The 439,878-nt window shown below is 46.2% G+C and overlaps 1 long non-coding RNA gene and 1 pseudogene across 1 annotated transcript; both read left to right on the top strand.

Annotated features, from left to right (window-relative positions):
- Positions 1-142,090: 142,090 nt before the first annotated feature.
- Positions 142,091-392,178, top strand: LOC138638725 (cytochrome P450 2K1-like; annotated as a pseudogene).
- LOC138638728 (uncharacterized) lies at positions 361,170-367,458 on the top strand. The gene is made up of 3 exons (XR_011312538.1): positions 361,170-363,790; positions 363,891-364,043; positions 366,181-367,458. It is a non-coding gene; the product is annotated as an uncharacterized lncRNA (long non-coding RNA).
- Positions 392,179-439,878: the final 47,700 nt, after the last annotated feature.

The following is a 439,878-nucleotide window of genomic DNA, read 5'->3' as shown; positions in this document are numbered from 1 at the left end:
ATCAGTGTTAGAAGTTTTCAGTTAATGATATGCCCATTTTCCGTGGCGGGATTGTAGGCAGGTCTTATCTTCCTGCTCTAAGCCAGAGAAACCAGTGAAAAACCAACCTATAGGCCCATTCTGAAGCTCAGTCTGCCTATCTCCCCGTCTCAATGATAAGGAACATGTTTGCAGTTTGGGGCGGGCCTGAGGGCTGGCCTTTTCTTGTTTTCTCTGGCATAGAGCAGGAAGATAAGACTCTGCCTACAGTTCCACCCCAGAGCAAACCATATCATTAACTGAAAAACTTCTAATGTTGACTACACAAGAACTACAAAACAGATTTCTTCACCCCAGGTATCATTTTAACCAGTTTAACACTGCCAACCTGACAATTCCTGTCGTTTATTTAGCAAAATCCTGCTGATGGGATGAAAGTCAATAACCCCTTAAGCCCCGAGGGTGGTTTGCACGTTAATGACCTGGCCAATTTTTACAACTCTGACCACTGTCCATTCATGAGGATATAACTCTGGAACGCTTCAATGGATCCCGGTGATTCTGACATTGTTTTCTGAAGAAATATTGTACTTCATGCTAGTGGCAAAATTTCTTTTATATTCCCTGCGTTTATTTGTGAAAAAAATGGAAATTTGGCGAAAATTTTGAAAATTTAGCAATTTTCCAACTTTGAATTTTTATGCCCTTAAATCCGAGAGATATGTCACACAAAATACTTAATAAGTAATATTTCCCACATGTCTACTTTACATCAATTTTGGAAACAAATTTTTTTGTTAGGGAGTTATAAAAGTTAAAAGTTGACCAGCAATTTCTCATTTTTACAACACCATTTTTTTAGGGACCACATCTCATTTGAAGTCATTTTGAGGGGTCTATATGATAGAAAATAACCAAGTGTGACACCATTCTAAAAACTGCACCCCTCAAGGTGCTCAAAACAACATTCAAGAAGTTTATTAACCCTTCTGGTGCTTCACAGGAAGTTTTGGAATGTTTAGAAAAAAATGAACATTTAATTTTGTTTCACAAAAAATTTACTTCAGCTCCAATTTGTTTTATTTTACCAGGGGTAACAGGAGAAAATGAACCCCTGTTTGGGCGCATGGGAGAGGGAATTAAGTCCCAGGTCACCTTGATGGGATAGTACGTCAAATGGGATTAAGGGGTTAATAAGAACAGTAAGGTCACATCATAACAACTGTTTCTTTTGCTTTGCAAGTGCCAGTGCCGAACTGATGAACGCCCACGATTCTGACACTCTGGCATTCAACAGTTAGGCACTGGAGATTTTGTGACATTCCGTGACTTGAACTGAGATTAACAGAGTTCTCAGCAATTGAGTCTCCTGGCAGCTGGGAGGCGTCCAAACCTCATGGAAACTTTGAGGGACATTTTAAGGTTACTTGAGTTTCCAGCTGTTGTAACACCTGGAGGCTGTGAACTAAAGTTACACTGAGCATGTATTTTACTGGACTTTTTGATAAATAACAAAAATAAATTAAAATAGTGTGGGGTCCACCATAATTTTCATAAGCAGCAGATGGAAAGCTAAGGACTGATTTTAATATTCTGGGAAGGAGGGTAATAACCATCAAGGTTCCAAGGCTATTAACATAAGCTCGCAACTGTTTGGTTAGTCTTTACTGGCTATTTTATGGGGACCCCAGAAAAAAATTACATAGGGTCATCCCATAATTTCAAACCAGCAAAGGCTAAACAGACAGTTGTGGACTGATCTTAATAGCCAGGGAATTGGCCCTCCTGATAGCCCTCAGCCACCCCAGAAATGGAGCATCAATAAGATGTGCTAAATCTGGAGCTTAACCTCACACTTTCCATTTGTACTGTGGTGGCAAGTGGGATAATAGTTATGGGGGTTTTATCAGCTTTGTATTGTTTCACAGAAGTTGAGCCATGAAAATAAAAAAATCAAATTTTTCACATATAAATCAATTTTAGCTGTGAATTTTGCATTTTATTAAGGGTAACAGAAGGAATTGCTCCATACAATTCGTTGCACAATTTTTCCTGAGTACGCTGATAACTAGTGTTGAGCGATACCTTCCGATATTTGAAAGTATCGGTATCGGATGGGATCGGCCGATATCCAAAAAATATCGGATATCGCCGATACCGATACCCGATACCAATACAAGTCAATGGGACACAAATATCTGAAGGTATCCCTGGATGGTTCCCAGGGTCTGAAGGAGAGGAAACTCTCCTTCAGGCCCTGGGATCCATATTAATGTATAAAATAAAGAATAAAAATAAAAAATATGGATATACTCACCCCTCCGGCGGACCCTGGACCTTAGCGGTGTTAACCGGCAGCCCCCGTTAGTAAGAATGCAGAGTGAAATACCTGCGATGACGTCGCGGCTTGTGATTGGTCACACGACCAATCACAAGCCGCGACGTCATCGCAGGTCCTTCATGTGCTCATTCTTACGAACGGCAGCTGCCGGTTAACACCGCTAAGGTCCAGGGTCCGCCGGAGGGGTGAGTATATCCATATTTTTTATTTTTATTCTTTATTTTTTACATTAATATGGATCCCAAGGCCTGAAGGAGAGTTTCCTCTCCTCCAGACCCTGGGAACCATACACTGGGAACTTCCGATTCAGATTTCCGATATCACAAAAATATCGGAACTCGGTATCGGAATTCCGATACCGCAAATATTGGCCGATACCCGATACTTGCGGTATCGGAATGCTCAACACTACTGATTACCAATATGTGGAGGAAAAGAACTGTTTGGGCACACGGCAGGGCTTGAAAGAGAAGTAAAGACATTTGACGGTTTGAATAACGAACGGACGCCGTGTCACATTTGGTGAGCTCCTGAAGAGCTCCTGATGTGCATAAACAGTGGAAACCCTCAACACGTGACACCATTTCCCTTTGGGAATTTATCTAGATGTGTATTGATTAGAACTAGTGTTGAGCGATACCTTCCGATATCGGAAAGTATCGGTATCGGTTTGGATCGGCCGATATTCAAAAAATATCGGATATCGCCGATACCGATACCCGATCCCAATGCAAGTCAATGGGACCAAAATATCGGAATTAAAATAAACCCTTTCTTTCCTTGTAGGTTCATTCTACATGAAGGAAAACAACTAAGAATAATGCCGGATGTATTTGGGGAGGTGGCGGAGACATTAAAGTCATAGAGGTTTATCCCAATCAAATAGAATAGCATGTTTTTTGTTTTTTTTTAAGACGTTCGGAGTGACAAAGATATTGACTATGTAAATTTTTTTTTTATTTTGTCAGATATTGATGTTTCACTATTCCACGCCCTTCCCCTTCTTTTTTTTCTTTTTTTTTTTCTTTTCCCACACTTTCATCTTCATCATCATCAGCATCTTTGACATCAACTTCTTCACCTTATTCATCTTCTTCTTCATCTTCTACCTATTTTTTTTTTTTTATTACATTCTTCATATTCATTTTATTCAACTATTATTATTCTTCTTATTCTACATATTCTTTTTATTCCACTGTTATTATTCTTCCTATTCTACTTCTTCATCATATTCTCATTTGTGACAGGCATTCCCGTAGTTGTTATCTATAAAAGTTGGAAGATTACACCTTCCGTTCTGCCAGTCACAAAAGTTACATTTGTCCGCGTTCAGTTTGGCCTGCAGCATCAGGCTTTATCCAGGGGCACCACGAGGAGGAACGGACTCACCCCCATACACTGCTTAGTCTTCTTCTGCATATAATTTAGATAATATCTTTTGCTCTGATATTAAGTCTTATGCTTAATGTTCTTCTGCTCTTTGTTCTGCAGCCTCTTGTTCTTCTGCTTCTCGGTCTTCCATGTTGTCGTCTCCAGGGTCGTCGTCTCCAGTGTCGTCATCTCCGCCGTCGTCGTCTCCGCCGTCGTCGTCGTCGTCATCGGGGTGGTCTTCCGTGTCGTCGTCATCGTGGTGGTCTTCCGGGTCGTCGACGTTAGGGTCTTCAACTTGGAAATGTAGCAGAAGGTACAAGAAGGCTGAGAAAATGCCAAGAACCAGCTGATGGAACTGGAACTCGGATGGCTACCCGAAGGTTCAAGAGCCTATGGAACTACCGAGGACCAGCTGACGTTACTGGAACCCGGTTACTAAGCAGGAGGTACCCGTGCTAAAAAGCACTACCAAGGACCGCCTGACGTTGACGGAACTCGGATACCCAGAAGGAGGCACCTAAGCCAAAGGCTCTGCCCGGAACCAGCTGACGTTACTGGAACCAGGATGGGGAGCAGAAGGTACAAGAGCAAAAGACACTGCCGAGAACCAGCTGACGGTACTGGAACCCGGATGGGTAGCCGAAGGTCCAAGAGCCAATGGAACTACCGAGGACCAGCTGACGTTACTGGAACCCGGTTACTAAGCAGGAGGTACCCGTGCCTGAAAGCACTACCAAGGACCACCTGACGTTGGTGGAACTTGGATACCCAGAAGGAGGCACCTAAGCCAAAGGCTCTGCCCGGAACCAGCTGACGGTACTGGAACCAGGATGGGGAGCAGAAGGTACAAGAGCAAAAGACACTGCCGAGAACCAGCTGACGGTGCTGGAACCAGGTGGTGGACCCCAAGGCCCACAGGAGAGGAGAGAACAGCTAGGCCGCGAGGCAGCCGCAGTTACCGAACCCCAACAGTCCTACAGGGGGAGCTGGGCCTACTGGCACTACAGAACCAGCCTTGACTACCAGTTCACGCAGCCCACATAGGAAGCTCCTAAACTGGAGGCACCCTGGAGTTGGCTAACCCGACCGCACCACGACGAGGCAAGCATAGGTGTCTCAGTGAGCTTGACACAACCCGGAAACAGCTGACGGTGCTGAAACCAGGCTTGGCACGAGGGAGTACCTGTGACAAGAACACTGCCGAGAACCAGCTGGCGGTGCTGGAACCCGGATGCGTTGCCCCAGTGTGCAAGAGCCAATGGCACGACCGAGGACCAGCTGACGGTGCTGGAACCCGGTTACTAAGCTGTAGGTGCCCGCGCTTAAAAGCACTACCAAGGACCGCCTGGCGTTGGCGGAACTCGGATACCCAGGAGGAGGCACCTAAGCCAAAGGCTCGGCCCGGAACCAGCTGACGGTGCTGGAACCAGGTGGTGGACCCCAAGGCCCACAGGAGAGGAGAGAACAGCTAGGCCGCGAGGCAGCCGCAGTTACCGAACCCCAACAGTCCTACAGGGGGAGCTGGGCCTACTGGCACTACAGAACCAGCCTTGACTACCAGTTCACGCAGCCCACATAGGAAGCTCCTAAACTGGAGGCACCCTGGAGTTGGCTAACCCGACCGCACCACGACGAGGCAAGCATAGGTGTCTCAGTGAGCTTGACACAACCCGGAAACAGCTGACGGTGCTGAAACCAGGCTTGGCACGAGGGAGTACCTGTGACAAAAACACTGCCGAGAACCAGCTGGCGGTGCTGGAACCCGGATGCGTTGCCCCAGTGTGCAAGAGCCAATGGCACGACCGAGGACCAGCTGACGGTGCTGGAACCCGGTTACTAAGCTGTAGGTGCCCGCGCTTAAAAGCACTACCAAGGACCGCCTGGCGTTGGCGGAACTCGGATACCCAGGAGGAGGCACCTAAGCCAAAGGCTCGGCCCGGAACCAGCTGACGGTGCTGGAACCAGGTGGTGGACCCCAAGGCCCACAGGAGAGGAGAGAACAGCTAGGCCGCGAGGCAGCCGCAGTTACCGAACCCCAACAGTCCTACAGGGGGAGCTGGGCCTACTGGCACTACAGAACCAGCCTTGACTACCAGTTCACGCAGCCCACATAGGAAGCTCCTAAACTGGAGGCACCCTGGAGTTGGCTAACCCGACCGCACCACGACGAGGCAAGCATAGGTGTCTCAGTGAGCTTGACACAACCCGGAAACAGCTGACGGTGCTGAAACCAGGCTTGGCACGAGGGAGTACCTGTGACAAGAACACTGCCGAGAACCAGCTGGCGGTGCTGGAACCCGGATGCGTTGCCCCAGTGTGCAAGAGCCAATGGCACGACCGAGGACCAGCTGACGGTGCTGGAACCCGGTTACTAAGCTGTAGGTGCCCGCGCTTAAAAGCACTACCAAGGACCGCCTGGCGTTGGCGGAACTCGGATACCCAGGAGGAGGCACCTAAGCCAAAGGCTCGGCCCGGAACCAGCTGACGGTGCTGGAACCAGGTGGTGGACCCCAAGGCCCACAGGAGAGGAGAGAACAGCTAGGCCGCGAGGCAGCCGCAGTTACCGAACCCCAACAGTCCTACAGGGGGAGCTGGGCCTACTGGCACTACAGAACCAGCCTTGACTACCAGTTCACGCAGCCCACATAGGAAGCTCCTAAACTGGAGGCACCCTGGAGTTGGCTAACCCGACCGCACCACGACGAGGCAAGCATAGGTGTCTCAGTGAGCTTGACACAACCCGGAAACAGCTGACGGTGCTGAAACCAGGCTTGGCACGAGGGAGTACCTGTGACAAAAACACTGCCGAGAACCAGCTGGCGGTGCTGGAACCCGGATGCGTTGCCCCAGTGTGCAAGAGCCAATGGCACGACCGAGGACCAGCTGACGGTGCTGGAACCCGGTTACTAAGCTGTAGGTGCCCGCGCTTAAAAGCACTACCAAGGACCGCCTGGCGTTGGCGGAACTCGGATACCCAGGAGGAGGCACCTAAGCCAAAGGCTCGGCCCGGAACCAGCTGACGGTGCTGGAACCAGGTGGTGGACCCCAAGGCCCACAGGAGAGGAGAGAACAGCTAGGCCGCGAGGCAGCCGCAGTTACCGAACCCCAACAGTCCTACAGGGGGAGCTGGGCCTACTGGCACTACAGAACCAGCCTTGACTACCAGTTCACGCAGCCCACATAGGAAGCTCCTAAACTGGAGGCACCCTGGAGTTGGCTAACCCGACCGCACCACGACGAGGCAAGCATAGGTGTCTCAGTGAGCTTGACACAACCCGGAAACAGCTGACGGTGCTGAAACCAGGCTTGGCACGAGGGAGTACCTGTGACAAGAACACTGCCGAGAACCAGCTGGCGGTGCTGGAACCCGGATGCGTTGCCCCAGTGTGCAAGAGCCAATGGCACGACCGAGGACCAGCTGACGGTGCTGGAACCCGGTTACTAAGCTGTAGGTGCCCGCGCTTAAAAGCACTACCAAGGACCGCCTGGCGTTGGCGGAACTCGGATACCCAGGAGGAGGCACCTAAGCCAAAGGCTCGGCCCGGAACCAGCTGACGGTGCTGGAACCAGGTGGTGGACCCCAAGGCCCACAGGAGAGGAGAGAACAGCTAGGCCGCGAGGCAGCCGCAGTTACCGAACCCCAACAGTCCTACAGGGGGAGCTGGGCCTACTGGCACTACAGAACCAGCCTTGACTACCAGTTCACGCAGCCCACATAGGAAGCTCCTAAACTGGAGGCACCCTGGAGTTGGCTAACCCGACCGCACCACGACGAGGCAAGCATAGGTGTCTCAGTGAGCTTGACACAACCCGGAAACAGCTGACGGTGCTGAAACCAGGCTTGGCACGAGGGAGTACCTGTGACAAGAACACTGCCGAGAACCAGCTGGCGGTGCTGGAACCCGGATGCGTTGCCCCAGTGTGCAAGAGCCAATGGCACGACCGAGGACCAGCTGACGGTGCTGGAACCCGGTTACTAAGCTGTAGGTGCCCGCGCTTAAAAGCACTACCAAGGACCGCCTGGCGTTGGCGGAACTCGGATACCCAGGAGGAGGCACCTAAGCCAAAGGCTCGGCCCGGAACCAGCTGACGGTGCTGGAACCAGGTGGTGGACCCCAAGGCCCACAGGAGAGGAGAGAACAGCTAGGCCGCGAGGCAGCCGCAGTTACCGAACCCCAACAGTCCTACAGGGGGAGCTGGGCCTACTGGCACTACAGAACCAGCCTTGACTACCAGTTCACGCAGCCCACATAGGAAGCTCCTAAACTGGAGGCACCCTGGAGTTGGCTAACCCGACCGCACCACGACGAGGCAAGCATAGGTGTCTCAGTGAGCTTGACACAACCCGGAAACAGCTGACGGTGCTGAAACCAGGCTTGGCACGAGGGAGTACCTGTGACAAAAACACTGCCGAGAACCAGCTGGCGGTGCTGGAACCCGGATGCGTTGCCCCAGTGTGCAAGAGCCAATGGCACGACCGAGGACCAGCTGACGGTGCTGGAACCCGGTTACTAAGCTGTAGGTGCCCGCGCTTAAAAGCACTACCAAGGACCGCCTGGCGTTGGCGGAACTCGGATACCCAGGAGGAGGCACCTAAGCCAAAGGCTCGGCCCGGAACCAGCTGACGGTGCTGGAACCAGGTGGTGGACCCCAAGGCCCACAGGAGAGGAGAGAACAGCTAGGCCGCGAGGCAGCCGCAGTTACCGAACCCCAACAGTCCTACAGGGGGAGCTGGGCCTACTGGCACTACAGAACCAGCCTTGACTACCAGTTCACGCAGCCCACATAGGAAGCTCCTAAACTGGAGGCACCCTGGAGTTGGCTAACCCGACCGCACCACGACGAGGCAAGCATAGGTGTCTCAGTGAGCTTGACACAACCCGGAAACAGCTGACGGTGCTGAAACCAGGCTTGGCACGAGGGAGTACCTGTGACAAGAACACTGCCGAGAACCAGCTGGCGGTGCTGGAACCCGGATGCGTTGCCCCAGTGTGCAAGAGCCAATGGCACGACCGAGGACCAGCTGACGGTGCTGGAACCCGGTTACTAAGCTGTAGGTGCCCGCGCTTAAAAGCACTACCAAGGACCGCCTGGCGTTGGCGGAACTCGGATACCCAGGAGGAGGCACCTAAGCCAAAGGCTCGGCCCGGAACCAGCTGACGGTGCTGGAACCAGGTGGTGGACCCCAAGGCCCACAGGAGAGGAGAGAACAGCTAGGCCGCGAGGCAGCCGCAGTTACCGAACCCCAACAGTCCTACAGGGGGAGCTGGGCCTACTGGCACTACAGAACCAGCCTTGACTACCAGTTCACGCAGCCCACATAGGAAGCTCCTAAACTGGAGGCACCCTGGAGTTGGCTAACCCGACCGCACCACGACGAGGCAAGCATAGGTGTCTCAGTGAGCTTGACACAACCCGGAAACAGCTGACGGTGCTGAAACCAGGCTTGGCACGAGGGAGTACCTGTGACAAAAACACTGCCGAGAACCAGCTGGCGGTGCTGGAACCCGGATGCGTTGCCCCAGTGTGCAAGAGCCAATGGCACGACCGAGGACCAGCTGACGGTGCTGGAACCCGGTTACTAAGCTGTAGGTGCCCGCGCTTAAAAGCACTACCAAGGACCGCCTGGCGTTGGCGGAACTCGGATACCCAGGAGGAGGCACCTAAGCCAAAGGCTCGGCCCGGAACCAGCTGACGGTGCTGGAACCAGGTGGTGGACCCCAAGGCCCACAGGAGAGGAGAGAACAGCTAGGCCGCGAGGCAGCCGCAGTTACCGAACCCCAACAGTCCTACAGGGGGAGCTGGGCCTACTGGCACTACAGAACCAGCCTTGACTACCAGTTCACGCAGCCCACATAGGAAGCTCCTAAACTGGAGGCACCCTGGAGTTGGCTAACCCGACCGCACCACGACGAGGCAAGCATAGGTGTCTCAGTGAGCTTGACACAACCCGGAAACAGCTGACGGTGCTGAAACCAGGCTTGGCACGAGGGAGTACCTGTGACAAGAACACTGCCGAGAACCAGCTGGCGGTGCTGGAACCCGGATGCGTTGCCCCAGTGTGCAAGAGCCAATGGCACGACCGAGGACCAGCTGACGGTGCTGGAACCCGGTTACTAAGCTGTAGGTGCCCGCGCTTAAAAGCACTACCAAGGACCGCCTGGCGTTGGCGGAACTCGGATACCCAGGAGGAGGCACCTAAGCCAAAGGCTCGGCCCGGAACCAGCTGACGGTGCTGGAACCAGGTGGTGGACCCCAAGGCCCACAGGAGAGGAGAGAACAGCTAGGCCGCGAGGCAGCCGCAGTTACCGAACCCCAACAGTCCTACAGGGGGAGCTGGGCCTACTGGCACTACAGAACCAGCCTTGACTACCAGTTCACGCAGCCCACATAGGAAGCTCCTAAACTGGAGGCACCCTGGAGTTGGCTAACCCGACCGCACCACGACGAGGCAAGCATAGGTGTCTCAGTGAGCTTGACACAACCCGGAAACAGCTGACGGTGCTGAAACCAGGCTTGGCACGAGGGAGTACCTGTGACAAAAACACTGCCGAGAACCAGCTGGCGGTGCTGGAACCCGGATGCGTTGCCCCAGTGTGCAAGAGCCAATGGCACGACCGAGGACCAGCTGACGGTGCTGGAACCCGGTTACTAAGCTGTAGGTGCCCGCGCTTAAAAGCACTACCAAGGACCGCCTGGCGTTGGCGGAACTCGGATACCCAGGAGGAGGCACCTAAGCCAAAGGCTCGGCCCGGAACCAGCTGACGGTGCTGGAACCAGGTGGTGGACCCGAAGGTCCACAGGAGAGGAGAGAACAGCTAGGCCGCGAGGCAGCCGCAGTTACCGAACCCCAACAGTCCTACAGGGGGAGCTGGGCCTACTGGCACTACAGAACCAGCCTTGACTACCAGTTCACGCAGCCCACATAGGAAGCTCCTAAACTGGAGGCACCCTGGAGTTGGCTAACTCGACCGCACCACGACGGGGCAAGCATAGGCGTCTCAGTGAAGTTGACACAACCCGGAAACAGCTGACGGTGCTGAAACCAGGCTTGGCACGAGGGAGTACCTGTGACAAGAACACTGCCGAGAACCAGCTGGCGGTGCTGGAACACGGATGCGTTGCCTTGCCTATTAAAGATTGTCTTCCTAGAGCCCCAACTAGCGGTGTTGGAGCAAAGGGTAAGCAGGGGGAGATGAGTGTAGGCCGAAGCCTGCACTGGAGGCAGCTTTGTGTCTGCGTTGCGTTTGCAGGACACTTTGCCGGCTACACACTGGGGGAACAGCTGGCGTTGCTGAACCCCACTAACACAATGGCGTGTGTTTTTCTCTGTGCAGCTAGCACTTGCGGGCAAAAACTAGCGATGTTAGAGCCCGTGTTGAAGCAGGAGGAGGAGGAGAGGAGCAGAGTGTAGGCCGAAGCTTAGTTGAACCAATTTCAAAGGAAACCTTTAACCCCCCCCTCAGGTGTTACAAAGTACAAGAGACACACCTTGTGCAGTATTAATGCTGCACAAGTGAAAGGTTGCTCTATTAATTTGTCTACTTGCACACGCTGAATGAAAGACATACACAATTTACCCCATTCTACAGTCAAACTGTAGTGGATGCGTGACTTGGTTTTTTGATGAGACGCAGCACAGGTGTCCAAAATAACGCCTTGGTGCTTGGAGCAGCTTCCTGAGCGTTGTTATTTGCTGTACAGGAGTCTGCGCTCTTGTGTTATCCCTTGGCAATGCCCTGTTAGCGCTGCCCATCTTATGACATCATTTCATGTTGGCCGGTGCGGTTAACGATGGCCATAAATCCCAGACCCACAGTGTCTTTTCATAAAGCCACACTGCGGTGCTGGGATTCGTGGCCTTGAGCAGTAAATATTTTGGCCGCTCACACACGTCCTTACACCTGCTTCAGACTGGGCGGCCTCTGCTGATCCCTTCTCGCATGCCGCGGCCATGAGGCTGCACAGTCTGAAGAAGGCTGAAGGAGATGAGTTAAGACAGGCGAAGATATGCACTGCTCGTGCCCATCAATCACACCCTCGCAGTCAAAATAATTAAGACAACGAGGAGCATTTTATTCAGGCAGGGCGGACGAACAGGCGCAAGTAGCCAACCAATGATGTCAGAAGACGGGAAGCGCTACCAAGGGGGGTGCTGCGTATCATTAGAAAGGAAAGTCACACCTCAGGGACAGTGGAATGGTCTCAAAGAGACACATTTTGTACGTGTTGAGTTCCACGTGGGCAAGGAGAAAACATCAGCCACCTTGTACAAATGCAGCAGTACTGCTGTACAAGGTGGCTGTTATACATAGAAACACCTGGGGGTGGGGGCCAGGCTCCCTTCAATTTCAGTTCATGTGCCTGCGTGGCGTTTGCAGGTCACGTTGCAAGCTGCACAGCAGGGGAACAGCTGGCGGTGCTGAACCCCACTAACACATTGGCTGGTGTTTTTCTCTGTGCAGCTAGCATTTCCGGGCAAAAACTAGCGGTGTTTGAGCCCAGGGTCAGCAGGAGGAGGAGGAGAGGAGCAAAGTGTAGGCCGAAGCCTGCACTGGTGGCAGCTTTTGGTCGGTTGTGCCAGCGTGGCTTGTGCTGGACACGATGCCGGCTACACAGCGGGGGAACAGCTGGCGTTGCTGAACCCCACTAACACATTGGCTGGTGTTTTTCTCTGTGCAGCTAGCATTTCCGGGCAAAAACTAGCGGTGTTTGAGCCCAGGGTCAGCAGGAGGAGGAGGAGAGGAGCAAAGTGTAGGCCGAAGCCTGCACTGGTGGCAGCTTTTGGTCGGTTGTGCCAGCGTGGCTTGTGCTGGACACGATGCCGGCTACACAGCGGGGGAACAGCTGGCGTTGCTGAACCCCACTAACACATTGGCTGGTGTTTTTCTCTGTGCAGCTAGCATTTCCGGGCAAAAACTAGCGTTGTTAGAGCCCAGGGTCAGCAGGAGGAGGAGAGGAGCAGAGTGTAGGCCGAAGCCTAGTTGAACCAATTTCAAAGGTTACCTTTAACCCCCCCTCAGGTGTTACAAAGAACAAGAGCCACTCCTTCTGCAGCATTAATGCTGCACAAGTAAAAGGTTGCTCTATTAATTTGTCTACTTGCACAAGCTGAATGCAACACGTAGACTATTTAGCCCATTATACTGTTTAACAGTAGTGGAGGCGTGACTTGTCTTTTTAAAGAAAAGCAGCACAGGTGTCGAAAACAACACCTTTTTGCATGGGCGCAGCTTCCTGAGCGTTGTTAGTTGCTGTACAGGAGTCTGCGCTCTTGTGATCCTTTGGCCATGCGCTGTGAGCGCTTCCTGTCTTATGACCTCATTTCATGTTGGCCGTTGCGGTTAGCGATGGACATGAATCCCAGACCCACAGTGTGTTTTTAAAAAATCACACTGCGGTGCTGGGATTCGTGCCCTGGTGCAGTAAATATGTTTGCCGCTCACACATGTCCTTACACCTGCTTCAGACTGGACGGCCTCATCTGATCCCTTATCGCCTGCCGAGGCCATGAGGACACCCAGTCTGAAGAAGGCGGAAGGAGATGAGTGAACACAGGCAAACATATGCACTGCACATGCCCATCAATCACACCCTCGCTGTCCAAAAAAATAAGACACCGAGGGGCGTTGTTTCGAGCAGGGGAGATGCACAGGCGCAGCCAGCTAACCAATGATGTCAAAAGACGGGCAGCGCTAACAAGGGTGGTGCTGCGTGTCATTACAAAGGAAAGTCACACCTCAGGGACATTGTAATGGTCTCTAATGAGAAACATTTTCTACGTGTTGAGTTCCACGTGGGCAAGGAGAAAAAGTCAGCCACCTTGTACAAATGCAGCAGTACTGCTGTACAAGGTGGCTGTTATACATAGAAACACCTGTGGGTGGGGGGCAGGCTCCCTTCAATTTCAGTTCATGTGCCTGCGTGGCGTTTGCAGGTCACGTTGCAAGCTACACAGCAGGGGAACAGCTGGCGTTGCTGAACCCCACTGACACATTGACTGGTGTTTTTCTCTGTGCAGATTGCATGTCCGGGCAAAAACTAGCGGTGTTAGAGCCCAGGGTCAGCAGGAGGAGGAGGAGAGGAGCAAAGTGTAGGCCGAAGCCTGCACTGTTGGCAGCTTTTGGTCGGTTGTGCCAGCGTGGCTTGTGCTGGACACGATGCCGGCTACACAGCGGGGGAACAGCTGGCGGTGCTGAACCCCACTAACACATTGGCTGGTGTTTTTCTCTGTGCAGCTAGCATTTCCGGGCAAAAACTAGCGGTGTTTGAGCCCAGGGTCAGCAGGAGGAGTAGAGGAGCAGAGTGTAGGCCGAAGCCTAGTTGAACCAATTTCAAAGGTTACCTTTAACCCCCCCCCTCAGGTGTTGCAAGGTACAAGAGCCACACCTTGAACAGCATTAATGATGCACAAGTCAAAGGTTGCTCTATTTAATTTTGCTCCTTGCACACGCTGAATTAAACACGTACACTATTTAGCCCATTATACTGTCAAACAGTAGTGGAGGCGTGACTACTAGTCTTTTTAAGGAGACGCAGCACAGGTGTACAAATTTACACCTAGGTGCTGTGCGCAGATTCCTTACCGTTGTTATTTGCAGTACAGGAAACTGCGCTCTTGTGTTATCCCTTGGCAATACCCTGTTAGTGCAGGCCGTCTCATGACCTCATTTCATGTTGGCCGCTGCGGTTAACGATGGCCATAAATCCCAGACCCACAGTGGCTTTTCCTAAAGTCACACTGCGGTGCTGGGATTCGTGGCCTTGTGCAGTAAATATGTTCGCCGCTCACACATGTCCTTACACCTGCTTCAGACTGGGCGGCCTCAGCTGATCCCTTATCGCATGCCGCGGCCATGAGGCCGCACAGTCAGAAGAAGGCGGAAGGAGGGGAGTGAAGACAGGGGAACATATGCACTGCTCGTGCCCATCAATCACACCCTCGCAGTCAAAATATATGAGACACCGAGGGGCGTTGTTTCGAGCAGGGGAGATGCACAGGCGCAGCCAGCTAACCAATGATGTCAAAAGACGGGCAGCGCTAACAAGGGTGGTGCTGCGTGTCATTACAAAGGAAAGTCACACCTCAGGGACATTGTAATGGTCTCTAATGAGAAACATTTTCTACGTGTTGAGTTCCACGTGGGCAAGGAGAAAAAGTCAGCCACCTTGTACAAATGCAGCAGTACTGCTGTACAAGGTGGCTGTTATACATAGAAACACCTGGGGGGGTGGGGGGCAGGCTCCCTTCAATTTCAGTTCATGTGCCTGCGTGGCGTTTGCAGGACACGTTGCCAGCTACACAGCAGGGGAACAGCTGGCGGTGCTGAACCCCACTAACACATTGGCTGGTGTTTATCTCTGTGCAGCTAGCATGTCCGGGCAGAAACTGGCGTTGTTTGAGCCCAGGGTCAGCAGGAGGAGGAGAGGAGCAAAGTGTAGGCCGAAGCCTGCACTGGTGGCAGCTTTTGGTCAGTTGTGCCAGCGTGGCTTGTGCTGGACACGTTGCCGACTACACAGCAGGGGAACAGCTGGCGTTGCTGAACCCCACTAACACATTGGCTGGTGTTTTTCTCTGTGCAGCTAGCCGTTCCGGGCAAAAACTAGCGGTGTTTGAGCCCAGGGTCAGCAGGAGGAGTAGAGGAGCAGAGTGTAGGCCGAAGCCTAGTTGAACCAATTTCAAAGGTTACCTTTAACCCCCCCCCTCAGGTGTTGCAAGGTACAAGAGCCACACCTTGAACAGCATTAATGATGCACAAGTCAAAGGTTGCTCTATTTAATTTTGCTCCTTGCACACGCTGAATTAAACACGTACACTATTTAGCCCATTATACTGTCAAACAGTAGTGGAGGCGTGACTACTAGTCTTTTTAAGGAGACGCAGCACAGGTGTACAAATTTACACCTAGGTGCTGTGCGCAGATTCCTTACCGTTGTTATTTGCAGTACAGGAAACTGCGCTCTTGTGTTATCCCTTGGCAATACCCTGTTAGTGCAGGCCGTCTCATGACCTCATTTCATGTTGGCCGGTGCGGTTAACGATGGCCATAAATCCCAGACCCACAGTGGCTTTTCCTAAAGTCACACTGCGGTGCTGGGATTCGTGGCCTTGTGCAGTAAATATGTTCGCCGCTCACACATGTCCTTACACCTGCTTCAGACTGGGCGGCCTCAGCTGATCCCTTATCGCATGCCGCGGCCATGAGGCCGCACAGTCAGAAGAAGGCGGAAGGAGGGGAGTGAAAACAGGGGAACATATGCACTGCTCGTGCCCATCAATCACACCCTCGCAGTCAAAATATATGAGACAACGGGGGGCGTTGTGTCGGGCAGGGGGGACGCACAGGCACAGCCAGCCAACCAATGATGTCAGGAGACGGGCAGCGCTAACAATGGGGGTGCTGCGTGTCATTAAAAAGGAAAGTCACACCTCAGGGACATTGTAATGGTCTGTAATGAGACACATTTTGTACGTGTTGAGTTCCACGTGGGCAAGGAGAAAAAGTCAGCCACCTTGTACAAATGCAGCAGTACTGCTGTACAAGGTGGCTGATATACATAGAAACACCTGTGGGTGGGGGGCAGGCTCCCTTCAATTTCAGTTCATGTGCCTGCGTGGCGTTTGCAGGTCACGTTGCAAGCTACACAGCAGGGGAACAGCTGGCGTTGCTGAACCCCACTGACACATTGACTGGTGTTTTTCTCTGTGCAGATTGCATGTCCGGGCAAAAACTAGCGGTGTTAGAGCCCAGGGTCAGCAGGAGGAGGAGGAGAGGAGCAAAGTGTAGGCCGAAGCCTGCACTGGTGGCAGCTTTTGGTCGGTTGTGCCAGCGTGGCTTGTGCTGGACACGATGCCGGCTACACAGCGGGGGAACAGCAGGCGGTGCTGAACCCCACTAACACATTGGCTGGTGTTTTTCTCTGTGCAGCTAGCATGTCCGGGCAGAAACTGGCGTTGTTAGAGCCCAGGGTCAGCAGGAGGAGGAGAGGAGCAAAGTGTAGGCCGAAGCCTGCACTGGTGGCAGCTTTTGTTCTGTTGTGCCAGCGTGGCTTGTGCTGGACACGTTGCCGACTACACAGCAGGGGAACAGCTGGCGGTGCTGAACCCCACTAACACATTGGCTGGTGTTTTTCTCTGTGCAGCTAGCATTTCCTGGCAAAAACTAGCGGTGTTTGAGCCCAGGGTCAGCAGGAGGAGTAGAGGAGCAGAGTGTAGGCCGAAGCCTAGTTGAACCAATTTCAAAGGTTACCTTTAACCCCCCCCTCAGGTGTTGCAAGGTACAAGAGCCACACCTTGTGCAGCATTAATGCTGCACAAGTGAAAGGTTGCTCTATTTGTTTTGCTCCTTGCACACGCTGACTAAAACACGTACACTATTTAGCCCATTATACTGTCAAACAGTTGTGGAGGCGTGACTTGTCTTTTTAACGAGACGCAGCACAGGTGTCAAAATTTGCACCTAGGTACTGGGCGCAGATTCCTGAGCGTTGTTATTTGCTGTACAGGAGTCTGCGCTATTGTGATCCCTTGGCCATGCGCTGTGAGCGCTTCCTGTCTTCTGACCTCATTTCATGTCGGCCGTTGCGGTTAGCGATGGACATGAATCCCAGACCCACAGTGTGTTTTCAAAAAATCACACTGCGTGGCTGGGATTCGTGGCCTTGTGCAGTAAATAGGTTTGCCGCTTACACATGTCCTTACACCTGCTCCAGACTGGGCGGCCTCAGCTGATCCCTTATCGCCTACCACGGCCAGGAGGCCGCACAGTCTGAAGAAGGCGGAAGGAGATGAGTGAACACAGGCAAACATATGCACTGCACATGCCCATCAATCACACCCTCGCTGTCCAAAAAAATAAGACACCGAGGGCCGTTGTTTCGAGCAGGGGAGATGCACAGGCGCAGCCAGCTAACCAATGATGTCAAAAGACGGGCAGCGCTAACAAGGGTGGTGCTGCGTGTCATTACAAAGGAAAGTCACACCTCAGGGACATTGTAATGGTCTGTAATGAGACACATTTTGTACGTGTTGAGTTCCACGTGGGCAAGGAGAAAAAGTCAGCCACCTTGTACAAATGCAGCAGTACTGCTGTACAAGGTGGCTGATATACATAGAAACACCTGTGGGTGGGGGGCAGGCTCCCTTCAATTTCAGTTCATGTGCCTGCGTGGCGTTTGCAGGTCACGTTGCAAGCTACACAGCAGGGGAACAGCTGGCGTTGCTGAACCCCACTGACACATTGACTGGTGTTTTTCTCTGTGCAGATTGCATGTCCGGGCAAAAACTAGCGGTGTTAGAGCCCAGGGTCAGCAGGAGGAGGAGGAGAGGAGCAAAGTGTAGGCCGAAGCCTGCACTGGTGGCAGCTTTTGGTCGGTTGTGCCAGCGTGGCTTGTGCTGGACACGATGCCGGCTACACAGCGGGGGAACAGCAGGCGGTGCTGAACCCCACTAACACATTGGCTGGTGTTTTTCTCTGTGCAGCTAGCATGTCCGGGCAGAAACTGGCGTTGTTTGAGCCCAGGGTCAGCAGGAGGAGGAGAGGAGCAAAGTGTAGGCCGAAGCCTGCACTGGTGGCAGCTTTTGTTCTGTTGTGCCAGCGTGGCTTGTGCTGGACACGTTGCCGACTACACAGCAGGGGAACAGCTGGCGGTGCTGAACCCCACTAACACATTGGCTGGTGTTTTTCTCTGTGCAGCTAGCATTTCCGGGCAAAAACTAGCGGTGTTTGAGCCCAGGGTCAGCAGGAGGAGTAGAGGAGCAGAGTGTAGGCCGAAGCCTAGTTGAACCAATTTCAAAGGTTACCTTTAACCCCCCCCTCAGGTGTTGCAAGGTACAAGAGCCACACCTTGTGCAGCATTAATGCTGCACAAGTAAAAGGTTGCTCTATTTGTTTTGCTCCTTGCACACGCTGACTAAAACACGTACACTATTTAGCCCATTATACTGTCAAACAGTTGTGGAGGCGTGACTTGTCTTTTTAACGAGACGCAGCACAGGTGTCAAAATTTGCACCTAGGTACTGGGCGCAGATTCCTGAGCGTTGTTATTTGCTGTACAGGAGTCTGCGCTATTGTGATCCCTTGGCCATGCGCTGTGAGCGCTTCCTGTCTTCTGACCTCATTTCATGTCGGCCGTTGCGGTTAGCGATGGACATGAATCCCAGACCCACAGTGTGTTTTCAAAAAATCACACTGCGTGGCTGGGATTCGTGGCCTTGTGCAGTAAATAGGTTTGCCGCTTACACATGTCCTTACACCTGCTCCAGACTGGGCGGCCTCAGCTGATCCCTTATCGCCTACCACGGCCAGGAGGCCGCACAGTCTGAAGAAGGCGGAAGGAGATGAGTTAAGACAGGCGAACATATGCACTGCTCGTGCCCATAAACCACACCCTCGCTGACAAAATAAATATGACAACGAGGGGCGTTGTTTCTAGCAGGGCGGATGCACAGGCGCAGCCAGCTAACCATGATGACAAAAGACGGGAAACGCTACCAAGGGGGGTGCTGCGTATCATTACAAAGGAAAGTCACACCTCAGGGACAGTGGAATGGTCTCAATGAGACACATTTTGTACGTGTTGAGTTCCACGTGGGCAAGGAGAAAAAGTCAGCCACCTTGTACAAATGCAGCAGTACTGCTGTACTAGGTGGCTGTTATACATAGAAACACCTGGGGGGGTGGGGCCAGGTTCCCTTTTAATTTCAGTTCCTGTGCCTGCATGGCGTTTGCAGGTCACGTTGCCGGCTACACAGCAGGGGAACAGCTGGCGTTGCTGAACCCCACTAACACATTGGCTGGTGTTTTTCTCTGTGCAGCTAGCACTTCCGGGCAAAAACTAGCGGTGTTTGAGCCCAGGGTCAGCAGGAGGAGGAGAGGAGCAGAGTGTAGGCCGAAGCCTGCACTGGTGGCAGCTTTTGTTCTGTTGTGCCAGCGTGGCTTGTGCTGGACACGTTGCCGACTACACAGCAGGGGAACAGCTGGCGGTGCTGAACCCCACTGACACATCACCTAGTGTTTTTTTCTGTGTAGACAACACTTCCAGGTGGCAACTGACAGTGTTGAAACCCAGGGAATCAAAGAGGAGCAGAGTGTAGGCCGAAGCCTGCAGTGGAGCAAGTTGAAAGGGAACCTTTAACCCCCCCCCCCAGGCATTTGTTGCTGAAAGAGCCATCTTGTACAGCAGTAATACTGCACATGGAAAATGGTGGCTCCGAAAATTATGCTCCTTGCAAACGCTGAAGTACACACTCATATAATGTGTCCCCTCACACCGTCAAACCATCCCGGAAGTGGGACTTTCCTTTGTAATGTGACACAGCACAGCCGTCATTCCAACCCCCTTGGTGCCGGGCACCACCTCCTCAACGTTGTTTGGTTCTGTCACGGAGCCCGCACTGTAATGTTATCCATTGGCCATGCACAGTTAGCGGTGCCCGTCTTCTGACATCATGTAGGTGTCAGGCTGGCAGTGCCTGTGCGTCCAAGCTGCCCGAGATCCAACCTTGCAGTGTCATCTAATGTAGTCCCACTGCGGGCCAGGGATCCATGGGCATGCGCAGTGCATATCATCGCCTCTCACTCACCTCCTTCCTGCTTCTTCAGACTGTGCGGCGTCACGGCCGTGGCATGCTATTAGGGATCAGCTGACGCCGCCTAGTCTGAAGAAGCGTGAAGAAGGGGAGTGAGAGGCTAGTATATGCACTGCGCATGGCCATGGATACCAGGCCCACTGTGGGATCACATTAGACGACACTGCGAGGTGTGATTTCGGGCAGCGTGGACGCACAGGCGCAGCCAGGACGACAACAAATGATGTCAGAGGACGGGCAGCGCAAACTGTGCATGGCCAAGGGATAACATAACAGCGCAGGGTCCATGACGGAATCAAACAACGCTAAGGAGGCAGCGCACGGTGCCAAGGGGGTAGCAATGACGGCTGTGCTGTGTCACATTACAAAGGAAAGTCCCACCTCCGGGACGGTTGGACGGTGTGAGGGGACACATTACATGAGTGTGTAGTTCAGCGTTTGCAAGGAGCATAATTTCAAGAGCGACCTTTCCCTTGTGCAGTATTAGTGCTGCACATGGTGGCTCTTTCAGTAACAAACGCCTAGGGGGGGGGGGGGACAGGTCCCCTTACATTTTAGTTGTGCCAGCGTGGCGGTCGCATGACACGTTGCCGGATACACAGCTGGGGATCAGCTGACGTTACTGAACCCCAATAACAGAGGAGCGACTGTTGACTGTGCACACAGCACTTCCAGGCACCAACTGGCGGTGTTAGAGCCCAGGGACAGCAGGAGGAGCAGATTGGAGGTATTGCCGCACACACAGCTGGGGATCAGCTGACGTTACTGAACCCCAATAACAGAGGAGCGACTGTTGACTGTGCACACAGCACTTCCAGGCACCAACTGGCGGTGTTAGAGCCCAGGGACAGCAGGAGGAGCAGAGGAACAGAGTGTAGGCCGAAGCCTGATTGGAGCAAGTTGAAAGGAAACCTTTAACCCCCCCCCCCAAGACGTTTGTAGCTGAAAGAGCCATGTTGTGCAGCACTAAGGATGCAAAAGGAAAAGGTTGCTCTTTTAATTATGCTCCTTGCAAACACCGAAGTAAACACTAAAAATGTGTCCCTTTATACCGTTAAACCGTTCCGGAGGTGCGAATTTCCTTCGTAATGGGACACAGCACAGCTGTCATTCCTATCCCCTTGATGCCGTGCGCTGCCTCCTCAGCGTTGTTTTAAGCTGCCACGGAGCCTGCGCTGTTCTGTTAGCCCTTGGCCATGCCCAATTAGCGCTGCCTGTCTTCTGACATAATTTGGTGTCAGGCTGTCAGTGCCTGTGCGTCCACGCTGCTCCAGATCCCACCTCGCAGTCTCATCTAACGTAATCCCACTGCGGGCCTTGGAACCATGGGCATGCACAGTGCATAACCTCGACTCTCACTCCCCTCCTTCCCTCTTCTTCAGACTGTGCGGTGTCACGGCCGTGGCATGCTAGGGATCAGCTGACGGCGCACAGTCTAAAGAAGGCGGAGGGAAATGAGCGAGAGCCCGAGGGGAAGATATGCACTGCGCATGCCCATGGATCCCAGGCCCGCAGTGTGACTCAATCAGAAGACACTGCGAGGCGGGATCTCGGGCACCGCGGCCGCACAGGCGCAGCCAGCCTGACACCAAATTATGTCAGAAGACAGGCAGCGCAAATAGGGCATGCCCAAGGGATAACAGAACAGCGCAGGCTCCGTGACAGCTTAAAACAACGCTGAGGAGGCAGCGCATGGCACCAAGGGGGTAGGAATGACGGCTGTGCTGCGTCACATTACGAAGGAAAGTCCCAGCTCCGGGACGGTATAACGGTATCAGTGAACACATTTTATAAGTGTTAAGTTCTGCGTGTGCAAAGAGCTAAAAAAAAGAGCTACCTTTTCCTTGTGCAGCATTACTGCTGCACAAGATGGCTCTTTCAGTAACAAACGACGGGGGGGGGGGGGGGACAGGTTCCCTTACATTTAGGTTGTTGTGCCAGCGTGGCGGTCGCAGGACACATTGCCGGCTACACAGCTGGGGATCAGCTGACGTTACTGAAACCCAATAACACTGGGTCGTATGTTTTTACTGTGCAGCCTGCACTTCTGAGCCGCAACTGGCGGTGTTGGAGCCCAGGAATAGCAGTTCAGGTGGTAGAAAGATGAACACAGCAGGAGACCTGGATGACACCCAATTACTTAATCAGGCAGAGGAGTGGCAAATTCCTGCGAGATCCAGGCCTGGTTCATTTTCAGGAAAGTAAGCCGGTCAACGTTATCGGAGGATAGTCGCATGCGACGGTCTGTTAGTACACCACCTGCGGCACTAAAGACACGTTCCGATAAGACACTAGCCGCAGGGCAAGCCAGCACCTCCAATGCATACTGGCTTAGCTCTGGCCATGTATCCAGCTTAGAGACCCAAAACTTGAACGGGGAAGAGCCGTCTGGGAGTACAGTAAGAGGGCAAGCCATGTAGTCTGTCACCATCTGACGGAACCGTTGCCTCCTGCTGACTGGAGCCGCCGGTGATGGTGTAGACATTTGGGGCGGGCACACAAAAGTATGCCAGAGTTGTGCCATACTGGGCTTGCCTTGGGCAGAGGCACTGCTTCTGCTCCCTCTTTGGGCAGAGCCTCCCCCACTGCCTCGACGCACTGAGCTGCTTTGTAAAGCACTAGCAGCACTCCTCTCAGTTGGACAGGAGAAGATGATGGAATTCACCAGTGTGTCGTGGTACTCCCGCAATTTACGCTCCCGGGTCAACGCAGGGATGAGGTTTTGGACGTTGTCCCGGTAGCGAGGATCGAGGAGGGTGAACACCCAATAATCAGGCATGTTGAGAATGTGGTCGATGCGGCGGTCGTTTCTCAGGCACTGCAGCATGAAATCCACCATGTGCTGCAGAGTGCCAACCGGCCCAGAAACGCTGTCCCCTGCTTGAGACATGATCTCTGCCCGCTCGTCATCACCCCACCCTCGCTGTACACACTGACCACTGGACAATTGTGTCGCTCCCTCCTCTGGACGGAGCTCTTCCTCCTCCATTGACTCCTCCTCATCCTCCTCACAAATTGGCCCCTGCGTACCCCTTTGTGAGGAACCACGTGGCGCTGACTCTCCAGAAGCTGATGGAAAAGGTGACTCCTCATCCTCCACCTCTTCCACCACATCATCCCTTAACCCTTGCAAAGTTTGCTGAAGCAGGCAGATAAGGGGGACAGTCATGCTGACTAGTGCATCATCTGCACTTGCCATCCGCGTGGAATAATCAAAAGGACGCAAAACCTGGCAGACGTCCTTCATAGTGGCCCACTCTGTGGTTGTGAAGTCTGATCGGCGCTGACTGCGACTTCTTTGCACCTGATGCAGCTGGTACTCCATAACTGCTTGCTGCTGCTCACACAACCGCTCCAACATATGTAACGTGGAATTCCACCGGGTAGGTAGGTCACATATGATGCGGTGTTCCGGAAGGCGGAATCGGCGCTGCAGAGCAGCAATGCGGGATCTGGCCAAGCTGGAACGCCGCAAGTGAGCACACTCTAGGCGGACCTTGTGCAGCAGGGCATCAAGATCCGGATAGTCCCTCAGAAAACTCTGCACAACCAAATTGAGCACATGTGCCAGACATGGGATGTGAGTGAGGTTGCCAAGGGCCAAAGCTGCCACCAGATTTCGGCCATTGTCACACACTACCATGCCTGGCTGGAGATTCGCTGGCAGTAACCACACATCGCTCTCCTGCTTTATGGCATTCCAGAGCTCCTGCGCTGTGTGGCTTCGATGCCCCAATGAAACTAGTTTCAAGACGGCCTGCTGACGTTTGGCCACGGCTGTGCTCATGTCGGTCATAGGTAAACGTTCACGGGTCCATGTGGGGGTGGACTGTGACGGATCCTGCAGAGAGGAATCAGAGGAACTGGTGTAAGAGGAGGAGTCGATGCGTACAGACTGGATTCCTGCAATCCTTGGAGTGGGCAGGACACGTCCTGCGCCACTCGCACGATCTGTACCTGGCTCAACAACATTAACCCAATGGGCAGTGAGGGAAACATATCGCCCCTGTCCATGCTGACTGGTCCACGCATCGGTGGTGAGGTGGACCTTGCTACTGACGGCGTTCAGTAGCGCATGTTTTATGTTTGCCTCAACATGCCTGTGCAGGGCAGGGACAGCCTGCCTGCTGAAGTAAAAGCGGCTGGGCACCTTGTACTGTGGGACTGCCAATGCCATCAAGTCACGGAAGCTGTCAGTCTCCACCAGCCTGAACGAGAGCATTTCCAGGGACAACAGTTTGGCAATGCCTGCATTCAGAGCCTGTGCTCGGGGGTGGTTGGCCGAGAATGCCCGCCTTTTCTCCCATGCCTGTACTACCGATGGCTGTAGAGTAGACTGGGAGTGTGAGGATGACTGGGAAGGTGGTGCTGTGGGTGGAATTACACAAGGTCTCTGGGAGGAAGCCAAACCAGCTGTGCGTGAGCTGGAGGAAGAGGCAACACGAGCTGAAGAGGTGGTAGCTGCCGCTGTTGGTTGGCCTACATCTTCAGTGTGTTTCTGTAACTCCACCGCGTGCCTGGTCCGCACATGTTTCCACATATTTGTGGTATTGAGGTTGCTGACATTTTTCCCTCTTTTTACTTTATGATGACACAGCTTGCATTTGACAAAACAAATGTCATCTGCAACTGTGTCAAAAAAGGACCAGGCACTGCAAGTCTTGGGAGCGCCCTTTTTGGCTTTGGAAAGAGACAGGCTCCTAACGGGTGCCAAAGTGGAGGCTACAGGCTCCGCAGTCTTCCCCCTCCCTCTCCCTCTTTGGCCCGTAAGAGGAAGCTCTTCCTCTGAGCTGCTCCCACCACCTTCCTGTTCCTCACGCCACGATGGGTCAAGGACCTCATCATCTCCACTACCCTCTGCCACCAACTGCTCCTCCTGGGTAGTCTCAGCAGCACAGTACGCACGAGAAAGCGGCACCTGAGTTTCATCATCAGATGCGTACTGCGCTGTGGTCACCGGAGGCACTGGCCCACCTGCCTCTTCAGAGTCAGAGAGAAAAAGGTGTTGGGCATCACTGCACACTGCCTCTTCTTCCATTTCTCCAATGCTGCTTGGCTGGCCCCCTGTTTCCAAGCCAAGAGATTCAGAGAACAGAAGTAGAGACGGCTCCTGTCCTGGGCTCTCTGACTGCCTGGCCAATTTGGCAGGTGGTGAAGAGACAGATGGCTGCTCTCCAGTGCTCTGTGCCTGAGAGGATGTGGCACTAACTGAAGTCGATGCCGAGGCGTTAGCTGCCATCCACCCGACAACGGCTTCAATTTGGTCTTCACGCAGCAGCGGTGCACGGCGCTCTCCGACAAAGCTGCGCATGAAGGACTGTTCCCTGCTGAAACTGAGTGACGACGAGTCACCGGCGCCCGCAGCAGGCACAGAATCACCACGTCCTCTCCCTGCTCCTCTCCCTGCTCCGCGCCCACGCCCACGTGCCTTACTCCCTGCCCTCTTCATCTTGGTTGACAGATAAAGATAAGCAGAAAAGTACTAAGGCCTTAGTGTGCTTATTCCTGTAATGCTCCTCCTAACAGGTGTAAGAAACACTAATGTTGTAAATTGTGGACTAAACTTTATTATTTTTCAAATGTGGCCTACACAAGTGTAAGTTGTGTTTGGTGAACTTAACCTTTTTTTTGGTGCAGATCGGGCTACAGAGCTAGTTTAAATCACACGGAGACCGTGCAGACAGCCGTAAACGGCGCTGCAAGGCCAAGAAACCCTCCTCTAGGTTATCCTATATAGTGTTTTTCCACTATTTAGCTGGATACAAGTGGAAAGACACTAATAGGAATTTTTTTTTTCAAATTTTAAACTGGCTGCACTATTTGAAAAAAAGGAAATTGTTTTTCAAGGTATGAGGCAGTAACGCACCCTGAGCTGAATCCAACCGGCTATGGCTGCACACAGACTACAGGGCGAGCTGGGCTCACACGGAGACCGTGCAGACAGCCGTAAACGGCGCTGCAAGGCCAAAAAACCCTCCTCTAGGTTATCCTATATAGTGTTTTTCCACTATTTAGCTGGATACGAGTGGAAAGACACTAATAGGAATTTTTTTTTTCAAATTTTAAACAGGCTGCACTATTTGAAAAAAAGGAAAATTTTTCTCAAGGTATGAGCCAGTAACGAACCCTGAGCTGAATCCAACCGGCTATGGCTGCACACAGACTACAGGGCGAGCTGGGCTCACACGGAGACCGTGCAGACAGCCGTAAACGGCGCTGCAAGGCCAAAAAACCCTCCTCTAGGTTATCCTATATAGTGTTTTTCCACTATTTAGCTGGATACGAGTGGAAAGACACTAATAGGAATTTTTTTTTTCAAATTTTAAACAGGCTGCACTATTTGAAAAAAAGGAAAATTTTTCTCAAGGTATGAGCCAGTAACGAACCCTGAGCTGAATCCAACCGGCTATGGCTGCACACAGACTACAGGGCGAGCTGGGCTCACACGGAGACCGTGCAGACAGCCGTAAACGGCGCTGCAAGGCCAAAAAACCCTCCTCTAGGTTATCCTATATAGTGTTTTTCCACTATTTAGCTGGATACGAGTGGAAAGACACTAATAGGAATTTTTTTTTTCAAATTTTAAACAGGCTGCACTATTTGAAAAAAAGGAAAATTTTTCTCAAGGTATGAGCCAGTAACGAACCCTGAGCTGAATCCAACCGGCTATGGCTGCACACAGACTACAGGGCGAGCTGGGCTCACACGGAGACCGTGCAGACAGCCGTAAACGGCGCTGCAAGGCCCAAAAACCCCCCTCTAGGTTATCCTATGTAGTGTTTTTCCACAATAGAGCTGGAGACTGGTGGAAAAACACTAATAGGAAATTTGAGAAAAAATGTGCAGCAGGCTGCACTAAGAGCAAAAAAGAACAACTGTGTGAGGCAGTGTGAACCCCCCCTGAGCTGAATACAACCGGGTATATGGCTGCACACAGACTACAGAGTGAGCTGCACACACACACACACAGAGACCTTGCAGAACGCTGTTAAAACAGCGCTGCAAGGCAAGAGCAAGGTGAACAGTGAAGAACACACAGCGTTTTGCTAAATTAGCCTTTGGAAAGGAAAATAAAGCAATTAGCTAGCTCAACTGGCCCTCAGTTAGAACACAGCGTCCTGTCCCTAACTGAAATCACAGCAGAGTGAGCGCAAAATGGCGGCAGCGCTTTTTTATAGTGCAGAGTGACATCATTTCAGCAGCCAATCCAAGCCTTGCCAGTACTTACATGCCCACCATGCTAAACAGGATGTGCCCACACTTTCATTCATTCCTCATTGGCTGCTGCGTTCAATTTGAATTCTGGGAACTTCCGATTCCGGTATCCGATACGCGGGAAGTATCGGAATTCAGTATCGGAATTCCGATACCGCAAATATCGGCCGATACCCGATACTTGAGGTATCGGAATGCTCAACACTAATTAGAACCCATAACCCCCAGGTGCTTCACTGAAGTTTATAACGTTTGTTTTTGAAAATAAAAAATCACATTTTTCCAGCAAAAATCTTTTTATCTCAAAATGTTGTACTTTCGCAAGGGTAAAAGGAGAAAATGGACACCAAAATTTGTTGTGCAATTTCTCCTGAGTTCATGGATACCTCATATGTGGTAAAAAAAAAATACTTTTGAGGCACAGTACAAAGCTCAGAAGTGAAGAAAGGCCACATTACAGTGCAAATTTTGCTGCACTTGGTTGAGGGTGCTATGTTACATTGGCAGAGCCCCTGAGGTGCAAGACCACCAGAACCCCCATAAGTGTTATGAAAATTTGGTTAGGATAAATCTATCCCTGTGTGCGCTGCGGCCGTTTTAAGCAATTGATTATAATGTATATATGAGCTGTTAGTAAATATTAGCATGCAAGTGAATAGGGAATATGCAAGTGAGATCTATATGAAATATATATATTTCCATCACAATCCCTGCCTTAGATATCACTTCCCCTATCCTCCTGTCCCAAAGCACTGGAACTCTTTTGTGCTGCCAGTGAGCTGACGCATGCCTAGTTTATACACCCCCCCCCCCCCCGTACAGACTTTTCTCGAATGGGCGGTCAGGAGATCTGTCCCTAACGGGGGTTTCATGGCATTGTTATCATAGTCTGATAGTCAACAGCATCCATAGTGAGTGGTGTGTATTCTTTATAAGGCAGGTCATCTCTCTGGTCAGGCAGGGCATCAACAGCATCATTCCGGCTTGGGTGTATCTTCTGGTATGTGGTATGGGAGCTTTCTTGCAATGTGATGCGTGGATCCAAGAGAGTCTTCCCTCCAGTTTCACAGAAGTTGGTGTCATCAGCAGCACTTGGAAAGGACCATCAAATCTGGGATTGAGTGTTCTCCTTACAAACTTTTTCACCAACACCCAGTCTCCTGGCTTCCAGATACTGAATCTGGATCTAGCAATGAAGAGAAAACTCAAGAATGGATATTAGCAAGTTTTTTGGTCAGTTCAATTATATATGCAGACAAAGTATCATATTGCATAGTCAGGTGCTGAGGGCAGAATACCCCTAACCTGGGACTAGACCCAAACAAAATTTCATATGATAACAGCTTTTCTGGGCCTCTGGAAGTGTGTCTTACACTAAATATTTTTATTAGGAGTGTATCATGCCATGGTTTGTTTGTCTCATGGGTAGTGTTGAGCATTCCGATATTGTAAGTATTGGGTATCGGCCGATATTTGCGGTATTGGAATTCCGATACCGAGTTCCGATATTTACCGCATATCGGATACCGGAATCAGAAGTTCCCAGAATTCAAACTGCGCACAAATTCAGCCAATGAGGAATGATTGCAAGTGTGGGCACATCCTGTTCAGCATGGTGGGCATGTAACTACTGGCAAGGCTGTGATTGGCTGCTGAAATGTTGTCATGATGCACTATAAAAAACGCTGCCGCCATTTTGCGCTCACACTGCTGTGAATTCAGTTAGGGACAGGACGCTGTGTTCTGACTGAGGGCCAGTTGAGATAGCAATTTGCTTCATTGCGCTTTTCCCAGGCTAATTTAGCAACCGCTGTGTGTTCACCTTGCTTTGGCCTTGCGGCGCTGTTTTCACACCGTTCTGCCAGGTCTCTGTGTGTGTGTGTGTGAGTGCAGCCCACTCTGTAGTCTGTGTGCAGCCACAGCTGGTTGTATTCAGCTCAGAATGGTTCACACTGCCTCACACTGTTCTATCCATTGTCCTTTTTTGCTAATAGTGCAGCCTGCTGCACATTTTTTCAAAAATTTCCTTTTAGTGGCTTTCCACCCGTATCCAGCTAAATTGTGGAAATACACTACATAGGATAATGTAGAGGAGATTTTTTGGGCCTTGCAGCGCCGTTTACGGCTGTCTGCACGGTCTCTGTGTGAGTGCAGCTCGCCCTGTAGTCTGTGTGCAGCCACAGCTGGATGTATTCAGCTCGGGGTGCGTCACTGCCTCATACCGTAAAATACATTGTCCTTTTTTGCTAATAGTGCAGCCTGCTGCACATTTTTTTAAAAATTTCCTATTAGTGGCTTTTCACCCGTATCCAGCTACATTGTGGAAAAACACTACATAGGATAACGTAGAGGAGGTTTTTTGGGCCTTGCAGCGCCATTTACGGCTGTCTGCACGGTCTCCGTGTGAGTGCAACTCGCTCTGTAGTCAGATCTGCCCCAAAAAATAAAAAATAAATACAGTTCACCAAACACACCACTTTACAGTTGTGTAGGCTGTTGTGAATTCTGTGGCTGAATTCACTCCTGTGGTCACAAGTGGTACTGCAGCTTCTGGGCTTCCTCCCTCAGGTGTTCTGGTGAGCTCGTTAATTGCTTCGTTACTTAACTCCGCCTGATGCTGCTATCCCTGCTCCTTGTCAATGTTCCAGTGTTGGATCTGAGCTTCTCCTGATTGTTCCTGTGGCCTGCTGCTCTGTATAGCTGAGTGCTTTTTTGCTATTTGTTGCTTTTTTTCTGTCCAGCTTGTCTCTTGTTTTGCTGGTAGCTCTGAGAAGCAAAGGGTGTACCGCCGTGCCGTTAGTTCGGCACGGTGGGTCTTTTTTGCCCCCTTTGCGTGGTTTTTGCTTTAGGGTTTTTTGTAGACTGCAAAGTTCGCTTTACTATCCTCGCTCTGTCTAAGATTATCGGGCCCCACTTTGCTGAATCTATTTCATCCCTACGTTTTGTCTTTTCATCTTACTCACAGTCATTATATGTGGGGGGCTGCCTTTTCCTTTGGGGTATTTCTCTGGGGGCAAGTCAGGCCTATTTTTCTATCTTCAGGCTAGCTAGTTTCTTAGGCTGTGCCGAGTTGCATAGGTAGTTGCTAGGCGCAATCCACAGCTGCTTTTAGTTGTGTTTAGGATAGGATCAGGTGTGTGGTCTACAGAGTTTCCACGTCTCAGAGCTCGTTCTTTTGTTTTTGGGTATTTGTCAGATCACTGTGTGCGCTCTGATCGCTAGGCACACTGTGTCTCTGGATTGCCTTCATTACACCTTTCATTAGCAGACATAACAGTACAAGGAGCCCAACTAATGATTCTCAATAGAGGGAAAGAAAAAGTTCTGACATCATTTTTTTTTTTTTTTCCTGTTCTGTGTTCATTTTTTTTTTTTCCCCTAGACATTTGGGTGATTCTGGACACAGATGTGGACATGGATATTCAGGGTCTGTGCTCTTCAATGGATAATCTCGTTATAAATGTACAAAAGATTCAAGATGCTATTGATCGGAAATCTATGTTAGAACCAAGAATTCCTATTCCTGATTTGTTTTTTGGAGATAGAACTAAGTTTCTAAGTTTCAAAAATAATTGTAAGCTATTTCTGGCCTTGAAACCTCATTCTTCTGGTAATCCTATTCAACAGGTTTTGATTATTATTTCTTTTTTGCGTGGCGACCCTCAAGACTGGGCATTTTCTCTTGCGCCAGGAGACCCTGTATTGAGTAGTGTCGATGCGTTTTTCCTGGCGCTCGGATTACTGTACGATGAGCCTAATTCAGTGGATCAGGCTGAGAAAAATTTGCTGGCTTTGTGCCAGGGTCAGGATGATATAGAAGTATATTGTCAGAAATTTAGGAAATGGTCAGTACTCACTCAGTGGAATGAATCTGCGCTGGCAGCTTTGTTCAGAAAGGGTCTCTCTGAGGCTCTTAAGGATGTCATGATGGGATTTCCTATGCCTGCTGGTTTGAATGAGTCCTTGTCTTTGGCCATTCAAATCGGTCGACGCTTGCGCGAGCGTAAATCTATGCACCATTTGGCGGTATTGCCTGAGGTTAAACCTGAGCCTATGCAGTGCGATAGGACTATGACCAGAGTTGAACGGCAGGAATATAGACGTCTGAATGGGCTGTGTTTCTACTGTGGTGATTCCACTCATGCTATTTCTGATTGTCCTAAGCGCACTAAGCGGTCCGCTAGGTCTGCCGTCATTGGTACTGTACAGTCCAAATTCCTTCTGTCCATTACCCTGATATGCTCTTTGTCGTCGTTTTCTGTCATGGCGTTTGTGGATTCAGGCGCTGCCCTGAATCTGATGGATTTGGATTATGCTAAACGTTGTGGGTTTTTCTTGGAGCCTTTGCGGTGTCCTATTCCATTGAGAGGAATTGATGCTACACCTTTGGCCAAGAATAAACCTCAGTACTGGGCCCAGCTGACCATGTGCATGGCTCCTGCACATCAGGAAGTTATTCGCTTTCTGGTGCTACATAATCTGCATGATGTGGTCGTGTTGGGGTTGCCATGGCTACAAACCCATAATCCAGTCTTGGATTGGAATTCCATGTCGGTATCCAGCTGGGGTTGTCAGGGGGTACATGGTGATGTTCCATTTTTGTCGATTTCGTCATCCACCCCTTCTGAGGTCCCAGAGTTCTTGTCTGATTATCAGGATGTATTTGAAGAGCCCAAGTCCGATGCCCTACCTCCGCATAGGGATTGTGATTGTGCTATCAATTTGATTCCTGGTAGTAAATTCCCTAAAGGTCGATTATTTAATTTATCCGTGCCTGAACACGCCGCTATGCGCAGTTATGTGAAGGAATCCCTGGAGAAGGGACATATTCGCCCATCATCATCACCACTGGGAGCAGGGTTCTTCTTTGTAGCCAAGAAGGATGGTTCGCTGAGACCGTGTATTGATTACCGCCTTCTTAATAAGATCACTGTTAAATTTCAGTATCCCTTGCCATTGTTATCTGACTTGTTTGCTCGGATTAAGGGGGCTAGTTGGTTAACTAAGATAGATCTTCGTGGTGCGTATAATCTGGTGAGAATCAGGCAAGGAGATGAATGGAAAACTGCATTCAATACGCCCGAGGGTCATTTTGAGTATCTAGTGATGCCGTTCGGACTTGCCAATGCTCCATCTGTGTTTCAGTCTTTTATGCATGACATCTTTCGTGAGTATCTGGATAAATTCCTGATTGTTTACTTGGATGACATTTTGATCTTCTCAGATGATTGGGAGTCTCATGTGAAGCAGGTCAGAATGGTTTTTCAGGTCCTGCGTGCTAATTCTTTGTTTGTGAAGGGATCAAAGTGTCTCTTCGGTGTGCAGAAAGTTTCATTTTTGGGGTTCATCTTTACCCCTTCTACTATCGAGATGGATCCAGTTAAGGTCCAAGCCATCCAGGATTGGATTCAGCCGACATCTCTGAAAAGTCTGCAAAAGTTCCTGGGCTTTGCTAATTTTTATCGTCGCTTCATCTGTAATTTTTCTAGCATTGCCAAACCATTGACCGATTTGACCAAGAAGGGTGCTGATTTGGTTAATTGGTCTTCTGCTGCTGTGGAAGCTTTTCAGGAGTTGAAGCGTCGTTTTTGTTCTGCCCCTGTGTTGTGTCAGCCAGATGTTTCTCTTCCGTTCCAGGTCGAGGTTGATGCTTCTGAGATTGGAGCAGGGGCGGTTTTGTCACAGAGAGGTTCTGATTGCTCAGTGATGAAACCATGTGCTATCTTTTCCAGGAAGTTTTCGCCCGCTGAGCGTAATTATGATGTGGGCAACCGAGAGTTGCTGGCCATGAAGTGGGCATTCGAGGAATGGCGCCATTGGCTTGAAGGAGCCAAGCATCGCGTGGTGGTATTGACTGATCATAAGAACTTGACTTATCTCGAGTCTGCCAAGCGCTTGAATCCTAGACAGGCCCGTTGGTCGTTATTTTTTGCCCGCTTCGACTTTGTGATTTCGTACCTTCCGGGCTCTAAAAATGTGAAGGCGGATGCTCTGTCTAGGAGTTTTGTGCCCGACTCTCCGGGTTTATCTGAGCCAGCGGGTATCCTCAAGGAAGGTGTCATTGTGTCTGCCATCTCCCCTGATTTGCGGCGGGTGCTGCAAAAATTTCAGGCGAATAAACCTGATCGTTGTCCAGCGGAGAAACTGTTCGTCCCTGATAGGTGGACTAATAAACTTATCTCTGAACTTCATTGTTCGGTGTTGGCTGGTCATCCTGGAATCTTTGGTACCAGAGAGTTAGTGGCTAGATCCTTCTGGTGGCCATCTCTGTCACGGGATGTACGTACTTTTGTGCAGTCCTGTGGGATTTGTGCTAGGGCTAAGCCCTGCTGTTCTCGTGCCAGTGGGTTGCTTTTGCCCTTGCCGGTCCCAAAGAGGCCTTGGACACATATTTCGATGGATTTCATTTCTGACCTTCCCGTTTCTCAAAAGATGTCAGTCATTTGGGTGGTCTGTGATCGCTTTTCTAAAATGGTCCATCTGGTGCCCTTGGCTAAATTGCCTTCCTCCTCTGATTTGGTACCTTTGTTCTTTCAGCATGTGGTTCGGTTGCATGGCATTCCTGAGAATATTGTTTCTGACAGAGGTTCCCAGTTTGTTTCAAGGTTTTGGCGAGCCTTTTGTGGTAGGATGGGCATTGACCTATCCTTTTCCTTGGCTTTCCATCCTCAGACTAATGGCCAGACCGAACGAACCAATCAGACCTTGGAAACATATCTGAGATGTTTTGTTTCTGCTGACCAGGATGATTGGGTGTCCTTTTTGCCGTTGGCTGAGTTCGCCCTTAATAATCGGGCCAGCTCGGCTACCTTGGTTTCTCCATTTTTTTGCAATTCTGGGTTCCATCCTCGTTTCTCTTCAGGACAGGTTGAGTCTTCGGACTGTCCTGGTGTGGATTCTGTGGTGGACAGGTTGCAGCAGATCTGGACTCAGGTAGTGGACAATTTGACCTTGTCCCAGGAAAAGGCTCAACTTTTCGCTAATCGCAGACGCCGTGTGGGTCCCCGACTTCGTGTTGGGGATCTGGTTTGGTTATCTTCTCGTCATATTCCTATGAAGGTTTCCTCTCCTAAATTTAAACCTTGTTTTATTGGTCCGTATAGGATTTCTGAGGTTCTCAATCCTGTGTCTTTTCGTTTGACCCTCCCAGACTCCTTTTCCATACATAATGTATTCCATAGGTCGTTGTTGCGGAGATACGTGGCACCTATGGTTCCATCTGTTGAGCCTCCTGCCCCGGTTTTGGTGGAGGGGGAATTGGAGTATATTGTGGAGAAGATTTTGGATTCTCGTGTTTCTAGACGGAAACTCCAGTATCTGGTTAAATGGAAGGGTTATGCTCAGGAAGATAATTCCTGGGTTTTTGCCTCTGATGTTCATGCTCCCGATCTTGTTCGTGCCTTTCATGCGGCTCATTCTGGTCGGCCTGGGGGCTCTGGTGAGGGTTCGGTGACCCCTCCTCAAGGGGGGGGGTACTGTTGTGAATTCTGTGGCTGAATTCACTCCTGTGGTCACAAGTGGTACTGCAGCTTCTGGGCTTCCTCCCTCAGGTGTTCTGGTGAGCTCGTTAATTGCTTCGTTACTTAACTCCGCCTGATGCTGCTATCCCTGCTCCTTGTCAATGTTCCAGTGTTGGATCTGAGCTTCTCCTGATTGTTCCTGTGGCCTGCTGCTCTGTATAGCTGAGTGCTTTTTTGCTATTTGTTGCTTTTTTTCTGTCCAGCTTGTCTTTTGTTTTGCTGGTAGCTCTGAGAAGCAAAGGGTGTACCGCCGTGCCGTTAGTTCGGCACGGTGGGTCTTTTTTGCCCCCTTTGTGTGGTTTTTGCTTTAGGGTTTTTTGTAGACTGCAAAGTTCGCTTTACTATCCTCGCTCTGTCTAAGATTATCGGGCCCCACTTTGCTGAATCTATTTCATCCCTACGTTTTGTCTTTTCATCAAACTCACAGTCATTATATGTGGGGGGCTGCCTTTTCCTTTGGGGTATTTCTCTGGGGGCAAGTCAGGCCTATTTTTCTATCTTCAGGCTAGCTAGTTTCTTAGGCTGTGCCGAGTTGCATAGGTAGTTGCTAGGCGCAATCCACAGCCGCTTTTAGTTGTGTTTAGGATAGGATCAGGTGTGTGGTCTACAGAGTTTCCACGTCTCAGAGCTCGTTCTTTTGTTTTTGGGTATTTGTCAGATCACTGTGTGCGCTCTGATCGCTAGGCACACTGTGTCTCTGGATTGCCTTCATTACACCTTTCATTAGCAGACATAACAGTAGGCCACATTAGCTCATAATAAAGTCTAGTCCACACTTTAGAAAATTAGTGTTTCTTATACCTCTTAAGAGGAGCTGTTCAGGAATAAGCACAATAAGCCTTTAGTACTTTTCTGCTTATCTTTTCTTATCTTGTCAACCAAGATGAAGAGGGCAGGGAGTAAGGCACGTGGGCGTGGGCGCAGAGCAGGGAGAGGACGTGGGGATTCTGTGCCTGCTGCGGGCACCGGTGACTCATCATCACCCAGTTTCAGCAGGGAACAGTCCTTCATGCGCAGCTTTGTAGGAGAGCGCCGTACACCGCTGCTACGTGAAGATCAAACTGAAGCCGTTGTCGGATGGATAGCAGCTAACGCATCGACTTCAATTAGTGCCACATCCTCTCAGGCACAAGAGTACTGGAGAGCAGCCATCTGTCTCTTCACCACCTGCCAAATTGCCCAGGCAGTCAGAGAGCCCAGGACAGGAGCCGTCTCTACTTCTGTTCTCTGAATCTCTTGGCTTGGAAACAGAGGGCCAGCCAAGCAGCATTGGAGAAATGGAAGAAGAGGCAGTGTGCAGTGATGCCCAAGAGCTTTGTCTCTCTGACTCTGAAGAGGCGGGTGGGCCAGTGCCTCCGGTGACCACACCGCAGTACGCATCTGATGATGAGACTCAGGTGCCGCTTTCTGGTGCGTACTGTGCTGCCGAGACTACCCAGGAGGAGCAGTTGGTGGCAGAGGGTAGTGTAGATGATGAGGTCCTTGACCCATCGTGGCGTGAGGAACAGGAAGGTGGTGGGAGCAGCTCTGAGGAAGAGATTCCCCAAACGGGCCAAAGAGGGAGAGGGAGGGGGAAGACTGCGGAGCCTGTAGCCTCCACTTTGGCACCAGTTAGGAGCCTGTCTCTTTCCAAAGCCAAAAAGGGCGCTCCCAAGACTTGCAGTGCCTGGTCCTTTTTTGACACAGTTGCAGATGACATTTGTTTTGTCAAATGCAAGCTGTGTCATCATAAAGTAAAAAGAGGGAAAAATGTCAGCAACCTCAATACCACAAATATGTGGAAACATGTGCGGACCAGGCACGCGGTGGAGTTCCAAAAACACACTGAAGACCTAGGCCAACCAACAGCGGCAGCTACCACCTCTTCAGCTCGTGTGGTCTCTTCCTCCAGCTCACACACAGCTGGTTCGGCTTTCTCCCAGGATCGCCATGGAAGAACCTCTGGCACTGTTGTCCAGAGACCCACTGTAATTCCACCCACAGCACCACGTTCCCAGTCATCCTCACACTCCCAGCCTAGTCTACAGCCATCGGTAGTAAAGGCATGGGAGAAAAGGCGGCCATTGTCGGCAAACCACCCCCGAGCACAGGCTCTGAATGCAGGCATTACCAAACTTCTGTCACTGGAAATGCTCTCATTCAGACTGGTGGAGACTGACAGCTTCCGTGACTTGATGGCATTGGCAGTCCTACAGTACAATGTTCCCAACTTTTATTTCCGCAGGCAAGCCATCCCTGCCCTGCACAATCATGTGGAGGGACACATAAAACATGCGCTACTGAACGCCGTCAGTAGCAAGGTCCACCTCACCACCGATGCATGGACCAGTCAACATGGACAGGGGCGATAACTTTCCCTCACTGCCCATTGGGTTAATGTTGTTGAGCCGGGTACAGATCGTGCGAGTGGCGCAGGACGTGTCCTGCCCACTCCAAGGATTGCAGGAATCCAGTCTGTACGCATTGACTCCTCCTCATACACAAGTTCCTCAGAATCATCCCTGCAGGATCCGTCACAGTCCACCTCCACATGGACCCGTGAACGTTTACCTATTATGACCGACATGAGCACAGCCGTGGCCAAACATCAACAGGCCGTACTGAAATTAGTTTCTTTGGGGAATCGAAGCCACACAGCGCAGGAGCTCTGGAATGCCATCAAGCAGGAGAGCGATGTGTGGTTTGTGCCAGCGAATCTCCAGCCATGCATGGTAGTGTGTGACAATGGACGAAATCTGGTGGCTAGGGTTGAGCAAAACGGATCGTTCATTTTCAAAATCGCCGACTTTTGGCAAAGTCGGGTTTCATGAAACCCGACCCCTGTGTGGGGTCGGCCATGCGGTACGCGACTTTCGCACCAAAGTCGCGTTTCAATGACGCAAAAAGCGCCATTTCTCAGCCAATGAAGGTGGATGCAGAGTGTGGGCAGCGTGATGACATAGGTCCTGGTCCCCACCATCTTAGAGAAGGGCATTGCAGTTATTGGCTTGCTGTCTGCGGCGTCACAGGGGCTATAAAGAGGCGTTCCCGCCGACCGCCATCTTACTGCTGCTGATCTGAGCCTAGGGAGAGGTTGCTGCCGCTTCGTCAGAAGCAGGGATAGCGTTAGGCAGGATCCATTAACCCCCAAACCGCTTGTGCTGTAGCGATTTCCACTGTCCAACACCACCTTTTGTTTGCAGGGACAGTGGAAGCTACATTTTTTTTTCCTCAGCGCTGTAGCTCATTGGGCTGCCCTAGAAGGCTCCCTGATAGCTGCATTGCTGTGTGTACGCCGCTGTGCAAACCAACTGCTTTTTTCAAAGCACAAATCCTGTTGTTCCTTCCTTTCTGCACAGCTATCTTGTTTGTTTGTCCACACTTTTGATTTAATTTGTGCATCAGTCCACTCCTTATTGCTGCCTGCCATACCTGGCTGAGATTACTGCAGGGAGATAGTAATTGTAGGACAGTCCCTGTTTTTTTTGTTTTTTTTATTCTCCCTAAAAAAATAAGTTGTGGGAAATTAAGATTGGCATTTCTGCTAGAGTGCCATCCCTGTGTGTGCCATCTCTCTCACATAGTGGGCCATAGAAAGCCTTTTTATTTTTCTGTATTTTTTTTGTGGGGTTTATAAATTCTCCCTGATAAAAAAAAACAGTGGGAGATTAATATTGGCCTTTGGGCTTGTGTGCCAGTCCTGAGTGTGCCATCTCTCTCTCAAATAGTGGGCCATAGAAAGCCTATTTATTTATTTTTTATTTGGTTTCTAAATTCTCCCTGAAAAAATTTAAAAAAATCAGTGGGAGATTAATATTGGCCTTTCTGCTTGTGTGCCACTCCTGACTCCTGGGTGTGCCATCTCTCTCTCTCAAATAGTGGGCCATAGAAAGGATATGCTCAGGAAGGATATAATGGAACTAGAGAGAGTACAAAGGAGGGCAACAAAATTAATAAAGGGGATGGGAGAACTACAATACCCAGATAGATTAGCGAAATTAGGATTATTTAGTCTAGAAAAAAGACGACTGAGGGGCGATCTAATAACCATGTATAAGTATATAAGGGGACAATACAAATATCTCTCTGAGGATCTGTTTATACCAAGGAAGGTGACGGGCACAAGGGGGCATTCTTTGCGTCTGGAGGAGAGAAGGTTTTTCCACCAACATAGAAGAGGATTCTTTACTGTTAGGGCAGTGAGAATCTGGAATTGCTTGCCTGAGGAGGTGGTGATGGCGAACTCAGTCGAGGGGTTCAAGAGAGGCCTGGATGTCTTCCTGGAGCAGAACAATATTGTATCATACAATTATTAGGTTCTGTAGAAGGACGTAGATCTGGGGATTTATTATGATGGAATATAGGCTGAACTGGATGGACAAATGTCTTTTTTCGGCCTTACTAACTATGTTACTATGTTTGGTTTCTAAATTCTCCCTGAAAAAAATTTAAAAAAATCAGTGGGAGATTAATATTGGCCTTTCTGCTTGTGTGCCATTCCTGACTCCTGGGTGTGCCATCTCTGTCTCTCAAATAGTGGGCCATAGAAAGCCTTTTTTTTTTTTGGTTTCTAAATTCTCCCTGAAAAAATAAAAAAAAAATCAGTGGAGATTAATATTGGCCTTTCTGCTTGTGTGCCAGTCTTGACTCCTGGGTGTGCCATCTCTCTCTCTCTCTCAAATAGTGGGCCATAGAAAGCCTATTTTTTTTTTATTTGGTTTCTAAATTCTCCCTGAAAAAATCATTTTTTTTAATTTGGTTTCTAAAGTCTCCCTGTAAAAATAAAAAAAAAATCAGTGGGAGATTAATATTGGCCTTTCTGCTTGTGTGCCAGTCTTGACTCCTGGGTGTGCCATCTCTGTCTCTCAAATAGTGGGCCATAGAAAGCCTATTTTTTTTTATTTGGTTTCTAAATTCTCCCTGAAAAAATAAAAAAAAATCAGTGGGAGATTAATATTGGCCATTCTGCTTGTGTGCCAGTCTTGACTCCTGGGTGTGCCATCTCTCTCTCTCAAATAGTGTGCCATAGAAAGCCTATTTTTTTTTTTTATTTGGTTTCTAACTTCTCCCTGAAAAAATCATTTTTTTTATTTGGTTTCTAAATTCTCCCTGAAAAAAAATCATTTTTTTTATTTGGTTTCTAAATTCTCCCTGAAAAAAAAAAAAAGTGGGAGATCAATATTGACATTTGTGCTTGTGTGACAGTCCTGCGTGTGTGGCATCTCTCTCATTTGGTGCCACTGAAAACAGAGTAACATTGTGCCTGATTTTCCTTGCGGTCTCACCCACCTGTAAAGGGATATCTAAATCATACTGAAGTTATAGCTCACCGTGTAAGTTGTTTGACAGCAACAAATACCGTTACTTTGGTTAAGTTTTTAAAACAATGAGGAAGTCTGGTGGAAGAGGTCGTGGCCTTGGGCGTTCATTGTCAGCTGGTAATGATGGTAGTGGTAGTGGAGCATCAGGTGGTCGTGGGAAAAAAAAAATTGCACCTAAGTCTGGAGCTTTTGAGCCAGGTTCGTCGTCTGGCTACAGAAGGCCTCGAACGCTTCCTTTTCTGGGAGTAGGAAAACCGCTTTTAAAGCCGGAGCAGCAAGAGCAAGTTTTGGCTTACCTTGCTGACTCAGCCTCTAGCTCTTTTGTCTCCTCTTTTGAAACTGGTAAATGTAAAAGCAGCGCGTCGTTAGTGGATGTTCACGGTCAGGGTCAAGTCGCTTCCTTGTCCTTTTCAGCAAAAACAACAACAGAGAAGGATGCAGCAGGCGACACAACGGGTTACTCCATGGAGCTCTTTACACATACCGTCCCTGGCTTAGAAAGTGAAACAGTTAACAGGCCATGCCCATTACAAGTTGAATCTGACATGGAGTGCACTGATGCACAGCCACAGCCAGACTACTATGCTGGTCCTTTGACTCAGACCACAACATTTCCCTCGCAGAGTACTGATCCAGAATCAGACCCTGATGAGACTATGTTGCCCCGTCACGAACGCTCTACCACCGACTTACACGGTGACATGGATGAAATTGCGCACGAGCTAGAAGAGGAGGTTATAGATGACCCAGTTGTTGACCCCGATTGGCAGCCATTGGGGGAACAGGGTGCAGGCGGCAGTGGTTCTAAAGCGGAGGAGGAGGGGCCGCAGCAGGCATCAACATCGCAACAGGTTCCATCTGCCGGGCCCGTAGATGGGACAAAACGCGTGGCAAAGCCAAAACCTGTTGGAGGACAGCGTGGCCATCCGGTTAAAGCTCAGTCTGCAATGCCTGAAAAGGGATCCGAGGCTCGAAAGAGTGCAGTCTGGCATTTTTTTAAACAACATCCAATTGATCAGCGCAAAGTCATCTGTCAAAAGTGTTCAACTACCTTAAGCAGAGGTCAGAATCTGAAAAGTCACAATACAAGTTGCATGCATAGACATTTAACCACCATGCATTTGCAAGCCTGGACTAACTACCAAACGTCCCTTAAGGTTGTAGCACCCTCGGCCAATGAAGCTAGTCAGCAACGCTACATCCCTGCCATCACTGTAAGGCCACCATTTTCCGCACCACCTGCAGTATCTGAGCAGGTTTCTTTGCCAGGCCAAAGCAGTCAGGGTCAGGGAATCACCAGTTTCGTAGTAGGAAACACTGCATGTAGGGCACCAGCGGAAACAATACCGTCTCCAAACGTCTCTCATTCTGCCATGTCCACCGGCACACCCGCTAGTTCCACGATCTCCAGCTCTACATGAGACTCTGGTTAGAAAAAGGAAATACTTATCCTCGCATCCGCGTACACAGGGTTTGAACCCCCACATAGCTAGACTAATCTCGTTAGAGATGATGCCCTACCGGTTAGTTAAAAGCGAAGCTTTCAAAGCCCTGATGGACTATGCTGAACCACGCTACGAGCTACCCAGTCGACACTTCTGTTCGAGAAAAGCCTTACCAGCCCTCCACCAGCATGTTAAAGAGCGCATCGTTCATGCACTCAGGCAATCTGTGAGTACAAAGGTGCACCTGACAACAGATGCATGGACCAGTAGGCATGGCCAGGGACGTTACGTGTCCATCACGGCACACTGGGTGAATGTGGTGGACGCAGGGTCCACAGGGGACATCAATTTCGGGACAGTTCTGCCTAGCCCACGGTCTAGGAAACAGTTGGCTGTAGGTGTTCGCACCCCCTCTTCCTCCTCCTCGTCCTTCTGCAGAAGCGAGAGCTCGTCCAAAGACCGCAGTCGACAAACCACTCCATCTGCAGCTGCCACTGTTGCACACCAGTTGTCCCATTATGGGCCAGCTACTGGCAAGCGTCAGCAGGCTGTATTGGCTATGAAGTGTTTGGGTGACAACAGACACACCGCGGAAGTTCTGTCCGAGTTCTTGCAGACAGAAACGCAGTCGTGGCTGGGCACAGTAGATCTTGAGGCAGGCAAGGTAGAGAGTGATAATGGAAGGAATTTCATGGCTGCCATCTCCCTTTCCCAACTGAAACACATTCCTTGCCTGGCTCACACCTTAAACCTGGTGGTGCAGTGCTTCCTGAAAAGTTATCCGGGGTTATCCGGCCTGCTCCTCAAAGTGCGCGGACTTTGCTCACATATCCGCCGTTCGCCCGTACACTCCAGCCGTATGCAGACCTATCAGCGGTCTTTGAACCTTCCCCAGCATCGCCTAATCATAGACGTTGCAACAAGGTGGAACTCAACACTGCACATGCTTCAGAGACTGTGCGAACAGAGGCGGGCTGTTATGTTTTTGTGGGAGGATACACATACACGGGCAGGCAGTAGGATGGCAGACATGGAGTTGTCAGGTGTGCAGTGGTCGAAGATACAAGACATGTGTCAAGTCCTTCAGTGTTTTGAGGAATGCACAAGGCTGGTTAGTGCAGACAATGCCATAATAAGCATGAGCATCCCCCTAATGCGTCTGCTGATGCAAAGTTTGATGCACATAAAGGAGCAGGCATCTGCAGCCGAGGAAGAGGAAAGCCTTGATGACAGTCAGCCATTGTCTGGTCAGGGCAGTGTACAGGACGAGGTAGCGGGCGAACAGGAGGAGGAGGACGAGGAGGATGATGGGGATGAGTATTTTGTTAATGAGGAAGCTTCTCCGGGGCCACTGGAAATTGGTGGCTTGTCAAGGCCGGGTTCTGGTTTTTTGAGGGACACAAGTGACGTAGATTTGCCTGAAACTGCCCCTCAACCAAACACAACCACAGATTTGACAACTGGAACTTTGGCACACATGGCGGATTATGCCTTACGTATCCTCAAAAAATCTTTTTTTTTATTTGGTTTCTAAATTCTCCCTGAAAAAAAATCATTTTTTTTATTTGGTTTCTAAATTCTCCCTGAAAAAAAAAAAAAAGTGGGAGATCAATATTGACATTTGTGCTTGTGTGACAGTCCTGCGTGTGTGGCATCTCTCTCATTTGGTGCCACCGAAAACAGAGTAACATTGTGCCTGATTTTCCTTGCGGTCTCACCCACCTGTAAAGGGATATCTAAATCATACTGAAGTTATAGCTCACCGTGTAAGTTGTTTGACAGCAACAAATACCGTTACTTTGGTTAAGTTTTTAAAACAATGAGGAAGTCTGGTGGAAGAGGTCGTGGCCTTGGGCGTTCATTGTCAGCTGGTAATGATGGTAGTGGTAGTGGAGCATCAGGTGGTCGTGGGAAAAAAAAAATTGCACCTAAGTCTGGAGCTTTTGAGCCAGGTTCGTCGTCTGGCTACAGAAGGCCTCGAACGCTTCCTTTTCTGGGAGTAGGAAAACCGCTTTTAAAGCCGGAGCAGCAAGAGCAAGTTTTGGCTTACCTTGCTGACTCAGCCTCTAGCTCTTTTGTCTCCTCTTTTGAAACTGGTAAATGTAAAAGCAGCGCGTCGTTAGTGGATGTTCACGGTCAGGGTCAAGTCGCTTCCTTGTCCTTTTCAGCAAAAACAACAACAGAGAAGGATGCAGCAGGCGACACAACGGGTTACTCCATGGAGCTCTTTACACATACCGTCCCTGGCTTAGAAAGTGAAACAGTTAACAGGCCATGCCCATTACAAGTTGAATCTGACATGGAGTGCACTGATGCACAGCCACAGCCAGACTACTATGCTGGTCCTTTGACTCAGACCACAACATTTCCCTCGCAGAGTACTGATCCAGAATCAGACCCTGATGAGACTATGTTGCCCCGTCACGAACGCTCTACCACCGACTTACACGGTGACATGGATGAAATTGCGCACGAGCTAGAAGAGGAGGTTATAGATGACCCAGTTGTTGACCCCGATTGGCAGCCATTGGGGGAACAGGGTGCAGGCGGCAGTGGTTCTAAAGCGGAGGAGGAGGGGCCGCAGCAGGCATCAACATCGCAACAGGTTCCATCTGCCGGGCCCGTAGATGGGACAAAACGCGTGGCAAAGCTAAAACCTGTTGGAGGACAGCGTGGCCATCCGGTTAAAGCTCAGTCTGCAATGCCTGAAAAGGGATCCGAGGCTCGAAAGAGTGCAGTCTGGCATGTTTTTAAACAACATCCAATTGATCAGCGCAAAGTCATCTGTCAAAAGTGTTCAACTACCTTAAGCAGAGGTCAGAATCTGAAAAGTCACAATACAAGTTGCATGCATAGACATTTAACCACCATGCATTTGCAAGCCTGGACTAACTACCAAACGTCCCTTAAGGTTGTAGCACCCTCGGCCAATGAAGCTAGTCAGCAACGCTACATCCCTGCCATCACTGTAAGGCCACCATTTTCCGCACCACCTGCAGTATCTGAGCAGGTTTCTTTGCCAGGCCAAAGCAGTCAGGGTCAGGGAATCACCAGTTTCGTAGTAGGAAACACTGCATGTAGGGCACCAGCGGAAACAATACCGTCTCCAAACGTCTCTCATTCTGCCATGTCCACCGGCACACCCGCTAGTTCCACGATCTCCAGCTCTACATGATACTCTGGTTAGAAAAAGGAAATACTTATCCTCGCATCCGCGTACACAGGGTTTGAACCCCCACATAGCTAGACTAATCTCGTTAGAGATGATGCCCTACCGGTTAGTTAAAAGCGAAGCTTTCAAAGCCCTGATGGACTATGCTGAACCACGCTACGAGCTACCCAGTCGACACTTCTGTTCGAGAAAAGCCATACCAGCCCTCCACCAGCATGTTAAAGAGCGCATCGTTCATGCACTCAGGCAATCTGTGAGTACAAAGGTGCACCTGACAACAGATGCATGGACCAGTAGGCATGGCCAGGGACGTTACGTGTCCATCACGGCACACTGGGTGAATGTGGTGGACGCAGGGTCCACAGGGGACATCAATTTCGGGACAGTTCTGCCTAGCCAATGGTCTAGGAAACAGTTGGCTGTAGGTGTTCGCACCCCCTCTTCCTCCTCCTCGTCCTTCTGCAGAAGCGAGAGCTCGTCCAAAGACCGCAGTCGACAAACCACTCCATCTGCAGCTGCCACTGTTGCACACCAGTTGTCCCATTATGGGCCAGCTACTGGCAAGCGTCAGCAGGCTGTATTGGCTATGAAGTGTTTGGGTGACAACAGACACACCGCGGAAGTTCTGTCCGAGTTCTTGCAGACAGAAACGCAGTCGTGGCTGGGCACAGTAGATCTTGAGGCAGGCAAGGTAGAGAGTGATAATGGAAGGAATTTCATGGCTGCCATCTCCCTTTCCCAACTGAAACACATTCCTTGCCTGGCTCACACCTTAAACCTGGTGGTGCAGTGCTTCCTGAAAAGTTATCCGGGGTTATCCGGCCTGCTCCTCAAAGTGCGCGGACTTTGCTCACATATCCGCCGTTCGCCCGTACACTCCAGCCGTATGCAGACCTATCAGCGGTCTTTGAACCTTCCCCAGCATCGCCTAATCATAGACGTTGCAACAAGGTGGAACTCAACACTGCACATGCTTCAGAGACTGTGCGAACAGAGGCGGGCTGTTATGTTTTTGTGGGAGGATACACATACACGGGCAGGCAGTAGGATGGCAGACATGGAGTTGTCAGGTGTGCAGTGGTCGAAGATACAAGACATGTGTCAAGTCCTTCAGTGTTTTGAGGAATGCACAAGGCTGGTTAGTGCAGACAATGCCATAATAAGCATGAGCATCCCCCTAATGCGTCTGCTGATGCAAAGTTTGATGCACATAAAGGAGCAGGCATCTGCAGCCGAGGAAGAGGAAAGCCTTGATGACAGTCAGCCATTGTCTGGTCAGGGCAGTGTACAGGACGAGGTAGCGGGCGAACAGGAGGAGGAGGACGAGGAGGATGATGGGGATGAGTATTTTGTTAATGAGGAAGCTTCTCCGGGGCCACTGGAAATTGGTGGCTTGTCAAGGCCGGGTTCTGGTTTTTTGAGGGACACAAGTGACGTAGATTTGCCTGAAACTGCCCCTCAACCAAACACAACCACAGATTTGACAACTGGAACTTTGGCACACATGGCGGATTATGCCTTACGTATCCTCAAAAGGGACACACGCATTACGAAAATGATGAACGATGACGATTACTGGTTGGCCTGCCTCCTTGATCCTCGCTATAAAGGCAAATTGCAAAATATTATGCCACATGAGAACTTGGAACTTATATTAGCAACTAGTGTTGAGCGATACCTTCCGATATCGGAAAGTATCGGTATCGGATTGGATCGGCCGATATTCAAAAAATATCGGATATCGCCGATACCAATACCCGATCCCAATGCAAGTCAATGGGACCAAAATATCGGAATTAAAATAAACCCTTTCTTTCCTTGTAGGTTCATTCTACATGAAGGAAAACAACTTAGAATAATGCAGGATGTATTTGGGGAGGTGGCGGAGACATTAAAGTCATAGAGGTTTAGCCCAATCAAATAGAATAGCATGATTTTTTTTTTAAAGACGTTCGGAGTGACAAAGATATTGACTATGTAAATATTTTTTTATTTTGTCAGATATTGATGTTTCACTATTCCACGCCCTTCCCCTTCTTTTTTTTTTACTTTTCCCACACTTTCATCTTCATCTTCATCAGCATCTTTGACATCAACTTCTTCACCTTATTCATCTTCTTCTTCATCTTCTACCTATTTTTTTTTATTACATTCTTCATATTCATTTTATTCAACTATTATTATTCTTCCTATTCTACATATTCATTTTATTCAACTGTTATTATTCTTCCTATTCTACTTCTTCATCATATTCTCATTTGTGACAGGCATTCCAGTAGTTGTTATCTATAAAAGTTTGAAGATTACACCTTCCGTTCTGCCTGTCACAAAAGTTACATTTGTCCGCGTTCAGTTTGTCCTGCAGCATCAGGCTTTATCCAGGGGCACCACTAGGAGGAACGGACTCACCCCCATACACTGCTTAGTCTTCTTCTGCTTATAATTTAGATAATATCTTTTGCTCTGATGTTAAGTGTTATGCTTAATATTCTTCTGCTCTTTGTTCTGCAGCCTCTTGTTCATCTGCTTCTCGGTCTTCCATGTCGTCATCTCCAGGGTCGTCGTCTCCAGGGTCGTCGTCGTCATCGGGGTGGTCTTCAGGGTCGTCATCTCCAGGGTCGTCGTCATCTAACTGGTTGTCGTCTCTGGTGTCGTCGTCATCTTAGGGGTGGTCTTCCGGGTCGTCGACTTTAGGGTCTTCAACTTGGAAATGTAGCAGAAGGTACAAGAAGGCTGAGAAAATGCCGAGAACCAGCTGATGGAACTGGAACTCGGATGGCTACCCGAAGGTTCAAGAGCCTATGGAACTACCGAGGACCAGCTGACACTACTGGAACCCGGTTACTAAGCAGGAGGTACCCGTGGTAAAAAGCACTACCAAGGACCGCCTGACGTTGGCGGAACTCGGATACCCAGAAGGAGGCACCTAAGCCAAAGGCTCTGCCCGGAACCAGCTGACGTTACTGGAACCAGGATGGGGAGCAGAATGTACAAGAGCAAAAGACACTGCCGAGAACCAGCTGACGGTACTGGAACCCGGATGGGTAGCCGAAGGTCCAAGAGCCAATGGAACTACCGAGGACCAGCTGACGTTACTGGAACCCGGTTACTAAGCAGGAGGTACCCATGCCTGAAAGCACTACCAAGGACCACCTGACGTTGGTGGAACTTGGATATCCAGAAGGAGGCACCTAAGCCAAAGGCTCTGCCCGGAACCAGCTGACGGTACTGGAACCAGTATGGGGAGCAGAAGGTACAAGAGCAAAAGACACTGCCGAGAACCAGCTGACGGTGCTGGAACCAGGTGGTGGACCCGAAGGCCCACAGGAGAGGAGAGAACAGCTAGGCCGCGAGGCAGCCGCAGTTACCAAACCCCAACAGTCCTACAGGGGGAGCTGGGCCTACTGGCACTACAGAACCAGCCTTGACTACCAGTTCACGCAGCCCACATAGGAAGCTCCTAAACTGGAGGCACCCTGGAGTTGGCTAACCCGACCACACCACAACGGGGCAAGCATAGGCGTCTCAGTGAGCATGACACAACCCGGAAACAGCTGACGGTGCTGAAACCAGGCTTGGCACGAGGGAGTACCTGTGACAAAAACACTGCCGAGAACCAGCTGGCGGTGCTGGAACCCGGATGCGTTGCCCCAGTGTGCAAGAGCCAATGGCACGACCGAGGACCAGCTGACGGTGCTGGAACCCGGTTACTAAGCTGTAGGTGCCCGCGATTAAAAGCACTACCAAGGACCGCCTGGCGTTGGCGGAACTCGGATACCCAGGAGGAGGCACCTAAGCCAAAGGCTCGGCCCGGAACCAGCTGGCGGTGCTGGAACCAGGTGGTGGACCCAAAGGCCCACACGAGAGGAGAGAACAGCTAGGCCGTGAGGCAGCCGCAGTTACCGAACCCCAACAGTCCTACAGGGAGAGTTGGGCCTACTGGCACTACAGAACCAGCCTTGACTACCAGTTCACGCAGCCCACATAGGAAGCTCCTAAACTGGAGGCACCCTGGAGTTGGCTAACCCGACCGCACCACGACGGGGCAAGCATAGGCGTCTCAGTGAGCTTTACACAACCCGGAAACAGCTGACGGTGCTGAAACCAGGCTTGGCACAAGGGAGTACCTGTGACAAAAACACTGCTGAGAACCAGCTGGCGGGGCTGGAACACGGATGCGTTGCCCCAGTGTGCAAGAGCCAATGGCACGACCGAGGACCAGCTGACGGTGCTGGAACCCGGTTACTAAGCTGTAGGTGCCCGCGCTTAAAAGCACTACCTAGGACCGCCTGGCATTGGCGTTACTCGGATACCCAGGAGGAGGCATCTAAGCCAAAGGCTCGGCCCGGAACCAGCTGGTGGTGCTGGAACCAGGTGGTGGACCCAAAGGCCCACAGGAGAGGAGAGAACAGCTAGGCCGCGAGGCAGCCGCAGTTACCGAACCCCAACAGTCCTACAGGGGGAGCTGGGCCTACTGGCACTACCGAACCAGCCTTGACTACCAGTTCACGCAGCCCACATAAGAAGCTCCTAAACTGAAGGCACCCTGGAGTTGGCTAACCCGACCGCACCACGACGGGGCAAGCATAGGCGTCTCAGTGAGCTTAACACAACCCGGAAACAGCTGACGGTGCTGAAACCAGGCTTGGCACGAGGGAGTACCTGTGACAAAAACACTGCCGAGAACCAGCTGGCGGTGCTGGAACCCGGATGCGTTGCCCCAGTGTGCAAGAGCCAATGGCACGACCGAGGACCAGCTGACGGTGCTGGAACCCAGTTACTAAGCTGTAGGTGCCCGCGCTTAAAAGCACTACATAGGACCGCCTGGCGTTGGCGGAACTCGGATACCCAGGAGGAGGCACCTAAGCCAAAGGCTCGGCCCGGAACCAGCTGGCGGTGCTGGAACCAGGTCGTGGACCCGAAGGCCCACAGGAGAGGAGAGAACAGCTAGGCCGCGAGGCAGCCGCAGTTACCGAACCCCAACAGTCCTACAGGGGGAGCTTGGCCTACTGGCACTACAGAACCAGCCTTGACTACCAGTTCATGCAGCCCACATAGGAAGCTCCTAAACTGGAGGCACCCTGGAGTTGGCTAACCCGACCGCACCACGACGGGGCAAGCATAGGCGTCTCAGTGAGCTTGACACAACCCGGAAACAGCTGACGGTGCTGAAACCAGGCTTGGCACGAGGGAGTACCTGTGACAAAAACACTGCCGAGAACCAGCTGGCGGTGCTGGAACCCGGATGCGTTGCCCCAGTGTGCAAGAGCCAATGGCACGACCGAGGACCAGCTGACGGTGCTGGAACCCGGTTACTAAGCTGTAGGTGCCCGCGCTTAAAAGCACTACCAAGGACCGCCTGGCGTTGGCGGAACTCAGATACCCAGGAGGAGGCACCTAAGCCAAAGGCTCGGCCCAGAACCAGCTGGCTGTGCTGGATCCAGGTGGTGGACCCGAAGGCCCACAGGAGAGGAGAGAACAGCTAAGCCGCAAGGCAGCCGCAGTTACCAAACCCCAACAGTCCTACAGGGGGAGCTGGGCCTACTGGCACTACAGAACCAGCCTTGACTACCAGTTCACGCAGCCCACATAGGAAGCTCCTAAACTGGAGGCACCCTGGAGTTGGCTAACCCGACCGCACCACGACGGGGGAAGCATAGGCATCTCAGTGAGCTTGACACAACCCGGAAACAGCTGACGGTGCTGAAACCAGGCTTGGCACGAGGGAGTACCTGTGACAAAAACACTGCCGAGAACCAGCTGGCGGTGCTGGAACCCGGATGCGTTGCCCCAGTGTGCAAGAGCCAATGGCACGACCGAGGACGAGCTGACGGTGCTGGAACCCAGTTACTAAGCTGTAGGTGCCCGCGCTTAAAAGCACTACCAAGGACCGCCTGGCGTTGGCGGAACTCGGATACCCAGGAGGAGGCACCTAAGCCAAAGGCTCGGCCCGGAACCAGCTGGCGGTGCTGGAACCAGGTGGTGGACCCGAAGGCCCACAGGAGAGGAGAGAACAGCTAGGCCGCGAGGCAGCCGCAGTTACCGAACCCCAACAGTCCTACAGGGGGAGCTGGGCCTACTGGCACTACCGAACCAGCCTTGACTACCAGTTCACGCAGCCCACATAGGAAGCTCCTAAACTGGAGGCACCCTGGAGTTGGCTAACCCGACCGCACCACGACGGGGCAAGCATAGGCGTCTCAGTGAGCTTGACACAACCCGGAAACAGCTGACGGTGCTGAAACCAGGCTTGGCACGAGGGAGTACCTGTGACAAAAACACTGCCGAGAACCAGCTGGCGGTGCTGGAACCCGGATGTGTTGCCCCAGTGTGCAAGAGCCAATGGCACGACCGAGGACCAGCTGATGGTGCTGGAACCCGGTTACTAAGCTGTAGGTGCCCGCACTTAAAAGCACTACCAAGGACCGCCTGGCGTTGGCGGAACTCAGATACCCAGGAGGAGGCACCTAAGCCAAAGGCTCGGCCAAGAACCAGCTGGCGGTGCTGGAACCAGGAGGTGGACCCGAAGGCCCACAGGAGAGGAGAGAACAGCTAGGCCGTGAGGCAGCCGCAGTTACCGAACCCCAACAGTCCTACAGGGGGAGCTGGGCCTACTGGCACTACCGAACCAGCCTTGACTACCAGTTCACGCAGCCCACATAGGAAGCTCCTAAACTGGAGGCACCCTGGAGTTGGCTAACCCGACCACAACACGACGGGGCAAGCATAGGCGTCTCAGTGAGCTTGACACTACCCGGAAACAGCTGGCGGTGCTGGAACCCGGATGCGTTGCCTATTAAAGATTGTCTTCCTACAGCCCCAACTAGAAGTGTTGGAGCAAAGGGTAAGCGGGGGGAGCAGAGTGTAGGCCGAATCCTGCACTGGAGTCAGCTTTGTGTCTACGTTGCGTTTGCAGGACACTTTGCCGGCTACACAGTGGGGGAACAGCTGGCGTTGCTGAACCCCACTGACACAATGGCGGGTGTTTTTCTCTGTGCAGCTAGCACTTCCGGGCAAAAACTAGCGGTGTTAGAGCCCAGGGGCAGCAGGAGGAGGAGAGGAGCATAGTGTAGGCCGAAGCCTAGTTGAACCAATTTCAAAGGTAACCTTTAACCCCCCATCAGGTGTTACAAAGTACAAGAGTCACACCTTGTGCAGCATTAATGCTGCACAAGTCAAAGGTTGCTCTATTAATTTGTCTACTTGCACACGCTGAATGCAACACGTACACAATTTAGCCCATTCTACAGTCAAACTGTAGTTGAGGCGTGACGTGCCTTGGTGCTTGGCGCAGCTTCCTGAGCGTTGTTTTTTGCTGTACAGGAGTCTGCGCTCTTGTGTTATCCCTTGGCAATGCCCTGTTAGCGCTGCCCATCTTATGACCTCATTTCATGTTGGCCGCTTCGGTTAACGATGGCCATAAATCCCAGACCCACAGTGCCTTTTCATAAAGTCACACTGCGGTGCTGGGATTCGTGGCCTTGATCAGTAAATATTTTCGCAGCTCACACACGTCCTTACACCTGCTTCAGACTGGGCGGCCTCTGCTGATCCCTTTTCGCATGCCGCGGCCATGGGGCCGCACAGTCTGAAGAAGGCGGAAGGAGATGAGTGACGACAGGCGAACATATGCACTGCTCGTGCCTATAAACCACACCCTCGCTGACAAAATAAATAAGACAACGAGGGGCGTTGTTTCTAGCAGGGCGGATGCACAGCCGCAGCCAGCTAACCAATGATGTCAAAAGACGGGAAGCGCTACCAAGGGGGGTGCTGCGTATCATTAGAAAGGAAAGTCACACCTCAGGGGCAGTGGAATGGTCTCAATGAGACACATTTTTTACGTGTTGAGTTCCACGTGGACAAGGAGAAAAAGTCAGCCACCTTGTACAAATGCAGCAGTACTTCTGAACAAGGTGGCTGTTATACATAGAAACACCTGGGGGTGTGGGGCAGGCTCCCTTCAATTTCTGTTCATGTGCCTGAGTGGCGTTTGCAGGTCACGTTGCCGGCTACACAGCAGGGGAACAGCTGGCGGTGCTGAACCCCACTAACACATTGGCTGGTGTTTTTCTCTGTGCAGCTAGCACTTCCAGGCTCCAACTGGCGGTGTTATATGAGCCCAGGGTCAGCAGGAGGAGGAGAGGATCAGAGTGTAGGCCGAAGCTTGCACTGATGGCAGCTTTTGGTCAGTTGTGCCAGCGTGGCTTGTGCTGGACACGATGCCGACTACACAGCAGGGGAACAACTGGCGTTGCTGAACCCCACAAACACATTGGCTGGTGTATTTCTCTGTGCAGCTAGCACTTCCAGGCTACAACTGGCGCTGTGATAGCCCAGGGGCAGCAGGAGGAGGAGAGGAACAGAGTGTAGGCTCAAGCCTAGTAGAACCAATTTCAAAGGTTACCTTTAACCCCCCCTCAGGTGTTGCAAGGTACAAGAGCCACACCTTGTGCAGCATTAATGCTGCCCAAGTAAAATGTTGCTCTATTAATTTAGCTCCTTGCACACGCAGAATAAAACACGTACACTATTTAGCCCATTATACTGTCAAACAGTAGTGTAGGCGTGACTTGTCTTTTTAAGAAGACGCAGCACAGGTGTCAAAATTTTCACCTAGGTGCTGGGCGCAGATTCCTGAGCGTTGTTTTTTGCAGGACAGGAGTCTGCGCTCTTGTGTTATCCCGTGGCAATACCCTGTTAGCGCATCCCGTCTTATGACCTCATTTCATGTTGGCTGGTGCGGTTAACGATGGCCATGAATCCCAGACCCACAGTGCCTTTTCATAAAGTCACACTGCGGTGCTGGGATTCGTGGCCTTGATCAGTAAATATTTTCGCCGCTCACACACGTCTTTACACCTGCTTCAGACTGGGCGGCCTCTGCTGATCCCTTTTCGCGTGCCGCGGCCATGAGGCCGCACAGTCTGAAGAAGGCTGAAGGAGATGAGTGACGACAGGCGAACATATGCACTACTCGTGCCCATAAACTACACCCTCGCTGACAAAATAAATAAGACTACGAGGGGCGTTGTTTCTAGCAGGGCGAACGCACAGGCGCAGCCAGCTAACCAATGATGTCAAAAGACGGGAAGCGTTACCAAGGGGTGTGCTGCGTATCATTAGAAAAGAAAGTCACACCTTAGGGACAGTGGAATGGTCTCAATGAGACACATTTTTTACGTGTTGAGTTCCACGTGGGCAAGGAGAAAAAGTCAGCCACCTTGTACAAATGCAGCAGTACTGCTGAACAAGGTGGCTGTTATACATAGAAACACCTGGGGGTGGGGGGCAGGCTCCCTTCAATTTCAGTTCATGTGCCTGCGTGGCGTTTGCAGGTCACATTGCCGGCTACACAGCAGGGGAACAGCTGGCGGTGCTGAACCCCACTAACACATTGGCTGGTGTTTTTCTCTGTGCAGCTACAACGTCCGGGCAAAAACAGGCGGTGTTAGAGCCCAGGGTAAGCAGGAGGAGGAGAGGAGCAGATTGTAGGCCGAAGCCTAGTAGAACCAATTTCAAAGGTAACCTTTAACCCCCCATCAGGTGTTGCAAGGTACAAGAGCCACACCTTGTGCAGCATTAATGCTGCACAAGTAAAAGGTTGCTCTATAAATTTTGCGCCTTGCACACACTGAATAAAACACGTACACTATTTAGCCCATTATACTGTCAAACAGTAGTGGAGGTGTGACTTGTCTTTTTAAGGAGACGCAGAACAGGTGTCAAAATTTAAACCTAGGTGCTGTGCGCAGATTCCTGAGCGTTGTTATTTGCTGTACAGGAGTCTGCGCTCTTGTTATCCCTTGGCCATGCGCTGTGAGCGATGCCTGTCTTCTCACCTCATTTCATGTTGGCCGGTGCGGTTAGCAATGGCCATGAATCACAGACCCGCAGTGTCTTTTCTTTAAGTCACACTACGGGGCTGGGATTCGTGACTTTGCACAGTAAATTTTGTCGCCTGTCACTCATGTCCTTACAGCTGCATCAGACTGGGCGGCCTCATCTGATCCCTTCTCGCATGCCGCGGCCATGAGGCCGCACAGTCTGAAGAAGGCGGAAGGAGATGAGTAAAGACAGGCAAAGATATCCACTGCTCGTGCCCATCAATCACACCCTCGCAGTCAAAATAAGTAAGACAACGAGGAGCGTGGTTTCAGGCAGGGCGGACGCACAGCCGCAGCCAGCCAACCAATGATGTCAGAAGACGGGCAGCGCTAACAAGGGGGGTGCTGCGTGTCATTAAAAAGGAAAGTCACACCTCAGGCACATTGTAATGGTCAGTAATGAGACACATTTTGTACGTGTTTAATTAAACGTGGGCAAGGAGAAAAAATCAGCCACCTTGTACAAATGCAGCAGTACTGCTGTACAAGGTGGCTGTTATACATAGAAACACCTTGGGGTGGGTGGCAGGGTCCCTTTAATTTCAGTTCATGTGCCTGTGTGGCGTTTGCAGGTCACGTTGCCGGCTACACAGCAGGGGAACAGCTGGCGGTGCTGAACCCCACTAACACATTGGCTGGTGTTCTTCTCTGTGCAGCTAGCATGTCCGGGCAAAAACTGGCGGTGTTTGAGCCCAGGGTCAGCAGGAGGAGGAGAGGAGTAGAGTGTAGGCCGAAGCCTGCACTGGTGGCAGCTTTTGGTATTTTGTGCCAGCGTGGCTTGTGCTGGACATGATGCCTGCTACACAGCAGGGGAACAGCTGGCGTTGCTGAACCCCACTGACACATTGGCGGGTGTTCTTCTCTGTGCAGCTAGCATGTCCGGGCAAAAACTGGTGGTGTTTGAGCCCAGGGTCAGCAGGAGGAGGAGAGGAGTAGAGTGTAGGCCGAAGCCTGCACTGGTGGCAGCTTTTGGTATTTTGTGCCAGCGTGGCTTGTGCTGGACACGATGCCGGCTACACAGCAGGGGAACAGCTGGCGGTGCTGAACCCCACTAACACATTGGCTGGTGTTTTTCTCTGTGCAGCTAGCATTTCCGGGCAAAAACTAGCGGTGTTAGAGCCCAGGGTCAGCAGGAGGAGGAGAGGAGCAGAGTGTAGGCTGAAGCCTAGTTGAACCAATTTCAAAGGAAACTTTAACCCCCCTCAGGTGTTGCAAGGTACAAGAGCCACACCTTGTGCAGCATTAATGCTGCACAAGTAAAAGGTTGCTCTATTAATTTTGCGCCTTGCACACGCTGAATAAAACACGTACACTATTTAGCCCATTATTCTGTCAAACAGTAGTGGAGGCGTGACTTGTCTGTTTAAGGAGACACAGCACAGGTGTCCAAAACAACACCTTGGTGCATGGGCGCAGCTTCCTGAGCGTTGTTATTTGCTGTACAGGAGTCTGCGCTCTTGTTATCCCTTGGCCATGCGCTGTGAGCGCTGCCTGTCTTCTGACCTCATTTCATGTTGGCCGGTGCGGTTAGCGATGGCCATGAAACCCAGACCCGCAGTGTCTTTTAATAAAGTCACACTGCAGAGCTGGGATTCATGGCCTTGTGCAGTAAATATGTTCACCGTTCACACATGTCCTTACACCTGCTTCAGACTGGGCGGCCTCAGCTGATCCCTTATCGCATGCCGCGGCCATGAGGCTGCACAGTCTGAAGAAGGCGGAAGGAGATGAGTGAAGACAGGCTAACATATGCACTGCACATGCCCATCAATCACACCCTCGCTGTCAAAAAAAATGAGACAACAAGGGGCATTGTGTCGGGCAGGGCGGACACACAGGCACAGCCAGCCAACCAATGATGTCAGAAGACGGGCAGCGCTACCAAGGGGGGTGCTGCGTATCATTAGAAAGGAAAGTCACACCTCAGGGACAATGTAATGGTCTGTAATGAGACACATTTTGTACGTGTTTAATTAAACGTGGGTAAGGAGACAAAGTCAGCCACCTTGTACAAATGCAGCAGTACTGCTGTACAAGGTGGCTGTTATACATAGAAACACCTGGGGGTGTGGGGCAGGCTCCCTTCAATTTCAGTTCATGTGCCTGCGTGGCGTTTGCAGGTCACGTTGCCAGCTACACAGCAGGGGAACAGCTGGCGGTGCTGAACCCCACTAACACATTGGCTGGTGTTCTTCTCTGTGCAGCTAGCATGTCCGGGCAAAAACTGGCGGTGTTTGAGCCCAGGGTCAGCAGGAGGAGGAGAGGAGTAGAGTGTAGGCCGAAGCCTGCACTGATGGCAGCTTTTTGTATGTTGTGCCAGCGTGGCTTGTGCTGGACACGATGCCGGCTACACAGCAGGGGAACAGCTGGCAGTGCTGAACCCCACTAACACATTGGCAGGTGTTTTTCTCTGTGCAGCTAGCACTTCCGGGCAAAAACTAGCGTTGTTAGAGCCCAGGGTCAGCAGGAAGAGGAGAGGAGCAGAGTGTAGGCCGAAGCCTAGTTGAACCAATTTCAAAAGTTACCTTTAACCCCCCTTCAGGTGTTGCAAGGTACAAGAGCCACACCTTGTGCAGCATTAATGCTGCACAAGGAAAAGGTTGCTCTATTAATTTAGCTCCTTGCACACGCAGAATGAAAGACGTACACAATTTAGCCCATTGAACAGTAGTTCAGTTCTGTATTGGAGGCGTGACTTGTCTTTTTAAGGAGACGTAGCACAGGTGTCAAAATTTACACCTAGGTGCTGGGCGCAGCCTCCTGAGCGTTGTTATTTGCTGTACAGGAATCTGCACTATTGTGATCCCTTGGCCATGCGCTGTGAGCGCTGCCTGTCTTCTGACCTCATTTCATGTTGGCCGGTGCGGTTAGCAATGGCCATGAATCACAGACCCGCAGTGTGTTTTCAAAAAATCACACTGCGTGGCTGGGATTCGTGGCCTTGTGCAGTAAATATGTTTGCCGCTCACACATGTCCTTACACCTGCTTCAGACTGGGCGGCCTCAGCTGATCCCTTATCGCCTACCACGGGCATGAGGCTGCACAGTCTGAAGAAGGCGGAAGGAGATGAGTTAAGACAGGCGAACATATGCACTGCACATGCCCATCAATCTCACCCTCGCAGCCAAAATATATGACACAACGAGGGGGGTTGTGTCGGGCAGGGCGGACGCACAGGCACAGGCAGCCAACCAATGATGTCAGAAGACGGGCAGCGCTAACAAGGGGGGTGCTGTGTGTTATTAAAAAGGAAAGTCAGACCTCAGGGACATTGTAATGGTCTGTAATGAGACACATTTTGTACGTGTTTAATTCAACGTGGTCAAGGAGAAAAAATCAGCCACCTTGTACAAATGCAGCAGTACTGCTGTACTAGGTGGCTGTTATACATAGAAACACCTGGGGGTTGGGGCCAGGTTCCCTTTAATTTCAGTTCAGGTGCCTGCATGGCGTTTGCAGGACACATTGGCAGCTACACAGCAGGGGAATAGCTGGAGGTGCTGAACCCCACTGACACATTGACTGGTGTTTTTCTCTGTGCAGCTAGCACGTCCGGGCAAAAACTGTCGGTGTTAGAGCCCAGGGTCAGCAGGAGGAGGAGGAGAGGAGCAAAGTGTAGGCCGAAGCCTGCACTGGTGGCAGCTTTTGGTATGTTGTGCCAGCGTGGCTTGTGCGGGACACGATGCCGGCTACACAGCAGGGGAACAGCTGGCGGTGCTGAACCCAACTAACACATTGGCGGGTGTTTTTCTCTGTGCAGCTAGCACTTCCAGGCTACAACTGGTGGTGTTATAGCCCAGGGTCAGCAGGAGGAAGAGAGGAGCAGAGTGTAGGCCGAAGCCTGCACTGGTGGCAGCTTTTGGTCTGTTGTGCCAGCGTGGCGTAGTTAGAGCCCAGGGTCTGCAGGAGGAGCAGAGTGTAGGCCGAAGCCTACTTGAACCAATTTCAAAGGTAACCTTTAACCCACCCTCAGGTGTAACAATGTTGAAGAGCCACACCTTGTGCAGCAGTAAAGCTCCACAAGTTATAGGTTGCTCTTTAAGTTTTGCTCATTGCACACGCAGAATGAAAGACGTACACAATTTAGCCCATTGAACAGTAGTTCAGTTCTGTATTGGAGGCATGACTTGTCTTTTTAAGGAGACGTAGCACAGGTGTCAAAATTTACACCTAGGTGCTGGGCGCAGCCTCCTGAGCGTTGTTATTTGCTGTACAGGAATCTGCGCTATTGTGATCCCTTGGCCATGCGCTGTGAGCGCTGCCTGTCTTCTGACCTCATTTCATGTTGGCCGGTGCGGTTAGCAATGGCCATGAATCACAGACCCGCAGTGTGTTTTCAAAAAATCACACTGCGTGGCTGGGATTCGTGGCCTTGTGCAGTAAATATGTTTGCCGCTCACACATGTCCTTACACCTGCTTCAGACTGGGCGGCCTCAGCTGATCCCTTATCGCCTACCACGGGCATGAGGCCGCACAGTCTGAAGAAGGCGGAAGGAGATGAGTTAAGACAGGCGAACACATGCACTGCACATGCCCATCTTTTCTTTTCTTTTCAACGTTCTTTTTATTGAAAGATAAACACATAAACATAGCAGTAAGTGAACATATCATATTATCAGATAACAGAACATGTCATCATATTCTTGGAACAATAAACGATGTAGAAGAAGCTCCTTTTTACAAAATAAACAGTTCCATTAAGAATGATAGCAATAGAACTAGAGTTGGAGTTTCCAACAGTATTTATGGATTTTAATAACTACACCTTGAAGTCCACTATAGGAGTAAAAGAGATTAAGAGATAGAAAAGAGAGGGAGGGGGTATAGGGGGTTGAGAAGTTAGGGTGGTGGTGGGGGGGAGGTGGGGGGGGAGCATCGTAGGCTCTGTTATTGGTTCAGTTAGTCTTCCGCTACTGCGAACTTGTTGGCCGACCTAAATGTGACCCAGGGTAGCCAGATTCTTTCAAATTTAGTTTGAGAGTGGTTAACTAAGGCTACCAGTTCAGCCATGTGGTATAATTGGTCTATTTTCTTCAATACCTGTTGGTATGTCGGAACGTTCGTGGTCTTCCAGAACATAGGAATTAACAGTTTGGCTGCAGCTAGTACGTTTTGAGCTAATATGGTGAGCCATGTACATCTAGGCCACACCGGGAAATTCAAGAGTAGGGTTGAGCGACCTTTACTTTTATAGGATCGGGTCGGGTTTCACGAAACCCGACTTTTTCAAAAGTCGGGTCGAGTGAAATCGGCCGATCCTATAAAAAAGTCGGGGTCGGAGTCGGACGAAACCCGAAACCCAATGCAGTGCATTGGGTTTCTATGGTTCCCAGGGTCTGAATGAGCGGAAACTCTCCTTCAGGCCCTGCGATCCATATTTTAGTGTAAAATAAAGAATTAAAATAAAAAATATCGCAATACTTACCCTCTGACGCGCCCTGGTACCAACCGGGAACCTTCCTTCCTTAGAAACAGCCTTCCAGGACCTTGCGGTGACGTTCGCGGTGACGTCGCGGCTTGTGATTGGCCGCACGGCCGCCCATGTGACCGCTCGCGCAGCCAATCAGAAGCCGTGACGTCACCGCAACATCACCGAAGGTCCTGGAAGGGCTGATTCTTGGGAAGGAAGGCTGCCGGAAAGAAGCAGGGTGCGTCCGAGGGTGAGTATATTCCTATTAGGTATATACTCACCCTTGGACGCGCCCTGCTTCTTTCCGGCAGCCTTCCTTCCTAAGAATCAGCCCTTCCAGGACCTTCGGTGACGTCGCGGTGACGTCGCGGCTTGTGATTGGCCGCGCGAGCGGTCACATAGGCGGCCGCGCGGCCAATCACAAGCCGCGACGTCACCGCGAACGTCACCGCAAGGTCCTGGAAGGCTGTTTCTAAGGAAGGAAGGTTCCCGGTTGGTACCAGGGCGCGTCAGAGGGTAAGTATTGCGATATTTTTCATTTTAATTCTTTATTTTACACTTAAATCTGAATTCCGATACCAATTCCCGATATAAACATATCGGGAATCGGTATCAGAATTCCGATTCTAGATTCAAAAGATCGCCGACTTCATGGCCGACCCCACACAGGGGTCGGGTCGGGTTTCATGAAACCCGACTTTGCCAAAAGTCGGCGACTTTTGAATATTTTCGACCCGTTTCGCTCAACCCTATTCAAGAGCGCTATTTCTGGGGATAATTGTATCCTCTTCCCAGTCACGTCTCTTATCAATTGTTCTATCATTGTCCAGAAACCACGAACCCTCGGACAGGACCACCAAAGGTGAAGGTATCCGCCTTCTCCTGTTTCGCATCTCCAGCAGTTATCATGTGTGCTCAGCCTCCAGATCCGAAGCTGTGTTTGTGAGATATACCATCTGGAAATGATCTTATATGAGTTTTCCTGGGTTTTAACACAGCTTGTGGGGCCGTGTGAGTATTTATAAATGTGCATTACTTGCGCCTGGGTGAAGATGCATCCTAATTCTTTTTCCCATCTTAAAATATATGCTCTCTTGAGACTTAGCTCGTCTAATATAAGTGCTTGATAGATTGTAGAGAGAACTTTAGTGGGTTTGGATGATCTAGCACATAATGTTTCAAACGAGGTAAGCTTGCGTGTAGTATCTGAGAAATAGTTTATTTTTTTCAGCGTTTCTTTAAGCGCAGAGTACTGTAGAAAATTAAGGTTTGTCAGGTCAGGTCTTTCGCGTAATTTTGCTAACGTAAGAAGCGTTCCTTTACATATCATTTGTTCTATTGGGTAGTTTGAAGCTCGTTTCCCGGTTGTATTCATTACAACGTCGGAGAGGGTTAACAATGGTGAGGATGGGGGTGAGAGGATATTGTACGTTTTCGACCATATTTTTATGAGTGTGCGTGTGAGCGGGTTAGGGTGAGGAGGGAGTGGTCGCTCCCCCACGGCAGTTAATAGAAATGGTCTGAGAGGGTAGGGTGAAATTCCTTTTTCTATGTCTATTGCTATGCTACTTTGGGATTGTCTGATTAAACCGACGGATCTGGATAGTACTGCGGCGTAGTAATATTTCCTTATGTCCGGGGCTCCCATCCCCCCCTTGTTCCTGGGTAACGTCAATGTGCGGAAGGCTATACGCGGTTTCAAACTTTTCCAGATATATTTAGAAAACAAGGAATTTACTTTAGTTAAAAAAGAAGACGGTACATGTATGGGCAGTACTTGGAACATATATATAAATTTGGGCAGTATCAAGCTTTTTATTAAGTTTTTTCTACCTGTCCAAGAGAGATACGGGTCCCTCCAGGATTGGATATTTGTAGCTGCTTGTTTGAGCAGGGGGTAGTAGTTGAGTTCCAAAAGCTCTTTATCTGTTCTTCCTATCTTGATTCCTAGGTAATTAATACACCTTTTGGGCCATGTAAATGGGTATGTGCTTTTCGCTTTTTTGAGAATATTTTGTGGGATATTTAAGTCCAGTGCCTCAGATTTAGACATGTTAACCTTAAAGTTTGATATATCTCCAAATCTATTCAAAATCCCCAAGAGGGCGGCCAATCCCCCCAGGGGTTTGGTTATCAGGACCAGGAGGTCGTCAGCAAAGGCCGCAGTTTTGTGATGCGTTCCCCCAATTCTGATGCCTTCTATTTCTTGGCACTGTTGTATAGTGGCCAGTAGCGGTTCCATTGTTAGCACGAATAACAAAGGGGACAGCGGGCACCCCTGCCGTGTTCCATTTCTAATGTAAAATCTGTCAGTCACTGAACAATTAATTTTAATGCGAGCTGATGGGTCTCTATACATCTTCATTATAGTGGAAATCAGTTGGCTCGGAAAACCAAAACTCCTCATTGTCTCTTCTAGATAAGTCCAGTCCACCCTGTCAAAGGTCTTTTCCGCATCTGTTCCTAAAAGGACCAGAGGGAGTCTGCCTTTCTTCGCATAGTGCATAAGATGCAATATTTTGTGCGTGTTGTCTTTCCCCTCTCTTCCTCCCACAAAGCCTGTCTGGTTTAGGGAAATTATCGTCGGCAAGAATTTGCACATGCCCATCAATCACACCCTCGCAGCCAAAATATATGACACAACGAGGGGGGTTGTGTCGGGCAGGGCGGACGCACAGGCACAGGCAGCCAACCAATGATGTCAGAAGACGGGCAGCGCTAACAAGGGGGGTGCTGCGTGTCATTAAAAAGGAAAGTCACACCTCAGGGACAGTGGAATGGTCTCAATGAGACACATTTTGTACGTGTTGAGTTCCACGTTGGCAAGGAGGAAAAGTCAGCCACCTTGTACAAATGCAGCATTACTGCTGTACAAGGTAGCTGTTATACATAGAAACACCTTGGAGTGGGTGGCAGGGTCCCTTTAATTTCAGTTCATGTGCCTGCGTGGCGTTTGCAGGTCACGTTGCCGGCTACACAGCAGGGGAACAGCTGGCAGTCCTGAACCCCACTAACACATTGGCTGGTGTTTTTCTCTGTGCAGCTAGCAGTGCCGGGCAAAAACTGGCGGTGTTAGAGCCCAGGGTCAGCAGGAGGAGAGGAGGAGCAGAGTGTAGGCCGAAGCCTGCACTGGTGGCAGCTTTTGTTCTGTTGTGCCAGCGTGGCTTGTGCTGGACACGTTGCCGACTACACAGCAGGGGAACAGCTGGCGATGCTGAACCCCATTGACACATCAGCTAGTGTTTTTTCTGTGTAGACAACACTTCCAGGTGGCAACTGACAGTGTTGCAACCCAGGGAATCAAAGAGGAGCAGAGTGTAGGCCGAAGCCAGCAGTGGAGCAAGTTGAAAGGGAACCTTTAACCCCCCCCAGGCATTTGTTGCTGAAAGAGCCATCTTGTACAGCAGTAATACTGCAAATGGAAAATGGTGGCTCCTAAAATTATACTCCTTGCAAACGCAGAAGTACACACTCATATAATGTGTCCCCTCACACCGTCAAACCATCCCGGAAGTGGGACTTTCCTTTGTAATGTGACACAGCACAGCCGTCATTCCAACCCCCTTGGTGCCGTGCGCCACCTCCTCAACATTGTTTGGTTCTGTCACGGAGCCCGCGATGTAATGTTATCCCTTGGCCATGCACAGTTAGCGGTGCCCGTCTTCTGACATCATTTAGGTGTCAGGCTGGCAGTGCCTGTGCGTCCAAGCTGCCCGAGATCAAACCTCGCAGTCTCATCTAATGTAATCCCACTGCGGGCCAGGGATCCATGGGCATGCGCAGTGCATATCATCGCCTCTCACTCACCTCCTTCCTGCTTCTTCAGACTGTGCGGCGTCACGGCCGTGGCATGCTATTAGGGATCAGCTGGTGCCGCCTAGTCTGAAGAAGCGTGATGAAGGGGAGTGAGAGGCTAGTATATGCACTGCGCATGGCCATAGATACCAGGCCCACTGTGGGATCACATTAGACGACACTGCGAGGTGGGATTTCGGGCAGCGTGGACCACAGGCGCAGCCAGGACGACAACAAATGATGTCAGAGGACGGGCAGCGCAAACTGTGCATGGCCAAGGGATAACATAACAGCGCAGGGTCCATGACGGAATCAAACAACGCTAAGGAGGCAGCGCACGGTGCCAAGGGGGTAGCAATGACGGCTGTGCTGCGTCACAATACAAAGGACAGTCCCACCTCCGGGACGGTTGGACGGTGTGAGGGGACACATTACATGAGTGCGTAGTTCAGCGTTTGCAAGGAGCATAATTTCAAGAGCGACCTTTTCCTTGTGCAGTATTAGTGCTGCACAAGGTGGCTCTTTCAGTAACAAACGCCTAGGGGGGGGGGGGGGACGCAGCTAGTGTTAAGTTCTGCGTGTGCAAGGAGCTAAAATAAAAGAGCGACCTTTTCCTTGTGCAACATTACTGCTGCACAAGATGGCTCTTTCAGTAACAAACGCCGAGGGGGGGGGACAGGTTTCCTTACATTTAGGTTGTTGTGCCAGCGTGGCGGTCGCAGGACACATTGCCGGCTACACAGCTGGGGATCAGCTGACATTACTGAAACCCAATAACACTGGGTCGTATGTTTAGACTGTGCAGCCTGCACATCTGAGCCGCAACTGGCGGTGTTGGAGCCCAGGAATAGCAGTTCAGGTGGTAGAAAGATAAACACATCAGGAGACCTGGATGACACCCAATTACTTAATCAGGCAGAGGAGTGGCAAATTCCTGCGAGATCCAGGCCTGGTTCATTTTCAGGAAAGTAAGCCGGTCAACGTTATCGGAGGATAGTCGCATGCGACGGTCTGTTAGTACACCACCTGCGGCACTAAAGACACGTTCCGATAAGACACTAGCCGCAGGGCAAGCCAGCACCTCCAATGCATACTGGCTTAGCTCTGGCCATGTATCCAGCTTAGAGACCCAAAACTTGAACGGGGAAGAGCCGTCTGGGAGTACACTAAGAGGGCAAGCCATGTAGTCTGTCACCATCTGACGGAACCGTTGCCTCCTGCTGACTGGAGCCGCCGGTGATGGTGTAGACATTTGGGGCGGGCACACAAAAGTTTTCCACAATTGTGCGATACTTGGCTTGCCTTGGGCAGAGGCACTGCTTCTGCTCCCTCTTTGTGCAGAGCCTCCTCCTCCACTGCCTCGACGCACTGAGCTGCTTTGTAAAGCACTAGCAGCACTCCTCTCAGTTGGACTGGAGAAGATGATGGAATTCACCAGTGTGTCGTGGTACTCCCGCATTTTACGCTCCCATGTCAATGCCGGGATAAGGTTTTGGACATTGTCACGGTAGCGAGGATCGAGGAGGGCGTACACCCAATAATGAGGCACGTTGAGAATGTGGTCGATGTGGCGGTCGTCTCTCAGGTACTGCAACATGAACTCAACCATGTGCTGCAGACTGCCAACTGGCCCAGAAACGCTGTCCCCTGCTTGAGACATGATCTCTGCCCGCTCTTCATCACTCCACCCTCGCTGTACACACTGACCACTGGACAATGGTGGAACTCCCTCCTCTGGACGTTGCTCTTCCTCGTCCATTGACTCCTCCTCATCCTCCTCACAAAGGGTCCCCTGCCGACCCCTTTGTGAGGAACCACGTGGCGCTGACTGTCCAGAACCTGATGGAAAAGGTGACTCCTCATCCTCCACCTCTTCCACATCATCCCTTATCCCTTGCAGGATTTCTTGAAGCAAGCAGATAAGGGGGACAGTCATGCTGACTAGTGCATCATCTGCACTTGCCATCCGCGTGGAATAATCAAAAGGACGCAAAACCTAGCAGACGTCCTTCATAGTGGCCCACTCTGTGGTTGTGAAGTCTGAGCGGCGCTAACTGCGAATTTTTTGCGCCTGATGCAGCTGGTACTCCATTACTGCTTGCTGCTGCTCACACAACTGCTCCAACATATGTAACGTGGAATTCCACTGGGAGGGAGGTCACATATGATGCGATGTTCAGGAAGGCAAAACCGACACTGCAATGCGGGATCTTGCCAAGCTGGAATGCCGCAAGTGAGCACACTCTAGGCGGGCCTTGTGCAGAAGTGCATCAAGATCCGGATAGTCCCTCAGAAAACTCTGCACAACCAAATTGAGCACATGTGCCAGACATGGGATGTGAGTGAGGTTGCCAAGGCCTAAAGCTGCCACCAGATTTCGGCCATTGTCACACACTGCCATGCCTGGCTGGAGATTCGCTGGCACAAACCACACATCGCTCTCCTGCTTTAGGGCATTCCAGAGCTCCTGCGCTGTGTGGCTTCGATTCCCCAAAGAAACTAGTTTCAAGACGGCCTGCTGACGTTTGGCCACGGCTGTGCTCATGTCGGTCATAGGTAAACGTTCACGGATCCATGTGGAGGTGGACTGTGACGGATCCTGCAGCGATGAATCTGAGGAACTGGTGTAAGAGGAGGAGTCAATGCGTACAGACTGGTTTCCTGCTATCCTTGGAGTGGGCAGGACACGTCCTGCGCCACTTGCACGGTCTGTACCCGGCTCAACAACATTAACCCAATGGGCAGTGACGGAAAGGTATCGCCCCTGTCCATGTTGACTGGTCCACGCATCGGTGGTGAGGTGGACCTTGCTACTGACGGCGTTCAGTAGTGCGTGTTTTATTTGTCCCTCCACATGCTTGTGCAGGGCAGGGACAGCTTGCCTGCTGAAGTAAAAGCGGCTGGGCACCTTGTACTGTGGGACTGCCAATGCCATCAAGTTACGGAAGCTGTCAGTCTCCACCAGCCTAAATGAGAGCATTTCCAGCGACAGAAGTTTGGCAATGCCTGCATTCAGAGCCTGTGCTCGGGGGTGGTTTGCCGAGAATGCCCACCTTTTCTCCCATGCCGATGGCTGTAGACTAGGCTGGGAGTGTGAGGATGACTGGGAATGTGGTGCTGTGGGTGGAATTACACTAGGTCTCTGGACAACAGTGCCAGAGGTTCTTCCATGGCGATCCAAGGAGGAAGCCGAACCAGCTGTGCGTGAGCTGGAGGAAGAAGCAACACGAGCTGAAGAGGTGGTAGCTGCAGCTGTTGGTTGGCCTAGCTCTTCAGTGTGTTTTCGGTACTCCACCGCGTGCCTGGTCCGCACATGTTTCCACATATTTGTGGTATTGAGGTTGCTGACACTTTTACCTCTTTTTACTTTCTGATGACACAGCTTGCATTTGACAAAACAAATGTCATCTGCAACTGTGTCAAAAAAGGACCAGGCACTGCAAGTCTTGGGAGCGCCCTTTATGGCTTTTGAAAGAGACAGGCTCCTAACTGGTGCCAAAGTGGAGGCTACAGGCTCCGCAGTCTTCCCCCTCCCTCTCCCTCTTTGGCCCGTTAGGGGAATCTCTTCCTCTGAGCTGCTCCCACCACCTTCCTGTTCCTCACGCCACGATGGGTCAAGGACCTCATCATCTCCACTACCCTCTGCCACCAACTGCTCCTCCTGGGTAGTCTCGGCAGCACAGTACGCGCCAGAAAGCGGCACCTGAGTTTCATCATCAGATGCGTTCTGCGCTGTGGTCACCGCAGGCACTGACCCACCCGCCTCTTCAGAGTCAGAGAGACAAAGCTGTTGGGCATCACTGCACACTGCCTCTTCTTCCGTTTCTCCAATACTGCTTGGCTGGCCCCCTGTTTCCAAGCCAAGAGATTCAGAGAACAGAAGTAGAGACGGCTCCTGTCCTGGGCTCTCTGACTGCCTGGCCAATTTGGCAGGTGGTGAAGAGACAGATGGCTGCTCTCCAGTGGTCTGTGCCTGAGAGGATGTGGCACTAATTGAAGTCGATGCGTTAGCTGCCATCCATCCGACAACGGCTTCAATTTGATCTTCACGCAGCAGCGGTGCACGGCGCTCTCCAACAAAGCTGCGCATGAAGGACTGTTCCCTGCTGAAACTGGGTGATGGTGAGTCACCGGTGCCAGCAGCAGGCACAGAATCACCACGTCCTCTCCCTGCTCCTCTCCCTGCTCCACGCCCACGCCCACGACCCTTACTCCCTGCCCTCTTCATCTTGGTTGACAGATAAAGATAAGCAGAAAAGTACTAAGGCCTTAGTGTGCTTATTCCTGAAATGCTCCTCCTAACAGGTGTAAGAAACACTAATGTTGTAAAGTGTGGACTAGACTTTATTATTGATAAAATGTGGCCTACACAAGTGTTAAGTGGTGTTTGGTGAACTTTACTTTTTTTGTGCAGATTGGGCTACAGAGCTAGTTTAAATCACACGGAGACCGTGCAGAGGCCCAAAAACCCTCCTCTAGGTTATCCTATCTAGTGTTTTTCCACTATTTTGCTGGAGACGGGTGGAAAGACACTAATAGGAAATTGTTTACAAAATTTTCAACAGGCTGCACTAGTTGAAAAAAAATGAAAAGTTATTTAACGGTATGAGGCAGTGACAAACCCTGAGCTGAATACAACGGGCTGTCGCTGCACACAGACTACAGGGCAAACTGCGCTCACACGGAGACCGTGCAGACAGCCGTAAATGGCGCTGCAAGGCCCAAAAACCCTCCTCTAGGTTATCCTATCTAGTGTTTTTCCACTATTTAGCTGGAGACGGGTGGAAAGACACTAATAGGAATTTTTAAAAAAAATTTTCAACAGGCTGCACTATTTGAAAAAAGGAAAAGTTATTTTACAGTATGAGGCAGTGACAAAACCCTGAGCTGAATACAACCGGCTGTGGCTGCACACAGACTACAGGGCGAGCTGCGCTCACACTGAGACCGTGCAGACAGCCGTAAACGGCGCTGAAGGCCCAAAAAAACCCCTCTAGGTTATCCTATCTAGAGTTTTTCCACTATTTGGCTGGAGACGGGTGGAAAGACACTAATAGGAAATTTTAGAAAAAATGTGCAGCAGGCTGCACTATGAGCAAAAAAGGACAATGGATAGAACTGTGTGAGGCAGTGTGAACCCCCCCTGAGCTGAATACATCCTGGTATATGGCTGCACACAGACTACAGAGTGAGCTGCACACACACACACACACTGAGACCTTGCAGAACGCTGTTAAAACAGCGCTGCAAGGCAAGAGCAAGGTGAACTGAACAGTGAACACAGCGTTTGCTAAATTAGCCTTGGAAAAGCAACATAAAGCAATTAGCTATCTCAACTGGCCCTCAGTTAGAACACAGCGTCCTGTCCCTAACTGAAATCACAGCAGAGTGAGCACAAAATGGCGGCAGCGTTTTTTATAGTGCAGAGTGACATCATTTCAGCAGCCAATCACAGCCTTGCCAGTACTTACATGCCCACCATGCTAAACAGGATGTGCCCACACTTCCATTCATTCCTCATTGGCTGCTGCATTCACTTTGAATTCTGGGAACTTCCGATTCCGGTATCCGATACGCGGGAAGTATCGGAATTCGGTATTGGAATTGCGATACCGCAAGTATCGGCCGATACCCGATACTTGCGGTATCGGAATGCTCAACACTATTTATAAGGCAAGAAATCCCACTTATTAAACCTCACAGGGCACACCTGTGAAGTGAAAACCATTTCCGGTGACTACCACTTGAAGCTGATCAAGAGAATGCCAAGAGTGTGCAAAGCAGTCTTCAAAGCAAAAGTGGCTACTTTGAAGAATCTACAATATAAGACATATTTTCAGTTGTTTCACACTTTATTGTTAAGTATATAATTCCACATGTGTTAATTCATAGTTTTGATGCCTTCAGTATGAATTTACAATTTTCATAGTCATGAAAATACATAAAAATCTTTAAAAGAGAAGGTGTGTCCAAACTTTTGCTCTGTACTGTATGAGGAGACAGTATGATGAATAGGGGGATGTGAGAGGAGACAGTATGAGGAGAGAGAATAGTGTGAGGACTCTAGGAGATATTGTGGGGGAGAAAAGTGAATGGGCACAGAATAGAAACTGAATAGTGGGGAAATAGCATGGAAAGACAGTGTAAGGGCACAGCCAGGAGGGGACAGTATACCAAGGAAGGGGGACTGTGTGTTATGAAAGGCAATTCAGTATCACAATGTACATGGAGGTCAGAGCACATACAGTGATCTGACAATAACCCAAAATAATAGAACGAGCTCTGAGACGTGGGAACTCTGCAGACCGCAATCCCTAATACTCTCCAACCAACACTAGAGGCAGCCGTGGATTGCGCCTAACTCTGCCTATGCAACTCGGCACAGCCTGAGAAACTAACTAGCCTGAAGATAGAAAAATAAGCCTGCCTTGCCTCAGAGAAATACCCCAAAGGAAAAGGCAGCCCCCCACATATAATGACTGTGAGTTAAGATGAAAAGACAAATGTAGAGATGAAATAGATTCAGCAAAGTGAGGCCCGATTTTCTTAACAGAGCGAGGATAGGAAAGATAACTTTGCGGTCTACACAAAACCCTAAAGAAAACCACGCAAAGGGGGCAAAAAGACCCTCCGTACCGAACTAACGGCACGGAGGTACACCCTTTGCGTCCCAGAGCTTCCAACAAAACAAATAGACAAGCTGGACAGAAAAAATAGCAACAAATAGCAAAGAAGAACTTATCTATGCAGAGCAGCAGGCCACAGGAATGATCCAGAGAAAAACAAGTCCAACACTGGAACATTGACAGGAAGCATGAATCAAAGCATTAGGTGGAGTTAAGTAGAGAAGCACCTAACGACCTCACCAGATCACCTGAGGGAGGAAACTCAGAAGCCGCAGTACCAGTTTCCTCCACAAACGGAAGCTCCCAGAGAGAATCAGCCGAAGTACCACTTGTGACCACAGGAGGGAGCTCTGCCACAGAATTCACAACAGTACCCCCTCCCTGAGGGGTCACCGAACCCTCACCAGAGCCCCCAGGCCGACCAGGATGAGCCACATGAAAGGCACGAACAAGATCGGGAGCATGGACATCAGAGGCAAAAACCCAGGAATTATCTTCCTGAGCATAACCCTTCCATTTAACCAGATACTGAAGTTTCCGTCTTGAAACACGAGAATCCAAAATCTTCTCCACAATATACTCCAATTCCCCCTCCACCAAAACCGGGGCAGGAGGGTCAACAGATGGAACCATAGGTGCCACGTATCTCCGCAACAATGACCTATGGAATACGTTATGTATGGAAAAAGAATCTGGGAGGGTCAGACGAAAAGACACATGATTAAGAACCTCAGAAATCCTATATGGACCAATGAAACGAGTTTTAAACTTAGGAGAGGAAACCTTCATAGGAATATGACGATAAGATAACCAAACCAGATCCCCAACACGAAGTTGGGGACCCACACGGCGTCTGCGATTAGCGAAACGTTGAGCCTTCTCCTGGGACAAGGTCAAATTGTCCACTACATGAGTCCAAATCTGCTGCAACCTGTCCACCACAGTATCCACACCAGGACAGTCCGAAGACTCAACCTGCCCTGAAGAGAAACGAGGATGGAACCCAGAATTGCAGAAAAATGGCGAAACCAAGGTAGCCGAGGTGGCCCGATTATTAAGGGCGAACTCAGCCAAAGGCAAAAAGGACACCCAGTCATCCTGATCAGCAGAAACAAAGCATCTCAGATAGGTTTCCAAGGTCTGATTGGTTCGTTCGGTCTGGCCATTAGTCTGAGGATGAAAAGCCGAGGAAAAAGACAAGTCAATGCCCATCCTACCACAAAAGGCTCGCCAAAACCTCGAAACAAACTGGGAACCTCGGTCAGAAACGATATTCTCTGGAATGCCATGCAAACGAACCACATGCTGGAAGAACAATGGCACCAAATCAGAGGAGGAAGGCAATTTGGACAAGGGTACCAGATGGACCATCTTAGAAAAACGATCACAGACCACCCAAATGACTGACATCTTTTGAGAGACGGGAAGATCTGAAATAAAATCCATAGAGATATGTGTCCAAGGCCTCTTCGGGACCGGCAAGGGCAAAAGCAACCCACTGGCACGAGAACAGCAGGGCTTAGCCCGAGCACAAATCCCACAGGACTGCACAAAAGTACGCACATCCCGTGACAGAGATGGCCACCAAAAGGATCTAGCCACTAACTCTCTAGTACCAAAGATTCCAGGATGACCAGCCAACACCGAACAATGAACCTCAGAGATAACCTTATTAGTCCACCTATCAGGGACAAACAGTTTCTCCGCTGGACAACGATCAGGTTTATTAGCCTGAAATTTTTGCAGCACCTGCCGCAAATCAGGGGAGATGGCAGACACAATTACTCCTTCCTTAAGGATACCCGCCGGCTCAGATAAACTCGGAGAGTCGGGCACAAAACTCCTAGACAGTGCATCCGCCTTCACATTTTTAGAGCCCGGAAGGTACGAAATCACAAAGTCAAAACGGGCGAAAAACAGCGACCAATGAGCCTGTCTAGGATTCAAACGCTTAGCAGACTCGAGATAAGTCAAGTTCTTGTGATCAGTCAAGACCACCACACGATGCTTAGCTCCTTCAAGCCAATGACGCCACTCCTCGAATGCCCACTTCATGGCCAGCAACTCTCGGTTGCCCACATCATAATTTCGCTCAGCAGGCGAAAACTTCCTGGAAAAAAAAGTGCATGGTTTCATCACTGAACAATCAGAACCTCTCTGCGACAAAACAGCCCCTGCTCTAATCTCAGAAGCATCAACCTCGACCTGGAATGGAAGAGAAACATCTGGTTGACACAACACAGGGGCAGAAGAAAAACGACGCTTCAACTCTTGAAAACCTTCCACAGCAGCAGAAGACCAATTTACCAAATCAGCACCCTTCTTGGTCAAATCGGTCAATGGTTTGGCAATAGTAGAAAAATTGCAGATGAAGCGACGATAAAAATTAGCAAAGCCCAGGAACTTTTGCAGACTTTTCAGAGATGTCGGCTGAGTCCAATCATGGATGGCTTGGACTTTAACCGGATCCATCTCGATAGTAGAAGGGGAAAAGATGAACCCCAAAAATGAAACCTTCTGCACACCAAAGAGACACTTTGATCCCTTCACAAACAAAGAATTAGCACGCAGGACCTGAAAAACCGTTCTGACCTGCTTCACATGAGACTCCCAATCATCCGAGAAGATCAAAATGTCATCCAAGTACACAATCAGGAATTTATCCAGGTACTCTCGGAAGATGTCATGCATAAAGGACTGAAACACTGATGGAGCATTGGCAAGTCCGAATGGCATCACTAGATACTCAAAATGACCCTCGGGCGTATTAAATGCAGTTTTCCATTCATCGCCTCGCCTGATTCGCACCAGATTATACGCACCACGAAGATCTATCTTGGTGAACCAACTAGCCCCCTTAATCCGAGCAAACAAATCAGATAACAATGGCAAGGGGTACTGAAATTTAACAGTGATCTTATTAAGAAGGCGATAATCTATACAAGGTCTCAGCGAACCATCCTTCTTGGCCACAAAAAAGAACCCTGCTCCCAATGGCGACGATGACGGGCGAATATGCCCCTTCTCCAGGGACTCCTTCACATAACTGCGCATAGCGGTGTGCTCAGGCACGGATAAATTAAACAGTCGACCCTTTGGGAATTTACTACCAGGAATCAAATTGATAGCACAATCACAATCCCTATGCGGAGGTAGGGCATCGGACTTGGGCTCATCAAATACATCCCGGTAATCAGACAAGAACTCTGGAACCTCAGAAGGGGTGGATGACGAAATTGACAAAAATTGAACATCACCATGTACCCCCTGACAGCCCCAGCTGGACACCGACATGGATTTCCAATCCAATACTGGATTATGGGCTTGTAGTCATGGCAACCCCAACACGACCACATCATGCAGATTATGCAACACCAGAAAGCGAATAACCTCCTGATGTGCAGGAGCCATGCACATGGTCAGCTGGGTCCAGTATTGAGGCTTATTCTTGGCTAAAGGCGTAGCATCAATTCCTCTCAATGGAATAGGACACTGCAAGGGCTCCAAGAAAAACTCACAGCGCTTAGCATATTCCAAGTCCATCAAATTCAGGGCAGCGCCTGAATCCACAAACGCCATGACAGAATATGATGACAAAGAACAGATCAAGGTAACGGACAGAAGAAATTTAGACTGTACCGTACCAATGGTGGCAGACCTAGCGAACCGCTTAGTGCGCTTAGGACAATCAGAGATAGCATGAGTGGAATCACCACAGTAGAAACACAGCTCATTCAGACGTCTGTGTTCTTGCCGTTCAACTCTGGTCAAAGTCCTATCGCACTGCATAGGCTCTGGTTTAAGCTCAGGTAATACCGCCAAATGGTGCACAGATTTACGTTCACGCAAGCGTCGACCGATCTGAATAGCCAAAGACATAGACTCATTCAAACCAGCAGGCATAGGAAATCCCACCATGACATCCTTAAGCGCTTCAGAGAGACCCTTTCTGAACATAGCTGCCAGCGCAGATTCATTCCATTGAGTAAGCACTGACCACTTTCTAAATTTCTGACAATATACCTCGATCTCATCCTGACCCTGACAAAGAGCCAGCAAATTCTTTTCTGCCTGATCCACTGAATTAGGCTCATCGTACAGCAATCCGAGCGCCAGGAAAAACGCATTGATATTACTCAATGCAGGATCTCCTGGCGCAAGAGAAAATGCCCAGTCCTGAGGGTCGCCGCGCAAAAAAGAAATAATAATCAAAACCTGTTGAACTGGATCACCAGAGGAACGAGGTTTCAAGGCCAGAAATAGCTTACAATTATTTTTGAAACTCAGAAACTTATTCTATCTCCAAAAAACAAATCAGGAATGGGAATTCTTGGTTCTATCATAGATTTCTGATCAATAGTGTCTTGAATTTTTTGTACTCTTGCCGAGAGCTGATCCACAAATGAAGACAGACTTCTAATGCCCATCGCTACACCTGTGTACTGAACCACCCAAATGTCTAGGGGAAAAAAAAGACAAAACACAATGCCAAGAAGAAAAAATGGTCTCAGAACTTATTTTTTCCCTCTATTGAGAATCATTAGTACTTTTGGCTTCCTGTACTGTTATGAAAGGCAATTCAGTATCACAATGTACATGGAGGTCAGAGCACATACAGTGATCTGACAATAACCCAAAATCATAGAACGAGCTCTGAGACGTGGGAACTCTGCAGACCGCAATCCCAAATCCTCTCCAACCAACACTAGAGGCAGCCGTGGATTGCGCCTAACTCTGCCTATGCAACTCGGCACAGCCTGAGAAACTAACTAGCCTGAAGATAGAAAAATAAGCCTACCTTGCCTCAGAGAAATACCCCAAAGGAAAAGGCAGCCCCCCACATATAATGACTGTGAGTTAAGATGAAAAGACAAACGTAGAGATGAAATAGATTCAGCAAAGTGAGGCCCGATTTTCTTAACAGAGCGAGGATAGGAAAGATAACTTTGCGGTCTACACAAAACCCTAAAGAAAACCACGCAAATGGGGGCAAAAAGACCCTCCGTACCGAACTAACGGCACGGAGGTACACCCTTTGCGTCCCAGAGCTTCCAACAAAAGAAATAGATAAGCTGGACAGAAAAAATAGCAACAAATAGCAAAGAAGAACTTATCTATGCAGAGCAGCAGGCCACAGGAATGATCCAGGGAAAAACAAGTCCAACACTGGAACATTGACAGGAAGCATGATCAAAGCATTAGGTGGAGTTAAGTAGATAAGCACCTAACGACCTCACCAGATCACCTGAGGGAGGAAACTCAGAAGCCGCAGAACCAGTTTCCTCCACAAACGGAAGCTCCCAGAGAGAATCAGACGAAGTACCACTTGTGACCACAGGAGGGAGCTCTGCCACAGAATTCACAACAACTGTGATGAGAAAGTACAGTATAAATACTGGGCCCTATAGGGGGGACACAGTATGAGAGGACAGTGTGAAGAGGGGGCCAGTATGGAATGGAGAGGTCAGTGTGAAGAGCATGTACCATAAGAGGGACAGTGTGGAGGTCTTATTTTGTGCAGACAATATAGTAAGGGGCAAATTTTTATTCAGGAGCATTATAATGACACTTGTATCTTTAACCCCTTCATGACCTTGGGATTTTTTGTTTTTCCGTGTTCGTTTTTCGCTCCCCTACTTCCCAGAGCCATAACTTTTTTATTTTTCTGTCAATTTGGCCATGTGAGGGCTTATTTTTTGCGGGACGAGTTGTACTTTTGAATGACATCATTGGTTTTAGCATGTCGTGTACTAGAAAACGGGAAAATAATTCCAAGTGCGGCGAAATTGCAAAACAAGTGCAGTCCCACACTTGTTTTTTGTTTGGCTTTTTTGCTAGGTTCACTAAATGCTAAAACTGACCTGACATTATGATTCTCCAGGTCAGTACGAGTTCATAGACACCTAACATCACTAGGTTATTTTTTATCTAAGTGGTGAAAAAAAAATCCAAACTTTGCTAAAAAAAAAAAAAAATTGCACCATTTTCCGATACTCATAGCGTCTCCATTTTTCATGATATGGGGTCGGTTGAGGGCTTATTTTTTGCGTGCCGAGATGATGTTTTTAATGATTACATTTCAGTACAGATACATTCTTTTGATCACCCGTTATTGCATTTTAATGCAATGTTGCTGCGACCAAAAAAACGTAATTCTGGCATTTCGAATTTTTTTCCCGCTATGCTGTTTAGCGATCAGGTTAATGCTTTTTTTTAATTGATAGATCGGGCGATTCTGAGCGCAGCAATACCAAATATGTGTAGATTTGATATTTTTTTTATGGATTTATTTTGATTGGGGCGAAAGGGGGGTGATTTAAACTTTTATATTTTTTTTATTTTTTTAAACATTTTTTTCAACTATTTTTATTTTACTTTTGCCATGCTTCAATAGCCTCCATTGGAGGCTAGAAGCAGGCACAACTCGATCGCCTCTGCTACATAGCAGCGATCTGCTGATCGCTGCTATGTAGCAGAAATGCAGGTGTGCTGTGAGCGCCGACCACAGGGTGGCGCTCACAGCCACCGGCGATCAATAACCATGAAGGTCTCAAGGACCTCTATGGTTACAATGGATACGCATCGCCGATCCCCGATCATGTGACAGGGGTCGGCGATGACGTCATTTCCGGCCGCCCGGCCGGAAGCGGTAGTTAAATGCCGCTGTCTGCGTTTGACAGCGGCATTTAACTAGTTAATAGGTGAGGGCAGATCGCGATTCTGCCCGCGCCTATTACGGGCACATATCAGCTGTTCAAAACAGCTGACATGTCCCGGCTTTGGTGCGGGCGCACCGCGCAGCCCTGCATCAAAGCGGGGCTTCTGACCTCGGATGTACTATCCCGTCCGAGGTCAGAAAGGGGTTAAGGGCATTGTTATGTCCCATGAATGAGACATTTTACAGACTGTCCTGTACATTTTACATGCTGTTTTGCAGTTTCTCATCTTGTTTATTGTTGCTATGTGTTCCTGTGTTTTGCAAAGCTTAAATCCTCCCTTCCCATAAGTTTGTTCCTTCTGTCTCCCTGTCGCCCACTGCTGGGTGTCATGTCACTTCCTTCTTCTCCTTGTGTCTCAGTCTCCATCTTGGCTTCATTAGAGGCACATGTGCTTTCAGTTTGTCTCAAGAAAGTCGTTTTTTACCTGCTGCTGTTGGTATGCATTCAACAAGAATTCTTACAAAAATTAAAGTCTCTTCTGGAGTCTTCATAACTAGTGTTGAGCGATACTTTCCGATATCGGAAAGTATCGGTATCGGATTGGATCGGCCGATATTCAAAAAATATCGGATATCGCCGATACCGATACCCGATACCAATGCAAGTCAATGGGACGAAAATATCGAATTTAAAATAAAGCCTTTCTTTCCTTTTAGGTTCATTGTACATGAAGTAAAACAACTAAGAATAATGCAGGATGTATTTGGGGAGGTGGCGGAGACATTAAAGGCATAGAGGTTTAGCCCAATCAAATAGAATAGCAGTAATTTGTTTTTTTTTTACGACGTTCGGAGTTACAAAGATATTGACTATGTTAATTTTTTTTTTATTTTGTCAGATATTGATGTTTCACTACTTCCACGCCCTTCACCTTTTTTTTTTACTTCTCCCACACTTTCTTCTTCATCATCATCAGCATTTTTGACATCAACTTCTTCTTCACCTTATTCATCTTCTTCTTCATCTTCTACCTATTATTTTTTTATTGTTACATTCTTCATATTCTTTTTATTCAACTATTATTCTTCTTCATAATCAACTTCTACATCATATTCTTATTTGTGACAGGCATTCCTGTAGTTGTTATCTATAAAAGTTTGAAGATTACACCTTCCGTTCTGCCTGTCACAAAAGTTACATTTGTCCGCGTTCATTTTGTCCTGCAGCATCAGGCTTTATCCAGGGGCACCACTAGGAGGAACGGACTCACCCCCATACACTGCTTAGTCTTCTTCTGCTTATAATTTAGATAATATCTTTTGCTCTGATGTTAAGTGTTATGCTTAATGTTCTTCTGCTCTTTGTTCTGCAGCCTCTTGTTCATCTGCTTCTCGGTCTTCCATGTCGTCGTCTCCAGGGTCGTCGTCTCCAGGGTCGTCGTCTCCAGGGTCGTCGTCGTCATCGGGGTAGTCTTCAGGGTCATCTTCTCCAGGGTCATCGTCATCTCAGTGGTTGTCGTCTCTGGTGTCGTCGTCATCTTAGGGGTGGTCTTCCGGGTCGTCGTCTTTAGGATCTTGAACTTGGAAATGTAGCAGAAGGTACAAGAAGGCTGAGAAAATGCCGAGAACCAGCTGATGGAACTGGAACTCGGATGGCTACCCGAAGGTCCAAGAGTCAATGGAACTACCGAGGACCAGCTGACGTTACTGGAACCCGGTTACTAAGCAGGAGGTACCCGTGCCAGAAAGCACTACCAAGGACCACCTGACATTGGTGGAACTCGGATATCCAGAAGGAGGCACCTAAGCCAAAGGCTCTGCCAGGAACAAGCTGATGGTACTGGAACCAGGATGGGGAGCAGAAGGTACAAGAGCAAAAGACACTGCCAAGAACCAGCTGACGGTACTGGAACCCGAATGGGTAGCCGAAGGTCCAAGAGTCAATGGAACTACCGAGGACCAGCTGACGTTACTGGAACCCGGTTACTAAGCAGGAGGTACCCGTGCTAAAAAGCACTACCAAGGACCGCCTGATGTTGGCGGAACTCGGATACCCAGAAGGAGGCACCTAAGCCAAAGGCTCTGCCCGGAACCAGCTGACGGTGTTGGAACCAGGATGTGGACCAGAAGGTCCACAGGAGAGGAGAGAACAGCTAGGCTGCGAGGCTGCCGCAGTTACCGAACACCAACAGTCCTACAGGGGGAGCTTGGCCTACTGGCACTACAGAACCAGCCTTGATTGCCAATTCCCGCAGCCCACATAGGAAGCTCCTAAACTGGAGGCACCATGGAGTTGGCTAACCTGACCGCAACATGACAGGTCAACGTATAGGCGTGTAAGTGACCTTGACACTACCCGGAACCAGCTGACGGTGCTGGAACCAGGCTGGGCAGGAGGGAGTACCCGTGACAAAGATGCTGCCGAGAACCAGCTGACGGTACTGGAACCAGGATGCCTTGACCAAGTGTGCAAGAGCCAATGGCACGACTGAGGACCAGCTGACGGTGCTGGAACCCGGTTACTAAGCAGGAGGTACCCGTGCTAAAAAGCACTACAAAGGACCGCCTGACGTTGGCGGAACTCGGATACCCAGAAGGAGGCACCTAAGCCAAAGGCTCTGCCTGGAACCAGCTGACAGTGCTGGAACCAGGATGTGGACCAGAAGGTCCACAGGAGAGGAGAGGACAGCTAGGCCGCGAGGCTGCCGCAGTTACCGAACACCAACAGTCCTACAGGGGGAGCTTGGCCTACTGGCACTACAGAACCAGCCTTGATTGCCAATTTCCGCAGCCCACATAGGAAGCTCCTAAAATGGAGGCACCATGGAGTTGGCTAACCCGACCGCAACACGACGGGACAACGTATTGGAGTCTAAGTGACCTTGACACTACCCGGAACCAGCTGACGGTGCTGGAACCAGGCTGGGCAGGAGGGAGTACCCGTGACAAAGGCACTGCCGAGAACCAGCTGACGGTACTGGAACCCGGATGCGTTGGCCATGTGTGCAAGTCCAATGGCATGAACGAGGACCAGCTGACGGTGCTGGAACCCGGTTACTAAGCAGGAGGTACCCGTGCTAAAAAACACTACCAAGGACCGCCTGACGTTGGCAGAACTCGGATACCCAGAAGGAGGCACCTAAGCCAAAGGCTCTGCCCGGAACCAGCTGACCGTGCTGGAACCAGGATGTGGACCAGAAGGTCCACAGGAGAGGAGAGAACAGCTAGGCCTCGAGGCTGCCGTAGTTACCGAACACCAACAGTCCTACAGGGGGAGCTTGACCTTCTGGCACTACAGAAACAGAATTGATTGCCAATTCCCGCAGCCCACATAGGAAGCTCCTAAACTAGAGGTACCATGGAGTTGGCTAACCCGACCGCAACACAACGGGACAACGTATTGGAGTCTAAGTGACCTTGACACTACCCGGAACCAGCTGACGGTGCTGGAACCAGGCCGGGCAGGAGGGGGTACCCGTGACACAGACACTGCCGAGAACCAGCTGACGGTACTGGAACCCGGATGTGGACCAGAAGGTCCACAGGAGAAGAGAGAACAGCTAGGCCACGAGGCTGCCGCAGTTACCGAACACCAACAGTCCTACAGGGGGAGCTTGGCCTACTGATACTACAGAACCAGCCTTGCTTGCCACTTCCCGTAGCCCACATAGGAAGCTCCTAAACGGGAGGCACCATGGAGTTGGCTAACCCGACCGCAACATGACGGGACAACGTATAGGCGAGTAAGTGACCTTGACACTACCCGGAAACAGCTGACGGTGCTGGAACCAGGCTGGGCAGGAGGGAGTACCCGTGACAAAGACACTGGCCAAAATCAGCTGACGGTGCTGGAACCAGGATGTGGACCTATTAAAGATTGTCTTCCTAGAGCCCCAACTAGCGGTGTTGGAGCAAAGGGTCAGCAGGGGGAGCAGAGTGTAGGACGAAGCCTGCACTGGAGGCAGCTTTGTGTCTGCATGGATTTGCAGGACACGATGCCGGCTACACAGCCGGGGAACAGCTGGCGTTGCTGAACCCAACTGACACATTGGCTGGTGTTTTTCTCTGTGCAGCCAGCACTTCCGGGCACCAACTGGTGGTGTTAGAGCCCAGGGTCTGCAGGAGGAGCAGAGTGTAGGCCGAAGCCTAATTGAACCAATTTCAAAGATAACCTTTAACCCACCCTCAGGTGTTACAAACTAGAAGAGCCACACCTTGTGCAGCAGTAATGTTGCACAAGTTAAAGGTTGCTCTTTAAATTTTGCTCATTGCACACGCTGAATGAAGCACGTATAAAATTTAGCCCCTTATACAGTCAAACTGTCTTGGAGGTGTAAGTTGCCTTCTTAATGAGACGCAGCACAGCTGTCAAAAATCCCACCTTGGTGCTCGGCGCAGCCTCCTGAGCGTCATTATTTGCTGTACAGGAGTCTGCGCTGTTGTGTTATCCCTTGGCCGTGCGATGCTAGTGCTGCCCGTCTTCTGACCTCATTTCATGTCGGCCGGTACGGCTAGCGATGCCCATGAATCCCAGCCCCGCAGTGTCTTTTCATTAATTCATACTGTGGGGCTGGGATTCATGGCCTTGCACAGTAAATAGGTTCGCCTATCACTCATGTCCTTACACCTGCTTCAGACTGAGCGGCCTCCGCTGATCCCTTATCGTATGCCACGGCCATGAGGCCGCACAGTCTGAAGAAGGCGGAAGGAGAGGAGTGAAGACAGGCGAAGATATGCACTGCTCATGCCCATCAATCACACCCTCGCAGTCAAAATAAATAAGACAACGAGGGGCGTTGTGTCGGGCAGGGCGGACGCACAGGCGCAGCCAGCCAAACAATGATGTCAGAAGAAGGGCAGCGCTACCAAGGGGGTTGCTGCGTGTCATTACAAAGGAAAGTCACACCTCAGGGACGGGGGACACATTTTTGACGTGTTGACTTCGACGTGTGCAAGGTGAATAACTTAATGAGCCACCTTGTACAAAAGCAGCATTACTGCTGTACAAGGTGGCTGTTATATATTCAAACGCCTGGGGGGGGGGGACAGGTTCCCTTTAATTTCAGTTCTGGTGTCTGCGTGGCGTTTGCAGGACACAATGCTGGCTACACAGCAGGGGAACAGCTGGCGTTGCTGAACCCCACTGACACATTGGCAGGTGTTTTTCTCTGTGCAGCTAGCACTTCCGGGCAAAAACTGGCCGTGTTAGAGCCCAGGGTCAGCAGGAGGAGGAGAGGAGCAGAGTGTAGGCCGAAGCCTGCACTGGTAGCAGTTTTAGGTCTGTTGTGTCTGTGTGGCGTTTGCAGGACACGTTGCCGGCTACACAGCAGGGGAACAGCTGGCGTTGCTGAACCCCACTGACACATTGGCGGGTGTTATTCTCTGTGCAGCTAGCACTTCCAGGCACGAACTAGCGGTGTTAGAGCCCAGGGTCAGCAGGAGGAGGAGAGGAGCAAAGTGTAGTCCGAAGCCTGCACTGGAGGCAGCTTTGTCTCTGCGTGGCGTTTGCAGGACACGTTGCCGGATACACAGCAGGGGAACAGCTGGCGTTGCTGAACCCCACTGACACATTGGCGGGTGTTTTTCTCTGTGCAGCCAGCACTTCCGGGCACCAACTGGCGGTGTTAGAGCCCAGGGTCTGCAGGAGTAGCAGAGTGTAGGCCGAAGCCTAAATTAACCAATTTCAAAGGTAACCTTTAACCACCCATCATGTGTTACAAACTAGAAGAGCCACACCTTGTGCAGCAGAAAATGCTGCACAAGTAAAAGGTTGCTCTTTAAATTTTGCTCATTGCACACGCTGAATGAAACACGTCTAAAATTTAGTCCCTTATACAGTCAAACTGTCTATGAAGGCATGACTTGCCTTCTTAATGAGACGCAGCACAGCTGTCACAAATCCCTCCTTGGTGCTGGGCGCAGCCTCCTGAGCGTAGTTATTTGCTGTACTGGAGTCTGTGCTGCTGTGTTATCCCTTGGCCATGCGCTGGTAGTGCTGCCCTTCTTCTGACCTCATTTCATGTCGGCCGGTGCGGCTAGCGATCCCCATGAATCGCAGCCCCGCAGTGTCTTTTCATGCAGCCAGCATTTCCGGGCACCAACTGGTGGTGTTAGAGCCCAGGGACCACAGGAGGAGCTGAGTGTAGGCCGAAGCCTGCACTGGAGCAAGTTGAAAGGGAACCTTTAACTCCCCCCCAGGTGTTTGTTGCTGAAAGAGCCATCTTGTACAGCACTAATGCTGCAAAAGGAAAAGGTGGCTCTTTTAATTATGCTCCTTGCAAATGCTGAACTAGACACTTCTGAAATGTGTCCCCTCACACCGTAAAACCATCCGGGAGGTGGGACTTTCCTTTGTTATGTGACGCAGCACAGCCATCATTCCTACCCCCTTGCTGCCGTGCTACGCCTCCTCAGCATTGTTTTAATCTGTCCCGGAGCCTGCGCTGTAATATTATCCCTTGCCCATGCACACTTAGCGCTGTCTGTAAATGTCTGTTAGTGTGCCAGCATGGCAGCCGGATACACAGCTGGGAATCAGCTGACGTTACTGAAACCCAATAACACGGCAGCAAGTGCTAACTGTGCAGCCAGCACTTCCAGGCACCAACTAGCGGTGTTAGAGCCCAGGGACAGCAGGAGGAGCAGATTGGAAGTATTGCTGCACACACAGCTGGGGAACAGCTGACGTTACTGAACCCCAATAACAGAGGAGCGACTGTTGACTGTGCGGACAGCACTTTCAGGCACCAACTGGCGGTGTTAGAGCCCAGGGATGGCAGGAGGAGCAGATTGGAGGTTTTGCCAGATACACAGCTGGGAATCAGCTGACGTTACTGAAACCCAAAAACACGGCAGTAAGTGTTAACTGTGCAGCCAGCACTTCCAGGCACCAACTGGCGGTGTTAGAGCCCAGGGAAGGCAGGAGGAGCAGAGGAACAGAGTGTAGGCCGAAGCCTGATTGGAGCAAGTTGAAAGGGAACCTTTAACCCCCCCCCCCCCCAAGGCGTTTGTAGCTGAAAGAGCCGTCTTGTGCAGCACAAAGAATGCAAAAGGAAAAGGTTGCTCTTTTAATTATGCTCCTTTCAAACACAGAACTAAACACTTACAAAATGTGTTTCCTGATACCGTGAAACCATCCCGGAGGTGGGAATTTCTTTCGTAATGGGACACAGCACAGCCCACTGCGGGCCTGGGATCTATGGGCATGCGCAGTTCATATCCTCGCCTATCACTCCCCTCCTTCCGGCTTCTTCAGACTGTGTGGCGTCACGTCCGTGGCATGCTATTAGGGATCAGCTGACGGCGCACAGTCTGAAGAAAGCGGAGGGAGATGAGCGAGAGCCTGAGGTGAAGATATACACTGCACATGCCCATGGATTCGAGGTCCGCAGTGGGATTAAATCAGAAGACACTGCGAGGTGGGATCTCGGGTAGCGCGGCCGCACAAGCGCAGCCAGCCTGACACCAAATTATGTCAGAAGACAGGCAGCGCTAAGTGTGCATGGCCAAGGGACAACAGAACAGCGCAGGCTCCGTGACAGCTTAAAACAACGCTGAGGAGGCGGCACACAGCATCAAGGGGGTAGGAATGACAGCTGTGCTGCGTCACATTACGAAGGAAAGTCCCACCTCCGGGACGGTTTAACGGTATCAGTAGACACATTTTGTAAGTGTTAAGTTCTGCGTGTACAAGGAGCTAAACTAAAAGAGCTACCTTTTCCTTGTGCAGCATTACTGCTGCACAAGGTGGCTCTTTCAGTAACAAATGCCTGGGGGGGGACAGGTTCCCTTACATTTCAGTTGTGTCAGCGTGGCGGTCGCAGGACACATTGCCGGCTACACAGCTGGGGATCAGCTGACGTTACTGAAACCCAATAACACTGGGTCGTATGTTTTGATGTTTTGACTGTGCAGCCTGCACTTCTGAGCCTCAACTGGCGGTGTTGGAGCCCAGGAATTACAGTTCAGGTGGTAGAAAGATGAACATATCAGGAGACCTGGATGACACCCAATTATTTAATCAGGCAGAGGAGTGGCAAATTCCTGCGAGATCTAGGCCTGGTTCATTTTCAGGAAAGTAAGCTGGTCAACGTTATCGGAGGATAGTCGCATGCGACGGTCTGTTAGTACACCACCTGCGGCACTAAAGATGCGTTCCGATAAGACACTAGCCGCAGGGCAAGCCAGCACCTCCAATGCATACAGGCTTAGCTCTGGCCATGTATCCAGCTTAGAGACCCATAACTTGAAAGGAGAAGAGCCGTCTGGGAGTACAGTAAGAGGGCAAGACATGTAGTCTGTCACCATCTGACGGAACCGTTGCCTCCTGCTGACTGGAGCCGCCGGTGATGGTGTAGACATTTGGGGCGGGCACACAAAAGTTTTCCACAATTGTGCGATACTTGGCTTGCCTTGGGCAGAGGCACTGCTTCTGCTCCCTCTTTGTGCAGAGCCTCCTCCACTGCCTCGACGCACTGAGCTGCTTTGTAAAGCACTAGCAGCACTCCTCTCAGTTGGACTGGAGAAGATGATGGAATTTACCAGTGTGTCTTGGTACTCCCGCATTTTACGCTCCCGGGTCAACGCTGTGATGAGGTTTTGGACCTTGTCCCGGTAGCAAGGATCGAGGAGGGTGTTCACCCAATAATCAGGCATGTTGAGAATGTGGGTGATGCGGCGGTCGTTTCTCAGGCACTGCAGCATGAAATCAGCCATATGCTGCAGACTGCCAACTGGCCAAGAAACGCTGTCCCCTGCTTCAGGCGTGATCTCTGCCCGCTCTTCATCACCCCACCCTCGCTGTACACACTGACTACTGGACAATTGTGTAACTCCCTCCTCTGGATGGACGTCTTCCTCGTCCATTGACTCCTCATCCTCCTCACAAAGTGTCCCCTGCCTACGACTTTGTGAAGAACCACGTGGCGCTGACTGTCCAGAAGCTGATGGAAGTGGTGACTCCTCATCCTCCACCTCTTCCACAACATCATCCCTTAGCGCTTCCAGTGTTTGTTGAAGCAGGCAGATAAGGGGGACAGTCAGGCTGACCAGTGCATCATCTGCACTCACCATCCGCGTGGAATAATAGAAGGGACGCAAAACCTGGCAGACGTCCTTCATAGTGACCCACTCTGTGGTTGTGAAGTCTGAACGGCGCGGAGTGCGACTTCTTTGCGCCTGATGCAGCTGGTACTCCATTACTGCTTGCTGCTGCTCACACAACCACTCCAACATATGTAACGTGGAATTCCACCTGGTAGGTAGGTCACATATGATGCGATGTTCCTGAAGGCGGAATCGGCGCTGCAGACCTGCAATGCGCGATCTTGCCGTGCTGGAACGCCGCAAGTGAGCACATTCTAGGCGGACCTTGTGCAGCAGTGCATCAAGATCCGGATAGTCCCTCAGAAAACTCTGCACAACCAAATTGAGCACATGTGCCAGACATGGGATGTGAGTGAGGTTGCCAAGGGCCAAAGCTGCCACCAGATTTCGGTCATTGTCACACACTACCATGCCTGGCTGGAGATTCGCTGGCACAAACCACACATCACTCTCCTGCTTGATGGCATTCCAGAGCTCCTGCGCTGTGTGGCTTCGATTCCCCAAAGAAACTAATTTCAAGACGGCCTGTTGACGTTTGGCCACGGCTGTGCTCATGTCGGTCGTAACAGGTAAACGTTCACAGGTCCATGTGGAGGTGGACTGTGATGGCTTCTGCAGTGATGATTCTGAGGAACTTGTGTATGAGGAGGAGTCAATGCGTACAGACTGGATTCCTGCAATCCTTAGAGTGGGCAGGACACGTCCTGCGCCACTCGCACGATCTGTACCCGGCTCAACAACATTAACCCAATGGGCAGTGAGGGAAAGGTATCGCCCCTGTCCATGTTAACTGGTCTACGCATCGGTGGTGAGGTGGACCTTGCTACTGACGGCATTCAGTAGCGCGTGTTTTATGTGTCCCTCCACATGCTTGTGCAGGGCAGGGACAGCTTGCCTGCTGAAATAAACGCGGCTGGGCACATTGTACTGTGAGACTGCCAAGGCCATCAAGTCACGGAAGCTGTCAGTCTCCACCAGCCTGAATGAGAGCATTTCCAGTGACAGAAGTTTGGCAATGCCTGCATTCAGAGCCTGTGCTCGGGGGTGGTTTGCCGAGAATGGCCGCCTTTTCTCCCATGCCTTTACTACCGATGGCTGTAGAGTGGGCTGGGAGTGTGAGGATGACTGGGAACGTGGTGCTGTGGGTGGAATTACAGTGGGTCTCTGGACAACAGTGCCAGAGGTTCTTCCATGGCGATCCTGGGAGGAAGCGAACCAGCTGTGTGTGAGCTGGAGGAAGAGGCAACACGAGCGGAAGTGGTGGTAGCTGCCACTGTTGGTTGGCCTAAGTCTTCAGTGTGTTTTTGTAACTCCACCGCATGCCTGGTCCGCACATGTTTCCACATATTTGTGGTATTGAGGTTGCTGACACTTTTCCCTCTTTTGACTTTCTGATTACACAGCTTGCATTTGACAAAGCAAATGTCATCTGTAACTGTGTCAAAAAAGGACCAGGCACTGCAAGTCTTGGGAGCGCCCTTTTTGGCTTTTGGATGAGACAAGCTCCTAATGGGTGCCAAAGTGGAGGCTACAGGCTCCGCAGTCTTCCCCCTCCCTCTCCCTCTTTGGCCCATTCGGGGAATCTCTTCCTCAGAGCTGCTCCCACCACCTTCCTGTACCTCTAGCCATGATGGGTCAAGGACCTCATCATCTACACTACCCTCTGCCACCAACTGCTCCTCCTGGGTAGTCTCGACAGCACAGTATGCATCAGAAAGCGGCACCTGAGTTTCATCATCAGATGCGTTCTGCGCTGTGGTCACCGGAGGCACTGGCCCACCCGCCTCTTCAGAGTCAGAGAGACAAAGCTGTTGGTCATCACTGCACACTGCCTCTTCTTCCATTTTTCCAATGCTGCTTGGCTGGTCCCCTGTTTCCAAGCCAAGAGATTCAGAGAACAGAAGTAGAGACGGCTCCTGTCCTGGGCTCTCTGACTGCCTAGCCAATTTGGCAGGTGGTGGTGAAGAGACAGATGGCTGCTCTCCAGTGCTCGGTGCCTGAGAGGATGTGGCACTAATTGAAGTCGATGCGTTAGCTGCCATCCATCCGACAACGGCTTCAATTTGATCTTCATGCAGCAGCGGTGTACGACGCTCTCCTACATAGCTGCGCATGAAGGACTGTTCCCTGCTGAAACTGGGTGATGATGAGTCACCGGTGCCCGCAGCAGGCACAGAATCACCACGTCCTCTCCCTGCTCCACGCCCACGCCCACGTGCCTTACTCCCTGCCCTCTTCATCTTGGTTGACAGATAAAGATAAGCAGAAAAGTACTAAAGGCTTAGTGTGCTTATGTTGTGAATTCCGCTCTTGGGCTCCCTCCGGTGGTTGTAAGTGGCACTTTTGTGAGTTCTGCTCTTGGGCTCCCTCCGGTGGTTTTAAGTGGTATGGCTGCTCCTTTGATTTAGCAGTCTGCAGCTGCCTCCACTGATTGTCTTTCTGCTCGGCTATTTATGCCTGGCTCTTCCCTTCAGCCAGTGCCACTTGTCAATGGTTCCTGGTTGGATTCACATCTCTCTTGGATTTCCCTGATATCCTGACCAGATCAGCAAAGATAAGTCCTTGCTTTGCTCTTTTCTGTCCACATGTTGTGGACTTATTCGTTCTGTGCATTCTATGTTTTTTCCAGCTTGTCAGTATGGATTAATTCAGTTAAGCTGGAAGCTCTGGGAAGCAGATTTACCCTCCACACCTTTAGTCAGGTGTGGAGATTTTTGTAAACTCTGTGTGGATTTTTGTAGTTTTTAATACTGACTGCACAGTATTCTATCCTGTCCTATCTATCTAGCTAGACTGGCCTCCTGTGCTCATCCTGGTTTCATTCTGTGTATGTCTTTTCCCTCTCCACTCACAGTCATTACTTGTGGGGGGCTGTCTATCCTTTGGGGATTTTCTGTAAGGCAAGATAGTTTTCCTGTTTCTATCTTTAGGGGTAGTTAGTTCTCAGGCTGTGACGAGGTGCCTAGGGAGTGACAGGAGCATCCCACGGCTACTTCTAGTGTTGTGTTGAGCTTAGGGACTGCGGTCAGTACAGGTACCTCCTCCTTCAGAGCTCATCCCATGTTGCTCCTAAACCACTAGGGTTGAGCGACCTTTACTTTTATAGGATCGGGTCGGGTTTCACGAAACCCGACTTTTTCCAATCACAAGCCGCGACGTCACCGCAACGTCACCGAAGGTCCTGGAAGGGCTGATTCTTAGGAAGGAAGGCTGCCGGAAAGAAGCAGGGCGCTTCCGAGGGTGAGTATATTCCTATTAGGTATATACTCACCCTCGGACGTGCCCTGCTTGCGAGCGGTCACATGGGCGGCCGCGCGACCAATCACAAGCCGCGACGTCACCGCGACGTCACCGCAGGTCTTGGAAGGCTGATTCTAAGGAAGGAAGGTTCCCGGTTAGTACCAGGGCGCGTCAGAGGGTAAGTATGGCGATATTTTTTATTTTAATTCTTTATTTTACACTTTAATCTGAATTCCAATACCAATTCCCGATATCTTAAACATATCGGGAATCGGTATCGGAATTCCGATTCCAGATTCAGAAGATCGCCGACTGCATGGCCGACCCCACACAGGGGTCGGGTCGGGTTTCATGAAACCCGACTTTGCCAAAAGTCGGCGACTTCTGAATATTTTCGACCCGTTTCGCTCAACCCTATAAACCACCAGTTCATAACAGCTTATTCCTGAACAGCTCCTCCTAACAGGTATAAGAAACACTAATTTTCTAAAGCGTGGACTAAACTTTATTATGAGCTAATGTGGCCTACACAACTGTAAAGTGGTGTGTTTGGTGAACTTTACATTTTTTTTTTGGGGGGGGCAGATCTGACTACAAAGCGAGTTTCACTCACACGGAGACCGTGCAGACAGCCGTAAACGGCGCTGCAAGGCCCAAAAAACCTCCTCTATGTTATCCTATGTAGTGTTATTCCACTATTTTGCTGGATGCGGGTGATAAGCCACTAATAGGAAATTTTGGAAAAAATGTGTACCAGGATGCACTATATTAGCAAAAAAGGACAATGTATTTTACGGTATGAGTCAGTAACGCACCCTGAGCTGAATACAACTGTCTGTGGCTGCACACAGACTACAGGGCGAGCTGCACTCACACGGAGACCGTGCAGACAGCCGTAAATGGCGCTGCAAGGCCCAAAAAACCTCCTCTATATTATCCTATGTAGTGTTTTTCCACAATTTGGCTGGATACGGGTGGAAAGCCACTAATAGGAATTATTTTAAAAAATGTGCAGCAGGCTGCACTATTAGCAAAAAAGGACAATGGATTTTACGGTATGAAGCAGTAACGCACTCTGTGCTGAATACAACCTGCTGTGGCTGCACACAGACTACAGGGCGAGCTGCGCTCACATTGAGACCGTGCAGACAGCCGTAAACGGTGCTGCAAGGCCCAAAAAACCTCCTCTATGTGATCCTATGTAGTGTTTTTCCACAATTTAGCTGGATATGGGTGAAAAGCCACTAATAGGACATTTTTGAAAAAATGTGCAGCAGGCTGCACTATTAGCAAAAAAGGACAATGGATTTTACGGTATGAGGCAGTGTCGCACCCTGAGCTGAATACAACCGGCTGTGGCTGCACACAGACTACAGGGCGAGCTGCACTCACACGGAGACCATGCAGACAGCCGTAAACGGCGCTGCAAGGCCCAAAAAACCTCCTCTACATTATCCTATGTAGTGTTTTTTCACAATTTGGCTGGATACGGGTGGAAAGCCACTAATAGGAATTATTTTAAAAAATGTGCAGCAGGCTGCACTATTAGCAAAAAAGGACAATGGATTTTACGGTATGAAGCAGTAACGCACTCTGTGCTGAATACAACCTGCTGTGGCTGCACACAGACTACAGGGCGAGCTGCGCTCACATTGAGACCGTGCAGACAGCCGTAAACGGTGCTGCAAGGCCCCAAAAACCTCCTCTATGTGATCTTATGTAGTGTTTTTCCACAATTTAGCTGGATATGGGTGAAAAGCCACTAATAGGACATTTTTGAAAAAATGTGCAGCAGGCTGCACTATTAGCAAAAAAGGACAATGGATTTTACGGTATGAGGCAGTGTCGCACCCTGAGCTGAATACAACCGGCTGTGGCTGCACACAGACTACAGGGCGGGCTGCGCTCACATTGAGACCGTGCAGACAGCCGTAAACGGTGCTGCAAGGCCCAAAAAACCTCCTCTATGTGATCCTATGTAGTGTTTTTCCACAATTTAGCTGGATATGGGTGAAAAGCCACTAATAGGACATTTTTGAAAAAATGTGCAGCAGGCTGCACTATTAGCAAAAAAGGACAATGGATTTTACGGTGTGAGGCAGTGTCGCACCCTGAGCTGAATACAACCGGCTGTGGCTGCACAGAGACTACAGGGCGAGCTGTACTCACACGGAGACCGTGCAGACAGCCGTAAACGGCGCTGCAAGGCCCAAAAAACCTCCTCTACATTATCCTATGTAGTGTTTTTCCACAATTTGGCTGGATACGGGTGGAAAGCCACTAATAGGAATTATTTGAAAAAATGTTCAGCAGGCTGCACTATTAGCAAAAAAGGACAATGGATTTTACGGTATGAAGCAGTAACGCACTCTGTGCTAAATACAACCGGCTGTGGCTGCACACAGACTACAGGGCGAGCTGCGCTCACATTGAGACCATGCAGACAGCCGTAAACGGTGCTGCAAGGCCCAAAAAACCTCCTCTATGTGATCCTATGTAGTGTTTTTCCACAATTTAGCTGGATATGGGTGAAAAGCCACTAATAGGACATTTTTGAAAAAATGTGCAGCAGGCTGCACTATTAGCAAAAAAGGGCAATGGATTTTACGGTATGAGGCAGTGTCGCACCCTGAGCTGAATACAACCGGCTGTGGCTGCACACAGACTACAGGGCGAGCTGCACCCACACGGAGACCATGCAGACAGCCGTAAACGGCACTGCAAGGCCCAAAAAACCTTCTCTACATTATCCTATGTTGTGTTTTTCCACAATTTGGCTGGATACGGGTGGAAAGCCACTAATAGGAATTATTTGAAAAAATGTGCAGCAGGCTGCACTATTAGCAAAAAAGGACAATGGATTTTACGGTATGAAGCAGTAACGCACTCTGTGCTGAATACAACCGGCTGTGGCTGCACACAGACTACAGGGCGAGCTGCGCTCACATTGAGACCGTGCAGACAGCCGTAAACGGTACTGCAAGGCCCAAAAAACCTCCTCTATGTGATCTTATGTAGTGTTTTTCCACAATTTAGCTGGATATGGGTGAAAAGCCACTAATAGGACATTTTTGAAAAAATGTGCAGCAGGCTGCACTATTAGCAAAAAATGGCCAATGGATTTTACGGTATGAGGCAGTGTCGCACCCTGAGCTGAATACAACCGGCTGTGGCTGCACACAGACTACAGGTCGGGCTGCGCTCACATTGAGACCGTGCAGACAGCCGTAAACGGTGCTGCAAGGCCCAAAAAACCTCCTCTATGTGATCCTATGTAGTGTTTTTCCACAATTTAGCTGGATATGGGTGAAAAGCCACTAATAGGACATTTTTGAAAAAATGTGCAGCAGGCTGCACTATTAGCAAAAAAGGACAATGTATTTTACGGTATGAGGCAGTGTCGCACCCTGAGCTGAATACAACCGGCTGTGGCTGCACACAGACTACAGGGCGAGCTGTACTCACACGGAGACCGTGCAGACAGCCGTAAACGGCGCTGCAAGGCCCAAAAAACCTCCTCTACATTATCCTATGTAGTGTTTTTCCACAATTTGGCTGGATACGGGTGGAAAGCCACTAATAGGAATTATTTGAAAAAATGTGCAGCAGGCTGCACTATTAGCAAAAAAGGACAATGGATTTTACGGTATGAAGCAGTAACGCACTCTGTGCTGAATACAACCGGCTGTGGCTGCACACAGACTACAGGGCGAGCTGCGCTCACATTGAGACCGTGCAGACAGCCGTAAACGGTGCTGCAAGGCCCAAAAAACCTCCTCTATGTGATCCTATGTAGTGTTTTTCCACAATTTAGCTGGATATGGGTGAAAAGCCACTAATAGGACATTTTTGAAAAAATGTGCAGCAGGCTGCACTTTTAGCAAAAAAGGACAATGTATTTTACAGTATGAGCCAGTGACGCACCCTGAGCTGAATACAACCAGCTGTGGCTGCACACAGACTACAGGGCGAGCTGCGCTCACACGGAGACCGTGCAGACAGCCGTTAATGGCGCTGCAAGGCCCCAAAACCCTCCTCTATGTTATCCTATGTAGTGTTTTTCCACAATTTAGCTGGATAAAGGTGGAAAGTCACTAATAGGAAATTTGTGAAAAAAATGTGCAGCAGGCCGCACTATTAGCAAAAAAGGACAATGGATAGAACAGTATGAGGCAGTGTGAACCACCCTGAGCTGAATACAACCGGCTGTGGCTGCACACAGACTACAGAGTGAGCTGCACACACACACACAGAGACCTTGCAGAACGCTGTTAAAACAGCGCTGCAAGGCAAGAGCAAGGTGAACACACAGCGGTTGCTAAATTAGCCTGGGAAAAGCGCAATGAAGCAATTCACTATCTCAACTGGCCCTCAGTTAGAACACAGCGTCCTGTCCATAACAAATCACAGCAGAGTGAGCGCAAATTGGCGGCAGCATTTTTTATAGTGCATCATGACATCATTTCAGCAGCCAATCACAGCCTTGCCAGTAGTTACATGCCCACCATGCTGAACAGGATGTGCCCACACTTGCAATCATTGGCTGAATTCATGCAGTTTGAATTCTGGGGCCTGGGCACTTCCGATTCCGGCATCCGATCGGCGGTAAATATCGGAACTCGGTATCGGAATTCTGATACCGCAAGTAACGGCCGATACCCGATACTTGCGGTATCGGAATGCTCAACACTATTCATAACATGTTTAAGCTATCTGCAACCGTCACCAATTGTAAGTTAGAATGAAGAGATTCAGCATCTCACAGAGCCATATTTGCAGCCACAGGCCCCAGGGACAGAATAGTAAAAAAGACTTACCAGATTCATCTGTAAAGCCACCATCAGCTTCTATAAAACTACAGAACTTCCTGCAGAGCATCCGCTCTCAGCATATAAGAGACTATACAGCTCCCTTCTCCCTGTGAATAAGGATGGCTGAAGGAATGACTACACGGTCTCTGCCAGACCCATTGTTAGAGGAAGAGTGCATAGCACTTGATCCACCATCTAGTGCGAAGGCTAGACGTCCCACAAAGCCCACATGGAAAATAATGGAGAATCTAGAATCCAGTAAACATGATCTTCCCCGTGCCATAGCAGAGCAATGGCAAAAACTGCTGAGTAATATAGACAGCCTGTCTCAGCCTGCTTCTCTTGAAAGACCATCAGAGGAAACACTTGCACAACTGTGTTCAGATTATCAACTGTATGCAGAAATTGCAGATCAGTACATCTCAGTCTTACAGAGAGTTAACCCGTCAGCTCCCTGCAAAGAGCTGCAAGCTTTCCAACAACTTAACTCTGAGGGTATGTGCACACGTTCAGGAATGTGTGCAGAATTTTCCTGATATTTTCCTGAGAAAAACCTGACACCACTCCCAGGAAATCTGCATGCTTTTTGTGTGTTTTTGGTGCGTTTTTTCGGGCATTTTTTGTGCATTTTTTACAACACATAAAGTTAGTTTTAAAAAAAAAGGCTCCCATGAGGTCATTTCCGGGTCCAACCCCTCTTCTTCATTTTGCTTTCTTGTTGGATTCAACATGCTGCACCTTCATCTTACTCCACAACAGAACCAGCAACTGTTGCTTACGGCACTGCTTTTGCTGCACCACCACAGTGAGCAGGTAAGATAATGTCATGAGATGTGCACACTTTGCGTATTAGGCTGCAGATATGCAGCTTTTCTGACGTGAGAGTGCTGAAGCCACCACAATCAGGATCACGTTTCTTTAATTGTAAGAAGTATTTTTCTGTGGTCCTGATGGCAGTGGCTGACGCACATTACAAGTTTGTTGCCATCGACGTCGGTGCTTATGGCAGTTCTGGGGACTCTCGGGTGCTGCAATCATCACAGATTGGACTTCAAATTCTTCGAGATGGCGGAACGCTCCCAGCCCCAAGACCTTTGCTGGGTTCCACACATCCAGTGCCCTTTGTGATGGTATCGGATGAGGCATTTCCCTTAAAGCCCAACCTGCTGCACCCATACTTACGAAGAGTACTGGATGACCGGAGGAGGAGTTTAATTATAGGCTGAGCCGTGCACGAAGATATGTAGAATGTACCTTCGGGATCATGTGTAGTCGGTGGAGGATCTTTCACACTGCCATCCAGTTAGATCCGGAGACATGCTGTGTGCTCCACGACTATGTTTGGGAATACAGCACAGAAGTCGTTAAGGAGCCACAGGTGTCAGAATTAATTGCAGTGGACAACTTTGGTCAAGGAAGGCAATGTAACTCAGGTGTGCGTGTGAGAGAAACCTTCGCTGACTACTTCATTAGTCCTGAAGGTGCCGTGCACTGGCAATACTCCTGTGCCGGTGTTGAGCAGCCTGAACTGCAGAGAAGATCGGTTGCCTAAACAGAATCAAGGCCCCAGCCTGTACGTCAGAGATAACACCAGAGAACATATGATGCCTAAACCCTATCTACCAAGGAACCAGCCTTTACGGCAGAGATGATAACACCAGAGAACATGCAACATCTAATCCCTATCTAGCCAGGCCCATTTTTCTTCATCTATATCAAAGCCAAAAATTGTAAATTAATACAAATTTTGATTTTTTAAATTTTCGTTTATTTGAATTTTATTTTCGCTGTCACTTCATCAGATCACATTACCCACTCTTCACATACTGTAATTATGCACATACTACATGTTTTTAATAATAAAAAATCAGAGTTGTTCAAAATTAACACTTTTTATTAAACTTTGATATAATTTTATTAAATATACTGATTTGAAGAACATTCCAGGAGAATACAGAAGCAGATGTAATACCTAAAATTACAAAGCTGATACTTTGCCTCTTTTTATGAAATTAAAATGAACATGGAAGTGCACTTACATTTTTATGGTTCACCAAATTGTTCCATTTCCCACAACCCACTTATGCAGAAGGACAGGAGGTTCATAGCATGAGGCTGAGGATTGTTTGATCTCATCCGCTTGACTGTTCTGGAGTAACCCACTCCCAAATTATTATTTTTTTTTAAGTTTTTTTTTTATTATAAAACTATTTTTTTTCAGAAACTGACATATACAGTATTTTTAATAAATATAAGTAACTTTTTCATATTTGTTCTGGAACACACTTTGTCAAACATTGTCCAAACTCTCATCTCAACTCCAAAAAGAGGAAACGTCAAAACTCAAAATTGGTGATATTCTGGGTCATATCCATAACCCGGAAATAAGTCATGTTGTGAGGAGAGACTTGAATTAGGCGCACTTGTACGATGGCCAGTTACAGTAGGTACTTGCGTATGGCCATAACAGTAGACGTCAACATTGTCGGGCCTGCATGGTGCCGCCTGCACAAAACGCTGCGATGCAGCTGCTGGTGGTGGTGGTGGAGGCACAGTGGGGTTATTAAAAATGTTAAAAATATCCATCATTATATGTTGTGCTGGGGTAGGGTGGATGTGCCATCAATAGTCGTTAACAGACAATTAGCTGCTGTCATGTATATTTGCTGCTTGTCCCGTGGCAGTGTCCTTAGGCGGTCTGCCAATAGTGACCCAAATTTGTCATGCTCATCTTGCTTGGCCACATTGTCAAGCAGATTGAGCGTTCTGCTAGTTACATTTTCAATAACGTGCGTTTTTTTTTACTTATTGGGTGCCGCCCTTCTCAATGCCATGGGTCGGGCAGAAGCAGCCCCCATCTCCATGTGCCTCGACACACCACCACCAGAGCTGGATGCAGCATCTGAGGCAGTAGAAGCATCGTTGGACTCCGACACTTTGTCCGTGTTAGCTGGAATGGCCATTACTCCAACGGTATCTGTCAAATCTTCTGAAGTTCCAGCCGAAGAAATGTTCCCCGGAGAATCATGGCTGACCATCCTGCAGGCTTCAACCTCCTCTCCTATATTGAGCTCCAAGGTGTCACCTTCATGGTCCGGTGGGGTTTGGCCGTAGACATTGCTTTCTGTTCTGTAGACCGAATAAAAAACCATGTTAAGAAAATACTATTTGAAATAATGAAGTAAACCAAATAAATTTTGATATATAATCTACCTCCTCAAACTCCGGCTACTCAATATAAACTGCAGCTGGTCTGCAAATGGCATCCTCTTCCTTGGCGGATAGCTGCCACTGGGAGTTTTTAGGGATTTGATGAATCGGTCTGTCACAGACCGCCATCTCTTCCTAACATCTTCCACTGAAATGAGATAATATAAAAAAAAATTACAAATCCTTTTTTCTTACATTTTCACAATAATTTAAATAATCAATACTTACAAATAATTTTTTGCCCTGGTTTCGGTAGATTTGGCCACTCAGGGTATAGAGCGGTAACAATTTTTGGCCAGGCATCACCCTTCGACCCCTTGTATTGTTCACTTGACCGGTCCCAGACCTCTTGGTGTTTTTCAATCTAAAATATATCAGACAACAAGGGACATATTTTTTTTAAAATTCATTGTGGACTATTAGAAATATATCGCTATCTACACTAGCACAAAGACACACACTCAAAACCACATACACAGCGCGTTCAACATAATGTAACGTACAAATTGTGAAGAAAATGTCCTAACATTATGGGTGAAATAGAGAAACACAAAAGCATCACATAAGGGACAGAAGCATTGAAAAACTACCCATTCTAATGCATACACTAACCCCAAGACTCCTCTAAGGCCTCTTTCACACTTGCGTCATTTTTCATCCGTTGCAATCCGTTGTTTTGGGAAAAAAATGGATCCAGAAAATGTGCTTTCAGGATGCGTTTTTTTCCCATAGACTTGTATTAGCGACAGATGGTCACACGTCGCTTCCGTCGTGCAATGGATCCGTCATGTTTAGGCTGACTGTGGGCAAGAAAAAAGTTCAAGTGAATAAGTGAATTTTTTTTGTCCATCGCGTCCTCTTCTCCGGACTTCAGAATGGGCAGCGGATGCGTTGAAATACTGCAACCGCTGCCCACGTTGTGCACAAATTTCATAACATACGTTGGTATGTCGGCCTGCAGCATAGCGATGGACCTGTACTGACGCAAGTGTGAAAGTAGCCTAACCCAGCATACAACCATAGACACAACCTTAACCTTACATACAACCCTAACCCTAGACATAACCCTAACCCTTGACATAACCCTATCCCTAGAAATAATCCTAACTCTAGACATAACCCTAACCCTAGACATAACCCTAACCCTTGACATAACCCTAACCCTAGACATAACCCTAACCCTAGACATAATCCTAACCCTAGATATAACCCTAACCCTAGACATAACTCTAACCCTAGACATAACCCTAACCTTCCATCCCAAACCCGACAAGACATGAGACAAGATACAATTAACCATTTCATATTCCTTTTTTTGACATATTCATCACTAGTAATGTTAGTAGAGTCTGTGTGAAAAATGTGGGGGCTCTAGTAGTTGAAATAAAGGGTTAAATCACGGAAAAAAATGGTGTGGGCTCCCGCGCAATTTTCCGCCAGAGTGGGAAAGCTAGTGAGTGAGGGCAGATATTAATAGCCTTGAGAGAGACCATGGTTATTGGCCCCCCGACTAAAAACATCTGCCCCCAGCCACCCCAGAAAAGGCGCATCTCACAGATGCGCCTTTTCCGGCACTTAGCTTATCTTCCCACTCCCGAGTAGCAGTGGGATATGGGGTAATGAAGGGTTAATGTCGCCTTGCTATTGTAAGGTGACATTAAGCCAGATTAATAATGGAGAGGCCTCAATAAGACACCTATCCATTATTAACCCTTGCACATATAAAGGGTTAATAAAGAAACACACGCATGATTTAAATATTTTAATTAAATAATGGCACCTAGGTTTTGACCACATTTTATTGCACTGCTAATCCAAGGGTTAAAAAAAATCCCCCCCCATTTTTTTTTTTTTTTAAGTTTACATTGGAACAGGTGCAATTGCACCAGCCCCGCTGTCAACATCACTGCAGAATGCATGATGATATATATCATCTCTGCGCAGCCTCCCTGGCTGACCGGAGATGAACTGATATAGCATGGGAAAATTTCCCACGCTCCTGAGTTCTCCTCCGGTCAGCCGGTGAGTCCGCGCAGCCGCAGTGAGTACTTAACAAGTTCTCGCTGCATTCGGGAGAACTCGTGATACAATGAACCGTGTCGCTTAACAATCCTGTTCATTGTATCGACGGCCGTGGTTTAAAGCAGCCACATATTATGTGGCTGCTATAAGCTCAAGATCATCGTGGGACACTCGTTTAATTGGATGCTGCGGAGGGTAGGCATACATTGTGGGTTGTTTTTTTACTTTATTTCTGACGAGGGATTCGTGGAATTGGGTGTTCACGTGAGTATGTTTTTTTTTTCCATTTATTTTAGGTGGCGATCGGCAGGGACAGGTATGTATAATTTATTTCCACTGGTAACCACTGGCCACCAATGAAAAATAATTTTATGGAATACAGTAATTATATTAAAAATAGTGACATTACATGGGGGAATAATTAACTTATTTATTTATTTTTACCACTGGCCACCAATGTAAATTATTACACACTGGCCACCAATGATAATTTTTTTGGGGGAGAATAATTTAATATTTTAATAATTTATTAAGGGGCAATTGAGCATGGGCCCGTGACCACTGGTCACCAATAAAAATTATTTTAGGGGACATTTTGTGGGGGAAATTTTGGGACATTTTATTAGGAAATTTAGGTGGAGGGGGCCACAAGGAAATTCCGGGACGTACATAACAGCAGGGACAGTTCGATGGGAAATACTGCTCCCATCGAGCTGAGCCTGCTGCCACGGCTTGGAGGTAACCGACATAGGCCGATGAGAGTAGTAGTCTCATTGGCCTATGTCCGAACACCCGCACACACATACACACATACATACATATATATACACACACACAGTATATACACACACACTTACCACACTTGTCATCTGCAGCACATCCCGGCTCATCCGATCATACCACTCCATGTCGGCAGCCAATAATACAGGAAGACGGGAATGATCTGGGAGTCTCATCTTCCTGGAGTATGGGATACGCATGCATGGCATGATGGGATAGCCATTATGGGATGGACATTGTGTTGTTACTTCCTGTGTTTCGAGTTTTTTACCGCAAAATAAATGCTTGAAATGTGCAAATTTTTATATGTTTGCAGATTTCAAGCGTTCCAATGCAAGTCTATGTGTGCGGAAAATAAGCGATTCCACAAAATTATTGAACATGCTGCTTTTTTTCCGCGATGCGTTTTTTCGCGGAAAAATTTGCACAAGTTTTGCGAAATACATAGAAACTTTTGGGATGCATATGTAAGCGTTTTTTTCACATTTTTATAGTGAAAAAACGCGAAAAAAACTCGAAAAATACTGAACGTGTGCACATAGCCTGAGAGAGAATGCATGGTGCAAGATATAAAAGCCAAGACAGTGGCAAGCATTGTTCTAATAGCCGAGATGTCATCTTGTATTTCCGGCTCAGCCAGACAGTCAGAGCGATCATCTAAGTCGCGCTCTTCAAAATCCTCAACCATCAGCGAACAGGTCGTAAGAGCACGTGCAGAAGCTGAGGCCACTAAAATACAAGCTGTCTTCGCTCAAAGGAAAACTGAGATGGAAATAGAGGCAGCTGAAGCAGTGCGCAGAAATACAGAAATAGAGGCCCTAGAGAAGAAAAGAAAGGCAGAAACAGGTTCTAGAGAAGAGAAGAAAGGCAGAAATAGAGGCCCTAGAGAATGAATGCGAACACGCCACCACCATGGCAAGCTTAAAGGTCCTGGAACAAGCCATCAGTGGGAGCCAAAGAGACAGTGTCAGTTTAAGTGATTTTGATACTGAAGACCCTCTTAAGTGTACTAGAGACTATGTACAAAGCCAGTATTGTGCTCCCCCTGCTCCTGCAATCCTTCCTGACCACACAGATGCTCTCCTTAGGGTACCGTCACACAGTGGCACTTTGATTGCTAGGATGGCACGATCCGTGACGTTCCAGCGATATCGTTACGATCTCGCTGTGTCTGACACGCTACTGCGATCAGGGACCCGGCTGAGAATCGTACGTCTTAGCAGATCGTCTGAAACTTTATTTCATCGCTGGATCTCCCGCTGACATCGCTGAATCGGCGTGTGTGACGCCGATTCAGCGATGTCTTCACTGGTAACCAGGGTAAACATCGGGTTACTAAGCGCAGGGCCGCGCTTAGTAACCCGATGTTTACCCTGATTACCAGCGTAAACGTAAAAAAAACAAACACTACATACTTACCTTCAGCTGTCCCCGGTGCTGTGCTTCTCTGCACTCCTCCTGCATCCTGTGTCAGCGCCGGCCAGCCAGAAAGCACAGCGGTGACATCACCACTCTGCTTTACGGCTGACCGGGACTGACAGTGCAGAGGAAAGCACAGCGCCTGAGGACAGACACGGAATGTAAGTATGTAATGTTTGTTTTTTCTATGTTTACGCTGGTAACAAGGGTAAACATCGGGTTACTAAGCACGGCCCTGCGCTTAGTAACCCAATGTTTACCCTGGTTACCAGGGGACTTCGGGATCGTTGGTCGCTGGAGAGCTGTCTGTGTGACAGCTCTCCAGCGACCACACAACGACCTAAACAACGACGCTGCAGCGATCGACATCGTTGTCGTATCGCTGCAGCGTCGTTTCAGTGTGACGGTACCCTTAGACAACAGGACACAGAGTGTTTACCCGCATCCTGCACCCAAGGTCAGTACAATACAATGCCAACCCTGCTACATGATCCTCCGCTGTGCACCGGAGTGTACGAATGTACCGGAAACCTGCACCTCACCAAACCTTATACACAGAAACATATGTGCAGGCCAATATGCAGGCAAGTCACCACACTCCGGTCAGTCAAACAATTCCAGTCCCATGTGTGGCAGAAACTAAGCTCATTAAGCCAGTTAATAGACTGAACGCCAACGCTGCCCCATATGTTCCTGCATTCCCAGGTAAAAACACAGACTGTATGAACAATGCTGCCCAGCCAGCAACCGTCCTTCCACAATTGGAGAATGCCGATATGACTGGCTATGATTTGACGCGATCTAACGAAGACCAGTCTTACAAAGTTTGACGATAAACCTGAGAACTACAGGGGTTGGAAGTGCACCTTTAAAACCACATCAGTGACCTCGGCATCATTGCCGCTGAAGAGCTAGTCCTGCTAGTCAGGTGGCTTGGGCCGCAATCCACGGATTGCGTCAAGAGACTTAAGTCCATCTGCATCAGTAATCCTATAATGGGTCTCACTGCTGCATGGAATAGGCTAGAAAGAAGCTATGGCAGTCCTGTGGCCATAGAAAAGGCTCTGTTCAAGCGACTGGGGGATTTTCCAAAGGTATCTACTTAGGACAATACAAGGTTCCAAGAGCTCAGCGACCTTCTGTTAGAGCTTCAGCTGGCCAAAGCAGACCTGTACCTTCCTGGCCTCAGCTACTTGGACACTGCTCATGGGGTAGCCCAAATAGTTTCCTAGCTGCCGTGCAATATCCAATATAAGTGGGCCATGCTTGGATCAACATACAAAAGGGAAAACCAAGTCTCCTTCCCTCCATTTTCTTACTTCTGCGAGTTCATCAAAAATATTGCAGAGTGTAAGACTGATCCAAGTTTTTCCTATGAAGAACACAGTGACCCTGTTTCGTCTCCTAAACACGAGATTCCACGTCTTAACTACAGGAACCATCGAGCTCCAATGTCCGTCAAGAAGACTGATGTTCTTCCCACACCTACAGTATGACAAGATAAGAGCAACAAAGGTGAGAAGGTTGAGAATCCTAATCATATGTGTCCCATTTACAAGAAACCTCACCCCTTAAAAAAGTGCATCGGCTTCAGAAAGAAAGCACACCAGGAACACAAAGAGCTTCTGAAGAACTTTGGGATATCTTACAGGTGCTGCACTTCTACTGAACACTTCGCTAAGGACTGTAAAATATCTATTAAGCATTTGGAGTGCGACAGTGAGGAGCATGTGCAAGCACTCCATCCATCCCAATCTAACACTGCACAGCCTACGCCTTCCCCCACCACAAGGCAAGGCGGGGAGGATGCTGATCAAACAATGAGTTCTATCACAATATCTTCTTCATGCACAGAAGTCTGCAGAGAAGGCCTCTGGGACAAGCCATGTGCGAAGATATGCCTGGTGAATGTGTATCCCAAGGGTCAACTTGAGAAAATCGCAAGGGTGTATGTTATCCTGGACGATCAGAGCAACTGATCACTTGCAAGGTCAGAGCTCTTTGATGTGTTTGACTTAAAAGGAAACTCTCACCCCTACATCCTGGGCACCTGCAGCAGTGTTACGGAGGTCTCTGGGAGAAGAGCAAATGGACTCATGGTGTCTTCTCTTGAGAGCAATGTGGAGATACCCTTACCCACTCTGGTCGAATGCAACCAGATACCTTCCAACAGACAGGAAATCCCAACTCCAGAGGCTGCATTTCATCACCCTCATCTAAGGACTTTTGCAGGCAAGATACCAGCTCTCAACAACAGCACAAACATTCTGATCTTGCTTGACAGAGACATTCTGCAACTACACAAGGTACGTCAGCAAATCATCGGGCCACACGACGCTCCATTTGCTCAACGCTTTGACCTAGGCTGGGTTATCATAGGCGATGTCTGTGTAGGAAAGATGAAGAGACCCACGAGGATTTCCTCATTTAAGACTCACATCCTACCAAATGGTCAGAGCACTTACTTTCAACTATGCCCACATCATTACTGGGTGAAAGAGAAGATAAGCGATAACAAGTGGAAGAAAGAAACCTCTGATGACACCAACATATTCCTGTCCCACAATGATGACCTCAGTTGAACAGTGTTCAACTCTACAAAAGAAGACAACCAGCTAGCACCTGCAAGGGAGGACAAAGAGTTCATAAAGATTATCGAAAAGAAATTCGCCCAAGACGATTCAAATAGCTGGGCAGCACCTTTACCTTTTTGTTCTCCAAAAACAAGACTACCTAATAATCTGCAACAAGCAACGGCAATGTTTTCATCCCTTAAAGACCGTAAAGAGAAGGCCAGAGATGGAGAAACATTTTGTCGACTTCATGCAGAATATCTTTGACAGAGGTCACGCAGAACCCGCACACCCACTAAAAGAAGGTGAAGAATGCTGGTATCTCCCATCCTTTGGTGTCTACCATTCTCGCAAACCCAACCAAATTAGAGTGGTATTTGACTCCAGTGCTCAGTATTAAGGCATCTCTCTAAATACCCTGCTACTCACTGGGCCTAAACCAGCCCCCTCCCACCCCCTGTGCGCCCGCCTGCTGTTACTAAAATACTCACCCGGCTCCCTCGAAGCGTCCTCTCCGCACCGCACCTTCTCCTGTATGAGCGGTCACGTGGTGCCGCCCATTACAGTCATGAATATGCAGCTCGACCCCTGTGGCTGATGGCACTTTTATGCAATCCTAAAAAAGACGGACACCACTAGATCACAGGTTCTATGACATCCACAGTGCTTCTACCTGCCTCATTACAGGAAATCTTTCACCAGGGCCTCTGTATTAGTCATGTATTTCAGAGATTTACACTAATTATGCAAATTCTTTTCAGAGAGGAAGAGAATTAAAACTCTAGTGCCACCTATTGGAAGGTAGCAATCCAACAAGTCAATGGCTGCTTAGCATGTCAATCTCCGCAAGGAGAAAAGATGCTTTTTGGATAGAGATTTACACTGAAATCTCAATGTTAGCGCTCAGTGTAGTGCCCAGGATAAATGTGTGCGAGTCTTGCTGTGATGTTTTGGAAGCAGAATGAAAAAAATCAACAACATGTGAAGAATTGGTTTTATTTATTTTTTACACTGTATAAATTACTTTATTCTTCGGGTTTGTGTGATTACAGTGATCCCAGATTTATATTGGGTTTTTATGTTTGGCTGCTGTCACACACTTAAAGATGCTTTATTTTGCGGAAACTAGTTTTTCCATCACAGCTATAATTTTTCTATTTTTCAGTCGACAGAGTCATGTGAGGCCTTGTTTTTCACAAGATGAGCTGATGTTTTTATTGGTACCATTTTCGGGTACATGACTTTTTTTATCGCTTTCTATTCTATATCTTTTTTATGTTTTGGCACTGTTAAGCAATAAAACTATTTTATTGAAAAAATAATTATTTTTGCATCGCTTTATTATCAGAGCTATAACTTTTTATATTTCTGTTGATAGAGCTGCATGGCGGCTTGTTTTTTGTGGGACAAATTTACATTTTGAGCTGTACTATTTTTATTTACGTTCATTTTTTAAATCACATTTTATTGCACTTTTTTGTTTGGTGGTATGATGATAAAGCATTGTTTTTTGCCTTGTTTTTTACGTGCTCAATGACGTGTTAATTAGTGGGACAGTTTTATAGAGTGGGTCATTGCGGATGCGGCAATGCCAAACATGTGTACTTTTATTGTTTAGATTTTTACTTATATAAATAAATGTATTTATTTGAAATATATTTGTTTATTTTGTTGTTCTTTAACCCCTTAGCGACCTCCGATACGCCTTTAAACGGCGGCCGCTAAGGGTACTTAAAGCACAGCAACGGCGCTGTGGAAAAAGTGAATAGCGCCCCCCAAAATCGGATTTTCTCCGGGGTCTCGGCTGCCGGGGGTAGCCGACACCCCAGAGAACATGATTTGGGTTTTTTTTTACCGACCCCGCATTTGCGATCGCCGGTAATTAACCGTTTACCGGCGATCGCAAAAAAAACCAAAACGCGATCTCTTTTTAATTTCTCTGTCCTCCGATGTGATCGCACATCAGAGGACAGAGAAAAGGGGTCCCAGATAGCCCCCCGATAGTCACCTGTCTCCCCCGGTGCTCCTCGTGGCTCCCGGTGGGCGCCGCCATCTTCAAAATGGCGGGCGCATGCGCAGTGCGCCCGCCGGCCGGCACCAGGAGAATCTTTGGGGTCTCGGCTGCCGGGGGTAGCCGAGACCCCAAAGAGCATGATTGGGGTCGGTTTTACCGACCCCTCTTTTGCGATCGCTGGTAATTAACTGTTTACCGGCGACCGCAAAAAAAAAAAAAAAAATCAAAGTGTAATTCTCTGTCCTCTGATGTGATCGCACATCAGAGGACAGAGAAATAGGGGGATTCGGGGACCCTATCATACTCACCTGTGTCCCTGGGTCCTCCTGCTGCTCCTCCTGGCCGCTGGCAAAAGAAAATGGCGGGCGCATGCGCAGTGCGCCCGCCATCTGTCTCCGTCTGCCGGCCGGCAGGGGAACAGCAGTTGGGGCTAAAATTAGGGTTAGGGCTAGGGTTAGGGCTAGGGTTAGGGTTAGGGTTAGGGTTAAGGCTAGGGCTAGGGTTAGGGCTAGGGTTAGGTTAGGGCTAAGGTTAGGGTTGGGGCTAAATTTAGGGTTAGGGTTGGGGCTAAATTTAGGGTTAGGGTTCTTTCACACTTACGTCGGTAGGGGCCGTCGCAATGCGTCTGCCCGACATAGCGACGCACGTTGTGAAAATTGTGCACAACGTGGGCAGCGGATGTAGTTTTTCAATGCATCCGCTGCCCAATCTATGTCCTGGGGAGGAGGGGGCGGAGTTATGGCCACGCATGTGCAGTCAGAAATGGCGGACGCGACGTACAAAAAAACATTACATTGAACGTTTTTTGTGCCGACGGTCTGCCAAAACACAACTGATCCAGTGCACGACGGACGCGACGTGTGGCCCTCCGCCACGATCCGTCGGCAATACAAGTCTTTGGGCAAAAAAACGCATCCTGCGGGCACATTTGGAGGATCCGTTTTTTGTCCAAAACGACGGATTGCGACGGATGCCAAACGACGCAAGTGTGAAAGTAGCCTTAGGGTTAGGGTTGGGGCTAAAGTTAGGGTTAGAGTTGGGATTAGGGTTAGGGTTTGGATTAGGGTTGGTATTAGGGTTAGGGTTGGTATTAGGGTTACGCTTGGGATTAGGGTTAGGTTTGGGATTACGGTTAAGATTAGGGTTGTGAGGAGGGGTGTATTGGGATTAGGGTTAGGTTTGAGGTTAGGGTTGAGATTAGGATTAGGGGTGTGTTGGATTTAGGGTTTTGATTAGGGTTATGGTTAGGGTTGACGTTAGGGTTGTTTTGGGGTAAGGGTTGTGATTATCGTTAGGGTTAGTGATTAGGATTATGGATCGGGTTGGGATTAGGGTTAGGGGTGTGTTGGGGTTAGGGTTGGAGCTAGTATTGATGGGTTTCCACTGTTTAGTTACATCAGGGGGTCTCCAAACACGACAGCCAATTTTGCGCTCAAAAAGTCAAATGGTGCTCCCTCCCTTCTGAGCTCTGCCCAAACAGTGGGTTACCCCCACATATGGGGCATCAGCATACTCGAGATAAATTGGACAACAACTCTTGGGGTCCAATTTCTCCTGTTACCCTTGTGAAAACAAAAACTTGGGGGCTACAAAATCGTTTTTGTGGAAAAAAAATATTTTTTTTATTTTCACGACTCTGCATTCTAAACTTCTGTGAAGCACTTGGGCATTCAAAGTTCTCACCAGACATCTAGATAAGTTCCATTGGGGGTCTTGTTTCCAAAATGGGGTCACTTGTGGAGGGTTTCCACTGTTTAGGCACATCAGGGGCTCTCCAAACACGACATGGCATCCAATCTCAATTCCAGACAATTCTACATTGAAAAAGTAAAACGGCACTCCTTCTCTTCCAAGCTCTGCAGTGCGCCCAAACAGTGGTTTACCCCCACATATGGGGTATCGACGTACTCAGGAGAAATTGCACTACAACTTTTGTGGTCTAATTTCTCCTGTAACCTTTGTATAAATAAAAATTTGGGGGCAAAAATATCATTTTTGTAGAAAAAATGCGATTTTTTTATTTTCACTGCTCAACGTTATAAACTTCTGTGAAGCACATGGGGGTTCAAAGTGCTCACCACACATCTAGATAAGTTCCTTAACGGGTCTAGTTTACAAAATGGTGTCACTTGTGGGGGGTTTCCACTGTTTAGGCACATCAGGGGCTCTCTAAACGTGACATGGCGTCCGATCTCAATTCCAGCCAATTCTGCATTGAAAAAGTCAAACAGCGCTCCTTCACTTCCAAGTTCTGCGGTGCGCCCAAACAGTGGTTTACCCCCACATATGGGGTATTGGCGTATTCAGGAGAAATTGCATAACAACATTTATGGTTACATTTCTGTTTTAATACTTGCGAAAATAAAAAAATGGTTCTGAATTAAAATGTTTGCAAAAAAAAGTTAAATGTTCATTTTTTCCTTCCACATTGTTTCAGTTCCTGTGAAGCATGTAAAGGGTTAATAAACTTATTGAATGTGTTTGTGAGAACCTTGAGGGGTGTAGTTTTTAGAATGGTGTCACACTTTGTTATTTTCTATCACATAGACCCCTCAAAATGACTTCAAATGTGATGTGGTCCCTAAAAAAAAAAGGTGTTGTAAAAATGAGAAATTGCTGGTCAAATTTAACCCTTATAACTCCCTAACAAAAAAAAATTTTGTTTCCAAAATTGTGCTGATGTAAAGTAGACATGTGGGAAATGTTATTTATTAACTATTTTTTGTGACATATCTCTCTGATTTAAGGGCATAAAAATACAAAGTTTGAAAATTGCAAAATTTTAAAAATTTTCGCCATATTTCCGTTTTTTTCATAAATAATCGCAAGTAATATCGAAGAAATGTTACCAATGACATAAAGTACAATATGTCACAAAAAAACAATCTCAGAATCAGCGGGATCCGTTGAAGCGTTCCAGAGTTATAACCTCATAAAGTGACAGTGGTCAGAATTGTAAAAATTGGCTTGGTCATTAAGTACCAAATTGGCTCTGTCTCTAAGGGGTTAATTGGGGATTTTTAAAAGGATTTTTTACACTTTTTAATTTTTTAAAACTTTTTACATTGTCCCAGGGTGGGTCATTATTGTATAGCATCAAATTGCTCATCTGATACTCTGCAATGCTTCTTCACTGCAGAGAATCACATAAGCATTAGTGATGGGCGAGTGTACTCATTGCTCGGGTTTTCCCGGGTGATCTCGGAGTATTTGTTAGTGTTCGGAGATTTAGTTTTCATCCCCACAGCTGAATGATTTACATCTACTAGCCAGGCTGAGTACATGTGGGGGTTGCCTGATTGCTAGGGAATCCCCACATGTAATCAAGCTGGCTAGTAGCTGTAAATCATTCAGCTGTAGCAGGGAAAACTTAATCTCAAAGCAGTCACAAATACTCGGAGGCCGCCCAAGTGTGCTAGGTAAAACTCGAGCAACGAGTACACTTGTTCATCACTAATAAGCATCTGACAGGCAGGGAAGGAGGTGTCTCTCTGAGCAGGCACTGAGAAGCCACCTTCCCTGAAGGACCCCACAGCCATTTTGCAGCCAGGGCTCTTGAGGTCAGTCATCTTGTGGCAGCAGATGGGTTAAATGCCCACGATTGGTACTAGCACCGATCGTGGGCATTGCTGCAGGGTGTCAGCTCTCACACAGAGCTGACATCCGCACCTGGTTCCACGGCGCTCAGAGTGTGGCCGTGCGGTTGTGGCACCATACATATACTGCTGTTTGCGGGAACGCAGCTCCTGCAGAACAGTAAATGGCTCATGGCAGGAAGGGGTTAAAGGACTGTCTTCTTAGTGTGTGTTTGTTTACAATATAACTACAGAATTAGTAATGGATGGGTGTGTAATAGGCGCCTCTCCAACACTAAGTCGTGATGTCACCACACAATACAAAGGAGATATCAACCAGACAAATATTAACCCCACTTGCCACCCCTACATGGCAAGTGGGAAGAGACGGGCAAAGAACCAGAATTGGCTCATCTAATAGATGCTCCTTTTCTGGGTGGCTACGTGCTGCTATTTTTAGGCTGGTGTCAGGTAATCCTGACCGCTGCCACCAATATGTCATGATTCACACCGTGACCGTCACCCCTACATCACGGATCTGGGTGACTTTAGGCCAACAGATGGCTATCACATGTGCAGGGGGGCTTATCTTAGTTATCCCTCCACTCCACAATGTGATGAAAAAAACACACACAAGGCTATTGACCTCTTAGTTTACAGCAGGGGCTTATTCTAGGTATCCCACTGCTCTTCAATATACCACGAACTGCAGGGATTTATGTATATCCTGCTTACAGTTCCGCTTAACACTTGCAGCTCTCTGGCGCCCCCCATACTCTCAGGTCAGATTAGCTACTGCACCCTGGGTACTTAGTCGCCAGAAAGGCTGCTGCTATGTACTGGCTATTGGGCATGCTGCAGCGACGCGATAAACTACTCCCACACAGGCAGGAACAATAATTATCAATGCCGCAGTCGCTACAACGACACCCAAAGGCACAGTGCACGGTATTGCTGCCACCAGCTTCGATTAAACGGGTCCGAAGCTAACCCAACACAGTAGCGTAATTCCCCTCAGGAGACAGGGTACATTTTAGAGCATGAAGAACGAACTAGTATTAACTATTATACCCCATAAAAGTTTAGTCAGTGTTTATAGAAAAATATTACAAGGATGTTACAAAAGAGACAATTGCAAATATGTACAAGGTAATTATAAAAAAACAAGGATTACATGAGAAATCAACACTTACATGTGTTCAGAGCATTGCAGGCAACCAGGCTAGTGGAGTTTCCATCTGTCCCAGTGCATTAGGTCTCTGGGTAGGAACAGCTCTTCAAGTCAGACTCACATAGGCTCCAGCAGACAGACTATTGCTTGAGTCTGGCCAAAAAACTTATAGCTGCAGCCTGTGACATCACTAAAAGGGTTGAGTTAAGATCGCCCTCCTCTTTCTTCAGTCTTAGTAAATGTCACACAAGTTTGTCTAATACCTATATCTCTGCTCCAGAACATGTCATAGTCATAACAAACCCAGCATTCATCTCGTATTAACGTTGGCATTCTAATGAGATCAAATATGTCCTATTTGTGATGCATAATTAAAGAGAAATCCCTACTTTTTAACTGAAGGAGTTAGAAGCTCATGTTTACCGTGATGGATAGATGCTCCGATGGACTTTAGCAATCTCTATCTAAGATTCTCTTAGCCACAGTCATTGGCCCAATATCTTACAATAATGGAACAAAGGACTTCCATGAATTTTGGAGCCATTTTTACCAGTTCCAGCTAGTGCAGTTGGGAGGGGGTGAGTAACTTTTGTCGAGCCTGGAATTTATGACACCAGGGCAATAAAACCCCCTTTCTAACATACATTACGAAGCACACAGAGAAACAAGGAGAGCCAGAGAGAGAAGTGGGGTTTAGCCCACAGCATGGGCTGAAGAGCAACTAAACTTATATGATATTTCATACAATATCGTGACAGCTGGGTTGGCCAATATCAATGGCCCCTTATCAGCCTGAGAATATCAGCCCTCAGCTGACTGTTTTAGAAAAGCTCATTGTCAAAAATTGGGGGACTCCGCATTTTTCTTTTAAGTTATTTATTTAAATAATTAAAAAAAAACAGTGTGGGGACCCCTCTATTCTTGATAACTACCCATGCTAACCCTGACAACTGAGGGTTGCAGCCCCCCACTTTCAGTTTTGCCTGTGTGTTTATCAAAAATACAGTAGAACCTCTTAATTTTTAAAACTTATTTATCTAGAGCGCAGGTGCTGACTGGTGAATACTCCCATCAACCAATGAATGCTCTCACTATTGTTAGCTTCAGCGACTTAGGCGGAGAAGTAGACTGCATGGCAAACACTGGATGTTTGTGCCCCCTATTCAAGTGAATAGGGTCCTGGTTTGAAGCTGGGTACTGTTCTGGCTGAACCCCGCAGACCCAAACATTTAGGCATCCGCCCATCTCTACTTGCTAATATACTATATCATTATTACAGATTCTACTCCATCACTTTTTAGTAAAACCTTCTGTAACGCTGTGGATCCTGGACCTACTACAGGCCAGATATACCTTGGAAAAGCATAGTGGACCAGCTACCTGATTTTTACAGGAGCCCCTGTTGATGAAGTCAGGCTTGTGCAGCAGATAGCTGTCAGATACCATTCCAGGTCAATGTCCTGAACAGCAGCAGCTGACACTGAGGGTCAGAGAAATTGGTTTGGATGCAGTGTCCTAGACAGGATAGGATGGCCACTGGTGTGGGTTCAGTCTGTTCGGCTTTTGGTAGGGGACAGGACAGCCAATAGTACAGATATGGACTGTGTGGCTCTGGCTAGCATGCAGAACAGCAACTGGAACTGGTACAGTCTGTATGGCTCTGGGTAGAGGACAGTACGGCCACTAGTAATGATGCAGACTGTGTTTCTCTGGATTGAAGACACGTCCGGTATTGAAGCATGATACAGATTAAACAACACAGGATCAGACAAAGTGGACAAGGAGACCTCACAATATTCTATGAATTATGTAAAATAGGAGGCAGGTCAGTGAAGGATCAGTGACCTGTAGTAAGCCTATACAGATGCATATGTAAGCCGAGCACCACATAAAGCGCCATCTACAGGCCACACATAGCCTCGACCACAGGCCGCCCAGAAGCACGAGAATCTCAAAAATTGAAAGCTAGAAATAATGATTAAACAACAAGATGGATTTCATCAGCCAATGTATAATTTTAATCAGTATAATGGTGCAAACCTGACAGTGTCTGTAGTTTACTGAGCACAATTCTGATGACAGGTTCGTTTTAAGCTATGATGCTACACTTTCTATGACAATGACTTATGTTGTGCCCCAACTGACTGATTGCGGCATAACATTCACACAACAATGTGGGGTCTAGTGTAGAACAGCTTCAAAAACCTGACCAGCACATCCAAACATAGACTAAGTGTGAAGAGGTGCTGAACCTAGAGTCGCCAACTCGTATATAGTTAAGTAAATAAGGCAGCACACTGCAGCGCTAAAACATGTAAACTTGAAAACACGAAATATGAACTGCATTACTACACTAGAAATATGCAGTTCAAATTTCGTGTTTTCAAGTTTACATGTTTTAGCGCTGCAGTGTGCTGCCTTATTTACTTAACTATATACGAGTTGGCGACTCTAGGTTCAGCATCTGTTCACACTTAGTCTATGTTTGGATGTGCCAGTCAGGTTTTTGAAATGTATTCTTTAGCCTTCTGATCGTGCACTCCGCCTCCTAGCTTCAGGTGTTTTAATTACAGCAGGTCCAATACCCCTCCACAGAGAGAGAGAATTTTAGTCTAGGAAGAGGTTTTCACATGTACCCATTCAGATGGAGACGTTTATTCTCAGCGAGGTAAGGCAAGTGTAGGACCTGGTATAAGAGAGATGCCGTAAAGGGGCTACCAGGTACACATAAAATTGGCCATTTTTATGCGCTAAAAGCTCTCATTTTTCATATTTCTAGTGTAGTAATGCAGTTCAAATTTCGTGTTTTCAAGTTTACATGTTTTAGCGCTCCAGTGTGCTGCCTTATTTACTTAACTATATACGAGTTGGCGACTCTAGGTTCAGCACCGGTTCACACTTAGTCTATGTTTGGATGTGCCGGTCAGGTTTTTGAAATGTATTCTTTAGCCTTCTGATCGTGCACTCTGCCTCCTAGCTTCAGGTGTTTTAATTACAGCAGGTCCAATACCCCTCCACAGAGAGAGAGAATTTTAGTCTAGGAAGAGGTTTTCACATGTACCCATTCAGATGGGGACGTTTATTCTCAGCGAGGTAAGGCAAGTGTAGGACCTGGTATAAGAGAGATGCTGTAAAGAGGCTACCAGGTACACATAAAATTGGCCATTTTTATGCGCTAAAAGCTCTCATTTTTCATATTTCTAGTGTAGTAATGCAGTTCAAATTTCGTGTTTTCAAGTTTACATGTTTTAGCGCTGCAGTGTGCTGCCTTATTTACTTAACTATATACGAGTTGGCGACTCTAGCTTCAGCACCTGTTAACACTTAGTCTATGTTTGGATGTGCCGGTCAGGTTTTTGAAATGTATTCTTTAGCCTTCTGATCGTGCACTCCTCTGTTATGACCTGGTGGTGAGGACAATAATGGACCTGGTGGTTAAGAGCACACGGAATGACCTGATAGTTTCTAATAATACAGGACAAGCTCTGAGACGTGGGAACTCTGCTGACCGCAATCCCTAATCCTATCACACACACTAGAAATAGCCGTGGATTGCTCCTAACGCTCTCTATGCAACTTGTCACAGCCTAAGGAACTAGCTAGCCCTAAAGATAGAAAAATAAAGCCTACCTTGCCTCAGAGAAATTCCCCAAAGGAACAGGCAGCCCCCCACATATAACGACTGTGAGTTAAGATGAAAATTACAAACACAGAGATGAAATAGAGTTAGCAAAGTGAGGCCCGACTTACTGAACAGACAGAGGACAGGAAAGGTAACTTTGCAGTCAGCACAAAAAACTACAAAAAGACCACGCAGAGGGCGCAAAAAGACCCTCCGCACCGACTCATGGTGCGGAGGCGCTCCCTCTGCGTCCCAGAGCTTCCAGCAAGCAAGACAAAAATCAAAATAGCAAGCTGGACAGAAAAAATAGCAAACAGAGAAAAACAAGCAGGAACTTAGCTTCTGCTGGGAAGACAGGTCACAAGAACGATCCAGGAGCGAACTAGACCAATACTGGAACATTGACAGGTGGCATGGAGCAATGATCTAGGTGGAGTTAAATAGAGCAGCCAGCTAACGAACTAATCTCGTCACCTGTGGAAGGAACCTCAGAAGCCGCAGCCCCACTCACAACCACCAGAGGAAGCCCATGGACAGAACTAGCCGAAGTACCATTCATGACCACAGGAGGGAGCTTAACAACAGAATTCACAACAGTACCCCCCCCTTGAGGAAGGGTCACCGAACCCTCACCAGAGCCCCCAGGCTGACCAGGACGAGCCAAATGAAAGGCACGAACCAGATCGGCAGCATGAACATCAGAGGCAAAGACCCAGGAATTATCTTCCTGACCATAACCCTTCCACTTGACCAGGTACTGGAGTTTCCGTCTCGAAATACGAGAATCCAAAATCTTCTCCATCACATACTCCAACTCCCCCTCAACCAACACCGGGGCAGGAGGATCAACGGATGGAACCACAGGCGCCACGTATCTCCGCAACAACGACCTATGGAATACATTATGGATGGCAAAAGAAGCTGGAAGGGTCAAACGAAATGACACAGTGTTGAGAACCTCAGAAATCTTATACGGACCAATGAAACAAGGCTTAAACTTAGGAGAGGAAACCTTCATAGGAGCATAACGAGACGACAAACAAACCAAATCCCCAACACGAAGTCGGGGGCCCACACAGCGCCGGCGTTTAGCGAAACGTTGAGCCTTCTCCTGGGACAAGGTCAAATTGTCCACCACATGAGTCCAAATCTGCTGCAACCTATCCACCACAGTATCTACACCAGGACAGTCCGAAGACTCAACCTGCCCTGAAGAGAAACGAGGATGGAAACCAGAATTGCAGAAAAACGGCTAAACCAAAGTAGCCGAGCTGGCCCGATTATTAAGGGCGAACTCAGCCAAAGGCAAAAAGGACACCCAATCATCCTGATCAGCAGAAACAAAGCATCTCAGATATGTTTCCAAAGTCTGATTAGCACGTTCGGTTTAGCCATTTGTCTGAGGATGGAAAGCCGAGGAAAAAGACAAATCAAAGCCCATCCTAGCACAAAAGGATCGCCAAAACCTCGAAACAAACTGGGAACCTCTGTCCGAAACGATGTTCTCCAGAATGCCATGTAAACGAACCACATGCTGGAAAAACAACGGCACCAAATCAGAGAAGGAAGGCAATTTAGACAAGGGTACCAAAAGGACCATCTTAGAGAAGCGATCAAAAACCACCCAATTGACCGATATCTTTTGAGAGACAGGGAGATCCGAAATAAAATCCATAGAAATATGCGTCCAGGGCCTCTTCGGGACCGGCAAGGGCAAAAGCAACCCACTGGCACGAGAACAGCAGGGCTGAGCCCAAGCACAAGTCCCACAGGACTGCACAAAAGAACGCACATCCCGCAACAAAGACGACCACCAAAAGGATCTAGCCACCAAATCTCTGGTACCAAAGATTCCAGGATGACCAGCCAACACCGAACAATGAACCTCAGAGATAACTCTACTAGTCCATTTATCAGGGACAAACAGTTTCTCCGCTGGGCAACGGTCAGGTCTATCAGCCTGAAATTTTTGCAGCACCCGCCGCAAATCAGGGGAGATGGCAGACAAAATTACCCCCTCTTTGAGAATACCCGCCGGCTCAGGAACACCCGGAGAGTCGGGCACAAAACTCCTTGACAGGGCATCAGCCTTCACATTCTTAGAGCCCCGAAGGTACGAAACCACAAAATCAAAACGGGAGAAAAATAGCGACCAACGAGCCTGTCTAGGATTCAACCATTTGGCAGACTCGAGATAAGTCAAATTCTTGTGATCCGTCAAGACCACCACACGATGCTTGGCTCCTTCAAGCCAATGGCGCCACTCCTCGAATGCCCACTTCATGGCCAACAACTCTCGATTGCCAACATCATAATTGCGCTCAGCAGGCGAAAACTTTCTAGAAAAGAAGGCACATGGTTTCATCACCGAGCCATCAGAACTTCTTTGCGACAAAACAGCTCCTGCTCCAATCTCAGAAGCATCAACCTCGACCTGAAACGGTAGCGAAACATCTGGCTGGCACAACACAGGGGCAGAAGAAAAACGACGCTTCAACTCCTGAAAAGCTTCCACAGCCGCAGAAGACCAATTGACCACATCAGCACCCTTCTTGGTCAAATCAGTCAACGGTTTAGCAACACTAGAAAAATTACTGATGAAGCGACGATAAAAATTAGCAAAGCCCAGGAACTTTTGCAGACTTTTCAGAGACTCCCAATCATCTGAGAAGATCAAAATGTCATCCAAGTAAACAATCAGGAATTTATCCAGATACTCACGGAAGATGTCATGCATAAAAGACTGAAATGCTGATGGAGCATTGGAAAGCCCGAATGGCATAACCAGGTACTCAAAATGGCCCTCGGGCATATTAAATGCTGTTTTCCATTCATCGCCCTGTTTAATACGCATAAGATTATACGCACCACGAAGATCTATCTTGGTGAACCAACTAGCCCCCTTAATCTGAGCAAATAAATCAGACAGCAGCGGCAACGGGTACTGAAATTTGACTGTGATCTTATTAAGAAGGCGGTAATCAATACATGGTCTCAAAGAACCATCCTTCTTGGCCACAAAAAAGAACCCTGCTCCCAATGGTGACGACGACGGGCGAATATGACCCTTCTCCAAGGATTCCTTTATATAACTCGGAATAGCGGCGTGTTCTGGCACAGATAAATTGAACAGTCGGCCCTTAGGAAACTTACTACCAGGAATCAAATTGATAGCACAATCGCAATCCCTATGAGGAGGTAGGGCACTGGATTTGGGCTCATCAAATACATCCCGGTAATCCGACAAAAACTCCGGGACTTCAGAAGGGGTGGATGACAAAATAGACAAAAATAGAACATCACCATGTATCCCCTGACAACCCCAGCTGGACACAGACATAGATTTCCAATCCAATACTGGATTATGGACCTGTAGCCATGGCAACCCCAAAACGACCACATCATGCAGATTATGCAACACCAAAAAGTGAATATCCTCCTGATGTGCAGGAGCCATGCACATGGTCAATTGGGTCCAGTACTGGGGCTTATTCTTGGCCAAAGGCGTAGCATCAATTCCTCTCAATGGAATAGGATACTGCAAGGGCTCCAAGAAAAAACCACAGTGCCTAGCAAACTCCAAGTCCATCAAATTCAGGGCAGCACCTGAATCCACAAATGCCATAACAGAATAGGATGACAAAGAGCAAATCAGAGTAACGGACAAAAGAAATTTCGACTGTACCGTTCCAATGGTGGCAGACCTAGCGAACCGCTTAGTGCGCTTAGGACAATCGGAGATAGCATGAGTGGAATCACCACAGTAAAAACATAGCCCATTCCGACGTCTGTGTTCTTGCCGTTCAGCTCTGGTCAAAGTCCTATCACATTGCATAGGCTCAGGTCTATGCTCAGATAATACCGCCAAATGGTGCACAATTTTACGCTCACGCAAGCGTCGATCGATCTGAATGGCCAAAGACATAGACTCATTCAGACCAGCAGGCATGCGAAATCCCACCATGACATCCTTAAGGGCTTCAGAGAGACCCTTTATGAAAATTGCTGCCAGCGCACATTCATTCCACTGAGTGAGTACAGACCACTTCCTAAACTTCTGACAATATATCTCTACCTCATCCTGACCCTGACACAGAGCCAGCAAGATTTTCTCTGCCTGATCCACTGAATTTGGTTCATCATAAGCAATCCAAGCGCCAGAAAAAACGCATCAACATCACGCAATGCCGGATCTCCTGGCGCAAGGGAAAATGCCCAGTCTTGAGGGTCGCCACGTAACAAAGAAATAATGATTTTCACTTGTTGAACAGGGTCACCTGAGGAGCGAGGTTTCAAAGCAAGAAACAATTTACAATTATTTTTGAAATTCAGAAACTTAGATCTATCCCCAACAAAAAAATCAGGAATTGGAATACTAGGCTCTAACATCGGATTCTGAACCACAAAATCTTGAATGTTTTGTACCCTTGCAGTGAGATTATCCATACAAGAGAACAGACCTTGAATGTCCATATCTACACCTGTATCTTGAACCACCCAGAGGTAAAGGGGAAAAGAGAGACAAAACACACTGCAAAGAAAAAAAAATGGTCTCAGAACTTCTCTTATCCCTCTATTGAGATGCATTAATACTTTGGGCCACCTGTACTGTTATGACCTGGTGGTGAGGACAATAATGGACCTGGTGGTTAAGAGCACACGGAATGACCTGATAGTTACTAATAATACAGGACAAGCTCTGAGACGTGGGAACTCTGCTGACCGCAATCCCTAATCCTATCACACACACTAGAAATAGCCGTGGATTGCTCCTAACGCTCCCTATGCAACTCGTCACAGCCTAAGGAACTAGCTAGCCCTAAAGATAGAGAAATAAAGCCTACCTTGCCTCAGAGAAATTCCCCAAAGGCACAGGCAGCCCCCCACATATAATGACTGTGAGTTAAGATGAAAATTACAAACACAGAGATGAAATAGATTTAGCAAAGTGAGGCCCGACTTACTGAACAGACAGAGGACAGGAAAGGTAACTTTGCGGTCAGCACAAAAAACTACAAAAAGACCACGAAGAGGGCGTAAAAAGACCCTCCGCACCGACTCACGGTGTGGAGGCGCTCCCTCTGCGTCCCAGAGCTTCCAGCAAGCAAGACAAAAATCAAAATAGCAAGCTGGACAGAAAAAATAGCAAACAGAGAAAAACAAGCAGGAACTTAGCTTCTGCTGGGAAGACAGGTCACAAGAATGATCCAGGAGCAAACTAGACCAATACTGGAACATTGACAGGTGGCATGGAGCAATGATCTAGGTGGAGTTAAATAGAGCAGCCAGCTAACGAACTAACCGTGTCACCTGTGGAAGGAACCTCAGAAGCCGCAGCCCCACTCACAACCACCAGAGGAAGCCCATGGACAGAACCAGCCGAAGTACCATTCATGACCACAGGAGGGAGCTTAACAACAGAATTCACAACACTCCGCCTCTTAGCTTCAGGTGTTTTAATTACAGCAGGTCCAATACCCCTCCACAGAGAGAGAGAATTTTAGTCTAGGAAGAGGTTTTCACATGTACCCATTCAGATGGAGATGTTTATTCTCAGCGAGGTAAGGCAAGTGTAGGACCTGGTATAAGAGAGATGCCGTAAAGGGGCTACCAGGTACACATAAAATTGGCAATTTTTATGCGCTAAAAGCTCTCATTTTTCATATTTCTAGTGTAGTAATGCAGTTCAAATTTCGTGTTTTCAAGTTTACATGTTTTAGCGCTGCACTGTGCTGCCTTATTTACTTAACTATATACGAGTTGGCGACTCTAGGTTCGGCACCTGTTCAAACTTAGTCTATGTTTGGATGTGCCGGTCAGGTTTTTGAAATGTATTCTTTAGCCTTCTGATCGTGCACTCTGCCTCCTAGCTTCGGGTGTTTTAATTACAGCAGGTCCAATACCCCTCCACAGAGAGAGAGAATTTTAGTCTAGGAAGAGGTTTTCACATGTACCCATTCAGATGGAGACGTTTATTCTCAGCGAGGTAAGGCAAGTGTAGGACCTGGTATAAGAGAGATGCCGTAAAGGGGCTACCAGGTACACATAAAATTGGCCATTTTTATGCGCTAAAAACTCTCATTTTTCATATTTCTAGTGTAGTAATGCAGTTCAAATTTCGTGTTTTCAAGTTTACATGTTTTAGCGCTGCAGTGTGCTGCCTTATTTACTTATCTAGTGTAGAACAGCGGCACCAAAGGCCTGGAAAGTCAAGATGATAGAAGACATAGAGGAGGAGATAGAAGAGCAGATCGGAGGAACGGCGGAAGCAGGAGAGGTATGAATAGGACTGAAGAGAGGATAGTAAAAAAATTAAAAAACTTTCCTGGTCTTTAAAATCCAGTAAAAAAAGGTTATTAGTTTGCTGGAAATCAAACAAATTGATTATTTATTAGTATTATTATTATTATTATTATTATTATTTATTATTATAGCTCCATTTATCCCATGGCGCTTCACTTCAAGTTATAGGTGACCTACATTTTGGTCAGACGAGCACTTTTAGTGCTGCCTCCCCCTTAGGTGAGTATGACACTATCACTATCGGCAGTGACTTTATCAAAAATAGCTGATGTGAAAATAGCCTTTTGCAGCAGATCCAGCAGTTTTTCCACATCTGCCGCGTAACGGATCACTTACAGCAACACTGCGTTTGGCCTCATTCATTCCCTATGGGATTTGCGGACATTTGCGGCACTTGCCATGATATTGCAAATGCGGTATCATAGTTACATAGTTACATAGTTATTAAGGTTGAAGGAAGACTATAAGTCCATCTAGTTCAACCCATAGCCTAACCTAACATGCCCTAACATGTTGATCCAGAGGAAAGAAAAAAAACACGTGGCAAAGAGTAAGCTCCGCACTGGGAAAAAAAAATTCCTTCCCGACTAGTGTTGAGCATTCCGATACTGCAAATATCGGGTATCGGCCAATATTTGCTGTATCGGAATTCCAATACCGAGTTCCGATATTTTTGCGATATCGGGAATTGGGATCGGGATCCATATTCATGTAAAAAATAAAGAATAAAAATAAAAAATATGGAAATACTCACCCACCGACGGCCCTGGCTCGCAGCGGTGCAACCGGCAGCCTCTGTTCCTAAGAATGCAGTGAGTGTAGGACCTACGATGACGTCGCGGTCTTGTGATTGGTCGCGTGACCGCTCATGTGACCGCTCACGTGACCGCTCAGGTGACTGCGACGTCATCGAAGGTCCTTCACTCTCTGCATTCGTAGGAACGGAGGCAGACGCTTGCAGCGGTTACAGCCAGGGCTCGTCCGAGGGTGAGTATATCCATATTTTTTATTTTTATTCTTTATTTTTTACATGAATATGGATCCCAGGGCCGGAAGGAGAGTTTCCTCTCCTTCCGACCCTGGGAACCATCCAGGATCGCTCCCTATTACATTCCGATATTTGTGTCCCATTGACTTGTATTGGTATCCGGTATCGGTATCGGTGATAGCCGATATTTTTTGGACATCGGCCGATCGAATCCGATACCGATACTTTCAAATATCGGAAGGTATCGCTCAACACTATTCCCGACACCACCTACGGCAATCAGACTAATTCCCTGGATCTACGCCCTATCAAGGAATCTAGTGTATATACCCTGTAACATTATACTTTTCCAGAAAGGTATCCAGTCCCCTCTTAAATTTAAGTAACAAATCACTCATTACAGCATCATATGGCAGAGAGTTCCATAGTCTCACTGCCCTTACAGTAAAGAATCCGCATCTGTTATTATGCTTAAACCTTCTTTCCTCCAGACGCAGAGGATGCCCCATTGTCCCTGTCTCAGGTTTATGATTAAAAAGATCATCAGAAATGTCTTTGTACTGTCCCCACATATATTTATACATTAACTCCTTTCTGACATCGGACGTCCAGCGTGATCGGCGGTGCTCACGGGGGGAGTGCGGCTGATCGCGGCCGGGTGTCCGCTGCCTATCGCAGCTGACATCCGGCACTATGTGCCAGGAGCAGTCACGGACCGCCCCCGGCACATTAACCCCTGGCACACCGCGATCAAAGATGATCGCGATGTGCCGGCGGTGCAGGGAAGCATCGCGCAGGGAGGGGGCTCCCTGCGGGCTTCCCTGAGCCCCCAGCAGCAACGCGATGTGATCGCGTTGCTGCGAGGTTCTTACCTCCCTCCCTGCCTGCTCCAGACCCGGATCCAAGATGGCCGCGGAGCCGGGTCCTGCAGGGAGGGAGGTGGCTTCACAGAGCCTGCTCAGAGAAGGCACTGTGAAGCCTGCAGTGCTGTGCAAACTGTCAGATCACCGATCTGTGATGTCCCCCCCTGGGGAAAAGTAAAAAAGTAAAAAAAAATGTTTCCAAATGTGTAAAAAAAAATAAAAAAAAATATTTCTAAATAATGGAAAAAAAAATATTATTCCCATAAATACATTTCTTTATCTAAATAAATAAAAAAAAACAATAGAAGTACATATATTTAGTATCGCCGCGTCCGTAACGGCCCGACCTATAAAACTAGTTAACCCCTTCAGTAAACACCGTAAGGAAAAAAAAAAAAACGAGGCAAAAAACAACGCTTTATTATCATACCTCCGAACAAAAAGTGGAATAACACGCGATCAAAAGACACATATAAATAACCATGGTACCACTGAAAACGTCATCTTGTCCCGCAAAAAACGAGCCACCACACAGCATCATCCGCGAAAAAATAAAAAAAGTTATAGTCCTGAGAATAAAGCGATGCAAAAATAATTATTTTTTCTATAAAATAGTTTTTATTGTATTAAAGCGTCAAAACATAAAAAAATGATATACATGAGGTGTCGCTGTAATCGTACTGACCAGAAGAATAAAACTGCTTTATCAATTTTACCAAACGCGGAACGGTATAAACGCCTCCCCCAAAAGAAATTCATGAATAGCTGGTTTTTGGTCATTCTGCCTCACAAAAATCGGAATAAAAAGCGATCAAAAAATGTCACGTGCCCGAAAATGTTACCAATAAAAACGTCAACTCGTCCCGCAAAAAACAAGACCTCACATGACTCTGTGGTCAAAAATATGGAAAAATTATAGCTCTCAAAATGTGGTAATGCAAAAAATATTTTTTGCAATAAAAAGCGTCTTTTAGTGTGTGACGGCTGCCAATCATAAAAATCCGCTAAAAAACCCACTATAAAAGTAAATCAAACCCCCCTTCATCACCCCCTTAGTTAGAGAAAAATTAAAAAAATGTATTTATTTCCATTTTCCCATTAGGGCTAGGGTTAGGGTTAGGGCTAGGGCTAGGGTTAGGGCTAGGGCTAGGGTTAGGGCTAGGGTTAGGGTTAGGGCTAGGGTTAGGGTTAGGGCTAGGGTTAGGGCTAGGGTAAGGGCCAGGGTTAGGGTTAGGGCTAGGGTTAGGGCTAGGGTTAATGTTAGGGTTAGGGCTAGGGTTAGGGTTAGGGTTAGGTGTCATGATCCCAATGGCAGGGGATCACAAAAGGACAAGCACAAAAACAAAACGAGCTCTAGGGTGATGGAACCTGAGCTGACCGCGATCCTGAACCTAAACACACAACTAGCAGTAGCCGGGGAACGTGCCTACGATGATTCCTAGACGTCTCGCGCCAGCCGAAGGACTACCTTCCCCTATTAGAAGAAACACAGACCTCTCTTGCCTCCAGAGAAACACCCCCACAGAAATAGCAGCCCCCCACATGTAATGACGGTGAAAGGAGAGGAAAGCACATACGTAGTTATGAAAACAGATTCAGCAAAATGAGGCCCGCTAAAGCTAGATAGCAGAGGATACAAAAGTGAACTGCGCGGTCAGCGAAAAACCCTTCAAAAAACCATCCTGAAATTACTTGTACTCATTTGCCAACTCATGGAACATGAGGAGTAATTTCAGCCCACTAGAGCAACCACCAGCAAGGAATCACATATCTGCAAGCTGGACTAAGACAAAAATTAAACAAAACATGGAACAGGAAAATCAAAACTTAGCTTGTCCTGAAGAATACAGAAACGGGTAGCAGAGGTAACCAGACACACTGATAACATTGATAGCCGGCGAGGAAATGACAAGAAAGCCAGGTTAAATAGGAAACTCCCATATCCTGATGGAACAGGTGGACACCAGAGACCGCAGAGAACACAAGTCACCCAGTACCAGGACAATCAGAAGGCTCCACCTGACCAGAGGAAAAACGAGGATGAAACCCCGAATTACAAAAGAAAGGAGAAACCAAGGTAGCAGAACTAGCCCGGTTATTAAGGGCAAATTCGGCAAGAGGCAAAAAGGTAACCCAGTCATCTTGATCAGCAGAAACAAAACACCTCAAATAAGTCTCCAAGGTCTGATTAGTTCGTTCCGTCTGGCCATTCGTCTGAGGATGGAATGCAGACGAAAAGGACAAATCAATGCCCATCTTAGCACAGAACGTCCGCCAAAATCTAGACACAAACTGGGATCCTCTGTCAGAAACGATGTTCTCCGGAATCCCATGCAAACGAACCACGTTCTGAAAAAACAGAGGGACCAACTCAGAGGAGGAAGGTAACTTAGGCAAGGGTACCAGATGAACCATCTTAGAAAAGTGGTCACACACAACCCAGATGACGGACATTTTTTGAGAGACAGGGAGATCCGAAATAAAGTCCATGGAAATGTGTGTCCAAGGCCTCTTCGGGATAGGCAAAGGTGACAACAATCCACTGGCCCAAGAACAGCAAGGCTTAGCCCGAGCACAAACTTCACAAGACTGCACAAAAGAACGCACATCCCTCGACAAGGAAGGCCACCAAAAAGACCTGGCCACCAAGTCTCTAGTACCAAATATTCCAGGATGACCTGCCAACGCAGAAGAATGGACCTCGGAGATGACTCTACTGGTCCAATTATCCGGAACAAACAGTCTTTCAGGCGGACAACGATCAGGTTTATCCGCCTGAAACTCCTGCAAAACACGTCGCAAGTCTGGGGAGACAGCCGACAAAATCACCCCATCCCTAAGGATACCAGTGGGCTCAGAATTTCCAGGGGAGTCAGGCACAAAACTCATAGAAAGAGCATCCGCCTTCACATTCTTTGAACCTGGCAGGTATGAAACCACAAAATTGAAACGGGAGAAAAACAGTGACCAATGAGCCTGTCTAGGATTCAGACGCTTGGCAGACTCAAGGTAAATCAGATTTTTGTGATCAGTCAAGACCACCACACGATGTCTAGCCCCCTCAAGCCAATGACGCCACTCCTCAAATGCCCACTTCATGGCCAAAAGCTCCCGATTACCAACATCATAATTCCGCTCAGCGGGTGAAAATTTTCTAGAAAAGAACGCACATGGCTTCATCACTGAGCCATCGGAGCTTCTCTGTGACAAAACCGCCCCCGCTCCAATCTCGGAAGCATCAACCTCAACCTGAAAAGGAAGCGAAGCATCTGGCTGACGCAACACAGGAGCAGAAGAAAACCGGCGCTTAAGTTCCTGAAAGGCCTCCACTGCCGCAGGAGACCAATCAGCAACATCAGCACCCTTCTTAGTCAAATCCGTCAAAGGCTTAACAACACTAGAAAAATTAGTTATGAAACGACGATAAAAATTAGCAAAGCCCAAGAACTTCTGCAGACTCTTAAGAGATGTAGGCTGCGTCCAGTCACAAATAGCCTGAACCTTGACGGGATCCATCTCAATAGTAGAAGGGGAAAAAATATACCCCAAAAAATAAATCTTCTGGACTCCAAAGAGACACTTTGAACCTTTTACAAACAAAGAATTGGCCCGCAGGACCTGAAACACCTTCCTGACCTGCTGAACATGGGACTCCCAGTCATCAGAAAAAACCAAAACATCATCCAAATACACAATCATAAATTTATCCAGATATTCACAGAAAATATCGTGCATAAAAGACTGGAAGACAGAAGGAGCATTAGAAAGTCCAAAAGGCATCACCAAATACTCAAAATGGCCCTCAGGCGTATTAAATGCGGTTTTCCACTCATCACCCTGCTTTATCCGCACAAGATTATACGCACCCCGAAGATCAATCTTAGTGAACCATCTAGCCCCCTTAATGCGAGCGAACAAATCAGTCAACAATGGCAAAGGATACTGATATTTGACTGTAATCTTATTCAAAAGACGATAATCTTTACAAGGCCTCAAGGAACCATCTTTTTTGGCCACGAAAAAAAAACCTGCTCCCAAAGGGGACGAAGACGGACGGATATGTCCCTTTTCCAAGGACTCCTTAACATAATTCCGCATAGCAGCATGCTCTGTCACTGACAGATTGAACAAACGACCTTTAGGAAATTTACTGCCAGGAATCAAATCTATAGCACAATCGCAATCCCGGTGAGGAGGAAGCGAACTGAGCTTAGACTCCTCAAAAACATCCCGATAATCAGACAAAAATACAGGAATCTCAGAAGGAGTAGATGAAGCGATAGAAATCAGAGGTGCATCATCATGAACCCCCTGACATCCCCAGCTTAACACAGACATTGTTTTCCAGTCCAGGACTGGGTTATGAGTTTGTAACCATGGCAGACCAAGCACTAAGACATCATGTAAATTGTACAGTACCAGGAAGCGAATCACCTCCTGATGACCGGGAGTCATACGCATGGTCACCTGTGTCCAGTAATGAGGTTTATTCATAGCCAAAGGTGTAGAGTCAATTCCTTTCAAAGGAATAGGAACTTTCAGAGGCTCCAGACAAAACCCACAGCGATTGGCAAATGACCAATCCATAAGACTCAGGGCAGCGCCTGAATCCACATAGGCATCGACGGAAATGGATGATAATGAACAAATCAGAGTCACAGACAGAATGAACTTAGACTGTAAAGTACTAATGGCAACAGACTTATCAACCTTTTTTGTGCATTTAGAGCATGCTGATATAACATGAGCTGAATCACCACAATAAAAACACAACCCATTTTTCCGCCTATAATTTTGCCGTTCACTTCTGGACTGAATTCTATCACATTGCATTGTCTCAGGTGCCTGTTCAGAAGACACTGCCAAATGGTGCACAGGTTTGCGCTCCCGTAAACGCCGATCAATCTGAATAGCCATAGTCATAGACTCATTCAGACCTGTAGGCGCAGGGAACCCCACCATAACATCTTTAATGGCCTCAGAAAGGCCATCTCTGAATTTTGCAGCCAGGGCGCACTCATTCCACTGAGTAAGCACGACCATTTCCGAAATTTCTGACAATATATTTCTGCTTCATCTTGCCCCTGAGAGAGAGCCAATAAAGCTTTTTCAGCCTGAATCTCTAGGTTTGGTTCCTCATAGAGCAAACCCAATGCCAGAAAAAACGCATCCAAATTGAGCAACGCAGGATCCCCTGGTGCCAATGCAAATGCCCAATTCTGTGGGTCACCCCGCAGGAAAGATATAACAATCTTGACCTGCTGAGCAGGGTCTCCAGAGGAGCGAGATTTCAAAGAAAGAAACAACTTGCAATTGTTCCTAAAATTCAGAAAACTAGATCTATCTCCAGAAAAAAACTCTGGGATAGGAATTCTAGGTTCAGGCATAGGAGCATGTACAACAAAATCTTGTATATTTTGAACCTTAGCAGCAAGATTATTCAGGCTGGAAGCCAAACTCTGGACGTCCATGATAAACAGCTGAGGTCAGAGCTATTCAAGGATTAAGAGGAGGTAAGAAGCAGCCAGGCTGCAATTAAGGCTAGGCAGCAAACTCTGAGGAGGGAAAAAAAAAAAAAACTTCCTCAGACTACTTTTCCTCCTACTTCAGCCAATACGATTACCACTTTTGGGCCAGCTATACTGTCATGATCCCAATGGCAGGGGATTACAAAAGGACAAGCACAAAAACAAAACGAGCTCTAGGGTGATGGAACCTGAGCTGACCGCGATCCTGAACCTAAACACACAACTAGCAGTAGCCGGGGAACGTGCCTACGATGATTCCTAGACGTCTCGCGCCAGCCGAAGGACTACCTTCCCCTATTAGAAGAAACACAGACCTCTCTTGCCTCCAGAGAAACACCCCACAGAAATAGCAGCCCCCCACATGTAATGACGGTGAAAGGAGAGGAAAGCACATACGTAGTTATGAAAACAGATTCAGCAAAATGAGGCCCGCTAAAGCTAGATAGCAGAGGATACAAAAGTGAACTGCGCGGTCAGCGAAAAACCCTTCAAAAAACCATCCTGAAATTACTTGAACTCATGTGCCAACTCATGGAACATGAGGAGTGATTTCAGCCCACTAGAGCAACCAGCAGCAAGGAATCACATATCTGCAAGCTGGACTAAGACAAAGATTAAACAAAACATGGAACAGGAAAATCAAAACTTAGCTTGTCCTGAAGAATACAGAAACGGGTAGCAGAGGTAACCAGACACACTGATAACATTGATAGCCGGCGAGGAAATGACAAGAAAGCCAGGTTAAATAGGAAACTCCCATATCCTGATGGAACAGGTGGACACCAGAGACCGCAGAGAACACAAGTCACCATGTACCATCAGTAACCACCAGAGGGAGCCCAAAAACAGAACCCACAACAGTTAGGGCTAGGGTTAGGGTTAGGGCTAGGGTTAGGGTTAGGGTTAGGGCTAGGGTTAGGGCTAGGGTTAGGGCTAGTGCTACAGTTTGGGTTGTGGCTAAAGTTACAGTTAGGGTTTAGATTACATTTACAGTTGGGAATAGGGTTGGGATTAGGGTTAGGGGTGTGTCAGGGTTAGAGGTGTGGTTAGGGTTACCATTGGAATTAGGATTAGGGGTGTGTTTTGATTAGGGTTTCAGTTATAATTGGGGGTTTCCACTGTTTAGGCACATCAGGGGCTCTCCAAACGCGACATGGCGTCCGATCTCAATTCCAGCCAATTCTGCGTTGAAAAAGTAAAACAGTGCTTCTTCCCTTCCGAGCTCCCCCGTGTGCCCAAACAGGGGTTTACCCCAACATGTGGGGTATCAGCGTACTCAGGACAAATAGGACAACAACTGTTGGGGTCCAATTTCTCCTGTTACCCTTGGGAAAATACAAAACTGGGGGCTAAAAAGTAATTTTTGTGGGAAAAAAAAAGATTTTTTTATTTTTACGGCTCTGCGTTATAAACTGTAGTGAAACACTTGGGGGTTCAAAGTTCTCACAACACATCTAGATAAGTTCCCTGGGGGGTCTAGTTTCCAATATGGGGTCACTTGTGGGGGGTTTCTACTGTTTAGGTTCATTAGGGGTTCTGCAAACGCAATGTGACGCCTGCAGACCATTCCATCTAAGTCTGCATTCCAAATGGCACTCCTTCCGTTCCGAGCCCACCCATGCGCCCAAACGGTGGTTCCCCCCAACATATGGGGTATCAGCGTACTCAGGACAAATTATACAACAACTTTTCGGGTCGAATTTCTCCTCTTACCCTCGGGAAAATACAAAACTGGGGGCTAAAAAATAATTTTGGGGGGAAAGATTTTTTTTTAATTTTCACGACTCTGCGTTACAAACTGTAGTGAAACACTTGGGGGTTCAAAGCTCTCACAACACATCTAGATGAGTTCCTTAGGGGGTCTAGTTTCCAAAATGGTGTCACTTGTGGGGGGTTTCTACTGTTTAGGTACATTAGGGGCTCTGCAAATGCAATGTGACACCTGCAGACCATTCCATCTAAGTCTGCATGCCAAATGGAGCTCCTTCCCTTCCGAGCCCTCCCATGCGCCAAGTGGTTCCCCCCCACATATGGGGTATCAGCGCACTCAGGACAAATTGGACAACAAATTTTGGGGTCCAATTTCTCCTGTTACCCTCGGGAAAATACAAAACTGGGGGCTAAAAAATAATTTTTGTGGGAAAAATTTTTTGTTTTATTTTTACGGCTCTCCATTATAAACTTCTGTGAAGCCCTTGGTGGGTCAAAGCGCTCACCACACATCTAGATAAGTTCCTTAGGGGGTCTACTTTCCAAAATGGTGTCACTTGTGGAGGGTTTCTACTGTTTAGGTACATTAGGGGCTCTGCAAACGCAATGTGACACCTGCAGACCATGCCATCTAAGTCTGCATTCAAATGGCACTCCTTCCCTTCCGAGCCCTCCCATGCGCCCAATCAGTGGTTTCCGCCCACATATGGGGTATCAGCGCACTCAGGACAAATTGGACAACAAATTTTGGGGTCCAATTTCTTCTGATACCTTCGGGAAAATACAAAACTGGGGGTTAAATAATAATTTTTGTGGGAAAAAAATGTTGTTTTGTTTTTACGGCTCTCCATTATAAACTTCTGTGAAGCCCTTGGTGGGTCAAAGTGCTCACCACACATCTAGATAAGTTCCTTAGGGGGTCTACTTTCCAAAATGGTGTCACTTGTGGGGGGTTTCAATGTTTAGGCACATCAGTGGCTCTCCAAACGCAACATGGCATCCCATCTCAATTCCTGTCAATTTTGCATTGAAAAGTCAAACGGCGCTCCTTCCCTTCCGAGCTCTCCCATCCGCCCAAACAGTGGTTTACCCCCACATATAGGGTATCAGCGTACTCAGGACAAATTGTACAACAACTTTTGGCGTCCAATTTCTTCTCTTACCCTTGGAAAAACAAAAAATTGGGGGCGAAAAGATAATTTTTGTGAAAAAATATGATTTTTTATTTTTACGGTTCTGCATTATAAACTTCTGTGAAGCACTTGGTGGGTCAAAGTGCTCACCACACCTCTAGATAAGTTCCTTAGGGGGTCTACTTTCCAAAATGGTGTCACTTGTGGGGGGTTTCAATGTTTAGGCACATCAGGGGCTCTCCAAAGGAAACATGGCATCCCATCTCAATTCCAGTCAATTTTGCATTGAAAAGTCAAATGGCGCTCCTTCGCTTCCGAGCTGTGCCATGCGCCCAAACAGTGGTTTACCCCCACATGTGGGGTATTTGCGTACTCAGGACAAATAGTAAAACAATGTTTGGGGTCCATTTTCTCCTGTTACCCTTGGTAAAATAAAACAAATTGGAGCTGAATTAAAAATTTTTGTGAAAAAAAGTTAAATGTTCATTTTTATTTAAACATTCAAAAAATTCCTGTGAAACACCAGAAGGGTTAATAAACTTCTTGAATGTGGTTTTGAGCACCTTGAGGGGTGTAGTTTTTAGAATGGTGTCACACTTGGGTATTTTCTATCATATAGACCCCTCAAAATGACTTCAAATGAGATGTGGTCCCTAAAAAAAATGGTGTTGTAAAAATGAGAAATTGCTGGTCAACTTTTCACCCTTATAACTCCCTAACAAAAAAAATTTTTGGTTCCAAAAATTGTGCTGATGTAAAGTAGACATGTGGGAAATGTTACTTATTAAGTATTTTGTGTGACATATCTCTGTGATTTAATTGCATAAAAATTCAAAGTTGGAAAATTGCAAAATTTTCATAATTTTCACCAAATTTCCATTTTTTTCACAAATAAACGCAGGTACTATGAAAGAATTTTTATCATTGTCATGAAGTACAATATGTCATGAGAAAACAGTGTCAGATTCACTGGGATCCGTTGAAGCGTTCCAGAGTTATAACCTCATAAAGGGACAGTGGTCAGAATTGTAAAAATTGGCCCGGTCATTAACGTGCAAACCACCCTTGGGGGTAAAGGGGTTAACATAAGATCACCCCTTAGTCTTCATTTTTCCAAACTAAATAGCCCCAAGTGTAATAACCTATCTTGGTATTGCAGACCCCCCAGTCCTCTAATAACATTGGTCCCTCTTCTCTGCACCCGCTCCAGTTCAGCTATGTCTTTGTTATACACTGGAGACCAGAACTGTACACAGTATTCTAAGTGTGGTTGAACTAGTGACTTGTATAGAGGTAAAATTATGTTCTCTGTTGTGAATTCCGCTCTTGGGCTCCCTCCGGTGGTTGTAAGTGGCACTTTTGTGAGTTCTGCTCTTGGGCTCCCTCTTGTGGTTTAAAGTGGTATGGTTGCTCCTTGGAGTTAGCTGTCTTCAACTGCTTCCACTGATCGTCTTTTCTGCTCGGCTATTTATGCCTGGCTCTGTCCTTCAGCCAGTGCCACTTGTAAATGGTTCCTGGTTGGATTCACATCTCTTTGGATTTCCCTGTTATCCTGACCAGTTCAGCAAAGCTAAGTTTTTGCTTGCTCTTTTCTGTTCACAGTTTGTGGACTTTTCCATTCTGTGTTTTCTATGTTTATCCAGCGTTATCAGTATGAATTAATTCTGTCTTGCTGGAAGCTCTGGGAAGCAGATTTACCCTCCACACCTTTAGTCAGGTGTTGAGATTTTTAGTAAACTGCGTGGATTTTTGTAGTGTTTTATACTGACCGCACAGTATTCCATCCTGTCCTATCTATCAAGCTAGACTGGCCTCCTGTGCTCATCCTGGTTTCATTCTGTGTACGTCTTTTCCCTCTCCACTCACAGTCATTATTTGTGGGGGGCTAATCTATCCTTTGGGGATTTTCTCTGAGGCAAGATAGTTTTCCTGCTTCTATCCTTAGTGGTAGTTAGCTCTTAGGCGGTGACGAGGTGCCTAGGGAGAGTTAGGAGCATCCCACGGCTACTTCTAGTGTTGTGTTGAGCTTAGGGACTGCGGTCAGTATAGTTACCACTTCCTTCAGAGCTCGTTCCATGTTGCTCCTAAACCACCGTGTCATAACAGTACAAGTGGCCAAAAATGAATTAAATGCATCTCAAAAGAAGGAAAAGAAAGTTCTGAACCATTTTTTTTTTCTGTGCTCTGGTTTGTCTTTTTTTTCCTCTTGATATCTGGGTGGTTCAGGATATATGCTCTGGCATGGATGTTCAGGGTTTGTTTTCTCGTGTGGATCAACTTGCTGCAAGAGTACAGAGTATCCAGGACTATGTTGTCCAGACTCCGGCTTTAGAGCCTAGAATTCCTACTCCTGATTTGTTTTTTGGGGACAGATCCAAGTTTTTGAACTTTAAAAATAACTGCAAATTGTCTTTTGCTTTGAAACCCCGTTCTTCAGGGGATCCCATTCAGCAAGTAAAAATCATCATATCCTTGCTGCGTGGTGACCCTCAAGACTGGGCCTTTTCTCTTGAAACAGGGGATCCGGCATTATTGAATGTAGATGCATTTTTTCAAGCGCTCAGATTATTGTATGACGAACCTAATTCTGTGGATCATGCAGAAAATACCCTATTGGCCTTGTGTCAAGGTCAGGAAGCGGCAGAATTATACTGCCAGAAGTTTAGAAAATGGTCTGTGCTCACTAAATGGAATGAGGAGGCTCTGGCTGCTATTTTCAGAAAAGGACTTTCTCAAGCCCTTAAAGATGTTATGGTGGGCTTTCCTACGCCTGCCGGTTTGAGCGAATCTATGTCTCTAGCCATTCAGATTGATAGGCGTCTGCGCGAGCGCAAAGGTGTGCACCATATGGCAGTGTCCTCGGAGCAGAGTCCTGAACCTATGCAATATGATAGGATTTTGACTAGAATAGAACGGCAGGAATTCAGACGTCAGAATAGGCTGTGTTTTTACTGTGGTGATTCTACTCATGTTATCTCTGATTGCCCTAAGCGTACTAAGAGAGTCGCTAGGTCTGTTACCATTAGTACTATACAGCCTAAATTTCTCTTATCTGTGACCCTGATTTGCTCATTGTCATCCTTTTCTGTCATGGCATTTGTGGATTCAGGCGCTGCCCTGAACTTAATGGACTTAGAATTTGCCAGGCGCTGTGGTTTTTCCTTGCAGCCATTGCAGAGCCCTATTCCTTTGAGGGGTATTGATGCTACACCCTTGGCCAAGGATAAACCTCAGTACTGGACGCAGATGACTATGTACATGGCCCCAGCACATCAGGAAGATTGCCGTTTTCTGGTGTTGCATAACCTACATGATGTAGTTGTACTGGGTTTTCCATGGTTACAGGAACATAATCCGGTGCTGGATTGGAAAACTATGACTGTGACTAGTTTGGGTTGTCAAGGGGTACATAGTGACGTTCCTTTGATGTCAATTTCCTCTTCCCCATCTTCTGAGGTCCCTGAGTTTTTGTCGGATTTCCAGGATGTATTTGATGAGCCCAAGTCCAGTTCCCTTGCACCGCACAGGGACTGTGATTGTGCTATTAACTTGATTCCTGGTTGCAAGTTCCCTAAGGGCCGACTTTTCAATCTGTCTGTGCCAGAGCATGCCGCCATGCAGAGTTATGTTAAGGAGTCTTTGGAGAAGGGGCATATTCGGCCCTCTTCATCACCATTGGGAGTGTGTTTCTTTTTTGTTGCTAAGAAGGATGGCTCTTTGAGACCCTGTATTGATTATCGTCTTCTTAATAAGATCACGGTTAAATTCCAATACCTCTTGCCTCTGCTTACTGATTTGTTTGCTCAGATTAAGGGGGCTAGTTGGTTTACTAAGGTTGACCTCCGAGGGGCATATAATCTTGTTCGCATTAAACAGGGTGACGAATGGAAAACTGCATTTAATACGCCCGAAGGCCATTTTGAATACCTTGTGATGCCATTTGGGCTCTCTAATGCTCCATCTGTGTTCCAGTCTTTCATGCATGATATTTTCCGCAATTATCTTGATAAATTCATGGTCGTATATTTGGATGATATTTTGATTTTTTCCGATGATTGGGAGTCTCATGTGAAGCAGGTCAGGATGATGTTCCAGATCCTTCGTGACAATGCTTTGTTTGTGAAGGGGTCTAAGTGGCTATTCAGAGTTCAGAAGGTCTCTTTTTTGAGTTTTATTTTTTCTCCCTCGTCTATAGAAATGAATCCTGTTAAGGTCCAAGCTATTCATGACTGGATTCAACCCACATCTGTGAAGGGCCTTCAAAAATTTTTGGGCTTTGCTAATTTCTATCGCCGATTCATTGCCAACTTTTCCAGTGTGGTTAAGCCCCTTACTGATTTGACGAAGAAAGGCGCTGATGTGACGAATTGGTCCTCTGCGGCTGTTGAGGCCTTTCAGGAGCTTAAACGCCGATTTACTTCTGCCCCTGTGTTGCATCAGCCGGATGTTTCTCTTCCTTTTCAGGTTGAGGTCGACGCTTCCGAGATTGGGGCAGGGGCTGTTTTGTCCCAGAGGGAGTCTGATGGTTCTTTGATGAAACCGTGTGCCTTTTTTTCCAGAAAATTTTCGCCTGCGGAACGCAATTATGATGTCGACAATCGGGAGTTGTTGGCTAAGAAGTGGGCGTTTGAGGAGTGGCGACATTGGCTTAAGGGAGCTAAGCACCGCGTTGTGGTCTTGACTGATCATAAGAATCTGGTTTACCTCGAGTCAGCCAAGCGGCTGAATCCTAGACAGGCTCGATGGTCCCTGTTTTTCTCCCGTTTTGATTTTGTGGTCTCGTATCTTCCGGGATCTAAGAATGTTAAGGCTGATGCCCTCTCTAGGAGTTTTTCGCCTGATTCTCCTGGAGTCCTTGAGCCGGTTGGCATTCTTAAGGAAGGGGTGATTCTTTCTACCATATCCCCTGATTTGCGGCGGGTGCTTCAGGAATTTCAGGCTGATAGACCTGACTGCTGTCCTGTGGGGAAGCTGTTTGTTACTGATAGATGGACGAGTAAGGTGATTTCTGAGGTTCATTGTTCAGTGTTGGCTGGTCATCCTGGGATTTTTGGTACCAGAGATTTGGTTGCTAGGTTCTTTTGGTGGCCTTCCTTGTCGCGCGATGTCCGTGCTTTTGTGCAGTCCTGTGGGACTTGCGCCCGAGCCAAGCCTTCCTGTTCCCGCACTAGTGGGTTGCTTTTGCCATTGCCGGTCCCTGAGAGGCCCTGGATGCATATTTCCATGGATTTTATTTCGGATCTTCCTGTTTCCCAGAAGATGTCCATTATCTGGGTTGTTTGTGACCGGTTCTCTAAAATGGTCCATCTGGTACTTTTGCCTAAGTTGCCTTCCTCCTCAGATCTGGTTCCATTGTTTTTTCAGCATGTGGTTCATTTGCATGGCATTCCGGAGAATATTGTGTCTGACAGAGGTTCTCAGTTTGTCTCTAGATTTTGGCGGGCCTTCTGTGCTAGGATGGGCATTGATTTGTCTTTTTCTTCGGTGTTTCATCCTCAGACTAATGGCCAAACTGAGTGAACTAATCAGACCTTGGAGACCTATTTGAGATGCTTTGTGTCTGCTGATCAGGATGATTGGGTGTCTTTCTTGCCGTTGGCTGAGTTTGCCCTTAATAATCGGGCTAGTTCGGCTACTTTGGTTTCACCTTTCTTTTGTAATTTTGGTTTTCATCCTCGTTTTTCTTCTGGGCAGGTTGAGCCTTCTGATTGTCCTGGTGTTGATTCTGTGGTGGACAGGCTGTAGCAGATTTGGACTCATGTGGTGGACAATTTGACGTTGTCTCAGGAAAGGGCTCAACGTTTTGCTAACCGCCGTCTTTGTGTTGGTCCCCGGCTTCGTGTGGGGGATTTGGTTTGGTTGTCTTCTCGTCATGTTCCTATGAAGGTTTCATCCCCTAAGTTTAAGCCTCGGTTTATTGGTCCTTATAAAATTTCTGAAATTATTAATCTGGTGTCTTTTCGTTTGGCCCTTCCTGCCTCTTTTGCCATTCATAATGTTTTCCATAGATCTTTGTTGCGGAGATATGTGGTGCCAGTTGTTCCCTCGGTTGACCCTCCTGCCCCGGTGTTGGTTGAGGGAGAGTTGGAATATGAGGTTGAGAAGATTTTGGATTCTCATTTTTCTAGGCGGAGGCTTCAGTATCTTGTCAAGTGGAAGGGTTATGGTCAGGAGGATAATTCTTGGGTTGTTGCCTCCGATGTCCATGCTACCAATTTGGTTCGTGCTTTTCACTTGGCTCGTCCTGATCGGCCTGGGGGCTCTGGTGAGGGTTCAGTGACCCCTCCTCAAGGGAGGGGTACTGTTGTGAATTCCGCTCTTGGGCTCCCTCCGGTGGTTGTAAGTGGCACTTTTGTGAGTTCTGCTCTTGGGCTCCCTCTTGCGGTTTCAATTGGTATGGCTGCTCCTTGGAGTTAGCTGCCTTCAGCTGTTTCCACTGATCGTCTTTTCTGCTTGGCTATTTATGCCTGGCTCTGTCCTTCAGCCAGTGCCACTTGTAAATGGTTCCTGGTTGGATTCACATCTGTTTGGATTTCCTTTTTATCCTGACCAGTTCAGCAAAGCTAAGTTTTTGCTTGCTCTTTTCTGTTCACATTTTGTGGACTTTTCCGTTCTGTGTTTTCTATGTTTATCCAGCGTTATCAGTATGAATTAATTCTGTCTTGCTGGAAGCTCTGGGAAGCAGATTTACCCTCCACACCTTTAGTCAGGTGTTGAGATTTTTAGTAAACTCTGCATGGATTTTTGTAGTGTTTTATACTGACTGCACAGTATTCCATCCTGTCCTATCTATCAAGCTAGACTGGCCTCCTGTGCTCATCCTGGTTTCATTCTGTGTATGTCTTTTCCCTCTCCACTCACAGTCATTATTTGTGGGGGGCTAATCTATCCTTTGGGGATTTTCTCTGAGGCAAGATAGTTTTCCTGCTTCTATCTTTAGGGGTAGTTAGCTCTTAGGCGGTGACGAGGTGCCTAGGGAGAGTTAGGAGCATCCCACGGCTACTTCTAGTGTTGTGTTGAGCTTAGGGACTGCGGTCAGTATAGTTACCACTTCCTTCAGAGCTCGTTCCATGTTGCTCCTAAACCACCGTGTCATAACAGTTCTCCTCATGAGCATCTATGCCTCATTTAATACATCCCATTATTTTATTTGCCTTTATAACACCTGCCTGACACTGGCCACTGAATATGAGCTTGTCATCCACCCATACACAAAGGTCTTTTTCATTGATGGTTTTGCCCAGAGTTTTAGAATTAAGCACTTAGTTATACATCTTATTACTTCTACCCAAGTGCATGACCTTACATTTATCCCCATTAAAGCTCATTTGCCATTTATCAGCCCAAGCTTCTAGTTTACATAAATCATCCTGTAATATAAAATTGTCCTCCCCTGTATTGATTACCCTGCAGAGTTTAGTGTCATCTGCAAATATTGATATTCTACTCTGAATGTCCCCTACAAGGTCATTAATAAACATGTGAAAAAGAAGAGGGCCCAATACTGACCCCTGTGGTACCCCACTGCTAACCGTGACCCAGTCCGAGTCTGCTCCATTAATAACCACCCTTTGTTTCCTATCCCTGAGCCAGCTCTCAACCCACTTGCACATATTTTCCCCTATCCCCATTATTCTCATTTTATGTATCAACCTTTTGTGTGGCACCGTATCAAAAGCTTTTGAACAGTCCATATACACTGCATCCACTGGGTTCCCTTGGTCCAATCCAGAACTTACCTCTTCATAGAAGCTGATCAGATTAGTCTGACATGAACGGTCCCTAGTAAACCCGTGCTGATACTGGGTCATGAGGTTATTCCTCTTCAGATACTCCAGTATAGCATTCCTTAGAATGCCCTCCAGGATTTTACCCACAGTAGAGGTTAAGCTTACTGGCCTATAATTACCAAGTTCAGTTTTTGTCCCCTTTTTGAATATTGGCACCACATTTTCTATACGCCAGTCCTGTGGTACAGACCTTGTTATTATAGACTCTTTAAAGATTAAAAATAATGGTCTATCAATGACTGCACTTAATTCCTGCAGTAATCGGGGGTGTATCTCATCCGGGCCCGGAGATTTGTCAATTTTAGTGATTTTTAGACGCCGCCGCACTTCTTGCTGGGTTAAGCAGGTGACATTTAATTGGGAATTTTTATCACTAGTCATTTTATCTGCCATGGGATTTTCTTTTGTAAATACTGATGAAAAAAAAGTCATTTAGCATATTGGCTTTTTCCTCATCCTCATCCACCATTTCACCCAGACTATTTTTAAGGGGGCCAACACTATCATTTTTTAGTTTCTTACTATTTATGTAGTTAAAGAATATTTTGGGATTATTTTTATTCTCTCTGGCAATAAGTCTCTCTGTCTCAATCTTTGCTGCCTTGATTTGGTTTTGTATAGAATGTTTTAATTTTCTGTATTTATTTAATGCCTCCTCACTACCTACTTCCTTTAATTCTCTAAATGCTTTCTTTTTGTCACTTATTGCGCCCCTTACAGCTCTATTTAGCCATATTGGTTTCCTCCTATTTCTAGTATGTTTATTCCCATACGGTATATACTGTGCACAGGTCCTATCCAGGATGCTAATAAATGTCTCCCACTTTCTTTGTGTATTTTTGTGTCTCAGGATATCGTCCCAGTTAATTGCATCAAGATCATCTCTCATCCCTTGGAAATTTGCCCTCCTGAAGTTTAGTGTCCTTGTAACCCCTCTACTACACATCTTTTTAAAGGATACATGAAAACTTATTATTTTGTGATCGCTATTTCCCAAGTGACCACCAACCCTTATATTTGCTATGCGGTCTGGCCTGTTGGTTAATATTAGGTCTAGCAGTGCCCCCCTTCTTGTTGGGTCCTGAAGCAGTTGTGGAAAGTAATTGTCTCTCATAGTTGTCAAAAAACGATTAACTTTGCTGGAACTGCAGGCTTCTGTTCCCCAATCTATTTCAGGCTAGTTGAAGTCCCCCATAATAATGACTTCCCCTTGAGTCGCAGCTTCATCTATTTGCTTTACGAGGATATTCTCCATTGCTTCCATTATTTTTGGAGATTTATAACAAACCCCAATCAGTAATTTATTATTTTTCCCCCCTCCCCTTATCTCCACCCACAGGCACTCTACATTTTCATTAAATTCAACTATATTATCATGCCGGATGGGTTTTAAGGACGATTTTACATATAGACACACCCCTCCCCCTCGCCTATCCATTCAGTCATTTCTGAACAGACTATACCCCTGCAAGTTAACAGCCCAGTCATGGCTCTCATCCAGCCTTGTTTCAGATGTCCGTACCATGTCATAATTATGCTCCAACAACATTAGTTCTAATTCGTCCATTTTGTTGGCGAGGCTTCTGGCATTAGTATACATGCACTTGATGTTCCTCTCTGTACCTCTACTCTTTCTTAAATTATTAACTGTTCTAACCCCACTCCCCATGCCACCGCCACCCCCAACTTCCTTATTTGCGCCCAGGTCTCTGTCTGCACTATCTTCCCCTCCTATAATTTGAATACCCTCCCCCCCAATCCCTAGTTTAAATATTCCTCCAACCTTCTAGCCATTTTCTCCCCCAGCACAGCTGCACCTTCCCCATTGAGGTGCAGTCCATCCCTAGCGTAGAGCCTGTAGCCAACTGAGAAGTCGGCCCAGTTGTGCAGGAACCCAAACCCCTCCTTCCTACACCAATTCTTGAGCCACTTATTAACCTCCCTAATCTCCCATTGCCTCTCTGGTGTGGCACGTGATACAGGCAGTATTTTGGAAAATACCTCCCAACTTTTGAAGAAGGGAAAGAGGGACAAAGTTTGCGGGGCGCGTGGCGCCATGGCAAATTTAGGGCCATGCCTTTGACCACACCCATTTCACAACTAGTCACACCGATATCCATGCCCCAACCACACCCATTTAGTACCGCTGATCACACTGTTTCATAAACATTAATTATAAACAAAAAAATATGGCCACACAGTGCTCCATACTGTATAACAACCCCACATGATGCTCAATACTGTATAATGGCCCCACATGATGCTGTGTTCAGTATAATGGCCACACAGTGCTCTATACTGTATAAAGGCCACACACCAGACTTTAATTAAAAAAAAAAAACAGAAAAAAACTTCCTCAGGTGCCGCCCCATCCCCCACATTATCCCGACCTAGGCACATGCCCTCAAGTGCCTAGTGGAAAATACGGCCCTGCCTGTAAGTAGATCACTTAGTGCCTGATGCAAAGGCCCTCAGCTATAAAGGCCAGGGTACACATTAGATAAAAGTCAGCTGAACACTCCTTTACTGGTGGGATTGACTGACCATCAATGAAGGCCTCCAATATCCCATTTAAAGATAATTTGGGGGAAGAGAAGGATCCAGCAATTTGAACTTTAACACGCTGCCCTTTTTGTTATCTTTGGCGATACGTCTTCAACGGAGGTGTCTGACAGCAACTTATTCCTCCATCCCCATTGGTTGTCCGAGCTTTCATGTGTATGGAGAATAGCAATCTGCCGAGCCTACGATCAGCCGACAACTACCACATGTGTATAAACAGCTGCATGAGAACGTAGACCACCAATCTGAAAATCCTCACCACTTGTCTGTGCTATTCATGGACATGTTGGGTCCTCCAGTCAGTTAGATTTAATTTTTTAATTTGTAGCTGAACTCTGTTATGGGAAAACTTTGCTCCGTGGCACAGCAAATCTCAAAGAAAACAATTTCTTGGCCTAAATATCTGGGCGGATTGTAAATATCACATTACATTTTCAGTGTTACACAATGTGAATCAGAACTGCAAAATCACAGAGAAGAGCAGGATCCAGTCGGGGACATTTCATTAACAATGTAAGCATAAATGCTGAGGGATAGAAAAATAATACTGAGAATACGGAAGGATTTTAGGTACGGTAGGATAGATTTATAGATATTCTGTGTAAAGAAGGAAAGAAAGAAAGAAAGACATGCAATACATATATATATATATATATATATATATATATAATGTTTAAAGATGTTTGCACATTTATATGTTTCTCTTTGTCTTTCTACAGAAACCCTTCCTGGCACTATGATCCCATCTGATCCCATCACATTGGTTCTGTCTATTATTTTATGTCTTCTTTTTGTCCTGTTCTTCCTTGGACAGAAAAAAAATGCTTATAATTTGCCCCCCGGACCTCGACCGCTACCAATCATTGGAAATCTGCACATTCTAGACGTGAAGAGACCACATCTGACAATGCATGAGGTAACATTCAGTTATTTGACTTTTTTATCCTAAATGTTGATGATTCTATTGCCTGGAAGAATTGGGAATATAATAAGCCACATGATGGAGAGAGTAAATATTTAAAGGGTTTGTTTACTGTAGACTTTCTCCACACAGTTTGTTTGTATTTATTGGGCTTGAATATACATTATATATATGTATATACAGTGTATATATATATATATATATATATATATATATATATATATATATATATATATATATATATACATATATATACATATATATATATATATATATATATATATATATATACACAGTTATATGAAAAAATTTGGGCGCCCATATTAATCTTAAGTTAATGTTTTATAAAAATTGTTGTTTTTTTTTGCAACAGCTATTTCAGTTTCGTATACCTAATAACTATTGGACACAGTAATGTTTCTGCCTTGAAATGAGGTTTATTGTACTAACAGAAAATGTGCATTCATACAAAATTTGACATGTGCATAAGTATGGGCACCCTTATCATTTTCTTGATTTAAATACTCATACCTACTTATTACTGACTTACTAAAGCACTTTTTTTGGTTTTCTAACCGCATTGAGTTTTGAAATTCATAGCCAGGTGTATGCAATCATGAGAAAAGCTACTTAAATTGGCCACTTGCAAGTTGTTCTCCTGTTTGAATCTCCTCTGAAGAGTGGCATCATGGGCTCCTCAAAACAACTGTCTAATGATCTGAAAACAAAGATTATTTAACGCAGTTGTTCAGGGGAAGGATACAAAAAGCTGTCTCAGAGATTTAACCTGTCAATTTCCACGGTGAGGAACATAGTAAGGAAATGGAAGAACACAAGTACAGTTCTTGTTAAGGCCAGAAGTGGCAGGCCAAAAAAAAACATCAGAGAGGCAGAGAAGAAGAATGGTGAGATCAGTCAAGGACAATCCTCAGACCACCTCCAGAGAGCTGCGGCATCAACTTGCTGCAGATGGTGTCACTGTGCATTAGTCAACTATACAATGCACTTTGCACAAAGAGAAGCTGTATGGGAGAGTGATGCGAAAGAAGACATTTCTGCAAGCACGCCACAAACAGAGTCGGCTGAGGTATGCAAAAGCACATAAGGAGAAGCCAATTTTTTTTTTTGGAAGAAGGTCCTGTGGACTGATGAAATCAAGATTGAGTTGTTTGGTCATACACAAAGGTATTATGCATGGCGGCAAAAAAACACAGCATTCCAAGAAAACCACTTGCTACCCACAGTAAATTTTGGTGGAGGTTCCATCATGCTTTGGGGCTGTGTGGGCAATGCCGGCAGCGGGAATCTTGTTAAAGTTGAGGGACGCATGGATTCCTCTCAGTATCAGCAGATTCTTGACAATAATGTTCATGAATCAGTGACAAAGTTGAAATTACACAGGGGATGGATCTTTTAGCAAGACAATGATCCAAAACACCGCTCCAAATCTACTCAGGCATTTATGCAGAGGAACAATTACACTGTTCTGGAATGGCCATCCCAGTCCCCAGACCTGAATATCATTGAACATATGTGGGATCATTTGAAGAGGGCTGTCCATGCTCGGCGACCATCAAACGTAACTGAACTGGAATTGTTTTGTACAGAGGAATGGTTGCACATTTTCTGTTAGATACAATAAACCTCATTTCAAGGCAGAAACATTACTGTGTCCAACAGTTATTAGATATATGAAACTGAAATAGCTGTTGCAAAAAAAAACTATTTTTATAAAACATTAAGCATAAAATTAATAGGGGTGCCCAAACTTTTCCATATAACTGTGTATATATATATATATATATATATATATATATATATTTATATATATGGTATATACACTGTACATGTATCCTCCTCACACATTTTTCGAGTCAACCAGAGAATTATAAAAAATGGTCACAACTAGAGCACAATGCATTTAAAAAAAACTCTTTGTATTTCCAAATGAAATCACAAAAAGTAACGACAGAAGACACAACCAAGTGTTACATATAAACTGGTTCCAATCAAATACTGTATACTTGTGGAGTTTTAGGATTCCATATGGTTTTGACTTTTCCAAAAATTGCAACATTTTCACATTTTGGTAAAAATGTTTTCCAATCTCCTCGTGGAGTGATTTTATATCTGTCTGAATTTTTGGTGCAAATTTTGCAGACTGTGCAACTTTTTGCTTTAAAAAAAAAGGAAAAAAAATAAATAAATGGAGACAGAAAAAAATCATTTTTATTTTATGCAAAAATTCATGTTCCAGTTTGAAATAATTTGGCACAAAAAACCTCAAGACAAAGAAAAAGAAATGTGACTTCACCCCTTCATGACCTTTGACGTAGATGTATGTCAAAAGTCGTATCTCTGCCTTTGATGCCGACTCGTACCCCGAGCCCGCATGTTTTCTAGCAGATGATGGCTGATTTCATCAGACATCATGTGTAGAGATGAGCAAATACTTTCTGCACTATTTGTTACTTGCAAGAATAGTACGGTATTCGGGCTATTGGTTACTCAGTGAGTAATTAGATATTCACTTCTGTATATTCGAGTGACCCGCCCAGCATGTTAGGCGCTTTATTTGCAGCTGATGAATATGATGGTCTGGTTTGCCAATCACAGTAATGCTGACGCCATCTTTGGCGTGGCATTACTGTGATTGGCTGGCCTTCCAACGTCATAGGGACTAATTAAAGGCGGCCAGCACCATCTTGTGCAAATTGCAGACGGAAACAGCGTAGGGAGAGCGTAGTTTCAGCATAGGGAGAGTGAAAGGAGCATAGGGAGAGTGATAGAAAGTTATAATGAGCGTTATTCTATAAAAAAAAAAGCTCAAGATTGATTGTGAAGAGATTATTTGTTATTAGGTGGGGATTTAAGTAGGGAGAGATATATTAGGATGGAGAGTGAAACACAGGCAGGCACCTGGGTGTTTTAATCATTGCAAGCATATGCTGCAGAACTCTGTTATTTTCCACTGTGTTGCATAGTAGTTAGTATTATAAACAGATTGTGGTATTAGGTTGAAATAGTGAGGGTTTCCACTACCAAAATATAAAAATCAGCTATTTACAAAGGGAAATAATATTAGGTAGTACTATCATATACAAAACCATTTTGGGAGTAGCTATATAATATTCCTGTGTAGCAGCCTAAATTTTTTTTTTTTACCGCAAAATAATATTCCTCAGTGGCAGCATATATTAACATCCATTTTAAAATCTAATTGCTAGTGTTGAGCATTCCGATACCGCAAGTATCGGGTATCGGCTGATATTTGCGGTATCAGAATTCCGATACCGAGTTCCGATATTTTTGTGATAACGGAAATCGGAATCGGAAGTTCCTATAAGTTCCCAGGCGTGTTCGGTGCGTATGGTTCCCAGGGTCTGGAGGAGAGGAGACTCTCCTTCAGGCCCTGGGATCCATATTCATGTAAAAAATAAAGAATAAAAATAAAAAATATGGCTATACTCACCCCTCCGACGGAGCCTGGACCTCAGCGGTGCAACCAGCAGCCTCCGTTCCTAAGAATGCAGTGAGTGTAGGACCTGCGATGACGTGGTGGCTTGTGATTGGTCGCGTGAGCGGTCACATGACCAATCACAAGCCGCGACGTCATCGAAGGTCCTTCACTCGCTCATTCTTAGGAACGGAGGCTGCCGGTTGCAGCGGTTACAACCAGGGCGCATCCGAGGGTGATTATATCCATATTTTTTATTTTTATTCTTTATTTTTTACATGAATATGGATCCCAGGGCCTGAAGGACAGTTTCCTCTTCTTCAGACCCTGGGAACCATCCAGGATACCTTCCGATATTTGTGTCCCATTGACTTGTATTGGTATTGGGTATCAGTATCAACGAGATCCGATATTTTGCCGGTATCGGCCGATCCAATCCGATACCGATACTTTCAAATATCGGAAGGTATCGCTCAACACTACTAATTGCTAAATAATATTCTTCATCTATTGATTAAAATACCTAATATTTGCCTAGCAGTTGTGCGAATCGTGCAATCTGGGGAGAAATAATCATACGTGACTATTAAGCAGGGACAATAATATTCACTATGCCGCATTTGAAGTGTTTCAGCAAGACAATTGAAAAAAAATCTAAATTTTCAATTGGTTTAAAAAAAATAGCATATTTTTATCTAGCAGTTGTGCAACTGGCGCAATCTGGGTACAGATAATCTTACGTGACAATTTAACAGAGGCAAAAATCTTCATTACTCCATATTTAGAGTGTGTCAGAAAGGTGATTTTTTTTAAAAAAATCATAATTTTCTATTGGTTTAAGAAATAGCTTATCTTTATCTAGCAGTTGTGCGAATGGCGCAATCTGGGTACAGATAATTTTATGTGACAATTTAGCAGGGGCAATAATCTTCATTATTCCGCATTTGGATTGTATCAGCAAGGCAATCTAAAAAAAAAAAAATAGCCACATATTGCTTGATACAATGAATTTGTACCTAAGACCTTTGTAAGGGTACTTGAGAAAAATAAAACTAGTATTTTTTATTTCATAAATATAATGCATTCAAGATTAGAAAGGGTGACGTTAAGGGACATGGATGTTGTGCTGCCCACCAAGTCCACATGACAGATCCGAAGGTGACTATATTTTGCTCAAGGTTCCCCTCAAAATTTATTCAGCATGCTACACACTAACAAACCCAGACAAGTGTGAGGATGTTGTGGGTAGTATGGCAGAAAAAAGGCTCCAGTGTGTTAAGCAGCACCACAAAGTTTTCCACAAGGTCCAGTCTCAGTATCCAAGAGGCTGGGCCTCGAAATCCTCAACCTCTGTCCTTCTTCTTCCCACATCATGAGTCCCTGGAGACGTAGGACCTCCTTGCAATTTGTCAGGTCTCTCAACATGCACCATTAAAGAGAGTCATGAGGAGGTGGAGTGCAGTGATGCCCAAACATTTGACCATCCAAGGCCAGGAGAAAGCCATGTTGGGGAAGGTCAATTGATGTCTGAAGAGGTGGAGGATAATTAAGAGGCACAGTTGTCATCAGGTCAGCCTAAAATTGCAGCTCCGAAGGAGGATCAGATTGAGGAATTGGAAGACAATGAGGCCACTGATCCAACCTGGCACGGTGGCACGCCTAAGGAGCACAGCAGTACAGAGATTGATGGATCTGTAGCAAGAAAACAGGCAAGAAGAGATAGTGGATTGCCCAAAGGTAGAACTCAGTCAACTGTTCCACAGAGCCCCCAAACTCGGATAGATATCAGGCCAAGGGTGAGTTGTTCCTCTGCATGGTATTTTTTTTTCTGAAAGTCATTCAGATAAAACAACTGGAATTTGCATCATCTGCCAAACCAAGCTAAAAAGAGGCAAAACACTGCCAAACTGAGGACCAACAGCATGCAAAAGCATTTGGCAGCCAAGCAACCCAGTAGGTGGATGCAACGCCTAGGTACCAAATCTGTGTCTGAAGGTGAAACCACTGCCCATTCCCCTGTGTTACAGCCTTCCCAAGCTGCTGACCATGAAGAAGGCACTGATGCCTCCTGCCCACAATCAACGATTGCACACACAACAGTAAGCAACTACATCCACTTCGTTGTTCCAGCACAGCGTTCAGTTATTCCTGCCTCAGACATTTACTAGAAAACTGATATATCCAGCCACGCACCCCCAGGCCCAAATGCTAAACGCCCACATTGGCAGATTGCTAGCATTGGAAAGGATAGGTAGCCCCCCACAAATATTGACTGTGAGTAGTAGAGGAAAGACACACGCAGGCAGGAAACAGGATTTAGCAAAAGAGGCCACTTCTAGCTAAATAGGAAAGGATAGGACAGAATACTAAGTGGTCAGTATTAAAACCCTTCCAAAAAATATCCACAGCAGATGATACAAAAAATTCCACCATCTAACCATATAAATGGTATAGTCTCTAACTGGGTCGCTGTGACCAGTGGGGTACCGCAGGGGTCAGTATTGGGACCTGTTCTCTTCAACATATTCATTAATGATCTGGTAGAAGGTTTACACAGTAAAATATTGATATTTGCAGATGATACAAAACTATGTAAAGCAGTTAATACAAGAGAAGATAGTATTCTGCTACAGATGGATCTGGATAAGTTGGAAACTTGGGCTGAAAGGTGGCAGATGAGGTTTAACAATGATAAATGTAAGGTTATACACATGGGAAGAAGGAATCAATATCACCATTACACACTGAATGGGAAACCACTGGGTAAATCTGACAGGGAGAAGGACTTGGGGATCCTAGTTAATGATAAACTTACCTGGAGCAGCCAGTGCCAGGCAGCAGCTGCCAAGGCAAACAGGATCATGGGGTGCATTAAAAGAGGTCTGGATACACATGATGAGAGCATTATACTGCCTCTGTACAAATCCCTAGTTAGATCGCACATGGAGTACTGTGTCCAGTTTTGGGCACCGGTGCTCAGGAAGGATATAATGGAACTAGAGAGAGTACAAAGGAGGGCAACAAAATTAATAAAGGGGATGGGAGAACTACAATACCCAGATAGATTAGCGAAATTAGGATTATTTAGTCTAGAAAAAAGACGACTGAGGGGCGATCTAATAACCATGTATAAGTATATAAGGGGACAATACAAATATCTCGCTGAAGATCTGTTTATACCAAGGAAGGTGACGGGCACAAGGGGGCATTCTTTGCGTCTGGAGGAGAGAAGGTTTTTCCACCAACATAGAAGAGGATTCTTTACTGTTAGGGCAGTGAGAATCTGGAATTGCTTGCCTGAGGAGGTGGTGATGGCGAACTCAGTCGAGGGGTTCAAGAGAGGCCTGGATGTCTTCCTGGAGCAGAACAATATTGTATCATACAATTATTAGGTTCTGTAGAAGGACGTAGATCTGGAGATTTATTATGATGGAATATAGGCTGAACTGGATGGACAAATGTCTTTTTTCGGCCTTACTAACTATGTTACTATGTTACTAACTAAAGATGTGGAGCGTATATCTGCAACTCCTGAGAATCCAACAAGACTGAGAAAACACTGACACAATCTAAGCTGGACAAGAGAAAACAAATGAATAGCACACAATTATTAAGCACACAGCATGTGTGCCACAGAAAAAAAAAACCAAACACTTATCTTTGCTGAATTGGCAGCAAGGCAGGAGGAACCAGACAAAGATCCAAAACCTCCCTGAACCATGGACAACTGGCAAGGACTAATGATTCCTGCACACCTAAATACCCCGGTCAGAACTGCAATCAGCAGAAACACCTGACCAAGACTGCAACTCAGGGACAACTGCATTATCACCTACAACCACCGGAGGGAGCCCAAAAGCAGAATTCACAACAGGTGTCCTCCTGGGTTCGGGAGCATTGGCTTCGTCTGCAGACTTTACATCGGTTGGTCCAGACTAGATTACTGGAGTTGTAACATGCAGAAAAGACCCCTTCCAAAGCTATGGAATTTCAAATTGGAGACCGTGTCTTAGTACGAGAGAAGCATCCTCTGGACAAACTGGACAATCGTTGGGAGAAAGACCCCTATCAGGTGAAGAGAATTAGTTTTGAGGGGCTGATGTACGAAGTCTAGCTTGAATGAAAAGTGGATGCTCCCACTCAAACTCTTCACTGGAATATGCTCCAACCTTGCCTATCTAAAAACCCAGTTCAGACAGCTGAAGAGCCCGAGACCCCTGCGGTAAACCATACACCAATGAAAGATGGCAAAGAAGGGGATGAAGGACTAAGTTCCGAAGGATTGGATTCAGAGGACACATGTGTTATGAAAGGTAATTCAGTACCACAATGGACATAGAGGACAGCGCACATACAGTGACCTGGCAATAACTCAAAAAACAAGAACGAGCTCTGAGACGTGGGAACTCTGTTGACCGCAATCTCTAATCCTCTCCAACCACACTAGAGGCAGCCGTGGATTGCGCCTAACGCTACCTATGCAACTCGGCACGGCCTGAGAAACTAGCTAGCCTGAAGATAGAAAATAAGCCTACCTTGCCTCAGAGAAATACCCCAAAGGAAAAGGCAGCCCCCACATATAATGACTGTGAGTAAAGATAATAAGACAAATGTAGAGATGAAATAGATTTAGCAAAGTGAGGCCCAACTTTCTGAACAGAGTGAGGATAGGAAAGGTAACTTTGCGGTCAACACAAAACCCTACAAAAAAACACGCAAAGGGGGCAAAAAGACCCTCCGTACCGAACTAACGGCACGGAGGTACACCCTCTGCGTCCCAGAGCTTGCAGCAAGCAGAAAAAAACAAATTGACAAGCTGGACAGAAAAAAACAGCAAACAAATAGCAAAGAGGAACTTAGCTATGCAGAGCAGCAGGCCACAGGAACGATCCAGGAGGCAACAGGTCCAATACTAGAACATTGACTGGAGGCCAGGATCAAAGCACTAGGTGGAGTTAAATAGAGAAGCACCTAACGACTTCACCACATCACCTGAGGAAGGAAACTCAGAAGCCACAGTACCACTTTCCTTCACCAACGGAAGCTCACAGAGAGAACCAGCCGAAGTACCACTTGTGACCACAGGAGGGAGCTCTGCCACAGAATTCACAACACACAGGCTCACCCATGGCCCTCTCTTCCCAGCCAGACTCTGCCCTACAGGAAAACTCCACTACTTCTCCTAATCTGAGATGCTACGAACGAACAACAGCCAGCAAATCCCCCAATCGCTATGACCTAGAGAATTTTGTCTGGCAACAAATCACACAGGATAAATATAAACAGTCACGCTCTCCTCAAAGAGTCTCGCTCGTGGAATGGTGAGCGAAAAGAGGGGGGAGTGTAGGGAGGTGAACCGAGCCAATGGTCCCCCTTGCGTGTCTGGTCCTGAACTGTTGGGGCTGTCACCAATATTCCAGAGAGAAGAGGTTCCTGACTGCCACAGTTCTAAACACCTGACTAGTGGGGGAGGGTGTGACATATATAGCGGTGTGAGTGGGAAGACGGAACTTTTGGCGGGGAACGAGCTTGTGAGAAGTGAGATGGTTGACTCCCTCTTGATGGACCCATGCCAGCTAGCTGTGCCTGTATTCCCGGCTAGCAAGCCTGCTGACACATGCTACCCTCAGCCCACAGAAACATCCGCATGGGGTAGTGACCAGTGCATACCTCGGTTCTGCTTACCACTGCTGATTCACTGCTTAGTCCCATCCTTGCTGTGCCTGCTGAGGACCAGACCGTGCCTGTGGCTGTGTCAGCTGGACTGTGTGCTTCTACTGCTGCCTTGTCTCCTGAACTTTCTGTTTCTTCCACTGTGCCACCAACCTTCATCTCTACCCCACCATGTGCCCGGATCAGAAGACCATGTGCCAAAGAACCCGGAGGATTCATTGCCACAAGGGGACTGTGCATCTTCCGTTTGCGGGACCAGATCAGAAACATCTTGGGTAGCACGGTGGCTCAGTGGATAACACTGCAGCCTTGCAGCGCTGGAGTCCTGGGTTCTAATCCCACCTTGGACTTCATCTGCAAGGAGTTTGTATGTTCTCTCCGTGTTTGCGTGGGTTTCCTCTGGGCACTCCGGTTTCCTCCCACATTCCAAAGACATACTGATAGGGAATTTAGATTGTTAGTGATAATATGTGCAAAACTGTAAAGCGCTGCGGAATATGTTAGTGCTATATAAAAATAAAGATTATTATTTATTATTATTATCTCATGCCGCCTGCTGCGTCACCGAGAAATCTTCCAGCCACATTCCCCCAGTGCCCAGAGACTGATAAGTTATCTTCTACAATTGTAAAGATAAAAAGGGGAAACACTGGGCTACAGGCAGTTGCTGGTGATGAGACAATTGCTTACTGAGGGTATGTGCACACGTCAGGATTTCTTGCAGAAATTTCCTGAAGAGAACCGGAAATTTTCTGCTAAAAATCCGCATTTTTTTTGCGTCTTTTTCCCGTTTTTTTCACGGTTTTCTTAGCATTTTGCAAGTGAAATTAGCTTGCAGAATGCTAAAGTTTTCCAAGCGATCTGTAGCATCGCTTGGAAAACTGACTGACAGGTTGGTCACACTTGTCAAACATAGTGTTTGACAAGTGTGACCAACTTTTTACTATAGATGCTGCCTATGCCGCATCAATAGTAAAAGATAGAATGTTTAAAAATAATAAAAGAAATGGTTATACTCACCTGCAGACAGCCGATCTCCTCAGCGGCGTCCGTTCCTATAGATGGTGTGTGTGTGCAGGACCTTCGATGACGTCGCGGTCACGTGAGCGGTCACATGAGCGGTCATGCGACCAATCACAAGACGGCGACGTCATCGCAGGTCCTTCACACACCATCTATAGGAACGGAAGTGGCAGCATGCACCGCTGAGAGGTGGGAACACTCCGGGACCATCGAAGGTGAGTATATCACTATTTTTTATTTTAATTCTTTTTTTTTACCAATTATATGGTGCCCAGTCCGTGGAGGAGAGTCTCCTCTCCTCCACCCTGGGTACCAACCGCACATAATCTGCTTACTTCCCGCATAGTGTGCACAGCCCCATGCAGAAAGTAAGCAGATCAATGCACTCCTAGGTGTGCGGAATCCCCGCAATTCCACAAATTTAATGAACATGTTGCTCTTTTTTTCCGCCATGCAATTTTTTTCGCGGAAAAAATGCAACATTTGCGCAAGAAATGCGGAATACACTGTAAATAATAGGAGGCATATATAAGCGTTTTTTAGCGTTTTTTTCGCGTTTTTATCACGTTTTTATAGCGAAAAAAAACGCAAAAAATACTGAACGTGTGCACATGGCCTTACTGTAGAATGCTGATGGTGAATACAACAGGTTCTGTGTGGACCTGTTAGATAAGTAGTATAGATACTTGGTAATAAAAAATATATATAGCATTCACCTGCGCTGTCTACATTACATAAGCAAAAAATAAATGTGTGCATTAAAGTGGATATAAGTTCAAAAAGCACTTACTCATTAGATCATCATTGATGATGAGGTAGATTTTCTGATCAACCCTTATAGGTGCTGGTAGAATCTTTTTAAAGGATGAGAGAAAAAAAAAGCAGGTGCTTTTATGTTAACCCCTTTACCCCCAAGGGTGGTTTGCACGTTAATGACCGGGCCAATTTTTACAATTCTGACCACTGTCCCTTTATGAGGTTATAACTCTGGAACGCTTCAATGGATCCCAGGGATTCTGACAGTTTTCTCGAGACATATTGCACTTCATTATAGTGGTAACATTTCTTTGATATTACCTGCGTTTTTTTGTGAAAAAAATGGAAATTTGGCGAAAATTTTGAAAATTTGGCAATTTTCCAACTTTGAATTTTTATGCAATTAGATCACAGAGATATGTCACACAAAATACTTAATATGTAACATTTACCACATGTCTACTTTACATCAGCACAATTTTGGAACCAACAATTTTTTTTTTAGGGAGTTATAAGGGTTAAAATTTGACCAGCAATTTCTCATTTTTATAACACCATTTTTTTCAGGGACCACATCACATTTGAAGTCATTTTGAGGGGTCTATATGATAGAAAATAACCAAGTGTGACACCATTCTAAAAACTGAACCCCTCAAGGTGCTCAAAACCGCATTCAAGAAGTTTATTAACCCTTCAGGTGTTTCACAGGAATTTTTTGGAATGTTTAAATAAAAATGAACATTTAACTGTTTTCACAAAAAATTTATTTCAGCTCCAATTTATTTTATTTTACCAAGGGTAACAGGAGAAAATGGACCTCAAAAGTTGTTGTGCAATTTGTCCTGAGTACGGTGATACCCCATATGTTGGGGTAAACCCCTGTTTGGGCACACGGGAGAGCTCGGAAGCGAAGGAGCACCATTTGACTTTTCAATGCAAAATTGACAGGAATTGAGATGGGACACCATATTATGTTTGGAGAGCCACTGATGTACCTAAACATTGAAACCCCCCACAACTGACACCATTTTGGAAAGTTGACCCCCTAAGGAACTTATCTAGATGTGTGGTGAGCACTTTTACCCATTAAGTGCTTCACAGAAATTTATAATGCAGAGCCATAAAAATAAAAAATCATATTTTTTCAAAAAAATGATCTTTTCACCCCCAATGTTTCATTTTCCAAAGGGTAAGAGAAGAAATTGGACCAGAATAGTTGTTGTACAATTTGTCCTGAGTACGCTGATACCCCATATGTGGGGGTAAACCACTGTTTGGGCGCATGGGAGAGCTCGGAATGGAAGGAGCGCCGTTTGACTTTTCAATGCAAAATTGACAGGAATTGAGATGGGACGCCATGTTGCGTGTGGAGAGCCACTGATGTGCCTAAACATTGAAACCCCCCACAAGTGACCCCATATTGAAAACTAGACCCCACAAGGAACTTATCTAGATGTTTTGAGAAAACTTTGAACCCCCAAGTGTTTCACTACAGTTTATAACACAGAGCCGTGAAAATAAAAAATCTTTTTTTTTTCACAAAAATTATTTTTTAGCTCCCAGTTTTGTAATTTTCCAAGGGTAACAGTTGAAATTGGACCACAAAAGTTGTTGCCCAATTTGTCATGAGTACGCTGATACCCGATATGTTGGGGTAACCACCGTTTGAGCGCATGGCAGAGCTCGGAAGGAAAGGAGCATCATTTGCAATGCAGACTTAGATGGATTGGTCTGCAAGCATCACATTGCGTTTGCAGAGCCTCCAATGTACCTAAACAGTAGAAACCCCCCACAAGTGACCCCATATTGGAAACTAGACCCCCCAAGGAACTTATCTAGATGTGATTTGAGAACTTTGAACCCCCAAGTGTTTCACTACAGTTTAGAACGCAGAGCCGTGAAAATAAAAAAAATCCTTTTTTTTCACAAAAATTATTTAGCCCCCAGTTTAGTATTTTCCTAAGGGTAACAGGAGAAATTGGACCCCAAAAGTTGTTGTCCAATGTGTCCTGAGTACGCTGATACCCCATAAGTTGGGGTAAACTTTTGTTTGGGCACACGGGAGAGCTCGGAAGGGAAAGAGCACTGTTTTACTTTTTCAACGCAGAATTGGCTGGAATTGAGATCGGACGCCATGTCGCGTTTGGAGAGCCCCTGATCTGCCTGAACAGTGGAAACCCCCTAATTATAATTGAAACCCTAATCCAAACACATCCCAAACCATAATCCCAATGGTAACCCTAACCACACTCCCAACCCTAATCCCACCCTATTCCCAACCGTAAATGTAATCCAAACCCTAACCCTAACTTTAGCCCTAACCCTAACTTTAGCCCTAACCCTAACTGTACCCTTAACCCTAGCCCTAACCCTAGCCCTAACCCTAGCCCTAACCCTAGCCCTAGCCCTAGCCCTAACCCTAGCCCTAACCCTAGCCCTATCCCTATCCCTAACCCTAGCCCTAACCCTAGCCCTAACCCTAACCCTAGCTCTAACCCTAACCCTAGCCCTAACCCTAACCCTAAAGGGAAAATAGAAATAAATACATTTTTTTATTTTTTTTGTTTTTCGCTAACTAAGGGGGTGATGAAGGGGGGTTTGATTTACTTTTATAGCGGGTTTTCTAGCGGATATTTATGATTGGCAGCCGTCACACACTGAAAGACGCATTTTATTGCAAAAAACATTTTTAGCGTTACCAAATTTTGAGAATTATAATTTTTCCATATTTTGGTCCACAGAGTCATGTGAGGTCTAGTTTTTTGTGGGACGAGTTGACGTTTTTATTGGTAACATATTTGGGCACGTGACTTTTTTTTATCGCTTTTTATTCTGATTTTTGTGAGGCAGAATGACCAAAACCAGCTGTTCATGAATTTCTTTTGGGGGAGGCGTTTATACCATTCCACGTTTGGTAAAATGGATAAAGCAGTTTTATTCTTCAGGTCAGTACGATTACAGCAATACCTCATTTATATTTTTTTATGTTTTGGCACTTTTATACGATAAAAACTATTTTATAGAAAAAAATAATTATTTTTGCATCGCTTTATTCTGAGGACTATAACTTTTTTCTTTTTTCTTTGATGATGCTGTGTCGTGGCTCGTTTTTTGCGGGACAAGATGACGTTTTCAGCGGTACCATGGTTATTTATATCCGTTTTTTTGATCACGTGATTCCACTTTTTGTTTGGCGGTATGATAATAAAGCGTTGTTTTTTACCTCTTTTTTTTTCTGGTGTTCACTGAAGGGGTTAACTAGTGGGACAGTTTTATAGGTCGGGTTGTTACGGACGCGGCAATACTAAATATGTATACTTTTTTGTGTTTTTTTTTTATTTAGATAAAGAAATGTATTTGTAGGAACAATATATAAATTTTTTTTTTGGAATTTTTTTGGGGAATTTTTTTTTTTTTATTTTTTTTTATACATGTGAATATTTTTTTTTACACTATAACATTGCCCCGGGGGAGGGGGCATCATGTTATAGTGTAAGATCGCCCATCTGACACTTTGCTGTGCACTGTGTCAGATCGGCGATCTAACGTGCACAGATCCAGGCTTCCCGGCGCCTGATCTGAGCAGGCGCTGTGAAGCCACCTCCCTGCAGGACCCGGATGCCGCGGCCATTTTGGATCCGGGCCTGCTGCAGCGAGGAGGAGGTAAGAGACCCTTGGAGCAATGCGATCACATCACGTTGCTCTGGGGGTCTCAGGGAAGCACGCAGGGACCCCCCTCTGCGCGATGCTACCCTATACCGCCGGAACACTGCGATCATGTTTGATTGCAGTGTGCCGGGGGTTAATGTTCTGGGGGCGGTCCGTGACCACTCCTGGCACAAAGTGCCAGATGTCAGCTGTGAAAGTCAGTTGACACCCGGCTCCCCTGTGAGCGCGGCCGATCGCATATGACGTACTATCCCATCGGCGGTCATACGGGCCCACCCCACATGGACGGGATAGTACGTCTAATGTCAGAAAGGGGTTCATCAAATAAATATAGTAAAATAGTGAGATATAGAATTTCTACTCACTTAGGTACTGAATGGCAATACGGGGTTGGGGACCGTGATTCTTTTGTGTCCACAATTATTACTGGTGTCGTGATGGCTAAAATTGCTTTTTCCAAGGCTGAACGGTTCCTCCTGCTTAGAAGGATATACACCCTTTTACAAGTGTGATTCTAAATGTCTGTGATTCAGTTCTCACAATGTTAAGTATACTTACTACTGATAATGTCAGGAGTGAAGCAAGGTTTTGTTGGTGGTGAGTATGTAAGAAGTAGGTTACTTTAAATAGAGACAGTTACCCGTGCATAAAAAATGAGTGGCAATCTTCTTCCAGTGAGACAGTTAATAGTACTGATATATCACGGCTTAGGCATGCATATGTAATTGGGCGGTACTCACTGTCTCGCTGGTATAGAGAGGAGCGGTTCCGAGGAATCTGTGTTGCTGTTGTACCACCACCATAGCACGGTGGGTTAGAACGATAGATGCGGCAAGAGCCACAAGACCGCGAAACCTCGCGTGCTCCAGCCGGAAGCAACGCTGATGTAGCGGTCGGAGAGGTGGGCGGAGCTACAGGTGATGTCACCAAGCCACGGGGCCAGAAAGAGCAGGTGTGTTAGAGCAGCTAACCAACCAATGCATTTCAAGGGCTCTAGCCCTCTTCATCAGGGTTATTGCTGATCCCAAGTTTGTCTGCTCTTATGTAGCAGCGTGCCCTCCCCTTCTGTGTGTAATTATTGGCTTTACTTGTTCAATTAAAGAATCGTACCTGCATAAAATAATTGGTGTGCACCTTTAAAGGAAAGTTGCTGTTGTGTGTTTGTGCTTGAATATGGATCTTAATGGAATTGCCTACTAATTGGAGCTGAGATACATAATAATCTAAAACTTGAAATTGCTAAAAGGTCAATACTTTATTACTTTTAAATAGTTAAAAGCTTGAAAAATATTAAAATGGGGTTCAGTCTGTCAACCAGGCCAACTAAATGCAGCCGAGAGACAACAAAAAAATAAAAAAATATACCATAATAGTATAAATAGAGAAATAAAATGCACAAATATTAAAAGATACATAAAATATGTTTAAAAAGTTAGATCCCTCTGACACTTGTTAGACGTCTGTAGTTACCAATTTATGGTGTTAACATGGGATGCTCATCTGTTGACTAGATTACACTTTGCTGTATTGAAAGCTATTACAGTTAGTATCCTGAGGGATGGAATTTAGCTTGATATCGTGTCTAAAAAAGGCATAGAGTTCAATTTTCTGGTTCAACCCCTTGGGTGCCAGGCTGTCCAGGGAGAAAATCCATTTTGATTCTATTCTTGACATAATTTTAATGTAATTGCCACCCCTTGGATTCTTGGGTATGGTTTGAATACCATAGAAGGAGATACCCTTACGTGATTTGTTGTGTTTCTCCTGAAAATGTCGGGATAAGGGATGCCCTGTGAAGCCCTTCCGGATATTATCCAGATGTTCCTTTATGCTGACTTTTAGGGGTCTTTTGGTTCGACCAACATAAATTTTCTCACATGGACAGCGAAGGATGTAGATGACCCCTACAGAGTCACATGTGATGTTAGACTTGACTGGATATTTATGCACATTATTTGTATCTGTAAAAGATGTGCAAATTTTCTTGCCACATTTTGTATGTTTGCAGCAAAAACATCTGCCGCATGATCTGAAACCTATCGTTCTGGTAGTTGGCACTTTTTTCATATTTGTGGAATTAGATAGTACTGGTTTCGTAGTGGTGGCAAGTAAGTGACCCATATTTTGCTCTTTGGTGTACACGAACCTTGGATTTTTCGGTAATAAATCCCCAATGTGTTTATCGCCTTGTAATATAGGCCAGAGTTTCCGGATTATGTTATTAAACCTTCTATATCCGGAATGGAACTGGGTGATTATAGGTAATTTGCCTTTCTGTTCCTGGAGTGTGGGTGGACTGGGGTTTGTACAGGTTTTATATATCATCGATTTTCTTGACATAGGCATTATTTCATTTCTAGACAGGTGTAGGGCCAATGGGTTGTACCCCTTTTTTACAAATTCTGCTGTCAAGCGATCGCTTTCAATATGGTAATCTTTTGTGTTGGATCAATGGCATCTGTTTCGCATATGTTGGCCCCTTGGGATATTTGACAGCCAGATGGGTAAATGACAGCTGGTCATATGAATGAAACTGTCGGAGCCCACGTCTTTGCGAAAACATTTTGTGACCAATTTGTTGTTCTCCACACAGATGGTTAAATGTAGAAAGTTTATACTGGTTCAGCTCATGGTTGGCGTGAACTCCAAGCCGTAATTATTGTTGTTCAGGTTTGAAATGAATGGTTGTAGGGCTGGGGATGAACCTTTCCAGATGAATATGATGTCGTCAATGAAGCGACACTATAAGGCTACGTTCACATTAGCGTTGTGCGACGCAGCGTCGGGTGCCGCTGCGGCGACGCATGCGTCATGCGTCCCTATATTTAACATGGGGGGCGCATGGACATGCGTTGTGCTGCGTTTTGCGACGCATGCGTTTTTTTTGCCGCAAGCGTAGGGTGCAGAGGACGCAGCAAGTTGCATTTTTTTGCGTCCATTTTTCGGCAAAAAAGGACGCATGCGTTGCAAAATGCAGTGTTTTAGCATGCGTTTTGTTGCGTTTTGTTGCGTTTTTGTTTGCGTTGTGCGTTGCGTCTCTGACGCAACATCGCACAATGCAAATGTGAACGTAGCCTAATATACTGTAAGTACCTCTCTCAATTTACCATTCTTATATATATATAATCATGTTCCCATTTTCCTACATATATATTAGCATACCCGAGCGCGAAACGCGTACACATCGCGGTCCCATGAATTTGGAGATAAAACTGCTTTTCATACTTAAAATAATTATGCTTTAGGATAAACTCGATACTGTCGGTGATAAATTCTATTTAGAGTTCTTTGTATTGCCCTATTGCCTGGAGGTAAAATTTAGCTGCTTGGCAGCCCTTGTCATGGTCAATTATGGTGTACAAAGATTTTATGTCAAGAGTCCCTAAGGTGAAACGTTCTTGCAATTCCAATTGATCTAAAATTTGTAATGTGTGGCTGGTATCTTTTATGTATGCCGGTATTAATGACATGCATCGCTGTAGATGTGAGTTTACGTAACGAGACAGGTTTGCTGTTAGGCAATTGATAACGGATATGACTGGCCGACCTGGAGGATGTGTTGTATTTTTATGAATATTTGGAATATGGTAAAAAATTGCTATACTAGCAGTTTTGTTATTGATGAATTGAAGTTCTTTTTTCGTGAGTATGCCTAAGGATTTTCCTTTTGTGGCTAGTGTATTCAGTTTCTTAGTGAATTCAATAGTGGGGTCCCAAATTTTTTTAGTATATGTGATAATATCACTCAGAAGTTTCAATGATTCGTTGTGGTACATAGATGTGTCCATTACAACAATCCTGCGTCCCTTATCTGCCTGGCGGATAATTATTTCATTGTTTTCTTGAAGGTCAATGATGGATTGCCTTTCTTGACGATTTAGATTATGATAAGTGAACTTGGGATTTTTCTTATTTAATTTCTTAATGTCCTTGGTGACCATGGTTTCAAAAGCTTTAAAGGCATTGGAGTATTCTTGGATAGGATTAAATGACGATGGTTGAGAAAGATTGGTATGGATTGATGTAATCGTACTGATCTTCAGGATCAAGCTATGGCTCTTAGAGAAGAGGAGAAAATAGTAAAAGCATAAAAAGTAAAATTGGCCCAGATGGCAAGAGGTTAAAGTTCATTAAGATAAATTCAGAAAACATATGTAATACATTTTGCTCTACTATTAGAATACATTCAACATAAACCAGGTGAAATATCATTTTTAAATTCACTAAAAAATACTCATTTCATTTTTCAGCTATCTAAGAAGTATGGAGCCGTGTACACCTTACAATTAGGAGTTGAGAAAGTTGTTGTCATATGTGGGTACGAGGCTGTAAGAGACGCCCTTGTCAATCATGCAGATGAATTTTCAGGAAGACCTAAACTGGCAATGTTTGACGAAATGTACAAAGGACACGGTAACGTTCATACAATCGCCAATGATTGGGGGATGGATTGATTTTGATTTGCGAGATAATTTCCTTTGTGATTAGAATGTCTGGTCTGGAAATCTTCAACTAAAATTGTCCCTAAAGTCAAGTTGATGTGGGCACCAGAACTATCCTCCAATATTTGCATACAATAACAATACTATACTATACTACAACTGCCTGTCTTGATTCAGAAATGGTAACATCTACTCCTACTTTATATGTTGAACCTCAATGAAGGAAAATTTTATATAATCTTCTGGAGGCACACTACTTGGCCTCATCATCAATTTGACAAGCAGGGGTCACCATCGCCTTCATGTCCACATACCTCCTAAGCTCCAGACAGTTTGTTAGAGATGGGCAAAATGGTCATGAAAGCGGCAAAAGTCAGAACATTTTTGGGCAAGCTTGTGATTGCAAAACACTTGTGAATTTTCATAGCTTTTTCCGTCAGAATTTTGGTGAAAGCGCTTTTAAGAATCGAGGCACTTATCCCTCCTGTCCCAAGATTAGATGACCAAAAAAAGTTTACTCCTCAACAGTTTGAAAAAAAAAAAAAACGGTCATAAAGTGGTCAAGAGCTTCGCAAACATACATGAAAGTGTTAATTCCACAGCATACTGGAGTGAGGCTTAAATGTATCCCTTTAATAGAGATGCAAGTGTGGGAAATTAGAAATAAACTTGGGAAATAATGAGGTTTAGGGAAGAGTCCGATGCCTGTATACTGTTATGTTAAAGGGAATTGCAGTGGAATGCTCAGACCGGTTCTCCTGGCCAAGCGTGACAGCTTCATAGAAATAGAAATAAGTAGAAAATTGGAGGGCACTGCAATATATATATATATATAGCAAAGATAGGAAGGTTCACTGTGGGCTTGTAGTTGAACATGAAAAAGAGCAAGAAAAAGATCATGCCCACATAAATAGGAACACCTCCAAATATATACCAATATCAAAAATAGCGTTTATTTAATCGCCAAAAAACTCAAAGTATGCACATAAGTACTTATGTGCATTCTTTGAGTTTTTTGCCGATTAAATAAACGCTATTTTTGATATTGGTATATATATGGAGGTGTTCCTATTTATGTGGGCATGATCTTTTTCTTGCTCTTTTTCAGCTTCATAGAAATACATGCTGTCATGCTCGGGTTAGGAGGGCCGACGGTCAGTCCGAGCATTACGTTGCAATCCCCTTCTGAGTTAGACAGTCATCTGACTCTTCACATAGACTGGCCAACCTCTTGACAACCAAACCAATTCACACCTACTCAACTAGACCTCACACCCACTCAAAGCTCTTTTCTTGACAGGTTGGTACAAGAACCTACATGAACCTACATGATGATTTGTGGCCTGATTATTTTACATGTGTTTGTTCTCTGGTTTTATTCCTTTCTCATTTCTTGATCTTCTGTTTACTTTAAGTTCTTGTTCAACTGGTTAATATTACAGTGACTTAATTTCCATACCTCCTAATACTTCCCAACTTCTGCCAAAAATGTAAATTTACTGAGCAGAGAGAAATATAACATAATTTACTGTTGGGTAAGACACAGATTGGCTCTGCAAGAGATATAATTGAGAAATGTTGCACACCTTAAGTCACTCACATAGGACTTTCTAAAATAACAGTCTAATATTAAGAAGACACTGGTTTGTTAATCATCGCAAAATACAGCTCTGACAAAATTTTAGAGACCAGCACATCAAAACCCTGTCATGGGCAGCCCAATCTCCAGACCTGAACCCCATTGAAAACCTCTCGAATGTAATCAAAAGGATGATGGATAGTCACAAGCCATCAAACAAAGAAGAACCGCTTACATTTTTGCGCCAGGAGCAGTGTGAAAGACTGGAGGAAGGCATGCAAAGACTCATGAAAGCTGTTAATAAAAATCATGGTTATGCCACAAAATATTGATTTCTGAACTCTTCTTGAGTTAAAACATGAGTATTGTTGTTTCTAAATGATTCTGAACTTGTTTTCTTTGCATTATTTGATGTCTGGATGCACTTTTTTTTTTTTTTTAACCACTTCTTTTCAGAAAAAAAATACAAAATATATTGCTTGGAAATTCGGAAACATGTTGTCAGAAGTTTATAGAATAAAATAATTTACATTTTACTCCAAAAATATACCCACAAGGCTGGAGTCACACTAGAGCGGAATATGGACGAGCTATGCGATAAAAAAAAATCGCATAGCACTCAGACCAATGTTAATCCGTGGGGCAGTTCCCATCATCTGTTTTTTTTTTCTCGGCCGTATTATAACTGCAATTGAAATCGTAACATGCTGCAATTTGTAGTGGATATTGGCCGACACTCGCATTACAAGTCTATGGGTGCAATAAAAAAACGAACAACACATGGACCATCTGTGTGAGTTGCGAGAAAAACGCACCGGTGTCCTTTGAAAAGCCAGGAATCAGTAAAATCACACTGTCAGTAAAATCACACTGACAGGTTACAATAGTAAATATAGGTAAACTGACTGAACAACAATCTAGTCTGAACAGGTGCATAACTAAAAAAAGACTTACATAGCAAATAAATAATGGCTGCACTCAACTGTACTAACGCAAGGAAATGTGCGATACATGAAATGTGAATAGCTTAATGGCTTGTGAAATCTGTGAAAAAACACCTGAGATTCTTAGCACAAGATTTGGCCAAAAAATGTGAGCCCATCCATCAAACGTCAAGGTAATCTCAGATCGGATGAGGACCTGAGCTGACTGCCTAGTGTGAACACTTACCTATGGCTAATAACGTGGTAAAACCTGAATTTATAGGAAGGTCGGAACCAACTGTGTTTGGATGTAATTAAAATCACAGCATGGTGAAGGGCGGGACGTTCGAATAGATAGAATAGAAATATACACATAGGTGTATATTTATATGCTATATATATATATATATATATATATATATATATATATATATATATACATACATATCATTATATTTCATAGACAGATAGATAGCAGAATAGCCAATAATTAATTGGTCAGCTTCTGTAAAATCATTGCAGAAGCCAACAGGATAGGAGACATGGTTTACATACAGCAAACCATTGCAGAACAGTTAGAGTTATATATGTCAGTGACTGACACTGTTAGTAGTATGTTTGTGTAAAATTTGGGACCTGTATATATTTAATAAAAGAATGTAATCATGGAAAAAACTGGTGTGTGCTCCCACACAGTTCTCTGCGCCAGAGAGGGCAAGCCAGCTACTGGAGGCAGATTTTAATTGCATTGAGAGAGACCATGGTTATTGCCCCCCCCCCAGCTAAAAACATCTGCCCCCAGCCACCACTGAAAAGGCGCATCTGTAAGATACACCAATTCTGGCACTTAGCCCCTCTATCCTCCCTGCCCTGTAAAGTTAGCATATGGGGTAATAAGGGGTTAATGTCACCTTTGTATTGTAAGGTGACATTGAGCCTTTAGTAATGGGGAGGTGTCAATAAGACACATATCTATTACTAATCCTAAAGTTTGTAAAGGGTTAAATAAACACACATGCAGAATAAAGTATTTAATTAAATGAAAGAACACACAGCTTTGTCATCCTTATTATTCTGCTATTCCAAACGATGCTCTCGACATCTGGTAAAAAATAAAAAAACAACAATATACCCATACCTGTCTGCCATTCAGTCAGTCCCATGCCGTAATCCATATCTGGGGTATATAAAGTATACAACCAGGAGCGGTGCTAATGCAACCAGCCTGGTTGTAAACTACTGGGGAATGAATGAAATGCTGGGAGCGGAGCTTCAGTATCTAGCGGTGACATCATGGAGGCTGCGCTCTCTCACAGCATGAACTCAGATGAACTCTTGAGCGTGGGAAAATCAGCTGTCATTTTCTCATGCTCAAGGGTTCATTTGAGTTCATGCTGTGAGAGAGCGCAGCTTTATTCATGTCACCGCTAGTCACTGAAGCTCCGCTCCCAGCATTTCATTCATTCCCCAGTAGTTTACAACTGGACCGGTGGCATTAGCACTGCTCCCAGTAGTAAACTTTATATACCCCAGATATGGACTACGGTGTGGGACTGACTGAATGGATGACAGGTATGGGTATATTGTTGTTTTTTTATTTTTTACTGGAGATCGAGGGTATTATTTGGATTGGCAGAAGCATAAAGATGGCAAAACTGTGTGTTCTTTAGTTTCATTAAAATACTTTATTCTGCATGTGTGTGTGTTTATTTAACCCTTTACAAACTTTAGGATTAGTAATGAATAGGTGTATTTTTTGACACCTCTCAATTACTAAAGGCTAAATGTCACCTTACAGCACAAAGGTGACATTAACCCCTTATTCCCCATATGCCACCACTACAGGGTAGTGGGAGGAGAGAGGCTAAGTGCCAGAAATGGCACATCTTGGCTAGGTTCATATTGCGTTAGTGCAACCCGTTTAGCGCTAGCGCTAGCGGGTTGCGCTAACGCAATGTTTTTAATGGGGCCGCGTCCCGGGGTCGCGGTAACGTCCCCGATCTGCGAGAGCGGGGAACGGACCGCGGGCGCGCCTCGGACGCTGCAAGCAGCGTCCGCGGCGCGCCAGGAAACACCAGCGCGTCGCTAGCGCGTGCCGAACATGGCACGCGCTAGTGCTGCGCGTTCCCATTGCTGTGAATGGGCGCGCTAACGGACGCGTTGCACGGCGTTAATTTCGCCGTGCAACGCTGTCCGTTAGCGCTTTCCCATTAACGCAATGTGAACCCAGCGGATGTGCCTTTTCTGGGGTGGTTTGGGGCAGATGTTTTCAGCTGGGGGGGGGAACAAACATGGTCCCTCTCTAGCCTATTAATATCTGCTCTCAGTCACTGGCTTTCCCTCTCTTTCGCAGAAAATTACACGGGAGCCCACGCCAGTTTCTTCCATGAATGCAGATTGCACATTTTCTGTTAGTACAATAAACCTCATTTCGAGGCAGAAACATTACTGTGTCCAACAGTTATTAGATATATGAAACTGAAATAGCTGTTGCAAAAAAAAACAAACAATTTTTATGCAACATTAAGCTGAAGATTAATTTTTCATATAACTGTGTATATATATATATATATATATATATATAGTTTTGCAGATTTTTTGGGATTAAAATGATGTTTACAGTTGTGTTTTACAATGCCATATTAACATGAGCATTTACATAGAGAGAACTGCTGTATGTAAAAACTCATGTTAAAATCGAATTTTATACGGATGTCACACTGTTACTAGATGTGAGGAAATCCCATCTTCGCATTGCAAACGCATTACATCACTGTTCGGGAAGATTTGTGCGAATCTCGGTCGTCAAAATTGGACCAATTTTTTTTTTTTTTTTTTAACGGCCAGTGTGACTCCAGCCTAAAGACAAAAATCAGACAAACTGAACATTTTGCAGTGGTCTCTTAATTTTTGCCAGAGCTGCATTTTTCGACATAAATTTAGCCTTTTGAGTCTTTAAAGTGTTCTGGTTTAACCAGTAGATATAAAGTATGGGTTGCCATCTTGCTTCTCTTATTCTTATAATATGTCCTCAGGAATTTTTTTTACTTCCAATGATAACTGGAAAGGAATGAAACGGTTTACTCTGTCAACACTTCGAGATTTTGGAATGGGTAAGGAACCCATCGAAAACAAGATTTCTGAAGAATCAGATTTTTTGGTGCAAAAGTTCAGATCTTACAAAGGTTGGTAAACGACTCCATTACACTTTGTGCATAGCTTCAAGAAAAGAACTTACTATATCATTAGCCCATCAGAGGAGATAATTCTGAAGGTCCACAAAAAACAGAACCCTATTAGCCTTGATTGGTTAGTAGAGATGAGCAAATTCACTCAAATTTGGCATATTCGGAGATTATTAGTGATGAGCGAGCATGCTCGGAAGTGCTCGGTGCTCGCCGAGCCTCTCGCCGCTCACGATGCTCGGCGAGTGCAGAGCATTTCTGGGGGTTTTCGGCGGGAGCTCAGGTCCCCACCCTGCACGTTTGGCGCTTTTTAGAGCACCAATCAACTTGCAGGGATTGTCTGCCACACACTGTAATGCCGCAGCCATGTTGGTTGTGGCATTACAGTGATTGGCTGGCTGCAGAGCGTTATCAGGTCTATATCAGACCTGGCACCACTCTGCTCGCCATAGTCCGTTCCAGACTTAGGGTACCGTCACACAGTGCAATTTTGATCGCTACAACGGCACGATTCGTGACGCTCCAGCATCGTAACAATATCGCTCCAGCGTCGTAGACTGCTGTCACACTTTGCAATGTACGACGCTGGAGCGATAATTTCATGACGTATGTGCGATGTAGAAGCCGTTAGTTACTATGCGCACATCGTATACGATATATGTTACACCATGCGATCATGCCGCCACAGCGGGACACTAGACGACGAAAGAAAGTTTCAAATGATCTGCTACGACGTACGATTCTCAGCGAGGTCCCTGATCGCAGGAGCGTGTCAGACACTGCGATATCGTAACTATATCGCTCGAACGTCACGAATAGGGTTGAGCGAAACGGGTCGAACATTTTCAAAAGTCGCCGACTTTTGGCGAAGTCGAGTTTCATGAAACCCGATCCGACCCCTGTGCGGGGTCGGCCATGCGGTACGCGACTTTCGCGCCAAAGTCGCGTTTCAATGACGCGAAAAGCGCCATTTCTCAGCCAATGAAGGTAAACGCAGAGTGTGGGCAGCGTGATGACATAGGTCCTGGTCCCCACCATCTTAGAGAAGGGCATTGCAGTGATTGGCTTGCTGTCCGCGGCGTCACAGGGGCTATAAAGGGGCGTTCCCGCCGACCGCCATCTTACTGCTGCTGATCTGAGCTTAGGGAGAGGTTGCTGCCACTTCGTCAGAAGCAGGGATAGCGTTAGGCAGGGTCCATTAACCACAAAACCGCTTGTGCTGTAGCGATTTCCACTGCCCAACACCACCTTCGGTGTGCAGGGACAGTGGAAGCTACATTTTTTTTTTTTTCCCTCAGCGCTGTAGCTCATTGGGCTGCCCTAGAAGGCTCCCTGATAGCTGCATTGCTGTGTGTACGCCGCTGTGCAAACCAACTGCTTTTTTCAAAGCACAAATCCTCTTGTTCCTTCCTTTCTGCACAGCTATCTTGTTTGTTTGTCCACACTTTTTATTTAATTTGTGCATCAGTCCACTCCTTATTGCTGCCTGCCATACCTGGCTGAGATTACTGCAGGGAGATAGTAATTGAAGGACAGTTCCTTTTTTTTTTTTTGTGGGAGATTAAGATTGGCATTTCTGATAGAGTGCCATCCCTGTCTGTGTCATCTCTCACTCAGTGGGCCATAGAAAGCCTATTTATTGTTTTGCTTGATTTGGGTTCTAAAATCTACCTGAAAAAATCACTACATCAATCAGTGGGAGAAAAATATTGGCCTCAGGGCTTGTGTGCCACTCCTGACTCCTGTGTGTGCCATCTCTCACTCAGTGGGCCATAGAAAGCCTATTAATTTTTTTGCTTGATTTGGGTTCTAAATTCTACCTGAAAAAATCAATAAATCAATCAGTGGGAGATTAATATTGGCCTCTGGGCTTGTGTGCCAGTCCTGAGCGTGCCATCTCTCTCTCTCAGATAGTGGGCCATAGAAAGCCTATTTATTATTTTTTTTATTGGGTTTATAAATTTTCCCTGGAAAAAAAAACAAAAAAGTGGGAGATTAATATTGGCCTCTGGGCTTGTGTGCCAGTCCTGAGCGTGCCATCTCTCTCACAAATAGTGGGCCATAGAAAGCCTATTTATTTTTTTGGTTGATTTGGGTTCTAAATTCTACCTGAAAAAATCAATAAATCAATCAGTGGGAGATTAATATTGGCCTCTGGGCTTGTGTGCCACTCCTGACTCCTGTGTGCATCATCTCTCACTCAGTGGGCCCTAGAAAGCCTATTTTTTGTTTTATTTGTTTTCTAAATTCTCCCTGAAAAAATCATTTTATTTTATTTGGTTTCTAAATTATTCCTGAAAAAATCATTTTTTTTTCTAAAGTCTCCCTGAAAAAAAAAAAAATCAAATCAGTGGGAGATTAATATTGCCCTTTCTGCTTGTGTGCCAGTCTTGACTCCTGGGTGTGCCATCTCTCTCTCTCTCTCCAATTGTGGGCCATAGAAAGCCTATTAATTTTTTTGCTTGATTTGGGTTCTAAATTCTACCTGAAAAAATCAATAAATCAATCAGTGGGAGATTAATATTGGCCTCTGGGCTTGTGTGCCAGTCCTGAGCGTGCCATCTCTCTCTCTCAGATAGTGGGCCATAGAAAGCCTATTTATTATTTTTTTTATTGGGTTTATAAATTTTCCCTGGAAAAAAAAACAAAAAAGTGGGAGATTAATATTGGCCTCTGGGCTTGTGTGCCAGTCCTGAGCGTGCCATCTCTCTCACAAATAGTGGGCCATAGAAAGCCTATTTATTTTTTTGGTTGATTTGGGTTCTAAATTCTACCTGAAAAAATCAATAAATCAATCAGTGGGAGATTAATATTGGCCTCTGGGCTTGTGTGCCACTCCTGACTCCTGTGTGCATCATCTCTCACTCAGTGGGCCCTAGAAAGCCTATTTTTTGTTTTATTTGTTTTCTAAATTCTCCCTGAAAAAATCATTTTATTTTATTTGGTTTCTAAATTATTCCTGAAAAAATCATTTTTTTTTCTAAAGTCTCCCTGAAAAAAAAAAAATCAAATCAGTGGGAGATTAATATTGCCCTTTCTGCTTGTGTGCCAGTCTTGACTCCTGGGTGTGCCATCTCTCTCTCTCTCTCCAATTGTGGGCCATAGAAAGCCTATTTATTTTTTTGCTTGATTTGGGTTCCAAAATCTACCTGAAAAAATCAATAAATCAGTGGGAGATAAATATTGGCCTCTGGGCTTGTGTGCCACTCCTGACTCCTGTGTGCGTCATCTCTCACTCAGTGGGTCCTAGAAAGCCTATTTTTTGTTTTATTTGCTTTCTAAATTCTCCCTGAAAAAATCATTTTATTTTATTTGGTTTCTAAATTATTCCTGAAAAAATCATTTTTTTTGTATTTTTTTTTTTCTAAAGTCTCCCTGAAAAAAAAAAAAAAAAAAATCAAATCAGTGGGAGATTAATATTGCCCTTTCTGCTTGTGTGCCAGTCTTGACTCCTGGGTGTGCCATCTCTCTCTCTCTCTCCAATTGTAACATAGTAACATAGTAACATAGTTAGTAAGGCCGAAAAAAGACATTTGTCCATCCAGTTCAGCCTATATTCCATCATAATAAATCCCCAGATCTACGTCCTTCTACAGAACCTAATAATTGTATGATACAATATTGTTCTGCTCCAGGAAGACATCCAGGCCTCTCTTGAACCCCTCGACTGAGTTCGCCATCACCACCTCCTCAGGCAAGCAATTCCAGATTCTCACTGCCCTAACAGTAAAGAATCCTCTTCTATGTTGGTGGAAAAACCTTCTCTCCTCCAGACGCAAAGAATGCCCCCTTGTGCCCGTCACCTTCCTTGGTATAAACAGATCCTCAGCGAGATATTTGTATTGTCCCCTTATATACTTATACATGGTTATTAGATCGCCCCTCAGTCGTCTTTTTTCTAGACTAAATAATCCTAATTTCGCTAATCTATCTGGGTATTGTAGTTCTCCCATCCCCTTTATTAATTTTGTTGCCCTCCTTTGTACTCTCTCTAGTTCCATTATATCCTTCCTGAGCACCGGTGCCCAAAACTGGACACAGTACTCCATGTGCGGTCTAACTAGGGATTTGTACAGAGGAAGTATAATGCTCTCATCATGTGTATCCAGACCTCTTTTAATGCACCCCATAATCCTGTTTGCCTTGGCAGCTGCTGCCTGGCACTGGCTGCTCCAGGTAAGTTTATCATTAACTAGGATCCCCAAGTCCTTCTCCCTGTCAGATTTACCCAGTGGTTTCCCGTTCAGTGTGTAATGGTGATATTGATTCCCTCTTCCCATGTGTATAACCTTACATTTATCATTGTTAAACCTCATCTGCCACCTTTCAGCCCAAGTTTCCAACTTATCCAGATCCATCTGTAGCAGAATACTATCTTCTCTTGTATTAACTGCTTTACATAGTTTTGTATCATCTGCAAATATCGATATTTTACTGTGTAAACCTTCTACCAGATCATTAATGAATATGTTGAAGAGAACAGGTCCCAATACTGACCCCTGCGGTACCCCACTGGTCACAGCGACCCAGTTAGAGACTATACCATTTATAACCACCCTCTGCTTTCTATCACTAAGCCAGTTCCTAACCCATTTACACACATTTTCCCCCAGACCAAGCATTCTCATTTTGTGTACCAACCTCCTGTGCGGCACGGTATCAAACGCTTTGGAAAAATCGAGATATACCACGTCCAATGACTCACCGTGGTCCAGTCTATAGCTTACCTCTTCATAAAAACTGATTAGATTGGTTTGACAGGAGCGATTTCTCATAAACCCATGCTGATATGGAGTTAAACAGTTATTCTCATTGAGATAATCCAGAATAACATCCCTCAGAAACCCTTCAAATATTTTACCAACAATAGAGGTTAGACTTACTGGCCTATAATTTCCAGGTTCACTTTTAGAGCCCTTTTTGAATATTGGCACCACATTTGCTATGCGCCAGTCCTGCGGAACAGACCCTGTCGCTATAGAGTCCCTAAAAATAAGAAATAATGGTTTATCTATTACATTACTTAGTTCTCTTAGTACTCGTGGGTGTATGCCATCCGGACCCGGAGATTTATCTATTTTAATCTTATTTAGCCGGTTTCGCACCTCTTCTTGGGTTAGATTGGTGACCCTTAATATAGGGTTTTCATTGTTTCTTGGGATTTCACCTAGCATTTCATTTTCCACCGTGAATACCGTGGAGAAGAAGGTGTTTAATATGTTAGCTTTTTCCTCGTCATCTACAACCATTCTTTCCTCACTATTTTTTAAGGGGCCTACATTTTCAGTTTTTATTCTTTTACTATTGATATAGTTGAAGAACAGTTTGGGATTAGTTTTACTCTCCTTAGCAATGTGCTTCTCTGTTTCCTTTTTGGCAGCTTTAATTAGTTTTTTAGATAAAGTATTTTTCTCCCTATAGTTTTTTAGAGCTTCAATGGTGCCATCCTGCTTTAGTAGTGCAAATGCTTTCTTTTTACTGTTAATTGCCTGTCTTACTTCTTCGTTTAGCCACATTGGGTTTTTCCTATTTCTAGTCCTTTTATTCCCACAAGGTATAAACCGCTTACACTGCCTATTTAGGATGTTCTTAAACATTTCCCATTTATTATCTGTATTCTCATTTCTGAGGATATTGTCCCAGTCTACCAGATTAAGGGCATCTCTAAGCTGTTCAAACTTTGCCTTCCTAAAGTTCAATGTTTTTGTGACTCCCTGACAAGTCCCCCTAGTGAAAGACAGGTGAAACTGCACAATATTGTGGTCGCTATTTCCTAAATGCCCAACCACCTGCAGATTTGTTATTCTGTCAGGTCTATTAGATAGTATTAGGTCTAAAAGTGCTGCTCCTCTGGTTGGATTCTGCACCAATTGTGAAAGATAATTCAAAGATAATTGTGGGCCATAGAAAGCCTATTAATTTTTTTGGTTGATTTGGGTTCTAAATTCTACCTGAAAAAATCAATAAATCAATCAGTGGGAGATAAATATTGGCCTCTGGGCTTGTGTGCCACTCCTGACTCCTGTGTGCGTCCTCTCTCACTCAGTGGGCCCTACAAAGCCTATTTTTTTTTAATTTGTTTTCTAAATTCTCCCTGAAACAATCATTTCATTTTATTTGGTTTATAAATTCTTCCTTAAAAAATCATTTTTTTTTCTAAAGTCTCCCTGAAAAAAAAAAAAAAAATCATATCAGTGGGAGATTAATATTGCCCTTTCTGCTTGTGTGCCAGTCTTGACTCCTGGGTGTGCCATCTCTCTCTCTCTCCAATTGTGGGCCATAGAAAGCCTATTTATTTTTTTGCTTGATTTGGGTTCCAAAATCTACCTGAAAAAATCAATAAATCAGTGGGAGATAAATATTGGCCTCTGGGCTTGTGTGCCACTCCTGACTCCTGTGTGCGTCATCTCTCACTCAGTGGGCCCTAGAAAGCCTATTTTTTGTTTTATTTGCTTTCTAAATTCTCCCTGAAAAAATCATTTTATTTTATTTGGTTTCTAAATTATTCCTGAAAAAATCATTTTTTTTGTATTTTTTTTTCTAAAGTCTCCCTGAAAAAAAAAAAAAAAAAATCAAATCAGTGGGAGATTAATATTGCCCTTTCTGCTTGTGTGCCAGTCTTGACTCCTGGGTGTGCCATCTCTCTCTCTCTCTCCAATTGTGGGCCATAGAAAGCCTATTAATTTTTTTGGTTGATTTGGGTTCTAAATTCTACCTGAAAAAATCAGTACATCAATCAGTGGGAGATAAATATTGGCCTCTGGGCTTGTGTGCCACTCCTGACTCCTTTGTGCGTCCTCTCTCACTCAGTGGGCCCTACAAAGCCTATTTTTTTTTTATTTGTTTTCTAAATTCTCCCTGAAACAATCATTTCATTTTATTTGGTTTATAAATTCTTCCTTAAAAAATCATTTTTTTTTATTATTTTTTTTTTTGTAAAGTCTCCCTTTTAAAAAAAAAAACACAAATCAGTGGGAGATTAATATTTACATTTGCGCTTTAGTGACAGTCCTGCGTGTGTGGCATCTCTCTAATTTGTTGCCAACAACAACAGAGTGTGTAACATTGTGGCTGATTTTCATTGTGGTCTCACCCACCTGTAAAGGGGTAGCTAAATCATACTGAAGTTATAGCTCACCGTGTAAGTTGTGTGACAGCAACAAATACCGTTAGTTTGGTAACGTTTTTAAAACAATGAGGAAGTCTGGTGGAAGAGGTTGTGGCCGGGGGCGTTCATTGTCAGCTGGTAATGAGGGTAGTGGTAGTGGTGGAGCATCAGGTGGTCGTGGGAAAAAAAATATTGCACCTAAGTCTGGAGCTGTGGAGCCAGGTTCGTCGTCTGGCTACACAAGGCCTCGAACGCTCCCTTTTCTGGGAGTAGGAAAACCGCTTTTAAAGCCTCTAGCTCTTTTGCCTCCTCTCGTGAAACTGGTAAAAGTAAAAGCAGCGCGTCGTTAGTGGATGTTCACGGTCAGGGACAAGTCGCTTCCTTGTCCTCTTCAGCAAAAACAACAACAGAGAAGAATGCAGCAGGCGACACAACGCGTTACTCCATGGAGCTCTTTACACATACCGTCCCTGGCTTAGAAAGTGAAGCAGTTAACAGTCCATGCCCATTACAAGTTGAATCTGACATGGAGTGCACTGATGCACAGCCACAGCCAGACTACTATGCTGGTCCTTTGACTCAGACCACAACATTGCCCTCGCAGGGTGCTGATCAAGAATCAGACCCTGATGAGACTATGTTGCCCCATCACGAACGCTATACCACCGACCGACACGGTGACACAGACGAAGTTGCACACGAGCTACAAGAAGAGGTAATAGATGACCCAGTTCTTGACCCCGATTGGCAGCCATTGGGGGAACAGGGTGCAGGCGGCAGCAGTTCTGAAGCGGAGGAGGAGGGGCCGCAGCAGGCATCAACATCGCAACAGGTTCCATCTGCCGGGCCCGTATCTTGCCCAAAACGCGTGGCAAAGTCAAAACCTGTTGGAGGACAGCGTGGCCATCCGGTTAAAGCTCAGTCTGCAATGCCTGGAAAGGTATCCGATGCTAGAAAGAGTGCAGTCTGGCATTTTTTTAAACAACATCCAATTGATCAGCGCAAAGTCATCTGTCAAAAATGTTCAACTACCTTAAGCAGAGGGCAGAATCTGAAAAGTCTCAATACAAGTTGCATGCATAGACATTTAACCACCATGCATTTGCAAGCTTGGACTAACTACCAAACGTCCCTTAAGGTTGTAGCACCCTCGGCCAATGAAGCTAGTCATCAACGCAACATCCCTTCCGGCAGTGTAGGGCCACCATTTTCTGCACCACCTTCAGTATCTGTGCAGGTTTCTTTGCCAGGCCAAAGCAGTCAGGGTCAGGGAATCACCAGTTTCATAGTAGGAAACACTGCATCTAGGGCACCGGCGGCAACAATACCATCTCCCACCGTTTCTCAGTCTGCCATGTCCACCGGCACCCCCGCTAGTTCCATGATCTCCAGCTCTCCAGTCCAGCTCACCCTACATGAGACTATGGTTAGAAAAAGGAAGTACTTAGCCTCGCATCCGCGTACACAGGGTTTGAACGCCCACATAGCTAGACTAATCTCGTTAGAGATGATGCCCTACCGGTTAGTTGAAAGCGAAGCTTTCAAAGACCTGATGGACTACGCTGTACCACGCTACGAGCTACCCAGTCGACACTTTTTTTCCAGAAAAGCCATCCCAGCCCTCCACCAGCATGTTAAAGAGCGCATCGTACATGCACTCAGGCAATCTGTGAGCACAAAGGTGCACCTGACAACAGATGCATGGACCAGTAGGCATGGCCAGGGACGTTACGTGTCCATCATGGCACACTGGGTAAATGTGGTGGATGCAGGGTCCACAGGGGACAGCAAGTTTGGGACAGTTCTGCCTAGCCCACGGTCTAGGAAACAGTTGGCTGTAGCCGTTTGCACCCCCTCCTCCTCGTCCTCCTGCAGAAGCGAGACCTTGTCCACAGACCACAGTCGCACAACCACTCCATCCGCAGCTGCCACTGTTGCACACCAGGTCTCCCATTATGGGGCAGCTACTGGCAAACGTCAGCAGGCTGTATTGGCTATGAAGTGTTTGGGCGACAACAGACACACCGCTGAAGTTCTGTCCGAGTTCTTGCAGAAAGAAACGCAGTCGTGGCTGGGCACTGTAGATCTTGAGGCAGGCAAGGTAGTGAGTGATAACGGAAGGAATTTCATGGCTGCCATCTCCCTTTCCCAACTGAAACACATTCCTTGCCTGGCTCACACCTTAAACCTGGTGGTGCAGTGCTTCCTGAAAAGTTATCCGGGGTTATCCGACCTGCTCCTCAAAGTGCGTGGACTTTGCTCACATATCCGCCGTTCGCCCGTACACTCCAGCCGTATGCAGACCTATCAGCGTTCTTTGAACCTTCCCCAGCATCGCCTAATCATTGACGTTGCAACAAGGTGGAACTCAACACTGCACATGCTTCAGAGACTGTGTGAACAGAGGCGGGCTGTTATGTTTTTGTGGGAGGATACACATACACGGGCAGGCAGTAGGATGGCAGACATGGAGTTGTCAGGTGTGCAGTGGTCGAAGATTCAAGACATGTGTCAAGTCCTTCAGTGTTTTGAGGAATGCACACGGCTGGTTAGTGCAGACAACGCCATAATAAGCATGAGCATCCCCCTAATGCGTCTGCTGATGCAAAGTTTGACGCACATAAAGGATCAGGCGTCTGCAGCTGAGGAAGAGGAAAGCCTTGATGACAGTCAGCCATTGTCTGGCCAGGGCAGTGTATAGGACGAGGTAGCGGGCGAAGAGGAGGAGGAGGACGAGGAGGATGATGGGGATGATTATATTTTTAATAAGGAAGCTTTTCCGGGGCCAGTGGAAATTGTTGGCGCGGCAAGGCCGGGTTCTGGTTTTTGGAGGGACACAAGTGACGTGGATTTGCCTGAAACTGCCCCTCAACCAAGCACAACCACAGATTGAGAACTGGAACTTTGGCCCACATGGCGGATTATGCCTTACGTATCCTCAAAAGGGACACACGCATAACAAAAATGATGAACGATGACAATTACTGGTTGGCCTGCCTCCTTGATCCTCGCTATAAAGGCAAATTGCAAAATATAATGCCACATGAGAACTTGGAACTAATATTAGCAACCAAACAATCAACTCTTGTTGACCGTTTGCTTCTGGCATTCCCTGCACACAGCGCCCGTGAACGTTCTCACACGAGCTGCAGGGGCCAGCAGACCAGAGGTGTTAGAGGGGCAGAAATCAGAAGTGGCGTTGGCCAGAGGGGTTTTCTGACCAGGTTGTGGAGAGATTTTGCTATGACCGCAGACAGGACAGGTACTGCAGCATCAATTCAAAGTGACAGGAGACAACATTTGTCCAGTATGGTTACTAACTATTTTTCATCCCTTATCGACGTTCTCCCTCAACCGTCATTCCCATTTGATTACTGGGCATCAAAATTAGACACCTGGCCAGAATTGGCAGAATATGCATTGCAGGAGCTTGCTTGCCCGGCAGCTAGTGTCCTATCAGAAAGAGTATTCAGTGCTGCAGGTTCAATACTAACAGAAAAAAGGACTCGTCTGGCTACCCAAAATGTAGATGATCTAACCTTCATTAACCCTCCGTCACATACAATATTCGGACTAACGAGTTCACATACAATGTGCCTGTCAGGCGCCTGCTGGAAAAATACCTATAATATCTAATGTTTGCAATTTCAGTGCTCTAAAAGTGATCAGTGACCTTCATAGGGATGTAATAAAAGAGACTACACATAATCAGTTGCAAAAAAAAACATTTACTTAACATAAAACTAATAACTATGAAATACAAACTTTTCAAAACTCCCGCCAAATAGTCCCCAGTGCGACTCTCTCAAAAAAATGTACAAAGAAAATTTTTGAACACAAACTTAATTTTAAGGTACCTTAAGTACTATTAAAAACATATTCAATCAGAAGTAACATAGTAACATAGTAACATAGTTAGTAAGGCCGAAAAAAGACATTTGTCCATCCAGTTCAGCCTATATTCCATCATAATAAATACCCAGATCTACGTCCTTCTACAGAACCTAATAATTGTATGATACAATATTGTTCTGCTCCAGGAAGACATCCAGGCCTCTCTTGAACCCCTCGACTGAGTTCGCCATCACCACCTCCTCAGGCAAGCAATTCCAGATTCTCACTGCCCTAACAGTAAAGAATCCTCTTCTATGTTGGTGGAAAAACCTTCTCTCCTCCAGACGCAAAGAATTCCCCCTTGTGCCCGTCACCTTCCTTGGTATAAACAGATCCTCAGCGAGATATTTGTATTGTCCCCTTATATACTTATACATGGTTATTAGATCGCCCCTCAGTCGTCTTTTTTCTAGACTAAATAATCCTAATTTCGCTAATCTATCTGGGTATTGTAGTTCTCCCATCCCCTTTATTAATTTTGTTGCCCTCCTTTGTACTCTCTCTAGTTCCATTATATCCTTCCTGAGCACCGGTGCCCAAAACTGGACACAGTACTCCATGTGCGGTCTAACTAGGGATTTGTACAGAGGCAGTATAATGCTCTCATCATGTGTATCCAGACCTCTTTTAATGCACCCCATGATCCTGTTTGCCTTGGCAGCTGCTGCCTGGCACTGGCTGCTCCAGGTAAGTTTATCATTAACTAGGATCCCCAAGTCCTTCTCCCTGTCAGATTTACTCAGTGGTTTCCCGTTCAGTGTGTAATGGTGATATTGATTCCCTCTTCCCATGTGTATAACCTTACATTTATCATTGTTAAACCTCATCTGCCACCTTTCAGCCCAAGTTTCCAACTTATCCAGATCCATCTGTAGCAGAATACTATCTTCTCTTGTATTAACTGCTTTACATAGTTTTGTATCATCTGCAAATATCGATATTTTACTGTGTAAACCTTCTACCAGATCATTAATGAATATGTTGAAGAGAACAGGTCCCAATACTGACCCCTGCGGTACCCCACTGGTCACAGCGACCCAGTTAGAGACTATACCATTTATAACCACCCTCTGCTTTCTATCACTAAGCCAGTTACTAACCCATTTACACACATTTTCCCCCAGACCAAGCATTCTCATTTTGTGTAGCAACCTCTTGTGCGGCACGGTATCAAACGCTTTGGAAAAATCGAGATATACCACGTCCAATGACTCACCGTGGTCCAGTCTATAGCTTACCTCTTCATAAAAACTGATTAGATTGGTTTGACAGGAGCGATTTCTCATAAACCCATGCTGATATGGAGTTAAACAGTTATTCTCATTGAGATAATCCAGAATAACATCCCTCAGAAACCCTTCAAATATTTTACCAACAATAGAGGTTAGACTTACTGGCCTATAATTTCCAGGTTCACTTTTAGAGCCCTTTTTGAATATTGGCACCACATTTGCTATGCGCCAGTCCTGCGGAACAGACCCTGTCGCTATAGAGTCACTAAAAATAAGAAATAATGGTTTATCTATTACATTACTTAGTTCTCTTAGTACTCGTGGGTGTATGCCATCCAGACCCGGAGATTTATCTATTTTAATCTTATTTAGCCGGTTTCGCACCTCTTCTTGGGTTAGATTGGTGACCCTTAATATAGGGTTTTCATTGTTTCTTGGGATTTCACCTAGCATTTCATTTTCCACCGTGAATACCGTGGAGAAGAAGGTGTTTAATATGTTAGCTTTTTCCTCGTCATCTACAACCATTCTTTCCTCACTATTTTTTAAGGGGCCTACATTTTCAGTTTTTATTCTTTTACTATTGATATAGTTGAAGAACAGTTTGGGATTAGTTTTACTCTCCTTAGCAATGTGCTTCTCTGTTTCCTTTTTGGCAGCTTTAATTAGTTTTTTAGATAAAGTATTTTTTTCCCTATAGTTTTTTAGAGCTTCAATGGTGCCATCCTGCTTTAGTAGTGCAAATGCTTTCTTTTTACTGTTAATTGCCTGTCTTACTTCTTTGTTTAGCCACATTGGGTTTTTCCTATTTCTAGTCCTTTTATTCCCACAAGGTATAAACCGCTTACACTGCCTATTTAGGATGTTCTTAAACATTTCCCATTTATTATCTGTATTCTCATTTCTGAGGATATTGTCCCAGTCTACCAGATTAAGGGCATCTCTAAGCTGTTCAAACTTTGCCTTCCTAAAGTTCAATGTTTTTGTGACTCCCTGACAAGTCCCCCTAGTGAAAGACAGGTGAAACTGCACAATATTGTGGTCGCTATTTCCTAAATGCCCAACCACCTGCAGATTTGTTATTCTGTCAGGTCTATTAGATAGTATTAGGTCTAAAAGTGCTGCTCCTCTGGTTGGATTCTGCACCAATTGTGAAAGATAATTTTTCTTGGTTATTAGCAGAAACCTGTTGCCTTTATGGGTTTCACAGGTTTCTGTTTCCCAGTTAATATCCGGGTAGTTAAAGTCCCCCATAACCAGGACCTCATTATGGGGTCCTGTAGATGCTGTAGATGCTGAGGTTTCCCCAGAAAAGTCACACTTGCAGAGCAAATAGCAAGAATTACACACCATTTTTGCATGTGTCAGGCAAATTGCTTTATGACATTTATCTTTTCCAATATAATATGATCCAACTTCTTCATCCTCACCACTGTAACCATCTTGCTCTGTTTCAGAATCCAAGACACATTCTTCCACCTCATCATGAGAATCAATCTCACTTTCCTCTCCTAAATCCTCATTCAGTGTGAGGTCTCTATCATCTAACAGCATGTTTGTTACTTCCTCAACATCAAGTTGTTTGGATAAATTGTACATTTTCCTCTCCATTTCAGCAGATAATCTGAAGCAAGAGAAGGAATATGTTAGGGAACTACTGTATATGCCTGAGCAGCACACTTTCTTTTATAAAATCTCCCTTATTTCTATGAAATATCCTCACATTTTGTGCTATACATTCACAAAACAAGCTAAATAAACTATTGTGATGAATAAAAACATAAAATACCAACCTTACTGAATGTGGCGTATTCACATACAATGAGCCTGAGAGATCTGTGCAGCTATATCCTCTCCCCTGAAGCTCTGAAATCCAACTGTGATATCAGGTTTCACAGACCTTCAAGAGACAGGAGACTACCTGGAGGGAGGGGGTTTCCTCACAATCTGGTGAGGAAGGAGAAATGAAAGTAAAAGAGAAGCGCCTGTCAGATCAGTTGTATGTGACGGAGGGTTAAAATGAACCACAACTGGATTTCGAAATCTTTTGCCCCACCTTGCCCGGCTGACACCTAGCTTTCCTATGTAAAGGTCTTGCCTGTGGACTATTCTGAACGACTTTTCCAATCTCGTAATTTGCAGCACCTGATTGTCCAGCATCCGACATGTTAACACCTCCCTAAATGGCCAAAGTCCCCACACGGGGCCGTGGTATCGCCACTTGGCGCCAGCACCCGTGAGAGTACTGTTTGTCTGAAGAGGTGGGTGTGCCCGCTTTTGGTCGACGGCACTGCCACTAGGTCCCTCATAGTACAATAAAGTGTCTGGCGGTGGTGGTGCGCACCCAACGTCAGACACACCGTTGTAATATGAGGGGCCCTGGGCCTGTACCGCCGGCCACAAGACAGTCCCCCCCCCAGCTCAAACAGTGCTCTACCACTTGCAAAATTTTCTCTCACAGCTCCACCAATGTTTAGTCTATGCGCTGACATCCTTCAATGCCTGGCACTGTCAATACCATTGTATTGACATTTTTGTTATGTTAGGCCTTCGAAGCCTGTCTGCGGTCCCTCCTTCCACTAGGCCTCCACTGACCTGTCTACTGCTGTCCGTGTTCCCCTGGAACAAATAGTAAATTGCCTACATCCCAATTTTTGTTATGTTAGGCCTTCGAAGCCTGTCTGCGGCCCGTTCTTTCCACTACTACTACACTGACCAGGCCACTGCTGCCCGTGTTCCCCTGGAACCAATTTTAAATTGCCTACAGCCAGCCCAATTTATTATGTTAGGCCTTCGAAGCCTGTCTGCGGTCCCTCCTTCCACTAGGCCACCACTGACCTGTCCACTGCTGCCCGTGTTCCCCTGGAACCAATTTTAAATTGCCTACAGCCAGCCCAATTTATTATGTTAGGGCTTCGAAGCCTGTCTGCGGTCCCTCCTTCCACTAGGCCTCCACTGACCTGTCTACTGCTGCCCGTGTACCCCTTGAACCAACATCAGAAAATATAAAAATAAGTATTTTGCTTATAAAAAAGAAAATACTGGAGAGATATCAATTGCAGACATTTTAAAATTAAAAACAAACACATACAACAAAAATCTGGTACAGTACTAAAAATGGCCACCAGCTACAATAACTTTCTCCTGCAAGTAGTTAACTGAAAGTTTTTTTCAATTTAAAACACAGATATGGCATCCACCGAGTGTTGTCCTGTCGCGTCTTCTTTATATTATTGCCAAGAAGATGCAAAACAATGAAAATAATAAAATCATTATTTACCAAAAAAATAGAGTAAGTCAAAACCACATTGCAAATAAACATTCATTACAAATAAAGAAGCAGGGCGCGTCCGAGGGTGAGTATATACCTAATAAGAATATAATCACCCTCGGACGCGCCCTGCTTCTTTCCGACAGCCTTCCTTCCTAAGAATCAGCCCTTCCGTGGTGTAGAGAGAGGGTGTGTTACACTCCAAGGTGTTACCCAGGTTGCCTTTCCTGAGCTTCGATCTTCATGCTCTCGTTTAGTAGTTGTCGGAAACTACGCTGCATTAGGCCTACAAATTGGGTATGGGGTGTAGAGAGAAGGTGTGTTACACTCCAAGGTTTTCCCCAGGTTGCCTTTCCTGAGCTTCGATCTTCCGGCTCTCGTTTAGTAGTTGTTGGAAACTACGCTGCATTAGGCCTACAAATTGGGTATGGGGTGTAGAGAGATGGTGTGTTCCACTCCAAGGTGTTCTCCAGGTTGCCTTTCCTGAGCTTCGATCTTCCGGCTCTCGTTTAGTAGTTGTTGGAAACTACGCTGCATTAGGCCTACAAATTGGGTATGGGGTGTAGAGAGATGGTGTGTTCCACTCCAAGGTGTTCTCCAGGTTGCCTTTCCTGAGCTTCGATCTTCCGGCTCTCGTTTAGTAGTTGTTGGAAACTACGCTGCATTAGGCCTACAAATTGGGTATGGGGTGTAGAGAGAGGGTGTGTTACACTCCAAGGTGTTCCCCAGGTTGCCTTTCCTGAGCTTCGATCTTCCGGCTCTCGTTTAGTAGTTGTTGGAAACTACGCTGCATTAGGCCTACAAATTGGGTATGGGGTGTAGAGAGATGGTGTGTTCCACTCCAAGGTGTTCTCCAGGTTGCCTTTCCTGAGCTTCGATCCTAATGCTCTCGTTTAGTAGTTGTTGGAAACTACACTGCATTAGGCCTACAAATTGAGTATGGGGTGTAGAGAGAGGGTGTGTTACACTCCAAGGTGTTCCCCAGGTTGCCTTTCCTGAGCTTCGATCTTCCGGCTCTCGTTTAGTAGTTGTTGGAAACTACGCTGCATTAGGCCTACTAATTGGGTATGGGGTGTAGAGAGATGGTGTGTTCCACTCCAAGGTGTTCTCCAGGTTGCCTTTCCTGAGCTTCGATCTTCCGGCTCTCGTTTAGTAGTTGTTGGAAACTACGCTGCATTAGGCCTACAAATTGGGTATGGGGTGTAGAGAGATGGTGTGTTCCACTCCAAGGTGTTCTCCAGGTTGCCTTTCCTGAGCTTCTATCTTCAGGCTCTCATTAAATTGTGGTTAAATGGAATAACTGCATTTGGCGTACTAGTTGGTTTGGGGCCTACTATCGGTGTCTGCCACTCCTTGCTGTTCTCCTGGTTTCCTGTCCTGAAATTCCATTTTCAGGCTCTCGTTAAGTAGTTGTTAATGTTAGACTGCATTTGGCCTACTAGTTGGGTTGGGGCCTACTATCGGTGTCTGCCACTCCTTGCTGTTCTCCTCCACTGAACAAAGCTGTGCCGCCTGTTTACTACGGTTGCCAATTTTGAACTGCATTTAGAATACTTACTGATTTGGGCCTACTCTCTGTGTCAGCCTCTCATTCCAGTTGTCCTCCACTGCAATGCCCCCTGGTTAGTCCTGTGTTACCAATTTTGAACTGCATTTAGCCAACTTTATTCTTTGGGCCTATATCTGTGTTTCCTCCTCATCCTGCCCATTGCCCAGCCAGTGATAGATGAGTCTGGTGGTACATTGACCCATAACGCAAAATTCCCCGTGCACGCTACACAGCAAGATTGTGACCCTGCTGAAAGTCAGGTTCCTCTTCCCGCATACCATACCACCTTACACCGGGACAAAGAGGAAGGTGCAGATGAAAGTGCAGGTTCCTTCATCAGGTGGGGGGAGGAATACTAGTTGGCGACGTCACTGGCACAGGGCCTCTCATAGTACGCAAAAGTGTTGCTGCCGGTGGGAGGCGCCCCCGCCGTGCAAACACACCGCTGTACTTTGAGGGGCCCTGTGCCAGTGCCAATGCCAACGAGTGGGCCCCCCCTGCTTGCTCAGGTTCACAGCACTTGCAAAGTTGAAATACTTACCTCTCCCTGCTCCACTGCCGTGACGTGGTCCAGATTTCCTGGGCCCACTAATTACTTGAACCAGCCCTACCCACCACAACTTTAGCCAAATGACCCCCAATTTCAAATGCCTTCCAATTATTATAAGGTTAATTACGCTTGACAAGCTTCATTAAGAAGAATGGATGGTTTTGACATTAAAATGGGCACTCTAGGTGTTTTCCTGGCCCCCACTCACTGCCGACTATGCTGCCCCATTGACTTGCATTGGGTTTCGTGTTTCGGTCGATCCCGACTTTACGTCATAATCGGCCGATTTCACTCGAACCGACTTTTGAGATAGTCGGGTTTCGCGAAACACGGCTCGACTCTAAAAAGATCAAGGTCGCTCAACTCTAGTCACGAATCGTGCCGTCGTAGCGATCAAAATTGCACTGTGTGACGGTACCCTTAGGCAGTGTAAGGAGAGTTGCTGCTGAGATAGGGACAGATTTGGTGGTGTATAATTTAGTGTGGGTATACCATGTTGAAAATACAAATCCATATAAACCAACAGTCCTTCTGTGGACTAATTACGGAGTATATAACTTTCAGTGGTGTATATAAGTATCAGTGATAGGTAGGCAGGGAGTATATGTGGGTATATAGATATCAGTAGCAGGCAGACAATGTATGTGGCAGACTTCATTGCATACAGCAAGATGGTCCATTCCATTACTGTCTGCTGCTGCCTATTACAGATATGTACGGTATATGCATAGCCACAGGTATCAGTGGCCAGGAATATTTTGTTTTGCATCTTATTTCTGATTATGTTCTTCAAAAGCAATCCAAAGCACCCATTATTTTTGCTCCATTTACTTGTTGGCAGTGCAGAATTCAGCCAGATCCTTCCCCTATTACAGCATGAAAATCCAGCTATTTTAAGCCGGTGTTTGGCCGTCACAGCATTCACATCTGAGTGCACAGAAAATTCTGCCATTTCCAAGCTACTGGAAAATTTTGTTGGAGTGTCTTATACAAGTTATTGACACAAGTTTGCTGAAAAAAAAATAGTTATTTACATGCTAGCTATTTTAATTTCAGCATTTGTAATGACTGTGCAAAATATTGTCCCCATTTAAAATAGGTAAGGCGCGTGGCAAGGGATGGGGAACTGTATGTGATGGTGATGGTGCATGCAGAGGCCGAGACCGAGGCCGTTGGCAAGCTGAAATTGTGCCACAACAAACACCCACATCTTGCCTGACCTTCCTGTCCCAATTACTAGGGGACTTCAGCAGCACACCATTATTGAACCCAGAGCAGTGTCAAGAGGTTATTGGTTGGATAGCGGATAATGCTTCCAGTCACTTTGCTGCCACCACCAACAGCACCCTGTCTTCCACACGGTCAAGACTGAGTAGCAGTGAGTCTGGACTGCAAATTCCTCACCCTGATCCTCCGTCCTCCCACCATGCCGAGTGCCTGGAGACAATTGATCCCACACTTGGACACTCTGAAGTGCTGTTCACTTTTCCATTTATAGATTCGGGACTCTCGCTCAGTCCACTTGAAGAGGGGCAAGAGGAGATGGCATGTAGCGATGCCCAAATATTTGAGCAGCCATGCTCACACGAAGGCGATGGTGGGAACGTGTCACAAAAGGTGGATGATGAGGAAACTCTATTGCCAGAAATTCAGGAGGAGGACCAGGGTGTGGAAAGGGAAGACGAGGTGGTAGATGTGGTAGATGATATAGGAACTAACCAAAGGTGTCCGCAGACAGAAGGCAGGCAACCGTTCCCCTAATAGCAACACAATGGAAATTGCCAGTACAACTGTTAGGTCTTCCTGACTCTGGTTGTTTTTTAAAGACTCTGCTGATAACCTCAACAAGGCCATTTGCACCACCTGCCAGGCCAGCATCAGCAGGAGTAGCAAAACTACAAGGCTGACCACCATCATTATGATCAGGCACATGGCCACAAAGCATTTGACTTTGTGGGCAGAGCCCCAGGGTCCTGGAACATTTTCTGCGGGTGACACCATTGCTTCTTCTGCTGTTGTTCGCGAAAGACAACCCTCTGCCCATGGTGCATGCAAAGATGCCTCCTGCCATGCACCTATCATTGCACACACTAAAATAGCACCATCAACAAGCACGTCCATGTCCTTGTCTCATCAAAGCATTCAGTTGTCCATACCCAAATACTTGGAACGCAAGCGGAAATACGCAGCCGACGCCCCACAGGCCACACTACTAAATTCCCACATTTCACAACTGCTTGAGCTCGAAATGCTGGCATTTAGTCTACTTGAGACAGAAGCTTTGTGCAACCTGATGGTGGCGGCCATCCCTCTGTACTTGGTCTCCATTTGCCACCATTTCTCCCAGTGTGCCGTCCCCACATTACACAAGCACGTGTCCCACAACATTAGCCGTGTCCTCAACAATTCAGTTACTAGGAAAGTCCACCTAACCACGGACACATGGACAAGTGCTTGTGGGCAGGGACTGTCCATCTCACTGACGGCTGTTATGAACTAGTGGCCTAGAAGCAGCATGAGACGTACCCTGGAGAAGGTGGTACCTGTACTGACCGCAGACCCTGAACTTAACACCGCAACTAGAAGTAGCCGTGGAATGTACATAACACTTTCTAGACATCTCGACACAGCCGGAGGACTAATTAACCCTAGAGATAGAAAAGGGAAAACTATCTTGCCTCAGAGAAAATCCCCAAAGAATAGACAGCCCCCCACAAATATTGACTGTGAGAGGAGAGGGAAATAACATACGCAGACTGAAATCAGGATTTAGCAAAGGAGGCCACTCTAGCTAAATAGAAAGGATAGGACAGAGTGCTAAGCGGTCAGTATTAAAACAATAGAAAATATCCACCACAGAAAATACAAAATCTCCACAACTAACTAAAGGCATGGAGGGTATATCTGCATATCTGCATCTCCAGAGATGCCAGATTGGCTAACAAATCCTTACACAGACCAAGCTGGAAGAGACAAAACATGGAAAAGAACTGAACAATAAGGCCCACAGCATGTGGACTGCAAAAATCAAAGCCAGAACTTATCTTTGTTGAAATGAACAGTAAAGCAGGAGAGACCAGGCAGGAATGTGAATCCTCCAGGAACAATGGACAACTGGCACTGACTAAAGGGTCAAGCAAGACTAAATAGCCCAGTCCGAATTGCAATAAGTGGACACACCTGATGAATGCTGCGATCCAAAGACAGCAGCGCTACCACTTATAACCACCGGAGGGAGCCCAAGAGCAGAATTCACAACAGTACCCCCCCTTGAGGAGGGGTCACCGAACCCTCACCAGAGCCCCCAGGCCGATCAGGACGAGCCAAATGAAAGGCACGAACCAAATCGTCAGCATGAACATCGGAGGCAATAACCCAAGAATTATCCTCCTAACCATAACCCTTCCATTTGACAAGATACTGAAGCTTCCGCCTCGAAAAACGAGAATCCAAAATCTTCTCAACCACATACTCCAACTCCCCATCAATCAACACCGATCAGCAGAGGGAACAACGGGCACCACATATTTCCACAACAAAGATCTATGAAAAACATTATGGATGGAGAAAGAGGCTGGAAATCCTATAAGGACCAATAAACCGAGGCTTAAACTTGGGGGAAGAAACCTTCATAGGAACATGACGGGAAGACAACCAGACCAAATCACCAACCCGAAGCCGGGAACCAGCACACCGGCGACGGTTAGCAAAACGCTGAGCCTCCTCCTGAGACAACACCAAATTGTCCACAACATGAGCCCAAATTTGCTGCAACCTGTCAACCACAGAGTCCACCCCAGGACAATCAGAAGGCTCAACCTGCCCTGAAGAAAAACGAGGATGAAAACCAGAATGCCAAAGAAGGGTGAAACCAAGGTAGCAGAACTAACCTGAATATTAAGGGCAAACTCGGCCAATGGCAAGAAAGCCACCCAATCATCCTGATCAGCAGACACAAAGCATCTCAAATAAGTTTCCAAAGTCTGATTAGTTCGCTCGGTTTGGCCATTTGTCTGAGGATGAAATGCGGAAGAAAAAGACAAATCGATGCCCAGCCTAGCGCAAAAGGCCCGCCAAAACTTAGAAACAAACTGGGAACCTCTATCGGACACAATATTCTCCGGAATGCCATGCAAACGAACCACATGCTGAAAGAACAACGGAACCAAATCAGAAGAGGAAGGCAATTTAGGCAAAGGTACCAAATGAATCATCTTAGAAAACCGGTCACAAACCACCCAGATAACCGACATCCTCTGGGAAACCGGAAGATCTGAAATAAAATCCATAGAAATATGCATCCAAGGCCTCTCAGGGACAGGCAAAGGCAAAAGCAACCCACTAGCGTGGGAACAGCAAGGCTTGGCCCGCGCACAAGTCCCACAGGACTGCACAAAGGAACGCACATCCCGTGACAAAGAAGGCCACCAAAAGGATCTACCAACCAAATCTCTGGTACCGAAAATCCTAGGATGGCCAGCCAACACAGAACAATGAACCTCAGAAATCACTTTACTAGTCCAACTGTTATGATTAGGTAATTCAGAACCACAATGGACCTTGAAGTTCAGAGCACACAAAGTGACCTGACAATAACCAAAAGACATAGGACGAGCTCTGAGACGTGGGAAATCTGCTGACCGCAATCCCTAATCCTATCCAACCACACTAGAGGCAGCCGCGGATTGCGCCTAACGCTCCCTATGCAACTCGGCACAGCCTGAGAAACTAGCTAGGCCTAAGATAGAAAAATAAGCCTACCTTGCCTCAGAGAAATACCCCAAAGGAAAAGGCAGCCCCCCACATATAATGACTGTGAGTAGAGATGAAAATACAAACGCAGAGATGAAATAGATTTAGCAAAGTGAGGCCCAACTTACTGAACAGACCGAAGATAGGAACGATAACTTTGTGGTCAACACAAAACCCTACAAACAACCACTAACGGTACGGAGGTGCTCCCTCTGCGTCCCAGAGCTTCCAGCAAGCAAGAAAAACCAATTAAGCAAGCTGGACAGAAAAAATAGCAAACAAAAATAACACAAGCAAAACTTAGCTTATGCAGAGCAGACAGGCCACAGGAACGATCCAGGAGGAAGCAAGACCAATACTAGAACATTGACTGGAGGCCAGGAGCAAAGCACTAGGTGGAGTTAAGTAGAGCAGCACCTAACGACTTCACCACATCACCTGAGGAAGGAAGCTCATAGACAGAATCAGCCGAAGTACCACTTGTGACCACAGGAGGGAGCTCTGCCACAGAATTCACAACATCCATCTGTCAGTAACAAACAGTTTCCGCACTGGACAGCGGTCAGGTTTATCAGCCTGAAATTCCTGAAGAACCCATAGTAAATCAGGGGAGATGGCAGAAAGAATCACCCCTTCCTTCAGAATGCCGACCGGCTCAAGGACCCCAGGAGAATCAGGCAAAAAGCTCCTAGAGAGGGCATCCGCCTTAACATTCTTAGAACCCTGGAAGATACGAGACCACAAAATCAAAACGGGAGAAAAACAGGGACCATCGGACCTGTCTAGGATTCAGCCGTTTGGCAGACTCGAGATAAATCAGATTCTTATGATCGGTCAAGACCACAATACGGTGCTTGGCCCCCTCAAGCCAATGTCGCCACTCCTCAAATGCCCACTTCATAGCCAACAACTCACGATTGCCGACATCATAATTGCGTTCCGCAGGCAAAAACTTTCGAGAAAAGAAGGCACACGGTTTCATCATGGAACCATCAGAATTCCTCTGAGACAAAACGGCCCCTGCCCCAATCTCAGAAGCGTCAACCTCAACCTGAAATGGAAGAGAAACACAGGGGCAGTAGTAAATCGGCGTTTAAGCTCCTGAAAGGCAGAAACAGCCGCAGAGGACCAATTCGTCACATCAGCGCCTTTCTTGGTCAAATCGGTCAGGGGTTTAACCACACTGGAGAAGTTGGCAATCAAACGGCGATAAAAATTAGCAAAGCCCAAAAATTTCTGAAGGCTTTTCACGGATGTGGGCTGGATCCAATCATGAATGGCCTGAACCTTAACCGGATACATTTCTATAGATGAGGGAGAAAAAATTAAGCCCAAAAAAGAGACTTTCTGCACCCCAAAGAGACACTTAGACCCCTTCACAAACAAAGCATTATCACGAAGGATCTGAAATACCATCCTGACTTGTTGCACATGAGACTCCCAATCATCTGAAAAAATCAAAATATCATCCAAATATACAATCATGAATTTATCGAGATAATTCCGAAAGATATCATGCATGAAGGACTGAAACACATATGGAGCATTAGAGAGCCCGAATGGCATCACAAGGTATTCAAAATGGCCTTCGGGCGTATTAAACGCAGTTTTCCATTTGTCACCCTGCTTAATACGAACAAGATTATATGCCCCTCGAAGGTCAATCTTAGTAAACCAACTAGCCCCCTTAATTCTAGCAAACAAATCAGAAAGCAAAGGCAAAGGGTATTGGAATTTGACCGTGATCTTATTCAAGAGGCGATAATCAATACAGGGTCTCAAGGAGCCATCCTTCTTGGCAACAAAAAAAAAACCTGCTCGCAATGGTGAAGAAGATGGCCGAATATGCCCCTTCTCCAAAGACTCCTTAACATAGCTCCGCATGGCGGCATGTTCTGGCACAGACAGGTTGAAAAGTTGGCCCTTAGGGAACTTACAGCCTGGAATCAAGTCAATCGCACAATCACAGTCCCTGTGCGGTAGAAGGGAACTGGACTTGGGCTCATCAAATACATCCTGAAAATCAGACAAAAACTCAGGAATTTCAGAAGAAGGGGAGGAGACAATTGACATCAAAGGAACGTCACCATGAACCCCCTGACAACCCCAACTAATCACACACATAGAATTCCAATCTAATACCGGATTATGCACATGTAACCATGGGAAACCCAGCACAATAGCATCATGCAAATTATGCAACACCAGAAAACAACAATCTTCCTGATGGGCTGGTGCCATGCACATGGTCAGCTGTGTCCAAAACTGAGGTTTATTTTTAGCCAACGGTGTAGCATCAATGCCCCTCAAAGGAATAGGACTCTGCAAAGGCTGCAAGGGGAAACCACAACGTCTGGCAAATTCTAAGTCCATTAAGTTTAAAGCGGTGCCTGAATCCACAAATGCCATGACAGAAAATGACGACAATGAGCAGATCAGGGTCACAGATAACAGGAATTTAGGTTGTACAGTACTAATGGTAACGGAACTAGCGATTCTCTTGGTACGCTTAGGGCAATCAGAAATAACATGAGCAGAATCACCGCAGTAAAAACACAACCTATCCTGACGTCTTAATCCTTGTCGTTCAGCTCTAGATACTATCCTAACATACTGCATAGGCTCAGGACTCCGCTCGGAAGACAACGACATAGTGTGCACAACTCTGCACTCACGCAAGCGCTGATCAATCTGAATGGCCAGAGACATAGAATCACTCAGACCAGCAGGCATGGGGAACCCCACCATAACATCTTTAACGGATTCAGAAATACCCTTTCTGAAAATTGCCGCCAAGGCATCCTCATTCCATTTAGTCAGCACAGACCATTTTCTAAATTTCTGGCAATACGATTCTGCCGCTTCTTGACCCTGACACAGGGCCAACAAGGTCTTCTCAGCATGATCCACTGAATTAGGTTAATCATACAATAACTAGTGTTGAGCGATACCGTCCGATATTTGAAAGTATCGGTATTGGATGGTATCGGCCGATATCCGAAAAATATCGGATATCGCCGATACCGATATACAATACCAATACAAGTCAATGGGACACAAATATCGGAAGGTATCCTCTATGGTTACCAGGGTCTGAAGGAGAGGAAACTCTCCTTCAAGCCCTGGGATCCATATTCATGTGTAAAATTAAGAATAAAAATAAAAAATATTGATATACTTACCCTCGGACGCGCCCTGGTTGTCACCGCTGCAACCGCCATGCTTCCGTTCCTAAGAATGAGAGCGTTAAGGACCTTCGATGACGTCGCGGCTTGTGATTGGCACAAGCCGCGACGTCATCGAAGGTCCTTAACGCTCTCATTCTTAGGAACGGAAGCATGGCGGTTGCAGCGGTGACAACCAGGGCGCGTCCGAGGGTAAGTATATCAATATTTTTTATTTGTATTCTTTATTTTACACATGAATCTTAATCCCGATACCGATTCCCGATATCACAAAAATATCGGAACTCGGTATCGGAATTCCGATACCGCAAATATCGGCCGATACCCGATACTTGCGGTATCGGAATGCTCAACACTAACAATAACCCTTGCGCATGGAAAAAGGTGTCTACATCAAGCAAAGCCGGATTCCCAGATTCCATGGAAAATGCCCAATCCTGAGGATCACCACGCAGCAGAGAGATGACTATCTTAACCTGCTGGATGGAATCACCAGAGGAACGGGGTTTCAGAGCAAAAAACAGTTTACAGTTATATTTAAAGCTCAAAAATTTGGACCTGTCCCCAAAAAACAAATCAGGAGTTGGAAATCTAGGCTCTAAAACCAGAGTCTGAACGATATAATCAAAATACCCTGTACTCTAGCAGCAAGTTGATCCACACGAGAAGCCAATCCCTGAACACCCATGCCAGCGCCAAACTCCTGAGCCACCCAGAGGTAAAGAGGGAAAAAAACACAACAGACTACAGAAAAAAAAATGGCTCAGCACTTTCCTTCCCTTCTTTTGGGATGCGATTAACTCATTGGTGGCCAGTTGTACTGTTATCAATTGGTGGCGTAGGAGCAGCATGAGACGTACCCTGGAGAAGGTGGTACCTGTACTGACCGCAGACCCTGAACTTAACACCGCAACTAGAAGTAGCCGTGGAATGTACATAACACTTCCTAGACATCTCGACACAGCCGGAGGACTAATTAACCCTAGAGATAGAAAAGGGAAAACTATCTTGCCTCAGAGAAAATCCCCAAAGAATAGACAGCCCCCCACAATTATTGACTGTGAGAGGAGAGGGAAATAACATACGCAGACTGAAATCAGGATTTAGCAAAGGAGGCAACTCTAGCTAAGTAGAAAGGATAGGACAGAGTGTTAAGCGGTCAGTATTAAAACACTAGAAAATATCCACCACAGAAAATACAAAATCTCCACAACTAACTAAAGGGATGGAGGATATATCTGCATCTCCAGAGATACCAGCTTGGCTAAACAAATCCTTATACAGACCAAGCTGGAAGAGACAAAACATGTAAAAGAACTGAACAATAAGGCCCACAGCATGTGGACTACAAAAATCAAAGCCAGAACTTATCTTTGTTGAAATGAACAGCAAAGCAGGAGAGACCAGGCAGGAATGTGAATCCTCCAGGAACAATGGACAACTGGCACTGACTAAAGGGTCAAGCAAGACTAAATCGCCCAGTCCGAATTGCAATAAGTGGACACACCTGATGAATGCTGCGATCCAAAGACAGCAGCGATACCACTTATAACCACCGGAGGGAGCCCAAGAGCAGAATTCACAACAGACGGCACACTGAGTTAACATAGTGGAAGCCGGGACCCAGTCAGATCTTGGGATGGAACACATCCTCCCGACACCGAGGATTGCGGGCCCTACATCAATCAGGGTTGCCCCCACAGTCTACAGCTCCTGCACCTCATCCTCCTCCGCCTCTTCAGCCTCCATCTCCTAAATGACCACATCGGTCACAAACAGGAAGCACTGCAGCACTGCTTCAGCCAAGTGGCAACGGGCTGTGCTGAAGCTAATATGCTTAGGTGACAAACCACCCAATGCTGAAGAGTCATGCACAGCTCTGAAAGAGAAGGCAGATCTGTGGCTGACACCTCTTAACCTACAGCCAGGCATGGTCATGTGCAGGGCTGCCATCAGGGCATTACTGCCCTGATGGGCAAATGAGTTGCAAAATACTCCGGTCACATGGAAGCGCACAGGACACAGATGAAAGGATTAAAAGTTTCTTTGTTTATTGAAATCCACAACGCGTTTCAACTTAACAGCTCCGTCTTCATCAGGTGAAAAGTGAAGATGAAGGACTTCACCTAGAGATGTCTCTGGTGAGTCAGTGTGTTACCTGTACACTCACACTATACACTGTATACTATATACAGAGCTCCTGTGTATAATGTCACTGGTGATCACTGTATTACCTGTACACTGACACTATATACAGAAGTCGTGTGTACAATGTCACCAGTGATCAGTGTATTAACTATACACTGGCACAATATGCTGAGCTCCTGTGTATAATGTCATTGACAACCTGTACACTGATACTGTATACAGAGCTGTGTATAATGTCACCGGTAATCACTGTATTACCTGTACACTATAGACTATATACAGAACTCCTGTGTATAATGTCACCAGTAATCACTGTATTACCTGTACCAGGGCACTGCATACTAAGTACATATCTCCTGTGTATAATGGCACTTATGGTGATAATAGTATTGTGTTTTTTTTTATTAATGATCAGTATTGTAGTATTCAGTCACTATGCAGTGGTAATATGTTGTCTGGCCATGGTGTGGCAGTATTTGTTCCTTGTATGTGCTGTTATTTAGTCACTATGTAGTAGTAATATGTGGTATGGTCATGGTGTGGTTTGTTCCTTGTATGTGCTGTTATTTAGTTACTATGTAGTAGTAATATGTGGTATGGTCATGGTGTGGTGGTATTTGTCCCTTCTATGTGCTATTATTTGGTTACTATGTGGTGGTAGTATGGTGTGGTGGTATTTGTTCCTTGTATGTGGTATTATTGGTCACATGTGGTGGTATTATGTGGTCTGGACAGGGTGCAGTGGTATTGGTCCCTTGTATGTGATATTATTGGTAATTTTAAAAATTGAAAAATAAATAAAAATATACCCAAATTGTATTCATCTTTTAACTAACGTTTAATTGGTTAGAGTAGAGTAGGGCTTGGCCAAAAGAGTCTACTTTGTTTTGGTGGCAGGCTTAAAAATCTTTTAGCCAAGACAAAAGCTGCTGGCTATGTATGTGATCTGGTGATGGGAGCTGCTCATGTGTGATTGGTGAGGACATGGTGCATAGGTGGATTTTTTCTATGAGTGGGTGGTGGGACTGTGGAAGGTTCGAGGGGTGGAGGTGGGGCTGGGGTAGAGCCTGGGTGGAGTTTCAAGGGGGCCTCAAATATTTTGCCAGTATGAGGCCCTGAAATTCCAAGTGGCAGCCCTAGTCATATGTGACAATGGCCAGAACCTGGTGGCGGCTTTGAGGCGAGGCGAGGTCACACACGTACCATGCCTGGCCAATGTGCTTAACCTCATTGTTCAACGCTTTCTCAAAAGCTACCAGGAGCTGCCGAATCTGCTTGTGTAAGTACGTCGCGTGTGTGCCCATTTTAGAAAGTCAGCTACAGCTTCGTCGCCCTTGCTGTGCTTCAGCAACATTAGCAGTTTCCATCTCACCAACTGCAATGTGATGCTTTTTAACTCTACACTGTAGATGTTGGAAAGTATTTGTGGGCAGAAGAGGACAGTTGTTGACTACCAGCACCAACAAGGCAATCGGTATTCAGTTCAGACTTCACACATATGACCTCAGGAGTGGATATGGATGTCAGGCATATGTACCTGTCACGCTCATGCCCTGACTGGTGGGCGTGAGCTCGGGGGGTTTGTGGCCCCACTGTGCCACAAACCAGACTACCCTGGAAGGGGCGTAACTATGACAGCTGCCTGGGTTTTCACTGGAGCCTCTGATGGTGAGGTCAGGCTTGTGCAGCAGGCAGCTGCCAGGTGCTACTCCAGGGTGGTATCTGGCTGTGGCTGCTGATCCCACTTGGGAGACAGGAACACCAGGATTGGTGCGGGCATTAGGCAGGACTGGCAGAAGAGCACGGCTGGAACTCAGACGAGTAGGCTGGCACGGCTGAGACAGAGCTGGCAGAGACACGGCAGAGAACACAGGGCTGGCAGAGACACGGCAGGAAACAGGACTGGCTAGGACAGCAGGAACACAGGACTGGAAGGCAGGGCAGGAACGGCAGGACTGTCAGGAACACAGGATTGGGAGGCACGGCAGAGAACACAGGACTGGTTGATGTGGTATATGAAGGAACAGGTAGGGGCCTGTTCACACTGGAGGTGCAGGTACAGATATGTATTTTGGAGGAACAGGTATGGACCTGTTCACACTGGAGGTGCAGGAACAGATATGAAATATGAAGGAACAGGTATGAAGAAGGAGGTTGGGACCTGTTCACACAGGAGAGGAGTGCAAGACTGCAGATAGGAGTGGAAAAGCAGCAAGAGATAGCGTAGCAACAAAAGCTGAGCAGAGCCACAAAGAATGTGGAGAGAAGCTGCAGCAAGAGATACTGCAGAAGCTAAGCAGAGTGGAACCGCAAGGATTGCAGAGAGGAATTGCAGCAAAAGGTTTCTGCAGCAACGGGAGCGGAGCAGAGTAGAACGGAGCAGAACCGCAGGAGTGCGGAGCAGCGGTAAAGCCACCAAGATACAGAGCAGGAAGAGCCGCAAGAGTGCGGAGTGTAAGCAGACTGAGAACACAAGGAAAGACACAGCAGGGAAGGAAGCCACAGACAAGGAGACCGAGAAAAGACAAAGTACAGACAAGGCAATGGAACAAGACACAGGGACAAAGACACAAGGCCCATGATATTCTGCCTCCTGGAGGGCGGACTACAAGATCAAGGCAATAGCACAGAGAAAAGCCTCCAGAGAAGGAGTAACTCAGAGCAGGACCTGGCAAACTCAGAAACAAGAAACAAACTGAGCTAACACATTGCACAGGCCCAGACCACAGGGTGGAGCTGCACTATATACAGGAGGCCTCTTGATAATTGGTCAGGAACTGATTAGATAGATGCACCTGATTCCTATAAGAACCAGAGAGTTCAGGCGCCGGCCCCCTATACACATAGCCATGAGGCATGCAGAGAGCAGAGACACAGAACATGGAGTTGGCATGAAACAGAAACCACATCATGACCTGGAGCAGTGGGTAAGATAGTGTGAGAGATGTGAGGCCATGACGTGATGCCAGCAGAGTTGTTACAGTACCATCCTCCAAAACTTTGAGGACTCCACCAAGATGATGAGCGGCGATGACGTCATAACTAGCATGACCATCACGCTTCTCTGTGTTCTGAAATGCTCTCTGCTCACAATCAAAGATGATGCATTGCAGGTGGAGCATGATGAGACGGAGCAAGGAACCATACAGAGTGCTTACACTCAGCCCAGCCTCATCTCATCCCATCATGGATTTGGTGACAATGAGGAAGAGGAGGAAGAACAGGAGACAGTTTCATGCACTATAGACGGTACTACAATCACAACTGTCATACTGTCTGTTCAACGTGGATAGCCTGAGGACATGGAGGAGGAGAGCATGGTCAGTCATCCACTTGGTGATGACCCGGAAATCTTGCCTTTTAGCAGTCTGGCACGCATTGCTGAGTTTGTTACGCTGCCTTTCCCGTTACCCTTGCGTTCTCAAAATTTTGGGCGACAGTCATTACTGGTTGGTGACAATTCTAGATCCACGCTACAAGGGGAACTTCATATCTCTTATTCCAGAGGCAAACAAGTGTACTAAAATGGTGCAGTACCAGAGGGCCCTTTATGTGGAATTGTTAAAAAAATTCCCATCTGAAAATGCTGGCAGCAGAGGTCAAAGTTCGTTGGATAACTGTACAGGCATGAGAGACACAACTCCAGTCCAGTAGAGGCAGGGAAACACTGGCAAAGTTCTGGGAGACTATTCTCACTCTCACTTTTTTCACTCACTCTCACAAGGAGTGCAAAGTTTTGGAAGATGCTGAGGGAGTACCTTGCTGACTGTACTATTGTCCTCCATGATTCCTCTGTGCCTTATAATTATTGGGTAGCCAAGCTGGACACGTGGCATGAACTGGCTCTGTACGCCTTGGAGGTCTGGCCTGCCAAGCCCTGCCACTAGTGGTTTGTCAGAGTGGGTATTCTAACTGATAAGCGCATCCGCCAGTCAACTGAAAATGCTGACAGGTCAATGCAGCGCCCCAGAGTCCTGGTCGTCGCAGTAATGTTGCTCTTCCACCAGGGGGAGTGACATTACGTCTGATGGTACTAAAGGAGTTCACCCTGCCAGGTATCACAGTCACACACTACACTTCACACTCCAGCCACCAGGGGGAGCAAAGGGTTCTATCTATTAGGCCACTCCTCACACATGGGTAAAACTGGGGGTTGGATAGGAAGTTAGGGAGAAACGGCCTGGGTTTGACCCAGAGAGGACCTGTCAGGCAGACAGGGGGAGAAGGAGGAACATCTGAGCTGTAGACAGAGGGTCCCTGTCAGGGGTGGGATCCTGACAGAGACCTAGCTCGAGATAGAATCTTACGGAGCTGCGCCTGCACCTCATTGCGGCAGCATCCTAAGAAAAGACACGAAGCAAAGTATATTGTGGAGAGTGAGAAACGGGATCACAGCTCAAGGAGATAACACCGGGAGGATTTCTGCCTTAAGGTCGGCAACATCCTTCTGAGGCGCGTATCAGGTGGCCGGAACACTGAGGGAGTTGTTATGTTTGCCAATGAAAGGTGTTATGAAGGCAATCCAGAGACACAGTGTGCCTAGCGATCAGAGCGCACACAGTGATCTGACAAATACCCAAAAACAAAAGAACGAGCTCTGAGACGTGGAAACTCTGTAGACCGCACACCTGATCCTATCCTAAACACAACTAAAAGCGGCTGTGGATTGCGCCTAACAACTACCTATGCAACTCGGCACAGCCTAAGAAACTAGCTAGCCTGAAGATAGAAAAATAGGCCTGACTTGCCCCCAGAGAAATACCCCAAAGGAAAAGGCAGCCCCCCACATATAATGACTGTGAGTAAGATGAAAAGACAAAACGTAGGGATGAAATAGATTCAGCAAAGTGGGGCCCGATAATCTTAGACAGAGCGAGGACAGTAAAGCGAACTTTGCAGTCTACAAAAAACCCTAAAGCAAAAACCACGCAAAGGGGGCAAAAAAAAACCACCGTGCCGAACTAACGGCACGGCGGTACACCCCTTGCGTCTCAGAGCTTCCAGCAAAACAAAAGACAAGCTGGACAGAAAAAAAACAACAAAATAGCAAAAAAGCACTTAGCTATACAGAGCAGCAGGTCACAGGAACAATCAGGAGAAGCTCAGATCCAACACTGGAACATTGACTAGGAGCAAGGATAGCAGCATCAGGTGGAGTTAAGTAACGAAGCAGCTAATGAGCTCACCAGAACACCTGAGGAAGGAAGCTCAGAAGCTGCAGTACCACTTGTGACCACAGGAGTGAATTCAGCCACAGAATTCACAACAGGGAGTACTGACTCTATGCATTACTTCAAAGACCAGCATGACAGTTACTTCCAAGTTGGCTGCCCGACGTTAATACCTAAGAAGACATGGAGGCAATTTGTGGGAGAGGGGCGTCTCTAGGGTCCCTACAAAATAGCTCCAGGCCTACCCCGTCATATGGGTTGTCCTATCCATACCATGTAGGGGACAGAGAGAGAGAGATAACATCAGAAACATCCACGAAGGTTGTGAGGACTATCCCGCGGTGCTCAGCAGGGAAGTACTACAACACACAGGCACTAGTAGGAAGGCTACTGATTTCCACCTGGCTAAGGGAACTCTGGATGTGCCTTCGGACCGGCCGGATTCAGCCAGCCCTGTGAACGGTACTCTGGACTGCGGATGCTGAAGTCTTCAGTAAAAGGTAAAGAGACTGCAACCTTTGTGTCCTCATTATTCCCCGCGCCTTACATCGTCCACCATCACCATCTACACATCTTGGGAAGCCCTGGGGATATACTTCACCTGTGGGAAGGTATACCATCTAGCTGCCATTCCATCACCCCAGCGGACCCCCAGCAACGTCGGTCACCCTGACCGAAAACCACAGGTGGCGTCACGAGACAAACTTTCACCTTTGATTGGGCGCCCCTCAGCAGGGCCACGGACCGGGTCGGGCCACCGTGACATCCCCAGAACCACGACAGAGGGACCTGGTACTGAGTACCCCATTGCCCTGCACATGGGGGCGATCCATCAACTCTTATAAAATTGAACACGGGCTTGATTTGGCAAGAGTTTTCAACACCACCGAATGATAGCAGCATAAGATAAAATAAAATCCAGTGTCTTTTTTTGGGACGTCTATTCCCATGCACTTCTTCACACTCAAACATGGGTATAAGCTTCCTGATTTGCCCTATTTGCTGTTGTCCTTCTCCTTTAACTCATCCTCTTCCTCCACAACCACTACATCACCAGGGTGACCATAATCTGTGATGCAACAGAAACATAGTTTTTTTAAAAGGTGTTCATAATGCCCGTAACAATTTTTTTATACAGTATGTTGATGTATAAACCCAAGGGGGAAATGTTTGTCAGCCCATACACTTACTGCATGGGCATTACAAGTATAGGAGACCCGCTCCCTTGGAGTGGTAAGGAACAGATGTTTATGAGGCCCTCCTCCACATCTCTTTCAAGGGGTACTGGGGTGCATTCAAATTTGGGGCAGACCTTGTATTCAATGCATAGGCAAACAGAAAGGGAGACCCACTTCCTTATAATGGCAACTGTAGGGGTTGGTCAATTTCAACATTGCAATTCTCCACTGCCGGGTCTTCAGCCTCAACACTGCAATTTGCCAGTGCCAGGTCTTCAGCCTCAACACTGCAATTCGCAAATGCCGGGTCTTCAGCCTCAAAACTGCAATCATCCACTGCCGTGTCTTCATCCTCAACATTGCAATTCTCCACTGCAGGTTCTTCAGGCTCAACACTGCAATTTGCCGATGCTGGGTCTGCCGCCTCAACACTGCAATTCGCCAATGCTGGGTCTTAATCCTTAACACTGCAATTCTCCGATTCAGGTTCTTCAGGCTCAACACTGCAATGCTCAACTGCAGGGTGTTCTTCCTCAACACTGCAATGCTCCAATGCAGGTTCTTGAGACTTAACACTGCAATTCTCCACTTCTAGGTCTTCATCCTCAGCACTGCAATTTTTCAATGCTGTCTTTTCAGCCTCAAAACTGAAATTCTCCACTGCAGGTTTTTCAGGCTTAACACTGACATTCTCAACTGCCAGGTCTTCAGCATCAACAGTGCAATTTTCCAATGCCGGGTCTTCATCCTGAACACTGCAGTTCTCCAATGCAGGTTCTTCAGGCTCAACACTGCAATGCTCAACTGCCGAGTGTTCTTCCTCAACACTGCATGGCTCCAATACAGGTTCTTCAGGCTCAACACTGCAATAATCCACTGTTTGGTCTTCAACCTCAACACTGCAATTTTTCACTGCAGTTTCTTCAGCCTCAAAACTGAAATTCTCCACTGCAGGTTTTTTAGGCTCAACACTGACATTCTCCTCTTCAAATTTTGGGCAGCCCTTCCATTCACTGCATATACAATAACAGGGAGACCCACTGTTTAATAATGGGAACAACAAAGCATAGCCGGCTGATGGCTCTCTAAAAATAGCGAGGGCTGACTGCTGGCCCTTTAAGAATAGTAAAGGCCACCTGATGGCAATATAAAAATAGGATTTTTCTGACTTTCAGAGTCCCTCCTTCATAAATGAGACAGTATGTGTCTCCTTATGTGTCACACACCACATGGCCAGATAAGGTTGTAAAATGTTTAAATTACATTTCCCAGTGAATGCATTTGTCTTGGTTGAAAACAATGCTAAATTTGAAAAACGCATCAAAAACACTACGTGTGAACATAGTCCAAGTCGTGGAGGAGCTTTTTGTTTGGATTTATTTATTTTGCTTTATATACAAATCCTTTCCATTTTAGTGATGTTCCTGAACATATTTCCCTTGGAAATCAATTTTGGTTTCGTTTTTGTATGTTTTATTGTAAGTCTGTAAAAGTAGCGTGAAACTCTAACAACTTTGTTCACAGCAGTGACCAGGGAGTCAGAAATGCTTCCATTTGTCTTCCCCATGATGTTCCCATGTTATTTGAGCAATGTTCCCATTGATTTCCACAGTTTTTAGACCCTCTAAAGACCCCGGGGGAAACATTGCTTTCAAACAATACAAATGCATTCACTGGGAAATGTCATCGTAACATTTAACAACCCTAGCTGTCCATTTGGTATGTGACACATAAGGAGAGCCATCTAGTTTTATTTATGAAGGAGGGACTCTTAAAGTCCCAAAGCCTATTTTTAGGGGGGCATCGGGCGGCATTAAAATTCTTAAAGGGTCATTATTAAACAGTGGATCTCCTATGCTTTTATTGCCTATGCAGTGAGTGGCTGGGCTGCCAAGAATTACAATGCACCCCAATACCCCTTTCACAAGATATACAGGAGGCCCTCCTGAAAAAATGTTGCATTGAATGCAAGACCTGCCCTGCTATCAAGTCATATGCACCCGAATAAGTTTTTGAACCCAGGTCCTGGATGGCCACAGGAAAACCCACTTCACATTCTTCAGTTGGTCCTGCCATACAGTATCCTTATGCACTGAATGCAAGGGCCGCCTTGGCCCAGATTTGCATGCACCCCAATCCCCCTTTGTAAGAAACATGGAGAAGGGCCTCATAAAAAAACTGTCCCATTACAAAGGAGCGAGTCGACTAGATCGTAATGCCCATATACTAAGTGCATGGGCTGACAAACATTTCCCCATGGGGGGTACATTTTTTAAAACTTATTGGGGGGATCATAGACACCTTTGGTCAAAAATTGAAAGGCTGTAGCAGTATACAACACGTTCACCATGTTTTTCTAGCGGTGGAGCATGATGAGATGTGGAGGAGGCCTTATTTAAAACTAGGCCCAATGTTAAGGAGCGGGTCTCCTATGCTTGTAATCCCCGCACACTAAGTGCATGGGCTGACAAACATTTCCCCATAGGGGGTACATTTTTTAATTTTTTTTTATGGGGATTATAGACACCCTTGCCGAAAAATTGAATAGCTGTAGCAGCATACAACACGTTCACCATGATGATCTAGTGGTGGAGAATGATGAGATGTGAAGGAAGGCCTTATTAAAAATTAGGCAAAATGTTAAGGACTGGGTATCCTAGACTTTTAATGCACATACACTAAGTGCATGGGCTGACAAACATTTCCCCATGGGGGTACATTTAAAAAAAAAATATTTATGTGGATCACAGAAAATTTGACCAAAAATTGAATTGCTGTAGCAGCTTACAACATGTTCACTATAGTGTTCTATTGGTCGAGAATGATGAGATGTGAAGGAAGGCCTTTTTAAAAACTAGGCCAAATGTTAAGAAGCGGGTGTTCTACACTTGTAATGCCCATACACTAAGTGCATGGACTGACAAACATTTCCCCATAGGGGGTACATTTTTTAATTTTTTTTTTATGGGGATCATAGACACCCTTGCCAAAAAATTGAATGGCTGTAGCAGCACACTACACATTCACCATGGTGTTCTATTGGTGGAGAATGATGCAATGTGGATAAAGGCCTTATTAAAAAATAGGCCCAATGTTAAGGAGCGGGTCTCCTAAACTTGTAATGCCCATACACTAAGTGCATGGGCTGACAAACATTTCCCCATGGGAGGTACAATTTTTAAAACATTTTTTATGGGGATCATAGACACCCTTGACCAAAAACTGAATAGCTGTAGCAGCATACAACACGTTCACCATGGTGTTCTAGTGGTGTAGAATGATGAGATGTGGATGAAGGCCTTATTAAAAAATAGGCCCAATGTTAAGGAGCGGGTCTCCTACACTTATAATGCCCATACACTAAGTGGATGGGCTGACAAACATATCCCCATGGGGGTACAATTTTTTAAAATAAATATTGGTGATCATAGACACCCTTGCCCAAAAATTGAATGGCTGTAGAAGCATAAAAACATGTTCACCATGGTGTTCAAGTGGTGGAGAATGATGAGATGTGGAGAAAGGCCTTATTAAAAAATAGGCCCAATATTAAGGAGCGGGTCTCCCAGCCTTGTAATACCCATACACACAAGTGTATGGGCTGACAAACATTTACCCCTGGGGGAGTACAACATTTTTAGGCTAAAAATTTTTAACGGGCATCATAAAAACACCCTGGCACAAAAAATTAGTGATTTTTGCATTATGGAATATGTTTACCCTTGTGTTCGTATGGTTGTGGATGATGAGGATGATGATAAGGAGGAGGATAACACCAAACAAAATCAGGAAGCGTATACCCATGTGTGGTTGTGAAGAGCTGCATGAGAATACACCTCCACATAAAAGACAATGTATTTGAGGTGATGTTTCACTGTTTTCACTCAGTGGTGTACAGAAGTCTTGCCCAATCCAGCCCATGCACATTTTTATAAGAGTCAGCATATTCAGTTGACAGGTGGATGTGCTTATCTGTTATAATTCCATCAGCGGCACTAAAAACCCGCTCTGACAGAACGCTAGCAGCAGGGCAGGCCAGGACATCCAAGGCGTAGAAAGCCAGTTCATGCCACGTGTCCAGCATGGATACCCAATAATTAAAAGGCACAGAGGAATCCCGGAGGATGTGTGTACAATCAGCAAGGTACTCCCTCAGCATCTTCAAAAAACATTGCACTTCTTGTGACAGCACCCCTTGCCTCTGTGGCGACACGATGGGAGGGTCTGAGAAAACTGTCCCAGACCTTTGCCATTGTTCCCCTTATGGATTGTACTTATACAGTGGGGCAAAAAAGTATTTAGTCAGTTAACAATAGTGCAAGTTCCACCACTTAAAAAGATGAGAGGCGTCTGTAATTTACATCATAGGTAGACCTCAACTATGGGAGACAAACTGAGAAAAAAAAATCCAGAAAATCACATTGTCTGTTTTTTTAACATTTTATTTGCATATTATGGTGGAAAATAAGTATTTGGTCAGAAACAAAATTTCATCTCAATACTTTGTAATATATCCTTTGTTGGCAATGACAGAGGTCAAACGTTTTCTGTAAGTCTTCACAAGGTTGCAACACACTGTTGTTGGTATGTTGGCCCATTCCTCCATGCAGATCTCCTCTAGAGCAGTGATGTTTTTGGCTTTTCGCTTGGCAACACGGACTTTCAACTCCCTCCAAAGGTTTTCTATAGGGTTGAGATCTGGAGACTGGCCAGGCCACTCCAGGACCTTGAAATGCTTCTTACGAAGCCACTCCTTTGTTGCCCTGGCGGTGTGCTTTGGATCATTGTCATGTTGAAAGACCCAGCCACGTTTCATCTTCAATGCCCTTGCTGATGGAAGGAGGTTTGCACTCAAAATCTCACGATACATGGCCCCATTCATTCTTTCATGTACCCGGATCAGTCGTCCTGGCCCCTTTGCAGAGAAACAGCCCCAAAGCATGATGTTTCCACCACCATGCTTTACAGTAGGTATGGTGTTTGATGGATGCAACTCAGTATTCTTTTTCCTCCAAACATGACAAGTTGTGTTTCTACCATACAGTTCCAGTTTGGTTTCATCAGACCATAGGACATTCTCCCAAAACTCCTCTGGATCATCCAAATGCTCTCTAGCAAACTTCAGACGGGCCCAGACATGTACTGGCTTAAGCAGTGGGACACGTCTGGCACTGCAGGATCTGAGTCCATGGTGGCGTAGTGTGTTACTTATGGTAGGCCTTGTTACATTGGTCCCAGCTCTCTGCAGTTCATTCACTAGGTCCCCCCGCGTGGTTCTGGGATTTTTGCTCACCGTTCTTGTGATCATTCTGACCCCACGGGGTGGGATTTTGCGTGGAGCCCCAGATCGAGGGAGATTATCAGTGGTCTTGTATGTCTTCCATTTTCTAATTATTGCTCCCACTGTTGATTTCTTCACTCCAAGCTGGTTGGCTATTGCAGATTCAGTCTTCCCAGCCTGGTGCAGGGCTACAATTTTGTTTCTGGTGTCCTTTGACAGCTCTTTGGTCTTCACCATAGTGGAGTTTGGAGTCAGACTGTTTGAGGGTGTGCACAGGTGTCTTTTTATACTGATAACAAGTTTAAACAGGTGCCATTACTACAGGTAATGAGTGGAGGAAAGAGGAGACTCTTAAAGAAGAAGTTACAGGTCTGTGAGAGCCAGAAATCTTGATTGTTTGTTTCTGACCAAATACTTATTTTCCACCATAATATGCAAATAAAATGTTAAAAAAACAGACAATGTGATTTTCTGGATTTTTTTTTCTCAGTTTGTCTCCCATAGTTGAGGTCTACCTATGATGTAAATTACAGACGCCTCTCATCTTTTTAAGTGGTGGAACTTGCACTATTGCTGACTGACTAAATACTTTTTTGCCCCACTGTATATCTCTCGCTTGGACTCCTTGGTTGTACTGCAAACTCTGGCGTCAGCTGCCAGCGTTCTCAGATTGGAATTTTTTAAGTAATTACGCTACAAGGGCCCTCTGGTATTGCAACATTTTAGTACACCTGTCTGCCTCTGGAAGAAGAGATTGAAAGTTCTCCTTGTAGCATGGGTCTAGAAGTGTCAACAACCAGTAATGAATGTCACCGAAAATTTTAATAATGCGATGCTCACGGAAAAAGCAGCGCAGCATAAAGTCAGCCATGCGTGCCAGAAAGCTAACAGGCAAGACTTCCGTGTCCTCACCAACAGGATGACTGACCATGCTATACTCCTCTTCATCCTCCTTCTCCTCCCTGTCCTCAAGCCATCCACGCTGAACAGACGGTATGACAGCTGTGCTTGTAGTACCATCTATAGCGCATGAAAGTAGCTCCTGTTCTTCCTCCTCTTCCTCATTGTCTGCCAATCCACATTGGGACGACATGAGGCTGGGCTGAGTGTAATCACCTGCATGGTTCCTTGCTCCATATCCTCGTGCTCCGCCTGCAATTCATCCTCTTTAATTGTGAGCAAAGAGGTTTTCGGAATGCAGGGAAGCGGGATGGTGATGCTAATACGGTGTCATCGCCGCTCACCATCTTGGTGCAGTTCTCAAAGTTTTGGAGGATGGTACATATGTCTGACATCTATGTCCACTACTGAGGTCTTATGTGGAGTCTGAATTGAATAACGATGGCCTTGTTGATGCTGGTAGTCAACAACTGCCCTCTTCTGCTTACAAGTCCTTTCCAACATATGCACTGTAGAGTTCCAACGCATGGAAACGTCACAAACCAGTCGGTGAGGAGGAAGCTGCAAACTCTGCTGAAGCACGGCAAGTGCGACTGAAGCTGTAGCTGACTTTCCAAAATGGGCAGACAGCGTACTTTCATTAGCAGATCCGGCAGCTTCTGGTAGCTTTTGAGAAAATGTTCAATTATGAGGTTAAGCACATGGGCCAGGCAAGGTACGTGTGTGAGCTCACCTTGCCTCAGAGCCGCCACCAGGTTCCAGCCATAGTCACACACGACCAAGCCTGGCTGTAGGTTTAGCGGTGTCATCCAAATGTCCACAACTCTTCAGCATTGTATGGTTTGTCACCTAAGCAGATTAGCTTCAGCACAGCCTGTTACCGCTTAGCTGAGGCAGTGCTGCAGTGCTTCCAGCTTCTGACTGATGTGCTCATTTCAGAGATGGAGGCTGAAGAGGAGGAAAGGGAGGAGGAGAAGGAGGTGCAGGAGCTGTAGACTGTGGGGGCAACCCTGATTGACATAGTGCCCGCAATCCTTGATGTGAGGAGGATGTGTTCCATTCCAAGGTCTGATTGGGTCCCAGCTTCCACTATGTTAACCCAGTGTGCCGTCAGTAAAATGTACCGTCCCTGCACACAAGCACTTGTCCATGTGTCCATGTTTATTTGGACTTTCCCAGTAACAGCATTGATGCCAGCACGAGTAATGTTGTGGGACACGTGCTGGTGTAATGTCGGTATGGCACACCGGGACAAATAGTGGCAACTGGGGACCGAGTATCTTGGGATGGCCACTGCTATCATATTTTCAGAAAGCTTCTGTCTCAACGAGCCTAAAAAGCAACATTTCGAGTGCAAGCAGACGAGAAATGTTAGAATTTAGTACTGTGGCCTGTGGGGTGTTGGCAGGGTATTTCTGCTTGCGTTTTAATGACTGTGGTATAGACAACTGAAGGCTGTGCTGGGACAAGGAGGACATGGACGGGCTTGATGATGGTACTGGTTGACTGTGGGCAACTACAGGTGCAGGGCCCGAGGCATCTTCACATGCATGATGAAATGGAGATTGGCTTCTATGCAAAACAGTGGAAGAAGCATGGCAGGTGCTGCAAATGGCCTGTTTGGGGTTATCGGCAGAGTCTTTAAAAAATTACCAGACTCGGGAAAACCTAACAGTTGAAATGGCAACTTTCATCATGGTGGTGTTGGTCAGTCACTGTGTCATCCACCACCTCGTCTTGCATATCCGCATCCTGCACCTTATCCTGACTTTCTGGCAATTGTGTCTCATCATCGTCCATCTCTTGTGACACTTTCTCACCATCTCCTTCTTGTGACCGTGGCTGTTCAAATCTTTGGCCATCGCTAAATACGATTTCACCTGGCCCCACTTCAAGTTGACCGGCCAAGAGTCCGGAATCTTGAAAAGGAAAACTGAACAGCTGTTTAGAATGCCCAAGTGTGGGATCAATTGTCTCTTGGAACTTGGCATGGTGGGAGGAAGGAGGATCAGTGTGAGTAATATCTGGTCCACACTCTTGGCTACTCAGACTTGACCATGTGGAAGACATGGTGGTGTTGGTGGTTAAGTGACTGGAAGCATTATCCACTATCCAACCAGCAACCGTTTCATGCTGCTCTGGCTTCAATAGTGGTGTGCTGCTGTCCCCTAGAAACTGTGACAGAAAGGTCAAGTGTGAAGATGTGGGTCTTTGTTGTGGCCCACTTTCAGCTTGTCCATGGCCTCGTCCTCTGCATGCGCTATCAGCATCATGTACACTTCCCCGTCCCTTGCCTTGCCAATTTTAACTGGACTACTGAAATATTTGAAAGGTTCAATACAAATGAATTAATTTGGAGAACACTTCAATGTGATCAGTATGCCTGAAAAGCAAGCATTTGGAGACCGCAGATACACCGAGCATCTGACGGAGATAACAGACAGTAAAAAAAAAAATTAAACCACTAAATAATGAGTAGACTAAGGCTAGCAGAGAAAACAATGCAACATATGCCTGCAAAGCAAGAATTTGGACACCAAAGATACACCAGGCGTCTGACGGAGATAACAGACTGTATATTTTTTTTTTTAAATTGTAAAACCCTAAATACTGAGTAGACCAAGTCTATCAGAAAAAAACAATGCAACATATGCCTGCAAAGCACGGATTTTGACATCACAGATACACCGGGCGTCTGACGGAGATAACAGCCTGTTTAAATGTGTGGCCTTTTTAAACAAAAAAAAAAATTAAACCACTAAATGAGTAGACCAATGCTAGCAGACAAAACAATGCAACATATGCCTGCAAAGCGAGGATTTTGACACCACAGGTACAACAGGTGTCAGACGGAGATACTGTAACAGACTGATGAAAATGTGGCCTTGATTTTTTGGGCCCACCAAAATTGTGTCAATAAGTAGGCTATGACACTGGAAAAAAAAAATTTAGTAGTAAAATTCTGAGAGACTAAGTGCAATGATATGCGATGCGTGTGGCGTACAAATAACAGTGATAAATATAAGAACTGTAGCTAAATATTTTTGGGCCAGCTACAGATTTTTGGGGCAGCAAAATGGTGTCCAAAAAATTCTATAGTACCAAAAAAAGGCCAGATTTTTCTGCGCACTCACATCTGATGCCTGGGACAAACTTTTTTTTTTTAATTGTTAGATTTTCACACTCTTGTATTGCAATGACCTGGCTGTAGTCTGCAGCGTGACCAAGCAAAGAAATTTAGATAAAAGGGGGCTATGGATTGCTTTCTAATAAAGTGAGCAGGTATAAGCTGCAAAAAAAAAAAAAATCACCACGGATACCTGCAGCTACGTATATATATATATATATATATATATATATATATATATATACACAGTGGGGCAAAAAAGTATTTAGTCAGTCAGCAATAGTGCAAGTTCCACCATTTAAAAAGATGAGAGGCGTCTGTAATTTACATCATAGGTAGACCTCAACTATGGGAGACAAACTGAGAAAAAAAAATCCAGAAAATCACATTGTCTGTTTTTTTAACATTTTATTTGCATATTATGGTGGAAAATAAGTATTTGGTCAGAAACAAAATTTCATCTCAATACTTTGTAACATATCCTTTGTTGGCAATGACAGAGGTCAAACGTTTTCTGTAAGTCTTCACAAGGTTGCCACACACTGTTGTTGGTATGTTGGCCCATTCCTCCATGCAGATCTCCTCTAGAGCAGTGATGTTTTTGGCTTTTCGCTTGGCAACACGGACTTTCAACTCCCTCCAAAGGTTTTCTATAGGGTTGAGATCTGGAGACTGGCCAGGCCACTCCAGGACCTTGAAATGCTTCTTACGAAGCCACTCCTTCGTTGCCCTGGCGGTGTGCTTTGGATCATTGTCATGTTGAAAGACCCAGCCACGTTTCATCTTCAATGCCCTTGCTGATGGAAGGAGGTTTGCACTCAAAATCTCACGATACATGGCCCCATTCATTCTTTCATGTACCCGGATCAGTCGTCCTGGCCCCTTTGCAGAGAAACAGCCCCAAAGCATGATGTTTCCACCACCATGCTTTACAGTAGGTATGGTGTTTGATGGATGCAACTCAGTATTCTTTTTCCTCCAAACACGACAAGTTGTGTTTCTACCAAACAGTTCCAGTTTGGTTTCATCAGACCATAGGACATTCTCCCAAAACTCCTCTGGATCCTACAAATGCTCTCTAGCAAACTTTAGACGGGCCCGGACATGTACTGGCTTAAGCAGTGGGACACGTCTGGCACTGCAGGATCTGAGTCCATGGTGGCGTAGTGTGTTACTTATGGTAGGCCTTGTTACATTGGTCCCAGCTCTCTGCAGTTCATTCACTAGGTCCCCCCGCGTGGTTCTGGGATTTTTGCTCACCGTTCTTGTGATCATTTTGACCCCACGGGGTGGGATTTTGCGTGGAGCCCCAGATCTAGGGAGATTATCAGTGGTCTTGTATGTCTTCCATTTTCTAATTATTGCTCCCACTGTTGATTTCTTCACTCCAAGCTGGTTGGCTATTGCAGATTCAGTCTTCCCAGCCTGGTGCAGGGCTACAATTTTGTTTCTGGTGTCCTTTGACAGCTCTTTGGTCTTCACCATAGTGGAGTTTGGAGTCAGACTGTTTGAGGGTGTGCACAGGTGTCTTTTTATATTGATAACAAGTTTAAACAGGTGCCATTACTACAGGTAATGAGTGGAGGAAAGAGGAGACTCTTAAAGAAGAAGTTACAGGTCTGTGAGAGCCAGAAATCTTGATTGTTTGTTTCTGACCAAATACTTATTTTCCACCATAATATGCAAAAAAAATGATAAAAAAACAGACAATGTGATTTTCTGGATTTTTTTTTCTCAGTTTGTCTTCCATAGTTGAGGTCTACCTATGATGTAAATTACAGACGCCTCTCATCTTTTTAAGTGGTGGAACTTGCACTATTGCTGACTGACTAAATACTTTTTTGCCCCACTGTATATATATATATATATATATATATATATTATGCAGCAGACAAGAATGGAGCTTTTTGAGGCATGCAGATCTATATACTCACATACAGTACCTGCATGCCTTGCACTGATATGGATATGTGCACATAGACCCCCCCCCCGCCTACCCAGCGCTTTAATCTATGTACCCCTGGATTAGCCCTAAAAAGGACTATTGGTTTATCAGGGTTTGTGGATAGAAGACTAGGAGACCCACACTAACTATTAAAAGGATGATTCGGACACTATCTCAGCAGCAGCTCTCCCTACACTCGCTAAGTCCGGAGCAAAATGCGGCAAGCAGGGAGCGCCAGACCTCTTATAGACCCGATGACGCTGTGCGGCCAGCCAATCACTGTAATACCACAACAAAGATGGCTGCGGTATTACAGTGCATGGCAGACAATCCCAGCATGCTGATTGGCACTCTGAAAAGCACCAAAATTAAAAGGAGGAGACCCGAGCTCCCGCAAAATAATCCCGGAAATACTCGGCGCTCGCAAAGTACACCAAGCATAGTGATACTCAGGCGAATACCGAGTAGTAGCGAGCATGTTCGCTCATCACTAGAGATTATGCTTGTTCCATATTGAAACTGTCATGATTGCTGTTAGGACAGGGAAAAGAAAAATCTTTTATCTTCTCCTTTTCTCTCCTGTTCTGCCGCCACTGCCAAAGCTCCAAACCTCTGCATCAATCACAAAAGCCACTCCATTCCAGCTCCATGGCCAATCTGATAACTGTGATTGGTCTTACGTGGTCACAGGGTAGGGGTGAAGCTATGCACATCTTGATATGAATATATGAAGCTGTAAATGAGTGACCACCCATGCGAAAAAAGATGACCAAAGTGACAAATAGGAGTAGGCAGAACAGATGAAAGGGGATAAAGTTTTTAATATTTTTAACCTTTTTCTAACCCTTAATAGAATCTACCGTATATACTCGAGTATAAGCCGACCCGAGTATAAGCCGACCCCCCCTAATTTTGCCACAAAAAACTGGGAAAACTTATTGACTCGAGTATAAGCCTAGGGTGGGAAATGCAGCAGCTACCGGTTAATGTCAAAAATAAAAATAGATGCTCCATACCGTTCATTATTGCCCCATAGATGCTCCACATAAAGCTGTGCTATATACAATGCTCTATACCGTTCATTATGGCCCCATAGATGCTCCTTATAAAGCTGTGCCATATATATATTGCTCTGCACCGTTGATTATGGCCCCATAGATGCTCTTTATAAAGCTGTGCCATATATATATTGCTCTGCACCGTTGATTATGGCCCCATAGATGCTCCTTATAAAGCTGTGCCCCATATATATATATATATATATATATATATATATACTATGCACCTTTGATTATGGCCCCATAGATGCTCCTTATCACGCTGTGCGGTGCCATACAGATTGCTCTGCACCGTTGATTATTGCCCCATAGTTGCTCCATATAATGCTGTGCCATATAGAATGCTGCTGCTGGTGCTGCAATAAAAAAAAAAATCACATACTCACCTCTCTTCTCAGGACGCCGGCGCTTTCAATAATTACCTGCTCCTCTGCGGCTCCGTCTCCAGCACTGACGCTCAGCAGAGGGCGCGCACTGACTACGTCACAGCGCCCTCTAACCTGAGCGTCATTGCTAGAGGACGCTGCAGACGGAGCCGGAGCGAGGAGCAGGTAATTATAGCGCTGCGCTCCCCTTACCTGCTGCGGCGCGGTCCCTGCAGTCCCTGGCTGAGCGGTCATATGGCACCGATCATTTACAGCAATGAATATGCGGCTCCTCCCCTATGGAGGCGGAGCCGCCTATTCATTTCTGTAATGAGCGGTGCCATGTGACCGCTCAGTATAGGAAGAATCTGCAGCGCCGGGGAAGCCAGGGACTGCAGGGACCGCGCCGCAGCAGGTAAGTATGACTACACAGCCCCCGCTCCCCCTCACCTGCCGACCCCCGGGTATATGACTCGAGTATAATCCGAGAGGGGGACTTTCAGCCCAAAAAAATTGGCTGAAAATCTCGGCTTATACTCGAGTATATACGGTAATCTTTTTTGGATTCATATGTATCAAATCCCCAAATTGTCGGATTCTGGCATATTCAATTTTTTGTAGAAAGTCATATCTAACCATAATTCATATCACATCTCATCAGCCTAAGGCTGATTTTAACCCCTTTGTGACATTTGTCATAATAATACATCCCTGTTCCCTGGGCTTATCTGATCAGGGACTTATTATTACTGCATGGCGATCGCCTGTGCACACGGGCTGTGCGTGGTTGGTCGCTGCCGAGCTTCAGCTGATTCTGAGAGCTGATGCCCAGCACTAAGTGCCATGAGCGGTCACACACTACTCCCCAGCACTTTAACCCCCTAAATGCTGCGATCAAAAGCGATTGCAGCATTTTGGGAGCTGGCAGAAGGCTGACAGCCCCTCTGCATTTGGATTGGAGACCCTGTGTCCTGATCGCGGCATTGTGACCTGATGTTGTTATGATGCCATCCGGGTCACCAGTGCATGATCAGCAACTTTCTCTGTTAGCGCAGAGTCAGCTGCTGCATCTCCATGCTGTACAAGTGATCAAACTGCAAAAAATGATAGTCCCATACTAGGACAATGTAAAAAAAAACGTTTTTTTAATAATTGTAAATACATTTTAAAAAAATATAAAAAATAATAACAAAATCAAAAGATATTGTAGCTATAAATAAATAGTTGCTAGAAAAAAAATACCAACAAAAGTACACATATTTGGTATCATCGCATCTGCAACAGCTCGACCTATAATGAGATAGATGGAGGCACTGTTGACTCCGTCTGACCTGTGATCCGGTGGTGTCCATCATTTTAGGATTGCATAAAAGTGCAGTAGGCCACGGTTTTGTGCACCTCTGAAAACACAAATGAACAGAGGCCAGATGGAGTCTACATTAACTCTGCTGCCTCATTATAATGAATGGATCCCTCGGAGTTTCATCTGAAGCCCGAAACACCGTGTCTACGAATTGAGATACTGATTTGGCTTTTATCCTAAGTCATATTGCACGACTCGTTAAAGAGTTGATAGTGACTTGTAGGATCGCTACTTCCAATAGGTGGCGCTATAGAGTTCAAGTCCTCTTTTTCTCAGAAGAGGCAATTTGCACATATGAGTCACGTCACTCAGAGATTTAGATGGAAACCCCAAAGTAAGTGATCCCTAACTTAACGTAAAATGTTCCCAATGAAAGCTTCAACTCAATCCACAAAAAAGCAAGTCCCCACTCAGGTCTGTCATCTGTTAATGGAAAATATAAGGTGCTCCATGTTATTTGCTGTACAAAGGCTCTGGAAAAGCGAAATGGATCCTCATCCACCAAAAGAAATTCAGCAAATTCTGCACTCTCAAATCCTAAAGCCTCCCCTCCCTTCTGAGCCCCAGTGTGCCTAAACCACATATATCGTACATGTTTGGCATTTCTGAAGTGATGAGAGCCCACTTACAAACTTACGGGGAAATGTCTGCAGAAGCACAGGCTGGGCATAACGTACTGGTGACTGCAACATACTGATCACTACAGCGTACTGGTCACTCAAATAGCATTTTGCAATTTTTATTCGGCAACATTCATTGCTGCTTGTTTCTGGAAATACCAACGGAGTAAAAAATCATCACTATACCTGTAGATAAATTCCCCAAGGGGTATAGTTTCCAAAATGGGGTCACTTGAGGGGGGATTCTGTTCTTCTAGCAATTAGGGGCTCTGTATATGGAGTCTGCAAACATATTGGAGGTTTCTGTTCCTCTGGCACCTCAGTGGCTCTGCCAATGTGCCATGGCATCCTCAAACCATTCCAGCAAAATCTGAGGTACAATATGGCGCCTCTTCTCTTCTGAGCTATGCAGTGTGCTTCGAAAGTAGTATTCCCCCACATATGGCATTTTGGCGCGCTCAGGAGAAATCGCACAGCAAATTGCATGGTGCAATTTCTCCTGTTACCCATAGGAAAATGCAAAATTTGGGGCTAAAACAGTAGCGCAGCTACAGGGGGAAGAGGGGGCCATCGCCCCGGGCCCAGTGTCATGAAGGGGCCCACCACACCCATGGCCGCTTCTGTTATCAGGCACTGAGGGAGAGCACGGCAAATTGCCAGATCCCTTATGTTCCTGAGACTCTTCACTCTGGGTGGCACACTGGCAGTCCTCAGTTCAGAGTACTGTGCGGCATGGTAACACAATCCCCACCCTTTTCAATAAAATAAGACACAAACACAGAATTTACTTTGGAATAGAATTGGCCGTGGCGTTTATTTTTTGAGTAACCAAACAAGAATTTAATTTGATAAGAATAACCAATACATCCTTTTGTAAGAATTCCATATACAGAATAAACTTCACCATATAAAGTCCAAATCCACCCAAGAACAGGGCGATATTCCCACAAAAATAAACGCACGACAAGATTAAGGGAATACACAAAAAAGGGGAAGGGCGGGTGGGATCTTCAAAAGTTGCTTGAGGTAACTGCGCTGAGCGCACCCAAAACAGCTGTTATATAGGAAAAAATCCCCCCCCGCTCAGGGTCTTCCACCAATCAAAGTCCATAAAAAAATGCGGGAAGAACATCTGGCAGAAACACATATTTGCCCAGCAACAACCTGCTCGTGCGTGACACAGCTTACCAGGGCAATAAATTAACCCTTTGAAGGGATCCAAAACTGTCCATACAAACCCATATATATAATAATAGCATGGTGGCTGTGTTATCATGCGCCCCCCCTAAGATTATACTAAGGGGAGGGCGTTCATGGTAACACAATCCCCACCCTTTTCAATAAAATAAGACACAAACACAGAATTTACTTTGGAATAGAATTGGCCGTGGCGTTTATTTTTTGAGTAACCAAACAAGAATTTAATTTGATAAGAATAACCAATACATCCTTTTGTAAAAATTCCATATACAGAATAAACTTCACCATATAAAGTCCAAATCCACCCAAGAACAGGGCGATATTCCCAAACGCCAAGCCTCATAGAGGCGAGGCCCCCCCAAAATGCCCCAGCCAATTCTCAACAACGGCCTGGAGATCTAAATTGAAGATATCCAGGCCAATATCAGACAGATGAATCAGGTCCCACCTATACAATCCCGGGACTCCGTCTTCGAGGTTAACATGCCTGAAAGAAAAGCCATGAATTAACGGCATAAAATTCTGCATATTCCTATTAACCCGTTTCCTAATACGCTCGAGGAACGAAGAACTCCTTTGGAACCATACTAGCCTAGGAACAATCTCTGAAAAAACGAATGTAGTTTTAACCCCTTAGCGACCGCCGATACGCCTTTTAACGGCGGCCGCTAAGGGTACTTAAGCCACAGCGCCGTTAATTAACGGCGCTGTGGAAAAAGTACATAGCGCCCCCCAGAGGCCGATTTTCTCCGGGGTCTCGGCTGCCGGGGGTAGCCGAGACCCCAGAGAACATGATTCGGGTCGGTTTTCACCGACCCCGCTTTTGCGATCGCCGGTAATTAACCGTTTACCGGCGATCGCAAAAAAAAAAAAAAAACGCGATTAGTATTGTGTTTCTCTCCCCTCTAATGTGATCGGACATTAGAGGGGAGAGAAATAGGGTCCCCCGAGCCCCCCACGGTACCTTATGTACCGGAGAAGGTGCCCCCCCGGTCCCCGACCCTCCTCCTTCCTGCCTGGGCTCCAAAATGGCGGGCGCATGTGCAGATGCGCCCGCCAAAGCCTAGCTTCCCCCGGTGTATTGGGGTCTGTTTTTACAGACCCCCTGGAGCGATCGCAGACCCCCTGGAGCGATCGCAATCCCAGGGGTCTTTACAGACCCCCGGGATTGCGATCGCTGCAAATAGTTTGTAAAAAAAAAAAATGCTTTGCATTTCTCTCCCCTCTGATGTGATCGCACATCAGAGGGGAGAGAAATAGAGCCCCCGAGCCCCCCACCATACCGCCTGCTCCTGTCCCCGGTCCTCAGTAGTGGTCCCCGGTCCTCAGTAGTGGTCCCCGGTCCCCAGCCCACTGCTCCTGGCCCCCCTTCTTCTTCTCTGCTGGAAGAAAATGGCGGGCGCATGCGCAGTGCGCCTGCCATGATCTGCCAGCAGAGACCCAGCAACCTATGAGAATTTTCTCATTGGCTGCTGGGTTTTGATTACTGTAATATGTCCAATTACAGTGATCAAAACCCCTAATATTTGATAAACATGGCAGCACTTGGGCTGTACCTTTCTCTTCTCTCCTTGTAGTTGTTCTAGGAGAGAAGAGAGAGAGACTACAGTTCAAGTGCTGCTCTGTCAGTGACAAAAAACATAATATCTGCCTCCCATTTACCCACCCCCGTTCTCCGTAATCCCTGCATCACCAGCAGAGGATTATAAAAAAAAAAAAAAGAGAAAAAAAAAATTATAATTTTTTTAGGGTTAGGGTTAGGGTTAGGGGTAGGGTTAGGGTTAGGGTTAGGGTTAGGGTTAGGGTTAGGGGAGGAATTAGATAAAATGGCTCGCAGAACTTTTAGCGCGGAGCAAGCTTACAGCCTGCTTTGCTCCGGCAGCTCCGGCAGCGATACAGATTCTGCCCCTGAAGTTGAGCAGTTTTCAGACAGTGATGACGACTCTTCCTCCACGGGATCCCCCAGCCCGGTGGTAGCGGAGTCGGTCGTCACTGCTGAAGCTTCAGAGGCAGGACCAAGTACTGCAGTCCCCCCACCGCTGTGGTATAATGACACCTCATTTTCCCCTCAAATTCCCCCTTTTTCTGCAGTCCCTGGAATAAAAGTAGATGTCGCCAATTTTACCCCCATTGATTTTTTTGAAATTTTCATTAGCCCCGAAGTCCTGCAATTAATCGTCCACCAAACTAACCTATATGCCCGGCAATATATTTCCCAAAAACCCACTGCCTTTCATTCCCGTTCCTGGATCCCCACAAATGTCCCCGAAATTAAAAAATTCTTAGGCCTCACCCTGAATATGGGTATAGTAAAAAAACCCACTCTCCGCTCTTACTGGGCAACAAAAGCTGTCCACTGCACCCCTGTATTTGCAGCCATCATGTCCCGAGCCCGTTACGAAGCCCTGATGAGATTCCTCCACTTCAGTGACAATGCCCAAGCTCTCCCAAGAACTGACCCCAACTACGATCGGCTAAATAAATTAAGACCCCTAATTTCCCTCCTAAAAACTTCCTTTCTAAATTCCTATACCCCAGAGCAAAATATGGCAGTCGACGAGTCCTTGATGAGCTACAAGGGCCGTCTTTCATTCCGCCAATTTATTCCCTCCAAGAGAGCCAAATACGGCGTAAAATTATATAAAGCTTGCGAGAGCTCATCAGGGTACACGTCCACCTTCCTAATTTACGAAGGTAGGGACCGCCAAATAAACCCCCCAAACTGCCCCCAGACAATTGGTATCCCAGGCAAAATTGTCTGGGAGCTAATGACGCCCTTTCTCAATCAAGGGTACCACGTGTACACAGATAATTATTACACGAGTATCCCCCTATACAAATCCCTCCATGCTGCAAGTACAGGGGCCTGTGGGACAGTGAGGAAAAACAGAGTGGGGTTTCCGTCACAGTTGGTGTCCAGACGTTTGGAGAGGGGGGCGTCATTTTCACTTGCAAGCGACCAACTACTTGCAGTGAAGTGGAAAGACAGGAAGGACGTCTATATGCTTTCCACACTGCATACGGACACCACTGTGACGGTCAGAGAGAGGGGTGCCACCAGGGACAAAGAAAAACCTGTCTGCGTCACAGAATATAATAGACATATGGGTGGCGTAGACCTGTCAGACCAGGTTCTGCAACCATACCTGGTCAAGAGGAAGACCAGGGCGTGGTATAAAAAGGTGGGAATCTATCTAATTCAGACTGCCACCTACAACAGTTTTGTCCTATACAAAAAATCTCAAGGACCACTAACTTTCCTGCACTTTCAGGAAAAAGTAGTAGAGAGCCTCATATTTGAGTCCATGGCACCGGGGGAAGCCTTCGACTCTGAGGATTCCCGGAGACTGTCAGAACGCCATTTTCCTCACCCTGTCCCTGTCACTCCCACCCAAAGGTATCCTCAAAAAGGTGCCGAGTTTGCAGAAAGCATGGCAGGCGGAGTGATTCCCGATTTTATTGCCCCACATGCCCATCCCAACCAGGCCTTTGTATCTCCCCCTGTTTTGAGACCTACCACACCACCTACAATTATTAGTTTGTTTTTTTTTTCAATCATTTTTATTTTCTGCTTAGTGGCCCCAGTAGTACAATTTGGAACAATTGATAAATATTTTAATTAGTAGATCCCATTTTACCCCATTTCACAATTAATTCCAGAATTTGATCAATCCCATACCAAACTACTATTCCAACAAATTCTCATCCACGTACCCACGTCTGTACGCTCTAGAGTGTGGACCCCACAAATGTTCTTGCAAAGTCAGGTCATCTGAAAATTCTACGACTCGATCAATCCCATACCAAACTACTATTCCAACAAATTCTCATCCACGTACCCACGTCTGTACGCTCTAGAGTGTGGACCCCACAAATGTTCTTGCAAAGTCAGGTCATCTGAAAATTCTACGACTCGATCAATCCCATACCAAACTACTATTCCAACAAATTCTCATCCACGTACCCACGTCTGTACGCTCTAGAGTGTGGACCCCACAAATGTTCTTGCAAAGTCAGGTCATCTGAAAATTCTACGACTCGATCAATCCCATACCAAACTACTATTCCAACAAATTCTCATCCACTTACCCACGTCTGTACGCTCTAGAGTGTGGACCCCACAAATGTTCTTGCAAAGTCAGGTCATCTGAAAATTCTACGACTCGATCAATCCCATACCAAACTACTATTCCAACAAATTCTCATCCACGTACCCACGTCTGTACGCTCTAGAGTGTGGACCCCACAAATGTTCTTGCAAAGTCAGGTCATCTGAAAATTCTACGACTCGATCAATCCCATACCAAACTACTATTCCAACAAATTCTCATCCACGTACCCACGTCTGTACGCTCTAGAGTGTGGACCCCACAAATGTTCTTGCAAAGTGAGATTATCTGAAAATGAATTCTAGGACTTTATTACTCAAACATTTTTGACCATTTATCTAACTTTGACTGTTTTTATAACTGTCTTGCTACACAAAACTTTGGCTTCCATTTATATTACTTATATTTATGTTGATGATACGGGCATGATCATTTTATTGTAGGATTTCTAAAAAATGAGGAAGTTCCGTACTTATACACTATGGGCTTTACTTTATGGTTCTTGCCGAACCTCTGGTACCAGACAATACTTTCTATAGAGAACTGGTTGTTTTGTGCATATAGCGGTTCTGACCTTGGCGGGTGGGAGCTTGCTATGGTGTACCACGTCTATTGGCACATTCGTCTCTCATATAGGGATTGATGGAGCTAAAAGGACGTTGTACGACCAGTCTCTGAAAGTGTCTGCCATTCTAGCCCTGATGGTGTTCTTTCATCTTTGGAACAAACTCCGCTTTGCCACATAGTTGGCTGCATTTTCCTACACATTTTGCCCTTCATTCCAGTACAGTTTATTCTTCCTGCTACAATATACGCAAATGCGGGACAACTGTTTTGTTAGCAAGACCAATTTTATAGTCAGCCATTGTGTTTTAGGAGCATGCCTCCCTCTGTGAGTAATAATTCCTGGAAGGATTTTCTTTTTTGCTCAATGTCTCTAGAAGCTTTGAATGGGTCCTGGATCTTCAATTTCAAATAAAGCCAAATTTGTCACATTGTGCCCCTTTCTGTCCAAGCCCTGCCATTTGTCCAAACAGAATTTTTTTACTACATATGGGATATTGCTGCACTCATAATAAAGTGGGTAACGAATTGTGGGGTCCACTTTTTGATGTTATTTCTGAAAAATCGAGACATTCAGGTCTAAAACAAGATTCTCGTGGAAAAAAATGAATTTTTTCAATATGACAACCTAATGTTATCAAACTCTGTGTCATACATGTGGGTTCAAATTGCTCAATATACCCCTGATTAAAATCTTTGAGGGGTGTAGTTTCCAAAACGGGGTCAGTTGTGGGGGTTTCTGCTGTTAGGCACATCTACAAACCCAAAATGACGTCCGCTCTCACAATTAAGAGATTAAAAAGTCAAACGGCGCGCCTTCCCTTCCAAGCTCCGCAGTGCGCCCAAACAGAGGTTTACCCCCACATACAGGGTATCGACATACTCAGGACAAATTGCACAACAACTTTTGGGGTCTATTTTGTCTTGCTACCCTTGGGAAAATAAAAAATTGGGGGTGAAAAGATCATATTTGTGAAAAAAAAATGATTTTTAATTTTTTCGGCTCTACGTTATAAACTTGTGTGAAGCACTTGGGGGTTCAAAGTGTTAACCACACACCTAGATAAGTTCCTTAGGGGGTCTAGTTTCCAAAATGGTGTCACTTGTGGGGGGTTTCCACTGTTTAGGCACATCAGGGGCTCTCCAAACGCGACATGGTGTCCTATCTCAATTCCAGAGAATTCTATGTTGAAAAAGTCAAATGGCGCTCCTTCCCTTCTGAGCTCTACTGTGCACCCAAACAGAGGTTTACCCCCACATACGGGGTATCGACATACTCAGGACAAATTGCACAACAACTTTTGGGGTCTATTTTGTCTTGCTACCCTTGGGAAAATAAAAAATTGGGGGTGAAAAGATCATTTTTGTGAAAAAAAAATGATTTTTAATTTTTTCGGCTCTACGTTATAAACTTGTGTGAAGCACTTGGGGGTTCAAAGTGTTGACCACACACCTAGATAAGTTCCTTAGGGGGTCTAGTTTCCAAAATGGTGTCACTTGTGGGGGGTTTCCACTGTTTAGGCACATCAGGGGCTCTCCAAACGCGACATGGTGTCCGATCTCAATTCCAGAGAATTCTATGTTGAAAAAGTCAAATGGCGCTCCTTCCCTTCTGAGCTCTACTGTGCACCCAAACAGAGGTTTACCCCCACATACGGGGTATCGACATACTCAGGACAAATTGCACAACAACTTTTGGGGTCTATTTTGTCTTGCTACCCTTGGGAAAATAAAAAATTGGGGGTGAAAAGATCATTTTTGTGAAAAAAAAATGATTTTTAATTTTTTCGGCTCTACGTTATAAACTTGTGTGAAGCACTTGGGGGTTCAAAGTGTTGACCACACACCTAGATAAGTTCCTTAGGGGGTCTAGTTTCCAAAATGGTGTCACTTGTGGGGGGTTTCCACTGTTTAGGCACATCAGGGGCTCTCCAAACGCGACATGGTGTCCGATCTCAATTCCAGAGAATTCTATGTTGAAAAAGTCAAATGGCGCTCCTTCCCTTCTGAGCTCTACTGTGCACCCAAACAGAGGTTTACCCCCACATACGGGGTATCGACATACTCAGGACAAATTACACAACAACTTTTGGGGTCTATTTTGTCTTGCTACCCTTGGGAAAATAAAAAATTGGGGGTGAAAAGATCATTTTTGTGAAAAAAAAATGATTTTTAATTTTTTCGGCTCTACGTTATAAACTTGTGTGAAGCACTTGGGGGTTCAAAGTGTTGACCACACACCTAGATAAGTTCCTTAGGGGGTTTAGTTTCCAAAATGGTGTCACTTGTGGGGGGTTTCTACTGTTTAGGCACATCAGGGGCTCTCCAAACGCGACATGGTGTCCGATCTCAATTCCAGGGAATTCTATGTTGAAAAAGCCAAATGGCGCTCCTTCCCTCCTGAGCTCTACTGTGCACCCAAATAGTGGTCCCTCCCCACATATGGGGTATCGGCATTCTCCGGACAAATTGCACAACAAATTATGTGGTTCATTTTCTTTTTTTACACATGTGAAAATAAAAAAAATTGATTCTGAAGTAAAATATTTGTGAAAAAAAGTAAAATGTTCATTTTTTCCTTCCACATTGCTTTAGTTCCTGTGCAGCAACTGAAGGGTTAATAAACTTCTTGAATGTGGTTTTGCGCACCTTGAGGGGTGCAGTTTTTAGAATGGTGTCAATTTTGGGCATTTTCTGCTACATAGACCCCTCAAACTGACTTCAAATGTGAGGTGGTCCCTAAAAAAAATGGTTTTGTAAATTTTGCTGTAAAAATAAGAAATTGCTGGTCAAATTTTAACCCTTATAACTCCCTAATATTTTTTTTTTTTTTTTCCAAAATTGTGCTGATGTAAAGTAGACATATGGGAAATGTTATTTATTGACCATTTTGTGTGACATATCTCTCTGATGTAAGGGCATAAAAATTCAAAGTTTGAAAATTGCAAAATTTTCAAAATTTTCGCCATATTTCCGTTTTTTTAATAAATAAACGCAAGTAATATCGAAGAAATGTTACCACTAACATGAAGTGCAATATGTCACGAAAAAACAATCTCAGAATCAGCGGGATCCGTTGAAGCGTTCCAGAGTTATAACCTCATAAAGTGACAGTGGTCAGAATTGTAAAAATTGGCCTGGTCATTAAGTACCAAATTGGCTCTGTCACTAAGGGGTTAACAAACTCTGTTTTCAACAAACACAAATCCCTTTTAATACAAGAAAGGAGGTCGAGAGTTTTTTAATTTACCCAGATCGTTACCACCTAGATGGATAATTACTAAATTCGGATAAGGCCTCTTCTCAGCTAACTTACGAAACTCAAAAATCAGGTTCCGCTATAACATCCCTCTCTTGCTATGCCAAAAAATCTGGATGAGGGAATTATCAAAGGACAAATTCTCTGTATAGCATCGTACTGATGCCCTCTTCTCAGCCCAATACACAAAGGAATGTCCAACGATCCAAATAGTGAAAATACCTAAAAGATGAATAACAGATTAATCAAATAATTCAGGACGAATGTATAATTTAAAGCGGTTCGACTCCCATCTACCAATTTTCTTTATGCGGGATTCACTAAGACCAATTCTAGAAGCTTCAGTAGCTGCCCCAATCCGAAACGAATGGGATGAGATTTTAAGGTTTCCCAAACCCAAATACTGTAATGCTTTCTTGAGAATGAAATTAAATTGAAAAACCGTCGCTGGCTCTAAATTCCTATGTAAAAAGAACGGGCCGCTGGAACTAGGACGAACAGACAACCACCTCTTAGCATTGGCAAGAGGACAGATGACCGAGTCAGAAATGGCATTAAGTTTTATCGATGAACCTCTGCCCAATTGATCAGTTTTAGGATTTCCTGATAAAAAGGATCAGATGATTCCCGACACACGAAACATCCTCTATAAACAAACCCGCCGGGGCAGCTTTTTTGGAAGAAACGATTTCACTCACTCTCAAAGCTGCAAAAACGAACGAAAATGCAGCGGAAAACAGAGACGCCTCAAAAAGGTCATTACAAACTGAGGTAAGAGAAAGGCAAATGTCCTTTAGTAAAGGCACCGAAATAGGACGACGCTTGTCAGGTAAAAAGGTAGCTTTCCGAAAACCTTTTAAAAATTGCTTCACCACAAAAATTTCTGATAAACCTTTTCTACCCAAGATTTTTAGAAAGAATGAAATGCCCGCAAGACTTTTTGAGAGAGCTGAGAAGGATAGGCCGTTTCTAACTAAATGCTCAGCAAAACATATGGCAACCGCTGGATTCACATCCTGATAAGAATGATTATTAACATGACAGAATCTGACCCACATATTCCATGCGGCCGAGTAATCAGCCCATGTTTTATGTGCCAAAGAATTCTCCACAAACGAATGAATCACACTCGGATTAGTTCCCATATCTGAATAGGACAAATTGATCTTCCTTCGTTTAATTCTGCCAATCGGTCCAAGGACTGAAACACCTGGCGGTGACAAATAAGTCGTGCATCATCATTCTTGACATTTAAAGAAAAAACAGCCTTGAGCCAAATGTTATATTTCAGACAAAGAAGAATCAGTTGCCTTAGAATTATTGCACAGAAATGGTTCTTAGACGAGAGAGTATTTAACATGAAAACAAGGCCTTGCTTATCTGACCGGAAAAGAATGCGCTTGTTGGCTAAGTGCACGCCCCAAAAATTGACAGCTAGAAAAATGGAGAAAAGATCTAAAAATGCTAAATTCTTAGTAATATTAATTTCAATCCAAAATTGAGGCCAAGACTTGAAAGCCCAATTGGAAGAAAATGACAAAGCCATACCGAGGGTTTCGCTAGTGAAATACGATAAGCTCAGCTCCTCAGAGGATACAAAGGGAGATTGCCAAAGGTTCTTACCATTAAATTCTAAAAGAAACTGCCACCAAATTTGTAAATCATCCTTCATATCCTTGCTGAGACGCAGATGAGCGTGAGGAGAGGAGTGACCAGCTGTAAGATCATAAAGTCGCTTAGAGAAAACCCGGCCCATAGGAATTACTTTTAGGGCAAAATTCAACATTCCTAACAACGACTGAAGCTCTTTAAGAGTAACCTTATCCCTAGTCAAAAAACTATGAATTAAAGAACGCAGCCAAGCAATTTTATCGTCCGGTAAAGAGCACGTCATTGTGACAGAGTCAATGCGAATACCGAGGAATTCTAGAGAAGAACAGGGATAAACTGTTTTCTCCTCTGAGATCGGAACCCCAAAATAATCGCAAATTTTCAAAAAAGTAGATAGGAGAGAAGAACACGCGTCTGATCCTAAAGGGCCAATGAATAAAAAGTCATCTAAATAATGTAAAACTCCCCCTCTAGCAACGGAAAATTCGACAACCCAATGCAAAAATGAGGAAAATGATTCAAAATAAAAACATGACAATGAAAACCCCATAGGGAGGCATTTGTCAAAAAAGAATTTATTATCAAAAACTAAACCGAGAGAATTAAAACCTAGGGGATTAACCGGTAACAGTCTGAAAGCGGACTTTATGTCAGATTTTGACATAAGAGTGTTTCTACCGAACCTCTGAAGGATTTCAATGGCCTCATCAAAAGAATAATATTTTACTGAGCATACATCTGTGCTGACTTCATCGTTCAGGGAAGCTCCCTTCGGATAAGACAAATGGTGTATTAACCGAAATGAGCCCAACTCTTTCTTAGGCACCACCCCAATAGGGGAGATCCTAAAGTTTCTAAATGGAGGGGAATCAAATGGCCCAGCCAATCTACCCAACTCAAGTTCTTTTAAAAGTTTCTCTTTGACAATCAAAGGATATTCCGCTGCAGAGGGCAAATTACGAACCAATTGACACCCCTCACCTTTAAATTGAGGAACAAAAAATCCATCACTAAACCCCTGAAATAATAGAGAACTAATCTCCTGATTTGGAAAAACCCCTAATCATGGGACCATGTTTTGGAGCTTCACTGGAGTCTGTGCTTTTTGCCATTGGCTCTTTAATAGCCCCCTGTTGTCCAGACTGAAATTGTTTCCTGTAACATTTCGACATTGGGTGACTGCCCCCACAAAAGGAACATTCATGCCGAAGGCGGCAATTAAGAGCCCACTTACAATTACCCTCATTAAAAGCAAAGCAGAAACCTTTCTTGAGAGGGGCATTCACATTCTGCCGAGATGTTGTGAATCTCTGAGGCAACATTAAATTTATCCACAAGCCAATATCTTTCTTTCCCCAAGCTAAATTGGGATACATAGCTAATTTCTGCCTAAAAGATTCATCGTACTGAAGCCATGCCATCCCTCCAAAATTTCTATAGGCTTCCAAAATTGCATCTAGGTGTTGGAAAAGGCCCGAACAAACGTTGGGATGTTTCTCCCCTAAGACAGCAGCATAGATCGCAAATGCTTGGAGCCAATTGTTAAATGATTTACTATTAGCGACCTTTTTCCTTTCCTCAGACTCCTCCTTTTTGTCAAATCTATGCTGCTGTTCCTTAACAGAAGGTAACAAGGAGAAAATGTCAACATAATCCTTTTTCCTGATTTGTTCTTTGACGGAGGGACTCAGATGAAATCCCAAAGGGGATACATCGCATGTCAATGACTCCTTCAGCAGCACCTCAGGTAAACCAGGCTTCATAACAACGCTCCCTGAGGCAGGATCGTTGCCAGAAGCAAGATTAGGCATTGAAGTGAGCGAACTGCTAGAAAAACATTCTAATATGACATCTCTGACAACTGTCTTAAGGTTCGAGGAAGAGACAAACGGGGGGACAGTTATAACCTCACCCTTTTCTTGCTGGATGATATCATGCTCCATGGAGACTTCGACATTCGAGACCCCATGAGCTGGTGACTGGTGACGTGAAGGCGGGCTGCAGTCGTCTTCATATTCAGAGGCCGGTGACCCCGATCTCCAAGATGCTGCTGCGGCGGCAGCTGCGCTCACCTCCCTTGGACGCGAACTCCTAAACTGCCGGCAGGACGTCGCTGGAGCTCCCTGGGCCACAGCAGCTCTTTTATGGCCGCGGTGGCTAGATGGGCCTCGCGCAGGATGATCGGCAACCGGTGCCTCAGGAAATGGAGAGCGACACCTAGCGGAGGTTCTGGCAGGAGGTATCGATGGCGCCGGCTGGATGCGACGAGCTTCCCCGAGCTCCCGCGATGGGCTGCGGGACTTCCGGTGAGCGGACCTTCTATTTCCGCTACGTGGCTCCGGCGTCCGGTCGGGAGCTCTCGATGATGGCGGCGGCGAATAAGAGTTCCTGGGTCGGCGACACCTGGTTGACCTGCGGCAAGGAGGCGGCGGGGGTAGCGGCTCACACGGGACTGAAGGACAAAACGGAGATTGCGGCGCTGGAGCTGATAAAGCCTCCGGAGCGGAGGTAGGTTTTATAGCAGGATTACTCGCTAAACAGCTCCGCAGACACTCTACTCCGCCCTCATCCTCCGCCCTTTGGAGCAGCTGCTGTATCAGCTCCTCCATCCGCTGTTCTCTTCTGATCTTCTTATCTTCAAAAGTTGCTTGAGGTAACTGCGCTGAGCGCACCCAAAACAGCTGTTATATAGGAAAAAATCCCCCCCCCGCTCAGGGTCTTCCACCAATCAAAGTCCATAAAAAAATGCGGGAAGAACATCTGGCAGAAACACATATTTGCCCAGCAACAACCTGCTCGTGCGTGACACAGCTTACCAGGGCAATAAATTAACCCTTTGAAGGGATCCAAAACTGTCCATACAAACCCATATATATAATAATAACATGGTGGCTGTGTTATCATGCGCCCCCCCCTAAGATTATACTAAGGGGAGGGCGTTCAGGAGCTCACCTGATAAGTTTCTGACCGGCTCTGCAGTCAGCTCCACTCCTGTGTGCCCTCCTTCATGTATGCTGCAGCTCCCCTTGTTCCCAGTGCTCACCGCTGGGTTACCCTCAGACACTGCCTGGGCCATGTCTGACCTCATCACATGCTCTTCACCTGCAGCACTTGTATCAGAAATAGCAGGTGCCATCCATGAACTACCTGCCTGCAAACTCCATCTGAGGGCAGCCAGAATGTAGGCTAATTAAATTCAAGTAAAGGTCACTGTGGGGTGAATGTGAGAGGATGGAGGCAGGGTGGGCACTGAAGAGGTGGTGGAGGGAGGACAGGGTGGAGGGACCTTCAAATTTTACTTACTATTACAATGTTTAGTGCTCTGCACCACATCACATGTAATAAGTGTTTTGGGGGCTGACGTGGAGATACGGGGCCTTACTGTTCTTACAGCCGGGGTCTTATAAGCCCAGCCTTTTAGCATAACAAGCCCCCTTACAGTAACCACGACGTGAGCTGACAAATACCCAAAAACAAAAGAACGAGCTCTGAGACGTGGAAACTCTGTAGACTGCACACCTGATCCTATCCTAAACACAACTAAAAGCGGCTGTGGATTGCGCCTAAAAACTACCTATGCAACTCGGCACAGCCTAAGAAACTAGCTAGCCTGAAGATAGAAAAATAGGCCTGACTTGCCCCAGAGAAATACCCCAAAGGAAAAGGCAGCCCCCCACATATAATGACTGTGAGTAAGATGAAAAGACAAAACGTAGGGATGAAATAGATTCAGCAAAGTGGGGCCCGATATTCTAGACAGAGCGAGGACAGTAAAGCGAACTTTGCAGTCTACAAAAAACCCTAAAGCAAAAACCACGCAAAGGGGGCAAAAAAGACCCACCGTGCCGAACTAACGGCACGGCGGTACACCCTTTGCGTCTCAGAGCTTCCAGCAAAACAAAAGACAAGCTGGACAGAAAAAAAGCAACAAAATAGCAAAAAAGCACTTAGCTATACAGAGCAGCAGGTCACAGGAACAATCAGGAGAAGCTCAGAACCAACACTGGAACATTGACAAGGAGCAAGGATAGCAGCATCAGGCGGAGTTAAGTAACGAAGCAGTTAACGAGCTCACCAGAACACCTGAGGGAGGAAGCTCAGAAGCTGCAGTACCACTTGTGACCACAGGAGTGAATTCAGCCACAGAATTCACAACAGTACCCCCCCCTTGAGGAGGGGTCACCGAACCCTCACCAGAGCCCCCAGGCCGACCAGGATGAGCCGCATGAAAGGCACGAACAAGATCGGGAGCATGAACATCAGAGGCAAAAACCCAGGAATTATCTTCCTGAGCATAACCCTTCCATTTAACCAGATACTGGAGTTTCCGTCTAGAAACACGAGAATCCAAAATCTTCTCCACAATATACTCCAATTCCCCCTCCACCAAAACCGGGGCAGGAGGCTCAACAGATGGAACCATAGGTGCCACGTATCTCCGCAACAACGACCTATGGAATACATTATGTATGGAAAAGGAGTCTGGGAGGGTCAAACGAAAAGACACAGAATTGAGAACCTCAGAAATCCTATACGGACCAATAAAACGAGGTTTAAATTTAGGAGAGGAAACCTTCATAGGAATATGACGAGAAGATAACCAAACCAGATCCCCAACACAAAGTCGGGGACCCACACGGCGTCTGCGATTAGCGAAAAGTTGAGCCTTCTCCTGGGACAAGGTCAAATTGTCCACTACCTGAGTCCAGATCTGCTGCAACCTGTCCACCACAGAATCCACACCAGGACAGTCCGAAGACTCAACCTGTCCTGAAGAGAAACGAGGATGGAACCCAGAATTGCAAAAAAATGGAGAAACCAAGGTAGCCGAGCTGGCCCGATTATTAAGGGCGAACTCAGCCAACGGCAAAAAGGACACCCAATCATCCTGGTCAGCAGAAACAAAACATCTCAGATATGTTTCCAAGGTCTGATTGGTTCGTTCGGTCTAGCCATTAGTCTGAGGATGGAAAGCCGAGGAAAAGGATAGGTCAATGCCCATCCTACCACAAAAGGCTCGCCAAAACCTTGAAACAAACTGGGAACCTCTGTCAGAAACAATATTCTCAGGAATGCCATGCAACCGAACCACATGCTGAAAGAAAAAAGGTACCAAATCAGAGGAGGAAGGCAATTTAGCCAAGGGCACCAGATGGACCATTTTAGAAAAGCGATCACAGACCACCCAAATGACTGACATCTTTTGAGAAACGGGAAGGTCAGAAATGAAATCCATCGAAATATGTGTCCAAGACCTCTTTGGGACCGGCAAGGGCAAAAGCAACCCACTGGCACGAGAACAGCAGGGCTTAGCCCTAGCACAAATCCCACAGGACTGCACAAAAGTACGTACATCCCGTGACAGAGATGGCCACCAGAAGGATCTAGCCACTAACTCTCTGGTACCAAAGATTCCAGGATGACCAGCCAACACCGAACAATGAAGTTCAGAGATAAGTTTATTAGTCCACCTATCAGGGACGAACAGTTTCTCCGCTGGACAACGATCAGGTTTATTCGCCTGAAATTTTTGCAGCACCCGCCGCAAATCAGGGGAGATGGCAGACACAATGACTCCTTCCTTGAGGATACCCGCTGGCTCAGATAAACCCGGAGAGTCGGGCACAAAACTCCTAGACAGAGCATCCGCCTTCACATTTTTAGAGCCCGGAAGGTACGAAATCACAAAGTCGAAGCGGGCAAAAAATAACAACCAACGGGCCTGTCTAGGATTCAAGCGCTTGGCAGACTCGAGATAAGTCAAGTTCTTATGATCAGTCAATACCACCACGCGATGCTTAGCTCCTTCAAGCCAATGGCGCCACTCCTCGAATGCCCACTTCATGGCCAGCAACTCTCGGTTGCCCACATCATAATTACGCTCAGCGGGCGAAAACTTCCTGGAAAAGAAAGCACATGGTTTCATCACTGAGCAATCAGAACCTCTCTGTGACAAAACCGCCCCTGCTCCAATCTCAGAAGCATCAACCTCGACCTGGAACGGAAGAGAAACATCTGGCTGACACAACACAGGGGCAGAGCAAAAATGACGCTTCAACTCCTGAAAAGCTTCCACAGCAGCAGAAGACCAATTAACCAAATCAGCACCCTTCTTGGTCAAATCGGTCAATGGTTTGGCAATGCTAGAAAAATTACAGATGAAGCGACGATAAAAATTAGCAAAGCCCAGGAACTTTTGCAGACTTTTCAGAGATGTCGGCTGAATCCAATCCTGGATGGCTTGGACCTTAACTGGATCCATCTCGATAGTAGAAGGGGTAAAGATGAACCCCAAAAATGAAACTTTCTGCACACCGAAGAGACACTTTGATCCCTTCACAAACAAAGAATTAGCACGCAGGACCTGAAAAACCATTCTGACCTGCTTCACATGAGACTCCCAATCATCTGAGAAGATCAAAATGTCATCCAAGTAAACAATCAGGAATTTATCCAGATACTCACGGAAGATGTCATGCATAAAAGACTGAAACACAGATGGAGCATTGGCAAGTCCGAACGGCATCACTAGATACTCAAAATGACCCTCGGGCGTATTGAATGCAGTTTTCCATTCATCTCCTTGCCTGATTCTCACCAGATTATACGCACCACGAAGATCTATCTTAGTGAACCAACTAGCCCCCTTAATCCGAGCAAACAAGTCAGATAACAATGGCAAGGGATACTGAAATTTAACAGTGATCTTATTAAGAAGGCGGTAATCAATACATGGTCTCAGCGAACCATCCTTCTTGGCTACAAAGAAGAACCCTGCTCCCAGTGGTGATGACGATGGTTGAATATGTCCCTTCTCCAGGGATTCCTTCACATAACTGCGCATAGCGGCGTGTTCGGGCACGGGTAAATTAAATAATCGACCTTTAGGGAATTTACTACCAGGAATCAAATTGATAGCACAATCACAATCCCTATGCGGAGGTAGGGCATCGGACTTGGGCTCTTCAAATACATCCTGATAATCAGACAAGAACTCTGGGACCTCAGAAGGGGTGGATGACGAAATCGACAAAAATGGAACATCACCATGTACCCCCTGACAACCCCAGCTGGATACCGACATGGAATTCCAATCCAATACTGGATTATGGGTTTGTTGCCATGGCAACCCCAACACGACCACATCATGCAGATTATGCAACACCAGAAAGCGAATAACTTCCTGATGTGCAGGAGCCATGCACATGGTCAGCTGGGCCCAGTACTGAGGTTTATTCTTGGCCAAAGGTGTAGCATCAATTCCTCTCAATGGAATAGGACACCGCAAAGGCTCCAAGAAAAACCCACAACGTTTAGCATAATCCAAATCCATCAGATTCAGGGCAGCGCCTGAATCCACAAACGCCATGACAGAAAACGACGACAAAGAGCATATCAAGGTAATGGACAGCAGGAATTTGGACTGTACAGTACCAATGACGGCAGACCTAGCGGACCACTTAGTGCGCTTAGGACAATCAGAAATAGCATGAGTGGAATCACCACAGTAGAAACACAGCCCATTCAGACGTCTGTATTCCTGCCGTTCAACTCTGGTCATAGTCCTATCGCACTGCATAGGCTCAGGTTTAACCTCAGGCAATACCGCCAAATGGTGCACAGATTTACGCTCGCGCAAGCGTCGACCGATCTGAATGGCCAAAGACAAAGACTCATTCAAACCAGCAGGCATAGGAAATCCCACCATGACATCCTTAAGAGCCTCAGAGAGACCCTTTCTGAACAAAGCTGCCAGCGCAGATTCATTCCACTGAGTGAGTACTGACCATTTCCTAAATTTCTGACAATATACTTCTATATCATCCTGACCCTGGCACAAAGCCAGCAAATTTTTCTCAGCCTGATCCACTGAATTAGGCTCATCGTATAGTAATCTGAGCGCCAGGAAAAACGCATCGACACTACTCAATGCAGGGTCTCCTGGCGCAAGAGAAAATGCCCAGTCTTGAGGGTCGCCGCGCAAAAAAGAAATAATAATCAAAACCTGTTGAATAGGATTACCAGAAGAATGAGGTTTCAAGGCCAGAAATAGCTTACAATTATTTTTGAAACTTAGAAACTTAGTTCTATCTCCAAAAAACAAATCAGGAATAGGAATTCTTGGTTCTAACATAGATTTCCGATCAATAGTATCTTGAATCTTTTGTACATTTATAACGAGATTATCCATTGAAGAGCACAGACCCTGAATATCCATGTCCACACCTGTGTCCTGAAACACCCAAATGTCTAGGGGAAGAAAAAAAAAATGAACACAGAGCAGAGAAAAAAAGCAACAAAATAACAAAAAAGCACTTAGCTATACAGAGCAGCAGGTCACAGGAACAATCAGGAGAAGCTCAGAACCAACACTGGAACATTGACAAGGAGCAAGGATAGCAGCATCAGGCGGAGTTAAGTAACGAAGCAGTTAATGAGCTCACCAGAACACCTGAGGGAGGAAGCTCAGAAGCTGCAGTACCACTTGTGACCACAGGAGTGAATTCAGCCACAGAATTCACAACAGTCTGGTGAATACTGACAGCGCATGCGCATGAGGGCGTCCCTCCTGCGCTGCGTCCTGGCCAGGTTGCTATGGGCGTTTAGCAACACACCGCCCACTTAATGACATCATAGCTAAAGCCGGGTTGTTATAGAAACACAGACGCCTATCTCGCCTGCATTACCGCTCGCACACAAATGTGCTGTGTCCTGGCTGAGTTGCCATGGGCGTGCAGCAACACCCCACTTAAGTTCGACCTTGTCGGGGCCGGATTGTTATGGAAATGCTGTAGGACTACAGCCTGTAGTCCTAATACTTTAGTGAGGACACATATTTATGTGAAGTATTCAGCGGACTTGTGTGCTCAAAATATGGTGTGCCTGTGAGCGCTTGTATTTGTGTATTTTTGTATCTGAACGGTAATGCAGACTGGATTAGTGTCTGCATTTCCATAACAATATGGCCCCGACAAGGTCGAACTTAAGTGGGGTGTTGCTACACGCCCTTGGCAACTCAGCCAGGACACAGCACATTTGTGTGTGAGCGGTATATGTGATATTGTATATACTGGGGAGTTGATATTCAGGGGTTTGGCCCTATTATAGGCCTAAGTAACATGTTTGTAGGTCACTTGGATGACCGATTTTAAATGTTTTTAATGTTTGTGTTCTGTGGTTTCTCTGTGTCCATTTTTTGCATATCTGTATGGAATAAAAATTATATATTTTTCACTTGATCCATGTCTGAGGTGATCCCCTTTTATGGTCTATTTCTTTTCTCTCTTTTTTGTATATCGACATAATACATTTAGACCAGGTTGGATCCCTCTTTAAAATTGTGGTGCCCCCTCTCCTTGTTTATTAAATTATAAAGAATTACATTATATTCACAATCAAAATAATCCAATGTGAATGCAATTTCAGGGGGCCCTCATATAGTGTGAAGGCCACTATACAGCGTGGGAGCTAATGTTGAATTGTGAAAACTAAAGTTGAGGCCATTATACAGTTTGGGAGCTAATGCAGGGGCCATTATACAGCTTGGGGCTAATATGGGGACTACTGTGATTGGCCCTCCTGCAGGGTGGGAACCACGATAAAATGTGGGGAAATAAAAAAAAATTGGAGTCCAGCTCAACAGGACTGGATTTTCCTTTCCTTTTTCTTTTTCAAAAGAAATTATAGTGCATACAAAATAAAAATGTACATGGTTGACATGAACCAGTTGACGCGTTTTGACTACACCAGGCATTCTTATTCATGAGTCATGAGTAAGACTGCCTAGTGCAGTCGAAACGCATCAACTGGGTCATGTCGACCATGTACATGTTTCTTTTGTATGCACTATAATTTCTTTTGAAAAATAAAAAGAAAAGGAAAATCCAGTCCTGTTGAGCCGGACTCCAATTTTTTTCTATTTTCCTTGATGTAAGGCCAGGGCGAGGCCGGAGTCTGGGCCCCAGGTGGATGAACATGGAGCAACTGGGTGAGCTGGAATCAAGTTTCTAAAAATGTGGGGACTACTCTAGGGCCATTATACAGGGTCAGACATAATATGAGCGCCATTTTACAGTTTATGGGTCTTCATACAATGTGGAGACTACTATAGAGGTTAATATAAAGTGTGAATGCCATTATTTAGTATTGGGGCTACTGTGGGAGCCATTAGACAGTGTGGAGGCCATTATATAGTGTGGGTGTTACTGTGGGGGTCATTATATTGTATTTCAGGGAGCAGTGAGCCCATCATACTGTGTATAGGGCAGCTGTGGGCCACTCATACTGTGCATAGGAGAGCTGTGAAGCCACCCTGCTATGTATAGGGCAGCTGTAGGTATACTGTTTTTTTTCTGTACACAGTAAATCAAGTGAATTATGCCAAGTACTGCCCATACAGTGGGGTTGGAAGCCCATATCTACACAGAGGCCCACCGGAGGATTCCCCGGTTCCCTTATGGGCCAGTTTGAGCTTGACCGTATTGTCGTCATCTACAGTATATGTTCTGCAGTAGTGGTATCTAGTACCATATGGCGGTAATAACAGTGCTTTTTTTATAGAGATTTATTTTCCGTAATACCATGGTCATCAGCAGAGGTTCCCCTATGCCGAAAATTAGGGTGTGCCACTATAGTTGTAATCAGGGTTACCTGGCTAGGGGCCCACTCAGATGTTTTGATCCTCTGAGCTAAACCACTAGCTACCCCTCTGGGCTAAAATAACATTTTTGTGAGGAAAATGTGATTTTATTATTTTCACTGCTCAACGTTATAAACTTCTTTGACGCACCTGGGGGTTCAAGGTGCTCACCACACATCTAAATATATTCCTTGATATGTCTAGTTTTCAAAATGGGGTCACCTTTGGTGGGTTTCCACTGTTTAGGCACATCAAGGGCTCTCCAAATGGGACATGACGTCTGCTAATGATTCCAGGAAATTTTACTTTCAAAAAGTCAAATGACGCACCTTCACTTCCATTCCCTGCCATGCAACTAAACAGTAGTTTTCTCCCTCATTTTGGGTATCGGCTAACTCGGGAAAAATTGCACAACAAAATGTATATAAACATAAACCATACAGGGCAACATAAATAATGTGGTGCCACAGAGACCAAAACCCACGTGGGTATCTCAAAGGTGCACCTATAGGACACTCCTAAGCATAATATAAACCATAAGAAAAATTGGTGCAAAGTCCAAAAAGTAATCAAAATAAAAAATTAATATATATATATAATTTGGTTATTTGCATATTGTTTTATTGTAATATTTAAATCTAGTTAGTCTGGTAGATTCTCCCCCTTCGTTTACCACTCCTGCGTTCAGGTACGCATGTCTGTGGTCTGTAATATCCGGAGCATCATGGAAGGCGCCAGGTGCTGACGTAAGCGGGTCAGTGACGTCATCGCGATGCTCACTTGACCCGTGACACTGACGCGCTGCGCCGGAAGTGATGCAATCACCGGCGCACAGATCTGGATACATGCGCCATCATGATGAACACATGAAGGTGAGGGTATTTAACGGCGGTTTGGCACACTGCACACCACCGCACCTTGAGAAAGAGGCGAAACGCGTGTCGGTGGTGGCGTGGGCACTGATCCTGACATATTAACACCATGGGTAAGCAATGATTTAAGCATGGGACCCCATCCTATATAATGGCATAGCGCGCAGGTTACTATAGCCATTTGGATACTTTCTTCCTTACTACTTACCTCGGACCTGTTGGTCTCTTACCTGCTGCACTTGAGCTCTTTACCCATGCTAAATAGTAACATCTTCTGTCAGGATACTACTGTCCTTGTTTTTATTACCATATCCTAGTCTGTTTACAAGTTGAGTAATATTTTCAATAAATGTATATTTTGATTACTTTTTGGACTTTGCTCCAATTTTTCTTATGGCTTAAACAACAAAAAGTATGATGCAATTTCTTCTGTTACCCTTATGAAAAGTTAACATTTTGTGCTAAAAACATATTTGTAGGTAAAATTAGATTTTCTTTAGTTTTATGGCTCAATGTTATAAACTTCTGTGAAGCACCCAAGGGTTCAATGTGCTCACCACACATCTAGATCAGTTCCTTGAGGGGTCTAGTTTCCAAAATGGTGTCACTTGTGTGGGATTTTCACTACTTAGTCATATCAGAAGCTCTCCAAACTTGACATGGCATCCGCCAATTGTTCCAGGAAATTTTACATTCAAAAAAGTTAATTGTTGCGCCTTCCCTTCTGAGCTCCGCCATGTGCCCAAACAGTGATTTTCTCCCTCATATACAGCATGATCGGGAGAAATTACATAACAAATGCTGGGGTCCATTTTTTCCTGTTACCCTTGTTAAAATAGAAAAATCTGGATCAAAAGTAAATTTTTGGGGAAAAAAAGTTAAGTTCTTTTTTTTTTTTTTCCACATTCCAAAAATTCCTGTAAAGCATATGAAGGATTGATAAACTTCATGAATGTGGTTTTGAGCACCTTGAGGGGTGCAGTTTTTAGAATGGTGTCAGTTTTGGGTATTTTCTTTCTATAGACCCTACAAAGTGACTTCAAATGTGATGTGGTCCCTAAAAAATGGCGTCACAAATTTTGTTGGAAAAATCAAAAATCACTGGTCAACTTTTAACCCTTGTGATTTCCTAACAGAAAAAAATTTGGTTCCAAAATTGTGATGTTGTAAAGTGGAAATGTTACTTATTAACTATTTTGTATGACAAATCTCTGTGATTTAAGGGCATACAAATTCAAAGTTGGAAATTTGCAAAATTTGCAAAATTTTAAGCAAATGTCTGTTTTTTTTTAAATAAATATATGCAAGTCATCTCATAGAAATGTTACCACTATCATAAAGTACAATATGTCACGAAAAAAACATTCTCAGAATCAGTGGGATCAGTTGAAGCGTTCCAGAGTTATAACCACATAAATGGACAGTGGTCAGAATTGTAAAAATTGTCCTGGTCATTAACGTGCAAACCACCTTTGAGGGTGAAGAGTTTAATTAGTCAGTGATTCCTACTTTCCCTTTATATTTGTAGCTTTTAGCACGTGAGAGGCATGATTGATAAATATTAGGTTTAGGGATCCATCAAAAAAGGCACATCTTATTGTGATCTAAATATGTCACATATTTGATGTTTGCATACATCTTAGCGCTTACAAAGGCAGCTGTATTCTTTTGTTTGCATGTTGTGCAGTCATGGCAGTTTGCACCTGTTCACACTTGCTGTGTTCTGTTTTACATATGTGTTTTTGATTTTTTGGGGATTTTAGCAATTATAACTCTTGTTTTTTTTCACTGTTTTTCCAGGTGAACCATTTGATAACATCCTGAATATAAATGCTGCTGTATCTAATATAATCGTCTACATCTTACTGAGTAGGCGATTTGGTTATGAAGATCCCACACTTTTGAAGCTGTTAAACATGAATAATGAAAATGCCCATTTACTTGGTTCTCCAATGGCTGTGGTGAGCAGATCAACTCATTTGTATTTGAGAAGTAGTATTTGATGTCATTCACAAGATTTTCAATGTGTGATTGGTGAGGCTGCAACCCATAATGCACCCCTACTCTTAAACTTATAATTAAAAAAAGACAGGTATCCCCAGGTGTGCAAAAAGCCCTATCTATAAGCAAATCAGAAAACGTGAAGCTGCTAATGCAAAGCAGTTCATAGTGGCAGCTGCTGCAAACAGTCAACGGTCCTAAATAGGGTGTTAAAAAACATTGAGCAGTGCTTACCACTTGAAGGATGGGCAGAAACACACACTGGGCTGGAACCGTGGCCAAAGGAAACCCCCGACGCGCGTTTCGCTTCTGGTGTAGGTGCTTTCTCAAGGGGAAGTGCAATAAAGTGCCAAAAAGGACCTTCAAAAACGATTGGTGGAGGTACATGTGAACAGTCACATGGTGTATGCAAGCCAATGGAAACCCGGCAAAAAGCGGCGCATGCGCCGGTCGATCCGCAGGTCCTGCATCAGAGACCGGCATCAAGCATCCATTCAAGGAAGCAGGGAGGGGAAACCCCCGGTCACGTGAGGGAGGCAGTGGAGATACCGCACCGATACAGGAAAGCACGGACCGAACAGGTGCATGCGCACAGCCGTGGGTAAGATGTAAGTCTGGATGTGACACCCACCAAACTGAAACATGATATAAAGTGACCAGATAAAGGGACAAGAGGGGAGAAGAAGTAGATTAATTCAAAGACCATACTATGCCGGAAAATACAAACGACCATAGGAAAAGACACACATCAATCAAAATGACCCATATACACGAAGCAAACCCACCCCAGATTGAACCATGCAAAGATTTATAATGGAGCCTCATAACAAAACTCCCGTAATCAATACTGTATAAATATATCATTCCGAGTGGTCGTGAGGCTTCAGTCTTCTGGGTCCATGATTGATAATCATGTCAAGTCCAGTATAGCGGTACATAAACCCAATCGTCCATAGATGAAAAAATGAAGTACGTCCAAAACGGCATTTCAAGGCGAAATAAACTAAAAAAATATAAAAGAAAAAAGTTTATGTGAAAAAAACATAACAGAATGTGAACATAAAAATAATAATAATGGAAACCAGGATGAAAACCTGCTTTCATAGAGGGGAACTGGATGAGATAACAAGGGAGTGAGAAAGTCAACATATAACAAAATAAACTCGCTGAAATGTAATTTGGCAAATATATATAAATATAAATAAATAAATCAATGAATGACTCAGATAATTACAGAAATGAGGAGAAACTAAGAGCTTCGTTCAAACCTTTAGGCACAACAGTGTTAAGCCATACAATCCAGGTGGCCTCATGTTGTGCCAGTATTTTTTTATAGTTACCCCCTTGTGCGCCTAAATGCACACAATTGATGCCCCTGACCCGAAGTGAACCCGCGTCACAGTTGTGAAATAGTTTAAAGTGATGGGGGATCGTCTTCAGGCCAGAGGCATCGAAGGCGGTCCTTGCTGCCTGGATATCACACACATGCTCTCTAGTGCGGAATCGGAGCTCCCTAGATGTTAAACCGATATAGATTAGCGAGCACCCACACGTGGCATAGTAGATGACGTTTGTCGTGGCGCACGAAATATGGTATCTGATAGAAAATGTCCTAGACCCATCAGATGATGAAAAGGACGAGGTCCATAGAATGTTAGCGCAGGCCACGCAGTGGCCACATTGGAAACATCCCAAGAGGGGACCCCTAGTACCAAAGGGATTACTCGCAGGGGGGATGTAATGACTCCGAATGAGTATTTTATTCAAGTTTGGAGACCTTCTGGCCATCATGGAGGGGAAGTCACCCAGGGCAGGACCAAAGGATGGCTCTGTGGAAAGGACCAACCAATGTTTGGTAAGAATTTCTCTTATATTAGCCCATTCGTGATTGTATGTTGTTATAAATCTAATTTTCTCATCCCTCAGCCCGCTCCTGGTTTTATCCACTGTAGGATACAGGAGATCCCTACATTGTGTCCTCCTGGCCCTGTCATAGCCATACTTGACACTTCTGTGACTATAGCCACATGCTTCAAAACGTGCTTTAAGAGCCATGGATTGCGCTTGAAATTTATCCTCAGTGGAGCAGATCCACCTCAGCCTCAGAAATTGTCCGACCGGGACGTCCCTCACGGTTGCTGGATTGTGCGCCGAGTCAGCATGAAGCAATCCATTCACCGCGGTTGGTTTCCTGAAGACATCAGTCTGGATGCGGTGTGTGCCATCAATCTCCAAAGTGATGTCCAGGAAATCAATATGACCAATGTCATATTTATAAATCAAACAAATGTTGAACGGATTATCGTTCAGCTGACTCAGAAATGTCTCGAGCTGCTGCGCCATCCCCCCACAAAAATAGAATATCATCTATATACCTGAGCCAGCACAGCACATTGTCGGCGGATCGTGCCCCTCATCGCCAAAAATGAATCTCTCCCAGTAACCTAGGAAGAGATTAGTATACGAGGGCGCACAGGCAACGCCCATGGCTGTTCCACGCCTCTGCAGGTAGTAGACATCTTTGAAAACAAAAACGTTATGGGTGAGGGCAAAGCGCAGCAGCTCGAGAATAAAATCACAGAGAGGGCTGCCCAGGTCGGAGGTGCCGAGGAAGAGGCGGACCGCCTCCAATCCGTGCTCGTGATCTATACAAGTGTACAGAGTCTGGATATCTGCAGTGACCAGTAGGACACCAGGGTCCACAAGGACGCCGTCCTTCCATGTAAGGACGTCCACGATGTCCTTGACATATGAAGGCAAAACTTCAACCAATGGTTTAAAGTAAAAATCTATAAATTTACATAAAGGGTCACAAAGACCATCGATGCCTGACACGATCAGACATCCTGCAGGATTGTCGGCGTCCTTGTGGACCTTGGATAGGAGATAAAATGTAGGCACTCTAGGGTACCTGACTGTCAATCCCTCAATAACCTTCTTATTGATTACATTGTTCTCCACAGCTCTGATAAGTAGGGTTGAGCGAAACGGGTCGTTCATTTTCATAAGTCGCCGACTTTTGGCAAAGTCGCGTTTCAATGACGCGAAAAGCGCCATTTCTCAGCCAATGAAGGTAAACGCAGAGTGTGGGCAGCGTGATGACATAGGTCCTGGTCCCCACCATCTTAGAGAAGGGCATTGCAGTGATTGGCTTGCTGTCTGCGGCGTCACAGGGGCTATAAAGGGGCGTTCCCGCCGACCGCCATCTTACTGCTGCTGATCTGAGCTTAGGGAGAGGTTGCTGCCGCTTCGTCAGAAGCAGGGATAGCATTAGGCAGGGTCCATTAACCACCAAACCGCTTGTGCTGTAGCGATTTGCACTGTCCAACACCACCTTCGGTGTGCAGGGACAGTGGAAGCTACATTTTTTTTTTTTTCTCAGCGCTGTAGCTCATTGGGCTGCCCTAGAAGCTCCCTGATAGCTGCATTGCTGTGTGTACGCCGCTGTGCAAACCAACTGCTTTTTTCAAAGCACAAATCCTCTTGTTCCTTCCTTCCTTTCTGCACAGCTATCTTGTTTGTTTGTCCACACTTTTTATTTAATTTGTGCATCAGTTCACTCCTTATTGCTGCCTGCCATACCTGGCTGAGATTACTGCAGGGAGATAGTAATTGAAGGACAGTTCCTTTTTTTTTTTTTTTTTGTGGGAGATTAAAATTGGCATTTCTGCTAGAGTGCCATCCCTGTCTGTGCCATCTCTCACTCAGTGGGCCATAGAAAGCCTATTTATTTTTTTGCTTGATTTGGGTTCTAAAATCTACCTGAAAAAATCACTACATCAATCAGTGGGAGAAAAATATTGGCCTCAGGGCTTGTGTGCCACTCCTGACTCCTGTGTGCATCATCACTCACTCAGTGGGCCATAGAAAGCCTATTTTTTTTTTTTTTGCTTGATTTGGGTTCCAAAATCTACCTGAAAAAATCACTACATCAATCAGTGAGAGAAAAATATTGGCCTCAGGGCTTGTGTGCCACTCCTGACTCCTGTGTGCATCATCACTCACTCAGTGGGCCATAGAAAGCCTTTTTTTTTTGTGCTTTATTTGGGTTCTAAATTCTACCTGAAAAAATTAATAAATCAATCAGTGGGAGATTAATATTGGCCTTTGGGCTTGTATGCCAGTCCTAAGCGTGCCATCTGTCTCTCAAATATTGGGCCATAGAAAGCCTATTTTTTTTTTTTTTTATTGGGTTTATAAATTTTCCCGGAAAAAAAAAAAAAAAGTGGGAGATTAATATTGGCCTCTGGTCTTGTGTGCCAGTCCTGAGCATGCCATCTCTCTCACAAATAGTGGGCCATAGAAAGCCTATTTTTTTATTTTTTTTGGTTTTATAAATTCTCCCTGAAAAAAAAAAGGGAGATTAATATTGGCCTTTGGGCTTGTGTGCCAGTCCAAAGCGTGCCATCTCTCTCTCTCAGATAGTGGGCCATAGAAAGCCTATTTATTATTTTTTTTATTGGGTTTATAAATTTTCCCTGAAAAAAAAAAAAAAAAGTAGGAGAACAATATTGGCCTCTGGGCTTGTGTGCCACTCCTGACTCCTGTGTGCGTCATCTCTCACTCAGTGGGCCATAGAAAGCCTATTTTTTGTTTTATTTGTTTTCTAAATTCTCCCTGAAAAAATAATATTTTATTTGGTTTCTAAATTCTCCCTGAAAAAATCATTTTTTTTTATTATTTTTTTTTTCTAAAGTCTCCCTGAAAAAAAAAAAAAAAATCAGTGGGAGATTAATATTGCCCTTTCTGCTTGTGTGCCAGTCTTGACTCCTGGGTGTGCCATCTCTCTCTCTCTCTCTCCAATTGTGGGCCATAGAAAGCCTATTATTTTTTTTGCTTGATTTGGGTTCCAAAATCTACCTGAAAAAATCACTACATCAATCATTGGGAGAACAATATTGGCCTCTGGGCTTGTGTGCCACTCCTGACTCCTGTGTGCGTCATCTCTCACTCAGTGGGCCATAGAAAGCCTACTTTTTTGTTTTATTTGTTTTCTAAATTCTCCCTGAAAAAATCATTTTATTTTATTTGGTATCTAAATTCTTCCTGAAAAAATCATTTTTTTTTATTATTTTTTTTTCTAAAGTCTCCCTGAAAAAAAAAAAAAAAAAAAACACAGTGGGAGATTAATATTGCCCTTTCTGCTTGTGTGCCAGTCTTGACTCCTGGGTGTGCCATCTCTCTCTCTCTCTCTCCAATTGTGGGCCATAGAAAGCTTTTTATTTTTTTTGCTTGATTTGGGTTCCAAAATCTACCTGAAAAAATCACTACATCAATCATTGGGAGAACAATATTGGCCTCTGGGCTTGTGTGCCACTCCTGACTCCTGTGTGTGGCATCTCTCATTCAGTGGGGCATAGAAAGCCTTTTTTTTTTTATTTCATTTTTTTTTATTTGGTTTCTAAATTGTCATTGGAAAAATCATTTTATGTTATTTGGTTTCTAAATTCTTCCTGAAAAAATCATTTTATTTCATTTTGTTTCTAAAGTCTCCCTGAAAAAAAAAAAAAAAAAACAATGGGAGATTAATATTAACATTTGTGCTTCAGTGACAGTCCTGCGTGTGTGGCATCTCTCTCATTTGGTGCCACCAAAAACAGAGTGTGTAACATTGTGCCTGCTTTTCCTTGCGGTCTCACCCACCTGTAAAGGGGTAGCTAAATCATACTGAAGTTATAGCTCACCGTGTAAGTTGTGTGACAGCAACAAATACCGTTAGTTTGGTTACGTTTTTAAAACAATGAGGAAGTCTGGTGGAAGAGGTCGTGGCCGGGGGCGTTCATTGTCAGCTGGTAATGAGGGTAGTGGTAGTGGTGGAGCATCAGGTGGTCGTGGGAAAAAAAATATTGCACCTAAGTCTGGAGCTGTGGAGCCAGGTTCGTCGTCTGGCTACACAAGGCCTCGAACGCTCCCTTTTCTGGGAGTAGGAAAACCGCTTTTAAAGCCGGAGCAGCAAGAGCAAGTTTTGGCTTATCTTGCTGACTCAGCCTCTAGCTCTTTTGCCTCCTCTCGTGAAACTGGTAAATGTCAAAGCAGCGCGTCGTTAGTGGATGTTCACGGTCAGGGACAAGTCGCTTCCTTGTCCTCTTCAGCAAAAACAACAACAGAGAAGAATGCAGCAGGCGACACAAAGGGTTACTCCATGGAGCTCTTTACACATACCGTCCCTGGCTTAGAAATTGAAGCAGTTAACAGGCCATGCCCATTACAAGTTGAATCTGACATGGAGTGCACTGATGCACAGCCACAGCCAGACTACTATACTGGTCCTTTGACTCAGACCACAACATTGCCCTCGCAGGGTAATGATCAAGAATCAGACCCTGATGAGACTATGTTGCCCCATCACGAACGCTATACCACCGACCGACACGGTGACACAGACGAAGTTGCACACGAGCTACAAGAAGAGGTAATAGATGACCCAGTTCTTGACCCCAATTGGCAGCCATTGGGGGAACAGGGTGCAGGCGGCAGCAGTTCTGAAGCGGAGGAGGAGGGGCCGCAGCAGGCATCAACATCGCAACAGGTTCCATCTGCCGGGCCCGTATCTTGCCCAAAACGCGTGGCAAAGCCAAAACCTGTTGGAGGACAGCGTGGCCATCCGGTTAAAGCTCAGTCTGAAATGCATGAAAAGGTATCCGATGCTAGAAAGAGTGCAGTCTGGCATTTTTTTAACCAAGAATCCAATTGATCAGCGCAAAGTCATCTGTCAAAAATGTTCAACTACCTTAAGCAGAGGGCAGAATCTGAAAAGTCTCAATACAAGTTGCATGCATAGACATTTAACCACCATGCATTTGCAAGCTTGGACTAACTACCAAACGTCCCTTAAGGTTGTAGCACCCTCGGCCAATGAAGCTAGTCATCAACGCAACATCACTTCCGGCAGTGTAGGGCCACCATTTTGCGCACCACCTGCAGTATCTGTGCAGGTTTCTTTGCCAGGCCAAAGCAGTCAGGGTCAGGGAATCTCCAGTTTCGTAGTAGGAAACACTGCATCTAGGGCACCGGCGGCAACAATACCATCTCCCACCGTCTCTCAGTCTGCCATGTCCACCGGCACCCCCGCTAGTTCCACGATCTCCAGCTCTCCAGTCCAGCTCACCCTACATGAGACTATGGTTAGAAAAAGGAAGTACTTAGCCTCGCATCCGTGTACACAGGGTTTGAACGCCCACATAGCTAGACTAATCTCGTTAGAGATGATGCCCTACCGGTTAGTTGAAAGCGAAGCTTTCAAAGACCTGATGGACTACGCTGTACCACGCTACGAGCTACCCAGTCGACACTTTTTTTCCAGAAAAGCCATCCCAGCCCTCCACCAGCATGTTAAAGAGCGCATCGTCCATGCACTCAGGCAATCTGTGAGCACAAAGGTGCACCTGACAACAGATGCATGGACCAGTAGGCATGGCCAGGGACGTTACGTGTCCATCACGGCACACTGGGTGAATGTTGTGGATGCAGGGTCCACAGGGGACAGCAATTTTGGGACAGTTCTGCCTAGCCCACGGTCTAGGAAACAGTTGGCTGTAGCCGTTCGCACCCCCTCCTCCTCCTCCTCGTCTTCCTGCAGAAGCGAGAGCTTGTCCACAGACCGCAGTCGCCCAACTACTCCATCCGCAGCTGCCACTGTTGCACACCAGGTCTCCCATTATGGGGCAGCTACTGGCAAACGTCAGCAGGCTGTATTGGCTATGAAGTGTTTGGGTGACAACAGACACACCGCGGAAGTTCTGTCCGAGTTCTTGCAGAAAGAAACGCAGTCGTGGCTGGGCACTGTAGATCTTGAGGCAGGCAAGGTAGTGAGTGATAACGGAAGGAATTTCATGGCTGCCATCTCCCTTTCCCAACTGAAACACATTCCTTGCCTGGCTCACACCTTAAACCTGGTGGTGCAGTGCTTCCTGAAAAGTTATCCGGGGTTATCCGACCTGCTCCTCAAAGTGCGCGGACTTTGCTCGCATATCCGCCGTTCGCCCGTACACTCCAGCCGTATGCAGACCTATCAGCGTTCTTTGAACCTTCCCCAGCATCGCCTAATCATAGACGTTGCAACAAGGTGGAACTCAACACTGCACATGCTTCAGAGACTGTGCGAACAGAGGCGGGCTGTTATGTTTTTGTGGGAGGATACACATACACGGGCAGGCAGTAGGATGGCAGACATGGAGTTGTCAGGTGTGCAGTGGTCGAAGATTCAAGACATGTGTCAAGTCCTTCAGTGTTTTGAGGAATGCACACGGCTGGTTAGTGCAGACAACGCCATAATAAGCATGAGCATCCCCCTAATGCGTCTGCTGATGCAAAGTTTGACGCACATAAAGGATCAGGCATCTGCAGCTGAGGAAGAGGAAAGCCTTGATGACAGTCAGCCATTGTCTGGCCAGGGCAGTGTACAGGACGAGGTAGCGGGCGAAGAGGAGGAGGAGGACGAGGAGGATGATGGGGATGATTATATTTTTAATGAGGAAGCTTTTCCGGGGCCACTGGAAATTGTTGGCGCGGCAAGGCCGGGTTCTGGTTTTTGGAGGGACACAAGTCACGTGGATTTGCCTGAAACTGCCCCTCAACCAAGCACAACCGCAGATTTGAGAACTGGAACTTTGGCCCACATGGCGGATTATGCCTTACGTATCCTCAAAAGGGACACACGCATTACTAAAATGATGAACGATGACGATTACTGGTTGGCCTGCCTCCTTGATCCTCGCTATAAAGGCAAATTGCAAAATATAATGCCACATGACAACTTGGAAATAATATTAGCAACCAAACAATCAACTCTTGTTGACCGTTTGCTTCTGGCATTCCCTGCACACAGCGCCCGTGATCGTTCTCACACGAGCTGCAGGGGCCAGCAGACCAGAGGTGTTAGAGGGGCAGAAATCAGAAGTGGCGTTGGCCAGAGGGGTTTTCTGACCAGGTTGTGGAGTGATTTTGCTATGACCGCAGACAGGACAGGTACTGCAGCATCAATTCAAAGTGACAGGAGACAACATTTGTCCAGTATGGTTACTAACTATTTTTCATCCCTTATCGACGTTCTCCCTCAACCGTCATTCCCATTTGATTACTGGGCATCCAAATTAGACACCTGGCCAGAATTGGCAGAATATGCATTGCAGGAGCTTGCTTGCCCGGCAGCTAGTGTCCTATCAGAAAGAGTATTCAGTGCTGCAGGTTCAATACTAACAGAAAAAAGGACTCGTCTGGCTACCCAAAATGTAGATGATCTAACCTTCATTAAAATGAACCACAACTGGATTTCGAAATCTTTTGCCCCACCTTGCCCGGCTGACACCTAGCTTTCCTATGAAAAGGTCTTGCCTGTGGACTATTCTGAATGACTTTTCCAATCTCGTAATTTTCTGCACCTGATTGTCCAGCATACGACATGTTTACACCTCACTAAATGGCCAAACTCCCCACACGGGGCCGTGGTATCGCCACTTGGCGCCAGCACCCGTGAGAGTGCTGTTTGTCTGAAGAGGTGGGTGTGCCCGCTTTTGGTCGACGGCACTGCCACTGGGTCCCTCATAGTACAATAAAGTGTCTCTGGCGGTGGTGGTGCGCACCCAACGTCAGACACACCGTTGTAATATGAGGGGCCCTGGGCCTGTACCGCCGGCCACAAGACAGTCCCCCCCCCAGCTCAAACAGTGCTCTACCACTTGCAAAATTATCTCTCACAGCTCCACCAATGTTTAGTCTATGCGCTGACATCATTCAATGCCTGGCACTGACAATACCATTGTATTGACATTTTTGTTATGTTGGGCCTTCGAAGCCTGTCTGCGGTCCCTCCTTCCACTAGGCCTCCACTGACCATTGCACTGCTGCCCTTGTACCACTGGAACCAATTTTAAATTGCCAACAGCCCTATTTTTTTATGTTAGGTCTTCGAAGCCTGTCTGCGGTCCCTCCTTCCACTAGGCCTCCACTGACCATTGTACTGCTGCCCTTGTACCACTGGAACCAATTTTAAATTGCCAACAGCCCTATTTTTTTATGTTAGGCCTTCGAAGCCTGTCTGCGGTCCCTCCTTCCACTAGGCCTCCACTGACCATTGTACTGCTGCCCTTGTACCACTGGAACCAATTTTAAATTGCCAACAGCCCTATTTTTTTTTGTTAGGCCTTTGAAGCCTGTCTGCTGTCCCTCCTTCCACTAGGCCTCCACTGACCATTGGACTGCTGCCCTTGTACCACTGGAACCAATTTTAAATTGCTAACAGCCCTATTTTTTTATGTTAGGCCTTCGAAGCCTGTCTGCGGTCCCTCCTTCCACTAAGCCTCCACTGACCACACCACTGCTGCCCGTGTACCCCTGGAACCAATTTAAAATTGCCTACAGCCATCTGTTATTATGTTAGGCCTTCGATGCCTGTCTGCGGTCACTCCTTCCACTAGGCCTCCACTGACCACACCACTGCTGCCCGTGTACCCATGGAACCAATTTAAAATTGCCTACAGCCATCTGGTATTATGTTAGGCCTTCGAAGCCTGTCTGCGGTCCTTCCTTCCAATAGTTCTCCACTGACCAGACCAATGCTGGCCGTGTACCCCTGGAACCCAGCTGAAATGGCATGTAGCCTCCTTTTTTTCTTTGTTTTATATTTAGAAAGCCCAGATGAACTACGCTGTGCAACGGTTCAAGCTACCCAGTCGACATTTTTTTTGTGAGAAAAGCCATCCCAGCCCTCCAGCGGCATGAAAAAGTCTGCATTGTCATAGCACTCAGGCAATCAAACAGTAGAAAGGTGCACCTGACAAGAGACGCATGGACCAGTAGGCATGTCCACAAAAAGTTACGTGTCCATTACGGCGCACTGGGTTAATGTGTTGGATGCATGGTCCACAGGGGACAGCCTACAAAGTCTGTATGCAGTCCCTAATTCCAATTTTCCTCCGCTGACCACACCACTGCTGCCCGTGTACCCCTGGAACCAATTTTACAGTGTCTACAGCCTAATTTTGTTATGTTAGGCCTACTACGCCTGTCTGCGGTCCCTCCTTCCAATACTCGTCCACTGACCACACCACTGCTGCCCGTGGACCCCTGGAACCTATTTTTAATTGCATAGAGCATCCTTTTTTAATAGTAGGCGTACAAAGTCTGTCTGCGGTCCACTATTGAAATTGTCCTCCACTGCCCAGAGCACTGCTGCTTGTGTACCCCTGTAACTTTTTTAAGCTGCAGTGAGCCACATTTTTGGTTTAAGTCCTACTACCTGTGTCTGTCTGCGCCACTCAATTCAGCTGTGTTCCTTTGAAAAAAGCTGAGCGTCAATAGTCTTGTTTCCAGCCTCTAGGAATTTTAAAACTGCATTGGGGGTACAACTTTGGTAGGGCCTACTAACGGTGTCTGCCTCCCCAAGGTGTGCCCCAGGTTTCCTCGCCATTGCTTCGATCTTAATGCTCTCGTTTAGTAGTTGTTGGAAACTACGCTGCATTAGGCCTACAAATTGGGTATGGGGTGTAGAGAGATCGTGTGTTCCACTCCAAGGTGTTCCCCAGGTTTCCTCTCCATTGCTTCGATCTTCCGGCTCTCGTTTAGTAGTTCTTGGAAACTACACTGCATTAGGCCTACAAATTGGGTATGGGGTGTAGAGAGATGGTGTGTTCCACTCCAAGGTGTTCTCCAGGTTGCCTTTCCTGAGCTTCGATCTTCCGGCTCTAGTTTAGTAGTTGTTGGAAACTACACTGCATTAGGCCTACAAATTGGGTATGGGGTGTAGAGAGATGGTGTGTTCCACTCCAAGGTGTTCCCCAGGTTTCCTCTCCATTGCTTCGATCTTCCGGCTCTCGTTTAGTAGTTGTTGGAAACTACGCTGCATTAGGCCTACAAATTGGGTATGGGGTGTAGAGAGATGGTGTGTTCCACTCCAAGGTGTTCTCCAGGTTGCCTTTCCTGAGCTTCGATCTTCCGGCTCTCGTTTAGTAGTGGTTGAAAACTACACTGCATTAGGCCTACAAATTGGGTATGGGGTGTAGAGAGATGGTGTGTTCCACTCCAAGGTGTTCCCCAGGTTTCCTCGCCATTGCTGCGATCTTAATGCTCTCGTTTAGTAGTTGTTGGAAACTACGCTGCATTAGGCCTACAAATTGGGTATGGGGTGTAGAGAGACGGTGTGTTACACTCCAAGGTGTTCCCCAGGTTTCCTCTCCATTGCTTCGATCTTCTGGCTCTCGTTTAGTAGTTGTTGGAAACTACACTGCATTAGGCCTACAAATTGGGTATGGGGTGTAGAGAGATGGTGTGTTACACTCCAAGGTGTTCTCCACGTTGCCTTTCCTGAGCTTCTATCTTCAGGCTCTCATTAAATTGTGGTTAAATGGAACAACTGCATTTGGCGTACTAGTTGGTTTGGGGCCTACTATCGGTGTCTGCCACTCCTTGCTGTTCTCCTGGTTTCCTGTCCTGAAATTCCATTTTCAGGCTCTCGTTAAGTAGTTGTTAATGTTAGACTGCATTTGGCCTACTAGTTGGGTTGGGGCCTACTATCGGTGTCTGCCACTCCTTGCTGTTCTCCTCCACTGAACAAAGCTGTGCCGCCTGTTTACTACGGTTGCCAATTTTGAACTGCATTTAGAATACTTACTGATTTGGGCCTACTCTCTGTGTCAGCCTCTCATTCCAGTTGTCCTCCACTGCAATGCCCCCTGGTTAGTCCTGTGTTACCAATTTTGAACTGCATTTAGCCAACTTTATTCTTTGGGCCTATATCTGTGTTTCCTCCTCATCCTGCCCATTGCCCAGCCAGTGATAGATGAGTCTGCTGGTACATTGACCCATAACGCAAAATTCCCCGTGCACGCTACACAGCAAGATTGTGACCCTGCTGAAAGTCAGGTTCCTCTTCCCGCATACCATACCACCTTACACGGGGACAAAGAGGAAGGTGCAGAAGAAGGTGCAGGTTCCTTCATCAGGTGGGGGGAGGAATACTCGTTGCTGGCGACGTCACTGGCACAGGGCCCCTCATAGTACGCAAAAGTGTTGCTGCCGTTGGGAGGCGCCCCCGCCGTGCAAACACACCGCTGTACTTTGAGGGGCCCTGTGCCAGTGCCAATGCCGAGTGGGCCCCCCCTGCTTGCTCAGGATCACAGCACTTGCAAAGTTGAAATACTTACCTCTCCCTGCTCCACTGCCGTGACGTGGTCCAGATTTACTGGGCCCACTAATTACTTGAACCAGCCCTACCCACCACAACTTTAGCCAAATGACCCCCAATTTCAAATGCCTTCCAATTATTATAAGCTAAATTACGATTGACAAGCTTCTGTAACAAGAATGGATGTTTTTGCCATTAAAATGGGCAGTGTAGGTGTTTTCCTGGCCTCCACTCACTGCCGACTATGCTCCCCCATTGACTTGCATTGGGTTTCGTGTTTCGGGCGATACCCGACTTTTCGCCATAATCGGCCGATTCCACTCGACTCGACTTCTAAGATAGTCGGGTTTCGCGAAACACGACTCGACTCTAAAAAGGTCAAGGTCGCTCAACCCTACTGATAAGTATAGCTTGTAACTGAGACGAGAAAGAAGACAATGGGTTCTACGTTAATTTAGTATATGTCGCCGTATCTTTAAGTTGGCGAAATGCCTCTTTTTCGTATTTATTACATGGCCAGATCACAATATTTCCCCCCTTGTTAGCTGGCTTATACACCACATCTTTGTAGGATTGTAATTCCTTTATAGCTAACCGTTTTTTAATCATCCTTATGCACCTTACACTTCTTGAACTTTTGTATTTATTTATATTATGTATTAATGCTTTGTGTACTTAAATAAAATATTAACTTTTTAACCCAATTTACTCCTTTTTCTCTTTGTATTACAAATTATAAATTCAGACTGATGGCAGCAAAGTAACAAATAAATTTGGAAAAAATAAGTAAAGAAACAAGTCAAAACAGAATTGACATTTACCTTAAAATTCCTTAAAGGATCACCTTTTATTCTGATGACTGCTCTACTGTTATGATCTGGTGGCCTAGGAGCAGCATGAGACGGACTCTGGAGAAGGTGGTCTCTGTACTGACCGCAAACCCTGAACCTAGCAGCACAACTAGAAGTAGCCGTGGGGGGTACTTAACACTCTCTAGACCTTTCGGCACAGCCTAAGATCTAACTACCCCTAAAGACAGAAACGGAAACCTGTCTTGCCTCAGAGAAAATCCCCAAAGGATAGATAGCCCCCCACAAATATTGACTGTGAGAGGAGAGGGAAATAACATACGCAGATATGATATAAGATTTTAGCATAGTAGGCCATACTAGCTAAAAAGAAAGAATAGAACAGAGTACTATGCGGTCAGTATAAAAACACTAGAAAATATCCACCGCAGAAAATAGGGATCACCACATCTGACTAAAGACATGGGGGGTATAGCTGCATCTCCAGAGAAATATCTAGGCTGCAAAAAAATCCTTCACAGACTAAGCAGGGCAAAACTAAAACATGAAAAAGCACAGAACTATAAAGTCTACTGCCGGTGGATAGCAAAAACCAAACCAGGACTTATCTTAGTAGAAAAGCACAGCAAACTGGAGAGACCAGCAGGGAAGTGAATCCTTCCAGAACAATGGACAACCGGCACTGACTAAAGGATCCTGCAAAGCTATATACCCCAGTCAGTTTTGCAATTAGTAGATACACCTGTCCACTCCTGCAGTCCAGGCACAACTGCATTACCCTCTACAACCACCGGAGGGAGCCAAAAAGCTGAATTCACAACAGTACCCCTCCCTTGAGGAGGGGTCACCGAACCCTCACCAGAGCCCGGTGAAAAGCACAAACCAAATCAACGGCATGGACATCAGAGGCAGAAACCCAAGAATTATCCTCCTGGCCATAGCCCTTCCACTTGACAAGGTACTGAAGCTTCCGCCTCGAAAAACGGGAATCCCAAATCTTCTCAACAACATATTCCAACTCCCCATCGACCAATACAGGGGCCGGAGGATCAACAGAGGGAACAACGGGCTCCACATATTTCCGCAACAAAGATCTATTAAAGACATTATGAATAGCAAAAGAGGCCGGAAGCGCCAGGCGAAAGGACACTGGATTAATCATCTCAGAAATCCTATAAGGACCAATAAATCGGGGCTTAAACTTAGGGGAAGAAACCATCCTAGGAACATGATGGGAAGTTAACCAAACCAGATCACCAACCCGAAGCCGGGAACCAACACACCGACGATGGTTAGCAAAACGCTGAGCCTCCTCCTGAGACAGCACCAAATTGTCCACCACATAAGCCCAAATCTGCTGCAACCTGTCGACCACAGAATCCACACCAGGAGGGTCAGAAGGCTCAACCTGCCCAGAAGAAAAACGAGGATGAAAACCAAAATTACAAAAAAAAGGCGAAACCAAAGTAGCTGAACTAGCCCGATTGTTAAGGGCAAACTCGGCCAATGGCAAAAAAGCCACCCAATCATCCTGATCAGCAGACACAAAGCATCTCAAATAGGTCTCTAAGGTCTGATTAGTTCGCTCAGTCTGACCATTTGTCTGAGGATGAAATGCAGAGGAAAAAGACAAATCAATGCCCAGCTTGGCACAAAAGGCCCGCCAAAACCTGGAAACAAACTGGGAACCTCTGTCGGACACAATATTCTCCGGAATACCATGCAAACGCACCACATGCTGAAAAAACAACGGAACCAAATCAGAAGAAGAAGGCAATTTAGGCAAAGGTACCAAATGAACCATCTTAGAAAATCGGTCACAGACAACCCAGATAACCGTCATTCTTTGGGAAACAGGAAGATCGGAAATAAAATCCATAGAAATATGCGTCCAAGGTCTCTCAGGGATCGGCAATGGCAAAAGCAACCCACTAGCGCGGGAACAGCAAGGCTTAGCCCGCGCACAAATCCCACAGGTCTGCACAAAAGAACGCACATCCTGTGACAAAGAAGGCCACCAAAAGGACCTACTAACCAAATCTCTGGTACCAAAAATCCCAGGATGGCCAGCCAACACAGAACAATGAACCTCAGAAATCACTTTACTAGTCCATCTATCAGGAACAAACAGTTCCCCACAGGACAGCGGTCAGGCTTATCAGCCTGAAATTCCTGAAGAACCCGTCGCAAATCAGGGGAGATGGCAGAAAGAACCACCCCTTCCTTCAAAATGCCGACCGGCTCAAGAACCCCAGGGGAATCAGGAAAAAAACTCCTAGAGAGGGCATCCGCCTTAACATTCTTAGTACCAGGAATGTACGAGACCACAAAATCAAAACGGGAGAAAAACAGGGACCATCGAGCCTGTCTAGGATTCAGCCGTTTGGCAGACTCGAGGTAAATCAGATTCTTATGATCGGTCAGGACCACAATACGGTGCTTGGCCCCCTCAAGCCAATGTCGCCCCTCCTCAAATGCCCACTTCATAGTCAACAACTCCCGATTGCCGACATCATAATTGTGTTCCGCAGGCGAAAACTTTTGAGAAAAGAAGGCACACGGTTTCTTCAAGGAACCATCATAATTCCTCTGAGACAAAACAGCCCCTGCCCCAATCTCAGACGCGTCAACCACAACCTGAAATGGAAGAGAAACATCTGGCTGACGCAAGACTCAAATAGCTTAGCCCTTGAGACCAGGTGTTGGTGTTGATCCCCATGGTGGAAAGTAAGTTCATAGACAAGTGACGAGGGCCATACAAGGTAGTCGAAAAGTTGAGTAACATCAACTACAAGGTCCAACAACCAGGGAGAAGAAATCCATACCAAGTGTATCACATTGAAGAAAAAAAGGGGGAATCCTCCAGCGATGAAACCAGTAAAAAAAACAGAGAATAAAATGTATAAACTTTATTACAACAATTGCAAGGACACAAATGTTGGTCACCACATGGGAACCTGGGTGTCAGGCCCTACAGACGTGTCTATCAGGTGGACCCACTGGACCGCAAATACAGCGGTTACTGATACCAGGAAGGGAGAACCAGACCAGGAAAGCAGGTTCAAACGCTTTATTGTACAGTAATACAAACACTAGGGGAGACACCCCAAAGGAAGGCCACAGGGCCACAACACCAGAAAGCCTCTAAGGAGACCAAGGCTTGGAGTGACCCCTATACAGGGATTTCCCCTAGACCACCAATAGAGGGTCCGATGAGGCAGACACCTGTGTTAAACCGACCTAGGAGGTAGGAAGAAATTAATAAACAAAATAGGGCTGAATGTGGAACTTGGAAGCAGGAAGAAGACTGCAGGGAACCACACAGGATACTGGACTCCGGATGCTATGGAGACCAGACTCGATCCTAGGGAAAAAGGAACACAGAGTAAGACAGGCAAATTGGACTGATAAGCCTAGCAGGATAAGACCTGGAGCAGCAACTTCAGGATAATAGAAGTTGCCCAGGCGGCGTCCAGGAGTGACTGAGATCCTTATATACCTCCAGCCTCCAGGTGATAGGCTGGGAGGAGGGGCAGTGAGTAGGGAGGGGCTGACCCTTTAAGAAGCCAGAGAGCTCACCTGCCCGCCCCCTATGCACTCCCTAGGAGAGGGAGAGAAAGGAGGAAGTGCAGCAGACATGGGAGCAAGGACCCGGGCAGCATGTCTGCAGGGACGGACCCCGGAGCGCCGGCGGACGACCGGAGCGTGACCCTGCTGACTAAGGACAGGACCAGAAGAGGTAAGAGCAGGCGGGGAAGAGAAAGAAGGCGCCCCGGACTGCAAGGTGGTGACACTGGGTCTACCAACCAACGCATTCCAGCTAAGAGTCTTATTCATGGTGGTACCATATTAACCTACTCAAACCAGGGTGAGACAGGGAACCGGAGAAAACAACGTGCCTAGGGGACAATCCTGAAGAACGATTAAGGATGTCACAGTGGCAGAGACATTATCACCAGCCCAGAAGCCACATTGCCAAGAGCTGCTTCAGTGGAACCGGGAACTGTTTTTGGAGTTGCCAGGTTGTATGCAGGTTGTGGAGCATGAAATCCTGAAGGAACTGCATGTGAGGGTGAACCAAAAGCCGTATCAAACTCCTGAAGCCCACCACGTGGTGATCTACAAAAGAGGAAAATGTTGAATCTGGGCATCATTGAGAGCCCTATAGTCCTTGTGCTCAAACCAGATGAAGAGTTGCGTATCTGTAATGATTACAGGAAGCTGAGTGAGGTGTCCAAGTTTGATGTACACTATATCCGATGCTCTAGGTTGATAAACTCATTGAGAGGCCAGGTATATCACCACCCTGGAGCTAACAAAAGGGTACTGGCAAATTCTCCTTTCCCCAAGTGCCAAGAAGAAGGCAGCCTTCTCTACACCTCCACAATCCAATATAGAGATGAAAAGTCAGTTCTCCTTGGTTTGCAAAAACATAGCTGTCTGGTTAATTAAGATATACTCTGGTTTCTCTACACCAATATTTTGAATTTTAAAATAATTTTTCAAGCTGGTGTTATAAAGTATTCTAATTTACTAAGATAATGACTTTTGGGTTTTCATTTGCTGTAAGCCATAATCATCAACATTAACAGAAATAAACACTTGAAATAGATCACTCTATTTGTAATGACTCTATATAATATATGAATTTCACTTTTTTTTATTGAAGAACTGAAATAAATTAACTTTTTGATGATATTCTAATTTTGTGAGAAGCACCTGTATCTCCTTCGTAAACACAGGATTGGGTATTCTGAAACCTTACTTCCCCATCATGTCAAATTCACAGATTCCTGGAATCTGGATAAATGCAGCTTTAAGTTGCTGGTAGTGTTGAGCGATACCGTCCGATACTTGAAAGTATCGGTATCGGATGGTATCGGCCGATACCCGAAATATATTGGATATCGCCGATACCGATATCCGATACCAATACAAGTCAATGGGACACCAAGTATCTGAAGGTATCCTGATGGTTCCCAGGGTCTGAAGGAGAGGAAACTCTCCTTCAGGCCCTGGGATCCATATTAATGTGTAAAATAAAGAATTAAAATAAAAAATATTGATATATTCACCTGTCCGGCGGCCCCTGGACATCACGCTGCTAACCGGCAGGCTACTTTGTTTAAAATGTGCGCGTTTAGGACCTGGGAATGACGTCCCGGCTTCTGATTGGTCGCGTGCCGCCCATGTGACCGCCACGCGACCAATCAGAAGCCGTGACGTCATTCGCAGGTCCTCAATTCCTAGAATTAGGAGTTTAGTGAATGAGAATGACGTCGCGGCTTCTGATTGGTCGCGTGGCGGTCACATGGGCGGCACACGACCAATCAGAAGCCGGGACGTCATTCGCAGGTCCTAAACGCGCGCATTTTAAACAAAGAAGCCTGCCGGTTAGCAGCGTGATGTCCAGGGGCCACCGGACAGGTGAATATATCAATATTTTTTATTTTAATTCTTTATTTTACACATCCCTATGGATCCGATACCGATACCCGATACCACAAAAGTATCGGATCTCGGTATCGGAATTCCGATACCGCAAGTATCGGCCGATACCCGATACTTGCGGTATCGGAATGCTCAACACTAGTTGCTGGACATCCTTAAAAACTGAAAAAACTATGAAATTCCAAAATGCCCAGTCCTTCTGTCACATGATATCAGTCATTATGGATAAGTTGACCAATTTGGAAGATAACATGTCAACAGGCTGCACTACTATAATGAAGAATCCTTAGGACCAAGATGAGTTGAAGGTTTTTATTTCCACAATGCATTTCAATACTGGACTAGTGTCTTTTTCAAGTGAAAAAAAGCAATTGCAACTATCTTGTGTATAAGTGGAACCTTAGTATTTTGGATAACAGTTTTAGGAGTATACCTGGTTCAAAGTAGAAATACAAAGGTAATCTATTTTCTTTCTGTGCAGCTTTATAACACATATCCATCTGTGATGCGCTGGTTTACAAGTGTGTCAGAAAAGGTGCAGAGGAATCTAAATTAAATCCACGCATTCATTCAAGAAACCTTCACCAACTTCAGGGAACAACTGGATGTAAATGACCAGAGGAATCTTATCGACTCGTTCTTGGTGAAACAACGAGAGGTACTAAAATAAGTATTGTTACATGTGTGGCAGAGCTAAGCTTGTCATCTGGCATACCGTATATTTCAGATTATAAGACACACTTTTTTTCCCAAAAATGTAGGGGTAAAATGAGGGTGAGTCTTACAATTCAAATATACCTTATCAGCCGCAGTGGAGCAGGGTCCCAGGGTCTCTGTTGGAGGAGGCAAGAGTGGCGTCTTGCTGCAGGCTGGGATGAGGGGATGTTTGGAGGTGCGAAACAGTGGGTGTTCGGTCTGCTGGGGCCCCGCCATCATTTTCTGAAAGCTCGGGACCCCCGCACCTCCATGTTTTACATTGCGGTGGACTCCGGGAAAATGGCAGTGCATGCACAGATGGAGATCTTGGCACCAAGATCTCGGGAGATAAGATCTCAGCCCCAAGATCTCCATCTGCGCATGCACCTCCCTAAGCAGCCATTTTCCCGGAGTCCACCGCAAAGCAAACCATGGAAGTACGGGGGCTCCGGGCTTACAAAAATGTCAGCGCAGTTCCTGAACCACCGAACACCAGCAGCATCGCACATCTGAACACCGCTTTCTCCCAGTCTTGGGTCTGCAGCGCCGCCCCACTCCTGCCTCAGCCAGCAGTGACCCTGGGACCCTGATTCACCACAGCCACCACCCCCAGTAAGCAATAAGATGCATGGATTGTAAGAAGCACCTCCATTTTATGAAAAACAATTTTTTTTCCCTATTTTTACTTAAGGGGATGTGTCACGGCGGCGACCCGGTCCATGGCCCTGGGAGCCCATGTAAAAGTGAATTGAATAAAGTTTATGTTCATGATTCCACCTGTGGTATTCGATCAGTAGGGACCGACGCTGCTTATAGGGGTCCTCTTCCCCAGGTTAAGTAGGTCCCCGGGGCTCCCGGTGTATAGGTGGAGATGGTGAGTGGTGCGATAAGAAATGGGGGACACAGGTTTGCAGTCTCTTTACCTGGTTTACTGAAGCTTCAGGCAACCGCAGTCCAGGGCACTAGATAACAGGCACAGGCAGGGTCCGGCCGGCTTGGAAGCGAATACAGCGTCCCCTTTACCAGGTGGAGATGAAAGTCTTCCTAAAGCGCGGTGGTGTTGTAGTCCCTTACTGCCTATGGCTTCTGATAAGGTCCTCACAGTTCCTCTCTGTCCCCCATATAGGTTAGGACACAAGCCATATGACAGGTGAAGCAGGCCATTTTACAGGGTCTCTATCACAAACCGGGCCCTATAAACATCACTGTGCCTCCTGGGTGTAAAGACGGACTGGTAACTTGAAGTTCAGATGTCCTGCTGGTTTCAGCTATGTCTCTTAGAGTCTGACATGGCCTTGGTCTTACGGCTACCGGAATCTGCACTAGCCAGGGAGGTAGCCAATTCACTACTCTGCTCCCCTTGTGTCACTCTCCTGCGCCTTCTCTCTCCTGAACCCTTTTCACAAGCTGCCCTTTCCTTCTTAATTCTCTTTCTCCAGGAGCTGTGGCAACTCTGGCTACATGGCCCCTTCAGACCTTCTGACACTCTATGTCCGTCTGCACTCTCCTCTGTCCTCTGACAGTCTGACTGAACTCCCCTACCCTCCAGACCAGAATGAATTTATAGAGGAGTTCACCCTAAAACAAGGCTTAGTGCTCCCCCTTCTGGCCTGGAGTATGAACATGTTGCGTGTATGTGATTACCTGGTGAAAGATATCCTTCATCGCTTCCAAGCATGACATCACTCTCCCTGTGGGGAAAGCAATGCCACTGTGATGACCAGGACCCTGGGGCATCACACTTATAATCCGGCGCATCTTATAAACCACAAAATACAGTAATTCATGTTGAAAACACAATTTAGTTTTATTTTATATAGGACTGCAGGAAAACTTTGTCTAGTTGTGGAGCTATATGGCTTGTTTGGATGCCATTAGTGTATTTTAGAAGTTTAAATTTTGTAGTATTATAAATGGCACATGGTAGCTGGGGCTGTTACAGATTACAGGAAACAAAAGAGTTACAGTAATAATTTTTATTTCATAAATCAATAGTACACATGAATATCTGTAATATACCATATATTACATACCTATCCCAGGTATGCCCGTCTTCATGTCCATTTCCTTCCCCTGAGTCTGCTGCTTTCTGTTGTGCTCCACAGTGGGTTTTGCAAGATGCCTGTAGTTGATTAATTATATCATCTATCTAAACCTATTTAAGGCTCATTGATAAACACACCTGTGTCTTGAGACATGGATTCCTAGTCCCATGTTAGGTGTGATCCACCCTCTGGCTGTTTGTGTTCAGTGTCTGTTGTTCATTTCATCCCTACTGGATTCCACTTCATCCATTGTGCTGATCCTGAGATTCCTGGTGAGCCTTTACAGATCTCGCTGCCCACGTGCCTTCTTGCTTCATGCATTAACACCGGGGTTCATGTGCCAACCTGGACCATAGGCTTAGAGGATCCACCTCGCCTGGTGAGCATTAAAGGGACCCTGTAAGGTACCCCGTGCCCCCAGAACTAGAAGTAGTTGTGTCTACATATGTAAATACTCTGCCTAATAGTCCCTTTGTTATATCACACACACAAACAGATCTTTATCAAATATATTTCTAAGGTCCGTTTCTGATATGTAAACAAGGCCTTTGACTAGTCAATGGGGCATTATCAAATACAGATTTTACGACATATGAGAGGGAAAGATCAGTCCAGGTAGAAGCAAGTGCCTCTTGAAAGATGTTAAAGGGAACCTGTCAGGCTAGTCGCATGCATGTTATCACACCCCTGTGGGTGCTATAACATGGCTTACAAGTATCAGCATAATAGCCAGTGCTATACATACTTTGCAAATGCATGCAGCTGCTTTTCCTCACTGCATTGATCCTCCGAAGCTGGGTGTATGAGTCCTGGCTTCAGATATGGGCACTGTGCATGATTGGAAGTGCAGAAAATTTACAATCATGTGAAGTGCGCCTCTCTAAAGCTGGCACCAGACTTCAGAGGATCAATGCACTGAGAAAGAGAAAGAGCTGCGTGCATGGGTGAGGTATGTAAAGCAATGGCAATGATGTGGGCGCTTGTAAGGCTATGTTCACATTAACGTTTCCCGACGCAGCGTCAGGAAACGCTGCGGCGACGCATGCGTCATGCGCCCCTATATTTAACATGGGGGGTGCATGGACATGCGTTGTGCGACGCATGCGTGTTTTTTTGCCGCAAGCATTGGGCGCAGAAAACGCAACAAGTTGCATTTTTTTGCGTCCAAATTTCGGCAAAAAAGGACGCATGCGTCGCAAAACGCAGCGTTTTTGCGTGCGTTTTGGTGCGTTTTTATTTGCGTTGTGCGTTGCGTTGCCGACGCAGCGGCACACAACGCAAATGTGAACGTAGCCTAAGCATGTTATTGTTAGAATCTGTTTAGTTTGTTACTATCCGCCATTTTCTTGTGGAGTTTTGGCTGCTGGTCTTTTTCCTCTGGTATGTCTTGGGTTAGTTGTTTGTTTCACTCTTTACTAACCAGCACCTGCCTCCCAGTCCTTGCTGGACAGCAGTGTTAATCTGCTTGAGCTTTAGCTTGGTGCTTTGCTTTGTCTTCTGTGTTTGTTATCTTAGCAGTGCTGGTACCTCTGGTTCTGCTAGCCTTAGTTTCTGTTTTCTATTGGTTTCTGAAGCCTTCTCTGTATTTTCTACTAGGAGGTGACCCGATTTTGTACTTAGTTCTTTTAAGGTACCCCATCCCCTTATCTATAGGTCTTCGCTTGAGATTAACCTAGGATCGTTGGTGGGTCTATTCGCAAGGAATGGGTCGCCCACTCCATCGTAGAGTTGCAGCCTAGTCATAGTGCAGGGTCAGTTTTCCCCTTCTACCTTAGTCCTGTGTTGCAGATCGTTAACAGTTATCATGTCTACAGGGACATGATAACATGCTAAGTGAGCCGATTAGTCTGACAGGTTCCCTTTAACATCTTACCAGCAACGTTTTCTTTTCTCTCTACCTGGAATGTTCTTTCCCTGTCATATATCGTAAAATCTGTATTTGGAAGGAGGTGATGGTTAGTGCTTATAAAATTCTATGGCGGGGTGAGGTGTATGAGAAAGGAATAGCTGGAGGCAGACAGAGACTCTCTGCTGCAAGTTTTCTTGAAACGACAGTAACAGTTCTCCATAGAACTCTTTGAGTAGAGATGGGCAGACACTTGGATGTTCGGGTCCAGCGGGTTCTGCTGAACAGTTAGAAAAAATTGGATTTGGGTACCAGAACAGTACCCGGACTCGAACCCAAACCTGGACACCATTCACTTGAATGGGGGGCCCGAACAGTCAGTGTTTGACACGCTGTCATCTGCTTGACAGCACGGCAAACACCACGTCTGATCGGCGGTGAAATCATCCCCACCAGTCAAAAAACCTGAGTTCTCTTTCTTTCTTTTCAATGTTCTTTTTATTAATTAATTTCAACAAGTTTAATCGTACATTAACAAATTGTAACAAGATATAACAAAGAAAAAGTCTTGAGTCATACCATACAGACAAGTGATCAGGCAATAAATCATACATATAGAGACTTGAAAGTTATCAAGAATAATAACGATGTAGTGCTGCATCTCGATCAGCAACTCCATGGCGATTAGTATTAGCGTAGTTCAAAAATCTCATCAGAAAACAATTGGTCTGTGGGTTAAGACACTGGTTATAACTTGTCTTAGTTGCAAACAAGAAATGTTCCTAAAAGAATACTTAACAATGGAAGAGTAGAAAGGATAGAATAGAGGGGGATAGCGAGTGAGAAAGGAAAGAAGGTGGCGTCGGTTGTGAAGGAAGGGGGGGGGGGGAAAGCACCTTATAACAATCTCGGATGACCATCAATTTGAGTCTTCAGATTCAATATAGCGGTGAGCTCTTTTTAGGGCCCATGGACGCCACTGCTCTGTAAATTTTGCCCTTGAACAGTGTACTGAAGCAACTAGTTCGGCCATGCGATATAGTTGGTCTATTTTCGCTAATAACTGGGAGTGTGTGGGTACGTTTGTTGACTTCCAGTATAACGGAATCAGTAGTTTAGCAGCAGCTATGATATTGCCAATAAGAGTGGTTGAACAGGTATACTCGGACCCCATAGGGAGATTTATTAGTGCAATTTCGGGTGTCAGTCTCAGTGTTTTCCTCGTAATTTCTTGAATGGTCTTCTCCACCGATGACCAAAAGATTTTTAGAATCGGGCATGACCACCATAGATGCATGTAGTCTCCAATCCCTTTCTCACATCTCCAGCACGTGGTTGGGGTATCTGCCTTCCAGGCCCGAATTTGCGTCTGTGATATATACCTTCTTGAAATTATTTTGTAGGAGTTTTCCTGAGTTAGGACCGCGTGAATGATTATAGATATGTTGCACTTGAGCCTTGGAAAGCAAATAGCCCAGATCCTTTTCCCATTTTGTTGTATAAGCTCTTTTTAAACAGAGTGAATGGTATTTTGTGGAGAGTATTTTTGAAGGTCTAGATGTTTTAACGCATAAAGTTTCAAAGGGAGTAAGATTTTGCGTGGTGTCTGGGTTATAAGGCTACTTTCACAATAGCATCGTGCACTGCACTTCGCTATGTGTCGTTTTGTAGAAAAAACGTATCCTGCAAAAGTGCTTGCAGGATGCGTTTTTTCTCCATTGACTTGCATTAGTGATGCAGTGCGACGCATTGCCACACGTCACAACCGTCATGCGACGGTTGCGTCGTGTTGCGTCGTACCGTCGCCACTAGTGTTGAGCATTCCGATACCGCAAGTATCGGGTATCGGCCGATACTTGCGGCATCGGAATTCTGATACCGAGATCCGATACTTTTGTGGTATCGGGTATCGGTATCGGATCCATAGTGAGGTGTAAAATAAAGAATTAAAATAAAAAATATTGATATATTCACCTCTCCGGCGGCCCCTGGACATCACCGCGGGTAACCGGCAGGCTTCTTTGTTTAAAATGCGCGCGTTTAGGACCTGAGGAATGACGTCGCGGCTTCTGATTGGTCGCGTGGCGGTCACATGGGCGGCACGCGACCAATCTGAAGCCGCGACGTCATTCCTCAGGTCCTAAACGCGCGCATTTTAAACAAAGAAGCCTGCCGGTTACCCGCGGTGATGTCCAGGGGCCGCCGGAGAGGTGAATATATCAATATTTTTTATTTTAATTCTTTATTTTACACATTAATATGGATCCCAGGGCCTGAAGGAGAGTTTCCTCTCCTTCAGACCCTGGGAAACATCAGGATACCTTCCGATACTTGGTGTCCCATTGACTTGTATTGGTATCGGATATCGGTATCGGCGATATCCGATACTTTTCGGGTATCGGCCGATACTATCCGATACCGATACTTTTAAGTATTGGACGGTATCGCTCAACACTAGTCGCCACCAAAAAACGTTGCATGTAATGTTTGTTGGTGCATCGTGTGCAGCATTTCTGACCGCGCATGCGCGGCCGGAACTCCACCCCCTCCTCCCCACACCTCACAATTGGGCAGCGGATGCGTTGAAAAACAGCATCCGCTGCCCCCATTGTGCGGCGCTTCCACAGTATGCGTCGGTGCGCCACAACGTCACATTGCGACGTGCAGTGCACGACGCTAATGTGAAAGTAGCCTAATACAGTTGTTTCAGTGAATGTTTGAGGGAGGAGTATTGTATAAAATTAAGAGCACGGGAGGAGCACGAGAGGAAAGGACTTATAATATACTAGATGGCAGCCCGATTCTAAAGAATCGGGAGTCTAGAATCCATATATACTTTATTTCTTCAAATGTAAGAATAATGCAATTAATAAATAATAGTAAGAAAGAACAAAAAATGGCTGCACTCACCAGCTCTGCATTATTAGTATACTTTCTATGAGACCTAATCTTACGTGCGCCATCAGCAGCTTTGGGCTCTGTGTCATTAGTGTCCTTACTATTAGAGCTCATGTTGGCTAAGCTAAACAGCTTTAAGCGTGGTGGTGGCAAACAACAGGTTAATAAGAGGCAGTGTCAGGTAGTAGGAAAATAGCCAGTTAATAATAGGCCATAGTTCTTTGCAGGAATGCAGATATTAATAAATAGGCAGTTTATATTGCAGAGAAATTGCTGGGCAATAATGGACAATGTCCTTATGTGGCAAATAATAGAGCAATATACCCAATGTGGCAAAGAAGAGGTTAATAAACGGCAGTCTCTCAGTATAACAGTCAGTGAATAATAGGCAGTATATGGAGAAAACACCAAACAAAAGTTCAAAATTGGTGTGAAAATGTCACTGAACCACTTCACAACTAAATATATATAGTTTTGGTAAATGGTATTATCATTTTTTTGACGAAATTCGGCAGGAGCTTGAAGAGCAACGTCACTGGGCCCGCCTCCACGCAGTAGAAACTTGCTGTGAGGTAAAAATTCAAAAATCACACCAAAATGGCGGTCGGAGTGTGTCACAGTACGGCACGTTTCTGATTGGTCGCTCGCAGCAGGCGGCAACCAATCAGACACTGGACACTGTTGACGTCACTTATCTCCGGACATTAGCTCCGGACATTAGCTCCGGACATTAGCTCCGGACAGGAAGTTGGCACAAATTGCAAGAAGTAGTATTCTAGGCAATTATATATTAGATTATTGGTAGTCCATCAGGACCAGGGGCTTTCCCTGAAGGGTCCCAGGGTGGACTGGAGTTCTTCCATCTGGAGTGGTTTAATTAAAAGGTGTTTTTGAAGGGCTGTCAGTTGGGGTAAATTCAGACGCGATAGGAAGGTCTTAATAGTGCATTTCCGTACGGATTTATCGGGACTAGACTCTTCGGGCGTAGATTATAGAGTTGTTTATAATAGTTTAGGAATTCTGACTCTATTTGCTTATAGTTTTGAGTATTATGTCCACTTGAGGATTTGATAGAATGTATATAGGTAAGCGCTTGCCGTTGTCTGAGCTTTGATAACATGAATTTTGTTGCTTTGTCACCGCGCACGAACATTTTGGTTCGCCACGAAGTGTACCATTTCATTGATTTTAAATTTAAAAGTTCTTTTTGGTTAATTCCTCCAATAGTTGTAGTTCTGCCTGTTTTTTGTGTCGGGTTTCTAGATTATAGATCTCTTCATATAAGGTGTTTAGCTCCTGTTGTCTCTGTTTATTGAGATGCGAGGAGATTAAGATTAGTTCTCCTCTAATTACATATTTATGGGCTTCCCACAGCATCGAAGCGGAGATCTCTCCAGTATCGTTTTGTTCAAAGTATTAATTAATTTTTTTTTCAATTCGAGTTTTGATTTCCGGAGAGTTCAGTATGGATTCATTAATTTGACATGATCTATTAATAGAAAAGGGGTTGGTTAATGTTGTTTGAAACAGCACTATGGAGTTATCTGAATGAATATTAGGGATTATGTTGGCTTTTAATGCATTGGGTAGTAGCTGTCTAGTCATGAAAATATAATTAAGCCGATGGTATGATTTGTGGGGGTGAGAGTAGTAAGTGAAATCGAGGTCCGACGAGTGCAAATACCTCCAGACGTCAATTATCTGCATTGACCCAAGTTTTGCTTTTATCCTAATTAAATCTTTTGTGGAAAATGTGCTCTTTTTTTGTTGTTGTATCTATTAGAGGTTCTAATGCTATATTCAGGTCCCCGCCATGATAAGAGATCCTTCTCGGAAATCCTCAATCTTCCTTAGCAGTGACATTAACCATTTTAGGTTTTTTTTTGTTGGGAGCGTATAAGCTACAAATAGTGTGAGGCAGTGACCCCTGTTACAGCTAGGGGGCGCTGTATGTGCTCTGCAGAATGTGCATGGAAGCATAGTGAGGCCATGAGGCCATACTACAGACACAGGTGTGGCTGTAACTAGAATGGTGAAGCAGTGACTGATTAAAAAGCCCTGTAGTAGTGGGGGAGGTGTCAGTGTGTTCTTGGAAGCAGACAGGGCAGTTGTCTGCAGAGCTCTCTGTGTGGAGCAGCACAGAGGCTAAAGGAACCAGAGAGACTGACACCCTGCGTCTTGGGCTGTCTTATGTGTACCCGGCTGCACTCCAGAGGATAAAGAGTGCAGTGCGCTGAGTGAGTACAGAGACTTGCTACCGGCGTGCGGTCACCCAGGGAAACTGGACAGAGGGAAGTTCGGCCTGTGTATTGACTGCGTCATATAGCCATGCATTATTAATGGACTGTATGAAGAAGCCGTATAGTATATTGACTGTGTGAAGTAACACAATAAAAGAACGTTTTGTTTGAACTTGTTTGGGTCACTGCCGCTTCACTCTGTATGGTCATACCGCTGCATCACATTTGGTGGAAAGAATGCGAGGCCAGTGAACTAAGGCATACCCTAGAGAGTGCTGCAGATTATTGTGCGAGTCTGCTGGAAAAATGGAGGAACTTTTGGAGCAGGTTGTGCTTAGTCAGCAAAGGCTTCAACAAGAGACGCTGCAGTTTCAACATTTCCAGCAAGAGATTTTGCAGCAGCAGCAGCGGCAGCAGGAGACGCTGCAGAGGGAGCTAGCAGAGCTTCAACGATATAAAGTGGAGCCCTCTAATGTGAGGGGTGAACAGCAGAGTCCTGAAGAGACCCCAAAGGTAAGGGGTGATCATTGGGTGTTCCAGTGGTCCTATGTAGAGACTCGGTCTGCCTGGTCTCAAGCAAGTGACTTGTTGCAATTGGTGGAGGAGTGACTCCAGCCTGAGTTCTGTTCTCCGTATGAGATGATGGAGAGAATCGTGGCTGACCGAATGGCGATGGCTCTGCCGGCCACCATGCAGCATTGGGTCGGTCTGAGGGACCTAGGCCACCTGGAACTGCTGATAGAATTGATTGAGCGGTATAAGTCCACTCAGGACATTGCACCAGAGCCCGGGCATTGGGATAGTAACTGTTCGGTAACATCTAAGCCCATGGACTGTGGGAACACTGGTCAGGAGTCTATATGTGCCCAGCCTGTCTGTATCACCACTACGGGCACAGCTGGAAGTGAACCAGAATTGTGCCAGGTACTTGTGAATGGGTGCCGAACAGAGGCTCTCCTGGACACAGGGAGTAAAGTGACTCTGGTCCATCGTTCCCTTGTTGCTGGGGACAACACCAACGGACAGAAAGTGGAGGTGATGGGTATCCATGGGGAAATCCGGGAGTACCTGACCATGGAGGTCAATGTTTCTACACCATGCGGAGACACTAGACATGTGGTGGGAGTGGCAAGGGCCCTACCCTATGGGACTGTGTTGGGAAGAGATTTTCCCCTGTTTTGGTCCCTGTGGGAGACCAGGGTAAACCCTCCCATGGAAAAAGTTATACCGGGTGCAGAACCCAAAGATAGTGAAATACCTGCCATAGGGGTCGCCAACCTAGGGACAGAGTGTAATCCCAATAGGCTCCCCATAGAGGTAGCGGCAGGAGAAGCTAAAGATATTGTTTCGGGCATAGAACCCGAAGATCTTAAGATGTATGCCACAGGGGTCGCCAATTTAGGATTAGAGTGTAATCCCGATAGGCTCCCTCTAGAGGTGGTGGCAGTAGAGGTTGTTGGGACCCCATTGAACTCTGAGCTGGAGGTGTTCCCTGGTAAGGTTGGGACAGCTCAGATCCAGGGTACCTTACGGAGACGCAGATATAAAAGACGCAGGTATGAGAAGAGTCAAGAGTGTATGATCGCAGAGGTGACAGGGGACGTGGCACCGGTCAAGGATGGGGCCGGGGGTCAGGGGAAATTAGATAGAGCGCTCGCTAGACAGCAGTGTCGGGAGGCTCCGGTTCAGGTGCGGCGTAGTACAGATATATGCTCAGAGTTGCCAGCGCGGTCGGTGGCATTTCAGCGTGATATAGTCCCTGAGGCACGGGTAAGGGTACAGAGGAAATGGTACCAGGGGCCCGAAAGCAGATACTTAGGTGACAGGATGACCCGTGGGGTTAGTGAACCTGAAGTAAACAAAGTAAAGACTACCCAAAACGGGCCCAAATCTGCGGTTAATCAAAAAAGAGGGTTTGGCTTCTGCAATAGAGATCGGTGTGGGTGGTCCCGTAATGAAATATGGAGGAGAAACGCAAAGGGGAGGGTTGCGTACATTGATCGATGGTTCCGGTCCCTACTTTGGTTTCTTAATGTAGTGAGCAAGGATGTCAGGGGGGCATACCGATGCCCTGTCTTTCGCCCTTACGGGGTAACAAATGTTCTACCCCACAGGTATGAACAGGGGGGAGGATATGTGAGGCAGTAACCCCAGTTACAGCTAGGGGGCTGTTGTGAATTCTGTGGCAGAGCTCCCTCCTGTGGTCACAAGTGGTACGTTGGCTGATTCTCTCTGTGAGCTTCCGTTGGTGGAGGAAAGTGGTACTGCGGCTTCTGAGTTTCCTCCCTCAGGTGATGTGGTGAGGTCGTTAGGTGCTGCTCTACTTAACTCCACCTAATGCTTTGATCCTGGCTTCCTGTCAATGTTCCAGTGTTGGACTTGTTTTTCCCTGGATCATTCCTGTGGCCTGCTGCTCTGCATAGCTAAGTTCTTCTTTGCTATTTGTTTGCTATTTTTTCTGTCCAGCTTGTCTAATTGTTTGCTGGAAGCTCTGGGACGCAAAGGGTGTACCTCCGTGCCGTTAGTTCGGTACTGAGGGTCTTTTTGCCCCCTTTGCGTGGTTTTCTTTAGGGTTTTGTGTAGACCGCAAAGTTACCCTTCCTATCCTCGCTCTGTTAAGAAAGTCGGGCCTCACTTTGCTGAATCTATTTCATCTCTACGTTTGTCTTTTCATCTTAACTCACAGTCATTATATGTGGGGGGCTGCCTTTTCCTTTGGGGTTTTCTCTGAGGCAAGGTAGGCTTATTTTCTATCTTCAGGCTAGTTAGTTTCTCAGGCTGTGCCGAGTTGCATAGGGAGAGTTAGGCGCAATCCACGGCTGCCTCTAGTGTTGTTTGGAGAGGATTAGGGATTGCGGTCTGCAGAGTTCCCACGTCTCAGAGCTCGTTCTATGATTTTGGGTTATTGTCAGATCACTGTATGTGCTCTGACCGCTATGTCCATTGTGGTACTGAATTGCCTTTCATAACAGTACAGGATGCCAAAAGTGCTAATGATTCTCAATAGAGGGAAAAAAGAAGTTCTGAGACCATTTTTTTTTCTTTGCACTGTGTTTTGCCTTTTTTTTCCCCTAGACATTTGGGTGGTTCAGGACACAGGTGTAGCAATGGACATTAAAGGTCTGTCTTCATGTGTGGATCAGCTCACGGCAAAAGTTCAAAATGTTCAAGATTTTGTGGTTCAGAATTCTTGGTTAGAACCGAGAATTCCTATTCCAGATTTGTTTTTTGGAGATAGAACTAAATTTCTGAGTTTCAAAAATAATTGTAAACTATTTCTGGCTTTGAAACCTCGCTCCTCTGGTGACCCAGTTCAACAAGTTAGGATCATCATTTCTTTTTTGCGTGGCGACCCTCAGGACTGGGCGTTTTCTCTTGCGTCAGGAGATCCTGCATTGGGTAGTGTCGATGCGTTTTTCCTGGCGCTTGGATTGCTGTACGATGAACCTAATTCAGTGGATCAGGCAGAAAAAAATTTGCTGGCTCTTTGTCAGGGTCAGGATGAGATAGAGGTATATTGTCAGAAATTTAGAAAGTGGTCCGTGCTCACTCAATGGAATGAATCTTCGCTGGCAGCTATGTTCAGAAAGGGTCTCTCTGAAGCCCTTAAGGATGTCATGGTGGGATTTCCTATGCCTGCTGGTTTGAATGAGTCTATGTCTTTGGCCATTCAGATCGGTCGACGCTTGCGTGAGCGTAAATCTGTGCACCATTTGGCAGTATTACCTGAGCTTAAACCTGAGCCTATGCAGTGCGATAGAACTTTGACCAGAGTTGAACGGCAAGAACACAGACGTCTGAATGGGCTGTGTTTCTACTGTGGTGATTCCACTCATGCTATCTCTGATTGTCCTAAGCGCACTAAGCGGTTCGCTAGGTCTGCCACCATTGGTACGGTACAGTCAAAATTTCTTCTGTCCGTTACCTTGATCTGCTCTTTGTCATCGTATTCTGTCATGGCATTTGTGGATTCAGGCGCTGCCCTGAATTTGATGGACTTGGAGTATGCTAAGCGTTGTGGGTTTCTCTTGGAGCCCTTGCAGTGTCCTATTTCATTGAGAGGAATTGATGCTACGCCTTGGCCTTTGGCCAAGAATAAGCCTCAATACTGGACCCAGCTGACCATGTGCATGGCTCCTGCACATCAGGAGGTTATTCGCTTTCTGGTGTTGCATAATCTGCATGATGTGGTCGTGTTGGGGTTGCCATGGCTACAAGCCCATAATCCTGTATTAGATTGGAAATCCATGTCGGTGTCCAGCTGGGGTTGTCAGGGGGTACATGGTGATGTTCCATTTCTGTCAATTTCGTCATCCACCCCTTCTGAGGTTCCAGAGTTCTTGTCTGATTACCGGGATGTATTTGATGAGCCCAAGTCCGATACCCTACCTCCGCATAGGGATTGTGACTGTGCTATCAATTTGATTCCTGGTAGTAAATTCCCAAAAGGTCGACTGTTTAATTTATCCGTGCCTGAGCACGCCGCTATGCGCAGTTATGTGAAGGAATCCCTGGAGAAGGGGCATATTCGCCCGTCATCGTCGCCATTAGGAGCAGGGTTCTTTTTTGTAGCCAAGAAGGATGGTTCGCTGAGACCTTGTATAGATTACCGCCTTCTAAATAAGATCACGGTTAAATTTCAGTACCCCTTGCCATTGTTATCTGATTTGTTTGCTCGGATTAAGGGGGCTAGTTGGTTCACCAAGATAGATCTTCGGGGTGCGTATAATCTGGTGCGAATTAGGCGAGGCGATGAATGGAAAACTGCATTTAATACGCCCGAGGGCCATTTTGAGTATCTCGTGATGCCATTCGGACTTGCCATTGCGCCATCAGTGTTTCAGTCCTTTATGCATGACATCTTCCGAGAGTACCTGGATAAATTCCTGATTGTGTACTTGGATGACATTTTGATCTTCTCGGATGATTGGGAGTCTCATGTGAAGCAGGTCAGAACGGTTTTTCAGGTCCTGCGTGCTAATTCTTTGTTTGTGAAGGGATCAAAGTGTCTCTTTGGTGTGCAGAAGGTTTCATTTTTGGGGTTCATCTTTTCCCCTTCTACTATCGAGATGGATCCTGTTAAGGTCCAAGCCATCCATGATTGGACTCAGCCGACATCTCTGAAAAGTCTGCAAAAGTTCCTGGGCTTTGCTAATTTTTATCGTCGCTGCATCTGCAATTTTTGTAGTATTGCCAAACCATTGACCGATTTGACCAAGAAGGGTGCTGATGTGGTCAATTGGTCTTCTGCTGCTGTGGAAGCTTTTCAAGAGTTGAAGCGTCGTTTTTCTTCTGCCCCTGTGTTGTGTCAACCAGATGTTTCTCTTCCGTTCCAGGTCGAGGTTGATGCTTCTGAGATTGAACCAGGGGCTGTTTTGTCGCAGAGAGGTTCTGATTGCTCAGTGATGAAACCATGCGCTTTTTTTTCCAGGAAGTTTTCGCCTGCTGAGCGAAATTATGATGTGGGCAACCGAGAGTTGCTGGCCATGAAGTGGGCATTCGAGGAGTGGCATCATTGGCTTGAAGGAGCTAAGCATCGCGTGGTGGTCTTGACTGATCATAAGAACTTGACTTATCTCGAGTCTGCCAAGCGGTTGAATCCTAGACAGGCTCGTTGGTCGCTGTTTTTTGCCCGTTTTGACTTTGTGATTTCGTACCTTCCGGGCTCTAAAAATGTGAAGGCGGATGCTCTGTCTAGGAGTTTTGTGCCCGACTCTCCGGGTTTGTCTGAGCCGGCGGGTATCCTCAAGGAAGGAGTAATTGTGTCTGCCATCTCCCCTGATTTGCGGCGGGTGCTGCAAAAATTTCAGGCTAATAAACCTGATCGTTGTCCAGCGGAGAAATTGTTTGTCCCTGATAGGTGGACGAATAAAGTTATCTCTGAGGTTCATTGTTCGGTGTTGGCTGGTCATCCTGGAATCTTTGGTACCAGAGAGTTAGTGGCTAGATCCTTTTGGTGGCCATCTCTGTCGCGGGATGTGCGTACTTTTGTGCAGTCCTGTGGGATTTGTGCTCGGGCTAAGCCCTGCTGTTCTCGTGCCAGTGGGTTGCTTTTGCCCTTGCCGGTCTCGAAGAGGCCTTGGACACATATCTCTATGGATTTTATTTCAGATCTTCCCGTTTCTCAAAAGATGTCAGTCATTTGGGTGGTCTGTGATCGCTTTTCTAAGATGGTCCATCTGGTACCCTTGTCTAAATTGCCTTCCTCCTCTGATTTGGTGCCATTGTTCTTCCAGCATGTGGTTCGTTTACATGGCATTCCAGAGAATATCGTTTCTGACAGAGGTTCCCAGTTTGTTTCGAGGTTTTGGCGAGCCTTTTGTGGTAGGATGGGCATTGACTTGTCTTTTTCCTCGGCTTTCCATCCTCAGACTAATGGCCAGACCGAACGAACCAATCAGACCTTGGAAACATATCTGAGATGCTTTGTTTCTGCTGATCAGGATGACTGGGTGTCCTTTTTGCCGTTGGCTGAGTTCGCCCTTAATAATCGGGCCAGCTCGGCTACCTTGGTTTCGCCATTTTTCTGCAACTCTGGGTTCCATCCTCGTTTCTCTTCAGGACAGGTTGAGTCTTCGGACTGTCCTGGTGTGGATACTGTGGTGGACAGGTTGCAGCAGATTTGGACTCATGTAGTGGACAATTTGACCTTGTCCCAGGAGAAGGCTCAACGTTTCGCTAATCGCAGATGCTGTGTGGGTCCCCGACTTCGTGTTGGGGATCTGGTTTGGTTATCTTCTCGTCATATTCCTATGAAGGTTTCCTCTCCTAAATTTAAACCTCGTTTCATTGGTCCGTATAGGATTTCTGAGGTTCTTAATCCTGTGTCTTTTCGTCTGACCCTTCCAGATTCTTTTTCCATACATAACGTATTCCATAGGTCATTGTTGCGGAGATACGTGGCACCTATGGTTCCATCTGTTGACCCTCCTGCCCCGGTTTTGGTGGAGGGGGAGTTGGAGTATATTGTGGAGAAGATTTTGGATTCTCGTGTTTCAAGATGGAAACTCCAGTATCTGGTTAAATGGAAGGGTTATGCTCAGGAAGATAATTCTTGGGTTTTTGCCTCTGATGTCCATGCTCCCGATCTTGTTCGTGCCTTTCATGTGGCTCATCCTGGTCGGCCTGGGGGCTCTGGTGAGGGTTCGGTGACCCCTCCTCAAGGGGGGGGTACTGTTGTGAATTCTGTGGCAGAGCTCCCTCCTGTGGTCACAAGTGGTACGTTGGCTGATTCTCTCTGTGAGCTTCCGTTGGTGGAGGAAAGTGGTACTGCGGCTTCTGAGTTTCCTCCCTCAGGTGATGTGGTGAGGTCGTTAGGTGCTGCTCTACTTAACTCCACCTAATGCTTTGATCCTGGCTTCCTGTCAATGTTCCAGTGTTGGACTTGTTTTTCCCTGGATCATTCCTGTGGCCTGCTGCTCTGCATAGCTAAGTTCTTCTTTGCTATTTGTTTGCTATTTTTTCTGTCCAGCTTGTCTAATTGTTTGCTGGAAGCTCTGGGACGCAAAGGGTGTACCTCCGTGCCGTTAGTTCGGTACGGAGGGTCTTTTTGCCCCCTTTGCGTGGTTTTCTTTAGGGTTTTGTGTAGACCGCAAAGTTACCTTTCCTATCCTCGCTCTGTTAAGAAAGTCGGGCCTCACTTTGCTGAATATTTCATCTCTACGTTTGTCTTTTCATCTTAACTCACAGTCATTATATGTGGGGGGCTGCCTTTTCCTTTGGGGTTTTCTCTGAGGCAAGGTAGGCTTATTTTCTATCTTCAGGCTAGTTAGTTTCTCAGGCTGTGCCGAGTTGCATAGGGAGAGTTAGGCGCAATCCACGGCTGCCTCTAGTGTTGTTTGGAGAGGATTAGGGATTGCGGTCTGCAGAGTTCCCACGTCTCAGAGCTCGTTCTATGATTTTGGGTTATTGTCAGATCACTGTATGTGCTCTGACCGCTATGTCCATTGTGGTACTGAATTGCCTTTCATAACAGGGGGCGCTGTATGTGCTCTGCAGAATGTGCATGGAAGCATAGTGAGGCCATGAGGCTGTACTACAGACACAGGTGTGGCTGTAACTAGAATGATGAAGCAGTGACTGATTAAAAAGCCCTGTAGTATTGGGGGAGGTGTCAGTGTGTTCTTGGAAGCAGACAGGGCAGTTGTCTGCAGAGCTCTCTGTGTGGAGCAGCACAGAGGCTAAAGGAACCAGAGAGACTGACACCCTGCGTCTTGGGCTGTCTTATGTGTACCCGGCTGCACTCCAGAGGATAAAGAGTGCAGTGCGCTGAGTGAGTACAGAGACTTGCTACCGGCGTGCGGTCACCACGGGAAACTGGACAGAGGGAAGTTCGGCCTGTGTATTGACTGCATCATATAACCATGCATTATTAATGGACTGTATGAAGAAGCCATATAGTATATTGACTGTGTGAAGTAACACAATAAAAGAACGTTTTGTTTGAACTTGTTTGGGTCACTGCCATGTCACTGTGCATGGTCATACTGCTGCATCACAATAGTGACTATGTTTCCAGCCAGGAGTCCCTTGACCAACAAATATCTGCCATTGGGATCTCTTATCAAATTATGAGGTTGAAAAGGTATTCCTTTTGCTATCGCTATCGAAGTACCTCTCGAACCGGTGTGGTAGCATGGAATCATGTATCATACTGAGAGTGTTCAAAGTTGGGAAGTTTGTTAGGTTTGAAGTGCATTTCTTGAATTAGCAAGACGTCTGCTTTTTGCTTTTTAAGTTGGTTTAATGTATGTCACCTGGCGATCGGTGAGTTTAAGCTATTTGCGTTTAGGGAAGCGAAGGTAAATACCTTATCCTGTGTTGCTGCGCCCATGAAATTCGGGGAAGTTGGGTGTCTATACGATAGTTGTCATCCGATGATGTGGGTTCCCTAGGGAACTGGGATAGAGGTTAGGAAGGAAGGAGGGAAAGAAGAAACAAAGGACGAAGAAGAGAGAAATAGAGGGAAACCAGAGACTTAAAAGAATTAATAAACAACACATTAGTTATAAATGCAAGCACAAGAAAAATCCTAATTAACATATTTGGACAGTTGACATGACTGTCTCACAGGTTTCTTTTGAGGGAGAGTAATAATCATATTCCAAAGCCTAGTAACTGAGAGACTAACTTCCGTACCAAGGAATAGGGGTAAGTTTGGGGTGGGGGGGTAGGGTGGAGAGCTACGGAGGGAGGGGTGGATTGAGGTAAGAGCAGGGATGTGGTGTGCGTGAGTAAGGGAAGGTGGGGGGGTGGGGGTGAGAGGGGAGAGTAGATCCAGGGTCACTAACTAAAGCTACTATGCATTCATATCCATGTCAGGGTATAGGGGGTAGGTTTGGATGGAAGTGGGTATTGGATGGGGAAGGCAGGAAGGATAGCTTGGGGGGAAGGGGGGTTGGGATAAAATTGGGGATGGGGTGGGAGGGGTAAAGGGGGACGGGTTGGGTAGAATCTGGGGCAATAGTTAAGCATCAAAGTACGGTGGAAAATTTAAGCTCAGATTACAGTGGATGATGTAGTATTTCAAATTAGAGCTGTCTTCAGCAGATCAGGTTACTTCAGGGTCTCCTTTTGGAGGTGGTGTTTTTGTTGATTTCCTTTTCAGGCTTTGAGATTTAGGAGTCCCTGCAAGGTACCATGGGGTAGGAATTGGGAACAGTTGTTGCTGAGAAGCTGAGTGGAAAGTTTCCAGATCTGGGTATGTTAGATATTTAGAACTTTGCAAAGTTCGTTGACCTCCATAGATGTTCTGGCTTGAAGCTTTTTATCTCCTGCTGTGATAAAGATTCCAAAGGGAAATAACCAGCGAAAGTGATGACCTTATATTGTCAGGGCCTCCGTGAAGGGTTTCAGGATCCTTCGTTTTTCCGTCTCCCATGACAGCACACATGAGAGAGGGGATCCGCCCAGTCAGGACAGGAAACCTACTGAAATAAAAGGGCGGTACCTCTCCCTCGCTTCAGTTGGGTTTCCTGTCCTGATGGGAACCCTAGTGCTGAAATCACTGTGGTTTTGAAGACTCACCCACTCCTGTCCCGGCACTGGAAGAACAGGCAGGATGCCTGTATGCTGGCCTTCAGGTTGTGGAAGCGCGGTTCGCAGGTCCTGGGGTCTTTGCGCACGTGCGGGCGTTAGGCAGCGCAGTCCGGAGTCCTGTGGCTCTTCTGCGGCTGCCACGCCGCTCTCTGCCCCCTCTGCTGCTGCCTTCGGCCCTGGCCTAGCTTCCGGGTGCGCGGCAGGAGTTGCGCGCAGGGTACGCTGGGAATGGGCGTGCCCGCGTAACGTCACTGCTGCGCGCCGGATCCAAGATGGCGGCGCCCATACACAACGCTGCCGATTCTCAGGGACCTACTGGCGGTCTCCTGGTGGGCGCAGAGGTGGGGGAGGAGCAATGTTTTTACCGGATGAGGCGGTGAGCGGTGTGGATTACCCTTGAAAAGGGGGTGAGTCCGCAGGAAAAGCGCTCAATCTACAGAGCTCTGCTATGGAGGATTGTATGGAGCAGCGCTCACATCAGTCATCACCACAGCAGCAGCAGCAAGAGATCTTACCAGGTGCCATGTCTGCTCACCAGCATACTAGGAGGAGAAGCGGCAGTCGTCCAGATCGAAAGTCGCAGGACTCCTCAGCTTCTAGGAGGGACGTTATCCGTACTCCAGATCAGCCTCAAAATCCGGTACCCTTGAGTGTCAGCGGGTGGTGAGTGATCTTCGTGAATGTCACATTGGTGGTAATGGGCTACATTTCTCTGTTTGCTTGTCAGGCGCCGAGGAAGGCTAGTGCCAAGTCCAAGAACAAAGAATGTGCCCTCTGCAAAGCCCCACTAGCAGTCCAATGGCAGAAAAGCCTCTGTGCGGACTGCATTCAAAAAACTATTCAGGCTGAATCCCCTGACTTTGCCGCTAGCCTCAGGGCCATGATTAGGGCAGAGGTTAAAGGGTCTTTAAAATCAGTTCTTAAGAAGAAAGGTAGCAAGATCCTAGAGACTATTTCGGACTCTGGCACCCCTCAGTCTGACGAGGAATATCAAGAGGGACCTCTATCTCCATGTTCATCCTCTTCTGTGTTCTCTGGCTCCTCTTCAGATAGTGATGTTGGGGGCCGACCATGCTTCCTAACTGAGAATACAGATAAACTGGTAAAATCAGTAAGGGCTACAATGGGCCTTAACCCCTTCCCGACCTGTGACACAGCGTATGCGTCATGAAAGTCGGTGCCAATCCGACCTGTGACGCATATGCTGTGTCACAGAAAGATCGCGTCCCTGCAGATCGGGTGAAAGGGTTAACTCCCATTTCACCCGATCTGCAGGGACAGGGGGAGTGGTAGTTTAGCCCAGGGGGGGTGGCTTCACCCCCTCGTGGCTACGATCGCTCTGATTGGCTGTTGAAAGTGAAACTGCCAATCAGAGCGATTTGTAATATTTCACCTAAAAAAATGGTGAAATATTACAATCCAGCCATGGCCGATGCTGCAATATCATCGGCCATGGCTGGAAATACTAATGTGCCCCCACCCCACCCCTCCGATCGCCCCCCCAGCCCCCCGATCTGTGGCCCGCTCCCCTCCGTCCTGTGCTCCGCTCCCCCGTCCTCCTGTCCGCTCCCCCCGTGCTCCAATCACACCCCCCGCGCTCCAATCAAACCCCCCCGCACTCCGATCCCCCCCCGTGCTCCGAACCACCCCCCCTGCACACCGATCCCCCCCCCCTGCACACCGATCCACCCGCCCGCACACCGATCACTCTCCCCCATGCTCCGATCCCTCCCCCCCCGTGCTCCGACGCCCCCCCGTGCCCTGATCTCCCCCCCCTGTGCCCTGATCTCCCCCCCTTATACTTACCGATCCTGGCGGGGTCCGTCAGTCTTCTTCCCCGAGCGCCGCCATGTTCCAAAATGGCGGGCGCATGCGCAGTGCGCCCGCCGAATCTGCCGGCCGGCAGATTCGTTCCAATGTGAATTTTGATCACTGTGATATAATCTATCACAGTGGTCAAAATAAAAAAACAGTAAATGACCCCCCCCATTTGTCCCCCATAGATAGGGACAATAATAAAATAAAGAATTTTTTTTTTTTTCACTAAGGTTGGAGTTAGAACTAGGGTTAGGGTTAGGGGTAGGGTTAGGGGTAGGGTTAGGGTTAGGGTTAGGGGTAGGGTTAGGGGTAGGGTTAGGGTTAGGGTTAGGGTTAGGGGTAGGGTTAGGGGTAGGGGTAGGGGTAGGGTTAGGGGTAGGGTTAGGGGTAGGGGTAGGGTTAGGGGTAGGGTTAGGGTTAGGGTTTCGGTATGTGCACACGTATTCTGGTCCTCTGCGGATTTTTCTGCAGCGGATTTGATAAATCCGCAGTGCTAAACCGCTGCCGATTTATGGCAGATTTACCGCGGTTTTTCTGCGCATTTCACTGCGGTTTTACAACTGCGATTTTCTATTGGAGCAGTTGTAAAACCGCTGTGGAATCCGCACAAAGAAGTGACATGCTGCGGAATGTAAACCGCTGCGTTTCCGTGCAGTTTTTCCGCAGCATGTGTACAGCGATTTTTGTTTCCCATAGGTTTACATTGAAATGTAAACTCATGGGAAACTGCTGCGGATCCGCAGCGTTTTCCACAGCGTGTGCACATACCTTTAGAATTAGGCTATGTGCACACGGTGCGGATTTGGCTGCGGATCCGCAGCGGATTGGCCGCTGCGGATCCGCAGCAGTGTTCCATCAGGTTTACAGTACCATGTAAACCTATGGAAAACCAAATCCGCTGTGCCCATGGTGCGGAAAATACCGCACGGAAACGCTGCGTTGTATTTTCCGCAGCATGTCAATTCTTTGTGCGGATTCCGCAGCGTTTTACACCTATTCCTCAATAGGAATCCGCAGGTGAAATCCGCAGGTAAAACGCAGTGCCTTTTACCCGCGGATTTTTCAAAAATGGTGCGGAAAAATCTCACACGAATCCGCAACGTGGGTACATAGCCTTAGGGTTAGGGTTGGGTTGGAATTAGGGTTGTGGTTAGGGTTAGGGGTGTGTTGGGGTTAGGGTTGTGGTTAGGGGTGTGTTGCGGTTAGGGTTGTGGTTAGGGTTACGGCTACAGTTGGGATAAGGGTTAGGGGTGTGTTGGAGGTAGAATTGAGGGGTTTCCACTGTTTAGGCACATCAGGGGGTCTCCAAACGCAACATGGCGCCACCATTGATTCCAGCCAATCTTTTATTCAAAAAGTCAAATGGTGCTCCTTCCCTTCCGAGCCCCGACGTGTGCCCAAACAGTGGTTTACCCCCACATATGGGGTATCAGTGTACTCAGGACAAACTGGGCAACAATTACTGGGGTCCAATTTCTCCTGTTACCCTTGAGAAAATAAAAAATTGCTTGCTAAAACATCATTTTTGAGGAAAGTAAAATGATTTTTTATTTTCACGGCTCTGCGTTGTAAACGTCTGTGAAGCACTTGGGGGTTCAAAGTGCTCACCACATATCTAGATAAGTTCCTTGGGGGGTCTAGTTTCCAAAATGGGGTCACTTGTGGGGGGTTTCTACTGTTTAGGCACACCAGGGGCTCTGCAAACGCAACGTGACGCCCGCAGACCATTCCATCAAAGTCTGCATTTCAAAACGTCACTACTTGACTTCCGAGCCCCGACATGTGCCCAAACAGTGGTTTACCCCCACATATGGGGTATCAGCGTACTCAGGACAAACTGGGCAACAATTACTGGGGTCCAATTTCTCCTGTTACCCTTGAGAAAATAAAAAATTGCTTGCTAAAACATCATTTTTGAGGAAAGAAAAATGATTTTTTATTTTCACGGCTCTGCGTTGTAAACGTCTGTGAAGCACTTGGGGGTTCAAAGTGCTCACCACATATCTAGATAAGTTCCTTGGGGGGTCTAGTTTCCAAAATGGGGTCACTTGTGGGGGGTTTCTACTGTTTAGGCACACCAGGGGCTCTGCAAACGCAACGTGACGCCCGCAGACCATTCCATCAAAGTCTGCATTTCAAAAGTCACTACTTCCCTTCTGAGCCCCGACGTGTGCCCAAACAGTGGTTTACCCCCACATATGGGGTATCAGCGTACTCAGGAGAAACTGGACAACAACTTTTGGGGTCCAATTTCTCCTGTAACCCTTGGGAAAATAAAAAATTCTGGGCTAAAAAATTATTTTTGAGGAAAGAAAACGTATTTATTATTTTCACTGCTCTGTGTTATAAACTTCTGTGAAGCACTTGGGGGTTCAAAGTGCTCACCTCACATCTAGATAAGTTCCTTTCGGGGTCTAGTTTCTAAAATGGGGTCACTTGTGGGGGGTTTCTACTGTTTAGCCACATCAGGGGCTCTGCAAACGCAACGTAACGCCCGCAGAGCATTCCATCAAAGTCTGCATTTCAAAATGTCACTACTTGACTTCCGAGCCCCGACATGTGCCCAAACTGTGGTTTACCCCCACATATGGGGTATCAGCGTACTCAGGAGAAACTGTACAACAACTTTTGGGGTCAAATTTCTCCTGTTACCCTTGGGAAAATAATAAATTGCAGGCTAAAAGATCATTTTAGAGAAAATAAAATTTTTATTTTATTTTCATGGCTCTGCGTTATAAACTTCTGTGAAGCACTTGGAAGTTCAAAGTCCTCACCACACATCTAGATTAGTTCCTTTGGGGGTCTAGTTTCCAAAATGGGGTCATATGTGGGGGATCTCCAATGTTTAGGCACACAGGGGCTCTCCAAACGTGACATGGTGTCCGCTAATGATTGGAGCTAATTTTCCATTTAAAAAGCCAATTGGCGTGCCTTCCCTTCCGAGCCCTGCCGTGCGCCCAAACAGTGGTTTACCCCCACATATGGGGTATCAGCGTACTCAGGACAAACTGGACAACAACATTTGCGGTCCAATTTCTCCTATTACCCTTGGCAAAATAGGAAATTCCAGGCTAAAAATCATTTTTGAGGAAAGAAAAATTATTTTTTATTTTCATGGCTCTGCATTATAAACTTCTGTGAAGCACCTGGGGGTTTAAAGTGCTCAATATGCATCTAGATAAGTTCCTTGGGGGGTCTAGTTTCCAAAATGGGGTCACTTGTGGGGGAGCTCCAATGCATAGGCACACAGGGGCTCTCTAAACGCGACATGGTGTCCGCTAACAATTGGAGCTAATTTTCCATTCAAAAAGTCAAATGGCGCGCCTTCCCTTCCGAGCCCTGCCGTGTGCCCAAACAGTGGTTTACCCCCACATATGAGGTATCGGCGTACTCGGGAGAAATTGCCCAACAAATTTTAGGATTCATTTTATCCTATTGCCCATGTGAAAATGAAAAACTGAGGCGAAAAGAATTTTTTTGTGAAAAAAAAAAGTACTTTTTCATTTTTACAGATCAATTTGTGAAGCACCTGAGGGTTTAAAGTGCTCAATATGCATCTAGATAAGTTCCTTGGGGGGTCTAGTTTCCAAAATGGGGTCATTTGTGGGGGAGCTCCAATGTTTAGGCACACGGGGGCTCTCCAAACACGACATGGTGTCCGCTAACGATGGAGATAATTTTTCATTCAAAGAGTCAAATGGCGCTCCTTCCCTTCCGAACCTTACCATGTGCCCAAACAGTGGTTTACCCCCACATGTGAAGTATCGGTGTACTCAGGAGAAATTGCCAAACAAATTTTAGGATCCATTTTATCCTGTTGCCCATGTGAAAATGAAAAAAATTGAGGCTAAAAGAATTTTTTTGTGAAAAAAAAGTACTTTTTCATTTTTACGGATCAATTTGTGAAGCCCCCGGGGGTTCAAAGTTCTCACTATGCATCTAGATAAGTTCCTTGGGGCGTCTAGTTTCCAAAATGGGGTCACGTGTGGGGGAGCTCCAATTTTTAGGCACACGGGGGCTCTCCAAACGTGACATGGTGTCCGCTAAAGAGTGGAGCCAATTTTTCATTCAAAAAGTCAAATGGCGCTCCTTCCCTTCCAAGCCCTGCCGTGCGCCCAAACATTGGTTTACCCCCACATATGAGGTATCAGCGTACTCAGGACAAATTGGACAACAACTTTCGTGGTTCAGTTTCTCCTTGTACCATTGGGAAAATAAAAAAAATGTTGCTAAAAGATAATTTTTGTGACTAAAAAGTTAAATGTTCATTTTTTCCTTCCATGTTGCTTCTGCTGCTGTGAAGCACCTGAAGGGTTAAAAAACTTCTTGAATGTGGTTTTGAGCACCTTGAGGGGTGCATTTTTTAGAATGGTGTCACTTTTGGGTATTTTCATCCATATAGACCCCTCAAACTGACTTCAAATGTGAGGTGGTCCCTAAAAAAAATGGTTTTGTAAATTTCGTTGTAAAAATGAGAAATCGCTGGTCAAATTTTAACTCTTATAACTTCCTAGCAAAAAAAAATGTTGTTTCCAAAATTGTGCTGGTGTAAAGTATACATGTGGGAAATGTTATTTATTAACTATTTTGTGTCACATAACTCTCTGGTTTAACAGAATAAAAATTCAAAATGTGAAAATTGCGAAATTTTCAAAATTTTCGCCAAATTTCCGTTTTTATCACAAATAAACGCAGAATTTATTGACCTAAATTTACCACTAACATGAAGCCCAATATGTCACGAAAAAACAATCTCAGAACCGCTAGGATCCGTTGAAGCGTTCCTGAGTTATTACCTCATAAAGGGACACTGGTCAGAATTGCAAAAAACGGCCAGGTCATTAAGGTCAAAATAGGCTGGGTCATGAAGGGGTTAATGATGAGAAAGAGTCCAGGTCGAGGACGTTATGTTTGGCGGTTTGGAGGAGAAGAGGAAGCGTACCTTCCCAGTAAATACTAAAGTTAAGACCCTTATAGAAAAAGAGTGGAAGAAGCCTGAGAAGTCTGGTAGTCTTCCCTCAGCTTCTAAGAGACGATATCCTTTTGAGGAAAAGGATTCAGAAATATGGGATAAAGCCCCTAAAATTGATGGTGCGGTGGCCAGATCATCTAAAAGGTCATCCCTACCCTTGGATGATTCAGGCGTCCTAAGAGACCCTTTAAATAAAAAAGCAGATGCTTTTTTAAAACATACCTGGGAAGCAGCCGCAGGAGGTCTAAAACCAGCAATAGCTGGAACATGTGTTGCCCGCTCCCTTATTGTCTGGCTGCAACAAATAGAGGATCAGCTGAAATCTAAAGTGCCGAGAGAAGAGGTCCTAGCCACTATGGCAATGGCACAAGGGGCGGCAGCCTTTATAGCGGATTCCTCAGCAGACTCTGTAAGGCTAGCAGCTAGGGCAGCGGGATTGTCTAATGCGGCAAGACGTGCCTTGTGGTTAAAGGGGTGCCCAGGGGACTAACCCTCAAAAAATAGACTCTGTTCTATTCCGTGTGACGGTAAATTCCTCTTTGGTCAAAAGCTGGAGGACATTTTAGAGAAAGCAAGCGACAAGAAAAAAGGTTTTCCTCGCTTTCCAGTGGATATCAGAAGGCCTTATTTTCGGAGAGGAAGATTCAATAGAGGTCGCCCTCCGGGAGATAGAAGGAACTGGGACTATAGAGATAGAAAAGGATCTGGGTACATGTTTAAGGGCCCCTCCACATCCATAAAAAAGCCCTCCCAATGACGCCAAGCCAGAAGTAGGGGGAAGGCTCTCTTTCTTTCTTCACGCCTGGTTAAGTATTTCCCCCAGTCATTGGGCGTTAAATGTTGTCAGTGAAGGACTAAAAATAAAATTTATTCATCCACCTCGACAGACTTTTGTGTTGACACCACGCAGAAAACTTCCAGAGGAACAGCTAGCTCTGGAAACAGAGGTATTGGGGCTAGTTCTAAAAAAGGTCCTAGTAGAAGTTCCAAAAGTAGAGGAAGGAGAAGGGTTTTATTCTCCTCTCTTTTTAATACGAAAACCAGATGGCTCACTAAGGACTATTGTCAATTTAAGAAAACTCAATCGATCAGTAATAAATTACTCCTTCAGCGATAAAGATGCTTTTCCCGGACTGCTTCATGGCAGCTATAGACTTAAAAGTCCAATTCATCGGGACTATCAAAAATTTCTGAGGGTAGCAGTGTTTGTCCAAGGGCAACTCAAACACTACCAGTACGCTACCCTTCCATTTGGTCTATCGATAGCGCCAAGAATATTTACAAAAATAATGTCAGAAGTCCTGTCCTTCCTCCATTCCCGGGACATAGTCATCATTCCGTACCTAGACAACTTCCTTGTAATAGGCAGATCAATGGATCACTGTCTTGCACAAATAGAAGAAGTGACTGCGACCCTAACAATGTTAGGTTGGGAAATAAATGTCGCCAAATCGAGGTTAACACCAGAGAAAGTTCAGTCCTTCCTGGGGTTGGTTCTGGACTCCACGCGTCAACTCTGTCTCCTGCCGGAGAAAAAAATATCCAAAATACAAAGTCTTGTGGAATTGGCGATACATCAGCCTGTAATGACACTAAGAAAGGCGATGTCCCTGCTAGGGTCACTAACATCCTGTATTCCCGCTGTAAAATGGGCTCAGTTTCACCTGAGGCAATTACAGTGGGAGGTCCTGTCAACACAAAGGTTGTTAGAAGGGCGTTTGGAGGGAAAAATTCACCTCTCGATATGCGTCAGAGATTTCCTAGTCTGGTGGTCAGTAAGGGATCACTTGAGCTCAGGGGTTCAGTGGCTAACTCCGATAGAAGACGTAATCACAATGGACGCGAGTGGTACAGGATGGGGTGCACATCTAGGGACCCTTTTCATACAGGGATCCTGGTCCCATACAGAAAAACATCACACATCCAATATAAAAGAGTTATGGGCTGTAGAAAGGGCAGTAGGACATTTCCTTCCGATCCTTCAGGGTCGTCATACCAGAGTGATGTCCGACAATTACGCGGTAGTAGCCTATATCAATCATCAGGGGGGAACAAGGTCCCTTTCACTCATGAGGGCAACATCGGTGCTTCTTCAGTTAGCAGAATCTCACCTTCTGTCCCTTACAGCTTTGCACATAAAGGGGGTCGAAAACACGAAGGCGGACTACTTAAGTCGCAAAAAGCTAAGACAGGGAGAATGGTCACTGAATCCCAGGGTGTTCCATCAAATAGTGCAGGCTTGGGGCGAGCCGGTAATAGACTTGTTTGCCACGCTTCACAACAGGAAGGTGGAGAGGTTCTGCTCGTTAGACCCAATGGGGAACCCGGTTGCAGTAGATGCCCTCCGTATACCATGGGAATTCAGCCTCGCTTACGTGTTTCCACCAATAACATTAATTCCGGTAGTGGTAAGGAAGATCAGGATGGAGCAAGCAAGAATGATTCTGATTGCTCCATTTTGGCCGAAGAGACCATGGTTTTCTCTTCTAAGGCAAATGTCGGTAACCAATCCATGGATCCTACCGGAGGTTCCGGACCTGCTTTCCCAGGGTCCAGTATGCCACTCTCAAGTGAAGGGCTTCCATCTGGCAGCCTGGAATTTGAGAGGGCATTACTAAGCCGACAGGGATTCTCGTCAGGGCTAATCTCCACCCTGTTGAGAAGTAGGAAGCCGATTACATCAAGAATTTATGGTAGGACATGGAAGCGGTTTCTTGAGTTTTTAGGACAACCTTTGTCAGACGAGGCTCCTGTGGGTGCTATTTTAGAGTTTCTGCAAGCAGGCTTACAGCTGGGATTGGCTACTAATACGCTTAAAGTTCAGGTGTCAGCATTAGGAGCTTTATATCATTGTAATCTAGCCTCCAACAAGTGGGTAGCCCGTTTCATTAAATCATGCAGTAGGTCTAGACCTGTTGTAATTCAGAAAATTCCTCCCTGGGATTTAAATCTGGTGTTAGATGCTCTAACTAAAAGTCCCTTTGAGCCTTTGCAAGAGTTATCGATAAAATTTCTCACTCTAAAAAAAGTGCTATTGGTAGCTTTAACATCCGCACGTAGAGTGAGTGACTTACAAGCCCTGTCCGTTTGTCCTCCATACACTCAGATATATGATGACAGGGTGGTTCTAAAACTAGATCCGGCTTATCTACCTAAAGTAGTTCTTAAATTTCATAGAAGTCAGGAGATTGTTTTACCCTAATTTTGTGTAAATCTTAAAAATCCAGGCGAGGAGAGGTTTCACACTCTTGATGTAAGAAGATCTATGTTACAGTACATATCCCTAACTAGTCAGTGGAGGAAAGATCAGTTTTTATTTGTAGCGTTCCAGGGTAGCAGGAAAGGTCATGGGGTGTCCAAAAGTAGTATTGCAAGATGGATTAGGGAGGCCATTAGCTTATCCTATGCTGCATGTGGCGTTTCAATCCCTGATGGCATCAAAACTCACTCCACCAGGGCCGTGGCTACTTCCTGGGCTGAAAAAGCAGAGGTATCGATTGATCAGATATGTAAGGCCGCTACCTGGTCCTCACCGTCTACCTTCTTTAAACACTACCGACTGAATTTATCTTCCTCTACTGACCTTACCTTTGGTAGAAGGGTGCTGCAAGCGGTGGTCCCTCCCTAAGGTGTTCCTTTCTCCAAAAATCTCTCATTATGCTGTCATGGGAGACGGGAAAACACCAAGGTTACTTACTGGTAGCCGGTTTTTCCGGATCCCATGACAGCACCTGTATATTCCCTCCCTTTTTTCACCCTTTGGTGTGCACTTTTAGTTGGGTGTTTTCTATTATTATTATAATGTGGTGGTAGATTACCATGTGAACTAACCAAGGGGGCCTCTCATGCTCTGAAATCCAACTGAAGCGAGGGAGAGGTACCGCCCATTTATTTCAGTAGGTTTCCTGTCCTGACTGGGCGGATCCCCTCTCTTATGTGTGCTGTCATGGGCTCCGGAAAAACCGGCTACCAGTAAGTAACCTTGGTGTTTTTTCAACATTGTAGCCGATAGGTCTTGGAAAAGTCTTATTTGTGAGTCTTCATATGTGATGTCATGTGATTTGCGCGCTCAGCGAAGAATGAGATCTTTAATTCGGTAGTCTAGGAATCGGCATATTACTTCCCGAGGAGGTTCTCCCTGTTTGGGTTTTGGACCTATGCACTCTGACAAGTTCAATTTCCTTGGGATCTTCAGTTGTTATAATTTTACCAAAGATCTCTATTGCAGCCTTGGGTAAAGCCTCAAATGCTACTGATTCTGGGAGCCCCTTAATGCGGATATTATTTCTGCGTTCACAATTTTTGTAGTCTTCCAGTTTAGATTGAATCGTTTGGATCTGTGATTCGTGATCTTTGAGGCAGTTTAGTAGGATATTGGTATGTTGTGACATTGATGTCTGAGTATTCTCGACTATTTCCAACCTGTGACCTTGTTGTGATAGGTCATGTTTTATTTCTGCTACTTCTTTTCATATTGGCTCTAAACCCTTCGAAAGAATTCTCTTTATGAATGAGCGGGTCACTAGATTGTCTTTAGTGTTCCCTCCTAAGTCAGAATCACTCTCAATATCTGAGTCTGAGTCTTCTTCTATTTGTGAGTCTATATGTCTTGGAAATTTAGTAGACTCAGATATATCAGATTGCTTTTTTAGGAATTTATCCACATCAGCTTGAGTTATAGATTTAGAGGGCTTTGCGGCTCCTCGTGAGGATTTATCCCGGATTTCCCCATGGTTAATTGAGTAGGCTTCGGAATGCCTCTTATTAATTAGCGTCAATAATCTCCCCCAGCCTGCAAGTTAGGGAGGCTAGTTATTCATGTCAGGTTTCCAGACTGACTGACATCCTTATAAAGGGAGTCTGTTGGGTTGTTGTAGCAAGGGGGGGGTTAGTGGTCTCAGAAAGACTGCCAGTCAGCAGCTCAGTATATTTACAATGTCTAGGTGAGATCCTGGCAGCCAGTCAGAGAGATTTGGTTCGTGTCTGCTTTGTAATTGTGTGGCAGCTTGAGCTTGTCTGATAGCGTGGTGGGTATAGCGTGATTAAAGATGCCTATATGGTATTAAGTTTCAAGATTTGGGCACTTAGACATATTCATATGGACCGTCTTTCTGCATGGTCAGTAGTCAGTACGCAATTACTGAAATACTGAAATACCTCCTTGCATGGGAGGGAACTGAAATGGCGTCCGACTTGGTGGGGACCCCTAGACTGTCACTCGACCAACAGAGATGTGTTGACACAGATAATAGGGGCACAGAGCGCCGTTATAGACGATGTGCCCACCTAGCGTTTTGCTGGCAGGTGTGACCCTTCTTCTGCTTGCCACAGCAAGTAGGGTGCGGTGGCTTTAATACTGCGGTGACTGGCTAGCACGTTGCCGAGCACCGCAGGTAGTACCTGCATCCGGGGGTGTCAGAGCGCTGATCACCAGTCCCCACCCAGCACTGGTATAGTACTATTGCCGAGTGCTGCTCCCGGGTCTGCTCACCTCCGACTGCAGCTGCAGGAGATCTCCGAAAGCATCCTCAGCCCCGCTCTCACGCCAGCACGAGCGCCTTCCGGCAGGTCCCCCGAAGCGTGCAGCTGATGCAGGGGCCACCTGGCTCTTACTTCACCTCCACTGTCTCAGAGAAAACGGTCCCGCTGCTTGCCCTGTTCAGCGCCGTGGCCATGAAGGAGGTTCTTGCTACAGCTGTATGGGTAACAGCCGCACTTGTCCCGCTGCCGCTGCAATCTGCAATGAAGCCTGCGGTGTAGATGGATCCTCAGGGAGGCATCCCCGATGATTGTCATCTACTTTGATCTGCGCTGTGCTGTGGAGGGAGGAGATCACTTCTGCAGGGGGGATCGTTGGATGTTTCCTCACCTCCGCAGCCGCTCCGAAGTGCGCCGCTGCTCCTGGGTCTCTAAGCCAGCCGCCAGGTCCTCCGGTGTGATGATCCTCTCAACTGCGGTGAGTCACGCTCCCGTCGCAGCCTCCCTGGCGTCCCGTCACCGCTGCTCTGTCTCGGCTGTTGTGTCGGCAACAAAGCTTCAAGCCGGAAGGAGAGTTCCACGATCCTTCAGACGATGGCCCAGTTCCGTGTCTGACTCCCGAACACTCCACCTGTCCTGCCGAAGCACGTCCAGCCGGGAGGGCAGCACACGAGAGACGGAAGCGGCCGCATCCAGCAGGGCCGCAGCTCCGCAGCAATCACGTTCCCGGGACCCCCGGAGTCGAGGAGCATCAGGATAGGTAAGCGGTTGGGTGCAGATGGAGAGGGGGAATGCGTCCGGAATTGGAGTCGACCGTGTTATGTTTGCTAATGACAGGTGTTATGAAGGCAATCCAGAAACACAGTGTGCATAGCGATCAGAGCGCACACAGTGATCTGACAAATACCCAAAAATACAAGAACGAGCTCTGAGACGTGGAAACTCTGTAGACTGCACACCTGATCCTATCCTAAACACAACTAAAAGCGGCTGTGGATTGCGCCTAACAACTACCTAGGCAACTCGGCACAGCCTAAGAAACTAGCTAGCCTGAAGATAGAAAAATAGGCCTGACTTGCCCCAGAGAAATTCCCCAAAGGAAAAGGCAGCCCCCCACATATAATGACTGTGAGTAAGATGAAAAGACAAAACGTAGGGATGAAATAGATTCAGCAAAGTGGGGCCCGATATTCTAGGACAGAGCGAGGACAGTAAAGCGAACTTTGCAGTCTACAAAAAACCCTAAAGCAAAACCACGCAAAGGGGGCAAAAAAACCCACCGTGCCGAACTAACGGCACGGCGGTACACCCTTTGCGTCTCAGAGCTTCCAGTAAAACAAAAGACAAGATGGACAGAAAAAAAGCAACAAAAAAGCAAAAAGCACTTAGCTATACAGAGCAGCAGGTCACAGGAACAATCAGGAGAAGCTCAGATCCAACACTGAAACATTGACAAGGAGCAAGGATAGAAGCATCAGGCGGAGTTAAGTAATGAAGCAGTTAACGAGCTCACCAGAACACCTGAGGGAGGAAGCTCAGAAGCTGCAGTACCACTTGTGACCACAGGAGTGAATTCAGCCACAGAATTCACAACACGACCGTACCTCCACAGGGCTGCTTCTGCCCGTCGGACACTTGTACTTGTTAGGTCCAAGATGGTGCTCACCCCTTCACGCGGCTCTCCTCTCTGATCCAAACTAAGAGTGGCGGGCTGCACAGTTAGAGGGGTACTGCTGAAGCAGGCACTCCCCAGGGAAATTTCCTGCAGTTCGAGCCTTGCAGAAAGTTGAAAGTGGTCTCGAGTGAGGTGAAAAGAACCATGTAAATGCAGGGTTGAGCAGGAGCCCTCAGTATGTGCAACTGGTCTCCTTAGCAGTCAGGCCACGCCCCCGGAAGCCTGAGTTCTCAATCTATCAAAAGACAGTATGAATGATCAGCTTTGATTGGACATATAAAGTTTACCTCCTGTCACTGGTGTCAGCGGATAGAAGTACAAATCCCATCATACGACAACTGCAGCTGCTAACAACAGTGAGAGCAGGAGCTGCAGATGAGAGTATTCATCAGCTTCTCCTGCGCTGTAAATATTATTTCCATATTGCAGCACTAAAAATCTATCTATTTAAAACTGTGGTTTGTCCATCATAGGGATCACATATAAGTACACTCAATTTTGCCATTTCTGGCCTACATTTAATTTTGTTGCAGTGTGTTAGTGGTTATTGACACCAGTTTGCTGGTAAAAATAGTTACCTACTGGCCAGCTATTTAACCCCTTTCTGCCGTATGACGTACTAACCCGTCCAGGTGACCAATGACTTAATTCCCAGGGACGGGATAGTACGTCATAGGCGATCAACCGCGCTCATAGGGGGAGCACGGCCGATCGCCGCCGGCTGTCAGCTGATTATTACAGCTGACATCCGGCATTATGTGCCAGGAGCGGTCACGGACCTCTCCCGGCACATTAACCCCCAGAACACTGCGATCAAACATGATCGCAGCATTCACACGGCATAGGGAAGCATTGCGTAGAGAGGGGGCTCCCTGCGTGCTTCCCTGAGACTCTCGGAACAACGCAATTTGATAGCGTTGTTCCGAGCATCTCCACCCTGCAGTCCCCGGATCCAAAATGGCAGCGGGCTCCTTACGGGTCCTGCAGGGACGTGGCTTTCCAGCGCCTGCTGAGGGCAGGCGCCGGCAAGCCTGCAGCACTGCCTGTCAGATCACTGATCTGACATAGTGCTATGCAAAGTGTCAGATCAGCGATCTGACACTGTAACATGATTTCACACCCTGGGACAAAGCAAAAAAGTAAAAAAATATATGCATATTATCATGTGCAAAAAAAAAAAATCCTAAATAAATAAAATATATCTATAACTATATCTATATCTATATATATTGTAGCATGGCTAAAGGGTGTGTAGTCGATGGGAGGTATGTGCCACATAAGTGCCTTGTTGCTGTAATGTAGCCCGGAATATTGCGTTGTTTTATATAACCATATGTTTGTGTTTCAGGACCTGTGGTGATGTCAGACCACATGGCTAATCATGTGATAGATTACTGGGTGTGGTTAGTCCTATATAAGACTGGCTAATCCTTTACACAGCAGATATGTGTGGAGGTGAAACCCTCCTGAGTGTATTCGGCTTCAGGACTGAGCCGGATGAACTGGACACTTGTTTTCCTTTGCCTGAACCAAAGGCTATTTTGCTTTCTGTTGTTTTGCCACATGGTTTATGAAGCAATAAACCCAGGGAACTTTAAAGGAACACGTCTCCTGAGTGTCAGCCGTCGCAGCTGAGTGAGTGAAATCGCTACAATTGGTGGAGACCTGCGAGCAGCGTTCCCAGCGGAGACGTGAGTTTATTTTTGAATGTCCTGGGTCAAGGCTGTTGCAAGCCAGCAAGCATTGCCGGAGAAAATGGAGGACCTGCTGAAACACTTGGTCCAGCAGGAGCAAAGGCAGCAAGAGACCAACAGGCTGTTGATGCAGCAGATACAACAGAGCCAGCAGCAGATACAACAGAGCCAGCAGGAGCAACGGCAGAGTCAGCAGGAGCAACGGCAGCAGTTACAACAGAGCCAGCAGGAGCATCAGCAGCAGATGCAGCTTCTGGCAACCGCCATCCAGGGCAAGGCGAGCGCCCCAACCCCAGGTTTGGCTGATGACACCCACGTCCGGAAAACGGTAAGACGTGCATTGCAGAAAATGACTCCCGGGGATGATGTTGAGGCCTTCCTGACGGTGTTTGAGAGGGTCGCTGAAAGGGAAAAACTTCCGCCAGAGCAGTGGGCAGAGGTACTTGCGCCATACCTGACGGGAGAACCCCAGAAGGCGTACTATGATTTGACCTTGCAGGATGCCAAAGAGTATCACAAATTGAAAGCCGAGATTCTCGCACGTCTGGGGGTGACACTGACTGTCAGGGCACAGCGAGTTCACTCCTGGGGCTATCACCGGGACAAACCACCTCGTTCCCAAATGTTTGATCTGTTGCACCTGGTCCAGAAATGGCTGCAGCCAGAGACCTCTGCGCCTGCACAGATGGTAGAACGGGTGATGATGGATCGGTTTGTCCATTCCCTCCCGAAGCCTATACAGTCTTGGGTTGCCCAGGGTGATCCCCAGAATGCCGACGAGCTGATCGGACTGGTTGAGAGATACCAAGGGTTGGAAGGCTCCTTCGGGAGGCAGCCCATGCCGTACTGGGGGTCCCAGAGGGCAGCTGAGTCCCAAAAAGGGGTGGTGCGTCCAAGGTCACAAAGGGCGGGGGAGGTGGTGCCCAAGGTCCCCACGGGTGATGTTATTTGTTGGAGGTGCCACAAGCCAGGACATATAGCTGCCCGTTGTTCCCAAGCCACTGAGCAGATGGACTGCAGCATGGGACGCCGTTGTTCATACTATGCGTATCCAGTCTGTAGTGTGAACTCTCCATCCAACGAGGGACCTCAAGCGTGTCCCGTAAAGGTGAACGGTCGAGCAGTAACGGCACTGTTAGACTCGGGGAGCCTAGTGACCCTGGTGAGGGCCACTTTTCCTCTTCATCTGCTCCCAGGAAAGAAGGTCGGAGTGCGGTGCATACATGGTGATGCAAAGGACTACCCTATGGCCAGGGTGGACATTGAAACGGCATGTGGCACTGAATCCCACATAGTCGGCGTAGTTCAGGACTTGTTGCACCCTATAATTATTGGCCGGGATTTCTGTTTGTTTTGGGATTTGTGGGGAAAGGGTTCTGAGCTCCCTGGCAGGGAACCAGTGAACCCTGGAACGGTATCGCCACACCCAGAGGCAGACAGCTTTCCTTTTTGTGTTCTGGTTGGGGATGAGGAGGAAGTATCCCCTACATCTGACATTCTGGAGTTAGAGTTTACCGGTGAAAATTTTGGGACTGCCCAACATAGGGACCCCACTCTGAGGGAAGCCTTTAATAATGTCACAGTTATTGACGGGGTGGTACAGGAGCCGGGGGCAGACAAAAGATTTCCCCATTTTCTGTTGAGGGGGGAATTGTTGTACCGGGTCACGAAGATAAGGGAGGAGTTGGTAGAGCAGTTGATAGTGCCGGGTCCGTATAGACGGAAAGTGTTGGACATGGCCCATTCACACATCTTGGGTGGACACCTAGGGGTGGAAAAAACGCAGGAACGGGTTGTGCAGAGGTTCTATTGGCCTGGGTGTCACCGGGAAATAGTGAACTATTGCAGGTCCTGCCCTACATGTCAGCTAACTGCTCCTACTCCTCATTTCCGGAACCCCCTTGTGCCACTGCCCATTATTGAGGTACCGTTCGAGAGAATTGCCATGGACTTGGTCGGTCCCTTAGTTAAATCAGCTCGGGGCCATCAGTATATATTAGTCATCCTGGACTATGCCACACGCTATCCTGAGGCAATTCCCTTGAGGAATTCTTCCTCAAAGAGCATAGCCCGCGAGTTGGTCCATGTCTTTTCCCGGACAGGTCTGCCAAAGGAGATCCTGACTGACCAGGGTACACCTTTCATGAGCAAGGTGATGAGGGAGTTGTGCAAAGCCCTGAAGATCTCCCAGTTGAGGACCTCGGTGTACCATCCTCAGTCAGATGGCCTTGTTGAGAGGTTTAACAAGACACTAAAGAGCATGCTGAGAAAAGCTATAGAGAAAGACGGTAGAGACTGGGATTGTCTCTTACCCTATCTGATGTTTTCCATTCGTGAAGTTCCACAGGCCTCCACAGGGTTCTCACCATTTGAGCTTCTATATGGCCGACATCCACGAGGACTCCTGGATATAGCCAAGGAAACCTGGGAGGCCGAAGTCACGCCCCACAGAAGCGTCATTGAGCATGTGGCCCTGATGCAGCAGAGGATTGCAAAGGTGATGCCGATCGTGAAAGAACACCTTCTCCAAGCACAAGAAGCTCAAGCCAGGGTCTACAACCGGTCTGCAAGAGTGAGGCAGTTCAATCCGGGAGACCGAGTTCTTGTGTTAGTTCCAACGGTGGAAAGCAAGTTCTTGGCCAAATGGCAAGGGCCATATGAGGTTGTCGAGAAACTTGGTGAGGTAAATTATAAAATTCATCAACCAGGAAGACGGAAACCATTCCAAGTTTACCATGTCAACCTCATCAAGCCATGGCAAGATAGAGAGCCGACAGTAACTCCGTCATTGTTAAGCAACCCAGAAGGTGAGGTTGGAGCGGTTACTATAGCAGAGACGCTATCAAAGACCCAGAAACAGCAGTGCCGGGAGTTACTCCAGAAAAACAGGGACCTGTTTTCAGAATTGCCAGGATACACGAAGGTCATAGAGCACGAGGTCCTAACAGAGCCACATGTGCGGGTGAATGTGAAACCTTATCGTATTCCTGAGGCTCGTCGAGAAGTTATCTCCAAGGAAGTGGAGCGTATGTTGAGGCTTGGAGTCATTGAGGAATCCAAGAGCGGTTGGTCGAGCCCAATTGTCCTGGTCCCAAAACCTGATGGAGAGTGGAGGTTTTGCAACGACTATCGGAAGTTGAATGAGGTCTCCAAGTTCGACGCTTATCCCATGCCCCGTATTGATGAGCTCATCGAAAGGCTTGGGCACGCCAGATATATATCCACCTTGGATCTGACAAAGGGGTATTGGCAGATCCCCATGGCGCAGGAAGCCAAGGAGAAGACAGCCTTTTCGACACCTGATGGATGCTTCCAGTATGCCCGGATGCCGTTTGGCCTACAGGGAGCTCCGGCGACCTTCCAGAGGGCTATGGATAGAGTTCTTGCACCCCATAAGGCCTACGCTGCTGCGTACCTAGATGATATCGTCATCTTTAGCCCGGACTGGGAGAGTCATCTGGAGAAAGTCCAAGCGGTGTTGGATGCTATAAGAGAGGCCGGATTTACTATAAACCCAAAGAAGTGTGCCTTGGGTAAAGAAGAAGCTAAGTACCTTGGATACATAGTGGGTCACGGAGAAATAAAACCCCAAATCAGTAAAGTGGAGGCAATTCAAACGTGGCCAAAACCAGTTTCCAAGAAGCAAGTTAAAGCCTTCCTGGGAATCGTGGGATATTACAGGAGGTTCATCCCAAACTTCGCCACGGTGGCTGCGCCTCTGACTGACCTGCTAAAAGGGACAAAACCAGTAATGGTTAAGTGGTCCGAAGAAACAGAGTCAGCCTTCCAAGAAATGAAAAACGCTTTGTGTAAGCAACCCGTTCTGATGGCCCCAAACTTCAAGAAAGAGTTTATTCTTCAGACAGATGCCTCAGATGTTGGGGTGGGAGCAGTCCTTTCCCAAGAACTACATGGGGAGGAGCATCCTGTTCTCTATCTGAGTAGGAAGCTGTCCTCATCTGAAAAGAACTACTCAGTCGTTGAGAAGGAGTGCTTGGCCATAAAATGGGCAGTGGACACATTACGGTACTATCTGCTGGGACGTAAATTTAGACTGATATCCGACCATGCCCCACTTAGGTGGATGAGGGAAACGAAGGGTAGAAATGCCAGAGTCACCCGTTGGTTCTTATCCCTGCAGGACTTCAGTTTCCATGTGGAACATCGGGCCGGAAAGCTGCACGGTAATGCGGATGCCCTATCAAGAATCCCTTGTTTAGTGGGAGAAAGTGCCAAGCCCCACGGCTTTAGGCAGAGGGGGGAGGTATGTAGCATGGCTAAAGGGTGTGTAGTCGATGGGAGGTATGTGCCACATAAGTGCCTTGTTGCTGTAATGTAGCCCGGAATATTGCGTTGTTTTATATAACCATATGTTTGTGTTTCAGGACCTGTGGTGATGTCAGACCACATGGCTAATCATGTGATAGATTACTGGGTGTGGTTAGTCCTATATAAGACTGGCTAATCCTTTACACAGCAGATATGTGTGGAGGTGAAACCCTCCTGAGTGTATTCGGCTTCAGGACTGAGCCGGATGAACTGGACACTTGTTTTCCTTTGCCTGAACCAAAGGCTATTTTGCTTTCTGTTGTTTTGCCACATGGTTTATGAAGCAATAAACCCAGGGAACTTTAAAGGAACACGTCTCCTGAGTGTCAGCCGTCGTAGCTGAGTGAGTGAAATCGCTACAATATATACAGTACAGACCAAAAGTTTGAACACACCTTCTCATTTAAAGATTTTTCTGTATTTTCATGACTATGAAAATTGTACATTCACACTGAAGGCATCAAAACTATGAATTAACACATGTGGAATTATATACTTAACAAAAAAGTGTGAAACAACTGAAATTATGTCTTATATTCTAGGTTCTTCAAAGAAGCCACCTTTTGCTTTGATGACTGCTTTGCACACTCTTGGCATTCTCTTGATGAGCTTCAAGAGGTAGTCACCGGGAAAGGTTTTCACTTCACAGGTGTGCCCTGTCAGGTTTAATAAGTGGGATTTCTTGCCTTATAAATGGGGTTGGGGCCATCAGTTGTGTTGTGCTGAAGTCTGGTGGATACACAGCTGATAGTCCTACTAAATAGACTGTTAGAATTTGTATTATGGCAAGAAAAAAGCAGCTAAGTAAAGAAAAACGAGTGTTCATCATTACTTGAAGAAATAAAGGTCAGTCAGTCTGAAAAATTGGGAAAACTTTGAAAGTGTCCCCAAGTGCAGTGGCAAAAACCATCAAGCGCTGCAAAGAAACTGGCTCACATGAGGACCGACCCAGGAAAGGAAGACCAAGAGCCACCTCTGCTTCTGGGGATAAGTTTATCAGAGTCACCAGCCTCAGAAATCACAGGATAACAGCAGCTCAGATTAGAGACCAGGTCAATGCCACACAGAGTTCTAGCAGCAGACACATCTCTACAACAACTGTTAAGAGGAGACTTTGTGCAGCAGGCCTTCATGGTAAAATAGCTGCTAGGAAACTATTGCTATGGACAAGCAACAAGCATAAGAGACTTGTTTTGGGCTAAAGAACACAAGGAATGGACATTAGACCAGTGGAAATCTGTGCTTTAGTCTCATGAGTCCAAATTTAAGATCTTTGGTTCCAACCACCGTGTCTTTGTGCGACGCAGAAAAGGTGAACGGATGGGCTCTACATGCCTGGTTCCCACCGTGAAGCATGGAGGAGGAGGTGTGATGGTGTGGGGGTGCTTTGCTGGTGACACTGTTGGGGATTTATTCAAAATTGGAGACATATTGAACCAGCATGGCTACCACAGCATCTTGCAGCGGCATGCTATTCCATCTGGTTTGCATTTAGTTGGACCATCATTTATTTTTCAACAGGACAATGACCCCAAACACACCTCCAGGTTGTGTAAGGGCTATTTGACCAAGAAGGAGAGTAATGGGGTGCCATGTCAGATGACCTGGCCTCCACCGTCACCAGACCTGAACCCAATCGAGATGGTTTGGGGTGAGATGGACCGCAGAGTGAAGGCAAAAGGGCCTACAAGTGCTAAGCATCTTTGGGAACTCCTTCCAGATTGTTGGAAGACCATTCCCGGTGACTGGTGGCTACTTTGAGGAACCAAGAATATAAGACATAATTTCAGTTGTTTCACACTTTTTTGTTAAGTATATAATTCCACATGTGTTAATTCATAGTTTTGATGCCTTCAGTGTGAATTTACCATTTTCATAGTCATGAAAACACAGAAAAATCTTTAAATGTGAAGGTGTGTCCAAATTTTTGGTCTGTACTGTATATATTGTTCCAATAAATACATTTCTTTATCTAAATAAAAATGCACATATTTTGTATCGCCGTGTCCGTAACGACCCAACCTATAAAACTGTCCCACTAGCTAACCCCTTCAGTGCACACCGTAAAAAAGGTGCAAAAAACAACGCTTTATTATCATACCACCAAACAAAAAGTTGAATAACACGCAATCAAAAAGACAGATATAAATAAACATAGCACCCCTGAAAACGTCATCTTGTCCCGCAAAAAACGAGCCACCATACAGCGTCATCAGCAAAAAATATAAAAGTTATAGTTCTCAGAATAAAGCGATGCAAAAATTATTATTTTTTTATATAAAATAGTTTTTATTGTATAAAAAATGATATAAATGAGATGTGGAGAAACTTGGTCAGTGGGTGCTCTCGTCCGCTGGCCCGGCTGTCTTTAGCAAGACTGCATGGACCGCGGCTCATACCATTGAACGCCTGCTCTATCTCCCAGTGGGCAATACACTACACAGACAACACTGGGTTAAGGTAAAACAGTGTGGCACTACCTTATTGAACCACAGCAGACAATAGCACACAGAACAATCCCACCAATTACCCCAAGATGGTGCACATTACCCTTCCGCTGACTCGCTGACATAATGGTAGATGTTATGTCAGAGCTCCCAGGGTCGCTACTCCATCTGTGGATGAACGCACAGAGAAGGGGTAACGACAAGCATAGGGAGATGACCAAGAACTGTCCATAGAGTCCATACAAGGTCCGAAGCCAGTTGACACGAGAGTCACCACCTGGCTTATCTGACCATCTCCATGGAACCAGGCGACCAGCGGGTCCCAAACCTGGCTTTCTCCAAACGTATCCATGGTTCAGAGATGGTCACTGGATCAGATCTGTATCCTTCCAACCGGAGCCGAAAACCCCTGGGTTGTTTCCTATAGAATCATAGATCAGTGTCCCTCGTGATGGTGCCATGATGAATTGGCTGCAGTCCTTTCTCTTGTCTGTTGGGTGGTTTGCAGAATGTCCCGCTGGTAGCTTTGTGTTACTTCCAACTCCCAGGATGTGAACCCTGAGTCTTTTTATACCCAAGGCATGTAAGCTATTTTTAGAATTACCCAGGGTCTTTCAGTCCAACATCAAGATAAGGTAAACAATGGTGATGGGATTAAGTAGGACTATTAGCATATAAGCACACATCAATAAATAAAGCTTAACACACTCAATGTACAGTCACTATTACAGACTTAAGGTACCGTCACACTAGACGATATCGCTAGCGATCCGTGACGTTGCAGCGTCCTCGCTAGCGATATCGTCCAGTGTGACAGGCAGCAGCGATCAGGCCCCTGCTGGGAGATCGCTGGTCGGGGAAGAAAGTCCAGAACTTTATTTGGTCGCTGGACTCCCCGTAGACATCGCTGAATCGGTGTGTGTGACACCGATTCAGCGATGTCTTCACTGGTAACCAGGGTAAACATCGGGTAACTAAGCGCAGGGCCGCGCTTAGTAACCCGCTGTTTACCCTGGTTACCAGCGTAAAAAAACAAACAGTACATACTTACATTCAGCTGTCTGTCCCTTGCCGTCTGGTTCCTGCAATGACTGCTGGCCGTAAAGTGAAAGCAGAGCACAGCCACAGCGGTGAGTCACCGCTGTGTGACTCACCGCTGTGCTGTGCTTTCACTTTCACTTTACGGCCAGCAGTCATTGCAGGAACCAGACGGCAAGGGACAGACAGCTGAATGTAAGTATGTACTGTTTGTTTTTTTACGCTGGTAACCAGGGTAAACAGCGGGTTACTAAGCGCGGCCCTGCGCTTAGTTACCCGATGTTTACCCTGGTTACCGGGGACCTCGGGATCGTTGGTCGCTGGAGAGCTGTCTGTGTGACAGCTCTCCAGCGACCAAACAGCGACGCTGCAGCGATCCGGATCGTTGTCGGTATCGCTGCAGCGTCGCTAAGTGTGACGGTACCTTAAGCGACGCTGCAGCGATACCGACAACAATGTCGATCGCTGCAGCATCGCTGTTTGGTCGCTGGAGAGCTGTCACACAGACCGCTCTCCAGCGACCAACGATACCGGTAACCAGGGTAAACATCGGGTTACTAAGCGCAGGGCCGCACTTAGTAACCCGATGTTTACCCTGGTTACCGTTGTAAATGTAAAAAAACAAACACTACATACTTACATTCCCGGTGTCTGGTCAGGTCCCTCGCCTTCAGCTTCCAGCACTGACTGAGCGCCACACACGCCGATTCAGCGATGTCAGTGGGAGATCCAGCGACAAAATAAAGTGCTGGACTTTCCCCAGCGACCAACGATCTCCCAGCAGGGGCCTGATCGTTGGTCGCTGTCACACATAACGATTTAGTTAAGGATATCGTTGCTACGTCACAAAAAGCAACGATATCGTTAACGATATCATTATGTGTGAAGGTACCTTTACACAGTATGTTAAATAGTATAATCAGTTGGCAAGTCTGTCTTCTTGACCCACCAGACATAAACACTTAAATTCACAAGCCAATATACAGATAAAAAGCCAGTTCTTTTGGTTTTGCAAAAACATGGTTGTCTGGGAAATTAAGATACAATCTGGTTTCTTCACATGAGGTATCACTGTAATCATACTGACCCAAAGAATAAAACTGCTTTATCGATCTTATCAAACGTGGAATGGTATAAACACCACCCCCAAAGACATTCATGAATAGCTGGTTTTTAGTCATTCTGCCTCACAAAAATCGGAATATAAAGCGATCAAAAAATGTCACGTGCCCAAAAATGGTTCAAATAAAAATGTCCCACAAAAAACAAGACCTGACAGGACTCTGTGGACCAAAATATAGAAAAATTATAGCTCTCAAAATGTGGAGACGCAAAAACTATTTTTTGCAATAAAAAGCATCTTTTAGTGTAACAGCTGCCAATCATAAAAATCCGCTAAAAAAAACCACTCTAAATAGTAAATAAAACCCTCCTTCATCACCCCCTTAGTTAGGGAAAAATAATAAAATAAAAAAAAAATATTTATTTCCATTTTCTTATTAGGGTTAGGGCTGGGGCTAAAGTTACGGTTAGGGCTACAGTTAGTGTTGGGGCTAAAGTTAGGGTTAGGGTTGGGGCTACAGTTAGGGTTACAGTTGGAGCTAAAGTTAGGGTAAGGGTTTTGATTGCATTTTATAGTTGGGATTAGGGTTGGGATTAGGGTTTGGGTTGTAAAGGCACAGATGATTGGCCTCGGGGTGACCAAAACATCCAACACCGCGGAGACACCATCACGTGTTTCTCAACGCAGTGATTCCAGAACACTGCCCCCATCCCTTATGGGAAATATGCAGATGCAAGTAAAGAAGCTGCGGAGACACCATCACGTGTTTCTCGACGCAAGCAGTGAATAGCCAGGCCTTTCCCCGGGAAGGAACAACCACGGGAAGGGCAGCATCCTATGAAGGAAAGCCACCTATGCCAAGCATGGTATCCATCCACAGACAGCTGTTTCGGGGTTTTTGCCCCTCATCAGTGTGGAGTATGAATCTGGCTATTAGGAGCAGTGCCTAGTAAAAAGGCTATAAAGGCACAGATGATTGGCCTCGGGGAGACCAAAACATCCAACACCGCGGATACACCATCACGTGTTTCTCAACGCAGTGATTCCAGAACACTGCCCCATCCCTTATGGGAAATATGCAGATGCATGAAAAGAAGTTGCGGAGACACCATCTCGTGTTTCCTCGGGGAGACCAAAACATCCAACACCTCGGAGATGGGGGCAGTGTTCTGGAATCACTGCGTTGAGAAACACGTGATGGTGTCTCCGCGGTGTTGGATGTTTTGGTCTCCCCGAGGCCAATCATCTGTGCCTTTATAGCCTTTTTACTAGGCACTGCTCCTAATAGCTAGATTCCTACTCCACACTGATAAGGGGCAAAAACCCCGAAACAGCTGTCTGTGGATGGATACCATGCTTGGCATAGGTGGCTTTCCTTCATAGGATGCTGCCCTTCCCGTGGTTGTTCCTTCCCGGGGAAAGGCCTGGCTATTCACTGCTTACATCGAGAAACACGTGATGGTGTCTCCGCAGCTTCTTTTCATGCATCTGCATATTTCCCATAAGTGATGGGGGCAGTGTTCTGGAATCACTGCGTTGAGAAACACGTGATGGTGTCTCCGTGGTGGTGGATGTTTTGGTCTCCCCGAGGCCAATCATCTGTGCCTTTATAGCCTTTTTACTAGGTACTGCTCCTAATAGCCAGATTCCTACTCCACACTGATGAGGGGCAAAAACCACGAAACAGCTGTCTGTGGATGGATACCTTGCTTGGCATAGGTGGCTTTCCTTCATAGGATGCTGCCCTTCCCGTGGTTGTTCCTTCCCGGGGAAAGGCCTGGCTATTCACTGCTTGCGTCGAGAAACACGTGATGGTGTCTCCGCAGCTTCTTTTCATGCATAGGGTTAGGGTTGTGTCAGGGTTAGGGGTGTGGTTAGGGTTTTGGTTGGGATTAGGGTTAGGGGTGTGTTGAAGTTAGGGGTGTGGTTAGGGTTGGGATTGGGGTTAGGGGTGTGGGTGGGATTAGGGTTAGGGGCATGTTCGGATTACGGGTGTGGTTAGGGTTACATTAGCGTTGGGATTAGGGGTGTGTTTGGGTTAGGGTTTCAGTTAGAATTAGGGGGTTTCCACTGTTTAGGCATATCAGGGGCTCTCCAAACGCGATATGGCATCCGATCTCATTTCCAGCCAATTCTGCATTGAAAAAGTAAAGCAGTGCTCCTTCTGTTATGACCTTGTGGTCAGGACAATAATGGACCTGATGGTTAAGAGTACACGGAATGACCTGGTAGTTACTGCTAATAAAGGACGTGGGAACTCTGCTGACCGCAATCCTTAATCCTATCACACACACTAGAAATAGCCGTGGATTGCTCCTAACGCTCCCTATGCAACTCGGCACAGCCTAAGAAACTATCTAGCCCTGAAGATAGAAAAATAAAGCCTACCTTGCTTCAGAGAAATTCCCCAAAGGAAAAGGCAGCCCCCCACATATAATGACTGTGAGTAAAGATGAAAATACAAACACAGAGATTAAATAGATTTAGCAAAGTGAGGCCCGACTTACTGAACAGACCGAGGATAGGAAAGGTAGCTTTGCGGTCAGCACAAAAACCTACAAAAAGACCACGCAGAGGGCGCAAAAAGACCTTCCGCACCGACTCACGGTGCGGAGGCGCTCCCTCTGCGTCCCAGAGCTTCCAGCAAGCAAGACAACAACAAAATAGCAAGCTGGACAGAAAAATAGCAAACCAGAGAAAAACAAGCAGGACTTAGCTACTACTGGGAAGACAGGTCACAAGAACGATCCAGGAGTGAACAAGACCAATACTGGAACATTGACAGGTGGCATGGAGAAAAGATCTAAGTGGAGTTAAATAGAGCAGCCAGCTAACGAATTAACCTCGTCACCTGTGGAAGGAAACTCAAAAACACCCACAGCCACCAGAGGAATACCATGGATAGAACCAGCTGAAGTACCATTCATGACCACAGGAGAGAGCCCGACAACAGAATTCACAACATCCTTCCTTTCCGAGCTCTCCCATGCGCCGAAACAGGGGTTTACCCCAACATGGGGTATCAGCGTAGTGAGGACAAATTGGACAACTTTTGGGGTCCAATTTCTCTTATTACCCTTGGGAAAATAAAAATTTGGCGGCTAAAAAAATCATTTTTGAGGGAAAAAAATGATTTTTTATTTTCATGGCTCTGTGTTATAAACTGTAGTGAAACACTTGGGGTTGAAAGTTCCCACAACACATCTATATAAGTTCATTTGGGGGTCTATTTTACAATATGGGGTCACTTTAGGGGGTTTCCACTGTTTAGGTACATCAGGGGATCTGCAAATGCAACCTGACGCCTGCAGACCAATCCATCTAAGTCTGCATCCAAACGGCACTCCTTCCCTTCTGAGTTCTGCCATGAGCCCAAACGGTGGTTCCCCCCACATAGGGGTATCAGCGTACTCAGGACAAACTGGACAACAAATTTTGGGGTCCAATTTCTCCTGCTACCCTTGGGAAAATACAAACATGGGTGCCAAGATATAATTTTTGTGAAAAAAAAAAGTTTTTTTTTTCATGGCTCTGCGTTATAAGCTGTAATGAAACACTTGGGGGTTCAAAGTTCTCACAACACATCTAGATAAGTTCCTTGGGGGGTCTAGTTTCCAATATGGAGTCATTTGTGGGGTGTGTCTACTGTTTAGGTACATCAGGGGCTCTGCAAATGCAACGTGACGCCTGCAGACCAATCCATCTAAGTCTGAATTCCAAATGGTGCTCCTTCCATTCTGAGCTCTGCTATGCGCCCAAACAGTGGTTCCTTCCCACATATGGGGTATCGGCGTACTCAGCAAAAATTGGACAACAACTTTTAGGGTCAAATTTCTCCTGTTACCCTTGGGAAAATACAAAACTGGGGGCTAAACATAATTCTTGTGGAAAAAAATATTTTTTTATTTTCAAGGCTCTGTGTTATGAACTGTAGTGAAACATTTGGGGATCAAAGTTCTCACAACACATCTAGATAAGCTCCGTAGGGGGTTTGCGTTCCAAAATGGTGTCACTTGTGGGGGGGTTCCACTCTTTAGGTACATCAGGGGCTCACCAAATGTGACATGGCGTCCTATCTCAATTCCAGTCAATTTTGCATTGAAAAGTCAAACAGCGCTCTTTCCCTCCCGAGCTCTGCCATGCGCCCAAACAGTGGTTTACCCCCACAATTATGGTATCAGCATACTCAGGACAAATTGCACAACAACTTTTGGTGTCCAATTTCTTCTGTTACCCTTGGTAAACTAAAACAAATTGGAGCTGAAATGTTCATTTTTTTTTAAACATTCCAAAAATTCCTGTGAAACCCCTGAAGGGTTAATAAACTTCTTGAATGTGGTTTTGAGCACCTTGAGGGGTTCAGTTTTTACATTGGTGTCACACTTGGGTATTTTCTATCATATAGACCCCTCAAAGTGAATTCAAATGTGATGTGGTCCTAAAAAAAATGGTGTTGTGAAAATGACAAATTGCTGGTCAATTTTAACCCTTATAACTCCCTAAGAAAAAAAAAATTTGGTTCCAAAATTATGCTGATGTAAAGTTTACATGTGGTAAATGTTACTTATTAAGTATTTTGTGTGACATATCTCTGTGATGTAAGGGTATACAAATTCAAAGTTGGAAAATTGCAAAATTTTAAAAATTTTCACCAAATTTCCATTTTTTTCACAAATAAACGCAGGAAATATCAAAGAAATGTTACCACTATCATGAAGTACAATATGTCTCGAGAACTTTGCCAGAATCATCAGGATCCATTGAAGCTTTCCAGAGTTATAACCTCCTAAAGGGACATTGGTCAGAATTGTAAAAATTGGCCCGGTCATTAACATGCAAACCACCCTTGGGGGTTAAGGGGTTAAAACTGTGTTTTTTCCGTCACACGGATCACATATACATGCACTCAAATTTCTTTAATTTCTGTCCTACATTTACATTTTGTTGCCGTGCCTTAGTATAGTTATTGACACCTGTTTGCAGGTAAAACTAGATACTAACAGGCCTGCTATTTAAAACTGTGATTTGTTCGTCACACGGATCACATATAAGTTTGCTCCAAATTCAGCCATTTGTAGTGAATGTGAAGATATTGTCATCCATTTAAAATGGGCAAGGCGCGTGGCAAGGGAAGGGGAACTGGACGTGATTGTGATGATGCATGCAGAGGCTGAGGCTGTGGGCAAGCTGAAATTGTGCCACTACAAACACCCACATCTTCTCGCACGACCTTCCTATCTCAATTAGGCTGGGTTCCCATTGCGTTATGGGACCGCGTTTAACGGACAGCGTTGCACGCCGTGCAACGCGTCCGTTAACGCGCCCATTGAAGGCAATGGGAACGCGCTTCACTAGCGCGTGCCATGTTTGGCACGCGCTAGCGACGCGCCGGTGATTCCTGGCGCGCCGCGGACACTGCTTCCAGCGTCCGAGGCGCGCCCGCGGTCCGTTCCCCGCTCTCGCAGATCAGGGATCTGCGAGAGCGGGGACGTTACCGCGACCCCGACCGCAGCCCCATAGAAAACATTGCGTTAGCGCAATCCGCTAGCGCTAAACGGATTGCACTAACGCAATGTGACCCTAGCCTTACCAGGAGACTGCAGCACATCACTATTTAACCCAGCGCAGTGTCAAAAGGTTGTTGGTTGGATAGCGGATAATGCTTCCAGTCACTTTGCCACCACCACTACCACCATGTCTTCCACACGGTCAAGTCTCAGTAGCCATGAGTCTGGACCGCATATTCCTCACCCTGATCCTCCTTCCTACCACCATTCCAAGTGCTTGGAGATAACTGATCCCACACTTGGACACTCGAAAGAGCAGTTCATTTTTCATTTATAGATTCAGGTCTGTCACCTGGTCCACTTGAAGCGGGGCAAGAAGAGATCGCATGTAGCGATGCCCAAATATTTGAGCAGCCACGGTTACACGATGGCGAGGGTGGGAAAGTGTCACGAGAGGTGGACGATGATGAGACACAATTGCCAGAAAGTCCGGAGGAGGAGCAGGGTGCGGAAGTGGAAAAAGAGGTGGTGGATGATAAAGTAACTGACCCAACCTGACAGAAGGACATGCAGAGCGAGGACAGCAGCACACAGGGGGAGGGAAGCATAGTACCCCAACAGGTAGGAAGAAGCAATGTGGTGGCCACAGACAGAAGCGGGCAACCATTCCCCGTGACATCAACATGACAGAAGTTGCCAGTACAAATGTTAGGTCTTCCCGAGTCTGGTTGCTTTTTAAAGACTCTGCCAATAACCACACAAACGCCATTTGCACCAACTGCCAGGCAAGCAGCAGCAGTAGCAAAACCACCAGCCTGACTATCACCAGCATGATCAGGCACATGGCAGGAAAGCACGCAACTTTGCGGGCCAAACCACAGGGTTGTAATATTTATATGGGTACTACGGAATCTGATAGCATGGGATAAAGCCAACAAAGTTGCAGAAAAAGATGTATTTACTCAAAAAACAGAAATGTAAACAGAACTAACAGATATTTCTGCAATTGTAACGAGGTCCTCAGCTCTATATAGAAAATAGCCAACAGGAAAGCGAACAAAACATAGTACAGATATTCCTGCAATAGTAACTAGGTCCTCAGCTCTATATAGAAAATCACAGCAAACTGAGTAGCGGGGCGCGACCACTAATGTGAACCAGTCCAGCAAGGAAATTATGTGGAAGCAAACAAGACACTTAAACGAGGAAGTCCAATAAGGTTATAGTGCAAATGCACACAGTACTTAAATGATGAAGTCCAGCAACACTTGCTCATACGTGTGCACAGTTAGTAGGAGTCCAATTGTTCACAGATGGTGCGTCATGTGAATGACGTCCTGGAAAAGAGAGGACGAGGGGAGAAAGAGGGAGAGTGCCATCTATGCGTAGTAGATGAGTAGATCTTGCTTGGAGAGAAAACACAGCTTGAATCTTGCTCACCTGGTGTGGTTCTGCAAAGAGGCACAACACTGGGAAAAGTTTTGTACACAAAGGAAATCCTTCCACTTGTGTGCTGCCTGTCGCAGCAGTTCCAGAGGCGAGAGGTAGCTGAATGGGGTGAGGCAGACCACCGAGTAGTGAGCAGCAAAAGCAGGGAGTTAACCAGCAAACAGGCAGATGCTCAGGAGCCAGCAGCACAAAATACTCAGGCACAAGTGAAGACAAGACCTGGACTTAAATAATCAGGACAGACAGAAAGTTCCATGACAGGATGAAATCCAAGACTCCATCTTGGATCAGGGCGAACAGACACCAGGAAAGTCCGGAATCCTTACAAGGGTCCTGGAACAGTGTCGGCAGGTGACACCACTACTTCTTCCGCTGTTGTGCGTGAAATCCAAACCCCTGTCCTCGGTACTTGGTCCCCAGTCACCACTATTTCTCCCAGTGTGCCGTCCACGCATTACACAAGCACATGTTCCACAACATTAGCCATGCCCTCAACAATGCAGTTACTGGGAAAGTCCACCTAACCACGGACACGTGGACAAGTGCTTGTGGGCAGGGATGATACATCTCGCTGACGGCACACTGGGTTAACATAGTGAAAGCCGGGACCCACTCAGACCTTGGGATGGAACACATACTCCAGACGCCAAGGATTGTGGGCCCAAGTCAATCAGGGTTTCCCCCATAGTCTACAGCTCCTGCACCTCATCCCCCTCTTCCTCCTTTCTTATCCTCCATCTCCAAAATGACCACATCTGTCAAAAGCTGGAATCACTGAACCACTGCCTCAGCCAAGTGGCAACAGGCTTTGCTGAAGTTAATATGCTTAGGTGACAAACCACACAATGCTGAAGAGTTGTGGACAGCTCTGAAGGAGCAGGCAGATCTGTGGTTGACACCACTGAACCTACAGCCAGGCATGGTCGTGTGTGACAATGGCCGGAAAATGGTGGCGGCTCTGAAGCGAGGCGAGCTTACACACGCACCATGCCTGGCCCATGTGCTTAACCTCGTGGTTCAGTGGTTTCTCAAACCCTACCTGGAGCTGCCGGATATGCATGTCAAAGCACGCCACCTGTGTGCCAATTTTAGAAAGTTGCCACAGCTTCCGTCGCCCTTGCGTTCTTCAGCAGCATTTGCAGATTCTGGCTTACCGACTGGTGTGCAATATCCCCACGTGTTGGAACTCTACACTGCAGATGTTGGGAAGTATTTTATTTGTGAGCAGAAGAGGGTGTAACGACTGCGACCACAGACGTGGCCCAGCTAATGCCTCCATGTCACCAGATCTCAATGGTGTGGGGCAAGCGTCCCAAGTGGGAATGGAATGTGGACCCACTGGACCACAGTAGGGAACCTGGACGAACACAGTCTAGGGAAGTGCAGCGATCAGGTTCTGTGGCAGCTGAACTTGTGTATAAGATGATGACTTGCACAACTAGATAATACCACACAACTTTAGGTATGAAGAAAGATAAAGTTCACTCAAACGAAATCACAGTACATAAACAGAACATAACTATGCCTGGAACTCAATTCCGCTCCTCAAGAGAAGGTACTCATCTCAAGGAAACAGATGAAAGCAGGAGAACTGTCATGATCCCAATGGCAGGGGATCACTAAAGGACAAGCACAGATACAAACAAGCTCTAGGGCGATGGAACCTGAGCTGACCGCGACCCTGAACCTAACACACAAATAAAAGTAGCCGGGGAACATGCCTACGATGATCCTAGACGTCTCGCTCCAGCCGAAGATCTAACTTCCCCTATTAGAAGAAACACAGACCTCTCTTGCCTCCAGAGAAATACCCCACAGAAATAGCAGCCCCCCACATATAATGACGGTGAAATGAGAGGAAAGCACATACGCAGTATGAAAACAGTTTCAGCAAAATGAGGCCCGCTAAAGCTAGATAGCAGAGGATACAAAAGTGAACTGCGCGGTCAGCGAAAAACCCTTCAAAAAACCATCCTGAAATTACTTGAACTCATGTGCCAACTCATGGTACATGAGGAGCAATTTCAGCCCACTAGAGCAACCAGCAGCAAAGAATCACATATCTGCAGGCTGGACTAAAAACCAAATAAAGCAAAACACCAAAACAGGAAAATCCAAACTTAGCTTGACCAGAAGGTTCTAGGAGCAGGGAGCAGAGGTAACAAGACACACTGGATACATTGATAACCGGCGAGGAAATGCCAGCAAAGCCAGGTTAAATAGGAAACTCCCATATCCTGATGGAACAGGTGGAACCCAGAGACCCAGGAAAGACAAGTCACCCAGTACCATCCGTAACCACCAGAGGGAGCCCAAAAACAGAACTCACAACAGAGAACATCACGGATTGATGCAGTCCAGGGTTATCTGACATGGGCATATTAGGATGGCTTCTCCCTCAGGCCTCAGGCATAGCACAGGCTCAGCAGGAGAACATCAGACACTGACCATGAACAGTTGTCAGGCAATGGCAGGGGTCATCACAGGTTGATGCAGTCCAGGGTCATCTGACATGGGCTTACTGGGACGGCCTCACTCTCAGGCCCCAGGTGTAGCACAGGCTCAGCAGGAGAACATCAGACACTGACCCAGGACAGACATCAGACAATGGCAGCGGTCATCACGGGTTCATGCAGTCCAGGGTCATCTGGAATGGGCTTACTAGGATGGCCTCTCTCTCATGCCTCAGGCATAGCACAGGTTCAGCAGGAGAACATCAGACACCGAACCAGGACAGATGTTATCACAGGGTGGACCCCAGGGAACCGGTGGAACATCGGATCACAGGCAGAACATCAGGACACAGGCTGGACATCAGGACATCTGGCCACAGGCAGGACATCTGAACATCAGGACACAATCTGGACATCAGGACATTGGACACAGGCAGGACATCAGGACGCTGGCATGGCGGCCAAGGTCATTGGCTGGGAGACAGATGGCGCAGAACCAGGTAGCGGTGATCGAGCTTCGGGAATAAGACAGTGGTGGCCAAACTCCTGACATCGGACACCATCTAGAGGCACCAGGCAGCGGTCATCAGGTTCCTAACTACAGCTGTCAGGCTCCAGGCATCGGACCTAGGAAGGAACTCAAGTGGGATGGTGCATGCTCTGCCTGGTTGAACCGGGGCTGGACAGAGTTATCTCCACATAGCAGGCTGAGCACACCATAGTAAACGCTCAGCAAAAACACCGGACAACATTTTTAAAAGATGTACCCAGGTAGTTCACAATACTGGTTACAGGGTTCCAGACACAGAACGACTTCAGGAACATAACACGGAGCTATAAACACAAAAGAAAAAAGACTCGACCAATAAGGGTATGCACACCCATAAAATATGTGAAAATATCAAACAATGTTTAATTACACCTCAAAGAACATGACAAACATATAAAACCATTTAAAAAGGTCTGAATACAGAACCATAAGTCACCACCCCTAAGCACAAATATCATGAAATAACAACACTGCATGGATAAAGTGCTCTATGTATATACAAGATGTGTCCTGTCTAAACATGTAACGGTCCAATATGACATACATGAATATATAAAGGTCGAAACAAATGCATACCTAAACCTGTAGTCGCACACTGACAGATAATCTAGCAATAAAATTACTGCAATTCAATGTTTGGTATATACCAATGTGAAGTGTTATATCAGCATGCTGTTTAGCCAAGATGATGGTAGTACCAGGATAGGTATATAAATGCGGGGTACAAGCATGTGCCAGAAAGCTTCAAATATGACATACATGAACATATAAAGGCCGAAACAAATGCATACGTAAACCTGTAGTCGCACACTGACAGATAATCTAGCAAATTACTGCAATTCAGTGTTTGGTATATAACAATATAAAGTGTTATATCAGCATGCTGTTTAGCCAAGATGATGGCAGTACCAAGATAGATATATAAATGTGGGGTACAAGCATGAGCCAGAAAGCCTCAAATAGGCATAGACTGGTGCTCCCCTACAATCAACTAATAACCCAATGGGTGCCAAGATGTAAGAAAAAATGGGGGGAGTAAAGAGAGGAAAAAATGTTCCAAAGGAACAGCATGAACACTGTTGTGAATTCTGTGGCTGAATTCACTTCTGTGGTCACAAGTGGTATTGCAGTCTCTGGGCTTCCTCCCTCAGGTGTTTTGGTGAGCTCGTTGGCTGCCTTGCTATTTAGCTCCACCTGAGTCTGTCTTCCTTGCTCCTTGTCAATGTTCCAGTGTTGGATCTGAGCTACTGCATCTTTCCTTGGGCCTGCTGCTCTGCTAGATAAGTGCTTCTAGTTTGTTTTCTGTTTTTTCTGTCCAGCTTGCTATTAACTTTTGCTGGAAGCTCTGAGAAGCAAAGGGGTGCACCGCCGTGCTGTTAGTTCGGCACGGTGGGTCTTTTTGCCCCTTTGCGTGGTTTTCGTTTTAGGGTTTTTTGTAGACTGCATAGTTCTCTTTGCTATCCTCGCTCTGTCTAGAATATCGGGCCTCACTTTGCTGAATCTATTTCATTCCTACGTTTGTCTTTTCATCTTGCTAACAGTCATTATATGTGGGGGGCTGCCTATTCCTTTGGGGTATTTCTCTGAGGTAAGTCAGGCTTGTATTTCTATCTTCAGGCTAGTCAGCTCCTCAGGCAGTGTCAAGTTGCATAGGTAGTTATAGGCGCAATCCACTGCTGCTTATAGTTGTGTGAGGATAGATCAGGTACTGCAGTCTACAGAGATTCCACGTCTCAGAGCTCGTCCTATTGTTTTTGGTTATTGCCAGATCTCTGTATGTGCGCTGATTACTGCACGCTGTGTTGCCTGATTGCCAGCCATAACAGTACAAGGAGCCACACCAATGATTCCCAATAGAGGGAAAAAAGAAATCCTGACAGCATTTTTTTTTCTTAGCTCTGTCTTCAGTCTTTTTTTTCCCCTAGACATTAGAGTGCTTCAGGACACAGCTGTGGACATGGATATTCAGGCTCTGTGCTCCTCAATGGATAATCTCGTTGTAAATGTACAAAAGATTCAAGATACTATTGATCAGAAATCGATGCTAGAACCAAGAATTCCGATTCCTGATTTGTTTTTTTGGTGACAGAACTAAGTTCCTGAGCTTCAGAAATAATTGTAAGCTATTTTTGGCCTTGAAACCTCATTCTTCTGGTAATCCTATTCAACAGGTTTTGATTATTATTTCTTTTTTGCGCGGCGACCCACAGGACTGGGCGTTTTCTCTTGCGCCAGGAGACCCTGCATTGAGTAGTGTCGATGCGTTTTTCCTGGCGCTCGGATTGCTTTACGATGAGCCTAATTCAGTGGATCAGGCTGAGAAAAATCTGCTGGCTTTATGCCAGGGTCAGGATGATGTAGAAGTATATTGTCAGAAATTTAGGAAGTGGTCAGTACTCACTCTGTGGAATGAATCTGCACTAGCGGCTTTGTTCAGAAAGGGTCTCTCTGAAGCTCTTAAGGATGTAATGGTGGGATTTCCTATGCCTGCTGGTTTGAATGAGTCTATGTCCTTGGCCATTCAGATCGGTCGTCGCTTGCGCGAGCGTAAATCTGTGCACCATCTGGCGGTATTGTCTGAGAGTAAACCTGAGCCTATGCAGTGCGACAGGACTATGACTAAAGTAGAACGGCAAGAACACAGACGTCTGAACAGACTGTGTTTCTATTGTGGTGATTCTACTCATGCTATTTCTAATTGTCCTAAGCGCACTAAGCGGTTCGATAGCTCTGCCGTCATTGGTACTGTACAGTCCAAATTCCTTCTGTCCATTACCTTGATATGCTCTTTGTCATCGTATTCTGTCATGGCGTTTGTGGATTCAGGCGCTGCCCTGAATCTGATGGATTTGGATTATGCTAAACGTTGTGGATTTTTCTTGGAGCCTTTGCGGTGTCCTATTCCATTGAGAGGAATTGATGCTACACCTTTGGCCAAGAATAAGCCTCAGTACTGGGCCCAGCTGACCATGTGCATTGCTCCTGCACATCAGGAAGTTATTCGCTTTCTGGTACTGCATAATTTGCATGATGTGGTCGTGTTGGGGTTGCCATGGCTACAAACCCATAATCCAGTATTGGATTGGAACTCTATGTCGGTAACCAGCTGGGGTTGTCAGGGAGTACATGGTGATGTTCCATTTTTGTCTATTTCGTCATCCATTCCTTCTGACATCCCAGAGTTCTTGTCGGACTTTCAGGATGTATTTGAAGAGTCCAAGTCTGATGCCCTACCTCCGCATAGGAATTGTGATTGTGCTATCGATTTGATTCCTGGTAGTAAATTCCCTAAGGGTCGTTTATTTAATTTGTCCGTACCTGAACACACCGCTATGCGCAGTTATGTGAAGGAATCCCTGGAGAAGGGACATATTCGCCCATCGTCGTCACCATTGGGAGCAGGGTTCTTTTTTGTAGCCAAGAAGGATGGTTCGCTAAGACCGTGTATTGATTACCGCCTTCTTAATAAGATCACTGTTAAGTTTCAGTATCCCTTGCCATTGTTATCTGACTTGTTTGCTCGGATTAAGGGGGCTAGTTGGTTTACTAAGATTGATCTTCGTGGTGCGTATAATCTGGTGAGAATCAGGCAGGGAGATGAATGGAAAACGGCATTTAATACGCCCGAGGGTCATTTTGAGTATCTGGTGATGCCGTTCGGACTTGCCAATGCTCCATCTGTTTTTCAGTCTTTTATGCATGACATTTTCCGTGAGTATCTGGATAAATTCTTGATTGTTTACTTGGATGACATTTTGATCTTCTCGGATGATTGGGAGTCTCATGTGAAGCAAGTCAGAATGGTTTTCCAGGTACTGCGTGCTAATTCCTTGTTCGTGAAGGGATCAAAGTGTCTCTTCGGTGTGCAGAAAGTTTCATTTTGGGGGTTCATCTTTTCCCCTTCTACTATCGAGATGGATCCGGTTAAGGTTCAGGCCATCCAGGATTGGACTCAGCCGACATCTCTAAAAAGTCTGCAGAAATTCCTGGGCTTTGCTAATTTTTATCGTCGCTTCATCTGTAATTTTTCTAGCATTGCCAGACCATTGACCGATTTGACCAAGAAGGGTGCTGATTTGGTTAATTGGTCTTCTGCTGCCGTGGAAGCTTTTCAGGAGTTGAAGCGTCGTTTTTGCTGTGCCCCTGTGTTGTGTCAACCTGATGTTTCTCTTCCGTTCCAGGTCGAGGTTGATGCTTCTGAGATTGGTGCAGGGGCGGTTTTGTCACAGAGAGGTTCTGGTTGCTCAGTGTTCAAACCATGTGCTTTCTTTTCCAGGAAATTTTCTGCTGCTGAGCGTAATTATGATGTGGGCAACCGAGAGTTGCTGGCCATGAAGTGGGCATTCGAGGAGTGGCGTCATTGGCTTGAGGGTGCTAAGCATCGCGTGGTGGTTTTGACTGATCATAAGAACCTTACTTATCTTGAGTCTGCCAAGCGCTTGAATCCTAGACAGGCCCGTTGGTCGTTATTTTTTGCTCGTTTTGATTTTGTGATTTCATACCTTCCGGGCTCTAAAAATGTGAAGGCGGATGCTCTGTCTAGGAGTTTTGTGCCCGACTCTCCGGGGTTATCTGAGCCGGCGAGTATCCTCAAGGAAGGAGTCATTGTGTCTGCCATCTCCCCTGATTTGCGGAGAGTGTTGCAGAAATTTCAGGCTAATAAACCTGATCGTTGTCCGGCCGAGAAACTGTTCGTCCCTGATAGGTGGACTAGTAAAGTTATCTCTGAACTTCATTGTTCGGTGCTGGCCGGTCATCCAGGAATCTTTGGTACCAGGGAGTTGGTTGCTAGATCCTTCTGGTGGCCATCTCTGTCGCGGGATGTGCGTGCTTTTGTGCAGTCCTGTGAAATTTGTGCTAGGGCTAAGCCCTGCTGTTCACGTGCCAGTGGGTTGCTTTTGCCCTTGCCGGTCCCGAAGAGGCCTTGGACACATATTTCGATGGATTTCATTTCTGACCTTCCCGTTTCTCAAAAAATGTCGGTCATTTGGGTGGTCTGTGATCGCTTTTCTAAAATGGTCCATCTGGTGCCCTTGGTTAAATTGCCTTCCTCCTCTGATTTGGTGCCTTTGTTCTTCCAGCATGTGGTTCGTTTACATGGCATTCCTGAGAATATTGTTTCTGACAGAGGTTCCCAGTTTGTCTCGAGGTTCTGGCGAGCCTTTTGTGGTAGGATGGGCATTGACCTATCTTTCTCCTCGGCCTTCCATCCTCAGACTAATGGCCAGACCGAACGAACCAATCAGACCTTGGAAACATATCTGAGATGTTTTGTTTCCGCTGACCAGGATGATTGGGTGTCATTTTTGCCGTTGGCTGAGTTCGCCCTTAATAATCGGGCCAGCTCGGCTACCTTGGTCTCTCCATTTTTCTGCAATTCTGGGTTCCATCCTCGTTTCTCTTCAGGACAGGTTGAGTCTTCGGACTGTCCTGGTGTGGATTCTGTGGTGGACAGGTTGCAGCAGATCTGGACTCAGGTAGTGGACAATTTGACCTTGTCCCAGGAGAAGGCTCAGCTTTTCGCTAATCGTAGACGCCGTGTGGGACCCCGACTTCGTGTTGGGGATCTGGTTTGGTTATCTTCTCGTCATATTCCTATGAAGGTTTCCTCTCCTAAATTTAAACCTCGTTTTATTGGTCCGTATAGGATTTCTGAGATTCTCAATCCGGTGTCTTTTCGTCTGATCCTCCCAGACTCCTTTTCCATACATAATGTATTCCATAGGTCGTTGTTGAGGAGATACGTGGCACCTATGGTTCCATCTGTGGAGCCTCCTGCCCCTGTTTTGGTGGAGGGGGAATTGGAGTATATTGTGGAGAAGATTTTGGATTCTCGTGTCTCTAGACGGAAACTCCAGTATCTGGTCAAATGGAAGGGTTATGCTCAGGAAGATAATTCCTGGGTTTTTGCCTCTGATGTCCATGCCCCAGATCTTGTTCGTGCCTTTCATGTGGCTCATCCTGGTCGGCCTGGGGGTTCTGGTGAGGGTTCGGTGACCCCTCCTCAAGGGGGGGGTACTGTTGTGAATTCTGTGGCTGAATTCACTTCTGTGGTCACAAGTGGTATTGCAGTCTCTGGGCTTCCTCCCTCAGGTGTTTTGGTGAGCTCGTTGGCTGCCTTGCTATTTAGCTCCACCTGAGTCTGTCTTCCTTGCTCCTTGTCAATGTTCCAGTGTTGGATCTGAGCTACTGCATCTTTCCTTGGGCCTGCTGCTCTGCTAGATAAGTGCTTCTAGTTTGTTTTCTGTTTTTTCTGTCCAGCTTGCTATTAACTTTTGCTGGAAGCTCTGAGAAGCAAAGGGGTGCACCGCCGTGCTGTTAGTTCGGCACGGTGGGTCTTTTTGCCCCTTTGCGTGGTTTTCGTTTTAGGGTTTTTTGTAGACTGCATAGTTCTCTTTGCTATCCTCGCTCTGTCTAGAATATCGGGCCTCACTTTGCTGAATCTATTTCATTCCTACGTTTGTCTTTTCATCTTGCTAACAGTCATTATATGTGGGGGGCTGCCTATTCCTTTGGGGTATTTCTCTGAGGTAAGTCAGGCTTGTATTTCTATCTTCAGGCTAGTCAGCTCCTCAGGCAGTGCCGAGTTGCATAGGTAGTGATAGGCGCAATCCACTGCTGCTTATAGTTGTGTGAGGATAGATCAGGTACTGCAGTCTACAGAGATTCCACGTCTCAGAGCTCGTCCTATTGTTTTTGGTTATTGTCAGATCTCTGTATGTGCGCTGATTACTGCACGCTGTGTTGCCTGATTGCCAGCCATAACAGAACACTGAACAATGGTATACCATGGGCCCAGATGCCTAATGGAGACAGGAGACAGGCTTAAGGGGTGAGGCGAGAGCCCCACGCGTTTCGCTGCGGACACAGCTTCGTCAGGGGAAGTGAGAGAATCAGCCAGTTCTGAGGTGTATATAGATGCGATAATGATAGAAATGAGTCAAGTACTAACCGGTGTGTAGTTCTGACGAGACGCACACTGGGGGACGCCGCATGGAGTGCGCAGGAAATGGCTATAGCCTTAAGCCTGTCTCCTGTCTCCTGTCTCCATTAGGCATCTGGGCTCATGGTATACCATTGCTCAGTGTTCATGCTGTTCCTTTGGAACATTTTTTCCTCTCTTTACTCCCCCCATTTTTTCCTACATCTTGGCACCCATTGGGTTATTATTTGATTGCAGGGGAGCACTAGTGTATGCTTATTTGTGTCCAGCACTTTGCCCCCAGTGTGTCCAGCATATTGCCCCAGTGTGTCCAGCATATTGCCCCCAGTGTGTCCAGCATTCTGCCCCAGTGTTTCCAATATTGCCCTCAGTCTGTCCAGCAATCTGCCCCAGTGTGTCCAGCAATCTGCCCCAGTGTGTCCAGCATATTGCCCCCAGTGTGTCCAGCATATTGCCCCCAGTGTGTCCAGCATATTGCCCCCAGTGTGTCCAGCAATCTGCCCCAGTGTGTCCAGCAATCTGCCCCAGTGTGTCGTCCAGCAATCTACCCCAGTGTGTCAAGTAATCTGCCCCACTGTGTCCAGCATATTGCCCCCAGTGTGTCCAGCAATCTGCCCCAGTGTTTCCAATATTGCCCCCAGTCTGTCAAGCAATCTGACCCAGTGTGTCCAGCATATTGCCCCCAGTCTGTCCAGCATTTTGCCCCCAGTGTCTCCAATATTGTCCCCAGTGTGTCCAGCAATCTGCCCCAGTGTGTCATCCACCAATCTACCCCAGTGTGTCCAGTAATCTGCCCCAGTGTGTCCAGCATATTACCCCCAGTGTGTCCAGCAATCTGCCCCAGTGTCTCCAGCATATTGCCCCTGGTGTGTCCAGCATATTGCCCCCAGTGTGTCCAGCATATTGCCCCAGTGTGTTCAGCAATCTGCCCCAGTGTCTCAAATATTGCCCCCATTCTGTCAAGCAATCTGCCCCAGTGTGTCCAGCATATTGCCCCCAGTGTGTCCAGCATATTGCCCCCAGTGTGTCCAGCAATCTGCCCCCAGTGTGTCTGGCATATTGCCCCCAGTGTGTCCAGAAATATTACCCCCAGTGTGTCCAGCAATCCGCCCCAGTGTGTCCAGCATATTGCCCCCAGTGTGTCCAGCATATTGCCCCCAGTGTGTCCAGAAATCTGCCCCAGTGTCTCCAATATTGCCCTCAGTCTGTCCAGCAATCTACCCCACTGTGTCCAGCAATCTGCCACAGTGTCTCCAGCAATCTGCCCCAGTGTGTCCAGCATTCTGCTCCAGTGTCTCCAATATTGCCCCTAGTGTGTCCAGCATATTGCTCCCAGTGTGTCCAGCAATCTGCCCCAGTGTCCTCCAGCAATCTGCGCCAGTGTGTCCAGCAATCTGCCCCAGTGTGTCCAGCATTCTGCTCCAGTGTCTCCAATATTGCCCCCAGTGTGTTCAGCAATCTGCCCCAGTGTCCAGCATATTACCCCCAGTGTGTCCAGCAATCTGCCCCAGTGTGTCCAGCAATCTGCCCTAGTGTGTCCAGCATTCTACCCCAGTGACTCCAATATTGCCCCAGTCTGTCCAGCAATCTGCCCCAGTGTGTCCAGCATATTGCCCCCAGTGTGTCCAGCAATCTGCCCCCAGTGTGTCCAGCATATTACCCCCAGTGTGTCCAGCAATCGGCCCCAGTGTCTCCAGCATATTGCCCCGAGTGTGTCCAGCATATTGCCCCAGTGTGTCCAGCATATTGCCCCAGTGTGTCCAGCATATTGCCCCAGTGTGTCCAGCATATTGCCCCAGTGTGTCCAGCATATTGCCCTAGTGTGTCCAGCAATCTGCCCCAGTGTGTCCAGCAATCTGCCCCAGTGTGTCCAGCAATCAGCCCCAGTGTGTCCAGCATTCTGACCCAGTGTCTCCAATATTGCCCCCAGTCTGTCCAGCAATCTGCTGCAGTGTGTCCAGCATATTGCCCCCAGTGTGTCCAGCATATTGCCCCCAGTGTGTCCAGCATATTGCCCACAGTCTGTCCAGCAATCTGCCCCAGTGTGTCCAGCATATTGACCCCAGTGTGTCGGGCATATTGCCCCCAGTGTGTCCAGAAATATTACCCCCAGTGTGTCCAGCAATCCGCCCCAGTATCTCCAGCATATTGCCCCCAGTGTGTCCAGCATATTGCCCCCAGTGTGTCCAGCATATTGCCCCTAGTGTGTCCAGAAATCTGCCCCAGTGTCTCCAATATTGCCCTCAGTCTGTCCAGCAATCTACCCCACTGTGTCCAGCAATCTGCCACAGTGTCTCCAGCAATCTGCCCCAGTGTGTCCAGCATTCTGCTCCAGTGTCTCCAATATTGCCCCTAGTGTGTCCAGCATATTGCTCCCAGTGTGTCCAGCAATCTGCCCCAGTGTCCTCCAGCAATCTGCCCCAGTGTGTCCAGCAATCTGCCCCAGTGTGTCCAGCATTCTGCTCCAGTGTCTCCAATATTGCCCCCAGTGTGTTCAGCAATCTGCCCCAGTGTGTCCAGCATATTACCCCCAGTGTGTCCAGCAATCTGCCCCAGTGTGTCCAGCAATCTGCCCTAGTGTGTCCAGCATTCTACCCCAGTGACTCCAATATTGCCCCAGTCTGTCCAGCAATCTGCCCCCAGTGTGTCCAGCATATTACCCCCAGTGTGTCCAGCAATCGGCCCCAGTGTCTCCAGCATATTGCCCCGAGTGTGTCCAGCATATTGCCCCAGTGTGTCCAGCATATTGCCCCAGTGTGTCCAGCATATTGCCCTAGTGTGTCCAGCAATCTGCCCCAGTGTGTCCAGCAATCTGCCCCAGTGTGTCCAGCAATCAGCCCCAGTGTGTCCAGCATTCTGACCCAGTGTCTCCAATATTGCCCCCAGTCTGTCCAGCAATCTGCTGCAGTGTGTCCAGCATATTGCCCCCAGTGTGTCCAGCATATTGCCCCTAGTGTGTCCAGCATATTGCCCACAGTCTGTCCAGCAATCTGCCCCAGTGTGTCCAGCATATTGACCCCAGTGTGTCCAGCATATTGACCCCAGTGTGTCCAGCATATTGCCCCCAGTGTGTCCAGCATATTGCCCCCAGTATGTCCAGCATATTGCCCCTAGTGTGTCCAGCATATTGCCCACAGTCTGTCCAGCAATCTGCCCCAGTGTGTCCAGCATATTGACCCCAGTGTGTCCAGCATATTGACCCCAGTGTGTCCAGCATATTGCCCCCAGTGTGTCCAGCATATTGCCCCCAGTATGTCCAGCATTCTGCTCCCAGTGTCTCCAATATTGCCCCCAGTGTGTCCAGCATTCTGCTCCAGTGTCTCCAATATTGCCCCTAGTGTGTCCAGCATATTGCTCCCAGTGTGTCCAGCAATCTGCCCCAGTGTCCTCCAGCAATCTGCCCCAGTGTGTCCAGCAATCTGCCCCAGTGTGTCCAGCATTCTGCTCCAGTGTCTCCAATATTGCCCCCAGTGTGTTCAGCAATCTGCCCCAGTGTGTCCAGCATATTACCCCCAGTGTGTCCAGCAATCTGCCCCAGTGTGTCCAGCAATCTGCCCTAGTGTGTCCAGCATTCTACCCCAGTGACTCCAATATTGCCCCAGTCTGTCCAGCAATCTGCCCCCAGTGTGTCCAGCATATTACCCCCAGTGTGTCCAGCAATCGGCCCCAGTGTCTCCAGCATATTGCCCCGAGTGTGTCCAGCATATTGCCCCAGTGTGTCCAGCATATTGCCCCAGTGTGTCCAGCATATTGCCCTAGTGTGTCCAGCAATCTGCCCCAGTGTGTCCAGCAATCTGCCCCAGTGTGTCCAGCAATCAGCCCCAGTGTGTCCAGCATTCTGACCCAGTGTCTCCAATATTGCCCCCAGTCTGTCCAGCAATCTGCTGCAGTGTGTCCAGCATATTGCCCCCAGTGTGTCCAGCATATTGCCCCTAGTGTGTCCAGCATATTGCCCACAGTCTGTCCAGCAATCTGCCCCAGTGTGTCCAGCATATTGACCCCAGTGTGTCCAGCATATTGACCCCAGTGTGTCCAGCATATTGCCCCCAGTGTGTCCAGCATATTGCCCCCAGTATGTCCAGCATTCTGCTCCCAGTGTCTCCAATATTGCCCCCAGTGTGTCCAGCATATTGCCCCAGTGTGTCCAGCATATTGCCCCAGTGTGTCCAGCATCCTGCCACAGTGTCCAGCATTTTGCCCTAGTGTCTCCAATATTGCCCCCAGTGTGTCCAGCATATTGCCCCCAGTGTGTCCAGCATATTGCCCCCAGTGTGTCCAGTATATTGCCCCCAGTGTGTCCAGCAATCTGCCCCAGTGTGTCCAGCAGTCAGCCCCAGTGTGTCCAGCATTCTGCCCCCAGTGTTTCTAGCAATCTGCCCCCAGTGTGTCCAGCATATTACCCCCAGTGTGTCCAGCAATCTGCCCCAGTATCTCCAGCATATTGCCCCCTTTGTGTCCAGCATATTGCCCCCACTGTGTCCAGCATATTGCCCCCACTGTGTCCAGCACTTTGCCCCCAGTGTGTCCAGCAATCTGCCCCAAGTGTGTCCAGCATATTGCCCCCAGTGTGTCCAGCATATTGCCCCAGTGTGTCCAGCAATCTGCCCTAGTGTCTCCAATATTGCCCCCAGTCTGTCAAGAAATCTGCCCCAGTATGTCCAGCATATTGCCCCCAGTGTGTCCAGCATGTTGCCCCAGTGTGTCCAGCATATTGCCCCTAGTGTGTCCAGCAATCTGCCCCCAGTGTGTCCGGCATATTGCCCCCAGTGTGTCCAGAAATCTGCCCCCAGTGTGTCCAGCATATTACCCCCAGTGTGTCCAGCAATCTGCCCCAGTATCTCCAGCACATTGCCCCCAGTGTGTCCAGCATATTGCCCCCAGTGTGTCCAGCATATTGCCTCCAGTGTGTCCAGCATATTGCCCCCAGTTTGTCCAGCATTTTGCCCCCAGTGTGTCCAGCATATTACCCCCAGTGTGTCCAGCAATCTGCCCCAGTATCTCCAGCATATTGCCCCCAGTGTGTCCAGCATATTGCCCCCAGTGTGTCCAGCATATTGCCCCCAGTGGGTCCAGCATATTGCCCCAGTGTGTCCAGCATATTGCCCCCAGTTTGTCCAGCATATTGCCCCCAGTGTGTCCAGCAATCTGCCCCCAGTGTGTCCAGCATATTGCTCCCAGTGTGTCCAGCATTCTGCCCCAGTGTCTCCAATATTGCACTCATTCTGTCCAGCAATCTGCCCCACTGTGTCCAGCAATCTGCCACAGTGTCTCCAGCATATTGCCCCTAGTGTGTCCAGCATATTGCCCCCAGTGTGTCCAGCAATCTGCCCCAGGGTGTCCAGCATATTACCCCCAGTGTGTCCAGCAATCTGCCCCAGTGTCTCCAGCATATTGCCCCAGTGTGTCCAGCAATCTGCCCCAGTGTGTCCAGCAATCTTCCCCAGTGTCTCTTCTCCAGCATTGCCCCCAGTGTGTCCAGACTCCAGCACATTGCCCCCAGATAGTGTCCAGCATTCTGGCCATTCACAAAAAAACAAAAAAAATGAGTTATCCTCACCTGACCTGCACTGCAGTGGCGAAGATCGCTCCAGCGGCAAAGCTCCCTCCAGCAGCGCGCACTCGCCGGCGACTGACAATGATGTCAGACGCGGCCGACGTGTGCGCTGCGCCTGCATCCGACTTCAGCTGCCAGCCTCCAATTGGCTGGTGGCTGTTAACTATTGACGTGCGGGCGCGCACCCGCACGTCAGTAGGTGAAATTGCTGCAGCGTCGGTAGGGGCCCGTTGAGCAGATGAGACGGGGCCCGATGCGGGCCCCCTCTGCCCACCGGGCCCATATGCCAGTCAGGGCAGTAATGCCCTTATGGCGGCGGGCAATCTGAACGGGAGCCCAGGGCCCCCCCACACCACCGGGCCCTGGGCTACTGCCCAGATTGACCCTATTATAATCCGTCCCTGGGTGGATGCTTCGGAGATTAGAGTGGGGGCAGTCTAATAGCAGGGGCCCAAAACTCTGACAAACCTGCGTCCATGTGCATGTTTTGTATAAAAAAGTTTCACAGCAAGAGAGAAATTATGATGTTGGGAATTGGGAATTACTTGCTGTCAAATTGGCCTTTGAGGAATGAAGGCATTTTTTGGATGGGGCAGTTCATCCAGTTACATTGATCACGGATCACAAGAATTTAGCTTACATTGAATTGGCTAAAAGTTAACTCATACACAGGCCAGATGGTCCTTGTTTTTCTCTGTTTCATTTTACTATTACTTTCAGGTCAGGGTCTAAGAATGTGAAAGCTGATGCTTTATCTCATTTCACCTCCATTATTCCTCAGGGTATTATGGTGTTTGTGGTAACCTTGGAATTGGAAGAAGAGATTCGTAAAGTCCAGTCATTGGCTCCTTCCACTTCCCCAGGGTCTAAATTATTTGTGCCTGTGTACCTAAGATTGCGGGTGCTACAGGAATGTCAGAATTCCATTTTAAGTGGTCATCCTCAGTTTACTGCCACAAGGAAAGACGTTGCTAAATTTTTTTGTGGCCATCCATGCATAATGATATTAAGGATTTCATATCTGCTTGTGAAGTCTGCGCATGCGCCAAAGTCAGTCATAGCTGGCTGGCTGGGGAATTGGCTCCATTGAATATTCCTGAAAGACAATTGACTCATTTGTCCATTAATTTCATTATAGATTTACCTCTGTCTGATGGGAAGACTGCTATCTGGGTGGTAGTTGATCGATTCAGTAAACAAGCTTATTTTGTTCCTTTGTCAGGATTATCTAATGCAGAGACACATTTCAGGTTATTTGTTTCTCATTTTGTAAGGTTACATGGGATCCCTCTGAACATTGTGTCTGATAGGGGCGTACAATTTGTCTCTAAATTTTGTAGAGCTTTTTGCAGGGATTTTACTTCTGATAATCACCCTGAAACCAATGGTCAGACTGAGGGGACAAATCAGCCTTTGGAACAAATTTTAATGTGCTTTGTGGCAGCTCGGCAGCAGGACTGGTGTTCATTTTTAACTCTTGCTGAGTTTGCTTTTACTGTAACAGTCATGTAAATCAATCTATCGAGACCTCACCAATCTTCTGCAAATGTGGTTTTCATCCCCATTTTGGTGAGTTTTCTAGGATCAGTTCTGAATGCTCTGGGGTGGTGTTTGCCATGCAGAGACTTGGGGATGTCGGACGGAGGTTCAAAAGAATATTGGGACTGCCCTGATTTGCCAAAAACAAAAGGGAGATAGAAGATGTTTGGAGATGTTTGGTGGGTCCTGTTATTAAGATTGTGGATAAGGTTTGGTTATCTTCTAGAAATATTAGAGTTAAAGAGACGTCAGCAAAGTTGGGTCCAAACTTCATTGGTCCATATGAGATCCTGGAGGTGGTCAATCCTGTGGCATTTACAGTAGATAATAACAATAATAATAATAATAATAATTTTTATTTATATAGCGCCAACATATTCCGCAGGGCTTTACAAATTATAGAGGGGACTTGTACAGACAATAGACATTACAGCATAACAGAAATACAGTTCAAAACAGATACCAGGAGGAGTGAGGGCCCTGCTCGCAAGCTTACAAACTATGAGGAAAAGGGGAGACACGAGAGGTGGATGGTAACAATTGCTTTAGTTATTCGGACCGGCCATAGTGTAAGGCTCGGGTGTTCATGTAAAGCTGCATGAACCAGTTAACTGCCTAAGTATGTAGCAGTACAGACACAGAGGGCTATTAACTGCATAAAGTGAATGAGAACATGATGCGAGGAACCCGATTGCCTATTTAAAAAAAAAAACAAAAAAAAACAATAGGTTTTTTTTTTCCCTAAATAGGCCACACAGAGATCGTTAGGTTAATACATTGAGGCGGTAGGCCAGTCTGAACAAATGAGTTTTTAGGGCACGCTTAAAACTGTGGGGATTGGGGATTAATCGTATTAACCTAGGTAGTGCATTCCAGAGAATCGGCGCAGCACGTGTAAAGTCTTGGAGATGGGAGTGGGAGGTTCTGATTATTGAGGATGCTAACCTGAGGTCATTAGCGGAGCGGAGGGCACGGGTAGGGTGGTAGACTGAGACCAGAGAGGAGATGTAGGGTGGTGCTGAGCCATGGAGTGCTTTGTGGATGAGGGTAGTAGTTTTGTACTGGATTCTGGAGTGGATGGGTAGCCAGTGTAATGACTGGCACAGGGTAGTAGATTAAAGCTTCCTCCATCCCTTCGCATCCCTAATGTATTCCATAAATCCCTATTAATGTGTTCATTATTCCAGTTAATGGCCATGCTTCTTAACTGAGCTGAGCTTCCCAGAACACTGCCAGATGTAAAATTCATCTTGCGAGGTTTGTGCTTTGTGCTTTCCTGCGCCTTGAGTTCTGTATGCTTGATCTGTTGCCTGACTGTGGACTTCGTTCTGATCATCCGCCTGTTTAACCCCTTCATCTCTGATCCGTTATCCTTTCCGGTACTCTGACCTCGGAACGTTACCTGACTACGCTTTTGTCTCTTCCTGCTGTTTATGTCGTACCTTCCTGGCTTCTGACCTTGGACTCCTTGACCACTCTGACTAAAGGCTTGGGGTGAGAAGTGACTAGCATCACTTCTACTACCTGCCAAATTCAAGCGACACTACTCTGTCCTCCTCCTCCTCCTGCACCCGTTCATTGGCTTCGACACAGATTCTCTGATCTCTTAGCATCATAAACTTGAGCTTATCTTGGATTTCCTCAAACCTTACAGACCGGATATTTAACGTCTCCAACTCACACACCATCTCCTCATCTCACTCCCTATCTGTTGGTGTCCCCCAAGGTTCAGTTCTAAGACCCGCGCTCTTCTTAATCTATGCCTTTGGTCTGAGACAGCTCATAGAGTCCCACGACTTTCAGTATCACATCTACACTGATGACACACAGAATTAACTAACTGGTCCTGATATTACCTCCTTACTAGCCAGAAACCCACAATGTCTATCTGCTATTTCATCTTTCTTCTCTGCTAGATTTCTAAAACGTAACATGGATAAAACAGAATTCATTATCTTTCCTCCAGCTCACTTACCGTAATCCCCCCAATAGACCTATCCATTAAAGTGAATGGATGCTCACTCTCCTCAGTCCTGCAAGCTGGCTGCCTCTAGGTAACCCTTGACTCTGATATCTCCTTTAAACAATGTATACCTCTTTTCACATGTAAAGTGCCATGGAATAAACGGCAATAAAATAATAATGATAATAATAATAATAATATGCAGCCAAAAATGAAAACTGCCTATTGCCATTTTAATATACTGTATGTATAGACGCCAGGGAGCAGAAAAGCACAATAGGGTCTTACCTGGAATAAAACAGAAAAATTAATAAAAAGGTTGTGCTAACTAGTGTTGAGCGATACCGTCTGATACTTGAAAGTATCGGTATCGGATAGTATCGGCCGATACCCGAAAAGTATCGGATATCACCGATACCGATATCCGATACCAATACAAGTCAATGGGTCACCAAGTATCGGAAGGTATCCTGATGGTTCCCGGGGTCTGAAGGAGAGGAAACTCTCCTTCAGGCCCTGGGATCCATATTAATGTGAAAATTAAAGAATTAAAATAAGAAATATTGATATAATTACCTCTCCAGAGGCCTCTGGACATCACCGCTGGTAACCGGCAGCCTTCTTTGCTTAAAATGAGCGCATTTAGGACCTGAGAATGACGTCGCGGCTTCTGATTGGTCGCGTGCCGCTCATGTGACCGCCACGCGACCAATCAGAAGCCGCGACGTCATTCTCAGGTCCTAAATTCCTAGAATGAGGAGTTTAGGGCCTGAGAATGACGTCGCGGCTTCTGATTGGTCGCGTGGCGGTCAAATGAGCGGCACGCGACCAATCAGAAGCCGTGACGTCATGGAAGTCCCTAAACGCGCGCATTTTAAGCACAGAAGGCTGCCGGTTACCAGCGGTGATGTCCAGGGGCCTCCGGAGAGGTAACTATATCAATATTTTTTATTTTAATTCTTTATTTTACACATTAATATGGATCCGATACCGATTCCCGATATCACAAAAATATCGGAACTCGGTATCGGAATTCCGATACTGCAAGTATCGGCCGATACCCGATACTTGCGGTATCGGAATGCTCAACACTAGTGCTAACCTGATTGAGCTTCCCTTTTTGTCCTCTAGCTATCCCATAGCATTCTGTAGCACATCCAACCATGGGAGGCTAAGACGGCCTGTATAAAAGATTAACACCATTTTCTGCATTTAGAGAGTAGGGATTGGCTGGTCAGAATGCACAGCTCTTCTGGCATAGGGACAGAAAAAGACAATACAGCTGAAAAACAACCATACTACCATATTATTGATCTGAGAGAGATCTGACAATACATTGGATTACACTGGGACCAATGTTAGTCTATGGAACCGTACCCATGTCCAATTTAATTCTCGGACAGTGCCGATCCAAGCAAAAATTTGAAGAAAGCCCAAGTTTGATCCAATATTCGGATCGCAGTCGGCCATGCAAGTCAATAAGTCCATGGAAAAAAAAAGGACCACACTTGAATGACATCCGAGTGCAGTCAGATTTCCATGGACTGACAGAATGGAGAAGATGGAGAATTGTTAATCTCCATTTTCTCCCCATTTAATAATAATAATAATAATAATAATAATAATTTTTATTTATATAGCACCAACAAATTCCGCAGCACTTTACAATTAAGCGGGGTCATGTACAGACAATAAATTGAGTATAAGTTAAGACAATTTAAACAGTGACATTAGGGGTGAGGTCCCTGCTCGCAAGCTTACAATCTACAAGGAAATGGGGGACACAATAGGTGAAAAGTGCTTGTTATTTCAGGTCTGGCAATTATAAGTAGGGATTTCTATATAAAGCTGCATGATCCGGTCGTCAGCCCGTGTGTTTAAGTGCAATAGTCAATTTTCAAGTGCAGTTATCGTGTGCATGGAGGGTGTGGAGACAGATGAATAGTAGGGTGCAGATTTAGATGCAGATAATATTGGAAGGAAGGAACAGGACAAAGTTAGTTTACTGAGTAGTTGATGTGGTAGGCTTGTTTGAAGAGATGGGTTTTTAAAGCGCACTTGAATAGGTCGGGGCTAGGTATCAGTCTGATCGTCTGGGGAAGTGCATTCCAGAGAGCTGGCGCAGCACGAGAGAAGTCTTGGAGACGGAGGTGCGAGGTTCGGATTACGGGGGATGTTAGTCTTAGGTCATTTGTAGAACGGAGGGCACGTGTAGGGCGATAGACGCAGATGAGAGAGGAGATATAAGATGGTGCAGAACTGTGGAGAGCTTTGTGGATGAGAGAGATGAGTTTATACCGGACTCTGTAGCGAATGGGTAGCCAGTGTAATGACTGGCACAAGATGGAGGCATCGGTGAAGCGGCTGGACAGAAATATGACCCTGGCTGCCGCATTCAAGATGGATTGGAGAGGAGAACGTTTGGAAAGAGGGAGACCGATCAGAAGAGAGTTGCAGTAGTCCAGACGGGAATGAATGAGAGCGACAGTAAGAGTCTTAGCAGTTCCAAAGGTGAGAAAAGGTCGGATTCTGGGGATGTTTTTAAGATGCAGGTGACAGGAGCGAGTGAGTGATCGGATATAGGGAGTAAAGAAAAGTTCGGTGTTGAATATGACCCCAAGACAGCGGGCATGCTGCTTGGGAGTTATGGTTGAACCCTCCAATCAGATCACACTATGACCACACTCTGTTAAAACTATGATCAGAATGTGATTCCCACAGTGAATCTCTCTAGGATGAGAGAAAATACTATTGTCTGCACCTGCCCTTATTTGTATCAATAGCGACACAGAGATACGAAAGGTGGCGTCAGAGTGTAATAGTTTGATGTATTCAAGTATCCACACATTTCTTTTCACTTTTCCAATGCAAAAGCTTAGGTTCAATCTCCCCCTCACCCACCTTTTTACTCTCTCTACCTCTCTTTCTCTTTTCTCTATTCCTCTTTTTGTTTTTTTCTCTTTCTTTTTTACACCCATTCAATTGGCTTGAAAATCAAATTTTGGGGAAAAAATAGTCAAAGATGGCAAATTTGAATTTCAAAAGGTTTGATCATAACTAGACAGCTGGATAGCTAGATAGCTAGACAGCTAGACAGCTAAAAAAAATGTGCAGCAACAGCAACAGCAAAAAATGGAGGCAGTGGGTGCAAAGCCCCCCAGACAATACCAAACAGTGATAATATGCAAGCAAATAGAGGCAGTTTGTGTAAAGCCCCCCAGACAATACCAAATGATGCTAATTTTCAAGCAAATAGAGGCAGCTCTCCAAGTTCAAAAAGTATAAATGGTTTATTGACCCATTGTGATGGCAACATTTTGTTCCAAGTGTGGAAACTTCTCCAGTCCTTGCCTTGGGAACTTTCTCAAGCACTTGGTTTGAGAAAGGTCCACACTTGGAACAAAATGTCGCCATCACAATAAGTCAATAAACCATTTATACTTTTTCACCTTGGAGTGCTGCCTGTTTTTGCTAGGATATCATTAATTAAAGGATTTGCCTGGGGGGGCTTTGCACCCACTATTTCCATTTTTAGATGTTTCTGGTGCTGCACCATTTTTTGTTCTGATAGATGATAGATAGATAGTTAGAAAAAATGGAACAGCACTAAAAGATTAAATGGGAGCAGAGTCTCCCAGCAATCAATCCATATTTGCAAACATATAGTAGTAAAAAATGGAAGGCAACACTCCAAAAAGTAGTTTCAAAATAGGGTGGACTTTATTAGGTCCACATGACAACCGACGTAAAGTGACATGGGACAGAGTCCGAAAAGACACAACCAAGGCTGGGATAAGGATGAATCAGGCTTTATTGATAGGATGCCTATGATTACATATAATCAAATTTAATATATGAATTAAGTAAAAATCACAAAAAGTAGATAAAATAAAAGCTTGCGCACACTGATATTGTATATATCAAAAACCAACCAGCAGGAGAAAATTAAAAAATTAATAATAAAAAATAATAATATTTTTAATTAAAGAAAATAAAAGAGAAAATTAAAAAATTAATAATAAAAAATAATAATATTTTTTATTATTAATTTTTTAATTTTCTCTTTTATTTTCTTTAATTAATTTTGCTTTATTATGAAGTAATTATTCATTAATTATCTATTATGTTTATTATTATTCATTTGTATTTATTTCTACATATTGGGTATTAGCATGGTAATTGTGATTGGTTGAATCCCCCCTTTTTTTCCCCCCCTTTTTTTCTCCCCCTTTTTTTCTTTTATTATTTTTCCTTGGGGGCTATATCCACATGGTAGTTTTAGTGAGGTGCTGTTTTTTTTATATTGTAACACAGCAATTGGATTGTGCAGCACATGAAACCCTTATATATATGGTTATGGCCCCGTTGATCATTTATTTGCGGTAACAGCTCCTTATTACCCCCTCCTTTCCTTGTCCACTTATCTCCATATGTTCCCTAGTATATTTGTTTTCCCACACTGCGCCCCTGGCTGTGCGCGTGTGTGGTCTGTGTCCTGGAGTTCCGGTTCCCCGCGTCCATGTTTCCGTGGTGACGCTGGGTACTCCGTTCCCATGTGGCCGGTCATGTGACGCGGGGACCGGAAGTTCCGGACCTCCTGACTGCGCATGCGCCGGACATACCCGGGCCGCAGCGCTCGGATGTAGACGCTATATAAAGCGTCTCAGCGCAAACGATAGCCACCCCTGATGAAGGAAAGAAGGATCGTTTCCGAAACGCGCGTCGGGTGAGCGCTCACACTATCCTAACCACCGCAGGTACATATTGACTATTTCTTTGGCACCAATTTGTGAGTACTTTTCTATTGATGGGTATTAGTTCGGCTTATCACCGGCACCTGTGCACTTTACTTAAACCACCACCGATAGTCGCAGTGCATCTGGAGTTCTATAAGTTCCTTTATAATTGAGTCCCTGGAGTGGACAAACAGCAGTAGGATAGGGTATATATCCCTTTATCTCTCATTTTGTTCCCTTTCTTTTTTATTCCTCCTTCTTTGTATGCTTTGCACCCTGTCACTTTAATTAGCATATTTGCACTTTAAATATTATGGCATATGCAGTGGATGGTTTTTATAACTAATTTTTATACACAATACACTTTTGCTTATTTGCACATTTTATTGTCCGGGTAATATAATAGAGATATTGATAGATATCAGGAATTTTATATCCCTCCTCCTGCTGCTCTTTTTTTCACTAGTCACTTTGATTTGGCACAGTGTACATTCTGAGGTATTTAGTAAGCTGCCCCCCTCTTCCCCTTCCCCCCTTTTTTTCACAATATTTTGAAATAATATATTAAATTATTTGCACTCATATTCTATATATATATATTTTTTTATAATATTTCATTTTATTTTTGTATATAGTTACAATTTTTACTCTTTGGTGCAGTCATATAATAATTTATATCCTGCTGGTTGGTTTTTGATATATACAATATCAGTGTGCGCAAGCTTTTATTTTATCTACTTTTTGTGATTTTTACTTAATTCATATATTAAATTTGATTATATGTAATCATAGGCATCCTATCAATAAAGCCTGATTCATCCTTATCCCAGCCTTGGTTGTGTCTTTTCGGACTCTGTCCCATGTCACTTTACGTCGGTTGTTAGGTCTTCTTCACAGTGGGTTTTCACTGTACTTCTGCACAGCGCACCCTATACAGTCTTTGAATATTTTATACCATTTTATTTCTATTATTATTGTATTTGCGTACAATCTTGGGTGTACTGTGTTATATACTTTATTAGGTCCACATGGCATGGCAACGTTTCGGCTATAAGCCTTTTTCCTTATAGCCGAAAGGTCGCCACGCCATGTGGACCTAATAAAGTCCACCCTATTTTGAAACTACTTTTTGGAGTGTTGCCTTCCGTTTTTTACTACTAGATAGTTTAATTTGATCTAGTAAATGGGAGCATATGGTTATGTCCAGCACATACAATAAAATATATTGTAGAAATAGTGGGAAAAGTTTCATATACAAAGACATTTTATCACACTGCTATAACGCTAATGATATACAGTGCCTTGCGAAAGTATTCTGACCCCTAGAACATTTCAACCTTCTCCCACATAGCATGCTTCAAACATATAGATACCAAATGTACATTTTTGATGAAGAATCAGCAACAAGTGGAACACAATTGTGAAGTTGAACGAAATTTATTGGTTATTTTAAATTTTTGTGGAAATTTAAAAACTGAAAAGTTGGGCGTGCAATATTATTTGGCCCCATTAACTTAATACTTTGTTGCGCACCTTTTGCTGCGATTACAGCTGCAAGTCTCTTGGGGTATGTCTCTATCAGTTTTGTACATCGAGAGACTGAAATCCTTGCCCATTCTTCCTTGGCAAACAGCTCGAGGTCAGTGAGGTTTGATGGAGAACGTTCGTGAACAGCAGTTTTCAGCTCTTTCCACAGATTCTCGATTGGATTGAGGTCTGGACTTTGACTTGGCCATTCTAACACCTGGATATGTTTATTTGTGAACCATTCCATTGTAGACTTTGCTTTGTGTTTGAGATCATTGTCTTGTTGGAAGATAAATCTCCGATCCAGTCTCAGGTGTTTGGCAGACTCTAACAGGTTTTCTTCAAGAATGGTCCTGTATTTGGCTCCATCCATCTTCCCGTCAATTTTAACCATCTTCCCTGTCCCTGCTGAAGAAAAGCAGGCACAAACCATGATGCTGCCACCACCATGTTTGACAGTGGGGATGGTGTGTTCAGGGTGATGAGCTGTGTTGCCTTTACGCCAAACATATCGTTTGGCACTGTTGCCAAAAAGTTTGATTTTGGTTTCATCTGACCAGAGCACCTTCTTCCACATGTTTGGTGTGTCTCCCAGGTGGCTTGTTGCAAACTTTAAACAACACTTTTTATGGATATCTTTGAGAAATGGCTTTCTTCTTGCCAATCTTCCATAAAGGCCAGATTTGTGCAGTGTACGACTGATTGTCTTCCTATGGGCAGACTGTCCCACCTCAGCTGTAGATCTCTGCAGTGCATCCAGAGTGATCATGGGCCTCTTGGCTGCATCTCTGATCAGTCTTCTCCGTGTTTGAGATGAAAGTTTAGAGGGACGGCCGGGTCTTGGTAGATTTGCAGTGGTATGATACGCCTTCCATTTCAATATGATCGCTTGCACAGTGCTCCTTGGAACTTTTACATTTTTTTTAAATCATTTTGTATCCAAATCCAGCTTTAAACTTCTCCACAACAGTATCATGAACCAGCCTGTTGTGTTCCTTGGTCTTCATGATGCTCTCTGTGCTTCAAACTGAACCCTGAGACTAGCGCACAAAGCAGGTGCATTTATATGGAGACTTGATTACACACAGGTGGATTATATTTATCATCATTAGGCATTTAGGACAACATTGGATCATTCAGAGATCCACAATCAACTTCTGGAGTGAGTTTGCTGCACTGAGAGTAAAGGGGTGGAATAATATTGCACGCCCCACTTTTCAGTTTTTGAATTTCCACAAAAATGTAAAATAACCAATACATTTTTGTTCAACTTCACAATTGTGTTCCACTTGTTGTTGATTCTTCACCAAAAATTTACATTTGGTATCTTTATGTTTTAAACATGATATGTGGGAAAAGGTTGAAAAGATCCAGGGCCGAATACTTTCGCAAGGCACTGTAAAACAATGCTAAAAGTGTTGTTTTATCTACCAAGTTCATGCTCTTTTAGAAGCTGCTCTGATCTGCTGCTTTGGCAAGAATCCATGTGCAAACAATATTTACAAACACTCTCCTATTGCTAGTTTCTCTACTCCCCTCCTCCATGCTCCGTGTTTGTAATGAATGCTTGAGTTTAGATTTTTGCTAGAGCAGCAGTTCAAAGTGGCTTCTCAAAGAACATGTTTATGTATTTTCTACATTAGGAAAAGCCAAATCCTAAATTATACTTCACCAATGAAAACCTAACACAGCTGGTTGCGGATCTCTTTGACGCTGGCATGGAGACAACCTCAACGACCCTGAGATGGGGCCTTCTACTAATGATGAAGTATCCAGAAATCCAAAGTAAGAGACCCACTTTATGTGTGGGAATGTATAATTTTTACTTCATTTTGCTTTTACTAATTAAAATCAAACAGTAATTCACATGCTTTTCTCATTATCTGTATTTATATTATTTTCTGTGGATGATTATTGTGGCAGCCATATTTCTTCTACAATGCTCAGCAGGTCAGACATTTATTTTACACCAGCGACATATGCCTTTCCTACTTTGGACACATCATATGAAGACAAAAATCACTGAAGAAGGATATCATGGTCCTTTAAATATAAGGAACAAGTCAAAGAGGAAGTCCTGCATTTCGATGGCTTTATACTATCAACATGACAGTGCACCTATCTAGGCTTGCACAAGATCGAACTTCTTATAGATCCTTTATCTACCAAGTAGCTATGGCCCTAGACAGAACTGAAGGCCCCAGATCATAGCAATCATACCATAAAAAATAATAATATTCACCTATTTGCTCATGTGACCCTCGACCATAGCTGCTGTCTACCTACATCTGACCCTTTTTTTCCTTTGTAGCATGGCGCCAGCAATCTGTCCTCTTCCAGCTACAATTCAGCCTCTGACATCCCAACACACGTTGTGTAGTCATGATGTGTCACCTTAGCAAAAAGTCAGAACTTTAGGAGATGCATGGTGTGATGTTACAACCGCATGTTGTGTGTCATGACATTGGGGCCTTCTCGGCACCGAAAACCTCGGTTAATATTTAGGATGCCTATTGTTATGCACTAAAGAAAAAAAGAGGCTAGGCAGAGCATTTCTGAGGACCAGACGAGGCATCCATCATGAAATTTAATGGTTTACTACTTTGGCCTACTAACCATAATAGTATAGATTCCCACCAGAAGAAAGAAGAGATTTTGGAATAATGATGCTTATCTAAGAGAGAACTAATTCCAAATACAACTCCATGGAGTAAAAAATAACTTTTCGTTTAGGTAAAATTACAATCTCAACTTTTCTCTTCAGAAGAATATGGGAAAAAAATTGACTACAGGGTAAAAAAAGGTTACATAACCTCTAATTTCACAACAACCATGATTACATCAAATGCCAAAATGGTAATCCTAGACTTCCATATAGGTTTAGGAACGTCCCTTTAATTATCTCTTCATCCTGGATTCAAAAATTTCACAAACAAATGCCAAGTTTCATATGGCATAAAAAACCACCAAGAATAAGTATAAATTTCCTTTTCAAACATAAGGAAAAAGGGGGTATAGCCCTCCCTAATTTACAAGCTTATTATGACGCAAATATTACCCTACAGAGTGGAAAACGGTTTATACCCAACATGAAGCACAATTGGGTTACTTTGGAAGAAGACCAAAATAATCAAAACTAGTGATGAGCAAATGTACTAGCCAATACTCAGCACTCGCCCGAGTATCACTATGCACCGAGTATTTCCGGGATTATTCGGCGGGAGCTCATGTCTCTGCCCTGCAATTCTGACGCTCTTTAGAGTGCCAATGACAATGCAGGGATTGGCTGCCATGCACTGTAATGTCGCAGCCATCTTTGTTGTGGTATTACAGTGATTGGCTGGCCGCACAGCATCATCAGGTCTATAAGAGATGTGGCACTCCCCTGCTCGCCGCATTCTGCTCCGACTTAGCGAGTGTAGGACGAGCTGCTGCTGAGATAGGGTCAGAATCATGCTTTTAATAGTTACTGTGGGTCTGCTACTGTTCAGTCCACAAATCCAGAAACCACCGGAGACTAGATGGAGGTGGATATGACTTTGGGATGGGTGGACCGAGAACTCCTGCAGCTTTTGTTTGTATTGCGGTGTAGATTTTAAACAAGAGTGTTGTTGCTTTAAGAGGAAGGAGTTTAGATGTTTGTGCCTGTTGTATTTCTGTGAAGAGGGTGAGGCTTATATAGGGGAGGCAACTCTGGCTCCCCCTCTTTCTCTCACACGATGGACAGGAGGAAACATTACCCGCCCTCCCACCCTGTTTATAATCTCTGTCCTAAAACTTTTTAATTATTGCTTGTATAATGATAAATGCTTTATTGTATTTTTGAATTTGTCATTGTATATCTTGTACCAGGTTCAATTGTATATTGGCTATAAAGAGTTATTATTTGTGGTAACCTTCTAAGCCCAAGGGAAGGGCAATCCTTAAGCCATGGTTCCCTGGAGGTTTCCTCCACAGGGGGTTTTTCTTCTCCTGAGCGCTGTAGAATGACTCTTTGTGAGTTGGAGGTTTGCCAAGTTTAATCCCATTAATGCTTTTGCAGGTACTTCTTGTTTTTAAGTTTACAAAAATGATTTAATTATAAAAAAAAAAAGAAAAGTGGCAAATAAGACTTGGAATTTATAACCTGTCACGGTTTTGTGGTTTAGGAGTCAGGTGAAAGTTGCAGACAAGTTAAAGTGGACTCATTTTAACTAATAGAGTATGTAAATGCTCATGGTGGTGAGCAGGCTCGGCTTTGGTGGCCAGCCTCAAGGACGTTGTAATAGTAACATCAATCAGAGGCGGGCACAGTGGTTAAGCACAGGAGTGAGGATAATAGGGTCATTGGTGCCCTGAAAGTTTACTGGCTCTGCTCGAATGGCAAGCCAGTGTGTGCCGCCCCTTTATGGCTGTCTGTCCTGGGGCTGTATGTCAGTCAGCTGGGGATATCACAGTACTTGTGAATCCCAATGTACTAGGACTCCACCTGACTCCTACTGTGGTTATTTAATCCTGTGATTTGAATGAAAGTTGTGGCCATTTTGACAACCAAAATAACGTTTTGTGTATTTATTTTAGTACCTTGGTTTACAGTAGTTATGGTGGTTTTAAGATGGAGTGGGGTCCATCCCATATCCAAAAGTCATGATAAACCAACAGTCCTTTTTAGGGCTAATTCGGGGGTCCAGAGATTGCAGTGCTAGGTAGGCAGGGGAGTCTATGTGCACATATCCACATCAGTGCAAGGCCTACAGGCACTGTATGTGTGTACATAGCTCTCACTGCATACCTCCAATAGCTCCATTACTGTCTTCTTCTGCTGCTTCTTTAATATATACCTAGTTGCAGTTATCCATGGCATTTTTTTTGCATCTTATACCTGTCTTTCATTGTAAAGCAATCCATAGCCCCATTTTGTTCTACATTTATTTTCTTGGTCACGCTGCAGACTACAGCATTGGTCATTGTAATTGAAGTGCGTTCAAATCTAAGAATTGTAAAATTTATTTATTTTTGTCCCAGGCATCAGATGTGAGTGCGCCAAAATATATTTATATATTTTTTTTGGTACTATCTACTATTTGGTAGAGTCTTACAACATTTTTAGACACTTTTTTGCTGCCCCAAAAATCTGTAGCTGGTCTAAAAATATAATAGTTAAAGTTCTTAGATTTATCACTGTGAGTTGTACACCACACACATCGCATATCATTGTGCAAAATATCTTACAATTTTAGTAGTTTTTTTTATTTTTTGTGTCATAGCCTAGTTATTGATACAATTTTGTTGGGCCCCAAAAAAATCAAGGCCACATTTAGATCAGTCTGCTATCTCAGGCTGACAGCTGGTGTATCAGTGTTGGAAAAATCTTTTCTTCGCAGGCATAAGTTGCACAGTTCTGTCTGCTTTCCTTGTTCTACTCATTTTTTTTATTCAAAAATTCACAAAAAAACTCACCCAAAAATTATACAGTCTGTTATCTGAGGCTGAGGCCTGGTGTATTTGTGGTGTAAAAATCGTAGCTTCCAAAGCATACGTAGCATAGTTCTCTGTGCTAGCCTTCTTCTACTCATTTTTTAATTTTTTTTCCAAATTTACAAAAAACAAAAATAAAAAATTATACAGTCTAAGGGCTTGTTTTCACTTGCGAGGAACACGTCCGTGTCTCGCACGTGGAAACGAAGCTCTGGTGCCGGCACTGTGTAGAGGAGCGTGCGGCCGCATAGCAACACATGGAGCCGCACGCTCCGCTCCGGAGTGCCGGCACCAGAGCTTCGTTTCCACATGCGGGACACGGACTTGTTCCTCGCAAGTGAAAACAAGCCCTAAATCTGAGGCTGAAGCCTGGTGTATCTATATTGGAAAAATTGTAGCTTTGCAGGCATACGTAGCATAGTTCTGTGCACAAGCCTTGTTCTACTCATTTTTTTTTTTCCAAATTAAAAAAACTATAACAATTATACAGTCTGTTATTTCAGGTTGAGGCCTGGTGTATCTGTGGTGGAAAAATGTAAGCTTTGCAGGCATACTGATCACATATAATTTTTCTCCAAAGAAATATATTTGTCAAAACAAAGACCCACATCATCTCGCTCGACCTTCATGTCCCAGTTTCTAGGGGACCGCAGCACATCACTATTGAAGCCAGAGCAGTGTGAAATGGTTGCTGGTTGGATAGCGGATAATGCTTCCAGTCACTTAGCCACCACCACCACTTCCACCATGTCTTCCACATGGTCAAGTCTGAGTAGCCATGAGTGTGGACAGGATATTGCTAACCCTGATCCTCCTTCCTCCCACCATGCCAAATGCCCTGAGACAACTGATCCCACACTTGGACACTCTGAAGAGCTGTTCAGTTTACCCTTTAATGATTCCAGACTCTCGGCCAGTCAGCGTGAAGTGGAGCCAGATGAGATCGCATGTAGCGATGCCCAAATCTTGAGGAGGAGCAGGGTGTGGATGTGGAAGACGAGGTGGTGGATGACATAGTGACTGATCCAACCTGGAAGGAGGACATGCAGAGCAAGGACAGCAGCACACATGGGGAAGGAGGTGTTATGTGTCGAGTTCCCACCGTTGCACAGGGGGAATCTCGAACCATGTCTGCTGAGGTCTCCCATTCTCCTCCAACCGCAGTGACACCTGCTCAGCGGAGATGTCGATTCCAGCGTCTGGCTCAAGATGATACTGTGTGCTTGGTTACTGCTGCCTTTCCAGGCTCAGCCTTTGTGACCAGCACTGTTCAGAGACAAGCAGACATTCCAGGGACTAAGTCCTGCTTTTCATCTACTGAGCATGCCCGTAGGACGACCTCTCATTGGAGGTCGAAAGTCACATACTCAGGTCCTGTAGCAGCTCCGATTGGACCACTAGGAAGGTCCCTGAAGGCTACATATATAAAAGGCTTGCATGGCCGCTCGGCCTTGTGCTAGTATAGAATTATACTCCTGTGTGTGTGGATGTATGCCTGTTACTGATGAAAGCTCCCAATCATTCCCATCCCTAGTGTTGAATGCTTGCAAATGTTGGAGCTATCTAGCGCCAGTCTGTGCCATCCAGCTCTAGGCACGAGCATACTTTGTCTTACAGCAGCGACTGCCAGTGCGGCGCCGTGCACAACTAGTGCACTTTCCTGGCCCTAGATAGGGTGGTTAGAGGCATCCGCCAGAGCGGCACTGTATGCACATAGTTTGGTAAGTCTTTAGTTCAGTTTTCCATGGCACCGCAGTTGCGGCGCCGAACGCTAGTGGGTCTGGAGGGACTGTAACCCGGTGTCCTTGGGGAAGAGACCTGTGTCCAGAACATTAGCATTCACTCTGCGGTATTGCAGCTCTGTGACGCAACAGAGGTTTGCCTTCTACATAATGGGGGAAGTTAACCTGTCAGCATTTTCAGTTGACAGGCGGATGCGCTTATCTCTATATATAATTGTCTAAGGGGTACTTTCGTCTGTTTGTCAGTAACTTCCATAATGGAAATCCTGGGTCGTTGATTGGTCGTGGCCAGCCGGCCGCGACCAATCAGCGATATTGGGGTGATATTGGGGCGGGATTTAAACACCACCTCACTTTTTACTATTGATGCTGGCTATGCAGCATCAATAGTAAAAACATATAATGTTAAAAATAATAATACAAAAACAGCCTTTCCCACTCCTCGCGATGCTCCGGTCCCAAGAATGCATTGCAGCAAAGACTCGAGATCACATAGCGGTCTCGCGAGATGATGAAGTAGAGGTCTCGCGAGACTGCTACATGATCACGGGTTATTGCTGCTAGGCATTACTGGGAATGGAGCGTCGCGAGGAGCATCGCTAAAGGCCTGGGCTGGATCCGGGGGCCGCCGGAAGGTGAGTATATAACTATTTTTTATTTTAATTGTCCCAGAACTTTGTCATTGTTCACCTGCCTGAGCTGGATTGTACTTCTGTCTCTCTCGTTTGGACTCCTTGGTTGTACAACAAACTCTGACGTCTGCTGCCAGTGTTCTCACATGGAAATTTTCTAAGTAAGGGCCCTCTGGTACTGCAACATTTTAGTACACCTCTCTGCCTCTGGCAGAAGAGATTTAAAGTTCTCCTTGTAGCGTGGGTCTAGAAGTGTCAACAACCAGTAATGAGCTTCACCAAAACTTTTTATAATGCGAAGGTCACGTGAAACGCAGTGCAACATAAAGTCAGCCATGCGTGCCAGACTGCTAAAAGGCCAGACTTTCAAACAGGATGACTGACTATGCTGTCCTCCTCCTCCCTGTGCTCAGGCCATCCCATGCTGAACAGACCATATGACAGCTGTGCTTGTATTATCATCTATAGCTCATGAAAGTAGCTGCTGTTCTTCCTCCTCCTCCTCATTGCCTACCATTCCACATTGGGAAGACATGAAGCTGGACTGAGTGTAATCTCCCTGAATGGTTCCTTGCTCCATGTCCTCTTGCTCTGCCTGCAATGCATCCTCTTTAATTGTGAGCAGAGAGGTTTTCAGAATGCTGAGAAGTGGGATGGTGATTATGGCGTCATTGCCGCTCACCATCTTGGTGCAGTCCTCAAAGTTTTGTAGGATTGTACATATGTCTGACATCCATATCCACTCCTGATGTCTTATGTGTGGAGTCTGAGCTGAATATCGACGGCCTTGTTGATGTTGGTAGTCAACAACTGCCCTCTTCTGCTCACAAATCCTTTCCAACATATGCAGCGAAGGGTTCCAGCGCATGGGGACATCACAAACCAGTCAGTGAGCTGGAAGCTGCAAACGCTGCTGACGCACAGCAAGGGTAGCTGAAGCTGTAGCTGACTTTCTAAAATGGGCAGACAGATTACATACTTTCACTAGCAGATCCAGCAGCTCCGGATAGCTTTTCAGAAAATGTTGAACCACAAGGTTAAGCACATGGGCCAGGCAAGGTACGTGTGTGAGCTCACCTTGACTCAGAGCCGCCACCAGGTTCCGGCCATTGTCACACATGACCATGCCTTGCTGTAGGATCAGCAGTGTCCTCCAAATATCTGACTGCTCTGTCAGCGCTGTCCACTACTCTTCTGCATTGTGCGTTTTGTCACCTAAGCAGAATAGCTACAGCACAGCCTGAGGCAATGCTGCAGTGCTTCCAGCTTCTGAATGTGTTCATTTCAGAGATGGAGGCTGAAGAGGAGGAGGAGGTGCAGGAGCTGTAGACTGTGGGGGCAATCCTGATTGATGTTGGGCCTGCAATCCTCGATGTGGGGAAGATGTGTTCCATCCCAAGGTCTGATTGGGTCCCGGCGTCCACTACGTTAACCAAGTGTGCCGTCAGTGAGATGTAGCAGCCCTGGATACAAGCATTTGTCCACGTACGCCTGCAGAAATACGATTTTTCAAACACAGAAACACCACGCCTCAGCCTGACATAACAGACTGTATTAAATATGTTTTTGTTTTTGGTGAATTTTAAAAAAAACAAATACAAAGAAAGAAAGTAGAACAAGGCTAGCAAACAGAACTATGCCATGTATGCCTGCGAAACTATGACTTTTCCACCACAGATACACCAGGCCTCAGCCTAACATAACAGACTTTATAAAAAAAAAATTGTTTTTGGTGAATTTAGAAAAAACAAAAAAAGAGTAGAACAAGGCTAGCACACAGAATTATGCTATGTATGCCTGTGAAAATATGATTTTTCAAACACAGATACACCAGGACTCAGCCTGACATAGACTGTATAAATAATTTTTTGGTGAATTTAACAAAATAAAAATTTGAACAAGGCTACCACACAGCACTATGCTACATATGCCTGCGGAAATACAATTTTTTGAACACAGAAGCACTAGACCTCAGCCTGACACAACAGATTGTATTAATTTTAGAGGGGGATTTTTGGTGAATGTAAAAAAAAGAGTAGAACAAGGCTAGCACACAGAAGTATGCTATGTATTTTTGCAAAAATAAAATTTTTCAAATATAGATACACCAGGACTCAGCCTGACATAGACTGTATAAATTATTTTTGGGTTTTGGGTGAATTTTAAGAAAAAAAAAGTTGAACACGGCTAGCACACAGAACTATGATACTTTTGCCTGCAAAGCAACGCTACCCAATGGTATAAATTTCTGTGGGACACCCATGGTGTCAATATGATCACTGCGCCCCTAGATGAATTCAGTGAGAGGTGTAATTCGTAAAATGAGGTCACTTATGGGGGTTTTGCTGTTTTGGAATCTCATGGGCTCTCCCAGTGGGTCATGGCACCTGCAAAGCATAACAGTAAAATCTGTCGCTCCTTCCCTTCTGAGCTCTGCGATGTCCCCAAACAGTGGTTTACCCCAACATATGGGATAGCAGCATACTAAAAAACTTGGGGGCAAAAATATGATTTTTTATTTTTACGGCTTTACGTTATTAACTTTTGTGAAGCACTTAGGAATTTAAAGTTCTCACCACTTATCTAGATAAGTTCCCTGGGGGGGTCTAGTTTCCAAAATGGGGTCACTTGTGGGGTGTTTCCACTGTTTAGGCACATCAGGGGCTCTCCAAATGTGACATGATGCCCGCAGACCATTCCATCAAAGTCTGCATTCCAAAACACCTCTTCTTCCCAAACAGTAGTTTTCTCCCACATATGGGGTACCAGCATACTCAGGACAAATTGCACAACAACTTTTTGGATCCACTTTCTCTTGATACCCTTGGGAAAATAAAAAAAACTGGGGACTAAAAGATCATATTTCTGAAAAAAATATGATTTTTTATTTTCATGCCCGGTCATTATAAACTTTAATGAAACACCTGGGGGTTAAAAGTTCTTACGACACATTTAGACAAGTTCCCTGGGGGGTCTAGTTTCCAAAATTGGGTCACTTGTGGGGTGTTTCCACTGTTTAGGCACATCAGGGGATCTCCAAACACGACATGACGACCGCAGACCATTCCATCAAAGTCTGCATTCCAAAACGTCACTAGTTCCCTTCCGAACACTGACGTGTGCCTACAAAGTAGTTTTCTCCCACATATGGGGTATCAGCGTACTCAAGACAAACTGTACAACAACTTTTTGGGTCCACTTTCTCTTGATACCTTTGGGAAAATAAAACAACTGAGGACTAAAAGATCATATTTCTGAAAAAAATATGATTTTTTTATTTTCATGCCCGGTCATTCTAAATTTTAATGAAACACCTGGGGGTTGAAAGTTCTTACCACACATTTAGATAAGTTCCTTGGAGGATCTAGTTTCCAAAATGGTGTCAATTGTGGGGGTTTTCACTGTTTAGGCACATCAGGTGCTCTCAAACGCAACATGGCGTCCGATCTCAATTTAAGCCAATTTTGCGCTAAAAAAGTCAAATGGCACTCCTTCCTTTCCGTACTCTGCCATGCACCCAAACAGTGGTGTACCCCCCACATATGGGGTATCAGTTGTTTCATACTTTTTTGTTAAGTATATAATTCCACATGTGTTAATTCATAGTTTTGATGCCTTCAGTGTGAATGTACAATTTTCATAATCATGAAAATACAGAAAAATCTTTCAATGAGAAGGTGTGTCCAAACTTTTGGTCTGTATTGTACAATATGTCACGAGAAAACAGTGTCAGAATCACCAGAATCTTTTGAAACAATCCAGAGTTAAAAACCTCATAAATGGACAGTGGTCAGAATTGTAAAAATTGGCCCGGTCATTAGCATGCAAACCACCATTGGGGTAAAGGGGTTAAAATTTGCATTCACTCTACCAGATGAGAAACTCTACAACCTCCTAGATCTTAGAAAATTTATTAGCAGCAAAATATCTCTCCCCTTAGTTTTATCTAAGGCTATTAATACTCATTTAAGAAATCCCCATTTGGTTTCAGTGTGGAATATGAAAAGTATATAAACTCTTTTTCATTTAGACACAGAATTTGTCAATCAAAATCACATAATCAAATGGGAACCAGATGTAAATAAAAAAAAAAATTCTACTAAAACTTGGCAACAAACCTTCAAATTGATGTATAAAAACAATATGAACTCCAACATTCAGGAAATTTAATTTAAAATTCTTGCAAGATGGTATCTTACCCCTGTTAGACTCATCTCAGCTCTCTTGTCTGATCCAGACACATGTTGGAGAGGATGTGGATCTAAAGACAATATAATGGACATTTTTTGGTTGTGTCTAAAAATAAAACCCTTTTGGAAGGAGGTTTATGATCTTATTTTTAAAATATGGAAATACAAATTAATTATGTCTCCTAAACTTTCTCTTTTGTCCCTAGACTCTGACTCTCTTCCCATAGATATTAAATTAATCTTCTCTCATATTTTCTCAGTTGCCAAAATGCTTCTAGGTGCCAGGTGGAAATCCGAGACCATTCCCAGTCTCAATATGCTACTAAACAGATTAGCATCCGACAACACCTTCAAATTAGTTTTTGCCTTGAACAACAACTGCCTTACAAAGTATATGTCTTATGGAATTCATTTTTTTCTACCCATGCAGAGTCCTTTACAGCTGATTGATACGGCTCTATAGCCAGTAGATATGTCAAGTGGAAATCTTTTAAGATTGTTGCTCTTTACCGTGTCACCACTCTCAGTGGACTATTGTTTTGCCCTGTTCCCCTTTCTTTTAATTGTTTTATCCCTAATTTCCCCTTTATCCTACCGTATCCAAGTTCACCTCTACCCCCTTTTTTTTCTTCTCTTTTTCCCTTTCCCCTTTTCCCATTATCCTGTGTAAATTTATATTATTATTCTTCATATTGTTTCTATGGTATTATTCGACATACTCCGATAATATTATAAATGTTGAATTTCAACTCATGTAATATTGTCGCATTTAACCTTTCCCCCTACCCTGATATTGTAAAATTTCCCCAAATAAAAATTATTCAAACAAAAATAACTTTCCGTTTAGGGAAAATTACAATCTCAAAATTTGTCTACAGAAGAATATGGTAAGAATTTTTAATACAGGGGGGAAATTAAGGTTACGTAACCTACAATTTCATGACAACCTTGATGATATCAAATGCCAAAATGGAAATCAGGCTGAAATGTTTTCACTTTTGGGCTAGGTTCAGATTGCGTTTTATCAGTCCGTCAGATGGACTGCATTACACCATGGCATAACGCAGTGTAACACAGTCTGTTAACGCTGCCATTTAGCTCTATTTCGGGCCCATCGCTGGCGCACGCCCAAAATGCGGGCTGCAGCAATTCTGGGTCCGTCACTGCTAGCGCAGATAGAGCACCTGCTAGCTCTATCTGCGCTAGCGATATGGCATATTGGCACTTGCGTTAACAGCAGCCAGTTAACACATGTGTTAAACAGGCTGCTGTTAACGAAATGTGAACCTAGTTTTATGGATGAAAGTTCTCACCAAATATCCTTTTTTTACATATAGTTTTATGTGTTTGTGTTGGAAATAGAAAAGGTCCAAAGTGAGATCGATAAAGTTATTGGATCAAATGAGCCCCAGGTCATTCATCGTAAAGAGATGCCGTATACTGATGCCGTCATCCACGAGATTCAGCGATTTGGAAACATTCTTCCAGCCAATATGTCCCACGCTACTACTCAAGATGTAAACTTCAGAGGATATCTCCTTCCCAAAGTAAGAAAAATAAATATTGATCCTTATTTGTTTGTAGCGCCAAATTTAAGTGGTCTCCACTATTTACTTTGGCATAGATAATCACTTGGCAGCCTTTGGCCAGTTTCCCCAGCCAGTCTCCTTGCTTCCTCATCCAGTTGGTGTTCTCATGTTATGTTTCAATCAGTATGGATGGAGTATTTTGTGAAGCAATCAGACAGAAAAGGAAGGAGGAGATTCAGGGCATGGGCAGTGGTGCAGAGGAACGTCAAAGGTCCAAGAGATGATGTTTTGTTTTTTTGAAACCACCATGTGCCTATTTTCTACATAGTGATAAGTATTGTATAACCCTTTATGGACAGGTATTTTCCATTCATTTAACAAATGTTCACAGATATTCTGATTTTGGTGCTTATAGACCCATTGTCCTCCTGTGAACACTCTGCTTATCATATAAATGAAGTCAAATTCCTCAAGTTATTCGTATTTTTGTTTACTTACATTTTAACTGCTCTAATGGTAATACCAAAAATGTATAGGGTTCATTGTACTTTGATTATTTTTTCATAATAAAAATTTTGTATTTGAAATATATATATATTGTTACAGCCAGGGGGTGCTGTGTGTGTGCTTAAGGATGCGCTTGGAGGCATAATAATGGGGATGAGACAAAGTCTGGCAGGATTGTAAATGGCCGGTATGTGTCGCAGAGGTGCTCTGTGCTGTAAGTCCAAAATGATATGGTTATGCTGTGACTTATAGTTCCACAAGCGTTTGTTGTGTTTACTTATAAGGGTGGGCTTATAGGGTTAGCTGGTGAGCTGGGCGGGGCTGGCTAACCACACACGCTCCCATCTAGGGGAGTGGTTACAACCATAAAATGTGACTGAGGTCTGGTCACGTGGTTGAAGAGTGTATGGATCTGTATGGACCATGTGCAAGGTCAGGTCTGTGTTGGAGTCTCCTGGGAGTGGAGACGTCCTGGAAGAACTTAGAAAGACTGTGGACCTGAATGCTCAGGGTGTTGGATTGTCCTGGGATGGACTGGAGTCCTGCAAACGCCTGGTGAGAGTGTGAGTCCTGGAATGCTCAGGGTATTGGATTGTCCTGGGAAGGACTGGAGTCCTGCAAGCACCTGGTAAGACCATGGACTGATGGCCTGTGTTGGAAGTGCCTGTGACGGGACTTCCTGAAAGCTCATGGATAGGCTGCATCTACAGAGTGTGTGACAGCTTCTGTGTTGGTGAAGCTACAGTTCCTACTGCGGGTCTGGACTATCCAAGGTGCCCTGGTCACAAGGACGGTGATCCCAGTGAGACAGTTTTCCCCTGTGAACCAGCACTGACAGGAGTCAGTGTATGGAGCCGGAGCTCCTGTAAGGTAACTTCAGATAACAAGTGGTTATGGGCACAGATGTATCTGCCATTGAAACAGACTGTCGGTGGTGAAAATGTTCCGTTGATGTATGTAAAGAACTGTTTGTGTTATGGTTTATGATGTCTAATAAACCGAATAAGACTGTTTAAGTAGAGAAACCGTGCCTGAGTGCTTAAATCTCGTGCCAAGCGAGTGCCCCCCACTCAGGTAGCATTTCACCACTATATATATATATATATATATATATATATATATATATATATATATATATATTAGGGCAGGCGGAACGCACAGAGTAAATATATATGTTAAATAGGTGCGTTCACAACCCTGGGTTCACCGTGCAGGAGAGAAACCTGCTGCTAGCAAATGGCAGCGCTATATGGCGGGATAAGTGAACTCTGTTACTTCACAGAATCGCAAAGATATGAGAACGCTGTGCCCTGTTAAGCTCACAGAGGATCACAGCTACCTAACTGAGCAAAAGCAAAGAGTGGTCATGCAGTCAGCCTAGCACACGAACAACTCCTCTCCGGTGGAGCCGGAGTTCTAGTGGCTATATGCCAGCCCTGAATACATACTCACCGGAGATGCCGGTATTCTAGGGGCTTATTTCAGCCAACCCTGACCACATGCATTCATGACCACAAGATAGCAAAGCTCATAACATAGGTTGATACTAGCGCATGGCCGTGCGGCCATGTGAACCTTTTATAGCTGCATACATCCAAACAGAGAACAAGAGAAAGCTATAGCCTTAAAATGATATACATGCTTTATTTCAATCAATTAAGAATAAACAAAAGAAAACAACGTAATAACGGTAAAAAGGCTGTGTGGAAACAAAGTGCAACTGATGCAATCGTTCCAAGCTGGAAACAGGCAGTGTCATGGGTCATCAAATAAGGGTATATATAAAGTGCAAAATGCAGCCAAAAGCGTATAAGTGCCAATGTTAGTTAGTAAAAGTGCTAATGTGCTATAGTGCAAAGTACCTATGCGGCAGAGGGAGGCTGGTAGGGGAAGGACTATGGGGCTTCACATAAATGGAAGTTATCTGAGTAGGATATATGGCCTAAATAGGCTCCAAGAGAGTGAGCGAGTCCTAATGCAACAACCAAGGGTGATGACCCTGAAACAGTAACGCACAGTGGCAAAGACACATTTACCTGCTAGCAGTGGAGCGATTCCCCGACGCGCGTTTCGCGTGTAGCTTTTACGAGGGGTAAGGTGTGGAAAGGGCATGCTTGCAGCTTATATCATGATTGGCAGCGGCTTAGGCGGCGCTCCCGCCGGGGGAGTCTACAGACGTCACTGGGCCTCGGCGTCACGCGGCAGCGGCGCTCCTCCCCACTCGACGCGTCAGAGCGGGGAGGTGGTACCGCGCCACAGCAGACGCGTTGCCCCAGCAACGCCAGAGCAGGAAGCCCGGCGGGAGCGCTCACCGCTGCAAGAGCGGCTTGTAGATGAAAGGGTATGTGCATCGGGCAGTGTATATGGGGCTAGCGAAGAGGAGAACGGCTGGCTGTCTTAAAAGGATAGATATACCAGGGAAAGCCTGATGGCGTGGACATAATACTTAGGTATCCAAGAGTGAGCCCACGATGGGGTTAAAGTGTGGTAGGGGAAAATACAAAAACTAATGTGCCGTGGGGAATGTATGGTTAATACAAGGGCAGTTGTCTGCCGACTCTAAGGGAATGTGAAATATATAGCAAAGGTGGGAAGGGAAGAAAAGGCCATCTTACATTCCATAAGACAACTATTCAAATATATATATATATTGATAACAATACATGTAAAAATAAAGACAAAACGAAAAGTGTTTGGAGAGACATATATGCAAATGTAGGAGACATAAACAACATGACATAACCGTTTCCAAAATTCCGCAGTTAAAAAATGTAGTCCCCATAAAGAGTAGATAGAATCACTGAAACTCGATGCAGTCTTCTGGTGCCAGCAGCAGGTGTCCAATATGTCCGCAATGTTCAATGGTAAGGAGGAAAACATAAACAGGATATAGGTGATGAGGTATAGATCTATTATGGAAGGAAAGGTACAAGAATTAAAATCATGATAAAAAAGCTAAAAAGAATAATAAAATATATTAGAGAAATGGGGCGAAACTGAGAATTTCGTTTAGACCGGAGGGCTGAACCGAGCCTATCCTGTGAATCCACCGGGCTTCTAGTTGGGCAAGGGATTTTCTCCAATTACCGCCTCTAGCGTCTATATGAATTTTATCTATGCCCATTGCTTTTAAAAGGGATGCATCACAGCCATGTGTCACTTTAAAATGCTTTGGTACCGGTTTTAGGAGGGTCAGATCTTCAATTTCCCTGGCATTTATAATATCCCGATAGCGTTCCCTAATTCTTGTTTTTAGGGGTCTTGATGTAAGGCCCACATATACTTTCGGGCACGGGCAGGAGATGTAGTAGACTACACCAAAGGTGTCACATGTGATATGCTGCGTGATGGAGAATGTGGTTTTTCCATCGCATGATTTGAAGGTGGTGGACCGTAGCATATTGGGGCAAGTGATACAATTGCCACATGGGTAAAAACCCCATTTGGGTCCTTTCGACGAAAATGCCTTGTCCGGGGTAGACCCAGAGTAGTAGCTCCGGACCAATTGGTCTTTGAGGTTCGGGGATTTTTTGTATGTGACAGAGGGCTTATCCGGAAGATGCCTGGCAAGGGTGCGGTCAACTTTTAATAGTGGCCAGTATTTTGTAAGGGCCGCTTTCATATCCTTCCAATTGTGATTATATGTCGTGATGAAACGGATTTGGGTGCCAAATGCAGATTTGTTACGGGGTTTTAGTAAGCCAATACGATTGGCCCTTTCAGCTCTTTTGAGGCCTCTCTTTATGCTCCTATTTGAGTAGCCCCTATCCTGAAAACGGGTGGTTAGGGCAGCTGCCTGTTCACTAAAAAGCTTATCATCTGAGCATATACGCTTTGCCCTGAGAAATTGCCCTATGGGTATGCTGGTGATAAGGGGCAGAGGGTGGGAGGAAGTGGCGTGCAGGAGTGAATTTACCGCCGTGTCTTTTCGGTATATGTTGGTTTCTAGGCATCCACCCGGAGAGCCTAGTATTTGGATATCAAGAAAGTCAATGGCAGTTTGACTATGTTTGTGTGTGAGCCTGATGTTATACATATTGTCATTTAGTATCCCTATAAATTCAAGGAGATCCCGCTCTGGGCCCTGCCACACCATGAGGATGTCATCAATGTAGCGGGCCCAGAACAGGACCCGCTCAATATGTGCTACAGGTCTGGAGAAAAAGATGTCCCTCTCCCACATTCCCATAAAAAGATTCGCATAGGATGATGCGAAAGCCGCACCCATCGCGGTCCCCTGCTGTTGTTGGTAGATGCTTTGTTTGAAGATAAAATAATTATGTTCAAGAGCAAACCTGAGGAGGGTGAGAAGAAAGTTAACAAAGTCGGGCGGATGTTCAGACATTTCCAGGAAGGTTTGCGTAGCCCTAATACCGTGCTGATGTTGGATAGAGGTATACAGGGATTCTACATCCATAGTTACCAGCCACATATCGGAGTCCAAAGGAATGCCTTCTATCTTCCTAAGAACGTCACTGGTGTCTTTTACGTATGAAGGGAGATCCGCGACCAGAGGTTTGAGATGGTGATCCAAATACTTACAGATGGTTTCCGTCAAACTGTCGTTACCCGAGACTATAGGGCGTCCAGGGGGGTTGTGGGCGTTTTTATGAATTTTGGGTATAAAGTATATACACGCCATTCTAGGATAGAGAGGTATTAAGTGATTTTTTAGGTCCATGGTTATGATGCCCTGATCATACGCTCTGTCCAAGATGTCCTGCAACTCCCCTTTAAATTTGACCGAGGGGTTGAAAGTTAGTTTTTTGTAACAGGAGGTGTCCCTTAACTGTCGGAAGGCCTCTCTCTCGTACATTTGTACGGGCCAGACCACCACGTTACCCCCCTTATCTGCCTGTTTGATCACGACCCCTTTAAGCCTTTTGAGTTCAGAAAGGGCTGTCCTTTGTGAGTACGTCAGGTTATGATTGGTCACGGGAATTTTTATCCGTTCAAATTCTTGGGTGACAAGTTTGACAAATAACTCAATATTGGGAAATAGGTTGAGTGGGGGGAATTTTTTGGGGATGGGAGGAGTGAATTTACCTGGAGGCGTAGGGTCTGGTGGCTCGTCACTGAGTTCCTCAAGGATAGCGATGGCACGTAGCTCATCCTCAGACCATGTCTCCTCAGATTGTGGCTTGTCATGGAGTTTTTTCAAGACTAGCTTGCGGGCAAAAAGCTGGAGGTCTTTGATGGCTAGGAAGGGATCAAATGAGGATGAGGGTGAAAAGGATAATCCTAAACCAAGTACCTCAATTTGAGATGGCGAGAGGGTGACATTTGATAGGTTAATTACCTGCATTTTAGAGGAAGGTGGATTGCTTGGTCGTCCGTGAGTTTTAATTGGCGTATTGTTCCTTTTAGTGGGATAGTTTTTACGCAGATTGTAGGCTCGCTGCTGGGAGCTGCCACTCTCACGTGAAGAAGTGGATGATATAGAGGAAGAGCGCGTAGGGGTGCGCTCACGTCTCTCGCCAGAAGGCCATTTGTAAATGGAGCCGTTGTTAAAGTCAGTCAAATCCCTTTGAAATTTCCTGGCCTTTGTTTCTTTTACTTCTTTCTCCCATATTGTAAATTGGCTATCAATATCCTTATTGATAGCCTCAATCTCTGCTGATGGTAGATTCTCAAGTAGCTTAGAGCGGGTCGACTCTATGTCGGTGTCTAGTTTTTCAAGGGTTTTTTTATTATTCCCTATTAAGAGCTCAATCAGAGATCTAGAGCAGGAGGTACATGATTCCTCCCACCTTGTCCTAAAAATGACATCCTCAATAGGAAAAGAGGGCATTATACGTATGCGTAAACCCCTAGGAATTAAGCCCTTGGCCAGGTAGCTTTCTAGGGAGGCTTTGTTCCACCAGGTCCTAGTCCTTTTCTTAAGGAGATATTTCAACGTATTTCTCAACTCAGTTTTTTGCCCATTCTCAGTAGTACTAAATTGCACAGTGTCCCCACAAAATACCGTATCAACGCAAGAGAGCCAGGTTTTGTCCCTTGCTTTATAATCCATCCTGGCACGTGGATGAAAACCTGTAACTGGTACAGAAAATAACAATAGCCTCAGAAAAAATACATGCCTAGGAAAGGCAGCTTTTGTAATAGATAAATACATCCAAACAGAGAACAAGAGAAAGCTATAGCCTTAAAATGATATACATACTTTATTTCAATCAATTAAGAATAAACAAAAGAAAACAACGTAATAACGGTAAAAAGGCTGTGTGGAAACAAAGTGCAACTGATGCAATCGTTCCAAGCTGGAAACAGGCAGTGTCATGGGTCATCAAATAAGGGTATATATAAAGTGCAAAATGCAGCCAAAAGCGTATAAGTGCCAATGTTAGTTAGTAAAAGTGCTAATGTGCTATAGTGCAAAGTACCTATGCGGCAGAGGGAGGCTGGTAGGGGAAGGACTATGGGGCTTCACATAAATGGAAGTTATCTGAGTAGGATATATGGCCTAAATAGGCTCCAAGAGAGTGAGCGAGTCCTAATGCAACAACCAAGGGTGATGACCCTGAAACAGTTACGCACAGTGGCAAAGACACATTTACCTGCTAGCAGTGGAGCGATTCCCCGACGCGCGTTTCGCGTGTAGCTTTTACGAGGGGTAAGGTGTGGAAAGGGCATGCTTGCAGCTTATATCATGATTGGCAGCGGCTGAGGCGGCGCTCCCGCCGGGGGAGTCCACAGACGTCACTGGGCCTCGGCGTCACGCGGCAGCGGCGCTCCTCCCCACTCGATGCGTCAGAGCGGGGAGGTGGTACCGCGCCACAGCAGACGCGTTGCCCCAGCAACACCAGAGCAGGAAGCCCGGCGGGAGCGCTCACCGCTGCAAGAGCGGCTTGTAGATGAAAGGGTATGTGCATCGGGCAGTGTATATGGGGCTAGCGAAGAGGAGAACGGCTGGCTGTCTTAAAAGGATAGATATACCAGGGAAAGCCTGATGGCGTGGACATAATACTTAGGTATCCAAGAGTGAGCCCACGATGGGGTTAAAGTGTGGTAGGGGAAAATACAAAAACTAATGTGCCGTGGGGAATGTATGGTTAATACAAGGGCAGTTGTCTGCCGACTCTAAGGGAATGTGAAATATATAGCAAAGGTGGGAAGGGAAGAAAAGGCCATCTTACATTCCATAAGACAACTATTCAAATATATATATATATTGATAACAATACATGTAAAAATAAAGACAAAACGAAAAGTGTTTGGAGAGACATATATGCAAATGTAGGAGACATAAACAACATGACATAACCGTTTCCAAAATTCCGCAGTTAAAAAATGTAGTCCCCATAAAGAGTAGATAGAATCACTGAAACTCGATGCAGTCTTCTGGTGCCAGCAGCAGGTGTCCAATATGTCCGCAATGTTCAATGGTAAGGAGGAAAACATAAACAGGATATAGGTGATGAGGTATAGATCTATTATGGAAGGAAAGGTACAAGAATTAAAATCATGATAAAAAAGCTAAAAAGAATAATAAAATATATTAGAGAAATGGGGCGAAACTGAGAATTTCGTTTAGACCGGAGGGCTGAACCGAGCCTATCCTGTGAATCCACCGGGCTTCTAGTTGGGCAAGGGATTTTCTCCAATTACCGCCTCTAGCGTCTATATGAATTTTATCTATGCCCATTGCTTTTAAAAGGGATGCATCACAGCCATGTGCCACTTTAAAATGCTTTGGTACCGGTTTTAGGAGGGTCAGATCTTCAATTTCCCTGGCATTTATAATATCCCGATAGCGTTCCCTAATTCTTGTTTTTAGGGGTCTTGATGTAAGGCCCACATATACTTTCGGGCACGGGCAGGAGATGTAGTAGACTACACCAAAGGTGTCACATGTGATATGCTGCGTGATGGAGAATGTGGTTTTTCCATCGCATGATTTGAAGGTGGTGGACCGTAGCATATTGGGGCAAGTGATACAATTGCCACATGGGTAAAAACCCCATTTGGGTCCTTTCGACGAAAATGCCTTGTCCGGGGTAGACCCAGAGTAGTAGCTCCGGACCAATTGGTCTTTGAGGTTCGGGGATTTTTTGTATGTGACAGAGGGCTTATCCGGAAGATGCCTGGCAAGGGTGCGGTCAACTTTTAATAGTGGCCAGTATTTTGTAAGGGCCGCTTTCATATCCTTCCAATTGTGATTATATGTCGTGATGAAACGGATTTGGGTGCCAAATGCAGATTTGTTACGGGGTTTTAGTAAGCCAATACGATTGGCCCTTTCAGCTCTTTTGAGGCCTCTCTTTATGCTCCTATTTGAGTAGCCCCTATCCTGAAAACGGGTGGTTAGGGCAGCTGCCTGTTCACTAAAAAGCTTATCATCTGAGCATATACGCTTTGCCCTGAGAAATTGCCCTATGGGTATGCTGGTGATAAGGGGCAGAGGGTGGGAGGAAGTGGCGTGCAGGAGTGAATTTACCGCCGTGTCTTTTCGGTATATGTTGGTTTCTAGGCATCCACCCGGAGAGCCTAGTATTTGGATATCAAGAAAGTCAATGGCAGTTTGGCTATGTTTGTGTGTGAGCCTGATGTTATACATATTGTCATTTAGTATCCCTATAAATTCAAGGAGATCCCGCTCTGGGCCCTGCCACACCATGAGGATGTCATCAATGTAGCGGGCCCAGAACAGGACCCGCTCAATATGTGCTACAGGTCTGGAGAAAAAGATGTCCCTCTCCCACATTCCCATAAAAAGATTCGCATAGGATGATGCGAAAGCCGCACCCATCGCGGTCCCCTGCTGTTGTTGGTAGATGCTTTGTTTGAAGATAAAAAAATTATGTTCAAGAGCAAACCTGAGGAGGGTGAGAAGAAAGTTAACAAAGTCGGGCGGATGTTCAGACATTTCCAGGAAGGTTTGCGTAGCCCTAATACCGTGCTGATGTTGGATAGAGGTATACAGGGATTCTACATCCATAGTTACCAGCCACATATCGGAGTCCAAAGGAATGCCCTCTATCTTCCTAAGAACGTCACTGGTGTCTTTGACGTATGAAGGGAGATCCGCGACCAGAGGTTTGAGATGGTGATCCAAATACTTACAGATGGTTTCCGTCAAACTGTCGTTACCCGAGACTATAGGGCGTCCAGGGGGGTTGTGGGCGTTTTTATGAATTTTGGGTATAAAGTATATACACGCCATTCTAGGATAGAGAGGTATTAAGTGATTTTTTAGGTCCATGGTTATGATGCCCTGATCATACGCTCTGTCCAAGATGTCCTGCAACTCCCCTTTAAATTTGACCGAGGGGTTGAAAGTTAGTTTTTTGTAACAGGAGGTGTCCCTTAACTGTCGGAAGGCCTCTCTCTCGTACATTTGTACGGGCCAGACCACCACGTTACCCCCCTTATCTGCCTGTTTGATCACGACCCCTTTAAGCCTTTTGAGTTCAGAAAGGGCTGTCCTTTGTGAGTACGTCAGGTTGTGATTGGTCACGGGAATTTTTATCCGTTCAAATTCTTGGGTGACAAGTTTGACAAATAACTCAATATTGGGAAATAGGTTGAGTGGGGGGAATTTTTTGGGGATGGGAGGAGTGAATTTACCTGGAGGCGTAGGGTCTGGTGGCTCGTCACTGAGTTCCTCAAGGATAGCGATGGCACGTAGCTCATCCTCAGACCATGTCTCCTCAGATTGTGGCTTGTCATGGAGTTTTTTCAAGACTAGCTTGCGGGCAAAAAGCTGGAGGTCTTTGATGGCTAGGAAGGGATCAAATGAGGATGAGGGTGACAAGGATAATCCTAAACCAAGTACCTCAATTTGAGATGGCGAGAGGGTGACATTTGATAGGTTAATTACCTGCATTTTAGAGGAAGGTGGATTGCTTGGTCGTCCGTGAGTTTTAATTGGCGTATTGTTCCTTTTAGTGGGATAGTTTTTACGCAGATTGTAGGCTCGCTGCTGGGAGCTGCCACTCTCACGTGAAGAAGTGGATGATATAGAGGAAGAGCGCGTAGGGGTGCGCTCACGTCTCTCGCCAGAAGGCCATTTGTAAATGGAGCCGTTGTTAAAGTCAGTCAAATCCCTTTGAAATTTCCTGGCCTTTGTTTCTTTTACTTCTTTCTCCCATATTGTAAATTGGCTATCAATATCCTTATTGATAGCCTCAATCTCTGCTGATGGTAGATTCTCAAGTAGCTTAGAGCGGGTCGACTCTATGTCGGTGTCTAGTTTTTCAAGGGTTTTTTTATTATTCCCTATTAAGAGCTCAATCAGAGATCTAGAGCAGGAGGTACATGATTCCTCCCACCTTGTCCTAAAAATGACATCCTCAATAGGAAAAGAGGGCATTATACGTATGCGTAAACCCCTAGGAATTAAGCCCTTGGCCAGGTAGCTTTCTAGGGAGGCTTTGTTCCACCAGGTCCTAGTCCTTTTCTTAAGGAGATATTTCAACGTATTTCTCAACTCAGTTTTTTGCCCATTCTCAGTAGTACTAAATTGCACAGTGTCCCCACAAAATACCGTATCAACGCAAGAGAGCCAGGTTTTGTCCCTTGCTTTATAATCCATCCTGGCACGTGGATGAAAACCTGTAACTGGTACAGAAAATAACAATAGCCTCAGAAAAAATACATGCCTAGGAAAGGCAGCTTTTGTAATAGATAAATACATCCAAACAGAGAACAAGAGAAAGCTATAGCCTTAAAATGATATACATACTTTATTTCAATCAATTAAGAATAAACAAAAGAAAACAACGTAATAACGGTAAAAAGGCTGTGTGGAAACAAAGTGCAACTGATGCAATCGTTCCAAGCTGGAAACAGGCAGTGTCATGGGTCATCAAATAAGGGTATATATAAAGTGCAAAATGCAGCCAAAAGCGTATAAGTGCCAATGTTAGTTAGTAAAAGTGCTAATGTGCTATAGTGCAAAGTACCTATGCGGCAGAGGGAGGCTGGTAGGGGAAGGACTATGGGGCTTCACATAAATGGAAGTTATCTGAGTAGGATATATGGCCTAAATAGACTCCAAGAGAGTGAGCGAGTCCTAATGCAACAACTAAGGGTGATGACCCTGAAACAGTAGCGCACAGTGGCAAAGACACATTTACCTGCCAGCAGTGGAGCGAATCCCCGACGCGCGTTTCGCGTGTAGCTTTTACGAGGGGTAAGGTGTGGAAAGGGCATGCTTGCAGCTTATATCATGATTGGCAGCGGCTGAGGTGGCGCTCCCGCCGGGGGAGTCCACAGATGTCACTGGGCCTTGGTGTCACGCGGCAGCGGCGCTCCTCCCCGCTCGACGCGTCAGAGCGGGGAGGTGGTACCGCGCCACAGCAGAGGCGTTGCCCCAGCAACGCCAGAGCAGGAAGCCCGGCGGGAGCGCTCACCGCTGCAAGAGCGGCTTGTAGATGAAAGGGTATGTGCATCGGGCAGTGTATATGGGGCTAGCGAAGAGGAGAACGGCTGGCTGTCTAAAGGGGATAGATATACCAGGGAAAGCCTGATGGCGTGGACATAATACTTAGGTATCCAAGAGTGAGCCCACGATGGGGTTAAAGTGTGATAGGGGAAAATACAAAAACTAATGTGCCGTGGGGAATGTATGGTTAATACAAGGGCAGTTGTCTGCCGACTCTAAGGGAATGTGAAATATATAGCAAAGGTGGGAAGGGAAGAAAAGGCCATCTTACATTCCATAAGACAACTATTCAAATATATATATATATATATATATATTGATAACAATACATGTAAAAATAAAGACAAAACGAAAAGTGTTTGGAGAGACATATATGCAAATGTAGGAGACATAAACAACATGACATAACCGTTTCCAAAATTCCGCAGTTGAAAAATGTAGTCCCCATAAAGAGTAGATAAAATCACTGAAACTCGATGCAGTCTTCTGGTGCCAGCAGCAGGTGTCCAATATGTCCGCAATGTTCAATGGTAAGGAGGAAAACATAAGCAGGATATAGGTGATGAGGTATAGATCTATTATGGAAGGAAAGGTACAAGAATTAAAATCATGATAAAACAGCTAAAAAGAATAATAAAATATATTAGAGAAATGGGGCGAAACTGAGAATTTCGTTTAGACCGGAGGGCTGAACCGAGCCTATCCTGTGAATCCCCCCGGCTTCTAGTTGGGTAAGGGATTTTCTCCAATTACCGCCTCTAGCGTCTATATGAATTTTATCTATGCCCATTGCTTTTAAAAGGGATGCATCACAGCCATGTGCCACTTTAAAATGCTTTGGTACCGGTTTTAGGAGGGTCAGATCTTCAATTTCCCTGGCATGTATATTATCACGATAGTGTTCCCTAATTCTTGTTTTTAGGGGTCTTGATGTAAGGCCCACATATACTTTCGGGCACGGGCAGGAGATGTAGTAGACTACACCAAAGGTGTCACATGTGATATGCTGCGTGATGGAGAATGTTGTTTTTCCATCGCATGATTTTCCCTACCAGCCTCCCTCTGCCGCATAGGTACTTTGCACTATAGCACATTAGCACTTTTACTAACTAACATTGGCACTTATACGCTTTTGGCTGCATTTTGCACTTTATATATACCCTTATTTGATGACCCATGACACTGCCTGTTTCCAGCTTGGAACGATTGCATCAGTTGCACTTTGTTTCCACACAGCCTTTTTACCGTTATTACGTTGTTTTCTTTTGTTTATTCTTAATTGATTGAAATAAAGTATGTATATCATTTTAAGGCTATAGCTTTCTCTTGTTCTCTGTTTGGATGTATTTATCTATTACAAAAGCTGCCTTTCCTAGGCATGTATTTTTCTGAGGCTATTGTTATTTTCTGTACCAGTTACAGGTTTTCATCCACGTGCCAGGATGGATTATAAAGCAAGGGACAAAACCTGGCTCTCTTGCGTTGATACGGTATTTTGTGGGGACACTGTGCAATTTAGTACTACTGAGAATGGGCAAAAAACTGAGTTGAGAAATACGTTGAAATATCTCCTTAAGAAAAGGACTAGGACCTGGTGGAACAAAGCCTCCCTAGAAAGCTACCTGGCCAAGGGCTTAATTCCTAGGGGTTTACGCATACGTATAATGCCCTCTTTTCCTATTGAGGATGTCGTTTTTAGGACAAGGTGGGAGGAATCATGTACCTCCTGCTCTAGATCTCTGATTGAGCTCTTAATAGGGAATAATAAAAAAACCCTTGAAAAACTAGACACCGACATAGAGTCGACCCGCTCTAAGCTACTTGAGAATCTACCATCAGCAGAGATTGAGGCTATCAATAAGGATATTGATAGCCAATTTACAATATGGGAGAAAGAAGTAAAAGAAACAAAGGCCAGGAAATTTCAAAGGGATTTGACTGACTTTAACAACGGCTCCATTTACAAATGGCCTTCTGGCGAGAGACATGAGCGCACCCCTACGCGCTCTTCCTCTATATCATCCACTTCTTCACGTGAGAGTGGCAGCTCCCAGCAGCGAGCCTACAATCTGCGTAAAAACTATCCCACTAAAAGGAACAATACGCCAATTAAAACTCACGGACGACCAAGCAATCCACCTTCCTCTAAAATGCAGGTAATTAACCTATCAAATGTCACCCTCTCGCCATCTCAAATTGAGGTACTTGGTTTAGGATTATCCTTTTCACCCTCATCCTCATTTGATCCCTTCCTAGCCATCAAAGACCTCCAGCTTTTTGCCCGCAAGCTAGTCTTGAAAAAACTCCATGACAAGCCACAATCTGAGGAGACATGGTCTGAGGATGAGCTACGTGCCATCGCTATCCTTGAGGAACTCAGTGACGAGCCACCAGACCCTACGCCTCCAGGTAAATTCACTCCTCCCATCCCCAAAAAATTCCCCCCACTCAACCTATTTCCCAATATTGAGTTATTTGTCAAACTTGTCACCCAAGAATTTGAACGGATAAAAATTCCCGTGACCAATCATAACCTGACGTACTCACAAAGGACAGCCCTTTCTGAACTCAAAAGACTTAAAGGGGTCGTGATCAAACAGGCAGATAAGGGGGGTAACGTGGTGGTCTGGCCCGTACAAATGTACGAGAGAGAGGCCTTCCGACAGTTAAGGGACACCTCCTGTTACAAAAAACTAACTTTCAACCCCTCGGTCAAATTTAAAGGGGAGTTGCAGGACATCTTGGACAGAGCGTTTGATCAGGGCATCATAACCATGGACCTAAAAAATCACTTAATACCTATCTATCCTAGAATGGCGTGTATATACTTTATACCCAAAATTCATAAAAACGCCCACAACCCCCCTGGACGCCCTATAGTCTCGGGTAACGGCAGTTTGACGGAAACCATCTGTAAGTATTTGGATCACCATCTCAAACCTCTGGTCGCGGATCTCCCTTCATACGTCAAAGACACCAGTGACGTTCTTAGGAAGATAGAGGGCATTCATTTGGACTCCGATATGTGGCTGGTAACTATGGATGTAGAATCCCTGTATACCTCTATCCAACATCAGCACGGTATTAGGGCTACGCAAACCTTCCTGGAAATGTCTGAACATCCGCCCGACTTTGTTAACTTTCTTCTCACCCTCCTCAGGTTTGCTCTTGAACATAATTTTTTTATCTTCAAACAAAGCATCTACCAACAACAGCAGGGGACCGCGATGGGTGCGGCTTTCGCATCATCCTATGCGAATCTTTTTATGGGAATGTGGGAGAGGGACATCTTTTTCTCCAGACCTGTAGCACATATTGAGCGGGTCCTGTTCTGGGCCCGCTACATTGATGACATCCTCATGGTGTGGCAGGGCCCAGAGCGGGATCTCCTTGAATTTATAGGGATACTAAATGGCAATATGTATAACATCAGGCTCACACACAAACAAAGCCAAACTGCCATTGACTTTCTTGATATCCAAATACTAGGCTCTCCGGGTGGATGCCTAGAAACCAGCATATACCGAAAAGACACGGCGGTAAATTCACTCCTGCACGCCACTTCCTCCCACCCTCTGCCCCTTATCACCAGCATACCCATAGGGCAATTTCTCAGGGCAAAGCGTATATGCTCAGATGATAAGCTTTTTAGTGAACAGGCAGCTGCCCTAACCACCCGTTTTCAGGATAGGGGCTACTCAAATAGGAGCATAAAGAGAGGCCTCAAAAGAGCTGAAAGGGCCAATCGTATTGACTTACTAAAACCCCGTAACAAATCTGCATCTGGCACACAAATCCGTTTCATCACGACATATAATCACAATTGGAAGGATATGAAAGCGGCCCTTACAAAATACTGGCCACTATTAAAAGTTGACCGCACCCTTGCCAGGCATCTTCCGGATAAGCCCTCTGTCACATACAAAAAATCCCCGAACCTCAAAGACCAATTGGTCCGGAGCTACTACTCTGGGTCTACCCCGGACAAGGCATTTTCGTCGAAAGGACCCAAATGGGTTTTTTACCCATGTGGCAATTGTATCGCTTGCCCCAATATGCTACGGTCCACCACCTTCAAATCATGCGATGGAAAAACCACATTCTCCATCACGCAGCATATCACATGTGACACCTTTGGTGTAGTCTACTACATCTCCTGCCCGTGCCCGAAAGTATATGTGGGCCTTACATCAAGACCCCTAAAAACAAGAATTAGGGAACACTATCGGGATATTATAAATGCCAGGGAAATTGAAGATCTGACCCTCCTAAAACCAGTACCAAAGCATTTTAAAGTGGCACATGGCTGTGATGCATCCCTTTTAAAAGCAATGGGCATAGATAAAATTCATATAGATGCTAGAGGCGGTAATTGGAGAAAATCCCTTGCCCAACTAGAAGCCCGGTGGATTCACAGGATAGGCTCGGTTCAGCCCTCCGGTCTAAACGAAATTCTCAGTTTTGCCCCATTTCTCTAATATATTTTATTATTCTTTTTAGCTGTTTTATCATGATTTTAATTCTTGTACCTTTCCTTCCATAATAGATCTATACCTCATCACCTATATCCTGTTTGTTTTCCTCCTTACCATTGAACATTGAGGACATATTGGACACCTGCTGCTGGCACCAGAAGACTGCATCGAGTTTCAGTGATTCTATCTACTCTTTATGGGGACTACATTTTTCAACTGCGGAATTTTGGAAACGGTTATGTCATGTTGTTTATGTCTCCTACATTTGCATATATGTCTCTCCAAACACTTTTCGTTTTGTCTTTATTTTTACATGTATTGTTATCAATATATATATATATTTGAATAGTTGTCTTATGGAATGCAAGATGGCCTTTTCTTCCCTTCCCACCTTTGCTATATATTTCACATTCCCTTAGAGTCGGCAGACAACTGCCCTTGTATTAACCATACATTCCCCACGGCACATTAGTTTTTGTATTTTCCCCTATCACACTTTAACCCCATCGTGGGCTCACTCTTGGATACCTAAGTATTATGTCCACGCCATCAGGCTTTCCCTGGTATATCTATCCTTTTAAGACAGCCAGCCGTTCTCCTCTTCGCTAGCCCCATATACACTGCCCGATGCACATACCCTTTCATCTACAAGCCGCTCTTGCAGCGGTGAGCGCTCCCGCCGGGCTTCCTGCTCTGGCGTTGCTGGGGCAACGCGTCTGCTGTGGCGCGGTACCACCTCCCCGCTCTGACGCGTCGAGTGGGGAGGAGCGCCGCTGCCGCGTGACGCCGAGGCCCAGTGACGTCTGTGGACTCCCCCGGCGGGAGCGCTGCCTCAGCCGCTGCCAATCATGATATAAGCTGCAAGCATGCCCTTTCCACACCTTACCCCTCGTAAAAGCTACACGCGAAACGCGCGTCGGGGATTCGCTCCACTGCTAGCAGGTAAATGTGTCTTTGCCACTGTGTGTTACTGTTTCAGGGTCATCACCCTTGGTTGTTGCATTAGGACTCGCTCACTCTCTTGGAGCCTATTTAGGCCATATATCCTACTCAGATAACTTCCTTTTATGTGAAGCCCCATAGTCCTTCCCCTACCAGCCTCCCTCTGCCGCATAGGTACTTTGCACTATAGCACATTAGCACTTTTACTAACTAACATTGGCACTTATACGCTTTTGGCTGCATTTTGCACTTTATATATACCCTTATTTGATGACCCATGACACTGCCTGTTTCCAGCTTGGAACGATTGCATCAGTTGCACTTTGTTTCCACACAGCCTTTTTACCGTTATTACGTTGTTTTCTTTTGTTTATTCTTAATTGATTGAAATAAAGCATGTATATCATTTTAAGGCTATAGCTTTCTCTTGTTCTCTGTTTGGATGTATTTATCTATTACAAAAGCTGCCTTTCCTAGGCATGTATTTTTTCTGAGGCTTTTATAGCTGCAGCAGACTAGGACATTCCTAGTGGTCCAATAGGAGCTGCTACAGGACCTGAGCGTGTGACCCCCGACCTCCAATGAGAGGTCCTCCCGTGGGCATGCTCAGTGTGTGCAAAGCAGGACTTAATCCCAGAAAAGCCTGCTTACTGCTGACCTGTGCTGGCTACAAAAGCAGAGCCTGGAAAGGAAGCAGTAACCCTTTGCACAGTATCAGGCTGAGCGAGACCCTGGGACCAACATCTCTTCGAAGCAGGCTCCACTGCGGCTGATGTAGAATGGGAGACCGCATGCCGACATGGCTTGAGATTCCCCCTGTGCAGCGGCGGGAACTCGACACCTAATATATATATATATATATATATATATATATATATATATATATATATATATATATATATATATATATATATATATATATATATATATATATATATATACATATACAGTCATGGGCAAAAGTATTGACACCCCTGCAATTCTGTCAGATAATACACATTTTCTTCCTGAAAATGATTGCAAACACAAATTATTTGGTATTATTATTATCATTTAACTTGTCTTAAATGAAAAAATACAAAAAGTATTGTCCTAAAGCCAAATTGGAAATAATTCCACACCAAACATAAAAAAGGGGGTGGACAAAAGTATTGGCACTGTTCGAAAAATCATGTGATGCTTCTCTAATTTTTGTAATTAACAGCACCTGTAACTTACATGTGGCACCTAACAGGTGTTGACAATAACTACATCACACTTGCAGCCAGTTGACATGGATTAAAGTTGGCTCAACCTCTGTCCTGTGACCTTGTGTGTACCACATTGAGCATGGAGAAAAGAAAGAAGACCAAAGATCTGTCTAAGGACTTGAGGAACCAAATTGTGAGGAAGCATGAGCAATCTCAAGGCTACAAGTCCATCTCCAAAGAACTGGATGTTGCTGTGTCTACCGTGCGCAGTGTCATCAAGAAGTTTAAAGCCCATGGCACTGTGGCTAACCTCCCTAGATGTGGACGGAAAAGAAAAATTGACAAGAGATATCAACGCAAGATTGTGTGGATGTTGGATGAAGAACCTCGACTAACATCCAAACAAGTTCAAGCTGCCATGCAGTCCGAGGGTACAACAACGTCAACCGTACTATCCGTCGGCGTCTGAATGAAAAGGGACTGTATGGTAGGAGACCCAGGAAGACCCCACTTCTTACCCCGAGACATAAAAAAGCCAGGCTGGAGTTTGCCAAAACTTACTTGAAAAAGCCTAAAACGTTTTGGAAGAATGTTCTCTGGTCAGATGAGACAAAAGTAGAGCTTTTTGGGCAAAGGCATCAACATAGAGTTTACAGGAGAAAAAAAGAGGCATTCAAAGAAAAGAACACAGTCCCTACAGTCAAACATGGTGGAGGTTCCCTGATGTTTTAGGGTTGCTTTGCTGCCTCTGGCACTGGACTGCTTGACCGTGTGCATGGCATTATGAAGTCTGAAGACTACTAACAAATTTTGCAGCATAATGTAGGGCCCAGTGTGAGAAAGCTGGGTCTCCCTCAGAGGTCATGGGTCTTCCAGCAGGACAATGACCCAAAACACTCTTCAAAAAGCACTAGAAAATGGTTTGAGAGAAAGCACTGGAGACTTCTAAGGTGGCCAGCAATGAGTCCAGACCTGAATCCCATAGGACACCTGTGGAGAGATCTAAAAATGGCAGTTTGGAGAAGGCACCCTTCAAATATCAGGGACCTGGAGCAGTTTGCCAAAAAAGAATGGTCGAAAATTCCGGCAGAGCATTGTAAGAAACTCATTGATGGTTACCGGAAGCGGTTGGTCGCAGTTATTTTGGCTAAAGGTTGTGCAACCAAATATTAGGCTGAGGGTGCCAATACTTTTGTCTGGGGCATTTTTGGAGTTCTGTGTGAAATGATCAATGTTTTGCTTTTTGCTTCATTCTCTTTTGTGTTTTTTCATTTAAGACAAATTAAATGAAGATAATAATACCAAATAATTTGTGTTTGCAATCATTTTCAGGAAGAAAATGAGTATAATCTGACAGAATTGCAGGGGTGTCAATACTTTTGGCCATGACTGTATATATATATATATATATATATATATATATATATTGTGACAAAACACTCTGGGATCGCCTTTGCTGGGGTCAAAGGACACGTGGTTTGTGCATTGAATCTGAGGCGTACAGCAGGTTTCTGAGCAGGCTGACCTCAGGTCAGATTTATTAACGTGAAAGCAACACAAAAAAACAAAACATTAAAATAAATCCTAACCTGTCCGGCACTAACTAAACAAATACGTTGCTATCTCAACAACTGGGGGGCTTCTCCCACCCAGCTAACATCACACAATTCTTGAGCAGAGCTCCTCACTCACGTTTGTCCCACACAGGCAGGCAATCTGTGTGCCCCAGGCAGACACTGGAAACACCCAGCTGGTCATCTTTTATTCCTGCAATCATTAACCCATTAGCACCCTGAAGATACTGAGTGGCCTAATTCACATAGGACAAACACCTGGGCGAGATATACCTGCCTCCATCTACCACACCAGCATGAGTCTTACATATCCCCCCCCCCTTGCTCAGACCACTCCGGTCGAGCAAGAACACTTTTGAAACAGTGCACTCGGGATAGGGCATCGGCGTTCCCCATCTGCACCCCAGGTCGGTGCTCCACCGTAAAAGAGTAAGCCTGCAGGGCAAGGAACCACCGGGTTACCCGACTATTACGGTCCTTGTGGAGGTGCATCCACTTGAGAGGGGCATGGTCTGTGACCAGCCTAAACTTCCTACCAGCCAGGTAATGCTTGAGGGAGTCGAGAGCCCATTTAATGGCTAGGCACTCTTTTTCAACCACCGCATACCTCTGCTCATGTACATTCAGTTTCCGACTGAGATAGAGGACCGGGTGTTCGACTCTGTCCCTCACCTGGGAAAGTACAGCTCTGACACCAGTATCAGAGGCATCAGTTTGTACCACAAACTCGCTGCTGAAATCAGTAGTCACTAGTACGGGCTGAGAGCACAAAGCCCGTTTCAGGCTGTGGAAGGCCTCTTCAGCAGCTGAGGTCCATTTTACCATGACGGAACCCTTCCCCTTGGTAAGATCCGTCAAGGGAGTAGCCATGGCTGCAAAATTGGGTATGAACCGGCGATAATAGCCGGCAATCCCCAGGAAAGCCTGCACTTGTTTCTTGTTCACTGGTTGTGGCCAGCCCTGAATTGCCTGTATTTTGTCGATCTGGGGTTTAACCACTCCTCGGCCAATCACGTAGCCCAAGTATCGGGCTTCGTCAAGCCCGATGTGGCATTTCTTGGGGTTTGCCGTTAAACCTGCATCTCGCAGGTCATCAATCACCGCTTGTACCTTCTGGAGATGAGTTTCCCAGTCCATGCTGTAAATTACGATGTCATCCAGGTAGGCAGAAGCGTACTGTCTGTGAGGCCTCAAGACTCGATCCATCAATCTCTGGAACGTTGCGGGAGCTCCGTGAAGTCCAAACGGCATATAGACATACTGGAACAGACCTTCCGGTGTAGCAAATGCCGTCTTCTCTCTGGCCGCCTCGGCCAGAGGAATCTGCCAGTACCCCTTTGTTAAATCCAGGGTCGTAATGTATCGGGCTTTACCAAGCCGGTCGGTCAACTCATCGACCCGGGGCATAGGGTACGCATCAAATTTAGAAACTGCATTCAGTTTCCTAAAGTCATTACAAAACCGGATGGAGCCATCCGGTTTAGGTATCAACACAATTGGACTGGACCAGGCGCTGTGTGACTCCTCAATGACTCCTAAGTCCAACATTGCCATCACTTCCCGGGAGACGGCTTCACGGCGGGCTTCCGGAATCCGGTAGGGCTTCACATGAACAGTGACGCCAGGCTCTGTGACAAACTCATGTTTCACCAACTTAGTCCGGCCAGGTTTTTCAGAGAAAAACTGTCGGTTCTGTAACAAAAATTGCTTAACCTCAGATTTTTGTCATTCTGAGAGAGTCTCAGCAACCTGCACCTCTGGTACAGTAGGTGAACAAACCGGACGGGGCAGATCCGCCGTTAAGGCAGAGCGGTCTTTCCAGGATTTTATCAGATTCACATGATAAATCTGTTCCGGTTTTCTCTTACCCGGCTGGTACACTTTATAGTTCACTTCACCAACTCTTTCTCGGACCTCAAATGGGCCCTGCCATTTTGCCAGGAATTTACTATCCACCGTAGGGATTAGGACCAACACCCTATCGCCGGGTGCAAATGTACGGACCTTAGCGCCTCTATCATAACTTTGCCTCTGGGCTCCCTGGGCCTGTAACATATGGTCCCTAACAATGGGCATGACAGCGGCAATACGATCCTGCATTTGTGTTACATGGTCGATCACCGTTTTAAAGGGAGTGACTTGACCTTCCCAGGTTTCTTTTGCGACGTCCAGCAGTCCCCGGGGACGACGGGCGTACAACAGTTCGAAAGGCGAAAACCCTGTGGAAGACTGGGGAACTTCCCTAATGGCAAACAGCAAATAGGGTAACAAGTAATCCCAGTTCTTCCCATCTTTGTCTATCGCCTTCCGGAGCATCTGTTTTAAGGTTTTGTTGAAGCGCTCAACCAGGCCATCTGTTTGAGGGTGATAGACAGACGTACGCAACGGGTCTATTTGTAAGAGCCTGCAGAGCTCCTTCATTACCCTCGACATAAAGGGAGTCCCCTGGTCGGTGAGTATCTGTTTTGGAATTCCCACCCGACTAAACACTTGTACCAATTCCTTGGCGATCGTCATGGTAGCTGTGTTACGCAAAGGGACGGCTTCCGGGTAACGAGTGGCATAGTCCACGATGACGAGGATATGTTGGTGCCCACGTGCGGATCGGGGAAGGGGCCCAACCAAATCCATCCCAATTCTCTCAAAAGGGACCCCGATGATAGGAAGGGGTACCAAAGGGCTACGGAACTGAGATCTAGGGGCCGCGATTTGGCACTCTGGACAGGACTCACAATAGTTACGCACATCACAATGTATTCCAGGCCACACAAAACAATGCAATATCCTTTCTGTGGTTTTCTGTACCCCCAGATGTCCCCCCATTATATGTCCGTGAGCCAAATCCAGTACCTTCCGCCGATAAGGTTTGGGTACCACTAACCATTGCACTGTGTCTTCCCCTTTTTTTTCTACCTGGTAGAGCAAATCATTTTCAACAACCATATACGGGTATGCTAGCCTAGTGTCAGGTTCTACGGGTACCCCATCTATCATTTTTACATTTTTCCTAGCCGGAGTCAGGGTAGGATCTTTCATTTGCTCGCTGTGGAAGTCATCCACCTGGACTCCCAAATCTGGCAGGCAGGGTGCCGGATGGCTGTCTGCCTCCGCCCCTCGCTGAGGTTCCTCAGTTTCCTCTGTTTCCCCCGCCATGACGGAGAAGGGGTACTGAAGGTTAGATTCACTAACCTCCCCAGCAACATCTTCCTGTGGGATCTCCTCTAGGGACTCGGGACCTCCAGATGGCATGGGAGAAGATTCACGGGTACAGCTACCGTGAAGGAGCAACTGATTCTCCCACAACTGCCAGAAATAGGGAAAATCCCTGCCCAGGATTACATCCTGTAACAATGCGGGAACGAGTCCCACTTTGTGCTGCACTGACCCATAGGGAGTAGAAATCCATATGACCGCTGTTAAGTACGAGCGGGTGTCACCATGCACACAGGTCACAGAAAACTTGTCAGACGGACCAGACGGAAGTGCCACCAGACTAGCTTTCACCAGAGTCACCACACTTCCAGAGTCTAGTAATGCCACAACATTTTTCCCATCAACAGATAATTCACACAGGTGTTTCACTGTATCATTTTGACCCGCATTCACACTCACTAGCTGTGTAACCAAAGACATGCGTTTTCTAGAGTCTATAACGTCGCACTGCATGGGTTCAGCGGTAACAGGACAGTTCGCAGAAACATGACCCTTCTCATGGCAGCGGACACACCTAACAGGTCCCCTACTGAGACCACCGTCCAATACTCTTGGTCTCGGAGTGCGAGCAGTCCCGGACTCCTCCCCCACAGTTTTAAGCGATTTTCCTTCACCCGTGGTCCCAGGAACAGTCTTACCGGTTCCACGAGGAGGAGGCACAGACCGGGGGTTGGCGGTGTCGTCGGGAAGTCCTTCTGCCATGGAATAACGCTCGACCAACTCCACAAGTTGATCCGCTGTCGTGGGATTTCCTTGGCTTACCCACCTTTTTAGCGCTGGGGGTAGTACTCTCAGGTACTTGTCCAGGACAACCCGCTGGATTATTTCGGGTATTGTCAGTACCTCGGGTTACAGCCATTTCTTTGTCAAGTAGATCAGGTCGAACATCTGAGACCGCGCTGGTTTATCTTGCTGGTATGTCCACTGATGTACCCTCTGTGCACGGACAGCCGTCGTCACACCCAGCCGGGCCAGGATCTCAGCTTTCAGCTTCTCAAAGTCCTGAGCGACCTCCGGGTACAAATCATGGTAAGCTTTTTGGGCCTCGCCGGAGAGAAACGGGGCAATCAAATCGGCCCATCGTGCCTTCGGCCACTTCTCTCTCAATGCTGTCCGCTCAAACGTTGTCAGGTATGCCTCGACGTCATCTTCTGCAGTCAGCTTTTGCCAGTATCGACTCACATGGATCCTTCTGGACTCTGCTTCCGGGTCAGCATCAGGCATGCTCACCAGGCGCTGCGCCACCTGTTGGAGAAGTTGGCGGTCTGCAACCGTCATGTCCAGTAACTCCTTCAGCTGTGCGGCCATCAAGCGATTAGCTTCGTGCTGTGCGGCAGTAGCCTGCTGCTGTACGGCAGTGGACTGTACTAAGGCTTTCACCACGTCTTCCATGCTGTCGCCTGTGCCACGGTATGCCCGCGTTCTCCACCACAATGTGACAAAACACTCTGGGATCGCCTTTGCTGGGGTCAAAGGACACGTGGTTTGTGCATTGAATCTGAGGCGTACAGCAGGTTTCTGAGCAGGCTGACCTCAGGTCAGATTTATTAACGTGAAAGCAACACAAAAAAACAAAACATAAAAATAAATCCTAGCCTGTCCGGCACTAACTAAACAAATACGTTGCTATCTCAACAACTGGGGGGCTTCTCCCACCCAGCTAACATCACACAATTCTTGAGCAGAGCTCTTCACTCACGTTTGTCCCACACAGGCAGGCAATCTGTGTGCCCCAGGCAGACACTGGAAACACCCAGCTGGTCATCTTTTATTCCTGCAATCATTAACCCATTAGCACCCTGAAGATACTGACTGGCCTAATTCACATAGGAAAAAAACCTGGGCGAGATATACCTGCCTCCATCTACCACACCAGCATGAGTCTTACAATATATATATATATATATATATATATATGTATATATATATATATATATATATATATATATACTGCTCAAAAAATAAAGGGTACACTCAAATAACAGATCTGAATGAATGAAATATTCTCATTGAATACTTTGTTCTGCACCAAGTTTAATGTGCTGACAACAAAATCACACAAAAATCATCCAATGGAAATCAAATGTATTAACCAATGGAGGTCTGGATTTGGAATGATACTCAAAATCAAAGTGGAAAATCAAATTACAGGCTGGTCCAACTTCAGTGGAAATGCCTCATGAAAAGGAAAAGATACATTACTCAGTATTGTATGTGGCCTCCATGTGCCTGTATGACCTCCCTACATCACCTGGGCATGCTGCTGATGAGGTGGCGGATTGCCTCCTGAGGGATATCCTCCCATACCTGGACTAAAGCATCCGCCAACTCCTGGACAGTCTGTGGTTCAACATGACGTTGGTGGATGGTGCGAGACATGATGTACCAGATGTGTTCAAACAGATTCAGGTCTGGGGAACGGGCGGGCCAGTCCATAGCTTCAATGCCTTCATCTTTCAGGAACTGCTGACACACTCCAGCCACATGAGGTCCTGCATTAGGAGGAACCAAGGGCCAACCACACCAGCATATAGTCACAAGGGATCTGAGGATCTCATCTCAGTACCTATTGGCAGTCAGGCTAACTCTAGCAAGCACATGGAGGGCTGTGCGGTACCAAAGAAATGCCACCCACAGCATTACTGACCCACTGCCAAACCGGTCATGCTGACGGATGTTGCAGGCAGATCGCTCTCCATGACGTCTCCAGACTCTGTCACGTCTGTCACATGTGTGAACCCGCTTTCATCTGTGAAGAGCATAGGGCGCCAGTGGCGAATTTGCCAATCCTGGTGTTGTGTGGCAAATGCCAAGCATCCTGCACTGTGTTGGGCTGTGAGAACAACCCTCATCTGTGGACGTCGGGCACTCAGACCATCCTCATTGAGTCAGTTTCTAACTGTTTGTGCAGACACATACACATTTGTGGCCTGCTGGAGGTCATTTTGCAGGCTCTGGCAGTGTTCCTCCTGTTCCTCCTTGCACAAAGGCAGAGGTAGCGGTCCTGCTGCTGGGTTGTTGCCCTTCTACAGCCCCCTCCACGTCTCCTGGTGCACTGTCCTGTCTCCTGGTAGTGCCTCTAGCCTCTGGACACTACACTGACAGACACAGCAAACCTTCTTGCCACAGATCGCATTGATGTGCCATCCTGGAAAAGCTGCACTACCTGAGCCACTTGTGTGGGTTGTAGAATCCGTCTCATGCTACCACTAGTGTGAAAGCACAACCAACATTCAAAAGTGACCAAAACACCAGCCAGAAAGCATTGCTTTTAAGATGTGGTCTGTGGTCCCCACCTGCAGAACCACTCCTTCATAGGGGGTGTCTTGATAATTGCCAATAATTTACATCTGTTGTCTATTCCATTTGCACAACAGCATGTGAAATTGATTGTCAATCAGTGTTGCTTCCTAAGTGGACAGTTTGATTTCACAGAAGTTTGATTTACTTGGAGTTATATTCTGTTGTCTAAGTGTTACCTGTATTTTTTTGAGCACTGTATATATATATATACAGCTCTGGCAAAAATTAAGAGACCACTGCAAAATGTTCAGTTTGTCTGATTTTTCTCTTTACAGGTATATTTTTGAGTAAAATGTAAATTGTTCATCTACTATATAATTGTCTAAGGGTCACTTCCGTCTTTCTGTCTGACTGTCTGTCCTTCTGTCTGTCATGGATATTCATTGGTCGCGGCCTCTGTCTGTCATGGAATCCAAGTTGCTGATTGGTCGTGGCAAAACGCCCACGACCATTGCCACGACCAATCAGCAACCCGCACAATCTGGAAGAAAATGGCCGCTCCTTACTCCCCGCACTCAGGGCCCGGAGCCCGCATACACTCCTCCGGTCACCGCACACACAGGGTTAATTCCGGCAGGAACGGACCACGTTATGCCGCGGGTAACGCACTCCATTACCACCGCTATTAACCCTGTGTGACCAAGTTTTTACTATTGACGCAGCCTATGCAGCGTCAATAGTAAAATCATCTAATGTTAAAAATAATAAAAAAATAAAAAATCATTATATACTCACCTTCCGTCGCCTTTCCCGCTCCTCATGATGCTCCGGCCGGTCCATTCAAGCGGCACGTTCTGGTGGCAAGCATGGTCTGAGAGAAGAACCTGCCATGACGTCATGGTCATGTAACCGCGACGTCATCACAAGTCCTACGCGAGAAGGACCTGCCGTGACGTTACGGTCATGTGACCGCGACACGGTCATGTGACCGCGATGTCATCACAGGTCCTGCACCCCTGCACGAAAAATTACCTGCCATGACGTCACGGTCACGTTACCGTGACGTCATCACACCCTGGGACCGGAAGCTGCCGCCTACACTGCACACAGGCGGGAGAACTACAACGCGCCTGCGGAAGGTGAGTATATGTTTATTTTTTATTTTTTTAACCTGTGACATACGTGGCTGGGGAATATACTACGTGGCTGGGCAATATACTACGTGGCTGGGCAATATACTACGTGACTGGGCTATATACTACGTGACTGGGCAATATGCTACGTGACTGGGCAATATACTATGTGGCTGGGCAATATGCTACGTCACTGGGCAATATACTACGTAGCTGGGCAATATACTACGTGACTGGGCAATATACTACGTGGACATATATATTCTAGAATACCCGATGCGTTAGAATCGGGCCACCATCTAGTTTATTCTATAAACTTCTGACAACATGTCTCGAATTTCCAAGCAATAAATATTGCATATTTTTTCTGAAAAAAATAAAATGGTCAAAATAAAAAAAACAGTGCTTTCAGACCTCAGATAATACAAGGAAAACAAGTTCATAATCATTTAGAAACATTTTTAATCACAGCTTTCAGGCGTCTTGGCATTCTTTCCTCCAGTCTTTCATACTGCTTTTGGAGCAAAAATGTAAGCAGTTCTTTGTTTGATGGCTTGTGACTTTCCATCATCCTCATGATTACATTCCTGATTGAAAACCTCTGGAATGTATTCATGAGGATGATGGATAGTCACAAGCCATCAAACAAAGAACTGGGCTGGAGATTGGGCTGCCCATGACAGGGACAGGGTTTTGATGTGATGGTCTCTTAATGTTTGCCATCTCTATGTATGTATGTATGTGTATACATATATATTGGAGGCAGGGACACACAAAGTTCAAACACAAAACCTCTTTAATGTGTTTCTTCACAGCATGAAATGTACAAATTCAAACAAGTGCATATAATATTAGTGTCTACTTCACACAAGTGGAACATAATATTAGTGTCCGTTTCACAGCACTACATTCTACACGGCATCCATTAGATTGCAGTCCCTTAACACGCTGGACCTTCTTCTGAGCAGTTGCCATGATAGACTTCACCGCTGTGTCAATGTCTCTACTTACAGCCATACACCGTCCTTGATATCCTCCGGATTACAGCCGAGTACCATATCCACCTGTTTGCACCCGTTACACATGCAAGTCCTCCTTCGGGCACAGGACAGTCTACCTCCTATTCACTTCTGGGCACAAGACAGTCCACCTTTGAGACTAGTAACCGTGGACAGCAGCACCGCTGTGTACACTGGGGCTCCAGGCTTATTGGCTCTGCTCTGTCCTGTGTCTCTTCACACAGACAAAGCTCTGCAGAGCATCTGCTCTGCACTCTCACCTACACGAAACTGAAACTGAATCTGACACACACAAACCCTTCACTGCAGGGCTTTTAACAAAAAAACCTGTAGCATTCAGCCACATGGAAAACCCGGAACTGGAATGAAACAGAGTGCACAACTACCATCCTGCAGTCTGTTTCACAACATAATATCCCAGAGCAGGTTACCTGTTATGAAAGGTAATTCAGTACCACAATAGACATAGAGGTCAGCGCACATACAGTGACCTGGCAATAACCCAAAAAACAAGAACGAGCTCTGAGACGTGGGAACTCTGTTGACCGCAATCCCTAATCCTCTCAAACCACACTAAAGGCAGCCGTGGATTGCGCCTAACGCTCCCTATGCAACTCGGCACGGCCTGAGAAACTAGCTAGCCTGAAGATAGAAAATAAGCCTACCTTGCCTCAGAGAAATACCCCAAAGGAAAAGGCAGCCCCCACATATAATGACTGTGAGTTAAGATGAAAAGACAAACGTAGAGATGAAATAGATTTAGCAAAGTGAGGCCCAACTTTCTGAACAGAGCGAGGATAGGAAAGGTAACTTTGCGGTCAACACAAAACCCTACAAAAACCACGCAAAGGGGGCAAAAAGACCCTCCGTACCGAACTAGCGGCACGGAGGTACACCCTCTGCATCCCAGAGCTTCCAGCAAGCAGTAAAAAACAAATTGACAAGCTGGACAGAAAAAAACAGCAAACTAATAGCAAAGAGGAACTTAGCTATGCAGAGCAGCAGGCCACAGGAACGATCCAGGAGGAAACAGGTCCAATACTAGAACATTGACTGGAGGCCAAGATCAAAGCACTGGGTGGAGTTAAATAGAGCAGCACCTAACGACTTCACCACATCACCTGAGGAAGGAAACTCAGAAGCCGCAGTACCACTTTCCTCCACCAACGGAGGCTCACAGAGAGAACCAGGTACCAGTACCACTTGTGACCACAGGAGGGAGCTCTGCCACAGAATTCACAACAGTACCCCCCCCTTGAGGAGGGGTCACCGAACCCTCACCAGAGCTCCCAGGACGACCAGGATGAGCCATATGAAAGGCACGAACAAGATCGGGAGCATGGACATCAGAGGCAAAGACCCAGGAATTATCTTCCTGAGCATAACCCTTCCACTTAACCAGATACTGGAGTTTCCGCCTTGAAACACGAGAATCCAAAATCTTCTCCACAATATACTCCAACTCCCCCTCCACCAAAACCGGGGCAGGAGGATCAACAGATGGAACCATTGGTGCCACGTATCTCCGCAACAATGACCTATGGAATACGTTATGTATGGAAAAAGAATCTGGAAGGGTCAGACGAAAAGACACAGGATTAAGAACCTCAGAAATCCTATACGGACCAATAAAACGAGGTTTAAACTTAGGAGAGGAAACCTTCATAGGAATATGACGAGAAGATAACCAAACCAAGTCCCCAACCCGAAGTCGGGGACCCACACAGCGTCTGCGATTAGCGAAACGTTGAGCCTTCTCCTGGGACAAAGTCAAATTGTCCACTACATGAGTCCAAATCTGCTGCAACCTGTCCACCACAGTATCCACACCAGGACAGTCCGAAGACTCAACCTGCCCTGAAGAGAAACGAGGATGGAACCCAGAGTTGCAGAAAAACGGTGAAACCATGGTAGCCGAGCTGGCCCTATTATTAAGGGCGAACTCAGCCAAAGGCAAAAAGGACACCCAGTCATCCTGATCAGCAGAAACAAAGCATCTCAGATATGTTTCCAAGGTCTGATTGGTTCGTTCGGTCTGGCCATTAGTCTGAGGATGGAAAGCCGAGGAAAAAGACAAGTCAATGCCCATCCTACCACAAAAGGCTCGCCAAAACCTCGAAACAAACTGGGAACCTCTGTCAGAAACGATATTCTCTGGAATGCCATGTAAACGAACCACATGCTGGAAAAACAATGGCACCAAATCAGAGGAGGAAGGCAATTTAGACAAGGGTACCAAATGGACCATCTTAGAGAAGCGATCACAGACCACCCAAATGACTGACATCTTTTGAGAGACGGGAAGATCTGAAATAAAATCCATAGAGATATGTGTCCAAGGCCTCTTCGGGACTGGCAAGGGCAAAAGCAACCCACTGGCACGAGAACAGCAGGGCTTAGCCTGAGCACAAATCCCACAGGACTGCACAAAAGTACGCACATCCCGCGACAGAGATGGCCACCAAAAGGATCTAGCCACTAACTCTCTGGTACCAAAGATTCCAGTATGACCAGCCAACACCGGATAATGAACCTCAGAGATAACTTTATTCGTCCACCTATCAGGGACAAACAGTTTCTCCGCTGGGCAACGATCAGGTTTATTAGCATGAAATTTTTGCAGCACCCGCCGCAAATCAGGGGAGATGGCAGACACAATTACTCCCTCTTTGAGGATACCCGCCGGCCCAGATACACCCGGAGAGTCGGGCACAAAACTCCTAGACAGAGCATCCGCCTTCACATTTCTAGAGCCCGGAAGGTATGAAATCACAAAGTCAAAACGGGCAAAAAACAACGACCAACGAGCTTGTCTAGGATTCAACCGCTTGGCGGACTCGAGATAAGTCAAGTTCTTATGATCAGTCAAGACCACCACGCGATGCTTAGCTCCTTCAAGCCAATGACGCCACTCCTCGAATGCCCACTTCATGGCCAGCAACTCTCGATTGCCCACATCATAATTTCGCTCAGCAGGCGAAAACTTCCTGGAAAAGAAGGCGCATGGTTTCATCACCGAGCAATCAGAACTTCTCTGCGACAAAACAGCCCCTGCTCCAATCTCAGAAGCATCAACCTCGACCTGGAACGGAAGCAAAACATCTGGTTGACACAACACAGGGGCAGAAGAAAAACAACGCTTCAAATCTTGAAAAGCTTCCACAGCAGCAGAAGACCAATTGACCAAATCAGCACCTTTCTTGGTCAAATCGGTCAATGGTTTAGCAATACTAGAAAAATTGCAGATGAAGCGACGATAAAGATTAGCAAAGCCCAGGAACTTTTGCAGACTTTTCAGAGATGTCGGCTGAGTCCAATTATGGATGGCTTGGACCTTAACAGGGTCCATCTCGATAGTAGAAGGGGAAAAGATGAACCCCAAAAATGAAACCTTCTGAACACCAAAGAGACACTTTGATCCCTTCACAAACAAAGAATTAGCGCGCAGGACCTGAAACACCGTTCTGACCTGCTTCACATGAGACTCCCAATCATCCGAGAAGATCAAAATGTCATCTAAGTACACAATCAGGAATTTATCCAGGTACTCTCGGAAGATGTCATGCATAAAGGACTGAAACACTGATGGAGCATTGGCAAGTCCGAATGGCATTACTAGATACTCAAAATGGCCCTCGGGCGTATTAAATGCAGTTTTCCACTCATCGCCTCGCTTAATACGCACAAGATTATACGCACCACGAAGATCTATCTTGGTGAACCAACTAGCCCCCTTAATCCGAGCAAACAAATCAGATAACAATGGCAAGGGGTACTGAAATTTAACCGTGATCTTATTTAGAAGGCGGTAATCTATACAAGGTCTCAGTGAACCATCCTTCTTGGCTACAAAAAAGAACCCTGCTCCTAATGGCGACGATGACGGGCGAATATGCTCCTTCTCCAAAGACTCCTTCACATAACTCCGCATAGCGGCGTGCTCAGGCACAGATAAATTAAACAGTCGACCCTTTGGGAATTTACTACCAGGAATCAAATCGATAGCACAATCACAATCCCTATGCGGAGGTAGGGTATCGGACTTGGGCTCATCAAATAAATCCCGGTAATCAGACAAGAACTCAGGAACCTCAGAAGGGGGGGATGACGAAATAGTCCGAAATGGGACATCACCATGTACCCCCTGACAACCCCAGCTGGACACAGACATGGATTTCCAATCTAATACTGGATTATGGACTTGTAGCCATGGCAACCCCAACACGACCACATCATGCAGATTATGCAACACCAGAAAGCGAATATCCTCCTGATGTGCAGGAGCCATGCACATGGTCAGCTGGGTCCAGTACTGAGGCTTATTCTTGGCCAAAGGCGTAGCATCAATTCCTCTCAATGGAATAGGACACTGCAAGGGCTCCAAGAAAAACCCACAACGCCTAGCATACTCCAAGTCCATCAAATTCAGAGCAGCGCCTGAGTCCACAAATGCCATGACAGAATACGATGACAAAGAGCAGATCAAGGTAACAGACAGAAGAAATTTTGACTGTACCGTACCAATGGTGGCAGACCTAGCGAACCGCTTAGTGCGCTTAGGACAATCAGAGATAGCATGAGTGGAATCACCACAGTAGAAACACAGCCCATTCAGACGTCTGTGTTCTTGCCGTTCAACTCTGGTCAAAGTCCTATCGCACTGCATAGGCTCAGGTTTAAGCTCAGGTATTACAGCTAAATGGTGCACAGATTTACGCTCGCGCAAGCGCGAACCGATCTGAATGGCCAAAGACATAGACTCATTCAGACCAGCAGGCATAGGAAATCCCACCATGACATCCTTAAGGGCTTCGGAGAGACCTTTTCTGAAAATAGCTGTGAGCGCACCTTCATTCCACTGAGTGAGTACGGACCACTTTCTAAATTTCTGACAATATACCTCTATTTCATCCTGACCCTGACACAGAGCCAGCAAATTCTTCTCTGCCTGATCCACAGAATTAGGCTCATCGTACAGCAATCCGAGCGCCAGGAAAAATGCATCGATATTACTTAATGCAGGATCTCCTGACGCAAGAGAAAATGCCCAGTCCTGAGGGTCGCCACGCCAAAAAGAAATAACGATCCTAACTTGTTGAACTGGGTCACCAGAGGAGCGAGGTTTCAAAGCCAGAAATAGTTTACAATTATTTTTGAAACTCAGAAATTTAGTTCTATCTCCAAAAAACAAATCAGGAATAGGAATTCTCGGTTCTAACATAGAATTCTGAACCACAAAGTCTTGAATACTTTGTACTCTTGCCGTGAGCTGATCCACACATGAAGACAGACCTTTAATGTCCATTGCTACACCTGTGTCCTGAACCACCCAAATGTCTAGGGGAAAAAAAAGGCAAAACACAGTGCAAAGAAAAAAAAATGGTCTCAGAACTTCTTTTTTCCCTCTATTGGGAATCATTAGTACTTTGGGCCTCCAGTACTGTTATGAAAGGTAATTCAGTACCACAATGGACATAGAGGTCAGCGCACATACAGTGACCTGGCAATAACCCAAAAAACAAGAACGAGCTCTGAGACGTGGGAACTCTGTTGACCGCAATCCCTAATCCTCTCAAACCACACTAAAGGCAGCCGTGGATTGCGCCTAACGCTCCCTATGCAACTCGGCATGGCCTGAGAAACTAGCTAGCCTGAAGATAGAAAATAAGCCTACCTTGCCTCAGAGAAATACCCCAAAGGAAAAGGCAGCCCCCACATATAATGACTGTGAGTTAAGATGAAAAGACAAACGTAGAGATGAAATTGATTTAGCAAAGTGAGGCCCAACTTTCTGAACAGAGCGAGGATAGGAAAGGTAACTTTGCGGTCAACACAAAACCCTACAAAAACCACGCAAAGGGGGCAAAAAGACCCTCCGTACCGAACTAACGGCACGAAGGTACACCCTCTGCGTCCCAGAGCTTCCAGCAAGCAGTAAAAAACAAATTGACAAGCTGGACAGAAAAAAACAGCAAACTAATAGCAAAGAGGAACTTAGCTATGCAGAGCAGCAGGCCACAGGAACGATCCAGGAGGAAACAGGTCCAATACTAGAACATTGACTGGAGGCCAGGATCAAAGCACTAGGTGGAGTTAAATAGAGCAGCACCTAACGACTTCACCACATCACCTGAGGAAGGAAACTCAGAAGCCGCAGTACCACTTTCCTCCACCAACGGAAGCTCACAGAGAGAACCAGCCGAAGTACCATTTGTGACCACAGGAGGGAGCTCTGCCACAGAATTCACAACAGTTACCCCTATATCTGCCTTGGACATTAGCAATAACTTACTGTTATTATTTCTAGTTTGCATTGCAGCCACTGCTATGCACATAACTGCCATGGACTCCTATGGCCTTCATATGCCTCCATGCGCATCCTAAGGAGAACACACAGTGACTCCTAACTGTGATATCGGTCACTGCTTCACCATTGCGATCACATCTACACCTGCAACTGCAATGCTGCCTCCGTGCGCATCCTGGGGAGAACAAACAGCGACCTCTACCTGTGACACTGGTCACTGCCTCACATGTCCCCCCCTGTTCATACCTGTATGGTTGAACATTTGTCACGTCGTATGGGCGCGAGACAGGGCATCTGCATGACCCTGTGATATCCCCACCCAACACTGCACTCAGAAACCAAAGAAGGGACCAGAACCATCAATCGGCACATGCATCCCTGCCCTTTGCATTTCTCCTCCATAATTGATTATGGGACCACCCACCTACCCGTTCTCTGTTCCAGACGATACGCCCACTTTTTTGATTAACCGCAGATTTTGGCCAGTTTTTGGTGGTCTCGACCTTGTTTATTTTGGGTTCACTAACGCCATAGCTCATCCTGTCATTAAAGTACCTGCCTTCGGGCCCATAGTACCATTTTCTCCGTACCCTTACCCGTGCCTTGGTGACTGTGTCATGCTGAAACGCCATGGTCCTCCCTGGCAATTCCGAGCATACATTTGCATTACATAGCACCCGAACCTGTCCTGAATTTACCAGAGGACATTTCCCGCTTCAGGTTCAATGGGGTTTCCATGACCTTTACCATCACAACTTTAAGGGGAAGCATATTGGGAGTTACACTCTGTCCCTAAATTGGCGACCCCTATGGCAAATATCCCTGATTCGGGATCTGTGCCCGAAACAACATTTTCTGTTTCTCCTGAAAATACCTCTAGGGGGGTACCTCTTGGGATTACACTCTGTCCTTAGGTCTCCCACAGGGACCAAAACAGGGACAATCTCTCCTCAACACAGTCCCATATGGAAGGGCCTTCATCACTCCCACCAAATGTTTAAAGTTCCCACATGATGTGGAAAATGTAATCTTTGCAGTTGGATATTTACGGACTTGCCCATCGATGCCCATTACCCTCACTTTCTGTCCTTTAGGGTTGTCCCCGGCAACAAGGGACTTATGGACCAGAGTCACTTTGCTAACCGTGTCCAGGAGGGCCTCTGTTCAGCTCCCATTCAAAAGTACCTGGCACAATTGCGGTTGGCTGACCGCAGTGCCCGTAGTGGTGGTACAGACTGGCTGGGTATACATAGATAAATGACGAGTATTCCAGCAGTCCATGGGCTCAAATGTCACAGAACAATTGATAGCCCCATGGCCCCATGCCCTGGCTCTTGACACTGCCAACACTCAGCAACTGCAGCCCTACTAGACCTTGAAATTGCTTTAGGGAAAACAGGAGTTTTATCACCCTCACTTTGGATTACCCCCACATCATGGGCTTGGTCCTTGTTAGCCCCAAGAGTGATTTGTGGACTTTTCCTCTGCTCTGGTACAGCATCCTGAGTGAGTTTTTATCACTCAATCAATCCTATCAGCAGGTCCAGGGTGCCTAGGTCCCTTAGCCCGACCCAACACTGCATAGTGGTCAACAGAGCCCACACCATCCGATCGACCACCACTCTCTACCATCTCGATCGAGGACAAAAATTTAGGTTGGAGACACTCCTCCAACAACTGCAGCAAGTCATTTACCTGGGACCTGGTGGGCCGAGACTCTACATAAGACCACTGGTACACCCACTGATCACCCCTTACCTTTGGAGTTTCTTCTTTACCCTGCTGATCACCCCTCACCATAGGAGTCTTCTCTTTACACCACTGAAGCTTTGGTAGCTTCAACTGCAGCACTTCTTGCCTCTGTTTTGCACTCTCACCTACACCAAACTGAAAGTGGTCCTGACATACACAAACCCTTCAAGGCAGGGCTTTTAACAAAGCTACCTGTGATCTTCATCTACATGAAAAACCTGGGCTTGGAATGAAATGGACTGCACATCTACAGTCCTGCAGTCTGTTTCACAACACAACATCCCAGAGGAGGTTCCCCTAACATCTGCTTGGACACTGGTATGTCCAGGACTAATATGTATTTTTATTGTTTCTAGTTTGCATTGCAGCCACCACTACACCTGTGACTTCCATGCACTCCTATAGCCTTCATATTCCTCTGTCTGCATCCTAGGGAGAACACTCAGTGACCCGTACCTGCGACATCAGTCACTGCTCCACCATTGTAATCACAGCTACACCTGCAGCTGCAATGCCCCCTCATGGCCTCAGTACACCTCTGTGCATTTCCTGGGGAGAACAAACAGTGACCCCTACATGTGACACCGGTCACTGCCCCACAAAATATAAATATATATATATATATATATATATATATATATATTTACTATTACTGCTCAAAAAATAAAGGGAACGCTTAAACAACAGAATATAACTCCAAGTAAATTAAACTTCTGTGAAATCAAACGGAAGCAGCACTGTTTGACAATCAATTTCACATGCTGTTGTGCAAATGGAATAGACAACACATGGAAATTATTGGCAATTACCACGACACACTCAATAAAGGAATGGTTCTGCAGATGGAGACCACAGACCACATCTCAGTACCAATGTTTTCTGGCTGATGTTTTGGTCACTTTTGAATGTTGGTTGTGCTTTCACACTTGTGGCAGCAGAAGATGGACTCTACAACCCACACAAGTTGCTCAGGTAGTGCAGCTCATCCAGGATGGCACATCATTCTGAGCTATGGCAAGAAGGTTTGCTGTGCCTGTCAGCGTAGTGTCCAGAGGCTGGAGGCGCTACCAGGAGACGGGACAGTACACCAGGAGACGTGGAGGGGGCCGAAGGAGGGAAACTACCCAGCAGCAGGACCTCTACCTCAGCCTTTGTGCAAGGAGGAAAAGGAGGAGCACTGCCAGAGCCCTGCAATATTATCTCCAGCAGGCCACAAATGTGCATGTGTCTGCACAAATGATTAGAAACCAATTCCATGAGTATGGTCTGAGTGCCCGCGGTCCACAGATGGGGTTCTACTCACAGCCCAACACCGTGCAGGATGCTTGGCATTTACCACAGAACACCAGGATTGGCAAATTTGCCACTAGCGCCCTGTGCTCTTCACAGATGAAAGCCGGTTCACACTGAGCACATGTGACAGACGTGACAGAGTCTGGAGACGCCGTGGAGAGCGATCTGCTGCCTGCAACATCCTTCAGCATGACCAGTTTGGTAGTAGGTCAGTAGTGGTGTGGGGTGGCATTTCTTTGGAGGGCCACACAGCCCTCCATGTGCTCGCCAGAGGTAGCCTGACTGCCATTAGATACCGAGATGAGATCCTCAGACCCCTTGTGAGACCATATTCTGGTGCAGTTCGTCCTGGGCTCCTCCTAATGCAGGTCAATGCCTGACCTCATGTGGCTGGAGTGTCAGCAGTTCCTGAAAGATGAAGGCATTGAAGTTATGGACTGGTCCGCCCTTTCCCCAGACCTGAATGCGATTGAACACATTAGGAAAATCATGTCTCGCACCATCCACCAACGTCACGTTGCACCACAGACTGTCCAGGAGTTGGCAGATGTTTTAGTCCAGGTCTGGGAGGAGATCCCTCAGGAGACCATCCATCAGGAGCATGCCCAGGCATTGTAGGGAGATCATACATGCACATGAAGGCCACACACACAACTGAACATCTTTTCCTTGTCATGATGCATTTCCTCTGAAGTTGGATCCGCCTGTATTTTGATTTTCCACTTTGATTTTGAGTATCATTCCAAATCCAGACCTCCATTTTATATCCATTTTTATTTACATTAATTATTTTTTATGTTTTATTGTTCTCAACACAGTGCACTATGTAATGAATAAAGATTTGAAGATTTGCAACTGAAATATTTCATTCAGTGATAACTAGGATGTGGTATTTTAGTGTTCCCTTTATTTTTTTGAGCAGTGCGTGTGTGTGTGTGTATGTATGTATATATGTATATATATTTCTGCTACATTCTAAGGCCAAAACGTTTTCATTTTCCTTTTGACATTGACAGGTGGGGAAAAATGAGTTCTATTGGCATTTAATTATTTCAACACAAACTAACCCTCATTTTTTTGCTTTGTTATGGTATTCTTAGACCAAGGGCTGTGTAGTCTAGATTACACTTTGCAGTCCGTTTTGGTTGCATAAGTTCTTGATATGCATTTTTGTATTGCTTATTTTTTGAGAATATTAAAATATTTTACTTAATTAAAAAAAAAACTTTGAGATAGAATGAGATAGTATGAGATAGAGGTAAAAGCACAGATTTCAATGATGTGTCACTTATCAGGCAGTGTGCTGTTGTTTACTTATAGGGAAGGTTTTATCACCAGGACATTAGCATTGCCGTTATTAGCTGATTGTGTGAGCACTGGCCTGACTCCGCCCCTTCCTGTGATAAGCTCACATTCAGTAGGCAATGTAAATACTGAGCATGGTGGGGGTGGGGTTAGCTGTGGTGGGGGTGAGGGCAGCTTTCTCAGCTCTGATTCACACTTATCTCTGATTATGTCAGAGCCTCTGAACTCAGTAAACTAAGTGTGCATATGGATTTAAGGTCTCTTTGCCTCTTTTCTCTATGCAAATGTTGAACCTTTCAGGGAATCCAGGTGATCCCACTGCTGACCTCCATACTTTATGATAAGGATCACTTTGTAAAAGCCGACGAGTTCTACCCAGAACACTTTTTGGATTCCAGTGGAAATTTTGTAAGGAATGAAGCGTTCCTGCCTTTTTCAGCCGGTGAGTTATTCTTTAAGATGTCTTCTTTTAGCACTTTGGAGGAGAGATGAGAGCAAATAAGAACATTTCTCCATCATCGCATTCACTAATTTAATAGAAATGTTATTTAAATCTTCTCCCTATGAGGCTGTACCATGAGGGATCATTTATGATTTATGTGGGTTATGTGTTGGGAAAATGTGAGATTCTGAATGGGGACAGTTTCTTCCTTTTGGGGAATCTCTGTGAGACCAGGATGGTTGTGCCTCCATATCTAAATGTTGGGTTGACAATTCTCAGATTTGAATTGACAACTTACAATTTCGTTATAACAGCCAATTTTGAAATTATATAGTAACTTTTGCTTTAGCCATGGAACAATGCAAACTTTTTATCCTTTTCCACATATTCCATTCCTGTAGGTAAGAGAAGTTGCGCTGGAGAAAACTTGGCTAAAATGGAGCTGTACCTGTTCTTCACGAGACTGCTGCAGAACTTCACGTTTAAGGCTCCTCCTGGGGCGACACTAGACCTGACTTCTGCGGTTGGATTCATAGCCGGTCCAATGCCCTATAAGATGTGTGCTATTCCTCGTGTGTGAACATTTTGTCATCTACACTGAAAAACCTTAAAATGTTCTCCTGTGAAAACCAGTTATCATCTATCCACAGATTAAGTGATCATTTATTAATTGGGGGGCTCCAGCCACTGGGAACCATTAACCACAGCAGAGCGGAGCATTGAAGCTAAAGTAATTGTTGTAATCAAGAAATAAGCAACATCATTGATATAATTTTAAAGATCTGTGAAAAAATTATTGTATTATTTTAATTGTAAATAAAGTGCACTTATAGCCACCTGATGAGCAATAGACATATTTAATCATATTACATTGCACCCAAACTATGAATATTGAGAGGACCGTTTAGGGTAATTAAAAATATGTAAAATGTCACCCGTGTCCATTATGAAGCCGGGGACTCTCTGGACTAGAGGTTACAGGAGAGAATCGAGCTACTCTGCCAGTCTCTCCAAGTGAGTCAATGCCAGATGAGAATTTATTAACTGCTGGGAGTCCGACCACTGGGAACCAAACCCAATAGCAGAGCAGGACACTTCTATCCTTGTTAGAATAGATCAGTAATGTGTATACACGAGCACCTCTCCGTGAACTCCTTATTGGGCTTACGAGAGCTGCTCTTGGCCCTATAGTGAATGACTAAAGCAGTAGTTGAGAACCCGGCCTGATGCTTTATATTATAATGGGGATAATACCAGAAAGCTGTTGAATTCAGAATTCAAAAGATTCACACTTCTCTAGTGAGCATTAATTTTTTGCTTTCTTTTCTTAAACCCTTCCTAACCCTATTAAGCTTGATAAGATGGCCGCCACTTTGCTAGATTGATTCAAATCAAACTGCAAGAAATTGATGGCAAATTCATCTCTACCATCCACCCTTTTTAAGTATACAGTAAGTTTCAGAAATCATTTTAACAATGATTTTACATACTTGTATCTGATGCTTGTGTGGCACCACAGGAGTCCGGTTGCCACAGTGGCATTGCCTTCCTCACAGGGAAGGTGATGTCATGCCTGGAGGCGAGGAGGGATTCCCTAATCAGATAACAATTACATGCAACATCTTCCTAACTCCAGACCAGAAGGGGGAGCTATAAGCCCAGATTCAGGGTATCTTCCCTTATAAGTTCTGATCTGGAGGTGGGGATAGACAGTTGAGTGTTAGACATTGAAGGGAAAGGAAGCAAGAAAGAGAGGAGCCTGGGGTCTGGAGTTGCGATTGGGCTCACCCCAAGATAACGTGAAAAGAGCCTGAACACCAGAGTCTGTGGTGGTGAGAGGATTACTTACTCAGCCACCGAATCTGGTGGACAGGAGACTCCAAGTCTCCTGTCCCCAACTAACATCCGCAGGCAACACAGCAGGTCAGGGGCCTGGGGCTGCCAATGAGAAGGCAGTGCCCAAGACAGGCTCAGCCATTTGGGTTGGAAGTACAGACACTGAGAGGACTTGTGCAGAGCTTCTGGCAGGAGGGGTCAGAGAACAAAGTGCAAAAGGAAGCCCTCCGAACCCACCTGATTAGGTGAATCCCAAGCTGTGTCCAAACTGCCTGGACCCCATCACCACCTGCTATCTGTGCCCTGGACTGTACCTGCATTTCACAAGTAAAAGGTCCCTCTTAACTGTATCGGTAGCCCTGGGGACTAAGCTCTACCTTTGGAGAGCTATACCAACTCTGCTGCAATTCCATCAGCCCCAGAGGGCCCCCTTAAGCAGCATCTGCCACCCCTGGCCTAATACCACAGGTGGCATCACGAACATTACTACATTAGACTTTATCCCCATTTCCATTACCCTTTTACTGGATGCCAAGGGCCACAGACCAGGTCACTGCCACTGTGACCACCCCTTTAAGTACCGCCGGACCCGGCCTGAGTACCTCACAGTCCCAGTGGGCATTCCACTTGCGAATTATCATACGATTTCTAGCATAGAAGATTTTTACTGCTGCGCAAACGCCTTCTGTCAGTGATTTTATAGAAACACAAATTGTAGTTCACATATTAACGTTCTCCATCTATATGAGTTGTCTGGTTTTGTATATTTACAGGACTGAAATCATTCACATTTTAACAATAAAAGTCATAATTTTCAGAATTGTTTTGCCAGTATTTTGGTTATTAATTTTCAAATGTATTCCCGCCTTTTTGTCTAAATGTCTAAATAAAAATTGCGTGCTTGATCACTAGAAAGACCGCCATCTTGTACAGTATACCTTAACCATATACTAACTGATTTTCAATACATCTCCCCCCCCCACACGGATTGGGGCTATTCTCTTATATTTGATATGCACTGATCACAAATATTTTTCCCTTTCTTTGAGCTGTACCAGTGATACATATTTCTCATTGAACACATGACTGTCTTTCAATTACATATTAGCTCGTTCCCTCCCTTTTTCCTTTTTTTTGTTTCTTTCTTTTAGGTGAATTCACACCTGTTTTTTCACTGCCAGCTGTGGATTCCCAAAATGAAACTAATATACTTTACTTCTAGTGATGATGAAATAGTGAAATATTCAGATTCGAGAAAATCGGCACAAACAATTTATAATATCCGGGTATTCGTACCGAATAACGAATCCAACGCAAGTCAATGGGAAAGCCAAATATCTTTCTGCTGGACCCGACAAACAGGTACTGGAGAAAAAAGCTGAAATTGATGGGGAAACAGCTAAAGCGAAATGTGAACAGCGTGCAGAGGATGCCTGCATGCCTTTCTGACTCGCATATGGTATCTGGGAATAATGTTGTCAGACTATTGCGCCGATTTTACGGATTTTTAAAAAGACCTACCAAACCAAAAATGTTTTTTAAAGGGTAAAATGCCACATGTATGTAATGCAAAATAACAAAAAAAAAAAAAAAATTATAGTCCCCTTTAGCATATGTTCACACAGCGTTTTGGCTTTATTTTTTACTTTACCATTTGTGAAGGCCTCTCACTCTCAGGGTATGTGTCCACGTTCAGGATTGCATCAGGATTTGGTCAGGATTTTATGCAGGTAAAATCCTGACGAATTCTGCACCTGAGGTCATTGGCAGGTCACCTGCGTTGTCCTTGCGTTGTTTCTGCAATGTAAGGACATGCTGCGTTCTTAAAAGACGCGCCGCATGTGCGTTTTTGTGGGTATGCCGCATGCGTCTTTTACTGAATAGTGGAGACAGGATTTCATTAAATCCCCTCCACTATGCTGTAACATCTGGGCGCTGCGTTTTTGACGCTGCGGCTCAACGCTGCGTCAAAAACGCAGCGTTTCCTGAGCGTGGAAACATACCCTTACATTTTGGGAGGACCCTCCCTCATGCCAAATAGTTAGCCAGATAGTGAAATACATGTTACCTTCACTTCCCAATGCCAGCTAAAACATGCCCATTTGAATTTTGGGTTTTGCCCGCCACCACCACCACATCCACCGCCATGTCATTATGTGGCCCTTTCTGACAATTAGCAGAGCGCCAGCAGGTGCCGTGAGACCTGAGTTTGGTAAGAGTTCTTCATGTGGCCCTGTATCATACATTTGAAAGAGTTCTCACACCTATTTTCGGGAGGTCCCTCCCTTATGCCAAATACTTAGCAAGATAGTGGAACACATATTCCCCATCCCTTTACAATGCTGTTTCAAATATGCCCATTTGAATTTTAGGCTTTGCCCGCCGCCACCACCATGTCTATCCCCATGTCATTATGCGGCCCTCACAGACAATTAGCAGAGGGCCAGCAGGGGCTGTGAAACCTGTATTTTGTAAGCTTCACAGTTCACTTTTGCCAGTGGATCCCAAAGGAGCAATTGACATAGAGGGTGAAGCTGCTGTAAGGTGAATACAATACAGGAGTTGGGTGAGCTGTTTGATCAATGTCAGTAAATTGGATTCTATCAGACACCAAAAGCATTAGAATTAAATAATGAATATAGTGTATGCAAGTGAGGGCCTGTATTGTGGTCACTCTGTCAGGCCTGATACTCATGTCAGGAACATGTACAAGCCTCATTTTACTTGGAAGCAGCCTCCTCAAGGGAAAAAGACTGGAATGTCATTGACCAATCTGCACAAGTCTTCACCATTTTCTATTGCTTTAATAAACAGCGTATCTTTATGTAGCAGTTGTGTGACTGGCGCAAAACCTGCAGAGATAAGCAAACGTGACTATGTATCTCTAGTTTTTGTGAGTCTGCTGTTGCCATGTGTAATAAAGCTGATATCGTTAAAAAAAAAATTGCCGCACATTGCTAGATATATTGAATTTGTGCATAACACCTCTGTTGGGGTAATTGTGAAAAATAAAGCCAGGAATAGTTTTTTCATAAACATAAAGCATTTAATATGAGAAAGGGTGATGTTAAGAGACGTGGATGTGGTGGTGCCGCTAAGACCATGTTACAGATCAGAAAGTTCTATCCTCCTGTCAAAATGTGGTCAGCTTGTTGCATCACTGATGAACCCAGACAACTGCCAGGATGTTGTGGGTTAAATGGCAGCACCATGAAGTCTTCCACATCTACAGTCTCAGTAGCGAAGAGGCTGGGCCTCTGAATACTCAACCTGGTCCTCCTACCTCCAAACATCAAGAGTCCCAGGATACCTAGGACCCCAAAACTAGCCACTCCAAGGAACTGTTTACATTACCTTGTAATATGTCAGGCCTCTCAATGTGCACCATTAAAGAGGTTCATGAGGAGGTAGAGTGCAGTGATGCCCAAACATTTGAGCACTCACTTCCAGAAGAAAGCCACACTGGGGAAGGTCAATTCATGTCTGAAGAGGGGGAGGATAATCATGACGCACAGTAGCCATCAGGTCAGCGTAAAATTGCAACTCAAAAGGAGAATTGAGGAATTGGAAGATGAAGCGGCATGCCTAGCGATCCTAGCAGTGCAGACTGGGATTGGTCCATAGCATAAAAACAGGCAAGAAGAGGTAGTGGTTTGACCAGAGGGAGAACTCAGTCAACTGTTATTATTATTTATTTATATAGCACACTTGATTCCATGGTGCTGTACATGAGAAGGGTTTACATACAAATTAAAGATATCACTTACAGTAAACAAACAATGACAGATACAGAGGGGAAAGAACCCTGCTCTTGCAGGCTTACATTTCACAGAGCCCCCGGACTCAGCTAGCTAAAAGGCTGAAGGTGCATTCTTCCCCTGTATGACAGATTTTTTTTAAAGTCCTTCAGGCAAAACAACTGTAATTGGCATCATCTGCCAAACCAAGCTGTCACGAATCCTGCCGGATATGTCAGGGATCCCTCCAATCTGCTATTGGTCATGGGGAAGATACCTTTATCATCCCCACCACCAACACCAATTTGTCACGAACTGGGGTTGTTTGGTTGCCCCTGGTTCCTTCTGAAGGGGATTTATCTATATTAAAATTCCCAGTTCAGGCAGGAATTTGCAGCTCTCTGGCCAGTCAGGGTACTGCATCTAGGGTAATTCGTTGTCAGAAAGGCTGCCTGCTATGTACTGGCTATCGGGCATGCTGCAGCGAGTGCGATGGTACTACTCCCACACAGACAGGAACAATAATTATCAAGGCTGCCGTTCGCTGCAAAAATGCCCAATTGCACAGGACAAAAGATGCTGCCACATGCTCCGATTTTCCAAGTATTAACGGGTCCAGAGCCAACCCAAACTCAGTAGCATTATTCACCTCAGAAGATGTGACAGTTCATCATAGAACAAGGAGAGACAAGCTAATAAATTGTATATTTTACTCCAAAAAGGTAGGCAGTGTTTATAAATAATAAAAAGATATTATAAAGGAGACAATTATTATATGTAAAAAGCAATTGCAAATAAAATGGGATTAAAGTTGAAAAAAACACTTACATAGTGTTCAGATTATTTCATTTCCTGTTTGCCCATGTGCTCAGGAGACACATCAAGATGCATATCACATCAATATAGCCGCTAGATCCCAGACAAGAAGACCTTGAGGACTCCTGCTTCACACAGTTATTTCTTAGCCTAAACCAAAGCCCTCCCCCTGTGGTGACATCACTTAGAGGCTGAAACCTCCCCTTCTCTTAGAGGTATGAAAACTATTTTTATGCCTAGCTCGCTGTATGAATCTCATATACGAAAGACACGATGATCAGAATGTGCCCCACACCATGGGGATTCTTTTAAGTGTAAACACGGAGTGATTACCTGAACCACTTATAGGTAAATCTGCACTTTGCCCTCGTTGGTTTAGCTGCTAGCGGTTTCAGTGGGTTATAGATCTATCGATGGACATACGGAATATATAATTCTTATATCTCTAGCCCGGATCGTTATCCCTATATATCACTTTAATAGAACAATAGAAGCTCATGCAGTTTGGAAGTGGCTATACCAGTTTTGGCTGGTATTCTGTGGGAGGAGGGAATGAGTAGATTTCAAAGAGTCTGGTATTTGCAGCGTAGCTATAAACTGCTCAATGGGGGATGCTACACATTGGTATCAAACTGCACAGAGTGTGCCTGCCATAGGGCTTTGTTTTTCTAACAGCGAATGCAGTGGGGGAGAAAGGGGGTTGCATCTGCAGCATTTGTCTGTGCCATGGTAACTTCTAGTACTAAACTCACATTATGGCATTTTTACATAATCGTGACACAAGCTAAGAAGAAGCATGAACACTACCAACCTGAGCTCCACCAGCCTGCACAATTACATGTCAGCCAAGCACCCCATTAAGTGGGTGGAGCGCCTGGGTACAAAATCTTTGTCTGATGGTGAAACAACTCCCCCTTCCTCTACATTAAAGCCTTCCCAATCTGACGTCCATGAAGCAGGCACTGATGCCTCCTGCCCACAACCTGCATTTGCACAGAAAATTAGTTAGCAACCACGTCCAGTTCATTATCCCAGCACAGCATTCACTTGTCCCTGCCTCAGATGTTTAACCCTGCTGTTTGGTTCGCATTTACTATACACTTGTAGTGTTCCGGGTCACTATGACCCGGCTTACTAAACCTTGATTTTAGACACTCTAACTCCATTTTTTTTATACTTTTTGCTTACTAGACTGTTTGTGAACATGTTTGGTAGTAAAAAAAAAAGAAAAATGAACTAGCAATCTTTTTTTTTTGTTTTTATTCTGAAAAAACATCCATCCAATGAGCAAAACGAAAATAGAAAACTACACATATTTTGTAAAAAAAAAACAAAACAATCAAATCAAACATTTTCTGATAAAAAATTAAAGATAATAAACATTACAATGTGAATATATTTACATGATCATATAAATTTACGGATTCTTGCATGAAAAACAATACACATGATTTTTGCATAGAAATGTTTTACAGCCAGAACATGTTATTCTCGTTTTGTTGTCACAAGTAGAAGGGCAATAGCTGAATCTTTTTCTTTTGATGCCGGAAGAGGCCATGGGGGTAGAAGCACACAGCTGCTCTCCAAAGAAACTGAAAGGTAACATGTCTGGGCTAGCATATGTGTACTAATAAGAGCAGAGAAGATAAGAACCCTTCTGAAAACAAGCAGATAAGCCAGGAAGACAGACTTACTTAGCAAAAAAAAATTATTTGCAAGACTTTACAGCTCAGCTTTACAAAAAAAAACGTCTTATCGCGTTCTGAGCAGTCCGTTCTGCGCATAATATACACATGTAGTGCACACCTAGTGATCTCTCCGGATGCACTCTACATTTTAGAATAGACTGCGCACCAAAAATAATATAAAGCCATTTTTATGGTGCGCAGATCTCAATGCATACCCCCGGTAGAGCGCGTGTACGACCCCATTAAAATAATTTAGGAAATAAATCAATTGATATACAATAGTAGATGCAATAAATAGACCCAACTGAGGTTATAACTCCTTTATTTCACTGAAAATATGGCCTCACAGCTGTAAAAAACGATGTCGGGTCACTATGACCCGAACACAACAAGTGTAACTTTTTGCGTGTAGCAAAAAGTAAAGGAAAAAAAAAATAAAAAATACTCATAGGTACGTCCCCCCAAATGAGGAAAAGTCAAGGAGTCTCAAGTTTTATAGACTTACAGAAAAAAATCTACAGGGCCGCAAAAAGTCTGTTCGGGTCACTATGCCCCGAACAGAACAGCAGGGTTAACAGAAATATCGACCCACCCACCCAAAGAACAAAACGCTAAACACCTACATAGCCAAATTGTGAGCCCTGGAAATGTTGCCATTTTGACTTGTGGTAACTGAGTTTCTCTGTGACCTCTTGGCAGTGGAAGCCCCACAGTACTCGATTCCCAGCCAATACTATATTTCCTAGTGTGCCGTCAACGCTTTACATAAGCACGTGTTACACAATATCAGCTATTAGGGCTTTGTGAGCAGCAGAGGCCAGTTGTTGAGTACCAGCTCCAAATTGCCCATCAGTATTCTGTGGGCATGGAAGTTTGAAATTTGCCTGATTCTTTAAGACTTTAACCTCTTCCTGACATGCACCATACCTGTACTGCTCTGCAAGTGCTGCATTCCTGCAAACAAAAGTACAGGTACGGTGCACGGATCGAGTGACCTTACGTTGAGCACCATGGCAATCAAGTACGAGTGTCAGCTCTGTGTTAGAGCTGACAGCCTGCAGCAATGCCTACGATTGGCACTAGCACCGATCGTGGGCATTTAACCCTTTTGTTCCATTTATGCTGTTAGCAGCATAAATGAGCATCGCGCAGGAAACTCATTCCCTGCGCTCTTTCATCAGGACGATGCGATGCAATTGCATTGTCCTGATGGTCTCCATGGAGACCTCTGGCCACTGTTGTGAATTCTGCTCTTGGGCTCCCTCCGGTGGTTATGAGTGGTAGTACTGCTGTCTTTGGATCGCAGAATTTATCAGGTGTGTCCACTTATTGCAATTTGGACTGGGCTATTTAGTCTTGCTTGATCCTTTAGTCAGTGCCAGTTGTCCATTGTTTTTGGAGGATTCACATCCCTACCTGGTCTCTCCTGCTTTGCTGTTCTTTTCAACAAAGATAAGTTCTGGCTTTGTTTTTGCTGTCCACATCCTGTGGGCCTTATAGTTCAGTGCATTTTCATGTTTTGTCTTGTCCAGCTTGTTCTGTGTAAGATTTTTTGCAGCCAAGCTGTATCTCTGGAGATGCAGATATACCCTCCATGTCTTTAGTCAGATGTGGAGATTTGTATTTTCTGTGGTGGATATTTTCTAGTGTTTTAATACTGACCGCATAGTACTCTGTCCTATTCTTTCTTTTTAGCTAGAAAGGCCTCATTTGCTAAATCCTGATTTCAGTCTGCGTATGTCATTTCCCTCTCCTCTCACAGTCAATATTTGTGGGGGGCTGTCTATCCTTTGGGGATTTTCTCTGAGGCAAGATAGTTTTCCCGTTTCTATCTTTAGGGGAAGTTAGTCCTTAGGCTGTGTTGAGGTGTCTAGGGAGTGTTAGGTACATCCCACGGCTACTTCTAGTTGCAGTGCTAAGTTCAGGGTCTGCGGTCAGTACAGGTACCACCTTCTCCAGAGTACGTCTCATGCTGCTCCTAGGCCACCAGATCATAACAGTACAACTGGCCAACAATGAGTTAAACGCATCTCAGAAGAAGGGAAGGAAAGTGCTGAGCCATTTTTTTTCTGTAGTCTGTTGTGTCTTTCCTTCCCTCTTTTCCTCTGGGTGGCTCAGGAGTTGGGCGCTGGCATGGAGGTTCAGGGATTGGTTTCTTGTGTGGACCAACTTGCTGCTAGAGTACAGGGTATTTCGGATTATATCGTTCAGACTCCGGTTTTAGAGCCTAGAATTCCAACTCCTGATTTGTTTTTGGGGACAGGTCCAGATTTTTGAGCTTTAAAAATAACTGTAAACTGTTTTTTGCTCTGAAACCCCGTTCTTCTGGTGATCCCATTCAGCAGGTTAAAATTGTTATTTCCCTGCTGCGTCGTGATCCTCAGGATTGGGCATTTTCCCTGGAATCTGGGAATCCTGCTTTGCTTAATGTAGACACCTTTTTTCAGGTGCTAGGGTTATTGTATGATGAACCTAATTCAGTGGATCATGCAGAGACCTTGTTGGCCCTGTGTCAGGGTCAAGAAGCGGCAGAATCGTATTGCCAGAAATTTAGAAAATGGTCTGTATTGACTAAATGGAATGAGGATGCCTTGGCGGCAATTTTCAGAAAGGGTCTTTCTGAATCCGTTAAAGATGTTATGGTGGGGTTCCCCACGCCTGCTGGTCTGAGTGATTCTATGTCTCTGGCCATTCAGATTGATTGGCGCTTGCGCGAGCGCAGAGTTGTGCACACTGTGGTGTTGTCCTCCGAGCGGAGCCCTGAGCTTATGCAGTGTGATAGGATTTTGTCTAGAGCTGAACAACAAAGATTCAGGCGTCAGAATAGGTTGTGTTTTTACTGCGGCGATTCTGCTCATGTTATTTCTGATTGCCCTAAGCGTACAAAGGGAATCGCTAGTTCTGTTACCATCAGTACTGTACAACCTAAATTTCTGTTATCCGTGACCTTGATCTGCTCATTATCGTCATTTTCTGTCATGGCATTTGTGGTTTCAGGTGCCGCTCTGAACTTAATGTACTTAGAACTTGCCAGACGTTGTGGTTTCCCCTTGCAGCCTTTGCAGAACCCTATTCCTTTAAGGGGCATTGATGCTACACAATTGGCTAAAAATAAACCTCAGTTTTGGACACAGCTGACCATGTGCATGGCGCCAGCCCATCAGGAAGATTGTCGTTTTCTGGTGTTGCATAATTTGCATGATGCTATTGTGCTGAGTTTTCCATGGTTACAGGTACATAATCCGGTGTTAGATTGGAAATCTATGTCTGTGACTAGTTGGGGTTGTCAGGGGGTTCATGGTCACGTTTCTTTGATGTCAATTTCCTCTTCCCCCTCTTCTGAAATTCCTGAGTTTTTGTCAGATTTCCAGGATGCATTCGATGAGCCCAAATCCAGTTCCCTTCCACCGCATAGGGACTGTGATTGTGCTATTGACTTGATTCTAGGTTGTAAGTTCCCTAAAGGTACCTTCACACTGAACGATATCGCTAGCGATCTGTGACGTTGCAGCGTCCTGGCTAGCGATATCGTTCAGTTTGACACGCAGCAGCAGCGATCAGGATCCTGCTGTGATGTCGTTGGTCGCTGCAGAAAGTCCAGCACTTTACTTCGTCGCTGAACTCCCTGCAGACATCGCTGAATTGGCGTGTGTGATGCCGATTCAGCGATGTCTTCGCTGGTAACCAGGGTAAACATCGGGTTACTAAGCGCAGGGCCGTGCTTAGTAACCCGATGTTTACCCTGGTTACCAGCGTAAAAGTTAAAAAAAACAAACACTACATACTTACCTTCGCTGTCTGTCCCCGGTGCTCTGCTTCTCTGCACTGGCTGTGAGCACCGGCCAGCCGGAAAGCACAGCGGTGACGTCACCGCTCTGCTTTCCGGCCGCTGTGCTCACAGTCAGTGCAGGAAAGCAGAGCGTCGGGGACAGACAGCGAAGGTAAGTATGTAGTGTTTGTTTTTTTACTTTTACGATGGTAACCAGGTAAACATCGGGTTACTAAGCGTGGCCCTGTGCTTAGTAACCCGATGTTTACCCTGGTTACCGGCATCGTTGGTCGCTGGAGAACTGTCTGTGACAGCTCTCCAGCGACCAAACAATGACGCTGCAGCGATCGACATCATTGTCGGTATCGCTGCAGCGTCGCTTAGTGTGAAGGTACCTTAAGGGCCGACTTTTCAACCTGTCTGTGCCAGAACATGCCGCCATGCGGAGCTATATTAAGGAGTCTTTGGAGAAGGGGCATATTCGGCCATCTTCTTCACCATTGGGAGCAGGTTTTTTTTTTGTTGCCAAGAAGGATGGCTCCTTGAGACCCTGTATTGATTATCGCCTCTTGAATAAGATCACGGTCAAATTTCAATACCCTTTGCCTTTGATTACTGATTTGTTTGCTAGGATTAAGGGGGCTAGTTGGTTTACTAAGATTGACCTTCGAGGAGCATATAATCTTGTTCGTATTAAGCAGGGTGACGAATGGAAAACTGCATTTAATACGCCCGAAGGCCATTTTGAATACCTTGTGATGCCATTCGGACTCTCTAATGCCCCATCTGTGTTCCAGTCCTTCATGCATGATATCTTTCGGAGTTATCTTGATAAATTCATGATTGTATATTTGGAAGATATTTTGATTTTTTCTGATGATTGGGAGTCTCATGTGAAACAGGTCAGGATGGTATTTCAGATCCTCCGTGATAATGCTTTATTTGTGAAGGGGTATAAGTGCCTCTTTGGAGTGCAGAAGGTTTCTTTTTTTGGGCTTCATTTTTTCTCCCTCATCTATAGAAATGGATCCGGTTAAGGTTCAGGCCATTCATGATTGGATTCAGCCCACATCTGTGAAGAGCCTTCAGAAATTCTTGGGCTTTGCTCATTTTTATCGTCGTTTCATTGCCAACTTCTCCAGTGTGGTTAAACCTCTGACCGATTTGACGAAGAAAGGCGCTGATGTGACGAATTGGTCTTCCGAGGCTGTTTCTGCCTTTCAGGAGCTTAAACGCCGATTTACTTCTGCCCCTGTGTTGCGTCAGCCGGATGTTTCTCTTCCATTTCAGGTTGAGGTTGATGCGTCTGAGATTGGGACAGGGGCCGTTTTGTCTCAGAGGAATTCTGATGGCTCCTTGATGAAACCGTGTGCCTTCTTTTCTCGGAAGTTTTTGCCTGCAGAATGCAATTATGATGTCGGCAATCGGGAGTTGTTGGCTATGAAGTGGGCATTTGAGGAGTGGCGACATTGGCTTGATGGGGCCAAGCACGGTATTGTGGTCCTGACCGATCATAAGAATCTGATTTACCTCGAGTCTGCCAAATGACTGAACCCTAGACAGGCTCGATGGTCCCTGTTTTTCTCCCGTTTTGATTTTGTGGTCTCGTATCTTCCGGGTTCTAAGAATGTTAAGGCTGATGCCCTCTCTAGGAGTTTTTTGCCTGATTCTCCTGGGGTCCTTGAGCCGGTCGGCATTCTGAAGGAAGGGGTGATTCTTTATGCCATCTCCCCTGATTTACGATGGGTTCTTCAGGAATTTCAGGCTGATAAACCTGACCGCTGTCCAGTGGGGAAACTGTTTGTCCCTGATAGATGGACTAGTAAAGTGATTTCTGAGGTTCATTGTTCTGTGTTGGCTGGCCATCCTGGGATTTTTGGTACCAGAGATTTGGTTGGTAGGTCCTTTTGGTGGCCTTCTTTGTCGCGGGATGTGCGTTCTTTTGTGCAGTCCTGTGGGACTTGTGTGCGGGCCAAGCCTTGTTGTTCCCATGCTAGTGGGTTGCTTCTGCCTTTGCCGGTCCCTGAGAGGCCTTGGACGCATATTTCTATGGATTTTATTTCAGATCTTCCGGTTTCCCAGAGGATGTCGGTTATCTGGGTGGTTTGTTGTCGGTTTTCTAAGATGGTTCATTTGGTACCTTTGCCTAAATTGCCTTCCTCTTCTGATTTGGTTCCATTGTTTTTTCAGCATGTGGTTTGTTTCCATGGCATTCCGGAGAATATTGTGTCCGATAGAGGTTCCCAGTTTGTTTCTAGGTTTTGGCGGGCCTTTTGTGCTAGGCTGGGCATTGATTTGTCTTTTTCTTCCGCATTTAATCCTCAGACAAATGGCCAAACCGAGCGAACTAATCAGACTTTGGAAACTTATTTGAGATGCTTTGTGTCTGCTGATCAGGATGATTGGGTGGCTTTCTTGCCATTGGCCGAGTTTGCCCTTAATAATTGGGCTAGTTCTGCTACCTTGGTTTCGCCTTTTTTTGTAATTTTGGTTTTCATCCTCGTTTTTCTTCAAGGCAGGTTGAGCCTTCTGATTGTCCTGGTGTGGATTCAGTGGTTGACAGGCTGCAGCGGATTTGGGCTCATGTGGTGGACAATTTGGTGTTGTCTCAGGAGGAGGCTCAGCGTTTTGCTAACCATCGTCGGTGTGTTGGTTCCCGGCTTCGGGTTGGAGATTTGGTCTGGTTTTCTTCCCGTCATGTTCCTATGAAGGTTTCTTCCCCTAAGTTCAAGCCTCAGTTTATTGGTCCTTATAGGATTTCTGAGATTATCAATCCAGTGTCTTTTTGTTTGGCCTTTCCAGCCTCTTTTTCCATCCATAATGTTTTCCATAGATCTTTGTTGCGGAAGTATGTGGTGCCCGTTGTTCCCTCTGTTGATCCTCCGGCCCCGGTGTTGATTGATGGGGAGTTGGAGTATGTGGTTGAGAGGATTTTGGATTCTCGTTTTTCGAGGCGGAAGCTTCAGTATCTTGTCAAATGGAAGGGTTATGACCAGGAGGATAATTCTTGGGTTGTTGCCTCCGATGTTCATGCTGACGATTTGGTTTGTGCCTTTCATTTGGCTCGTCCTGATCGGCCTGGGGGCTCTGGTGAGGGTTCGGTGACCCCTCCTCACGGGGGGTACTGTTGTGAATTCTGCTCTTGGTCTCCCTCCGGTGGTTATGAGTGGTAGTGCTGCTGTCTTTGGATCGCAGCATTTATCAGGTGTGTCCACTTATTGCAATTTGGACTGGGCTATTTAGTCTTGCTTGATCCTTTAGTCAGTGCCAGTTGTCCATTGTTTTTGGAGGATTCACATCCCTACCTGGTCTCTCCTGTTTTGCTGTTCTTTTCAACAAAGATAAGTTCTGGCTTTGTTTTTGCTGTCCACATGCTGTGGGCCTTATAGTTCAGTGCATTTTCATGTTTTGTCTTGTCCAGCTTGGTCTGTGTAAGGATTTTTTGCAGTCAAGCTGTATCTCTGGAGATGCAGATATACCCTGTTATGACCTGGTGGTTAGGATCACCCGACCTGATAGTTAAACTCATACAGGACGAGCTCTGGGATGTGGGAGCTCTGCTGACCGCAAGCCCTAATCCTATCGCACACACTAGAAATAGCCATGGAGCGCTCCTGACGCTCCCTAGGCGCCTCGACACAGCCTAAGAGCTAGCTAGCCCTAGAGAAGAAAATAAAGCCTACCTTGCCTCAGAGAAATTCCCCAAAGGAATAGGCAGCCCCCCACATGTAATGACTGTGAGTAAAGATGAAAGTCACAAACGCAGAAATGAAATAGGTTTCAGCAAAGGGAGGCACGACTTACTAAATAGACAGAGGATAGGAAAGGAATCTTTGCGGTCAGCACAAAAACCTACAAAAGACCACGCAGAGTGTGCAAAAGGGTCCTCCGCACCAACTCATGGTGCGGGGGTGCCACCCTGCATCCCAGAGCTTCCAGCTAGCAAGACAAAATCAAGATAACCAGCTGGACAAAGAAACAAGAACAATAATAAAAATCAGGAACTTAGCTTCTGCAGGAGAAGACAGGACACCAGATAGATCCAGGAGCGAACTAAACCAATGCTAAAACATGGACAGCTGGCAAGGAGAAACGATCTGAGTGGAGTTAAATAGAGAAGTCAACCAAAGGATAAACCACGTCACCTGTGTAAGGAACCTCAGAAGCAGCAGCTCCACTCACAGCCACCAGAGGGAGCCCACGGACCGAACTCACCGAAGTACCATTCACGACCACAGGAGGGAGCTCGACAACAGAATTCACAACAGTACCCCCCCTTGAGGAGGGGTCACTGAACCCTCACCAGAGCCCCCAGGCCGATCAGGATGAGCCAAATGAAAGGCACGAACTAGATCGGCAGCATGAACATCAGAGGCAAAAACCCAGGAATTATCCTCCTGACCATAACCCTTCCACTTGACCAGGTACTGGAGTTTCCGTCTCGAAACACGAGAATCCAAGATCTTCTCCACCACATACTCCAACTCCCCCTCGACCAACACCGGGGCAGGAGGATCAACGGAGGGAACCATAGGCGTCACGTATCTCCGCAACAACGACCTATGGAACACATTATGGATGGCAAAAGAAGCTGGAAGGTCCAAACGAAATGACACAGGATTAAGAATTTCAGAAATCTTATATGGCTCAATGAAACGAGGCTTAAACTTAGGAGAGGAAACCTTCATAGGAACATGACGAGATGACAACCAAACCAAATCCCCAACCCGAAGTCGGGGACCAACACAGCGCTGGCGGTTAGCGAAACGTTGAGCCTTCTCCTGGGACAATGTCAAATTGTCCACCACATGAGTCCAAATCTGCTGCAACCTGTCCACCACAGTATCCACACCAGGACAGTCCGAAGGCTCAACCTGCCCTGAAGAGAAACGAGGATGGAAACCAGAATTGCAGAAAAAAGGAGAAACCAAAGCAGCCGAGCTGGCCCGATTATTAAGGGCGAACTCAGCCAAAGGCAAAAAGGACACCCAGTCATCCTGATCAGCAGAAACAAAGCATCTCAGATATGTCTCCAAGTCTGATTAGTTCGTTTGGTTTGGCCATTAGTCTGAGAATGGAAAGCCGAAGAAAAAGACAAATCAATGCCCATTTTAGCACAAAAGGACCGCCAAAACCTTGAAACAAACTGGGAACCCCTGTCCGAGACGATGTTCTCCGGAATGCCATGCAAACGAACCACATGCTGGAAAAACAATGGCACCAAATCAGAGGAGGAAGGCAATTTAGACAAGGGTACCAAATGGACCATCTTAGAGAAGCGATCACAAACCACCCAAATGACCGACATCCTTTGAGAAACAGGGAGATCAGAAATAAAATCCATGGAAATATGCGTCCAGGGCCTCTTTGGGACCGGCAAGGGCAAAAGCAACCCACTGGCACGAGAACAGCAGGGCTTAGCCCGAGCACAAGTCCCACAGGACTGCACAAAAGAACGCACATCCCGTGTCAAAGAAGAACACCAAAAGGATCTAGCCACCAAATCTCTGGTACCAAAGATTCCAGGATGACCAGCCAACACCGAACAATGAACCTCAGAGATAACTCTACTAGTCCATCTATCAGGGACAAACAGTTTCTCCGTAGGACAACGGTCAGGTCTATCAGCCTGAAACTTCTGCAGCACGCGCCGCAAATCAGGGGAGATGGCAGACAAAATTACCCCCTCTTTAAGAATACCCGCCGGCTCAGGAACACCCGGAGAGTCAGGCACAAAACTCCTTGACAGGGCATCAGCCTTCACATTCTTAGATCCCCGAAGGTATGAAACCACAAAATCAAAACGGGAGAAAAAGAGCGACCATCGAGCCTGTCTAGGATTCAACCGTTTGGCAGACTCGAGATAAATCAAATTCTTGTGATCCGTCAAGACCACCACGCGATGTTTAGCTCCTTCAAGCCAATGTCGCCACTCCTCGAATGCCCATTTCATGGCCAACAACTCTCGATTGCCAACATCATAATTGCGCTCAGCAGGCGAGAATTTTCTAGAAAAGAAGGCACATGGTTTCATCACCGAGCCATCAGAACTTCTTTGCGACAATACAGCCCCTGCTCCAATCTCAGAAGCATCAACCTCGACCTGAAACGGAAGTGAAACATCTGGCTGGCACAGCACAGGGGCAGAAGGAAAACGACGCTTCAACTCCTGAAAAGCCTCTACAGCCGCAGAGGACCAATTGACCACATCAGCTCCTTTCTTGGTCAAATCAGTCAACGGTTTAGCAACACTAGAAAAATTAGCGATGAAGCGACGGTAAACATTAGCAAAGCCCAGGAACTTCTGTAGGCTCTTCACAGATGTCGGCTGAGTCCAATCATAAATGGCCTGGACCTTAATAGGGTCCATCTCGATAGTAGAAGGGGAAAAAATGAAACCCAAAAATGAAACCTTCTGAACTCCAAAGAGACACTTAGACCCCTTCACAAACAAGGAATTAGCACGAAGAACCTGGAACACCATTCTGACCTGCTTCACATGAGACTCCCAATCATCCGAAAAGACCAAAATGTCATCCAAATATACAATCATGAATCTATCCAGGTACTCTCGGAAGATGTCATGCATAAAGGACTGAAACACAGATGGAGCATTAGAAAGCCCGAATGGCATAACCAGGTTCGCAAAATGTCCCTCGGGCGTATTAAATGCTGTTTTCCATTCATCACCCTGTTTAATTCGCACCAGATTATACGCCCCTCGAAGATCTATCTTGGTGAACCAACTAGCCCCCTTAATCCGAGCAAACAGATCAGACATCAGCGGCAAAAGATAATGAAATTTGACTGTGATCTTATTAAGAAGGCGGTAATCAATACAAGGTCTTAAAGAGCCATCCTTCTTGGCCACAAAAAAGAACCCTGCTCCCAATGGTGACGACGACGGGCGAATATGACCCTTCTCCAAGGATTCCTTTATATAACTCCGCATAGCAGCGTGCTCTGGCACAGATAGATTAAACAGTCGGCCCTTAGAAAACTTACTACCGGGAATCAAATTAATAGCACAATCGCAGTCCCTATGAGGAGGTAGGGCACCGGATTTGGGCTCCTCAAATACATCCCGGTAATCTGATAAAAACTCAGGGACTTCAGAAGGAGTGGAAGGCGAAATTGACAACAATGGAACATCACCATGTACCCCTTGACAACCCCAGCTGGACACAGATATAGATTTCCAATCCAACACTGGATTATGGACCTGTAGCCATGGCAACCTCAAAACGACCACATCATGCAGATTATGCAACACCAAAAAGCGAATATCCTCCTGATGTGCAGGAGCCATGCACATGGTCAATTGCGTCCAGTATTGAGGTTTATTCTTGGCCAAAGGCGTAGCATCAATTCCTCTCAATGGAATAGGATGCTGCAAGGGCTCCAAGGAAAAACCACAGCGCCTGGCAAACTCCAAGTCCATCAAATTCAGGGCAGCGCCTGAATCCACAAATGCCATAACAGAATATGACGACAGAGAGCAAATCAGAGTAAAGGACAAAAGAAATTTTGACTGTACCGTACCAATGGTGGCAGACCTAGTGAACCGCTTAGAGCGCTTAGGACAATTGGAGATAGCATGAGTGGAGTCACCACAGTAAAAACACAGTCCATTCCGACGTCTGTGTTCTTGCCGTTCAACTCTGGTCAAAGTTCTATCACACTGCATAGGCTCAGGCCTATTCTCAGAGAACACCGCCAAATGGTGCACAGCTTTGCGCTTATGCAAGTGCCGATCGATCTGAATGGCCAATGACATGGACTCATTCAGACCAGCAGGCGTGGGAAATCCCACCATGACATCCTTAAGGGCTTCAGAAAGACCCTTTTTGAAAATTGCCGCCAGGGCACATTCATTCCACTGAGTAAGCACAGACCACTTTCTAAACTTCTGACAGTACACCTCCGTCTCATCCTGACCCTGACACAAAGCCAGCAAGATTTTCTCTGCCCGATCCACGGAATTTGGTTCATCATAAAGCAATCCTAGCGCCAGAAAAAACGCATCAACATCATGCAATGCAGGATCTCCTGGCGAAAGGGAAAATGCCCAGTCTTGAGGGTCACCACGTAATAAAGAAATAATGATTTTTACTTGTTGAGCGGGGTCACCAGAGGAGCGTGGTTTCAAAGCTAGAAACAGTTTACAATTATTTTTGAAATTCAGAAACTTAGATCTATTTCCAGAAACTAAATCAGGAATTCTAGGCTCTAACATAGGATTCTGAACCACAAAATCTTGAATGTTTTGTACCCTTGCAGTGAGATGATCCACACAAGAGGACAGACCTTGAATGTCCATCTCTACACCTGTGTCCTGAACCACCCAAAGGTCTAGGGGAAAAGAAAGACAAAACACAGTGCAAAGAAAAAAAAATGGTCTCAGAACTTCTCTTATCCCTCTATTGAGATGCATTAATACTTTGGGACAGCTGTACTGTTATGACCTGGTGGTTAGGATCACCCGACCTGATAGTTAAACTCATACAGGATGAGCTCTGGGATGTGGGAGCTCTGCTGACCGCAAGCCCTAATCCTATCGCACACACTAGAAATAGCCGTGGAGCGCTCCTGACGCTCCCTAGGCGCCTCGACACAGCCTAAGAGCTAGCTAACCCTAGAGAAGAAAATAAAGCCTACCTTGCCTCAGAGAAATTCCCCAAAGGAATAGGCAGCCCCCCACATGTAATGACTGTGAGTAAAGATGAAAGTCACAAACGCAGAAATGAAATAGGTTTCAGCAAAGGGAGGCACGACGTACTAAATAGACAGAGGATAGGAAAGGAATTTTTGCGGTCAGCACAAAAACTACAAAAGACCACGCAGAGTGTGCAAAAGGGTCCTCCGCACCGACTCACAGTGCGGGGGTGCCACCCTGCATCCCAGAGCTTCCAGCTAGCAAGACAAAATCAAGATATCCAGCTGGACAAAGAAACAAGAACAATAATAACAATCAGGAACTTAGCTTCTGCAGGAGAAGACAGGACACAAGACAGATCCAGGAACGAACTGAACCAATGCTAAAACATTGACAGCTGGCAAGGAGAAACGATCTGAGTGGAGTTAAATAGTGAAGCCTACCAAAGGATAAACCACGTCACCTGTGTAAGGAACCTCAGAAGCAGCAGCTCCACTCACAGCCACCAGAGGGAGCCCACGGACCGAACTCACCGAAGTACCATTCACGACCACAGGAGGGAGCTTGACAACAGAATTCACAACAATACCCTCCATGTCTTTAGTCAGATGTGGAGATTTGTATTTTCTGTGGTGGATATTTTCTAGTGTTTTAATACTGACCGCATAGTACTCTGTCCTATTCTTTCTTTTTAGCTAGAAAGGCCTCCTTTGCTAAATCCTGATTTCAGTCTGCGTATGTCATTTCCCTCTCCTCTCACAGTCAATATTTGTGGGGGGCTGTCTATCCTTTGGGGATTTTTTCTGAGGCAAGATAGTTTTCCCGTTTCTATATTTAGGGGAAGTTAGTCCTTAGGCTGTGTCGAGGTGTCTAGGGAGTGTTAGGTACATCCCATGGCTACTTCTAGTTGCGGTGCTAAGTTCAGGGTCTGCGGTTAGTACAGGTACCACCTTCTCCAGAGTACGTCTCATGCTGCTCCTAGGCCACCAGATCATAACAGGCCACTAGATGGAGCAGAGGGAGTCTTCAGGGACCTGCAGGCAGGTGGCTTGTTAGCGCCTGCTGGGAGCGGGCGCTGACATGCCTTCTTCCCTGCCTATCAGATGCTGATGTGATACTCTGCAGTGCAGATCGGGGATCTGACACCATACAGTGATGTAACAGAATGGGACAATGTAAAAAAGTAAAAAAAAAAAAAATTTAAGTGTAAAAATATATTTATAAATCCATTTTTCCAATAAATACATTTATGTTAATAAAAAAACAATAAAGGTACACATATTTGATATTGCCTCGTCCGTAACGATCCGCTCTATAAAACTGTCCCAATAGTAAACCCTTTCAGTGAACAGCATAAAACAATAAATAACAAACAAGGCAAAAAACAATGCTTTATCATCAAACCACCAAAGAAAAAGTGGAAAAAAGTGATTAAAAAGAATGTAAATAAAAATGTTACCACTGTAAACATCATCTTGTTCGGCAAAAACAAGACGCCATACAGCTTTATCAGCAGAAAAATAAGTACGTTATAGCTTTCAGAATGAAGCGATGCAAAAATAATAATTTTTTCTATAAAAAAGTTTTTATTGTGTAAAAATGCCAAACATAAACAAAATATAATTTAGGTATTGCTATAATCGTACTGACTTGAAAAATAAAACTGCCTTACCAATTTTACCACATGTGGAACAGTATTAAATAAGAAAAAACTAAATTCCTGAATTGGTTTTTGTTAATTCTGTCCCCAAAATCACAATAGAAGGCGATCAAAAAATGTCATGTGCCCAAAAATTGTAATAATGAAAACATCAGCTCGTCCTGCAAAAAGCAAGCGATAACATGACTCTGTTGGCCAAAATATGGAAACATTATAGCTTTTAAAATACGGTAAAGCAAATCTAGTTTTCGCAATAAAAAGCGATTTTTAGTGTGTGACAGCAGCCAAATATAAAAACCCAATATAAATCTGGTATCACAGTAATCACACTGACCCGAAGAATAGTGTCACCTAATCACTTAAACCACACGAGGAATGGCATAAAAAGTAAATAAAACCAATTCTTCACCTGCTGTTGATTTTTTCATTATGCCTCAAAAAGATCGCAGTAAGGCCGGTTTCACACGTCCAGATAATTCCAGTACAATATAGTATAAAAATCGGTACTGGAGTTATCCGTGTCCGTGTGTCCGTGTGCTCACATGGCACATCAGTGTGGCACACGTGTGCCGCCCGTGTGCCCACTGGGTATCACACGCACCGTGCAGGAGACAGCGCTAAAGTTTAGCGCTGTCCCCTGCATCGTGCTGAATCCGCGATTCATATCTTCCCTGCAGCAGCGTTTGCTGCATAGAAGATATGAATAATATTGTTTAAAATAAAGATCTATGTGCCCCCCGTCCTCCCACCCCCTGTATGCCCACCGCTGTTCTGAAAATACTCACCAGGCTCCCTCGTTGGCTGGCGCTGCTTCCTAGTCTGGCAGCATCTTCTCCTGTATGCGGTCACGTGGGGCTGCCGATTACAGTCATGAATATGCGGCTCCACCCCTATGGGAGGTGGAGCCGCATATTCATTGACTTTAATGGGTCCGTGTAATCCGTGCGCTCCCACGAACACTGACATGTCTCCGTGTTTGGCACACGGAGACACGGTCCGCAAAAAATCACTGACATCTGAACAGATGCAGTGATTTTTATGTGTCTACGTGTGTCAGTGTCTCCGGTACGTGAGGAAACTGTCACCTCACGTACCGGAGACACTGACGTGTGAAACAGGCCTAAGGCTGGGCTCACATTTATCCTGCATTTTTCACCGAGCGCTTACAATGGGGTTTCCATGTAAATCTCTCAAAGATATGATTCAAACGGAACCCCCCAGCAGCAGATTCCCTATAATGAGGCAGATGGAGGCACTGTGGACGCCATAGGACCTGTGATCCGGCGGAGTCCGTCTTTTTAGGATTTCACAAAATTGCCACAGTATTGTGCACTTCTGACAAGAATGGCACTGCTGAACAGAGGCTACACTAAATCTACAGTAACTCTGCTGCCTCATTAAAGTGACTGAATCCATCAGGGGTTTCATCTGTCACATCACTCGGAGATTAAGGCCGGGTCACACTTGCAGGGCTCGCGAATCAATACCCGGCACTGCCGCTGACACTCGGACTGGATCGTGCTGCTGCATGTATTTCTATGCAGCGGCACACTCCAGTCCCGAGTGCCGGCGGCAGAGCCGGTTATTGATGCGAGAGACTCAAGCGAGTTTCTCTAATCACACTCGTCAGTGTGACCCCGGCCTTAGATTGAAATCCCAATGTAAGTGCTCATATAAGTTTGTTAAGGGGAGAATGTATGGCATATGAAGATATACTTAAATCAAACCAATATGGACACCCACCAGATCCTGCCCGATGACTGACTCCTCATCACCAAGAGGTTCAAACCTAGAGATGACAGCCTGTTCCAAGTCCTGTCTACTACCACAGCAGTCCATGGGTCCACGTTTCCCACTGCAAGGAGATGCCAGATCCAGAATCCAGTGGCGGCTGCCACTCTTCATCCGTCTGACACTTATCCTTCACCTAGTCCAAGGGGTAGCCAGCCACCAAGGGGTAGTAACTCATGAGGAGGGTATAGTGACATTTTGGTATAATATCTCCACTCCAAGAGTAACATATCAATTTGACTATTGCCTCATAGTAGAATGCCCAGGCCCCATGGCACAGTTTGACATCTGGCTAAACACACAATGCACAAAAGGTAAATTTTGGCTAAGAAGCATAGATACCAGTGGGGGCACACAGGGGGTACCTGATAGATTCAAAGCCAGGAACAAGACAGCAGTTGGGCTTAAACCCACCATTCCCATAAATAAGAACATACACTGGATAAACTACCTATACTATAATCAACAACAGTTTATAAAATACACTGGGGATACCATAAAGGCACTTATTGACCCATTAAGTTTGCAATAACTATTCTATCTGTTTTAACTATATTAAGCCTCAATTCTGTACCTGCATAGCTTCATGCCTTAAGAAAATGATGATGAGGACCATGGAAACCAAAGTGATGACGACCATACATGCTGATTTCAAAGATCCCCTAGATGAAAGAAGCTGCTGTGAAAACCATGAGAGGATCCACATCCCCCGGAATACGTCTGCCTGAAGCACACCGATGAGGGAGGGACTAGGATCTGCTCCTCCTGTGCAAAGTCCGTTAGGAGGGGGTCCATCTACTAGAGATGGACCGTCTCGTTTATACGGTGAAGGTTAGCTAGTTAGATAGGCTCCAGATTAGGCACAGAGGAGCAGATCGATAGGCTCGACGAGATCAGAGTTTTGATTTTGCATATCTCCAAAGGGGGGACTGTTAAGGGGAGAATGTATGGCATATGAAGATATACTTAAATCAAACCAATATGGACGCTTTGCTTAACATTAGACTCATGTAGCTTTAAGGTTTTCTGATTCACTGTCATAAGACTAAATTCTGTTGATTACTCTGTACCAGGATGTACCAAGATCTGTGTAAATCCCCTAGTCTTATCGAGAGTAAATGTATCTGCACGAAGGTGAATTGATCCCCAATAAACAAAAGATAAGTAGAATACGTGCATAGACAGATGTCAGCTTGACCCAAAGGCGCCATTAGGGCGATAACGGTACAGAAATGGATTAAAAGTAATAATCATTAGAATTATGGTACTATAGTAATAAAGATAATAACATAGAACATGTAAGATCTAAAGAGTTTTCTGATAAGTGTTAAGTTGGAAAAACCCATGATGTAATGTGCTGAGACTGCCCAATTTTTCCATAAAAAGAGCGGTCTGATGAATAAAGAACCAGAAGTCTTTGAGAGACAATTGCTTGCATTTGTGTCCTGATTTCTCCGGCCGTAATACCTCACATCCAATTTGGCAGCAGACAACTAAGATGAGAACACACGCATCCAGTGTGCCCTAACAAGTTAAGTAAAATGTTCCCAATAAAAGCTTCAACACAAACCACAAAAAAAGCAAGTCCTCCCTCAGGTCCATCATCTGTTAACGAAAATATTGGGACTTCCACGTTACTGATAGCACAAAGGCTCAGGAAAGCAAAATGCCCCCCTCCCCCCAAGAAATTCAGCAAATTCTCCACTCCAAAATCCAAATGCCCCCTCCCATAGTGATGAGAGCCCACCTAATTTAGAGGTGCGTGTCTCCAGAAGCATTAGCTGGGAAGAGTCTACTAGTCACCACAACATACTGGTCACTACAACATACTGCTCACTACAACGGCAGATTGCAATTTTCACTCAGCAACATCTTCTGCTGCTTGTTCTGGAAAACACCCATGGAATCAAATTGTCACTACATCTTTAGATAAATTCCCAAAGGGGTATAATTTCCAAAATGCACTTAGGGGCTCTGTATATGGAGTCTGCAAACTCTTCTAGGAAAATCTGCGCTCCAGAATGCAAATAGCTCTCCTTTGCTCCTGAGTCTCTCCATATGGCTAGGAAGTACTATACAGCCACATATGGGGCATTTCTACATTCAGCAGGAATTGTAAGACACATTTTAATGTTGCCTTTTTTTACCATTTTCCCAGTATGAAAATGTAAAATTTGTGGCTAACACAAATTTGGTGGTAAAAATGTAAATTGTTTTTTCTTCACTGCCCTATGATATAAAAGTCTGTGGTTCGTCATAAATAAGTACTAGGTAGTGATGGGCGAGCACAAAAATTCTCTGGTGCTCTTTGCTCGGGTCAAGCAAATTGTAATACTCAGATGGGAAATCCGAGTTTTTTTTTCATCCTTTCCTCAACCGTCAATCTACTAAAATGCTTGTGCATGCCCTCATCATCTCCTGCCTTGACTACTGCAACATCCTTTTCTGTGGCTTCCCTGCTAACACCCTTGCACCTCTCCACTCCATTCTTAACTCTGCTGCCCGACTAATTCATCTCTCTCCTCGCTACTCCTCCTCTTCCCCCCTCTGCAAATCTCTTCACTGGCTCCCATTCACTCAGCGTATCCAGTTCAAATTACTAAGGTAACGTTCACACTAGCGTTATGCTAGTGTGCGTCGGGTTAGCGTCGGGCGACGCAGCGGCGACGCACGCGTCATGCGCCCCTATATTTAACATGGGGGACGCATGCGTTTTTGTTTGTTGCGTTGTGCGACGCATGCGTCTTTTTTGCCGGAAGCGTCGGACCAAGAAAACGCAACAAGTTGCATTTTTCTTGCGTCCGATTTTTGGCAAAAAACGACGCATGCGTCGCAAAACGCAGCGTTTTTGCGTGCGTTGTGCGTTGCGTCGCCGACGCAGCGGCGCACAACGCTAGTGTGAACGTAGCCTTATACTGACCTACAAAGCCATCCACAACCTGTCTTCTCCATATATCTCTGAACTAATCTCCCAATATCTTCCCTCACGTAATCTCCGGTCCTCCCAAGAACTCCTTCTCTCCTCCACACTTATTTGCTCCTCATCTAATCGCCTCCAAGACTTCTCCCGGATATCCCCCATCCTCTGGAATTCTTTGCCTCAACACATCCGACTATCAACCACATTCGGATCCTTCAGATGGAACCTGAAATCCCACCTCTTAAGGAAAGCCTACAGCCTGCACTGACCCCGCTGCCTCCTCATCACTACCGAAGCTACCGCCTCACCAACACCGGAGCTCCTGCAATCCCCGACCTACTGTCTCGTTCCCCATAATCCTGTAGAATGTAAGCCCACAAGGGCAGGATCCTCTCCCCTCTGTATCAGTCTGTCATTGTTAGTTTGTTTACTGTAAGTGATATCTGTAACTTGTATGTAACCCCTTCTCATGTAAAGCACCATGGAATCAATGGTGCTATAGAAATAAATAATAATAATTTTTACCACGAGGTCTAAAAACATCAGAAAACGATGGAAACACAGCTCAAATGACACGGGAACATCATGGGGAACACCCCTGGAAGCATTTCTGACTCCTAGGTCTCAGCTATAAGCAATGTTGTCAGAGTTTCACGCCATTTTTACAGGTGCACTAAAAAACATACAAAAACAAATCCAAAATAGATTTTGCTGGGAAATATGTTAAGGTATAGCCTTTCCAGGGTAATGACTTGTATATAAAGGAAAATAATTATCCCCAGACCAAAATGTTCCTCCACCACTTGGGCTATGTTCACACGCAGCGTTTTTGATGCGTTTTTCAACTTTAGCGTTGCTTTCCACCAATACAAATACATTCACTGGGAAATGTCATTGTAACATTTAACACCCCTAGCTGGCCATGTGATGTGTGATACATAAGGAGACACATCTTGTTTCACTTATGAAGGAGGCACTCTTAAAGTCAGAAAGCCTATTTGTACTGGTGCATCAGGCGGCATTAATATTCTAAGGCTGTGTGCACACATTGCGGATTTTTCATGTTTTTTTTCGCATTTTTTCATTATAAAAATGCTTTAAAAATGCATAAAAAACGCATACATATGCATCCCATCATTTAGAATGCATTCTGCAATTTTTGTACATATGTTGCGTTTTTTTACCGCGAAAAAACGCATCGCGGACAAAAAAGGCAGCATGTTCATTAATTTTGCGGATTTACCACTCTATTATTGCATCCCAGAACATCCGGAAAAATATGCAAAAAATCTGTAAAAAAAAATGCGCAAAAACACGAGAAAAACACGAAAAATCCGCATGCGGATTTCTTGCATAAAATGTTCGGTTTTGTTCAGGAAATTTGTGCAAGAAATCCTGACGTGTGCACATAGCCAAAATGTCTGGTTTTGTTCAGGAAATTTCTGCAAGAAATCCTGAAATGTGCACATAGCTTGAATGGCCATTATTAAACAGTGGGTCTCCTATGCTGTTATTGCCTATGCAGTGAGTGGCTGGGCTGCCAAGAATTACAATGCACCTCAATACCCCTTTCACGAGAGGTATAGGAGGGCTTCCTGAAAAAATGTTGCATTGAATGCAAGGCCTGCCCTGCTACCAAGTCATATGCACCACAAGAATCCTTTGAACCCAAGTACTGGATGGCCACAGGAAAACCCACTTCACATTATTGATTTTGGACCTCCTAAAAAAACTGTCCCATTAAAAAGGAGCGGGTCTCCTAGACTCGTAATACCCATACAGTAAGTGCATGGGTTGGCAAACATTTCCTTTTGGGTAGTACATTTAAAAAAAATATTTGATGGGGATCATAGACACCCTTGCCAAAAATGGACTGGCTGTAGAATCATAGAAAATGTTCACCCTGGTGTTCTAGTGGTGGAGAATGATGTCGAGGAAGGCCTCATTAAAAACTAGGCCCAATTTAAAGGAGCGGGTCTCCTAGACTTGTAATGCCCATACACTAAGTGCATGGGCTGACAAACATTTCCCCATGGGGGGGTGCATTTTTAAAAATATTTTATTGGGATAATAGACACACTTGCCAAAAAATTGACTGGCTGTGTCAGCACAGAACACGTTAACCCTGGTGATCAAGTGGCGGTGGATAATGAGATGTGGAGGAAAGCCTCATTAAAAAATAGGACCAATTTAAAGAAGCAGGTCTCCTAGGCTTGTAATGCCCATACACTAAGTGCATCGGTTGACGAACATTTCCCCATAAGGGGTACATTTTTACATTTTTTTATGGGGCTCATAGACACCCTTGCCAAAAAATTGACTGGCTGTAGCAGCAAAGAACACGTTCACCATGCTGTTCTAGTGGTGGAGAATGATGAGATGTGGAGGAAGGCCTCATTAAAAAATAGGCCCAATTTAAAGGAGCGGGTCTCCTAGACTTGTAATACCCATACACTAAGTGCATGAGCTGACAAACATTTCCCCATGGGGGGTACATTTTAAAAAAATATTGTATGGGGATCATAGCCACCATTGCCAAAAATTGACTGGCTGTAGCAGCATGGAAAACGTTAACCCTGGAGATCTAGTGGTGGTGGATGATGAGATGTGGAGGAAGGCCTCATTAAAAACTAGGCCCAATTTAATTGAGCGGGTCTCCTAGACTTGTAATACCCATACACTAAGTGCATGGGCTGACAAACATTTCCCTACGGGGGTACATTTTTAAAAAAAATATTTGATAGGGATCATAGACACCCTTGCCAAAAAATTGACTGGCTTTAGCAGCATAGAACACGTTCACACTGATGTTCTAGTGTCAGAGAATTATGAGTCGTGGAGGAAGGCCTCATTAATAACTAGGCCTAATTTAAAGGAGCGGGTATGCTAGACTTGTAATGCCCATACACTAAGTGTGTGAGCTGACAAACATTGCCCCCCTGGGGGAGTAAAAATTGTAATGTAGTGTATTTGAGGCTATGTTTTGCTGTTTTCATTTGGTGGTGTACTGAAGTCTTTCCCAATCCAGCCCTTGTTCATTTTTATAAGAGTCAGCCAGTCAGCATTTTCAGTTGACAGGCGGATGCTCTTATTAGTTATAATTCTACCAGCGCCACTAAAAACCCACTCTGACAAAATGCTAGCAGCAGGGCAAGCCAGGTCCTCCAAGGCATAGAGAGCCAGTTAATGCCAAGTGTTCAGTTGGATACCCAATAATTAAATTGCAAAGAGGAATCACGGAGGACATTTGTACGATCAGCAAGGTACTCCCTCAGCATCTTCCCAAACATTGCACTTCTTGTGACAGCACCTCTTGCCTCTGTTCCGGTGCGATAGGAGGGTCTGAGAAAACTGTCCCAGAACTTTGCCATTGTTCCCCTGCCTGAGCTGGATTGTACTTCTGTCTCTCTCGCTTGGACTCCTTGGTTGTACAACAAACTCTGACGTCTGCTGCCAGCGTTCTCATTTGGGAATTTTTTTAGTAATTCTGCTAAAAGGACCCTCTGGTACTACACCATTTTAGTACACCTCCTGATGAAGCCCATCGGGCGAAACAGGCGTCGAGGTGCCTGGCAACACGACGGCAGGAGATAGCCACCTTTTACAGACCAACTATGGCTACAGGTATAGTGCGATCATATATGTAATTTAAATTATGCAATCCTTCCTACGCTAGTGATAGAGCCAGGACATTTACTTGTTTTACGGACTAATACATGTTACATATCCCTGGTTCATCTATATCTGGCCTCAAAAAAACCCTATACCAAGTCCTAAATAACTTATAGCCATGTCTGGTAATATGTATGGTCCTTTATATGCTACCTAGACATGTGATTTCATAGGACCTAATGTTATTAGGCTATCACTGTGCAGCCTTGCTGCTTTGGCTTTTTTGTCTCTGGCTACCTTTTGTGAATCTCACCTATTTACCTGATATTCTGTATGACACTGTTATTTAATATTATATGTAAATAAATTTGATATTTTTTCACATTTTGACTGCTTCTGTCATGCTATATAGTCTTAGATGTGTAAATATGTGACTATCACTTGTCCATAATATTGGACTTTGAGCATTATAGGTTTAAAAACATTTTAGTACCCCTGCCTGCCTCTGGAAGAAGAAATTGAAAGTTCTCGTTGTAGTGTGGGTCTAGAAGTGTCACCAACCAGTAATGAGTGTCACAGAAAATTGTGCAGTCCTCAATGTTTTGGGGGATGGTACATATGTCTGACATCCATGTCGACTCCTGAGTTCTTATGTGTGGACTCTAGACTGAATAACGATGGCCTTGTTGATGCTGGTAGTCAAAAAGTTCCCCTCTTCTGCCCACAAATCATTTCGAACATATGCAGTTTAAAGTTCCAATGTGTGGGGACATCACACACCAGTCGAGCTGGAAAATGCAAATGATGCTGAAGAACGGCAAGGGCGGCTCAAGCTATAGCTGACTTTCTAAAATGGACAGACAGGCGGTGTATTTTCACTAACAGATCCGGCAGCTCCGGGTAGCTTGTGAGACAGTGTTGAACCGCGAGGTTGAGCACATGGGCCAGGCAAGGTACATGTGTGAGCTCAACTTGCCTCAGAGCTGCCACCAGGCTCCGGCCATTGTCACAGATGACCATGCCTGGCTGTAGGTTCAGCGATGTCATCCAAAAATCTGGCTGTTCTTTCAGTGCTGTCCACAACTCGTCAGCATTGTGTGGTTTGTCACCTAAGCAGATTAGCTTCAGCACAGCCTGTTGCCTCTTGGCTGAGGCAGTGCCGCAGTGCTTCCAGCTTCTGAATGATGTGCTCATTTCAGAGATGGAGGCTGAAGAGGAGGAGGAGGTGAGGGAGCTCTACACTGTGGGGGCAACTCTGATTGACGTACGGCCCGCAATCATCGGCATTGGGAGGATGTGTTCCATTCCAAAGTCTGACTGGGTCTTGGCTTCCACTATGTTAACCAAGTGTGCCATCACTAGGGTTGAGCGAAACGGGTCGTTCATTTTCAAAAGTCGCCGACTTTTGGCAAAGTCGGGTTTCATGAAACCCGATCCGACCCCTGTGCGGGGTCGGCCATGCGGTACGTGACTTTCGCGCCAAAGTCGCGTTTCAATGACGCGAAAAGCGCCATTTCTCAGCCAATGAAGGTAAACGCAGAGTATGGGCAGCGTGATGACATAGGTCCTGGTCCCCACCATCTTAGAGAAGGGCATTGCAGTGATTGGCTTGCTGTCTGCGGCGTCACAGGGGCTACAAAGGGGAGTTCCCGCCGACCGCCATGTTACTGCTGCTGATCTGAGCTTAGGGAGAGGTTGCTGCCGCTTCGTCAGAAGCAGGGATAGCGTTAGGCAGGGTCCATTAACCACCAAACCGCTTGTGCTGTAGCGATTTCCACTGCCCAACACCACCTTCGGTGTGCAGGGACAGTGGAAGCTACATTTTTTTTTTCCCCCTCAGCGCTGTAGCTCATTGGGCTGCCCTAGAAGGCTCCCTGATAGCTGCATTGCTGTGTGTACGCCGCTGTGCAAACCAACTGCTTTTTTCAAAGCACAAATCCTCTTGTTCCTTCCTTTCTGCACAGCTATCTTTTTTGTTTGTCCACACTTTTTATTTAATTTGTGCATCAGTCCACTCCTTATTGCTGCCTGCCATACCTGGCTGAGATTACTGCAGGGAGATAGTAATTGAAGGACAGTCCCTGTTTTTTTTTTTTTTTTTGTGGGAGATTAAGATTGACATTTCTGCTAGAGTGCCATCCCTGTCTGTGTCATCTCTCACTCAGTGGGCCATAGAAAGCCTATTTATTTTTTTGCTTGATTTGGGTTATAAAATCTACCTGAAAAAATCACTACATCAATCAGTGGGAGAAAAATATTGGCCTCAGGGCTTGTGTGCCACTCTTGACTCCTGTGTGTGCCATCTCTCACTCAGTGGGCCATAGAAAGCCTATTTATTTTTTTGCTTGATTTTGGTTCTAAAATCTACCTGAAAAAATCACTACATCAATCAGTGGGAGAAAAATATTGGCCTCAGGGCTTGTGTGCCACTCCTGACTCCTGTGTGCATCATCACTCACTCAGTGGGCCATAGAAAGCCCATTTTTTTTTTTTTTTGCTTTATTTGGGTTCTAAATTCTACCTGAAAAAATCAATAAATCAATCAGTGGGAGATTAATATTGGCCTCTGGGCTTGTGTGCCAGTCCTGAGCGTGCCATCTCTCTCACAAATAGTGGGCCATAGAAAGCCTATTTATTTTTTTGCTTGATTTGGGTTCTAAAATGTACCTGAAAAAATCACTACATCAATCAGTGGGAGAAAAATATTGGCCTCAGGGATTGTGTGCCACTCCTGACTCCTTGGTGCGTCATCACTCATTCATTGGGCCATAGAAAGCCCATTTTTTTTTTTTTTTGCTTTATTTGGGTTCTAAATTCTACCTGAAAAAATCAATAAATCAATCAGTGGGAGATTAATATTGGCCTTTGGGCTTGTGTGCCAGTCCTAAGCGTGCCATCTCTCTCTCTCAGATAGTGGGCCATAGAAAGCCTATTTATTTATTTTTTTTTTTATTGGGTTTATAAATTTTCCCTGGGAAAAAAAAAAAAAAGTGGGAGATTAATATTGGCCTCTGGGCTTGTGTGCCAGTCCTGAGCGTGCTATCTCTCTCACAAATAGTGGGCCATAGAAAGCCTATTTATTTATTTTTTTTTGGTTTTATAAATTCTCCCTTAAAAAAAAAAGGGAGATTAATATTGGCCTTTGGGCTTGTGTGCCAGTCCTAAGCGTGCCATCTCTCTCTGTCTCTCAGATAGTGGGCCATAGAAAGCCTATTTATTATTTTTTTTATTGGGTTTATAAATTTTCCCTGGAACAAAAAAAAAAAAGTGGGAGATAAATATTGGCCTCTGGGCTTGTGTGCCACTCCTGACTCCTGTGTGCGTCATCTCTCACTCAGTGGGCCATAGAAAGCCTTTTTTTGTTTTATTTGTTTTCTAAATTCTCCCTGAAAAAATCATTTTATTTTATTTGGTTTCTAAATTCTTCCTGAAAAAATCATTTTATTCTATTATTTTTTTTTCCTAAAGTCTCCCTGAAAAAAAAAAAAAAAAAACAAATCAGTGGGAGATTAATATTGCCCTTTCTGCTTGTGTGCCAGTCTTGACTCCTGGGTGTGCCATCTCTCTCTCTCTCTCCAATTGTGGGCCATAGAAAGCCTATTATTTTTTTAGCTTGATTTGGGTTCCAAAATCTACCTGAAAAAATCACTACATCAATCAGTGGGAGATAAATATTGGCCTCTGGGCATGTGTGCCACTCCTGACTCCTGTGTGCGTCATCTCTCACTCAGTGGGCCATAGAAAGCCTTTTTTTGTTTTATTTGTTTTCTAAATTCTCCCTGAAAAAATCATTTTATTTTATTTGGTTTCTAAATTCTTCCTGAAAAAATCATTTTATTCTATTATTTTTTTTTCCTAAAGTCTCCCTGAAAAAACAAAACAAAAAAACAAATCAGTGGGAGATTAATATTGCCCTTTCTGCTTGTGTGCCAGTCTTGACTCCTGGGTGTGCCATCTCTCTCTCTCTCTCCAATTGTGGGCCATAGAAAGCCTATTATTTTTTTAGCTTGATTTGGGTTCCAAAATCTACCTGAAAAAATCACTACATCAATCAGTGGGAGATAAATATTGGCCTCTGGGCATGTGTGCCACTCCTGACTCCTGTGTGCGTCATCTCTCACTCAGTGGGCCATAGAAAGCCTTTTTTTGTTTTATTTGTTTTCTAAATTCTCCCTGAAAAAATCATTTTATTTTATTTGGTTTCTAAATTCTTCCTGAAAAAATCATTTTATTCTATTATTTTTTTTTCCTAAAGTCTCCCTGAAAAAACAAAACAAAAAAACAAATCAGTGGGAGATTAATATTGCCCTTTCTGCTTGTGTGCCAGTCTTGACTCCTGGGTGTGCCATCTCTCTCTCTCTCTCCAATTGTGGGCCATAGAAAGCCTATTATTTTTTTAGCTTGATTTGGGTTCCAAAATCTACCTGAAAAAATCACTACATCAATCAGTGGGAGATAAATATTGGCCTCTGGGCTTGTGTGCCACTCCTGACTCCTGTGTGCGTCATCTCTCACTCAGTGGGCCATAGAAAGCCTTTTTTTGTTTTATTTGTTTTCTAAATTCTCCCTGAAAAAATCATTTTATTTTATTTGGTTTCTAAATTCTTCCTGAAAAAATCATTTTATTCTATTATTTTTTTTTCCTAAAGTCTCCCTTAAAAAAAAAAAAAAAAATCAAATCAGTGGGAGATTAATATTTACATTTGTGCTTCAGTGACAGTCCTGCGTGTGTGGCATCTCTCTCATTTGTTGCCACCAACAACAGAGTGTGTAACATTGTGCCTGATTTTCGTTGTGGTCTCACTCACCTGTAAAGGGGTAGCTAAATCATACTGAAGTTATAGCTCACCGTGTAATTTGTGTGACAGCAACAAATACCGTTAGTTTGTTTATGTTTTTAAAACAATGAGGAAGTATGGTGGAAGAGGTCGTGGCCGGGGGCGTTCATTGTCAGCTGGTAATGAGGGTAGTGGTAGTGGTGGAGCATCAGCTGGTCGTGGGAAAAAAAATATTGCACCTAAGTCTGGAGCTGTGGAGCCAGGTTCGTCGTCTGGCTACACAAGGCCTCGAACGCTCCCTTTTCTGGGAGTAGGAAAACCGCTTTTAAAGCCGGAGCAGCAAGAGCAAGTTTTGGCTTATCTTGCTGACTCAGCCTCTAGCTCTTTTGCCTCCTCTCGTGAAACTGGTAAATGTCAAAGCAGCGCGTCGTTAGTGGATGTTCACGGTCAGGGACAAGTCGCTTCCTTGTCCTCTTCAGCAAAAACAACAACAGAGAAGAATGCAGCAGGCGACACAACGGGTTACTCCATGGAGCTCTTTACACATACCGTCCCTGGCTTAGAAAGTGAAGCAGTTAACAGTCCATGCCCATTACAAGTTGAATCTGACATGGAGTGCACTGATGCACAGCCACAGCCAGACTACTATGCTGGTCCTTTGACTCAGACCACAACATTGCCCTCGCAGGGTGCTGATCAAGAATCAGACCCTGATGAGACTATGTTGCCCCATCACGAACGCTATACCACCGACCGACACGGTGACACAGACGAAGTTGCACACGAGCTACAAGAAGAGGTAATAGATGACCCAGTTCTTGACCCCGATTGGCAGCCATTGGGGGAACAGGGTGCAGGCGGCAGCAGTTCTGAAGCGGAGGAGGAGGGGCCGCAGCAGGCATCAACATCGCAACAGGTTCCATCTGCCGGGCCCGTATCTTGCCCAAAACGCGTGGCAAAGCCAAAACCTGTTGGAGGACAGCGTGGCCATCCGGTTAAAGCTCAGTCTGCAATGCCTGAAAAGGTATCCGATGCTAGAAAGAGTGCAGTCTGGCATTTTTTTAAACAACATCCAATTGATCAGCGCAAAGTCATCTGTCAAAAATGTTCAACTACCTTAAGCAGAGGACAGAATCTGAAAAGTCTCAATACAAGTTGCATGCATAGACATTTAACCACCATGCATTTGCAAGCCCGGACTAACTACCAAACGTCCCTTAAGGTTGTAGCACCCTCGGCCAATGAAGCTAGTCAGCAACGCAACATCCCTTCCGGCAGTGTAGGGCCACCATTTTCCGCACCCCCTGCAGTATCTGTGCAGGTTTCTTTGCCAGGCCAAACCAGTCAGGGTCAGGGAATCACCAGTTTCGTAGTAGGAAACACTGCATCTAGGGCACCGGTGGCAACAATACCATCTCCCACCGTCTCTCAGTCTGCCATGTCCACCGGCACCCCCGCTAGTTCCACGATCTCCAGCTCTCCAGTCCAGCTCACCCTACATGAGACTATGGTTAGAAAAAGGAAGTACTTAGCCTCGCATCCGCGTACACAGGGTTTGAACGCACACATAGCTAGACTAATCTCGTTAGAGATGATGCCCTACCGGTTAGTTGAAAGCGAAGCTTTCAAAGCCCTGATGGACTACGCTGTACCACGCTACGAGCTACCCAGTCGACACTTTTTTCCAGAAAAGCCATCCCAGCCCTCCACCAGCATGTTAAAGAGCGCATCGTCCATGCACTCAGGCAATCTGTGAGCACAAAGGTGCACCTGACAACAGATGCATGGACCAGTAGGCATGGCCAGGGACGTTACGTGTCCATCACGGCACACTGGGTAAATATGGTGGATGCAGGGTCCACAGGGGACAGCAAGTTTGGGACAGTTCTGCCTAGCCCACAGTCTAGGAAACAATTGGCTGTAGCCGTTCGCACCCCCTCCTCCTCCTCTTCGTCCTCCTGCAGAAGCGAGAGCTCGTCCACAGACCGCAGTCGCACAACCACTCCATCCGCAGCTGCCACTGTTGCACACCAGGTCTCCCATTATGGGGCAGCTACTGGCAAACGTCAGCAGGCTGTATTGGCTATGAAGTGTTTGGGCGACAACAGACACACCGCAGAAGTTCTGTCCGAGTTCTTGCAGAAAGAAACGCAGTCGTGGCTGGGCACTGTAGATCTTGAGGCAGGCAAGGTAGTGAGTGATAACGGAAGGAATTTCATGGCTGCCATCTCCCTTTCCCAACTGAAACACATTCCTTGCCTGGCTCACACCTTAAACCTGGTGGTGCAGTGCTTCCTGAAAAGTTATCCGGGGTTATCCGACCTGCTCCTCAAAGTGCGTGGACTTTGCTCACATATCCGCCGTTCGCCCGTACACTCCAGCCGTATGCAGACCTATCAGCGTTCTTTGAACCTTCCCCAGCATCGCCTAATCATAGACGTTGCAACAAGGTGGAACTCAACACTGCACATGCTTCAGAGACTGTGTGAACAGAGGCGGGCTGTTATGTTTTTGTGGGAGGATACACATACACGGGCAGGCAGTAGGATGGCAGACATGGAGTTGTCAGGTGTGCAGTGGTCGAAGATTCAAGACATGTGTCAAGTCCTTCAGTGTTTTGAGGAATGCACACGGCTGGTTAGTGCAGACAACGCCATAATAAGCATGAGCATCCCCCTAATGCGTCTGCTGATGCAAAGTTTGACGCACATAAAGGATCAGGCGTCTGCAGCTGAGGAAGAGGAAAGCCTTGATGACAGTCAGCCATTGTCTGGCCAGGGCAGTGTACAGGACGAGGTAGCGGGCGAAGAGGAGGAGGAGGACGAGGAGGATGATGGGGATGATTATATTTTTAATGAGGAAGCTTTTCCGGGGCCACTGGAAATTGGTGGCGCGGCAAGGCCGGGTTCTGGTTTTTTGAGGGACACAAGTGACGTGGATTTGCCTGAAACTGCCCCTCAACCAAGCACAACCGCAGATTTGAGAACTGGAACTTTGGCCCACATGGCGGATTATGCCTTACGTATCCTCAAAAGGGACACACGCATAACTAAAATGATGAATGATGACGATTACTGGTTGGCCTGCCTCATTGATCCTCACTATAAAGGCAAATTGCAAAATATAATGCCACATGAGAACTTGGAACTAATATTAGCAACCAAACAATCAACTCTTGTTGACCGTTTGCTTCTGGCATTCCCTGCACACAGCGCCCGTGATCGTTCTCACACGAGCTGCAGGGGCCAGCAGACCAGAGGAGTTAGAGGGGCAGAAATCAGAAGTGGCGTTGGCCAGAGGGGTTTTCTGACCAGGTTGTGGAGTGATTTTGCTATGACCGCAGACAGGACAGGTACTGCAGCATCAATTCAAAGTGACAGGAGACAACATTTGTCCAGTATGGTTACAAACTATTTTTCATCCCTTATCGATGTTCTCCCTCAACCGTCATTCCCATTTGATTACTGGGCATCAAAATTAGACACCTGGCCAGAATTGGCAGAATATGCATTGCAGGAGCTTGCTTGCCCGGCAGCTAGTGTCCTATCAGAAAGAGTATTCAGTGCTGCAGGTTCAATACTAACAGAAAAAAGGACTCGTCTGGCTACCCAAAATGTAGATGATCTAACCTTCATTAAAATGAACCACAACTGGATTTCGAAATCTTTTGCCCCACCTTGCCCGGCTGACACCTAGCTTTCCTATGAAAAGGTCTTGCCTGTGGACTATTCTGAATGCCTTTTCCAATCTCGTAATTTTCTGCACCTGATTGTCCAGCATACGACATGTTTACACCTCACTAAATGGCCAAACTCCCCACACGGGGCCGTGGTATCGACACTTGGCGACAGCACCCGTGAGAGTGCAGTTTGTCTGAAGAGGTGGGTGAGCCCGCTTTTGGTCGACGGCACTGCCACTGGGTCCCTCCTAGTACAATAAAGTGTCTCTGGCGGTGGTGGTGCGCACCCAACGTCAGACACACCGTTGTAATATGAGGGGCCCTGGGCCTGTACCGCCGGCCACAAGACAGTTTCCCCCCCCCCAGCTCAAACAGTGCTCTACCACTTGCAAAATTATCTCACAGCTCCACCAATGTTTAGTCTATGCGCTGACATCATACAATCAAGCAAGATGGTCCACAAGGACCGAGAAAAAAACGACCAAACAGTCAATATAAATAAGCATAGAAAAACTTTATTAATATTGTGATGATAAAAATATCGGACAATCGAAAAAACAGGTAGAGGCGAGTACCACATGGTGTACACATCCGCAACACCGATGTGTGAACCACCACAGGCACACGGCACCTGGGAAGGCCCCTGAAGAAGGAGTGTTGCCGAAACGCGCGTCGGGGAGGGCACACGGTCCCCGGGGGAGGTTATTCTGCTGTATATACCTTGAGGTAAGCGCCGCACCATGGTCTCTATATGTACAATGTCTTAGTTGCGGTGCTGATATTTGGCTGACAGAGCTCTGGTATATGCACTAGCTTTGGGAGCGTACCAATTTTTCATAGGGTTTCTGTATATCCTTAGCACTGTGGGGCATTATGAGCCGTATATGGCTGTGGCTATCTCCAGCTTTGCTGTAGTTATTGTTTTACTCCTAAATGCAGATATTTCCCTTCCCAGGTGCCGTGTGCCTGTGGTGGTTCACACATCGGTGTTGCGGATGTGTAAACCATGTGGTACTCGCCTCTACCTGTTTTTTCGATTGTCCGATATTTTTATCATCACAATATTAATAAAGTTTTTCTATGCTTATTTATATTGACTGTTTGGTCGTTTTTTTCTCGGTCCTTGTGGACCATCTTGCTTGGTTATGATTCATAGCGACTAGTCTTTGTTATAGTTTTCCCTTAATTTTGGGCTCAGCATATAATCGGTATCATCATTTGGAATGTTGCATTATATATATGACCGTATTTTGCTGAGATTTGTTGTGCTCTCTGTTTATTACTGACATCATACAATGCCTGCCACTGACAATACCATTGTATTGACATTTTTGTTATGTTAGGCCTTCGATGCCTGTCTGTGGTCACTCCTTCCACTAGGCCTCCACTGACCACACCACTGCTGCCCGTGTACCCCTGTAACCAATTTAAAATTGCCTACAGCCATGTGTTATTATTTTAGGCCTTCGATGCCTGTCTGCGGTCACTCCTTCCACTAGGCCTCCACTGACCACACCACTGCTGCCCGTGTACCCCTGGAACCAATTTAAAATTGCCTACAGCCATGTGTTATTATTTTAGGCCTTCGATGCCTGTCTGCGGTCACTCCTTCCACTAGGCCTCCACTGACCACACCACTGCTGCCGCCCGTGTACCCCTGGAACCAATTTAAAATTGCCTACAGCCATGTGTTATTATTTTAGGCCTTCGATGCCTGTCTGCGGTCACTCCTTCCACTAGGCCTCCACTGACCACACCACTGCTGCCCGTGTACCCCTGGAACCAATTTAAAATTGCCTACAGCCATGTGTTATTATTTTAGGCCTTCGATGCCTGTCTGCGGTGACTCCTTCCACTAGGCCTCCACTGACCACACCACTGCTGCCCGTGTACCCCTGGAACCAATTTAAAATTGCCTACAGCCATGTGTTATTATTTTAGGCCTTCGAGGCCTGTCTGCGGTCACTCCTTCCACTAGGCCTCCACTGACCACACCACTGCTGACCGTGTACCCCTGGAACCAATTTAAAATTGCCTACAGCCATGTGTTATTATTTTAGGCCTTCGATGCCTGTCTGCGGTCACTCCTTCCACTAGGCCTCCACTGACCACACCACTGCTGCCCGTGTACCCCTGGAACCAATTTAAAATTGCCTACAGCCATGTGTTATTATTTTAGGCCTTCGATGCCTCTCTGTGGTCACTCCTTCCACTAGGCCTCCACTGACCACACCACTGCTGCCCGTGTACCCCTGGAACCAATTTAAAATTGCCTACAGCCATGTGTTATTATTTTAGGCCTTCGATGCCTGTCTGCGGTCACTCCTTCCACTAGGCCTCCACTGACCACACCACTGCTGCCCGTGTACCCCTGGAACCAATTTAAAATTGCCTACAGCCATGTGTTATTATTTTAGGCCTTCGGTGCCTGTCTGCGGTCACTCCTTCCACTAGGCCTCCAGTGACCACACCACTGCTGCCCTTGTACCCCTGGAACCAATTTAAAATTGCCTACAGCCACGTGTTATTATTTTAGGCCTTCGATGCCTGTCTGCGGTCACTCCTTCCACTAGGCCTCCACTGACCACACCACTGCTGCCCGTGTACCCCTGGAACCAATTTAAAATTGCCTACAGCCATGTGTTATTATTTTAGGCCTTCGGTGCCTGTCTGCGGTCACTCCTTCCACTAGGCCTCCACTGACCACACCACTGCTGCCCGTGTACCCCTGGAACCAATTTAAAATTGCCTACAGCCATGTGTTATTATTTTAGGCCTTCGATTCCTGTCTGTGGTCACTCCTTCCACTAGGCCTCCACTGACCACACCACTGCTGCCCGTGTACCCCTGGAACCAATTTAAAATTGCCTACAGCCATGTGTTATTATTTTAGGCCTTCGATGCCTGTCTGCGGTCACTCCTTCCACTAGGCCTCCACTGACCACACCACTGCTGCCCGTGTACCCCTGGAACCAATTTAAAATTGCCTACAGCCATGTGTTATTATTTTAGGCCTTCGATGCCTGTCTGCGGTCACTCCTTCCACTAGGCCTCCACTGACCACACCACTGCTGCCCGTGTACCCCTGGAACCAATTTAAAATTGCCTACAGCCATGTGTTATTATTTTAGGCCTTCGATGCCTGTCTGCGGTCACTCCTTCCACTAGGCCTCCACTGACCACACCACTGCTGCCCGTGTACCCCTGGAACCAATTTAAAATTGCCTACAGCCATGTGTTATTATTTTAGGCCTTCGATGCCAGTCTGTGGTCACTCCTTCCACTAGGCCTTGTAAGACTCATGCTGGTGTGGTAGATGGAGGCAGGTATATCTCGCCCAGGTGTTTGTCCTATGTGAATTAGGCCACTCCGTATCTTCAGGGTGCTAATGGGTTAATGATTGCAGGAATAAAAGATGACCAGCTGGGTGTTTCCAGTGTCTGCCTGGGGCACACAGATTGCCTGCCTGTGTGAGACAAACGTGAGTGAAGAGCTCTGCTCAAGATCTGTATGATGTTAGCTGGGTGGGAGAAGCCCCCCCAGTTGTTGAGATAGCAACGTATTTGTTTAGTTAGTGCCGGACAGGCTAGGGTTTATTTTTATGTTTTGTTTTTTGTGTTGCTTTCACGTTAATAAATCTGACCTGAGGTCAGCCTGCTCAGAAACCTGCTGTACGCCTCAGATTCAATGCACAAACCACGTGTCCTTTGACCCCAGCAAAGGCGATCCCAGAGTGTTTTGTCACATTGTGGTGGAGAACGCGGGCATACCGTGGCACAGGCGACAGCATGGAAGACGTGGTGAAAGCCTTAGTACAGTCCACTGCCGTACAGCAGCAGGCCACTGCCGCACAGCACGAAGCTAATCGCTTGATGGCCGCACAGCTGAAGGAGTTACTGGACATGACGGTTGCAGACCGCCAACTTCTCCAACAGGTGGCGCAGCGCCTGGTGAGCATGCCTGACGCTGACCCGGAAGCAGAGTCCAGAAGGATCCATGTGAGTCGATACTGGCAAAAGCTGACTGCAGAAGATGACGTCGAGGCATATCTGACAACTTTTGAGCGGACGGCATTGAGAGAGAAGTGGCCGAAGGCACGATGGGCCGATTTGATTGCCCCATTTCTCTCCGGCGAGGCCCAAAAAGCTTACCATGATTTGGACCCGGAGGTCGCTCAGGACTTTGAGAAGCTGAAAGCTGAGATCCTGGCCCGGCTGGGTGTGACGACGGCTGTCCGTGCACAGAGGGTACATCAGTGGACATACCAGCAAGATAAACCAGCGCGGTCTCAGATGTTCGACCTGATCTACTTGACAAAGAAATGGCTGCAACCCGAGGTACTGACAATACCCGAAATAATCCAGCGGGTTGTCCTGGACAAGTACCTGAGAGTACTACCCCCAGCGCTGAAAAGGTGGGTAAGCCAAGGAAATCCCACGACAGCGGATCAACTTGTGGAGTTGGTCGAGCGTTATTCCGTGGCAGAAGGACTTCCCGACGACACCGCCAAACCCCGGACTGTGCCTCCTCCTCGTGGAACCGGTAAGACTGTTCCAGGGACCACGGGTGAAGGAAAATCGCTTAAAACTGTGGGGGAGGAGTCCGGGACTGCTCGCACTCCGAGACCAAGAGTATTGGACGGTGGTCTCAGTAGGGGACCTGTTAGGTGTTTCCGCTGCCATGAGAAGGGTCATGTTTCTGCGAACTGTCCGGTTACCGCTGAACCCATGCAGTGCGACGTTATAGACTAGAAAACGCATGTCTTTGGTTACACAGCTAGTGAGTGTGAATGCGGGTCAAAATGATACAGTGAAACACCTGTGTGAATTATCTGTTGATGGGAAAAATGTTGTGGCATTACTAGACTCTGGAAGTGTGGTGACTCTGGTGAAAGCTAGTCTGGTGGCACTTCCGTCTGGTCCGTCTGACAAGTTTTCTGTGACGTGTGTGCATGGTGACACCCGCTCGTACTTAACAGCGGTCATATGGATTTCTACTCCCTATGGGTCAGTGCAGCACAAAGTGAGACTCGTTCCCGCATTGTTACATGATGTAATCCTGGGCAGGGATTTTCCCTATTTCTGGCAGTTGTGGGAGAATCAGTTACTCCTTCACGGTAGCTGTACCCGTGAATCTTCTCCCATGCCATCTGGAGGTCCCGAGTCCCTAGAGGAGACCCCACAGGAAGATGTTGCTGGGGAGGTTAGTGAATCTAACCTTCAGTACCCCTTCTCCGTCATGGCGGGGGAAACAGAGGAAACTGAGGAACCTCAGCGAGAGGCGGAGGCAGACAGCCATCCGGCACCCTGCCTGCCAGATTTGGGAGTCCAGGTGGATGACTTCCACAGCGAGCAAATGAAAGATCCTACCCTGACTCCGGCTAGGGAAAATGTAAAAATGATAGATGGGGTACCCGTAGAACCTGACACTAGGCTAGCGTACCCGTATATGGTTCTTGAAAATGATTTGCTCTACCAGGTAGAAAAAAAAGGGGAAGACACAGTGCAACGGTTAGTGGTACCCAAACCTTATCGGCGGAAGGTACTGGATTTGGCCCACGGACATATAATGGGGGGACATCTGGGGGTACAGAAAACCACAGAAAGGATATTGCATTGTTTTGTGTGGCCTGGAATACATTGTGATGTGCGTAACTATTGTGAGTCCTGTCCAGAGTGCCAAATCGCGGCCCCTAAATCTCAGTTCCGTAGCCCTTTGGTACCCCTTCCTATCATCGGGGTCCCTTTTGAGAGAATTGGGATGGATTTGGTTGGGCCCCTTCCCCGATCCGCACGTGGGCACCAACATATCCTCGTCATCGTGGACTATGCCACTCGTTACCCGGAAGCCGTCCCTTTGCGTAACACAGCTACCAAGACGATCGCCAAGGAATTGGTACAAGTGTTTAGTCGGGTGGGAATTCCAAAACAGATACTCACCGACCAGGGGACTCCCTTTATGTCGAGGGTAATGAAGGAGCTCTGCAGGCTCTTACAAATAGACCCGTTGCGTACGTCTGTCTATCACCCTCAAACAGATGGCCTGGTTGAGCGCTTCAACAAAACCTTAAAACAGATGCTCCGGAAGGCGATAGACAAAGATGGGAAGAACTGGGATTACTTGTTACCCTATTTGCTGTTTGCCATTAGGGAAGTTCCCCAGTCTTCCACAGGATTTTCGCCTTTCGAACTGTTGTACGCCCGTCGTCCCCGGGGACTGCTGGACGTCGCAAAAGAAACCTGGGAAGGTCAAGTCACTCCCTTTAAAACGGTGATCGACCATGTAACACAAATGCAGGATCGTATTGCCGCTGTCATGCCCATTGTTAGGGACCATATGTTACAGGCCCAGGGAGCCCAGAGGCAAAGGTATGATAGAGGCGCTAAGGTCCGTACATTTGCACCCGGCGATAGGGTGTTGGTCCTAATCCCTACGGTGGATAGTAAATTCCTGGCGAAATGGCAGGGCCCATTTGAGGTCCGAGAAAGAGTTGGTGAAGTGAACTATAAAGTGTACCAGCCGGGTAAGAGAAAACCGGAACAGATTTATCATGTGAATCTGATAAAATCCTGGAAAGACCGCTCTGCCCTAACGGCGGATCTGCCCCGTCCGGTTTGTTCACCTACTGTACCAGAGGTGCAGGTTGCTGAGACTCTCTCAGAACGACAAAAATCTGAGCTTAAGCAATTTTTGTTACAGAACCGACAGTTTTTCTCCGAAAAACCTGGCCGGACGAAGTTGGTGAAACATGAGATTGTCACAGAGCCTGGCGTCACTGTTCATGTGAAGCCCTACCGGATTCCGGAAGCCCGCCGTGAAGCCGTCTCCCGGGAAGTGATGGCAATGTTGGACTTAGGAGTCATTGAGGAGTCACACAGCGCCTGGTCCAGTCCAATTGTGTTGTTACCTAAACCGGATGGCTCCATCCGGTTTTGTAATGACTTTAGGAAACTGAATGCAGTTTCTAAATTTGATGCGTACCCTATGCCCGGGTCGATGAGTTGATCGACCGGCTTGGTAAAGCCCGATACATTACGACCCTGGATTTAACAAAGGGGTACTGGCAGATTCCTCTGGCCGAGGCGGCCAGAGAGAAGACGGCATTTGCTACACCGGAAGGTCTGTTCCAGTATGTCTATAGGCCGTTTGGACTTCACGGAGCTCCCGCAACGTTCCAGAGATTGATGGATCGAGTCTTGAGGCCTCACAGACAGTACGCTTCTGCCTACCTGGATGACATCGTAATTTACAGCATGGACTGGGAAACTCATCTCCAGAAGGTACAAGCCGTGATTGATGACCTGCGAGATGCAGGTTTAACGGCAAACCCCAAGAAATGCCACATCGGGCTTGAAGAAGCCCGATACTTGGGCTACGTGATTGGCCGAGGAGTGGTTAAACCCCAGATCGCCAAAATACAGGCAATTCAGGGCTGGCCACAACCAGTGAACAAGAAACAAGTGCAGGCTTTCCTGGGGATTGCCGGCTATTATCGCCGGTTCATACCCAATTTTGCAGCCATGGCTACTCCCTTGACGGATCTTACCAAGGGGAAGGGTTCCGTCATGGTAAAATGGACCTCAGCTGCTGAAGAGGCCTTCCACAGCCTGAAACGGGCTTTGTGCTCTCAGCCCGTACTAGTGACTCCTGATTTCAGCAGCGAGTTTGTGGTACAAACTGATGCCTCTGATACTGGTGTCGGAGCTGTACTTTCCCAGGTGAGGGACGGAGTCGAACACCCGGTCCTCTATCTCAGTCGGAAACTGAATGTACATGAGCAGAGGTATGCCGTGGTTGAAAAAGAGTGCCTAGCCATTAAATGGGCTCTCGACTCCCTCAAGTATTACCTGGCTGGTAGGAAGTTTAGGCTGGTCACAGACCATGCCCCTCTCAAGTGGATGCACCTCCACAAGGACCGTAATAGTCGGGTAACCAGGTGGATCCTTGCCCTGCAGGCTTACTCTTTTACGGTGGAGCACCGACCTGGGGTGCAGATGGGGAACGCCGATGCCCTATCCCGAGTGCACTGTTTCAAAAGTGTTCTTGCTCGACCGGAGTGGTCTGAGCAAGGGGGGGGGATATGTAAGACTCATGCTGGTGTGGTAGATGGAGGCAGGTATATCTCGCTCAGGTGTTTGTCCTATGTGAATTAGGCCACTCAGTATCTTCAGGGTGCTAATGGGTTAATGATTGCAGGAATAAAAGATGACCAGCTGGGTGTTTCCAGTGTCTGCCTGGGGCACACAGATTGCCTGCCTGTGTGAGACAAACGTGAGTGAAGAGCTCTGCTCAAGATCTGTATGATGTTAGCTGGGTGGGAGAAGCCCCCCCAGTTGTTGAGATAGCAACGTATTTGTTTAGTTAGTGCCGGACAGGCTAGGGTTTATTTTTATGTTTTGTTTTTTGTGTTGCTTTCACGTTAATAAATCTGACCTGAGGTCAGCCTGCTCAGAAACCTGCTGTACGCCACAGATTCAATACACAAACCACGTGTCCTTTGACCCCAGCAAAGGCGATCCCAGAGTGTTTTGTCACAGCCTCCACTGACCACACCACTGCTGCCTGTGTACCCCTGGAACCAATTTAAAATTGCCTACAGCCATGTGTTATTATTTTAGGCCTTCGATGCCTGTCTGCGGTCACTCCTTCCACTAGGCCTCCACTGACCACACCACTGCTGCCCGTGTACCCCTGGAACCAATTTAAAATTGCCTACAGCCATGTGTTATTATTTTAGGCCTTCGATGCCTGTCTGCGGTCACTCCTTCCACTAGGCCTCCACTGACCACACCACTGCTGCCCGTGTACCCCTGGAACCAATTTAAAATTGCCTACAGCCATGTGTTATTATTTTAGGCCTTCGATGCCTGTCTGCGGTCACTCCTTCCACTAGTCCTCCACTGACCACACCACTGCTGCCCGTGTACCCCTGGAACCAACATCAGAAAATATAAAAATAAGTATTTTGCTTATAAAAAAGAAAATACTGGAGAGATATCAAATGCAGACATTTTAACATTAAAAACAAACACATACAACAAAAATCTGGTACAGTACTAAAAATGGCCACCAGCTACAATAACTTTCTCCTGCAAGTAGTTAACTGAAAGGTTTTTTCAATTTTAAACACAGATATGGCATCCACCGAGTGTTGTCCTGTCGCGTCTTCTTTATATTATTGCCAAGAAGATGCAAAACAATGAAAATAATAAAATCATTATTTACCAAAAAAATAGAGTAAGTCAAAACCACATTGCAAATAAACATTCATTACAAATAAAGAAGCAGGGCGCGTCCGAGGGTGAGTATATACCTAAAAAGAATCAGCCCTTCCGTGGTGTAGTGAGAGAGTTTGTTACACTCCAAGGTGTTCCCCAGGTTGCCTTTCCTGAGCTTCGATCTTCCGGCTCTCGTTTAGTAGTTGTTGGAAACTACGCTGCATTAGGCCTACAAATTGGGTATGGGGTGTAGAGAGATGGTGTGTTCCACTCCAAGGTGTTCTCCAGGTTGCCTTTCCTGAGCTTCGATCTTCCGGCTCTCGTTTAGTAGTTGTTGGAAGCTACGCTGCATTGGGCCTACAAATTGGGTATGGGGTGTAGAGAGATGGTGTGTTCCACTCCAAGGTGTTCCCCAGGTTGCCTTTCCTGAGCTTCGATCTTCCGGCTCTCGTTTAGTAGTTGTTGGAAACTACGCTGCATTAGGCCTACAAATTGGGTATGGGGTGTAGAGAGATGGTGTGTTCCACTGTAGAGAGATGGTGTGTTCCACTCCAAGGTGTTCCCCAGGTTTCCTCGCCAATGCTTCGATCATCATGCTCTCGTTTAGTAGTTGTTGGAAACTACGCTGCATTAGGCCTACAAATTGGGTATGGGGTGTAGAGAGATGGTGTGTTCCACTCCAAGGTGTTCCCCAGGTTTCCTCGCCAATGCTTCGATCATCATGCTCTCGTTTAGTAGTTGTTGGAAACTACGTTGCATTGGGCCTACAAATTGGGTATGGGGTGTAGAGAGATGGTGTGTTCCACTCCAAGGTGTTCCCCAGGTTGCCTTTCCTGAGCTTCGATCTTCCGGCTCTCGTTTAGTAGTTGTTGGAAACTACGCTGCATTAGGCCTACAAATTGGGTATGGGGTGTAGAGAGATGGTGTGTTCTACTCCAAGGTGTTCTCCAGGTTGCCTTTCCTGAGCTTCGATCTTCCGGCTCTCGTTTAGTAGTTGTTGGAAACTACGCTGCATTAGGCCTACAAATTGGGTATGGGGTGTAGAGAGATGGTGTGTTCCACTGTAGAGAGATGGTGTGTTCCACTCCAAGGTGTTCCCCAGGTTTCCTTGCCAATGCTTCGATCATCATGCTCTCGTTTAGTAGTTGTTGGAAACTACGCTGCATTAGGCCTACAAATTGGGTATGCGGTGTAGAGAGATGGTGTGTTCCACTCCAAGGTGTTCTCCAGGTTGCCTTTCCTGAACTTCTATCTTCAGGCTCTCATTAAATTGTGGTTAAACGGAACAACTGCATTTGACGTACTAGTTGGTTTGGGGCCTACTATCGGTGTCTGCCGCTCCTTGCTGTTCTCCTGGTTTCCTGTCCTGAAATTCCGTTTTCAGGCGCTCGTTAAGTAGTTGTTAATGTTAGACTGCATTTGGCCTACTAGTTGGGTTAGGGCCTACTATCGGTGTCTGCCACTCCTTGCTGTTCTCCTCCACTGAACAAAGCTGTGCCGCCTGTTTACTACTGTTGCCAATTTTGAACTGCATTTCGACTACTTACTGATTTGGGCCTACTCTCTGTGTCAGCCTCTCATTCCAGTTGTCCTCCACTGCAATGCCCCCTGATTAGTCCTGTGTTACCAATTTTGAACTGCATTTAGCCCACTTTATTCTTTGGGCCTATATCTGTGTTTCCTCCTCATCCTGCCCATTGCCCAGCCAGTGATAGATGAGTCTGCTGGTACATTGACCCATAACGCAACATTTCCCGTGCACGCTACACTGCAAGATTGTGACCCTGCTGAAAGTCAGGTCCCCCTTCCCGCATACCATACCACCTTACACGGGGACAAACAGGAAGGTGCAGATGAAAGTGCAGGTTCCTTCATCAGGTGAGGGGAGGAATACTAGTTGGCGACGTCACTGGCACAGGGCCTCTCATAGTACGCAAAAGTGTTGCTGCCGGTGGGAGGCGCCCCCACCGTGCAAACACCGCTGTACTTTGAGGGGCCCTGTGCCAGTGCCAATGCCAACGAGTGGGCCCCCCCTGCTTGCTCAGGTTCACAGCACTTGCAAAGTTGAAATACTTACCTCTCCCTGCTCCACTGCCGTGACGTGGTCCAGATTTCCTGGGCCCACTAATTACTTGAACCAGCCCTACCCACCACAACTTTAGCCAAATGAACCCCAATTTCAAATGCCTTCCAATT

The sequence above is a fragment of the Ranitomeya imitator genome, chromosome 5, assembly GCF_032444005.1.
Source record: "Ranitomeya imitator isolate aRanImi1 chromosome 5, aRanImi1.pri, whole genome shotgun sequence".
Lineage (NCBI taxonomy): Eukaryota > Metazoa > Chordata > Amphibia > Anura > Dendrobatidae > Ranitomeya > Ranitomeya imitator.
The sequence above is the reverse complement of the archived record's forward strand: the minus strand, read 5'-3'. Positions and strand labels throughout refer to the sequence as shown.